The sequence below is a fragment of the Monodelphis domestica genome, chromosome 1, assembly GCF_027887165.1.
Source record: "Monodelphis domestica isolate mMonDom1 chromosome 1, mMonDom1.pri, whole genome shotgun sequence".
NCBI classification, from domain to species: Eukaryota; Metazoa; Chordata; class Mammalia; order Didelphimorphia; family Didelphidae; genus Monodelphis; species Monodelphis domestica.
The window spans coordinates 572890735-573428931 of record NC_077227.1 but is presented as its reverse complement, the minus strand read 5'-3'; the positions used below and the strand labels follow the sequence as shown (position 1 = coordinate 573428931).

At 38.7% G+C, this 538197-nt stretch overlaps 5 protein-coding genes and 4 long non-coding RNA genes across 15 annotated transcripts; 6 read left to right on the top strand and 3 right to left on the bottom strand.

The window, feature by feature from the left end:
* The first annotated feature begins 62789 nt into the window (after positions 1-62789).
* Positions 62790-84769, top strand: LOC107650863 (uncharacterized). Its single transcript, XR_008915540.1, has 3 exons — positions 62790-65214; positions 65363-82207; positions 83152-84769. It is a non-coding gene; the product is annotated as an uncharacterized LOC107650863 (long non-coding RNA).
* An 88471-nt stretch (positions 84770-173240) lies between these two features.
* FIGLA (folliculogenesis specific bHLH transcription factor) lies at positions 173241-193862 on the top strand. 2 transcript variants are annotated; one of them, XM_007476312.3, is made up of 4 exons: positions 173241-174005; positions 177447-177605; positions 190642-190706; positions 193055-193862. In XM_007476312.3, exons 1-3 carry the CDS (start codon positions 173547-173549, stop codon positions 190660-190662), a joined length of 639 nt encoding a protein of 212 aa, XP_007476374.2. In that variant the 5' UTR covers positions 173241-173546; the 3' UTR covers positions 190663-190706; positions 193055-193862. The 2 variants fall into 2 exon arrangements, with proteins under 2 accessions (XP_007476374.2, XP_007476376.2); XM_007476314.3 differs by having other exon boundaries at positions 173247-174005; positions 177447-177599.
* An 8907-nt stretch (positions 193863-202769) lies between these two features.
* Positions 202770-210453, bottom strand: LOC103094997 (uncharacterized). The gene is made up of 3 exons (XR_458892.2): positions 210364-210453; positions 205366-205413; positions 202770-203346 (listed from the first exon to the last, which is right to left on the bottom strand). It is a non-coding gene; the product is annotated as an uncharacterized LOC103094997 (long non-coding RNA).
* Positions 210454-210552: 99 nt separating this feature from the next.
* On the top strand, positions 210553-388141 carry ADD2 (adducin 2). Of its 4 annotated transcripts, none has more exons than XM_007476305.3 (16): positions 210553-210984; positions 269658-269723; positions 320834-321067; positions 322601-322739; positions 324623-324774; positions 325287-325367; positions 336316-336465; positions 338636-338779; positions 342427-342525; positions 351790-351966; positions 356433-356690; positions 358444-358563; positions 359870-359959; positions 362266-362431; positions 367135-367260; positions 379009-388141. In XM_007476305.3, exons 3-16 carry the CDS (start codon positions 320867-320869, stop codon positions 379311-379313), a joined length of 2208 nt encoding a protein of 735 aa, XP_007476367.1. In that variant the 5' UTR covers positions 210553-210984; positions 269658-269723; positions 320834-320866; the 3' UTR covers positions 379314-388141. The 4 variants fall into 4 exon arrangements, with proteins under 4 accessions (XP_007476367.1, XP_007476368.1, XP_007476369.1 ...); XM_007476306.3 differs by lacking the exons at positions 210553-210984; positions 269658-269723 and adding exons at positions 310519-310713; positions 311038-311133 and having other exon boundaries at positions 379009-380156; XM_007476307.3 differs by lacking the exons at positions 210553-210984; positions 269658-269723 and adding an exon at positions 310520-310713 and having other exon boundaries at positions 379009-380156.
* Positions 388142-391553: 3412 nt separating this feature from the next.
* On the top strand, positions 391554-413411 carry SNRNP27 (small nuclear ribonucleoprotein U4/U6.U5 subunit 27). 2 transcript variants are annotated; one of them, XM_001372563.5, is made up of 6 exons: positions 391554-391732; positions 399171-399291; positions 401737-401849; positions 402730-402809; positions 411805-411869; positions 413004-413411. In XM_001372563.5, exons 1-6 carry the CDS (start codon positions 391699-391701, stop codon positions 413056-413058), a joined length of 468 nt encoding a protein of 155 aa, XP_001372600.4. In that variant the 5' UTR covers positions 391554-391698; the 3' UTR covers positions 413059-413411. The 2 variants fall into 2 exon arrangements, with proteins under 2 accessions (XP_001372600.4, XP_056669458.1); XM_056813480.1 differs by having other exon boundaries at positions 391571-391732; positions 401737-401828.
* Positions 413412-420595: 7184 nt separating this feature from the next.
* Positions 420596-423736, bottom strand: LOC103094568 (uncharacterized). The gene is made up of 2 exons (XR_458891.3): positions 423602-423736; positions 420596-420823 (listed from the first exon to the last, which is right to left on the bottom strand). It is a non-coding gene; the product is annotated as an uncharacterized LOC103094568 (long non-coding RNA).
* A 178-nt stretch (positions 423737-423914) lies between these two features.
* MXD1 (MAX dimerization protein 1) lies at positions 423915-453939 on the top strand. 2 transcript variants are annotated; one of them, XM_001381727.4, is made up of 6 exons: positions 423915-424653; positions 425821-425920; positions 432826-432855; positions 446591-446705; positions 448032-448191; positions 448786-453939. In XM_001381727.4, the coding sequence occupies exons 1-6, from the start codon at positions 424572-424574 to the stop codon at positions 448971-448973; spliced, it is 675 nt and encodes a 224-aa protein (XP_001381764.1). In that variant the 5' UTR covers positions 423915-424571; the 3' UTR covers positions 448974-453939. The 2 variants fall into 2 exon arrangements, with proteins under 2 accessions (XP_001381764.1, XP_007476372.1); XM_007476310.3 differs by lacking the exon at positions 423915-424653 and adding an exon at positions 425369-425629.
* Positions 453940-461803: 7864 nt separating this feature from the next.
* On the top strand, positions 461804-500677 carry LOC107650862 (uncharacterized). Its single transcript, XR_001627087.2, has 4 exons — positions 461804-462273; positions 466481-467884; positions 492790-492892; positions 494021-500677. It is a non-coding gene; the product is annotated as an uncharacterized LOC107650862 (long non-coding RNA).
* Positions 486998-488699, bottom strand: ASPRV1 (aspartic peptidase retroviral like 1). Its single transcript, XM_007476304.3, has one exon. It carries the CDS (start codon positions 488388-488390, stop codon positions 487629-487631), a length of 762 nt encoding a protein of 253 aa, XP_007476366.1. The 5' UTR covers positions 488391-488699; the 3' UTR covers positions 486998-487628.
* Positions 500678-538197: the final 37520 nt, after the last annotated feature.

Here is a 538197-nt window from a genome sequence, read left to right as displayed (position 1 = left end):
TCAACTCATTTTCCAGATAAGGAAATTGAGGCAAACAGGGTTAAGTGATTTGCCAGGGTTTCGCACAGCTAGTGAGTGTCTGAGGCCAAATTTGAACTTATGAAAATGAGTCTTCCTGATTCCAAGCTCAGTGCACTATCCACTGAGCTACCTAGCATCCTTTAAGAAAGTATAGTGCTTTTGAAATGTGACTTTGTTCTGAGTTTGGCTCTAACATTTGCAAAAGATTTCCTTGTGATTTTTGTGTGTATAGGTATGTATATGCATATATGTATGCATATGAATATGTATATAAACATAAATATTTATAACTACTCTCCCCAGAAAGAAATATACAGCTTCAGACCTCAGGAAGTACTTTTTTGTAACTCCACTGTGCTTATCAGATGTACCTTATGGGTCTTTGTGTGGGATTTTATACTGCTTCCCTAGATTCTAAACTCTAAGGTAGTGTCAAGCACTGAGCTCTACAAGAAATAGGTGTTTAATAAATGTGTGCTCCACTTATACAGTATTTGTTAAAATCCCACCTGTAATGCCTTCTACCTGTGGGACTTCTGCCAAGTCGCTTATCTCTGGCTTTACTTCCCTCATCTGTAAAAAACGAGAAAGTCAGACTAGATGGCCATTGAGGTGCCTTCTACATTAATTATCCTTCCATCCTAACAAAACTCGCTGTGACTTTTGTCAAGTCCCGTGTCCCTCAGTTTCCCAAAATGTAAAATGAATGGGTTGGACTAGATAATCTCTAAGGACCCATAAAAATCCTATAATTTCAGTTTCTGGAGGTTTTCTTTTTTTCCATATCCTCCTGTCATCCCTTTGTTCTTTCCTAGCGCTCCAGATTTCTACGAGCTCTCAGGGAATAGGAACCATAACTTCCAGGGACCACAGTGTGTAGCATGCCTTTGCGATAAAGAGCCAGGGAGCCCTGCAGGAGGAGAGGCGGAGAATGCGGGCTGGGTGGTCGCCATGGCAACCCTTGTGTTTCCAGTCTCCCCGGCAGCTACGTGATCTTTAGCATGCACGCTGCTGTTTCTGGGAGGCTGGGATTTAGAGTCTGAGCTGGTGGTTTAGTCTAACGTGTAGTTAATTCTGGGTATCTGACAGCTAAGGTGGGAATCTTGCTGGAGCCAATAGTAACAGCCCTGGTGACTTACACAAATCTGATCCGGGCACTTCCTTTCTCAAAAGCCTATAATGGCTCCCAGTTGAGTGTAGGATAAATTCAATTCAATTCGTGCCTTCCCTTCCCTGGGAAGCCTTTCCTTATCCCTCTGGGGTTGGCATTCTCTTCTTTTTCAAATAATCTTGTATGTACTGGGCATCCCCCAAATCTTAAACTATTCTAAGATTTAGGGGGCATACTTGCATTCTATTTATTCCCTCTCTCCCCTTCCCACACATTGAACTTCAGAATCTTCAGTCCCAGGTTGGAGTACCAGCTCTGCAATTTAATAGTGGTGTGTCCTTGGGGGTCATTTATGCTGGTTAAACTTCAATTTCTTCTTAAAATAAAGATCCTAACACTTGCTGCCCTTCCTCATACATATTCTCTTCTCTCTTGATTTTCATGACCCTATTGTCTTCTGGTTCTTGTCCTATCTATCTGATTGCTCCTTCTGTCTCCTTTGCTGAATCATCTTCTATCTCTTGACCCCTCAGCATAGGAGTCCCTCAGGTCTATGTCCAAGGCCTTTTCTTCTCCTGAAAGTCTCTCCTTTCATGATCTCAACAGCTCCCCAGGTTCAAGCAGCATTTTCTATATAGATAACTTTCAATTCTAAATATTTATTCCATCTGCACTTATCTCTTTTCCTAATACATCAGCAGTCTGCTGGCCATCTTTTCCTGCATATTCTATAGGCATCTCAAACTCTATATCTGAACAGAATTTATCTTTTCTTCTATGCCAGTCCTTCTAAATTTCCCTTTTTCTTTCAGAGACCACCATTCTACCTGTTAGCCAGTTTTATTCTCCAAGTAATCTTTGTTTTATTTTGTCCCCATTTCTCTAGTTCCGGGCATACAATAGGTACTTAATGCTTGCTGGATTAGGTTGGATTGAAATGTAATTCAACAATAAATCAAGTCAATGAATATTTTTATTAAACCAGACAGTGTACACAGGTATTGTGCACTGGGGATACAAATGAGGGGAGGGAGGAAAGGTGAGTGTCGCTGACCACCAGGGGCTAATAATTTATTGGGAATTGATAATACACAAAAGAAAGCCAAAGGCAGGAAAGGAGAAACAAAGGAATGGTCTAGGACATGATTGAGAGGTCCAAAGGGGTACAGACAGGTGGGGAATAAAAAGGTGGCTGGACTTGACACCCTGTTTAATGAAAGTTTTGGGAAGAGCCCTTTTGTCAGTCCTCTACTCAGGAGAGTTCCATAGGTAGAAAAAAAAACCAAATATTTGCCAAATACCTGGGAGATACAGAAGTTTCTCTGAAAAAAAAAAAGAGCTGAGATAAGAACAAAACAAAAGAATCCTTGCACTCAAAACCCTTATATTCTCTTGGAGTAGAGAAAGAGATATGACCATAAATTAGTAAAGAAAAAGTAATTTGAGAAAGGAGAGTATATATTATAACTAAGAGAGGGAGGGAATGTCTCTTGGAGGAGGTGGTATCTGAGTGGAACCTTGAAGCTAGATAAATTTTCTACAGTGGGAATTCTGAAGATGGGGTATATTCTAATGTTTGATTGTACTATATCCACTACTTCATTGGAAAATGAATTTAAATCATAGCTATGGTTAATCTCATATAATTTTGCTTGCCCAAAGATCTCATCATCATCATCATCATATTCATAAGATTTTGATTGTTCTGGTTTCAGGTATTCAATTTTCTCATTTGTGTCCCACACACCCCAATCTGCGTTCACTTCCTCATAAAGCTTATAAAATTCATAGGGTTCTTGTTCTAGATTACTATTTTGGTCCATTATTATTACACCATCCAGACTCTGTTTCTGATTCTGGGTCACTGAATTCTGTAATCCTTATGTTATTTATTGGATTTTGTTCAGTGCCATGTAAAATTGTGTCAGATGTTAACTCTGACTTTCTGTGTTGATCTAACTCTATGTCACTGGCTTTTATATTTCCCAAATCTGTTTCTGGTTGTTTCTCATTAATAAGCTTTAGATTCATGGTTTGAGATGTTAAACTTGATGTTATAGGGTTAGCTGCTTCTTGCAGATATGCAATGCTATTGCTAAAATTCATAGGTTCTATCCTATCATCAGCTTATAGTTTTTGTTCATCTTCACTCTCTTTTGACTGTGTAGAGATGGAAGCCTTTTCCTCTATGATGTTATCTTCTGGGAATAAGTTTAGTATGGCTGCATTTTCCCCTGCATCACTGGAATGTGTGCCTTCATTCTTCCCTACAGTAATCTAATCCATACATATGTTTCTGGTTTATGTATAGCTAAGGTGCTTATTGTTACTGAAGCACTCTGCACTTCTTTGCTACCTTCTGCCAGTTGTATGGTTGAACTAGTTAAATCTTCTTGATTTAAATAATTTCCTATGAGATCTTCATCTAAATTTGATTGTACTATTACTTCATTGGAAAATGAATTTAAATCATTGCTATGGTTAATCTCATATAATTTTACTTGGCCAGAACCCCCTCTTCCACTTGGAATTGTTGGTTTTAAGTCTCCCATTTGAATCCTTGGTTGTTCTATCAGTTACTAAGTTTTTCATTCCATTCATCTTTTCAAATTTAACTGTTATTCCACCTCCATTACTTTGAATACGATTACTATTTTCAAATGTAATGTCAGCTTCGTTTCCATTAAATTTTGTATTGCCTAAATTAGTCATTGTAGGATGGAAACTTTCAGCTACAGGATTCAAATTAGATGTAGCATATAGTACTGTGTTAACTGTGTTTTGTGAGTTTTTGTACAAATCTGTGAATGTCTTAAAATCATCTATAGCTCCATTAATCTCTTTTGAAAAAGTAACCTCATTGGTAACAGTAAACTTGTGCTTTGATTTTCTGCTACAGTCATTTTGCTGCAGGGAATTGAAATTTTGTTTCTCTGTATCTTTCACTAACTCTTGTTTGAGTTTATGTGATTTTTTTCTGATTTTTTCTTTTACAAAATTTGACCCCTGTATCCAATCTGCACTGAAAAAAGTTTTCTAAGAATGTTTTGATTTGATTTCTACTTTTTTCATGCATAGCTACTATGCAGTTTTTCTCTAAGTCTCTTATCTCAGTTTTTTATGTGAGAAATGATGTTTTTAACTTCTTCATCAAAGTCTTTTACTTGTCTCTGCCTGTCACTTGATCTTTTACTTGGTTTGCATTTCTCAGCACTCACAGATTCAATTTCTTGCACCACCTTTTCATTGTCTCTTATCTGTTTTCCCTTAAGTTTGACAGCAACCTGTCTTTTTTGCATTTCTCTATCTCCATGCACCAAACTAAATACTCTATAGTCCTGGCTTCATAATTCTCTCCTAACCATGTCTGCATATTTGGTCTTAGTCCCTGCTTTTATAACTTCTCTCATTTCCTGAAGACTTGCTGCTTGTTGACTCTATTTCAATGAACAGTGATTACAACCCGTAGACTTTTGCTTATTATATTTTACTTGTGTGTTTTTGTCGTTATTAATTTCATACTTCTTGAGAAAACAGTCTTTGATCAGGTGTCCAGTTTTATGGCAGAAAAACATTGCCTTGTTTCTCTCTGTACTTTTCTTGGCTGATAAACAGGTTTTGGGTATGTTTTAACAGTATTCAAAATTTTAATTTCTTCAATCTCCTTGTCTCTTAAATTTTTTTGTGATTCATTCAATTTTTGCCATAAATCTGCCACCTGTCTACTTTGATCTGTGTGACTGTCATATAGGTATGATGCAACATCTCTTAATTCAGTCAAATTTACTGTATCATATTTAGGAAAATAATGTTTGAAGAAATTTCTTAGGTATGGTGTGCATCCTTTCAGAAACTGTCTCCTTACATGCGCTACAGATTACTCTGTAACCCTTTCTACGCATATTATAGCTTCAGCTGTTTCAGAAAGGCGATCAATAAATGAAGCTGGATGTTCTCCCTTGACTTGCACCAGCCTATCAAAATTTCCCCAAGCATTTGGTTTTGAGCAACACATTTTTATGGCTTAGAGCAAATCCTCCCTACATTTCCTTAGATAGGTCATGCTGATGGGATTAGAGAAATCAAAGTCCTCTCTTTGCTCCTCTGTAGGCCAACTTGTCAGGGCACTTTCTGATCTAATCCTATCAATGATGCTCATGGGGGCTAAAAAGTTCTGCCAAAAGAAATTCCACATCCTCAAAATTGGGTTAAAAAATTTGATGTGTTAGCTCCTTATGTGTTCTATGGGGCTCATTGATAAACTTTGGGAACCTCTTCTTCATGGAATTTAATTCCTGAGTAGTAAATTGCCTATGAACCTTTGAGTACAACACACCAGCTATATTAGATATCTTGGTAATGTCTTTAAGTGGAAAGATTTTCTCAGCCTTATTATTTGCTTTAGTGTCCTTGTCCTTGTCATTGCCCTGTGCACTGGACTTTGTTTTCTTGTCCTTTCTTTCTTTATCCTTAGGTGCATTGTCTGCCTGACCATTTCCCTTATCCTTTATCTGATCTAGCCCTTTTGCCCTTAAAAATTCCTCAAATGTGTTCTTAACAAGCATCTCCAAATTGGTATCCACTACCATGATCTGTACTATAGTCTTAGGAAATACACATCTATAAATGTTTTTAAGGTGGGTCACAGTTTGTATTGCAACCATGGAAATGATGTAGATCTGTGTCAGAATTTGCCAGAGAATGGTTTCTTTTTGAAATGGTATATTGAGTATAAACATTGTGGTGTTGATTATATATTACACAGAATCAACAATCATATTTGTCATTGTACTATACAGGATATTATAAATCCAATATCCTGCAGTAGCTGCCAGTACTACCACCCCACAGATCACTTGCTTAAACATCTTTGTCCTCAGGATTGTGAATTCAGTCAGTCTGGGTGCCAAATTGTAATAAGGGACTATTTGAATGGTAAATGATAACTACAGATCAGGCTGTTAATCTTCTTCCTTCCTCCCTTCCTCCCTTCTTCCCTCCCTTTACCCTCCTTCTTCTGTTGGTCTTTTAAATCAACTCAGGATGAGTTTATGATGTCTCAAATAAATACTCTTTCTCTTCTCTAAATCAAGTAAGGGGTTTATTGGGGAAGAAAGAAAAGATCAAAATATGGGATTTCCCTTAAAACTAGAATGAGTCTTAGGTTGAAGGATGGTGGAATATAGTTCAATTTGGGAAATGGGCTAACAGGTCTGAAAGTTCTGTCACTGAGTCACAACAGAGCAAATCAGAGAGAGCTAGACTTTGTCCTTCTTTCTTCTGTCTTCGGAGCCAAGAGAGAGTCCTGACTTTACTGTCTTCAAGGTTAAAGACAACAGAATTCTTTCTGTCTTCCAAGCCAAAGACATAACAGTTGGTCTCCTCCTTCCTCCCACTGGTTTTTCCCCAGTCACATTCCAAACCAGAATGCTCTCCTTTGAATGACAGGTCATAAGTCCCAGCTATTTATTCCTGCCTGGTTGCAAGCTTTTCCAATTTCTCTCTTTCACAGTATTGGAAGCTTGTAGGGGAATCCAAGTAGGGGATGGGATTCCATTTCAGGCAACAGTAGAGAAACTTGCCTATAACACAGGTCTTTAACGATGGGAATAGAAATAAGTAAGACTAGAAAGAGCCAGATTTTGAAGGACCTTAAAAGGCAGGTTGAGGAGTTGACATTGTATACTAAAGGCAATAGAGAGCCTCTGGAGGTTTTTGGCAGGGGTATGACATAGTCAGATTTGTACCTATATGATTGAAAATCTGTTACCCTAAAAAAGAACTACATATCCCAAGAGCCCACTGACTTCCTGTAATTATGTACTTCCTGTAGACAGAGGATAAAGGGTGTGGGCTTTGGCTCTCTCTAATGTAGAATTAGCATTGATAGTGGTGACTAAAAAATGGCTAACCAGCCGTGGGCACATGGTCTTTATTTTGTATCTTCTTTATTCCTTGATTTTGAATGATCATTAATAAATCTATTAAAATATAATATTATTGAGATTTAATTTTAATTTTTACATATATCAGGAAGAAGACTTTGGGTGCTGTGTAGAGTATGGATGGATTGGAAAGGGAAGAGAATGCGATGCAAGTAGCCAGTTAGTGAACTATTAGAATAGCCAAGATAAGAGGTAATACATGCTAAAAGAGTAGCCATGTGAGTAGAGAGAAGGGGATGAGTATGTGAGATGCTATGGAGAGTTGGCAAAATTTGACAATTGATTTGGATATGGGGGTTGGAAAGAAGGGGAGAGGGAAGAACAAAGATTACTCAGAGAATAAAACTGGCTAAGAGGTAGAATGGTAGTCTCTGAAAGAAAAAGGGAAATTTAGAAGAAAACTGGCATAGAAGAAAAGATTAATTCTGTTCAAATATACTAAGTCTGAGATGGCTATAGAATATGCAGGAAAAGCTGGCCTGCAGACTGTTGCTATGTTAGGAGGACAGAAGATAAGTGCAGATGGAATAAATATTTAGATTTGGAAGTTATCTGTAGAAAATGCTGCTTGAGATCACGCTAATGTAAATATTAATAATATGGAAATAGGTCTTGATCAATGACACATGTAAAACCCAGTGGAATTGCTCATTGACTATGGGGGAGGGGAGGTAGGAGGGGAGGGAAAGAACATGAATCATGGAACTATGGAAAAATATTCTAAATTAATAAGTAAATAAAATTTTTCAAATTAAAAAATAAAAATTGCTGGAACTTAGGGGAGCTGTTGAAATCATCAAGAGAAAAAATTTCAGAGAAGAAAAGGCCTTGGACAAAGTCCCAAGGGACACCTATACTGAGGGGTCAAGAGATAGAAGATGATTCAACAAAGGAGACAGAAGGAGCAATCAGGTAGGATAAGAACCAGAAGACAATAGTCATGAAAACCAAGAGAGAAGGGAATATGTATGAGGAAGGGCAGCAAGTATTAGGATCTTTATTTTAAGAAGAAATTGAAGTTTAGCCAGCATAAATGACACCCAATATTAAATTGCAGAGCTGGGACTCTGGCCTGGGACTGAAGACTCTGAAGTTCAATGCGATTTTCACTAAATTGTGCTGGCCCTTCAGTTACAGTTTCCACTTTCAAGGAATTCGTGACCTGGTCAACAATATATACGATATTCACAAATAATTATATTATAAAACAGATTGGGATATAGTCAAAAGAGAGTTCTCAGCTTTGAGAAAACTGAGGAAAGATAAAGAATTTCTAAAACGAAGAATTTCTAACCCAGCCCCAGTAAGGCCTCACGGAAGAGGTAATGTCTGAGTTGGGCTTTGAAAGAGGAAAGGCATTTTGACAGGCAGAGATGGCGTTTGGTCCATTCCAACACTGAAGATTGGGGGGGGGGGGGGTGAGGTAGAAAAGAACAGAAGATACTGAACAATCCTGACTGGCTGGAATGTAGAGAAAGTTAAATAGCAAATGATAGGGCTAGAAAAGGAAGATTCTGGTCAGATCATAGAGAACCATAAATGTCAGGATCAGGACGTGTTTCTGTAAGTGAAATGCTATGATAAGACAACCTTGACAGCTCTGTGAGAGAGGGATTATAGAGGAGGACTAGAGGCTAGAAGTCTAGTTAGGAGGATATAATTAGTTCATGTGAGGGGTAATAAGGTCCTTAACTTGGTAGTGACAATGGAAGTGGAGACTGGAGAAACATTACTGAGATAGAATTATTTGGATTTGGCACCTGATTGGATGAGAGTAGTAAAGGAGATGGTGGAGTCAAAAATGAATAGAAAAAAGGCAGTCAGCTTTCACAATATTATGTGACAGGCTACCTGCATAGGTATGATACTTTCAAAGCATCTTTCCTAAATGATGGGAGAGTTCTGTTTTGGTTTTTTGTTTAAAATTTTTTTATTTAAAATTTTTTATGTTATATTTTTTCCAGATTCCAGGTAGATAACAATTTAAATAATCATTTTCTGGCATTTCACAATCCATGCTCTTTCCCTCTGTCCCTTCCCTCTCCCTCCCTAGAAGGCAGGTAACATGATATATAGGTCATACATGTGCTATCATGCAATACATATTTCTGTGTTTGTCATGTGAAAGAAGACACGTATCACTTATACTAGAGAAAGATTTATGAAAGATCCACATTCAGACTCCATTAGTTCCTTCTTTGGTGGAAGATAATCTTTTTCATTATTAGTCCCTTAGAATTGTCCTGAATTCTTGCATTGCTGATAATTGTTAAGTCATTTATGGTTGATCATTGTGTATTACTGCTTGTAATCTTTCATTTAAATCGTTCATTTGAAAAATATAATCTATGTTTCCAGCTAAGTGTTGCAATGGATAGAGCACTGGGCCTAGAGTCAGGAAGACTAGAATTCAAATGCAGCCTCAAACTTTGTATGACTTTGTGTGAATCACTTAACTGCTATATGCCTCAGTTTTCTCAACTGTAAAATAAGGATCATAATAGAACTTTTGTCCCAGAGTTGTTATAAGGCTAAAATCAGATATTAGTAAAGTGCTTAGCCTTGGCACAACATAGGCACTTAATACATGCTTATTTTCTTGCCCCATTTTCCTATTCTCTTCCCCAGAGAACAGTTCCTTGTAACAATGAATAAGGGGGGAGAGGGGGAAGCAAATCCACCAAAACTAGCCAGCACATCCTTTGAGTGAGCAACTGACTCAGTGCTGCTATTCAGTGCTCAGTCCTCATAGTCTCCCACCTTGGAAAAAGCAGGGCAGGTGGCCGGTTTTCTCCTCTCCCCTTTGGAGCCAGCTTGATGATTACAATTGGATGGGTGCTCAGCTTCAGTTCTTGCGTTGACGATTCCCTTTTAGTTACACTTTTGAATTATGAGCAGCTCTTGGAATGCAAACAATTATCCGGGAATGTAAGGAACCCGTCCTCCTTCCTCCTACCCCCAAACACACTTTACCACACAGCCCATGGGACAGGAATCATGGCAAGGTGCATGCTCGTTTTGAGAATGACATGTAATTTTTGTATTTGTAAACTACCTTGCACAACAAAGCCTCATGTAAATATTAGGTATTATTATAATAATTATGATAACAGATTTTCCAGTGATAGCCAGAGAGCCAGGGTAAAGAGTGATAAAGAAGCTGTTTTCAAGTGGTCAGACATCAAAGGACATCCTTCCCTACTCCCAGATGAAACAAGAAGTGTCTCCCTCTTTTAGGCTGGGAGCTTCTTGAGTACAAGGATTGTGGCTTCTTATATCTCTGGAGCCTAGCTCAGGGCTGGCCCATAGTAAGCCCTTAATAAATGTTTATTGATTTGGGGGCACATAACAAACACATTGCAGCAATGGGGGGGGGACGCATTTATTGACTGAGATAAAGACCCAGCATAGTTATAATGCATTTCCTCTAGAATACACTGAGTCCAGATCATTCATGGTAGTAAAGCAGGCTGATTGATTTTGTCCCAGCTCTGCTAGAATTTATACTTTACAGACACTAAGTGTTGCAACCCCTTTTGGGAGTCTATATGTCTATTCTAGTGATGCTACATTTGGTCAAAATAATTTTGGAACCAAGCAATTTGCTAGAAAGCTAGGGGTTGAGCCAGGACTAGTACCTGAGTGTACTGACTCCCATTAAGTCACTCTTTCCAACACTCTATATGGCATCACAATAACAATTATGAAATATCATTAAGTAGGTCAGATTAACTTTATTGTAAATTTTATTGGATTATAAAGCTAAACTCTTTACACGCTCAGTTTTCATAGTGTTACTCATGAAGTGTGTTCATCTACTCCCAGCTTGAAAAATTTAGAGAACATTGGTCACAAATTACCTTTGGGGGCCCTTCAGATGGCCTGTGGCATTCAGGCTTGACCTTAGGCATCTTCTCTGGTCTCTATTTTATTTTTCCCAGTCAAAGTAGGGGTGAGAAGGGGGTGGAACTTGGTGTCAACTCTGGATCAAGTCAGCTCCCATGACATGTAAATTGTCTCTTAACAGCTCAAAGGCTTGCAGGGTTGGGAATTAGAAGGGAGAGCCTGATAAGGCTGAACTTCTGAAGAGTTCATTGAGCCCTATCTGTGGCTCTTCTATGTGCTGTTCCATTCTCTAAGTAGTCTCTGAATCCCCAATGTCAGGACTGGCTCAGAGTGGACTTACTGGTATTGATCCAACTGGATGGAAACACTCCTGCAACCCTACAACCTATTTCATTTTTGCCTAAGTTCTTACTAAGACAAAATATTCTCTATGCCTTTCCAAGGTTTGGGGAGGAGGGATGGTAGATTTCTAGTAGCTGGAACTTTGATTACCTCTAGTGCTTCTTTGTCCAGTCAACTGGCATGAGTTCAAGACTTTTGGCTTATGGAGTAGAAGTAATATTAGTGGCACACCCCTTTTTCATTTTACTCCCTTCAGAGTAGGGTACCAGCTCCAAAAGATGCAGCCCTAAAAATGTAAATTCCTTAAAGGCAAATATAATGTTTTGGGGGCAGCTGAGTAGCTTAGTGGATTAAGAGCCAGGCTTAGAGATGGGAGGTCCTAGGTTCAAATCTAGCCTCAGACACTTCCCAGCTGTGTGACCCTGGGCAAGTCACTTAACCCCCATTGCCTAGCCCTTACCACTCTTCTGCCTCGGGACCAATACACAGTATTGATGCCAAGACAGAAGGTAAGGGTTTAAAATATATCTTTTTTTTTTAAATCCTACACAATGGTTGTTTGTTTGTTGTTTTTTCATACTTGAAAAGGACCAAAAATGACATCATTGGTGATGTCTTTTGACTTGTACACAAATTGGACATAAGGGAGGTAGTTGCACAAAGTTGAAAGCCTCACTCCCTCTTCCAGAGTCATCGAAGTCCAGTGACTGCAAGACAAAAGTCAAGATGACTGGTGATGGCCCAGGATGCAATGGACGACCTTGGCCTCTTTGATGTCTGACCAAGCTCTAAGTGTTCCACAGTGCCTGCTTAAGTCATCTTCATGACCATTGGAAAAAATTGTTCTCTTCTTCCCCTTCCTCCAGGGGAAGTCTTCACATGCCATCTCATGGATGGGGTTGAGGTCTATCAATCACCCTCAACCTGGTTTATCCTGTCTTTAAAACTGTTTACAAGAGTCTGGTTGCTATTCATGCTACAGCTTCTTGGAGCCACAGGTGGGAGCTAGGTGGCAGGTGGACACCAAACTAGGAAAGCAGTCCTAAAAAGGACTTGACAAGCCCTGACAGCAAAGGTACCAGTCTTCCCTGAACACACTCCATATAGTGGGCAGCTAAGGAGCTGAGTGGACAGAGCATTGCGTCTGGAGTCAGGTAGACTTGAGTTCAAATCTGATGCCAGATATTTATTAGCTGTATGACCCAGGGCAAGTCACTTAATCTCTGTTTGTCTTTATCCACTGGAAAAAGAAGTAGCAAACTACTGCAGATCTTTGCCAAGAAAACCCCATAGACAGTATGGTGCCATGAGGCCATAAAGAGTCAGGCACAACTGAACAATACCATGGTACTTAGTACAGAACTCAATCAGCACATTTTGAAACAGTAGGATTTGAGAATGTTGGAACTAGAAGAGATCTTAGAAACAATCTAGTTCAAAATATTCCTTTTATAGAAGAACTCTGGGATATCTCACAGGAGAGTAATGTCAGAGCCAGGACTAGATTCTAAGCTTCCTAGTGCCTCACTCCTGTGTTCTTTTGAGTATATTCCAAAAAACAAGCCCTTCTTCTCTTGGCCTGAATTTTCTCATTTTTAAAAAATTAGAGGGTTAAATTAGATAATCTCTAAGGTCTTTTTAAACTCTAAATCTTATCATTAAATTTAATCCAGCAAACTTTTTTGAGTGTCCACTATGTACAAGTCATTGTGTACTATACTGGGGATTATTAAAACAAAAAAGAAATGAGTCTCCTTTGGGCACCTCATGTTCTTCATGATCCCTTTGAACTATATCCAACTTAATGCAAATGACCACAGATTGGTTAAGGTAATGGAGTGAGGGTGGACTTGGCAGAGGTTGGAGTATATTGTTGGACAGCTTCTATGGCAGGTGCAGGGAATAGAGTGCTGGACTTGGCATCAGGAAGAATAGCCCATCATTTAAGATCTAGCTCAAAGGGGCAGTTAGGGGATTCAATGGATACAGAGCCAGGCCTGGGATGACATGTCCTGAGTTCAAATCTAGCCTTAGACACTTTCTAGCTGTGTGGCTGAGCAATTTCACTTGACTCCATTTACCTAGCCCTTAGCATTCTTCTCCCTTAGTCTGAAGATAGAAGGTTAGAGTTCTGTTGTTTTTTTAAAAGATCTATCTCAAATCCCAGCTCCTCCATGAGTTTTCACCAACTATTTTGACCACCACTATTGAAGCAGGGATCTCTCTCTTTCCTGGAAATCCAGAAGGTGCACTCTGGAGCACATGGTTTAGACTTAGAAGCCACAGAGTAACTTAACTATTAGGGTCTGCCTGGAAATTTCCCCTTAGCCATCACTGATGGTTTCACTTTTGTCAGCCTTGGGTCTTCAATGAGAGCTCATTGAGAGCTTATTCTTTTCTATATGCCTTGAAAACACCAGAGGTTGTGGTGGAGAGATGGAAAGGGCTTGGAAAAGGATGTGATGTGTTCTTAGACCAAGAGGACAGATTTAGGGAGAGACAGAGTGGTGTAGTGGACTTGGTATCAGGAAAACTGGACTTCAAATTCCACTCTAGTCATGAGCTATATGAATTTAGACAGTTGGCACATAGTAAAAACTTAGTAAATTCTTATCAATTGATTGATTAAAGTTCTCTGGGCCTCATTTTTCTCATCTTTAAAATGAAGCCTTAGAACTTGACCTCCCAAGTGGGAGTATAATGGTAAATATTTAACAATCAGTTGTCTAGGGAAAAAAAAAAATATATATATATATATACAGGATATACTTTTAAATTTAATCTAGATTATTAACATTTTCTTCAACACTTTCTGAGGTCTAGGCATTCAGCAAAATAATCCATGATTTGCTGATTTCTAAGGTATAAATAATGGCCACACTGAAAATTTAATATCTGTTTTATATGAGCTAGATTCAACACACCCCTGAATATACTGATGTGGCCTTCAAGAATACAGTTACAACAACCATACTCTTTGTGGTGGCAAAAAATTGGAAAATGAGGGGATGCCCTTCAATTGGGGAATGGCTGAACAATTGTGGTATATGTTGGTGATGGAATACTATTGTGCTCAAAGGAATAATAAAGTGGAGGAATTCCACGGAGACTGGAACAACCTCCAAGAAGTGATACAGAGTGAGAGGAGCAGAACCAGGAGAACATTGTACACAGAGACTGATACACTGTGGTACAATCGAATGTAATGGACTTCTCTATGACCCAGGATAATTCTGAGGGACTTATGAGAAAGAACAGTATCCACATTCAGAGGAAAAACTGTGGGAGCAGAAACACAGAAGAAAAACATTTCCTTGGTCATGTGCTTCAAAGGGGACATTATTGAGGATTTAGACTTTAGATGATCACTCTTTTGCAAATAGTAATAATTTGGAAATAGTTCTTGACCAATAATACACATAAAACCCAGTGGAATTGCTTATTGGCTATGGGAGGGGGAGAAGGAAAAGGGGAGGAAAACAATACGAATCATGTAACCATGGAAAAATATTCTAAATTAATTAATTAATTAAAAAAGATATAGTTACATCATTAGTCCAACCATTCTAGAAGGCAATTTGGAAGTATGCCCAAAGGGCTTTAAAAGATTTAATACCACTGTTGGGTTTTGTATTAAAAAAAAATAAAAGGAGGAAGTTTTGTACCCCGAGGGAAGCTTGGACTTTAGGTATGGGGAGGGGGAAAGAGAGGAGAACCCCCTTCTCAAAGCGGGGTTCAGGGGAGACAGCAGATGTAACGGGTTGGCTCAGAGAGAGGAGAGGGGGTTTGAAGATTTTCCCCCTTCTGCCTTCCCTCCTTAGCTAAAGCTGATCTCCCCAATTTTCTCATGTCCCTCTTGTCCCCCCTCCACTACTCAAGTCCAAAAAGTCTCCCCTTGATCCGTTCACTCACACTCAGCTTGGGGAACAGATAACTTTTAATGTTAACTCAATCAGGTAATACAAAAGAAATCAATGGACAGGGAAGAATGGGAAAAGGAAAGTGGGAAAAGGGGGTCCCTGTCTCTATCTAAATCCTTTCCCCTCCCTCCTCGAGTTTGGGGGGAACTCGGGCCTTGGCAGCCTGAGCCCCCTGAGAGAAAGTCAGGTTGATTCACCCCTGGGCAACAGGAGCTGAGGTAAAGTCAGCTCAGGTTTCTCTTCAGAAGTCCCTTCAATTGGGAAGTGTTAGGGGGAAAGATTTCCAGTCACCAGCAGGAAAAGTGGGTAACCTTCAGGAGAAAGTCTTTTTCCCACCTTCTCACATTGACTTCTCAAGACTGAGAGACCTCACTGCTCTCCCAGCCAGAGTCTTCTCTCCTCTTGATTCTACTCCTGGGACTCCTCCCCCATCGAGGTGATCAATTTCACATACTCTTCAGTCTGGCACTTTTTCTCTAGTGCCAGCTTCTGTCACAAATCCTCCATTTCCTGTTGTTCTCGTGGTGCCACCCTGGCCCATACCAGTTACTTATCTTCTATTCTATTCTAATCTATCTATGCTACTTATTGTTCCCATCTAAACTCCACCCTCCCAAAATAATAAATCGTATCCTACTCTGTCTATTTGCTAATCTAAATTCCTATCTTATGCTATTATGTGCCAATAAAATTTTTACAATATAACAATTTCTTAATACAAAAGTCATTCCTATTGCAGTCAATATAAAATTTAAATTTTAAGGAAAATTGAACTATCCTATGCCTTATATATAATGCTAATTCCAATGTAACAATTCATAACATTTATATATATATATTAAGTTGTATCTAATGAAATCTGATTTATTCTGTCCCTATGTTACCTCTCTAGTTATAACATTCCTTTTTCCACCCTAAACTACTCTGTCCCTGTTAATGGTTAGTATTTTAACTCTCTCCTTTCTATCTATATTAGTGGATTAGATTGTTATTATGCGATATATGTACATGTCTGGGTTTTCTACACATTTATATATGTTACATGTTATTTATATACATACATACATATATCCTTTGATAGTAGAGATCTATTTACAGATATGCAATTTATGGACTGTCCTTATTTATGGCACAGCCCCTAAAGTCAGTGTGAAATTTGTTCATGTTCTAGATATATCATGATGGATGTATATTTATTACAATATATATGTGGATATACTTCCCTATATGTGAAGTTAATGTGATCGACAATTAATCTTACGTGACCCATTTTCCTGAAGTTCATTCCCCATAATGTCTTTGATTCAAAGTTCTTTCCAGTTGTCCGTGTATCTTCCATCCTTTGGTATTGCTTTAAGTTTGTCACAGGTCCAGGGTACCTTTTCCTTTACAGGATACATACTTGCCTGTCATCTCACCTTGAAAGACGATCTCAGGCATCCAGAACTACAGGATCATGTGTGTGTTTGTGTGTAAGATTAATGTGTATGTTAAGAGTGCATGTAAGAGTGAATGCATGTGATGCATGTGAGTGAAACTTTATACAGGATGTTTGTGCCATCCTCATGTGTGCAAGTGAGATTCTTTTTTTTATGTAATGAATGTAGGTATCTTTCTTAATGTGTGATTGTAAGGTGATTATTCTATCCCCATGTGGTTGATTGTAGAGGTTAATGATATTTTAGTCTAGGCTTGAGATTGAAATTCGTATATAGGTTTAATAATTCTAAGGGATTCTAAATCCACCCAAATAAACTCCCAGATTCCACAAGGAACCGCTTCCCCTGTGTTTCACAGGCTACACTAATACTCCCTGATATAACTAACCCAAATTTATGCTATCTGTCTTGGGCATTATTCTATTTTGGTTTCACTGTATCTGTTCAGTATCTCTATTTCTCTATTTCTTCTTGTGTGATATTGTTGAATTCATGGGCTCTATGTTTATTTATCAAGGGTTGTTCTTGGGGCATCTGTTTGAACGGATTCTTGGGCTTCCATTTAGTTGTCTTTTGGTGTGTTATCATGGGCATAGTGAGATGCGTGAAACTATTAGTTAATATCTCCATGGGATGTCCTCCCTCTCTTCCTCCCCCTTGAAAGATTTTTTTTAAGGGATATTGGTAATCTGTTTTGGTGCTTATTGTTTCAGATTCTTGGTTTCATGCAATAATTTTTGTTTGGGCAAGATAGCATCTTGGATGTTTTTCATCTACATTTACTGGGGTTCATGGACTTGTCTCAGTTTTTTTTTTCCAGCCAGGGATTGTCATTATGGGCTTTGGGGTTTTCCTGATTTGATTAAAGCCTCTTTGTGGATCATGTGTCAGATCTTATGCCTAGTACCAGAGTGGGTTCTTATAAAGTTTCACGTTGTTTGCTATCCTATAGAACTCAAACCAGTCCTGGTACCAAGTTCTCTGTCATATTACTTCCAATTCAGTGTCACTGTCCCCTAAGTTATATTTCTTACAAAATTCTTCATAACTACTGACTACTGCAATGTACAGTATATACTTTTTCTCTAGTGCCAGCCTCTGTCACAGTTTATACCCCAAAGAAATATATGAAATAATGAAATATATTTGCACAAAAAATTCATAGCCACACTCTTTTTGGTGGCAAAAAATTGGAAACTAAAGGGATGTCCCTCAATTGGGGAATGACTAAACAAATTGTGGTATATAATGGTGATGGAATACTATTGTGCCATAGGGAAAGATGATCTGGAGGATTTCTATATGAACTGGAAGAAACTCCAGGAACTGATGCAGAGTGAAATGAGCAGAACCAAGAGAATATTATACACAGAAAGTGAAACATCGTGAAACTATCAATGCAATGGGACTTTAACTACCAGTAGCAATGTAATAATCTAGGACATTCCTGAAGGACTTATGAGAAAGAATGCTATCCACATTGAGAGAAAGAACTATGGGAGTAGAAACACAAAAGAAAAACATGTGACTTGTCACTTGTATATATGGGTATATGATTTGGGGTTTTAGCTTTAAAAGATTACTCTATAGCAAAAACGAATAATATGGAAACAGGTATACATTTGTACAACCCAGTGGAATTGCTTGTTGGCTCTGGGAGAGGGAAAAGGGAAGAGAGGAGAGAAAGAAAATGAATCATGTAAACATGGGGAAATATTTAATATATAAATAAACAAAAACAAAAAACCTAAAAAAAAGAATACAGTCACAATTCAGTGATACCACTACTAAGTCAAGTAAAGTGGAAAAGACCTATATGTACACAAATATTTATATCTGCTCTTTACATGGTGACAAAGAACTAGAAACTAGAAACTCATCTTTGGAATGTAATAGAACAGTATCCTCGAAGAAATGATGAAAGGGATAGTTTCAGAGAAGTCTGGGAAGATTTGTATGGACTGATGCAGATTGAAGTGAGCAGAACCAAGAGAACCATTTGTATAGTAACAACATCATTACAAAAACAAACAACTCTGAAAGATTTAAGAACTGTGACCACTCCAATAACCAATCATAATTTTAAAGAATTGATGTTGAATCTTTCAACCTACCTTCTGACAAAGAGGTGATAAACTCTGGATGTAGAATGACCCATATTTATTGGGCATGACCAATGTAGGAATTTCTTTTTGTTTAATTATGCACATTTGTCATAAAAAAAAATCTTTTTTCCCCATTAATGGGGTAGTGGGAAGAAGAGATTATAGATTTTTATTGACTGAAAAAAAAATATATATAAATTAATACATATCACAGTGAAGCATTGGAGAAGAGCTTTAGTGGAAGTATATTACAGCATAGAACAATAATTGATATACATAATGAGGATCCTGAGTCATCAAGAAAAGATTAGATTATGCTAAATAACCTCTGTTGCAGGAGTCAGGAAAGTATGCAAAACATTTCATAATAGTAGTTCACATTTAGATAGTATTTTGTTGCTCTTCTCTATACATTGTGTCATGTTGTCCTCACAACAATCCTGTGTAATGATAAATTAACAGTTATTATCCTCATTTAATAGATGAAGAAAATGAGGACCAGAGAGGTTAAATGATTTACCCAGATTTTAAAAAGTGAATTAGGTCTCCTTGTTCCAAATCTAATGCTCTTCTTATTACGTTATGTTCTTTCTCTTAGATTATCATTCAAAATGATTGAATTTTCAAAAGTGTTGATGCTTAAAAGGATAGGGGGTAAATTAATCATCTGAAAAATTCACTGGATAAATGAAATCATCCTTTATATGAGCATGTTACATAAATTTATCTTCTCTGATCCTCATTCTATATATAATTCATAATCTATATTCAAATAATTTAAATCTATATTCAATTTTATATATATAAAGATCCTCTGTGAGGTAGGTATTATTTTTATCACCATTTTATAGAGGAAGAAACTGAGGCCTGAGAAGTTATGTGTTATGTTCAAGATAACACAGCTTGTGAGTGGCAGGACCCAGTTTTTTTTTTTTTAACTCTTATATTTTATCTTAGAATCAATACTATATGTTGGTTCTAAGGCAGAAGAATGGTAAAGGCTAGGCAATGGGGGTTAAGGGACTTACACAGGGACACCCAGGTAGGAAGTGTCTAAGGTCAGATTTGAACCCAGGATCTCCTATCTCTAGGCCTGGCATTCAATCCTCTGAGCTACCCATCTGCCTCCCAGGACTCAGATTTGAAGGCTGATCTTCTGACCCCAAATACAGAGCTCTTTTTATTGTACCACATAGGGGCATGGCATGGGAGCTACATAGCTGGGCACAAGATGGGTTGAAGGGAGGTTGTAACTGGAGGCAGGGATACCAGGTACTACATTTGCTTCTGCAATAGTCCAGACTCTTGCTAGTCACCCCAAAGGAACGTCATTGCAGTACATGAAGTAGTTCCAGGAAAGCAAATTTAGGTCCTAAAAGAAAAATGCTATTAAAATACAAGTTACACATGATTATGTCTTTTATGGTCATAGTTGTAATTCTTAGGCCAATCACTTCAGCCAGGCCAATATCCTTAATATTTAGTGTCTTTTATATGTCAGTTTTCTAAGGAAAAAAATGAGTTCTCTCTGCTTCCTCCCAATAAATTCTTCTGATGCTGAAGGGGTTGGAAGTCTGAAGGTGAGAGTCTGGGTAGAGAGTCACCAGCTCCTTCTCCCTTCTTGGCTTCAGAGCAAAAGCAAAGTCCTCATGAGTCTGTGAGCCCTGAATGGGGCTTGCATTTTGCATGTCGTTCTGGTGGTTCTTCTCCTATGACATGGGGCAGGTACTGGAGCCGGGGCCAGAGCAGGTTTGCTCTTTGATAAATCATTCAGTTACCCAATTCAAGAGTTGGGAAAGACCTCAGATTTTAGGAGAATCCACCAGATACTTCAAGCACAAATTCCAGTCCCCAAATCCCTATGTACTAGTCACATGCCTTCTGCTCGATGACTTCTAATGATATGGAACTCACTACCTACCTAATCATGTGTTGGGCAGCTAATTCTATTTTTGCACAGCTCTGATTAAGAAATTCTTCCTCATATCTATTGAAGTGTACTTTCCTTTAACTTCTACCCATTGGTCCTGGTTTTATCCTCCAGAACTTCATCTGCAAGGCTATTTATACTCAACCTCCCATGTTCAAATCTTTGAGGTAATTTTTTACTTTTTTCCCTTATCTCCCTTGGTCAAGTTGCCTTCCATTCTCGTTGACTCTCAGTATTTTTTGGTATCTGCCTCCTCTTCTCTATCCCACTGCAACCACACTAATGCCAGCCCTCATTACTGCCCAAATGAACTGCTGTTAAGTCTCCCAATGGGTCTTCCCATCTCTACCATTTCCCCGACACGCTTCAATTCTTTTTCATAATTGGCTCATCTTCTTTAGCCATACTTTTGGTCATGTCACTTCTCAGCTCAAAAATCCTCTATGACTCCCTTTAGTCCACTGAGTAAAAGTTCTGCCTTCTTTACGTAAAATTCAAGGTCATCTATGATTCAGTATCATTCAACCCTCTCTCACATTAATCTCCTCAACATGTAATATGTGTTATTCAAATGGATTATTCTCTGTTCCCTGAATATCCCTGATTCCCTGCCTTCCTGACTTTGCTCATGCTGTTTTCTACCCCTGGTGTGCTCTTCTTTGTCTTTTTCATCACTGGATTTCTACATGTTCTTTCTGGCTCAATTCAAACATTTACTATTCCACAAAGAGTTCTCATCCCTCAGTCAGTAATGGTCTTCCTTTCCTGACTTCATTTAATACTTGGGTCTTTCTGCATTTCTTATTTACTTATCTTGTAATGCTGAATGTTGTAGTTATCTGTATTTGTCTCTTATCTTCCTATTAGACTGTAAGCTTCAAAAGGAAAAGATAGTAGAAAACCTTTTTATTTCCCTCAGTGTTTATCATAATGTTATATATACACAGTAGTTGCTTAATAAATACCAGTTGAATGTTGAAAGGAAAAAAAATCTAACACCTTCACAGGACAAAACGTCAAATATTTGAAGATCGTTATCATGTTCTTGCTACCTACATCTTTTCTCCTCTACGCTGACATTGATCAACTATGAGTTCCTGCCCTCATACTAGGGAATTTCAACATATTCAACTAGGGAAATTCAACAATATTGCTATTTCTTCAAATATCTAACCTCACAGTTTTATTCCTTTCCCATTATTTATTCCTCCAGCCCACTTCAGCTACATACACAGAGATGCTCACACTCTTTGATCTTTTTTTTTTAATTTTTTTTTAAACCCTTACCTTCCATCTTGGAATCAATACTGTGTATTGGTTCCAAGGCAGAAGAGCTGTAAGGGCTAGGCAATGGGGACTAAGTGACTTGCCCAGGGTCACCCAGATAGGAAGTATCTGAGGCTAGATTTGAACCCAGGACCTCCCCTCTCTAGTCCTGGCTCCCAATCTACTGAGCTACCTAGCTGCCCTCTGATCTTTTTTTTTTTAATGTTATCTTTGCCAGACCAGATGTATTTCACCCTGCTTTTCTCTCTCTGTCTCTCTCTGTCTCTGTCTCTGTCTCTGTCTCTATCTCTCTGTCTCTGTCTCTGTCTCTGTCTCTCTCTGTCTCTGTCTCTGTCTCTCTCTGTCTCTGTCTCTGTCTCTCTCTCTCTCTCTGTCTCTCTCTTTCTCTGTCTCTTTCTCTTTTAATAAAACCCCATCTTAGAAGAAAAATTCCATCTTAGAATCAATGGTTCATTTGCACAGGCTATCTCCTTTACTTGGTACCTATCACTTCATTATTTCAGCCTATCAGAATCTTCCTCTTTTTTCTTTCGTTTTTAACCCTTACCTTCCATCTTAGAATCAATACTGTGTATTGGTTCCAAGGCAGAAGAGCTGTAAGGGCTAGGATGGGGACTAAGTGACTTGCCCAGGGTCACCCAGCTAGGAAGTGTCTGAGGCTAAATTTGAACCCAAGACTTCCCCTCTCTAGTCCTGGCTCTCAATCCACTGAACCACCTGGCTGCCCCCAGACCTTTATCATTAAAAAGCTCTCAGCTTTTTAATTTAGAGTTGGAAGGGTCCTCAGAGGTCATCTGGTCTTTCTCCCTCATTTTATAGATGAGGAAACTGAAGTCCAAGGAAAATGTTATAGTTGAGGGAGAAAATGATTCCCCACAGAAATGTTGAGGTGAAGCCTGCCTCTTGCCTTATCCATAGGTTGCTTTTGAGAGGTGCCAAGTTTTTAGTTCTGTATGAACATCATTCAGCCTAATCAAGAGTTGGGGGGCAGCTGAGTGACTCATTGGATTAAGAGAGATGGGAGGTCCTGGGTTCAAATCTAACATCAGATACTTCCTAGCTGGGTGACCCTGGGCAAGATACTTAACCCCCATTGCCTAGCGCTTATCACTCTTCTGCCTTAGAACCAATACACACTAGTGATTCTAAGTCAAAAGGTGAAGGTTTTATTAAAAAAAGGGAAAAAAAGCTGGGTGGAGTATATGTGATCTGGTACAGATGACATCTTTCCTGAGTTCACCATACTCCTGGTGATAGCAATTAAGACTCCATGGCTAGTCTCAGGGAGAGGATTTTGAGAAGCTAGCCTCTGGGTGAACCCTGGCAACCTCGGCCAAGCCCTAAACTGCTGACTGTCTGCTGCCAATTGACTCTAGGGTGCCAAGGCTTGCTTCCTCTTTGTCATTCCAGAAGATTGTCTCAATCTTGCCTCTAAGTATATAGGGTTTCTCTCACACCATATTTGTCTCTAGATCCTGTTTTCCCCCTTTTAAGATTAGGTAGTTGGATTATGTGGTCTTCAAGATCTCATTCTAGCTCTGATGACTTGAAACAGCTCAGGGAGGCAGCAAAAGTTGATAGATGGGAAACATCTTAGAAGATGGAGCTTTGGTTCCTACAGATACTGCCACTGTCCTTCGCTAAATTGTCCAGCATCTAATTATGGGGTACAGATGATCCAGGGTTCTCGAAGCTATGCCAGTGGAAAGCCAGCTCTGGCATGTCTTAGCAAACTAGAAATGGGCTGAGCCATGACATAGATTAGTCACATGAAGATGGGTCCAGCTATTTATCCTGAAGCTCACCAGAAGGCTGGCCACTGTGGAACTCTTTGTGCAGAAACTCCCTCCACAGAGGAAGACCAGCCATTCCTCTGAAAATTCGGTTAGAGAGTTTGCCTGAGGAGATTCAGAGATCTGTGTGAATTAAATATTGAGACCACCAGATCTCTGAAGTCTTAGGTAACAGGAGTTACAGAGTCATGTGTCTTAATTTGCCAGGTGGCAGGTGATATTCCTGACCTGAGGAAGTCAAAGGATGTGATGTGTAGGAATTGAAGCAAAGTCCTGGCCAATTAGAAAATCTTAGGGGAGGGTTTAGACTGGGCTTAAACAGCCAACTTCTGAAGCGGACACCGACTTTCTGCCATTTTGGAGGCTTGTGAAAGGAACTCTCTCACAGCCAGCCCAGCATATATCTAGTGGCAGCCTGTAGGGCTCTGGTCCCTTCCTGAACTCAAGCCCACTGGCCCTAATTTGGCTGGTCCAATCATGTAGTTAGCTCAGCCCATGGGGAATCTAGGACCTGATTGAATGAGATATAATCTGACTTTCTCATAAGAAGTGTTTCACCCCAAATATTTTCAAGAACCTAGATAGAAGTTAGTATTTTCCCTTCCTTTTAGAATATCCCCTGTCTAAAGACAAAACCCTTGACTTGTCAACTCCCTTATCTGGGAATCTACTCACTTATCTTTTAAAGATGTCAAAGGTGACTAGATGTCTGGTTAGAACAAAGGATGGGAGGAGGGAGGTGGGAAGCAGGGGAGTTTTTATGATTGGAAGATCAAATACATTGGGTCTTTGGACTCAATACTTGGGCATTCTTTAAGCATCCAAAGCTGGAAAATGTCCCTTTCAAGAAAGAATAAACTGCTGTCTTATACTTCTTCTGCTCCTGACTCCATTATGTATTCATTTAAGTGGAAGGGTCCATTGTTCATGAACACCTGTTCCACACATGATGAAGCAGAAGTAACTCAGCTGGGGACTTTGAGTTAGAGAGGCTGGAAACCTTATTTCTCTCTTGCTTTCTCTTTATGAATAAATATTTATAAATGTAGTCCAAAGTTTCCAAGATTAATCTTAAGTCATAACATCTTAAGTCAAAACAAATTTATTTGACTTCCTCATGGTCACACAGCTAGTCTTCATTAAATAGAGAACTTGAACCTGCCTGTCTGACACCAAAGTCAGCTCTCTATCCACTTTAGAGAAATGTTGACATCTGTCCTAAGGAACAATGGTCATTATCTGTTATCTATTATCTATCAGGCATCTGACCCAGCTCCAGTTTAATAGTGTGCCATGCCAGGTGAACAGTGAAACCACATTATAGCTTTCACTGGGCACTGTCACATCTACACTGTAAAAGTTCATAGTTGTTTGCAATTGTTTCCTTCCAATAGAATGTGAGATCTTTGAAGGCAGGATTCCAGTGTTTTGTTTTGTTTTTACCTTTTTTTGTCCCCTCAGCACTTAGGAGATTGTTGGCATCTAATAGAAAGCTTATTAAAATACTTGTTAGCTTACAGATAGATGGAATAGATTCCACCAGCTTTGTAAGAATTAGCTTTTCTTCAGATCTCTCCTCTTCTTATGGTTAAAAGAATGCTTCTGTTCCCTAACATGAATCTCATTTGGAATAACAAGAAATACTTTCTCTTCTTTGGTAATACTATTTATCCCTAGCAGAAACTCTTGCTTTGCATATGGAAAACAATTAATTGTTCTACTCATTATATACAAAACGCTATCCTAGCAACTGGGGGGTAGATTCCAGGAAACTCAATGATTCTTGCTCTCAAGGAACTCATCCCTCAGACCTCATAATGTTTTGTTCTGTAGCTCTTTGATGTACTCATCCATTGTGTGAAGGAGGTGGATCAGAAGTTTCAGATCTAATAGGGAAATTTCCCCAAACAACCTCATAATATAATAGGCCATGGGCCATTGTTAGTTGACAATCAAACTGAGGAACCTAGTGGAATTACAAAACAGCATCTTTTGGATGAGGGCAACTGATAGGACCCAGGGAATGGCTAGTGACTGGCTGACTGAGGCTCAGCTCTGTCTTGGAAGCTTTTAAAAAGCAATATAGCCATAAGGACAGACAACATCTTTAATTTAAACTATATTTCTTACAGTATGGTACTGTGAACACGTTAAATACTTAAAGAAAATTTGCTGTTGCAGATGATGAGTAAGAGCTAGACCATCACACGCAGTTTGTTGTTCCTTCAAGACTACTTGATCCAATCCAGGCTGACTTCTCCCTGGTTGTGGGCCACAGCTCCATCCTTTATTTCACAACTCCTGCCTAACCTACTCAATATTTGTTTATGCAGGTGAGCTCCCTGGCTTGACCTCAGAACTGAATTCTGGCTGCCCTTCAGATCATAGATTGGGCCATGCCCTTTTCTCGTCAGGCAGGTTCTCTCCTTCTGCCTCTATTAATTGCCCCCCAATTACCAGGATTGCACCAGAGAGTGGGCTTAGACAATGTCACAGAAGAAGTTTGGATACGCAGGGAAAAAGACAGTCAGGAGAATACATCAGAATCTGTACATATGGAGCCAGGTAGCTGTTTTTATCAAGACTAATGAGCTCTGGCAGGGGAGTAGGAGCCTGAAGTGAATGAGGTTACTTAGGGACACATGGAAGAATTTGTTTGGATGGAAGAATGACACAGAGACATGCCATCTCACTGCAACCCAAATGATGATGCATTTCCTTTTCAGATTCTACTCAACCAGCAGGTCCCCCTTGGCACCTCACCTTGGTTCAAACCACCTGCTTCTTTTTATTGTGCTCAATCACTCACTAAGGTGGCATCTGAACCAATTCTATTGTTGTCACATGCTCTTGTCCAAGAGGACACTTCCTCTCTGAAGGGCACATAGGATGAGGTGGGGACTGTTTGGGTTTCCATTCATCAAAGGTCACTAGGTCTAGTCAAGCTCCATTATCTTCATCCTTGTCCATGAACACAGCCCTTCCCTGGGATAAGGGGACTGTGGAATGACAAGGAGCCAGGAATTCTCATCCAGTTGAGTACGTGTCCACTTTTCATTCTCTTTTTAAAAAACATGTGGAGCAGCTAGGTGGCTCCATGGATTGAGAGCCAGGTCTAGAGATGGGAGGTCCTGGGTTCAAATGTGACCTCAGATCCTTCCTAGCTATGTGACCCTGGCCAAATCACTTAACACTTACTGCCTAGACCTCACTGCTCTTCTGCCTTAGAACCAATACACTGTATTGATTCTAAGATAGAAGGTAAGGGTTAAAAACAAACATGTGGAGAATATAACAACCACATATCAGGTCTCTTTAGCTCAGTCTGGGAAGGAAAAAGCTGCTGATAAAACAAAGTCATTGGCTCAGAGAGAGGGAGTTTATAATAGGATCAGGATTCTACTATCAACCCATGGCTCAAGCACCCTTGGCACCAAATTGTATCATGTAGTCCAGTAATTATAATGATGCTAAAGTCATATTTACACAGTATTTTTAAGTTTTCATAGTATTTTTCTTATAATAACCCCATCAGATAAGTAGTGTAAGAATTATAATATCCATTTTACATATGAGAGAACTAAAGCAAATGTTGGAGGGTATGTGGAAAAACAGGGACACTAATGCACTGTTGGTGGAGCTGTGAACTGACCTACCATTTTGGAGAGAAATTTGGAATTCCATTCAGAGAGTTATGAAACTATGTATAGCCTTAGACCCAATACAAAACATAGGGGAAAAGAACCTATATGTTCCAAAACATTTATGGTTCTCTTTATGTGACATTCTCTTTATGGTGACATAGAATTGGAAACTGAGGGGATGCCCATTGCTTGGGGAATAACTGAACAAATAATAGTATATGATTTTGATGGAATACTATTGTGCCATAAGAAATGATAAACATTGATTTTTAAAAGAAAACATGGAAAGAACTATATGAGATAATCAACAGTGAAATGAATAGAACCAGGAGAACATAATATACAGCCACAGAACTAATGCTGGAAGAATAAGCAGTGAATTTTGTCTCCATGAAATGAACAAAAAGGTAAAATATGAAAGTCTTCATTTATATGGACATGTTGGCCTCCCTGATGATATCCTTTGAGATGCAGGGAGGGAGGGGATAGGTTGGGACACTTGTGGACAAGGATTTATTATGTAGACATGAAAAAAAATAAGTTAAACATATAGGAGATTTGTGATTTCATTTGTGTACTATCTTCTTTTTCTTTTGTATGTGGAAATACATATTTTGTTTGGTTTTGTAAACATCTGGAATAAAAAAATTTTTGGAAAGCAAAAAGAAAATTGTGGCTTAGAAAAGCTAAATAATTTGTCCACAATAATTCTGCTGGTCATGTTTAGAGTAGGATTTGAATCCAAATATTCTCGATTCCAAGTTCAGTATTCTAGGCACTATGCAGTGGGGGAGAGAGGAGGACAATCAGCTGGTTCCTCAGAACTTATCTCAATGTTGGGCAAAAGGAGGCATGTAGTAAATCCCGGCTACCTTGACTTGTTTTGTATAGGTGATTTTGCTTCATTCACAGGAGTTGTCTTTACCAGACAAGTATCATACCTCATCCCAGTCCTTCACTGAAGGCCTCTGTCTTATCAGGTTGCTTCTTTCCCTCCTTTTTACATTTTCTTCCCCATTATTATAAAGTGCTGCTAGAGACATCACCAAAGATTACAAACTCTTAGCCCAAGGTTTAGTCTGTGCTTTTCAATATTTTCATTGGCAGTGCCTTGACTTGGTACTTTCTCTACAACAGCTCCCTAGATAGGACATTATTTCAGCCAATGGTCACCAGCCCTAACATGTCTTCAGTGATTCTCTGTCACTATTTGATGTGTCTAAGTTGATTTCTTGTTTGGATTTTGACACTTATCTCAAGTTGTATGCTAAGTGAGAATCTCCTATCTCTGAACTTATCAGCGTATCAGAGGAAGTGATGATATGAGTGAGGGAGAAGGAACTAGAAATGGCAGTTCTTCACAGAATTAGAGTGTTAGAGTTGAAAAGTATTTTAAAGTTGATCTAGTCCAACTTCCTCATTTTTCACACGAGGAAACTGAGACTCATGGAGAGGAAGTGACTTGCCCAAAGTTAATGAGCAAGTAAGTACCAGAGCCAGGAATTGAATTTGAGCTTCCTACCATTAAGTCCACTATCTTAGTTATACCACAATGTGTTTCCTTCTTCTTCCTTTGCCTTCTTTATTACTTTACTACTAGAGAGTTGGTCTTCAGATAGCAAGGATCCCAGAAGACTCCTGTCCTTCTAGCTCTCCTAATTAGTCTCCTTAACTCAAATATCTTCCCTCTCCAATTCGTCACATATGGAGCTGTCAAGTGATTTTCCTAATTCACAGATCTGACCAGCCAAGTCAGACAGTAAAAATTTCTTAAGTTCCTGTGCCAGTTAAATGCTAGGGATATAAAGAAATATTCTTATTAATTCTAGGATCAAATGCAGACTCCTCCATGTCTCATGCTTTCACAGCCTGACTCCAACCTACCATTTCAATTTTATTATATATTACTCCTCTTTATAAATTCAATAGTTCAGTCACATGGGCCTTCTTGCTGTTCCTTATACACTATCCACCATTTCTCATCTCCATGCTTCTGAACAGGCTTTCTCCAATGCTTGAAATACATTTCCTTTTCCTTTTCATTTTTTGGAATCCCTGGCTTCCTTCAAAACCTAGCTCAAATACCAGCTCTACCTGAAACCTTTCCTGATCCTCCTAACCACTAGTACCTTTCCTAAAGAACTTAATCTTCTATTTACAATGCAGGTATTAGATAGATAGATAGATAGATAGATAGATAGATAGATAGATAGATAGATAGATAGACAGAAAGAAATAGAGAGAGAGAAAGAGAGAGAGAGAGAGAGAGAGAGAGAGAGAGAGAGAGAGAGAGATTGAGAGGGAGAGAGAGAGGTTGAGAGGGAGAGAGATTGAGAGGGAGAGAATTTTTTTCAATGTAGAAAAGATGGGCTTTTATTTTTGTTTGTCTGTCTTGTCTCTTCCCACATCAGTATGTCCTACACACTGCAGCCAAAGTATTTGATTCCTCTATTCCCAGGTATTAGGTAACTGGTAGTGAAGAAAGCACTTGTTTCAGAATCAGGAAGACTAGAGTGCCAATCCAGCCTCAGACACTTACCAGTTATATGTCCCTGATCTGGGTACTTAACCTTTATTTGCCTCAGTTTCTTTAAGTATAAAATAGGGATAATAACTAGCAACTGTTTCCCACAATTGTGAGGATTAAATGAGATAATATTTGTAGCAGCTCTTCACACAGTGCCCAGGATATCATAGGCACTCTACAAAAGCTCATTCCCTTCCCTTTCCCCTACTCAATCAACTCCAATGGCTTCCTATTGCCTCTAGGATAAATCTAAACTCCTCTGGTTAGTATCTGGCACAGTGTCTGGCATATAGTTGGTGCTTATTAAATGTTTATTCAGGGACAATCATCATCATCACTATCAACAGTATTAATGTCATTACTACTATGATTTCCAATAACAAGAATATGTTATTTATCTTACCCTATATATGGTTTATAAAGTACACACACACATAATCCTCACAACCTTATGTGGTCAGGACATCAGGACTACTGATAGCCATTCTACTGAAGAGGAAATCGAGGCTCAGTGAGCCTAAGGGAATCACTGAAGATCATAAAACTAGGAAATGGCACACTGGAGACTAGAAGGCAGTTCTGATTCAGGCCTTTGTTCTTCCTTCCATTTTTTCATGAAGCCTTCTTAAGGAGGTTATACCAGAAACTTCATTGTGAAATACCTGATGATTCAAGGATTGGCTCAGGAGCTGATTACAGAATCCCAACATTTCAGCATAGATCCAGTATTATAGGATGAGACTACTTAAAAGAAGTATTATTTGAGTTGAATGGGGCTATAAAGGATAGGTTGGAGTTTGGACAAGGGGAAGGTTTAGGGAAGAACATTAGAAAAGGCACAAAAGTGGCAAAGGGCATTCAGAAAGAAACGTGAAGCCTGACTGTATGGTTTAGAATGAGTAAAGTAAACCATATGAGAAAAGGCTTGAAAGATAGTATGAAAAGCCTTGATATTAGACAAACGAATCTGGATTTTACTTAGTGGGCAATAAAAAGTCATGGAAATTTTTTGAGCAGAGGAGTTGACCACTATTTAATAATAGTTAAATTGGCCTTTTGGTTTACTCTCCCTCACAAGCAATATACCATTTGCTTTCACTCAATCAACAAATATTTCTTTTCTTTTTTTTTTCTTAAACCCTTACCTTCTGTCTTGGAGTCAATACTGTGTATTGGCTTCAAGGCAGAAGAGTGGTAAGGGCTAGGCAACGGGGGTCAAGTGACTTGCCCAGGGTCACACAGCTGGGAAGTGTCTGAGGCTAGATTTGAACCTAGGACCTCCCATCTCTAGGCCTGGCTCTCAATCCACTGAGCCACCCAGCTGCCCCCCAAATATTTCTTAATATTATGTGCCAGGCACTGTGCTAGGTATTGGAATATGTACAATTATGAAACAATCTCTACTCAAAAGGAGCTTTTTTTTTAATATGTGTGTGTTGGGAGAGATACAGTACATAAATATAAAAATATGTGGAATGAATAAATACAAATAGATACAAAATAGATAAAGATAAGGCAGGGAGGAAGGGCACTGGCAGCGGTGGGGTGAGGAATTAGAAAAGGCTTCATCCATGGTACTTGAGCTGTATCTTAAAGGAAGAGAGTCCCTGAGGTGGAGGGAAGGAGGCAGTGCATTCCAGGCATGGGCAAGAAATAGAGAAAGAGATGCACCATCACTTATGAGGAACAGAGAGAAGGCAGGTTTGGCTAGTTCACAGAGTATAGGAAAGGCATTAGTAATCTACTGAGGCTAGGAAGATGGGCTGAGACCAGGTGGTACAGGGCTTTAAAGGCTAAACAGAAGAATGTATTCTTTATCCTAGAGGCAATAGGAAGCCACTAGAATTGATTGAGATGAGGAGTCACATGGTTTGAGCAGCACTTAAGGAAAATTACTTTGACAGCAGTGGGTAGGATGGACTGGAGCAGAGAGAGATTTGAGGCAGGGTGACCAATTGGGAGACTTGAAATAATCTAGGTGAGAGGTGATGAAGGCGTGACTTATGAGCCATGTGAGTAGAAAGAAGGGGTCATATATAAGAAATGTTGTGGAGGTAGAAATGGCAGCATTTGGCAACTGGCTGGAAATGGGAGGTGCATGGGAGTGGGGACTCCAAGATAATTCTAAGGTTACAAACCTTATGCCTGGGGTGAACTCCCTTCTCCCTTCCACACTGGGTCCTTCTGGATGACTTGCCTAATTTACCACATTGCTAGTTCATCCTCCAAGATTGCCTTGTGTCTCTTCTGTATACACTGCACTGATGAAGACTTGTTGCACATATTGTCTCCCCCTGGAGAATATTTACGAGCAGAGCCTATTCTTGTTCTTGTGGTTGTATCCCCAGGACTTAAAACAGTGCCTGGCATGTAGTAGGTATTTAATAAATGCCTTTTGATTGATTGATTGATTAACCAGATCTTTGCCTTGGGAATATTACTCTGGTAGGGGATATAAAGAATGGATTAGAGAGGGGAGAGATTGCAAAGAAGACTTGTGAACACTTGACAAAATTAGGAAATTTAGCAATCTCCAAAAAGCAGGGTATTCAGAATTGTCATTGTCATCCAGTCATTTTTTCAGTCACGTCCAACTTTTTGTGACCCCATTTTTTTATGCAAAGAAACTAGAATGATTTGTCATTTCCTTCTCCAGCTTATTTGACAGATGAGGAAACTGAAGAAAACAGAGTTAAGTGATTTGTCCAGGGTCACAGCGCTAGTAAGTGCCTGAAGTCAGATTTTAATTCAGGAAGAGTCTTCTGACTCAAGGTCCAGCACCCTGAACTGCTTAGCTGCCCCTACTAGAATTAACACTCCCATTTTATAGATGAGACATGGAGGCTTTCCCAAGATCATACAGAGGGTAAATGACAAATCATCTGTCACTTGTAGTCAGGACTTCTGATTCCAAGTTCAGTTCCTGTTTCCTTTATGTAATGCTTTTCTGTCCATCAAGGAGAACATCCTTCCTTGTGCCAGTCTTTACAATAGAATTAGCTTAAGAACCAGGTCACATACTTTGTAGCATCTCCTACTGCATTTAGTTTAGTACCTTGCCCATAGCTGGGCTCCATGAATGTTGGTTGACACATCTCTTTCTTCTTTGATGCAATTTCTTCCCTTTTGCAAGGTCCAGCTAAGCCTTAAAGGCATGAAACTTTCCTTGAGTCTCCCCACTGGGAATTTACCCCTCTCTCATCTGTTTTCTCCTTTTTTAATTTTATTGACATTCTCTTTGTATGTCTCCTTTGCTTTTAGCCCCATCTGTTTGCATTATGTTTATCTGTGTACATGCATTATCTAATGAATTAGATTCTAAGGTACTTAACAGCAGTGGCCACATCTAATTTCTTTGTATCCTCGACCCTACACAATGGAATTGAACAAGTAGCAGAAAATGATGTTCTGTTCTGGGTATCACATTTTAGAAGGGACATTGATACTCTAGGGAGTGTTAAGAGGTAGGCAAGAGATCTTCAGAGATATAAACTGGTTATTTGAAATGATTCCATTGGGAGGCAAGCATCATGTTGAAATCTTCCAGATTTACCCAGTGGAATTGGGCGTGGGCTATGGGAGGGGATAAGACTTTCTCTTTTATTTAAAAGAAAAAGAGCAAAACCAATGATTGGTAGGCACATTGACAAAAAGCCAATTGGGGCAATCCCCTTTGACTTAAGAGTTTACATTTAGAGTAAATGTATTCAACCCCCCTCAGTTCAATTCACTACATCCCAAAGTTCATTCTGGATCTTTTGATGCAGTGTATGATTTCTGCAGGCTTCCCCATGGTGCCTTCTCCACAGTTCATTTTCTTGATTTGGGGAGTTAGCAAGTTTCTTTTCCTGAAATTATTTTCAAAAAAAATTTTTTAGTCTTGAATTTTATGAAAATTATACAAGATCATGCTGAATGGGAATTGGACTCAGAATTAGGGTGTCTAATCTAAAGGAGAGAAGGCTTGGTGGTGATGGTGAAAGGGGTGACATGAAAACTATCTTCAAGTAACTGAAGATCTATCAAATGGAACTGGGATTAGGTTGGCTACAGAGGGCAGAACTAGGCATAAAAATTGGGTGTAAATCAGAAAGGGGCAGATTTAAGTTATCCATAATGAAACATTTTCTAACTATCAGAGCCATCCAAAAGGGAAATGAACTTTTTCCAGAGGTAGTAGATCTGTGTGCACTGGAGGCAGTCATGAAAAGGCTGGATATCCACTGGTTGGGGTGCTGTAGGTAGTCTTCCTGTATGAGAGGAGGCTGAACTAGAGAGCCAGTGAAGTCCCTTTCAGTTGTGGAAAATTAATATTGAATTGTGATATTTTTGTGAAATAATTTTGTCTTTAGCCCCTGTCCTCCCAAGGTAAAGTCTCCAGACTTCCAGTTTCCTACGCAGGCTATGAAAATGGGTTGGGATTGTTTGCCTTTGTTGAGGATTAAGGGCAGCATTGAGCAACCATGGTGAAATCTGATTAAGAATGAGGTAGGTTGAGCAGCCATGTTAAACTCCAAGTACAGTGGTCATGCCATGTGGCAGAATGAGCTGGCATCTTCCATACTCCTGCAAGGAGACATCCCTCCTGTGATGAAGTAATAAGAGAAGAGAAAAGTCTCTACATTCACCTCCTTAGTGTCTATTTACCAATCAGAGATGTCTTGGGATGTCCAAGGAAGGGGCTGAGTGGTGAGCTCACTGAGGATATATATATATAGAGAGAGAGAGCTGTACCAGAGGAGGGTGTGGGGACCTTTGGGATTGTGTAGAGTCAACTGACCAGTTTAAGATGTCTTGACTGGTCAATTAACAAATTAATTTAAAATTAAGAGATACAACTTCTTGAGAATTTCAGTTGTTCTATTATTCTAAGATTCAGTGATTTTGTGAATTTAAAAAATTCTCCTTCATTGGTTCTGCCCATATGCTGGGCACATGTAAGGCAGTCTATTAAAAGGTGCATGCATGGAGATAGTACAATTATCTCATCCTAATATAGCAATCAATCTATCCTCTATTATATCTCAGGCATTTTACCAATCCATTGGGGCTAGATTTGATGGTGAGAATGAAAGCATGTGAAGAGGGGAGATTTGAGTAAATATCTTTCTGCTAGCTGGGAGTTTAACAGATTCAATTTGATTCAACCAATGTGGTGCCAGGCTAGTCTCTTTAGAATAACTGGACATTCAAGATCTGCAGAATAAAAAGGATGATCACCCATAGAGCCATGGAGAGGTAAAGAGTAGATATGAGCTGGCTGTAATCCATAACAAATTCAGAATTAAAGAAAAATGGGGTAAAAGACATTATCAAAGGAAAGTATGAATGAAAAAGGAGATAGAAGGGTCAGTTGGTGAGAGCAAGCAATAACCCTTTCACAGCCTTCCTTGGTATCTTCACAATGTCAAGAGTAAGTGAAGAATCAAGGCAGATCCCTTGTGATAAACACAGAGGAGAAGGTGGACCACAGTAACAGAGCAGAGGCAAACATGAGATGGGTCAGTATCTACTACACTGGAGGTAATGGCTAATGTCAACATACATAGTGCTTTAAGTTTGCAAAACTGTCAAATGTCAGCTCCTTGCTGTCAGGGTGGTGCTCTTTTCAACTCCATTTTATAGATAAGCATACATAGGCTGAGAGTGGCTAAATGAACTGCTTAGAACACTTGTTCTGGAGTCTCCAAGTTCAAATCTCAGCTTAATGCTGTCTTGTGGTCTTGTGCAAGATGTACAGACAGTGAAGCTCTCCGGGCTTCAGCTTCCTTCTCTGCCAATGAGAGATGCTATGATTAAAACAATCTCTAGAGACTGATTTTTGGGTCAGAATAGAAGCTTAGTGATTATATAGGGTTTATTTGTTATTTGTATTGTCATTCTCGGTCACCGAGAGACTACCACTATTTGTTAGGCCAGCATCAAAACTGATAAAGTGATCTAGGTGTCCATGGTTGTCTCTGAAGACCAGGGATGATCTGAGCTGGATCCTTGGGTCTAATAAATAGATTTTTAGAGGTTTACTATTCAGCCCCTCCTTTAACTACCCCAAGACATCTTTATTTAGTAATAGCTAATTACATCAACCTATCCACTCCTCTCTGTCCCCACATCATGGGAAATAGGTTCACAGGAAAAGAACCTTTATCCTGTAAAAATGGAGATTTGAACCCCAGACTTCAATCCCCAGAAGTCCTTGGTACTTCCCAGAATTCCCTATAATCTCACCTGAGTCTCCACCTGGGGGAGAACACAATTTAGTATTTAAAGGTCTCTGTGCCTCCCAAGACTCTCTTCCTTCTGTTGCAATGATGTAGTGGGTAAGCTAAGCATGGGGTTTTTTTGAATTGACTAATCAACCAAAGGCACAAACGTGGTTTATATTTTTGTATCCTTGCTTTCTAATAATCTTTAATAAACCTCATAAAATATAATACTTTTAGTAGAGAAACTAATTTAACTGTTACAGTCCCCTTCAATTTTTAAACAATTTCTATTTAAAAGGAAGATATTCTTTGGGATTCCAATCAATAAAGCCAAAAAAAGCTGCAGGCTGGATGGTATCTCTGACCCAGATCCCAGAGAGAGTCATACACAGCAATTCTCCATGATATTTAGGGATTAATACAGAATTTGAAGAATATATTCTCATGGGGGTTCTACTAGATAATCTCTGAACTCTCTTCCAGCACCTTGAACAGTCCAGAAATGATGGTTTGCAGCACCTTTCACTGATTATTTAACATTTATGTTCACTTTTGCTAAGTGAGTGTCTAAGGCAGGTTTTGAACACTGGTCTTCCTGACTCCAAGTCCAATATTGATGAGATCACAGGTTCATTTGAATATCTCAGATAATAATAATAATAATAACAGTTAGCCTCCATATAGTACCTATTATGCACCAAATGCAATTCTAAGCCCTTTAAAATTATTTCATTTTATCCTCACAACAGCCATGGGGGGTAGGTGCTATTATTATCCCCATTTTAAAGATTGGGAAACTGAGGCAAACAGAGCTTAAGCAACTTGCCCATGGTCACATAGCTAGTAAATATCTGAAGCCAGATTTGAACCCAGGTCTTCCTAGACTCCAAGCCTGGTGTTTTATCCCTTGCATCACTTGTCTGCCCCAATGCACTCTTGAAACAAGGAAAGAAAGAGAAAATAATGAGGGAAGACAAACTAACATAATGGAATTTGGATTAATGGCATGCACAGATAAATTCACTTGTAACCATGATGAGGGCAGGCTCTGGTGTGCAGTACTCCTCAGTCATACATGGGGAATACATGCCCAGGGAAATCTACCCATTGCCACTGGACACCTGGTACTACTCTCCAATGTGAAGTGGAGCAGTGGAAGGGAGCACTTGAAGTTCTTGAGGCAGATGGCCTGGGTTCAAATTCCACATGTTCCCTTGTTGCCCATGTACTCCTAGACAAGTTTCTTAATCTTTCCGTACCTCTATTTCCTTGTCTTCCAAATGAGAGGTTTGCACTAGATAATCTCTGAAGTCTCTTCCAGCTCTGCTATTCCATGAAAAACCCAGAAGCAAAAGTCCAGAAATCCCCTTGACTGATCAACTTTCCACATTTGGTGTCACTTTTGCTTATGGTCTCTCGTCTCTTTCTCTCCCACTGACTCCCTGCCCTTTTAATCAATTTCCATGTAAAGCATTGGAAATTGAAGGGATCAGTTGTGGAATGGCTGAACAAATTGTGGTATATGTTGGTGATGAAATACTATCGTGCTATAAGGAATGATGAACAGGATAATTTCAGAAAGACTTGGAAAGACCTACATGAACTGATACAGAGTGAAATAAGCAGAACCAGGAGACCATGGTACACAGTAACAGCAAGATTGTGGAATGATCAACTGGGATAGACTTAGCTACTCTCAGCAATACAGTGATCCAGGACAATTCTGAGGGACTTAGGACAAAGAATTCTCTCCACCTCCAGGGAAAGAACTATTGGAGTCAGAATGCAGATCAAAGTATATGATTTTTCAATTGTTTATTTGGGTTAATGTTTTGGGGTTTTGTTTTTATATTCACTTACAAAAAATGAACAGTATGGAAATATGTTTTACATGATAATACATGAATAACCCAGATCGAATTGCCTGTCAGCATCATGATGGGGAAAGGAAGGGAAGGAGATAAGTTCAATCATATAACTTAGGAAAATGTGTGTGGAAATTTGTTATAACATGTAATTGTTAATAAATGTAAGGGTTAAAAATGGTTTGACTAAATTTATGAGTTAAAAAGAATTATTGTGGTCGCCATTTATAAAAATTAAAAATTAAACCATGAATGTTAGTAGCTTTAGTAGCTTTATTACAACAGGGTAGAGATAGTAAACAGGGAAATGTAGGAAGGAGGTAGAAAATTGCCTAGCTAAATACCCTATAATTGCCAATCCAAAGAAATCCCATTCAACTCTGACAAAAGCTCCCTCAGGTCCTGATCTCCAACTAGGAGTCAAGGTAGTCTCTTCAGCAAGAGTCTTACCAGCACAGAATTAATCTCCAATGCAGAAGTTCAAGGCAGAAGAATCCCTCCAATGCAAAGACACCAAAAAAAAAACAAAGACACAAATGTTGTAAAGATTAAAATTTAGGGGAGACTGAGGCATCTGAGGCAGGTAGAAATTAGTTTCTCTCTACAAGGAGTATTATATTTTTTAGAGGTTTATTGAAGATTAAGGATTAAAGAAAAGACAGGATAAGAAACACATGCCTAGGCCAGAGTGGCCTAGACAAGATAATCTCACATCATGGAAGAGACACCTCTGCTCCAAAACAGAAGTCCCAAAAGAGCACAAAAGCCTTTGCAATCAGCTTAAATCCTTCCTCGATCTCGGCCCACCTCAGAATTGCGTGAGGTTACAAAGTATTTTGGGGAAGTGGAGCAAGGGCTTGTGGGGATTGAAGTCCAGAGTTCAAGTCTATTTTTTACATTTCCCCCATTTGATCGTTTGAAAAAAATTAATTTTTTCCCCAAAGGATCATGAAAACATAATAAATTTAAAGATTACAATAATTTGAGGATAAGAGAAAAAAAATGAAACCAAAAATTGCTGAACGCATTGACAAAAAGCCAGTTGGGGGCAGTCCCCTTTGGCATGAAAGTATAGATACAAATAAATGTTCAATCAACCACACCCAAAGTTCAATTTTGTGCAGCTGGCTGGTCTGGAGGCTTCTTCATGGTGGCTTCTCCAACAGTTCAGTTCTGGATTCAGAGAGGTAGCATCTTCTTTACCTAAAATTCTTCTCAAAAGGAATTTAAACTTTGCAATTTAAATAATGATATTTTTACATTTCCCCCGTTAAGAGGGTGATTAAAAAAAAGATTACTTATGGATGCATGGCTGAGGTATGAGGTATATGAATCAATTGGCAAGAGATATTAAGAGGATACCAGAAAAATCCAAAGAAAAAAAGAAAAAACTCTGGATGAAAATATAGACTATCAAAGTCTTACGTGTAAAAATTCCAAGTAAAGAAAAATAAATCTATAACAGGTCCTTCAATCAGGGCCCAATCAAAATGATCTAAGCAATGATGCATTTACCCAGTCAATAGCCAGGACTACAGAAAGTTGCCTCACTATGAAAGGCAGAAAAGAAAGGGACTAGATTATAGAAGCCAAGTAGGAGCCAAGTTTTGGGGATACTCCTCTGTGAGTATCTTCAGAGTGAGTGTGGACACAAGGAAAGCCTATGTCTAGCAATGATAAACACAGTAACCTTGAGTCTTCACACTATGGACCTTTGTATTGGCCTAGAAGTGCATCAATCCATCCTGGATTAGCTTTTCTTTGGCTCTGTGCAATGGCTCTTGTGTGTATATCTTGTCCTGGAATCAGACAGAATCATTAAGCAAAGTCCCATAATTTTTAAATAATTAGTGGCATCGTTTTTATAGTCTCTAGCTTTTTAGGGCATGCATTAGCAAATGTATTTCAAACTTATAGTACTGAAAAGTAAAAAAGTTAAAGAAAATCTTAATGCTGATGACATGTGCTTGAAATATAAAAAAGAGAAAAAAAACAAATAGTATATTGCACATGCAAGAAAAATATAATAATAAAAGCACTTTAAAATTCAAAAATATAGCTTATAATCATTGACACACTGTGTCAGCTAAGAAAATATAAAATGCAAGACTTTCTTACCAAAAATGTGATCCATATCCTCTTCATGTCTGGCCATACTCACTGAACAAGGTTAACAATTTTTTCATTTTTAAAAATACAGTAGTACAAATATGTAGTTATCAATATCCCCAAAATTCTCAATAGCCCAATTAATTACAATAGCAAACAAATACACTATCATATTTCACATAAGTTGTATGACATTGAAAAGCCTATGAATTGATGGATATTTGTCACAATTTTTACAAACGTAGCAATCTTTCAACCTTGGTATTTAAACTTATTTTCAAACAAAGTAAAACTCATCTTGGGTTAAGAACATAATCAAGAAATCTATATATCATTCTGGTGGAAGTAAAGTAGTGAGCTGAAGAGTATAAATAAAGGGGTGCTCCTTTTTTGGAGGCTTATAGGGATACAAATGCCCTGAGATTAACTGCCCCAACTTCCATTCACATATTTAGAAATGCGGGAAGGCTGGGGGTTATAAAATGTATTTCACTTCAGCTACTAGAATGGGCCTTACCTCGTGGTAGGGGCAGGCAAAAATGACCAGAGATTGTTAAAAAAAAAATTCCAAGAATCATATTTTAAAAACCCTTAAAATCATTTGAGGTATTTAGCACATTAAATTTTCTAAAGGTTTTATACAATTGTAACCAGTCCTGAAGTCCAACTATGTGATAATTTACAAAGTCAAAAAAGAAAGGCTGTTTTTTTTTCATATGGGCTTAATTATAATAATATTTGTTCAATAGTTATAGGGGAAAAACAACAGAATTTCAAAACTCAGTACATTCAAAATAAATTCAATCAACCTTCAGTGTAACAGAATAATATTCAATCCAGTAATATATGAATTTAACATCACAAAGTTAAACCTTAAACAAAAAATTCAATAGAATACAGAGATTTTTATGAACCATTGGAGTTTGAAATGCCTCAAAACTTATCCTTTAGTCTCTTTGAAGTTCCTTAGGTGTGTTTATCCATTTAAATGTCTATTGTCCGAAGGCAGAGTGGTAAGGGCTAAGCAATGGGGGTTAAGGGACCCATCCAGGGCCCCACAGCTGGGAAGTATCTGAGGCCAGATTTTAACCCAGGACCGCATGTCTTTAGGCCTGGCTATCAGTTCGCTGAGCCACCCATTTGCCTCCCCAAAGTTGAATCTTTGGGCTGAATCTTCTGGCACGCAGGTAAAAGCAATGAAATTACCAGAACAGTCAAAAGGTATCCTTTTAAACAGCCCATTGCTTTTTAAGTTTCTGTTTGAAAAGTCTGTTTCTTCTCTCTCCCTTTCTCTCTCTCCCCTGCTCTGATACCTCCTCCTGCCCCAGTCCACATGGAGCCCAGGCCCCCCACATGGAGCCAATACCATCCCCCCCCCCCCCCCCCGTTTTGTTACCAGCTGATAGAAATGAGTCCCGAGCGATCTGCTCCAAGGAACTGGGTTTGTTGGGCAGGCAGGTCACCAGGTGATTGCAATCTTGGTTGAATCAGGTGGGCCAGGTGAGCGAGAGAAAGACTGCGGGGTGGGCAGGGCCGGGGCCAGAGCCGGAGTGCAGACAAACAGGGCCAGGAGCTCGGGCACCAGGTGAGAGGCCAGGAGCAGAAGCAGGAGAAGCAGGCAGGCAGAACTTAGCAGCCAGGGGCCAGGTGGGAGACAAACGCAACAGATCTGGATCAGGGACTGCAGGTTTACGAGGGTAATTAAAGAAAAGACAGGATAAGAAACATGTGCCTAGACCAGGCCAGAGTGGCCTAGACAAGATAATCCCACATCATGGAAGAGACACCTCTGCTCCAAAACGGAAGTCCCAAAAGAGCACAAAAGCCTTTGCAATCAGCTTAAATCCTTCCTCAATCTCGGCCCACCTCAGAATTGCGTGAGATTACAAAGCATTTTGGGGAAGTGGAGCAAGGGCTTGTGGGGATTGAAGTCCAGAGTTCGAGTCTATTTTTTACAATGTAGAAGCCCTCCCTCAGCAAGAGCCACCAAGACAGCAGAAGAGAATCAGAATGTCCTCAGCTGGCTTTTATAAGCAGTTTTCTCCACCTCACTTCCTGTCTCTCTGGTTTCCTCTTCTCACTGTGGGCTGGTCTATCACATCTCAGGAACCAATCAAAGTCTCTCAATTTGCCTAGCACTGCCTACAGGGTCAGTGCTTGTGATCTTTTAGGACTAACTAAATGCTAATGACTAAGTAAGTGTGAACTCCCTTGATTAGTGACTTACTAAGTGTTAAGTACGGGTACTTCAAGTTCCTGATTAATTAACTTAAAATTGACAAAGGGAATAAAAAATTCCCTTTCACATAAGTAAATATTTTATCAATTGCCATGGACCTTGGATCATCCTTGCTCATTATAACATCATTCTAGTTTCCTATTACCTACTTGTCTACTCTGTGGATGACTCACGGCCTCCTTGGCCTATACCACTTTCCTTACTGCATGTTTGGGGTGATGTATCCCTTGACCCTTAACAGATATTAGACTCTTCCAACCCTGGCTCCTTACTGTGCATGGGCAACAAAAATCTATGGCCCAGTGCGAATAGGCCTTTGATCAATACTGTGATTTTTTTTGGTGATAAAGCATGTTCTCTACACCAGCAGAGATGGCAATCCCTCTACATCTTAGTGTTCAATCCTTGTTCCATCATTCTATGGTCAACTGGCTAAGGATCAGCTTTGCATTTAGTGTTGTTAGCCAGGATACTTTGAATGGATCCAGAGGTCTATGATACAGAGCTGGGGCAACTTGAGTCAACTCCACTTTCTCCTGCTCCCACTTGCCTTACCACAGAAGATGCTCTCTTTGATGTGTCCCAGAACAGCCTGAGTGACTGCCTATCCTACTTTCTGCTGGAGAGCAGCTGTGAGCCAGGACACTATAAAATAGACTGAGGATAATTTGAGTTAAATTCACCCTTAAGTCTATTGACCTGAAACCCATTGGTGGGCCTGTTGGGCAAAGAGTATATAAGGACTATGTTAGGTGTTAAGTGGTAGGTTTATGAGATCTCAAGGACCTCCTGGAGGAATACTGCTTCTATACCACCCTGTCATAAAGTAAGTTTAGGTTTTTTTTTTTAATTGAAAGTTTTTATTTAATTATTAAGAATATTTTTCCATGGTTACATGATTCATGCTCTTTCTCTCCCCTCCTTCCACCCCCCCCACCATAGCCAACAAGCAATTCCATTGGGTTTTACATGTGACATTGATCAAGACCTATTTCCATATTATTGATATTTGCACTAAGGTGATTGCTTAGAGTCGACATCCCCAATCATATCCCCAATGACCCATGTGATCAAGCACTTGTTTTTCTTCTGTGTTTCTACTCCCACAGTTCTTTCTCTGGATGTGGATAGCATTCTTTCTCCTAAGTCTCTCAGAATTGTCCTGGATCACTGCTAGTAGAGAAGTCCATTACATTGGATTGTACCACAGTGTATCAGTCTCTGTGTACAATGTTCTTCTGGTTCTGCTCCTCTCACTCTGCATCAATTTCTGGAGGTTGTTCCAGTCCCCATTGAATTCCTCCACTTTATTATTCCTTTTAGCACAATAGTATTTCACAATTAGTTCAGCCATTTTCCAATTGAAGGGCATCTCCTCATTTTCCAGTTTTTTGCCACCACAAAGAATGAGGCTATGGATATTCTTGTACAAGTCTTTTTCCTTATGATCTCTTTGAGGTATAAACCCAGCAGTGGTATGGCTGGATCAAAAGGCAGACAGTATAAAGTAAGTTTTTAATAAAGTAATTGTGTCTCTGAACTCTCGAGCTCCTCATGGGTCATTATACTAGGTGTGTAAGTCCTAGAATACTTACCTTGAATGAGAGAATTACAAATATTTCTGATTTCCTTTTGCCTATCCCTATTTCCTGGGTCCCTAAAATTGAAGTCTTTTCAGTTTGGCAGAACCTACTAGAGAATGTGTCCTGTTGACACAATTCATGCTACAGTAATGTATCAAAAGATTTTGGAACTAATATTAACAATCTTGAAATAATTCAAAGTGTTCTGATTGGCGCATTTGTTCAGTAATTTTTTTTTGTATCTGACTTTATAACCCCTTTGGGGGTTTTCTTGGCAAAGATACTGGAATGGTTTGCCATTTTCTCGTCCAGCCCATTTTGCAGATGAGGAAACTGAAGCCAACAGAGTTAACTGACTTGCCCAGGATCACATTAAGTCTTTAAGGCTGAATTTGAATTAATAAAAAAAGAGTCTTCCTGACTCCAGATCTGGCACCCTATCCACTGTGGCACCTACCTGCTCAACACAACAGTATCCCACATGATAGTATATCACATTCTTGAAGATATCCTTCTCAAGTCTTCTCTCCAGGTTCCTGTTCCTTCCTCTATATAAAGGGTTCAAATGATCACATCAACCCTTTCCTCTTTCTCTGGACAGTGCCTTTCATGCTTACCACTCCTCTGCTTTGGTTCTAAGATAGTTCTAAGATAGAAAATAAGGGTTAAAAAAAAAGAATAGCAGCAAGGGCTAAGTAATTGGGGTTAAGTGATTTGCCCAGGGTTACATAGCTAGGAAGTTTCTGAAGCCAAATTTGAACCCAGGTCCTTCTGGCTCCAGGCCTCCCTCTCTATCCATTGTGCTACCTATATAGTTGATTTTAAGAAAAATCTCATTTCTTACTACTAAACTTTATCTTATTAGGCTGGGTTTAGCAGTCTAGCTTATTCCTAGGAGAAGTTTTCCTGAGGATCATAGAGCAAGACATGATCAAAGGAGAGGCACTACATACATGATTTAAAAGTGACTGGATCACTTGGTTATTTGGATATATGTTTTGGGTTTGGGTTTTATAAAAATTATTCACAAAACAGATTTCCATATTATTCATTTCATTTTTCTGAGTGAATAATATGAAAATCTGTCTTGCATGATAATACATGTATAACCTGGATTGTAATACTTTCCAGTTCCAGGATGGGGTAGGGATAAAGGGAGGGAGTTAATATGGCTCATATAAATTCAGAAAACTTATGTGGAAATTTGTTATTAAAATAAAAAAAATAAAAGGAAAAGTAAATAAATAAAGTGACATGAGGTTGGTGGAAAGTGATAGTTGGAACCAAAATCCAAGTTGAGCAACCAGGGCTCTGTTTAGGTGCTGCTGAATTTTAACAGCTAGTATCAAAAGCTAATCTTTTGGGATTCATATACTACCACTGTCAACACTCACAAGCTCAACTAAGGGATCACTCCTGCCATGGATTGCTTCTGCCTATCCACCAGAATATAGGGAAGTTCAAGTCAGATCTCTCCTCTTCTTGGCAAGGCATGGACTATGAAAAGGGTGTGAGGTTGGGAATGATACAGAACTGCATTTTTAAACTTCTGCACTAGGGACTATTTCGATATGAGGGTGCAAGGAGAAATCATGGAGTTGCCCCTTCCTATCCAACCTGTCTTGTCTTGGGCCACAACAAAAGGCCAGATTGAGTGGGGTCAAAACCAGAAAAGGTTACAAGGAGCAGAAGCATCCTGACTAACTTGAAGTGGAGCAGGAGGAGGCATCTAACTGGAACTGGGTCATGTTTCCACTCCCTCCTGCTACAGAGGCAACCCTTTTTTGCCATCAGGTCTCCCAAACCATGGGAGGAAGAAATGGATACATTGGCCACATAAAGGGCAGATTCATACTTTCCCCGCCAGACTGTGATAGGCAATACTACTTTCCATTTTGCTATCTCTTTCCTGCCACTTGGTAAGTGAAGCTACTAGGACATGCATTCATTTATCTGGGTTTGGATTGATGCTATAAGGATCCATTTCCTATACCTTCATGCCTCTGAGAAGGATTCTGGCCCCTTTTCACATACCTAACCCCTAGCTGGGCTTCATTTAACCACCCACAGACTAGAGAAATATTTTCCTTGAGTCTCTACTATTTTTAAACAGGAAAGCTCCCCCAGCTACTTCCCAACTGTGTGACCCGCAGCAAAACATATCCTCAATCCTCAGATTCAGCTACATCACCTGAAAAATAAGGCCTTTGTTTGTGCTAAAGATCTCTAAGATGATTTTCCCTCCCAATTCTATATCCTAGGAGCCAACAAATTAATCTAATGGTGGGTGGGCAGAATGTGGAGCCTGCAGTAAACAGAAAAGGCAGAAAGATGACAAGAATTAACTCCTGCCTCCTTTAATCTTGCAGAAACCATCTGTGCCCAAAGATATCCAAAACAATAACTAATAGGGAAGAGCTACCCCCAAAGGACCCTTAGGGCATTTGGCTAATTCCCATCTTGAACACTTTTAATTGTCTAGGAAGTGATGAACAGAGAATTCTATGCCTAGTGGGTACTCTGGCATCATGGAAATTTTCTGAGTTCTATTTCCAACCTATTTCGCACTTCAGGAATTCTTTTCCTCTTAGGGAGTTGAATGTCAGTAAAATCTGTTTGGTCCTACTAAACTATGAGCTCCCCAAAGCAGGGACTATGTATTATCTGAATTTTGTGCCACACACAGCGTTTACCACAGTGCTATGCAAAGCACTGTGAATTAAACATTTAGTGAACAATTTTTGGATTGAATTGAAAGACTTGAAAATCAGGGTTTCCCAACACTTGTTCCAGATAGTTTTGGTCATTTACAAGGGGCTCCCAGAGAGGCTGCTGGTCATTTTCTTGTAGGATAATTCAATCCATCCATTCTTTTTATCCTTTTATCTATGTTCTCCTGTAAATCCTCTTGAGATTTTTTTGATCTCAAGATGAAACTAATGGACCACTGGACTGTCCATCAACATTCTTTAAGCTTTCAACATGAGAGGTCCTTTCACTTTTCCAATCATAGATCTCTATGTTGATACCTTCCTGACACCACTTATCCTGGGTGCTTTCTTCATGGTCGTTAGGTAAAGTGTTTACAATTATATACCAGTATGGAAAGGATTTGCAGATGTGATTGCTGGACAATTGTCAGCAATGTTTGAGGATTTATGGAGAATGTGAAGAGGTATTACAGATGTGGAGATAGGCAAATGTCCCAATTTCAAGAGCCATAGCATAGTAGATTCTGGAAACTCTAGGTCAGTGAAAGTCATTAACTATTAGAAACATATTATAAATACTAATTATAATAAAAGAATGATTTGAAGGCACTTAAAAAAGATTGTTATTAATCACTATGAGCCAATATGGGTTCGATAAAGTAACCAAAACCAGACCAATATCTTTTTTCTCTAAAGATTTCTAGATAAACAAATCAGGTAAATGGTCTAGACATAGTAGTCAGAGGTTTCAACTAGGTATTTGGTGTGAGAGGCAGCATGATCTAGTGGACAGCATATAAAATCTAAAGTCAGAAAACCTGTATTCAAATCCTTGCTATGTGATGTTGAACAAATAATTTTTCCTTTTTTAGACCTTGGATTCTTTATTTGTAAAATGAAGAGGTTGACCCAGATGGATGCTAAGGTCTCTTTCATCTTTAAATCTCATGGTCTTATAAAATATCTCTCATATCCTTGTGGCCAAAAAATAGAATGGTAGTAATGTTAGGCGATTTCAGATCCTGTTGAACCTGGGTTGAATGAACTCAAACAATGGTCATAGAGAGATATTAACCTGAAGAAAGGACTTGGCTTTTTTTGGGTCACGGATTCTCTTGGCAGTCTATGGATTCCTCAGAAGGAAAAATTTTTTTGAAATGTATAAAATATTTAGAATGATATATAAAGGAAATAAATTATTTTGAAAAATAGTTGCTACAAATTAAAACAAGTTCATTGACCCCTGGTGAATAACTCTTGATCTGGATGAAGATTTCTGGTACAGTGCCACAAAGCTTTCACCAGCTATGTTTCCAACATTTGTACCAGTGATTTAGATGAAGACACAGAGAGCCTTAAATCTGCCTAAAACACAAAGTTGTGAGGGAAAGCAAATATGTTACATGACAGAATCCAGATAAAAATAATCCTCACCTGCCTCCTAAACACTGTCCCCTAGATGTCCCTTAGGCATTTCAAACTCAACATGTCTAAAACAAAGTTCTACTATCTTTCCCTCAAGAGTTCTTGAACTTCTGTAGGTCACAGACCCCTTTAACAATTTGGTGAAGCCTATGAACGCTTTCTCAGAATGTTTTTAAATACATAAAATAAAATACAGAGAAAAAAAAGGAAATCTATTATATTGAAGTAGTTGTGTCACTGCATACATATGTATATATATGCATATATATACATACATAGTGTATATACATACACTAGGCATACATATACCTACTTACATGTCTGTATAAAAGTTCCCAGACATCAAGTTAAGAAATCTTGCTCTAAATATTCCCTCTTCCTAAATTTCCCATTCTGCTGTGGGCACCATCACACTTCTCATCACTAAGGTTGATAACCTCTGAGTCTTCCTTGACTCTTTTCTCTTCCACAGCCCAATATCTCATTAGTGGCCAAGTCTTATCAATTACACCTCTTCTTTCTTACTTCTCTTCTTTTCTCTCCACTGAAACAGCCACTACCTTAGCTCACACCTCTTTATCTTATAATAGCTTTGACTTTGTCTTCTTGAACCCAGGCCCACCTCTTCCCAATCCATCTTACACAGCTTCCAAACTGCTGATCCTTAAGCACAAATCTTACCCTATCACATGAATAGGCAATTTTCATATAAAGAAATAAAAACTATTAAAAAGCACATAAAAAGTGTTCTAAACCTCTTATAATCAGAGAGATGCAAATCAAAACAACTCTGAGGTATCACCTCACACCTAGCAGATTGGCTAACATGACAGCTATGGAAAGTAGTGAATGCTGGAGGGGATGTAGCAAAGTTGGGACATTAATTCATTGCTGGTGGAGTTGTGAATTGATCCAACCATTCTGGAGGGCAATTTGGAACTATGCCCAAAGGGCGACAAAAGACTGTCTGCCCTTTGATCCAGCCATAGCACTGCTGGGTTTGTATCCCAAAGAGATAACAAGGAAAAAGACTTGTACAAGAATATTCATAGCTGCACTCTTTGTAGTGGCAAAAAATTGGAAAATGAGGGGATGCCCTTCGACTGGCCTGAATGGCTGAACAAATTGTGGTATATGTTGGTGATGGAATACTATTTTGCTCAAAGGAATAATAAAGTGGAAGAATTCCACGGGGACTGGAACAACCTCCAGGAAGTGATGCAGAGTGAAAAGAGCAGAACCAGGACAACATTGTACATTGTGGCACGATTGAATATAATGGACTTCTCTGCTAGCAACAATGCAATGATCCAGGACAATTCTGAGAGACTTAGGAGAAAGAACACTATCCACATTCAGAGGAAGAACTGTGGGAGCAGAAACACAGAAGAAAAACAACTGCTTGATCACATAGGTTGATGGGGATATGATGGGAGATATAGACTCTAAACGATCACCTTGGTGCAATTATCAATAATATGGAAATGGGTCTTGATCCATGACACATGTAAAACCCAGTGGAACTACGCATTGGTTATGGGAGGGGGGTGAGGCGAGGGGAGAGAAAGAACATGAATCATGGAACCATGGAAAAAAATTTCTTAATTAATCAATAAAATTAAATTAAAAAACAAACAGACAAAAAAATCTGACCCTATCACCCCTCTGCTCAAAGAGCTTCGGCAGAGACACCGCAATGGCTCTCTATTTTTTAACAGGAAAAACAAGCTCCCTTCTTTGGCATTTAAAACTTCACAAACTGGCTCCAACCCATCTCTTCAAGCTGATTACCCACATCAGTTGTGCTCATCCTCTCCAGTTAGACTGGCCTTTTTGCTCTTTACCACACATAGCATTCCACCTTCTGATTCCATGCCTTTGTATAAAATATTCCCCAAGCCTGAAATATTCTACTTCTCACCTCCATTGCTTGGAACTCTTGACTTTTTTCCTTTTTTTTTAATACTCCTTACCTTCCTTCTGTAAGGGCAGGTTGCAAAAGGGGGAAAGATGGAACAATGAAAGAAGAGTTGATTGACAGCAAAGACCAGAGCAGAGGATGCTGGATGAGAAGGGACTTAGCAAAGCTCCATGAAGAACTCTGCAGGCTTTGGAGCAGAGACCTTGAACAGGGAGGAAGCATTTCCTTACTGGGGATCTTGCCCAGAGCCAAAAAAGGATTCACCTGTGTGTAGTCCTGAGATTATTCCTACCTATTTATTTCAACAAAGGAACATCTCAACAGAGTGCCAAGACTTTCCAGACCAGGGAGGGTCATGGACTCTCTGCCTGAGAGCCTGGCTCTCTTCCTTTGACCTTTGCATCTGCTCAGACTATCCCTTAGCCCAAAAGTATTATAAACAGAATTGAGAGAATTAGTGGGAAAGGGAAGGAGAAACCCTGGTGGGCTTGGCAGCTGCCAGGGTAATAGGCCTTTAGGGGAATAGATCAGCGACCCCAATTTCCTCATTCCAACTCTCCAACTTTCCTATAGACTTTGCTTATTAAACCTTTGTACACGCAGTCAGATATTTCTCGTGGCTTATTTCTTGGAGCCAAAAGGAAGGATATTTGCTGTGGCCAGATCAGCCATAACAGAGCACTAACCAAGGCCCCTCCCCTGCTGAGTCAAAGACTCAGGGAGGCTTGTGTTCCTAACATCCTCATGCCAGGAAAATCTGGGGTACCTTTCATATCACCTGATAGGGGAGACCTTTTTTCATCTTCCCATCACACTCACATAACAGGAGAGCCCCCATTTCCAGAGTAGCACCCCTTGAAAGCACTACCCAGGGTTGCCCCTCAAGACTCCTACTAAACAGTGCTTACCTCCTTCACAATAAGCTCCCTTTGACCATCTTTAACTAGCTTTAAAATAACTCCAGTGTCCAGTTCACCTATAATCATTACACTTCTTAGAAGTAATACTAAGTATTGGTTCCAAGGCAGAAGAGTGGTAAGGGGTGTAAAAATGGAGATTTGAACCCTGGACTTGTTAAGATTAAAATTGCCAAACTGTGGCAGGTAAAAAATAGTTTCTCTGCTAGAAGTATTATATTTTATGAGGTTTATTAAAGATTAAGAATTCAAGAGAATACAGAATAAGAAAGCACATGTCTAGGCCCAGAGAGCCCATTCACAATCACTCACATCTTGCCTGCTAGGTGGAGAGCCACGTGTCCTTGGAAGCAGAAGTAGGAAGAGAGATCAGTAGGCTTTTACAACCAGTTAAATAGAAATTTTGATCTCGCCCAGGTGAAAATCTCAGCGAGATTAGAGGGCATCTCGGGAACTAGAGCAAGGATTTATGGGGATTGAAGTCCAGGGTTCAAATCTCCATTTTTATAGACTTCAATCTCCAGAAGTCCTTGGTACTTCCCAGAATTCCCTATAATCTCACCTGAGTCCTCACCTGAGTGTGAGAACACAATTTAGTATTTAAAGGTCTCTCTGCCTCATAAGCGCTCTCTTCTTCCGCTTCTAAGCACATGCGTCTCTCTCTTCCTCAACTTGAAACATTGCAACATGTAGTAATTAGGCTGTGAATGGGCTAATCAGCCCTAGGCACGTGGCTTATTAATTTATATCTTTGATTTCTAATAATCTTTAATAAACCTCTAAAAATATAATAACTTTTATTACAAGAGACTAAATTTAACTTTTATAGGGGTAGTCAATGGGGTTTAAGTGACTTGCCTAGGAGCACACATCTAGGAAGTGTCTGAGGTCATATTTGAACCTGGGACCTCTGATCTCTAGTCCTGACTCTCTATCACACTGAGCCATCCAGCTGCCCCTTCCTAGCTCTTTTCAAGATTCTTCTTATGCGTCAACTTCTATAAGAGGCCTTTTAAAATTTTTATTTTTTCCAAATATGTCAATCCAATTTTTAATATTCATTTTCTGACATTTTGTAATCCATGTTCCCCATTTGCCTTCCTCCCATCATCCCTCCCCAAGAAGGCAGGTAGGAAATAAAGTAAAGAATGGTATGTTTCAATTTGCATTTGGAATCTTAGTTGATTCTTATATGTCAGTGGATAGCCTTTTTTTGTCACGAGTCCCTTGGAGTTGTCCCAGATCCTTGTCTTGTCAATAATAGTTAAGTCATTCAGAGTTGGTCATCATATGTTATTGTTGTTACTGTGTACAGCATTCTCCTGGTTCTGCCCACTTCACTTTATATCATTTCATGTAAGTCTTTCCAAATTTTATTGTGATCATACAAGAGGTCTTTTCTAATACTTCTAGTTATTAGTGTTCCATGTTCCACCTCCCAACTACTTTATATGTAGACAATAAATACATAAGGTTACAAAAGAAACAAATTATATTGAAATATAGTTATGTATATGTATATGCATATACACATATATATTTTTTAAATTTAGGGATCCTAGGTTAAGAATTCTTGATCTAGAGTGTTGTGTTCAGTTTGGCAAGTGCCTCATTTTAAAAGAACAAAGTAAAAAAGAAGTTTATCTAGTGAGGAAAGTGACCAGGATGTTGGGGTTTGCACTACCTTTGTGAGCTCTGGCAAGTTACTTAACATCTCTGTGCCTTGGTTTCCTTATCTGTAAAATAAGAGGTTAAGCTAGATGAGCTCTAAGGTCACTTCCAGCTCTAAATCTATGATCCTAAGAACAATTCTCAGGACAGAAACTCTTCTACTTTTGGTTTAGGCAATGAAAGATTAACCAGATTCTATTGCAAATTTGGGTCCCCAACTTTACCTCCATGGGCTGTCCAGCAGCTGTTTCCTAGCAAAATATTAGAATAGATTCTATGTAAAATTGATTGTTAAAAATAGTCCTTCCTGGGGGCAGCTGGGTGGCTCAGTGAATTGAGAGCCAAGCCTAGAGATGGGAGGTCCTGGGTTCAAATCTGGTCTGGGACACTTCCTAGCTCTGACCAGCCTTGAGTAAGTTGCTCACCCCTCATTGCCTAGCCTTTACAGTTCTTCTGCCTTGGAACCTATACACAGACGGTAAGCGTTTTTAAATAAATAGTTCTTCCTTCTCTTCATCCCAATTTTACAAAACTAAAAACATTTTCCTCTTCTTTAATTTTCCTAAAGTGTTATTTTTTTCTTTTTTGCCTTTATCTTATTCTACTGTACTATACCTGATACCACACTTTATATGTGTAGGTTACCTAGTATACATATAGATTGGAAATTCCCTGAAGGCAGAGACTGAAACTTAAGAATATATATATATATATTATACATATATGCATATGTGTATCTGGTCATAGCACAAGCCTTTATACACAGTGAGCAATCAGTGTTTTCTGACCACATCCCTACATGCCAAGTAGGTAAGAGCAGACCAAATGGACTATAAGCCTGGACTGGTTGGGGAAGGAGGACATGAACCAGAGATTCTAGTTGCAATGGAAAGAGCACTTGATTTGGAACCAAAGGCATTGGTTCCAGTCAGTTTACTGCTTGCTTCCTGTGTGACTTGGGGCAATTTTATAACCTTTCTGGACCTGGTGTTTTCAGTTTCATCGTCTATAAAATGAAGAGATGGACTTAGATAATTTCTAAAGTGTGTTCTAGAGTTTCATCTGTGATCCTCCTGTTAGACCAGGGCAAATTATATTGAGTATTTTGTTTGATAAGTGAGTTAACTTTTTTTATGTTATGGACCCTTATGGTAGTCTGGTAACATGTGTGTGTTTTTTTTTCTCCTGTCCTAATCAGGGGAAACTGAGACCCAGGCAGTTTTTTTTTTCTGGGTCATATATGTGTTATTATGCAAAACACACTTCCATATTGGTCATTGTTGTAAGAGTATATTCATACAAAAAATGGACTGATGTAAAAGACAGAATACTTTGATCCACATCCATCTGACTCCAACAGTTCTTTCTCTGGTGGTGGATAGTATTCTCTGCTAATGTTTTTAAATTATTGAAGGAAATGCTAAATTTCACTTAGGTGGCTCATAAAAATAAATGTAGTTTTTGTCCCTTCAGAGTTCATAAAACCCTCTGAAATCTATCTACCTCATAAGGATCCATGAACCCCAAGTAAAGAGCCCCTGATATAACCCATGGAAGACCTGCATCTGGAGTCAAAATGTGTGGATCTGAAATATGACAGTACAGCTTTTCCCCCTGTGTGATCTTGGGCAAGTCTCTTCCCCTCCCTGTCACATCAGAGGGTCGGACTAAATGAAGTCTAAGGTCCCTTCCAACTCTAAAAACTATGACCCAAAGAAGGGTGATCTAGGTAGAGTGTGGGGGAAGGGAGGGAGGGAAATAGTTCTGCCAACTAACTTTCCCTTTTCCAGTCTGGTCTTGGAAGGGCCCCCCAAGGTGGTAAGGCAGGGCAGCAGTTGTGGTTCCTAAAAGCAGCCTCTGGGTTCTTCCCAATTGTGGGGGTTCCTTTCCAGAATCAAGTCAAGCCATCCAAAAACTAATAGCCATCATGAGTCAGAGAATGTGAGAGTCTGTGTGTCCGTGTGTTTAGGGAGTGGGTGTGTGTTTAGGGCGTGGGTGTGGGTGCGGGTCTGAGGAGGAGCCAAGGGAACTGCTTGCGCAACCCTTACAGACAGCTGAGCACATAGGGCGGGAAGGGAAGCAGCATCTGCTCCAAGAATGCCCTGGAGCCTGCCCTTTGCCAATGTGCGTGTACTACGTGGCTTCTGGGAGAGGAGATGTGGCAGTGGGAGCTTAAATGCCCAGGTGCCTTTTTCAGGAGGGCAACCGACCCTTCCCTGGGAGAAAAGAGACAGTGGTCCATCCCACCCCTCTCCAATGGACAGGGAGGGAAGGGAGAGGTAGGGATCTGTCTCAAGGAAACAAGTGGAGGGGCAAGCAAAGCCCCTTTTAATCAGTGTTCAGGCTGGGCTTTCCATGGCGACTAAGTTCATGGAATCATAGCAAATCATGGTCGGAAGGAGCCTCAGAGGGCATCTAGCCTAACCTTACCTGAAAAGGAATCCCCTCCACACAGCATCCCAAGAACGCAAGAGGATGACGGAATTTGGAGGTGGTAGCAACATTAGAGATCGCTTGATCCGATCCTTTCATTTTAAAGGCAAGGAAACTGAGGCTAGGAAGCTAAAGGATTTGCCCAAAGCTGAAGGTGCCAGAACCAGGATTCAGACCCATCTTTTGACTACAAATTCACCCAGGTTCCATTTGAAGACATAGCTCCTTAACTCTGAAGACAACCTGTTGCATTTGGGGAGCGCAATCACTGATAAGAAAGTCCTTACACTGTGCAAAATCTGCCCCCCTTTAGCTTCCAGTCAGTGAAATATATAATGTGTCTTTGTGTACTCAGAGCTGTGCCAAGCACTGAGGAGACAAATTAAAAAAAGAGCTCCTACTCTCAAGGACCTCACAGTCGAATGGAGAAGACAGCGCAGGAACAAGTATATACTGAGAACATTTATGCAGGGTAAGTTGGAGATAATCAACAGAAGAAGGCCCTGGCATTCAGGGAGAGCAGTAAAGACTCCCCGTAGAAGGTAGGCTATTACATGGGAGTTGGAGAAGGCTGGATAAGTCAGGAGGGAGACATGAAGAAGGAGAGAATTCCAGGGATGGGGGACAGTCATTGAAAATTCAGAGAATCAGGAGGGGAAACGAATTGTTCAGGGAATAGCACTGAGGTCAGCATCACCAGCCAATGGTCCTAGGTCCACCCTTATATCTAAACAGTACAAATCGAATCCCTCTTGAATTCTGGAAGATAGCAATCATATCCCCTTTAAGTCTTTTCTTAGGCAGGCTAAATAGGTTTCCTTTTTTCAGCCAAACATAAGATGGCATAATGATGGACTTCCTTCCACACACCTCATCTTTATCATTGTTCTTCCTAAAGCATGTGGCACCAGGAGATAAGACTATAGCCTAAATGTAGTGTGATGGGATCAGTAGAAAGTGGTATCACCTTCTCTATAGCTATTATGCTTTAACTAAGGTATCTTCTGATCACATTATTATTTCCTGCCAAGTCTCAACCCTGGATCACTCCTACCACTCACCACCTTTGTTCCTTCACACATGCTACTGAATGAAGACAGGGAAAATCATGCAACCCTCCTGACTGGATTCACCACAGATTTATATTCCACAACCTCAACTGGGCTCTCGTTGCTGCTAGGCAATCCTGCATCTCTCTTATGGACTCACTATCCCCGTCTTCAAAACCTTTCTATCCTTCCTCAAACCTTCCATGGTTCTCCTCCCTCCCATCTTCTCAGCTAAGAACTTAGCCTTATTTTTCACTGAAAAACAAATTGAGGCTATTTATAGAGAGTTCCCTCTTTTCCCCCTCACACCATTCAGTTGTCTCCTGCCACTATTTACTCCCTCACCCTGGCTTCACATGAAGAGGTGGCCCCACTCCTTGCCAAGGCATACCCCTCTATCTTTACAAATGATACTATTCCATCCCATCTCCTCTAAAAGATTTCCCTTCTGGCATCTCCATTATCATTTATCTTCAATTTCTCCCTGTCTACTGACTTCTTTCCTACTCCTACAAACATACCCCTGTCTCTCCCACCCTATAAAAACTCCCACCTGATCTTTCTATCCCCTAGTATCATCCTATTATCTCTTCTGCTTTTTGTGATCAAACTTCTTGTGAAGGCCATTTACAATAGATAATTTAGATAATTCTACTTCCTCTCTCTCTTCTTAACCTCGTGCAATTGAGCTTCTGATTTCATTATTCCACTGAAACTAGTCTTGTGGGGAGCAGGGGATTGACCATTGTCTTTCTTCTTCCTGGTCCTAAGGTCCAGTAAAGGGCCAACTGCTTGCTTGGAAGTTATCAGTGATTTTGAAATTGCTTAACCAAATGGCCTTGTCTCAATACTCATTCTTTTTTTCTCTGTGACCTTTGACACTGTTGATTGTCTTTTTTCTTTAGGTTTTTGGTAAAGCCGCGCTCCCCTAATTCTCTTCCTATCTGTCAGACAGTTTCTTCTCAGTCTTTGATGGAACCTCATCCAGGTCATACCTAGTAATGATAGGTGTCCTCTAGGGCTCGGTTCTGGACCCTCTTAACTTCTCCTTCTTTATTACTTAACTTGTGATCTCAGCAGCTGTTTCAAGGGCTTAATTATCATCTCTATGCAGATGATTTTCAAATCTACCTACCCAACCCTAAATTCTCTAGCCTCACATCTCCAACTTCTAGTCTCACATCTCCAACTGTTTTTCAGACTTATCAAACTGAATGTCCTACTGTAGACTTCTCAAATTCAAAGTGTTTTTTATTGTTCTTCCTACAATCATTGTTGCAGTCATTGTGTATATTATTTTCCTGGTTTTGTTTACTTTACTCTATAATAGTTTTTAAAGTTTCTTTATTTTTAACATTTCATTTAAAAATTTGAGTTCCAAATTTTCTCCTCTCTTGCTGCTCCCCCACCCACTGAGAAGGCAAGTAATATGAAATTTTCAGTTATATGTGTGTGGTCATGTAAAACCTATTCCTATATTATTCTTGTTGCAAAAAAGCAAGAAAAACGTTAAAGTATGCTTCAATCTGTACTCAAAGAGTTCTCTCTTGGGAAGTCTATATAACTTTTGATCAGGGATCATAAGATCACAGATGAGGCCTTCTTAATATACTCTATAATGATAGAGTTCATATATTTCCCATTCTCTAAATCCTTTGTATTCCTCTTTTATGATGGCAAATAATATTCCATTGTATTTGTATACCATAATTTATTAGCCATTCCTTAAATCTATAGTCATTTACTCTGTTACTGGTTCCCTGCTGCCACAAAACCTGCTTCTGTGAATATTTTGGTATAGATGGAGTCTTTCTTTTTATCACTGACCACCTTGAGATATATGGGTAGTGAAGAAGCATTCTTTCTTTTAAAAAAAAATCTAGATATAATTTTTTTGGACATGGCAGGTACCTTACAACAAAAATTCAAACAAAGCTGACTAAAAAAATATACTTCCCATGGGGGGAAAAAAGGCTTGTTTATCAAACTTCTGTATGCTTTCTATAAAACACTTTCCCCCCCAAGACTTTACTACTCATTTTCTGTGTGACAAGTAAGTCTCGATTCTGTCTCTATGTCTCATTTTCCTCTGTAAAATAAGAATATTGGACTAGAAAATCTACAGTGTTTCCTCTGGACTTAAATCTTATGAATCTATGAGTCAGAAATTATTTAGATCAGCCTGGTGAGTAATGGCAGGGGGTAAGGAGAGGGATGGACAATGCAGGTTTGTGAAGAAGTTGACAGGAGTTTGAGCATTTTCAAAGCAATGGGGCAAGAACCTGCCTCATGGGAAGTCCTCGAGAGAGATGTTAGAACCAATTTGTCTGGGATTGCATTTATTTATTTTCCCCAAAATCTTCTTCCAGAGTCCCACACCTGGTCAGCCCCCTTTTTTTGAGACTAATCAATGAATAGCACAAGCCCAAGAATTTGTTTCTTCCAGAAATAATGGAGGATTGTAGATATTGAGAGAGAGCCAATCATTAAAAATAATAGAAATAAAAACATGGTGCCCTGAAAGCAGGAACACTTGGGTCCCATTCAGGGTTCTTTTGCTTACAATCTGTATAACCTTTGACAAGTCATTTGCTCTCTTCCTTAGATCTCAACTTCCTCATTAGTAAAATAAAGGGGTTGGGTCAGATGATCTCTAAGGTCCCTTCAAGATAAATATCCTATTACAATATCCCTTAGGGAGAATCTAGGCTCAGGAAATCCAACATGAATTTACAGGTTTGAGCTGAAAGCACCAAAGAAAACACTATTGTTCTCTAGGTACTGGGAAGTTTGCAATCCTAGCGTTTCCATGTCCTAGTATCTTTGAATGTCAGAGCTGGGAAGGACTTTAGAGATAATCTATACTCCCTAATTTTAAAAATAAGGAAATAGAGTCCTAGAGAGAGGGAGTGACTTACTATAGACAACAAGTGACATAGCTAGGATTTGAGCGAAAAATTTCTGGTATGAAGTTCTTTGCTTTTACCACTACAGATAACTGCTTTTCCTCTTGTGGTTTCCAGGCTAGAGAGTCATTGCTATTCTTAGAAGCTTAAAGTGTTAAAAAGTGTTCATTAGGAAAGGAACTTTGGAGGTTCTTTGGAGGAAAGGCATCATAAAAATCAAATTAATGGCTAAATGATGATGCATTTACATATAAATGTATATTGTAAAATAAAAGCTAAAATAGATCTTTGAAAGCATTTTGGAGAGCTTAAAGTATATGTATTAGAAGGAATTCTGTGCATGCACAGTGGAATTCCTTCATTACTCAGATTTCACCATCAGAGGATAGGACAGATGCATTTTAAAGGTTCAAGGCCAAATCTTTCAGAGACAGAATAGTAATAGTAAGGTTGCTGCCAGAATAACAGATTTCAAGCCCTGCCTCTGATGCTGAGTGGCTGTGTCTTAGTATTTAAAGGATATCTGGGTGACACAATGGATTGAGATCCAGGCCTAGAAAAGGGAGGTTCTAGATTCAAATGTAGCCTCAGACACTTAGCTGTGTGACCCTGGGCAAGTCACTTAACCCCCATGGCCTAGCCCTAACCACTTTTGCCTTGGAACCAATACATAGTAGTGATTCTATGACAGAAGGTAAGGATTATTTGTTTTAAAAGAAACTTAACGATCATCAGATTTTCTTAACCTAGAATCTACTAGCTAGGTTTTTTATTCTTTGATAAACATATTTAAACAATATTGGTTTCCTTTATAATTCTATGTAGTTTATTTTATGGATTTAAAAAATTATTCTGAGAAGAGGTTCATAAACTTTTACCAGACTGTCAAAGGGGTCCATGGCAGGAAGAACCCTTTGGTCTAGGGAGAATCATCGGACTCTTAGGAAGTTACATTTGGTGGGAGTATTGCAATTTAATGGAAAATATTCAGGTCATAGAGTCAGAAGACCTAAGCTGAGATCCAGCCCTGACATTTGCTACCCATGTGACTAACTCCTGTCAACATGGAAATATAGAAATCCCCAGTTTACTTAGTTTGAGGGTAGAAACCCCAGGTTTTTACCTTGTCACAGAGTTTCCCCTGAGGGAAGGTCCCACTTCACCAGACAAGGACTGATTCTCTTCTCTACCTTGGCCTTCTGGCCTAAACTCCCTCTGGCTCTGCCAGAAGGTTGAGTTAACCTTTTTCCCTTTCCTCCTCTCTCCTTCACTCCCTGTCCTTTTTTCTTACTCCCGTTGTGATTAAACCACCATAAACTCCATTCTGACTTGTTTCATTTTAGGAATTTCATAAGTAAATTCCTTGGCGACCATAAATCAATTGTATAACAATCTTTAAAGGTGATTTTCACCATAACACTAGCTAGCTGTGTGATCCTGGGTGAGTCCTATAAGCCCAATTGCCTCAATTTCCTCATCTGTCAAATAAGTCAGAGAAGGACATGCCAAACCACTCCAGGATCTTTGCCAAGACAATTCCAAAGGGGGTCCTGAAGAGTCAGAACACTACTGAAATGCCTGAACAAAAATAAATAAGAAGCAATTCAGGGATTGTGGAAAGAATATTGGAATTGGAGGCAGAAGACAGGGTCGGCGTTCTGGCTCTGCTTCTTATGAGGTCTATTTATACATCCTTTCTTTGGCCCTCAGTTTCCTCCCCTAGAAATGACAAGGTTGGGCTATATGAAGCATCCTAGTCCAGGGAACAGAATATTGGCTTTGGAGTCATAGGACCTGGATTCAAATCCCAACATTAATACTTCTTTTCCTTGCGACCAGTTTGGGTCCCAGGCTTCTTCTCCGTACAGTGATGGGGTTAGACTCTACATATGGCCTCTGAGCTCCTTTCTACCTCTCAGCCTATGATCCTATGCTTTTCAAGTTTCCTTCCAGCCACAAGTCTCATGATCCACCCTCTTCCAGTCTCCCCTTTCCCTCTGGGATGAGGCATGAGTTCTAGGTCACAGTCCTTGAGTGAAGAGGTGGTCCTTAACAGCAGGCCATGGATGGAGTCATGTGATTCTCAGTTGACCTTGCAGTCAGGTGACAACCTGAGAACCAGGGCCCATCACTGAACCCAGCCAGCAGTGATTTTAAGACGATCCCCCATGCAGACAGACAGAAAAGCCAAGGGCATGTCGGTGAGGCATTCCAAAGAGCTATTCCTGGCAGCTGGGCTCCTATGGCCCTGCCTTGTTCATGTCTTTCCAGCATGGTGCTTCAGCAGTCACCTTGGCTAATGGCTGTGGCCCATGCAACAGCTTGGCACCCGGGCCCTCTTCTCCCTGACTTTGGAATCCATTTGGCATTCAGAGTGCACTTTGGGGCCAGGCCTTTTCAGCAGGCAAATTACAGAGACAATTAGCTCAGCAAGAGTCAAGCAGCAGGATTAAATGATGAAAGGAAAGCAAAGAATAGACTCTGTCCTCACCCTGGTTGGGATAAACTTACATAAGTTGTTGAGATTTTGTTTTAAAGGATCTTCTGTTTGACAGGGAGGTCAGGAAGGATTCTTCCAAGTGAGTTCTCAGGGACTGATGAAAAAGCCTGACATCTTTGGGAATGTCCGAAGCAGAGGCCGGACAGATAGAAGAACTAAGATTTAAGTTGTATTAATCCTAAAACGCAGGGCTAGAAGGATTCTGAAGGGATCACGTTATCCAGCCCACGTTATCCATCCAACCTAAGAAATTAAGGTTAAGCGACGTCACAGCCACACAAGACAAAAACATTGATGAAGTTCTGACTCTGTACTAAGCATTGTGTGAATTCTGAGAATTCAGATGCAAGCAAGAAAAAAGGCAGCTCCTGCTCTCCATCAGCTTACATTCCAAAGGGGAAGACAATAAAAGAGTGTGAGGGATAGGCAGATGTCAGTGAGGGGAAAAGGGGGTGTGTGTAGGGGGGAGAGTGGTTAAGAAGTCTAAGAGTCAGGGGTAAGAGAAGTGACCCTGCCTATATAGGATGCTTCCACGGGTTCCAGGAGGAACTCACCAAAGGGAGGAGGAGGTGGTTGCCCAGGGATTTTCCAAGGCTAGAACTCTGAAAGGAAGAAGGCAAATTTGCATATATATATTTCACATATATTCCTGATATGTTCTATTTATAAATTCCTGTCATGTTATATTAAATTTATATAGTCCTTAGATAGATATATTATATATTCCCATTACATGTTATATTAAATTTATTTTAATAACAATTATTACATTAATATAATTATATATAACACAAAATATATTTATTATATAGTATAAATGTATACAGTTATATTATTTATATGTTTATATTTATGTAATATATTATATATTTATTATTTATGTTTCCATGTAAATAATATAAATATATAAATAAATATGTGATATAAATATAATAATAAATGATATTAAATTTATATGGTTCTATGATACATTTTATTTACATATTCCAATTATATATCATATAATATACTTGCATGTATGTATATAATAAAAATATTATATATAAATTATATGTTCCCACTATAAAATATATTGCTATATATTCCTACTATATATTATGTAAGCTATTATTTATATTTATATATTCCTATTATATATTACATAATCCATTATTCATGCTATATAATTTATTATTAAAATTTATAGATTCATATTGTATAATATTTATATGTTCCTATTATATATTATATAATATATTATTTATATATTCCAATTACACATATTATTTATATATATACAAGGACACCTACATTCTTTCATAATATATAATCCTGTTATATAATATTTTATATACATATGTAGTATTAGAACTTAAGACGCATCTTGGTGGCTCAGTGGATAGAGCACTGGGCCTGGAGTTAGGAAGACCTGAGTTCAAATTTGACCTCAGACACTTATTAGCTGTGTGACTTTGGGCAAGTCACTTAACCTCTGTTTGTCTTAATTAACTAGAGAAGGAGATGACAAACCACTCCAGTATCTTTGCCAAGAAATCCCCATGGACAGGAGATTTAAAAAATTTCCAGTAGCAAGCTAACAGTCAATTCAATTCAATTTCATTAAATTTAGGGAACTTATTAAGTATCTAGGATATGACCTAGTATCTGAGGTCACATTTGAACCCCAGGTCTCCCATTTCTAGGCCTGATTCTCTATCCACTGAGTCACCTAGCTCCCCTGTTACATAGGATTTTTAATCTTTGTTTTTTTGCACTGGCTTTCCCCAATAACTGGTTTCTTCTGCCCCATTACCTCCACCTTCTAGAATCTCTGCTTCTTTAAGACTTCATTCAAGCACCATCTTCTGCAGAAGACCTTTTCTTGGTTCTCTCAGCCACTACTGCCTTCCCCTCTAAGGTTATCTTGTGTCTACTCTATTTGTAAACACTTTTCTCTCCCCTGTAAAAATGTTAACTCCGTTTGGAATAGGGATTATTTTGCCTGTTTTTATATCTCCAACACTTGGCACAATGCTTGTTCACTCACTCTGCCTACCTGCCTTTCTCTCTCTAGGATTTGTACTCTCTATTACTACTCTACCACACAGGGCTGTTGTAAGGAGAAGTCTCAAGTGGGAGCTATTTCCTAAATATGAACTATTAGTATTACTGTTGCTCTTTTTCCTTGTCTGGAAGAAGCTCCCCAGTCATTTGAGGAGGGAATAAAGAGGGCAGCTGTAGCCTCAGAGAGGATGGACTGAACTCAAGCCCTATTTCATTCAGTCTAATTCTCCCTCATTTTATGGATAGTGATAATGATAATAGTAATCCCCCCTACAATTCTACTCTGATAATGAATGGAGATTACCCTGAGTTACTTAATAACTACCCTGAGATACTTAATAAGTTCCCTGAATTTAATGAAATTGAATTGAATTGACTGTTAGCTTGCTACTGGAAATTTTTTAAATCTCCTGTCCATGGGGATTTCTTGGCAAAGATACTGGAGTGGTCTGTCATCTCCTTCTCTAGTTAATTAAGACAAACAGAGGTTAAGTGACTTGCCCAAAGTCACACAGCTAATAAGTGTCTGAGGTCAAATTTGAACTCAGGTCTTCCTAAGGAGATGGTGCTTGTAGCCCAGACGTTTAGAAATTCCTGGGCAACTGCGAAGCTTCTGGGTATAGAAGACCAGCCTAAGTTCAGGGGCACTTGTCTAGGGCCTGCCTGTTCGGTGATGAATATTTGTGGCCACAGTCAGTCTCTAAAACCATCTCCTTAGAGTTTGGAGATGAGAGAGGGGCTCACCCATAAAACCTCAGATCCTTCAAGTAAAGAAATCATAGTCATAACAAACCACATTTAAGATCCTTTTGAGTGCTTTCCTGACAACCACCTTCGGACGTAGGGGGTGCAAGCATTGCCATGCAGGTGTATAGATGTGGGGAAAGAGGCCCAGGCAGGCTGAGTGTGGCCAGGATTTTCCCAGACGAACCTGGGAGTTCGGGGTTCTTTTAACTCTCCCATATTGTTCTTTCTCACTGAGATAGTTCAAACAATCCATCAACAAGTATTCCCGATCACTCGCCTTCAAACTGAAATTTACTGGACAGCCCTCTGAAGTTTGGAAAAAGCTTTGTACTCAGGATCTCATTTTGAGTCTCCCAACAATTCTGGAGGTTGTGGGAAGGGGTGACTTGCCCAGGGTCGCGCAGCAGGTTGGGGCATCTTGGACTCCAAGCCCCCGAACTCCATCGACTAGGCAGCGCTCTCTCTCCCTATCGGGGGCTCCTGAAACTGAGGGTCTCTGAGGGGGGCGGGCCCCTCTTTGGAAGGAGCTGAAGCGGGGTGGGGAATAGGCGGAAACCGAGTGGCGGTTTTCTCCCCAGGAATGAAATCCGAGGAGGCTCAAATCCGGCAAGCGAAGCATTATCGGCAATATGAAAAGAGAACTGGGTCCCCGACGGGCGGTCTTCTATTCTGAAATGGGGTAATCGTTCCGTGGGAGGAAGGGGGAAGGGCAGGGACGTGGAGCCGCTGCCTCCTTCCCCAGAATCTGAAGCAGGAGTCCTAAAGAGGAGGAGGGTAAGAAGGAGGGCACGGAGCTTTTTACCGCTCACCGGGACCTCTCCTGGGAGGGCAAGAGAAGCAGTCCTAATGGCCGTGGCCGCCCTCGGAGAACACTCAGCTCTCTGGCATTCCCTCCCCACAATCCGAGGACCCTTATTTCTAGCCCACTTCCAACCTTTCCTGACTGGGTGATCTCTGGCAGATCACTACCTCTCCACAGGTTAGTCTACTCGGTTTTAAAAAGCGGAAGGAGGGACCAGGCTCACAGATTTAGGGAACGAATGGATCTCCAAATTCCTTACTTCTTCGTTTATGATCCAAATCCTAGGTAACTCGGAAACCTACAAGAATCTTTTTTTTTTTTAAAGGAAGCCGAACAAAGAATCCCAAGGCAGAGTCGGTGGACTGTCAGTAATGCCGCTCTCCCTCCCTCCCAGGCAGTGACTCAAGCAGCAACCGGCCAAGGCTGGGCCAGAGTAGGGATTAAGCCCTTTGCAACCTAGCAGCCCCGGGCCCGGGTTTGGCCTTCAATTTTAACCCTTCGCCGACTGGCAGCTATTCCTTGAGAGAAGGCTGAGGAAAGAATGCTTCCACCGAGTCTACGTTGGGGGTAAATGGGAATAAACTAATGTGTAGTTTGAGGGAATGAGATGACATATGTACAATACTTTGCAAACATGAAAGTACTCTAAGAGTATAAATGTTGGCTATTGAGCTATCCGGCCTCTGATGCCTTTCCTCAGTCTCAGTCTGTACCCCGGAAAAAAAAAAAGAAGACGACTCCTAGGAAAAGGGAACATAAGAGATTTAGATTGAAGAGTTAGAGGGAAACTTTTGGGACCATTTAGCCCAGTCTCCTTCTTTTACAGACGTTAATGCTTAAGGTCATAAAGTCGTAAACCAGGATGTGAACTAAGTTTACAGATTCCAATTTCAGTTCTTTCTCTGCCCTCTGTCCCCCTTTCTCTCTCTTCTACTCCCTCTCCTTCTTTCCCCTCTCCCTTTTACTCTCCCCTTCTCTCCTCTCCTTTCTTACTCTCCTCTCCACTCCCGTCTGCTTCTCTCTCCCCCTGTCTCTCTTTTCTCTCCTCTCCTCTTTATCTCTCTCCTTCTCTCTCCCCTTCTCTCCCTTCCTCTCCTCTCCTTCCTTCTCCATCTCTCCCTTTTCCCTCTCCTATCCCTCCCCTCTCCATCTTTCCCCTCCTCTCTTCTCCTTTCCCTCCCCCCCTCTCTGTCTTTCTTTCTTCTTTCTCTCTGACTCTCTCTCCCTCTCTTTTTTCTTTTTCTCTCTCTTCTCCCTTCTCATCTCTGTCCCTTTCTTTCTCCTCCTCCCCTCTTCTCCTGTCCCTCCTTTCTGTCTCTTTCTTTCTTCTCCTCACTCTCACTCTCTCTTCCTCCCCCTTCTGTTTCTGTCTCTGTTTCTGTCTCTGTCTCTCTGTCTCTGTCCTTCCCCTCACTCCCATCTCTGTCTCTCTTCTTTATTCTTCCTCCCTCCTTTTTGCTGTGGAGAGTTCAACTTATTCAGAGTCAGGAGACCCGGGTTAAAGTCTGAGCCCCCCTTTTTGTTGCTTCAATTTTTAAACTGGTTTGCTCAAATATAAAATGGGTATGGATATAATAATACCTCCCTCACAAGGTTGTTAGTAAAGCTTAAAGCACCTTTGAAATGTGAGTTATTATAATACAGGATCATAGAAGGTCAAAGCTGGGAGGAACCATTTAATCCAAATTCTTCCTTTGACAGATGACAAAATTGAGGTCAAAGGAAGGAAAAGTGAGCAAGGTCACAAGTTAGGTATCAGAAGAGGCAGAACTAGAACCTAGGTCTCCTGATTCTTTTTTTTTTTAAATCTTTACCTTCTGTTAGTATCAATTCAAGGACAGAAGATCTGTAAGGGCTAGGCAAGTGTGGTTAAATGACTTGTCCAGAGTCACACAGCTAAATAGTGTCTGAGGTCAGAGTTGACACCAGGTCTTCCTGATTTCAAGCCTGGCTACCTAGCTGCCCTTGATTTTCTGATTCAATTCAAAACTCTTAATTATGTTGTATATATGATCCATTTAAACTCTCATAGAGTTATATGTCTTTAGTGTGCCAAGCCCCTGATCCCTCCCTTTCTCTGTTTGGACAAGTTAGAGTGGACATCAGAGAGCTCCTCTCAGATCCTCCATTTAAGGAGAATCTCAGTCCAGCCATTTCATCATTTCTCACTTGGTAGCAGCCCCCCCCCCCCAACCCCAAGCAGAGAACCTTTTCTCCTCTTCCTCCTTCTCCTCTTCCTTTTATATATTGTCTTCCCCCATTAGATTGGTCCATAAGAACCAACTCCTTGAAGGCAGGGATTCTTTGTGGCCTTTCTTAGTATTCTTAGAACTTAGCACAAAGTCTGGCACATAGTAGGTGCATAATAAATATTTACTGACTGATAGAATTTTGCTACCCTGCTCATTATTCTCTGGATTTGCTCGTTTGTCAATCTCTTTTTTAAAACCCTAGCTTTCTGTCTTCATAACAACAACTCTAAGACAGAAAAATGGTAAGGGCTTGACAATTGGGGTTAAGTGACTTGTCCAGGGTCACACAGTTAGGAAGTGTGTACGGTCAAATTTGAACCCAGGTCTTCTGTATTCCTTAGCTGCCCCCTACCCCATTTTGGGTCAGTATCTCTTTAAGTATAGACCCAAGAGCTGAACATGTAATTTGACTGAAACAGCCTATAGTTTAACTATTAGCCATAACATTTGCATTATTTGCATTTCAATTATCTTTTAGAGTTCACAAAATGATATGCAAAATGCTTTCTCATACATAGATCATCATTAGTGACATGCTGCAGCCTGCTTATACCTACCCTTTGCCTTTCCATTGTTTCTATTGCTGTTTGAGTCATCTGCCATTGTGGTTCTTCTGAAATCCTGATGTTTGTGATTAACAGCCCTATCACTTCGTTGGGAGGATATTGCTGTGGAAAAGGGCTGGATTTTGGAATGCCATGGAGCTGTAAGAAATGATGAGCAGGCTGGGTTTAGAAAAACAGAAGAAACTTGTGTGATAATTCAGAATGAAACAGAACTTGCTTCAGATAAGCAGAACTTACCAAGAGGATGTTGTAAACAGTAACAGCAATTTTGTTTGAAGAGTAACTGTGAATGACTAAGCTATTCTGAGTAATAGGATTATTCAAATCAAAGTTATGAAGGACACCTTCAGGGAAAGAACTGAAATATGGAAGTATGGATAGTATGCTTCCACATCTATCTATCTATAGCAAATGTTGGCCTTCTCTGATACAGGGCAGGGAGGAGGAGAAGCTCAAAACTCAAAATGTAACTCTTCTCCCCAAATTGAATGATTAATAAAGAAAAAAACAGGTGGCTTATTGTTACCTTTTGTTTGTTTTTTAAGTAGGGAGACTCTCCAAGCAACTGAAAATGCTACAGAATTTCCCAAATGTTATCTAGTCCAATTTTCTCTTCTTGTTCCTTTCTGGCCCTGTTGCAGTGCTTATCCAAAATATATGTACTGTTAGATTACTTACTTCAATGAGCTGCCTATCCACCTTCTTATCATAACAGAGACAACAGGCCTTTTTATTTCTTCCTTTATGATGACTAAGCCCATCTATTCTGATTGACCATAAACCTCTGTGGGGTTGAAGGATAGTTTCACCTCTCAGGCAGTTTAGAATCACTTCTATTTGGGTTTAGGACAGGACATCTTCCAATGACAATGGCGAACCCATTTGGTGAGGAAATGCTGCATGTGAGCCATTCCCTTACCCCAGATGGAAGGAAGAAAGTGGTACCTTGGGGCTGCTGGGCAGAAGGGTGGTGGATGGGAGAAATGTCCTCAGGGCCCTGTGGAGAGGGGGAGGGGAGCATCCCCTTCCAGCACATGGGGCAGAAGTTCGCCAATGCGGCTATAGACTTTCCTTTACTGAAGTCTTTCCATAAGATGAGCTGATGAATGAATGAAAGAAAAAATAGTTATTGACCCATTTCCTTTGCCAGTCATACATATTCTCAGTGATGCAACGGAAAAGTATAATCCTTCACCCATATGAAAGCCCTTCAAAAACTTGAAAAAGATACATTTCATCTATATCTATCCATCTATCTATCATCTATCCATATATTCATCTATCTATCTATCTATCTATCTATCTATCTATCTATCTATCTATCTATCTATTCATCCATCCATCTATCTATCTATCCATCTATCTACCCATTTATCTATTCATCCATCTATCCATATATTCATCTGTCTATCTATCTATCTATCTATCTATCTATCTATCTATCTATCCATCTATCCACCCATCCATCTATTTATCTATTCATCTATCTATCTACCCATTTATTTATCCATCCATCCATCCATCCACCCATCTATCTATCTATTTATCTATCTATCTATCTATCTATCTATCTATCTATCTATCCATCTATCCATATATTTATCTATTCATCTATCCACCCATCCATCTATTTATCTATTCATCTATCTATCTACCCATTTATTTATCCATCCATCCATCCACCCACCCATCTATCTATCTATCTATCTATTAGAATCAAGAAAGACATCTTGAAGTGAGTAGCATTTGAATTAAACCTTGGAAGGAGCCAAGGGTTATAAGAGGCAGAAGTGAGAACAGACAGTATCCTATGTGTGGATATCCTGTGGGAAAACAGAGAGGAGGGATATATAATATTGTATACGGGGAACAGCAAGCAGACCAGCTTGTCTGGAGCATAGACTTGCATGTGTAATCAGTCTGAAAAGATAGGCTGGATCCACATTGGGAAGGGTTTTAAATTCCAAATGGAGGGGGCAGGTAGGTGGCTTAGTGGGCTGAGAGTCATGCCTAGAGAAGGGCAGCCTCATTCCATGCAAAAGCACTTCTCTTTCTCCCATCTTGGTTCTTCTGTTCCCTTCTTCTTTCTTCCTTTCAGCACTGTCTTTCCTCTCCCAAATACTCTATTCAGTGCTTTCTGCCACATCTCTTTGTCATTGTGAGAAAAGTTTTCTATAATTGCCATGACTAATACAACACTTTCTACCTGTGCCTTCTTCCCCTTCCCAAAGTATAGACAGAAGACAAGCAAAGTCAAGATAGCTCTCATGTCTGTCTGCAACATTAAAAAAAAAACAACCAATAAACAATAGACATAGTTATGCCTTTCAATCAATTGCATAACTGTAAGAATATCTGCTCTACTTCACTGTATATCTTAGATATCAGACCTTTACCAAAGGTAATTGAGACAGATTTTTTTCCTGTATGTCAGTTTCCCTTTGTATTGTAGTTGCGTACATTTTAATTGTGTAAAAGCTATTCAATTTCCTGTAATCGAAATAATCTATTTTATCATTTGTGACTAGTTTTTCCACCTTATCTTCTAAACATAATTATAAAATATGCTTGATCTGATTCTCTTCTGATTTCTTTATGGTGTGACTTTTATTTTAGCTACTATTAATTTTTTTAAAATAACTAGATTGTTTGTTTACTTTTAACATTCATTAAAAATATTTTTGAGCTCTAAATTCTCTTCTTCTCATCAGTCCCTACCCCACCTAGTGAGAAAATAAGTATTATATAAGTAATAGAAGCAATTTGATATTATAATATTGACATGTGAAATCATGTAAAACATTTTCATGTTAGCCATGTTGTAAAAATAAAAAGCAAGAATAATCAAGAAAATGAAAAAAATTATACTTCTATTTGTACTCAGAGTACATTAGTTCTCTCTCTGGATATAAATAGCATTTTTCATCATGAGTCCTTTGGAATTGTCTTGGATCATTGTTTTAATCAAAGTAGCTAAATCTTTACAGTTGATCATTATTACAATATTGCTAATACTTGCACTTATTCTGTTCAATTGAATATGAATTATTTTATAAAAATCTTCCCAGATTTTTCTGAAACCATCTTGCTCATCATTTCTTAGAACACAATAGTTTTTCACCTGGTGTGACTTTTAATACTTTTATCATGTATCCATTCTGATCTTATTGGAGTATAAAATTTATATGGTATTAAATGTCTTAAAACCTAATTTCTGCTTATTTGCTTTCCAGTTTTCCTGTCAGTTTTCATCAAATAGGGAATTCTTCTCCAATGGCTTATGTTCTTTGGTTTAACAACCACTGGATAGATTTCAATTATTTCTGTTTCTTCTTTATCTAGTCTGTTGCACTCACCTCCTTTTCTATCTTTGAAGCCAGCACCGGATTGCTTTATCATATAATTTGAGAGCTAATAGTGCTATTTCCCTCTTATTCTTGTTTAAAGTTCTAGACCTATCATTCCTCCAAATGAATTATTTTGTCTAGCTCTGTAACAAACACATTCCCTTGATAGTATGGTGTTATGAATCTAGAAATTCATTTAAATGGTACCATTATCTGTCTGTGACTTTCTTATTTCTTCAAGGGTATCCTTGCTATATAGTTAACTATTCTTTTTAAAAATTGTTTTATTGACATCTAATTTTTTTATAACTGTCATTTCCTAATAACTACCTGATCAATGGACTCTGACTTTGTTTTTAGTTTTTTTTGCTACTGCAAAGAATGCTATTATAAATATTTTAGCATATGAAACCTTTTTGACTGTTTCCTCCTCAAGGCATTTGCCTGGTAGTGGATTCACATTTATGTGAACATATATACACTATTCTCATCTATTTTATAGACATAAGAAAGTATGTCTATGAGTTATTAGGTGATGTTTTCTTGGTTATCTTTTTAAAAGAAATAACAGCATAGTGCCTCCCCTCATCTGTAGTCTTTTGGGGTTTTTCCCACTTTGAGAATTCTTAAAAATCTATCCTTTAGGGGCAACTAAGAGGCTAGATAGAATACCAGGCTGCGAGATGAGAAGTCCTAGGTTTAAACCTGACCTCAGACTCTTTCTGACTGTGTGACCCTGGACAAGTTACTTAGCCCTAGTTGCCTAGCCCTTATCACTCTTGCCTTGGAACTGGAACTAGTACAATTTTAAGACAGAAAGTAGGGATTTTAAAAAAATCGACCACTTTGTATGTTATTGTGGCATGGATATCTTGGGGATCTCTTTGATTAGGTTCAGTATCTCTTTCCAATTTCATCTCCTTAAACTCCACTGGTTCTTTGTCTTCAACTAGATTTGATTCTAAGGTGGTGGAGTCCAGATTCAGTGGTTCTGCTGTCATTACTGAGGAGAAAAGCTCACTGGCTAATCTTTTCCATTTCATGTCTATATGTTATCTTTCTTCACAATTTCAGCTACAAATACTCTTGAGATAATCTGGTATAGTAGAGCCTCCTGTCAAGTTCTTTTGAGGCTCATTTGCACATTAACTGCTTTTCGCTGCTGAGAAGCTAAATGGATCATATATAATCTTCTAGCATTCTCCTCCTTTTCATCTAAACAAGTATTTCCCTTGGTTTCCATGCTCCTTCACTTGGCAAGGAGATCAAGGGCTTTCTGGACTCCTTTTTTTTTTCAGAGCGACAACCTTTTTTTGTGACAACCATGTTTTAAAACTCATTTAAATGTCTATAAGACATAAGGATCCACAACAATTATAACAACAACAATAATAATTGAAACTCATTTCATTTTTTTTTTAAGCCCTTACCTTCCATCATAGAATCAATACTGTGTATTGGTTCCAAGGCAGAAGGCAGCCGTAAGGGCTAGGCAATAGGGGTTAAGTGACTTGTCCAGGGTCACACAGCTGGGAAATATCTGAGGTCACATTTGAATCCAGGACCTCCCAACTCTAGGCCTGACTCTCAATCCACTGGGCCACCCATCTGCCCCCCTTTGAGGTTTCCAAAGTGTTTATGAACTTTATCTCATTTGATTCTTAAAACAACCCCGTGACGTAAGTACTACCAATACCCTAATTTATGAGGAAGTGGTGAAGGCTCAGAGATGCTAAGAGCCTTGCCTACTATGATCATACAACCAGTGGGTACCAGAGATAAGATTTGAACCCAGGTCTTTCTTTGCCTCTAACTCCAGCTTTCCTTTCATTACACCAGGCTGGTCCTTAATACCTCCCTTCAGCCCATTTCTTATTTTGTTGTTGTTGTTTGAGTTTTCAAAGCTGACAGCCTATATAGACAGACCAGGTTGGTTCAGTTCAAGCTGCTCTAATTACATGCAGCTTAGCCTTTCTTCCAATTGGGTATTGATTTTGACACGCGATCTAACCAGTCAATGACCCTGATTTTGAAATATTTTCCCCGCCCTAACCAGCTGTTTCCTGTCTATTACATCTCTTAAAGAAGGCTAAATCTCATGAGCTTCTCTAGCAGTTGTCACATTATTGACTCATATTGAGTTTGCAATCCAATAAAGCCCCTAAGTCTTATTCACCTGAATTGTTGTCTAGCTATGTCTTACCCCACAATTACATTAATGCAGTTGGGCTTTTTCCTTAAGTTAAAATAATTTATATTTATCCTTGTTAAGTTCTTAAAAAGAACATTTTGGATGACTTCATCTGAGTAACCAATAATAATTCCTAACAGACTGAAGATTTCAAGTAGGTACATCTCGGTTGCTATCAAACAATTAATCAACATTCAAGTATGGTCATTCAATTAACTATAATCCACGAAACTAGAGAATCATCAAACCCATAATTCCTCTTCTTGTTGACAGAAATATTAGGAAGACTTTGTCTAATACCTTTTAGCAATCTAGATGGTGTCTCCAGTATTTCCCAAATCTATAAGCTTAGTAACTCTTTCAAAAAAGGAAATGGAGTTCATGAGATATGATATGTTCTCAGTCAAAGTCTGGCTTCATCACTTCCCTCACTCCCAGAGTGTTCACAATCCATTTAGTTATTAATTCTAGATTTTTTTTAAATTTAAATTTAAATTAAAAAAAATTTAAACCCTTACCTTCTGTCTTAGAGTCAATACTGTGTATTGGCTCCAAGGCAAAAGAATGGTAAGGGCTAGGCAATGGGGGTCAAGTGACTTGCCCAGGGTCACACAGCTGGGAAGTGTCTGAGGCAAGATTTGAACCTAGGACCTCCCGTCTCTAAGCCTGGCTCTCAATCCACTGAACTACCCAGCTGCCCCCTTAATTCTAGATTTTTATGGAAGTTTGCATTGAATTCTATACTCTGTAATCTTCTTAGAATCAACCATTTCCCCTTTCAGGAAACTGAGATGTTCACCTGACTTCATTTTTTCAGCAACTTTCCAAAAGATTTACAGGGCTAGTTAAGTAATTATATCTGGAAGTTCTTTCAGCACCCTCAGTTTTTATACATAAGGCCAAGAGATGTTGTCACTTAAATAAAAGGCTTTATATTTATCACTATCAAGTTTCATCTTGGATTTAGTAAGTCAAGATTCTTTTATATTATGATTCTGTCATTTAATGTGTTGATTTTCCCTCCCAGCTTTTGTGTCATCTGCACATTTGATAAGTATGACATTTTTGCTTATATCTAAAATATGTTGATAAAATAAGAACATACTAAACAACAGCACAAACAAGGATATTCCACTACAGACCTCCTTCCAAGATGACATTGAACCACTAATGAGTATGTTTGAGGTCTACCACTTAACAAATTATTCCAAATATACCGATTTATGCTATTACATAGCTGACATCTCTCTTAACGTTTCCATAAGCCAAGCATAGCAAACCTTTTCAAGAAACTCTGCTAAAGAGCCTAGCTTAGAGACAGGTCCCAGGTTTGAATGTGACCTCAGGCACTTCCTAGTTGTGTGACCCTGGGCAAGTCACTTAACCCCTATTACCTATTCTTTACCACTCTTCTGCCTTAGAACCAATCATAGTATTAATTCTAAGATAAAAGGTAAGAATTTGAAAAAAAAAAGAAAGAAAAAACTGCTAAAATCTAGGAAGCTATATGTAGAGTAGAGGTGTCACACAAGCAGATTAAAATATATATGGGAAATATTTAACAAAATGAAAAATACAATGAAATGTAGATAACTATATTTTAAAACAGTTAATATGTAGCTTGTGGGGATTTTTTTCATGGCCCCATTTCTATTTGATTTGGCTGTACAACAATGTACAACACTTCAACCATTAAGTTTAACTAAGTTAATTATTTAATTCCCAAAGATGATCTCTTCTCCAGGCAGCCTCTCCCATTCCCTAATTATAAAGATCCATGCAACCTTTCATTCTTCCTCTTACCCATATCTAATTAGAGACCTCACAGATAGCATTTGTTCATATTTCTATGACTTCTCTTGCTTTATAGTTAATTTTGTGTGAATTATAACTCCAGAAACCATGTTTTATCTGAATTTTGTATCTCCCCTAATATCCAGCACAGAAATTTAACTTAGAGTAGGTACGTAATACCTTTTAGCTGAATCGCTTTTCATGTATGATAAAAGTGCATTCTGCCACCCTTCTTTCATATTGGCCTCTTTTGCCTCTTCCCAAATCTCAGCAATACCAAGAAGCCATGATGGAATGTTAAGTCTTTCATCTATTGCCTATAATCTGTATAACCTAATTTAGTGGGAGGGAACAGAAAATTTGAAGTCAGAAGCCCTGCACTGATTCAAGCCCTGGCTTGATGAGCTGACTGAGGTCAAGAAAGTCATGTATATTCTGCATTATCTACCTTATTGAGTAACTGAGAGAACAAATGAGATAATGTATGTGAACTCCTCTGTCACTGTATGTTAATGTAGCCGGTGGCTTCCTCCATCTCCCCCACACTTTCTAGAATCACTCAGCCTGAATTCAATTCTGGAAATTCTCAACTCCCACCTAGACAATTCTAGGTTGAACTCTTTTGGTTCCAAGGAAATCTACTAGTATAATAATGATATAAGAAGGTTGCCAGCTCCCTCCCATGTCTGCACTCAAATTACTAAATCCATATTGGGTATAAGAAAGCCTTTTTTTTCATCTCACAAAAAAATACGAAAGATGAAAAAGGATTCATAGGAACTGAAAACATTAAGGGGGACTTGAACTTAGTGTCACTACCAGAGCAACCCTCTAATACACTAGTGAAGCATTTCCTATGATGTAGTTCCATGCAGTGTCCACTAAAATAATGAGTACTACTCTGTGGTCATGCCAGGCATTATACAAGATACTGATAATACAAAGACAAGAATAAAATAGTATCTGACCTCAAAGGGCTTATGCTCAGTTATGGGAGACAACAGGTACACATGTTAAGTAAGTATAGAATAAATACTACATAAATACAAGGTAGTTTTAGGAAGAAGGTCATTAAAGGTCACTTAATCAATTCATTTTTGTTGTTGCAATGAGGGTCCATTTACAGTTACATAACATAAATTTGTAGTAAATTCATTGTGGTTTTGTGAGATTCTTCATTTCTTTTCATCAGTACATGAAAAGAAGTGAAGGCAGTGGATGAGGAAAAATTCAAGGTCTGGGCATGGCAAGATGCAGTTGGTGAAAGGAATAAGATAGGAAAGGACTCGTACAGAAAATAGTCTTGAGTCAATTAGTTTACAAAGAGGGTAAGATAGGGAAAGGCGGAGCATATGGCCAGTGTGGAGATGATGGTGGGTAGTCATGGTGAAGGAAAAATGAAATGATAAATGAATATCTCAAATTTATGTAATGATTTTTGTTGTATATTTCCTCACAAAAACCCATTATACAGTGTCAGTATTATCCCAGAATCAGAATTTTTTAATTAGCAGGTTCCTTAACAGTCAACTAATACAGTTCAAAAGGGAAAAAAAAATCTCCACTACAGCATTATCCATCCTCTGCTTATTCCCCTCTAGTGAAGGGAAACCCAATATTTTCTAAGGTAGTACAGTTTGGATTACAATTATCAAATTTTCCTGTTAACAGATGAGAACTGAAACTCAGAAATGTTAAGTTATTAGTCCAGGATTGTATATTTAGTAGATATCAAGATTTAAGATCAAGTCCAGTTCTTCTGACTTCATATCTAGTGCCTTTCCATTCCCACAATGGTTGTGTCTGACCTATTCGACCTCTCCATCTCCTATTGTGAAGAGATAACTATTAACATGCCAGTGGATCGGGTGGTGATTTGACACAGAATAGAAAAGGAGGGAAGTTAATACTTGACTTAGATTCACACAGTATCTAAGTATCTAAGATTTAATGTAGCTGGAAAGAGATCTTAGAAATCATCCAGTTCAACTCTTTCATTTTACAGATGAGGAAACTGACAAAGAAGTTAAATGACTTGTCTAGGGACATATAGTTAATCAAACAAGCATTTATTAAATGACCATTGTTGTTCATCCTTCATCTCAAAGGGGACCAATGGCATCACAGTGATCTATTGACTTGTAGTGAATTGGATTTAAGTGAGGCAGAGTTGCACAAAGTCATCAGTTTCACTCTATTTTCCAAAATCATCCAAGTCCAATGGCAAGACAAAAGTCAGGACAAATGGGGATGGCCTGAGAGCAATGGATGACCTTGGCATCTTTGATGTTTGACCAGGCTCTAAACACTCCATGGTGCCTGCTTCCACCATCTTCATGGCCTTTGGAAGAAATAGTTCTTATCTACCCATTACACCAGGGGAAGTCTTCACAAGCTTGGGATGAACATTCCCCTAACTCCATGTTGGTGAACCTATGGCATGCCTGCCAAAGGGGGCTGCTCCCTTCCCCCTCTCCACAAGTGCCTGAGGATATTTCTTACATCACCCACCCTAGCAGCCCAATGGGAGCATTTCCTCCCTCCCCTGCTTAGGATAAGGTGGGGGGCTCACATGTAGCAGTCTCTCTAAGGTTAGCCACCACTGCCCTAACTCAATGATGGATTTGAAGCCCATTGGTTACCCTGAACCTGGTTTAATCCACCTGCCAAGATGATTTACTGCTGTACTTGCTATAGCTTTTTCGAGGCACAGGTGAGAGTTGGGTGAAATATGGACACCAAAGGTAAATGAGCACTCCTGAAAGGTCCTTGGCAAGTTCTCACACCAGGGGTGCTAGTTCTCCCTGAACACTCTATATATCCTGTGAACTTTAGATTCCTCCACCCTACTTAGTCTACATCCATACTTAAGGATTAAGTATTTAGGAGGATGGCCTATGACAGACATATGCTAGCAAATGACAAATCAGAAACAACTGACAGACCCCTAGGCAGTCCTAAGTCAAGCTTAAGCTACCATTGGTACATGTGAGATGCAGGAAGTGATGTAAAAACCGTATGTATATTTCGCATCACTTTCTCTCTCTGGCCTCTTTAGTGGTGGAGAGGTGGCTGGCGGAGCGTGCTGAGCATTTTGGCATCTTGGGTGGTGGCTGCTATTGTCCAGGTTTAGCAATGAGTTTTCCTTGATACCATTCTGGAGGAAGCTGAGTAGCCTAGCTCAGGTGAGGCATCTTTACTGAGCCCTCTCAGAGTTTAGGCTGATTCTTTCTCCTTTACCTTCCAAACACTATCCTCTTAGAAAGCCACTAATCTTCTTCAGAGACCTCGTGGCAGAGGACTTTGAACTCCCCCTGGCACAGGCCAGGTGGGAGAAATCCTATACCTTTTCCCTCTCCCTTCTCCTTAAGTCCTTCCCTCTATATTAATTAAACCACCATAAATTTGCAAACTGACTTCGTTATTTTATTTGGGATATTCCCTGGTGACCACAACCCTAAAATTACCCTTACAATCCCATATTCATGAGTTCAAATCTGGCTTCAGAGTCTTACTAGCTGTAGAACCCTGGGTAAGATCCTTAACTTTGCTTGCCACAGTTTCCTTATCTATAAAATGAGCTGAAAAAGGTAAACAAGGCCAGTATTTCTGCCAACATAACTTTAAATGAATCCAGGAAGGGCTAGACAGGCCTGAAAAATGACTATTGTACTAAATTCTTTGTATTAAATGATTTCTGAGGATATAGAGATAAAAATGAAGTAATCTCTGTCCTCGATAAGCTTATACTTTATCAGAGAAACAACATGAACTGAGGTACCCTGAATCCAAATCCTATGTTCTTTCCACATCATGTTGATCCTTCTCAGTGCCTCAGTTTCATTACTGTATCACTTTGCACAAGTTTTCCCATAAGCCTCTCAATTTTTCATATTCTTTATTCCTTATAGCATAACAAAATTCCAAATACATTCTAGCCTGAGTTTATGTAGCCATCCCTGGAACCTAGGGTTTCCAGACCTTTTGCTCTTATGAATAGGACTGTGATGAGTATTTTTCTCCAGGTAGGAAGATCTTTTCTTTCTGTTAATAAAGTAACGAGATCAAGCACAGACTATAGGTACTATGTAAGGCCCTAGGGAAATGAAGACAAAACCAAAAATCAGACCCTAATGACACAGAGTTAATAATCACCTCAGTGGGATGGGGGATTGCAAGGATGCAATATGTATACAGACAAGTAAATACAAGATAATTCAAGGAGGGAGAGAGCCATAACAGCATAATACCTGGCACACAGTAAGAACTTAATGAAAGATTCAGCAAGCTAAGATTCATGTCTCAGGTATCATATTCTGGAAAGGCAGCATTGACACTCCAAACATTTGAGTTCAAATTCAATTGCTGACATTTATTGGCTGTGTGATTATAGACAAATTCCTTAACCTCTCTGGCCCTGCATTTCCACATTTGTAGAATACATAGTTATGCCTCCTTCTGAGGGCTATTGCCAGGCTCAAATAAAATAATTTATGCAAAATTCTTTGCTGACTCTAAAGCGGTGCATAGATATCAATTATTAAATGCTGTCTAAATCTTGTTTTCTCCAAGCTAAGCATTCCTAGTTTTTAAAATAGATCCTTCAGTGGCAGGTTCCCAATTCCCTCACCATCATATTCCCTTTCCTCTGGAGGCAGTGTAACATGTCACTGTCCTTCTATAATATGGCACACATATTTGAATGGAATACTCCAGATGTGGTCAGTCCAGGTTTTTGACCAAGAGTTCACTCTTATTTTTGTTTTTGATTTGAAAGTAACGGGCAGATTCCCTTTCAGATCTCCAACACATTTATTAGTGACAAAAATTGTAAACAAACAAATATGTGTAGACATCAACATCTACAGTTACATCTCTAGACTTGTAATAAACCACACTTTGCTCCCTTGCTGTCTGTGCCAGGCTCCCTTCATTCTGGCAAGCCAACTCCCTCCCTGGGGCCCTGGGATTCTGATTGGCAAGATTTCACCATATGGCGCCAAGATCCTGACCCAGCATTCTGCTCTCCAGCCATCTTCAAATGAAATCTACATTCCTGTTCCTGGAAACAATATCTCAAGCAGTTGTTCTATGACTCTAATGCCAATCTCTCTGACTTCCCTATTAAAAACACCCTTCCTGGTCGCTATACCCCTATGTACGTGTAGTCTTCCCTTATTGGAATAGATGCTCTGTGAAGGCAAGGGCTCTCTTACTTGTCTGTATTTGTGTCCCTAGGCCTTAGAACAATGCCTGGAACAAAGTCAATACTTAATAAACACTTTTTATTTCATTAATCTGCTCATCCATTTGGTATGGAAAAGCTTCCCTTTTTTGACTTTTTTTTTAAAGGCCATAGAAAAACAAGTATATAACATTTGTGTAACTGAGAAGTTATTGATATAGAGAAGCTACAGGAATACAAACATGATTCATGAGGAATTGAGAAGTCTTTATACAAAGAGGGACACAATAAATCAGATGTGTCTGTGTGGTATCGAAAGGATAAAGTAGCCACTGGGCTAATAGTCTTAAGAAGAATTCCTACACAGACAGCCTGGACTCGAGTTCACAAATCTCTAGGGGTGCAGTTGGCTTGGGACTGGCAGGTCTTTAAGGTTAGATATTCCAGAGGCCAGTGATAGGCTGGTGAATGGTTACCTCAGTACATTATGAACTGAGTTTTATAGTTTTCTTAGAGCCAAGGCAATAACAGATTGGTTCTTTGACTATTTGTTGGTATAGTGCAATCTTTCTTTGTCAATCAGGTGACAATTCTCACTGGAAGGTCTTGGCCAATTAATTCGGATCGAATCCCTACATGGGACTTCCCCAATAGGTCAAAATGAATATTTGAAAGTTATAAGCACTATAGCATTAAAATATATGTGCTCAGTGCTGAGAATATTGGAGTTTCTTTTTCTTTACCCATTCAGTCTACAGAATACAATGGGACAATCACTTCCTTTATCTTATATTTCTAATTTTGTAGCCCAAGATCACATTAGGTTTTTTGTTTTGGGCTGTCACATCATATTTTCATTGACTTATTGTAATTCACTATCCTCTGCCCTGGTTTATCTTTTTACATGAATATTTTCAGATACAGCCATACCTTCTATACTTGTACAGTTGATTTCTTTTGAACCCAAGTGCAAGACTTAATATTTACCACTATTAAATGTCATCTGATTTAATCCATTATTTTGGCTTTCCAAGATCATTTTTGGATCATAATTCTGTTATCAAGCATGCTTAGTTATCCTTCCCAGCTCTGTGTTTCTTACAAATTTGATAAGCACTTTTAAGCAAGTGAAATAGAATTTAAGAAACCAGAGCAAAGGATAGATTCCTGGGGTATTCTGTTACACAGATTGAAATTGATTTATTAGTCATTTGATCTTTGGTTCTAATCCTTCAGTTAGGCCTGAACCCAATTAACTGCACTAATATCTAGCCCACATTCTCCATTTGCCCACAAAGACATGCCAAGAGACATTGTCAAATGCCTGAATGAAATCCAGATGGACTGTGAGAACATATTTTCTATAACCAATATATTTAGTAACTATCAAAGGGAAGGATGAAGTTTGGTTTGACTTGTTCTTAATGAGTTCCCGTGATTATTAATTCTCTTCCCCCATATTCACAAATTATTGTATAGCTTTTTCAGGAATCACAGTGAAACTCACTAGGCTATAGACAAAAGAATCCACCCTCCTTCCCTTTCGAAAATCAGGGAATTTGCCTGTGTATATGGTACTGAGACCCTTCCCTCTCTCCTCTTCTCAGAATGACACTAAAGGAACAGGAAAATGCTCTCATTTGCATTTCCCATATTAGGTAAAGTTGAGAATGTAATAGCTGAGAATAACTCGAATAATCTCACCCCTTTGTCACAGAGGGATGATTTGGAGTTAAAGAAGAATTCAGGGAGGAATTAGGATGCTGTCTGAACTCCCAGCTGAGCAGGAAGTATTCCCTCCAGTGGGAAGCCTCCTTCACCGGTGTCAGAAGAAGGTAAGGCATTTACATTTGGAGTCACCTCATATCTCAACCTGGAGTTGCTGACTGGTACTTGTGAAGAGATGGAAAACAGCAGAGTCCTGTCCCTTCCCTAGGCAAACATTTGCAGTTCCAGGGTGTGTTCTCTAGTTTGCAACTCTATCCCTTGAGCTATAACAAAGGAGAGCTACATCTCCCAGAGGAGACTAAAGACTGGGGAAGCCTTCTCTTCTGTGTTCATGAAGACTGCACTCAATAACAAAGAAAGATTTGCTTCAGCAGAGGGTTTGTTCCCCACTCCAAAATAGTGAGGAACTAGCCATCCAACTTGAGTTACTTTTCTTTTTAATAAAGTCACAGGATCTCATTTTTTTTACCTGGATATTTTATTATTTTTTATTTGAATTTTTTATTTTAATAACAAATTTCCACATCAATTTTCTGAAGTTATGTGGTCCATATTGTGTTCCTCCCTTCTTCCCTTCCTCCTTCTGGGGCTGACGAGCAATTCATACTGGGTGATACATGTATTATCATGCAAAACATATTTCCACGTTATACCTGAATAAAGTGTTTTCCCAAAGTCAAGGGAATGTATCAGACTATACGTATTGTTGCCATGTGGGATAGTTGCTTCTAACAGTCATTCCATTTATTGCCCCTTTTGCTTTCTGAATAATGAAATTATTAGCAAGTCAAGTCAATAATCATTCCATAGCTCTGCCGTTAGCAGAGATCCCCAGCAGATATCCTACAGCACATTTGGTCTCTTATTATTGAAGTAGAGTATACATATTCTTTACAATTCTTATAAATCATTTATTCCATTTTTAATAGAAAGTCCATTTTGATGGAATAACTTTAGTCCTATCACATAAACATGGGATTTCAGGGTGGTGATTCTCTAAATCAGCAAGATGAGAGAGTGACTCTTTTTACTTTTGAAATCTTTTTTCTAGCTGGAGAAAACATGCAAATCCAATGAATCTCACCTAACTTCTTTGTTGGGTTCTGTGCCCTGCATCACTCTAACTTCATATTTGGAGCTAATGAAACTCAGTCTAAAGGTTTGACTCTGCCTTTGACTCTTACTCCAATCCTGGGAGGGGAGGAGGAGAGGATCTGAGTAGTGATCCATTACCCATTCGGCATATTAGACACAATCCTCAAGGTTCTTACTATTAGCTGAAGCAAAGCCTTTAATAAATGAGAATCATGGGGGGCATGTGGGTGACTCAGTGGATTGAAAGCCAGGGAGGTCCTGGGTTAAAATCTGGCACTAGACACTTCCTAGCTGTGTGACCCTGGGCAAGTCACTTAACCCCCATGGCCTAGCCCTTACCACTCTTCTTCCATGAAACCAATACATAGTATTGATCCTAAGGTAGAAGGTAAGAGTTTAAAAACAATGGGAATCAGACTGGGCAATACAGGTTTCAGATCTTCTCTATGCTACTCCTTTGCCATGGGTCTGTAGATCTGGGGTTCAGGTCATGACCCATCACAGAGTTCATGACTGAAGGATGCGTTCCAGGTTGGAAGCACCTTCATCAGTCCTGGCTTCCTGGGCTCAGGCCCAGGATTGATAACAATCATCACACTGCAGTGTGATGTGTTAAAAGGACACTGAATTTGGACTTACAGCACCTGGGTTTAAATCCAGGCTCTGCTACTATCTGTGTGGCTTTGGCCAAATCCCTTCACATCTCTTGGCCTTGGTTTTCTCATCTGTGAGATAAGATGACTGAACTTCAGGACTTTATTGTTTGAAATCTAAAGTCTCTCCCTTCCTGCATGCCGTCCATTCCCTCTGGCTCTGGTTGTAGCTTTCTAGACACTGACATCATGGCCAAGGCAGGTCCTCTCCTCTTTAGTGTGTTGCCTTCCCCAGTGAGAATGCCAACTCCTTGAGGGCCAGCTCTGTCTTTTTCTCTTGCTTGCATTTGTGACTCCAGCACCTAGCACAGTCCCTGGCACAAAGGAAGAGCTGAATAAATGCTTTGTTGCCTTACTTTGCCTTACCTTCCCAGGGTAAAGGCCTAGAACGCAAGACTTTGTTCTATCATTCTGTTACAAGATCCCCTTTTGCCCAGATGATGACAAACACATTCCTGGTCAAGTCACACTGAAAAGAAAAAGAGTTTTAAGGGATTTTATTTTAGAGATGCCAAAGGCTTTGTAGATAATGAAGGAAATGATTATTTCTATTTTGTTGCTCTGCCCTTGCCTAATTTATTTTACTTGCAAATTATTGACTTAAGAATTAAGAATTATACAGGATGAAGCAATGGTACATGACTAATAAGACTTACAAGCAAAGAGATAAAACAATCCCTTTTATATCAGGTATGACCAGCAGATCTACCTTTTGGATTGTTTGAATCACGTAGTCTGGAAAATATTCCTTTATAAAAGACAATCACAGTAGGTCACCATCAAGCTGTCCACTCCTGTCATGTCATATAAACACATTGACAGTTAAAAAAAGAAAGAAAAGGAAAAAAAGCATTGTAGAAATTCTCCTTTAATTTAGTAATATAAAACTTAAATAGAAACAGGAGATGACAAACACTATGCAAGGAATCATGCTAAATGCACAATAATTTAGAAAAGCACATATTAACATTATTTGTGTTTTATTGTATTTTAATTGATTTTGTTAAATATTTCCCAATTAAATATTAATCTGTCATAGCCTTTATGCATGTTTGACAGCTCTACTTCAATTCACATGGCACCTAGAGATAGATAGTGTAAACCTTAAAATTTCTTAGACTTATGAATGTTGGAAATTTCCCTATTGGGAAATTTCATACTTGAAAAAATTTCCTACTGATAGTAAGAACTCTATTGGAATATGAAACTCCTTGGCATGGGAGGATCCTTCTCCTCCCTACTTAAGACTACTTTAGGACAGAAACCTTTTGCTAAACAATGGAAAGGGCTTTGACCTATGCTTAAGCATAGAACAGGAAGTTCTTTGAGTCATGATTGATTTTAGAATTGATACAATAGAGATACTTGGAATGACAGAACCAGGTCTTGGAAACTACAATCTCCATCCTACCCAGAGTAACAGGATTTAGGAAGGGCTGCAGCAAAGATCAAGATTTAATTATTTGAGAATATGACCTACAACCTGTAAAATAACCTGTAAAATTGGGTTAATAAGAGCTTCTACCTCCCAAGATTGGTGTGAGGATCAAATGAGATAATATCCATTAGTTTTTAGTAAAGTCCCTGGCACTTGGTAGATGCTTTATGAATGTTTCCTCTCTCCCTCTGAAAAGTCAGAAAACATTTTTTAGGTCTTATTCAATTAACTTGCAAAGAAAAGAAGATGGCAGTTCAAACGACTCTCACTTTATAGATGGGGGAAATAGAGGTTCATGGATGTTAAATGGCATGCATATATGTTCAAGAGAACCATACGCTGTAGAACTAGAAGGAATCTCAAAAGATTTAACTCCTACCCACCATCCCACCCCCATTCTGATAGTAGATTATAATGCTCTGCTCTTGGGAATGCCCAGGGAATTATCAACAGGAGAGTGTTGTAGCAAACCACAGAGGCCAGAGGGTTATCAAAACCATGGAAATCTCAATTTAGAGGAATGGCCTAGAAGTAAGAGATGGTTGAAAACTAGCTATTTCAGAAGCCATGAGATCTTGTGAAGCCTAATTTGTGGTCTATTATCACTGTCCCTAAGCCATATGAATGATAAATCCCATTTTGAATATACATACAAAAACTGGTGACAATAACAAATAATAATTGACATTGATATAGTTCTTTAAGGTTTATAAAATGTTTAGTGGATATTATCTCAATAGAGGTAACCTGAGATTTAGGAGGACCTCAGTTTGGATCCTCACTGATACAGAGTGGCCTTGTGACCCTAGGCAAAGCCACTTAACTTTTCACTAGCCCCAAGCAACTCTATTTGAGTAAAAATTACCCAACTATTGCTAATCAGTCTAGAAAGAGAATGTTTTCTTATTGGGAATTCTTTGTGCCAGTGAAATCATAGATCTGAATCCCTTCAAATTTCAATTTATTCTCACAACAGCCATAAGGGGTGGCTATCATACACATTTTCTTCTCAATTTTCTAGACAATAAAACAGAGGCCAAGAGAGGTTAAATGATTTGTGCCAAGTTGCACCTCTGGGAAGTGTATCAGAGGATTTCAGACCAGGTTTGTCCTGATTCTAACTCCAGCCAATTCTTCTAAAAAGTAGGATCTCGTTTTACATGATGAACATGTTCTAAGATCCTTTGGGTAAGCTGAAAATTGTGCATAATAGTGGACTTCATTATTTAATAAGAATTTCTTATAATATAGCTAGGCACTTTATGACTTTTCTTAGGATTATCAGAGCTACCTGACTTACTACTTTTGAACTCTGAGACCATTATTAATAACTAAATAGTATTAATGAAAGAAAAAGAAGCCCTGCTCTCACACAGACATGGCTAATTACAAGTGAAAAACCCCAACAAAAACTGATGCGAAGCAAATGTTTGGTACAAAGCAATGTAATGTCTGACATTAATGCTTTTCAGAGAGAGAATGAATGTGACTGGACCAACTGCTACAAGACTTTACACCCCTTGGGGGAATGGCCCAGATTTAGCACAAAATTAACAATTTTTATTTTATACACTTTTCTGCGTTTATTTTTTTCAGTGGCCAAACATAGATACCTGAATTTAAAAGTACTGACTTCATGTAAAACAATGTCCTATTGTAATGGAAGAAGACTGAACTTGGCGGTAGAAAACATAAGTTTGTGGCAAGTCACATCACTTCTATAAATATGATAATACATGTGCTATCTAACTCCCAAGATGGTAAGGAAGGTGATTGGTAATCAGTAAAGCTCTACACATGGGAGCTCTTTATTTATAACATTGTCCTTGAGACATTGTCCTACACAACTGTGGTGGAACTGGTTTTCCTGAATATCTTTATATATGGAGAATGGTGGGAATGTTTCTTGCACCAAGACTGAAGAGATTTTGGAGATAAAGGCAATGAGAAGAGAAAACAAGACTTGGGAAGTGAATACCTGCTAAAGAAAAGGGTGTCTGAGAATTTTGTATTCTTGCACCATGATTTAAACTATATAAATGGTATGCTTCTTTATAGGGATGGAATTTATCAAACAAAGGCTGGTAAGAATATATTTGCAGGACTTCTAGGGGCTCAGTGTATAGAGAGCCAAGACTGGAGATAGTAAGTTGTGGGTTCAAATCTAACCTCAGACATTTCCTTTCTATGTGACTGAATGAGTCATTTAACTCCAGTTGCCTAGTCTTTACCATTCTTCTGCCTTGGAGCCAATATTTAGTATTAATTCCAAGAGAAAAGGTAAGGATTTTTAAAAATGTATATTTGCACCTCTAAATAAAAAGGCTAGAGGAGGGAGTAACTTATCTAATTATGCCCATCTAGTCAGATAACAATAAAGAATACCTACAACGAGGGAAGAATAGTTGCGATACTCAGAAGTTCATAGGAGACAAAGTCCAAAAAAGAGAGATAGTATTAAAACTCTTGGTCTTAATGTACCAAATGTTCAAAGTTTAAAGAATAATTAAGGTGAACTGGAGGTCCTAATTGAAGGAGACAAATTTTGCTGCATAGACATTTATAAGATTTGGAGGTCCAAAGCCTTTGATTGGAATATATTTCTGCATGAATATACCTCATTCAGAAGAAACAGGAAGTGTAAGTGGAGGAAGGGAGGAGAACATTGTATAAGAAGACAATTCACTTGTATAAGAAGAAAATTATATACTTGTAAACAAGACAACCCATTAATGAGAAGGTTTTAATGAATCAGTGTGGGAAAGGATGGTGGAAAACATTTGATTAAAAATAAATCAGGGTCAAATAGAAGTGATTTTTGTCATTGGAGTATACTACAGACTACTTGGACAGAAAGAGGAAATAAATGAAGAATTCAGGAAACATCACAAGACTAGCACAGACAGGAAAAACTATTAATGGGACTGGACTGGGGAAGAAACTTCATTTACTCAGATATTTGCAGGAACCGAATCTATCTGCTAAAAGAAAAGCAAATATGAGTTTCTTGAATTGCTTTAGTGACAATTTCTTCCTTCAAAAGGTAAAAGGACCAAAAAGGAAAAATTCTATTCTGAATCTGATTCTCACCAATAGTGCAGATCAGCTGCTGAAGTGGAAGTAGCCAAGCCTTGCTAGAGTTTTCCTCTGGGAGAAAGAAATTGGGTGAGCCCTTTCAGAAGCAGAGTGTCTGTACACTCTCTTTGGGGAGAGCCGACTTCAAGGCGCTTATTAGGAGGGTAAGAAAGCGTCATGTTCCACATGGGACTTGTCAGTTACATTTTGGTGGGAATTCCTGTCATGTAAGGGTTGGACAAGGTGACCTCTATGGTCCTTTTCCAACTCACGAAATCTTTGATTCTGTCAAAATTCTACAAGGGAAGTCTGCCTAGGAAAGGAGGGAACCCCTGAAGAATAAAATTCTGAAGACAGAGTGAAACAATTCTGATGAGGAAGAAGAATGGAAGTTGTATGAAGAGATCATCCAAACGTATAGGCAATAGACTCACCAAGCAAATGATATTTTTAGAAATCTATTCACAGAAGTTGGAAGCAAAGACAGATAACAGAGGAGGAATATAAAAGTTGGCATGGTCTTGTAAGAATAGTATTAGGTATGCTAAAGCTTAGAATGTTGATTATTTTCCATTAATCCTGTATATAGTTTGTTAATACATAGCTGTTTGTATGTGGACTCCCTCAAAAGGTTCTCGTTGAAAGAAGGGACTTTTTTCTCTTTGTAGCTCTGACACTTAGCCCTGTACCTGGCACATAGTAGGTGCTTAATAAAAGTTTGTTAACTTTCTGATTGATCTAGCCTAGCACAGCACGTGTCATATACTAGGTACTGAATAAATGCTCATTGATAATTGATGTCCTCCTGTTCACAACTTATTTCTCTTTAGAACCATCCTCCTAGGTTTTAGCTTGACTGAATGAAAGCATAACCTTCCCTCCATGGTATCTTCCTTCAGAATTAGAAGTAGCAGAAGACTTGAAGTAAGTTCTGCATGAGGACCTTAAAAATAGTGTGGGTTGTTTTTTTTTCTGATTCATTTATCAGTATTCTTTAAAGTCCTTGAAGGCAGGAACTGTATTTTGCCTCTTTTTTTTTTTTTATCCCCAGACCTTAGTATAGTGCTTGACACATAGTAGGTGCTTAATAAACACTTATTTAATTTGATATTGAATTAAGTTGATTTGAATCTGATTTAACCTAAGTCCTAAAGCCTTAGGCACCTTTTTGAGCACCTGTCTTCCCATAAAATCAGATTCATTCATTCATTTGCTCACTTAAATATATATTAAATGCCTACTATGGGGGGCAGTTGGGTAGCTCAGTGGATTGAGAACCAGGCCTAGAGATGGAAGGTCCTAGGTTCAAATCTGACCTCAGACACTTCCCAGCTATGTGACCCTGGACAAGTCATTTAACCCTCAATGTCTAGCCCTTACCACTCTCCTGCCTTGTGTCAACTAGAAAAAACACAGAACTATTAAACAGTCAAAATCACTCTTTAATCAAGGGCTAAAGGGGTTCAGCGCTTAAAGACCTCAGCGCTAATAGGCCATAACAACAGAGCTGCTCCCTGCAACTGCACAGTCCAGATTGAACTCTGGTCACTGATCCCTGGGAGTGCCAGGACTCAGGATGGACTCTGAGGAACAAAAGAACTGGGGGAACCTATATACCACTCTAGATGACTTAGGGGCTTAGGGTGAGAAGGACAGTTGATTGGCTTTACAATGGTAAGAAAGGAAAATGAGGAGTTCCAGATAGGAATGACAGTGAGGGGTTGATACCCCACAATGGACCCAAAAGGGAAAGACTCAGCCCAGAGCTGGGCTGCCTTGGTAATGGACCTTAGCCTAGGGGGAGAAACCATTGGGACAAAAGAGATACTTAATATTGGATGGGATTAGCTGCTCCCACTCAAACTACCAGGATGTCCATTGTCTGGTGAAGTGGGACCTTCCCTCAGGGGGAAACTCTGTGACAAGGTCAAAACCTGGGGTTTCCACCTCCCAACTAAATAAACTGGGGACTTCTAGATTTCCATGTTAACACTTGGAACCAATACATAGGATTGATTCTGAGACCAAGATGGAAGGTAAGGGTTTTTAATTTTAAAAATGTCTACTATGGGAAGATCCCTCTGCAAGTTGATAAGAAAGATATGGAACTCAACTAAGATTTGATCCCCATCCTTATGGAGCTTATAGTCCAGTATAGTGAGGAGATGAGATCTAAAGGCAGATGAAATTCAGCAAGCATTCATAAGTAAAATATTACATAAGAAGTATGTTATGGAGTGTTAACATGGAAATCTAGAGATTCCCAGTTTATTTAGTTGGAGTGTAGAAACCCCAGGTTTTGACCTTGTCACAGGATAGTTTTCCCCCTGAGGGAAGGTCCCACTTCACCAGACTATAGACATGCACTTCAGCTTTGGCGCAGTAGGTAGTGCAATCCTTGGTAAGGAGGGTGTGATATACTGGGAAAGGCTTCTGGAGACAAAAGAGCTACTTGACTTCAGATATGATTTACCTCCCCACCAGAAGTGAATGTCTATTATCTGGTGAAGTGGGACCTTCCCTCAGGGGGAAACACCTCTCCTGTGACAAGGTCAAAACCTGGGGTTTCTACCCTCAAACTAAATGAACTGGGGATTTCTATATTTCCATGTTGACAGGAGGTATGGAACAAAAGTATTATATAATATCTGAGGAGAGCAACCTTTATTGACAAGAAGTATTAGAAAAGGTCTCATGTGGAAAGACACAAGGAAAATGAACTACATTCCTAGTGTAAAAAATGGAGACTTGAACCCAGGACTCCAGTCCCCAGAAGTCCTTGCTCACTTCCCAGAATGCTTTGTAATCACACTGAATTCTCACCTGGGCGAGATCACAATTTATTATTTAGAGGAGTTCTCTGCCTACTGAGAGGCTTTTCCCATTTCCACCTCTAAGCAGATGGGTCTCCTCTCATGATGTAAGTGCAATTGAATGGGCCCACCTGGGCACATGCTTTCTCACTTGTATTTTCTTACATTCTTAATAAACCTCATAAAAATATAATAGCAGAGAGAAACTAATTTTTACCTGCCTCAGTTTCCCCTAAATTTTAATCACAACAGTTGAATTATAACTGTTACAGTTGGCGACCTAATGGGACACAAGACTCAATTTTTTTTTAAAAGGATAGCCTAGTTTGTTTGTTTTTTTTTAAGCCACATTTCTCCAAGATGCTTTTTTAGAAAACTCCACTTTGGACTTTCTTGAGCCCTTCCCTTCTGCCCGGCTCCACTCGACTGCTTCTCCCTGCCTGCCTGTGTGCGTTCCTGCCTGCAGCCATCCACTCCAGACCGGTTTGCTGTTTGACCCAGATTGCAGCTCACCTGCCCACCCCAGCTACCCTCTCCTGCTCTGGCTGCTGCTCCTGGTCTTTCTTTCAATCACACGTCCCTGATTAACCCAGATCTCAATCACCTGGTGACCGACCTGCCCAACAGACTCTAGCCTTGGAGTAGATCGCTCATTGCCCAGGACTCATTTCTACTGGCTGGAAAAAAACGGGTAATTTTCCCTTAGGCTAAGCCTCCACGTGAACTGGGGGTATCATAGGAGGGGAGAGAAAAAGGGAAAGAAGAAAGGTTTTTCCTATCAGGAACTTAAAAGCATGACTATATTACAAAGATATCTTTTAATTGTATTGATCCTTTTATTGACTTCACCTGCCTGTCAGGAAAAAAATTCAGCTCTGTACAACCTTTTAGCTAACTATGGGGAGGAAACTCTGAGGCTCAGTGAACTGAGAGCCAGGTCTAGAGACAGGAGGTCCTGGGTTGGAATCTGGCCTGAGACACTTCCTGGTGGTGTGGCCTTGGACAGATTGCTTAACCCCCATTGCTTAGCCCATACCAATTTCCTGCCTTCTGACAATAGGCATCTGAATGGATAAAAACCCAAGGAACTTTAAAGAGACTGGAGGTTATATTTTTGAGGCATTTCAGACTCCAATGGTTTATACAAATCTCTGTATTCTATTGCATTTTACTGTTTGCTTTGGTTTAAGATTTAACGTTGTGATTTCAAGTTCATATATTACTGCATTCAATATTATTCTGTTATACTGTTCATTTTAATGTATTTAGTTTTAACTACTGTTAAATTCTGTTGCTTTTCCCCTATAACCATACCGAACAAATATCATTGTAATTAAGCCCATATATTAAAAAAACAGCCTTTCTATTTTTGACTTTGTAAATTGTCACTTAGAGGATAGATGGACTTCATCAGAACTTATTACAATTGTATAATAACCTTTGGAAAATTTAATGTGCTAAATATCTCAATTGATTTTAAGGGTTTTCTAGACATAATTTTTAGAATTTTTTTTAACAATCTCTGGTTATTTTGCCTGCTCCTAACACGAGGTGTAAGGCCCATTCTAGTAGCTGAAGTGAAATACAATTATAACCCCAACCTGCCTGCACTTCTAAATATGTAAATGGAAGTTGGGCAGTTAATCTCAGAGTATTTGTACCCCTAAAAAGCCTCCAGAAAAGGAGCATCACACATTTATACTCTTCAACTCACTACTTTACTTTCACCAGAATGATATCTAGATTTCTTGATGATGTTCTTAACCCAAGATGAGTTTTACTTTGTTTAAATACCAAAGTTGAAAGATTTACTATGTTTGTAAAAATTTGTGACAAATATCCATCAATTCATAGGCTTTTAAAAATGCCATACAGCAACTTATGTGAAATATGATAGTGTGTTTGTTTGCTATTGTAATTAATTGGGCTATTGCGAATTTTGGGGATATTGATAACTACATATTTGTACTACTGCTCAATTCATTTGCTTTCACTCACAGTGGATCATGGCCAGATATGAAGAGGAAATGGATCTCATTTTTGGTGAAAAAGCCTTGTAATCTTTATTTTCTTAGCTGACACAGTGTGTCTATGATTATAAGCTACATTTTCGAATTTTAAAACTCTTTTATTATATTTTTCTTGTATGTGCAATATACCATTTCAGTTTTTCATTTTTTCTCTCCTTTTTTTTGTATTTGAAGCACATGTCACCAGCATTAAGATTTTCTTTAACTTTTTGATTTTGCAGTAATATAAGTTTAAAATACATTTGCTATAATACTAATGCATGCCCTAAAAGTTTGAGACTATAAAAATGATGCCACTAATTATTAAAAAAAATTTATGGGACTTTACTTAATGATTCTGTCTGATTCCAGGACAAGATATACACAAAAGAGCCATTGCACAGGGCCAAAGAAAAGCCAATCCAGGACAGTGTAAAATTGAGATTTGAATTCTGGACTTCAATCCCCACAAGCCCTTGCTCCACTTCCCCAAAATGCTTTGTAATCTCACGGAATTCTGAGGTGGGCGAGATCGAGAAGGTATTTAAGCTGATTGCAAAGGCTGTTGAGCTCTCTTTTGGACTTCCATTTTGGGGCAGACGTGGCTCTTTTCATAATGTAGGTGAGGTTGTGTCTAGGCCTCTCTGTGGCCTGGGCACGTGTTTTCTTATCCTGTATTTTCTTTAATCCTTAACTTTTAATAAACCTCTAAAAATATAATACTCCTTGCAGAGAGAAACTAATTTCTTCCTGCCTCAGTCTCCCCTAAAATTTTAATCGTTACAACGGATTGATGCATTTCCAAGCCAATGCAAAGGTCTTGAACCTAGTGTGAAGACTCAAGGTTACTGTGTTTAACATTGTTACGACATTAGGCTTTTCTTGTGTCCACACTCACTCTGAAAATACTTACAGACGAGTATCCCAAAACCTTTGCTTCCACCTGGCTCCTATAATCAAGCTGGTCCCCTTTTTCTGTCTTTCATAGTGTGGTAACTTTCTGTAGTCCTAGCTACTGACTGGGTAAATGCATCATTGCTTAGATCATTTTAATTGGGACCTAATTCAAGGACCTGTTATAGATTTATTTTTCCTTTACATGGAATTTTTACACATAAGACTTTGATAGTCTATATTTTCATCCAGAAATTTTTCTTTTTTATTTAGATTTTTCTGATGTCTTTTTAATTTCTCTTACCAATTGATTATTATATACCTCATAACTCAGCCATGCATCCCTAAGTGATCCTGTGTTTTTTAATCACCCACAACAGAGGGAAATGTAAAAAATATTATTATTTAAATTGCAAAGTTTAAATTCCTTTTAAGAAGAATTTTAGGTAAAGAAAGATGATATCTTTCTGAATCCAGAAACTGAACTGTTGGAGAAGACACCATGAAGAAGCCTCCAGACCACAAGCTGTTGGGGTGCAGGATGCTTATGCTTAGTGATCAATTGGGGAGACTACTCCCCCAATCATCATCAGGGGGGATTGTGATTTTTTAAATCTCCATCTTGCTTGGTCTAGCACCCAAAATTATGCACATCCACACTACCCAGGCATGTGCTAGTCAATGGCAAATCAGAAATAACTAACTACTCACCTGGGCTGTCCCAAGCCAAGCTTGAGCCACCATTGGTGCTTGTCAGGCACAGGAAGTGAGGTAGAGAACAGCTCTGGAGTCCGCTCATTTCCTGTGGACAGGGCTAGGCGGGAGTTGGTGCTAGGAGCTGGAGCAGGAAGGAGGCCCGCAGACAGCTTTCCTTCAGATCGGTCACGTGAGTCAAGGGACTGATTCTCTTCTCTACCTTGGCCTTCCAGGCCTAAACTCCCTCTGGCTCTGCCAGAGGTTGAGTTAACCCTTTTCCCCTTCTTTCCTTCTCTCCTTCCCCTTCTTTCTTACACCCATTATAATCAAACCACCATAAAACTCCATTCTGACTTGAGTGTTTCATTTAGGAATTTCATAAGTGAATTCCTTGGTGACCTTAAATTAATATTATATCAATCTTAAAAGTGATTTTTAATATCACACTAGGCAGAAGACTTGAGTCCTCTGCTATTTACTGTCTTGTGATCTTGGTTTAAATCTTTCTGGACCTCAATTTATTTAACTGTGTATAGTACTGACATGGGCACTGTACCCCCATAAACCCAGGGGAACTATTATCAGGGAAACTCCCTTGCTCTGCCTCCTCCTGATTCTTAACCTAGAAACACCCAGTGACCACCTAGGGTCCTGAGATGTTTATCCTCTTTTGTCCTCTAGATTTAAGATGGACAAAGAGATGAATCTTTATGCCTCCAGGAAGACCCCAGTCAGATGACCACCTCACCCCACCAAGTGCCTGAGGGACTAATACTGTAGAGGTCATGTTCACACCATGACATAGCATCTCTTGTAAAAAGTATAAAATCCCCAGAACTGATGTTGTCTGGGGAACAGCCTTTCTATCCATGCTGTCCCCATGGAGGAACAGCCTTTCCATTCATGCTGTCCTCCCAGGAACTGCTCCCCATCTTGCTGTCCCACCTTGCTATTCTCCTGGCCATTCTCAACATTACTTTCTAAATTAATAAATTTTTCTTTTTGTTTTTAAGCTAAGTTTTGGAGTCTTGCATTCTTGCAAAAGGTAGCCTTCCTGAACCCCAAAGGTATCCTTCCTGCCCATAACAGTACTTGGGGACATCCTCCAACATGGATGAGTCCTCGAGACAAAGCTATCTAGTCAGGGTTCCTCACGGGTTTGCTTCTATTTAGAACCATAGCACATGCATGAACTTCTGATGCTTTGACCTTGGGAGTAGTGAAGTAACTCTGAGCAATAGTCATGTGAACTCATCAGGAAGCAGCCTAGTCTAGCAGAAACCTCACATCCAATGGAGACTATGATCCATTTGAGACAAGTGGGAATTAGGCCTAGTGGGAGCAGTAAAATAATAGTTAGAGCATATAACGAGTTCAATGAAATCACAAGTATTTAGTGAAATAACTTAGAGAAATATAGCAATAAAACATTTTCTTCCAGAAAACTGGATTAAATACTTCCACAAATATATATACTTTCAGTGGAAAGAATGGACACATGGAGGGAACACATGCCACTAGAATGCAAGTATGGAGGGGGCAACCTAGGCTTCCTTCTTTTCAGGGTTGTTTCCTTCTGAGTCTGTCATTTTGTGGCTCCCCAATGGGGAGCGATCTCCATTGGACTTGACATGAAATCTAGAAACCTCCAAACTTGTATCCTAGTAAGATCTGATGAGCCCCAAGTTTTAGAACTAGCTTGTAAGTTGGAGACCCCAAAGCTTGTATTTGTCCCTGAGAATTCACCCTGAAGGGAATCTCAGGCTAGCAGTTTCAGACTAAATCATGGACCCTAAAGTAAATGACAATCCTAGTTAGGTGGGGCTAAGCAAATGCCAAGTACTCTTTTTGTCTTGGGTAGTCTTCCCCACCTTATCAGAGACCCTTTCCCAAGAAGACCCACCCTTGGGCAGGGACCATCCTTTTGGTATCCATAGTAAGTGGCCCCTTCCCTTTCACCCTAACCTCTAGCTATCATTGAACACTCCCATTTCCTTGTAGTTATGGTAATGTCCATCATCTTTCCCTGCCCCTGGATTCCCCAAATGGTTACCTAAATTCTTTTGTTCCTCTGAGTTGTCAATTTAGTCTGTTAGCTCTCCCAAGGGTCAGTGACCAGAGCAAGCAGGACTCTGTGTGGAGGCCTTGAGGAAAGCATTGAAACCCTTTTCTTAATTAAAAAGTGGTTTTTCTGACTATTTAATAGTTCTGTGTTTTTTCCCATTTAACAGACTTGAGGTCTCTAATGGATTGGGTTGCTTCCTGCTGCTCTGAGTTGCTTCCCTTGTCCTTTGGCCACTACTAGTCACTGACATATGTGGCCCTGAGGCTTACAGTTACAATTCTTTTAGAAACTTTACCTTTAATAACCTACCAGTGGGATGGGATGGAGAAGTGGGAATCAAACTTCCTAGCATTAGTCCCCATTAGGAATGATATTTTAGTTGTGCTTTTTTTTTCCAGAACCTTGACTAGAAGGGACTTCCCTCTCCAAAATTCTTTGATCCTGTGCCTTTAAGCTCTTTGAAACAAAGCAGAACCATAACCAGGTGTCAACTCTGTTTTTGAAATCTCCAAGTATTCACCGGTCCTTTGGGAACTTTCCTTAAGGGAAGTCCCAGACCCACCTTGCCTTTGACTGAAAAATGGACCCCTCAGCATCCATTAAGTATCCTGAATAGGAGAGATAGAAATACTCAAACCTCAATCACCCTTTTCTTCTTAGAAGTTTCTCCCTTTGTATCTTAGGCAACTCCCTGGTATCCCAGCCTCTGACTACAGTCTCTTTCCCAGACCTGCTTGTAACTAGTCAGTATGTGTTTTCTGTCTTTAATTCCCCCAAAGGTATATAAGACCCCAAGTTCTATTGCTCTTTGGAGAATCATCTTTGGCATTGCAATTCTCCCAGAGACGCTCTTCCCAGAGTCCCAGAGCTTTGGCTCTGTGTGGTATTTAGCACTTGACTCTGTGGCACCTAATATTAAGAACTCCTCTCATCCTGATGAAAGAATTGGTTTTTCTGACCATTTTAGTGGTTCTGTGTTTTTCCAAGTTGACACAGATAACAAGTATTTTCTTTAATTTTGTTTCCTGATCACTGAAGTCTATGTCTATTAGAAATTACTCTTTAGGGTTAGAGAAATGTATGTGGATCTCTGTTTATTTTCCGATTAGGAATCTTGGGCCCTCAGACTTATTTTAGGAAAACTTTTCTATTGAAATCCTTCAGAACTACATGGGCATGATTCCTAGTAGTAAGTTTGGGGGCCCAATATACTTTCTATCTGCTAGTCATATGAATGTAAGAAAGCTCAAAAGCTAATCCCAGGGGGTAGCTGAGTAGCTCAGTGAATTGAGAGCCAGGCCTAGAGACGGGAGGTCCTAGGTTCAAATCTGGCCTCAGACACTTCCCAGTTGTGTGACCCTGGGCAAGTCACTTAACCGGAATTGCCTAGCCCTTATCACTCTTCTGCCTTGGAACCAATACACAATATTGATTCCAAGATGGAAGGTAAGGGTTAAAAAAAAAAAAAAGCTAAGTCCAGAAGGCAAAATCATTATCTCTTTCCTACCAGAATTTCTGACCTTGCATTTTGTGTTGCAGAGGTACTGATTTCAGGATCCCAAAAGAGATAACAACCACCATTTCTCCCCTCAGGGTTCTAATAGACCCTGAGGGGATATGTGTAGCTTTTTAATACTATTCATTTCAAGCTTGCATATAATTAGCCAGCCAGACTTAATTAGTACTTATAAATGACTATTTAGTAAGACAGTATAAGCCCACTTGGCATAAATATCCCTACAAATCAGGGACACACTCCAAAAGTCTGAGTCAAGGGGAAAGTGGGCTCAGGCTTAGAGAGCATGTATGATTATGGGGCTCAACTCACAGCTTCTGGAAAGCTTTTTGCTAGAATTCTCAAGGGTTTCCTCTTTGGCAGGATATGACTTTCTGTTGGGCTCTGTGTAGAGCTCTGAAGTTGCCTTTGCTCAGTACATTTACTTTGTCATTGACCAGAAACAGGCAAGAAATGTTCCTGGGATGCTGCTAGGATGGTGATGAAAACCTTCTGACTCAAGGTGGGGAGAGGAAACAGATGGCCTACTCTCTATCTACCCCACTCCTTCAAATTAATTATCTTCCAGAACTTGGCAGGACTGCTATCTTCTTTAGGTTGCTAGGTACTGGGATGCTTGGGTTATGAAATGGCCTTAACAGGAAATCTATAGTGTATGGCCAGTTTAGATTGTCTTGAGTAGTCAATTAATAAATTAACTTAAAATTCAGAAATGCTACCTCTAGAGCAGTGATGGTGAACCTATGGTAAGGTGCCAAAGATAGTGCACAGAATGCTCTGTAAAAATGGAGATTTGAATCCTGAACTTCAATTCCCAGAAGTCCTTGCTCTAGTTCCCAAGATGCTTTGTAACCTCACCTGAGTTCCCACCTGGGCCGAGAACAAATTACTATTTAAAGGGTCTCTGCCTACAGCTGGTGCTCTTCCTATTTCTGCTTCCAAGCAGATGTATCTCTCATGATGTAAGTGAAACTGAATGGGCCTCTCGGCCAGCCTAGGCATGTGCTTTCTTACTTGTACTTTCTTAAATTCTTAAACTTAATAAACCTCATAAAACATAATACTTCTAGCAGAGAAACTAATTTTAACTGTTACAGCTCTCTGTGGGGACTCCATGTGGATCCCCACCCCGCACCCCACTTCATTACTAGAAAGGCAGAGGGACTCCTGTGGAGCTGTTCCCCTTCCCCTCTCCACCATCCCTGAGGACATTTTTTCATATCCCCTGCCTCTCTGCCCAGCAGCCAATGGGAGCTCACAGAAAGTAAAGTGGGCTTCTCATAGGCAGCAAAACTAGAGGGGAGCGGAGTGTTTGGACCACTCCCCTCCCCCTCTACACTCCTTGAGGACATTCCTCACTTCACCCACCCCCTCCACCCAGTAGCCCAAGGGGAGACTTCCTCCTTAACTCTGTGCAGGTAAGAGGGGAGTGGGGCATGTTGGGTACTCAGTGAGGGGGGAATGGGGCATGGTACAGAGAACAACATGATTTTTTTAAAAACCTGGAAAAGACTCATATGAAGTGATACAAAACGTTGTAAGCAGAACCAGGAGAACACAGTAACAACAACAAGGCTGTGAATGGCAACTATTTCTAGAAATCCAGGATTCAGGAAAATTCTAAGGGACTCATGACAAAAAAAAGGCTACCATTACTATAAAAGGAATAGATGGAATCTAAATGCAGATTGGAGTATACCATTTGCTTTATTTCCTCCATGAATTTTTTTCTGAAGTGATATCTTTCACAACATGATGAACATGGAAATATATATTATATGATAACATGTATACAACCACTATTTTGGGTGGGAGGGATAAAACATGGATAGCAAAATGTTGGAAAATGATTATTGAAAATTGTCTTGACATGTAATCTCACAGGGAAAAATGGGGGGGAAAAGTTACTTTTGTTTAGCAGTTGGAATAGAAGGTAACTATAGGTACTTGTGCAAATAGGCAACTATTTCATAATAAGAATATCATGAAATAATTTTTCATTAGCAAAATGATATTCTCACAAGTGTCCTTTAAGGACCATCCTCCTCAGTATCTTTCAATATGTGCTGCCTGGAACTTAGCCTCTCTAGGGCCCAGGACTTGGCCTTAAATGTCAGCTTTGGCATTGAATCTCTGGACAAATCACTTCACTTAAGCTCTTTCATCTGTAAGATGGGCAAAATAAAGAGATTTTCACTATCTCCCTCATAGATTTGTTGTGGCGAAAATACTTGGTAAACTTTAAAGTTCTATAGAAATGTGAGCTATTATTGTTGAGAAGTAGGAAGCTAAAGGGTTACAATAACCTGCCAGTTAGTTGAGGAGTATTTCTAAATGCATCTCTTAAATGATAATGAAGTCAGTGGGGAGAGAATAATGTTCATTTGTATAAAGCTTTTAACCTTTCAAAGTCATTTCACATACAGGGTCTCATTCCAGCTTTGTGGAATCCCTCTGAAGCATGTAGAAATCATATCCCTATTTAACACATGAGGAAAGTGAGGCCTTGAAAAGCAAAATGACTAGCCTGTGGTGAAAGGGAACCCAGTAGTATGTAATGAAAAGCTTTCAAGGAACCAAACTCCTGAGCTGAATTTTCTTGAGAAGTGATGGGTTAAACTTTACAGCTCACTGGATTAAAAAATCAAACCGGAGGTGAAGGGTGGCTTTGGGCATTTTTAGTGCTTTGCTTTCTTGAAAGGCTAGGGGGAATGCAAATTCATGTCTCCTCATCCTTAATGCTTCTGGCCTACATTGGTTGCTATGCTTTGCCCTCTGGATGTCTCTCAGCACAGACCCACATGTCACTTGCTAAACAGCTGCTTCGCGGACTTTTCTGCTGTTATGTCCTTCTGGCCTTTTTCCTTTTCATATCTGCAACACCCCTGAGTTTAAATTACAGCCTCCTACGTGGTACGTGACCAACTGCATGTGCCCAGTAGATGCCACCCAAAAAGAAACATGGCTTTGATGAAACCACCAGCCCAGAATCACAGAGTTTATAACCCTGAGGGGACCTCAGAGGTCCTCTTGTCCAGCCCATACCTGAGCATAGCTCCATAACATCTTGGAAGAGTGATCATTTAGCTTTCACTTGGAAATCTCCAGTAATGGAGAATTCACTACATTTCAAGGCAACCCATTCTACTCTGGAGAGTTCTAACTGTGGAAGGCTTTTCTTCATATAAAGTCTAAATCTACTTCTCTATAACTTTTATCTGTTGTTCTTTGTTCTACTCAAGAGGGTAAAAACAAATCTAATCCCTTTTCTATCTGAGTCCCATTAATCCTGGTGATAACTAGGACACTCCTTCCCATTTCCTGTCTCTCTGTTTCCCTCCCTCCAAAAAGGAAATTATCAGTGTAATGAGTGGCATATGCCCAGATCATCCGAGCTTGAGGCACCCAGATGAGATACACAAGAGATCTTCTACTGGAAGATGAGAGTTTTGGAACCAACCTGGACATTCATGGCTCTTCTGGCTCCTACCTCTTCCCCATGGTCCAGGGTTGTGAGGTCTCTCATCTCTGTCAATTACTAAAGCCTTCACTCACTCTATTCCCCTATTTGGGGGGGCTAAATATCCCAGCTGTATGAATGTATATCAGGTTAGTTTATACAAAGAATATTTGCTTCAAAGATATAACAAGAACAGACATACAAACATTTCCCCTAATACCTTGGGAGCCTAATTCCCCCTTCACTGTTGGTCTCTGGTGAGGGGATGGGAATGAGACTCACAATTTAATTCAGTCCTTACGTAGCATTAGTCCCACAAAGTTTCAAGTTTAAATCTCTGCCTTGGGTTAGCATCTCAGGGCTTCCCTGCTTGGCTGGCTATATCTGGTCTGTAATCCTAGGCTCCAAGGTCCCTATTCCTAGAACTGAAAAGGACAAACAACAAAATCCCATTTCTCAGGGTCACAATAAAAGCTTGTTCTGCAACTCTTCCTCCTTGTATGGTGTTGTCTCTGTGAGTAAACAAATCTTTCATCCCTAGGTAGGCTAGAAAAGAGAGAGCCAGAATGTCCTGTTTCTCCCCCCACCCAAACAATGGAAAGAGGCTGCTCCCAACCATATGTGAGCCAACAATTCCCATCCCTACACTAGTCCTTCTGTCTTCTAGAAGCAGATCCCTGGAATCTCCCATGGGGATGCCTCCATCTTAGGGGATCTGGGCATATGCCAAACACCCATTATGTCATGGTTATATCAATTAATCAAATCAATGAGTATTTATGGTTTGCTATGTTCTAGACCCAGTAAGATAAGTTCCTGGTATGTGGTATTTAATAAATACTTGTTCAGTGAATGAAAAATCAATGAATGAATGAATGAATGAATGAAAGGAAATTTAAAGAGTTCATCAGATTCTTTGCTTTTAGAAGAGAGATCCAATATGTCTGAATGATAGTTGTCTCCCATTATAACAATATCTTATCTCTGTGCCAGCCTTGTAATCTGTATCATGAAATCAATATTATATCTATTTCCTTTATTTAGCTAAGTAGTCTGAAGTATATATGTATAAATATATACTTTTTGCCTTCTTTGACTCTTACCCAATATTTTCTCTAGGCTTTTCCACTCAGTTTCATTATTTCCAAGGGTGCCTTATCTTCTTCTTCTTTAACTTTGCCTCCTAAAAAGAAAAACAAACAAAACCAAAAACCAAATCTTTACCTTCTGTCTTAGAATCACTACTAAGTACTGATTCCAAGGCAGAAGTGTGAAAGGCTGGGCAATTGGGGTTAAGTGACTTGCCCAAGATCACACAGCTAGGAAGTATCTGAGGCCAGATTTGAACACAATATTCTTCCATTTTCAGGCTTGACTCTCTCTCCCCTGAGCCACCTAGCTATCCCAGTTGGCTTATCTTCTTCACTAATAGTCATCTTGTCTCTGTGTAATTAGAATCTCTGTACCCTTGAGCTACGATTCCCAGCATCCCACTTTCATCCTCATGTTACATCCTTCCGTTTTGGAGATAGTGTTTCTGTAACCCTGTCCTCTCTCTCTCTCTCTCTCTCTCTCCCTCCCTCTCTCCCTCTCTCCCTCTCTCCCTCTCTCTCTCTCTCTCTCTCTCTCTCTCTCTCTCTCTCTCTCTCTCTCTCTCTCTCTCTCTCTCTCTCTGTCTCCTCCTGCTACTGTGATCAGGAAAAACTACTCTACTCAAGCTTTATTATTCTTCTACTTCAAGTGATTATTAATAAACCTTATAAAATATTATACTTGGAGTTATTGGATATTAATTTTAATCTTATACCCCTTTATAGATGTTTCTTTTGAATGAGCTATACTTTTCCAGGACTGTATTCTACTTTTCAGTCCCATCTGACAAAGACTTAGTAATACCTTTGAAGTGTTACCATCATTAAGTTAAACCCTAATTTCATTTTGTTTATTACACATCCTTTGTACCCAGTTAGAAAGCTGACTTTCATTTTAGAGCTTCTGGTTATAGTATCATAATTGTCACTTCTCCCAAATTTATCTTCAATCTTGCCCTTTCTTTGAAGTGTCATACCAGTATTTCCAACAACCAAGTAGAATGTAAGCTCCTTGAGGGCAGGAATTCAATCATTGTCATCCTATCTTTAGCCCTCAAGTACCTTGCACAAATATCACATGATCTTAGTTACAGAAGCTCTCAAGGGTCTTCCAATCCATTCTACAATGTACCTAACAAGTGGTCAGTATTTGCCTAAAGATCTCTAATAAGACTGAGCTCACCACCTCCTTGGAGTAGATCTAATTATTTGGAATTTTTCCTCTTATACAGAGAAGAAATTCTCCTGTTCCTAATCTCTACCTGTTGCTTTATTTCCCCAAGCAGATCAAGGCTCATACCTCTTCAAAATGACTTAAAGATAATGATCATGTCCACCTCTCTGCTACCCCCAATCTTCTTTTCTCCAGGCTAAACACAGCTTCTTCGGCTGATCTTCATATGCTGTGATTTCACAAGAAGAGAAATTGCCATTCCTATCATACTGTTCTAGATGCATTGAAGCTTATCAATGTCCTCCCTAAAATGAGGCAACCAGAACTAAATGTAATACCAATGTGGTCTGACCATAGCAGCTTAATGTAGTAACTTTATCTTGCCAGTCCTGGACACAATGTCTCTCATGATACAGTCTAAGGTTGCATGAATTTAAAAAATAATTTTTTTTTAACTCTTACCTATATTGTGTATTGGTTCTAAGGCAGAAGAGTGGTAAGGCCTAGGCAATAGGGGTTAAGTGACTTGCCCAGGGTCACACAGCTGGAAAGTGTCCAAGGTCAGATTTGAAACTAGGACCTTCCATCTCTAGGCCTGACTCTCAATCTACTGAGCCACCCAGCTGCTCTTAAAAATAAATCTTTATCAACGTTTTTGTTTTTTATATCATCATAGATTTCCCCAGTATCCCTCTCCTACCTCCTCCCAGAAAGCCATGTCATGTAATGAATAATTTTTAAAAAATTGTTTGTTTGTAACATTAAAATTCTCAGGTATCTCCAACCCTCTCTCATCTTCCTGCACTAGAGATAGCATCATTTAATGAAAAGATATATGTTGATATAAAACTATGTCCTTCTTGTTTCTGTTTATTAGTTCTTTTTCTGGAGATGGACATACACACAACTTTCTTCCAAAAAGAGCAAACAACATTTTTTAAGAGCAAAAAAAAAGAAGAATAAACCATTCAATCAAAATATTAAGAGAGTTCATGCCCAATGTTTAACACCTATGTGCAGAGTATCTTTTCATGACTCTTCTTTCAAATATCCTCAAGCTTTGTAATTTTGCAACATATGTAGATTTTAAAATATATTTATTAATAATATTTTCTTTCCAATTACATATAAAAATAATTTTTAACATTAAAAATTTTTGAATTTCAAATTCTTTCCTTCTTTTCCTTCCCTCTTCCTTCCTTGAGATGGTAAACAATCTGATATAGATTTTACATGTACAATGATGTAAAGCATTTTCCCACATTGGTCATTTTGGGAAAGAAAATAAAACAAAAATAAGAAAAATGAGAAAAGAAGGTGAAATCTAGAATGTTTTGTTTTGCATTCAGACTGTATTGGTTCTTTCTCTGGAAGTGAATGACATTTTTGATCATAAGTCCTTTTGGATTGTTTTGGATCAGTAAGTGATCAGCTAAGTCATTCACAATTGTTCATTATATGATATTGCTCCTACGGTGTGCAGTGTTGTCCTGGTTCTCCTTACTTTACTTGTAAATCTTGTAAATTTACATGTAAATACTTGTAAATTTACATGTAAATCTTTCTAGGTTTTTCTGAAATAACCCTGATCTTTATTTCTTATAGCATAACATTATTCCATGACAATCATATACTATAATTTGTTTCGGCATTTCTCAGCTGATGAACATCTCAATTTCCAGTTCCCTGCTACCACACAAAAAAAAGCAGCTATAAATATTTTTTTACAAATAGAGTCTTTAAAAAAAATCTCTTTGGGATACAGATTTAGTAGTGGTATTACTGGATCAATTTTAAAGCCCTTTGGGCATAGTTTCAAATTGCTTTCCAGAATGTTCTGAACAGAATGAATCTGTTCACATCTCTACCAACAGTTAACTCATTAGTGTCCTAATTTTTCCACATCCCCTCCAACATGTATCATTTTCCTTTTCTGTCACTTTAGATGTGAGGTAGTTCTTCAGAGCTGTTTTAATTTGCATCCTTTTCTGTCACTGCTAGGTATGAGGTAGTTCTTCAGAGTTGTTTTAATTTGCATTTCTCTAATCAAGAATGATTTAGAGCATTTCCATTTGACTACAGATAGCTTTGGTTTCTTCTGGAAACTGTCTATTCAAATCTTTTGACCATTTATCAATTGGTAAAATAACTTCTACTCTTACAAATTTGACTCAGCTTTTTATATATTTGAGAAATAAGCTCTTTATCAGAGATAATTGCTGAAAAAATTACCCCCAGCTTTATGCTTTCCTTCTAATCTTGGTTACATTAGTTTTTTGGGTTTTATGTGTGTGTGTGTGTGTGTGGAAAACATTTTTAATTTAACACAACCAAAATAATCCATTTTATATTCTCTTTATCAATTGTTTGATCATAGATTCTTCCCTGATTCATAAATATGAAAGGTAAATTATTCCATGCTACCTTAATTTGCTTATGGTATCATCCTTTATGTCTAAGTCATATGCCCATTTTGATCTTATCTTGGTATATGATGTGAGATGTTGGTCTACATCTAGTTTCTGCCAAACTGCTTTCCAGTTTTTCCAATGATTTTTGTCAAATGATGAGTTTTTACTTCAAAAGCATGGATTTGGGAGTTTATCTCACATTAGTTTACTATGTCCATTTGTTATAGTGTACTGTGTATCTAGTGGCATCTGGGGCATTTAGAGAGGACTAGCACCTCTGGTATGAGGGCTTGCCAAGCCCTCTACTGGGCTGTTCATACACTCTTAGTGTTCTTCTTCACCCAACTCTCAACTGTGGATCCAAGAAGCTGTAACATGCACAGTGGTCACATTCTGGTAAAACCATCTCAGCAGATGGGCTGTCAGGTTTAGGGTAACTGATAAGAATTAGTTCCAACAATGAATTAAGGGGATATCTCCATGAGCATGTGAAGACTTCTCTTAACAAAATGTGCACATGAGAACAGTTTGTTCCATGAAGGCAGCTAGCACAGGTGCAATGGAGAACTTAGACTTTGTTTGGACATCAAAGCTACCAAGTTCATTCATTGCATCCTAGGCCATCACTAGTCATTCTGACTTTTTGCTGGACTTTGATCACTGGAAGAGACAGTGAGGCTGATGACTTTGTGCAACTCTGTCTCACTTTAATTCACGTACAAGTCATGACCCTGTGATGCCATTTGTCTTCTTTGGATGAATAACAATTGTGTACTTAATCTGTTCCACCACTCTCTTTCTTAGCCAATATTATATTGTTTTGATAATTACCATTTTGTAATATGATTTGAAATCTAGTATAACTAGGCCTCCTTTCTTCATATTTTTTTCAAGCCCCTTAACATTCTTGACCTTTTGTTCCTCCAGATGAATATTTAAATTATTTTTTCTATCTTTATAAAATAATTCCTTGGTAGTTTAATTGACATGGCACTGAATATTACTTTAAGTAGAATTATCATTTTTATTATATTGGCTTGTCTTACCCATGAGCAAAAATTAGTAGTTCTTCTTTTGTTAAGATCTGTCTTTATAGAATGAAGTGTTTTTTAATTGTGTTCATCTAGTCCCTGATTTGTCTTGACAGATAGACTCCCAAGTATTTTGTCTACAATTATTTTAAAAGAATCTCTCTCTTTCTGCTGGGTTTTGCTGGTAGTATGTAGAAATGCTTATGATTTGTGTGAATTTATTTTATATCCTTCATTTCTCCTAAAGTTAATTTTTTCAATTATTTAGGTGATTCTCTAGAGTTTTCTAAGTACACCATTATGTCATTTGCAAGTGATAGTTTTATTTCCTAGTATATTTATTCCTTGGATTTCTTTTTTTGGTCTTATTTCTTTGGCTAATGTTTCTAGTACAATATTGAGTAATAGTGGTGATAAGGGTATCCTTGCTTCACCACTAATCTTAATGGGAAAGTTTCAAGTTTAAACTCATTACAGATAATACATTCTCTTGATTTTAGGCAGCTACTCCACATCATTTTAAGAAAGACTTCAGTTCTTTCTTCTTTTTTTAAACTCTTACCTTCCTCCTTAGAATCAATGCTATGTATTGGTTCTAAGGCAGAAGAACAGTAAAGACTAGGCAGTGGGGATTAAGTGACTTCACAGGGGCAGGGGTGAAAGCTAGACAATTAATGTTAGGGGACTTGCCCAGGATCACACAGCTAGGAAGTATCTGAGGTCAGATTTGAACCTAGGACCTCCAGTCTCTGGGCCTGGCTCTCAATCTACTGAGCAACCTAGCTGCCCCCAAGGCTTCATTTATTTCTATGCTTTCTTGGGTTTTTAATAGAAATGAGTATTGCTTTTTTGTAAAAAACATTTCTGTATCAACTTATATAATCATATAATTTTTTTTTGTTATTGATATAGTCAATTGTACTCATAGTTTTCCTAATAGTAAGTCAGCTCTGCACTCCTAGTGTGAATCCCATCTGGCTACACAACAATAGTCTTGATGGTGCTCCCTACCTCTTGATGTACTTTTGAATTTTCTAGCATTTCAACTTGTAAGGAGACAAGTTACTCTTTGTTGTTCCCATTCTAAAATCTGAATTTTGGGAACTTTATAAATGAATTAAAATAGTTTGGAAATTCAATAAAGGGAAAAATAAAATGGGTTTGCCAGGGCTTTGGATTAGAGTCTATGAGCCATTCATTCCCTTCTTTCCTCCTCCTCCTCCTCCTCCTCCTCCTCCTCCTCCTCCTCCTCCTCCTCCTCCTCCTCCTCCTCCTCCTCCTCCTCCTCCTCCTCCTCCTCCTCCTCCTCCTCCTCCTCCTCCTCCTCCTTCTTCTTCTTCTTCTTCTTCTTCTTCTTCTTCTTCTTCTTCCTTCTTTCTTCTTCTTCTTCTTCCATCTTAAGGGCTAGGCAACAGGGATTAAGTGACTTGCTAAGGGTCACACAGCTAGGAAGAGTCTGAGGCCAAATTTGAACCCTATTCCTATCTTCTTATTAGCATAGGGAGTTTTCAGGATGGCTGCCCTATCTATGGACACATAACTTTAAGAGACAGGAATTGCCTTAGAAAGGCAAGGTTAATGATGAATAAAAGACCAGTTGGGCATTGAAAAAAAGATGCACAGTATTTGTATACACTATTTTAATACAAATTGTTTGCTAATTAAAATCAAAGAGATAGTAAAGAACTAGGAATCTGTTTTTCTCTTTCAACAATCTCAAGGAGGACCACTGCCAATCAATAACAAGTTAGAATAATGAACCATAATTTATCTTGTTGGGAATATTTTTTTACCCAAGAAATTGTCTCAGTGAGGAAAAAGGAGAAGGCAGATGAGAGTTTAATAAACAAAGGAAAATGAGGCTGGAATGTTTCAACTGAGCACAAAGCAAGAAGGCACCTGGCATAAAATATAATTTTCAAGGCTACTCTTTGAAGGACAAATTTCTTCTTTATACACAGCTATATATGTGGCTTTTGGAATACTTATTCAGTTATAGTTTTGAAGACCCTATGTAATATTCTGTCCTTGCCCCTCCTCCCCCATTCTGTAATAGGAAAGAGGATGAGTTATTTTGAAGAAAGTGGAAGGATTCATAGCTTGTAGCTGGAAGAAAACAGAAAAGTTGGGTAATTGGAGGCTGAAATATATTACTGACCAAGAATTGATTCTTCCTATATAATAAGCCATGGACCAGAAACATGAACCCTAGCCTCCAGCAGCAACATTTTAGTAAACTGATCATTTCTTACATCATTCTTTCTCTAAAAAAGAAGTTCCTACCTTTATTCATCTCTGATATGAAAGACCATCTGTGCTCCTAAGTCCTTTAATTTCCTGTTCAGGACTTCTTGATCCCTAGAGGGTTTCTTAGGCATCTTCTGCATATCACTGTCCTTATAATCCATAATCCACTGTCCATAATCCCTGAGGAATGAGTGGTTTAGATCTCAAAAAAGGAAGATCCAGAATCTTTTTAAATTTCTAGAGGTTATTAAATTCATGAAGTGTTTGTTGTCTGTTTGGTAAATCAAACATAAATTTGGAAAGGGAAAATTGGAACCCTAACACAGTGGAGGTTTTAAGGTTATTGAAAAGGATGTAGAGGTGGGGGGGAGGGTTTGCTTACTAACAGCCATAGTGCACAGAGCCTTGGGCCTGGAATCAGGAAGACCCTGAGTTCAAATCTATCCTCAGACACTCATTATCTAGGTGACTGTGGACAAATCAGTTTAACCTCTTTTAATCTTAATTCCTTCATTTATAAAATGGGGATAATAATACCATCTACCTTGAAGCATCCCGAAGATCTCTAAACAATAGATGGTGACTTTAAGTTATTTTAAAAAAAGATCTTTTTGTCAACAGTGGTTTGGTCTAGGTGGTCACTTGAGGTCCCTTATAAATCTGGGTTTCCATGATTCTAAAGTTCCTTTCTACCTCCTTAGGAAGATAAGGCATATACAAGTGAAATGAAGTGAAAAATAGGATAAATGTTAAATTAAATATAATCAAGTATGAGAAATACTATAGTAGCAGAGAAGGGAGAAATCTGCATTGACTGGAGGAAGATGATGATAAGAACAACTACTGCTCATATTTTTATAGTGATTGGGTCAAGAATTGATAAGGAAGAGAGCAGGCTGAATTGCCTTTAGGAATCTGAAAATTAATGATTTCCAGATTTCTTAAAATGAAATTCCATCCTTTAATGATGATATTCTTCTTCCTCTGGTTTTGCTGAATAGATATAAGTGATAGAACTCTACAGTCTCTGAAGACCTGAACTGGACAATTATATAAAGGAGAATAGAAAAGTGCATGGTAGGTTTGATTAAGCAGAACTATAACAAGGAATTGCAAAGGAGAAATAAAGCATCACATCAAAGAAATGATTCAGAAAAATAAAAGATGGGATAGTTACATGGTAAGCCTTAGAAATAACTATCAGGTAGCCCTAGAGTTCTATTGTGTGGGAAGGGAATTCCCCTCCCTTTGTTTTACATCAGCAATCAGCAATCTGGAGGTTGTTTACCATTGAGATGTGCAGGCATAGAGACAGGCCCTCAGAGAATGGAAGTTGAAACCAATGAGAGGGGAAACTGATCCCACAGGCACTGCTCCCTAGTGGGTGGAGAGAACTACTTATAAGCTGAGACCCAGAGATTGCTCTGGCACTCTTGTGCTCTTCTGGCTGGAGACTGGAACCTGAGGGAACCCCTGTAGGAGGTGAGATGCATCAAAACAGCACATAGGGTGGTAGGCTAGGCAACTCTCTACCTCTTTCCTACATTTCCCTCTCTTTACTATTATCCCTACTTTGATGTAATAAAGCTACTAAAGCTACTAGCAGCCTCATAATTTAATCTGAATTATTACAATTGTTATCCTAATTATATATAATAATGATATACATCTATTCATGAATGAATATATATTACATATAATAATTATATATATATTATATAACATATATAATTAATAATTATATATATATATATAGCAAGGAAGATCTTCCCAACAGGTTGGGTTGATTACCTCTGATGAATTTATGGAAGATTATGGATAAGAATAATATAGATCAGTTGCAATCTACATTGTTGATGGGAATTGCCACATTAATAAGATAAAATATGAGAAAATTCATAAAAGTGGTTTCCCCATAATAGCCCAGTAAAGTAGGTAGTACAAGTATTATTTCCAATAATTTGGAAATTTCTAATAATTTTCCAGTTGGGGCAATAGATACAGTTCCTGGCCTGTTGTCAGGAAGACTCATCTTCTTGGGTTCAATTTTGGCCTCAGATCACACTAGCTGTGTGACCCTGGGAAAACCACTTAAGTCTATTTGCCTCAGGTTTTTATTGAATAGATATAAGTGATAGAACTTTACAGTCTCTGAAGACCTGAACTGGACAATTATGTAAAGGAGAATAGAAAAGTGCATGGTAGGTTTGATTAAGCAAAAATATAACAAGGAATTGCAAAGGAGAAATAAAGCATCACATCAAAGAAATGATTCAGAAAAATAAAAGATGGGATAGTCACATGGTAAGCCTTAGAAATAACAGATCAGGCAGCCCTGTCAAATGAGCTGGAGAAGGAAATGGCAAACCACTCCATTATCTTTGCCAAGAAGATCCCAAATAGGTTGACATAGAGTCAAACATAATTGAAATGACTGAACAGCAACCAAGGCAAATCCTAGGTTCCATCTACAGGGTAATCAGAATAGACTTGGATTGAAGCTCAAGCAAATAAGTGAGTGAGCAATCTCAAAAGTCTCTCCACTCTTTGTTTCACAGGTATTTCTGATCCTAGGAGTATCTCTAGGATTATCTAAATTAGGATTTCCTTTTCCCCTCCATATTTTGGTAGAGCTGTGATAGGTCATAACCCTTCCATGTCTTCTCAACTAGTATGATTCTTATCTATGCTTTCTCATAAATTTTGCCTAGAGAATTTCCCCACTATGCTAGAGACTTTCCTCTTGGTCTTTTACCATTTTGAGAATGCTAAACGCAATTAAACTATCTATTGATCTGTTATCACTTATTGTTAGCATATAATTAGCAATGGAATTTTTTCTGTCACCATTTATTTGTATGTGACTGATGGCAGGATGCTTTTATGTTCACCATGCATTTTTCTGTTTTATTGTTTGTTACTTTAATTTTTATGAGATTATGGCATTCCATTATTCATAAATTCATAGATGATTTATCCATTGTAATGATGATAAACTGAGTTGAATTGTTCCAATGTGAAAATTACAATAATAATAAACAGTAGAGTTTAAGCATTATTATTATTGCGAATATTTACATATCAAAAAAAGTTTGAGTAGTCAATGCCTCCAGTACTTATAATCAAATAAAAGCAACCATAAAAACTCTAGGGATTTAAACCAGCCCTGCAACTGGAATTCAAGAAAGGTAGAAGTTTTACCTTTGCCTATTTTGAGTCCACAGATTTGCATTTGGATTAACAAGATCAAGGGCAGAATGGGTTATGAGTCACTCACTCTTAAGTGGTGCAGGTTATTGCCTAGGTGGTATGATTTTAAAGTTTCCAAGAAGATACTTTAGTCCACAAGCATTCTACCATCAATGTGTTCCATGCCTGAAATATTACCATTAGAGATTTATGACTTTTGTTTAGTATTACTCTCTCTTGGCTCATTTTTAAGCTCAAGTAAGTGTTTGCTTTCTTCATAATACATAGGACAGAGAGAAAGAAGGGGTGTAAAAGACTGTCTTGTCCAAAATCCTTATTTACCAGATGAGACAAGGTCCCAAAGGGGGGATGTATCAGAGCCAGGATTTTCAGCAAGGTCCTCTGATTTAAAATTCAGTGTTCTTTTCACTACGTCACATGGTCCTTGATCTCAAGTAGTTTACAGTCTAGTTGGGCAATAAGATGAAAAGGCAGATAACTATACCATGCAATATTACATGATCAGTCTATAAGAAAATTTCAAGAAACAATTCTATGGGAAGAAAGATTACTGGGAGAGGGTGGTATTAAAATTGCTCTCTATAGGATAGAATTCAGCTAGCAAAAGAGGAAGAAAAACATTATAACCATAAGCATATATATATATATATATATACATATATATATATATATATGGAAAGTGTGAGTAAAGATGTGAACTTGCATGAAGGAACATTCCTCTTCCAAAGGGAGTAGCAATGGCAGTCATGGCTACTTCCTCTGGTTTTACATTTTTAATCTTTGTCTCTTTGATCTGGCCTTAGATACTCAATAGCTTTGTGATCCTAGACAAGTAACTTAACTTCTGCTTGCCTCAGTTTCTTCAACTATAAAATGAGGATAATAATAATACCTACCTCCCAGAGGTGTTGCGGAGATCAAATGAAAGAATGTTTGAAATAATATAATAAGTAATATAAAGGACTTAGCACTATTCCTGGCACACAGTTGATGTTTTTTAAATGCTAGTTATTATTATTATTATTTTAAAATTTATTGCTATTATCTGCTATAGCTTCCCTGATTCTGTCCAGGGAAATAAGAAAGTTGCTAATCCTGGTTTATAGGCATGTTCAGAACACCTAACTACTTTGGCCTCAATTTCCCTGGCTCCCTTAGTTCATGAAAGACAAAGTTGATTTTTTTCCCTCCTAAGAAAGTCAAGTTGAGTCAGCATACATTTGGTATGCATTTGCTATGTTCCAGGCTTTGCATTAAGCATTGGGAAAACAAATCAGGGGCCAAGAACACCATCCCTGAACTCAAGAAGCTCACATTCTAATAGGGAGACAATATCCTCATATATAGGTACGTAGAAAAAATATACAAAGCAGATAGATGGTAGCCATCATTGGGGGAAGGAATTAGCAATTAGGACCTCAAGCAAAAGATGGCACCTGAGCAGTCTTGCAGGAAATCAGGGATTCCAAGAGGTCAGGATGGAAAGCATTCTCAGCCCAGGGGAAAGCCAGATGCACCGTCATGTCATGCGTGAGCAACAACAACAACAATAAAACTAATTTGGTATTATTCTGAATGATGTAGTGGGAGACCAATGAGAAGGTTTTCAATAATCGAAGGGTAAGGTGATAAAAGAATAAAACTGAGTGGCTGTTGTGTGAGTAGACCTAAGTAGATGCATCCAGCTCCTGTTGTAGGGTAGAAAGGATAAAATTGGGCAAAACATTAGATAGGTGATGGGAATGCAAGATAGGGAATGAAGGGGACACCAAGGTTTCAAGACCGGGCAACTATAAGGATGATGATCCCCTCCACAGAGATTGGGAAGCTGAGAGGAAGAAAGGGTTTTAGGGGAAATATAAAGACTTCCATTTTTGATATGATGCATTTGAGAGGTCTATAGAACCTCCAGTTTGAGATATCCACAAGATAGTTAGTGATGTAAGACAGGAGAAGGAGAGAGAGCTCAGGACTGGATACAGGCATCTGGAAAGCATCCGGCATAGAGATGATTGAAACCAGCATGGTGGCATGGTCAGACCAGAGTTTAGGATAATCATTTAATCCCCTAAGCAGAGGATGGGTTAAATGTGCATTGGTGGAGGGAATTTTTACCCAAGAGATCCCCCAGACAAAGAAATTGTTAGTCTAGGGAAAAAAAAAGGGTTATAGTAGAAAAATAATTTATACACACAGTAATGATAGATGAAAATCTTATCCTCAAGGAATGACACATTCAATTCTGAACGCTTTAGTGTAGATGAATTTATTAGCCCTTTTCTTTCTGGTGGCCCAGGACTTGCAGGTATTACATTAGAAATAGAGGGAGATATACACAGAGGAAGAAGGGCCCAAAGGATGGGCGATGTCCGAAAGGGAGGTAAGGAGCCCAAACCCAAGCATTTTCCTACTTCTTAGTAAAAGTAAGCTCTGCACTCCGCTAGCCTAAGAGCAGGGAGGCCTGGGTCCCCTGTGCTTTGGTTAGTGAAGCTGAGCTCTAAAAGACAGCCCCCAGGAATGCAGAAACCAGAGATTCCTACCAAGTGGAGAGAGGGCAGCAGAGGGGAAATCAGCTTCGGTAAAACCAACTGTCTCAGGCACCTACTTCTGTCGCTCCCCTCTCTGGGAGCCTGGAATAGTATATTCCAGAGGACATGCACAGCCGCACGTTTCACCAGTCTAACAAATTGAGGGCATTAAGGAGACTGATCTGACCCTGTTTTGGAACTTTAATGCCAGAGGATCCAAAGCCAATTATGTGAGATATTATAAATCTTTGAAGAGGCTCCTTAAGACTAAAACAACCTATGTAGCATGACCTGGCAAAAATGCCATTCAGTGGAGTCTTTCATGGAAAGGGCTGGCTGCAATGCCAGTTTGATCAGTAAGAAATTTGTTTCAGGGAAAACATGTTGAGACACCAGCCTGCAAGAAGCTGCGCCTTTAGCCTCAGCCGGGTTAGAGGGAAATGTCAGAGGTGCGGATCCCGGGGCTTTTCCGGGAAGCTTTCCTAGGACTTGGGACCATTATTTCACAAGTAGATTTGGAACGCAGACGTTGTCCCGAAATTAGAGACTCCTCTTCCATCCCTAACCTTTAAGTTTGTCTGAAAATGGAATTTCGGACTCTAATTCCCTTGCATTCTCCAGATGACACTCTCATCTTTCCTCACTAGTAATTCATTTTTTCTCAAAGACCTTCCATAAAGCAACAGCCCGAGTGTTATCACCTAACAAACAGAAAGGGGAGATTCAGAGAACATTAGAAGCTTTGTAACTAAAAACGACATCTACTTATGGAAATAGGTATCAAGTGATGACATTTGTATAATCCAGGGGAATTGCTTGTCGGCTCTGGAAGGGAGGAGGGAAGAGGGGAGGGAAGAGAGTGAATCATGGAAACAGGGAGAAATATTTAAAAATCCAAATAAACAAAACTACATCTACTTCATTGTGTATATATATATGTGCATATACATTAAGCTTGTCACTTGATCAGTGACCCTTTGTTTTTTATTTACATAATTAGTATATATTTTGTTTATTATATATTTTTGTATATAGCATATATTTATGTATATGTTATTTTCATGTATTAGGTACACCCTAAGGGGCAGCATGATAGAGTAGCCCATGTTTACAGTTGCACCGTCCTGAGTTCTAATTCTGCCTCTGACAGTTACTAGGTGTATAATTTTGCAGAAGTCATTATTACCTTTATGTGTTTGAGATAACTCTGTAGGGCTTCTCTATTAAGTCAATGATCTGTGTTGGTGGAAGGAATTTCGATATCCAGAGTTCCCTCCTGTGACAGAACCAGAAGTGCTTAATTTTGTCCCTGTCCCTTTCTATTTCTTTCTATTTTTTACATTTTTTTATGTTTTTACATTACATTTTACCTGTTCTTTCTATTGCCAAAAAAAAAAAAGTTAGTTGCTTGAGAGGCAGCAATTTGAGGAACCAGTCCATCTATTTATCTGTCTGTCTGTATTTGTATATAATACATATGTGCAATTTGTTTTCACTGCCTCCACTGTGTCCATATTGTTGTTCAGGCTTTTTTCAGTGATGTTCCACTCTTTGTGACCCCATTTGGGGGTTTTCTTGGTAAAGATCCTGCCGTTCTGCTTCTAGCTCATTTTACAGATGAAGAAACTGAGGCAGACAGGGTTAAGAGACTTGTCCAGGATCCCAAAGCTAGTGTCTGAAGGCATATTTGAATTTAGGAAGATGAGTTTTCCTGAGTCCAGGCTTAGCACTCTCTCCTCTCTGCTTCCTGGCTACCTCTACTATTCCTCAAACTCTTTCGGTTTAACTTCTGACCCCACTACTTGATTGAAACTGCTTTTTCAAAAGTTGCCAGTGACTTCTTAATTAAGATAATCAAGACAAATCTCTATCTTCAGACTTTTCTTTAGCTTTGGAAGCTGCTTATCACCTTCTCTTTCTTTTTTAAAAAAGTCAATTGGAAGTGTATTGGAGTCAATACACTTCAAGGCAGAAGAGGGGTAAAGGCAAAGTATAGGGGTTAAGTGACGTGCTCAGGGTCACACAGCTAGGAAGTGTCTGAGGCCAGATTTGAACCCAGGACCTTCTATCTCTAGGCCTGGCTCCCAATCCACTGAGCCACCCAGCTGCCCCCTCATCTTCTTTCTTTCTCCTTTCTCTTTCCTTGGCTTTCAGTGGTGCTTTCTCCCTTTTTTACGTGTTTGACAGCTACTTCTTAGTTTCCTTTGTTGGTTCATCATTCATTTCCTGCCCCTTAAGCAAGGGTGTCACCCAAAACTCTGTCCCAAAGCCTTCTTCTTTTCTTTCTGTAGCTACATTCTTTGGTGATCTCATCTGCTTCTGCGGGTTACATTACCTCCTCAACACAGGTGACTCACAAATCTCAATCTCTGGCCCTAACCTTTTTTTTTTTCTCAATTCCTATTCAACGTATTCACTCTGTTGTTTATTATCTCATAGCTGGATATCATGCCAGCAACCTCAAACAATGTATGTCTCAAAAGGAATTAATTCACTTTCCCCCTAAACCTGCCCTTACTATTAATTTTTCTCTATTTTTATTCTATTAATATTTTTCTATTCTGTTTCAATTTTTCTATTTCTATAATATTTCTATGATGGGCACCATCATCTTCCCAGTTACACAGGTTCATAAACTTAAATTCATCCTTCACTCTCCCTTCTTCCTCCCTCCCTTCCTTTCCCATATCCTATTATTTGCTAAATCCAACAACTTCATCATCTCTCTCAATCCATCTCATTCTTTCCATTCACATGGCCACCAGATCTTCACCAGGACTCAACAAAAAAGCTCCCCACTTAACCTCCTTGCCTCTAGTTTCTCCCCCCTCCACTCCATCCTTCCCAGATATGAAAAAGAAAATCTGCTTAAGATGCAAGTCTAATTATCCTTTCCTCATCAGAAACCTCTGGTGGCTCCCTACTACCCCTGGGATAAAAATGTAAAAGCCTTAGTTTAGCATTAAACAAACACTCCACAAAGTCTGGCTCAAATCTCCCTTTATTACAACCATATTTCACATTGCTCTTCTCCTACTTTACATTCTAACCCAGATAGACTATAGGCTGTTACCCAAACTTGGGGCTCTAAATCCCACCATCCATAAATTTGTGCAGCCTATCTCTCATGCATTCCTTTGTCATTTTAAATTTCAGAATAATATCTTCCAAATCTTTCATGGGAATAATGAAAACCTGAAACTTGCCTTAATACTTATAAACTTTAGAACCTTAGGCATGTCACAAGCTCTATGAGCTTCAATTTCCCCATAAGTAAAATGGGCATAATATAAAATGGGTACCTCTCAAATGATAGTCTTTGTGGCTAGAGCATCTTGCTGCAAAGCTACTCTCCCAGCAGGAATCATCATACTCAGAGGGGAAAAGATCCAGAATAATTGAGGCAGGATACAGCTCTGAGGACAAAGACCTCTGGCAGATCATTGCAAGTTGAGCCTTTGAGAAGAACAGACTGAGAATCAGCTGAGTGACCTGACTAGGAGAGAGAAAAGGACTTTGAGACCTTGCTAAGCTGGAGCTGTGGTTTGCCTTAGCTGCCCAGTCCATGAGCGTGTCCCTCCACTAGTTTCCTCTACATGGACCATCTGAAGAAATGCTTTGATTTGAACTAATTGTGTCCTTTGGCTGACTATTCAGGGTGAACATGCCAGTGATATATAAGGGTGATAAAAAGTTATATATAAAAGATTCAAAATCAAAAAAGTTTGAAAATGCCTGTTGGGCTAAATCAAGTTGTCAAGTCACAGGATTTCCTCAAATCTTATTTCTCTATTGGGGAACCTATACCTGAGGATGAATTTTCTTAACAACATCCCTCACAATTGGCCATTCAGCCTTTATTTGAAGACCACCAGTGATGGATCATTTGCTACCACATCTATACATTCCACTTTTGTACTGCTCTAATTGTTAAGGAATTTTGCATTACATCAAATTTAAATATTCTCTGCATCTTCTACTCATTCCTACTTCTTCCTTCTGGGAAATCCTTTTATGTGCACAATGGCTGGCACAAAGTAAGTGCTTAATAAATGCTTAAAAATTAATTTCTAGGTCTTTCATTTATTCATTGACATTCTGTCAGATACTTTAAGAGAATGATAATGTCTCATTTTCTCTTCTTAAATCATTCTTAGTTCCTTCAATGCAACCTTTGTGGCATAAGCTTTTTCTACTTTATTTTTTTCTAGGGATGAAGTCTCATATAGCTCTCTCTTGTAGATTTGAGTTTAGTTATATTAGAGCCATTAACCTAGGGTCCCCTTATTGGAAAGTTTCATGCTTGCCTCCATATTGTAGAGTTCCTTGGGTTTTCAAAGTAAAAGAATGCAGGAGGAGAATGGGGAGGGTAATATGAGAGATTATCAAGTGTTTTGAGATTCTTTACAGTCTTTCTTTCATCCCCTCTTTACAATGGAGGGATGATTTAGGCCCTCAGGTGCATCTCCTTACCCTTATCTTACTGATATAGCCTCAACAGATCTAGAGGAAGAGTATAATTTATGTAATTCACCAAAGTTATGCCATACATGGTGGTGGAGCAAGGAAGAGAACCCTACTTTCTCTCTCTCTCTCTCTCTCTCTCTCTCTCTCTCTCTCTCTCTCTCTCTCTCTCTCTCTCTCTCTCTCTCTCTCTCTCTCTCTCTCTCCCCCTCCCCACTCCCTTTCTTTGTCTGTCTTTCTGTGTCTGTGTCTCTGTCTCTCCCCCTCCCTTTCTCTGTCTCTGTCTGTCTGTCTCTTCTTACCTTCTCTCTTAGAATCAATACTAAGCATCTATTCTAAAGGAGGAGAGCAGAAAGAGCTAGGCCATTGGGGTTGATGACTTGCCCAGGGTCACCCAACTAGGAAATATCTGAGGCCAGATTTGAATCAAGGACCTCCCATCTTCTGGCCTGGCTCTCTATTCACTAAGCCACCTAGCCACCCTGAATCCTGGTCTCTTACTATTTAGTCCGGGGACCTAGTTAGTTTTAGTATGAAATTTACTTTACTTTTAAGAGGACCTATTTGAAAATTGTGCCCTAATTATACTATAGAAAACAGATAACGTACCTTAGCATATGGAAGATGTACAAATAAAAAGTAGCATGACTGCAATGGGAAATAAAACGATTCAGTCTCAAACCTCATTACTACAAGGATCATAATGTGATTCTCATCGTGGTGATAGTATGGTGATGCAGAAGTAAGAAGAACATTTAGAATAAAGTAATCATTCTAATTGGAGTTTGTGATAGCCATGGTGAAGGATGCCAGGCACAATTAGGCATTAAACTTGGATTTTGGAAGATTGGAATTCAGAAAATTAGGGTTAATTCTGATAAGATGGGTTTGGTTCACATCAAATTGATTTAAGTTACTAGTTAAGCCCAACTTAATTTTTAACCATCTTCTTGCATAATATATCTTTATCTATATTAAATCATCAAACTTGTTATTTAATTGGCTGAGGAGCTTCCAGTGACAGACCTCTTTTATCAGTGAAAATTATGACCTTTTCTGTAGCTTATAGTCTTAGAGCTTAAAGCAACTTGTTGGAACCTGTCTTCCTGGTTCCAAAGTCTGCTCTGCATCTGCTGTACCATGGTATCTTTTTATATGACATAACACATATTATTTTTATCTTGGGAACAGTGATTCTGAACAAAAGTTTCCTTCAGTGACTTATTTTGGAATAAAGGGACACTAGAAACCAAGCCAGAAACCCTGACAATTTGTACCAAGCTGGTCAAACGTTGATTACAGACTGTGCCTGCTGCCAGGAACAGTCCAGCCAAGCACAAAGAGGCCCACCCCCAGGAGGCTGGCCACCAAGTGGTTAATTATTTTGACCATGGAGATCAGTGAAGCAGATAAAAGTGCAAAATGATTTGTAATCCATTACCACTCCTTCCTCTGGAAAGGGATATTGAGAATCATGGAGCTATTAAATTGTTCATATTAACTGTTGATACTCTTGAGATACAATCTTTGTCCAATGACAAGCAAATTGATAAACCACTGGAGAACATCTGCATTGATACAATCAGTACATATTAAACCAGATGACACAAAGAAGTTGCAGATAAGTTGAAAAATGGTCCATAGGTTCTGAGTAAGGCAAATAGGAGAGTTAATAGATTTGGTTTCACTATGTCCTCCCTCCAAGATAATCAGAAGCATCCTTTCAAGTGACGATTTGTTATCTCTCTTTGTAATAATAACTATGATTATGAGCAAATTTATTACCATGAAAACAATTATAGCCAATGCTCCAAAATCTGTTGCTGAGAAAAGGACAAATTCAATAATTTTTTGACAAGATCTTTCAGATGAAGTCAACAAATACTTTGATTCTAGGCAATTTCAGGGAAAAATTAATAGTATGACAAAAGAATTACTGGATTTGGCAATAAAGGATTAGTTTGAATTCTGTCTCTGTACTCGCCACCTATCAGACTTTGGTAAGTTTCTTCAATACTCTCATCCTCAGTCTTCTTGTCTATAAAGTGAGGGATTTAGATTAGATGATCTCTGAGGCCTCTTTTAGCTCTAAGTCTAAGATTCTATGAACCTATTAATGATTCTTTGGCTTGGGATGCTGCAAAGAAAGATAACTCTAAAAAGAATGGGAGGACATTCAAAGTAAAATTCTAACAAAACAATCACATAGAATCCCAATTCAATCCAACATTTATTAAGCATCTATCTATATGAAAGAATCTAATGGGAAACTAGCCAATGAGGGCCCAGTCTCAAGATCATGCTAAGATTTGCCCAAGATGTACAGATATTTACTGCTTGTTTCCCATCCAACATGTGGAACTTAAAAAAGTACCAGTTTCCAATCATGCCTGACTGAAGGGCTGTGTAAAAATGGAGATTTTAAACCCCAGACTTCAATCCCCAGAAGTCCTTGGTATTTCCCAGAATTCCCTATAATCTCACCTAAGTCTCCACGTAGGTGAGATCACAATTGGTATTTAACTGGCAGTAATGCCTACCTCTTTCTCTTCTCTTCCATTGCAATGATGTAGTAAGTAAGCTTTGAATGGGCTTCAGCCCTGGGCACATGGTTTTTATTTTATTCCTCGATTTCTAATAATCATTAATAAACCTCACAAAATATAATATTTTTATTATTAGAAATATAATTTTAAATTTAACAGTTGGCGACCACGAAGGGATGAGAAAAAACTCTCAATTTTTTTTAAAGATAGCCTAGATAATTTTTTTAAGCCACATTTCTCCTGCCAAGGCTTTTCAGCCCCCCTTGCAAGGCTCTCTTGATTCAGCTCACTCCTGCTGCCTGCTTCTGCACTCCATCCATGCTTGCCTCCAACTATCCACTCAGGATCTGATTGAACCAGATCACTCTCCCACCCTGGTCCCAACCCTGGCTGGCCCCGGCCCCAGCTGATCTCTAGCTTCCTGACACAGATTTCCCCAGGTCCAGCCCCAGCACCCAGGCTGCTGGTAGCTGCTCCTCTGTCTTTGGAGTCACAAACAAACTGGCAAAAAACTGGGGTGTTCTTTCCTTAGGCAACAATTAGCCTCCATGTGGCAGGGGACCTGGAGTGGGGGATGAGGAGAAGGAAGAGACTTTTCCAAACAGGAAGTATGGTGTATTCTATGAGAGAGCAGTACTTTGCCTATTTCAAAGGATATTTTTTGAGTGCACTGATCCTTTTACTTACCTTACCTGACATTTAGGGGAGAAATTCATCTCCCTGCAACTCTTTGCCATTTGGGCCTGCCCAATTTGAGATTCTTAAAACCCAACCTCACTATGGGAGGTCCCATGGAAGGAATCTAAATGGATTTTAAAAAATGAACTTTAAAGCGACTGGAGGTTATACTTTTAAGGCTTTTCAGACTCTAATGTTTTATAAAAATCTCTGTATTTTATTGCAGTTTTTGATTGTTTTGTTTAAGATTTAATTTTGTTGGTTTTAAGTTCATATATTAATGTATTCAATACTATTCTGTTACACTGAATCATTTTAATGTACTGGGTTTTAACTACTGTAATATTCTGTTGCTTTTTCCCTATAACTATACTGAACAAATATTATTGCATAAGCCCATAAATAGAAACAGCCTTTTTTCTATTTTGACTTTGCAAATTGTCACATAGAAGATGGATGGACTTCATCAAAATTGGTTATAATTGTATAACAACCTTTGGATAATTTAATGAGCTAAATATCTTGAATTGATTTTAAGGGGTCTTTGGGCATGAGTTTTAGATTTTTTTTCAACAACATTGATCATTTTGCTTGATTCTAACAGGAGGTAGGTCCATTTTAGTAACTGAAGTGAAATACAATTATAATCCCCATCTCCCACATTTATAAAAATGTGAATGGATGGGACATTATAGTCTCATACCAAAGGAGCTGGGAAGTTGATCCCACAGCATGGTAGCCCTGGGTGATTCCCAAAAGAGGAGCATCTGAGTATGCATCTCTCTCATTTATAACTCTTCAGCTCACTTTACTTTCACCAAAACAATCTATATTTCTTGATGATGTTCTAGACCCAAATAAGTTTTACTTTATTTAAAAATATATTTGCCAAGGTTGAAAGATTTGCTACATCTGTAAAAATTGTGACAAATATCCATCAGTTCATAGGCTTTTAAAGATGTCACACAGCAACTCATGTAAAATATGATAGTGGGTTTGTATTGTAGCATTTAAAATTTAGTTTCTGTGCTAAAAGCATTATATTTTTAGAGGTTTATTTAAGATTAAGAAATGAAGAAAATACAAAATAAGAAAACACGTGTCTAGGCCCAGAAAGCCATTCACAACCACTCACATCTTGCTTGCTAGGTAGAGAGCCGCATGTGCTCCGAAGTGGAAGTAGGAAAAAGACCTTAGGCTTTACAGCCAGTTTAAATAGAAATTTTGATCTCGCCCAGGTGAGGATCTCAGTGAGATTAGAGGGCATCCTGGGAACTAGAGCAAGGAGTTCTGGGGATTGAAGTCTGGGGTTCAAATCTCCATTTTTACAGTATGCTATTGTAATTAACTGGGCTATTGTGAATTTTGGGGATTTTGGTACTTTTTGAATGTGCATTACACGTTGTACTACTGTTCTTTATAAAAAACTGTTACTTTGTGAAATTCATTTGCCTTGTACTCACAGTGGATCATGGCCAGGTATGAAGATTAAATGGATCTCATTTTTGGTGAGTAACCTTGTATTCTATATTTTTTAGCTGACACAATGTGTCAATGATTATAAGCTATATATTTTTTATTTTCAAAACTCTTATTATTATATTTTCTTGCATGTACAATATACTATTTCAGTTTTTTTAAATTTTTTTCTCTCCTTTTTATATTTGAAGCACATGTCACCAGTAGTAAGATTTTATCTAACTCTTTTTGATTTTGACATAAGTTTAAAATACATTTGCTATAATGTCAATGCACACCCAAAAAGCTTGAGACTATAAAAATGATGCCATTGATTGTTTAAAAAAATTTATGGGACTTTGCTTAATGATTCTGTCTGATTCCAGGACAAGAGAATACAAAAAGAGCCCTTGCACAGTGTCAAAGAAGCACAAAGCTCAACTATATAGTACCAATCGAGCACAAGGTCAAAGAGACCAACCGATCCCAATGGGATTGATGAAAATTTTGAGCCATGACAAGAAGACATGAACATGTTTGGGGTTCGAAGTTGCGTCTGTTTAACATGTGTTAAAGGCAGGTCTTCCTTGTTCCACATTCTACCAAGTATCTTAAATTTGGCTCCTACCTGGCTGCTATAATCTAGCCCCTTTTTCATTTTTCATAGTGTGGCAAACTTTCTGTAGTCCTGGCTACTGACTAGGTAAATGCTTAATGCTTAAATCATTTTAATTGGACTCTGATTCAAGGACCTGTTATAGATTTATTTTTCCTTTACTTAGAATTTTTACACATAAGACTTTGATAGTCTACATTTCATCCAGGAATTATCTTTTTTTATTTAGATTTTTTTTATGTTTTTGATTTCTTTTGCCAATTGATTCATATACCTCAAAACTCAGCCATGCATCCCTAAGTGATCCCTGTGTTTTTCAATCACCCTCTTTGGGGGGGGTTATGTATAATTATTATTATTTTTTATTGCAAAGTTTAAATTTCTTTTGAGAATAATTTTAGGATGAGAAACATGCTACCTCTCCAAATCCAGAAAGTGAACTGTTTGGAGAAGACACCATGGAGATGCCACCACAGACAACACACTGCACCAGAAGATCCAGAGTGGACTTTGGGATGTGGTGATTTGAACTGTGTGGGGTTTAAATGCATTTGTTTATATGTATATCCTTATGCCAAAGGGGACTACCCCCTAACTGGCTTTTTGTCAATGCGTCTGGCAATTATTGGTTTTGTTCTTTTTTCCTCTTATCCTCAAATTATTGTAATTTCATAGCTGGTATGTTTATAAGACCCATCAGAGAGGCTAGTCTTCCTTGGGCCTCAGGGGGGAATGTAAAAAATGGAGATTTTTGAACCCCAGACTTCAATTCCCAGAAGTCCTTGGTATTTCTCAGAATTCCCTATAATCTCACCTGAGTCTCCACATATTTAACTGGCAGTAACGTCTACCTCTCTCTCTTCTCTTCCATTGAAATTATTTAGTAAGTAATCTTTGAATGGGCTAATCAGCCCTGGGCACATGGTTTTTATTTTATTCCTTGATTTCTAATAATCCTTAATAAACCTCATAAAATATAATATTTTTATTATTAGAAATATAATTTTAAATTTAACAGCTGGTACTGTTGTGATAGGACCACTTTTTGCCAGGGTTCCCCCTTTACTTCCAACATGGGTTATGCTAGTGTTTCTCTGAAAGACAATGAAATGGTCTCTTGGACTTGATTGGCCCAGGAGGCTAAGGCTCAAGTTATACCTCCTTTGACCCAGTTTCCCAGTGGTCTCTTAGGCAACTCAGAGCATGAAAAAGCTCACCCATCTGAAGTCAGTGTCTTCTACAATTGGGGTAGCTTGTCATCATAACTGGTGCTGCGAACTATACAAATTTCTCTATAGAACTGTGTGGGGTAGGTATACCATTATACCTATGTGTTATGGTATCCTTAAAAAAATTTTTTTGGGGGGTTACATTAAAGTTTTCAGGTATCTCCCTCTCTCCTTCCCCTCCCTGTATTAGGTAAGGCATAATTTTATATATATATATATTATATTTGTTATATATGTAAGTATGCATAATCCTTTTTGAAAAATCCTGCTAAGTAAACCTTTTTTTTGTTGTTTCCTATCAATACCAAACTTAAAATAACATGGCATGGCATTAATAAGCCCATTCATCATGCAAGATGACAAAAAAGCTTTCTAATTGGCTAGGGAACTGAAAAGATTTATGACTCATGAAGTGCTGAGGCAGAACTGAATTCACATACAAAAGAAATGATAGGCTGATCTCATTCTTTTTCTGCTTGGCTCTGAGTGAGGCAAGGACTAGTTTGAACTGCCAAGTGGGAGAAAGGAAGCTTGCTCTTTCTCCCACCCAACCTCCAAGTATCCTGGGGGAGATAAAAAGTTAAAAAAACACACAAGCATGGTTCCTTTCCTCATAAAATTTATAGCTGAGTAGGGAGATAAGTACGATTACATAAATAATTATAATACAAAATAGAATATAAACATAAACAAAGGGCCATGTAACAACTATGACAGGAGAGATGATTTCATTCTAGAGGTGTCACAAAGAAAATGGCATTTTGACTGGATCTTAATGAAAAGGCAGTATTTCAGCTGGTCCAGAATAAGAGGGTCTAAGCTCAAAGCTCGTCTCTGACACATTCTATCCTTGTGACAGATCTAACAAGTTAGTTTCTCTGGACCTCAGTTTTCACATCTATAAAACTGAAGGGTTAGAATAGATGACCTGTGAGTTCCCTTCCAGCAATTATAGCTAAGACATTCTGTTCTTCTAGAACTAATATTGAAAACTGGATGAGAATGCAGTCAAGACATAGGGAATTGTTTAAACAAAAGCTCAACGGTGGCAAATGAGTTTTCAAAGGATTTGAGAATGGTAAGTGGTCCAATTGTCCTGGAGCAGAAATTATCTGGAAAGGGATAGTATGAGAGAAGGCTAAAAACATAATACCAGATTGTGGAAGGCTCAGTTTTCTGTCTTCTAGCCTAGATTGTATCTCAGTAAATAAAGAAGCTGTAGGTGTGATTGCAAAACCATTGTATGCACACTTCAAGAAATCATGCACATATGACAGAAGTTCAAAGACAGGCAAATAAATTCAATTTTTTAAAAAGAGAAATGGATATATTCCAGATTGCTGACAAAATACTAAAAACAATTGATTAAATGTATGGTTTGTAAGCCCCTTAGAAAAGAAGGGAATAACCAATGGAAAACCAGATGCATTTATCACCAACAAAACCTTAGCAGTTTTCCCCAACATCCTTTTTCAACCTCTTCCACCATTGTGGACAGTGATGCATCGTCACACATGTGAAGAATAGCAGGAATCGTGAAGGGTTCTCAGTTGATTTTTCACTTCTTTACAAAGCTCTATAAAAATGAAGAGAAGGGATAACCTAGGACTGTTCTGATGCAAGTTACTACTAATAAAGGTTGGTAGGATCCTTACTAGAAGCACTAATGGGACCATTAGCTAGAATCAGGTGCTAAAAGAAGGTTCATCCTTCTTTTTGAGAGGATTAATGATATACTGGGTGTTGTCTCCATTTGAGCCTGAATTGGATTTAAGTGAGATGGAATTGCAGAAAATCATCAGTCTCACTCTCTCTTCCAGGATCATTGAAGTCCAGTGGCAAGAAAAAAATCAGGATGACTAGCAATGGCCCCAGATGAAGTTGATGTCTGACCAAGCTCTAAGTGACCCACAGTGCCTGCTTCTGCCTCCTTCACCCCCTTCCTGGCTATTGGAACAAATTGTTCTCATCCACCCTTTCCACGGAGGGAAATCTTCGTGTGTTGGGGTAGCTATCCCCCAACTCACTGACAGGTTTGAGGGCTGTTGCTTACCCTCAGTCAGGTTTAGCCTGTCTGCTCAGATGGTTTTACCAGGGTGTGGTGTTTGCATATGCTATAGCTTCTTGGAGCCATAGGTGAGAGTTGAGTGAAAGGTGGACACCCAAGGTGGATGAGCATCTCTGAAAAGGGCTTGGCAAGCCCTCGCAGCACAGGCACTGATCCTCTCTGAACAGCCCATACATGCCAGGACTGGGTACCTTTTCCCAGAAATGTTGTGAGTTCTTCCCCTGTCACCTACTTGTATAAATCAGTGTGGCTTCCTCATTTGGGTCTGAGTCTTGGGTCTCATCTTAATGTTTCCCAAGGCAGCAGGAATCCCTAATAGCCAATCTGTTTGTCTCCTTAAAGGCAGCAAGTTAGAACTATGAAGCAATTCACTGTAAGTCAGCTTGGGGAGGAAAGTTTCTGCTCCTTAGAGGAGGCTGGTTTGGTAGTTGTCTGAAAGAGAAGTTCTAAAGTACCTGGTATCTCAGACTCTCCTTTAGGTGTATTGCCCAGGGGGAAAAACAAAACTAAAAAGAAAAAGAAAAAGAAAAAGAAACCAACTAAATACTTAAAAAAACAAAACAAAACCCTTTATCTTCTGTTTTGGAATCAACACTATGTATTGGTTCCACAGCAGAAGGTGGTGAGGGCCTGGCAATGAAGGTTAAGTGGTTTGTCACACAGCTAGGAAGCCACTCAGCTCTCCCCAACACTAAGTACTCTTATAATAACTCCTCTACAAGAATTCTTTTTTTTTCCATCTCAATTGGCTCTATTCAGTTTCTTAAAATTGGTTATTCACATATTTGCTTCATGCCTTGGATCATGACACTGTTATGAGAGTCTTATGAAAAAGAACACTATCCACATTCAGAGGAAGAACTGTGGGAGTAGAGACAGACGAAAAACAGCTGCTTGATCACATGGTTCAGTGGGGATATGATCAGGGATGTAGACTCTAAGTGATCACTCTAGTGCAAACATCAATAATATGGAAGTAGGTCTTGATCAATGACCCATGTAAAACCCAGTGGAATTGCCCCTCGGCTATGGGAGGGGGTTGGGGGAGGGGAGAGAAAGAACATGAATCTTGTAACCATGGAAAAATATTCTAAATTAACTAATTAAATAAAAATTTCCAAAAATCTAAAAAAATAAAATAAAAAATAAAATTACCTGATACTTCTCACTTAAAAAAATCTATATTTCTCCTTTTCCTTCTCTGAATACCTATAAACCTATTTTTATCACTCATTTGGCACCTGTTAGAAGTACCCTTGTATTGCCATCCATTCTGTTACATGTATATCATCTTCTCTGCTAGATTACACATTCTTAGAAAGCAGATTCTGTCATATTTCTTTATTTATTTTTAAACTCTTACTTTCTGTCTTAGTAATAGCTCTAAGACAGAAGGCCAGGGCTAGGCAAAGAGGGTTAAGTGACTTGCCCAGTGTAACACAGCTCAGAAGGATCTGGGGCTAGTTTTGAACCCAGGTCCTCCAGATTGCAGACCTGGCACTCTCTCCACAGTGCCACCTAGCTGCCCCTTTCTGGTATCATCTATAACTATCCAAGGACAATGCCCAGCACATAGGAAGCACTCCATAAATGTCTGTGGATTGATTGATTGAGAAGCATTTTTATGTAGTAATATATTAGATTTGTAGTAAGAGGACTTGGATTTGAATTCTAGCTGTTATTTCATGTGGGAATTGGGAAATTCTCCCTCTTGGGCTCATTTTCCCCTTCTGTAACACAAGAGGGTTGGATTGCTAAAGTCTCTTTCAAAGTTAAATCTGTGACCCGTATAATTTTTTCTTCCCCTTGTCTCAGTTTTAGTATCTTGAAAAAAACGGAGGGAGAGTAATACTGTCTGATATTACCATTAACTTGATTTGTGACCCGGGACATTAATTTTCTACCTCTTCTTAATTTTTCATCTAGAAAAAAATGTGAAGAATGCATCTGGAAGAGGCCTTTCAAGGAGAAAGAAGATCTTTATCATTTCTTTCAAGAAGAAAGATGAAAAATATGAAATTTCTTCCTTTCTTTTAGACAAGTCTAGCAACAAGATTGGTCTCACATGTGTGGCATAATGGTTAGTGAAGGCTAAAAAAGGATAGTGGTTGGACTTGCTAACCATTAATGCAGCTGTTACCCATGACCTTGTTTTAGAAATATTTTGATAACTCTGTTGTCTTTGAATCATTTTTAGTCACGCCTGACTCTCTGTGGACCCATTTGGGGTTTTCTTAGCTAAGATACTGAAGTGGTTTCTTCTCCAGATCATTTTGCAGATGAGGAATTGAGGCAAACAAGATTAAGTGACTTGCCCAGGGTGACACATCAAGTAAGAATCTGCAGCCAGATTTGACTCATGAAGGTGAGTTTTCCTGATTCCAAACTCACTGCTTTACACACTGTATTATCTAGCTGCCATTGAAATTCCTTCAATATAATTAGTTTCCTTTATAGTCCTTCTGTATTTTATTTTATGCTTTTAAAAGCATTCTTCAGAGAAGGGGTCCAAAGGCTTCACGAGATGGCCAAAGGAGTTTAGGACACATTAAAGGTCATGCCTCAGAGCATTTCTTCTCTTTCCTCAAGTGACATTGGTGATTCAAGGCTGGCTCAAGTGAGAGATGAAACCGCTAATCTGGTAGAAGGGTAGGCAGGATAAGAAGAGAATATATGCATGTGCAAACTTAATTTTTCTCACTTGAAATAATCCTAGTCTGGAGTTTGTATAACAGCCTCTTTCTTCAGTTGTGCATGACATTAAACAGTGTCAGCTGGATGCCAGGGTACAAATCTTCATCCAAGGCTCATGACGCCAGGTGTCAGCCAGGAAAAGGTGAACCTATCTAATGTCGGAGACCAGCAAAGCCCTCCACGCGATGATGCCCTGGGCAGATGTCACTCTCCTTTCAAGGGAACTACATTCACCTCTCCTACGGGAAACTTATAAGTAGCAGCCAGCCAACTGTGGATCTGAGCTCCCTCCCTTAGCAGCCCATATATGACCAGGTCACAATGTGATCAGTCATTGCCTGCATGTTTCTTCTGAAGCCAAGGCAGTCAAATATTTGGAGACAGTTTATAGAGTGCTGAAACCATCCCAGAAGGATTACCAGATCTCCATTTGTCCTCGTCTATCAAATGCTCCACAGTCTAAGTTAGTTTTATGACTAATAGAAGAGTCAAATTGGTACAGAGATTTATTTACCAGTTCCCAGTTCCATAATAATTTCCAGGCAGTTTCCAGCCTAAAAATTCACCGTGTTCCACAAATTTGAACACAGAATAGCTTTTCCCATATATTTATTTTATATATTTAATAATATAAATAAATATTTATATTTCCCATATAAATACATCATAGATTTAGACCTGAATAACTTTAAAAGCTATCTAATCCAATTCTCTCATTTTATAAATAAGGAAACAATGTTATGGATAGTAGTTAGATTTCTAGGTCAGCCTACAAAAATCTATTTAAAATACATGATGTTGCTGATCTAAGTTCTGGTGACTGGTAACAGGGGGTCAAGTAGAACAGAGGAGAGGAAGAAAAAGTTCTTCTCCCTTTCCTGGGTAAAGGGCAGACTCTAGGCAGAAAGTCAAGATAGTTAAAGTTTTCTTCAGCCTCCAACCTTTTTTTTTTCCCCAAATTTCTATTGCCCTTCTCCACCCAGTAATGTTGCTTTAGGTTCCCCACTCAAGATTTTTTCCACACTCCTGCCATACCTAATTTTAAAGAATGCTATGCTTCAGGATGTTGCACCCCAATTAATAAAAACTCTTTATTTCCCTGATGTAGAGATCAGATAACTATAAGGAGCAAAGCAATCTTGAACTAATTCATACTAATGTCTGAATCACTTTCTAGAAGTATTTGCATTTATAAAAAATAAGCTCATTAATGAAAAATAAATCCAAAATGGGTGTGCCTTATAACTCCGTAACCCGCTGAAATGAAACAGATCCAGAATGTGGCTGGAAACAATATTTTTTGTTGGAGGGGGTCATCCCATTGGTAAGTGAGACATTGCCCTCTTCAGCTCCCCTGAGTTGTTTCCCCAGAAGCACCTAAGTGCCTTTTTTGTTTTCTGAGGGTCTGACAAACAGTGGATGCTTAATAAATGCTCATTAATTAGTCACTTGAGGAGATTCTTATTGAGGGCATTGGACTAGATGGACTCTGAAGACCCTCCAAGCTCTAAATCTCTTACCTTAGAAGTGATTGCTGCTTTCATAGCTCTTTCCTGACTCAACTCCTGAAAACCCAGACTCTCTCACAGGGCAAATTGTTTTACAATGACTCCCATGGAAGAGGCATTCAGTGTCCAGCACATGTGTGGAATAAAGAGATGCTACAACCAGCAGGCCAAAGTTGGCAGCAGTTATTTCTATACACCGCTCTTTTGTGAGGCAGGAATTATTTGTCCTCCATCATTCCTGGGCTCATGGTAAATGCATACTCTGCGCAAAAGCTCTAGGTACCTTCTGGTTGCTTTTGTATTCTTAAAACCCTTAGCAATTCTGTTTTAGTATCAGTTCTAGGCCAGAGGGGTGACAAGGACTGGGAAGCTGGAGTTAAGTGACTTGCCCAGGGTCACACAGCTTGGAAGTATCTGAGGTCACATTTAAACCCAGGACCTCTTGCATACAGGCCTGGTGCTCTATCATTGTGCTACCTAGCTACCCATATGTTTTTTAGGGGAAGGTACTATTGTATGTATTGTCTCCTGGTCAGCTTGGATTAGTGAGAAGCACAACAGTGAATGTATAAGAGTGTCTAATGAGGCAGCAAAGCTAATCAAAATGAAATTAAGAGGATTCAAGTCAATTGGCAAACATTGCAATGGAAAGCAATGAGGCAAATACTGCTGACCTAGAAAGTCAATGAGGTGCAAAGCGTTCCCTGAACTTCCAAGCTTTATGCATCCAGCGATATCTGCTCTCCAACCCTCTACAGCAAAACGGTCTTATTTCTTTCTCTTTGACTTATTTTTCTATGCTTATGTGTGACCTGGGAGAGTTCACTCAAGTTCCCTGAGTCAATTTTCTCGTCTGTAAAATGAGGAAGTTTAGATGATTTCTAAGACCTTTTCCAGATCTAGGATCTGTGAACTTATGAATTCCTGCTCAGTGAAGACCTACACTTTGAGGCTAACTCTTTTATGTCATGTCCAACTCTTTAGGACTCCATTTGCAATTTTCTTGGCCAAAGTACCGGAGTAGTTTACCATTTTCTTCTCCAGACAAGGAAACTGTGGCAAATGGGGTTAAGTGACTTGCCAAGGGCCACACAGCTAGTAAGTGTCTGAGGCAGGATTTGAACTCAGGAAAACGAGACTTTCTGACTCCAGGCTTTGTTTTCTAGCCACCATGACACCTGGCTGCCCTCTATTCCCTTGTATGAGGGAGGAAATGTAGCACAATGCAGTGATGGACCTGGAATCAAGAGATTTGAGTTTCAAACTCCCTCAAACCATGTTCCATCTATGATTATAGAGAAGTCACTTATTCTCTGTGCCTCAGTTTCCTCATCTATAAAATAAGGATAATAATCATGCTACCTATCTCACAAGGATGTTTTGAGGAAAGTTCTTGGTTAAAAAAAAAGGAAATTATCATTATTTCATATATGAGCCTTAATTTTAAAAAATATTTAATATTATATTTTATATTCCGAGGTTCCAGATCACCGTTCCCCAAAGTAGGGGCTGTGATGTGACTTCAAGGGGTCTATGATCAAGCTTTTAGACTCTAAAATTTAGAGAGTTGGAAATAAGCAACTGTATTCCTCTTCCTTTCCCCTAGTCAATAATGGGCTCATCTACAGCCCACCTTCATCTATTTTTCATCCATCAACCCAACATTCTCCCTGCTTTTGTCCTCCCCCACTGCTGGGTCGACTCCCCATCTGCTTTTTTTCCTAGGCATGGGCTCCTCAGGATGGTTATAGCCGGCCCCAAATCAGCAGCGGGGCACGTGCCCCCCCAAAGGCCAGCTAAGTGTACCAGTGCAGTGATGGATGAGTAAAAAGCCTCATCTTCTCCCCTCTCCCCCAGAACTGGCCGCTGCCCTTGTAAGGTGGCGGATGGGACAGAATGAATCATGCAGCTAAGTAGACCTGGATGGGTTTCATCTAAATCATGGATCTGCATTGCGTTATCTGTTCCTGTTTCTGTTGAGAGGATCGTCATCATTCTAGTCAGTCTGGTTTGGCCCTTTGATACCATCCTTGACGCCTGGCTTTCGCCCACCTCAAATATTCCAGCCGTTGCCCAATCTTATCGTTTCTCACTCCAGAGCATGTCCCCAATCCATTGCATTCCTTCCACTCTCCGAGCTGCCAGGCCTCATCAGAGTTTGGACCCTCATCGGCTCTCACCTGAACAATGGCAATGGCTTACTAATTGGTTTCCCAATCTTCGATCTCTTCCCACTCCACTGCCTCCTCCCCGGGCCGCCACAGTGCTTTTCCTAAAGTGCAGGACTGACCGCGTCACCTCCCTACTCAAGACACTCTAGCAGCTCCCTGTAGACTTTAGGATAAAATACAAACTCCACCACTTCGCATTTAGTCTTTCCCAATCGGGCCCAAATGAGCTGAGCCGCTGTGGCTGAGCTCCTTCTCTACCAGGCTGCGCTGGGCCAGTTGCTTTATTCTTTCCGAAAGCACAGAGACCCCTAGCCTGGGATTTACAGAAGCTTCTCCAGTTTTGCCCCCTTTGTGGGCTGCTGAGCGGTTTTTGCTTTGGGTAACAGGACAGAGAGGTAAGTCTGTGTTTCTTCACATGCAAATTATTTTTTTTTCTTTGTCTTTGTTCTTCTCACTCATTAAAATTGCCAGAGTCTGAAAAGGGCACTTCATGACATCACCATTCATTAAAAAGACAACTATGTTGGGGGTAGCTAGATGGATCAATGGATTGAGAACTAGGCCTAGAAACAAGGAGGTCTTAGGTTCAAATCCAGCCTCCGACACTTTCTAACTGTGATTCTGGGCAAGTTGCTTAACCTCCATTTCCTAACCTTGAACACATTTTCCCCTTGGAACTAATATACAGTATTGATTCTAACATGGAAGATAAGTGTTTAAAAAATTTTTAAGAGAATTATTTTAAAGAGAATTTTAAAATAATTTATATTATTTATAATTAATTATATTTGCACATATAATTAATTAATAATTAATTAAATTAATAATTTTAAAGAGAATTAAAATTTTTTAAAGAGAATTATGTTTAAAAATGAATTTAAACTGAATTTTTTTTGCCGAATTGAATTCAGAATTTTGCTATTGTTTGTCATCTTTGCATTGTGTATGGTAAATATCCATACTAAGAAATATGGTCCTTGCTGAAAAGCTCTTATGTTCACTGACCATTATGAAATTATTTGGTTATTATATTGTATATCTTACAAGTAAGAAATATCTTTAAAAAAAAGATATTCAGCTGCTTGGCTACCTACATTCAAATTAACTAAATAATTAATTACTAACAACTGTCATTTATAGGATTACCCTATCTTCCAGGTTATACTCAGAATAAAAAAAAAACAAAAAAACTCAATGACATTGCTCTTACTAAAATATGGAATTATTATGAATGATAATTTTAGTGAAGATAGGATTTTGTATGTTGATAAATAATATTCTGAAATATTACTTATTTCTTCTTTATCGCATTCTTTTATTTCAATGTGTACCTCAGAACAGTAGTACACATGTATAATTTAGAAATAAATAACACACAGAACCATATAGATTTATACATGCATATTACAAATATGTTATATGTACAAAACACACATGTATTGGAAGTATATGTTCAAATTTTTTTACTAATGAGATGTCTGATCAAAAACATTTGGAGACCACAGTTCCAGAGGGCAGGAATTGTTCCTCCTTCTTCATATTCTCCACAATGTCTAATATGGCTTTGGTGCCGTGGTGAAAACAGCCCTGGACAGAGAATAAGAAAGAGTCAGGTGGGAGTCCTGGATCTTGCTCTTGGTCCTGGGATGCATAGCTCAGGGGGATCTTAGAGATAATCTGGTCCTGTCCCTGGTTTTATAGAAAAGGAAACTGAAGACCAGAGACAAAATGAGCTGCCCAATGCCATATGAAAAGTATCTGAACCAGTCTTTGAATTCTGATCCTATGATTCTTTTATTGAGCTACTTTTTAGCTGGGTGAGCTTGAACAAGTCACTCGACCTCTCTGAACCCCCAATTCCCTTTCTGGTAATAACAGTAACTGTGCAGAAGAGCAATTAGGATTAAGCAACCTGCCCACAGCCACACGTCTAGGAAGTGTCTGAGGCAAGAGATGTCTCATCTCCAGGTATGGCTCTCTACCCACTGGACTACCTAGCTACCCCTATCCTGCAATTAAAAAAATCAAATGAAATATGTGAACGTCCCGTATAAATTATAAATAAATCTCAGTTTTAATAGTAGAGATCAGTGAAGGAATGTATATCTGCTCTCAGTTTTGGAACCATATTTACATTATGTCAGTAGAGGCTGTGTTAGTCCAGATGAAAAGCAAGATAGCAATGAAGACAAAATTATCAGAGTAGGGAAAAGTGAACCAAAAATTAGATAGGAAACGAATAGGAATAAACAGATAGTGGGAGCTTAGTGGTTAAGGAAAAAGATGTAGTGTTGGAAAAATGGTGACAAATTCTGGCACAGGCAAGAATTATGGTGTGAGGCCAAAACTCTGCTCTTTTTAGTGGTGGTAATTGCTATTTATTGATTATTTTATACGCAGGCATTTTTCTTTTGCTAACCTGTAATAAAAACGGTATTGGGGGGAAAAAGGAGGATCAGATGATTATATTTCTAGAGCTAGAAAGGTCCACAAAGGCCTATTAGACCCATCTTCTCATTTTATAAATGAGGAAACCAAGTCGTAAGAAAGTTAAATGATTTGTCAGAGATTACAAAGGTAGTGTTTGAAGTAGGTTTGAAATCTAAGTTCTCTGGCTACATTGTACCACAGTGCTTTCTAGGATAATAATAATAACTAATAAGAATAATTGCATTTATATAACTGTAAGATTTGCAAAGTAATTTAGATATATTAACATATTTGGACCCTCACAATGAGACTCCAAGTGCCGTACTCTATGTACTTTGACACCTAGCTAGCCTAGGAAGGCAGAAAGGAAACAAGCATTTTAAAAGTGCCTACGTACCAGGCATTGGGCTAAGCAATTGATAAATATTCTTATTTATATATTTATTATTTTTAGACTATGTTTTCCCCTAAATTTCATGTAAAAATAATTTTTAACCTTTGGTATTTTTTTTAAATTAAGCCAAATTCTTCCCTTCTGCCTCTCTATTCTCCCTCCTCCTTGAAATGCTAAGCAATCTACTATAGATTTTATGTGTGCAATAATGTAAAATATTTTTGTATATTGGTCATTTTGTGAAAGAGAACTCAAACAGGAAAAACAAAGAAAGTGAAATATAGTATATTTTTGTCTGCATTCAGACTCCATAAATTCTTTATCTGGAAGCAGATGTTATTTTTCATCATGAGTTCTTGGTTATTGTCTTAGATCACTATATGGCTAAGAATAACTAAGTAATTCACAATTATACATCATAGAAACTTGCTGTTACTATATGTAATGTTCTGTTGGTTCTGCTCATTTCACTTTGCATCAGTTCATATGGGCCCTTCCAGATTTTTCTGAAGCCATCCTTTTTTATCATTTCTCATAGCACAATAATATTCCATTTCAATAATGTACCACAACTTGTTTAGCCATTCCCTAATTAATGGTTATCCTCTCAATTTCCAATTCTTTGTTACTACAAAAAGAGCTGCTATAAATACTTTTGTAGAAATAAGCCTTTTAACTTTTTTTAAAATCTCTATGGCATACAGATCTAGTGGGGTATTGCTGGGTCAGAGGGTATGTACAATCCTAAAGCCCTTTGGGCAAAGTTCCAAATCACTCTCCAGAATGGTGGGATCAGTTCACAGCTCCATAACAGTCCCAATTTTCACATACTCTCTCCAACAATTATAAAGTTCCTTTTCTGTCATATTAGCCAACCTTATAGGTAAAAACTTCATAGTTGTTTTAATTTTCATTTCTCTGAGTAATTTTGAGCATTTTTTCATATGACTATAGATAAATTAAAAATTTTCACATGAATATGCCTGTTCATATCCTTTGACATTTAGCAATTAGGGAATGACTTGCATTCTTTTAAATTTGAGTCAGGTTTCCATATATTTGAAATAGAAAGCCTTTATCAGAGAAATTTGCTATAAAACTCCCTTTTCCCTCCCCCCCCAAGTGTTCTGCTTTTCTTGTAATCTTGGTCACACTGGTTTAGTTTGTGCAAAAACTTTAAAATTTAATATAACCAAAATTATACATTTTATATTCTATAATGCTCTTTTTTCTTATTTGATAATAAATTATCCATAAATTTTATAGGCAAACTATTCTATATTCCCCTAATTTGCTTATGTTAGCACCCTTCATGTCTAAATAATGTACCTGTTTTGACTTTATGTTAGTAGATGGCATGAAATATTAGTCTACACCCAGACTCTGTCATACCTTTTCCCAATTTTCCCAGCAGTTTTTGTCAAATAGTGATTTATTGTCCCAAAAGACTTATGTAAAACACAAAACCCAGAGAATTAGGTGCAATTATTATTCTCATTTCCCAAAACTGAAGCAGAAAGAGATTGAGTGACTTACCCAGGGTCACACATCTAATACATGTCTGAGGTCAGACTTAAACATAAATGTTATTGGTCCCCAACCCAGAGCCTTATCCATATAAAGGCAAAGCAGCTGAAGTTCCAGAAGAACATAGTAGAAGTAAGTGTAGTAATTACTCAGGAAAGTGAAGGGAGTTAATATCAGGTCAATTCAGGAAGTCTAGAAATCAAGAAGAAACTTTAGAGACCCTATAAGGAAGACTCGTTCTTGTCCTACCATCCTGGGGATAAAGATGGTCCTTCAAAATACTACAGAACTTTTGAAATCATCAAAGAGGTTAAAGGATGCAATTTATTTTCAGGAGAGCTTAAAGTCCATGGGAGCCATATTTGGTAAGGTTTGCCTTCTGCAAACCAGGGATTCTATACCTAGAAATAAAATAAAGAAATGGGCCTTAGAAGAACTTGTGAAGCCAAGCAGCCGCCTGGTTCTACCTCCATCTGGGAGCTCCGTAGTTAAATCAAGTACTATTGAATCTGGATGGTTCCAAGCAAGAAAAGGGGTAAGACAAGAAAAGAGGGGATGTAGAATAAGACGTCAAGAGGTATTTTTTATTTCTCTGCTACACTATTATGGGAGATATAAACCTTAAAGTGCTACTTAAATATGGAGTTTTAGTTATTAAGACTTTGTCACTTTTCCTTTTTTCCTTTCAAGTTAACCCTAGAGTGGTTAGGAATGAAAACCCTTACAAAACCTAAAGTGTGTATGTGTGTGTGTGTGTGTGTATGTTATTTCAGACATATAAGAGGAGAGGAATAAAGGAAACCTGTATCCCTTTCTGTAGGAGAGAAACCAGACAGGGGGAAAAACCTGAATAAGAAAGGATAGTGGCAAAGAATAACAAATAGAGACAGGGAGGAGGGGGACAGTCCAGTCAAACCTTGGTCTTTGCTGATCTTCTATTCATTTATTCATTAAAAATCTTTTAGCTCTATTTTATGGTAATGGATTGTACTAGGTGCTGGAAGCTCTTGTTTTATAGATGATGAAGCTAAAAACAAAGAGGCTTAATCCAGGGCAGTCTTGAAACCGCTCTGATTTCATGCAGCCAGAGCATAGGAATTATGTTTCTCATTCCAAAAATGGATGGGTATGTTTTAGGGGATGTAGAGAATAGACTTGTAAATAGAGGTCATGTTTTGTCTCTGTAATCTACAACAGGGGAAGATGGAAATAACTTTTATTCTAGGCTTCTGACCTTTTGGAGATGACAAGATCTCAGGGCTTGAAGATATTTTGAATTACTTTGAGGGCAAAATCCTGAGTGCTTAGTCTACTTTGGTTTTAAACCTATCTCTATTCAAAGCCTATCCTTGGAACTGAAACTGTTTTTTTTTCCTTTCAGGGACAGTTCATTTTGGCCTTATTGATGATCCCAGAGAAGGAACATTGGGAGGATTATAAGTTCATGTTACAGCGTCTCTTAATCACAGTCCCTTTCTTGGAGAGATTAATGTTTCATCTAGGGACTCTGTGAAATGCTTTACAATTTGTGCTGCTAGATGGTCCAAGGTAGTGGGGGAGGAGGAATGGAGGAACTGTCAACACGGGCCAGCTTCTCAGTCCCCAGTGATCTCTCCCTCCTCCAAATTCCTACAACTCAGTTCTTAATCTTTCATTTGGCACTTAGCCATAATACCATCCTGAACTGCTACTTAGCTGGTTTCACACTAATGTCCCTTGTCTTTCTAACTTTCTGAAAGACGCCCATTGTGTCCCTAACTTTCTAACTTTCTGAAAGGTACCCACTGTGTGCTCAATAAAAAAACATGGTGCAAAATAGGTGCTCAATAAGAAAAATTCTTGCAGAAATGACTTCACTCATAATATCATTACAATTAGACTTAGACTAGATGTCCTTTGAGGTAAATAATAATAATAACTTACATTTATATTTTGCTTTAAGGTTTGCAAAGTGCTTTATATGTGTTAATTTATTTTATCCTCACAACAACCCCATGGGGTAGGTTCTATTGTTATCTATGTTTAACAAATGAGGAAAATGTGGCACACAGTGATTGTGGCTTTCTTAGGGATCACACAGTTAATAAGTGTCTGAGGCAGAATTTGAACTCAGGTTTTTCTAACTCCATGTCCTATATTCTATCTACTATGGGACATTAATATTTGGGAGAAGAGGAAAAATCTAATTTCCCTTTCTATATCTTTATCCCAGATTATAGGATCATAGAATTTAGAGCAGCTGGAAGGGACCATGAAATATGTTTATCCCAACCATCCTCATAAAAGGATTACTAGGATTAAGGAAACTAGGATCTAAAAAAGTGAAGGGATTTGTCCAAAGTCTCAAAGAGTTAAGATTGCGATCCTGTTTCTCTAATTCCAGTGAGGTATTGATTGTTGTCTTCTTAAAAATTTTGTGCTTCCAGATAAAATCAACTTTTTCTTTTGTTTCCATCTAGAGATGGAAAATGAATGCCCCTGTTTTATCCTTTGGTGTTTCAAAAGAGCTATGATATCATTGTCAGAGATGCCCCTATGCCAATATCTTCCCCATTTTAGCAGACCCTTCAAAGTCTAGAAGAACACAATTGTTCCCTATCCCACCCCCTCCTCATCTTACTTCAATTTCTAAAGTGGCATCTTCACTTCAGTACAATCACTTTTGCAGCCCTGGGGTGGGAGAACTTTAGTCTTTCAGTGAGAAGAGATTTGAGACAGGGAGACCAACTGGTAGACCTGGTAGATGGTGCTCTTACCATAGTCTAGACAAGAGATGATGAAGGCCTGAACTGCTCACAGCTACTGTGTGAGTAGAGAAATGGGTAGAAATTTAGAGAAACTACGAGGGTAGAAATGGTTAAGATTTGGCAACTAACTGGCTGTGTGGGGGTGATGGGGAGAAAGGAATCTAGGATAACACCAAGGATACAAATCTTGGGGACTGGGAGAATAATCATACCTTTGAAAGAAAAAGGAAATTTGGGAAAGGGATGTTTGGGAGGGGAAGACAATGAGTTCTGTTCTGGACATGTTGAATTTGAGATGTTTCCAGGATCTCCAGGTCAAAGCACCCGGTGGATGATTGATGATTAGAGACTGCTAAGTGGCGCAGTGGATAGAATGCTGGCCCCGACATCAGGAAGACTCATCTTCCTGACTTCAAATTTGGGCTCAGACCCTTATGAGCTATGTGACCCTGGGCAAGTCACTTAACCCTGTTTGCCTCAGTTCCTCATCTGTCAAATGAGCTGGGGAAGGAAATGGCAAATCACTTCTGTATATCTTTGCCAAGAAAAACCCAAATAGGTTCACGAAGCACTGGATACAACTGAAATGTCTGAACAACAACAACAGCGCGGGGTGGAGATGTGGGAGGTTTAATAAAAGAAAATTGAGAAAGGTTTCTTGTGGGGAATGAGATAGGGAATCAAGAAAGAATAAAAGAGATAGCTTGTTGCGACGAGGGCCCAGTTGAAATCAGATTGTATGAATTTATTTTAGTTCCAAACCTTACAATTTTGGGACTTGGTCCAGCTCCCTTCATGAGGAGGAAGAGGATGGTAGAAACAACTCAAGGGCAAGGTTTGGCAAGATGTTTGGGCATGGGGCCAGGGACTTGAGAGCAGAGGATAGTGTAGAGCTGAATTTACTGACTGGAGCATCAAGAATGGAGAAGTAGAGAAGTGAGAGCAGCGATTATGGCCTGAAAGCACCGGGGAGTAGAGGGATTGGAGATCTTGTTGAGAGTGAAGAATGTGTTTGAGAGTGGCAAAGCATAGGGAGAGATGGAGTGGAGATAGAACTAGGTGGAATTCTTGGGCTGTTCTGTCCAAGGAAATTATCCACCTGATGGCCACTTTTTGATGATGAACCTCTTGAGACTTGGAATTGAACACTGGTTTGGGCACTAAGTAGCTGTGTGACTCTAGGTAGTCTCACTGTCTTCCTGAGTCTCTGTTTCTTCATCTGTAAAATGAGGGTGATAGTACTTGTGATGTACTTTCATGGAGACAACATGGCAGAATGGGATCAAAGCCAGGAAGATCCAGGTTCAGGTTCTGCTTCTCACACACACTGGCTGTGTAACCCTACACAAATCACTTAACTCTTAACGCTCTAGTGTTGTTCAATTGTTTCAGTTGTGTCCAACTCTTCCTGATCCCACTTGGGGTTTCCTTGGCAAAGATAAGGGAATGGTTCTCATTTCCTTCTCCAGCTCATTTACAGATGAGGAAACTGAGGCAAACAGGGGCTAGTCACTTTTCACAGGGTCACATAACTAGTGTCTGAGGCTGGATTTCAATGGAGATCTTCTAGATTCTAGGCGTGGCATGCTATTTTTTCGCTGTACCACCTAACCATCCTAGTGCTATGGGTATTTCCCTAAAATGGAAACTTGTCCATTTGCATGGGTAGAGAGTTTCTTCTCTCTTCTTCTTCCAGGAGTTGTATATACCAATGACATTGCGGGTCTACTATCTCTCCTTTCCCTGCCTCACAGGATTGTTAAGAGAAAATATAGAGGAAACGTGTTGTAAATCTTACAAGGGCTCTACTACATAGCTTTCAATTGTTATTTTTAGCAACTAGACTGGTTTTTGGACAACAGAAACTTGGTTTGCTGCTAGTCCTGCCCTAAATTAAATTCAGTAAATATGTATTTAGTTGCTACCACATGGTAAGGCATTGTGGGAAGTGGTGAGGATATGGAGATAGAGATGCCATAGAACCTCTTATCTCTCAGGGGTCAGAGTGGGGAAGGCAGGTACATAAATAAACATGGTGTGAGGGAACAGGATATGTGCAAAAGGAAGATCCAGGAAAACTTATGGTAAATTGAAGAAAGACTATATTACTTTCACTTTGGAGAAGGAAAAAAAGAGACCAGGTAAAACCTCTTAGAATAAACAGCATCCAATTTGGATCTCAAAGAAAGTGAGGAACTCCAACTAACCAAGTCTGGGGTAGGGAGCCCCTTCCTGGGAATGCTAGGAAGCCTAGCTTTTATTTATTTATTTATTTATTCATTCATCCATCCATTCATTCATTCATTTATTTGTTTATCTAGCTATCTATTTATCTATTCATTAATTCATTTATTTATGTGTTTATCTATCCATTGATTTATTTATTTGTTTGTTTATTTATTTTTAAACCCTTACCTTCCATCTTGGAATTGGTTCCAAGGCAGAAGAGTGGCTAGACAATGGGGGTTAAGCCCAGGGTCACACAGCTGGGAAGTATCTGAGGCCAGATTTGAACCAAATACCTCCCTCTCTGGGCCTGGCTCTCAATCCACTGAGCCACCCAGCTGTCCCTGAAACCTAGCTTTTAATCTTGACTATGACACTTATTGGCTGCATGACCTTTTGGCAAGTGTCTTAAACTTTCTGAATATCAGTTTCTTCTTCTGTGAAATGACAGACTAGATGGCTGAAATCCTGTTCCAAATTCTCTAAGAACTGGGGATGGAGAATAGTTCAATTTTTCTGTAACATAGTGTTTATGTAGAGAGTAGTGTATATAAACTATTATAAAATAAAGTATTACATAGAATAAACCTGAAAAAGTAGGATAGAGTCAAATTATAGTGGGTCTTGATTTTGCCAGTATCAAAAGTTTATATGTTTGGTTTTTTTTTTTTAAGTTTAATATTATTCAGAAGGCAATGGAAGATTACTGGGCAGCAGGGTGAAGGATAGATCAGGAGAAGGATTCAAACTCATCTCTCCTGACTCCCAAGAGCCATATTCTTTCCCCTAAACCAAATTGCCATCAAAAGGAAGGAAAGCTACCTGAAGCCTATTCTGTTCATTTAGTGTTCACATCCCTGTGACGAGCTGGGGCTAAAAAGATCTGTGAAGGACCAGGCACCGTTTGCAAAGGTGCCAGCGGCTTTCTCTCTCCGTTATTTCCATTTTATCCTGTACAAAGCCTGTTTGTACACAATTGTTTGTAGGTTGTATCCTCCCATTAGACAGTGAGCTCTTTGAGAACCGGGACTATCTTTTTACCTTTTAACCTTGATTAACACTCAGCACAGTGCCTGGCACATTGTAGGCCTTTTTAAAAAGCTTATTGACTGACTGACTCATTGTTTCTCTGCTTCATAGCCTAGACAATCCCTTGGCTCATGTTTAGCTTTTTGGTCTCTGATGAATGCCCACCTGGACTGGCCTGACTGCTGTCATGGTGTTTCCTAGTCTTCATGCTTCCTTAGAAGTAATCTTTAACTGTGTACAAGCAGCATTTCTTTTGTCAGTTCTACTTAAAGTTATCAGCTGATTCTGCCTTCAATGCCTAACCACATTGGCTCCCATCTTCTTCCAGTGGGGTGCTCTCATTCATTCCCTCTAAGATGTACATCCTTGGCTGACCATGCCTTAGTACTGGCTCTTGCTCCAGTAAAAAGCATATACTGAGCTCTAGCGGAGTATTTGCCTTGTCTTATCAAGGTCTTCTTGGTGTTGAGACTACATATTAGTTTTTCTGCCCATTTTTGTTATTATCTCTTAATTTGAACTTCAGTGGGAAAGAACTTTGGGTATGGAGTCTAAAGATCTGGGTTTGAATCCTGACACTATCACTCACAATGCTGAGTGAACTTGGGCAAAGGGAGTGGATTGGAAAGACACCAGACTAAGGAATCAGAGGACCTGAACTCAAATTTTGGTCCTGATGCTTGCTATTTGTGCCCTTGGGCAAGTCATTTCACTTCTCTAGGCTTCATCTGTAAAATGAAGGGGTTGGGGCTCCATGAACAGTAATATCCTTTCCAGAACGAAATCTGTGCTCCTATAAGTCATTTCTCTCTTCTCAGATTATTCATTTTAATGGTTCTAGAATGAAGTCAAGGTTCTAGTTCTATCTTCCTAAAGTTTCCATTATCCTTCAGGATTTATACCTGATTGGTTCGATATGATTTTGACCTGTTTTTGACCTCTTCTTTATTTTATTCATTCATTCATTCATTCATTCATTCATTCATTCATTTGTTTATTTGTTTATTTATACCCTTACCTTCTGTCTTGGAGTCAATACTGTGTATTGGCTCCAAGGCAGAAGAGTGGTAAGGGCTAGGCAATGGGGGTCAAGTGACTTGCCCAGAGTCACACAGCTGGGAAGTGTCTGAGGCCAGATTTGAACCTAGGACCTTCTAGGCCTGGCTCTCAATCCACTGAGCTACCCAGCTGCCCCCCTTTGACCTCTTATTTAATCTGACTTCTCATCCTTATGTGAGTATACACCTCAGTTCTTTACCTGGATTTAGCCTCTTGCCTTGGCCTTGACCATTGCCTTCTGAGGGCCTCCCTGGGTCCAGACCACTACCATGGCTCTCCTTTAGTCTGCACCCCAAGCTTTGCCTCAGCTCACACAGCGGAGACATCTTGTTTTCATTGACTACAGTGGATCTCCTCAATACTAGTATTTCCACTCTAATGATACAGATAATAATCCATTCCTACTGGCCCATCCTATATGATTTTCATTCTTGTCCTCCCATAAATTCACCAAATCCTGCCCACATTCTGGGTCTTCCTCAATTTCTTCTGACATTTTGGAAATTCCAGTAGTACATGTGGTCTGTCCAGTAGTTGTCTTTCACTCTCACTATAGGACCAGAAAACCTTTTTCTTTCTCCTCCCAGTTAATCTTGTTTTCATTTACTTTTGAAATACAAAGCTCATCATAGAGTGCATTTGTAGCATTGCAGTGTTATGAGACCAATACCGATAGGCTGTGCCTCAACATTTTCTTGCTGCAGATCCTTTCTTATTCTCCGAAGCATCCCCTAGAAGGTGGTCCTGATGAGACCCTTCCGTCTTGATCCATCTCTCACCTGCGACTCCAAGAAACCTTGGCACACAAGGGCCACCCTGCGATAAAAGCCGTGTTCTGAGAGTAAATGACGGCCCTCCGAGCCGGCATGAGTTAGGGGAACGTCTCCCCCCAGCATGGGAAGACCCTGCCACTCCCCAGTAGAAGGGCAGAGGAGAGCAATTCTTTCCGCTGTCCGTGAAGGCAGCTGAAGCGGCTGCTAGCTATGGAGCGCTTAGAGCTTGATCAGACATTCAGGACACCAAGGTCACACGCTGCATCCCAAACCATCATCAGTGGTCCTGACCTTTGTCTTGCTGTTGGACCTCTGGAAGAGGGAAGGAAGCTGACCACACTGTGGCTCTGCCTCACTTACATCTGATTCACACGGAAATTAACGCATCACCCTGTAATGTCATTTGATCAACAACAATTACTACAGATGCCTACCTTTATCGACAATTCTATAAGACAAGATTTGCATTTCAAATCTTATTAGTTTGTTCTGGATTGCTAAAGCTCATGTGACTTCTGCAGGTCAATTCTTCAAATTGCCTTAATTTTTAAATTAACAAGCAGCCTTTCCTCCAGATGCCCGATTTTGTTTAAAACTTGGACTATATGTCTGTAGTTACCTATTTTGGACACAAGATGGTACTCTTATAATAGTAAGGCCAAAGAGAATTTAATTTCCTGAGTTGTTTGTTTTGGGTGGCAGTGGGGAGAGGGGAGGGGAGAGCCTTAAGGATTTGGGAGGACTGGCAGGTAAATGTGGAAACTGATCAATGAACAGATTCATACAAAGAAAAATGAAAGACTTCCATCTAACACTGTTGATTCACAAAAAGAAGTTCAAATAACATAATTGGAGTGGAGATGGGGAAGCAGTTAATGCCATAGAAACATAGATTTAGAGCTGGAATACACCTTAGATGTCTTATTGTCCAGCTCTCTAATTTGAAAGATGAAGAAATGACTCCTTTTTCTTTGTTCATATAACAAAAAGCAGAAGGCTGGAATTTGAGCCTAGCTTTTTTGACTCAAAATCTAGTGCTCTTTCAGTCAGCTAAGGGGGAAAAATAATAATAGAAGAGAAATAGGCAGAATGACTTTGTAAAATGAGTTGGTTATTGTATATGAATACTATTGAGAAATAATTTAATTCAAGGTAACTTTAGGTCAGAGAGGCAATGTAGAAGAGAGGAAAGAATCTTGGATTTGGTGTAGAGGACCCGGGTTTAGATCCATTTGTCACTAAATCATCAGGTGACCAAGTCTCTTGGGCTTTAGTTTCTTCATCTACAAAATGAAGGGAGGTGGGTAGTTTGAACTAATGATCTCTAAGGTCCCTTTTCCTTCTATCTCCCAAGTGTGATAGTATCAGTCTTTAAAGGCACCATTGAATGAGTAAAATCATAATCATAGATTTATAATGGAAATGGACCTTAGAAATGTCTTATTCTACCTCCTCTTTTTACAGAAGAAACTGAATCCCACATAGGAAAAGTGATTTGTCCAAGGTAACATGAATAGTAAAAGGCAGAGGCAGAATTTGATCCCAGTCTCATGATTCCAAACGATAAGAGGTAAAAAGTGAGAACCTCCTTTAGAGTAGTCTCAGGCACTAAAGAAAGGTTTTATTTTTTATTTAAAGATAGATTTTACTCTACTAATGAAATTTAATCTCTATTGCCAAAAGGGAAATAGGTTATTGTTGCCTCAATTGTGACATACTTGGGCAATCCAATCCTAGAAATTGCAGAGTCTCTGGATCTTTAAAATCCACAGTCTTCACTCCTCAGGGAGAATTCTGGATATGAAGCAGAATTTTTTTGAATTCTTTTTTTATTTTTACCTGAGAAAAACTTGTACAGATGTCCAGGATATCTATATCATCCCTTTCCTTTCTTTAACTCTATGATTTTATGGCAGCTACGTGGTGTTGTGGATAGTGCTGGGCCCAGAGCCAGGAAAACCAATATTCCTGAGGTTCAAATATAGTCTCAGACACTTACTAGCTGTGTGACCCTGGACAAGTAACTCAACCCTGTTGGCCTCACTTTCCATATCTGTAAAATGAGCTGGAGCAGGAAATAGCAGACTGCTCCAGTATCTTTGCCAGGAAAACCCCAAAAGAGTTCATGAAGAGTTGGACATGACCAAAAAACAACAACTTAATACTTTCTGTATCATGAGTGACAGCTTGGAGCACAGCAGGGCTCGAAAGCCTGCCACTAACTTGGAACAGGATGGCCCTGTCAAATCAGTTCACCTCTCCAGGTCTCAGTTTCTTTATCTACAAAGCAGAGCTATTAATAACTGCCCTACATGCCTCACAGGTTTATTTTGATGATGAAATTTTTAGGATAAAATTTCCAGAGAGTACATGACTCCCTGGACAAGCTATAAAGCCACTATCTCGAAGCCAGATCTAATGGCAGCCCCTAACCTTGACTCCATCCATCATTCCCCAAAGCACCCCTAATGTTGTATCAATGCCTTACACCAAAGAATGCCCAGGGCTAAGTTCTGGTGCCACCAAAGAGACATTATTGATGCCAGAAACAATTTTCAAATATGCTGTCAGTGGGGATATTTGTATCTTCTGTGGGAAGATTACTTTCACTTCCAGGGGGAAAAGTCTCATCTTTTCTGCTCATTAATCTTCACCAGGCACTACCTTGGTCAGGCTCTTTTTAAAAAAAAAATTTGGGGGCAGCTGGGTAGCTCAGTGGATTGAGAGCCAGGCCTAGAGATGGGAGATCCTGGGTTCAAATCTGGCCTCTGATACGTCCCAGCTGTGTGACCCTGGGCAAGTCCTTTAACCCCCACTGCCTAGCCTTTACTGTTCTTCTGCTTTGGAATCAATACAAAGTATTGATTCCAAGACAGAAGGTAAGGGTTTTAAAAAAATGTTTTGTTTTGTTTTTTAATTAACTCTAACTTTCTGTTTTAGTATCAATTCTGTAAGGGGTAAATCTAGGGTTGAGACTGAATATATTTTTAGTTGGTCACCAGGGATTTAAATTCTAAATCCCAATGAAATACTCAAGTATGAATAGAATTTTATGGTGGTTTATTTACAAAAGAAGGAAGAAATTAATCATGAGAGAGAGAGAGGGAAAAGGGAATTGATCTGCTCTGGCCTGATCTGAGCTAGGAAGAAGTTCAGAGGCCTCAGCCAAGGGGCTTCTCCAGAAAGCCAAGGAAAAGGGAAGTCAGCCTTATCACACACCAGATAACCATCTAAAAGAAAGCAGTCTGAGGTCTCACACTGAGCTCCTCCAAGGTCGAGTTCCACAGCCAAAACCCTCTCACAGGAAGTGATGGGAAATATAAAGGCAATTCTTTATGTCACTTCCTATGTCTTACATGTGCCAATGGTGGCTTAGACTTGACTTTGGACAGCCCAGGGGTCAGTCAGTTGTTTTCTGATTTGTCACTTGCTAGCACATGTGGGTCACAGACCATCCTCCCCCACACTTAATCCTTAAGTGGGGGTATATACATTCCTGGTTGCTAGAATTCTAAAGACTAAGCAGGGTGGAGTAAAACTAAAATTCACAATTCTAAGACAGAAGAGCTGGAAGGGCTAGGCAACTGGGGCTAAGTACCTGCCCAGGTTCACACAGCTAGAAAGTATCTGAGGTCAGATTTGAACCCAAGGCCTCTCAATTCCAAGCCCAGTGCTCTCTCTGCTGGGCTACCTAGTTGCCCCTCTTGGTCATACTCTTTACACCAGAAGGTCCCTAACCTGGAATATGCATACCTTTATTTGACTATGTTCTGATAATGTTTATTAAACAGTTTTATACTAAAAAATGTTATATATCAAATAAAGTATTTTAATGAAAATGCAATCACTAGATTCATATGCATGGTAAATATTATAAATCACTTCTTTCCATATTGAATAGAGGGAATGGGGAAGCTTTGCTGAAATCTCATACAAGGTCAAAAAAGTTTGGGAATCCCTGTTCTCCACTGATAATAAAGGTGAAAGCACTTTGAGAAAACAGCAAGTGGGGTAGGGGGAGGAAAATAAAATGATCTTTGTCTCTAATGAATAATGTTTGGAAATGATCAAATAAAATATTGTTTAAAAATAAATAAATAAATACATTTTCCTTTAAAAAAAAGAAAACAGCAAGTATTACACAGGTAAGAGTTTAAGAAGAAATTACAAATCTCTTTGAAATTATAATTTCAAAGAGATTTGTAATTTCTTCGATGGGGGAACCCTTAACACTGCAATAGCACCACTAATGGTTTGTTCAATTATCCTTTTATGATAACATCTTTTCATTAGACTAATCTACTTATAGTAATAAGTAACATTTACACAGTGTTTCAAGGCTTATAAAGGGACTTCCTTAAGCAAAATTTAGTAGTTTCATAAGATTATGTAGCCAAAAAAAATTTTTTTTTTAATGGGAAAAATAAAAAGAAGTCACCTTGTGGTTAACCTTTTGCTGCTGAGGCTTTTCTTCCCTTTGCGAGGCTGGTCCTTGGACATAGGGCACTAAGTTCATCAGCAGGGTCCTACTCAAAGCCTCTGCAGTCTAGAAGAATTGGATAAAATTTGTGAGCAGCTAGAATAGCCTTTGAGATCACAGAATCATTTTCATGCCGTGTTGAGGTAAGGCATCAGAGTACAACTTTAATGAAGGATTACTAATAATAAAGCAATGAAGTAGCAATCTGTCTTTTCTTCAGATAAAAGATGATTCAGTGATTTTGAGCAGATTCCAGGATCATAATTCCAGGGAGACAATTCATATATTCAGCTTCCTAATCTCATAAATGTCCTGTGATTTGTGCTTCTATCACATCCTTACATTAGAAAGTATTGAAGTCATTACAAAAGAGAAGCATATGATTCTTTTTAATTTTTATCTACTTATTTAAAAAAAACAACAACTTATCTTCTGTCTTAGGATCAATACTAAGTATTAGTTTCAAGACAGAGGAGTGGGAAGAACTATGCAAATGGGATTAAGTGACTTGCTCAGGGTCATACAGCTGGGAAGTAACTGAGGCCATATTTAAATTTAGGAAACACACACACACCCCTCCAGCTCTCTATTCACTGAGCTACTTAGCTGCTCTGAGAAGCAAATAATTTTTTAATAATAGTTTATTTTTCCCTTCTTACATATTAAATAACAATTTTTAAAACATTCATTTTTAAAAGAATTTTGAGTTCCGAATTCTCTCCCTTCTTTTGACCTTCCTTCCTTCCCACTACCCTCTCTGAGATGGCAAGCAAATCTGATATAGATTGTACATGTGTAATCATGTAAAACATTTTTCTGTATTCGTCACTTTGTGAAAGAGTTCTCAAATGGGGAAAAAAGAAGAAGAAAGAAAAGAAAATACAGTATGTTTCAGGCTACATTCAGATTCCAGTTCTTTCTCAGATGGCATGAATCTCTGGAATTGTTTTAGATCATTGTAGGAAGCATAAAATTCTTTTTTTTTAAAACCCTTACCTTTTGTCTTGGAGTCACTACTGTGCATTGGCTCCAAGGCAGAAGAGTGGTAAGGGCTAAGCAATGAGGGTTAAGTGACTTGCCCAGGGTCACACAGCTAGGAAGTGTCTAAGGTCAGATTTGAACTTAGGACCTCCCATCTCTACGTCTGACTTTCAATCCACTGAGCCACCCAGCTGCCCCCCATAAAATTCTTTTTTTTCCCTTTTAAACATTATTTTATTTGGTCATTTTCAAACATTAGTAGTAGTAGTCTCTCGGTAACCGAGGATGACGATTGTCTTTATGCGCTTTCATCTGTGATGTAGATGAGTGTGCACAAAGACACCTGTGCGTGAAGGAGATTTAAGTGGAAAAGTCGATGCACAGAGACAGTCCCACTCTCTGGTGTTGGAAGCCTGGGTCCAGTGGCACAAAAAGTCGTTACACCTGGAGGCTTCCTCAGCTACATTGGATGGCCGTGTTGTCTTTTGTGCTCCAACACGCCCTGAGCACTCCACAGTGCTTTGCTGAGTCGCCATCTCAGCCGTTGAACCTGCTTATTGGTTTCTTCTGTCTGTTCCACCGAAGCAGTCTTCACATGCTGGGTGAGCAAAGCCCTGGTTCACCAGGGGTCGACAACCCGATGGCTACCCTCACAAGGTTTAGCCGGCCCGTCGAAGCCTTTGCCTGGGGTGTGGCCGTTGCCGCATGCTAGCAGCTACTGGGAGCCACAAGTGAGAGCTGGGTGTCAGGTGGGGGTCAGAGGCTGGAGAGCTGCCCTAGGAGGGCACGATAAGCCCTCCATACCAGAGATACTACCCCTCCCAGAGCACCCCATACACCCCTTCAAACATTATTCATTGGAAACAAAGATCATTTTCTTTTTCTCCCCCCTCCCAACACCCCTCCCATAGCTGACCTGGGATTCCACTGGGTATCACATGTGTCTTTGGTCTGAACCCATTTCCATGTTGTTGGTATTTGCATTGGGGTGTTCATTTAAAGTGTTTCCTCAGTCATATCCCCTCAGCCCTTGTAGTCAAGCAGTTGCCTTTCCTCGTTGTTTTTACTCCCACAGTTTTTCCTATGAATGTGGATAGTGTTCTTTCTCCTAGATCCCTGCAGATTGTTCAGGGACATTGCATTGACACTAATGGAGAAGTCCATTACCTTCAATTGTACCACAGTGTATTAGTCTCTGTGTACAATGTTCTCCTGGTTCTGCTCCTCTCGCTCTGCATCACTTCCTGGAGGTTGTTCCAGTCTCCATGGAATTCCTCCACTTTAGTATTCCTTTGAGCACAATAATATTCCATCACCAACATATACCACAATTTGTTCAGCCATTCCCCAATTGAAAGGCATCCCCTCATTTTCCAATTTTTGGCCACCACAAAGAGCTCAGCTATGAATATTCTCGAACAAGTCTTTTTCCTTATCTCTTTGGGGTACAAACCCAGCAGTGCTATGGCTGGACAGTCTTTTAGGGCTCTTTGGGCATAAGAACCCAATTTTTAAAAAAAAGTTTAAAATTATTTTTACATGTAACTGAGAAAACTACATTATTATTAAAAATATATGACATAGCTATAATATAAATTTTTTAAAGCCAAAGATTAAGGCAGTGTTGTGTATTGGAAAGAAGCTGGGCCTCTAGTCAGTCCCAGATCTGCTATTAACTAACTGAATTGTCTTCATCAAGTCATTTGACCTCTCTAATCCTCAATAAAATGATGGAGTTGGATGAGATGACCTCTAAGACTCCTCTTAGCATTAAAAGTCCATGAACAAGAAATGATTTTTGAATTACACTGAGCTACTGCTTCCTTCCATTTATTTGGATAATTGAAAGTTTACTATAATTGTATAATGTTAATCTCTGAGGAAATCATCATACTTGGTTAATTCATATTTTTCTAAACACCATTACCAAATACCTATTAATGTCCACAACATATAACGCTATCTAGATCCTATTCAAAGGCTATTTTTTCCAAGACTATAACTAGTAACTCTTAAAAAAGTTAAATACAACTAAATCATTTGTTTCTTATCCAGTTGCTCTTAATGTGCCAAAGCCCATTTCTGACTTCCTCATTCATTTGACCTTTGATATTCATATTCTCATCACATTGTCCTAACAAAGGACTATGTACCAGGAAGAGCAGAATGTTGATTATGTTCATTTTCCTGGAAAGGGAGAGAAGAAGAGAAGGAGGAGGGAGCAAAATGTTTTAGGCTGATAAGATGTGGATACTTATTTGCAAGGTTAACAATTTATCACCCAACTTTTTCTCTGGTGTGCCAAGCTGAGTTGCCTTTGTGTGGACAGGGAAGAAAGCTTCCAATTCCTTGTATTCCCCAATAATTGGCACAGTGACTGAGCAGGCAGGTGGTGATCAATAAATACCTTTTGATTTCAGTTGATTTTTTAGCCCACAGATTTGGGGATCATAATGACCATACATCTTTTCTTTTTCAGTGCTGTTCTTCAAGTAGGTTGATAGCCTAGGACAGAATGACACACTATGTGGAAATAAGTGGGAAGTCTTCTTACTATATTCATCCTTGATCAACTCTTTGTCATACTCTTAAGTCTTTTCTTGCCCAGGCTAAACGTTCTGTACTGTATGGTCTCTCCAGACTGGTTGACTCCCCTCTACAGGTTGTCAACATCCTTCTTAAAATATGGTACCCAGGGAGGGGATGTGGCAAAGTAGGGACATTAATTCATTGCTGGTGGAGTTGTGAACTGATCCAACCATTCTGGAGGGCAATTTGGAACTATGCCCAAAGGGCGACAAAAGAATATCTACCCTTTGACCCAGCCATAGCACTGCTGGGTCTGTACCCCAAAGAGACAATGGACACAAAGACTTGTACAAAAATATTCATAGCTGCGCTCTTTGTGGTGGCCCAAAACTGGAAAACGAGGGGATGCCCATCAATTGGGGAATGGCTGAACAAACTGTGGTATATGTTGGTGATGGAATACTATTGTGCTCAAAGGAATAATAAAGTGGAGAAGTTCCATGGAGACTGGAACAACCTCCAGGAAGTGATGCAGAGCGAGAGGAGCAGAACCAGGAGAACATTGTACACAGAGACTAATACACTGTGGTATAATCGAACGTAATGGACTTCTCCATAAGGGGCGGTGTAATGTCCCTGAACAACTTTCAGGGATCCAGGAGAAAAAAAACACCATTCATAAGCAAAGGATAAACTATGGGAGTGGAAACACCGAGGAAAAGCAACTGCCTGAATACAGAGGTTGAGGGGACATGACAGAGGATAGACTTTAAATGAACACTCTAATGCAAATACTATCAACAAAGCAATGGGTTCAAATCAAGAAAACATCTAATGCCCAGTGGACTTACGCGTCGGCTATGGGGGGTGGGGGGGAGGAAAAGAAAATGATCTATGTCTTTAACGAATAATGCTTGGAAATGATCAAATAAAATATATTTAAAAAAAAAAATATGGTACCCAGAACTAAATACAATACTCTGGATGTGGCCAGACTAAAGCAAAGGACAACAAGACAACCAGGTCCTTGTTCTCAAACCTAAGCATTTTAGCTTCTGTACCTACTGTTCTACTGAAATCCTTTCCCCCAAGGTCATTCATGACTTTCTAATTCCCAAACTCCATGGCTTTTTCTTACTCCTTGTCCTTCTTGATGTTTTTGTAGAATTTAATATTGGGAACCACCTTCTACTAATGGATCCTTTCTCTTCCTTTCACTTTAATTACCTAGGTTTTCCTTCTGCCTACTTAACTATTCCTTCTTGGTTTATCAAGATTCATCAATGTCTATCTTCTTCTCTTTAAAAGAAGAGTTACCCTGGATTCACAGAATCACAAAACGTGGGATCTGGAAGAAACTTGAGTAGTGATCTAGTCAAACCCATACACAGAAAGAATCCCTACTATAACATAGCTGACAACTGTTCAACTACTCCTCAAAGATCTAGTAGTGATATTTTCTGAGTCAAAGGATATGTACAGTTTAGTAAATTCTGGGGCACAGTTTCAGATTGCTTTCCAGAATAGCCATAGCAATTCACAGCTCCACCAACACATACCTGTTTTCCAGTATCTCCTCTAATATTGATCTTTTACTTCACCTATCAAATATGTGTGAGGTAAAACCTCAGTGCCTTAGATTTCTTGAGAACTACCTATTCATATCTTCTATTTATCAATTCTGGAATGCCTCTAATTTTAAAAAAATCTGAATCAATTCCTTACATATCTTGGAAATGAGACCTTTAGCAGAGAAACTATTTTTAGAGATTTTTTCCCCCAGTTAACTATTTCTTTTCTAATCTTATTTAGCATTTATATGATTTTTTAAAGTCTGAAGAGTGCTTTAAATATGTTGTCTCATTTGATCCTCACAATAACCTTGTGAGACATATGCTATTATTATCCCCATGTTAAAGATGGAGAAACTGAGGCTGAAAGATTAACTTGCCCCAGGTCACAGAACTTGTAACTATTAGAGTAAGATTTGAACTCAGATCTTTCTGACTCCATCAAGCATTCAATCTACTGAACAACCTAGCTGCCACTTAGCTGCATTATGCAATTTTTTTTTTAATTTGACATACTCCAATTGGCCATTATGTCTTCTGTGATCTTCTCTAGCCCCATTTTTGGACATAATTAGGAAATCCTATTTTTTTCTTACCTTGCAAGTCTATTATTTCCTGACTATTGAGTTTAAAGAGAGCCCATAGAAGCTTAGAGAATTGGGCTTAGGGCTAACTTCTTAGTTGACCCTGGCACCTAGAGATATATGACTTCCTATTTTTGAGTTTCCAAGGCCTTTGAATGATTGGCTAATTTACAGGTGGCCCTGGAGAGATTTAACAGAACTGAAGACTTGCTAGATTTTACAATTTTGTGAAGTATTTAATATTTCAACTACTTGGTTTTCTTCTAGGAAGCAATCTCATCTATCTGGAACATAAACAAGAATGAGGAAATAAACATACAAGACCAGCGTCTTGCACAATATGAATGGTTGATATGTATTTTTGGAATCGCCTGTTCAAAAATCCATACCTTAAATTCACTCTTCATATTCATGAGCCTCTTGGGTTACACTGCAGAGCCTGTTTACTCTCACTTTACAAGCCATTCTAATAAACTTGTTTATTATGTGTCCGAGGCCCAGCACAATAGATTAAAATTAAATTAACTTAAAATATTAAAATAAAATTTAAAAATTAAATTAAAATTAAAAATGGAAGAAAAGCAGGGACCATAATAGTGAAATATAGTGGCTGGTAGCAATAAGCATTTCTTAAGTATCTACTGTATGCAGGATGGATTCTTGGAGAGATACAAAGTCCAGAAAAGACACAGACCCTGTCATCAAGGGAATTTACTGTTGTTGGAACGATGGAATTTCAGCACATAGAGAGAAGCACAAATGGTGTACCATGTGAGTTCTAGTCATTTTTGTTGGGGGAGTTGGGGTTAGAGAAGGTATCACAAAGGTTGGCATTTGACTCGGTCTATAAAGACCAAATAGGTAATCGACAAGGAAGGATGGGGCAGGAAAGCGTTTTAAGCTAGAGAACAGTGAGCAAAGGTACAGTCATTGGAATTGTAGTATATTCAAGGGACAAAAGGTTGTCCAGTTGGCGAGAACTACAGAGTGCCAGAAGGTGGGACCTAAGATGAGATTCATGGAAAGTCTTGAACGCCTTGCCTTTACTTGGTGGGAAATAGAGATCTGGGTAATATTTTTGAATAGTAGAAAGACATGACCATATTTATGTATATTTATCATATTATGTATATTTACATGGAAGAAATGTTATTTGGTTGTTTTAGATCCTAAGTGAGAAAATAGAGAAACTATAAAAAGGAGACATTTAAAAAGCAAAGCAATCTGGGTCCAGTTAGTGCAGGAGTAAACACCTAACAAGTAAATACCTAACATACCTCAGTAGGCTCTGAGGGTGTCTATTTCTCTAAAAGGACTGGAAAATAACTGATGGTCATTATGATGATTCTGAGTCATCAGGAAAATATGGTCTGTTTATGAAGTCAATGAACTGTGTGATAGGTTTAAGTATTTACATTTGAAATTATTTCAATCTTTTAATATTTCTCTTTGCCTTCCATTATGTCCTTCCTGCATTTCTTTCATGTTTTGATCCAGCCATTCTTTATATTTAGAATTTCCTTGTTAGGTCTGCTAAGTGGCTCAGTGGATAGGAAGCCAAGCATGGAGATAAGAGGTCTTGGGTTCAAGTTTGATCTCAGATACCTCCCAGCTATGATACCCTAGGCAAGTTGCTTAACCCCAATTGCCTCTTACTATCTTCCACAATATTTAGTATTGATTCTAAGAAAGAAGATAAGGATTTTATTTTTTTTAAAAGATAGTTTCACTTTCCACTTTAAAAATCATTTTCCTTCCCACAAGTCAAATGCCTTCTTTGGAATTTGATGCTTTCCATAATAAACAAGATCAATTAATCAACAAACATCTGTTAGTAATCTACTTGGAAAACTCTCAGCTCTCTGGAAAACTTGGGTATCCAGAATAATTCATTCACCCAAGGCTTCACTATAATATTGGGAGCCCATTACTTAGAAATCTCAATGTTAGACTTGATTATTGTGTATAATTGCATATATGGTTCAACAATACAAAACATTTTTCACAAGCTTGTTTTGTTGACATGTAGTAGTAATACTAATAATAGCTAGCATTGATCATCTTATGCTTTGTGCATCTTTTTAGTTCTTGGGGAGCAGCTCTAGTGGAAAGATATTGTTCGTGCTCTGGACATACTGATGACCTCAGAGTTGAGAGATCTGTATTTAGAAAATCTAAGCATCATACACTTGAGCTAAAAAGAATTTTTGAGGTCATCTGGTCCAATCCTTTTATTTCATTGAAAAAGGAAAGTAAGTCCTAGAGAGGATGGTAAATCAGGATGTGATATTAATTGTATTGTTGTTCAGTCTTTCATTTGTGTCTGACTCTATGATCCCATGGATCATAGCATGCCGGGTCTTTCTATACTCCATTTTCTCCCAAAATCTGTCTGAGTTCATATTGATTACTTCTATGATGCTACCTATCCATCTCATCCTCTGCCATTCCCTTCTCCTTTTTGCCTTCAATTTTTCCCAACAGGGTCTTTTCCAGGGTCTTTTCTCATTATGTGGCCAAAGTATTTAAGTCTCAGCTTCAGCATTTGACCTTCCAATGAATAGCCTGAATTTATTTCTGAAAGTATTGACTAATTTGAACTCCTTATTGTCCAAGGACTCTCAAAAGTCTTCTCTGGCACTACTCTGTGGTCATCCAATTTTCCTGATAGTCCTCCTCTCACAGTAATACACTGCTACTGGAAAAAAACAAACAAACCATAGTTTTGACCAAATAGACTTTTTTAGGCAAGGGGATGTCCCTGTTTTTTAGTATGCTGTCTAGATTTGCCACAATTTTCCTTCCAAGGAGCAAGCAACTATTAATTTTATGACTACAATGATCTTTGAATCCAGGAATATAAAATTTGATACAGCTTCCATCTCTTCTCCCTTGATTTGCCAGGAAATGATGAGACCAGTTGCTAAGATCTTAGTTTTTTTGATATTAAGCTTCAAGCCAACTTTTACACTCACCTCTTTCACCCTCATCAAGAAGTTTATTAATTCTTCTTCACTTTCTGCCATCAAAGTGGTATCATCTGCATATCTGAGATTATTGATATTCCTCTCAGCAACCGTAATTCTGGCTTTTTATTCATCCACCCGGAAATCTCACATCAAGTACTCTTCATGTGAGTTGAATAAACAAGGTGACAGTATACAGCCTTATTTTACTCTTTTCCCAATCTTAAAGCTACCAATCAGTTGTTTCATGCTCAGTTCTAGCCATTGCTTCTAGGCCCACATAAAGGTTCCTCAGGAGACAAATAAGATGAGCTGGTGTTCCCATTTATTTGAGGACTTGCCACTTTTTTCTGTGATCCACATAGTCAAAGGCTTCAGTATAATCAATGAGGCAAATAGAGGTATTTTTCTAGAACTCACTTGCTTTCTCCATCATCCAACAAATGTTGGCAATTTAGTCTATAGTTCCTTTGCCTCTTTGAAAACCAGCTTGCTCTTCTGGTAATTCTTGGTTCACATATTGCTGAAGTCTAGCTTGCAAAATAAGTATATTTGCTGGCATGTGAAGTGAGTGTAATTGTGTGGTAATTTGAACATTTTTTGGCATAACCCTTCTTTAGGATTAAGACATAAACTGATCTTTTCCCCATTGGCCACTGTAGAGTTTGCTGGTACATTGAGTGCAATACTTTAACAGCATGACCTTTTAGGATCTTAAATATTTCAGCTGGAATTCTGTCACCCGCACCTGCTTTACTGTTAGCAATACTTCCCAAGGTCCACTTGACTTCATTCTCCAGGATATCCGGCCCTATCCTTGATGGTAGGATCTTTCTTGTTTAATACTTCTATATTTTCTTGATCTCTTTAATGTTTGCTATTTTTGTCCTTTATCATGCCCATTTTTGCACGAAATATTCCCTTGATATTGCTAATTTTCTTGAGGATATCTCATCTTTCCCATTTTGTCATTCTATTTCTTTGCATTGCTTATTTAAGAAAATCCTCTTATCCCTCTTTGTTATTCTCTAGAATTCTATATTCAGTCGACCATTAATTATGTAGCACTGAATAAATTACTTAACTATTAACTTCAGTTTTTTCTCATTTATGACAGGATGATTCTAAAGATCAAATAACAAAAAAGTCAGGTAGTATTAGAGCAAGGTAATCAGGATAGTGAGAGACCAGGCCTTATTGAGGACTGCTTGAAGACATTGGGAATATTTCAGGAAAGGAGGAGGAGGAACATGACAGTTATCTTCTAGTATCCGAAATAAAAAATAACAATTATAATGATAATAGTTTAAAAAAGAATGCTCATAATAATAACTAGCACCTACTACGTAGCAAGTGATATGCTAAGCATTTTACAAATATTATCTCATTTGATCCTTGCAATTACCCTGGGAGTTAGGTATTAGTATCCCACTTTGTAGATGAGGAAACAGAGATTAAGTGACTTGCACAGAGTCACACAGCTAGGAAGTGTCTAGAGCTAAAACTGAACTCAAGTCTTCCTGACTCTAGGCCCACTACTCCATTCATTGAATAATTAGATTTGTACTCTTTAGCCCCAGAGGGAAGAAGAAGAAATGTGCTGGAAGTTGTAGAGAGGCACTACTTAGGTTCAATATAAGGAAAAGCTTCCTAATAATTGGAGTTATCCAAAAGTGAATGGTAATGAGTCTCTCATTTACTAGAGGTCTTTAAAAAGAAGTTGGATTGTCTCTGGTAGGCTATGCTGAAGAAGGTAATTCTGGTTGAGTTACACATTGAATTAGATGATCCCCAATGTGTTTTCCAACTTGGACGTCCTAGGATCCTATAATTGGAGAAAATATGATGCCCTCTACAAAGTCATTATTTCCCAGAATCCTATGATAAATCTTTTAAACTTTGGTTTGGTGAGGTCTTTAATAAATAAAAGGGCAAAACACATTTAAATATTAATCCTGAATAGTTAGAACTTAGCTAAGTCTGGGATAGAGAATGGCTTAGAATTGGGAAGTGTGTGTGTGTTTTGGAGGAAGAGGGAAAGAAAAATGTCAAAAAAAAATCCCAACAGCAACACCACCACCACCACTAACAACACCAACCCACTTAAATAATACATTTTACTTTTTCTTAAATTTATGGCCAGAAAACTTACATCTACTAGCAACAATGCTCATTTTTAAAGGGGTATGTTGCCACCTACTGGAAATGTTGCATTCCTGCAGCTCTCAGAAACCTAAATCCTGGACTCTCAACCTTCATTTCTGGATTATAGCCCACTTTGGCCAAGCAAAAGACCCTGGGAAGCATCAGCTTTCTTTGCCACTGTGGCTTCCTTTCCCACTTCCATGTCCTTAAAAAGCCTCGGGAAAAACCAAGTTTTATTGATTTGGGTGTTTAAGATAATTGGGAAAAACTCAGCCCATGGCTACTGTTTAAAAGTTGAGTTTTAAAAGCCCCTTCAAGTTACTTAAGACAGTACTCTTAATTATTGGAGAATTTAGCAAGCCAAATGAGAGAAGGGGATTTGTGGTAGTTGAAAGAAGGTTGTGCAATAGGAGCTCTTTGTGAGTTATTTCCTAGTTAGCAACTACTTTTTTGGTTACATTATGAAATTTCTAATATAGATTTAATGCTATACTTTTTTAATAAGCAAAAAAAGCGACCGTACATAGTTACTAAGTGACCTACATTTTGGACCAGGCTGAACACTATCTGGGGAAGCCAAGAACAATGCCAGTCTCTAATGTAGTTGGAATCTAGTCAGATCAAAAATTATATATATATATATATATATATTTATTCTCTCCCTCAGTATATGTATATATATATATGTACATATATATAAACAAATTGGCCTTTAGTTATAGTCCAATTGACTACAATTTGGCTTAATGAGGCTTTTAATAATTAAAAGAGCAAAATTACATTTAAACATTAATTAATGAAAAGTATATGCAGTTATATATAATGGTTATATATTTTTATAACATTTAAAAAATAACATTTTCTAATGTTATTATTGCTGTCAAAGGTGCTATATATGTAAATAAACTGGCCTTTAGTTGTGCTGTATTTGACCTATGTCTTCATGGCCAATCTTTCTGCTATTTACAAGGCAAAAAGAGAACAAAGGAGTTTTTCCCCAGATACTTACATACTACTGGAGATATACATTAAAATATTTTATAATATTATGTCGGAGAACCACGAAAGTCTATTTCTTTCAATGCCGGGGAGAGGAAGCGATTCGCGTCTAGATTGCAGCCATGTTTACCTGGAAGTCCCAACTCACCCCATTTTCAAATATTATTATTGCTGTCAAGGGTGCAGCCACCCTTTCAATCCCTAAGGTTCATAATCTTGCTGTCATGCTCCAATCTTCATTTGACCTCAACCCACATATCCAGTCAGCTCCCAATTCTTGTCATGTCCACCTCCTCAGCATTTCTCTCAACCAACCCCTCTTGTCTCCCAGAGCCACCACACTTATTCAAGTTCATACTACTCCTTTCCTGATCTATTATATTAGCCTCTTAATTGATCTCTTCAACTGAAGCCTCTTCACATTCTCTCCATCCTCTGAATAGTTCTGTTGTTTTCCTACTCAATAAATTTTACTGACCCTATGATCAAATATTATTTTGTCTTTTTTGGTTTCTATTTTTGATTAGTTTTATAAAGTACATGATTATTGCCTTGTGTACATTTATAAACAACCATATATGGGAATAAGTAAAAATGATTTTTACTGATGGAGTGATCAAAAAAGATTGGACACCACTGATCTAGAAGATTATCAGCATCAATGAAATTTAGGATTATCTTTTAAGTATACTTTTCAATCATTTTCAAGTTCATGATTAAAATCCACTAACCCAGGAGGACTACAAGCTTATATTTCCCTCAGGTTTGCATACTCACTTTCTCTTATAATAATATGAAGGGCTGGCTATCCCTGTCTCCGGAACTGTACTTACATATGCTCCTAGTGCCAGTTTTTCTTTCTTCTAAAAAATGTATTTAATCATTTATTATATGTTATAATTTGAACTATCATATGGATTAATTAGCTGGGTCCCTTTCTTAATGCCTAGGAATGTTGTTTGTTATTGTATTTGCTCAGCTTTCTAAAATCTTCAAATAAAAATTCACTATATGAATATGATTGAAATCTCTTTTATTTTAGCTTTGGTTTTGCTCAATCATTTTGTTGTGTGGGACTATAGGTGAGCCCCTGGGGTTCAGGATGGTTACCCTTTGCAAGAATGCAAGACTCTAAAACTTAGCTTAAAAATAAAAAGAGAAATTTATTAATTTAGAAAGTAATTTTGAAAGGCCAGGAGACAGGCTCAGGTGTGTACATTGCCTCCTTGAGAGGATCTATTCTGGGTATTTTTGTACTCTATTGACCACAAGTGCCATGTGACTGGAGAAGGATATGAATTCAGGCAGAAGTAGGGGGAGTTGGTCATCTGGTTGGGGTCAGAGCAGTGTTTCATGTCCCAAAGACATGGGGTTTGGCTGGGCATAGTTTAGGGGACAAGTGGATGTCCTGGATTACAACCTGATGGTATGGGGCATAATCAGAAAATGTTTATGTGTCCATCTCAAAATCTAGGGGAACATCCAGGGGGAATATTTCTTTCAGGGGTCTTTCTTATCCTGTGTCTTTGATATCTAGGGTTATACTTTCCTCAGCATTAACAAGGAATGCAAGGAAGCAAAGGGATTTTCGTGCTTACAGTTTGACCTGAAGCACTTCTATAATTTAGGGTGTATAAAGGTAAACCCAGAATCCCATGCCAATTTCAGTTATGTCCATCTCTTTGTGACCCCACAGCAAAGATTCTGGAGTGATTTGCTATTTCCTTCTCCAACTCATTTTACAGATAGGGAAACAGAGGTAGAGTTAAATGACTTACCCAGGGTCAAACAGCTAGTAAGTGTCTGAGACTAGATTTGAATTAAGGAAGATGAGTGTTCCCAATCAGGGCTGGCACTCAATCCATTTTATCACCTAGCTGTATTTGTTAAATAAGAGAGGATTCATTTCTCTCCATAAATTCCATATTATAAAATGATAACATATTATTATAAGTATACCTTCTCTTAACATTTTTGAAAGGATCTTTAAAATATGTTTGAAAAGTTAGGTTCTAAAGAAGGCATATCATAAAAAAAGCATCCCTCTTCTCAGAATTCCTAATTGATTTTCTATAGCCTTTTTGATAGTTTGATGCAAAATTTAATGTTTGAGAAGGAGGAAAGAAGTAATCTTTCTCCAAATGGGTAACTAAAGATAGTTAATGTTTTATGCTATATGGTTTCAAGTAATAAGGTTCCTCTCAGTGACCATGTAAGTTTGTTTTGATATTCTTTAAAAAGTTGCCAATTGTCTCAATTCCATATTTCCTCTGCATTTACTAGATGTACTCTATATTTGTAAAGTCTTTGCCTTGAAGAAAGAATAATCTAATAAAATAACACAGAGAATTCATTACTTTTCAGAATCTGAGAATATGGTCTCCAGTTTTCTTTCCATGATGGTAACCCTCTTTTCCGGATCTAGCTTCTCAATGTCCCTTATAAAATTTGAAGCCTTGAATATTCTACATGCCATCTGACCCAGGTGGGATATAGCAAGTCTGTCACCTTTTCTATTCTGGACACTATGCAATATTTTAAATAAATAAATATAAATATATATATACTGGGGCAGCTAGGTGGAGCCAGGCCTGGAGATGGGAGGTCTTTGGTGCAAATCTAACCTCAGATGCTTCCTAGGTGTGTGACCCTGGGCAAGGCACTTAATTCTAATTGCCTATGCCTTCTGCCTTAGAACTGACATTAGTGTTGAATCCAAGGTAAGGGCTTAAAAAAATAAAACTATATATACTGTAGTCTAAAATCATGTTAACTTTTTTGATCGTCAAGCCACCCTATTGACTAATATGGGTTTATAATCCTCTGCTAACTCAGTTCTTTTTCATATAAATTGACCTGACTCTTTTTCCTTCTATTTGTGTCTTGGGCTTTCTCTCCTCTCCTTTCTCTTCTCTCTCTAGAAAAGTTTCCATATAACTCAGCCATCTGGCTTTTAGCTTTCCCTTTTCCTTTTCTCTTTCTACTGTCACTCTTTCAACTTAACTACCAGTACTATGAAAATGCTTATGTCACTTGGCAAGCATTTCTTAAGCATCTGTCATGTGCTTGACCCTGCCAAACAGACTTTGTCCTCAGGAGGCTTATATTCTAATGGGAAAACACAAACACGTACACATATCCATATCTTTTAATTTGAAAAGTTTTATTTATTTAATTAATTTAGAATTTTTTCCATGCTTACATTATTGATGTTCTTTCCTTCCCCTTTTCCCACCCCCCTCCTGTATCCAAAGAGCAATTCCACTGGGTCTTATATGTGTCATTGATCAAGACCTATTTCCATATTATTAATATTTAATGCACTAGGGTGATCACTTAGAGTCTACATTCCTAGTCATATGCCCATCAACCCATGTGATCAAGCAGTTGTTTTTCTTCTGTGTTTCTACTCCCACAGTTCTTCCTCTGGATGTGGATAGTGTTCTTTCTCATAAGTTCCTCAGGATAGTCCTGGGTCATTGCACTGCTGCTAATAGAGAAGTCCATTATGTTCAATTGTGCCACAGTGTATCAGTCTCTGTATACAATATTCTCCTGGTTCTGCTCCTTTCACTCTGCATCAATTCCTGGAGGTCATTCCAGTTCATATGGAATTCCTCCAGTTTATTATTCCTTTGAGCACAATAGTTTCCATCACTAACAGATACCACAATTTGCTCAGTCATTCCCCAACTGAAGAGCATCCCCTCATTTTTCCAATTTTTTGCCACCATAAAGAGCACGGCTATAAATGTTTTTGTATAAGTCTTTTTCTTTATTATCTCTTTGGGGTATAAACCCAGCATATACATATGTACATATGTATATATATCTATATTTAAATACATAAATGTAGATAAAAGATTGGGTTTTCTTTTTTTGGAGAGGAGATAATAATATTATTATTGACTAGTAATTATATAGAGCTTTAAGATTTTCAAAGTGCTTTATAAATACCTCATTTTATCCTCACAGTACCCTGGAAAGTAGATGTCACTATTATCTCCATTTTGCTGATAAGGAAATTAATGAAGATAGAAGTTAAGTTCCTTAGCATTTGGGGAGATCAGGAAAGGTTTTCATATAGAAGAATAAATGAGCTGAGGGGCAGTTAAATGGTTCAGTGGATAGAGCATTAGGTCTAGAGACAGGAAGACCTGAGTTCAAAACTAGCCTCAGAAACTTACTAGCTGTGTGATCCTGGGCAGGTCACTTAACCTCAGTTTGCCTTAATCCGCTGGAGAAGGAAACAGCAAAGTACTACAGTATCTTTGCCAAGAAAATGTCACAACTGTACTGGCATGATATGGTCCACAAAGTCATGACTGAATAAGACACTTGGGATGAGTGATGAGGGAAAGTTGGGATTCTAAGAGACTAGAATGAAGAGCTTATTTTGTTGATGTAATGATCACTTAATTTTATGCTGCTTGTTATAAACATTTTATTTTGTTTTTCTCAATTATTTGTAATCAAAATTTTGGGCATTTTTAAAAAATTTGAATGCTAAATTTTCTCTCCTTCCCTCTTTCCTCTCCACCTCCTTGAGAATGTAAACTATTTGATATAGATTATAAATGTGCAGTCATGCAAAACATATTAGCTATGTTGCAAAAGAATATTAAAATATTTTAAAGGCTCACCTGTATATTTCTATTTCTCCTACAAAAAACTCTTCACAAATCTGAAAATCAAAATTTGCTTTTTATTTTGCATTTTAAATTGTTCATCCTCTTCTTGTGGGTTCATGGTCCTTGATAGAAAAAGGGCCCCACATCCTTTTTCTTAATTTTTATTTGTTTTCATTCTGGGGAAATGAGAGAGGGAGGGAGGGAAAGGGAGAAGAGTGTGGAAAGAAACTGAGGAAAAATGGAGACAAAGGAGAAGGAAATGACAGAGAGAGGGATAAAAGGGAGACACTCACAGAATAGGAAGGAGGGAGGAGGAAAAGAGGAGGGAGAGAGGGAAAGGGAGAGAGAGAGAGAGAGAGAGAGAGAGAGAGAGAGAGAGAGAGAGAGAGAGAGAGAGAGAGAGAGAGAGAGAGAGAGAGAGACTTTTCCATGCATATGTGTGAAGTGAAAAATTAGTATGTTATTCTCAAGTTATTAATAGTTATTAATATCTACAAGTTGGTGTTCCACCCCCCACCCCCAACTCTTACAAAAGCTTTACAGCCAGTCTTGGAATTGTCCTAGGCAGGAGTCCCAGGCTGAGGGTCTTAGATCCTAAAATACCTGAGTACCCTTTTGTCTTAGAAAACTCTCCTATTTTATCTTTGTATTTGGATGATTGAAGTTTCTTCCAAGAGGTCTAGCCCAATGATTTGACTGATCTTCTCATCAGCCCCTCTCACATAATCCAGTTCTGAACTACTCCCCTCCTTGTATTTGTCTCCAACTTCCAACTTAAAATATTGATCTGCTTGGATATATCCATTGTGAAGCTATTCTCTAATGTCTTGAAGGTGTTAATTAGTTTAAATGTGTTCATTGTAAAGCTATTGTAAAAATATTCAACATTCTGTCTTCAGCCTTTGTAAAAATATTATAATCCCTTCTGGGAGACTTGATTTTATCAGGATTCTCCTGTAAGTGAGGGATTTTTTCTGTGAATTTTTGGGCATTTGTCTTGGATCAATAAATTGAGGCAGTTTCTCTGTAAACTCTTTGGGGCACCTGTCTTGCATTGTGAGATTTAAAATGGTTGAGGTCTTAAACTGTAGTGATTAAAATAGTGGAAGATATAAATTGTGATAGATATAAGAGAGGGTGAGTAAATTTGACCGCAGAAATATGTTTCACTACAGTGTCTTGGGTTTAAAATCAAATAAAAGGTGGTAGCCAGGGAAACATTCCTAATTATTCAAATACCCAAGTCAATTGGGTTTTATAGAGATTTTAATTAACAATACAATGAGTAATCAAAGAAAGAGAGAGAGAGTAAGAAAGGAATAAATATGAAGGGCCTCAAGCCAATATGGCCTAGACCTGAGTCTTAAAAGAGAAATCAGTCAGTTTTTTAACACTCACCACAAGGTCTGACTAAACAAGGATACTAGTGACACCAGGCCAGCGTCCTTCCTCAAAGAGTCTTCCAGCCAGAGATTGTTTCAAAGGGCCTCTCTCAAGAGCCTCCAGAGCTCCTACCCCAGAGGGACAGAGCCCCTCAGAGGAGCTCCTCAAGGAACTCTCCTTTAGAATGAGAGTCAGAAATCAAGATCCTCAATGAGATCCAAGCTCTTATTTTTAAGGGCAAAATTTCCTCTGTCACCTCCCCTAAGTCCTTACATCTACCAATCACTGTAGATGTTTCTAAAGGACCGCCCATTTTGAATTCACAGCTGAGTAGTTTTAATCTCTTTAGTAAGTCAGGAAAAAATGCTGCTGTGTCGACAAATTTCATTAGAAAAAACCTCTGAATAAGTTATCACCCTTTTAGGTTTAAGTAGTTTACAAGTTGCCCCACCTTTATAGGTACTTAGTATCCCATTGTATCAATTCTAAAACAGTCATGACTCAAAGAACTTCCTGCCCCTTCCATAAGCATGGATCAAAGTACTTTCATTGTTTAGCAAACAGTTTTCTGTCCTAAAGCAGTCTTAAGTAGGGTGGAGCAGGAACATTCCCAAGGCAAGGAGCCCCCACACTCAAGTAGAGTTCTCACCATCTGCTAGGGAATTTTTTAAAGTAGAAGATTCTCCAATGGGGGGAAACCCCTAACATTCATAAGTCTGAGAAATTTTGAGGTTTACAGCGTCCATGACTTGAGACAGTGCTCCTCCCCTCATCTCTCTCTCTCTCTCTCTCTCTCTCTCTCTCTCTCTCTCTCTCTCTCTCTCGATAAGGCGTTATATTTTAAATGATTGATTTCCACAGTCATATATTTTAATAAGTGGTAAAAGAGGGTGAACTTTGAAATTTCCAAGGTCCCCTCAATTTCCATTCCATCCATTCATGAAACTGTGAGTCCCCGTTTTGTGCTGAATGATTCAGTTATATATTATATATAATTCAATCTATATAATTCTTTCAAAACTGGCATGCTTGTTTGGGCTTCCTTTTGAACTTTTTTTCTCTTTTGTATTGTTTTTTTTTTTAACCTTTACCTTCTGTCTTAGAATCAATACTGTATATTGGCTCCAAGGCAGAAGAGTGGTAAGGGCTAGGCAATGGGGGTCAAGTGACTTGCTCAGGGTCACACAGCTGGGAAGTGTCTGAAGCCAGATTTGAACCTAGGACCTCCCATCTCTAGGGCTAGCTCTCAATCCTCTGAGCTATCCAGTGTAAACCTTAAAATTTCCCAGACCCAACTTTATAAGATTGGATTAAGACCATTCCCCATTTGGGCAATGAACTCTACTTAAAGCAGGAATGTGAGAATTCTGCTTCACCTATTTTAAGTCTGCCCTAGGGGAAGATAAAGTTGTAAACTCTTTTCTGAACAATGAAAAGTACTTAAACCCATACTTTTCTTAAGCTAAGTACCTATAAAGGTCAAGCAACTTGTGAATTTACCAGGAACAAAGAACTGGAAAACTTACTCAGAGCTTTCCTGGTGTGAATTACTCAAAAATCCACACCTTCTTAGGTGTGGACTAAGAATGGGCGGTCCTTTAGAAACATCTACAGTGATTGGTAGATGTAAGGACTTAGGGGAGGTGACAGAGGAGATTTTTGCCCTTAAAAATAAGAGCTCAGGGAAGAGCTGGGAGGTCATTCTGAAACATTCAGATTGGAGAGACTCATTCTGAGGAGACTGATTCTAAAACATTCAGATGGAGGAGGGAGCTGGTGAAAGCAGCTGAGATGCTGCTGGCCTGGTGTCATTAGAAATCCTTACTTAGACAGATCTTATGGTGAGTTATAAAAAACTGACTGATTTCTCTCTTAAGACTCAGGTCTAGGCCATATTGGCTTTGAGGCCCTTCATACTTATTCCTTTCTTACTCTCTCTCTCTTTCTTTGATTACTCATTGTATTGTTAATTAAAATCCCTATAAAACCCAATTGACTTGGGTATTTGAATAATTGGGAATATTTCCCTGGCGACCACCTTATATTTGATTTTAAACCCAAGTCACTGTAGAAACATATTTCTGCAGTCAAATTTACTCACCCTCTCTTATATCTATCACAATTTATATCTTCCACCATTTTAACTCACTACAGTTTAAGACCTCAACCATTTTAAATCTCACACCAGCTGCCCCCTTCTGTATGGTTTTTAAGGTTGTTGAAGAGCTTTACTGTTCTTTGGTATCTAAATGAAACATTTATGTGAATATAAATGTGAAGTAATTTTACATTTGGGAAGCATTTATAGACTCATATATAGGCCTTAGCTTGAAGTGTCTGGTTAATGGATCCCAAGGATGAAACAGTGACCAACAATGTAATACACAGGAGGGAGTTTATTAAACAAACTGCAGTTTGGGCTCAGCACTCTAAAAATGGCTGGAGCCCTGTTTCTGGGGTTTGCAGGCTTTTTATACATTGGAGTGACCAGGAACTTTTGTGGTAGGGGGAGTGCACAGGAATTCCTGGGGTGGGGGGAGTGAACAGAAACTTGACAGGCATTCCTGGGGCTGGGGTGTTATTAATTCCTGGTATATGTCAAGAGGGGGAGTGACAGGAACTTCTTGGGTTGGGGGTCGTTGTGGGCTCCTGGCATATGTCAGGATGTGATGACTTGCCTGCAGGGTTTCTATGGGTAGGGGGTCAGGGAAGGAAGAAAATAGTTTCGGGAGCTGGTTCTTCAAGTGCTAGAAGAAGTATTAAAGATCACCTATAAATCATCTGATTTTTTTTTTTATTAAAGATGAGGAAACTAAGGCCCAAAGAGAACATTTCCTAGGGATAATAGGATAGTAAGTAGCAAACCTAGATTTCAAAAGGGATCATCTTGTCTAAAATTCAGTGATCTTTCTACTTGAATAGGCTACCTAGTCTCCAAATTTCGTGATTTCTTCTAACCTCTCAAAACTTGGGACTCCTACTCTTTCCATTTTCATTCATTCATCTATTTAATAAGCATTAATTAGGGCATTACACTGTATTCTGAGGATTACAAAAATCAGATCATACAAGTAATAAGCAAAAGGATTTAAACTCTATTGACTCCAAAGACAGCATTCTTTCCAATGCACGAAACCCCTCCTTTGATGTACCAGTAAGATAATTGCAATACTTGGTATGGTAAAAAAATTCCCTGGATTTGGAGTCAAGGTGCACACATTGGGCTTCTTCTTTGAACATTTTTGGATTTGGTGCCATAGACAGGTTTAAATTCTGCTTTTCTACATTTTGTGATGTAAGAGGTGAAAATGTAAGGGGACCTTGAAAATATCAATGTTACACTATTAAAACCGCCAGGGAAAAACCATCTTTAAAATGGAATATACTTATTGAGAGAGAAACATGAGGCACTGCCTCAAGTCATGAACCTCAGACAAACGCCCCTGGAAATTTTAAGAGAGAGAGAGATGTGAAGCCATGACTTGGGTACCCAAGACAGACTTGACTGGCTGACTCTGTTAACTGACTTGAGTTACAGAAAGACTCCTGATTTATAGGAAAATACAATAGTCTTATTTTACACATCCAAACAAATTAACATTTTCAAGAAGTTGGAGAATAGCTTTACAGTGAGCACATTCAAGCAAATTAACATTTTAAAGAAATGGTCAAAAATTGGAGACAGGTTTTAATCCAGAAATAAAGGACAGGAATATTATACAAAGAGAGGGGGAGGTCAAGACTGGATTATCTGGGAGGGGCTTATGTATCATTTCAGCCATTGGGCTTGATACAATAAAGATTTGATCTTTGGAAAGAAATGGATGGGGAAGGGGGGAGGGACAGCTTTACTAACTTAGATATTAATAACGAGAATAACACACTAATTTCTCACTCCACACAGTGACATTTGAGCAAACAACTTTCCCCTGTGTATACCTCAATTTGCCCATCAGTAAAATGAGGGGTCTTGTTCTAAATTAACTCCAAGGTCCCTTCCTACTAGACTTGAAACAAATGCACTTGTTTCTGCCCTTAGCCTTAGCCCTCATTCTTTTTGGTCCTGGTCCGTGGGCTAGCTCGCCAGCTGGGATTGGCCCATATAATCTCAAAGGTCTTCTCTGCTCAGCTCCTTCCAGATACTCCAGGACGCCATGGACTCCTCCTTCTGTTCCCCAGGGAGGCTGGGGAATAAGGCGGGGAGGGGGGAGGGGCACTTTAAACACGCCCCTCCCCCATTGCATTGCGGCTTCCCGCGTGCGGCTGCCCAGGTGAGCACTCACGAGCCGGTTGGAGCCCCCTCAGGTGAGGATATTCAGCTCCCTCCCCCTCCACTGTCAAATGCTCGTGGGAGCAGATTGCGGCCAGAGCCCACCACAGCCTGGACCATGGACCGGCACCTGCAGCTCTCCCCGCCTTGCCCTTTACCATTCCAGGCTACTCCCCGGGCTGAGGTGCTGGAGGAGGTGCTGAGGGAGCAGTTTGGGACCCGGCCCCAGTTAGCAGCCATCAGCCGGATGAAGAGGCAGCCGTCGGGCTCCTACACCTCCACGGAGGACTTGAAGGAGGTGCTGGAGAGGCGGCAGGTGGCCAACGCCAAGGAGCGGGAGAGGGTGAGGGCTCTCCCGCTGGGCACTACGAGTCACCTCCTCAGCCTTTCCCCGCGTCATCTTCTTGCCCCTCGACCCCCAAGTCATCAGTTTCTCACTTCCTCTATGCGCCTTCCCTCTCCACCTAGGGATGTTGCGAGGTGATAGTGTCAATGAGGAAGGGAATAGAAAAGAGGCCCTTCCCAGCTTTCATTTTCCGTGGTTTAGAAGGGACAGATCAGACTAAAGCTACACTTCTCATTTCAAAGATCAGCCTAGGGCAGGAGCCTCCTTTAGCCCTGAAACAGTCCCGGATGCTGTCCCACCTCCTTCCGTCAGATGTTGGCTCCTGGCTGACTGTCCAGCAAATCCCTGGACAACTCTCACTTAGGGACACAGAGGGCTCAAAAGTAGCCCCCAAAGACTACTGTTTCTCATAAGTGCTGCTAAATTCTCTGGTTATCCCGCTCCCCACCACTGCTGGAGTATTTGTTAGCTAGCTTAGGAAGAGTGGGAGGGAGAAAGGGGTGGGTGTGCAAATGCTTCCCAGAATTTCCTTGGAAATAGTTTACTGTGTGGGCTTTTTTTTTTTTAAAGAGTTTCTCAGCCTACAGAAATTTTCACTTAATGCTAACTCTGATTATGGAGCTGCTAGTGTTCTGATAGCCCACTGTGCTTCTGCCTTAACACCTCTTTTCTCTCTAATTCACCCCCACACTAAACACTCAACAAGACTGAATAGTGTGGATTATTATTTCCTTTTATGGAAATAAAAAGTAATCCTGTGGTGTCAACATAGCTCCCTACCAAGTCCTGTGGAAATAAATGAGAATGGACATTTTTCTAACCAAATTATTTTTTAACTTATCTGGGGTACCTGGTCTGCAAACAAGAAGGGCCCTCTAAGAGAGGTCTGGCAATGGGATACAGCATTATCCCAAGGCTGCGACCCTTGGGGAGCTTGCATGGTCTGGTATTTATGCTCAGTCACTTAGAAATTTTATATTATGCCCCAGAGGCCACATCATTTTCCTGTATCTGTTTGGACAGCCTATCTGGAACTAGTCATATTAACTTTCAAACAGCACTTACAGATAAGTTATCTGGGTTAGACATTAAAAAGCTATGTCAGCTTGGGTGGCTTCTACTACAAATGGGTCTGACACCCAGATGCTTGCTCAATCTGCTTCCCCTACTTTTTTTGTTTAAATAATCATTTTAGCTAGCAACTCCTCAACGTATTTTTGAAAAGTGAAATGAGGGTGAGGTGAGAGGCACAACACCAAAAAAGGATATCCTCGTCTGGGGATAGGCCTACTAATTACTGCATAATTAATCATTATAATAATTACTATAATTACTGGGTATCATCCGTTAATAAACATTAAATATTAAATACTTTGTGCCAGGTATGGTGCTAAGTACTGGGGATACAAAAAGAAGCAAAAGATGGTTTCTGTCCTCAAAATACAATAATCTCTGAAGTTATTGGGGTAAAGAAAAAATCTATCATATTCAATAAACTAGGTTTTGTCATTTTAGGATTACTATGGTTCCATCAGTATAGATAAACTCCAAGTATAGAAATACCTTCTAACCAAAACAGATGAGAAACTACTCTGTAACCTACAGTTGCCATGGTGCTGAGAGGTCTAGTAACTTGTTTGTGGTGAAATAGCAGAGGGAGGACTTAAGCCTAGATTTTCTTTTCTCTAAAACTAGCCTAAGATCTGTGCTAAGTTGACATTCTAAACTAGAACTTAATAGTTATATTTTTAGAGGAAAATGTAAAAGAAAAGAAATACTTAAAAAGAAGCTGAAAAATCAGTTCAGAATATTGGAAAAGATGAATTTTAAAAAGATTGATCTCTTGGTTTTCTTTTGCTAGAATTCGAGAATTCTCTGAGTCTAAAATATGACTTCCTACTTTTGGATGGGAAGATTCTTGTGATTTGAAAGGGATGTTATACCACACTGTCATAGCTTACTTAAGAAAACCTTTAAAATATCTACTCTCTTATGCTCTGATTTCATATACACCAAGCACACCTATGTGTTAAACTTTTATTCTGATTTATTTATTATTCCAATAGGCTTTGAGGGCAAAATACTGAAAATACTCAAATTCCAAGTGGTTTCCCCTCCCTTTCCCTATCAGACCTAATATAACACTTTTTTTTGTACCTCTCTAAAATATTCTAAAAATAAAGCCAGAATCAAATCTCAAAAGATTTTGCTGTCATATATACATATTAAAGGAAGGAATGTGGTTTGGCCAGGAAGAGAGACAATGACTGTTCTTCAACTGGTATGCCCCTTCTCAAATTTAGCTTTGTCTTCATATTCACAAGCCAAATGAGTGGAAAGGATTTTGGAATTGAGAACATTTAAGGACCCTTACTTAGATGCTATGGAAATTGTTAGACAAATATCCCTTTCATGTGTTATGATTTGATGTACTCCATCATTGAGAGATTTGTCTTAAGTTAGAATGATGGTGGTGTCCGCTAGGAAGTTCAATTTAGAAAAGAAACATGAAGCCATGGGCCCTAGATATGTAGCTAGGAATGTCACTCCCATTTCTTATAAAGAGGTGAAATCCTTCTAGAAAAAGAGGCCACCTAGTTAAGACCATGAATGATCAAGATGCCTTATCCTTTCCTAAGGATGGACTCCTGCTGGATCTTGGTTGTGTGAACCATTTCTACATTTCTAAAATAAAATTTTTTTAAGCCTCAGAGCTTTAATCTAAATAAGCATAACAGACATCATTCTTCTCTTTAAGAAGAAATATTCTCTTAACCAAAGACTTCAAGCTGAAGGAAGAAGCTCAGAGAAGAGAAACTATAGACACTTACCCAGGGGAACCTGCCTCATAGTTTCTGACAGACACGAAATGGCAAATGGAGATTATATGCTGAGCCAATATGGGTGATATGAGCGGTGGGAACAGGATGATGATGTCATTAGAAAATGTCAATAGCTTTGCTTCATGGAAGGTATGCCTTGCCCTTCCACATGTGTATTTCAGACACATTCCCAGATGAATGCCTGTGAAACATACATTGCTTATGTGTGACCATTCTTCCCAGTAGTGTGTATTTGTGCAAGAATATGCCCCAGGATTATGGGAAAGATGTTTTAGTCTTACTTTAACTTCTATATTAGTTTATTAAATGACATGTCTTGGGTTACTTGTGTGCTATAACTAGTTGACTCTTAGAAGTAATGTATCAGGAATATCTTGAATCCTGAATCATCTTGTCTGAGGGACTATTCAAGCTTAGGAGGGACCCTAGGCACTACGTGCAGTATCGTGACCTATTTGTGGTTCATTTTCCACTAGCTAGAAATTTAGGCTGTAAGCTTCATGAGGTCAGGAATCCTGCCTTATCTCAATTTTGTGTTTCAGCCAGAAGACTGTATATGGTAAATACTTAATAATGTTTAAATTTTGTTTTCTAGATAAAAAATCTAAATCGTGGGTTTTCTAAATTGAAGGCCATTGTGCCACTCCTTCCCAAAGACAGGAAGCCCAACAAAGTTGACATTCTTAAAACTGCAACTGAATATATACGCCTTCTCCGTGAAATTTTAGAAGACACCAAAGACTTTGAGGTAAAGGTATGACAATCTCAAAGTAGCAAAGACTTTCTTGTCATATTTTCCCTCAATCAAATTTCATTTCCAAACTGTATTTCTTTTCTTAAAAGTATTTAATATAATCTATTTGTGGATCACCTTCTTTTATCTCCTGCTTGTCTTCCTGTTACCCTCTCCATACCCAGGAATAGATAGATAGGAACAAAGGTTCATACCAGGATAAAGATAAGCACAACCTATGACAGGTAGAATTTTAGGACAAATAGGAAACCTTTACAAAATTATTATTATTATTATTTTAAACCCTTACCTTCTGTCTTAGAATCAATACTGTGTATTGGTTATAAGGCAGAAAAGTGATAAGGGCTAGGCAATGAGGGTTAAGTGACTTGCCCAGGGTCACATAGCCAGGAAGTATTCAAGGCTAGATTTGAATCCAGGACCTCCCATCTTTGGGCCTGGTTCTCAATCCACTGAGCCACCCAGCTGCCCCCTCAAATGCCTTTTAATGTTTGTTTCTCTTTTAAGTGAGTTTCAAATTCTCTCCTTTCTTCCTACCTTCCTCCCCCTCCTTGAAAGGGTAAGCAATCTGATGTAGATCTTACATGTACAATCATTCAAGACATTTTTTCCATATTAGTAATTTCAAATGCTTAAAAAAATGATTCTTCAGTATAGCTGCACTAACATAGTAAACTAATTGTTTGGCATAAGTTGTCATGGTTGTTGGGCTAAGTGAAGTTGAGAGCGCAATTTCTCCTGTTTCCTTCCTCTTCTTTGCTCACACACCTGCACTGGTGCTAGTCAGGTTCCGTAGTCTTCCTTGTTTTCTTCTACTTGTTATCAGTGCCCAATTCCTTTCCTCTGAGAAAAGCAGACTAGTGAGGAGGCTATTGTAATAGTCCACATGTTGAATGATAAGGACCTATAGTAAGTTGGAGGCATTGAGAAAGGTGATGATAAAAGGATTTTTTAAAATGCCCCACATTTGGAGTTAAAGGATCTGGGATCAAATTCTTGCTTGAAATGACAAAATTATGTTATTTCCTTTCTTTTAGACACCTTCCACCTTAATGTCTAGAACCTAGGAAATATCTCAAAGGAGTTTGCAGCAGGATTTTACTTTCTATCCACCCACATTCTTTCCTTTCTGCTGCTATCACTAATGGCTTACTTCCACTGTCAAACAAGTCGATTCTTTTAAAGTATGTAGCAGGTACTGTGGTGTCTATTTTAGGGTAGGGAGGAGAGAGAACTTTTATTGTCCTTTAGTTCCCAAAGAGGAGAATGGATTTTAGTTTGTTGTTGTTTGGTTTTCTTTTTGCCAGTAAAGATGACCAAAAAGTATAACATGTGACCTGCAGTGCATTGTTTCCTGATTCTTTGGGCAGCCTGTTTTTATGTTTTTAAGCCTTCCTCCTTTTTTTGAACATATTTGTTTCAGTGGATATTTATTGAGAATCTATATTGTATAAAGCCTTTGGCAAGGTGGTTGGGGTTTGAAAATGAGTATATCTTTTTCCATATTCTATTACCTCCTTGCCCCATTCCAACAATAGAATATCAATTCCTTGAGAGAAGATACTGGTTTTTACTGTCTCTGCAATCCCAGTGCCTTACTCACAGTAGACATTTAATAAATTGTTGGATTGTCTTTGCCTTGGGCTTTTATAATCTACTAGAAGAGAGTGTAGAGAAGTAGTAGCAGATGAAATAGTTGGCTAAATTTAATAGAACTATGTTATAGTAGGCCTTGAATGCCAGTTGGAAGAGTCAGCACTTGGCTCTAGAAGAAATAAAGAAATACTGAAAATTCCCCAAGAAGAATAGAAGCATTTCAGTAAAGATAATTTGATTGAGAAGAGTGAGGAAGAAGAGTGGAAACTGGAGGCAGATTAACTCAACAAACACATATTGGGCTGTTTACGAGGATATCAAAGGAGACCCAAACAATTTCTGAGCTCAGTGGAGCTTATAAAACAGGTAGGTCCCAATTAGTGTGAATAATCCCCTAAAGTGGTTGCATTAGTTGAATTTAAACTATATATTTCCACAGGGTTCGGATCAATTACCCAATTGCATATAATTGTAACTTCATATAGTATAAATTAAAATAATGTGAATATTTCAGAGGATTCTTTACACTAATTGGGACTTAGCCATAGAGCAGGCAAGCTAAGATAGATATAAGGGGTTACAATAGTGAAAGTGTCACTAAAGAGGTAGCGTTTGGTCTCGAAAGCCTCTGTTACAAATAAACTGTAGCTCTGATCATACATTCTTTCCTAAAACACACACACAAAACCTCCAATGATGCCTCATTACTCACAAAATAAAGTACAAACTACTTGGTAACCAAAGCCTTCATGACCTCTGTCTTTCAACCTCACCCTCCATTACTTGCTTTTGGGGCATCCTATTTTTTTTCTTTTGGACCAGACCTATAATTTCATCAGTATAAGGAGTTTCCTCTGCCAGTACAGATCAATCAGTCAGTATATATTTATTGAGCATCTACTATGTGCTACATTGTCCTAAGTGCTGAGGATACAGATAAGGAAAAGCACAGACCTTGCCCTCAAGGAGCTTAAATTTAATGGAGAAAGGCAAAATAAATCTGAAAAATGGAGTGGGGGTTGGGGGTAGGCTTGGAAGCATGGTGGAAAAAGTCAGAAGTCCCAAAGTAGATCAACATAGTCTTTGCTCTGTTTGGGACCCTTTTCTCTTTTTATTCTGTATCATCTTACTTGGTAATATCATCAACTCCTATGGGCTCAATTATTATCTCTATAAATCTGGTTCCTCAATTTATATGTCCAGCTCTGGCCTCTCCCTGAGCTCTAGCCCCATATCACCAATTGCCTTTTGGTCATCTCAAACCAGATGTTTCAAAAGCATTTTGAACCCAACATGTCCAAAATAACTCATTATATTTGCTTCCAAATGCTCCCTCTTTTCCTCAATGTTCCTATTACTCTTTAAAAAGGGGGGGGGGCATCTGGGTAGCTCAGTGGACTGAGTGTCAGGCCTAGAGATGGGAGGTCCTAGGTTCAAATCTGGCCTCAGACACTTCCCAGCTGTGTGACCCTGGGCAAGTCACTTGACCCCCATTGCCTAGCCCTTACCACTCTTCTGCCTTGGAGCTAATACACACTATTGACTCCAAGATGGAAGGTAAGGGTTTAAAACAAACAAACAAACAAAAAAACACCTTTGCCCTTCATCTTAGGATCAATACTGTGTATTGGTTCCAAGGCAGAAGAACAGTGAGGGCTAGACAATGAGGGTTAAGTGACTTGCCCAGGGTCACACAACTAGGAAGTAACGAGATTAGATTTGAACCCAGGACCTCTTGTCTCTGGGCCTGGCTCTCCATTCACTGAGTCCCCTAGCTGCCCCTGTTCCTATTATTCTTAAGAGTAGCACCATGTCCCAACTCCTAGGCTTCTTGGATCAAAATTTTGCTGTCATTCTTGAATCCTCATAGTCATTCCACATAACCAGTCCATCACTAGATCTTTTCATTTGTACCTTCACAATGTCTCTGGTCTATGTCCCCTTTTCTCCATTCACATAGCCACTACTCTGCCCTTATCACCTCTCACTGGCCTATTTGAATAGCTTCCTGACTGGTCCTTCCTGCCTCAGGCCTCTTTTCCACTTCAATCTATTATCCACTCAACTATCAAAGTGACTCCAAGTCTGACAGCGTCACCATTTCTTCCTTTCCTCCAGTGAGTTCCAGCATCTCCCTATTACTCTAAGACTAAATATAAACTTCTCTTTGGGGAATTTATGGTGCTTCCTAATCTGACCTTTCTTACATCTTTTTCTTCATGCTTTCTAAAGCTAGTTTCACTGGTCTCTCAGTTCTTCAAACATGGCACCTAATCTTCCACCTCTGTGCCTCTGCACTGGCTGTTCTGCATTCCTGGAATGCTCTGTCTCCTTCCGTTCATTTCTGGCCTTCTGTAAGACAAGAGACCTTTCCTCCTTCACTTCCCCTCAGGGATGACCTTCTACTCAGACTATCTCTTGTGTGGAAGTTATTCATGTTATGTAGTTATTTCTGTTATGTAGTTGTTTATATTATGTAGTTGTTTATGTTATATAGTAATTTTATTTGTTATATAGTTATTTATTTTATTATATAGCTATTTATGTGTTGTCTCTCCCATTAGACTGCAAATTTGTTCAGGACAGGGACTGTTCTTGCTTTTCTTACTCTCCTTAGCACTTACTACAGTGCCCAACACATGGCAAACTGATAATAAATGCTTATGGACTAATTCTACATCTTATAGTATTAAAAAGTTGTGTGAAGATGACTGCTTCGTCTATGGTCCCCACAAGATATATCAGAAACAGGGTTTGAAAACCCAAGTCTTTTTGATTCTCTGGATAACAATGACTGCTATACCATGTTGCTGGTCCTGAAATATTCATGCTTTGGCTTGTTCCTTTTTTTTTTTTAATCCTCATTCATCTCTCTCTGTCTAGGTTCAGACATCCTTTATAGACTGCTTTAAATGTTAAGCCTTTAATGAAGCCTTCCTTTAACTAAACCCTATGAACCTTCCCAGGTAGGAATAGCTCCTAATTCCCCATGATGTTTTACATTCCATTTTACTCAATTTTTCTATCTAGACAAACATTATTAATGAAATATTATGTTCAGGTGTAGCTGTGTGGTGCAGTGGATCAAGTGCTGGGCCTGGAAGGAAGACTCATTTTTCCTAGTCCAAATCTGGCCTTAGATACTTACTAGCTGTGTAACCCAGGACAATTTACTTAACCCTGTTTGTCTCAGTTTCCTCATCTGTAAAATTATATCAATTCTAGTATCTTTGCCAAGAAATCCCTAAATTAGGTCACAAAGAAAAGGACATGATTGAAACGACTGAACAACAATGATTATGCCCAAGGCAATCGTGCTAATGATATAAACAAAAACAATCTGGGATCTCAAGGAACATACATTCTACCAAGAGTACACACTGTACATCCAGGAAAGTACACTACAGGGCCATTAGAAAAGGGGAAGAACACTAGCAACTGGTAGGGTCAGGGAAAGTTTCATGGGGGACACAGTGTTATGCAGATTTGGGGAGAGATGATGGAATGATGTATTCAAAAAATAGCTTGAGGTCTAACTGGAATGTGAAAATTATGAAAAGGAATGTGAAATAGGCAGGAAAAGCAGGTGGTATTCAGATTATGAAAAGCCTTATTCTAAGGCATTTGTAATTTATCATCCAAGTAGTGAGTTTTTGAGTCATAGGAAGGAGAAACATAACTAGGTTTTTCTCTTAAGAAAATCAACCTTTATAAAACTGCCAAAAGAAGTTAGAGAAAAAAATTAGCAGTAGGAAGACTAAATAGGATGCCATTTTGTAAGTCAGGTTGAGAACTGATCATGGTCTGAGCTAATTTTGTGGACATGTGAATTAAGAGAAAGTAGGAGGTAGAAAGGAGAGACCAGCATGATGCTTAATTATATGGGAAGATTATATTACCCTATGGCATGTGTGCTGGGTAAGTAGGCTGCTCCCTTCCCCTTCTCCATGCGCCTGAGAGCATTTCTCCCATCACCTGCCCCTCTGCCCAGTAGTCCAATGGAAGCAATTCCTCCCCACTCTCCCCCTCCAACCCCCCTCTAAGATAAGGGGATGACTTATACACAGCATGAGGGTGCAGTTTGGGCATTTGGTCTCTAAAAGGTTCACCATCACTATCCTAGGAAACCCACCCCTTCCAAATATAAAAAGGCAGCATCAACCCAGGGGTTTGATTTAGGAGTACAATGATCCCTCATCTATTGCGGGAGTTATGTTCCAGAGACCCCTCGTGCTAAGTGGAAATCCGCAAAGTAGCTACATTATATTTATTATTCATATATATTTTAAGGCTTTATAAACCCTTCTCACTCTCCTATAAACCTTTCCACACTTATTAACCTTTTCCACACTCTTATAAATGTTTCATATGCTCTTAAACACTTTCTACACTCTTAAACCTAATTAATTTGGTGCTTGGGCTCATTGCCAGAAGCCTTAGAAGGCACAGAACATTTGAGTGGCATAGGGTTTGAAATAAATTCAAATTTTTACAAAAACTTCACAAAAACACAACACCACAGAGTAACATTAGGTGCAACAATCAGATGTTGATGTGAAAGTGGACAAAGAGAGATGCTGAGCATTTGGACACAGTGCAGGAGAACAAATAGACTGACCAATGCTATAGTCACTGAGCCAATCAGCACCCAGGATACAGAATACAGTGCTGTGATTGGTCATTTTTCATTACATTAGCCAATAGTGTGCTGTGTACAATCTCACAGTAAACTTGCACAAGCGGCAGTGGCAATACTGCATTTCTATTGTGTACAGTACAGTCATCCACAAAATATAACAAAAACTCTGTGATACAGAATTAGATATATATTTTTTTAAAAACCCAGAATAGAGTGAAGCTGCTATAAGTGAACTTCAATATAGTGAGGGATGACTGAATTTCTGTATTTGAGGGTTTGGGGAGCCAACTTTCTGGGGAAAAGAAAACTTCCTAGGTTTAACACATTGTTGTGAGAAAAGGATTATGCTTTTGACTATCAGATTGAGCAATAGTAAGGAATTTAGGTTAAAATATAGAGAAGCAAATGGAACTAGACTTTTCACTGAGATATTTGAAGAACATGGATCTAATGTGAAGTGGGGCTGCTTATCTGGTAACCCCAAGTGTATGATCCTTTCAGGGGAGTTAAAGTTATCAGAGATTTTCTGGGTGAAAGCAGAACATGTTGGAATGTCATTATATTGACTACAAGTTATCCCAAGCTGGCCTTAATTCTGATGGGAGTCTAAATCAAAGTGAAATGAGTTTGGAGGATTTTACAATTGAATAGAAAGTAGAATGGCCTGAGTTAATAATTAGACCTATGATGAGGCAATTTATGTACCAGATAAAGATAAGACTTGCATCCTTGAAGTGATATGGACTTGGGAGCCATCTTTATTTAGGTAATAGTGTGAGGGATTAAAATAGATAAAACATCAAGAGGTTAGACTATAGTTAAAGATTTTAATGCAATCAAGGACTAGGCTTTGGGGAATACATATATTTAAGGAGTGAGAGGATGAAGAACAGACAAAGAAGACAGAGGGAACTGTTAGAACATGATCCAAGAGAATGTTGTATTAATAGAAGCCAAGAAGAGAAAAATATCAGAAAAGGGAGGGACGTTATCAATAGTGTCAAGTGATGCAAATATATCAAAGGAGAAAGAATTGGATTTTACAATGATAATTGGTGACCCCAGAAAGGTTTCTATAGAATTGGAACAGAAGCCAATATAGGCATTACACGTAGACTATTTATCCTACAAGTTTGGCAGTGGAAGTGTAGTTAGTATGGTTATAGGATGGAAAGGTGGGCCTTTTCTGGATGAGAAAATCAATGTAGAAGAGATGAAAAGTCTAAGAAAGAGTGAATGATTGCTGAACAAATTTCCAAAGGAAGTAAAAAAGGATGTAATCAAGGGTACAGGCACCTTGGTGGAGTTCTCTCTACTGTTTTTAGGAAAAGAAGTTGAAGGAATTCTCTTGTATTCTCTCTACTACTTTCAAGAAAACAAGTTAAAGGAATATGTTTTACATTTTACTGAGAGATAATGCAAGTCACATTAAATGGTCTTTATCATCCTAAAAAAATCAATGATATCTGACAAATGAGGGAGGAAAGAAGTAGAAATAGAATTGATTTGAATTAAGTATATATCTATATGGAGATTTGGGGGTAAGATATTGCAATTGTGATGGGAAGTTGATAAAAATAATCATTTGCCTTGCTCTTAAATAGACCCAGAATGAATATATAGCATACCTAATCAACACATTTTTAAAAGTTGTTTTTTTCCAAAAGCTAGAATTGGCAGTTTAGGAGAATGAGGGTTTCTTTGACTGAGTACAAATGTCAGAAGATCAAAGGAATAAAGTATTTTAGGATACTGTGAGTAAATAGTTGTCACTAAGGTGGTAATAAAGACAGTATTGAAATTTAGAGAGTACTAATCACACAATTTAGCACGTAGCTAACAAAAAATAATCAGCTAAAATAGGAAACTTCCAGTTACTGGAAAAGTTTCCTTTTATCACCCATCCCTGTCAGTCATCTTCCCATCGATGACTTCATAGTCTCTTGGGTTTTCCCCCTCCTCAAAGCTAAAATGCCATAGGCACCAAAATTAATAGTTTAACTTCAGGGTCTTGGGTGAGTACAAAGGCTGACCATGGTATTCAGGCTTCGTTGGAGAGTCAAGTCACACCACAGCAAAATGATAGACTGGAGAAATGAAATAGGGATAGATGAACTACTGTTTATAATAAAGATGAAAAATAGGTTGATAGCATCATGAGATTTAGAACTAGAGGGAATCTTTGATTTTTTTGATACAAGAAATCAATTTTCTTTGCTCTTTCTCTCTCAACTTTGCATCCAATTTGAGTTATTCTACCTCAATAACATCTCTTCTCTGCTTTCTACATATAACTACCACCCTAATTCATACTCTCATCATATTTTGCTCGGGCCATTGGCTCCTCCTAAGTTGTCTCCTTGCTGCTAGTCTCTTCCCTCTCTAATTCTTTCTCACAACTGCCAAAGTGGTGCTTCTAACACAGACAACTGACCATGTCATTTCCCTGCTCAGGCACTCACTCTTGCTTCTTGAATGAACTAACTCCTTAGTTTGTCACTTAAAAACTTCTATAATCTAACTCTAGTCTGCCTTGTTGTATAGTTTCATTTCACATTAATCTCTTTCAGGCCTGATAAGCTGCAACCAAATGCACCACTAGTTGTTTCCTAGATACAATAATCAATCTGTTGCCTAAATGTCCTTGTACAGGATATTTCCCCCATGCCAAGAATGTATTCCTCCCTCATCTCTATCTTAAAAACATCTCCTCTTCCTTCAAGGCCTATCAGTTCATTTGCCACCTCCTCCATAAAGCCTTCTCGTACCCTCATAGTTATTAGTTCCCTCTCTTCTCATCTCCTCCTCTACCTTTATTCTTTGATTTTTAAAAATTTGTCTGGCTACACATAGTATTCTCACAGAAGAATATAAGTTCCTTAATATCAGTGACTATTTCATCTTTGCATTCTCAATGCCTTAAATGTAGGCCCTTAATGAATGTTTGTTGAATTGAGTTGGATTATGCCAGATAATCTCTGAGATCCCTATGAGGATATGAAACTTCAAGATTAGTCTGTCTTTTTTACTTCCAGATTTCAAGAAAGAGAAAAATAAGGCGATATTATGAATGTGTAGTTTTAAATCAATTAAACTTTTTTCTTTTGAAAGTATGGCTGATTGGAGTATATTTGAAGGAAAAAAGGAAGAATCAGTAAAAGAGAAAATTTAAAGGTGTTGGAAAAGGAAAAAGTCAAGTCTCAATTGAACAGTTAGAAACTTTATGATTAAAAGTACTCAGACAATATCATATTGGAACCTTTGAATTTCTTTTCTACTCATTGATTCTACAGTGAAATCAGATGAATTATACTGGCTAAATTGAACAATTTGATTCTCCCATGGTATAACTAGCTGCATATAGGTAGGCAGTTATATTTTCATTTTCTTTGGTTCAGGCAAAATTTTAAATAGAAGTGTTCTTATAGTCTGTGACAGACCTTTAGAAATAATGTTATCTGAAAAAAATGGAAAAAAAAAGTTGTCCCACACAGTATTGAACTCAATGCAAATGAAGTTGTCTAGAAAAAAATGTTACTAGTTTGCAGAGTAGGAAGTATAAATGCCCATCTATTTTCCATTTTTTCCCCTAGCATCACCAAGCCTTCAAATATTCTCCTAAAATCTTTACTCTAAAGGCAACATAATGATATCCATCAAATAAAACTCAATCAACAAGCATTTATTAGGTGATTATTATGTTTGACACTGTACTAAGTACTAGAAAGACAAAAAAGCAAAAGAATCAGTCTTTGCCCTTGACAAGCTTATAATCTAATGGAGGAGACACCATATGTATACAAATGAGTATATGTAAGATGTTGTCAGAGAAAATAGAATATGTTTATATGCTATATATACAGATATATAAATGTGTGTGAATATATCACACATATATACACATATTGTAAAATGTTTACATATGTGTATTATATATAGATGGGCAGTTAGATGGGGCAGTGGATAGTGTCAGGCCTAGAGTCAGGGATACTCATTTTCCTGAGTTCAAATCTGACTTCAGACACCTACTAGCTGCATGACTCTGGGCAAGTCATTTAACCTTGTTGGCCTCATTTTCCTCATCTGAAAAAATGATCTGGAGAAGGAAATGGCAAACCATTCCATACCTCTGCCAAGAAAGACCCAAATGAGGTCACAAAGAATTGGGCAGGACTGAAAAGACTGAGCATCAACGATATATGCATATATGTACACATGTGTATGTATTATATTTTACATACACATATAGTGCAGCCCTTTTCAAATATAATTTGCTAAAAATGGATAATCTTCTTGTGATAATAATCTCTGAAAATGTTTAGAGAGATTACTTAGATAACTGTCCTTCAGATGAATACACTGAAAAACTATATTTGAAGGGAAAGCAACTGAGTGAGGTAATGTTGGCTTCAGGATATTGTTGTCCATTTCTTACTTCCATATGACCATTTTAGATTTTTAAAGGTTATAACTGACAAAATTATAGTTCAAATAACTGCTTGGGGACTTGGGGGACTGTTAAAGTCACACTTGACAGGTAGATTTTTTTAAATTTACCCTTTAAGATAAAGATGAATCACCATCTAAAAGAAGTAGCTAATTTCGAGGCATAGGAAGATCTAAGAAGCCATAGGAAGAGCTATCAGAAGAAACAGGAACATGAGCTGAGCACAAGAAGCCAAGGACAGAAGACAGATGGCTTTCAGCTGAGCCCACTGACTCTTCAGTTGCTTTGCTGGGAACATGCTGATTGGAAGAAAAGCATTACTTTGTTGACTAGCTAGAGAAAGGTGAAAGCAGCTGCCCAAGGCAAATGGGAATAGGATTGAATCTTGTGGCTCTATAAAGAACTTTTGGTGCCTTATTTCTCTCTAGTGTCATCTACAGCCTGGGAGAGAGAAGGGGGCTGTGTTGTCCTGTACTATGCTCTATGATTCTGAGAGGTAGAAATAATAGAGCTTTTTGCTGAGAGATCCACTTGGATATGAGAAGCAGTTTGAAGCTGACCCTCACAAATCTCAGAGAATGACCACAACACTTTTTCTCAGTGTCTTGTGAAGGGGTTCAGGGAATGAAAAGAGCATGTCACTGCTTAGTTTGTCCAAAAGCTGGAGAAGAATGGCCTTGTTCAGCAGTAGAGTGGTGAGGAACAGAAGAGTATCTGCCAACAATTAAGTAGTTTCATGCGGGTGCAGGTTGCTCCTGGAGTAACAACGGCATATGACACTCTATCCAGAGTTGTAAGTTGTCTTAGGCTAATGGGTGTTCTCATTTTTGTGCTTACTTGCTAGGTTTTATACGTATGTGCCCATTTTCTTTCATGGGTTGAGTATTCATGAAAGAACGTGATGCAGACTTATGAATGGACAGTGCTTTGATCTTCCTTTTGTCTTTTGAGGGGAGGGATGACAAATGTTATGATTATTCTTTTCTCTCATTACTTGTTTAGTAGATGTTTTCTGTTTGAGTTAAAGGTGTCATGGTGACTGATTTCATAAAAATGGAAATACACCAATTGGGGCTCAGGAACTATAATGGTAATGAATGGGAGTATATTCCTGCTCTTCTCCTTACACACACACACACACACACACACACACACACACACACAAATCAGGGTTATTCTTAGGATCTGGTGAGATAATTGTGAGTTTATCACTTCCTACTCCCTCCTCCCCCACCCCCAGAACTCCAGAGCTATCAGCTTGCGTGAAGGCTGGATGAATAAGCCAAGTTAGAGAATGATAAAGGAGTCCTCTCTCTTTCTAAATACATTCATGCATTTATTACATGTATTATACATACATACAAACATATATGAAAATGTTAGTACATCTATAGATATATCTGTGTAAGCCTTTTTAAAAGTAGGATTTATATTCCTTGGGGGCAGAGGTTGTATCTTCTATTTTTCTACTACCCAAAATGCTCAGTCTGTACAAAAGAAATGTTTAAAATACGCCTGCTTAAGGAAATGATCAAATCACTTAGACATTAGGTTTAATTTTATGGTGAGCAGAATATAAACCAAAGAATGAAGATTTTTTCTCCTAGTCATTATTTCAGCCTATAACAGTAGTCTCTTTTGTCAGAAAAAGGACATTACAATCACTGCAGGTGACAATTTTCCCATCTTTAAAAAGAGGATGTTGGCCATTCATATATCTACATGGTGATCCTTGAGGTGGTTTTTGTTTGCTTAAAACACATGCACCCTACCCTCTACCCCCATATTTTGGAATTCTTGAAATTTGGTGTTCTGTAAGTAACAATACTGGGTTTTTATTCATATTCTTGCAGAAAAGTCAGCGTAAAGTAACAAGATAGCCAGTCTTTCATTAAAAGGCAGACTTACACCCTTGCCATCTGGTATAGTTTCAGACAGACATGACATAGTCTACTCTTCCAAATCCCTTGGAACAAGGTTAGTTTTTTTATATGCTGGTAGCCAATCTGCCTTAAATCTTGTTTCAAATACAACAACAAAGAAGAGAAATGGCTCTTTTACTAATAGCCTGTATGAACTTGAACAGGTCATTGAACTGCCCTGGGTCGATTTCCCTCATCTATGAAATGATCTCTTCCTCTAAAATTCTAAGTCTCAGTTCTCAAGAAAAACTTGCACTAATTAATAATTGGAAACTAGGTCCCTCCTGACTTTAAGCTAGCATTCTCCTTTGATGCCACATGCCTCATAATGGAAAAGTAAGGGGCATCAAAGATAAACTTCCTCTCCTTTAAAATTTTGCTGTTTTTCTTCTGTTCAAATTATACATCATGCCCCAAATCTTTCTTTTCCAGGGCCTTCCGGCAGATTGCTAACTGTTGCTGTAGTCTGAAGATATCCCCAAGGATTAAAAAAGCAAGTGAGCATTTAACATCAGAATATATCTTTGGGTTTGCAGCTGATTTCTTAATAGCCATCACTATGTAGTTGCTGAATGGTAAATCTCACCTTTCTCTTTCTTAGCGTTTTCAGCATCCATGTTAACTGTGGAATATTAAAATGTGGAATCAGTAATTTGGGAGGCCATTGTTTAATGAATATAATATAATCCTTTATGAAGGGAATTTCAGTGCTTATTGATGACTTCCCTATTTCCTTGTCCTACTATAGAATTTAGAATACCTGGTCTGAGCTGAAAATACTTATAAGAAGGCATGAAAACCATGTATTAAAGGAGTTGAATTACAAGCTTTTTTATTCCTAGGAAGTTTTTTCTTCTTTGGGTTTCACCTCCTTCAGGCTTAGAAGAGGCAAAATCCAAGTTAATTCATTTCAAACCAAGACTTTCTTGGCTTGAAATGAATTAACTTGGATTATTTAAAGATAAGTATCTAGACTGTTTCAACTTTCTGTTGCTTAAATGTTTTTTTTTAAATCCTAAACTCCTTTCCCCTGGATTTTCTACCCAATTCTTCTTACTCCCTACAAATACACCAAATCGCATATGTTGACAAGGTGAAATTATTGTAAAAATAGTCTTCGTTGCCCAACACCATTAACTAATCCTGGGAAAATACTAAATTAGGTCATGTTGCATAGAAACAATGTTACAAATATTTTAAGTGAGATATTAACCAAGTGAAGCTATGTGTACAACAAGGTTTTATCACTTTTAATACAGGGCTGGGTTACACATACTTATTTTGCACATACTTCAACTATGGAGGTTTGGCAGGAGTACAGAATTTAAAAAGAAACATCTAGCAGTGCTAGAGAGTGGGCATAGTATATCTCTCATTTTCCATGGTCCATCACATTAACATCCTGGGACAATCCATGGTGATTGTCAAAATGTTCAGTTGTCCAAAGTGAATAGACTTTGACATGTTGGAGAACGATATACCCAAGGTTTGACTAACTAGATTCATAGTTTTGGGGAAAGACTTGGCTCCAAAGAATGGCTCAGTTGGTTGGGGGCATGAAGAACAATTGGAACATGACAAACATCGGAGCGCTGCTCCTGCACATCTCCATTTTCCTTCTCACACCCTTAAAGGAGATGGTGACAAATAATCATAATTTATGGGCAATAAGTAATTTGAGAGTCAAGTCAATAAGCACTTATTAAGTATATACTATGTGCCAAGCAAGGAATACAAAGAAAGGTGAAAACAGTCCTTGCCCTGTAGAAGTTCCCAATCTAAAAAGGGAGAGAAGAAAATTATTGACAATACATAATTTTTCATCTTACTGCTTAGTTTTTTTTTAATGAGACCTCTATATACTAACTATATTACCATGAATTGATACTGGTTGAAGCAATTCTATTCTGGTTATTCTTTTTCTGTTGATAAAGGTAATAATATATGAATCTATATTCTTCTAGGATATTCATATTTTGGGTAAGTGGAACGTTTTTTGAAGGAGAACCATTAATTTGATAAGATTTTGAATGTTAAATATACAAGAATTTAAAGTTCTCTATAGAAATGAGGCACAGGTTTTTGAAGATGTAAGAGAGATGGCATTGAACAGAGGATGAAGAACACTAGGACAAAGGGCAGTGGATTGAAAGCCAGGCCTAGAGATGAGAGGTCCTGGGATCAAATCCGGCCTCACACACTTCGTAGCTGTGTGATTGAGCAAGTCATTTAATCCCCACTGCCTAGCCCTTACTGCCCTTATACTTTGGAACCAATATACAATATTGATTCTAAGCCAGAAAGTAAGGACTAAAAAAAATACTAGGATTGAAAATTAAGTGAGTAGAGTTTACCACTAGCTGTGCAATGTTGGGCAAATAATTAACCCTATTGGAGCCTCAATTTCTGTGTGTATATGAGAGAGAGAGAGAGAGAGCGTATTTAAAAAGGAAGTGGGACTAAATAGACCTTTGAAGTCATTTCCAGCTTATGTAATTTATAATTCAAATTCTGGCTCTACCCTAAACTAGATATATAATGACCATGGACACCACTTAATGTCTTTGGACCTCAGTTTCCTCATTCTTAAAATGGTAGAGTTGAATTAGATGAGCTCTAAGCTTCTGCAGTTCTCTTTTTCAATAATAACTTTTGTTTCTAACACAATCATATAGAAATTAAAATGAAAGTGCTACTGGAAAACATACTAATAGAATATTTAAACTGAGATAACATACCTAAATGAAAACATTTCAGTATTTTTAGTTGGGCATGTTATATTAGAATAACATTGCTAACAAGCCTGGCGAAAACTTACCATTGATTTTCTCACTCTCTCTTTCAGACTGCTCAGAATTTAAAAGGACACAGTATTATCTTCAGTTAAGAGATCGATAAAATCATTTTGTTTATTATCATTTCAGTGTTTGGGTTGGCAAATGTAACTCTTTGTCACTATTCCAACTTTTGAGACTCTTGTCATTTATGAGTTTCCATGAGTCTTCAATAAAAGTTGTACCCAATATATGGAAGTCGTCTTATGGCTTTTTTTTTTTAACATTGTAAGGGTACTAGTAGAGTATGTAGGCTGTATTTCTGTTGTCCCTTATTCTTGTTACTCTCTGACCATCTTCCTATCATGGTCTTTCATCTCCAAATAGGCTTGCTAGCTCTCACCTCTAAGTCCCTGATGGGTGAAAATTCAATTTAATTGTTCTATGGCTGCACTCGCCATTCCTGTAACATCCTGGTCAAAAATAGCCCTTCCTAGCTAGTACTGTTTTCTTCCTCTTTTAAAGTGTAAACTGAACAAGGGCAGGGATGGTATTGGTCTCAGCATTTTTATCTCCAGTGTTCAACTTAGATTCTGGAATATAAGTGCTTAAACAATGTTTCATTCATTCATGAAGGACTCATTTCCTTTTCTAGTCATATATACTTTCACCGATGTCTTTTGTGTCACTTCTCACAGCAGAGTCATCATATCTATTATGCTGCAGCTTTTGGATAATTTGTAACTTTTCTTCTTCTGATACTGAATGACTGTGAATCATAGAAACTCAAGAATCACAGCCATATGGTATCACAATACATCATGGAAAATATAATGTTGACTTTTCTCCAGTATATCAAAGAGTAGGAGGAAGAAGGAGCAGGGGAAGGTTAGGACCACTGTTTAAGTTTGGTGGACTGATAATAGATGACAGAGAAAAGATAAGACTACTTAACTCTCCATTTTATTTCTATTTAATAAAGAGAATTATTTTGCTTTGCTTTGTTTTGAGGCTGGGAAGAGCAGAACAAAAATGTTTAGTAGGAACTTGAAACCCAAGATAAATCACAACATAAGGCTTAGATAATCTATAACAGTTCAGGTCACTAAGCACAGATGAGTTATATCCCAAGATACTGAAAAAACCAGAGCAGAGGCCCTCACAGACGGGATTTACCTTTTAAACTCATCTCTCATTCTCTTCCACCCTCCAAAATTCCACAGAGGAGATCTTTTTAGAACTTGGAACTATGGTGATTCTACATAATTGTTCCTTAAAGATTTAGGTGTTTAGTTAAATTGCCAATGTGGGTAAAAAGTGGCAAGAATAAATGAGTAAGATGTTTTCTCCTTTTTCAAAAAACTACATAGACCCTATGGTAAAACCTGAAACTTAAAAGCTAATTCAGCAGGAACTTGTTTTAAACCTTAGAATCCAAAGAGGAGAAAAATGGAAAAATCTGAATGTCTATTATAGGTCAAAGTCCCAGACGTTCTACAAAATTATAAATGAACAGCTTAAACACAAAAAGTGATATCTTATATGGGGGGTGCTATCCAACAGTTGACATTTCCCTTTTCCCCCATTCCCCAAATCAACATGTCCTCACAATGTTTTGTGGCTAAGAAAGCCTCATTTACTGAGGAAATTCTGTTTGGCTTACACCTCCCAGAAATTTGTGATTTCTTTCTTATGGAGATGTTATAGAACATAGACTTTTATTGTGTAGATGTGTTTTTTAAGTATGCACCATTTAAAAATCACTAGTAATTTTTCTTTATAAATAAGGGTCCAAAGGGGGCCCTATATTTTTATTTCATTTATTTATTTATTTATAAACCCTCACCTTCTGTCTTGGAGTCAATACTATGTATTGACTCCAAGGCAGAAGAGTAGTAAGGGCTAGGCAATGGGGGTTAAGTGACTTGCCCAGGGTCACACAGCTGAGAAGTGTCTAAGGTCAGATTTGAACCTAGGACTTCCCTTCTCTAGGCTTGGTTCTCAATCCACTGAGCTACCCAGCTGCCCCCTGGGGCCCTATATTTTTAGAAATCATTGGTGAAAAAATTAGAGGTATCAATAAAATAAAAATCTTAAAACTGGTTGTGTGATTGCTTAGCATTGAGAGAAGATGCTTTGAAAGAAAGTGTGGAAATCATGTCATGTCATGAATCTAAAAAAAAATGAACACTAGTGTCTTTTGAGCAATTTTTGTTCCTAGCAAAATTTAAAAATATATCTTTAAAAGGAAAGTTAGTGAGTAGCTAAAAAAGAAAGCAGTGATTACAAGGAGTCAATATAATCTTCAATGAAAATGGGTCCTACTACTTATACTGCATACTTTTTTGATAAGATGCCAAGATCACTGAAATGCTGTAGTTGTAGTTTAAAGCATTTACAAAGTCTTTCATGCTGAGTTGGGTTTTTTGGTTTTGTTTTGTTTTTTGTTTTGTTTTTTGGACAAAATGAAGAGATAGACTATATGAGTATTCAACCTATTTGGGTGACTTGCCCAAATGTCCATGACCTCAAAATCTTTTATGTGAACATAATCTTTTATCATTCCATCTTTCTCTATGGCCTGTGGCCTCCTGTCCTGTTCTCTGTCCTCATTGTCACCTCCATTGTATTTTTTTAAATTTCTTAATTTTTTTTATTTGAAAATTTTTTATTTAATTAATTTAGAATATTTTCCCATGGTTACATGATTCATGTTCTCTCTGCCTCCCACCCCCCTCCCATAGGCAATGAGCAGCTCCACTGGGTTTTACTTGTGTCATTGATCAAGAACTATTTACATATTATTAATATTTGTACTAGGGTGATCATTTAGAGTCTACATCCCCAATCATATCCCCATCAAACCATGTGGTCAAGCAGTTATTTTTCTTTTGTGTTTCTGCTCCCACAGTTCTTCCTCTGGATGTGGATAATGTTCTTTCTCATAAGTCCCTCAGAATTTTTCTGGATCACTGCATTGCTGCTAAAGAAGTCCATTATGTTCAATTGTACCACAGTGAATCAGTCTCTGTGTACAGTGTTCTCCTGGTTCTGCTCCTTTTGCTCTGCATCACTTCCTGGAGGTTGTTCCAGTCTCCATGGAATTCCTCCACTTTATTATTCCTTTGAGCACAATAGGATTCCATCACCAACATATACCACAATTGTTCAGCCATTCCCCAATTGAAGGGCATGCCCTCATTTTCCCATTTTTTTGCCGCCACAAAGAGAGCAGCTATGAATATTCTCGTACAGGTCTTTTTCCTTATTATCTCTTTGGGGTACAAACCCAGCAGTGCTATGGCTGGATCAAAGGGCAGACAGTATTTTATCACCCTTTGGGCATAGTTCCAAATTGCCTTCCGGAATGGTTGGATCAATTCACAACTCCACCAGCATCCATTGTGAATCTAACCCTTTAATATTGTCCCTGCCTTTCCCATACTCCTATGATGGCAACAAGTTTTTTTTTCCCCTTCAATTCTCAATCCCTTGGTGTATCCATTCAACTCTACCTTTTCCTTCTCTTGAATCTCTTTTCCCTTCTCCTCTCACTGACCAGCCACAGCCCTAGATTATGCCCTCTATTTATCCCCATCACTCCTATACCTATACTGATGAATGGAGCTAAAGAAAATCACAAAACTACTGTTTGGGTCCACCACATATTTTTTTTCTATAATTTGTCCTCTAGACCTTCACTGCAGCCAGACACTTCTACTTCTCCTTAATTGATTCTTTATCCATTTCACTTCGGTGGCTTTTTCAAACCCTCTCTACTTATCATTTACAATACTCTTCTGAAATCTTTCAGATAAGGATCTTACTTTATACTTCAACCACAAGAAAGAAAACCATTTTCTGAGAGCTCTTCTTTCTCTTCCCACATCTCTCCGACATCACCCATCATTACATTGTATTGTATTAGTTGCTGATGAAGAGGTTACCCTTCTGCTGGCCAAGGTAAAGCCCTCCCTCGAGTCTTTGGACATAGAAAATGATCACTGTCCTGGAAGCACACCTAGAATATTTTGTAAAATTTGGGTGCATTCTATTTGAGCAAGAATGTTGATAAGTTAGTGAGTGTCTAGATAAAGGTAAGCAGAACGAAGAGGGGGCTTAAGGCCATGCCATAGTAGGATCACTTGAAGGAACTGGGGATGTTTAGCTAGAAAGAAAGATTGAAGAGGGAACAACATTGCTATGATCATGTATTTGAGATGCTTTCATAGGGGAAAAAGATTATGCTTGGTACTTGAAAACAGAACAAGCAACAACCAATTGAAATTGCAGACAGACAAGTTTAGGGTCAATGGAAGAAAAATCTCCTTACAATTAGAGCTTTTGGGGGACGGCTGGGTAGTTCAGTGAATTGAGAGCCAGGCCTAGAGATGGGAGGTCCTAGGTTCAAATCTGACCTCAGACACTTCCCAGCTGTGTGACCCTGGGGAAGTCACTTAACCTGCATTGCCTAACCCATACTGCTCTTCTGCCTTGGAACCAATACACAGTACTGATTATAGAAGTAAGGGTTAAAAAAATAATTAGAGGTTTTGAAAAATAGAATAGATAATAGAGTAAGCAGAGGTTAAGTGACTTGCTCAAGGCCACACAGGATATGAGGCTGGATTTGAGCACAGGTCTCCTTGACTAAGTCCAGTGCTTTATCCACTGCACTACCTAGCTATCCACTAAGGGGAAGACATTTAACCTATGTCTCAGGAGTCTACAACTAAGATTTCCCTGCACAGTGTCGTTTCTATTAAATAATATTGATCCACTCCAAGAGGGGCATACAATTAATATACAAATAATTATAGTAGAAAAAATGAGATTAGTTGTGTTTATACTAGTACCATTGGCCTTCTTTATTGGACCACATTTCTCCCCTTATTGGAGATCTTCAAACAGAGGTAGAAGAGCACTTATCAGGGATGATGCATATCAGTGGGGTTAAAATCAGATAGAAATGGGATATTAAACTGTACATAAGGATTCTGTGGCTATGTGTTATTTTAGAAAAAAAACATTTATGTTCTATTGTATTTTTATTTATTTTGTTAAGTATTTCCCAGTTATATTTTAATTTGATCCAATTGTACTAGAGAATATTGGTCTTTGGGCTGTGTATTTGACCCCCCTGATTTAGAGAAAATTCCTATTCAGATACAGATTAGACTAGATGACTTTTGAGGTCTCAGATCTAATGTTCTATTATTCTGAAACAGTCTGCCTGTACACAAGGCTGACAACTAAATAATAAAAATAACCACTTAAGTTTTCTTAAATAGAGATGATATTGAAATGCAGTGGCAAAATGTGAAGAAATTAAAAGATTCCCAGGAAAACATTTTTCCCCATTTATCTTTAGAGGAGAAAGATTTAAATTTTTATGCATTGATTTATGCTATTTGACACTTTCCTTACATTAGACCAGATGCCTCTCAACTAGGGTCTTGGCAGAGGGTATAGAACTCCAAGATTATTGATGAAAAGAGGAGAAACCCAGGGCTGCATAATTATTATACCAAAGATCTTGAAGGGGCAAAATGTTTGACAGAGAAGATTGAGGATCATTTTTTAAAAAATTATAATTATTTGTATATCAGTCATATATCCCCCTGGGAGTGAGTCAGTGTTATGTAACAGAAATAGCAGTGTTTTTGGAGAACTTAGTTCTAGGCTACTGAGATATAGATTAAGTTCTTTACCTTTATGGGCAGTAAATATAGCGCTAGGTCCAGGAAGTGAGTTCAAACCCAGCTTCAGATATTTACTAGCTATGTGACCCTGGTAACCTCTCTTTGCCTCAGTTTCCTTGTTTGTAAAATGAGGATAATAATTCACCTACTTCTTAGGGTTGTGGTAAGGATGAAATGAGATAAATTTATAAAGTGATTGGCATATATTAGGCGCTACATAAATGTTGTTATTGTTATTATTATTAAATTTCCTCATCTGTAAAGTGAAAGTGTTAAACTGGACATTTTCTAAGTTTGCTTTCAATGCAACTTTCTGTGAGCCTATGCTTCTTTTTTTTTTAAATCCACCTTCCATCTTAGAATCAATATTATTTATTGGTTCCAAAGCAGAAAAGTGGTAAGGACTAGTCAAGTGACTTGCCCAGGGTTACATAGCTAGGAAGTATCTGAGGTTAGATTTGAACCCAGAACCTCTTGACTCTAGAACTTGCTCACAATCCATTGAGCCACCTAGCTTCCCCTGAGCTTATGATTCTAATATATAATTTTTATAAGGGTAAGGTTATTGCTGCTGTTGTTAAATTACTATCTCCTGGTGCCTAAAATAGTGTTCTATGAATAGCAAAACTTTATTGTCACCAGATTCAAATAAACTATCCAGGGAAGGAAAGAACTGATAGATGTGACCTCTTGAATTACTATTAGTGAGGAAAGTTTGCCACAGCAATAGAGAGGGCAAATGTCCTCTGTGTTTTGTTTTGTTTTAATTTTTAGGGTGATGGAGAAAAAGAAGGCTTAAATATTTAGGTTAATTAGTTTGATTTTTCTTCTTTATATTCTTATGCATCATTAATGAGATGGGTTGTGAATATTTTAGTAAAAGAATGTAGATCACAGAGTCAGCATTCAGTTTAATTTAATTTACTAAGCATTTATTAAGTACAAAAAATAAAGAACAGACTCTGCTCTCAAGGAATTTACAGGGAGGGAGACAACATGCAACTCCATACAAACTTTATTATGTTAACAAATATTTTTATTATATAAATACAAATATTTTGTAACCTACATAGAGATGATCCTAGAATAACAAGGAATTGGGGAAAGGCTTCCTATAGAAGGCAAAATTTTAGCTGGGATGGGATAGAAGTCCGAGAAACCAAGAATCAGAGATGAAAAGGGAGGGTATTTCATATGAGAGGTGTTCTGGGGTAAAATCAGCAGACCTTGGCCACAGATATGGGTTTGGGAGATGAGAGAGAGTGAGTCTAGGATGATACCCAGGTTTCAAACCTTGGAGACTACAAGGATGGCGATGCTGTTGCCCATAACAGAGAAGTTTGGAAGTGGGGAAGATAGGGGGAGGAACTATTGAGTTTAAGATATTGACTAGACATCCAGTTTAAGATGTCCAATAGGCAGCTGGAAATGTGAAACCAGAGTCCAGTAGAGAGCTTAGGACCGGATAAACAGATGGAAGGATCATCAATATCGAGATACTAAATGAATCCATGAGAGCTGAAGAAGTCATCCAATGAAATGGTAAAAAGAGAGAAGAGGGCCCAGAACAAAACCCTGTGGGACACCCGTGTGTGGGCATGACCTGGATGAAGATACATATAGCAAAGGAGACTGAGAGGAAGTGGACCGTTAGGTGTGGGGGGAACCAGGAGAGAGCAGTGTCACATAAACGTAGAGAGAAGAGAGTATCAAGGAGAAGAGGGTGATGGACGGTGTCAAAGGCTGCAGAAGTCCAGAACGATGAGGGTCAAGAAAAAAGGCATTGGATTGTCAATGAAGAGACTGTGAGCAACTTTGGAGAGGGTTTTGTTTGGGTACTAATGCCAGAAGACAGACTGTAGAGTTGGGAAGAAAGGGAAAGGTAGGAGACATCTATTATACTTAGCCTTCTCAAGGACTTTTAGCCAGAAATATAGAAAACAGAATAGTGGGGAGATGATGGATAAAGAATGGGGTCTTTTTGAGGATGGGGAAGACCTGAGCATGTTGGTAGGCAGCAGGGAATCAGATCTTAGATAGGGAGAGACTGAAGATAAGGGAGGGAAGTGGGGATGATGGAGGTACCGTTATGTTGGAGAAGGCAGGGGGGAATGAAATTACTTGTGCATGGGGTCAGCCTTACTTAGCAAGGTGAAGGATCACCTCTTCCTGTGAGAGAGGAGTTGGAAGAGGAGAGAGTGGCAGAAAACTGACCAACTGGATGATATAGTGGGAACAAGGGGAAATGAAAGGGTCAAAGATAGTTGCTAGGTTGTGAAACTGGATGACTGGAAGTATTGAAGTACATAGTTTTTTTTTTTTTGAAACATATTATGCCAAAAGGGGCAGCTAGGTGGTTCAGTGGATTCAGAATCAGGTCTAGAAATGGGAGGTCCTGAGTTCAAATCTGCCCTCAGGTACTTCCTAGCTGTGTGACTGTGGGAAGTCACTTAACCCCCATTGCCTAACCCTTACAATACACGATGTTGATTCTACAACAGAAGGTAAGGGCTTAAAAAAAACATGTTATGCCAAAATAGCTTCATTTTAGGGGAATTTCATAAAGTTCATCCAGATTTCAGCAAAGCATTTGGTAGTTCCTCACCCTATTCTTCTGAACAAGATGGAGATAAATGGGGTAGAATGACAATACAGTTAAGTAGTTTTTGAACAGGCTAAACATAATTTGTAAAAAAGGCATTCATATTCTTCCTAAAAATATAATGCCCAGTATTAAATGCATGACTTCAGAAGAGTTGGATTACCTTGGAAGGAAATCTCTAATGATGTGATTCTGGAATTTGGGCTCAGTCCTATACTCTGTAACATTTTAATCAGTGATTTTGATCAAGATCCAAATGGCATGTTTATCACATTTCCTGATGACTAAAAGCTGGATGAATGGCTAACAGATCCAAGGACAGTATATAAAATGATATTGACAGGTAGAACATTTGGTTAAAACTAGCAAGATTAAATTTAATAAACATAAATATAAATATATATATAATATATAATAATATATATTGAATATATTGAAATATAAATATAAAATCTTATACTTGAATTCACAAGGTCAATTTCATAGATGCAAGATGGGGGAGATATGACAAGACAACAGGTTGTCTGAATAAGAGCTGGAGGTTTTTTTTTTTGTTTGTTTGTTTGTTTTTTAAACCCTTACCTAATCCAAGCTCTGCTACTAGATGACTGTGTAATCTGTGAGATGGGTTAAGAAGCCAGAATCAGATTATATGGCCCTTCAAAGAGCTTGTGATTTTTTTTAACCCTTACCTTCCATCTTGGAGTCAATACTGTGTATTGGCTCCAAGGCAAAAGAGTGGGAAGGGCTAGGCAATGGGGGTCAAGTGACTTGCCCAGGGTCACACAGCTGAGAAGTGTCTGAGGCCAGATTTGAACCTAGGACCTCCCATCTCTAGGCCTGGCTCTCAATCCACTGAGCCACCCAGCTGCCCCCAGAGCTGGAGGTTTTAATGGACTACAAGCTCAATATGTATCAATGGTATGATAGTGTAGCCAAGAAATAATTGAAAAGTAGTGGTTGCCATTTTTAGAGATAAGGAAAAGGGAAGAGAATAAGCATCTATTATGTACCAGGCATTGTGCTACTAGAAAGTTTAGGTTTGATTTTTGGAAAAGCACTTGGCACATTTTTAAGTACTTACTATTGTCATGTGGGAGCCACTAGGGACCTACTTTTATCTTAGGTGAACTGGGATTGTACCAAATTCCAGTTCATTATTAAATGGCATAACTCTTAAGACTTTGGACAGAGGCTGAATGATCTTTTCAGGGATGTTTTAGAGGAAATTCATGCTGAGGTTGAAGATTGACTACTTTTCTTAAGTAGCCTCCAACTTCGAAATTCATGCCTTGGACAATGGAATCACCTCCCTGGCCATTTGTAAATGAAATGAAGTTTTGTTTTTAATCAGGGGAGGCTCTCCTTGGTCATATTCCTTAATAGATTCCATATGATCCTTGTTCATTATGATTTCTTTTATACTCTATATTTGTAGTTCAAAATGGTTGGAAGTTTTAGGGACTTCAAATGTATGCCTTTCTCATTCTTGTTGATGGCTTATTTGGCAGATACAATGAGAATAGAAACAACTTCCCCACTACTATCAAATGATCTCTGTAAGTAGGTATGTGTAATTAGGATAATAGAATCATAGATTTAGGGCTGGAAGGGATCATCAAAGACAATCGATCAAACTATATCATTTTTGGTGATCTAGAGATGTGCCAAGTAAGGTCTCTGGATCCCAGATTCCTTATATTATTGATCTAAGCTCAAAAAGTGATAGGACTTGAGTTTTAACTAGGGTCTTCTATCTCCAAAGTCTCTCTTTCTAGTAGTATAATACAACTATTATTGGGGCACTAAATAGATCAATAATCATTTATTAAGTCAGGCACTGTGCTAGGGATACAAAATTCAAAGTGAGACAGTCTCTGACTAAACAATATCTGTTTCCACCACCTGCCAAGTTCTAGTACCATTCCTACCAGAGGAGGAGATGAAAACAGAAGAATCAGGAACCCATCTTCAGTTGTTTTTCATAATTCAGTCTCCCTAGATGAGAAAATTGAGTTCCAAAGGAGGTGGAATGAGTTGTTTGTCCATGGTTGCATATCTGGTGAGGTAGAAACATAAGTTAATATTTTATGTCATGATAAGATGATTGAATTACAGATTGGACTAGATGACCTGAAACATCCTTCACTGTTGAGAATCCACAAAGAGGGGGAAGCTACTTAACCCCATTGCCTAACCTTTACCACTCTTCTGCCTTAGAACCAATACATAGTATTATTTCTAAGATGAAAGGAAAGGATTTAAAAAAAAGAAGTCATGATATCAGAGAGCTTGTTTAAACTCAATAATGGAGGAAAAGTACTAAGTTCTCTGGAACTCCCACTTAAGTGAGGTCATTGGTAGTGTGGTAGCACTAAGCTTACAAGATCTAGTCCCTACCACTAAATTAGCTGTGAGACTCTGGGAAAATTACTTCTCTCTTTGTTTCAGTTTTGTTGTCTATAAAAGGAAGGAGTTGACATAAAGCATCTTTAGGTTCCCAGCTTTGACCGTCTATAATTACAATGTAAAGCTTATCATTATATGGATACATTATAGGTCAGGTCTTTTTTCCCTGAATAAAATTCAGTTCAACAAATGGTTAGCCAGTCCCCAGTTAAGGGCTGAGGGCATGATCACAGAAATCTGGTTCTTGACTTGTACTATTCTCAACAAATTCAGCAGAAATTGCAGGTTTTGCTTCCTAAAATATTTTATAAGTGAGTCTCTACTTTATCTGGCTCCTTTTGTGATTTTCAATTTATTGTTTTTATCTTTGTTCTGCAGAGTTCTAGCACTATTCCCACCTGAGAGGGGAGATGAAAACAGAAGAATCAGGCCCCCATTTTCAGTACTTCATAGTTTAGTCTGCCTAGATGAGAAAATCAAGTCCCCAGAAAAGGGAAATAAGTTGTCTTTGGTCCCATATCTGGTGTCGTAGAAAGAGAAGTTAATATTTTTTGTCATGATAAAATGATGATTGAGTTAGTTAAAGGCTGAACTAGATGACCTGAAAGCCATCTTCCATCTTTATTACAAATATATCTGTATAGTACATTAAAGTTTATGAAATAATTCCTCCCAGCAAATTTCATTTTTATTACAGATAAATGACAGGATCCTTAAACAGTTTAATTAAAAGGAGTAGGTATAGAACTAGGGATAAGATATTTTTGTTTATAAATTATGAAACTGCATTAAATTTGGGAAAAGAAATGGAATGGTTCAATGGAAATAGTGTTGGATTTAGAGTCCAAGGACCTAGATTTGGATGAGGATCTATCATTTACACCTCTTTGGACTTGTCTCTTCATCTATAATACGAGATTGGACTAGATGACATAAGACCCATTCTCTCTATCTCTGATCCTATGAACTTTTTAGAGGACAAAGTTAATGCTTCAGGTCTAAATGTCCTCACCCCAGAAAGCATGCCCTAAATAATTTTACTAAAGGGGTGGCAGGTATGGCCCGCGATGCCTGTGTGACTCGGTCATTGTTGCCTTTGGTATTTTCTGTATCTAGAGCCTAAGTCAGCTTAAAGCCCAGTTCAATGCCCAAGCCTTCTTATGAGACCAGGAAAAACCATTCAAGAACCCCAAGATCCTTAATCCCTAACTATACGGCCCTATCACAAAGAGGTCTCTACTGCTTCTCTCATTCTTCCCTGTCAACAACTCATTGCTGGAGCCATGGTACAAGGCCAGTTTAGAAGCATCCACCTACAGATTCTGGGCCTCCTGGCTTTTATCTCCTGCCAGCAGGTATTCTTAATGTGGGAGAGATGCTGATTGGCAGCTGTTGCCTTCCTGTTCCTCCAGCTCAACCCCAACCCCCTATTATGGTAGCAATGGGAACATTCAAGTGCTGAAAACCAGGAGCAGAAAGACTTGATTTTGAATAGAGCCTCGGACATTTCCTAGCTGTTTAATTCTGGGGGAGTCATTTAACTTTTTTATTTTCAGTTTTCTCATCTTTAAATTGGTTGTAGAAATAGCACCTACCTCATAGATTTATGAAGCTCAAATTAAATTAAATATATATGTATCCATATGTATATATAGTTATATTTACTTACCTTAAAGCAGTATGTAAACGTTTGTTTGCCAGGTTCTAGCCTTGAGCACTGGAGATAAAAAGGCAAAAATTAGGTGACAGAAGAATAAAAACTTGAAAAAAGAAGAAGAGAGGCAGCTAGATGGCTCAGTGGATAGGGAGCCAGACCTGGAGATGGGAGGTGCTGGGTTCAAATGTGTCCTTAGACACTTCCTAGCTGCATGACCCTGAGCAAGTCACTTAACCCCCATTGCCTAGCCCTAATCACTCATCTGTTTTAGAACCAGTACACAGTATTGATTCTAAGAAAGAAGGTAAGGGTTTAAAGAGAAAGAAAGAAGAGGAAGATGCTGATAGGATGAAATAATGAAGTAATAGATACCAGGCAAAGGAGATAATCTGTGCAAATGAACCATTTCTGGTGTAATGTCAAGTTAGAGAAATAGCTAATGGTCTATTTGACTATAAGGTACAATCTATAAAAGAAACCAATGAAAATAAAGCCAGAAAGGTAATTAAAGGTCCATTGTTGCAGGCTTACAGTGCTAGACTGATGAATTTATATTTTGTTACAGAGGCAATTGGAGAGCAGTCAAGGTTTTTAACTTGGTTATGAAAGGGTCAACCTTGTGATTTAGGATATTATTTTTTTAAATAATTTTTTATTTGATCATTTCCAAGCATTATTCATTAGAGACAAAGATCATTTTCTTTTCTTCCCCCTCCCCCATAGCCGACACGTGATTCCACTGGGTTTCACATGTGTTCTTGATTCGAACCCATTTCCATGTTGTTGGTATTTGCACTAGAGTGTTCATTTAGAGTCTCTCCTCAGTCATTTCCCCTCAACCCCTGTAGTCAAGCAGTTGCTTTTCATCGGTGTTTTTACTCCCACAGTTTATCCTCTGCTTGTGGATAGTGTTTTTTAGATCCCTGCAAGTTGTTCTGGGACATTGCATTGACCCTAAAGGAGAAGTCCATCACCTTCGATTGTACCACAGTGTATCAGTCTCTGTGTACAATGTTTTCCTGGTTCTGCTCCTTTCGCTCTGCATCACTTCCTGGAGGTTGTTCCAGTCTCCATGGAATTCCTCCACTTTATTATTCCTTTTGGCACAATAGTATTCCATCACCAACATATACCACAATTTGTTCAGCCATTCCCCAATTGAAGGGCATCCCCTCGTTTTCCAATTTTTTGCCACTACAAAGAGTGCAGCTATGAATATTCTTGTACATGTCTTTTTCCTTATTATCTCTTTGGGGTACAAACCCAGCAGTGCTATGGCTGGATCAAAGGGCAGACAGTCTTTTATCGCCCTTTGGGCATAGTTCCAAATTGCCCTCCAGAATGGTTGGATCAATTCACAACTCCACCAGCAATGAATTAGTGTCCCTACTTTGCCACATCCCCTCCAGCATTCATTACTTTCCATAGCTGTCATGTTAGCCAATCTGCTAGGTGTGAGGTGATACCTCAGAGTTGTTTTGATTTACATCTCTCTGATTATAAGAGATTTAGAGCACTTTTTCATGTGCTTATTAATAGTTTTGATTTCTTTGGCTGAGAACTGCCTGTTCATGTCCCTTGCCCATTTATCAATTGGAGAATGGCTTGATGTTTTGTACAATTGATTTAGCTCTTTGTAAATTTGAGTAATTAAACCTTTGTCAGAGGTTTTTATGAAGATTGCTTCCCAATTTGTTGCTTTCCTTCCGATTTTAGTTATATTGGTTTTGTTTGTACAAAAGCTTTTTAATTTGATGTAGTTGAAATTATTTATTTTACATTTTGTGACTCTTTCTATGTCTTGCTTGGTTTTAAAGTCTTTTCCTTCCCAAAGGTCTGACATGTATACTATTCTGTGTTTGCCTAATTTACTTATAGTTTCCTTTATGTTCAAGTCATTCACCCATTTTGAATTTATCTTGGTGTAGGGTGTGAGGTGTTGGTCCAAACCTAATCTTTCCCACACTGTCTTCCAATTTTCCCAGCAGTTTTTATCGAATAGTGGGTTTTTGACCCAAAAGCTGGGATCTTTGGGTTTATCATATATTGTCTTGCTGAGGTCACTTGCCCCAAGTCTATTCCACTAATCCTCCTTTCTGTCTGTTAGCCAGTACCAAATTGTTTTGATGATTGCTGCTTTGTAATATAGTTTGAGATCTGGGACTGCAAGGCCCCCTTCCTTTGTATTTTTTTTTCATTATTTCCCTGGATATCCTTATTCCTTTGTTATTCCAAATGAACTTTGTTATGGTTTTTTCTAAATCAGTAAAGAAATTTTTTGGAAGTTCCATGGGTATGGCACTAAATAGATAGATAAGTTTGGGTAGGATGGTCTTTTTTACTATATTGTCTCGTCCTACCCATGAGCAGTTAATGTTTTTCCAATTGCTCAAGTCTAATTTTAGTTGTGTGGAGAGTGTTTTGTAGTTGTGTTCATATAGTTCCTGTGTTTGTCTCGGGAGATAGATTCCTAAGTATTTTATTTTGTCTAAGGTGATTTTGAATGGGATTTCTCTTTCTAGTTTTTGCTGCTGAGCTGTGTTGGAAATATATAGAAATGCTGATGACATGTGGGTTTATTTTGTATCCTGCAACTTTGCTAAAGTTGTTGATTATTTCAACTAGCTTTTTGGTTGAATCTCTAGGATTCTTTAAGTAGACCATCATGTCATCTGCAAAGAGCGATAACTTGGTCTCCTCCTTGCCTATTTTGACGCCTTCAATTTCTTTTTCTTCTCTAATTGCTACTGCTAGTGTTTCTAGTACAATGTCAAATAGTAGAGGTGATAATGGGCATCCTTGTTTCACTCCTGATCTTATTGGGAATGCATCTAGTTTATCCCCATTGCAGATGATATTAGCTGATGGTTTTAGATATATACTGTTTATTATTTTTAGGAACGGCCCTTCTATTCCTATGCTTTCTAGTGTTTTTAATAGGAATGGGTGTTGTATTTTATCAAAGGCTTTTTCTGCATCTATAGGAATATTATTTTATCAGCTGTCTGAGGAGGGATTGAAAAGAGGACAAGATGGAAATAGAGGGAAGCTCTTCTAATAGTCTTGGTGAGTGGTGATAAGAGCCTATGAAGTAGGGTAGCATTCACATGAGTGGGGAGAAGGGTAAGGATACAAGAAATGTTGTGGAAGTAGGATGGACAGAACTTGGCAATTGAATAGATGTATGTCAGAGGGCAAAAAGGAAAAAACCTAGGATAACTGAACTTTTAAATCTAGATTACTGGGAGGGTAGTGATAACCGAAACAGAAATTGGCAAGTTTGGAGGCAAATTAGATTTGGGTAGATTTAGTGGAAAGGAGGGTAAAGAGTTAGGTTCAAAACATGTTGACTTTGAAGCACTGGTAGAAACGTCTAGCAGAGAATTGGAAATCAAGAGAGAGATTGGAGTTAGAGATAAAGATTTGATCATCATTTTTTTAGAAGTGAGAATTGGACTCATGAGACCTAATGAAATAATTTATAGAGAGAGTTCAGGAAGAAAAAAAAAAGAGAAAGATTATGCTTCAGAGGTAAGGGTAAACAACGAACCAGCAAAGGAGACTGAGGAGTGGTCATGTAGGTAAGAGCAGTAGGAGAGAGGAATGGCACGAAAATCAAGGAAGAAGAAGGAATGGTCAACAGAATCAAAAGTTTCAGAAGGGTTATAGAAGAATTAAACTTGGCTTTTTTGTTTTCTTGTTTTTGTTTTTTGATGGTGCTTGCAGGGAGGTGAAGGGAAGAACAAATAGCAATCAGTGGGTGGAAACTGAAGGGATAGGTTTGTTATCAGGAAAACTCTAACCATTAGTGCTATCCAGAAGTATCCAGAGCTTCCTCAGGAAGGATAGAGGGTTTTCCCTTCAATGAAGGTCTTTAAGGAGAGTTCTGAAAACCACAAGTGCCTTGTAAGGATTCTTTTTCAGATGTAGGTTAGACTAGAGAGGTTTTAAGGTTCCTTTAAACTATAAAATTCTGTGATTCCATGAAAATAAGGACAGATAGGTGTTTATTAGATCCATCAATTAGAAGATTATTGTTAATCTTAGAGAGAATGGTTTCAGAAGGTTGTTGGTATCAAAAGTCACATTCTAAGGAAATGATAAGTCAGTTGCTAGGAAGGAGAAACCAAATAAACAACTTTCTAGTAAAAAGAGGGCAAACATAAGTTGATAGGATGGTGAGATATAACATGATAGACTAAAGGAATGCCAAAATTAAAGGATGCTCTGAAACTTTTTATTTAGGATGTAGTAAAACTGAACATACTTTCATATGTAAAATACTGAGTAGATAGGAGAGAATGAGAGAAAGGAAGAGAGAATCTGATAAAGGAAAAATGAGAATAATTAATTCTTTTTTTCTTAAACCCTTACCTTCTGTCTCAGAATCAATACTGAGTATTGGTTCCAAGGCAGAAGAGTGGTAAGAGCTAGGCAATGGGGGTTAAGTAACTTGCCCAGGGTCACACAGCTAGGAAGTGTCTGAGGCAAAATTTGAAACAAGAGCCTCCCATTTCTGGACCTGGTTCTCATTCCACTGAGCCACTTAGCTGCTCCCAGAATAATTAGTTCTTAAACAAACAAAGAAAAAAACCTTTACCTTCCATCTTAGAATCAATACTGTGTTTTTAGTTCCAAGGCAGAAGAGTTGTAAGGACTAGGCAAAGGGGGTTAAATAACTTCCCAGGGGCACACAGCCAGAATAATTAATTCCTAAAGAATATGATAGGATCAAAGGCATATGATTATGATTTTTTTTATAATACATTACAGTTTACAGAGTAACTCCTCACAGCAATCCTGGGAGGGAGATGGTATAAGTTTTCTCATCCCTATTTTATGGATGAGAAAATTGAGGCTCAGGGAGAAAAGTGATTTATTTAATATAACACATCACACTCCTTTGCTTCCATAGCTCAGATTAAGAATTCTCATCTCACCACCTCTCCCAGAACAAAACGACCATATTAGTTACTAGTTCTAATTTTTGGTCATTAAAAATATTAATACCTGAATTTGGATGAAATCCAAAAAGTTCCTAAATCTTTTGTCATTAATTTGTTACAAGACTTTAAATCACTTCCCCTGGGCCTCGGTGTCTTCTCTTATAAACTGGGGGGCCTGTATTAGAGCATCTCTCAGGCCTCTTCCAAATAGTCTATGACATCAAATCTGGTCTGTTGCATCATCTTCCAGACTGCAGCAGTAGAGAGTAGGTGGGGATTGCAGCAAGGTTTCCTTCCTTGGAAGCTGCATCGAGGCCCCTAACCCGCTAGAGGGGGCTCTGCCTGCACCCGGGGTCCTTCTCTTTGTCAGTATAGGCAACAGTGAAGCACTCTCATTCCTCTGAAGCCTCATGCGGGAGAGATGGATTTAATTTTGATCGCGGGGCTATAAGGGAGGGGACTGGCAAGAAAACCTTTGTCATCCAGCAGCAGCCTCTCTTGTCTTTAATTACCCTTAAAGTGAAGGAGCTGGTCCTGGGGAGGGCACTGCCCGCCAGGTGTGGGCAGAGAAGACATCCTCAGGGCTCTGACAAGTGTGGGGCTGAGGATGGATTAGCTGGGTGGACTTCACATCTAAAAATTGGCCACAGCGGAAGATCAGTCATGGATAAGATGCTCTAAGGAGGTAAGGCAGGCATGGGGGTGGAAATGGCTAATTTATTTATGCACGTAGAATGTTGTTTTAGAATCTGTAGTAGATTAGGTAGCTGCTAAGGATGCCTCCCTATGTGGACATCTGGCATTTTATTCTGGCAAAATATTCATCCAGGGTGTGTTTTGTGCCTGTTTATATCACAGAAATCCCAAGAGATTGAGGAGAGTCTAATTTCGTGGCCCTAAGAAATGAACATCTCTGGAGTATAATGCCCCTAGACTAGTCTGCATAAAACTGTAATCAATCATTTTTTCTATTATGGAAGGATTGATGAATGTTCTTTTTTGCTTAGGTTTATCTCAATGACAGGTGAGATTTTGTATTTTATTTTCTTATTTTTTTAAGAAAAAAAAATGTGTTTGGTTTTTTCCCTTCTGCCCTCCCCCACCTTTCAGAGGGTAAAAATTTGTGTTCAGTCTGGCTTGTGGCTTCCTGATTTCTGCATAATTTACTCTTGGGGGATCCCTCCTGTGCACTTGATAGCAACATATACCCAAACACAGTTTGCAGCTATTTCGCAGGGGCAGGGTAAAAAGGTGGGTGATCTAAAACCTAGAAACATTTGGCTTAAGACACTGGCATGTAATTGTGCTCTAAGTACATTTTCATTTTTCAGGACTCTTAATCATTCTGGGCCCCGTGCCCACGAGTCATGACATTTTTGTTTATTCTTGAGCACTAACTCCTCTGTCTCCCCTTTTTCTTCTTTTTCTCTCCTCCTCCTCCTCCCTCCCCTTTCATTTGTTCCCCTTGGTGCATCTGTGAGGCAAGGACAAGCATAGGCTTGTTTTGAAGCCAATAAGCGATGTACCTGGTGTCTGGCCTTCTTCAGAATGCTTGCCATGTAGTCTTCAGTCTATCCTATTGTCTTGTTTTCTTTCCTCCTCCCTTGTCCAAGTCTCCACCCGCCCAGTCAACACCCCACCCCTCCAAGGAGAAAGAAAAAAAAAGCACACAAAAATTAAAAAAAAGAAACTATCATTCATTTCTGACATATGATCAGTAGCCATCTGTTTCATCTCTTTTCTCTGACTCCACTTATGGTCTGTACTGTAAAGGTTTCACTGACTCAAAATTGTTCTGTAGATAATATGAATTGAATTTCAATGCATTAAATTGGCATTTTAATGTTTTCTGAGTAGCTGCCACGGAAGGATCCTGATATTCCTTGGACAAGAGTCCTTTGCAAAAAGACCACCACTTTGGAGAAGTCAAGTTTAGCTTTCTTCATGTTCTGGGTCAATACTTTAGAGTTTTCTAGAGACAAAACTGTAGTTCAAGCCAGTGTTTTTGGAGGCCTATTAGATATTTAAATTGTGCAGTTGTGGGTGTTGCTTTTGCTTAATTATTATAATTGAGAACCGATATTGTTTGGGGCATAAATTAGTTGTGTAAAAGACCTGAATGAAAGTACTTCAGATAAAAACCAAAGGTCACTGTATAATTCCAAACTTATAAGAAGGTCCCTTCTGGCATTTAAAAAATTTCTGAGAATTTCATCGTTTGTTTGTTTGTTTTTTTCTGACTGTGTTTAAATAGGTTGCTTTTCTGTAATTCCACCTATTTTCATTCTTTATCAAGGGTTAGACTTTCATAGTATGTACCACTAAATATCTCTCTTTTCTTTATATGATCTACAAATAAACTCAATTTATATTATTTATTAATCAGAGCAAAGCAAATATATATGTGTGCAAGCATATGTGCAAAACCACCAGAAAACATGCTCTTCTTTTGGTTCTAAGAGTATATAATTTTTATTTTATAGAAAAGACCCCCTACATATACTCCTCTCCCACAAAATACAATATCCTCTTCTCCTCCACCCTCAAAAAATTCCCAATTATCTTGCCTAGCTAGTTTAGAGACAACCAAAATATATGGTATTCTTTCTATGCCTTATATTAATTATATAAAATGCTTAGAGCAAGTAAAATAAAAGTTACTACATATGTGGCTTCTAATCTTATAAAGTAAGAATTTACTTTAGGTTGATTCAGTGACTATTATTAGTCTATGTGTTTAGGTCATTCCACATCAAATTCCTAGCTCAGCAGTCAATTCTTGGACAACTAGTAAGATTTTAAATACAAAAAGTGGTTTATACCCTGATAGATATGTTGAACTGTTTAGTTAGAATATCATTTCAGTGAAGAGATTATCTATTCCCTCTGAATGTCTTTTTCTTTGAAAATTAGTTACTCATCTTTTTTTCCCAAATTAATTGCTACATGGCAGAACTATCCATTTCATTGATGGTAAAATTATACATTGTTGGAACTGAAAGAGGACTTTTGGGGTCATGGGCATTTAGTCTACCTCATCCATTTTATAAAATAGTACATTGAGGCTCAGGAATATCAAATGATTCATCTAAGATTACATAGATAATTATGTCTGGTAGACCAGAAGTCAGATCTTCTGATGTCCAGTCCATTGCTCTTATAATCCCTCTATGTTGGCTCTCTAATTATTGAACCATGCCCTTCTGCAATTAGGCAGCATATAACAAGAATCTCAAAAATTTGAAGATAAAGTTAGAAAATACCTTATTTTAACTAGTTCAATTCCCACATTTTAATTGTTTAATTTTGATTTTTTTTACAAGTGTAGCACATAGAATTTAAATGATTTACCCAAGGTCATACATGATAGGGACAGATGAACCAGTATAATTAAAAGGTACCCTCAAGAAACTGAGGGTTGGTAAAGAAAACTACTTCAAAAATTGAAATAGTTCCAAAAATCAACATCTCAGATAAACACCAAGTTATTTGTGGTTTCACACATCAGATATTTAGATTAGTCACTTCCTTTCTCAAGTCTCAGTTTCACTTATCCTTAAAATGAAATGGTCGGCCTGGATGATTTTTAAGGCTCCTTGATGCCCCAAATCTTCTGCTCCTCTATAGAATTGGGCAGATTAACTTCTGACTAAGAATTCATCTGCATAATGAATCTACATAAAATAAAAAGATTGAAAGTTTCTATCTATCAGGGGTCCATCAACGTTCAACACTCGGAGAGTGATAATCTCAGAAAGATTCTCATGAATAGAACTGTCATACCCAAGGAGACCCACCAGTAAGATGGATGCAGTTATAGGGAAAAAAGGAGAAAAGCTGTTCATTTTAAAGTCCTAAAAGACTGCTTCAGGGGTGTAGCAAACTCATAGAAAAGTAAACAGAGCAGATCTAAAATTAAAGTTGTAGTAATAATGGCTTTACCAATTTCAGCTCTTAACTCAGTCACTGGCACAAAACAATCACTTAATAAATGTTTATTGGTTGATTGACTTATTAACTACCACAGTGCTTTCAAAATTAAGATATTATCATCATATGTGGAAAAGCCACCATATCACCAAAAGGTATTCTTGCTTACCTAAGTAGCAGTAATAATAATAGCCAGCATTTATAGAACACTTTAAGGTGTGTAAAGTATTTTACAAATATTAAATCATTTTATTCTCATAAGAATCTTGAGAGATAGGTGCTGTTATTATCAACATTTCACAGATAAGTTAGACAATTTAAGTGACTTGCCCAAAGTCTCAGAAATTAGTAAGTGTGTGAATCAGGATTTGAAATCAATTCTTTCTGACTCCTGGTCCAGCACTGTATTTAATGTACTGCTTGGCTTCCAGGCAGAACAGTCTTTAAAGGATCAAGTTCTAATGAAACATCTATTAGTACTAAAGATAAATAAGCCTTTCCCTCTCCACAAGGAGGAATTGATAACGGTCTCATTTTGTAATTTTTAAGGTATTTGTCATATTCTATCTTGTGATTAGATTTATGTCTTATTTCCCTTTTTAGACTATATGATCCTTGAGGGTAGGGATCGTGTTTTTCTTATTAATCTCTTGCTTCCTCTAGTATCCATCACAGCATCTTCCATATAATGGATGCATTAATAAGTATCTTAAAGAAAAACAGAATAAGTGCCCCTCAAGATGGTGAAGATTATGAATCTTATGAATGAGCCAACCTTGGAGTCAGGGTTCAGTAAGTTTCCATTTCTGCCTTTGATCATGGACAAGTTCCACTCAACTTCTAAGGGTCCCAAGCAACTCTTTAAGATTATGTTACAGATGAATAGAGAGCTGGAATTGGTGGAGTGAGTTTCCATTCCAGAAGTTCTATACAACGACAAATCCATGGGGCTGGAGCCCTTCCCACCTCCCAAACACCCAGTGTTGGATTTGACTTATGGTTCCTTTTATTTCTAGCAGCAAGGCGCTCACTACTTTTCTGAGTTTCAAGTAAAAGAGTTCCCTAAGGAGAATCATTAATGACCATATAGAAATGAAAACATGTTTTCAGTTCTACAAGAATTAGAACCCACAAATCTTTTTTGAACGTGTGTTTAGCTACCTTTCGTGGGTTAGCCCTTAAGAGGTAACAGACAGGATGTTAGAATGAGAACTGGCCTTACAGTCTTGAAAACCTAGGAATCTAATCTCATCCCACACTAGCTGGAGACACTGAGCCTTTATGAGCCTCATTATTTGATACTTTGAGCTATCTGGATGACAGGACTATTGTACATATGATCGTAAATTCCTTAAAAAGCATCTTCTTTTGTCAATGGTGCCATATTTCGAGGTATTTTTAAAATAGCATCAATGATGAGATACCTATATTCCAGGATGCATGTGTGTCTCTAAATAATAATTTAATATTTCCCACTGGGAAATTTGGGGCTTATTAATTGATTGATCCATTTGATATTTCCTTGTCATCACAAAATGCCATTAGTCTTATCCTGAATATTGTGGAAACTGCTTCACCTGAGAAAAGCCACAAAGCAGGGATGTTAAAATTTTTCTTAGCATCTTTGAGGTGCTCTGAGGGTGGGTTGGGGAATTTTTCTTTTCTTTTCATTTTTCTCTTGAGAATTACTAGAACGGCTACCCTCCTTGAGAGCAGAGGTCATATCTTGTCCATCCCTGTATCCTCAGCTTAACACAATGTCTTGCATATAGGCATGGAGAGTGGAGTGAAATCCACCATAATTGAGACCAGTAATAGTTTTACTTCCAGGGCTAGTCACTCTTTTAGTGCTTCTTGCATTGTTAATCTATTGGGGGTTCTAAGAAATGGAAGCTATCTATCTATATTCTCAATGTACTTCCCTTCCTTTAACAAATCACTGTAGGATTTAGAAACTTAATACCTTTTTTAAATACAATTACTTCCCAGTAACTCACATTCCTCTTTCACATTTTTCTTTTCTTTATAACAACAGTTCAACAAAATTATTCCACATACCCGTCTCTCCTGACAGAGTATGTAACATCTGATACTTGTGGTTCTTCTTTACAAAGAAGAAGGAACTTCATTAGTCATCTGGAACCAGTAAAGTTCATTGCATTTGGTTTGTTATGTTGTCTTTTAGGGTACCTTCTGGTTCTATTTTTTTCATGGCATCAATTCACACAATTCTTATCATGTTTTTCTGAATTCCTCACATAAACTGTTCCTTAAAATGAAATAATCTACAATGTGCTCAATCATTCCTAAATTGATAGACACCTTTTTATTTTGCATATTGCTACTAAAAAGAGTGCTACCATGAATATTTCAATCAACCAATGATAAAAAAGGATTCATCTCAGTTTTTGATTCAGTTTGGGAAGAGTAGAATAATTGCCTTTACTGCAGTGAGAAGGGTTCTGTTTAAAATTAGATAATGTAAGGATGGGGTTGACATTTTAATTAGATGAGAATGTCTCAATCAATAAGGAATTATAGGCCTTGAACAATACACATGTTCAACAATATTCAAAATTTAGACCTTATAGACCTTGAACAAAATATAAAAAGCATTTGAAAGCCATTTGATGAAGTGAAATGAAACTCTGAAAAGGAACTGTCTGGAGAGGGAGGAGGGCCTGGTAATCAAAGGAAAACTTTCCAGCTTTGAAGGTTCTGGACAATGTTGGGCTTCCCATCTTCATTGTACCACTAGGGACTTCAATTGTTTACATCAATGTCTTATATAGCATCCCCAGATTTTCTGGTGCATCATTATGAGAATAAGGATGAACTGGACTCATAATTTTACGGCGATCCCAGAAAAGAAGCAATACCATGCCTAAGGGAAATTTCTTCAGCACCCCTAAGAATTAGAGAAAAGGACTCTTGTCCATCAGGAGCTTATCCCTTTGCTTCATTGATATTCTCTAATCTTGATTTTACTTTCCCCCAAACTCTGTAAGTACTTTTGGGAGAGTGTGTCGCAGAGGAGAGGGGAAGAATAGTCTCATCTCTAAGGGAGAGTTGTAGCTAACTAAGCTCTAGGGACCCAACCCATCTAGTGGAAGTAAGAGTTGGGACAAGGACATCCCAGAATTTATGTCGGCTACAATAGAAATCTTATTTTTTTTACAGGTTCCCATTGAGATAGTTTTGTTGTTTCCCCAAGCTCCTTTTGGCAACAGGTGAATGAGAAGTAAGGAGATGATTGGTAGGAGTAATTCAAAGTTGGGGTTTGGTGAAATGTGATCAATGAGAGGACATAGAGGCAAGGAATTTTAGAGAGGAGAATAGCATAGGGGTTTGGCTCACTAAGGGATCAAGATAGTGAGGGAGAGTGCAGCCAGTCCAGAAGTGATGTCCTATAAAAGAGCTGAAGGTTAGAGACCATGGAAGTCATGGTGAGGACAAAAAAATAGAGATAGAAGCCACACAGGGAAAGAGGGATCATTCTTTTCCTTATAATGTCCTTCTTTAAGATATGTATTAAGTAATGAGAATCATTCAATCAAAAGTATGAACTATTTAACAATTTGGGAAAATATAATTCCAAATTGATTTCCAGAACATCTAGATATAGACACAATTCTATGACTTGAATACCACTAGAAATTGAACACTAGAATACCAATAGACATTGTTTTCATACGTTTGACCTCAGATTTTCCAACACTCACTAGTTTCATCCTTTGTCTTTGCCAGCTTGGCTGGTATGGTGTGATATCTGAGTTTGCTTTAATTGGTGGTTCATTTATTGTTAGTATTTTGAGTATTTTTCATATAATTGTTACTATATTTCTTTTTAAAACTATCTCTTACCATCTATCTACTGGAGAATGAATTTTAGTTTTGTAAATTTATGTCAGTTCCCTATATATCTTGGACATCACACTTTTATAAGATACTTGGCATGATTTGTTTTGTCAATTACTAGTGTTCTTATTAGACTAGCTGTATTGATTTTATGCATGAAAAAGGAAATCGTTCTCATTTTACCCCCACAGTTTATTGGGGAAATGTCCCATGCTTCTCCAAAGCAAATACTACTAGTTTTTTGTTTTATAGATACTTTTGAGAATATAAAAAATACCCCTCTTGTGTATTTTAGGAATTTTTTAAAAACAGCATATGTAATTGCTATGTTTTATCAAAGTTTTTTCTGTATTTGTTCAATAAACCATCATTTTTAAGCTCCTGCTATGTGTTTAGCATTAGATATTTACTTAAGTATTTTCTGAAAATCAAAATAGTTTTTTTCTTCAAAGATCCTACATTCCACTGGGGAAAGAGGGAGGGAGAGACAGAGACAACATTTTTCTTGGTATAATCATATGAGTTTGTTGTTTATAGGATTAACTCTGCTATTTTCTTAATGTGAGCCATCTCTGCATATCTGGCATAAATCCAACATGAATATTAGTGAATACTTTTTGAATATATTATTTTAATCTCTTTGATATAAATGTATTAAAACATTTTCTGTCAATATCTCTTAGTGATGAAAGACAGCATAGCATAATACATAGGAAGTCTGCCACAAAATTCTAAAAATCTAAGTTCATGTTCCATTTCTGACACATATTGACTGTGGCACATTGAAAAAGTTATTGAATCTTTTAATCCCTCTTAGGTACTTCTCTAAAATGTTAAGTTTCAGAAAAATTGATAACTTAGATTGATAAAGAGAGTTTCTCTGCTGGGAGTTTCTGTCACAAAAGAAATCTCAGTTCAAGAAAAAATTATTAGCACCATTGTACAATTTTTTTCCTCTGCTTTATTGCTCCCTGATTTGAGAATCAATACCATATTTTTCTTCTAAAGCACTTTCTTTTTATTCTTGAGGATAATTTTTGTAATATGGTTGCTATAATGATATATCATTATATTTTATGTTAGTCTGATAAAATTAATTTATAAATTCTTCTGGATGAGGGAAGTCCTCTTTCTTTAAAGCAATGAAGAACTTAATTAAAAGATGTTCTCTCACAATGTTGTTTACTTTAACAAAATTTTCACTTGTGAGAAATTTAAGTAAAAAAAGAAAAGATTATCTTGCTCTAAGAACACAGATGTTTCCTAAGAACTGCTTATGGTTTTTTTTTGTTTCTATTGAATGAATAAAAAGAACTTTGAAAGAATAAAGAGAAGAGTATGGAAATCTGTTTTAAAATACAATAATTTATTCTTCAACAACTATTTGTTAAACTGCCACTATTTGCCATATGATCAGTTAAAGGATCCTGGATATGTTTTCATCTTCAGAAGAGAAGACTTGGGGAGGAACCTGATAGTTGCCTTCAAGTGTTTAAAGAGATATCATATGGAGGTGGGATCAGATTTCTCATCTTGCTTGAATCCAGAAAATTCAGAGCTGTCAGTGAAAGTGGCAGAGAAGTAGATTTAGCTTCCTTTTAAGGAAAAACCTCCTAATAGAGTTGTTTAAAAGTAATATTAGATTCTTTGGAAGGTTTCTACTCATGGTAGCTTTTTAAACAAAAGATGAATGAACAGTTATTGGGAACATAGTAGAGTGTATTGTTATTCAGGCACAGGTTGGATGAGTTACTGTCTGACAGTCTGTGATTATACAAAAGCTTTGTGCTAAGGGCTGAGATATATATATATATATATATATATATATATATATATATATATATATATATAAATGGTGTTGTTATCACAGGGGCAGAGATTTATACTTGTGAGTGTTACTTATATACAGAACTCCCAGATAAGAAAACTCCCTCCTCTGGAACCAATCAGCACCTTCTCTGCTACTGTCTGAGTGATCTAGAATGCTAGGAGGCCAAGTGTCTTGCCCAGAATCCCACAGAATGTGTGTCAGAGGCAGGACTTGAACAGAAATCTTCCTGGTTTGAGGCAAGGGCTCTATTCATTAGAACGTGATCCCTGAGTTACTCTAATGTGGATGGCGGAGGACAGACCTCAGGGGGTCTATAGAGCACCCCTGATAGCCGGGGCCATGGGATCCCAGGGTCTAGAACTGAGATGTACCTCAGAGATTTCATTTTTTTATAGCCACCAGGGTCCCAGGAAAAATGATAAAGTTTCTTTTTTTGTGCCCATCAAATATCTCTTTCTAGTCCTTCCTTTACTTCAGTTCCTCCCAGAGTTCAATGCCATTTTATTGTTCTCTGCCTGCTCAAAGTCTCCTATTTAAACACTTATCCTCCCTTGAAGTTTCTGGTCTTCTCATTTATCTCCTTTTAACTACTCCACTCTAAAAAATGTCTTATTTAAAGTGTTTTAAGGTTTGCAAAGCATTGCTCTCACAACAGCCCTATGAGGCAAATGGTGTCTGTATTGCCATTTTACAGATGAAGGCAGTGAGTCTAGGAAAGGCTAAATGACACCCCTGCAGTCACATAGCTAGTAACTGTTATAAGCATTGACCATATGCACCAAATACTTCTAAGTCCAGTATTTTTTCCATGCTACAGCCCCTAGTTAAAAAAAAGGAACTAACCAAATAAAAACAAACGTCTTCTTTAATGCCAAATTTTCAGTTGGGTGGTAGGAAGGAAACAGTTTTATTAAACCAGCCACACTGTGCCAAGGTAATAGAGTCATGCTGGAAGGCAGAGGCATGAAGGAATAGCATGGCCTGGTTCTAGAAAGAGTTCTGGATCTGGAATTAGATTGCCTGAGTTGCAGCCCTCATTCTATTCTTTGCTCTGTGATTGAATAAGGCATTTCTGCTCTCTAAGGCTTTGGGTTACTACTCTCTGAATGCTGGAGGTACCATGGGAGAAAAAGAGAGATGGGTGGAACTAGAAAATTTCCAAGGTTCCTTACAGATTTAAATATATCTGCAAGGCTCATACAAATCAAGCTTTAACTCGCTGAACACTTGAACACACACACAAATAGCTTTTTTTATTTTAAATTTAAAATTTTAATTTCCAACATTGTTATGAATAGCTTTTTATTAAGGCAAAACATCTGGGACTGAGCTTCTTTGCTTCCACACCCCCTTAGGGTTATCCTTTTGTAACTTTTTTTTGCCCCTTTCAAGGCTGTCTTTGCTTTCTCTGTGTTGCACAAATGGGGACTCCATGTGGATATTGGCTAAAAAGTAGGATTTGTTGCCAAAAGGAAATAAGGGAGAGATTAGTTTTAATAGTTTCTGTTCCTTTGTACTGGGCCATATCCCCACATACTTCAGTCTATCAGTGGGAACTGAAGGAAGGGCTCTTGCCCCAGATTCTGAAAAAGAGGTGACCTTGGTGATTGTGATAGGAACAGTAGATTTGGAGACTAAAAACTTGGATTCCAGCCCCAGATTTGCTGCTTATTATTTTTGTACCACTGATCAAGTCTCTTCCCCTCCCTTCTGGACCTTTGTTTTAGAATAAATGATCTCTAACATTGCTTTAAGCTCTAAAATTTAAGAACAGAGCACTGATGATTCAGTAAGATGCTTTGCCAAATAAATAGCAAATTCCCCCTCATATCTAAAACCATTGTTGTTTTCCAGTATCCAAAATCAGCAGCCTATAAATGGTGCACTGTGTGATTTGACCATGGGGCTAGCAAAGGAACACATTTCAACAAGCTTAGATTTCATTCATTTTCCCTTAACCTTGTGGGAAAAAAGTCTCTTACACAGCTTTTATCCTTCTCTCAACAATTCTTTTGAGTAGACACCAATCATATTAGTCAGTTTAATTCATATGATTGGAATCAGAAGACCTAGGCTCAAATCATGCAGAGACACTTAACTGTGTGACCCTGGACAATTCACTTAAGGAGGAGTTGCTGTTACAGTAGAAAGAGTGCTAGATTTAAAGTTATAAAAATAGACTTCAAAATCCAGATCTGCTGCTTATCAACTGTGTGACTTTGGATAAGTCATTTCCTTTTTTAGGGCCTCAGTTTCCTCACTTGTCAAAGGAAGGTGTAGAAATTGACCTCTCAGGTCTTTTCCAACTAAATTCCAGGGTTCTACAACACCTCCAGAGCCTTTGTCTTTCACCTGGAAATTGCTCTGACACCCTTAGAGTTCAACTTCGTTACATTTCACAAATTGGTAATTAATGTGGAGACTTTAATAAGCCTATCTTATTTGAAGTTTAGCTCAATTATTTTGAGGTTTTACTCATTGTTGTCTAATGAACCATTATGAGTCATAAATTAACACAATTTCCCCATCTCCCTAGACTCTTAAATTTATTTACATTTTTCAGAACTGGCTGCTAGTATTTCTATTTCTTTTTTTTTAATGAGATACTGCCAAACATGTTTTTTTTTTACATAAGAACCCAAAAAAGGGTGATGGTTATATTCCCCTTTTTGATGATATCATGCTCCTTAGCAACTTTCTGGAAATATTTTCTCATTTATCTTAGTTCAAAAGTTTCTCAGTCACACATTCTCATCTTTATACTTATCAGAGGTTTCGGTTCCACTTCTGTAGCTACATCCACCTTTGGGGGAACTTTTTGGCTTCTCTTGGGATGCTGATCCATATGTGAGTCAGAGCTCTGTTTCTTAAAACTCGCGTCTCAATGTACGTCTGTTCTTTGGCCTTCATGTTTTCACACAATTGTCTTTAGTCCCTTTATGTCATACCCACCAATTTATACAGACAGACCAATCTAATCCAACAAGTATTCATTAAGGGTGTCCTTCTGCTGTCAAGGAGTTACTTTCTGTCAGAAGAATAAGCATATTAAAAAGATAATTATATTTATGACTATTGGAGGAAAAAGAGAAAAGTAACAACTAGGCATATCAGGAAAGACTTCTTATAGAAGGCAGAACATGAACTGAGCCTTAAAGGAAACCAGTGGTTGTAGGCTACAGGAGAGAGGAGAATGGAGAGCATTCTAGACACAGGAGGCCACTTCCATTAACATAAGAAAGTAAGAAATGGAATACGGTTTGAGGAATAGCAAGTAGGTCTATTTGACTGAAGTGTAGAATGAATAATGTGAAATAAACCAGGAAAGATAGGTTGGATCCAGACCCAAAGGACTTTAAATGTCCATCTGAGGAGTGAGATGCCATAATGGGTCTGGAGCCAGGGAGACCAGAATTCAAATCCAGATTCAGACACTTAATAGTTTTGTCACTCTGAACAAGTCATTTAAACCTCTCAGGGTTGTTGTGAGGATAAAATGAAGATAATATTTGACTTTATAAACCTTAAGTATTATGTGAATGCTAACTATTATTATTATTATTGCTTATTGTCCTAGAGTCAGTTGGGGGCCACTGAATATTCTCAATCAGGGGAATGATATTGTCAGAATTGGGCTTTAGGAAGGTTCTTTAGGGCAGCTTTGTGGAGGGGTTGGAGGGGGTCAGGCTGGAAGCCAGATGCCCAATTAGGACACTATTATAAATAATCTAAGCAAAAGGTGATGGGGTCTTGAACTGGACTTTTAGCCATTAGAATGGAATGAAAGGCAAAGATATCATGCCTCCTAAAATATGACATATGTTTCTTAATTTTTCATTAATTCAGTACATGTATGATTCCATCTGTTTGGCTGCTGTGCCTACCAGTAAGAGGTCACAACTCTTCTCTGCCTTAGTAGTTTGTTCATGAGAAGCTAGGGTCAAGAATAATAATTGCCTGGTTGCCAATCTTCTTCAAGTTGAAATCATTTCCATACTTACTGTGGATGTTTCTTGGACAATAGATAGACAATCCATTACTGAGCCCTTTGTAGGAAATTTGAGAGCTCAGATTTCACTGGCCCGGTCTTTGAGAATCCAGTATCACTTCCACATTTCCCAATGAATATAGTCGTTAGATCCAGAAATCAGGATTTTAAAAACTCAAATAAAAGACATAATTTAAGTTAGTCTTCTTAGATTTGGTCCAATATTATAGCTTGTTGCAATATTTTTGGATCCTAACTCATCCAAAGTATTAGTTCTCTGTCCCATTTTTGTATCATTTGCAAATTTCATGAATATGCCATCTATAACTTTTACAAAGATGCTGGTAAAATGTGGGCTGAATGCTGTGATGGAGAGGTTAGTGATTTGGAGATAGAGAATGTAGGTTCAAATTTGAGCTCTGCAGTTTACTACCTGTATGACCTGGGGCAAATCACTTAACTTCACCGAGTGTCAACAAAATGAAGTGAATTGCACTATATAGTTTCAAAGTTTTTATATTTATCAATCTGTCATCCTATTGATTTGCTTCAGTTTTCTGTGGCTAAATTATAATTTTGTTCCATTTTAGATTGTTGAAACTCAATTTTTTGTATCCCTATGGGGAATATGGATTTTCTAGTTTATTTTCTTTTGTATTCAATAACAAATGAGTAAAAGAAGTCCCCTCCCCACCCTGTTGAAGATTATCTGGAAAGTTTTTAAACTGACATAATTTAAAAGTTCAATTTTAGGTGGCAATACTATCTTTAAAAATCATACCCACACATGTGATTGACATTCCCAGGAATCTAGCTGCAGTAACTGACCCTTTGATTTGAATATGAAATTGCTTGCCTTCCCCCTCCAAAAGCAGACATTTGAAACCTTCTCCATATCATTTAATATTATTGTGAAATTTATCATAATTCTCTGTCCTAAAAATGTCAATCAGACATTCCTTAGGGATCCCAGTTTGTATCTTTTTTTTGAGTGAATACAATGCCAAAGCTTTCAAGAACAGATATAAAAATCATCTTAAGGATATTTTCTTAGTCACAACAATAATAGCCCCAAAGGAACATGTAATCTAGGACAAAATATATGCATACAAACACAAATGGGGCATAAATAAATGAGAAGTACCAAGTATAATGTGAAGTCTGTGAGGGAAAGAAGATTATCCCTGGTTAGAAGAGACCATCCAGGAAGGCTTCTTAGATGAGAACACACTTGAACTACGATTTAAAGGAAGAACAGGTGAGATAAGGGGGAAGGGTGTTGACAGTATTTTAGGCATAAAGAATAATGGGTTCAAAGACATGATTATGGGAAAACATAGGGAAATGGAAATCAGTAGAGTTTGGTGGAATGAAGGGAATTGTATGAATGAAATCAAGTATGAAAAATAGAGTCACCATATTTATAGGACCTTGCATACTACTAAGAAAATGAGATTATTTTTAGTAGGCAATGAAAAGCCATTAGAGGGTTTGAGCAGAGGAACTCTGTGACCAGATCTGTTTATAAGAAAGATTATCTTGGTGGAGGTGTGAAGAAGGATGAACTGGAGATGGGAGAGGAAAGAAGATGTTAGGAAATTATTGCAATAGTCCAGGCAGTCATGAGGACCTAAATGATGTTGGTAATGGGGACAGAGATAAGCTGATTTGAGGTTTAAAAGGAAAGTAGAAAATAAATGAAATCACTTTTGTGAATTATTTCAATCACTGTCACTTAACAGTCATATCATTTTGGAATTGGAATGGACTTCAGAGGCCATATAATTCAATTAATATCTGAATGAAAATCCTGGCTACAATATCCCTCAAAAGTCTTCCAAAAATAAGATTTTTTTTGGTATGAATTACTACAGTGGGAAAGGAAGGGAATATAACTGCCATGTTCAAGTCATTATGTCAAACATTTTTTACAAATATTATCTCATTTGACTTTTATGACATCCCTGAAAGGTAGGTGCTATTATTATCCCTATTTCACAATGGAGGAAACTGAGGCAAACAGAGGTTATTATGATTTGCTCAGGGACAAATGGCTTGTCAGTGTCTGAGGCCAGATTTGAACTCAGCTTTTCCTGACTCCAGATCCAGCGCTTTAGCCATTTCACCACCAGCTGAAAGATATGGTCTGAGAGATTACAATGGGATCATCACTTTGCTGGTCCTAGACACTCTGCTTTTCAATTCAGTTTAAGAATGCAGTAGCTTGCTTGGATGCTATAATCACACTGCTATTCATATTGAGTTTATAGTGCACCAAAAATCCTCAAATCTTTTTTATATAAACTGGTCTAGCTATACTCCCACCCCCAGCTTTGGATATGTTAACTTTTGGACCAAGTATAAGGTTTTTTATTTATATTTTCATTTAGGGCTAAAGTCATTCAGGGAGCAAGCAGCTGCCTCTCCCTCCTTCATTTTAGTTATCTTTTTCAAAGCAGTCCCTTTTATAGATGCCATTATACTCATGATTTACTGTTACTCCACAGTTGGTTGAAAGTCGATATTGAATACATTTTTTTATTTTAAAACAAATGCAGAATCAAATGTTTTTAACCATTCCTTGGATGCTCCATCTTTTGCTGTTTGTAGTTCTTTTAAAAATAGCTTAAATGTATTCACACTTGCCAGTAGAGCACTCCCAGGGAAGTGTGAGGGCTTGAATATTCAATTCAGCAACTGACTATACGAATGTGCATTCCTATTTGATTTTTATATCTTCCTTCATCTATTCTTGAAACACTTGTTCTAGAAGTATTATAAGTGAAAGGGCACAGAATCCTCATTAAGATCCTTTTGGAATAAAAAAAATTAACTTTTAATAATAAGACTATATAACAGAAACAAAACTGAATCCTTTCTCCACAGATAATATACACTGTAATTCCCTCCATCCTCCCCATGCCACAAAGAATCTTCTAACACTTTTTTTGTTCAATTGTTTTCAGTTGTGTTCGATTCTCTGTGACCCTGTTTGGAGTTTTTTTGGCAAAGATACTGGAGAGTTTTGCCATTTCCTTCTCCAACTCATTTTACAAATGAGGAAACACAGACAACCAGGATTAAGTGATTTGCCCAGGGTCACATAGTAAGTGTCTGAGGCTGGATTTGAACTCATGAAGATGAGTCTTCCTGACTTCAGACCCAGCACTCTATACGTTATCACCTACCTGCCCCTCTTCTCATGTACAGACACCATTTTTGATTGGCAATGAAATGAGAGTACCACTGAAATAAGTATGACTTGATCTACTATGTGTACAGGTCACTTTCCATTCTCTGGGGCTTGGTTTCCATAAATAAAAAAATGAAGAATTTGACTACATGATCTCAGGGTATGCTTCAGCTAGATCTCTGACTTTATCAAGACCCTTTATAAAGTATTGTAAAGATCATTCTTTTTAGCTCATGATATTTCAGCTTAAGCTGCGCAGCGATAAAATTTCTCTGTCAGTTTTCTATTTTGGGCATGGGAATTATGTGATATTTTCTTGATTTTTGCTGTTTCTTATCTTCAGGAAGAACACCATGGTGAGTTGACCACATGGCAGCTCAGAAAGATAATAGGGCCTTAGTCTGGATTTTGATCAAAGCATAATGCTCAGAATGAAGGACACGTATACTCTGTCTTGATCAGTAAAGAATTACCTTCAGTTTTGGGTGCCACTTTTTAGCAGGGACATTAACAAGCTGGAAATTATCCAGTGTAGAGGAGGAGAACCCAATCCATGTAATATGAGAACCAGTTGAAAGAACTGGTTTAGTTTAGAGTGGAAAAATAGAGCCTTGGGTGGAAGCTGGAAAGAGGGAGATTTCTATCTTCAAATATTTGAATGGTTATCATGTGGAAAAAGGTTTAGAAGTAAGTTTCTTAGCTTTTTCTGCATGTCATAAATTGACCCACTTCTTTGAATGTTTTAAATACATAAAATATAATGCCTGAATTCCAAATAAAACCAATTATATGGAGATACAGTTTTTAGAATGTTTTTTTAAAAAGTTAATGGACGAGGTTATGAATCTCTTGCTTTTAGGGTTATTTTGTTTGGCCTCAGAAGGCAAAATGAGAGTTGAGACATAGAAGCTATGGGAAGGCAGATTTTGGTTCAAACTAAGGATAAACTTTCTAAGAATTATATCTTTCCAAGAGTGAAATGGGCTTCTCTTTGATAAAGACTGGGAATGAGTTTACCATCAGTGGAGATGTTCAAGCAGAGACAATGATTCTTTGGGGGATTCTTACTCAAGTACATTTTGCCTGTACCTATGCTAAAATTCTTTTAGCTTTGTGAGTGTATTCTATGATTTCTCTGATCTGCTATTTCTCTCTCTCTCTCTCTCTCTCTCTCTCTCTCTCTCTCTCTCTCTCTCTCTCTCTCTCTCTCTCTCTCTCACTGGGTGAGTCCTTTTTCTCTCTAGGACTTAACCTCCTCATCTTGAAAATGAGAGTATTGAACTGAGCTTTTTTCCCCTCCAATTCTAAGTCCTCTGAGCCTTCAGTGCTATGATTATGTGAACCAAGAATGGTAAGGGTGGGAGAAGTTACTCATCCTTTTTTGGTATCAGATGGTTGAGTATTCATACTAATTATCTCAGCATCCCTTTATTTAGAATTTATCCTCCTTCACTCTTAACACCACACTTCTGATATTTTCAACATGCTCATTTGCCTCCTAAATTAGCTACATCTGTTACCATAGTTATGTAGCACCCAGTTTAACTCCTTCTGTGCTTGTTCTGAATGTGCTCAAATTCATTTTTTATTTGTCTTAATCTTCAAAGGTAGCCAAGACTTCTGAACTACCATAATTATAGAAAAAATTTTCTCTATATTAAGCCAAAGTAGTATACCTCTAAGTAATTTCTGCCCATTGGCCCTAGTTCCATCCTCCAGGATCAAATCGAACAAGTCTATTTCCCCTTCTGTACTTCAGTATCTCTCATATCCAGCCTCAACCCCCAGAACTCCCTATCTAGACCTCAATTTCTTTATACAATCATATTTACAGCTTTGGGTTGGCACCCTATCCTGCTTGCCCTTTCTGTGGGTGAAATAAAAGGACTCAGCCTGGGTCCATGAATTAAATATATTTATATAGCATATGGCCGTGTTGTCCTTTGTGCTCCAACACGCCCTAAGCACTCCACAGTGCTTTGCTGCGTCGCCCTCTCAGCCGTTGAACCTTCTTATTGGTTTCTTCTATCTGTTCAGCCGAAGCAGTCTTCACATGCTGGGTGAGCAAAGCCCTGGTTCACCATGGGTTGACGACCTGATGGCTACCCTCACAAGGTTTGGCCAGCCTGTCGAAGCCTTTGCCCTGGGTGTGGCCGCTGCCACATGCTAGCAGCTACTGGGAGCCACAAGTGAGAGCTGGGTGTCAGGTGGGGGTCAGAGGCTGGAGAGCTGCCCTAGGAGGGCACAACAAGCCCTCCATACCAGAGATACAACCCCTCCCTGAACACCCCATACACCCCTGTTGTGTCGTCACTCCCTCATCGCCGCAGGTCTTGAAGAGGGTGGACGGGGTTAGGATAGATGAGTGTGCACAAAAATACTCATCTATCCTAAAGGACAACATGGCCATCCAATGCAGCTGAGGAAGCCTCCAGGTATAAAACTTTTTGTACTACTGGACCCAGGCTTCCAATGCCGAGAGAGTGGGACTGTATCTGTGCATCGGCTTTTCCACTTAAATCTCTTTCACGCACAAGTATCTTTGTGCACACTCATCTATCCTAACCCCATCCACCCTCTTCAAGACCTGCGGTGATGGAGGAGTGACGACGCAACAGGTGGAGGTGACCACTGGCAGTTGTAGTCACGATCCTGCACATAGGCGGCCCACGGACCAGTGGTTGCTCGGCCCTGTGGGCAGCAGGGACGTTCAGCAGCATCCTGGGCGACTGAGCAGCCCTCTCTAGGACAGCACTGCTCACCCTAATCAAGGGAGGGGACTAGAAAAGGTGTCCCAAACATTGCCTGCCCTACAAACACCCGGTCAGCACACCGCGGCTGGCGGGTCATCCCTTTAAGCGGTCAAAACCAAAGAAAAAATACAAAGAAACTCCTACTAGGAGCATGGAACATCAGGACATTACTTGATAGAGAGAATACCCCAAGACCTGAGAGAAGAACAGCTCTAATCAGTAAAGAACTGGCACGATATAACATCGACACCGCAGCCTTAAGCGAAACTTACCAGAAGAGGGATCACTCAGCAAACCCACCACTGGATACACCTTCTTCTGGAAAGGTAGAGCCTCAAATGAAGACAGAATCCACGATGTTGGCCTGGCTATCAAGACCAGTTTGCTCAAACAGCTGCCAGACTTGCCTGTGGGCATCAGCGAGAGGCTCATGAAGATCCGTTTGCCTCTCAGCAAAGACCGGTATGCCACAATCATCAGCGCATATGCCCCAAAACTGACCAGCACAGAAGAGACCATCGAGCAGTTCTACTCTGACATGAGTGCCATCCTGCACTCAGTGCCCACAAATGACAAGCTGATACTACTGGGAGACTTCAACGCCCGCTTTGGCCAGGACCATGAAAGATGGAAAGGAATGCTCGGCAAACACAGTATGGGCAAAATGAACAACAACGGCCTACTGCTACTCAGCAAATGCTCAGAGTTCGAACTCACCATCACAAACACTGTGTTCAGAATGGCGAACAAATATAAAACAACGTGGATGCACCCAAGATCAAAACAGTGGCATCTCATTGACTACATCATTGTAAGCCAGCAAGACATCCAGGATGTAAAGATCACCAGAACCATGAGAGGAGCTGAATGCTGGACAGACCACCAATTGGTTAGAGAGACTCTTCAAATGCGCATTGCGCCTCGCCATCCAAAACGCGCCCAGACAGTTCTCGCATTTTACAACGTGAGTCGTCTTAGAGATCCATCCTATTTGCAAACATTCCAGTCCTGCCTGGACAACAAGCTGTCTGCCAAGGGACCACTCACTGGAAGCTCAACCGAGAAATGGAACCAGTTCAGAGACCCAGTGAAGGAAACATCAAAGGCAGTCCTAGGCCCAAAACAACGCAACCACCAGGACTGGTTCAACTAGAACAACACTGCTATTGAAGACCTATTGAGCAAGAAGAACAAAGCCTTTATGGAGTGGCAAAATAACCCAAACTCTGCTCTTAAAAAGGACAGATTCAAGTCTCTCCAAGCCACGGCGCAGCGTGAGATCAGGAAGATGCAAGACCGATGATGGGAAAAAAAGGCAGAAGAAATCCGGCGGTTTGCTGATATGAAAAACTACAAACAATTTTTCGGTGCCCTCAAGACTGTCTATGGGCCATTAAAACCCACCACCACTCCCTTGCTATCCTCTGACGATGACACTCTCATAAAAGATAAAAAAGGCATCAGCAACAGGTGGAAAGAACACTTCAGTCAGCTTCTCAACCAACCCTCTTCAGTCGACTAAAGCGCCCTTGACCAGATCCCCCAAAACCACTCCATTGAACAACTTGACGTCCCTCCTTCAATAGAGGAAGTCCAAAAAGCCATTAAACAAATGAGTGCAGGCAAGGCACCCGGTAAAGACGGGATCCCAACCGAGGTGGACAAGGCATTAAATGGAAAGGCATTCCAGGCATTCCACATAGTGCTGACCAGCATATGGGAAGAGGAAGACATGCCCCCAGAACTCAGAGATGCCTCCATCATAGCCCTATACAAGAACAAAGGCTCACGAGCAGCCTGTGACAACTACAGAGGCATCTCACTACTCTCCACTGCTGGAAAGATCCTCGCCTGTGTTATACTCAACAGACTCCTGTCATCTGTTTCAGAGCAGAACCTGCCTGAATCACAATGTGGCTTCCAACCAGATCGCAGCACCATCGACATGGTCTTCACAGTGAGGCAAATGCAGAAAAAATGCCTTGAGCAGAACCTGAGTCTCTACATTGTCTTCATAGACCTGACAAAGGCGTTCAACACAGTGAACAGGGACACATTGTGGGTGATCCTCAGCAAGCTCGGTTGCCCAGCAAAATTCGTCAAACTGATCCAGCTCTTTCATGTCGACATGACAGGGGAAGTCCTATCTGGTGGAGAGACTTCTGATCACTTCAACATCTCCAATGGCATGAAACAAGGCTGTGTCCTCACTCCAGTACTATTCAACCTATTTTTCACCCAAGTATTACGACATGCTGTGATGGATCTAGACCTGGGCATCTACATCAAATACCGACTAGATGGCTCACTATTCGACCTTTGCCGCCTGACTGCAAAAACAAAGACAACAGAGAGACTCATCCTGGAAGCTCTCTTTGCAGATGACTGTGCTCTCATGGCCCACCAAGAAAATCATCTCCAAACCATTGTGGACAGGTTCTCCACCGCAACAAAACTGTTTGGCCTGACTATCAGCCTCAGCAAAGCAGAGGTGCTGTTCCAACCTGCACCAGGGAGGCCAACGAACCAGCCGTGCATTACAATCAACGGCATGCAGCTTTCTAATGTCAACACTTTCAAGTACCTGGGCAGCACCATCGCCAATGACGGGTCCCTAGACCACGAGATTAATGCCAGGATCCAAAAGGCCAGCCAGGCACTCGGGCGGCTGTGCTGCAAAGTCATCCAACACAGCAGTGTATGAGACGAAGCTCAAAGTGTACAACGCAGTGGTCCTCAGCTCGCTCCTGTATGGTTGCGAGACATGGACACTGTACCGGAAGCACATGAAGCAGTTGGAGCAATTCCACCAACGCTCCCTCCGGTCAATCATGAGGATCCGATGGCAGGACCGAACCACCAACCAGGAAGTCCTCGACAGAGCCAACTCCACCAGCATCAAAGTCCTGGTCCTCCAAACCCAGCTATGATGGCCTGGACACGTCATCCGCATGGACCCACAGCGAATACCAAGACAGGTATTCTATGGTGAACTGTCAGCTGGACTCAGGAAACAAGGCCGACCAAAGGAAAGATTCAAGGATCAGTTAAAGTCCAACTTGAAGTGGGCTGGCATTACACCAAAGCAACTAGAACTCGCTGCCTCTGACAGAAGCAGCTGCCGAACCCACATTAACCATGCCGCCACCACCTTTGAAGATGAGTGACGTCGACGTCTTGCCGCTGCGCGTGAACGCCGACACCAGGCCACAGCCGCACCTCCCGTAACAACTGGCGTCCCAGGCCCCATGTGCCACAAACTGTGCGCCTCAGTCTTTGGACTGCAAAGCCACATGAGGGTACACCGTAGATAAAACTGCACAAAGACAATAGTCATTCTCGGTCACCGAGAGACTGCCACTACTATATAGCATATATATGTATACAATATATACTTTGATAACTATTTTAATATAGTTGATTTCCTTTATTTTTTATTTTATATGTTTAAAAACAGGCTTCATTAGACTACCAATAGGGTCTCTAGAAAAAAAGTTAAGAACAACTGCTCAAGATGTATTCTGGAAGGAGGTGGGGCTATCAGCTCCCTAGTTTGAGATATTAGGCTTTAATCAATACTATCAAAGATTACATTATATTATTTGGTTATGACATTATTTAGCCAAATCATTTTGTATTTGAAGTCTGCTAGAACAATTTGTCTTTTAGTATGAATGGCTTTGTGCAGTTAATTTTTGAACCAAGTACATTATTTCATGAACTCCATTCTACTCTTCCAACCTGTCATTTTAAAAATGCTAACTCTACCATCTGACACTTTAGTTATCCCACCTAGCTCTATATCACTTGCAAATATTATAAGCCTGCCATCTTTACTTTCCCCAAGTCATAATTACAATTCTAAACAAAAAAAAATCTCCAAGAACAAAAACAATGAGATTTCTTCAGGTTGATAATAAACCTTTAATCACCACTCTTTGTTGCTGTTCAGTTGTTTTAATCATGTCTGACCTTTAATAACCCCATTTGGGGTTTTCTTGGCAAAGATACTGGAGTGGGTTGCCATTTCCTTCTCCAGCTTATTTTATAGCTGAGAAACTGAGGCAAACGGTGACTTGCTCAGGGTCACATAGCTAGTAAATGTCCAAAGTCAGATTTAATTTCATATCTTCCTGACTCCAGGACAGATACTTTATTCATTGTGCTACCTAGTTTGCCTCTTTTAGGACAACCAACCATCCCTCAATTATTTTAACTGTACTATCATCAAGGCCATATCTCTTCATCTTGTCCAAAAGGATATAATGAAGGACTTAGTTTATCTGATCTTCATTAAGATATTTGACACTGATCACAGCATTTTTAAGTCAGCTCTAACAAGGGGAAAAAAGAAAGTAAATCTGGTATTATTTATACTTAATGAACTTATGTTGTTTCTTATTAATTACATCCCTTTCTTAGAACGCCAATTTTTTTCATTTACTGCTAATGAGTCAGATAACTTTGTGAGTAATCAAAGTCAAATTGACTGGCCTATTAGTTCAAATAACATACTTATTCTCCATTTTGAAAATAGGGATAGCATTTGCCTGTCTCTAGGCCTCTGATACTGCTCTCATCTACCATTGTTTTTTGAAAATAACAGATAATCATTCATTAGTCATAATTGAAAGTTTTTTCAGCTGGCTGGGGTAGAATAAGTTTATAATCCCAGCTGCTGGGAATACTGAAGTTGGTGGATCTCTTGAGCTTCAGCATTCTGAATTATACAAACTGGGTGTCCACTTTAAGTTTAGGATCAATATAATGAGCTCCTGGGATCAGGGGGTCCATCACTAGATTGCCTTAAGGAAGGGCGAACCAGTCCAGGTCAGAATCAAAGCAGGTCAAGCTTCCATGACAATCAGTAATATGATTGGGTCCATTCCTAGCTACTGCATTTCCATATTGGGCAAGATGGGAAGATCCAATATTTTCATCTTTTTAAAGTTCTTTCAGTACCATAATATGTAATTCGTTTGACCTTTTCAAGTGAATGCATCAAGGGCCTCTAGACACTTCCTTACTATCACTATACTTATCTTAATTTTCAATTTCTTGTTAACCATTTTTGTTTTATGCCTCCAATTCTGAAGATTATTCTCCTTGGTAGAGAAAATATAAGCCAACTAAACATTGAGTAAATCCTCTTTCTTTTTATCATTTGTTATTAGTCCATTGATCCCAAGCCTTTCCCTTCCTTGAGTTTTGCTTTCAACTTCTGTACTGATTTTTAAAAATCTAAGCTAATCACGAGTTCACTCTGTGGTCCCTGATCTTTTTGCATAGCTCCCTCTTTTGTTTTTCAATGGAATAATTTATATTTAAGTATACAATAGTGTTCTTAAGATCCTTTTATTCCTCTTGATTGAACTTCTTTCAGAATTTTACATCATGAGATCTATCTATTGTTTCTATGAACTCTAAAATCAGCTCCCCCAAATTCTTGGTTCTAGGTCAAACTTTGACTCTATCTATCTTGAACTTTTAAGATAATGTGACCACTTCCTTTCAAGATTCCTGAAATTCTTTATTAGCTGGAGGGATGAAATGATGAATAAGACAAGAATTTTTCAGCTGTTCATATGAAAGACATAATTGTTATTGGAATACATGATAATTGGTCATAAATGTTAAAGATTTTATACAAATAACTATAATTAGTAATACTTTTATACAGCCAACTCAAATTTTGAGGTTTGTTTCCTTATTTTTAGTTCTCTACTCTTTGAAATCAGCCTCAGACTCAACACTTTCCTCTTATACCATTTATTATTTAATCACCACTGTCATCATCATGCTGAGTAAAAAACAAAGGTCCTGGATCTTATCCACCAATAGACCTTCCCCAACTATTCTATGAATTGGAGATGATGTTCTCTGTTTTTTAATAAGGAAACTGAGCCCCGGAGAGATCAAATGACTCCCCCAAAGTCACCTACGTAATAAGTACCTGAGTTGAGATTTTTACCAAGTAATTCTGACTGCAAATCCACCTGGTGACTGGCCACCAGATGGTTGTTGTTGGCTCCTGCAATTCAAAAAGAGTAGTAGGGCTTGGAAGAGTTCCTACTGATATATGCCAGAGTATTCATACCAGTGGAATTTAAAATCTTTTGAAAGATGAGTTAACATGCCTGAATAAGTTGAGTCAAATTTATAAAAGGATATAAATTTATTTCTATTTTAATAGAGAAAGAAGGTTGAAACTAAAACTATAGAACTTTTGAAGTTTTGCTGGGGTCCTCCTCTGTTTATCTCTGTTTATCTCCATCTGACCTGGAGATAAATAGAAACTGAACACAAGGGTACTCCATGTACTGTGTGACCATGCAAAGCTAGCTAAATATCTGAGTATTTTGATCTGGATTTCCTAGAGGAAAAAGCAGTCTCACAAAGAACATAAAAACACGAATATAATACTAAAGGATACATATTGTTTTCTGGAACACTAAATTTCCAACTATAGTTTAGAATTTGCTCTCCAGGATTTTTCACAAAATATTTTACTTTCCTAGTGCCTGAATTTCCATGTAGGATTGTGAGAATTAATACAGTGAACCCAAGTCAAACTTGGATTGTTCTTTTTCATCCACCAGTCATCATTTAGAGCAATCAATCACAGTAGAAAGAGTACTGGACTGAAACTGATAAGGCTTAGGTTCCAATCCTGTTTCTGCCACTAGTTTACTCTGTGACCATGGAAAGTCATTTCCTTCTTTGGATCTGTCCTTATTGCTGATTGCCATCGACATTAGATTTGGGAATACTGTGCTTACACAAAGCTAACTTTGCCAGTTCCTCTTGCTGTCAAATGAGGATGTTAAACTAGATTGATGATCTCTAGAGTTCCTCCCAACTCTTAAGTTCTTAATGTCAAAGCAACTAGGCACAAACACGTTCTCTGTTCGTTTTGTATATGATCACTTTTTCCATTAGATGGTAGTATAAAGAGCACATGGCTAGCCATGGGCAACCATGGCCCTAGGGAAGCTCTATATATCCTAAAAGACCATATATGAATTTTGCTAGATATTTTGGAAAGACTGTAGGATTAAAGAGGAGTGGACTTGAAACCTTCAGTTCCTGGAGGTGCAGGAGATGGCAGGTGGCATGAGTTATATCATTTGGTCCTTTCAGCAATTCTGTGAAGTAGTTTCTATCCATCCCCATTTTGGAGTTGAGGATATTGAAAATAAGAGGCTAAGTGACTTTGCAAGGGTCCAGCTTTCCATAGAATGGAAAGCCATGGGTGGTTAAATGTTTGCTACTTGACTTAATTGCTTGTTCTGTAAAGTAAATCACCTTTGCTTTACTATGCTGTTTCATGAATTCATTCTGGCTAGGTTGGGAAAATTCAAAGGAAGTGGAAATTTATTGACTGCAGTCCTGGGAGTGACCCAAAGTTGGTGACATTATGGTTTCCTCACACGTTACAAGAAATTCAACAGGTTCAGCTTTTGTAACCCAAGGCCAGTTTACCCCTTTCTTTCTTCATATAAGGATTACCACAACACCTGACTTTTCACAGAGACTTTGCCTTAGCCACCCTTCCAGGTGCCTGCTAATTATAGAGATTATTTTAAAAGAGAGAGTCCATTAACAAGCATTATTAAGTACTTACTACTTATTAAGAAGTGTGGAATATGTGGTTTATGCTTTCAAAAAACACATTATAATGTAGGTACCACATGTAAATAACCATACATATAAGATATATGTAAATGGAAGGGTCAGAGGGAAGGTACTAGTAGCTAGAGGGACAAGGAGAAGCCCCCTAAAAACAGTGGGATTTGGTCGGAGTCTTAAAGAGAACCAGGAAGCCGAAAGGTAGAAGGGTGAGATGGAGCTTTTCAGGCATGAGAGACAACTAGCAAAAAGGCATAGAGTTAAGAAATAGTGTCTCGTGCAAGCAATAGAACAAAAGCCGCCATCCCAGAGCCATAGAATACACAGAAGGGAGGAAAATGGAAGAAGATTGGAAAGGTAAAAGGGCCTAGTTAATGAAGGGTTTAAATCCAAAGACACAATTTTTAATTTGATCTTTGTTAAAATTAAATTGTGGTTGGACTCTGAATATATATATTAGGTGGTTGCCAGGGATTTAATTTCTAAATCCCAAAATGAATTACTAAAGTAAATGTAATTTTTTGTGTTTATTTACAATATTTATAATAGAAGGAAGATATTAAGGAATGAGAGAGAGAGAGAGAGAGAGAGAGAGAGAGAGAGAGAGAGAGAGAGAGAGAGAGAGAGAGAGAGAGAGAGACAACTCTGGCTTCCTCTTATATCTGTTAGAATTTCTGAGTCCCAGCCAGGGGAAGAGAGTCTCAAGAAGTTGGGCCTTTCCTGGAGGCTTCACACTTCCAGAAAGGCAGGGTCACTAAATCAGCTTTTCACTCACCAATGGTAACAGTCTAAAAGAAGTTTGGGTGGTGGTCTTCCAGTCGCTCCTCCAAGTCAGTGCCGGAATCTCTGCATGCCCGAATGTCTGAATGTCTGTCTTCCCTTCAGCTCTGAATGACTGATCCTTTACTCCAAGCCTGGGTGATTCTTTTTTCAATCTTTTTTCCCCTCTATTTAAAGACCTTTTTTCTCTTGTGTTATCTCCTCTAAATTTTCATGTCTACCAATCACAGCAGATGCTTTTCTCCAGAACTGTACATTCTTTAGTTCTCATCTTCTTTGGTTATATTATATCTTTTTGGGTTACTTAACACCTCTTTTGTTAAGTTCATCTTTTGTAGTTACTTAACACATTTTTGTGAATAATTCACCTTTTGTAGTTACTTAACACCTTTTTTTGTTAAAATCTAGAAATAGATTGTAGTTTACAATTCTAGCTTCACTATAAAGGAAGAGCTAAGTATCTTCATTGTTACAATCAGAAGATTACAATTTTATCTTCACAATAAAGAAAGAGCTAAGTATCTTCATTGTTACAATCAGGAGATAGCTAAATCCAATCTTCCCATCTTTGAGGCAATAGGAAGTGACTAGAGTTTGTTAAGTAAGAGTATTACATAGTGAGAATTGTGCTTTAGGAAAACCATTTTGACAACTGAGGAAAGGAGCTATTGAATTGAAGAATGACTTGAAGCAGGGGGAACAAACAGAAGGTTGTTGCTTTAGTACAGACATGAAGTGACAAGGGCCTGCACCAAGTTGGTGGCTCTATGAGTGGAGATAATCTATAGCGTGTGACAACAGATTTGGTATAGGGGGTGGGTTTAAGGCAAGGAGGGGTTGCAGATGACACCATGGTTTTGAGCCTGAGTGACTGGGAGAAAAGCAGTGCTCTCTCTCAACAGGAAGAGGGAAGGTGGGAAGAAGGAGGGTTTGGGGAAAAATGAGTTTCAGAGTGGGGCATATAACATTTGAATTGTCCATGGGGACATCCAGTTTAAGATGACCAAGAGTTGGTTATTTGGAACTGGAGCTCAGGAGAGGTGATACTTGATATACAGACCTAGGAACCATCTACATAGAGATGATCATTGGATCCATGTGAGTCAAAGACAACAGCTATTATTTATATTCATATGTTATATCATTTGATTCTCACGGCAGCTTTTGGAAGCAGGTTCTACTCATCCCCATTTTGTAGATAAAGATACTGAAGAAGAGGGGTTAAGTGATTTGCCAAAGAGCCAGATGACTAACATCTGAAGAGATAATTGAACTCAGTTCTTCTTGATACCAAGTTCAGAATTCTCTTCACTCTATTGCATCTAGTCACCTAGTTCATCAGATCAATAAGCAGGATAGTCTAAAAAGAGGGACCAGGACAGGCTCTTGGGAGACATCCACAGTCAGTGGGTATGGCCTGGATAAAGATCCAGCAAAAAAAAAAAAGAAAAAATGAGTAATCATACAGAAGAACCAGGAGGGAGAGAGGAGTGTCATGAAAAACTAGAGTGAAAATTGGCAAACAGTATATATCAAGACTTGATATATTATTTTCTTGATTTTCTAAATTTAACAAATTGATGGAGAAATATTAATAATGGAGATTAAACTTAAAAGTGTGCTCTACATTTTTGAAGAGTAGGTTATTAAATATTTACATTCCCAAATAGAAGTGAAGGAAGAGGGTGTGAGGGAATACATCTAAATGATATGAAATGGAAAGGGGAAAAGGTCAAGTTCTCAGGGATTATCCTCAAATTTTCAGTGCCTTAATATTTTGAAAGTATGAGTCAGGGTCCTCAACTGAGAGAGTGAAAGTATAAGAAGGAAAAGGTTTGTAAAAGTTACTTGTGAAAAAGATAGGGAATCTTCTAGGCTTGCCTTGCTTCAATGTGGACCAATTGAGATTTTATGTAACAAATTTGTAGTGAACCCAGTTAGCATGTCTATAATTTGTTCTGGCTTCATTCAACACCAGGTGAGAATCCCTGGGAATAATCCAACTTTGGCAAGTTATGATTGGCAATTGGACAATAGAGCAATGGATTCTAGCATGGAAGATAAGCAAGTTAAATTGATTCATTATGGGGTAGAGATGGAGAAAATGAAGAGAGTACAGCCAGTCTAGTGAAAGAACTGAAAAAAGAAACTGTGAAAGAACCAGAAAGTAGAAGGATTTGGAGGACATAATAAAGAGGAAAAAGAAGATTAGGGGTCATGAGGCAGAAAGAAATATGGAATGATAAAATTAAAGGCATTTTTTGGCACTCCTGTAAAGGAAGATGGAAGAAGAGAAAAGAAACAAGAATAAAAGGAAGGAGGAAACAAGGATAGACATTTCAAATGTAGTGATTAAAGAACAGAGTAGGAAAGTGACATACCTAGCTGTGGTCATTGTCAAAATGAAGACAGCTTTCTCAACTCCAGGGACTCCCAATCAAATGTGCTCTTTCTCGGTGATCATAATGCTTTTTCTTATAGATTTATATAATTTCTCTGGAAGTCATTTTTTTTTTTGCTGATTAGCTGTTCTTTGCACTTAATTATATTCTTCCTTCTATTGTTGTGTTGGTCATTGTGTGTCAGTTTCATTTCCTCAAAGAAAGTACTAGTTCACTGAAGGCAGACTGAAGGCATAGGATATAAGAAAAGGAACCTTCTGTTGAGAGAAGAGAGGCTGGACTTTTAAAAATCCTGGCTCTGATACTTATTTACATTAACCTTTACCTTTCTAGTCCCTGGTATCTTTATCTGGGAGGTGGATATAATAATGATAATTACAATCACACTTCATAGTGTTGGGAGGAAGATACTTTATAAGACTTAATAGCTGTAGAAAAAGGAGTTATTAGTAGCTTACACAAATACTACTTTTTAAATCTATGGCACTTGAAAATTATTCATAGATTTGAGGTCCAAATAAGCAAACTGATTTATCTTTTTATCTTGCTTCTTCCTTGTAATGCCTATTTAGAATTAATTAGAGCTGGAAAGGATCTTATAGATCAGTGAGAAATGAGTAAACTGAGGTTTAAGAGATTATGATCCCAAAGCCACAGAGCTAATAACAGTGGCAGGAATAGAATTAGAACCCAGTTCTAGTTTAGTGCCATTTGGAACAACAGATGTTTTCTGCAAAATCAGAGGAATGAAGAAAAAAGTGGCTAGATTAGTTTGGATTAAGTTCCCTTCCAACTCTGAAAATTCTATAAGGGTTTTTATTTATTGTAGATTTTCCTGAGCTCAATCCAGCTCCAAAAACATTTAATGGGTCATTTCAAAGGATTGGAAGGAATAGAGACAATCTGCTCATCTAACTTTCTCATTTTAGAGGTGAAGGAACAGAATCAGACCCAGGAAGTAACTTGTATAAGGTCATACAGTACCAAGAAGAAGAGGTGGAATTTGAACACAGATCTAGTATTTTTTCCATCATACTGTGTGTTTCTCTGATTACTCTGAAGAATTAGGATTATTATTTATTTATGGATCATTGAAGGTTATTGAAAGAATCTAGATTTATTGATCCTTGAAGGAAATACACCAATTATCTGGTTACCGGTGTCATATTCCAGGTGAAGAAATCCCAGGTGTACACTTTTCTTCTGTGACTTCTTTGAGAGTGTAAGATGATTCTTCACTTTTCACTTAGAATGCAAATGAACTTTCAATGATATTTCTTTTCCCCTCTATTTTGTAAGGATACCAAAGGAAGCCAAGAGCTTGCCAAATGTCAAAATATTTTAAAATACAAAAAATTATAAAGATATGTTCCACAATGATATAGCCAGACATGTGGCCATTTCATTATAAGATCATTAGGACCTTTTAACCAACCTATTTATAAAATTGCTATGTTGTTCTAGAGGGTGATGATCTTAGTTGATTGTATTCTAGAGCCCCTCCACCCCCTGACCAGTAGCGCTTTGCAAGGCTGGCTAATTGGAAAAAAATTGCTGGAGTTGGGACGCCTGAGGGAGGGCCCTGTTCCTTTCCCCTGCTCTTCATGCCCCATTCCTGAAGTACCTGCCCCATTTGCCCCTATATGTAAACCCACAGGAGGTTTACAGGTACGTCAAATAATTAAAACTAGTTTCTTAAAGACACACACACACACACACACACACACACACACACACACACACCCATTGTGCTTTTGTTCTTATTTCTTCTAAACACTTGGTTTGGGCGCTTGGTCTTCTCCATATTTGTGAGCTCCCCTTGGGAAGGCTCTGATGGGTTCCATTTTGAGTGGTGATAGCATGTGCCCTAATGACACCAAAATAAATCTTCAGGTGAAAAGGGAAATGATCAAAAAGATGGGAGTATTCAAAAAGAACTAACTTATTAGTAATAGGACCAGAGACCCAATTCCACAATACATTTCCTCAGAAAATAAAACTTAATTACAGTTACCATGATGAAGCAATGCAACAAAAACTGCTAGTTCTAGTGCCTTGAAAAGGCACCTTCCCTTCATTGTTCCTGAGTTTGGTGCTTAGTAATTTAACACATGGGTGAATGCAGCCACAGAGAGAACAGCTCAAAGTCAGCAAGCAAACTGAAGAATAAGGCCAGGATCTGCACCAGGTTTGTTTTCCCAAACAAACATTCTAAGAACTGGTCTGTGGCTCTGGGCATTTTATTTCTCTCTGGGCAAACTCTCCTTTACTTGCTGAAACACTCTTTCTGAAGCTGATTAGACTTCTGAATATTTATAAAAGGGAAAAAAAAAACATGATTATCTTTTCCTGGTGCCTTTTAATTCCTTTCCAGGTCATTTATATTATATTTCAGCACTGCTGTTAATGGGCTTTTATGCAACTAAAATCAATGTTCATAGAAGCTCATGTCTGAATTAGGTTGACATCTAGTGTAGTTTGGTGAATGATTTTGTCATAAGTGGGTCCAGTTATTGAATGTTTCAACTAAATATACCCAGTTTTTCAAGGTGTGCATCTTGATTTTTATAGTTTAATACTTTGAGGATTTATGATTTCTTATAGATCATATATAAGTATATATAAAATTTATATATTTGAATGTGTGTGTCTGCGTGTGTGTGTGTGTGTGTGTGTGTGTGTGTGTGTGTGTGTGTGTGTGTGTGTCTTTCCTCCTAAGAGTGATCACAAGGCCTCCAAACCTTAGTTGACAGGCTCATCGTTGCTGTGTCCAGGACGGTTTGTGATGAGCCTCTCCAAATTTAGTTAAGTTGGTCCTTGGGCAACAGGCCCAGGGTTCATCTCTGAGCCCATATTCAGGGGCGCCCCATCTTAGCAAGGCCTGGCAGGGCTTGGGCTCCACTGGTCCAGGGCTCACTCTCCATGCTACAAAGAGGTACCAAAGAAGGGCTTTATTGGAGAATGCTTGGCTTCCGTGGCAGACTTGTGCTTTACAAGGTACATCCATCTGTGTCACAGGCTAGCGTTCTAATGAACTATTTGGTGACTGGTAGTTGTGATTCATTTGCTATCAGATAAGGGAAGTATCTTTTGAGGCACAAGCATTCATCAGAATGTTCTCTTCAGAACCCCTTTAATTATACTTGACCATCTCCCATGTTGTTTGCCAACCAATGATTTCCTGACCTCTCTCTTAAGGATTTTAATGGAAATGTGGGAAGCAGAAAAGGTTGGGTTTGGTTTTTTTTTTTAATCTTGATACACTTTATGCTTTTTTGCCCTAAATATCTACTATCTCCCTGGCCAGAGGCAGTAGTAGCAAGGTGGTACAGTGGAGAGAGCAGTCAGGAGGTCTTAGATTCCAATCCTGCTTCAGATGCTTAGCAGCCTGCATTCTGGACAAGTCACATACCCTCTGCCTACCTCAGCTTCCTCAACTGTAAGGGGAGGGTCATAGGAGCACCCACCTCCCAGAGTTGTTGTGAGGACAAATGGAGCCATGTTTGTGAAGCAGAAAACACAGTTCCTGGCACATGGTAGGCCCTTAATAATTGCTTTCTCCCTCCCTCTCTCATCACAAAATCCCAGAGAGGGATATGGCAGTACAACTGTAGTTACAGTTACTAATATGAGTGAGTTGTATATGAAATAGTTTCAGTTTCCTGCTTCCATATCCTGGCACCCCAACAGTTTTTACTGTTTATTCTAATAAAGATCCCTTGTCCTTTTCCTATGGCGATGAGGACCTGGACTAGGCTGGAATGGCCTGGATGGTGCTTCTGAGGTCATCATTAATTTACAGGCTCTCAAAACTAAAATGCACCTCAGAAGCTTTCTGCTCTAACCCATACCTGAGCAGCATTTCCCTCTATGACAATTAGGCTTTAGGTAAAGGATAAAGGGCTGTATTTGAAGTTGGGAAGACCTGAGTTCAAATGCTCCCTAAGAAATTTATTAGCTCTATGTATTGGGACAAGTCATTTAGCCTCTCTTTGGCCTCATTTTCTTCATCTGTAAAATGGGATCATAAAAGCAGCAATATAGTCATTAGGATCAAATGAGATAATATAAGTAAATTGCTTTATAAGCTTTAAAGTACCTTAAAACTGCTAGTTAACTCTGATGACAGATGACAAAGCCTAAATTTGAATGTCTTCACTGATAGGGAAATCACTACCCCTAGAGGTAATCCATCCCATTTCTGGAAAGCTACAATTTTGGGGATTTTTTTTCTATTAACCTTAAATCTTGTCTCTGTAATTTCTGCAATTGCTCCTGTTTTTCCTCCCAGGACCATATAAAATAAGTCAAATTCTTCTGCAGCGTAGCCCTTCCTGTCTCATATTTTACTGGTAGGGCAGAAATAAGTGATGGGATCTTGATCAGTTGAATTCCTTAGTATAAAGAACTCTTGGTTGAAGAAACTTTCTTGACCAATTCAAGTTAATATCATCTCTAAATTTTATAGTCTTAGCACAGATGCTTAGAGGCACTGAGAAGTTAAATGATTCACCATAGTCATACAGTCAGTTTGTGTTAAAGCAGAGTTCTCAAATGACCCTACTTTTAAACATTATTGAGGAGCCCAAAGAGCTTTTGTTTATATGGATTATATATATTGATCTTTACCAGATTAGGAACTAAAATAGATGAATTATAGTTATTAATTTATTATTCATTTAAAATATTTTATTTAATAATAACATTCATTTAAAATAAATCTTAATGTAAATGTATAGTTCTGTAAAAAACAACATTTCTAAAATTAAAAAATTAGTGAGAAGTGTTTTATATTTTTTTCAAATTTCTTTTTCTACTTTAATATACCTGCATCTACATTCAGATTGTTGTGATATCTTTTCATATACATGAAAAAAATCCATCTTCATACAGATATGTAGTTGAAAAAGGAAGTATTTTAATATCTTTTCCAGAAAATTGTGAATGTTCTTCTTTGATATTATATTCACATTTGACAAATGATAATTTCTAAAAGGTTAGTTGCAATGTAGAATCTGTAGCTATATCAATGAACTTTTTGTATTCTGTTGTATTAAAATCCATTGTTCTGTTTTGCCCTTTGAGTAACCTTTTGCCTATGCATGATTTTATAACATCATGTATTGATCATTTGGAAAATGTCGAGTTAAGCAGATCCTTCAGAAGTTGACACCTTTCAATATACAATATCAAAAAGATCACTTTCACTAATGTCATTACCAACCTCCCCAGAAAAGTCTAAGTATTGTGAAGCTGTCAACATGGTAGATACAAGTTTTCCAGAATCCTAATTTTTGCTTTAAAGTTTGGCAGCCAACATTGTCAAATGTTTTACTTGAAGGAACTGGCTCACTTAGTACATTTTTTGAGAAAATATCTACAAAATATCCAAGTTTGAACAACCATAATTTGTTTATCAGTTGTTCTTTCAAGTAGACATCATGATCCCTGAAAAAAGCATCTAGTTCAGTTTGCCTCTCAAACAATTGCATAGATATATACAGAAGTATTCACAGTGGAAATCTAATCTTCTCACATAGAATAATAAAAGTCTTTAAAAAAATGTCAAGAGCCTGTCCTGGAGATGGGAGTCCCTGGGTCCAAATCTAGCTTCAGACACTCCCTAGCTGTATGACCTAAGTAAGTCACTTAATTCCTATTGCCTCATCCTTATCACTCTTCTGCCTTGGAATTGATACTTGATATTGATTCCAAGACAGAATTAAGGTTTAAAAACAAACCAAAATAGAATGAATACTAATTTAATAAAATTTAATAATAATATAAGACTTCATATAGGACGTTCTTAAATGAAGATGGAATTTTCATGAGTATCTAATGGGGAAAAAGCCAGTGATGACTGGTACAGTTCAATACCATTGCTCTGAGGCATGCTATGGCACCAGCAGTTTGACCTGTTATTGCTTTTGAACCCTTCAGTGCAAACATCAGCACAGTTATTTGAGGATAAGCCATGAGACTGATAAAAAGTTATTCACTACTTTGAATATTTCAGGATCCCTTGGGTTTGCTGCCAAACATTCCCATAAAGGAAGATTTTCCTTAGTGATTAGTTGGTATTGATTCTGCACAAATACAAGCAAAGCAGCAGGTCCAGCCACATCTATAGATTTATCCATTTGCAAGGCAAACATACAATTCTGCAAATGAAATCATAACTTAGTCTTCATGTTTCCAACTAAATCATTAATTCACATTTCATGTAGCCTTTGAAAACCCCCACTCTAAGCAAACGAGGGTGGAAAAAGCTCATAACATCTTAGTATTATTATGAAAATAGTATTGACTTTAAAGACCCTCTTGAGACCCTCCAAGAATTGGTGGACCCCACTTGGAGAACAGTTGTGTTAGAGGTAGGATGTAAACTCGGGATTTTCTGGCTCCCAAAATGACTTTCTATCTATTCTCCCAGATTGCCTCTGCTTTATAGGTGGTGACCTTTGATATACATAACCAACTTCTATTAATTACACATCAGAATTTATGAAGAAATGCTGTGCCTGGTTACTGATCTTGATGAACTCCATTACAATGAAGAAAATGTGCTTTGAAGCCCTGCTTCTTCTGCCCCATTAAATGTGAAATCTGAGCAGCCTGAAGTTCAGTGTTCTGCAACTGCCTAGTCTCTTCCTCTGTGCCCATAACTCACTCCCACTATTCAGAACTTATTTACAGATGCTTATTTGCATTTTCATTACCAGACCCCTATCTACAGATGTTTAAGTCCAAGGAAGCTTTGCAATGCTTTATTCACAAAGGAAAAGGAAATCCACAAGTAATATATTGCCCAAAAGCAATATTAGGGTGCTGAAAGTCAATTATGCCCAATGCATACCTGTTTACTTTACAGTTTGAAAGGTGTTCTCTATAAGAACATGCCTAGAGCTAGACTAGCAAGGCCTTTAGACACAAATCTGATCCCTTGGCATCTGTAATTTTCCCTGATCCTGGCCTAGACCTCCTAGAAGTTGTTGATTTATTTTCCCCCAAAGTGTTCAAGACCTAGGAATTCAATTATGAGTCTACTATGTGCTAAGCACTGCTCCAGGGGGATAATAAAAGAGGTGAAAGACAGTCCTTGCCCTCAAGGAGCTTACAGTCTAATGAGGGAGACAACATGTCAACAAGTCTATACAAAGCAAGTTATCTCCAAGAGAAATAGGAAATCGTTAACAGAGGGAAGGCACTGGAATTAAGGAGGATTGGGGACAGGCATGGCATTTGTTCCTAACATTTTCCAAATGGGCCAGCTCCAACAAGTTATGGTTTTATTAAAAAACTATGCTATGGCCTCTGGCCAATTAGTGGCTACCATCACCTAGTTTGTCCTTTCCAGGGCTGTGAAATTGATTTTAAAAAATGACTACCGAGAGTGCTTTTTAATTTTGTCTTTCACTTGTTTTGTGCAAATCATATTTTAATTGCCTAAAAAGATAATTGAATCTCACTAGCATCTCTATTCTTTATGACCTTCCTTGGACCTTCATAATGAAGGTTTGAATTTAAAATCTCTTTTCCCAAATTGCCATGTTTGGTCAGTCCAATGCTGCAGTCATTCCTTTCAAATCAATGCGACATACATGCCTGAAAAAGGCCAAGCTTCCACTAATCAATAAAGTAATTGCATTTTGACTAACACATGGAACTCTGGAAGCCTGATAAATTGTAGCTCAGAAGATACCTTAGAGAACATCTATTTCAAACCCTATTTTTGTGTCTTTCTCACAGGGCTGCCTTGAATGTTCTTCCTTCTTACCCCTGCCTCAGATTCTCTGGCTTCCTTCAAGGCTCAGCCTTAACATTCCTTTTTACCATTTTCCTGATCTCCCCACTGCAGCCACCTTCTCTCTAAGAGTAGACCATTTATACTTAGGTTTTATATATATATAGTTTGCATAATTCTCATAAGACTATGAGCTCCTAAATAGTAGAGACAGTATATTTGCCTTTCTTTGTATGTTCAATGTCTAGCACAGTGACTGACATATAGCAAACTCCTAATCAATGCTTGTTGACTGAAGAGTAGACTATCCAAGGGCCAGAATTCAATTCTGTAAGCCTTTATTATGTGCCAGATGTTGAGGGTATTAGGACAGAAACAGAATAAAGTCTGCTTTCAAGGACCTACCATTCTACTGGGGACAAGAGATGCTTTATACTCAATAATTAGTAAATACAAAAATATATGCTGGACAAATTGGCATAGAAGGGAGGGCCCAGGAAAAGGAGGGGCATTTGAACCAAATCCCAAAAGGATTCCAAGAAGTCAAGGTAAGGAGCAAGAGTTTTCCCAGGCCAGGGGATAACCTGTACGGATTGCAGATTCAGGGGATGCAGTGTATAAGGGGAACAGCAAATAGGTTAGTTTGGCTGGTACATGGAATATGTTTAAGGAGGTAAAATGAAATCAGTCTAGAAAGGAAGACTGTAAACAGATTGGAGAGGGTTTTAAATTGCAGGCTAAGTAATAGTACAGTTTATCTTAGCAATAGGGAGCCACTGAAACTACTTGAGCAGGGCCAGACCAATGCTTTCAAAATATTTTAGTTTCATGAAGGATGAATTTGAAAAAGGAAGAGATTCTAAGCAAGAATTCTAATCAGAAGGTATTGAAATAGTCCAGGCAAGAGATGATGATGTCTGAGATTGGGGCCCTTTGAGTGGACAGAAGGAGAAAATGCTGGACTTGTCATAGAAAGGCAATGAACAAATGTGTTATATCATGGCTGCCCAAATGGAAAAAATACCAGATTTTAAGTCAGAATGCCTGACTCTGGAAGTGACTAAGCTGTCTAATCATGGACTTATCCTTTCTGGGCTTCAATTTCATCTTTATGAAGCATTTCATAAAAGGGAGATGGACTCATGAATTGTTGTTCATAAAATGCTGTCTTGTTTTTGAAATTATTGTACAGGTGGAATAACATTTGAAAATCCTCCAGAAATCACTTTGCTATCTATTTTCTTTTTTCTTTTTTTTAACTCTTACTTTCTGTCCCTGTAATACCTCTAAAACAGAAGGGCAAGGGCTAGGCAAACAGTTAAATGACTTGTCCAGGGTCACACAGGTAGGACATGTCTGAGGTCAGATTTGAATCTCATACTTCTCATCTCTTGGCCTGGCTCTCTGTTGGCTAAGCCACCTAGCTGTCCCCATTGGCATCTATTTTCAGAAAGGGTATCATAGTGGATGGAGATGTGGCTTAAAATCTACTTCTGATACCTATTGGCTATGTGACTCTTGTCTCTGACCCTTCAATGCTCCCAGGAAACTCTATGACTATATAAATTTTGGATGGATGCTGCTGATCTCTATCAGTAAAGGGAGTTTCTTAGGCTGCTGAAAGCACATGTACAAATCAAACAAAACAAAGCAGAAATGTTGTTCTCTTATAAGTAGTTTAAGGATGACATCTGCTAAAGCCTCATTTCCCAGAAATATCTAAGCACAGCTTTGTTTCCCAGCATCATACCTATTTGTGGGTCAATTATGAGAAAACCAAGAGACAGTCATTAGAAGTTCATTTCCTGTTCCTTGTGGAAAGTGTTCAATGCCTCCACTCTATACAAATTGCTCTTGAGTGCTTAGTGGTACAGCAATATGAAATCCAAATTTGTGCATTTTGCTAATTGATCAAAGGGGCAGCTAGATGGCTCAGGGGATAGAGCACACAGTCAAGAGCTGTGTTGGCAAACCTATGGCACACATGCCGGAGGGGGCTGCTTCCCTCCCCCTCTCCATGCCTCCTGAGGACATTTCTCACATGCCTTGCCTCTCTGCCCAGCAGCCCAATAGAAGCTTACCCTGTCTGGGATAAGGGGGGAGGGGAATGCAGCTCACATGGAGTTAGAGTAGCTGTTTAGGCACTCCATCTCTAAAAGGTTCTCCATCACTGGTCTAGAGTCATCAAGACATGAGGTCAAATCTGGTTTCAGACACTAGCTGTGTGACCCTGGTCAAGTCACTCAACCCTATTTGCCCCAGTTTCCTTATCTGTAAGTTGATCCAGAGAAGGAAATGGCAGACCCTTGCAGTATTTTTGCCAAGAAAAAGGGTCATGGATAGTCAAACACACTGAAATAACTGAACACCATCACCTGTGAAAAGGGACCTAATGTCAGGCAGTTGAGCTCAGTTAAGTTTGTATACAGTGTTTATGTGACTACCTCTGCCAGGTAGTTTTGTGATGGTGTAGAACATTTCTGTTTCTTCATGTTTTCCCACTTTCATTTTTTAATTTATTTTATCTTATTTTTTAAACCCTTACCTTCCATCTTGGAATTAATGCTGTGTAAGAGCTAGGCAATGGGCGTTAAGTGACTTGTCCAGGGTCACAAAGCTGGAAAGTGTCTGAGTCCAGATTTGAACCCTGGACCTCCCATCTCTGGGCCTGGCTCTCTATCCACTGGGCTACCCAGCTGCCCCCATGTTTTCCCACTTTTAAAGGTAACATTGGGACATCCTAGGGGACTTTACTCTTCACTTAGTGTTTAGGAAAGAGGAAATGATTTTGGCAGTGGATGGGAGCATCCAATAGTCTGAAATGTGTTTTCTGGACTTCTATGTCCCATCTACTTCCTACTGAGGAAAAAATAAATTTACTTCTATGCTGGGTGCTGTTGAAATGACTGTCCCTAGAGGCAGACAAGCACAGAGAAGGCATGTCCCTAGGCATGAATAAATAGGGAATGTCTTCTCTGCTCTACTCCTGGCTAAGTGCCTCTGTTTCTCCATCTATCTTTCTGAGCCTATTGTGAATTTGAAAGATATCAGGGGTATAAAATTCTTTTTTTTCAACCCTTCCATCTTAGAATAAATGCTGCATATTGGTTTCAAGACAGAAGAGCAGTAAAGGCTAGGCAATGAGGGTTAAGTGACTTGCCCAGGGTCACACAGCTAGGAATTGTTGGCCATATTGGAACTGAGGATCTCCCATCACTAGGCCTAGCTCTCAGTCCTCTGAGTCACCCATCTGCCCCTGGTTTAGAATTCTTTAAATTGCTCAGAGCAAACTATTCATTTTCATTCTCCTTGTGGTGAGGAAAGGGCTGAATGCTGGAGATTAGTGGGTGATTACCGAGTGCAAGAAATATCAAGGTCTGTGGAAATGGAGAGAGAGTCAAACAGTGTTAGAGCTGCAAGGGAAATTAGAAATCATCTCCTCTGGCTTCTCATTTAAAAGATGAGGTTAAAGGACTTAAATCAAGGTCTTACCGATATGATGCCAGAGCTGGGACTGGATCCTGACTCCTGATTCAATTAAAAGAAGAAAAAAAAAGTCTTACCTGACCATCAATTGGAAGGCAGCTAACTGTATCAGCAGTCAGACCACTGGACCTGGAATCCTACACACACGTGTGCATATACACAAACACAGACACACGTGTATACACGTATGCACCAAGAAATCCTAACCACCAATATTTTAAAACAAACTAAAGCCCAAATAGCCTTTGCTGTCTGTGCTGTCACCTCTACAGATAAGAATGCATCCTCTAACTGCTTTCAGTTCCTTCTTTAAGTAACAACCACCAACATTAATATTTCACATTATCTACGTGTGCATTTACATGCATATGTCTGTGTACATGTGATACAGTCTCGTGTGGTCCTCAGGACAAGCCCTATGAAGTAGGAACTATAAGTGTCATTATCTCAGCTAAACAGAGGAGGAAGCAGAATCAAAGATGGGGCCGGAGAAAGGATTCGAACCCAAACTCCAAGCACAGAGTCTTCACCACCAACCCATGCTGCCTCCATCGCATCACCATCGGCATCCTTCGATAATGCCTCCAGTACCCAGAGCGGTGCCTGACTCATAGCAGGCACTTCACCAACGCTCATTTCAATGCATTTCATTCAGTGGTCCCTGCTGTTTGCAGAGCCCAGAAAGCTTGCTATCATTGACTTGAAGGGACAAAATTGGCTTGCTGGGCGCAGATTCAGAGCCCGCCGTGCACTCGGTCAGAGGCGTGGAGTGTGGAGCTCCCCACCCGCCTTTGGACCTTACCACAACCGCATCCTTTTCCCTCTGAGACCGTTCATTTTTCATCCTCAGAATGGAGTAGGAATAAGGATTTGCCAGAAGGAAATGGAACTGATCTCTGCATGCTTTCTTGCTGCATTATTTAAGTCGTGGCTCCTATAGCCTAAGTGAAGGGGTTTGGTTTGTACCAAGTGAAACTACAAATTCCATTAGAGTACATTATTCAAATGAGGTCGGCTTGGGCGTACAAGCACAGGGGAAACTGTCGGTAACTGAAAGAAGCAAGAACTGTAACCCGCAGCCGCACGAAGATGGGCACTCAGTCAGACGCGGTGGGTGGAGCAGAAGCGTGGGCCGTCTAAGATCAGAAGCCCGAGACGAAACCCTGGAATTCCACAAGGAGCCATTGCCACCTTAGGAGGGCAGAACAGCACGGCCCTGACCCACACTGGAAGAACTGTTCGTGTCCATGGGAAGAAATAGAATGTGCACTGGCTTTAACAAAGTCCCTGCTCCATTACTTACTGCTTGTGTGACCGTAGGCTAGTTTTTTTTTCACCCCTCTTCACCTCAGTTTACCCATCTGCAAAATGGAGTTACTACTTGTGTGTGTGTGTGTGTGTGTGTGTGTGTGTGTGTGTGTGTGTGTGTGCGCGCGCGCGCGTGCGGTGATTAAGTGCTTAACTTGGAGTCAGGAAGATCCGCATTCAAATTTTCCTTCCGATACTAGTTGTGAAACCTTGGGTAAGTCATTTCACCTCTTTCAGCCTCAGTTTTCTCATCGATAAAATGAGGATAGTAATAACACCAACCTCCCAGGGCTGTTGTAAGGATCAACTGAGATAATATTTGTAGAGTGCTTTGTAATACTTCAAATGTATACACATACGTGTCTATATATTTAAAAAAATAAAGATAGATTTGCAGGACATGTGTAGATATATAAAATAAATAAGTAAAAGGTATTACTGTTTCCCAAGATCATTGTGAAAATCAAACCATTCAATGAGGTGGATGAAGTGTATTGTAATTTTTGAAAGGGTTGAATAAACGTCATTTCTTATTGTTAATCTTTTGTTAAGAACTTATGTTTTTAGCATCTGGAAAAATATTTTGACATAGCTTAGATTTATTACTTAGATTTAAGAATGACTACTTAAAGGTTTGCAGTCTTTCTCCTTTGCTCTTATTATTATCCTCCCTGTTTTTATAGATGAGAAAAATGAGGATCAGAGAGGCTAAAATTATGTGGCTAATGTTAATGGCTGATGTTTCTATGACCTTTTATGTTTTACAAAATGCCTCCCTCACAACATCCCTTTGAATAGTGCAAATAATTTGAAAAAAAAATCATATTGATCAATGACCTTTCTCCTGCCTCATTGGTCTAGAGCTAAGTAAGACCAGCTCCCTCATGTTTCAGATGAGGAAACTTGGACCCAGGAAAGCTAGGTGATTTGTTTAAAGTCACAAAGTAGTAAACTTTAAAGGCAGAATTTGAACTCAGTTCTCTGACCTTAGAACAAATGCTCTTCAAATAAAAACTAGGGGCAGGAGTGAAGTGTGGTAGGAAGGGGAAGGATTGAGACATTGCTTAAAGGATTTGAGTAACTTTGATAACCGAGGGAAGTTTTCTACTTCAGGGCTTGGCAGCTTAGGTTCAATGAGCTGTCAAAGGTACAAACTTTCAAGGAATAGAGGTAGAGGCACTTAACTGGATGCTTAAGTTCTGGTATTTCATATGTTTATTTTATTATAGAATATATAAACATATATTATATGTATTTATATAGCATATAAACATATTATATGTAGTTATATATAATATAAACATTAAAATTTAAAATAATGTTTCATTACTTTATAGTAGATACTCAAGTAGATTGAGAAAATTTGATCTTTTTAGAAAGTCAAGACTCATGTAGAAGTATGAGTAGACATACTTTCCAAAGGAAGTGCTTTTGATGGAAGGAGTCAAGTGGACCCAAAGTCTAAAGACAATCTCAGTTTCAGGTCATTCATGTCTTCTGTGATTTTGATCAAGTCACCTAACATCTATGGATCTCAGTTTCCTCATATGTAAAACAATCATATCTGATTGATAAGACTATGATCTCCACATCCCTTCAGCTCTAATTCTGCTAGAATTTACCAACAAAAGAGTTTGGGACTTGAACTCCACAAAAAAAAAATATACATTTGGATACAAGTTATTCTACTTTACATATCAACCAAAGGAATCACAGATCATAATTAAGTCTGATTTCCCTCTTTGGTACCCATTAGAAAGAGCTTCTCCTGGCAATTTGGAACTATGCCCAAAGAAATTTAAAACCATGTATATACCCTTTGATCCAGCAATACCACTCCTAGGTCTGTTTCCCAAAGAGATTTTTTTTTTAATGGAGAAAGGACCTGTTTGTGCAAAATAGCTTTTTTGTGGTGGCAAAGAACTGGAAACTGAGGGGATGTCCATCAATTGGGGAATGACTGAACAAGTTGTGGTATATGATTATAATGGAATACTACTGTGCTACAAGAAATGATGTGAAGGGTGATTTAAGAAAAAGGCATGGAAAGACCTACATAAACTGAAGCAAAGTGAAGTGAGCAGAACCAGGAGAACATTGTATACAATAACAGCAATTATTATATGGTGAACATTTATGTACAACTTAGCTCTTCCTAGCAATATAGTGATTCAAGAAAATCCTCAAGGATTCATGAGAAAATTATTGCTATGGTAAATGGTTTTAAAAATAGTTGTGGTTTTAAAAAATCATGGTAAAAATCATCAAAATCACCTAGTGCTGAACTTTTCCACTTATATTTGGTTTGGTCTTCAAATAACAGACCCATCATCACAGCTGGACTTGAAGCTTTTTCCTTTTAGTAAGAGCACAGGAGCTTCCACTTCTGCTGCCCTTCATTGAGAAACTATTATCATTTCTCTGACTTAATGAGGCATTAGAAGAGGGTCAGTTATCAGTTAGCATTCTAGGTTAAGAATAAAGAACTCTCCAAACTAAGTTGGCCACAAAACATTTACTGAATGAATGAAAACTCATCACGGGGTATGGACACTCTCAGGAATAAATAGGGTCAGGGAAATTGTGGTACAAAATAAAGGAAGTTAAGCTTTGGTTCTCTGTTGGAGATGGTACAACTTTAAAAACAGTGAGAGATAATTTTACAAAAAAAAAATCACAGGGAAAAAACCAAAAACATGTAAGAAAAAACTTGGATTGGTACTGCTTCCAAAAAAGAAAAGGCAATCCAGAGGTCATTAATAATTCCTGACCTATGTGACTTCCTTGCTTTTTAGAGCAAAAACCTGCCTTAATGTTCTCCTCTAGCAAGATAGATATCTCACATACATGTATTATTTTCACATAATATGCTTTGAGAGATATAACAGCAGAGTTATTTACTAAATGATCTTGTCAAATGTGAAAGATCTCTAGATCATTTCTCTCACACAAATAAACACAAAATAACAACTAACTTCTTGTAGTTCTTAGAGTAACAAAATGTTTTATATACATTATCTCATTTGAGCCTCACAACAATCCTGGGAAGTTGTTCTATTATGGCCATTTTACAGATGAGGAAATTGAGACTCAGAGAGGTAAATTGACTTGCCTATGGTCATATGGCTAGTCATATCAGAGGCAACATTTAAACCTAGCTTTTCCTGACTATAAGCTAAGTAGTCTTTTCAGTATTCTGTGCTGTATTCCAGAGAGACATTCTTGCCAAAGATGTTTGCAAGTATTAAGGAGAATGTCTTGGACAAAGTCCAAATGGAAGATGGAAGCCCTATGGATTGTGAGCTCTTGTGTTGCTCCTCCTTTCATACAACATTGTGCTCATGACATTAAAGCCCTGGGGCATTATATAGTGCCTCCTCAATGAGATCCATAATTATTCAAAAGAGATCAATATAACTATACATGGAAGAAGTCCAAATGTATGAAAAATACATGAAGTCTAGATTATAACACGCCATTGGAGATGGTCAGCCCATTGAGTTAATTGGTCAGTACATATATGTGGAATAGATATCATAGATGAACAAGGAGTTAGTCTCAGAATTGAAAAGGAGAAACAGGGGAAACAATCATCTTCAGAGAAAACTTTTCAGTTTTTTTTAACAACTCCACAAAATTTCAGCCTTAAAAAATGTTCTGATGATGCTATATGGTTTTGTGAATCTTAGAACACCACCATCTCTAAAGAATGAAAGAGATGAGTAATTCAAAGGGCTGTGAAGAAAAACAGAGCTGCCAAATGAAAAAAGAAATTGGTATTGGTGAGCCTTCTTAAAGCAGATAATAAGCCACTTGTCGGTGAGAAGTTTATATTTATTTTTACTTTAAATCTATATTTTATCTTAAACTTAAACATATTCAAATTACAGAAAAGACTATATATGAAACTGTGAACCTCTATTACCTCTCTCTTTTAATTTTGTTTTAATTTTTTGTGAATTTAACAAACTGAAAAAAAGAACATTTTTTTCATAAAGTAGAACTGAAAAGAGGATTATATGTGAAATTAAATATTAAATACAACTTGCTTTTTAAAAAAATATGTACCATTCAACACATTACTTTTTGAGTTCTGCTTGTCTATTTCTTTTTGAATTTCCTTCTGTTCTCTTTTGTTCATATATTCACGTTTTTTAAAAAGCATATATCATATTTAAAATGATAGAAAAAATTCTGCTTGTCTGATTTCCCCTTTCAGCTCCTTTAGTTCTTTTAGCTCTCTTTGATTTATTTTTTTCATACCCTATTAACACTCTTTTCTTTTTCTTCTTTTTTTTAACTCATCAGTTACTAGTTTCTTCTCTAAGCTTATGTTACAGTGATTATTCTGTCCTCTGTTAACCTAAAGGCCAGACGTGTCATGTTTCACCCCTTCCTCAGGGTTATCCCATAGACTTAAGGGGTTGTTGGAGCACATATGTCCATCACTGACTACAGTTTCCAATTTTTGTTCCCCTAATTCCAGGAGTTCCACTTAATTACTTAATAGTATTAGTACTTAATAGTACTTAATATTAACTTCAAAGATAAAGCAAGAACAAACATATGTTTTCCCTAACACATAGAGTGTATAATTTTCCCTATGTTACCATGGTCTCTAGGGAAGAAAGGGGAATAAGGGTCATAGCTTAGCCAGAACTGGTCCCATCAAGTTCCAATTCCAAATTCTCCCCTGGGTATGAATCCTAGGATGCTGCCTTCTCAAGATTTTCTTTCTGGACTGACTGCAACATCTAGCCTAGAGTTCTGGGCTTGAAAATCCCTAAGGTGCAAGATCTTAGGTTAAGGACTATACTCCTTGTACCCAGAACTGAAAAGAACAAGAGAAACAAGACCAGAACTCTAAGCTTACTTCTTGGAATTACGGGATTCTAAGGGAAAGGTGGATCCTTGGAGACTTTCTCCCAGTTTGCTACATGATGTCCTTGCTGTGAGTGAATGAATCCTTTGTCCCTGGATGCTGTTGGAAAGAAAGCATCATGAAGATTGAAAGATAACATGGCGGCAGTGGCTATGTAGCCAATGGAAAAAGACTGCTCCCAACCATATAGTTGGTAGGTCAGCATAGAATGTTTTCTCCCTCAAGTAAATCCCTGGCATAGCCCACAGGTACATCTCCATTAGAGGTGGTCTGGACAAGTGCCAGACACCTCTTAATAAATCTCTATTATATACAGGTAGCTTACTTTTGGGGGGTAACTGAACATACCTTTAATTGATGAGTTCTATCCATACTTGTTACAGACATGGCTCATTTTTGAGCTTGGCAGTGTAATAAATTATTTCTGTGTTAGTCTTTGGTTCCTAAGACTAATTGTGCCGATTTTGAACATCACATAGGAAATAAATATGGTAAACTCCAGAAGGTTGAGAACAAATTGTCTTGCTCTTAGTCCATGGCAGGCATCCTATTATGGAAAGAGCAGTCACAGATCAAACTAACATGGTATACAGCTCCTGTTGAACCTGAAAGCAGACTCATCACAAATTATATGTGAATGGTATTAACTTTAATCTAAAGTATCTGTACCCCATAGTCACTTCAGAGGATCACTCCCTCCTGATTTCTTTTCCACAAAGGTCATTGTAAAAGAGCACACAAAATGCATGTAACCAGATGAAAACAGAATTCCCACTTTCTCTTCTTATATTACATTGAAGTGCTCTGTGTCCTTAGAAGGCTGGCAGTGGGTCTCATATCCTGCAAAGTCACATTGCTTTTTCTGTTTAAATATTATAGTTGAAGGCATGCTTTATTCCCACAAAAATATATTTTGACCTTGCCTGGCAAAATGTTCCTACTTCCTCCCTTTTTCATTCCATGGCCTAATGCACACAGAAGGCAAACATAACCTATTATTGTATTGATTGCTAGATGGACTTCAGCCCTGACATTTTTATAATAGCAATTATTTAGCATCTTGCACACTCTATCTGTAACCCAGGAGGCTGTTCTCACTGTCTGGAATTGTAGCTTCTCTTCTCTTTAGAGAAGACGGTAGAGATTTAATTTGAGTGCTAATTTTAAAGCAAAAATAGATTCCAGAAATGACAAGTGCTACATGATGTTTGACAAGATCCCATCTGTTGTCATTATGGACACCAAAACAAGATCAGTAAGTAAGGCTTTTATAATCCCAGGAGGGCCTTCTGTTAGTGCAGTGCAGTGAAAAGAGCTTTAGATTTGAAGCCTAAAAATCCATGTAATAGGGGATGTGGTAGCAATGTGCCTTGGTGCCATTTTATCTTCTGCTAGGACCATGGACAGGAGCAGATGTCAATCAGTCTAATGCCTTGTCCTGCAGTGTTAAGTCACCCTTTGTTACTTGTTGTCTAAGAGTATGATTCAGGAGTATGATTTGTTAACATTTTATGGCCCCACCATTCAGTTAGTGACTCATAACTAGACCCTCCCCTTATGTTTCTCCCCAGGGCTCTATGTCAATCAAAACCTCTACTAAAGGGTCATAACCTTAGCAAGTAGTTTAATTGAATTTGATAAAAAGGTAATAAAATACACACATATATCACCTAAACTACAAAAACCTCAACTCCACCATTCCCAGTATGCAACATTACTCTCACTGGATCCTACTGTTGGAGGAAAAAAGACAAAATAATGTTTATACACTTAATGCAGACCTCCCAATTCACAGTCAGACCCTCATGAGAGTCAGCTGGGAGATAGATGTCCCTCTCTGGTCCTAATAACTGTAGAAATCATCATCAAAGTTCCTCCTTGGCCTTCCATCTTTGCTCTTCACTCATGGACTGACCTGAGGAGATCAGGAAAGGCTTCAGATAAGAAGTAATGAATGAGCTTCGAATGAAACTAGAGATTTTTTAAAGGTTCAGATTAGGAGATAGTGTTCAAAGTTTCAGTGGTGGGAATGGAGTGTCTCATGTGGGGAAGAATAAGAATTCCAGTTTATTGGCACTAAAGAATGTCTGAAGGGTAGCAAAATTGGAAAGGTAGGTGGAAGTCAGATTTTAAAGAGCTTTAAACGATAAACATAGTATTTGTTCCTAAGGGTGATAAAGAGTCACTTATTTTTTTGAACAAGGAAACAAGGTGGGTAAGAATATCACTATGGTTTTAGGAATATCACTTTGGCACCTGCATGGAAGATGGATTGGAGAAGGGAGAATCTGAGGGCAGAGAAGCTCACTAGAAATCTATGGTAGTAAGGTTGTTATGTTTGCAATCCTTAATATACTTAGAGAAATGTGAATTGTTGTTATCAACATCATCATCATCAATTGTCTTAAAGCATCATTTCCATATTGTGGAGAGGCTGAGATGCATGAAGCAATGGTTACAATTACTGAACTTTTTAAAGTAAAACTCCCAAATAAGTATAGTTTTTTCAATGAAAACAATAAATATCAAAATTGGTATTGGTTTAGTTCAGCAAACTCCAACTGACAGCAAATGCACCATCATGATTATTTAATTTAGTACGTGTAAATGAGGTCATAGTTGAGTCAGAGCACTCTGTTTCAAAGCAAGATCTGCAATCACCACTGTCAGTTGGCATAGGCTTATGACACAGATGAGTTGTAATAAATTCTGAATTCTATTTGAATAAATCATGAGTTAAGAAAATTATTTATAGAGATTGTTTTATGAAAGGTAGATGTGACAATTTTTTATGTAAAAAAATATGGGGATGTGAGAGAATGTTATTGCCTAAAGTTTGGTAGCCTTAAGGATCATCAGGTCTTTTCCTCAGCTTTTTAGCCCAACTTACCTCTGTATATTGTCTCTTCCTGTTAGAATGTGAGCTCTCTAAGAGCAGTGACCATTTATTTGTATTTTTAGTCTTTAGCACAGTACTTGGCGCTTAATAAATGTGTTTTTTTTTTTCATTTCTTTCCTCTCCCCTAAGCTGTGTACCAAAGAGTGAGGAATATGAAACAGGTGATATATTTACCTTTGGTGCCCAAGAACTTCAAGGATGGGGGGTATAAATTACTGATAACAACTTAAAGAACGACCTCTTTCTCCTCTTACCTTTTTCAAGGGATTTGCATTTTAACATGAATAAAAGCTTTAAGTTAAGATGATGAAGTTCTTGAGAAAAAGGGGACTTCATCAGTAATAGGGTAAAATTTAAAGTGAGGAAATCTCATCTTCCCTGTGCCTCTGAATCTTGTTGAGCAGGTGGATCTGCTCAAGACCCTCCTTACTGAGGCCCTAGTGTGGCAGAAAATGTGATGAATTTTGAATTATGCTACTTACTTTGGACAAATCATTAATTTCTCTGGGCCTCAATTTCCTTGTCTATAAAAATGAGAGAACTAGATATGACAGCTTCCTGGATCCTTTAATGATCTAAATCTATGATTGAACTAATAATTCTGGGTCTCCTTTGCACCACTCTCTGCCTTCTACTGGGGGTCTCAAACTTAATATTAAACTAGGGTGAAGCAAGTGACTAGATCATATCACCAGCATCAGTGGTGCTCTACTCTTATTAGTAAAGCCTAACTACCTATCTCCAACCACAGAGAAGAGCTGAGAAGAACGTCTCAGCTGCACAGCTCAAATAGTTCTCCTTCTGTGGCATACCTTTGTCCTTTCCTCTCTTAACCTCTCTATGGGTTTGACAGCTCTCTCTGTTAACTGCAATTTCACAGTGAGAATGGGTAGTGCTAAAGTGTGCAAATTTTGTGTTCTTTCTGTCAAGCATGTGTATTTTCCTATTATGCACTGTCTTGAAATGTACAATTTTATTGGATTAAAAATAATAAGGAGCTTTCTTGAGTTATGCTTGGTTGATAGAAAAAATAAGGCAAATCAAAACAAGCATCCATAACTACTTCCTCTGTCTTTCTCAGAAAAATATTATGAAGACCAATGGAAAGAGCACTATCCCTAGAGTTCGTGACTGGCATTAAATCAATGTGTGAACTTGGTCAAGTCATTTTTAGGACTGAGAACAATAAAGGATCTTAAAACAGGACTTTAGCCTATGTTCTGAAAAAGGGTCCATAAGTTTTGCCAGATTTGCAAAGGGGCCCATAACAAAAAAAGAAAAAAAAGGTAACCCCTATTAATAGATTCAGATTCAAATTCTGAAAGTCATTTAATCTCCATGGGCCTCAGTTTCTTCACTTATAAAATAAGACAGTTAATCTAAATGGTCCCCAAAGTCCCTTCTAACTCCAAATCTCTGACCCTATGTGTAGATTTAGTCCAACTCTTTCATTTAACAGCTGAAAAATTGTGACTGAACACAGTTCTAGGGATTCTAAATCAGGTGCTTTCTCTATTATGTCTTATTGATTCTATCCTTTATCCAGCCCTTGGATTTCTTACCTATACAATCAGAAGGTTGCACTAGATCATTCTCAAAGCCCTTTCAAACCCAAGTTCTATAATACTGTGATTCTCTCTATAGATTTATCCACTTTGCATTCAGTGAAAATGATTTGCTCACCACTTGGCTTTGTAGAGATGCTGTGGGGCTTGACCATCCAAGTTCCTTGTCCTTGGTGCAAGCAGGCAAGCTCATTCTAATTCGTGTTCCATCTGGTTTGTTCCCCTGGCCCTGATTTTTCAGGCCTCGTGTCTCAGAGATGAGAGCAGTTGCTGTTTTATTCATGTGTGACCCTCCCCTGCCCAACATGTATGCATTATTAAAGGCTCTTTGCCAGACAGCTGGCACAGACCTTGGGGGAAAGAGGCTGCAGAAACGATTTTCCTTCCTCCTAAGAAGAATTGCCTGGCCCTGGAAAAATTCATCAGAGAAAGATGCTGTAGAAAAGGCCCATATGGAGGAACCTTCAGGGATCTAAAACCCTGGGTCCATAGCTTTGGGCTTCTTGCTTTGTCTCCTTTCAGAGACTTACTAATGTGATTGCATTGGCCTCTGAACAAAGGAACAGAGATTTAGATAGTGGTAGTATATGTGAATAAATGCTAGAAACTTAAATGTTGCTTACATTTTCTACTAGGATCTATAAACCGGATTTGTTATAAACTGCCAGAGAATTTTTCAGTGAGATGATTCAAATGAAATTGTTGCTTCTAAACCTAACTGACCTAAATCCAAAGATTCTGAACATTAAACCTAACAGGTTATTGTAAGGAGGATCCTTTATAAACCTTATAGCCTAGAGAAAAAGAAGCTTTATATCCAGGAAAGTGTTTCTTTCAATACTATAGGAAGCAAGATTGTCCAATAGAAGGATATCTGGTTCTGGAGTTAGAGGACCTGGGTCTAAATCCTTCCTATTTACAGGACTTTAGGTAAACACAACTTCCTTGGGCCTCACTTATTTGTAAGATGAAGTAAGAAGTGGAGTGGAGAGCAGGATGGACTAAAGTCCTTTCCATCTTGATTCTAATGGACAGAGTACTGGTTCTAAAGTCAGGAAGACCTGAATTCAAATCCAGCCTCAGATAGGAACTAGCTGTGTGACCCTGATCAAGTTGCTTAATCTCTGTCTCAGTCTCCTCATCTGTAAAATAGGAATATGGAGAAGGAAGTGGCAAACCACTCTAGAATCTTTGACAAGAAAAGTCCATATGAGGTCACAAAGAACCAGACATGACTGAAAGACTAAACAGCAACAAAATGGGGATAATGATAATATCTACCTCCCAGGATTGTGTGAGGATCAAATGAGATAATATTTATAAAGCACTTACTTAACACAGTGTTGGGCTCATAGTAAGGGCCATACAAATGTTATCTATTGCTAGCATTATTGCTATCTAAGCAAAGCTAACATATGGAATACAAGAAGGGAATGTTAAGTCATGTAATCTGAATTCTATTCCTCGACTTCCCCTTCTACCCCCCAGCTATCAGCTCCTCCGTCTTCATTTCAGTAAGTAAGGGAAATCCCTTTAGGTCAGAGTCAGTAACAACAATGGGTAAAAACAAGAGTCCAACAGATAATTCCAGCCACTTTTGAGAGGGAAGTAAGTATGGCAGTGAATGAGGAATTATAGGACAAAAAGGCCAAGAAAGATCGCGATGGAGAGGGAATAAAGGGAATTGCAGACTCAATCATTTTTCTGGTTCTTCCTCCAGCTGTGAGGCACAGATGTGTGTGTATGAACAGATGGGACAGTGCAACGCTCTGCCCTTCTCTGCTCCTCGTTCAGCTGGTTCAGTGACCTTATCTCCTCTTGCTGTAAGATTCCGAGGGTTTTACGGGAAGTACATCCCCTGTAATTCCCTCCTTCCCCTCCGTAATTAAATAGGAGAGCAGTGGGGAAGAGAGAACCTAAGGCTCATGCCCCATTGTTTCCTGCCTCCTGAAACCTGAAAGAAGGCAGTTCCAGTCAATCCAGGAAACAGTTATTAAGTATACTAATACAAGGCACTGTGGATGCAAAGATGGAAACACAAATTCTATTCTTAAGGAGTTTATAACTTAATGGAAGTGGGGGGAGGCATGGCTGTTTTTTGTGATACAAGAGAGAAATAAGTGCCCAGGAATGGCTTCCAGTAAAGTGTTCTGAGAAATGCGAGGAGAGAGAGATCATTTTCACCTGGGGAGTTGGAGGATCATAAAAGGGATTTAGTAGAGGAGACTGAACCCAAAATGAACCGAGACGGAAGGAAGAACTTGATCAGAAAAGAGAGGCATGGGAAGAACTCTGTTCTAGGCAGAAGTATGGCATGAACAAAGGCTTGGGGAAAGGAGAAGAGGCAGCACCAGAACAGGAACTGAGAGCAATCTGGCTAGAATGTGAAGGGAAGTAATACAAGACCAGGAGGCTGGGCTCCAGACAGATTGTAGCAGTCCTTGAATGGCGGTATCAGAGATTCACACATTTGATAGGCAATAAGCAGGCATTAAATGGTAAGTAGAGAATGATCTGACTAGTGCATCAGGAAGCTTGCTTGGACAGTGATGTGAAGGATATGTTGAAATGGGGATAAACCCAAAACAGGAAAACCAACTAGGAGATATTTCCAAGCAATAAGAGAGGGATCAAACGAGACGAATGTTTCAATTGCTCCTTTCAAAGTACATTTTTCTGCACGTGGAGACATGTTGGCTGTGAATGCTTATAGCAGTCAGCGGGCACAACTTCTCTGCCTCCCACCTGAGGCCACCTTGTCTTCAGGGCAATGAGGAGAGGGTGAGTCGAGCTTTTCTGCACAGGAACAGGTTTCTTTATATCCACTTCATTTCTGCCTGCATTACCTTAGGAAAGTCACTCATCTTCTTATGCCTCCGTTTTCTAATTTTTAAAATGAGAGGGTGGAACCAAGTGATCTCTGAGCTCAATTTCCAGGTCTCCCATGCTATGTTCTAAGATCACAGGAGATAATAGTTGTAAAGAGTTAGCGTAGTGCCTGGCACATAGTAGGTGCTTAATAAATGCTTGTTCCTTTCCCTTCCCCCCCTTTTCTAAGATGCTATTTAGCTCTAACATAGGAACCTAAACCTGAAAATGAAAGGGACCTCAGAGCTCATTTTATCCAACTACCTCCTTTTACAGAATCAGAAACCAAGGCGCAAAGAAGGGGAATAGCCAAGGCCACTCAGGACTGTAATCTAAGTCTTGTTGTTCAGTTGTGACCCCATTTGGGGTTTTCTTGGCAAAGATACTGGAGTGATTTGCCATTTCCTCCAGGGCTAAGTGGTCAGATGGCTAGTGAGTTTCCAAGACTGGATTTATACTCAGGTCTTCCTGACTCTTTGTAGGCAGAGATTAAGTGATTCGCCCAGGGTCATGCAGCTAGTAAATGTTCTGGTTCCAGACCCAATCAATGCTTTTATCCACTGTGTCACCTAGCTGCCAATCCTAATTCATTACATTTTTCAGATAGCACCAAAGCATTCTGATATCTCAATTTCATTGTCAGTTATCCACATCTCTCATTTGAACTGGACCCCTTAGAGTCTAAAGAAATGTCTGAATTCACCACATTTACCCTTGATTGATACAATTTAACAAACTATTGTGATCAGATGCACTTTGACTAAGTTTATTGACCATCCCCTATGTGATTTAGCGCTAGACAGCGTACTGAGAAAGAGGTGATAATAGTACTAATCTCTAAACTTTATGTCATTTGATATTGAAAGTGTGGTCATGGCAGGATGGAAAAAGCCCTAAACACAAGGTTTCAATCTTGGCTTTGCTTCTCACCTGCTATATAGTTTTGCCTCTTGTGAGTGAGGAAATAGATAAGCCAGTTTGTTCCTCTGAGCTTCAGCTTCCTTGTCTGTAAAAAGTGGGGTAGCAAGATTTGCAAATTGTTGTGTTTTTTTTCTCAAGAGTATCAATTGGGATGGTCTATACATGGTGTTTTGTATCTATAAAGGCTATATAAATGTGGTTCATTATTAAATAACCAACTGCTCAATGAAATATAATGAGCAATATGACATCAATGAGTGAAATAACTTTGCAAAGTAACTAAGATGGCAAAATGTTCAATTTCTTTGGCTGAAATCTAGATTTTCATGTATCAAATTCCCTTAATATAAAGAATATCCATATTATGTCATAATATTTGTAGTCACTGTACCCAGAGCTCTAAGTTTCTTTAATAACCAAGAGAAGTAAAGAGGCTGATGTAGAAAAATAACATTAGATGAATCTAACAGTATCTTAGGGATGGTTTAACAACCAGGTCTCTTTAAAAATTGCACACATGACACACTTTTACATTTAATTTGCATTGTTAACATTTTCTCCCGAATTCTCTCAAGTCTACACAGTCATCAAAGCAATAAACCAAGACCTGATTTGTAGCCTTTATCAATATCTGAGGCATAAATGCTCACCCTGAACATTTTAGCAACGGCCTTATAGGAACCATTTTGACCTCACTTCAGCAAATTCCTAGATGGAACTACTTGGCTAGTTCCTTGCCAATACCTGCTTGTTTGGTAGTCTCCATTGGCACAACAGCTCTTTCTGGTATTTTTTAACGTTTACCTTTTATATTTTTTTAACCCTTACCTTTTGTCTCAGAATCAATACTGTGTATTGGTTCCTAGGCAGAATATATATATATATATATATGGGATGATCTCTGTCCTCATAGAATTTATAATCTAGTAGGGAGATATGAAAATACATAAATAATGTTAATACAAGATATTTCATGAGTACCTAAAAGAACTGGAAAACAAAATGTTATAAGAAGTCAGAGGGCAGGAAAGTTTTTGCCAACTTCAGGATGGGAACCCAGGGAAGTCATCCTGGAGGAGGCAGAATTTGAATTTCAGACACTTGTTTATAATGAAATTTTATTTTTATTATCATGCAAAACATACTTCCATGTTAGTCACTGTTGTAAGTGCACACTCATACAAAACCAAAAAGCCAAAATAAAGCCATAAAAACACTGATGCGAAAGATGGTATGCTTTGATCTGTATCCATCTCACTCCAACACTTCTTTCTCTGGAGGTGGATCACATTCCCTGTCATAAGTCTTTCAAGATAAACCCAGATCTTTGCACTGCTGAGAATAGCCAAATTTCCACAGTTGATCATCGTCCAATATTGCTGTTACTATGTCCAATGTTCTCCTGGTTCTGCTTATTTTGCTCTGCATCAGTTCCTGCAGATCTTTCCAGCTTTTTCTGAGCTCATCTTGCTCATCATTTCTTACAGCACAATAATATTCCATCACCAACAAGTACCACAATTTGTTCAGCCATTCCCCAACTGATGGACATTCCCTCAATTTCTAATTCTTTGCCACTACAAAAAGAGCTGCTCTAAATATTTTTGTACAAGTAGGATGCACATTTTCCATTGGCTGTCTGTCAGGCTCTCCCTCCTTATCTCCATGTCCTGGCTTCCCTGGCTTCTTTCAAGTCTCAGGTAAAATCTCACCTTATACAGGTGAGATTTTCTTAACCCCCATTAATTCCAGTGTCTTCCCTCTGTTAATCCTGTATCTACAGCTTGTTTATATGTGCATAATTGTCTGTATATTGTCACTCCCCATTAGACGGTGAGCTCCCTGAGAGCAAAGACCGTCTTTTGTATCTCCAGTGATTAACCCAATACTTGGCACGTTGCAAATGCTTATTAACTGAGTTTTCAAAGCTGGGTAGGGATTCAAAAAGCAACAAATCAGAGCTGGAAGTTCACTGGGTATGAATGGGGTCCATCAAGCCCTGGCGTCTGACTGGGGCCTGGAGCATTTGGAGAGGAGGGCCCTGCGTATTTCCCGTGGGTCTCAGCCTTGTTAAGCCTATTTTTCAATCGTCGGTGTCAGTGTTACCAGCCCAAACTGCAATGTGTCTATTAATTCATCGCCGCATCTGAATGCCTGATGGAATGCAGAGCACATAGAAAAGCAGAATTGCTATTATCCTTTTCTCCTAACACTGGAGGAATTAGACTAATCTTTTTCCACTCCGTTCACAATAGGGTGAAATAGATGAGAGATTTCACATACACAGTCAGAGGGCTGCAATTTGGGAATGAAGCAGGATTCATTTTCTTCACATTCTCTTGTGTCAGAGGCAAAGTGGAAACAACTGCTGGCGAGGCTCTTGAGAAATCGTACAGCGTTAATTAGCAGACGTACCGTGTGTTTAAAATACATGGCATATTTAAACAGCTATTAAATTAAACCTACTTTGCAGATTGGACAGACCATCTGGCTTTAAAAAAATCTAGTAAAAAGGGTTTTTTGTTGCATATGATCTTTCAAAAATGTTAATTTTATATCATTTTTATCTGTATATGTCTCATGTTCTACCACTAAAGACCTCCTCTTAGGCCTCATCCTGGAGGTAACCCCAGGTTTTCAAAGGTTTTTTTTTTTTCCCTACAGACTATAAGTTTTGGCAGGTCTAAACAAAAATTGGAAAGATTTCAAGTCCAGGCCTGCCAACAGCCTATACAGGTCTTCTGTTGGAATAATGACCAACCTGGCAAAGTGGGCAGAAGCCCCTCACTAGACTCTTGGTAATGGATTTTTTTTAAGCAACAGCAACTCAGGAAGACCTTTAGGAAAGGCCCAGGAAGCTACAGTCTGTCGATGGAGAGGGTTTAGCCCTGACATGGAAATCATGACTTTTGAAAGCCTCATATTATCCAGGAAGCATTTTTTGGTTTACAATATATTGTCATAGGATCATAGGCTCACTCGTTTAGAACTTGAAAAGGCATCAGAGGCCAATCTGGCCCAGATGCCCACCACCACTCCCTTGCCCATTTTACAGATTAAGAAACTGAGGCCAGGAGAGTTTGGGCAACTTGTTCAAGGTTTTATAAGTTATATAGGCACTAAGAGTACAGGTAGAATTTGAACTTAATTCCTCTGATTTCAATCCATTGTTCTTTCCCCGGTATCACTCTCATCTTCAACCCTGTGACATAAATAAGGGACACAAAAACCCCATTTTACAGATATGGAAACAAAGGCTCATAAAAGTGAAGTAACTTAAGGTCACACAGCTAGTAAATCATTGTCTTTTCTATTTAATAGGTGACTAAACTGAAGAAAAGAGACAAGGAAGTGACTTGACCAACACCAGCTGACAAGTCTGGCAGGGTGAGTGTATTTAATTCGTGATCCTCTGGCTCTCAGATTTATGCTTTTGTTCCTCATGACCTTATGTACCTTCTAATACCAAGAAATCAGTTATAATAAAAGTCATAATAACTTCCTTACCTTCCACCTTGGAATCAATATTCTGTATTGGTTCCAAGGCAGAAGAGTGGTAAGGGCTAGGCAATGGGGGTCAAGTGACTTGCCCAGTGTCACAGAGCTGGGAAGTGTCTGAGGTCAGATTTGAATTTAGGACCTCCTGTCTCTTGGCCTGACTCTCAATCCACTGAGCTACCCAGCTGCCCCCAATAGCTTCCATTCTTATGGTGACTTAAGCTTAGCAAAGCATTTCCCCCACCCCACTGTTGTGAAGTATTGGCTTTTCTTGTACAATTATCTACATTTTACAGATGAGAAAACTGAAGATCAGAGATGTAAACTGACTTTGCTAGGATGACAGAGATAGTAAGAGCCTGAGCTGGGATTCAAACCCATGTCTCTTGCTTCAGAGTCAAAGGCTTTAACCTCCCATAGCACACAGCTTTGGTTTTTGACCTAGTTCGTTGCAGACCCACAGCCTAAAATGATTTGCTATCCCTCCCTTAATTATGATGGATCATGGTATTATTTGTCTGGCTGGTAAGGAATAATATTTCATGTTTTTCAGTTTTGAAGTGACTGTAGAAAAGAATCTCAAGATAGCTTTTTAGGTGATATCATTGAATATCCTGGATTTGGTTTTATGAGCCCAGTGAAGCAAAACAAGGGATCAGTCAATTAGGGAGTCAACATGCATTAATTGTGTCCACTCTGTGCCAAGGCACCGTGAAGTTCTGGGAATATAAATGTGAAAGACAGCTTCTGTTCTTGACAAGATTACACTCCAATGAAAGATGAGAGCAGATGAAAGGAGACTGAAGAGTAGGGAGGGTGGAGGTAGGGGTAGAGACAGAAGAGATCCAAAGTGGAAAAGGCCAGAGAGTCAGGAGTAGAGAAGAAGAGAAGTGATCTGTGGCTGGTCTGGGCATTTTCTCAAAAGGAGGTTCCAGGCAAGAGCTCACCCATGGGAGGAGGTGCCCCAGGAAGGAGTAGAAGCATCTCCAGGGTAGGAGGTTAAAAAGGTTGGACAGTGGGCAGCTAGATGGCTCAGTGGATTGAAGGGCAGAGAAGGGAGTCCTGGATTCAAATCTGGTCTCAAATACTTCTGAGCTGTGTCACATTGGACAAGTCTTTTAATCCCCCTTGCCTAACCCTTAGCCCTCTTCTGCCTTGGAACCAACACTTAGTATCAATTCTAAGACAAAAGGTAACAGTTAAAAAAAAAAGGCTGGACAGTTAGGAATGGAACTATTGGAACTAGGAACCAGGAGGCTGGACCAGGGTTCAAGTCCTAGCACCACCTCTTAGTAGCTGTGTGACCTAGACAAATTATTAAATCTCTGTGATCCTCAGTTTACCTATCTGTAAATTGGAATTATTTAATTTACACATAGGCTAGCTCGTTTTGTGTGATGATTGAGAGGATAAACTAATGGATTAAAAAAACCTCTTTGTAAATTGAAAACTGCCATACTTATGTTGATAAGTAGCATTATCAGTGGATTAAGAACTCAGAAGTCAGGAACCTCCCTCTGCCACACAACTGGCCTTAGGACCGTGGGCCAGTCATTTAAGCTCTCTGTGCTGCAGGTGACTCTGTGCTTTGAAAGATGATGAGCAGCTTGACTTAGCACGTAGATGCCCCTCACCAGAGGACAAGTTGGACAGAAATTGCTCTTCCCTGGGAGCCCCTAAAGTCATGGGTCCATCCCCATCCCCCAAGACATATAAGGGATTGTTATCAGTCCCTCCCTTTCTATAGTGCTCTAGCCCCCCGCTCTTTCTGCTGCCCATTTTGCTTCTCTCTGCTTCTGACACGGGAAAGAGGATGTCTTGGAAAAGGATGACCACTGGATTGGAACATTAGAATACCCAGAGTAGTTTTTCCCACTTTCCACATGTTCTTTCTTTTCTCTACACATCACTTTCCTCACTTGTAAAAGGAAGGGCTTAGACTATATTGTCTCTCAGATTCCTTTCAGCTCTGAGTCACAGAATGAGGATTCTTCCTGTTGGTGCACATCCAGGGTCATTGTCAAACCCAAGAGAAGGAAGGTCTCTCTGGAGACCTTTTTATTCTAACATCAGAAAAAAATCTTCCTAATGAGGTCTTATCTTTTCTGAACTCAGCTGGGCAGGCTAGATGGAGGGAAGCCAAGGCAGGAGAGGAACCATCCTTGGGGAGGGGGGGTTGAGGGGAGCGATTCTCTCTGTTATGCTTAAAAAAGGGAAATTGACTGTAAGTGCAGCCGTGGATTTCTCTATGTCTAAGCTAGACAAATGTGCACTACCCCGAGACATTAGCCTGGGCAGACAGGAAGCCAATTTGAGAGGCAGGATCAAGGATTCCCGGCAAAAGGAATTCTCATCTTCTGCCTTTCATTGATTATCTCCTGAGGGAATGAGGTGGCTTCCTCATCCTCCACGTCCTGTAGCAAATGATGGACTGACCACTCAGGGACCTGAGCCGCCGCACAGACTTTTTATCATGCCATCTTGCTCCTGAAACATCCCAGCCTGGCCTCCCTGCTTCTTGTTGCTCAGGGGAAGTGTACCGTGCAGGAGAGAATAGGAACACGAACTTAAAAGATTTGGCTTTAAGTCCTGGTTCTAACATTCTATGACTAAGGTAGGAGTAAAAATGAATAAATATTCCTAGTATTTAAAAATATATAGGATTTTTAATACTAAATCAAAAGAGAGGGAAAAGAAAAAATATTCTTTCAGCCAAGTGAGCAGAGCAAAGAGAGACAGAGACGCACACCTGCAGCACTTTACCAAAAGCACAAGCTCCGAAAAAAGAGCCCCGTAGTGTGGGTCTCAGCCAAATTTATCTCCTAAGCATCCTTACATAAAATGAGGATGTAACTTAAAAGGATCCTGGGAATGTAGCTCAGGTGTTGCAAATTTTCCATCTGCACACTGAACAGGTCCCCTGAGCACACTTAGCCTCAGTTTCCACATCTATAAAATGGGAACCAACTTTACAGGGGTTTTGTGAGTAAAGAACTTTGTAGAGAAAGTACTATAGAAGCATGAGTTATAAATTTGTCAGACAACAAACATTATGAGGAGGTTAGCCAGGTGTCTCAGTAGATTGAGAGCCAGGCCTAGAAATGGGAGGTCCTGGGTTTAAATCTGGCCTCAGATACTTCCTAGCTATGTGACCCTAGGTAAGTCACTTAACCGCCTTCGCCTAACCTTTACCACTCTTTTGCCTATATGTAGTATTGATTCTAAGACATAAGGTATAAGTTTTAAAAAAACCCAAGCATTTACTGAGTGCCTACCTTGTGTCAGGAATTGTACTAAGACCTGGGAAGATACAGAGAAGTAAGGATGGGCCATGCTCTCAATCAAAGAGTATTATTAATATGTTTGTGGGTGCCCACATCAGAGGTTTCACAGCACCAGCCATCTTCTCATTTTCCATTGTAGTATGGAGGTGAGTAAAAAGTTTAGCAGGTCCTACTTAGCTCTAGGGCAGCTGGGCAGCACAGTGGATAAAGTGCCAGGCCTGGAGTCAGGAAAACGCATCTTCCTGAGTTCAAATCTGACCTCAGACACTTACTTGCTGCGTGACCCTGATCCAGTCACAACCCTGTTTGCCTCAGTTTCCTCGTCTGTAAAAATGAACTGGAGAAGGAAATGGCAAACCACTCTGGGATCTTTGCCACGAAAACCAAGTGGGGTCATGAAGGTTGGACACAAGTGAAAGGACTAAACAACAATAAAACTTAGCCATGAAGGTTTCCAGGAAAGGAGAGCCTCTAAGTCTAGTGTCTTAGGATCGGCCTATTTATATAAGCCCTGTGGAAGTGTAAAGGCTTCTCTTCCAAAAGGCTCCGGGGAGGAGAATTCTTCTCCCACTGTTGAACATCTTCTCCTGGGCCGTAAGTCAGAAGTCATAGAAAGGTTGCATTTGGCATCCGTGGAGAGAGTAGTTGTGTCTCCCCCACCTCTGCCTTCCTTGCTGCGACCGCAAGATCCTAGAAGTACTGAAAAGGGGATTAGAAGCTCTGGGCTGTGCTGATGAGCTCCCTGGAGAAGGATTAAAACCCAGCAGACTGAAGATGGTTTTTAAATTTGGGAAGTTTCATATTCCCTTTTCAAACATTTGAAATATTTCCGCTGGGCCAAGTCAGAGAAAGAGTCCTTTGTCTAGCCAGAATGAATAAGTGCACAGATGTCACTTACTTGAAGCAATCTTAACACGAAAATCTAGAGCCATAGGATCATAGAAGAGGATTTATGGCTGGACGAGACTTTAGACACCCCTCATTTATAGATGAGGTCACCGAGGCCCACCGAAAGGAAGTGACTGGCCCACGGTCACATGTGCTATAAATGTCCCAGCTGAGATTTGAATCCTGGACTTGGAACTTTGAATCTCGTGCTTTTTCTGCCGAATGATGCTACCTCAAACATATGAGCATTCTCTGTACACAATGATTCTTCACTATAATGAAGATTCATTGTTTGGAAAATTTTTAATGATTTAATTTGAGCACAAGTTTTCTGGGGCTTATCTTGTGAGAGGCGCTAGGGTCCAGTACCAGAAATTATGGATCTGGAGTGAGAGGGCCTTCGTTTGAATCTTAGCTCTACTTTTTACTTGTTGTTTCATCTTGGGCGAGTCATTTCACTTTTTGGGACTCTGTTTCCCCATTTGTAAAATGAGTCAGTCAATTAGTATTTATTAACCATTTACTATAAGCCAGACCCTGTGCTAAGCACTGACTCATAAATACAAACCAAAACAGAGATAGCGGAGAGGATTGGGTAAATCTAAGGTTCCATGTACCTTCCAGCTTTAAACCCTATGATGTTATTATGTAAGGCAAGGAAGGCCTGTATCCCGGTGCCATCACTTAGAATTGAGCTGGGGCTGCTTTGTAGAAAGGTACCTGACTGGGGCTGTAAAGGGGAAGTGAACCACAAGCAAGAATTTTCTGAAAAAAAGGAAAGAGGAGCCTTATTTAAAATGTAAATTGGACCTTGAGAGATGCCTAAGGCTAATCCATTTGATGCTCTCTCTTGGGATCTTGGGGTTTGGCTTTCATGAAATGTTTTGCATATGCAATTAAAAAGTACATGAACCCAGATGGGTCCCAGGTTTACATGATTTATTATAGGGTATATTTTATTATTATTTAAATAAATATTTTTAAATTAATACCCTTAACCAAAAAAAATCACATGTATGTAAAAAGTGGAATAAGAATTATAAATGAATATAGAAACTACACTCTAGAGTGTATGAATAAAGGAAAAAATATACTTACCAGACATAGGATAAGTAGCAACATAACAAAGATAATTGCAAAGACATCAAATTTGCCTTTCCCCCCTTCTAATACCTTTCCTTGTTAGCTATTCTTTTGGTTTCTGGTCTGGTTCTGATTTTACTTTCTTCATTTTGCACCCAAAAAGATCTTATAATAAAAAAATCATTATTTTTTTTATCACATTCCTTCTCTGGAATCTTTACTGGTTTTCTATTTCCTCTGGGAGAGAATACAGATTATTCTGCCATGGAAAGCCTTGTCCCTCTCTGGTTCCTATCTGTCTTCCCAAGCTTATTTCCTTTTACTTAATCTTATATACTCCAAGCTGTAGCTAAACTGGCTAATTGAGTCTTCCCATGCATGTCCTCCCTCCATACCCTTGCAGAGGCTATTCCCTAGGCCTACAATGCTCTCTTCCTTTAATTCTGTCTCTTAGAATATCTAGCTTCACTCAAGGCTCAGATCAACCACCAACTCTTAGAATAAACCTGACCCTCTCAGGTTTTAGTGCTCTCCTTCCTCATCTCCCCCTCAAATTACTTTATATGTGTTTTACATTTATTTATCTGAGTATGTTTCATTCTTTAAGACAAAGTAAGTCCCATGAGGGCTGTGCCTATTTGTTTCCTATATTTGGATCCTGAGCACTCAGCAAAGCATTTTGCGAAAAGTACATACCCAATCTATGCCTGTCGAATTGAATTTCTTAGTATTCTTCATATTCGCCATTTTTGTGATGCAGTAATAGTTCATTACATTAATATGCAATCATTTACTTGATAAATTGTTGGATATATTCAGTGGTGAGCTTTTTAAGGGCAAAAACTGTCTTTTGTTTCTTTTTTGTATCTCCAGAGCTTAGCACAGGTCCTGGCCCATAGTAGGTGCTTGTTGGATTTTCAATGACACATATGTTGTTTCTAGTTTTTTCCTATTATAAAGTCACTGCGGTTTAGTTTTAATACAGAAGGGAATCTTTTTCTTTTTGGAACTCATAAATACCTTGGAGTGTATATAAAGCATGAAACATACTCAAACAGCAAGTTGTTTTTTAGAGTTATAGGTAGTAAACGTGTCCCATCTTCTTTAAGATAGATGATCTATGTAGAGACAGTAGGCTGGTAGAAATGAAGATTTGGAGAGCAGCAGGGAAATCAGAGCAAGATATCTAGCAAAGGATTAACAACAAAATAACACACCAGTAGTAGATGAGATAAATAAAGAAGAAGAAAAAAGAGACAGAAAGTCAGAGAGAGAACCCAAATAGGTTCATGAAGAGAACCTTGGACATTACACATATTAAGCAGGTAGAATGAGGAAGAAGAGTTATTGAAAATGTTAAAGAAAGAGCAAAGAAGTAGGAAGAGATAGAAGCCAAGGAAGGAGAGGGTGTCAAGAAGGGGTAGGTGGTCACCACAATCAAATGGTGTCTCCTTTTTTCCACAATAACTTATATTATGCCATAGATATTGTCCTTCCAAGTCACAGCTTCATGTCTTGAAGGATGATTAGAATTTTAGCACAGATGAACAGGAGCCAAGATTCTAGCCAATTAAAAGAATTAGTGTGAAAAAAAAAACCATGAAAGTGACAAAAAGCAAAATGAATACAGTGAATGACAAGCAATCCAATTTGGCATTAGAGTATATAAAGAGTAGCAGTGTGAGATATGTCAAAGTGTATTATCTTGTTGGAGGACTTGAGTTCAGGTTAGGGAGTTTAGATTTTCCTTGGTAGGCAATAGGAAACTTTTTGTGTCAGTCAACTCCTTCTTTTGTTTATTTGTTTGTCTACTTGTTTTAAATCCTTAATATCTGTCTGAATCAGGACTCCAAGGCAGAAGAGTGGTAAGAGCTGGGCAATGAGGGTTTAGTGACTTGCCTAGGGTCACACAGTTAAGAAGTGTTGGAGTTCAGATTTGAACCCAGGACTCCTTTCTTCAGGCCTGGTTCTCTATCCACAGAGCCATCTTACCTGTCCCAGCTCCTTTTTTTGTTGCTCTCCCCTGGATTATTTCACTCCCTTGGATCCAGTCAGTCCCCACACCTAGACCTCCTCCATCCAGTTTTTCCAGTCTTGCTCCCAGGGTCACAGAATACTATTAGAAGAAGGTAAGAAAAACTAAATATCTCTCTGAAGCAATGTTGTACACTTGTACTTTGTTACTCCTCAGTAGCACCTTTCCCTCATCACTCATGGAATCCTGAAATCACTCCCTGGAACAGCCCAGCCTTTTTTCTTCTCTCCTTAAGTTCTAACGATACTCTTAGCCTACGATCTTGCTTCTCCTTTAACAGAGAAGATCTAGCAGAACAAATAGAGATTCCACATATCTAGTGGAACTAATACAAATCTACTTTTGTCTTGCTCTACCCTCAGCCACCTGGTAATATTCTTCTCATTCTTGCCCCTGACCTCAGAGGAAAACTAAAGAAAACCTCTCTTCTCTCTGAAACCAATCTGTCCTAGCCTCGAGATCCCATCTCCTTCCCACTCCTAACCCCTTCTGTAGATAAAAATGTAATCTCTCCCTGTCCGTTGGCTCCTTCCTCACATACAGGTCTTGCTTATCTTCAAAGCAGCAACTACCCAATAAACAAAATAACTGCTTCTTTGACCCATCGTAGTGCCCCGTGATAGGGAGAAGAGGAAATGGGAAGGATAATGGGAGCATCTCAGAATTAGAGGCATTGGCTTTCCTGTGAGAAGAAATCATTTTCATTTTACTGAAGCTGAATCTTCCGCGGCTGTAGATATGTGGAAGAGAGAAAACATAAGGCATGAAAAAACACAAGAAGCAATGGCTGGAGGTTGATCAGCTGTCAATCAAAGGAAAATTCCATTTGGAATGTTACCGGGAAATAGTTGAAGGCAAGAGCCAACTGCTGACTGATTGCTGGGTTTCTTGACTAATGGTGGTGACTTTGAAGGAAGAAACTGGGTTTATCTCTGGAACTTGGTATAATCAAGTTGGAGGTGGCCTGGCGGATTGGAAGGCAGAAGAAGAAGAACAATAGTCCATATATATCTCTCTGAGTTGCTCTGTTTCATGGTAGTGACTGAATTGCCATTTCTCTCAATATCCTCCAACCTAAGACTCATTGTAGATAATAGGGAAACCTCCAACCCTTTTACCTCCATCCTCCATCTTTTCCTGTTTTCCCCAATAAGCCTCTATTTAAGATAAAAGAAGATAGAAAGTGTTTTCATTTGAGACAGCACAAACTCACCCTGAGTAATTTAGTAAGCAGCAGAAGAAGACAAAGGGGAGGGAAGCTGAACAGACTGAAGAGGGAGGTTGGGAGAAAAGAGGGAGGAATGGGAGGAGGGTAGACAAAAGGAAGATAACACTGGTGGCAGGAGATAGAGGGCCTGGACTAGGGTGGCTTTCTCAATCCTAAGTACTTTGGGGCTCACATTTCAGAGTTGTTGGCATACACTCATAGAACCCAAAACCCAACACACAAAAATTGCCTTTGGACCAACCACCTGCATGTCCTTCCATGGCCCCAAACTCAACATGTCAACCATTTAATTCCTCTTCCTCTCTGCTTCTTACCACTCTACCAATGTCATAGGAGCCTAACTTTAGATCCAGAAGGGACCTCAAAGGTGATGAAGCCTACTCATCCCATTTTACAGAGGAATAGAAAAAAGAAGTGCCTTTCACAGGATCCCATGACTAGCAAACATCCAAGGCAGGCTTTGAACCCAGGTCTTCCTGATTCTAGACTTGGTGCTCTACCCCACTCTAGCCTGCTGTCTCTTGGATAAACTTTTATTTTGTTAAACTTTTCCCTTCCATCTTAGAATCAATACTGTGTACGGTCCCAAGGCAGAAGATTGGTAAGAGCTAGACAATGGGGGTTAAGTGACTTGTCTAGGGTCACACATCTAGGAAGCATCTGAGGCCAGATTTGAACTTAGGAACTCCCATCTCCAGGCCTGGCTTTTTTTAATCCACTGAGCCGCCTAGCTGACCCCCATCTTGGCTTTTAAATATATTATCTTTTTCACTGTGTTTCTATTTATTCTGTTCAGTATTTTTCAATTACATTTTAATCTGAGTCAGGTGGCACTAAGGAATGTTATAGGCCATAGGAATCCAGTGAATCACATTTTTGACACTTCTAGCCTATAGAATCAATTCAATTCAACATTTATTAAGCACTTACTGTGTATGTGTAAGGAACTGTGCCATAAGTACAGGGAATTTGTGGGGGTGGAGTCTTAGGTCAGAGGTTTCATTAAGAAATTCTATCATGAGGGAATTCCCACTGTCAATGCCACTCAGAAATTGTTCTGTGATTCATAATCTTTAAGGAGGGTTTCTTCGGGGCACTTAAAAATTATGTAATTATCTAAGAATCATCCAGGCAGGACATCTCACCCTTTTTTACTACATTAATGGCAGTCAGGTGCTAGATCTGGAATCAGGAAGACTTGGATTCAAATATAATCAGATATTTTAGTAGCTGTGTGACTTTTGGCAAGTCACTTAACCTCTGCCTCAGTTTTTTCATCTGTAAAATGGGAATAATAATAGCTTCTTCCTCCCCAAGTTCATTCTGAGGATAAGATGAAATAATATTTATAAAGCACTTAGAAATCTTCAAAGTACCATATAAATCTAGTTATTATTATTATTCCATGCTAGGCACCAGAGATACAGATATTCCATAATCTTTGCCTTCAGGGAGTTGACATGCTACTAGTTAGAAATTTGCTTCATATTTCTAAAATATATTTTGAATATACTTATTCTTTAAACCTTTACCTTCCATTCTTAATGTATTGGTTCCAAGGCTGAAGAGAGTGGTAAGGGCTGGGCAAAGGAGGTTAAGTGACTTGCCCAGGATCACACAGCTAGGAAGGGTCTGAAACCAAATTTGAATCCAGGATCACTTGTCTCTAGGCCTGATTCTGAATCCTAAACATACTGATTTTAATACATAGTATCTCCTCTTTTGGAATATAAGCTCCTAGAGGGCAAGTCCTTCATTTTTATCTTTGTATCTCTAGCACCTAGCACAATGCCTACAACACTGTAGATGCTTAACTCACTCATTAAGTGATAATTCACAGAAAAGAAGAAGCTCAGCCAGGAAGAGAACATTTTCCTTGATGGCCGTATTCAGATACGAGCATCAAGGAAAGCTTTGCTTACAGTGCCTGAATTTAACCTTGAAGAAAGAAAAGGATTTTAAGTGTAAAGAGGGCATGTTTTGAGCATGGGATGCCCTAAGCAAATGCACGGAGATGGGAGATAGTATGTTGAATTTGGGCACAGCTGGTAATTTAACTCAGTTGGGATGTACAGTATGTGTGGGATGTAGTTTGTGAAGTGTATGAAATAAGCCTGGAAAGGTAGCTTGAAGCCAGAGTGGGAAGGCCCTTATGTGCCTCTCTAAAGTGCTTGTAGTTTTCCTAAAGACAAAAAGATCTGAGAATTGGTCAGTCCATTGGAAGATCTAAAGAGAGCCATGTCAGCAAAGCCAAGGGAAGAGAGAGCCTCCAGGACAGGACCTTCAACAGTGCTGAACACTGAACAAAGGTCAAGGAAGATGAGAACTGGGAGAAGACAATTAAATCTAGCAATTAACAGGTCATTGGTTGCCTTTGAAAGAGCAATTTCAGTTGAGTGGTGGGGTCAGAAATTCAATTACAAGCCTGACATTTGAGACCTTCTACAATCAGGCTCCATCCTACTTTTCTAATCTTATTGTCCTCTGTCTCCTCCTTGTCATGAGCTTTATATTCCAGACTAACAGTATTTACACAAGCTATCCCCATATCTGAAATATGGTCCCTTCTCATCGCCTATGAAGGCCCAGCTTGGGCCCATATCTGCCATGAAACCTTCACCATCTCTCCAGTGAAAGAAAATGTTTTTCTTTTATCAACACATATTTTTTCCTACCATTTTCTCCAGATCTTTCATTTGCTCCTGTCGCCTTCTACCCTGTAGTATTCTTATTAATAAGAGTTGGTATCTCTAACCCATTGTTGATGGATGTATTGATATCCTCTAACCCATTCCCTTCTTAGATCATAAACTCCTAGGAGGCAACGACTTTTGGTTTGGCATCTGTAATCATAACACTATGCATTGCACACAGAACAAAGATATTTGTCGAATTTAATTCAATTTAATTGAATGCCTCTGGCTGACTTCTTCCCATACCTTCCTTTTCTCCCTCCTTCTTTCCTCCCCCAAACCTGAGTATATACTGAGAAAAAAGCTTTTCTTTCGTTTTTTGATAAATACAAGGGCTGGACTAATGTTCATAAACATCTCACTTTTCTTTTGGACAGACCCTATCATTTCAACGGTATCAGATACTTTGGGTAAGAAAATTCCAATTACCAATGAAGCTCAGTACCTAATCTACAATTTGCAGGCTCGCAGAATTGACTGGGGCACTGAGGAGTTAAGTGACTCGTCACAGAACTACTCAATGCCAGGTATTTCTCTGCCAGGATGTCTTTACAGAAATACCTCATATGGGACTTTGCGACTAGTAGCCATGTGACAAGCCAGGACACTCCTGAAGGACTTATGGGAAAGAATGCTATCCGCATTGAGAGAAAGAACCATGGGAATAGAAATGCAAAAGCAAAACATATGACATCACTTATCACATGTATATATGGGGATGGGATTTGGGTTTTAGGCCTTAAAAAAATCACTGTATGGCAAAAATGAATAATCTGGAATTTGGTATCAAGTAACAACATTTTTACAATCCAGTGGAATTGCTTGTTGGCTCTGGGAGCAGGGAGGGAAAGAAAATAAATCATGTAAACATGGAAAAAATTTTTTAATAAATTAAAAAAGAAATAAAACAAAAAAGAAATACCTCATATGCTTGACAGCCTCACTAGAAAAAACTCCTGAAAATAGGGGATAAATCAAAACAAATAAAACAACTGAGCACCGCAAGTTAGATACAAAGCATTTGTTGTAAGAAAGATCCTCATATACTTTCGCAGAGCCTCTTAACTTTTATTTTAGACATGAGTATAACAAATGTTTCTTTTAAAAAATTTATTTTAATAGTATTTCCACATAAGTTTTCCAAAGTTATATGATCCATATTGTCTCTCCCCTTTTTTTCTTCCCCCCTCCCAGAGCTGGCAAGCAATTCAATCTGGGTTATTCGTGTATTATCACTTGAGACAGATTTCCATATTATTCATTTTTGTCAGTGAATAATCTTATAAAACCAAAACCCACAAACATATGCCCATATAAACAAGTAATGAATCCTATGCTTCCATCTGCATTCTGACTCCAATAGTTCTTTCTCTGGAGATGGAGAGCATTCTTTGCCATAAGTCCCTCAGAACTGTCCTGGATCATTGCATTGCTGCTAGTAGCAAAGTCTATCACATTAACAAATGTTTCTTGGAGGAGTAAATAAAGTTAGGCTTTCTTTTATTCTAAGCTTCCACCAGATTAATAAGCAACAAAATAGGAATGGGGAGAAGAGTTACTCGGGGGAAGGCATGCTGCCTGTCGTGCGGCCTGACCATAGACACAAAGTAGTGAATGAGAAGACCAAAAAGCAGGCATAAGAAGTCCCCAAACCTAGCTGGCTGGAGCCACTGCCGTAGGGGCAGAATGGCCTAGATGTTTCCATGGCCCTTGAGGCTATCACTGCATGGCCATAAGTGTGAGAGGCTGGTGAGCTATTTTTGGTTGAGCTTCATGGGGTGAATGTTCCATTGGTAAGATCAATACTTTACTGATCCAGGAAATACTTTATTAGTTCACTCAGGAACGAACAGGAAAATCAACTTATGGTAACAAAACTTGCAGGAGACAGATGTATAAAACTAGAAGAGAAATGTTTTCATTTACAGTAGGATGTGTGTTTGGCCTGCAGTTAGGTACCCCTTTAGGAGACCGAACTAGAAATTAGAAACATGCTTAATGAATATAGATGCAGAATAAAAGGTCTCACGTATTCTTAAGCGATGTGTCTATAGTGATTAATTAAATGTCCTTTTCAGAGAGGTTTTCTGCCCCATAAAAATTAGTCTTGGGAAGCTAGGTGGCACAGTAGATAGAGCACCAGTTCTGGAGACAGGAAGACTCATTTTCCTGAGTTCAAATCTTAGATACTTACTAGTTATGATCCTGGTCAAGTCACTTAACTCTGTTGGCCTCAATTTCCTCATCCATAAAATGGGCTGGAGACAGAAATGGCAAAGGTCCAAATGAGGTCATAAAGAGTAAGACCCAACTGAAAGATGACTGAATAACAATAATAAAAATTAGTGCTCATCCTACAATAACGATATATATTTCTAGATGACTTTATAGTTTTAAAGTCTTTTTTTATCATAGCACCTCTTAAGTGCTATGATAACATATCCTCATTTATAGGTGAGAAAACTGAAGAAATAAGAAGTGGCTTGCCTAAAGTTCATAGAGTTAGATGGTATTTAATAAGGATAATGTGAAGTTTTTATCTTTATATTAGTCCTGGACAACTCACTTCATCTTATTGTTTTTAGTTTCCTCATCTGGGTAAGGAGGGAGTTGGAATTAGATGGTTTTTTGGTTTCCTTCCAACTCTGTTTATGATTCTCCGATCCTCCTCTTTCCTTTATCTCTGCTTGCAGCAGATGTTGTCTGAGTTCAGATCTGTTCTCCGGTCCTTTCCCAGGGCTTGCCCTCCCTGACGACCCCTGCAGCCACACTGATCAGCGAGGGAACCAGCCTATCCCATTGCCTCCTTCTCCAGCCTCTGTCATCCTTTAACCCCATTCCTTTGGTTTCTCCAAGGCCCCTCAGGCATGATGCATGGCACAGATTACTTCAGGACCACGATTAAGGAGGAAGATTTCCCCCCACTCCCCACCTGCCCCATCTTACTTATATATCTGGCATTAAGTGGGACAGTATCTAAGAGTAAGGAGGGGGAGAATCCCACTGAATTCTGCCCAGTCAAACCATATCTGGAATGCTGTGTTCAGTGGGGCATCCTATTTTAAGAAGGATGTTGATGAACTTGAAAGCATCCAGAAGATAGCCAGAATGACAAGTTCATTCCACATAAAGATCGTTCGAAGGAACTAGAATTCACCTGGTGATGAGGAGGCTTAATCAATAAGCAATTATCAGACACCTATTGTGTGCCAGGTACTGTGCTAAGTGCCAAGATACAAAGTCCGTATCTCCAAGGGAACTCAAATTTTATTGAAAAGGCAACAAATACATATACATAAATATATACTTAAGGCTGTGGAATGGGTTGACTTGACACATCATGGAATCTTTCTCATTGGGGGCCATCATGCCAAAGCTTGATGACTTCGTGTCCACTAGATTGTCAGGGTGATTCTGTTTCAGGTATGAGTGGCATATAGTTACATATATTTGTACATGTTACTTCTAATGTCAGAAAACAAGTTATTTGAGAACCAAGATTAGTTTTATCTTTTTATTCTTTGCATGTAACACAGTACCTGACTCAGAGGAAGCTTTATGCATGCTAATCGATCCATTGATATTAGATGATCAGAGAAGTTCTTACTAATTCTGAGATTCTTGGATTCTTGGACTCAAGTCCAGGCCTTTTCAGTCTAAATCCCATGCTCATTTTACTCTTTAGTCTAGCCTCTCTCCTGGGCATTTCTGGAGACACACAGACTGGTCTTTTATAATCTATTTCTCCTTTGTCAAAATTCCTTATCCATTACTACAAGCTTTTATTGTTATAACATTACTTCATGAGACACACACATATGTGTGCTACAATTAATTAGATTTTAGCTTATTTTGTTATTTGTAATTTAGATAGATGTCTTCCTGAAAAGGTTTTAAAGATGGACCTTTGACTCCTTGATGAAGTTTGGAACATATCATCTTTTACAAATAGGTCATTTCTTGGGAATACTTCCAAAGATAGATAACCGTATCCATTTATTTGAAATAATTGTTATCCCAATCAGAGTTGTCATTTACTATTCTTGCCTTCAAATTCCCTGAGCTTATCTAGTGTTGAAGCTTCTCACAATCATACAGTTTATATAGTATAATATTATACTTGATATTTATAGTTTTTCCTGCTTTTAAAATCTTATTTAATACTTGATATTTATAATGATGAGCTTGGATCATCAAAAAAAAGTACTCGTTCACAATGCTGGGTTAGTCAAATGTTATTTTATATCACTTAACACTATAATAATGCAGTTTTTGGTTTCTTGGTTCAGTCTTACCAGTCCAGAGTAGAATCTTCCAAATGTCTTAAACCACCCAAAGTACAATTTCTTTGCATTTTCTTTGATTGTTCATTTGGTAATATTTTCTGAAATGGTCAAAAAGTAAAAAAAAAAAAGCAAACAGACTAATAATATTTATATAAAACAATGAAATAAAATGAAACTATTATTCTTTCTGGAATCATTAAGATTAAAAAATATCATCAGATCAATTAAATGTATATTTATTCATGAACTATTTGTATCCTTTGCAAATGTCCTCATTGTAATACACGGGTGACCCTGGATTCTTGAAAGCTATGATAGTGTATGTAAACTCAGAAGGATCTTAACCAAACTGCAAAGATTTCTTTTTTTTGTATTCAATTTTATTTTATTTTTAGTTCCAAATTGTCAGCTTTCCCCCTCCTCCATCTCCCATTCATTTAGAAGTTAAGAAATATAAAACAAATTATGAAGTCATACAAAACAAATTTCTGCATTAGCCATGTTCTAGGGGAAACAAAGAAATTGAAAAGTCTGAATTCTGAAAACATCAATTCCCATCTGGAAGGGGAGAGCATTTTTATATGAATCTTTTGGTATTGTGGGGGATCATTGTATTGATCATAGGTGCCAAGTCTTTCAGAGTTTATTGATCTTACAATATTTGCTGTTTTTATCTTTATCATATTCAAATATCATATTCAAAGATTTCAAGTGGGAAGCCAATGTGTCTATAGAAGGTCCAACCTAGCTAAATATGGCAAGGCTCATTAACAGAAATTTGGCCAGTAGATGATAAAATTTTTGGCCATGAAATATATAACAAAACACAGAGTAGCCCTTAGTCCCATATAGTCTCCTTTATATATTGACAGATAAATTAAAAGAATTAAAAAAATAAAAGTTGATTTTTAGTGTGACCACAGAGGGAGTAAAAACCATAACTTCAGGAGACACTAGGTCTGTTTCACCTTGCAATGGTCAATTATGGGCATTTGCAAACAGAGAATTATGTAAATAATTGCATTTTCAGTCCCAACAACTATAGGTTTCACATTTATAGGGGTGGAGGGAGTGGTACCTCCACCATCTATAAAATCTTTCTAAAATTTTTTGTCCCTCTCTTTACACCAGAGAAGTCTGAATTTTTACTTTTTCTTTTATGGGGTGTACTTTATTTTTGAATTTTGGCTCAGTATTTGGTCATAGTATATATGTCGGTCAATGTTAAGATTTCTGCATTTCTAACCTTTATGTGTTTCATGTTCTTTTCCCAAACTTTAACTTGTTATTTATTTTAACTTTAAAAAAGAAATTGTGTACATTTATGATATCAGAAGATAAATGTGTTAATATACAATACTATACATATATTTTATGCATTTCTCAGTTTCTAAACTTTTTTCTGTGTCATCTACTGGCTGTCTGCAGATTCTGCAGCACTCCCCCAAATTCCCAATCAGTTCCTTTTGCCAACTCATGCTACATTGAAACTCTGATGGGCAAAGTCAAGATGTAGAAGGGATATCTGCACTTCAGAACATGAAAGAAATAGAGAAATTCAGTTAAGAACTTGACAAGATCATTCAAATTAAGTCAATACATACCTTGGCATATGGTGACTTCATTGTAAAAGCAGGGTAGAATGGCAAAAAGTATAGTGAAAAATGGGATTCAGAATCAAGAAGTGAAAGAAGTTAAAGGTTTGTTAGCTACTGATAAGCTTCACTTTTGTGCATCAGAATATTTCTTTCAAGAAGAGAATTATGTGGCACAGAGCATAGAGAACCCCACTTTTAGTAGTAGTAGTAGTAGTAGTAGTAGTAGTAGTAGTCTCTCGGTAACCGAGGATGACTATTGTCTTTGTGTGTGTTTGTGTACAAAGACACTTGTGCATGAAGATTTAAGTGGAAAAGTCGGTGCACAGAGACAGTCCCACTCTCTCGGCGTTGGAAGCCTGGGTCCAGTGGCACGAAAAGTCATTACACGTGGAGACGTCCTCAGCTGCATTGGATGGCTGTGTTGTCTTTTGTGCTCCAACACGCCCTAAGCACTCCACAGTGCTTTGCTGCGTCGCCCTCTCAGCCGTTGAACCTTCTTATTGGTTTTTTCTGCCTGTTCCGCCAAAGCAGTCTTCAGATGCTGGGTGAGCAAAGCCCTGGTTCACCAGGGGTCGATGACCCGATGGCTACCCTCACAAGGTTTGGCCGGCCTGTCGAAGCCGTTGCCCAGGGTGTGGCCGCTGCCTCATGCTAGCAGCTACTGGGAGCCACAAGTGAGAGCTGGGTGTCAGGTGAGGGTCAGAGGCTGGAGAGCTGCCCTAAGAGGGCACGACAAGCCCTCCATACCAAAGATATTACTCCTCCCTGAGCACCCCATACACCCCACCCTTTTTAGGGATTATAAAAAAATGAAATAAATTGTCTTCTAACAGGAAGAAAAATAGATTATTTTCTGACAGAAAGAAAAATACCAGTTAGTCATCAGAGTAATTTCAGAACCAGCTCTCCATATGCAGTCAGATCATCAGCAGAGTTCAAAGTAAGTGCCAAATTAAAAAGACAAAGATGAGAGGATGCCATGCTTAGTTAAAGGAATTCAGCTCATTCATCACACCCTGCATACAGCCTTTCTTGGTCTACTCAGTTGCTAGTGCCTCCCCTATAAAATTTTATTGTCTGTCTTTTGTACATGTTTTGCAATGCTTGTGTGTATACGTTTTCCCCCTTGATAGAATGTAAACTCCTTGAAGGCAAGGAATATTTCATTTTTGTCTTTGTATCTTCAATACTTAGCTTTTGGTAGGTGCTTAATAAATGTTTCAGTGACTGAATCCAAACTGTTTAAACAACCAGTCACGCTTGAAAAATGGTAGAGATAAAAATAAAGATGCTCACTGGAGCTACTATAATTTCTTAGAGGAGATAGTTGATTGGAGATAGCCATCACATTAAGGAAGCTGAAAGAAGCCAAAAATTTCTTTAGCCAGCAAATAAGTCATTTTCTTGCTAAATGAGGAGATGTACCCTATTTTCAATTAAACCAAGAGCAAGAAACAGACCAAAGTCAGAACATATGGAAGTATATGGAAGCAAACTATTGGTCGACAAGAAACAATCAAGGTCTCATTTATTTGAATATGTTCTGATAAACATTTAGCAATTTTATGACACTGGATGATATATTGTATAAATAACAGTAAATGTTATGTAGTGAATAAAATTAATGGAGAAATATGGCCACCTAAGGCACTCTCACTTTAGGTTATAAGTTCATTTGCAAAATATTACAGAGGAGAATGATGAGAGATGATGAACATTATGGCATCACAAAATCCTAAAGAGAAATTGAGGAGAAAACTAAAAACTGCAGAGAACTTGATTTGATAACCTATTAAGTGAAGTCATCTTCAAACCATTTGTAGATGCAACTGTGAGAAACATAGCAAATAGTGCAAAAAACAGGTCTTTTAGCTTTTTATAGGAATCTAGTTTGTTATTTTTTCAAATCCTTACCTTCTGTCTTAAAATTGATACTAAGTATTAGTCCCAAGGTAGAAAAACAGTAAAGGTTAGGTAATTAGAATTGAGTGTCTTGCTCAGAGACACACAACTAGGAAGTATCTGAGACCAGATTTGAATGTAGGATCTCCTGACTCCATGCCTAGCTCTCTATCCCTTGAGCCACCAAGTTGCCCTGTTTAATTGGTTTTAATAGTAGAATCATCATATTTTGAATCAAACAACTCAAGCAACTTGTGAAGTAGTAGTAATAGCACGTGAGATAAAATCTTTGGAAGAGTGATGACCTGACAGACAAATAAAATTAGTGCCAGAAACACTGCAATTTGTGTTGAGGGAGGGAGGATTGATTTTCATAAAACCCTTCAAAAGGAAAATTCCAGCAGAATAGAAAAGATTACAATGGTTTTGCCTACCATCCCCATTCCCAGTGATCAAAAAGATATCATAAATTTTGTCCCATAATCTTTTTCATCTCTATATGGTCCAAGAAATAGAACATATTTTTGTTATTCTTTTAGATTTACAAATCACTCCATTTATATTATTTAAATTGATATTCTTGAGAACTCTATGAAGCACATAGTGCAAGAGTTATTATTCCTATATATCCGCATTTTACAGATTAGCAAAATTAGATTCAGTATGATTGATGATATTGGCATGACACAGTAAAAAGAGCCTTGCTTCTGAATCAGGGGATTTGGATTCCAACTCTACCTCTGACATCTGTGCCTCTGTATGAGTCACTTAACTTTCATGGTCCCAGTATCCTAGTATCCTAATCTATAAAATGAGGGCATTTGGCTAGTAGGTGGCCTCTATGGTCCCTTCCAGCTCTTGACCTATTATTCGAAATCACTTGTCCATACTAGACACCATCCTTTAGAGGAGAAATGACAAGGGTGGAATGCAGAATACTACTTTTATTCCTGAAGTTATGCCTCTCAATACAGCCAAGATCAAATTGACTTTTTTTGTGGGATTGACACATTATATTGTTGATTTGTACTGCTCTTACAAGCCACTCAAAGCCCCAGAAGCTTTTTTTCTAAACAATCACTATTTATCATATCTCCCCTGTCTTATACATGTGATTTTTTATAACTAAATGTGACTGTTTATGTCTATTGTATCTTAATAGATTCAACCCATTGTTGCAGCCTGTCAAAGTCTTTATGGTTTCTGACTCTTATCCAATGTGTTAGCTATCCCTCCCAGCATTGTGTCATCTGAAAATTTGAGAGCATACCATCTTTATCATTATATATTAGTTAGTTGATCTCTCAATCTCTAAATATCTTCATTTGTAAAATAGACTAAATAATCATGAACATTCTTTGATTTATGCCTGTTTTACTTATTTCTTTAGGGTATACTCTCATACTCTTCAGCCTTCATAATATGTGATTTCTCCTGAGAATATTAATTTTTTCCATCTAATTATAATTTTAATCTAATTAATCTAATTTCTTTTGAGAATAATAATATTAATAAATATTAATATTAGCCACAGTGACACATTGTACATAGCTGTTCTAGGGCCTTCACTTTTCTTTCAGCGCATTTTTGATTCTCATCATTCTCATAGACCATAAATTCCTTGAGGTCAGAAATTATATTTATGAGTATTTCTGGCTTCTTAGTTCCTGGCACATGTAGCCACTTAATAATTGCTTATTAAGTGAATGCTCCTCAGACCATCTAAAAAAAGGCACGGAGTAGCAAAAGAAGCAAACTAAAATTCTTGGGAAAGTTTTGGTATGGAAAAACAAAGACTCAATGTTAGTTTAGGATTATCTTAATGTTTTCTTTATCCATGTAGGATCAAGATGAACAAATAGGAAATCATCTCTCCATTTTGGGTCTGCTGAGCAGTCAGCTCATCCTGGCTCAGTAGCCATTAAGATGACTGTGTCTTCTTAATAGCCAAAGTCCTTTCCCCCTGAGTCAGTCTTGGATCCTATAGAGCACACTCACTTGTTTCCCCCCATTACACATGAATAGTTGGTGACTCTTTGGGAAAAAATGCTCTTTCCTTTCCACCACCTTTCCTGGGCTGCTTCTCTTCATCTCTCCTCCCTTCAGGTTTATAACAATATGCACCTCAGCTTGTGGTAAACTGTCCATATTTTTTTTTAACAGTCACAGTCTGCTTTGGTCATTTGTACTCTTTCCATTCACTATTTGAGTTCCTAACTTCAAAGGTGTATGGTAGAAGGTTGAGAATGGACTTTTGGGTTCAATCTAGGGGGTTTGTTTTTGTTTTCAACCCTTACTTTTTGTTTTAGAATCAATACTTTGTATTGGTTCCAAGGCAGAAGAGCGGTAAGGCCTCAGCCATGGGGATTAGTTGACTTGCCCAGGGTCACACAGCTGGGAAGTGTGTTATATTTTAAGAAGTTAAAGCTCGTCCAGTGGAAGCTGACCCCTATGGGTCTATAAATAATGAGAGGACTGGAAATCATGTGACACAAAGATCAGACCAGGAGGAGGAGGAAGAGGAGAAGCATAGGACCTGGAACACCCATGCCCCTTTCAACAAGTTCTTGGGGGATGGGAGGCGATTGAGAACTGGGAAGGGTTTGCTTGAGAAGAGATAGTTTAAGGGGGAAGAGAACTATGTCCAAGTAGCTGAAGGACCGGCAGGTAAAGAATGATTGGGTCTGTTTTCATTGGCCCCCAAAAGCAGAACTATGAGCAATGGATGGGAGTTACAGGAAGAAATGTTTCATCTGAGATATAAGGAAAATGTCTTAATAATTACAGCAGTCTAAAAGGGGATTTCAGTGACTCGAGGAAATTTTCCTCTCAGAATATCTTTAAGCCAAGCCTGACTTGCCAGCTGTTGGGGTGAGGGAGAGGAGATTCCTACTCAGGTATCAGGTGGGCTAGATGACTTGAGAAACAGAAGTGTAAAGATGGCAGGATTTGGAATCAGAAAACACACATTCCAGCTCTGCTACTTACCATGGAAGGTATGCATATATGACTACTGGCAAGTCATTCTCCTCTCTGGGCCTCAGTTTTCTACTCTATCAAATGAAGATTTTGGACTTGACATGTTCTAGAGTCCCTCCCAGGCTGAAAATGCATCTCTCTACTATCCCTTTCAGCACTGATATTATGTGGTTGCTTTGATAATCTTTCATTTGAGGAAATGATTCTACACACACACACACACACACACACACACACACACACACACACACACACACACACAGCTTCACATCCATGTATTTCTGTTGGTAGAAGGAGAATGGGGAAGGGGAAAAAACTTGTTACCTCCTCCTCAGATAGATGTGTCAAGGAACAATCGCAATCGACAATCTGTCTAATCTTTTTCATGAGCTTGAAAATGCTTAGCTTTTCTCCCTTGTGTTGGGTTGATGCTCCTAAAGCTGGTTCATGGTACAATGGCCATCTGCCATTTCTGTCAGATTTCCAAAGGGCTGCACACCACTCAGAAGAAGTATCTGAGGAATCCACCGACCCAGTCTGACTATGTTGTAATGCACAGACTAACATGTCAGCCAGGGAAGACAGTTTCATTATCTTCCCCAAACTGGCTAGAGCCTTTGGATAGACCACAGGCTTTCAGCCCACACAGTAGCTCATTGACGATGGTGCTCTGTCTGAGTAGCCAAGACAATGTTTTATTGTGCTCCATATTACAGGAGAAAATGTATGTGTTCGCAGCAAAATGTGCTCCTGATGGTGCTTTTTTCCTCCCACTCTGAGGAAAAATTTGCTACTTATTCAATGCTTCAGAAGACAAGATCTGAGAAATATTTAAATTGTTCTGCCCTGGACAATCTCTGGCTGTGGAATCTTAGTCAAACCACAGAACCTTGATTTCTTTATTTGTAAAATAGGACTAAGAATACCTGTGCTAACTACCTCATGGGGTTTTATGAAGAAAGAAATGTGTTAACCTTAAAAGGTATAGAAAGATGAGTTATTATTATTATGAACACATATGACAAGTTTTTTAGTAACTTATTACTAATTTTTTTTGCTTGATATCCTTTATATTCAGGAACTCTACAATGTCTTAGCCCCCATCACAGGGGAAACTGCCTCATCTTAGGTTCAATAATTAAAAGATCATATGGAGTTCAGAGCAGAGTAAAATAAAACTTAATTATATTTTAATTTCCTAATTATCTGAATTATGAAATGTATGGTAATATCAAGGAGCAGCAGATACAGGGAGTATATAGACTGCAATGGTCACAATCTCTTCTGGGGGTCAGGGTTCTCTTCTTTTTGCCTGGACTCTGTTACTCAAATGCCCTGGGTATCATTTGTTCAGCATCCTTCAGTAGAGCTATAGTCATGATATAACTTTCAATCAAGGGAAAATGGATACGGCAAGAGTTGGACTTGCTCATCACCATAGGAGTACTGGTGCCTTCATGCTCTGTAAACCACTGATATACTGCATAGGAGCATTGCTCCCATGAGGGAGATGAGGTCTGCTCAGGGTCTGACGGGGCATATGCTGCATCAAATTCACCAGCCAAGCATCACAAGGAACAATAACACCTTCTGACAGCACAACTATATCAATATCCAGTGTCTAAACTCAACAGAGGAAAAGGAAAACTGCCTCCAAATTTTGCAGCAACATGAAGTACAAGTTGCCATTATACTTTTCTGCCCTCCATCTTCACTTAAAAACAAACAAACCCTTCTTACCTTCTGTCTTAGAGTGGCTGTTTCCTAGGCAGAAGAGTGTCATCTACAAACATTAAGTAGACAAAGTGGGAGACTTGGTGTTGTTTCAGCTCTGCCATTGACTATATGACTTGGGGCAAGTCAATTTTCCTCTAAGCTGCATTTCCTGATCTATAAAATTAGGAGGTAAGATCAAATCATCCATAAAGCGCTTTCCAGCTCCAAACCTATGATCTTTTTTGTTTTTTATAATGGATTTGTGTGGTTTGGGCATTAGAGAGAAGAACCCACACACACTCCTCAAAAGCTCAGGAAGCCTCCCTGTATTTGGCACACACGTACAATGAGCTTTTCGACTTAGTTGATGGTCACCTTGGAAAGCAGTGAGAGCCTATAAAAGGGGAGGAAGTGTGGAACAGAAAGCAATGATGGAAGGAGGAGAGAGAAAAGAAATGGGCATTTATTAAGCACCGAGCCCTGTCCCAAGCACTTTAAAAATATTATCTCATTTGATCCTCACAACAATCCTGTGAGGTAAGTACTGTTATTATCCCTATTTTACAGTGAGTTGATGAACCTGAGGCTAGAGAATAGTTAAATAACTTGTCCAGGGTCATACAGTTGAGTAAGTGTCTGAGGCTGGATTTTAACTCGGGTCTTCCTGACTCTAAGTCCAGCTTTTTTCCTACTGTTCCTTCAAGAAGAAGGAGGAAGGGGAGGGTAAAAGCAGAAACCTGGAGAATAGGGAACAGTTGCCAAATGGGACGAAGATTAAAAAGGAAAAGTTCTATGTTTTGGACCATAGACAGGAGAACTGAAGAAATCTAGGCCTGAACTCTGCCAATATTCATCCAAAGCCAGAGAATCCTTGCAGGTACATAACATTTTTGTGTGTCACTGAGGTGAATCAGTACACAAGTACAAAGTCTTTCATTTATTTTGACTAAGAAGGCCCCAGGTATGTACTTTTAAAACCGCAGGAGACTCTGAGAGCCACAGTTGCCAACTCCGGCTTTCCACTTAACTGAGTATTAATCATCAGTAGTTCAATTCAAAACCACTGATTAGGACCCAGGGAGAGCCTCTGAGTGTAAATAAAAGATTTATTTCCGTTCCTCAGCTATTAGACAGAAAGGCCAGTTTTTTCAGTGTTGGTGGCCCTAGAACAGTTTTCCACTCAGATCACAGGATTTAGACCTAGAAGTGCCCTTGGAGATGCTCTAGTCCAAATAGCTTTATTTTACAGAGGTGAAAACTGAAATGTAGTGGAGGACTGGCCCTGCACCTTCCCGATGATGTAACTTTGGGTACTGAGGATCCTATGGTGAATTACTTCTTGCTGTACAACCCTTTTCTATTGTAGTGTTCTCATGAGTCAATCTTTATGCCTATGTATCAAGTCAACAAACACACAGTAAGTGCCCATGATGCACAAGGCACCATGCTAAGCACTGGAGTTACAACAAAAGGCCTTCAAGGGGCGTATAGGCTAGCAGGGGAAGCAACATGCAAACAACTAGGTATGAAACAGATATACGTATATAGACCCACATATCCGTGTCTGTTATATAGAACGCATACTATATCTAACATATATATGATAAGTTGGTGATATTCTCAAGCAAAAGCAGTAGAATTAAAGGGATTATGGGATGTTAGTTCTACTTGAAGGAAGCCAGGAAAGTCAAGAAATAAAGAGGGGAAGAAATCCAGGGACAGGAGACAGCCAGTGAAATGCACAGAGCTGGGAGAGAAAGAATATTGTTCAGGAATAGCAGAATACTAAAAAGTTGCTAAAAACTTTAGAAAAACGTGGAAAGACCTATATGAAATTATGAAGAGTGAAATGAGCATAAACCAAGAAACCAGAAATAGTTTGAAGAATGACTTGTGTATTTCTGCCCCCAGAGGAAGAACTGATAAATGGAAATAAGTATGACATCATTTTATATATACATATATATATATATATATATATTTTTTTTTTGTTAAATGATGCCTTTTCTAATGGGAGGGAGAGGGGAAGGTAGGAGGGAGGGAATTAACTGGGTATTTCAATGTAACAACAAATAAATAAATTTTTAAAATTAAGATAATTATAAACAACAAAAAAGACTAGAAAGATAGGAAAGGGCCAGTTTGTGAAAGTTTGGTTTTTTAAAAATCCTTGCCTTCTGTCTTAGAATTAATATTGTATATTGGTTCCAAGGCAGAAGAGCAGTAAGGGTTAGGCAATGGAGGTTAAGTGACTTGCCCAGGGTCACACAGCTCGGAAGAGTCTGAGGCTAGATTTGAACCCAGGATGTCCCATCTCTAGGCGTGGTTTTTCTATCCAGTGAGCCATCGAGCTGTTCCCCAGGAAAGGTTTTAAATGCAAAAGAGAGAATCTTATATTTGATCCTGAAGGTAGTAGGGAACTTAGAATTTATTGAATTGGGGAAGGTAGTTTCACATAATCAGAGCTGAGCTTTCCACTCTCACAGCTGAATGAAGAACTAGAAGACTTGAAACAGAGATGAGTTCAGTTTTTTTGTATATACCATATCTGTGTTTAATATGGGAGAAGAAACTGTGAAATAAATCCTCAGCTATCAACAGGAAAAGAGACATCCTGAAGATGTGTTGCCCAAACCCACTGCTAGAGAGGCTCCCCTGTGGGCAGGGCCATCCACAGTTCTCCAAAGCACAACTGTGCTTTTGGCTCCCACCAAGCGCACCAATCAGCAACTGCTAATTGACCCCAGATTCTACAGTTGTGAAACAGAGGGATTAAGAGGGCAATAACCTTGCATGCTGTTGCAGCTCTAGCTATTGAGTCCCTTCGTCACCAACCCTGCTCTGAAACAGGTTAGGCTTTCTAGGCCTGGATGATGAATTGCCTTTACCACAGGGCTAGTTAGGGGTTTTTGCCATTAATGTATTTCTTTGATAGCGGTATGCTTGCTATTTTAAGTAAATCGTTCTTGGCTTGGAAAAAAGAACAAATTAAGTCTCTTTCAAACAGAGTCAGGGCAAGATCTGGCACTAGTAATCTAATTATTTTTTCTGTCTTTTCCTACCTCACACCTCTTTTTCAGCTAACTATAATAATAGATCAAAGCTAATGTGGATATAATGTTGACTATGTGCCAGCACTTTATTTCCTTTGATCCTCACAAAAATCCTGGGAGGTATGTTTCCATCATTTTATTTTACAGATGAGGAAACTGAGGCAAACAAAAGCTAAATGATGTGTCCAAGGTACATAGCTACAGAGTGTCTTCCTGAGTTCAGGCTCAGTGCTCTATCCACTATGCAACTTATAAGGGTATTTGCAGAATGGAGAAATTTATGTGATTCTATAAATCAGTTGTGTTTGTGGAACCATGGAATGCTACCACTATAGTATCTGGGATCTCTTTTTCAACAGACAATTTGTGTGAATTCTGCTGGGTCAGAGACTCTGATATTTGTAAAGGGAGCTATGTGAACTTGGATTTGTGAATTTTAGAAGGGATTTTACTGACCTTGGTAGTCTAACCCATATCTGAAATGTAAGAGAAAAAAGGGATAAGAATTTATTAATCACTTACTGGGTGCCAGGCACTGTTCTAGGTGCTTTAGAAATCTTATTTTATCCTCACAATTCTATAAGGTAGAAGCTATGATGATCCCCATTTTATAGTTGAAGATGAGGCAGAGAGCAATGAACTGACTTGCCTCTGGTCACAAAACTAATAAGTATCTGAGTCACTTTTGAATTCTGGTCTTCCTAACTCCAGGCCTGATGTTCTTTCCCTCTTATCATATAACATACCTGAGAGAGAAGTGCTTATCCAACCTCTGAAAGCCTCCAGGACCTCCTTAGGCAGCCCATCCCCTTTTAGCACAGATCTAATTATAAGGAGGATTTTCCTGGTAGTAAAGTTAAGATTGTCTCTTTTCAACTTCTACCTGCTGACCCTTCTTCTATACTTTGGGATCAAACAAAATAAGTCTAATCCTTCCACATAACAGCCCTTTAAGAACATAGGTTGTCTCCCCTGAGTCTTCTCTTTGTTCCTAATAATGAATCCTCATAGAGTAGGTGGCTAGGTGGTACCCTGTTTAGAGGGCTAGACTTGAAGTCAGGAACTTGAGTTTAAACCATTACTTGAATAATTATTAGCTTATTAGATAATTAAGTAATTAGCTTAAATTATTTTTAAATCCTGCCTTGGATAACCTTGGGTTAACCATTTAACCTCTGTCTGAGTTTCCTCATAGGGGATGGTAATAGCACTTACCTCACAGAACTGTGAAGTTCTATTGAGAAAACGTGTAAAACATTTTACAAACCTTCAAGCATCACAGAAATGCTATTATTATTTAATGTAGACTCAAGATCCCTCCCCATCAGAGTTACCCTTTTATTAGATGTTCTCTAGCACCCTTCTTAAGACCTCTGGAGAACTGAATACAGTGCTCCAGGTATTGTCTGACAAAGTAGAGAATAGAGAAACTATTATCTCTTAGTCCTGCAAGCTCTGCCTCTCTCAATAATGAAGCCCAAGATCACCCAAGTTCCTTTGGCTGACAGATCACACTGCTCACGCCTATTGGGTCTGTTCAGACCAGCTGTTTTCTAACAGTGCCTGCCCCCTCCTGTACTTATGACACTGATTTTTTTGAACCCAAGACAACAAATACAAGTTTATTACTATTCATCTTGGCTTCCTCAGAGGTATGTATGTAGGAGCCAGCTCAAAATGACTTGGAGAGCCAACTGTTAAATTTTCAGCATGAGCATTTTTACCTCAAAAAATTGGCAAACTACAAATCAGGGCTTGATTTATTGTTGTTGTTGTTGGGGGGGGGTTGTCTGTTTTTTTGTGGATTGTTCAGACTTAGGAAAGCAACAGAGAAAAATCTCAATAATGTAGATCAAATTTGTGTCAGGTATCTGGTTATTAAATGTTTACCAGTACATCCTTGGCTCTATTTGGTCAACCCAGGCCTATTGTTGCACAAGTCCCTGCATCACACCTACCTTTTAATCTTTGCAAAATCTGCCTCTTCTGACACTTTGGGGTTTAAATTTAAATTTTTGTTGCCCTTTGAAATGAAGTCTGGCTTCCTTTCTTCCAGAGATTGATAGGGCTGAACTCAGCACCCACCCTGAGGGAATGAATATACTTAGCTAACGTAAGTTGTGTCATTAGTGACAGGCTTGGTTGTTTTATTGCATTACTTCTTGGAGGATACAGTGATTCTGTCTGAAGCCCAGCGTGCTTATGTCTTAATCATTATTATGCTCATTTCATTTCACCAAACAGAGAAAAGCCCAATATCCTAACAAAGAGGTATGGAATAAACAGGTGCAAGAACATCAGTATCTGGTACCCTAAGGGAAACATGCTGATAATTAAAGGTAATAACCATAGTCCAAGAGAAGAACCCACCTGAGGACAGCTTTGGTCCAAAATGAGTTCAGAGAAAGGAAGCCAGAAGCCAAGTAGAATCAAGCCAGTTTTCATTGGGATACTAGACTCAAAAGGGACACGTGAGAGAGGATGGAATTCAGAGCAATGACCTCAGAGTGGTCAGCAGAGAGTCAGAGAAAACATTCTACTGCAGCATGATCCCCATGGTCTCCATGCCTTGCTGTATTGGCATTGGTGTTGTTCAGTCATTTTCCAGTTGTATCTGACTCTTTGTGACTCCATTTGAGAGTGCTAAACACCTCTTGGGGCAGAGATAGGGGAGAGGTTTGCCTTTGCTGTCTTCAGCTCATTTTACAGATGAGGAAACTAAGAGAAATAGAGTTCACTGACTTGCCTACGGTCACACAGGTATGGATTTGAACCCAGGAAATGGAGTCTTCCTGACTCTAGGCCCCGTGCTTTATGCCCTGTGCCACTCAGCTGCCCCTTGTATTGCTGTAACTAAAGTTCAGATAAGTAGAACTCGTTCTCATTTTGCCTGTATCCCCAGGATATGGCCTGGCCAAGTGTTCTTGTTTCTTTTCCTGGATGCTTAAGATGCAAGGATGTTAGAGTGATATCCAAATTGCTGGAAAAGAAACATGGTTGCACTTGAAGTCAGATGATTTGAGTTCAAGCCTTAACCCTACACAACTGGTTCTCTGTTTGATGTGGCATAAGGCCATTCACCTCTATGCTCCTCACTTCTCTGTAAAATGAGAAGAATAATTCTTTTGTAATCTTTATGTCATGAGAGCATTATAGGAATCACCCATCTTGTTTTCCAGTCATGCATCGCTCTCATGATTTTCTTTGTGCTGCTTGTCCTGCACAATTCCTTGTTTATGTGTTATAAGTTGTTCATTCTAGGAAAACAAAGACAAGAAGTAGTCCTAGCCCTCAGGGAGCTTAGAAGAATTCTGGGTTTTCATCTTTATAAGGAATCCCTTACTTATATGCTGTATGAAACCTAGGAAACCACTTCATTTCTAGTCCACAGGTCTTGCCCTTCTATTAAATCTCTTGCTCTGGGCATAGTTTAAAAATAAATACAAGCATTGTTTTTGGAATGGATTACCCCGTGAATCAACTCACCATACCTTTAATATTCTAGGGCAAAGGTATCTTCCCTAGCCACCACTCCCCTAAATATGTCATCTCCCTCTATTAAAATGTAACACTTCTTTAGGGAATGAATATTTATATCCCCAGCTTTTAGCACAGTGTCTGGAACATGCAAAATATTTAATGTGTTGATACTGAATCCTAAAGTTCTACAGGCCTTACCACTTGCTCTGCTTTTATAGAAGGGAAAAAGGGAAGGAAAAGGAAGGGTAATAAGCATTTATAGCGTCTCCTTCAAGCACTATGCTAAATGTGCTTTTTATAAGTTATCTCATTGGAGCCTCACAACAATTCTGTAAGGGAGCTATCATTATTTCCTCAATTTTATAGTTAAAGAAAAATTGAGTCAAATAGAGATTAAGTGACTTGCCTAAGATCATGCAGCTAAAAAGTATCTGAGGATAGAATGGAAGAAGTTACTAAAAGCTAACGTTCTGTTTAAATATGAATTGTTGTTAGTTGAGGTTAACTCATTAGTCAGCTAAAGGAAAGCAAAAAGGTATTTTATGTATTTTTATCTCATTTGATCCTCACATCAATGTTGGGAGATAGATATTACCATAATTCTCATTTTACATATGAGGAAACTGAGGTAGACAAAGTGTTTAAGGCCATATTCAAAGATTTTTCTGACTCAAAGTTCAACTTTTCATGGTGTCATGTAGATACCTCTATTGCTGGAGGCGTGAGACAGATCATTACCAAATTCTTCATATCTGTCCTTAAAATGTTATAAAAATACTACAGCTAACTTTTCCTCTTAATCTTGTTTTGATTAACCTAATGATAATTGGTAGTTCCTGGGAACATATCAGCTTACAAGAGGAAATATCTCTAAAACATAATTTTATCAAGAGAGATGGCAACTTAACTTTTTTTTTAATCCCTTACCTCCCATCATAGAATCAATACTGTGCAGTAGTTCCAAGGCCAAAGAGTGGTAAGGGCTAGGCAATGGGGGTTAAGTGACTTGCCCAGGGTCACACAGCTAGGAAGTATCTGAGGTCAAATTGGAACCCAGGACCTCCCATCTCTAGGCTTGGCTCTCCATCCACTGCCCAGCTGCCCCACCTTAACCTTTTTTAAGTTGCCACAGAGAATCCCAAAAGTTGGTGATCCACATGTGGGATAGTATTAACCAGACACTTGAAAAGGCACAGTTATCTAACTTGTAGCACCAAGGTCATACATAGGCACCATTTGTTGAGGAAGAGAAGTTTTGGGGTTTGCAGTTCTTCAAATATGTGCAGGGCCAGATAAGGGTTTATCCCAATGTCTGTACTAAGGCTCAAAGTTCTCTATCTCAGCTCCACACCCCAACAGTATAGACAAGATCTGGTGAAGGAGAATTTTGCCTCTAGGCTATGCCCTTCTAAGAAGCTGTTTTCCATACCTTTCCCCCACAATTCATTTGCTATTTGGAATGCCTTACCCCACCTTGCTCCCACGCCCCAAGGAAATGAGAAACATCTGGCAAAACATCTGTGCATAACTTATTGAGCAGTAATTATATATTCATTCAACAAATATTTATTGGGCATTACTGTGTGTAAGACACATAAATTAGGGCACATAAATTTCTAGCCAAAATTTCTATTAAAAATAAAATGGGGAGCAGCTAGGTGGCTCAGTGGAAAGAGAGTCAGGTCTGGAAACAGGATGTCCTGGGTTCCAATTTGACCTCAGATACTTCCTATCTGTGTGATCCTGGGAAAGTCACTTAACCCTGATTGCATAGCCCTTACCGCACATCAACCTTGGGATTGATATTTAGTATTGACTCCAAGATAGAAAGTAAGGATTTATTAAAAATAAATTAATAAATGAGTAAATAAATGGAGTAAAATGAACTCTGGAGGCCAGGCGCACCTTTTTGTTCAATAAAAAGAAAGGATAAAACTTCTACTAACCTATACCAAAGTCTCCCTTTCACTTCTTCCTTCACATACTATGCCAGGTGAAACTCCCTTGTCCATAAGCTGTCAGAGGATCCCAGTCTTGAAGGATATTAATGAAAGGCCCTAATCTGGTCACAGCTAATTGTGAAATAATCACTGGATAAAGAACAGCACATGTAAGTGGATTTACATAGATAGGAGTAAAATGTCCTGAAATTTCTAGAACTGAGGAATCACAGAACAGTTACTGGTTTGCCAAATATTCATTTACTACTGGGTGTGTGCAGAGCAACCGTACTAGACACTTCAGGAAGTATAAGTTTAGAGAAGGAATGGTCCCTGCCTTCATGAAGCTCATACTTCAGTAAGGGGATAAGACAAATACAGATGGCTTTAATATACAATATAGCATGATAGATTCATTAAAAAGATATAAAACATGTGGAGGGGGAAAAGTACAAGAAGACTGAAAAAATAGGAAGGAGCCAGGTGGTAAAAGGCTTTATATGGCAAAGAAAATGTTTAATATTTGTTCCAGGGGATAAGAAGGAGCCCTTAGAGTTCACTGAAAAGGGGAGGGGTGGCATGGTCAAATCTATACTTTAGGAAAATCACTTTAACTGCTGAGTGAACAATGGACTGGATTGGAAAGAGATGTGAGTCAAAGAGACTAACCAAAAGTTTATTGAAGAAGAAGTCCAGGTGGGAGGTGTTAAGGCCTCCACAAGGGTGATCCATAGAAAGGAAGGGACACATACAGTAGATATTGTGCAGTGGGGATGGCAAGAGCTGGTGAAAGATTGAATGTGTAGGATGAGAGTGAGGGTCGTTGAAGATGATACCAGTGTTTCCAGCTGACTAGAAGAATTGTGGCATCCTTGACAGTTATAGGAAAATTAGGAAGAGAGAAGGGTTCATAGGGAAAGATAATGAATTCTGGTTTTGACATGAGGCATTTGAGATGACTATGGGACATCCAGTTTGAGATTTCAAGAGGCCATAAGGTACTGGACCTCAGAATAGGAATTAAACTGAATATTTGGATCTTGGAATTATCTGTATAGGGACCATAGTTGAACCCAACCAACAAAATGATACAGAATTTAACTAATCACACAGAGTGTGCTGATAGTAAAGATGGTGAAGAAAAGCTAGACCTTTGGAGGGCAGGTAGGTTAGTAGGTACCATCCAGGTAAAAATCCAAAAAGAATTTTTATCTAGATAGGAAGAGAACTAGAAAAGTGCAATATTATGAAAAATATAGAGGAAAAACCATCTAGGTGTGAGAGGGAAGGGAAGAGAGTAAGCATTTACATTGTATCTATGTGCCAAGTATGGTGATTAGAACTTTTACAAATATTATCTCATCTGACCCTCATAACAACCCTCTGCAAAGTAGATGCGCTTATTACGTTTTACATTTGTTTTTTGTTTATTTGTTTGTTTTTACATTTTGACAAATGAGGAACCTGGGGCAAACAGTATTAAGTTACTTGCCCTAAAGGTCACATAGCTAGTAAGGTTCTGAGACCGCATTTGAACACAAGACTTCCTGATTTCAAGACTGGTGCTCTCCCCAATGTGCCTTCACCTACTAGGCAAGCAAGTGTCAAAGGCTGCAGACAGATCAAGCAGAAAAAAGATTATAAAAGGGTTATTAGATTTGGCGATCAGAAGATAGCGTAACTTTGGCAAGATCGGCTTCAATTGAATGATGATAATGGAAGCCAGACTACAGAAGGTTTAATAGCTAGTGAGAGAAGGAGAGATGCCAAATGCTTAGTTTAAATGCTTCTCCTGTATGGGGAGGCAGCTAAAAGGTAGGATAGGGAGAGATTGAAGATTGCATAGTAGCAATCATGCCTGGTACAATCTGCTATAAAGAAAGTCAAGATTGCAGGCTGAAAGGTTCACCTTGACAAGGAGAAGGGCTATCATTTCATGTGAGTAAGGTAAAGGAGGATATGGTAAGGGAAGATGTCTGAGGAAGATGAGAGGAGAAGGAGGAAGAGGAAGAAGAGAAGGAAGAGACAGAGTTTTCAATGAATGGCCTCAATTTTTTAATTTATAATTTATTTTTATTTTTAATTTTTAATAACTTTTTCATGTTTCCATGATTCACTTTCTTTCCCTCTGCTCTTCCCCCCAAACTCCCAGAGCTAACAAGCAATTCCACTGTTATACAAATGTTGTCACTTGATACCTATTTCCATAGTATTCATTCTTGCTATAGAGTGATTTTTAAAATTATAAACCCCAAATCACATACCCTATATACATGTGATAAGTGATGTCATATGTTTTGTTTTTGCATTTCTACTCCCATAGTTCTTTCTCTCATTGTGGATAATATTCTTTCACAAAAGCCCTCCAGGAGTGTCTTGGCTTGTTCCATTGTTACTAGTAGCAAAGTCCATTATATTGGATTTTTCCACAATGTTTTTACTTTCTGTGTACAGTGTTCTTTTGGTTCTGCTCATTTCACTCTGCATCAGTTTATTGAGGTTCTCCCAGTTCATGTAGAAAACCTACAGATCATCAATCCTTATAGCACAATAGTATTCCATCACCATCAGATACCACAATTTGTTCAGCCATTCCCCAATCGATGGCCACCCCCTCATTTTCCAATTTGTTGCCACCACAAAGGGCATGACCATAAATATTTTTGTATTAGTATTTTTCCTTATTATCCCTTTGGGGTACAAACCCAGCAGTGGTATGGCTGTATCAAAGGGCATGCATTCTTTTAAAACCCTTTGGGCATAATTCCAAATTGACCTCCAAAATGGCCCCAGTTTTTTGGTGAAGTAGAAGATGAGTTCCTAAGCTGAGAGGGTGGAGGTGCTGTTAGGGAAAAGGAATTTGAAGAGTGATAAGAATCTTTGGAACAACTACTTACAGTGAATGGGATTGCAAACTCTTTAGAAACATGTAAAGAGTTTGCCTTGCTACAGTGAGGGCCCAGTTGAGATGATGTAACATAAATTTGTGGTAAATCCAGTTAGCATTGTTTTGTGATTTCCTCAGTCAGGAGCATTTAATCAGTATGTGAATAGGAGGAAAGGAAGCAGAGGATAGGAATAATTCAAGGTTGAGATTTGAAAAAATATGACCTTTAATAGGATGAGAAGGCAAGAGATTTCAGTTTTGAGGATAATAGAGAGTAGAGGGTTTTGATAGTGAAGGAAAGACATTATAGCCAGTGCAAAGGTCATGATGGCCTGCAAAAGAACTGAGGAGAGGAGAAACCACAGGTCACAATGACAAAGAGCAAAGATGAGATCCTAGGGGAAGATGGAATGACAGGAGATTATTATATCTGAAATTCAAGGAACTTTAGAGTTTATGAACCATAAAAAGTAGGACATTTGTGAGTGATGGGAAGATCAAGGATGTGCCCATCTCTATGTACAACTGAGATGTGGTGGAGAAGTAGGTCAGGAGAACTGAGTAGTCTGAGGAGCTAGGAGGCTAGGGTATTTGAGAGCATCACTATGCGTGTTGAGGTCTCCTAGTATGAGGACAGCAGTTGTGGTACAAAGACTGAGAGATCCTGGTACACACTCCTTATTAAGGAAAGAAGAAGAATGCCCCGGAGATTGGTAGATAGCAACCACCAAGACCTGGATAGCATAACAAATTAGAATTGTGTGAATCTCAAAGAAGGAGAGGTAGTTGAGCAAGAGTGGTAGAGGGAAAGCCTACCAGTGGCAATGGAGAGTGAGGAATATGGATTTCCATTATGACCAGTGTGTTGGGGTATGAGTAAATGTGTAACCAAGTACTGGAATAGGTAACTGGGGATGGAGAGCCATCAGAAGGGAGCCAGTTCTCAAATGAATGTTAGAAGACAGAAAGGGTGTGAAACAAAAGGTGACATTGCACTATTGATTTAGTGTACACTCCTTCGTGACATACACACAGTACTAGTTACACTCCTAATCATCTAAGAGGTAGGCATAATATGTGTACAGTGAGGATTGAATAACATGTGATGAGCTTTGCATACCATAAAGGGTTATAGACATATTAGCAGTGACCATCCTGCTTTCCTATGTTATATTTTAGAAAGAAAAAAAATGAGCATAATTTCAATTGCTAAAATGTGTATAATTGAGAAAATCCAGTGTTTTGTTATTTTTATTAATCCTCATTGTTATTCAGTTATATTTGACTCTTTGTGACCTCATGGACCAAAGCACACCCAGGTCCTTTTTTTTGTGCCTAATCTTTATTTTTTTATTTTTATTTTATTTTTTTAATTTGGAAGTTTTTATTTAATTAATTAAGAATATTTTTCCATGGTTACAAGATTCATGTTCTTTCCTTCCCTTCTCCACACCTTCTCATAGCTGACATGCAATTCCACTGGGTTTTACATGTGTCATTGATCAAGACCTATTTCCATATTATTGATATTTGCACTAGACATCCAGGTCCTTTTATCCTCCAAATCTGTCCAGGCTTGTGTTCATTGCTTCCATGACACTATTTCTCCATCTAATCCTCTGCTGTCTGTGTTTCCATTCAATCTTTCCCAACATCAGGGTCTTTTCCAATGAGTCCTGTTTTCTCACTCTGTGGCCAGAGTATTGAGGCTTCAGCTTCAGTATTTGACCTTCCAGGAAACAGTCTGATTTGATTTCTTTAAGTATGGACTAATGTGATCTCCTTGCTTTCCAAGGGATTCTCAGAAGTGTCCTTCAGCACCACGATTCAAAAGTGTTCCTGTGGCCTTCAACTTTCCTTATAATCCCAACTCTTATAGCCTTAACGCTTTTACTGGAAAAACAAAAACTTTGACCATACAGACACAAGGTGTTAGCTCTGTTTCTTAGTATGCTGTCCAGATTTGCTATAACTTCCCTTCCAAAAAGAAAATATTTTTTCCTTTCCTGGCTACAGTTGCCATCTGCAGTGATCTTCGAGTCCAAAAACATAAAATCTGAAACTGCTTCCATTTCTTCTCCTTCTATTTGCCAGGAAGTGATAGGACCAGTTGCCAAGGATCTTAATTTTTTTTTTTGACATTAAGCTTCAAGCCATCTTTTATACTCTCCTCCTTCACTCTCATCAAGAAGGTGAAATTCATAATTCTCCACTTTCTATGTGACCCAGGGAAAGTATTTACCCTTTCAGAGTTTCAATTTCCTCATCTGTAAAATGGAAATAATAAAAATTATACTATTTCATTTTGTCAAAAAGAAAACATTTTATAAATCTCAAAATCCTATAGAAATGGGAGCTCCTCACCCTTCTATGGCTATGCCTATTGCTAATATTATTATCTCTGTTCACTGGTCCTTGTTCCTTTCATCTCCCTCACTCCACCTCCCCTTAGAATCCCTAAATTAATCAGTTAAGTAAGTATTTGGAGTAAAAATATAAGCATACCCTGAGGCCCAGTTTGTAATAAGCCAAGTTTGTCTTCCTACTGGTGGTGGACCTGACATTATATTGCTCAATCTCAATAATCCATAACATATGGATTATCTTAAGTCATGTTTTTGCAAAATTAAGACAATTGGAAATTATACTAGCTCTGAAGTCCCAGGATCTGGGTCCAAATCCTGCCTTTGACACTTATTACATGCATAATATTGTGCAAGTCACTAAACCTTCCCAAGGTCTTAGTTTTTTCATCCATAAAATAAGAAATTGAACTAAATAATTTCTAAGGTCCTTTCCATTTTAAATTTACGATATCTAGGATTTCTACTCAAATCTATGCCACATTCTCCCTGTCTGACCTTGGACAACTCACTTAAATTTTATGGACCTCAGTTGCCTTATCAAAAAAATGAGGGGACCGAATTAGATGATCTCTAAGGCCCTTGGTAGCTAGGTGGCACAGTGAAGAAAGTACCATGACCCACCTTTAATTTTACTCTTTATTAATATTTTTCCATCATTGTCTAAAATCAAGACAATAAGCACAACAATAAATTAAAACCTGGTTTTTAGCATTTGTCTATCTAACAATTGGTTCTGGTTTGAGCCAGTTCCAGTGTGCCCCCTGCAAGTTGCCAGAGCTAGGAGCAAGTTTTCTGACTCAAAACTCAGTGCTCTTTCTTCTTTCTCATATTATCTTATTGTAGAGAAATAGAAGCCTCATAGAAGTGAAATGACTCATCCAGGATCTTTTAGGCACAGGGGATAAAGTTTTGAATTAAATTCAATATAATTCTCTTCAACAATAATTTTCTTTGTATAATTTTTGGAGCAAAGAAAAGGAGATGGGAAAAGTTTTTTTTTTTTGAGCAGAGAATTCTTAAACTGGAGTACTTTAAAAAATTCTATTTTAATATAATTTATTTCCTTTGTAATCTTATACATTTTATTTTATTAACTTAAAAACTCTTTTATTCTGAGGAGTCCATAGGCATTGCCAGGCCTTGGTTTCCTTAGATGTAAAAGTAAAAAGTTGAACTAGTTGATTTCTGAGGTGCTTCAGGGCTTTAATATTATGGTTTATTTTTTTAACCCTTACCTTCTATTTTAGAATTAATGCTAAGTAGAAGAAAGGTAAAAACTGGACAATTGGGGTTAAGTGACTTGCCCATGGTCACATAGCTAAATAATGTCTGGGATCATATTTGAACCCATGTCCTTCCAATTCAATCTTGACTATCTATTCTGCTACCTAGCTGCCTCTCTAATATTATGTTTTAAGATTTCTTCTAGTTAAATAATTCAACGAATGTGACTAGCAGAGTATTGAATTATATTAAACACAGACATTCACTTCAGCAAAACATTAAGCACAAAATTTAGAGTATTCCTGAAATGTTGTGTGTTAAAAGACAAAGATACATTTTGAATTAAAGAGATCACAAGCCTGAGAGCCAGAAAAGGTCTTAGACCGTCCAGTCTACCTCTTTTTTTTTCAATAATGAGGAAATTAAAGCCCAATAAAGGGTAAAATGATTTACCCAAGAACCTGCCTTAGTATGGCTCCTTTCCCAGAGTAAGCTCTTCATGAGTCCTTGTTACCCTGTGGTCTCATAGAAGAACTCAGATTTGCTGCCCAGGCCTCCCCAACTCCAAGGCCTCTGTACTTTGTATTAAATCACCCTCCATATCTATATCTGCGTCTATATCTAGATCTGTTAGGACTGGGAAGGAAGATGTACTTAATGTTCCTGGAGCAGGCAAAGGGTTCGGTAATTTTGTCCAACCAAAGTAATAAAGTATGTGGACTCACTTATTACTCCTTGTATATACAATTTCTGGGGTGAAGAGAAGCATATATATATATATATATATATATATATATATATATATATATATATATATATATATATTTTATGTCCATATATTCTGTAAACATATATTTATGTGCATAGTCTATAAATATATTTTATGTAAATATATTCTGTAAATACATTTTGTATAAATATATTCTATAAATATATATTTTAGGAATATATTCTGTAAATGTATATTTAATAGAAATATATTCTGTAAATATATATTTTATAGAAATATATTCTGTGAGTATATATTTTATAGAAATATATTCTGTGAGTATATATTTTATAGAAATATATTCTGTAAGTATAAATTTTATAAAAATATATTTTGTACATATATTTTTATAAAATATATTCTGTAATATATTTTATAGAAATATATTATGTAAATATATATTTCATAGAAATATATTCTTCAAATATATATTTTATAGAAATATATTCTGTAAAGATATATTCATAGAAATGTATTCTGTAAGTATATATTTTATAAAAATATATTCTGTAAATATATATTTTATAGAAACATATTCTGTAAGTATATATTTTATAGAAATATATTCTATAAGTATAAATTTTATAAAAATATATTTTGTAAATATATTTTTATAAAATATATTCTGTAATATATTTTATAGAAATATATTATGTAAATATATATTTCATAGAAATATATTCTTCAAATATATATTTTGTAGAAATATATTCTGTAAAGATATATTCATAGAAATGTATTCTATAAATATATTTTTAGTACCAGAGAACTCCTAACCTGGGGTCTATGAACTTCAAAAAAACTTGCTAATTCTTTTAACATAATTGGTTTCCTTAGTAATCCTATGCATTTTATTTTATTAATTAAAAAACTTTTTTCCCCCTGAGCCATCCATAGGCATCACCAGATTGCCAAAGGGGCCTGTGTCACAAAAAAGGTTAAGCCCCTCCTGCTTTAGACCATTAAATCTGGGCCCATTTGGTGCCTGTGATGATGCTGGGCTTGAATCCTGGCTTAAGCCAGGTTCTGGAGGACAAGTCACTGCCTCACTCTGGGTCTCTGCTTCTCCCCCTCTAAGGTGGGGGTGGGGCTGGGTGAGATAAGTTCCAAGGTCCCTACAGGGCCTAACTTGGCCCTCTCTAGGCATATCTGTGTCAAGCCTGGGAGGAAGCTGTACTTCGTCCAAGGAGAGCAGGCAAAGGATTAGATAATTCTGTCTAAGCAAAAGGCCGGCCAGAAGGACGGGATGACAAGAGTCAAGTTGTCCTCCCTCCGGGTGCTCTCCAAGATGGGAGGAGGACAGTGTGTTTTCTGTTTATCTAATCGCAACAGCAGCGCGATTGGGTTGCTGGCCGACAGGCTGATTCTACAAAGGCTGGGCAGCCCCACAGCCCTGAGCTTCCCCTTCCGAAGGCTGCGGTCTGGGCAGCCCCTCTCCTGGCCCTGTGGGACCCGGAGCTCCTGAGAGGTTAGTCGGGGCTTCTCTTGAAGCAGGTGGGCTGGGATCCCCGGGCTCCGGGAGCTCACTCCCCGGCTGGCCCAGAGGAGCTTGGCAGGCGTGTGTGAGAGCCTGGGAACTGGGCTTGGGCGTCGCACGTGTGATAGTCATGCTGTGAGTCAGAGATCTTCAGACGCCAAAGTGGATGATGATGGCCTATAGCAAAGACCCGGGGGGCTCAGAGAGTAGGGAACAAGGCACGGCATGCGTACTGGATATAAAATCGGAGCATAGGGATTGATGGTCCTGAGCAAGTCACGTAACTTGGGTGGGCCTCTGTTTCTTTATCAATAGGAGGGGATTGGACTAGATGATTTCTGAATTTCCTTCCAGCAATGAAAACTAAAAACTTGTGAAGCAGCTAAGTGATGAAATGGATCAGGAAATGAGGTGAGCAGTCAGGAAGACCTGAGTTCAACTCCTGTCTCGGCTCCTTACTAGTTGTGTAACTTTGGTTAATTACTTAACGTCTCTCAGCCTCAGTTTCCTCAAGTGTAAAAATGAAAATAACAATAAAACCTACCACACAGGGTTCTGTTTGGGGATCAAATGAGATAAAATATGTAAAGTGCTTTGTAAACCTTAAAGTCCTCTATAAATATTAGCTATTATTACTATTGCTACTACTCCTTTTAAATGTTTAGATTTCACATTTGCAATTGTGTAAAGCATTGTTTCATATTAGTTATTTTATGGAATACTCAAAAACAAAACAAAAAATAATGAAGAAAGAACGTGACATATATAGTATATCTCAATCTGCTTTCAGATTCCGTCAGGTCTTTCTCTGGAGGAAGATGGCACTTTTCTATTACTATTACCCTTTTAAAATGAATGATACTTAAATCTAAATTAAGAGAAGCGGTGTTGAGGAGGAAAATAATGCTTTAGAATTTTTGCACTGGTCAGAGCACACATGAAATCTTGCATCCAGTTGTGAAAAAGCCATTTTAGGATGTTGACAAGATGGACCTTTTCTAGAAAAGAATGGCCCCACTGGTTGGGAAACTCAGACAAGCTCTGGGAATAAGACCCGGCTTAGGAGACCTCGTGCTTATCCTTGAGGGAGGGAAAATGGCTTTTAGGACATAGCTAGGTATCCCTCCACCCCATACTCCATGATTTAATGGAAAGAGGGTTGGATTGGACATGAATTTGAATCCTGACGTTGCTACCTATTATTTCATCCTAGGGTAAACGACTTAACCTTTCAGGGCTGTTTTCTTATCTGTAAATTAGTGTGTTTGAATGAATGGCCTCAAAGGTCCTTTCCAGCTCCTGGTGAAGAGACCTACCACCAAAGGTTTGCTCACCAAGTGCCTTTTTTTCAGCCACTGCAGTTCATATGGACTATCTACTAAGGTATAGAGAGGAGGGCCTCTAAGTGCCAATGAATTTACAATCTAATCTATCAATAAACATTTATTAAGCACCTACTCTGTGCCAGGTGTTATTAAACTCTGGAGGAAGTCCTGGAGAAGCCCAAACTAAGAGAGAACACAGTCACTGTCTTCAAGTATCCTCAGGGCTATGACGTGGAGGAGATTAGGTTTGTTCTCTGGTCCAAGGGAAAATATGAGAGGCAAACCCCTCTAAAGGAAGATAGACAGGCTCAACTTAAGGGTTAGGGGGATGTCCTGACATTTATGTCCTGACATATGTCCTGACAACTAAAGAGGTCCAACAAAGAAATGAGACTTAGGAGATGGAGGTTCTTCCATCACAGAAAGTATTCAAACCAAAGCTGGATGACCTCCTACCAGGTATTTTGTAGAAAAGATTCCTATGCAGGCCAAGGGGTTGCACTAATTCTGAATTTCTATGATCTTAAGTACTTGAAGCACATTCAAAAATATTAATATTTTTATTGTTTACACAAAGTTCAGAACCCACGACAATACTTGGACAATATGGGCACATTTTAAAATAGAAAATTCTGTTCCTAATTTTTTTCAGTGTGTATGTACAAGTCATTATAAACAAAATAAACATTTTGCTAATGCTTTCGTACTACCATTAGGCATTGGCTCAAAGCACAATATATACTTGGGAATGTTCGTCACTAGTGATCATGGATACAAATCCATATTCCAGATAATCTTGATAATTTGGAACTTTTGGTCTGACTTTAGATATCATTAGTTCATAATTGTTTCTTTTTTTATAATTCAAACTGTGTGTAGTTGTGCCTGATTCTTCCTGACACCGTTTGGGGTTTGTAGTTTGCCATTTCCTTCTCCAATTCATTTTATAGATGAGGAAATTGAGGCAAACAGGGTTAAGTGAGTTGCCCGGGGTCTTATAGGTAGTAAGTGTCAAAGACTGGATTTGAACTCAGCTTTACCTGATTCCAGGCCCAGTGCTCTAACCACTGAGCTACTTACCTGCTCCCAACTCAGGTTACAATGTATTAAAGGACCAATAGGGACAAAAGTTGTGCCTCCCTTTTTAGTTGGCATCATGGAGGACAACTAGTATCCACCATGAACCAAGAACTATGCCTTGAGACCCTAAAAGACATAAAAACTGTACTGGAGAGCAAGGGAGTCATTCTGATAGTCTCTTATATTCTGAGAAGTCGTAGGAAGCCCTTGGAGTTGATGGTAAAATGAGAGCAAAGAACCTAGAAGAGGCTTAGCCTTGGGCTTGCTAAAGGTTCTCCGGCTTGGCCAGCCATCTGGCTAATAAGTCGTGCCACCATTCCGAGCTACACCGAGAGGCAGCTTCATGACATCGTAGCATCTCAGCGTAAGAGAGATGGTATAAATGCACAGAACATATGGATTTCTATTTAAATATATATGATAAACCGGAGATAATCTCAGAGGAAAGAGGCTGGCATTAAAAGGAATTGGGAAAGGCTTTTTCCAGAAGATGGGGCAGCTTAGTAGGGTAGTAGTTAGAGCACTGGGCCTGGATTCAGGAAGATCTGAGTTTAAACATGGCTTCAGGCACTTACTAGCTTTGTGACCCTGGGCAAGTCATTTAACTTCTCTACCTTAGTTTCTTCAATAATAAAATGTTGATAAGAGGAGCACCTACCTTCCAGGGTAGCTGCAAGAGATATTTGGAGAATGATTAGCACAGTGTCTAGTGCATAGAAGATACCTAAATATTTCTCTCCTTGCACCTTGCTCTCCTTGCATTCTTCCTTCCACCATAGAATCATATAGATATTTAAATTATTCTAAAGATCAACTAAGCCAACTCCTTCATTATATAGATGGTAAAACTGTGGCTCAAGGAGGGAAGTGACCTGTCCACAGTCTTTCATACAGGAAGGAGCAGATCTCCCAAACTCAGCTCTTCTAACTGCAGGTCTGGCACTTTTTCCCAGTGCGATGCACTGTTCTCTACAAATACTTGAAGAGAGAGGTTAACCTCTCCTGACCTGTCTTTTCTGCTATCATTGAAGCATTCCCAGTTTCTTCAGCTGCTCTGTATGCAACATGATTTCTGATCTCCTCTCCATCCTGTTCTTGGTTCTTGGAACCCCCTCCGCTTGTCGTTGTTGTTCCCAAATTTGGGTGCCTAGAGTGGAACACATATTTCATAGGTGGCCAGACCTGGCTTGAGGACAAGTGGATTGATCACTTTCACTCTCGCTTTTGTTTCTGCCACCTTTTGGGTTGAGGGCCTGAACCAGAGGCTTCTCATCTGTATTAACATGATGATCAGATGGTATTAAGAGCACATGGGGGGGGGGGGCAGCTGGGTAGCTCAGTGGATTGAGAGTCAGACCTAGAGATGGGAAGTTTAGACTTCTAGGTTCCTAGGTTCAAATCTGGCCTCAGACATTTCCCAGCTGTGTGACCCTGGGCAAGTCACTTGACCCCCATTGCCTAGCCCTTACCACTCTTCTGACTTGGAGCCAATACACAGTATTGACTCCAAGATGGAAGGTAAGGGTTTAAAAAAAAAAAGAGCACATGGCCACCAGTCCCTGTGAGCATCAGTTTGGTTGGAGTCCACTACTTGGCAGTGATACACAAAGCTGCCCTTGAATAACAATTCTGTTTGTAGACAATGTAGTAGGACTTGCTTTTCAAAAGAGTCTGAACACGTTGTTTTCTTCAGGATAATTTAATGGGCATCAAACTTGGTTCAGCAGAAAATTCTCTAAACTGGGAGTCCAAAGACCTGTAGACAGGTTATACTGCTTATATCCGTGTGATCTTGGAGAAGTTCCTTCATTTCTCTGGACTTCTATTTTTGTCATCTAGAAAATAAAGAATCCAACAAGATCTTCCCTGTGCATCTTTCAAGCTCCAACAATTTATGTATATATAGAGAGATATATAGATATACATGCATATATAGTTTCTGTGTTTGGGTGTGGATATGGGTAGCTAGGTAGTATATTGAATAAAGGGCTGGGATCCTGAATTCAAATCAGACCTCAGACACATACTAGCTGTGAAACCCTGGGAAAATCACTTAACCTCTTTGCCTTAGTTTCTTCACCTGTAAAATGAGCTAGAGAAGAAAATGATAAACCCCTCTGGGATCCTTGCTGAGAAAACCTCAAATAGGGTCATAAAAAGTCAGACATGATTGAAAATGGCTGTAACAAAACATAAATGGGGAGAGAGAGAGAGAGAGAGAGAGAGAGAGAGAGAGAGAGAGAGAGAGAGAGAGAGAGAGAGAGAGAGAGAGAGAGAGAGAGAGAGAGAGGGAGAGGAGAGAGAAGAGAGAGAGAGAGAGAGAGGAGAGAGAGAGAGAGAGAGAGAGAGAGAGAGAGAGAGAGGGAGAGGGAGAGAGAGAGAGAGAGAGAGAGAGAGAGAGAGAGAGAGAGAGAGAGAGAGATTGAGAGATTGGCTTTTGATATACCAATCAGAACAATGATGGGTCCCTATGGCTCACATTATTCTCTTCCCTTCTCTTAGCTTTGTCTAGAGAGGTTTTTGGAAGTGGGGGCAAGCTAGCATCTCAAGACTGGGTTTCTAGGCAACAGCGAGTGGGGCTGTTGCCAGGGGAGCAGGAGGCTGAGTGGGAAATAGTGCTATGCTGGGAATGACAGTCACAGCAGAGAGGAAGCCATCCTATCAGGGTTGGCTCTGCACAAAGTTGCAAAGGAGGGAACTTGGTCTCTGGTGCCCTCCCATGGCTCCTCTCAGCAGTCTGAGCAAGCCCTTTCCTTCTGGGTCAGTTTCCCCTTTTGTAAAATAAGAGGGTTGAACTAGATGATTTTTATAGTCTCTTTTAGCTCTAAGTCCCCTTCTCCTATGAACCATCTTGTGGTCCTCTTCCCCTCCAAGTACCCACTTGACTTACGGCTCATTATTCCACCCAATCTATCTCTCCTCCCACTTGCCTTACTGCTCACTTCCTTTCTCTCTGCCTTTCTGCCTTCAAAGACTACTTTGTTCAGTTTATTACTCCTGCCAAGCTTTCAGTTATCGATTTGATCAAGAAATGCATGGTAATGTGTAAATGACTGATAATAGCATATCCTAGGCATATCTAATGAGAAGCTGAAAAGAACACCAGATTTGGAATGAGAAGACCTAGGTTTGAGCACTGTCTTTCACACTTGTAAGTCTTGTGGGGGTTGAGGAGTCGGGTCATTTTATCTTTCTTAGCCTTCATTTCCTCATCTCTAAAATGGGGCCAAAATACGTATACTATCCAGCTTAAAGGATTGTTGGAAGGAAAGTGTTTCATTCATTGTTCCATAAGTGTGAGCTGTTTTGATTATTTTTGCCAGATATATGCATTTGAACAGGGAAGTAGAATGCCTTAACTCAAGGGAATAAAAAAATTAACTTCAGGTTCTCAGATATGACAGAAAAATAGAGGTGGGGAGATCTTTTTTTTTTTGAAAAATTTATTTAATTAGCCAATTTAAAACATTTTTCCTTGGTTACAAGAATCATATTCCCTCCCTCCCCCCCACCCCTTCCCGTAGCCAACACGCAGCTCCACTGGGTATTACATGTGTCCTTGATCAGAACCTATTTCCATGTTGTTGATGTTTGCACTAGGATGATCATTTAGAGCCTACATCCCCAATCATGTGGGGAGGCCTATTTTTATAAGGAGTGCCTTTTCAAGGATCCAGAACCCTTTTCACATGGGTGGATCTATAGGTATAAAATAAATTTTCACCTCCTCTGTTATAATCTTAACACCTATGAGGCAGTAAAATGTTTTATAACTGGTTGCATTTAAAAAAAAGTCTAAAGCTCTATCAACACAATAATATCCCTACTATCACTGAGACAATGGAATGGGACGTACCCATTTCCCCCTTGTGATACATCTCAAGCTGTCTTTCTGTGATTTCATTTCATCAACTTCATTCTAGGCAAATCAACAGACTTTTTTAGTCAGCCATGTGTTGGGAACTGGGGGAGGGGCACAAAGGTATCGTGCAGAGTCTTTTCTTGAGAAATTTACAACCAAATTATTAGGACTAGAACATGTATATCAATGAACATGACCCCAAGTAGACTGGGACGAGGTCAAAGGAGGGTTCTAAGAAGACAAGGACTCTAAGAAAAAAGTTCTTACATATGAAGCCCTGCAGATCTTAGTTTCAGATTAGCTGTGCTGCCAAAGAAACACACACACAATCAAGAAGGGTAAAATGAAAAAATATGCTTCAGTCTCTTCTTAGTGTTCATCAGTTCTCTCTGTGGAGTAGGGTCACACTTTTCATCATGGGTCCTTTGATGAAGCTCCAAGAAAATCTGAGGAGTGAGAGAGATCTCCAAGCTAGGAGAGTAAGAAGAGTATGTTAGGAATAACATCTCTTTATTCCTGGGTACTATGTCTCATACAGCCAAAAATTGCATGAGTTGTCTTTTTTTGTAACTCTTACCTTCCATCTTAGAATCAATACTGTGTATTGGTTTCAAGGCAGAAGAACGGTAAGAGCTAGTCAATGGGGGTTAAGTGACTTGCCCAAGGTCACACAGCTAGGAAGCATCTGAGGCCATATCTCTAGTATAGGTTGTCTTGACTTCCATTCTACATGGGATTTACTCATATTGAGCTTGCATTCCACTAAAATCCCCTAGATTTTTTTTTTTCAGATGGACTGCTGCCTAGACCTGCCCCTCCATATTGTAATTGGGAAGATAATTTTTTGGAACTCAAGTATAAGACTTCACATTTATTCTTATTAATTTCACCTTTGATTTTATCCAATGTTCTTGCCTGTCAAAATTTTATCGAGTATTGACTATCATCCGGCATGTTAGCTAAGCCTCCCAGCTACATGTAGATAAGGTGATGCTTGCTCTGGTTTTTTTAAAACTTTCTATGGTTTTTAAGAGGTAGAGGTGAGATGGGAATGCATATTTCAGGCATATGGGGGTCAGTCCACAGAAAGGCATAGAGATGGAACTGCCATATGAGAGGAACATCAAGAAGGCCATTTAGGCTGGAATGCAGAATGTAGAAAAGGAAGGATGTCTAAGACTGGAGAGTTAGGTTGGACTCAGGTAAGGGCTTTAAGGAACAAACAGAGGAACTTATGTTTGAACCTAGAGGCATTAGGAAACCACTGGAGTTTACTGTGTCGGGGAATAACATGGTCAGACCTGGGCTTTAGGAAAATCATTTTGGCAGCTGTGTGGAAGATATTTTGGAGATGGGGAGAGAATTGAGACAAGGAGTCCATGTAGAAGGCTATTACAATAGAAGACGAGAGGTAAAAAGGGCCTGAAGTACAGAGATGTCCATGTGACTAGAGAGAAGGGGACAACTACAAGAAATGTAAGTGAGGAGAAATGCCCAAACTGGCACTTAATTGGATAAATGACTAGGGAAAAGTGAAGAGTCAAGAAAAACACCAAGGTTGCCAACCTAAATGACTGGAAATATGTAGAAGACTCATCGATAAAATGCAAACATATTACGAACTCATAAACTTACAGAATATTAGACAGTAACAGTCCACCCTCCTTATTTTATAATTAAAAACACTGAGGCTTAGATTGGGTAAGAGGCTTCAGTCCTGCGATAGAATCAATATGAAAGAATAATAGCGCTGTCAGTAGAGGTCTACCCTTCTAGAGCATCTTAGCATATTGGTCCATTTGGGGCATCTGGGTCCTCTCTGGAAGTCATTGGTCTCTTTGCCCAATCACTTAAATTTGGAACTACCCACAATCCCTACTGCCTGTGTCCTTTATACTTTTTTTTCCAAGTTAGCCTTTGATGCATTTTATGCATAAGTATATACCACTTTACAATATACAAAATGCAATATCTCTTCACATTTTACATGCCCCACAACTATTTCTGGGATTCCATTAATACAAACTGCTTATAATCAGTCTTATCAGAAGGGAACTAGAGAGGGGGCAACTGGGTAGATCCATTGATTGAAAGCCAGGCCTAGAGACGGGAGGTCCTAGGTTCAAATCTGGTTTCAGACACTTTCTAGCTATGTGACCCAGCGCAAGTCACTTAACCCCCATTGCCTAGTCTTTACCTCTCTTCTGCCTTGGAACCAATACATAGTATTGATTCTAAGGTGAAAGGTAAGGGTTTTAGAAAAAAAAAAGAAAGAAAGGGACTGGAAAGATCATCTTATCTAATTATTTCCAAAATTAATTTGTCCACAGAACACCTTAGGAGTTGAAATATATTGACAATCCATAAATATTCATCCAGGGGAGCCTGGGAGCATAAAAATGCATCCCATAAAAAAGAATTGGGGAGCAAAATAGAAACTATTTGGCTTTTTCATACTGAAATAACAGTGTATGATACGTATTGTGTTTATATATGCATATGTATATACATACATTTTCATTTTTAAATTTATTTATTTATTTTAATTTGGAAATTCATTTTCATTTTTAATATGTATACTAATCCCATACAGGCCCAAACCCCTCCCTCACACAGAGTGTACAGACAAATACTCTCTGTGCTGACTTGATTACTATATTTTCTCTCAGGCAGGCTGAGGTTCCCAGAGAAACATCACCAATGTGAGGCAATACTTAAATAATCTCAGTCATTGGGGTCACTCTGTTGTTTATAATATGAATATAGTCCCCCTATTCACCATGTTAACTCTAGATCCCCCAACAAGTTGGTTTCTGTTTAGAGAAATCACCCACAATAACAGTACTTTTAGGTCTTCAATATAATGATTTTCTTAATAATAAGGCAAAAAAGACAATATCACATTGTTTAAATAATAAAAATATTATAATCCACATCTTGGGTCCCACTTTCCCAAGATACAGTAGATATCTATGGGAAGAGAGTAGGAACATGCAAAAATCTGCCAACAAGGCAAAAGAATGAGAAAAAACATGTATTCAAGGTAAATGATAACTTTGGAACTATAAACCTCAGTGCCTTCTTTCCATCTCAGAAACTGTCCAAAAAAGGTCCTTTGAGAACATAGCTTCTGAGTTGATTGAACAGATGCTTCCACTAATACTTCTCCAGGGCCCCATAGTTAGTGGGCAGTATAGATAAATGGCGACCCAGGTGTAGTTAATAAAAGAAGAGAAGGCAACACCTAAAACAATTAGCCTCTAACTATTCCCCCTCACTGAGACGTGTAGAGGGAGTCGTCTCTTCTTCTGATTGCAAATACCCTTTTTTACTTCTTTTTCCTCTTGTAGGTCTTCCTTTGATGATATCTCATATGTAGGTTTATAGCACTTTACAATATACAAAATATAGTGTCTCTTTTAAGTCTTCTAGCAACCCTGTGAAGTGAGGGCAACAGGTATTGCTAATTCCATTTTTCAGATAAGAGATTGCCACTCAGAGAGATTGTGATGGTGCCTAGCCAAGCTCTTAAAAGAGAAAATGAGGATTTTTGAACCCAAGACCTCCATCTCTAAGTCCAATACTCTCTGCACTCTATCCCACTGCCTTTGATGTTCACTTGAATCTTATGTCGCACATTGACAAATGCTAGTGAGACAGCTAGAAGGATTTGTCCTGGGCTAGACCCTGTTTGGAAGGCCGTGGCCTTATACCTCCCCAAGAATGCCACGAGTTCAAATGAGAGGAAAGGGGTTGCTGGGTACCCGACTCCTTTGTGTTAGGGATCATTCACTAGAATACAGACTTCAGTAACTTCCATTTGTATCCCTCTCTCTGCTTTTAGGATCCTGAGAGTGAGCTGTAGACTCCCAGGACAATGAGTGAAGAAAGTGCTGCTGAGGCCACCGAGGCCACTGAGGCCACCTCCCCTCCACCTCCCCAGGGCCAGCGCTACTTTGACCGATTCTCAGAAGACGACCCTGAATATATGCGCCTTCGAAACATGGCAGCTGACCTCCGACAGGATTTCAACATGATGGAGCAGAAGAAGAGGGTCACTATGATCCTTCAGAGCCCTGTAAGTGGGATCTATTCCCGGGTCCAGTCGCAGATGGAGCAGGAGATGTGTGTAATGACTAAGGGACAGAGAAAGGACTGATTCCTGGGTTGTCTTTATTTGGAAAGTTGGGTTTTTTTCACACTCCTACCTTAAATTTATAATAGAACATTATCCCCTCGGCCAGAGAAGGTGACTATTTATGCCCAATGATCAGGAGTCTAATAAAGGATAATAAGCTTGCCATCACTGGCGATCCTTAAGGTTCTCATTCTCACAGGGCTGGACTTAGTGTCTTTCAACTCAGAGATTCTAGGAACTTGAACTTTTGTTTTTGCAGCCTTATAACTGGTGAGCTAGGTATTATGGGCCAAAATACTAGTGGAACTGGAGTAGCATGAGTTAAACCTCTACACTACCATAGTACCTGCCCAGACTGCTACAAGCCTTAACCCTGAAAAACCTCAGAGTGCAGAAATTTGGGTCAGAGAGTTAGAACAAAAATGTGATATCTTGATTATGACCTGGTAGGGTGAACAACCAGGCATAGAATCAGAGAATATTAAAGTTGTAAGGGATTTTAGAGCTCATCTAGTCCAATCCCCTAACTTTATAGTTAAGGAAACTGAGGCCCAGAAAAGTAAAGCCCTGGGTAAGGTTAATTACAAAAGTATTTTCCTTCTTTGGAAGAAAAAGAAAAGGAATTCTTTATTATAAGAGCTAATTATCTTTCACATTACCTGGGTTCTAGACCCATGTAGTGGCAAGAGTATTGGATGTGGAATTATGAGGTCTGGGTTTGAATCTTAATTTGCCACCAATAAAATATATTAGCAAAAAGGTCACCTCCTTTCAGGGGCAAGTAGGTTGCTCAGTGGATTGAGAGCTAAGCCTAGAGATGGGAGGATCTAGGTTCAAATTTGACCTCAGATACTTCTTAGTTGTGTGACCCTGGGAAAGTCACTTAACCTTCATTGCTTAGCCCTTTCAGCCCTACTGCCTTGGAACCAATATACAGTATTGGTTCTAAGACAGAAGGTAAAGGTTTTTTTTTTTTTAAACAATAAACCTCATTGACTTTCCCTGGCCTCAGTTACCATATCTATAAGACGAAAGAATTGAGCTAGAAGATATACAGAAGAATAGAAGTTCCTTTCTAACTTCTATTCTTTTACATACGTAAGACTATTTATTCACTGAATCAGTCATATAACTTCTTAGAACAGTGAATCTGAGTCACACACAGAGTCAGGGAGTAAGTGTCCTTGGAGTCTTCTCCCTGTGTCCCAACCAGAGCAATTTAGAGAAGCTCTCCTAGAGAGAAAATGGAACTATCTTTGGATCCCAGCAAGCTGGGAAGGGTCAGACAGTCTAGGATCTGACTGACTAAGGTGCTCTCTACTGTTTTGCTCGACTCCTCAAAAAAAGCAGGGTAGGGATCTTTGGCCGCCATTGCAAGGGCCCTTGGCTGAGGGGAAGAAGTGTGGAAGCCCGGGGAACTTGAATAATTTGTGAAGGAAGGGCCCCTCCAAGAGCCATGGGATCCTTGTTCAGTCTTTCAGGGAGGAGCTGGAGAGCCTCATCCAGGAGCAGATGAAGAAAGGAAACAATTCTTCGAACATCTGGGCCCTCCGGCAGATCGCGGACTTCATGGCCAGCACCTCCCATTCGGTCTTTCCAACTTCTCCTCTCAGTACGTGGGCAGAGAGAGCTGGGGGTGGGGGATGGAGGAGAGGGCACAGTCGGCAGCTGTTGCCAGGTTACCAAACTGGGTGAGGCCGGGCTAATGGGCCTGGTGGGAATTGCAACCTCAGAGCTATTATCCCTTTGCTTGGTCTCTGTGGCTGCTGTTGAAATGCCTACTGGGTAATTTTCTTCTTCAGTCTGGGGTGTGGGTGGATCCAAGGAAGGGACCCATGGGAAAAGCCTGATGCATGCCAGTTATGATGCTGATATTGGGGGAGATGAGGGGGGTGGCTTTCAGAAAGAACCTAGCTCCTAGTATAATGAATTTATACACTAATTTTACTATATCTTAAATATGGTGATACTCTCTTGACATCATCATGCTACTCTGGTATACTTGGAAATGCTAGGGTTTAGGGATCAATTTAATGCTGTATTTATTCTGGTCTTATTAGTAAGGAATAATATTTGCTATTTTTGATAAGAAAGGAGAAGCAATAGATTAGTCTTTCTGCCCAGTTTCTGAGGGTAGTCATACTGTTGTATCCTTGAACCATCAGCCTTCTTAATTCTCACAGTGAGCTAAGGAGCAATGCAACTTGATTTCTTGTCTGACCGTTAGTCAGGTATACCATAGAAGGAATTCCTGATTAGGGGTCCCTTCCCAGTTAGGTTTGGGATAGACTAGATGACCATAAGATTCCTTCCAACCCCAAGATTCTATGATCTACAAATATGCCAGTTGTAAGTTCAAAGATATTACTTATGTCACCAAACCTTCTTCCTCCACTCCCAATATTCTTTACTTTTAAAAAAATCTGTCTCCAAGAATGAAGCATTATGAATTATGAATCTTATAGCAGGCATAGGGGCTGGGCCTAAGATTTATTGGTCCAAAAATCTCTCTGGTGAGGAAATTCTCTCTATCATGGCTCATTGGTATCTTCTCTGAAACTTTTAGTCATAGGGTTTCCTAGGACACTGAAAAGTAACTGACTTGCCCAGGGTCACACAGCCTGTATGTAGAGGAAGGACTCGAGAGTCCAGGTTTTCCTGGTTCTGAGTCTGGCTTTCCATTCACTCTACCATGCTGAGTCAAATAACAATATTTATTTGTGTATATCTCAGAGGCGCTTCTTTTGTACATACTCATGGATACATGTTATCTTACCCTATAGTATGTAAGGTCCCTAAGGTCAACACCTATTTGTTTTATGTCTTTGTATCCCAGAACCTAATGCATTGCATGATACATGTTAGATGATCAACAAATGCTTGTCTTCTTATCCTCGGCAGACCAACCCCAGTGGATAGCATTCAACAGGAAGTGTAGCCCAAGAATTAGTACAATAGACTAGGAATCAACATTAGGTTATTTATGTGACTTGAGAGTAAGTTACTTAACTTCCTCTGATCCTCATTCTCCCCATTATCCTGTACAGAAAAAATAATCTTGTAGGAAGAGCTCTAAATTGACAGGATTATAAGAAACTGCCACCGTTCCCAAAGAGGGGGAGCATAGAGTAGTAGATGGAGAACTGGCCTTAAAGCCCAGAGGACCTTATTTCAAGTCCTTCCTCTGGCCCAGACTGGGTCTATGATTCTGGACAAGTTATTTAACTTCTCAGTGCTCATCTAGATAAGTAGTTGTAGAAATTGTCCCTACCTACATTGGTAAAAGAAGTTTCCTCACCAAAGGTTTCCCTGTACCATTAAAATCACAGGTCCTATCCCTGTTCCATTGCTTAACCCATGTAAAGTCTCTATTCCTGGAGTGGCAGGAAGAGTTTTGACCCTGGGAAGGGCAGGGAAGGAGTGAGGAACCCAATGGCCAGGTTGCCTGATCCTGGGGTATCAGCTCTGCTCCCCCACTCCCCTGCCCCTCCATAGATCTCTCCATGATGACCCCCATCAACGACCTCCACAGTGCTGACTTGCCGAACTTGGCCAAAGGGGAACGGCTCATGCGCTGTAAGATCGGCAGTGTCTACCGACTCTTAGACTTATACGGATGGGCCCAACTGAGCGACACCTACGTCACGGTGAGGAGAAAGGGGGAAGTGATGGGAAAGCAACTCGGGGTGGTGTGGGAGCTCAAATAATAACCCCGCAATTCCCACCCAGAGATTCTCCAACTCTTGGCAGGGTACCAACCTAAAGGTTCTTTGGCCTTCCCTGAAGTCTATCTACCATCACCATCCCATGCAGATTTAGCCAAAGGGCTCTCCTCTCTCTTAAGAGCACTTTTATTCTCAGCTCCTCCCTCCATCCACCAGTTGAGTCCTTTCCTTTCTTTGTGCTTAGATTTCCCCAGTTTCTGAGAGTGCAAATCTCCTCCACCTCTTCTTCCCTCCCAAGAGAATACAGAAGGTGAAGTTGTTTGAGATGCTAAGTGTAAAGTGGTGGGGGCAGGAGAGAAAGGTACCAGGCAAATACCCAGTTCAAAAACTGAAGACACTTTTTCAGGAGAAAGCAGAAAGTAGGGTGCTCATGGGAATATACCAGTTAGCCCTACCCCAGAGTTTTCCCTTAAACTTCTGTGTCTTTCCTTCAGCTGAGAGTTTCCAAAGAGCAGGATCACTTCCTGATCAGCCCCAAAGGCCTCTCCTGCAGCGAAGTCACAGCTTCCAGTCTGGTGAGTACTGTTCCGTCATTCCACACTCCCTCCCTTCACTGTCAGTCCTTGTTAAGAAAGAAGCATGCTCAGTGGGTTGAGAGCTAGACCTGGAAACAGGAAGTCCTGGGTTCAAATGTAGCCTCAGACACTTCCTAGCTAGCTAGGAGACTTTGGGCAAGTGTCACTTAACCCCAATTGTATGGTCCTTATCATTTCTTCTGTCTTAGAATGGGTACTTAGTATACTTTCCAAGATAGAAGGTAAAGGGTTTAAAAAAAAGAAGCAGGAACTATCCCTCCATCTTTAGAGTTCAACACCATTAAGTATTAGTAATTAGTAATTACCCTACGCCTCCAAATCGACATATAATATAGTTCTTACTCATAACATTCCTTTTAATTTAATGTCTCTAATCAGCCTAGTGATTGGTCTCCCAGACTCAAGCCTTTCCTCACTCCTGTCCATCCTCTACTTAGCAATCAATTTCATCATCACTCCCCTCTCCAGTAAACCTCAATGGCTCCCCATTGCCTCAAGGATCAGATATTCAATCCTCTGTTTGGCTTTCAAAGTCCTTCATAAGTTGGCCCTTTCCTGACTTTCCAGTCTTCTTATACCTCATTCTCCTCCACATCTTCTGGAGCCAGGGACCAAATCCTACTTTCTGTTTTTCTCCTAACATCTCCATCTGCTAAGGCTGGGGATTCTCACTGACTGCCCACCATGCCTGGGATATGCTACATCCTGACTTTTGCCTCTTGACTTTCCTGACTTCCATCAAGACTCGGCTAAATAGCCTACCTTTGCTTGGAAGATTTTCCCAGAGTTCTTTAGTGACTTCCCTGCAAAGTACCCCCAATATTTATCTCTATGATACATGTGTAAATATGTACATATAAATATATGGTTAAAGACACATATATATGACACACATGTACATATATTATCTATAAACAAACACATATATTTATGTATATAATAAAATATATGCATGTATATATGTATAAATATACAATGAAGATACATATATGTACATTTATATTTTATATAAACATGATAAAGATGCATATACATAATATATAGAGATTTTCTAAAGATATACATATGCATATATAGATACATAAATATACAAATGTGTATATCTTATATAAATATATGATGAAGAGACATATATGTGCATGTATGATCTTTACCAAATATGATAAAGATACATGCATATATACGTGTTTCTTGTTTGTACATAATTCTTTGCATGAGGTCTCCACCTTTAGACTGTGAGCTGCTCCTCCAGGGCAGGGACTGTCTTTTGCCTTTCTGTGTATCTCCAGCACTTAGCATAGTGCCTGGAGCACAGGAGGCATTTACTAGATGCCACTCCACTGACATGGGGCGCCAGAGTCAAAAACCCAAGATAAGATTCTGGGGTTCTAGATACTTCTAAGAACATAAAATCATGAAATTATTTAGATTAGGAGAGATGATGGAGGTTGTCTTTTAAAACCCTTACCTTCTGTCTTAATTCTAGGACAGAAAAGCAGCGAGGGCTAGACAATTAGAGTTAAGTGATTTGTCCTGGGTCACACAGCTAGGAAGTATTGGACTCCAGATTTGAACTTGGGTTCTCCTGACTCCTGGCCTGGCACTCTATCCACTGTGCTACCTAGTTCTCCTCAATTAATTTGTCAGATGTAGAAACTGAGGGCCAGGCGTGTGATTTACCTTGGAATCCCTAGATTTCTACCAGATTCAACTAAAGCACCATTTTCTTTCCTTATCTTCCCAAATTCTAATGTATTCTTTTCTCCCCATCACTTTGAATTATTTTTTGTATGTTTATGTGTGTATAAACGCATACACACATATATATATTCTACGTCTCTCCTGAGGAAATGCAAATTCTTTAAGCGAAGGCTGTGTTTATTTTTTTCTTTGTATCCTCAGTGCCTGGAACAGTGCTTGCACATAGTAGTAGCTTAATAAATGCTTTCACATAAAAGAATTGATTCCACTATACCACCTTACCTTTCCAATATCATTGCTCACTTTTAGGATTATAAGATCACAAAAACATAGATTCAGAGCTTCATAGAAGTCATTAGTTCAACCCCTTTACTTCACAGATGAGGAAATTGAGGAACTAAGAGGGTTATAAACATAGTAATTAGGAGAGCCAAAATGTGAACCTGACTGAGGAAGGTAGTGTGGTTCAGTGGAAAAAGCACTAGTTTTGGAGTCAGAGGATACAGGTTCATTGCCCAACTCTGATGTTTATGACCTTCTGGGGTATGTATCTTGTATCTACTTGAAATTTCTACTGTCCATACTATAACTCTAGATGCAGTAAAATTTAAGTTCATCTAACACAGGAATCATTTGTTTTAAAAAATTTGTTCCCAATGCCTGTTACGTAGTAAGTACTTAATAAATGTTGAATTGAATAAGACTTCATGGAAAAAGCCCAACTCTAGTTAGACTTTGAAAATGAGTGGAACTTAGGTATAATGAAAAGGGGAATGAATTGCAGGTGAGAGGATATTTTGGAATAATAATTAAAATTCCTTCTGCCTCTTCCCTATCTGCTGATCTTGTCTGGCATTTCAAAGGAACATATTCAGTTGATCTAGCTACTATACCGACAATATCCAAACTAGTCTATTGGGGTACCTTTACTGCTTCTCGTGGATCTCAATGTTGATTGTGATCCCCAACACATGAAACAATTCATGTGGGTGTCCCAAGCAAGCAGGCCCTATCCAGAATTTTGAAACTAGGTCTGAGTGGTAGTAGTGGAGATGGAAAGCAAGGTCTGTGGATTTTTTAAAAGTAGATTGTGTCGATTTTAAAAGTAGATTAGGGGAACTAGAACCTTTTTATTTATTTATTTATTTGTTTTTTTAAATTTTTAAACATTATTTTATTTGGTCGTTTTCATACATTATTCACTGGAAACAAAGATTATTTTCTTTTCCTCCCCTCCCCCCCTTTCCCTCTCCCATAGCCGATGCATGATTCCACTGGTTATCACATGTGTTCTTGACTCAAACCCATTTCCCTGTTGTTGGAATTTGCATTATAGTATTCATTTAGAGTCTCTCCTCAGTCTTATCTCCTCCAACCCTGTAGTCAAGCAGTTGCTTTTCATCGGTGTTTTTACTCCCACAGTTTATCCTCTGCTTGTGGGTAGTATTTTTTTAGATCCCTGCAGATTGTTCAGGGACATTGCATTGATACTAATGGAGAAGTCCATCACCTTTGATTGTACCACAATGTATCAGTCTCTGTGTACAATGTTTTCCTGGTTCTGCTCCTTTCGCTCTGCATCACTTCCTGGAGGTTGTTCCAGGAACCTTTTTATTTTTTAAACCCTTCCTTCCATCTTAGAATCAATACTGTGTATTGGTCCTAAGGTAGAAGGGTGGTAAGGGCTAGGCAATGGGGGGTTAAGTGACTTCCCCAGGATCACACAGCTGGGAAGTGTCTGAGGCCACATTTGAATATAGGACCTTCCCTGTCTAGGCCTGGCTCTCAATCCATGGAGCTGCCCAGCTGCCCCAAACTAGAACCTTTTATGTATGCTCCAATATGGTATAAACAGATCCCAGACACCTTAGAATATACCAATCATTAAATAGGTCAGATAAGATTGAAGAAACCATGGCTAGACAATATTGTTCAATGGAAAAGATCCAAAGACCTTAGTAGACTGTAAGTTCAATGTAAGCTAACATCATGAACCAATTTTTTAAAAAAGGAAAAGGAAATTAGATCTTGAGCAACAATAATAGTAATGAGAGAATTTATTAATATAGGAGTTGACAGATTTCCTTTGTTGTCAGGGGCTACATTTAATGGACTTATCTTTAACCAACTGCATCACCCAGGCTTTTTTAAGAAAAAATTTAAAAGTTGTTGACACTATAGAAAAAGTCACCATATAAAGCCTAATTTCTTATTAATTCTGACAGTGTACCTAATTCTTGTGAATGGTGATTAACTGTGATTCTTTGCATCTTTTGTCCTCTTTTTTCATACTTTACCTTTCTCTACAACTGAGGCCATTTTACATTTTTCCCATTTCATGGTTGTCATTTCCAAGGAACTTCACCCTTAGGGAGGCAAGACCTCAGACTTTAGACAAAGAGACTGATGCCAGGACTTACTTAGTCTTTCCAGCTTGGGATATGCCTCTTAAAAGCCATGAGAATCATCCTTGCAACTGAGATCTTTGGAGGAGAATAGATTCCTAGTTTGACCGTGAGATGAGGGAAGAAGGCTGAGTGAAGAGAAAACCCATTATCCCAAGAGAGAATTCTAAGAAAGTTTCTTTGACATATCAAGGGAAAAGCCTTTGAAAGTGATGAAGTAATCAAACAGAAAAATTCTCAGATTCTCTGAAAGTTATGTACTTAACGTATGGAAAGAGCATTCCTGATATTGGGGTCATTAGAGGGCTCAGAAAGGTTTAAAGCAATTGTTTACCAGTTTCTTTCGTTCTGTAAAACCAGCATTTCAACAATGTTAGCTTGGAGGAATGCCTTGAGTGAAAGCTGTAGGGCCTGTTCTGTTCTCTACTTTATGAGTAACATGGATAAAAGCAGAGATCTAATGTTTATCAGAGCTGCAAATGACAAGAAATTGGCAGGAATAGATGTTAGATGGCAGAGCTGGGATGTAGAATCTTCTCAGATGGCTAGAATGATGAGCCAAATCTAGATAGGTAAAACTTAATTAAGGGTAAATACAAAATACTTTAAAATTGAAACAGTTCATATGTACAGATTAGGCAAAGGTGTCAGTGAAAAGGGTTTTATGGTCTTAGTGGACTGTGAAATCAATATGAGCCAATGATGTGTCAGGCCCAAAAGCTAATTATATCTTAAATTTTAATAATTGAAATTAGAATGGTGATAGTCCTTGTCTTCTGACCTGATCAGACCACATTTCTAGTGTCATGTTCCAATTCTGGACAGTACAATTTAAGAAGGGACGTGAACAAGCTGGAAGATGAACCAGGATCAACGGCTAATCTTGTGGAAGAAAACCAGGATGCTGAATGGTCTGGAAATCACAAAAAAATCTTTGAAGGACTTAGTGCTCTTCAGCCCAGAAAAAGGGAGGCCTTAACGAAGTCATGCTTATTGTCCACAAAATGTTGCAGTTTGCTTTTAGGAAGAGGTATTAGGTCGATTCTGGGTAGCTCAAGAAGGCAGAACCATGGTCAGTGGGTGAGGATAAAAGAAAGGCAAATTGTGACTCAGTATAAGAAAGACCTTAACAATACATAAAACTATCCCACATTAGGATAGGCTGACTTCTGAGGTAGTGAATCCCCCATCACTGAAAGGGTCCAGGAAGAGACTAAGACTAAAGGTATAAAGGATAGTGAACCAGGTTGAGCCTATAATCATCAAATCGGACTTTTAGAATTGAAAGAACCCTTAGGCATCACCTAATCCAACCTCATTTTACTTATGAGGAAACTGAGGGCAGAGAGAGTTATTTTTGTTGTCCTGGATTTCATTCCTGAGCAGCCTAACAGGAATGTTGTCATCCAATGCAGAGTTGGAAAGCTACACTTGATTACTGAAGATAATCAAGTTAAATCAATTTACCATGGCCAATTTTGTTATGAAAGAGCTTTGTTCCTAGAGGATTAGATAATTGACTTACCATTGCATTTTTTCTAATAACTTTACCTTGACTTTTTCAGAAAGATACTGAGTATTTCGCAAATATCCTTTCATTTGACCTCCTGAATGTATTCAGTTTTTTTCATTTCCTGTAAAGTTCTAGGAAAATGGAATTTTGTAAAAATGATTATTTGCTCTAAATAGATCTGAAAGCTGAAGGGACCCTAGAGGCCATCTAGTTCATCCCCCTCACCTTGGCAATGAGGAAAATGTAATCAAGAAAGAACTCGAGATGTGACCAAGGCTACATGACCTTCATATATTAGTTATTTTAAACTCTTACTTTCTGCTTTTAAATTGATACTAAGGGCTAGGTAGTTGGGGTTAAGTGACTTGTCCAGGGTCACATAGGTAAGAAGTGTCTGAGACCAGATTTGTACTCAGGATCTCCCATCTCTAAGCCTGGTTCTTGATCCACTGCCCTGCCTATCCATCCCCCACAGAGCTTTTAAATGAAAACCCCTTTACCAGTCAATTATTGATGCTATTTTTGAATCAGAGAAACCAACCAGCAGCCTATTGTAATAGTCTAGAGGTGAGGTGACGAAGGTATCTACACAAGAGATATCACAAAGGTACAAATGACAGAACTTGACAACTGATTTGATATGGGGAGTGAGAGACAATGAGGAGCCCAGGATGACTCCTAGGCTGGGAGCCCAGGCAACAGGAGTTTGGTGGTACCCTCAACAATAATAGGAAAGTTAGTAAGGAGGGAAGGTTTGGGCATGTTGAGTTTAAAACATAAGGGGCTTCCAAGTTGTGATGTCCATTAGGTACTTACAGAGTCAAGACTGTAGGCCAGGGAAAAGTTTGGACTGGACAAATGCACCTGAGAATCATCTGTATAGATATGATAATTGAATTTATGGTTGGTCTCCGTAACTGAAGTCTTTCCCCACTCCAACCCATCCTCTGTCAAATTGATTTTTCTAAAATAGATCTTACCATGTTACTCCCCAATTTGATAAACTCCAATGGCTCTTTATTATCTCCAGGATCAAATGTAAAATCTCTATTTGGCTTTTAATGCCCTTCATACCCTGGCCCCTCCTAACTTTTCAGTCTTCTTATATATTAGTCCCCTCTACATCTATGATTCAGTGACGGAGACCTTGTTGTTCTTTTCATAACATACTCCTTTTACTGATTGTGTGCCATTCCTGGAATACTCTTCCTCCTTATCTCCACCTCTTCCCTTCTGCCCTCTATCTGTCTTCCTTCCTTCCTTCCTTCCTTCCTTCCTTCCTTCCTTCCTTCCTTCCTTCCTTCCTTCCTTCCTTCCTTCCTTCCTTCCTTTTCTCTCTTTCTCTCTCTCTGTCTTTCTTTCTCTCTTCCTTTCTTCCTCTTTCTTTTTCTCTCTTCCTTCCTTTCAGTCTCCCTTTCTCTCTTCCTTCCTTTTGGTCTCCCTTTCTCTCTTCCTTTCTCTCTTTTCCTTTCTCTCTTCCTTTCTCTCTTCCTTTCTCTCTTTTCCTTTCTTTCTCTCTCTTTCTTTCTTTCCTTCTTTCTTTCTCTCTCTCTTTCTCTCTCACTCTTCCTTCCTTTCTCTCTCCCTTCCTTTCTTTCTCTCACTCTTTCTTCCTTTTTCTCTTTCTCTCTCCCTCCCTCCCTCTCTCTCTCTCTCTCTCTCTCTCTCTCTCTCTCTCTCTCTCTCTCTCTCTCTCTCTCTCAAGGAGATACATGATGAGAGAAGAGTGGATAGAACCATCTGCTATTTATTAAGCCATGGATATCCCATATTCTATATGTTTTGTACTAAGGATGGCCAATACTAGGATTACTTGTGATTTTCCAGATGTGGAAAGGACCTTCCTTTGAAGCAAGTAGGGAAAAAAATTTACCAATTGTGCTGATCTTATCATTTCTATCACAATTAATATAATAATAATGAAAGACAATATAGTGGAAAGAGAGCTAGCCTCAAAGTCAGGAAAATCTTGGTTCATATTTCACTTCTGACAAATACTGGTTGTGTTCCTGAGCAAATCATATAAGTTTTCAGTGAACCAAGGAGTTCTCTAAGACTAGAAATTGTTGAGAAACTGCTTATCTGCACTGATAAAGATTTTCTTCACTGTTCATTCATTTACTAATGAAGTCACATGTTTAATCTTAATGGTAATTATAATCATAATAAGTAGCAGCAAAAGAAAGATTAATATTTCCATCCTAAAAATGGAGAATGTAGATTGATAGACATTCTTAGAGTACCTGGCAAATAAGTAAAAAAACTATTAAAATACTTTTGGAATAAGCAGACATCACTTTACCAAACAGTAGTAAAGACTGACCAAAAATCCATGCCACTGATCCTGTTAGATGTGCTCCAAAGTGGATTCCCTTCAAATGGAGCATCTTAACACTTGAAAGTACTTTCAGTCAGCCTACAAAATTTGAACTTATGTTCCAAAACACTTATTCAGTAACAAAAAGCTATCGTGCACAATAGTCCACAGAACATTCAGTATAATAGAATACAGCAAAATAGCAACTTGCCTCTGTTATTCAGTTATTTCCAACTGAACTCTGACAAAGATAATAATAATAATAATAGCAATGATATCTCATATCCTGCATAAACTCCTATTTGTAATACCCTCTTGCATTATTTCCATATATTTGTGCCAGAGTAGTTTATATCTACTTAGATCCTTTATGTGAGCCCCCATTTTTATTCTCTTACTTGCTCTTTCTTGGCATTGGGTGGAGAGCTGGAACTGGATTCAGAAAGATCTGAAGTAAAAATGGGCCTCAGACACTTACTAATTTTGTGAACCTGGCCAAGTCACTTAACCCCTGGTTGCCTCAGTTTCCTTCACTGGAAAAGGGGGATAATAATAGCACTGACTGGGGGGTGGGCATCTGGGTGGCTCAATGGATTGAGAGCCAGGCCCAGAAAGAGGAAGTCCTACCTAGGTTCAAACTGCCTAGCTGTGTGACCCTGGGCAAGTCATTTAACCCCCATTGCCTAGCCCCTAATGCTCTTCTATTTGGAACCAATATACCATATTTATTCTTAGATGGAAGGTAAGGGTTTATTAAAAAAATAATATCACTAACTGCAAATACAAAAATATTAGTAAAGCTCTTAGCACACAGTAAGCACTGAATAAATGTGTTTCCTTTCCTTGCTTTCAACTAGTACTGATCATGTGATGATTTATTTACAATATATATGCAGGGTAAACAGCAGGGAAATAAATTTTCAATGACTACCTTCCAACCCCTAGAGACAAAACCCTTTGAATAGAGTCCAGTCCTAATCCAATACCATGATTATCCTCCTTGTGCCCAGTTTAGGAAAGCAGAAACCATGCTTTAACAAATTTATCTATCAGGTGCACCCAAAAGATACCTTGTTTCACTGTCCTGGGTCACAGGGCACAGAACAATCAGATTAGTCAAGATTCTGGTAATCTGATCATATTGGAAAAAATCTCTTAGGGTTGCCAGAAAAATACGGGATTCTCAATGAAAATTTGGACTCTATTAAGTTCAAATTCTCTTGAGCCTTCAATTGTGCTGTGGCATCCATGCTTGAAATGTCAGTCTCAGCAGGACATAGAGGCGCAGGCATCACCTAGGGACAGCCCCTTATCTCTATGGACATTTCCTTTCATTCCTTCTTTCCTGTTCCAAAGTGTGCTTCTCACTTTTATGATTCTCCCAAAGTCACACAGGAAAGCAGTGGCAGAGGTAGAATTTTAACTCAGGTGCTCTCATTCCAAATTCATTTCTCTCTCTCTCTCTCTCTCTCTCTCTCTCTCTCTCTCTCTCTCTCTCTCTCTCTCTCTCTCTCTCTCTCTCTCTCCTCTCTCTCTTTCTCTCTCTCTGTCTGTCTCTCTCCTCTCTCTCTTTCCTCTCTCTCTCTCTCTCTCTTTCTCTCTCTCTGTCTGTCTCTCTCCTCTCCCTCTCTCTTTCTCTCTTTCTCTCTGTCTGTCTGTCTGTCTGTCTCCTCTCTCTCCTCTCTGTCTGTCTGTCTCCTCTCTCTCCTCTCTCTCTTCTCTCTCTCTCTCTCTCTCTCTGTCTCTCTCTCTCCTATCTCTCCTCTCTCTCTCTCTCTTTCTCTCTGTCTGTCTCCTCTCTCTCTCTCTCTCTCTCTCTCTCTCTCTCTCTCTCTCTCTCTCTCTCTCTCTCTCTCTCTCTCTCTCTCTCTCTCTCTCTCTCTCTCTCTCTCTCTCTCTCTCTCTCTCTCTCTCTTATTAGGCTTAGGTGACTTCTGAGGGTGCATCATCCTCTTAGGAATACTCATAGAATTCTAGGAAATATTTCCAAAAGAACGTGGCCTAATCCCAAGGAAAGGACAATATTTTAAGATTTACAAAGTGCTTTTCTCACAACTCTGCAGTCAGTAAATGAAAAAAAAAAGGAAAACTAAGGTGATATTACAACACAGCAACACAAGAGGGCACTCCAAGCAGCATGCCTTCCATTCTTGGGCTCAGCCTCCCACCAAGGTAGATTTCAGCCCCTCCAGGCTTTATTAGAGACCGGCTTCCTCTGATGCTGAGGCCAAGTTAATCAGTCACCTGACATCTGACCTTCTGATGAGGCTTTTGCTTGCTCTGAATCTTAAAGGAAATGAGAGATTCCGTAACGTGATGAGGAGGGAATATGTCATGCATGGAGGTCAGCCGATCTAAAGGCATGAAAAGGGGAGGTGGCATGTCAGCACACTCTAGTGACAGATACACGCTCTGTTACGAAGGCCCTACTAGAACCCTCTTCATTTAGTTTTTGTTGTTCAGCCATTTTCTGATTCTTTGTGATCCCTTTTGGGGTTTTCTTGGCAAAGATCCTGGAGTGACTTGCCATTCTCTCCTCCAGTTCATTTTACAGATGAGGAAACTGAGGCAAATGGGGGTAAGTGTCTTGCTATGGGTCACACAACTAGTAAGTGTCTGAGGCTAGATTTGAACTCAGGAAGATGGGTCTTCCTGAATCCAGGCCTGGTATTCTATCCATGTGCTACCTAGCTTTCCCTTCCATTTTGATAGGACCTGCCAAAGTCTCTGCCCCTCAGAAGAGTTTTTAAGAAGTCAGTGTCACCCCCACACAATAATGAGGCATTGACACAGGACAAGAAATTACCGAGTCAGCAAATCCCAAATTCAAGGTACTAATGAGGAAAGAGAAAGAATTGCCGAGAAGTACCTCATCAAGAGTAGAGATGGAATAATATGGGTGCATATGTGTGTTTGTCAATGTGTGTGTATGGTTTCAGGGGTATTTTCCTTGCTAAAAGTGTTCCTTCTTCACCTTGCCCTATTCCTTAGATCAAAGTGAATATCCTTGGTGAAGTGGTAGAGAAGGGCAGCAGCAGCTTCCCAGTGGATCCCACAGGCTTCAGTTTGCATTCAGCCATTTATGCAGCCAGACCTGATGTGCGATGCATCATCCATCTGCACACCCCAGCTACAGCGGCGGTAAGTGGGTCACCAGTTGGCCTCTAGCCCCAACATAGCCCGTTTGCCATTTACCACATCCTTGCTTCACACAGCATTCTAATGTGTACCATAAAATCACCAGTTCATCCTTTAAAACAGTACTGGCTAGTGCCATCTGGATTGGAGACCCCAGAGAGATTTCCTGACTCTTTATTTGGCTAAAAAGTCAAGCTAGCCAGATTGTAGTTCCATTCACTCAGCATGGGTTATGGTCATTGGGATCATTCATAACCCTTGGCCACTAGTCCTATTTTTGCTGTCCAAGCTAAGGCTCAATTAGTCCAGGAACAAACAAAATTCCCAAAGTGTATCAGTAAGCTAACAAACATTTATTAAGTCCTTGCTATATCCCAGGCACTTTACTAAGTGCTGTAGATATAAGGAAAGGCTAAAAAGCAAAGTTTGCTCTCAAAGAACTTACTGTCAAATATGGATTCCCGTTTTCTAAATTGATCCCCACCCAGGGCTTCAGGATCTAGAGAAAATAAGGAATTGCAATCGTTTCTTGTCCCTTCTCCAAACATGATCAAACCAATCAATGAATGAGCACTGGTAAATATCTGTTGAATGCCAACAAGTATGCTTCTTTGAAGGACCTGTCAAAATTACTGACCTCAAGGAACTTACAATCACCTCACCTATACACCAATACTCCAACTTCCATTTTGTCCCCATCATACAAACCTGACACTGGTACTATCTTGTCCATCCTTCCAGAAGAGTGTAAGCTACTTGAGGGAAGAGACTGGTTTATTCTGTTTTTCTTTGGATCCCTGGTACCTGGCAGAGTACTATTTACATGAAAAAAAGATAGCAATTGAACCTGTCATTTCACTGGTATCAGAAACTCCTAGCAAGGAATCTTCTCTCCCAGTGAAGGTCATCACCGTTTCTAGAATTTATAATCTTAGAGAGTGACCTTAAGTGAATTCCTTCAGGTTCCATAATCAGGAGACTGACCTTAAGTGAGTTCCTTCAGGTCCCAGAACAGGAAGCTTGAATCGAGGAGATGTTTACTAATTTTACAAAATTCATTGGATTATATTGGATTGAATTGAATTACTAGCTAGTAAGGGAGAAAAATCTAGTTTCTAGAAAAGATAATGGCAGTCTGACTATACCTACCTTCCCATGTACTGTTTTGGGATTGAGAGAGAGAGAGAGAGAGAGAGAGAGAGAGAGAGAGAGAGAGAGAGAGAGAGAGAGAGGTGAAGGGATGAAGGGATGTCTTGACTGCACCTTCTCTGAAGTAAAGAAGTGAAATTAAAGCTGTCAAAAGGACAGGAGTTTCCCCTCCTCAGTTTTCCCCCAATAAAGATATGCTGTCTGTGCTTATTAGAATTCAGTTTCTGAGGGGTAAGGAATGTGGAATTATCTTTTAGGAACAGAATACTTCCTAAAGCAGCCATAAGATCTCCTTTATGCTCTGAATGGAACCTAAACCCATGGCGGAGGTAATTCAGATTAATGGCAAGGGTTTATCATCCTCTCTTCATCTAACTTTACTTCAGAGTATAAGCCTTCAGGGTCCAAGTGGCTCTTTTGGGCTGATGGTCCCTCAGCAAAGCTTAAGCTAACAAAATTTAGACCTGATTTGATACTGAACACAAGTGAATACACAATTGTGTATACACAGGCACAGAACATAGGAAAATTGGAGGGATGGGAGGAAGAGAAAGAAAGAAAGGCAAAACAAGGAAAAATAAGGGCAAAAAGGAGGGATGCTGTAATGTTGCATAGCCCCTCACTATAATGGAGGAAGGTTAAAATGTTAATATTAGTCTTATGTGTGTCTTGATACAGTTTTAATAAGCATGTTATACATACATATATATTGATTTTTGTGTGTGTGTACATGCATATATGTGTGTATATGTATATAAAGGCTATACCATGAATAGTGTGGCTTCTTCTTGGACATCTTGGCTTCACCATGTTTGTCTAATAAGCCAGTTGTAACAGCATGAGTCTCAGTGACTCCATCCAAGGCATTTCTGTATCATGTTGCATATATAGCGTGAAATAACCTTGATATTCTCTACTCCCTGGTTCCTTGTATTAGTTCTAACCCTACAAATCAGAAGTGAGGGAAAATGGGAAAATGGCGGCACACCACAGATGGTGACCATTTCTTGTTGCCTCACTAAAGGTGTCAGCCATGAAGTGGGGCCTCCTACCCATCTCTCATGATGCGCTGTTGGTGGGGGACATGGTATACTATGACTTCAACGGAGAAATGGAGGAGGAAGCTGATCGGATCAATCTGCAGAAGTGCCTTGGACCCACCTGCAAGGTTTGGCTTGGGGCCGAAGGCTCTTGGGGTGGCCCTCATTACAGGGGTGGGCCTTGTGTTGTAGCTGTAACTGAATTTTAATTGTCATAGTCAGAGGGGAAATGGTGAGCTTAGAGGGGAGAGAGTCCTCCATTGGAGATCAAGATTAGAAGCTCCTAATCCCAGCTTTCCCAAGGGCCTCCCTGCATGACCTCAGACAACTCACTTCTACTATTTAGTGCCTTACTTTGCCTCTCTGTAATGGTGCTGAATATTACAAACCCAAGGGATCATGGAATCATGGAATCTCAGAGTTCTAAGGGTCAGCTTGTTCAATTCCATGCCAGTTGAGCGAATAGCCCTCTCTACAAAATCTTTGACGAAAGCCTATACTCTCTCTGACTGCATGAACATATCCAATGACAAGGAGCTCATTACCTCACCAGTGTGACTCTACTTACTATTTATGTGACTTTGATCAAGTTTCTTCTTTGGTCTAAGAACCTTTCCAACTCTATTCATATGACCCACCGCAGATAATTTTATTTCCAAACCCTAGGAAGTTAGGAAATTCTGCATATTATGGCTATAATCAATAATAATATTAGTAACTAGCATTTTATAGTGCTTTAAGGTTTCCAAAGTGTTTCACAAACTTTTATCTCATTTTATCCTCACAACGACTTTGAGAGGTATGAGTTAATATTATCCTCATTTTCATAGATGAGGAAACTGAAGCAAATAGAGATTAAGTGGCTAGTCTAAGATCACACTTGATGCCTGCAGCTAAATTTGAACTCAGATCCTCCTAAATCCAGATCTAATGCTCTATTTACTGCACTGCCTAGATGACTCAAGATATTGACTCGATATTTTCCTCTTTATGTATTTTATTTATTGTTCCTAGTTTTGTCCTCTGGGCCAATCAGGAAAAGTCTACATCTTCCAATGACAGTTCTTCAAACACTTAAAGAATATTATAGATAATGACTCTATAATAGAAGTTTGTGTGTATTTATTTATACTTAACTTGACAAAACCTATGACTCCTTATCCTAGTGTCTTTGAGTCAGAAGGCAGGTAGGAATCTAGAGAAAGTGTGTCTTTATTTTTGTGGAGGGGGGAAGATGACCCTGAAAATATTAGCAATTATCACCTACATAATTTTATTTTCACAAATCTATAAGATTTTCATGTTCTGCACAATTTATTGAGTTGAGAAGAACTAGGAGAAATGAATTAGCTTAATATAATGAAAACAACACTTCATCTGACCTGGGTTCAAATCCTGCTTCTGATCTTACTTCCTGTGTTACCTTTGAGCAAGTCACTTTAAGACCCTAGGTCTTAGTTTCCTCATCTATAAAATACAGGGATTGAATTAAATTCCTCCCAATGTCTTTTCCAGCTCAAGCCCTAGGGATATTACAACCTCATTCATTTGTTTTCTCCTTTACCTTTCTCTGATGACTATGCTTTGTTAGCAGATATGTTGGGCAGTTCTAAAGAATACAGCCACAACTGGATGGCTAGTTGAAAGACCTGAATTCAAATTCTGCCTAACTGGGTGCCCCTGGGCAAGTCTTTTCCCTTTCTCAGTCTCAATGTCCTCATCTGTAAAATGGGGTTGATAATGACACCTACTTTATAGGGTTGTTTTTGTTGTGAGGATCAAATGAAACGATGCATTATAGGAGCACTGCAAACCTTAAAGTGCTATATACATGCAAGCTAGCACTGTGACTAATGAAGCTATTCCACTTTGTAATAAAACTTGGTCAAACAAATTCAACATTGATGAACATTGTATTCACAGTTCCATGAACCCAAACGATTCCATAGGTTGCAGGAATATTTGAATTTGTTCCTCATGGTCACCAAGCTTATCTGGGCAGCAGCTTATCTGGAGAATGGACCAGGAGATGCAAAGCAATTTGACCCAATATTAGTCACCTGTCTGTGCCAGCCCCAAGATTTCTATGAACATCTGAGCAGAAATATCCAAACCCTCTGGGCTGCCCTCCGTGACCAGTGCATGGGAATATTGATGGAAGTGGAGAAAAAGGAGAGTGTGCAATGGAAAGAGTAATGCGCAGGGCTCCTTTGCCTGATCTCACGACAAAGGAAGTGCCCTGAAGAGCTCCTGGACCACGGGCAGGCGGAAGGAAGTGTGTTTTGGAAAGAGGCGGGCTATGTGGCACGGAGAACTTATTCACTAATTTCCACAAGACCACAAACTGCTAGCGAGGAAACAGAAAACTTAATGGGATGAGCCAGTGGGCTGGTTGGGCAGGTATGGAAAGAAATGAGCCTTCCAAACTTTATAAATATCAACCCTTCATAATGAATAGAAATGCAACTTATAATTAATTTTTATATCTAGTGAATCTGTCGCCATGGAGCAGCTGTATATCTGAATGTCAATGTGAATATTATTGAATGGAATGAGATTCTAAGATCAGTGAAGAAATTGAGAGAAAGGAGCCTTCCTACTAGGTAGGCAACAAAGAGCCTTTGAAGGTCAGAAGGCACCAGCGCTTTCACCTCAGAGGGGAAAAAGACAGACTCTTGCCACAAGGAGAAAATGAAGGTGTGCTTCAGCTCAGGAATAAATTCCTGCATAGCAGGCCATAAGAACTGGAAGAGGATCTAGGCTGGATGATAATACTTATATGGACTCACGAAATTAAGGTCAAGATTTAGAATTTGAAGGTCTTCTAGACATCATATGACTCAAAGCCAGAACAGACCTAAGCGATCATCTCTACCAGCCCTTCCTTTTACAGATGAAGAGACAAAGGCAGCTTTCCAAGATCATACAAGGCAGAGATCTGAGAATCAAAATCAGACCCTCAAATTCTAAATTCAGTGTTCTTTCTCTAATCATTGAGAAAGCCATACAGGAGAAGCTTGGGAGCTAGGAAGGAAAAGGAATGTTGGATCTAAAAGAGTCGTGTCCTTGAAATGGGTTCATTTCTGGCTTTTCTTTTTTACTCCTGCCTGTCCTAGACATTCTTCCTGGAACTTTGGTCCTTTGCTGCCCCAGATACACAATCCATATTAATGTAGATAATTATATTATCTATAGTAACATAGCTATTGAGCAAACAAAATTTCAGACTGCCAATATCAACAGTGACAATATGTATAATCATTCCAATCCATAGAACTTGGTGAGCATCTATCTATTCCCTCACTCTTCTCCACTCACAGATGAAAAAATTGAGGCCCAACTTAAGAGACTTGACAATGGATTTTTAGCTAGTTGATGGCAAACCAAGGGATTGGAACACTGGTCCTCTCACTTACAATTTAGGGCTTTTCCTACTTTAGAATATGCAGTCTTTCCCCACAAATTAGGTTTCAAACCCAGCAGACTCCCAAAATTCAATGCCTCCTCTACTGTCCAGAGAAACCTGAGACATGAACCCTTAGTTTACAGATACATTTTTTTTTGTCCAATTTTGGGTTTTTTTTTAAGAAAACTTAATTGTGGATAGAGTGCTGCGAGCCAAGACAGGGTGGGAGCAAATGGACAGGGTTATCTGAAGCCTTAGAGTGAGAAAGGAGGGAAGCTGATCAAAAATTTTAAAACAAGATTTTGTCTTCTGCTTCACAATGCCATTTGGAGAGTTTGATTTTTTAACTATGAATCTAATTTTCTGCAGATCCTGGTGCTAAGAAATCATGGAGTGGTTGCTCTGGGTGACACTGTTGAGGAAGCATTTTATAAGATCTTCCACCTTCAGGCAGCTTGTGAGATACAGGTAAATGATGTCCCCCTAAAAGTGGGCCCTAGCAGCAGACTCTCATGGGTTCTGGCCTGCCACGCCAGAAACTGCCAAACACAGAGGCACAGCTGTGGGGCAAACACAAATGGAGGCATTGACTCCAGGGCAATATTAAATATATGCGTTATTTGGGAGGATGTCTGGTATCTATGATAATCACTCAACAAGCATATATTAAGTACAGAGTGCCAGAGACTATGCTAGGCCCTGGGGCTACAGAGACAAAAACAGTACCATCCTGCCCCTCAAGGAGCTTACAGTCTATCAGGGGAGGCAGCATGTATGTAAATATATGTCCATGGAAATACACTTATATACAAAATAAATCAAAGATGATTTAGGGAAGGAAGGCACTAATATCTGGGGGATCCAAGGAAGAGGGGAAAGAGAATGAAGAGGACTGCTATAGCACCAATGGCAGAGCCAAGTGCTGTGCCATTGTGTTATAGATCTTATCTCATTGATCCTCACAAGAGCTTTGCAAGATAAGATGCTATTATTATCCCCATTTTACTGCTGAGTAACTGAGGCAAACAGATGTCCAATGATTTACCCAGGATCACACGGCTAGCTGGTGTCTGAGGCTGGATTTAAACTCAAGTTCTCCTGACCCCAAACCCAACACTCTCCACCGAGCTAACCAAGAAAGACTCCATGTAGAGTGTAGCACCTGAGCTGAAACAAGGGATTCTACCAAGTTGGTGAGGAGGGATTTGAAGGAGGAACAGCCAGAAGTCAGTTTGACTGAACCACAGAACACAGAGGAAAGAACACTCTAATTGGACTTGAAAAGACAAGGTTCACATCCTGTGACAATGGGCATGTCACTTTTGTCTCGCCTTCAGCATCCTCGTCTAGTAGCTAAGAGGAACCCTGAAGTTCCTTCCACTCCTAAGATTCTATGATTCAGAGGGGACAGAGGCTAGTGAGACAAAGAATTAGCCATTAGCTGACTTCTCCTATTACCACATCAATCAAGTCTTCTTTATCAAATTAGCGAGCTATCCACCTATTGAGCCTCAAAAGAATGGGATATCTAAAATAATTATGATAGCTCATATTTATAGAGCACCTTACATTTTACAAAGTATATTCTTCGCATGTTGCATTTAACGATAAGGAAACCAAGGCTCAAGATGTGCTTTTTAAACCTTAAAGTTTTTTTTAATCATTTATTTAGACTATTCTTTCATGATTACATGATTCTTTAAAGTTTTAAATACATGTAATTCTTTTTATATGGTCTGCTCAGGATCACAGTCCTCCAAAATTGTAGGTACAACTTCATGTCTATTTCTCCATTTATGACATGAGAAGGAAGACAAGAAAAAAAATCCAGAAACAGGGTAAAGGCAGCAGGGCCAGCCTGGAATATTTGTGGGATGCTGAAACGAAAAGTCCTGAGCATCTGAGGAAGGCAAAAGGGCAACAAACCCAAGACCTAGCAGAGTCCCAGTTGTCCTTAGAGTGGAGTTGGAGAAGAAGACAATGAAAAAAAAACAACAACAGCTTACACAAAAAGGAAGGAAAGGGAGAGGGGAAGGAAGGAAGGAAAGAGGGAGGGAGGGAGAGAGAAAGAGGGAGAGGAGAAGAAGAAAGAGGAGAGAAGAGAGAAAGGGGAGGAAGAGAGGAGGAAGTTGGAGTAGAGGGAGGATGAGAGAGACAGACAGAGACACAGCGAGAGAAGCCTTGTGAAGGAGTATCTGTGTATGAATGAGATGGGATTGGCACAAACCGGGTTAAGTAATGGATAACTGATTGGGGGAGGACATGGTTTGAATCTTGTCTTTGTAGATAATTTCATGAGCTCTTTGTCAGAAGCCATTCTAATGGCCTGTTGCCCCCTCCTGGTAGGTTCTGAAATAGCAGATCGAGTCAGAAACCTTCACACTTTGGCCCCTCCAAATACAGGCAATGCTCTCCCTCCTGGACAAAAATTTGCGTTGCTTCTCCATTTTCCTGTTTTGAATTCCGGCTGCCCTGATCTGAAGTAATGACTAATCTGTTAGTGAATGTGGTATATTGAAGACTTTGGCACTAAGTGCATAACAATCACGGAAAAATACCTCCATGAGTTGTTCAAATGTATCAGTGCACTTCTATCGAGTACTTACTGTGTGTTCATCAGTGAGCTGGATGCTGGAGATATGCATTTAGATAAAACACAGTCCCTGCCCTCATGGAGTTTGCTACTTAGTAGGGAGGTAAAGGACACACAGCCCTATGATAAATGCATTAGAGAGATGCTGAATGCTACACTAGGTTTAAGGGAATAAAGTTATTGGAAGAATAGCCTTTTGTAAACTCTAAAGCACTCTATAAACCAGTCATTCCACACTGGAGCATCAAACTTCCTCTATTATTAAGGAGAAAGGAACAGAGCAAAATCTAGATGAAAGAGATTACTATTCATTTTTGACATTAAAAACCTAATTATATAACACCAACAGTAATGATTTACCTTATTCAGCAATTTATAGTTTATATAAAACAATGTCCTTCCAATAATCCTTTGAGTAAGATGGATTAATTATCCTTCTCTCCATTTTACAGATGAAAGAACTGAATTTAGGGAGCTGGCAGAGCCCAGAATTCAAACTTAAGGCTTCTGACTTGCCGTCCAGTACTGTTTTTATTATATTATTCTAGTTCTAAAATGTACAGAGTAACCATGAGTTTACCATCCACTCTGGGTACCATTTGAATCCATGGTTTAGCACTATTGGCAATAGAAGTGAGGTAACCCTGGCTCCTATAGTGGTCCCAGCTCTCTGCCTCAGTGGCCATATGAAACATGCCAACCCTGTTACAATCACTTTTGGTGGCTTAAGGTTATCAAAACATCACTCGTCTTTTCTCCTGAGGGCCATGTCTTATTGCTTTAGATCAGCCCAGGGCTAAAAGAAAGTGGGTCATCACCCAACAGTGGCTGGCAGCTTCCTGAGCCATCTGCAGGAAGGCAAAGAGAAACACAGGCAATCCTTGCCGCCATCTGCCACCTAAACCCAGGAAGATAGTGTGGGCAGTTCTAATTTTCATTCATTCAAAAAATATTTTAAGTGCCTGCTCTATGCATGGAACTATGATAGTTTCCCAAGGATACAAAGAAAAACATGATAGAGGATTTGCTCTCAAGAAGTGTATAATCTAAGAATGGGGGAAAGACACGGTCATAAATAGCTCTGGGGAGAGGGGGTTAGAGAGGTAGGAGGTAGGGAAGGGAGGGAGGCAGGAAGAGAGGGAAAGAAGGAAGGTAGGGAGAGAGGAAAAGAAGGAAGGAATGAAGGCAAGGGAAAGAAAGAAAGGAGGGAGGGAGAAAAAGATCAGCAAGATAAGAGTTAGAGGAAACATGATAATTGTCTGAAGAATTAAGTCTTGCTCTGCTTGACCACAAGGGAAAAGAGAAGGAGCAATGGGTAGAAGTTTACAGAAGCAGATTTTGACTTCATATAAGGAAAATCATTCTTGGAACTAAATTAAAGCTATTCCCAAAGTGGGATGGGATGCCTCAAGAGATTGTGAGTTCTCTCTCACCAGAGACCTTCAAGTACAGTCTAGCTGATTACTTTTTAAAGCTGTAGAAGGGGATTCCTGCTCAGGTAGGAATTGAGCTAGATTATTTTTGGATTTCTTTATAACTCTGAGATTCTGTAATTTGAGAGGAGATAGCAGTCTTAGTTGGGTGGGCATTAAAGAAAGCTGTTCATAGAGAAAGTGATTAGAGATCCTTAGGACTTTTGTTCTTCTGTTTCATTCCCTATTTAATCTTTTCCTCAGGTTAGCTCTCCCCCATTCTTTTAAGTAATCCTGGCATGACTTGGTATTTGTATTTATATGCCCAGGACCTAGTACAGTGCCTGGCCCATAATTTGTGCTTAATTGATTGCTGATTAATAGGTGAGGCACTACAACTCTGCCAAGTGGCTCCTCTCTGCTCACTTGGGTATATTGATAAATGTTTAACTGGTTTCCTAGGGGAAAATGCATAAAGGATGCAATTTTATGTTTAATCTACATTATTAACATTTTCTTCATTACTTTTTAAGAGTCTTGTTTGAGATGTGTGTGTGCTTTCAGAAGAATGGTTCTTCAATCTAGTCTTTTCCCTATGGCCCAAGGGCACTTCAATCTGATATTTCAACCATCCAAAAGCAAGGGAGAAGTTGGTAAAAAAAAAATGGCCCCAAAATGGCCACTAAAATGCTGTGGTTTCTAATCAAGTAGATGATTTCAATCAACATTTTAAGGACACTAAGTGGGCAGATTCTTTTACTTAAGTCTTTGTAACCTAGTAATACTCTCTGTAAAGGATTCCTAATCATTGTTTTTAAACATTCCAAAGGTGATCAAATGGATGAAGGAGAACTAGCCATATTTTGTGCAGGTCCAATAGGTGAAACTAGAAGCAAAGGGTAAAAGTTATAAAAAGTACATTTTTGGCTCAGTTTGATCTGGCTATAAATGGAAAGAAATGAGCTGATTGGTGAGTTAGCGAGGTCTCCATCACTAGCGTGTTAAGGAGATGTGGATGACTGTTGGTCAGGAATATCATTAAGATGATTTCTGAATTTTGTTGGAGATGGAACTGAATGAAATATAAGAGTTCTTCTAATGCTAAGATTCTAGTATTCTCTGCGGGAGTCTATGAACTAGCTTCTAATTGACTCAACTAATGACTCAGCCTCTGACATTTTGTTTCAAGGCACACAGTGAAGCTAAAAACACAAGGCTAGCAATTGTAATTCAGGAAATAAAAATTCATTTGCAGTGGCTAATCTGGCAAGCAGAGTGTCTAAAACCCAGCTTCCACTGTGACTTGCTAAATAACTTGAATGCCCCCGTCCAGTTTCTATAAAATGTGTAACACTGGGAGTCAGCCTCACTAACACGCCCCCTCTGCTCCAGAAGAAGCATTCCATGGATCCACATTCAATAAGTGATATCGTAGCAAGAGTGCTGGGCTTGGAGTCAGGATGCCTGGATTCAAATGCTGGTTTTGTTCCATATATTTGTCGGTATCTATCTATCATCTGTCTATCTATCTGATTATTTGTATGTATGCATATATACATATGCATGTGTGTTTATATCTATTTGTCTTATCTTTGGACAAATTACCTCATTTCTTTGGGCACTGGTTTTCTCAGCTGTAAAATAACGAGGTTGAATTTAATGATCTCTAAAGTTCCTTCCAGTTCCAGTTTTATGATCTACTTAAAACCATTGTTCATGAGACTCTGTCAAATGTTCTTACTTTTATAAGTTTGCCAGAAGGGCACAGTTTGTAAAGCAAAGACATTTAATGAAATAGCACAGTAAGAAAAATAGAAATAGGACATTTCCCCTATAAACCTTGGGCAGGTTCTGCCACAAATATAGGCCCCATCAGGGGGAAGATGGCATTAGCCTAGGAAGATGCATGAAGGGCACACATGTGGTTGAGTCCAATGATCAGGGCACATGCATGGAAGGGAACCCATTTGGCCAAGATGCCCAGTGAGAGGGATGATTCCTGCATGAGCATAGATGTCTTCTGTTAATGTTTCATTGCTCTTGCTGCGCCTGCTCAATCCTAGTTACTGCTTTATACTCAGCCTACTCCCCACTGTGAATACACAGTACTGTTCTTTCTGTCTCTGCTTCTCCTCCCTTTCTTTCCTCATTTCTCTTCCTTTTCTTCTCTCACCTTTTTTTCCCTGGAAATTCTTCTTGCTACTCCTACCTCCAGAGCCTCCACAAACAGGGTGTGGCATGTTTAACAGCTGACTCTCACAGGCATATTTTTGTTGTTGTTCAGTCATCTCTGACTCTTCATGACCCCATTTGGGGTTTTCTTCACAAAGATCCCCAAATGGTTTGCTATTTCCTTCTCCAGCTCATTTTGGAGATGAGGGACTGAGCCAAATAGGGGTCAGTGACTTGCTTAGTGTCCCAGCTAGGAAGTGCCTGAGGCCAGATTTGAGCTCAAGAAGATGAGTCTTCCCAATTCCAGGCTGGCACTATCCACTGCACCACCCAGCTGCCCCACTTTTAAGTTTAATCTATTATTAAAATGCTCCATCACTTCCTTAAGGCTATGGAAATTAAGTGCTTACCGATTTACAGCCTTTGCGGAGATGTAAATACTCACACTGAACATTGAACAAAGCTGGCTCTAACACACCTTTGCCCCTCAACAGGAGTCAGCTCTCCTTCCTCATAAGAGGAAGAATCGTATTTACTGGATCTTTTAACTTCAATTACTGAACCTGTTTCTGCTCTTTTAGTAAGAAAAGCATCTTCTTCAGGATCTAGTCTCAGAATTAGGACTTTTCCTCCTAGAGGAAAAGGGATATGACAGTTCCTATGTAGTCTTGTCCCCAGAGACCAGAGAGCTAATTAGAGTCCTTAGGCATTTAAATTGTCTTCCAATCTGATTCCTCCAGCTAGCCTTTCCCAAAACTTCTCATTTAGAAATAGAAAGTCTTTGTAATTCATTTAATTTCTGATCTCCAACTCATGTCCCCTTTAAATTATTTCAGAAGCAACCGTCCAACAAACTTCAAAGCACTGCGTGGGTCTTCCTTTACCTCCCAATATCCATTGGTTCTCCAAGTAAATAAAGGAAGAAAGCAAGAACAAAAAAGTCAGATATAGCAGTTGTGAGGCATCATTTCCCACTATGTTATTTTTTTCTCAAATTATTGCTTTTACTATGGATATATGGCCAAAGCTGTCCAGACTTTGAGCCTCTGTGTAGTCTTGCCTCAATGGAAAATTTGCAATCCCAGCAAATTATTTTTAATATGACAAGATATTTGCTTCCATGCAAATGAAGAGGTCAAGAATTTTTTTTTAAAGGACAAAGTGGAGGCATTGACCTCCATCTTAATGCTTTGTTTCAAATTCTTGCTTTAATTATGTATAGGTAGCCAGTGACTTTGATATAGGTTTTGATCCACTCTACACATATAGCTGGGTTACCTCATAAAAAATGAAGACCTTCACACTGGAAATTCAAAGCAAAGCAGAGACAGAATGGTGACTTTGTTCAAGCAGACAGAATGACCAACTTCTAGAAACATTAAGAAGGGAAATGTCCAGTGGATGAGAGTTTAAAATAAATAAACTTCTGACTTGAGTTCTGTAATTCTGTATTGCTGATTGCATTTTATAGGTTATAGAAATAATTTGTTTAAGTGAAAATGGTGTTTCCTCTTGCAACAGCATTTCATTCAAGGCCCTAGAATTGTGAAAGAACTCTATCCTATATGCTGACTTCAGCTGGGAGGGGAAGATAGCTCTCTCTAAGTTTATAAAGTACTATCCTATAAAAGCCATTAGATTTGTTCAGTTTGGCCCCGGAGGGCACCAAAGGATAGAAATGGCAGAGAAACACTTTGAAGTCATTCGGGGGAAACTGCCAACAATTAGAGCTTCTTAAACATGGAATGGGTTGCCTTACGAGGTATAAAAGTCTTTCTTACTGGGAGTCTACAAGCAGAAGGTATTAAGGATATAGTAGAAAGGAAGCCAGGTTAGGTAGACAAGGCTAGATGACCCCTGAGAGGCAATGCAAGGCAACTTTGAGGTTCTATGATTATGTTATGCTACTCTATGTTCCATTAAATTACAAAATAACTTTTATGATCTTATACCTGGATATATGGAATAGCCACATCTACCTGGTACTCTGTACACAGAATAAGGGAAAGAAGGAAAAAAGAATGGAAACAAGCCACTTGGAAGTATTCTCTCATTTTTATCCTCACAACAAATCTGGGAGGAAGATGCTATCTCCCTATTTTACCATTGGAGAAACTGAGGCAGACAACCTAGTGTCTTGCCTTGGTCACATAGCTAGTAAGTGTCTGAAATCAAATTTGAATTCAGATCTTCTTGACCTGAGTGTCCTATCCACTGCTCCACTCAGATGCCCCTGGAATGAAGGAATTAATGAATGAGCATTTACTAAGTATTTATTATATGCAAAGCCCTATGTTAAGTGGAAAAGCTAAGTGCTAAATAGAAATTTTTATATTTAAATATAAATTCTATTTCATTTATATTTTGCTTTAAGTATAATTTATATATTTAAATATAATAAGAAAATGGACATAGATAAAATAGACAATACCTAGAAGAGGCAACAGCTGAAAATCACATGAAAAAAATCTGTATTCCTGGGGGGCAATGGCAAAGCAGATATTAATGCATCTTCCTTAATATCATTTCCATGGATAAAATCCTATTTCTGATGTTGAGCCATTTCTTTTCTGAGTCTTCAGGAGATTTGTCTGCTCAGGAGCTAGAGGCAGCTACACTTGTAGAGGCAGCCACCTCTTAGCCAGATAACACCTCCCCCTGGATGCTGGCTTTTGGAGTTGGGCCAGAAGTAGGGTCACTGGGCCAAGGAACATTGGTTGCTATTCCCAGGGCTCTTGGGTCCGGGGTTCCAAGTTGCTGCTAGGGCCCAAGAGGGACATAGTGGTAGTGTTTTGCCTGACTTGGAGCATTGACTTGCCTCCTCTTTCACCAACTGGGACAATCTCCAGCTTATCTTATAGGTATGTATGTATATATGTATGCTTTTGTGTATATGTTGTTTGTATATAGTTTTCACATCTTCCCCCCTCCTTGAGGGTAGGAACTATTTTTGCCTTTCTTTGTATCCCCAAAGACAATGGCTGCACACGTCAAGCATTTCATAAATCCTTGTTAGCTTGTTAGCTGGACTTAGGGTGCTTTGCTGCTTCAGCTAAGCTAGATTTCCTGGCCCAGACTTGTTATATGGTGGGGTTGCCTGGTCTCTTCTTCACACGCGTGATGAGAGTTGGGTCATGTTTGTGGGGGATGAGCTGGAAGCAGGCCCAGTGTTCTGGGGAATGCTACTTTTCCTTTAATAAATATTTATTGACTCATAAGTTAGCTGTGATAATATGATTATCTCACTTTAGCTCAATTATATATAGAAAAAGGGAAAAGTCAAGTAACTCGGGGAGGTCACTTGGTTCCTAGAAGCCTCTTGGAAAGAAACATTGGCCCAGGAATCAGGATGCCTGGATACCAATTCCACTTCTAAAACCTATTATCTAGATGACTATCAACAAGTTATTTAAACATTCTGAGCATTGGTTTTCTCATCTGCAAATGCACTGTTTAACCCCATGGGTTTATTGTAGGGAAAATGTAAACTTTAAAGTGCCAAGATACGTGTTATTTATCCCAATCAAGCTTATTGCTGTTACCCCTTTGTGCTAGGTGTCTGCTCTGTCCAGTGCTGGAGGATCAGAGAACCTCATCCTGCTGGAGCGAGAAAAGCATCGGCCCCATGAGGTGGGATCCGTGCGATGGGCCGGGACCACTTTTGGACCCATGCAGAAGAGTCGGCTGGGTGAGCATGAGTTTGAGGCTCTCATGAGGATGCTGGATAATCTGGTGAGTCTGTGGCCAGAGCCACTTCTTCCATAGGCCTTTGTGGCCAGGATCCCCTAATATGCTTACATAGGGATTTGTTTGAAGGACATCCTGGCATTGTTCGTAGTAGAGAACTCCACTAGTTTATGTTGCAACACTTCCACAGATCCATGCTTTTATTGATACAGATGCTCCCTCCAATAGTACAAATTGAAACCCATTCATATCTTTTCATACTGTGATTCTTGTTTTTCCATTAATCCTTCATATGAAACCCACCCATAGCATTGGAAGCCATTCTTGATGAGCAGGCTCCTTTCTAGGTACCAGCAAAGCACTAAAGCTGTACATCTTTTATCCTTTGCTCTCACCCTGTGATTGGCCCTTCTCCCTTTTTGCTCGTGTTCTTTTCATGATTATCCTCTTTGTTACAGATGGCATTAGGGTTGAAGTTTGCCTTGATCAATTGACTGAATCTTCCTGTCCAAGAACTCTTTATTCCCAGTGGGATGACTTCCCTTTATTCTAGATTTCTTCCCTTCTAGTTCCTGGTGGCCTCAATGGTTTTAACTATCATAGTCAGAACTGTAGAATTCGTGCCTGCTGACTTCCAGCCTCTTTATATCATCATGAAGGAAATGAGGGAGCTCATATGAAATGTCTTGGATTAGAAGGAAAATCATCCACTGAAAATGAAGGTGTGAATAGTGAATAGGCATTAGAAAATTAAGAATCGAGTATAACACTTTAAATAACGAGGGCAGCTGGGTGGCTCGGTGGGTTGAGAACCAAGCCTAGAGATTGGAGGTTCTAAGTTCAAATCTGGCTTCAGACACTTCCTAGCTGTGTGACCCTGGGCAAGTCACTTAACCCTCATTGCCTAGTCCTTCTGCCTTGGAACCAATACACAGTATTGATTCTAAGATGGAAGGTAAGGGTTTAAAAAACAAACAAAATTTTTAACCTCTGTGTGGAAAACAGACAAAGAAAGTCACAGAATCATATGATTTAGGTTAAGAAAGAAACATCCCTCATTTTACAGACAAGGAAACCAAAGCCAAGAACATGAGTTTCCCAGGTCACACAGGTAGTACATGTCACAGACAGTCACTCACCATCATTTATGCCCTTTTATCTCCCTATTAGTGCAGAGACTAGTGAGCTCAAAAAATGGCTTTTCAGCTATACTATACAATTCAGGATCTGACTAGGCTTTTTCTTATCATGACTCCCAATATTTGTTTTGTCATACAGTATGGGCACTGGCTCCCACACCATTCTTCAGGGCTCCCAGTTTGATATAAAGCTGGGTCTAGCCATCTCTCCTCTCTTTCTTTCCTCCCCTCCCTCTTTTCCCACTCTATTTTACATAAATTCATTCTATAAATAAATACCTCATTTTTGTATATGCCCTAATTTATTTTATGAGCAGCTAGTTGACATGGTGGATAAAGTGATGGCCTAGAGTCAGGAAGACTCATCATCATAAATTCAAATCCAGCTTCAGACACTCACCCTGTTTGCTTCAGTTTTCTCATCTGTTAAATGAGCTGGAGAAGGAAATGGCAAACCACTTCAGAATCCTGACACAACTGAACAGCAAAAGCAAAAACGTTTTTTTTTTTTGTAAAAACAAGTTATTCAAACCTCTTTTCATGCTTTCAAGGGCTAGTTTCTTCCCACCCTTCCACCCCATTTTCATACTAGCATAAACAGAACATTCCAAAGCTTTTGATGGGCCTAAAGAATAACTAGTGGCTCTGAGCAGCAACATGCCCCCTTGAACCTTGGTGACACTGCTATTCCTCTTACTGACACCCCTCTCCCAGCCTTGAATGCTAAGTAACAGATCTAAGTATTCAAACTCAAAGCCTCTGATTTCAAATCCAGCATATCCTGTGGACTCAGAAAAGCCTCACAAACCAAGGCACACACTTACAGTGGAATAATTCTGTAATATTCCATTTAATTAAACATGCATTAAACATCTTTTACATATAAGTCACAATGAGATACATAGATGAAAAATAATGTATATTAGATAATTAGATTGCATTCAAATATGACATATACACAAATAAATATGGCACCAGCTAAATGGCAGGCTGAATGCTAGAAGAAACCTGAAGGAGAGAATCCTTTCAGCTTGGGACATCAGGGAAGACTGGCTACATGTAGGCGGTGACACTTAATCTGAGCCTCGAAGGAAGACGTTTTTAGAGGTGGAAATGTGGAAGGAATATATAGAATAAATTGTGGGGATTCATATAAATGGGAAAAGGACAATGCTAGATCAAGAAACAGCTAGTCTATAATGGCTGAAAAGTGGATTATATAAAGAAAGATAAGTGTAGGAAGTGGGTTGGAGCCAGGTTTTAGAAGATCTTGAATGCCAAGATAAGGAATTTGTATTTTATCCTATAGGCCTATGTGAACAGCCTATTTCAAACAAGGTACTTGGGATACATTGGGACTGCAAGTAGATGCTGGTTTCCAAGTTCATTCTCAATCTTCAAACAACCCTTTGGGAAACTGGGATAAAAGATATATTGACTTTATTCAAGTTTATTAAAGCAATATTGAACATTGCAATAATTTTGGCTAGACAATTAGATTTCTAGAAATCTGAAACAAAAACCTATGGGATAGCTAAATTTTTTTTAATTACTATGTTTTGAAATTCACAACCATGTAGTAACAACATAAGCAACAAAATGAGCTTTTAGAATAGTGTCTAGCACATGGTATATGCTTAATTCATTAATTTATTGAATTGAATCTATAGTATCCTAAAAGAGAGGCAAATACAATCATAGCTTATTTTCTTTAAATCATGCTCTAATTTTATAAATTTTAAAATTTGCACGTATATTTAATCCTTGTATTAGTCCTCCCCCCCAATGGGCTCAATATAGCTATCACTGCCCCACCTGATAAAATCAGGCAGCATTAATTTTTGTATATGCTAACAGTTCCTCAGGCCTAGTTTTAATCTGAATTGGATAACAGCATCACTCAAGTGATAGTTCCAATGGTGGAGGACATGAGGAAGCACTATATACTCATAATTGTGCTTTGGTATGTGTTTAAAGATCCATGGAGTGAAATCTCGTCAGCCACCCCAGGCCCTCTGTGGTTTAGTAACTCTACTTATTCAGTCTTAGCTCCTATTTTTCTCCTCTACATCCTCTATTCTTTTCTAATCCATTTGTTCTTAGCTTGGGGTTCACGTACCCTGAAGATTTCTGAGGATAGATTCCTAGAGGTCCATGAACTTGGATGGGGAAAAATACATTGTTATTTCCACTAACTTTGACTTTCTTTGTAACCCTATGCATTGTATTTTATACATTTAAAAACATTGTTCTGGGAGAGGATCCATAGGCTTCACCAGACATGATAAAGGAGTCAATACAAAAAAGGATGAAAATCTGTACTGTAGGCAAACTCCTAGCATACTTTGCACTTTTCTGTGTCTTGGTTCACATGTCCTTTGTGCTTTTCTCCTGTTAAATCTTTATCTGACTTTTAAAGCTCAATGTATATGCTCTCTGAGCCTTCTCAAGGCCTTGTCTTCTTCTCAAAGCCTTCTGTGATCCCCTTTTCAGGGATGACAAGTTCCCCTTCATACAGCACTCTGCCCCTCTCTGATGCTTTTATTATGTGATAAAAATGTGTATTATTGTTGCCTGTACATGTCTTTTTTGTTTTATCTTTATTTTATTTTATTAACAAATTTCCACATAAATTTTCTAAAGTTATATGATTCGTGTTGTCTCCCTCCCTTCTTCCCTTCCCCTCCTAGAGTTGACAAGCAATTTAATCTGGATTATATATTATCATGCAAACATATTTCCATATTATTCATTTTATAAGTGAATAATCTTATAAAACCAAAACTTCAAAACATACGCCCAAATAAACAAGTAACAAATCATGTTTTCATCTGCATTTCTACTCTTAACAATTCTTTTTCTGGAGGTGGATAGTTTTCTTTTTCATAAGTCCCTCAATTGTCCTGGATCATTGTATTGCTGATAGTAGCAAAGTCTATCACATTTGATCATTCCATAGTATTTTAGTTACTATGTATTATGTACTTCTGGTTCTGCTTATTTTCCTCTGCATCAGTTCATAGTTCTTTCCAATTCTTTCTGAAATCATCCTGTTTATCATTCCTCATAGCACAATAGGATTCCATTATTATCATAGATCACAATTTGTTCAGCTTTTCCCCAACTGAGGGACATCCCTCTAGTTTCCATTTTTTCACCACCACAAAAAGCTTCCTGCATTTGTTTTAACCCTCTTCTCCATAGCTCTATGAGGACTGTTACTATGTCTTATTATAAAGTGACTCTCCAGTGACTAGCCATAGTTAAACTCAATACAGTGGGCACTCATTATATTTGCTGGGGCAGTTGCAAGGTGACATGCTCAGACCATAATTTTTCCATGCTTATTTACTCCTGCTTTTGTCTTCTTAGGGTTACCGAACAGGATACACCTATCGATATCCTTTTGTCCAAGAGAAAACGAAACACAAAAGTGAGGTTGAGATCCCAGCCACTGTGACTGCCTTCGTTTTTGAAGAGGATGGAGCCCCCATTTCCACTCTGCGGCAACATGCTCAGAAACAGCAGAAGGAGAAGACCCGCTGGCTCAATAGTCCCAACACATACCTGCGGGTCAATGTGGCAGATGAGGTCCAGAGGAACGCAAGCAGTCCTCGGACCAAAACTACAGTAAGAGTTGGAGATGGGGGATAGTTTTGACCTGCTTAACCACAAAGAAGCACTGTTGACCAGCACCTGACCCTATTCATTGCAGAGACCTAGAGGCTGGCAGTCCCATGTTCACCCTAGAAAAAACTGGAGCCAATATCAGATTGTACCAAGCTTTCCACTAATGCCCTCTAATACCAAGCTGGCTAAGATTATCCAAGAGCTGGCTCAATCTGTCCCCCAGCTCTGCCTCTTTTGTGGATAGTGGTCTCCATCTAGTTAGTCTAAGGTCAGGGCCTAAATGGATTTATCTCTTGGCCCAGAACTAATCTCTGAGGCTTTCTTTCCTTGTTTCTGAGTTTTAGTGGCCTTCGATGGATACGTGGGCATAATATAATGGAGCTGATCATAATTTACTCACACCTAGAGAAGTAAAGTGAATAAAATAAAAAATAACTTCTGTTCAGCCAACAAGCCTATGGCCTCTCTCAGATCTAGATAATCTAGCTAGCCTACAGGCTTGTTTCAAACTGAGGAGTTCCAGAGACAAAGGTCAGGCGCTTAGATCCAGACTTTCCCATCAGCTACTCCTACTAGGAACTAGCAAGTACTTCCAGTTACTTTTACACTCATGACCTTGAGTAGGATCAATGTCCAATCAGTTGAAGGAATTTGGGATCCTAAAATTTGATTCTTCCTCCATTTTCTCTTCTTTGATCACTCTTCTGTAATGATTAAGACCTCAAAATGTGCCTCCTGACAGCCTCCTTGTATGTGGGTATTTGACTCATTGGCCCTCAGCCCCAACCTACTCTACAATCCAGTGATGCTAGCCTCCTTGATATTCCTTGCACAAGACAATTCATCTCCTTACCCAGGCATTTTCACTGCCTGTACCCGATGCCTGGAATTCTCTTCCCTCCACTTCCTGACCTTCAAGTAGCAATAAAAGTAAAAATCTCATTTTCTAGAGGAACCCTTTCCTGATCTCCCTTAATTTTAATCCCTTAATTTATCCTGTAGATAGCTTGTTTGTACGTAATTGTTTTGCATCTTGTCTCCCCCATTCCACTGCAAGCTCCTCAAAGGCAGGGACAGCCTTTTGCCTGTATCCTCAGCACTTAACTCAGTACCTGGTATAGCAGGCAGTTAATGTTTGTTGGCTAACTGGACTGTATAGGACTCAATTACTCCTTTGCTATTTGTTCATCACTGATGAAATAATGGAAAGGTCTTAAGATTAATCCCAGAGATGAAGAGTTTCCTCCCCATGACTCCTATTCTTCATTCTTATCCTTGAATTTTCTCTCTTCCCTAGCTTACTTCATTTACTGTCCTGCAGCGATGACTCCCCAACTAGGTGGTTCTTTTCCAAATATAAATCTTGAAGCTCACAACAGCCCTGTGAGGAAAGGTCTACATGTGTTATGATCTCATTTTACAGATGAGAAAGATGAGATTTAATGGGGCTAAATGACTTGACCTTGGTCCCATCGCTAATATCACAGGTCAGGAGTTAAGCACAGCCTTTCCTGGCTCCGAGTCCAGCACTCCAGATAGTATCCTATACAACTTTATATATGTTCATGATACTGAAAATGGGTCTATAGGCAGTCTTCTTCATACAGGCTACAGGTTGCTAAATCCTACCTTGGGGGATAAATCTAAAAAGAAGCCCAAGGTGAGACAACAGTACTGATTATCTCTAAAGGAATGCGGGCATTTTGGAGCACCTTATTCTTTTGCTAACCTGGTGTGTATTGTATTTGGTCAGTGGATGAAGGCAGATGAAGTGGAGAAGTCTAGCAGTGGGATGCCAATCCGAATCGAAAATCCAAACCAATTTGTGCCTCTCTATACGGACCCCCAGGAAGTGCTGGAAATGAGAAACAAGGTAAAAATGATCCCTGGTTATCTCCTCTGTTCATGCCTCATTTGATACTATTTCAGGCATTACGATTGTAGTTTCTGGGATGAGTGTGGGTCCCTGATGCCACAGATTCTTCATGAAGTGGAAATGTCTGATTCTTGCCCCTAAGAAACTGTAGATTCAATTCTATAAATCAAATTTTATCACCCCATTGCATTGGTTTATATTATAATTTCATAAATGGCTTGTTTTCCTTTTTAAGTCTGTGCAATAGCTTTGGTCTCCAACAGTACAGTCATCCCTCACTATATCATGGTTCACTTATCATGGCTTCACTGTATCAGGGTTTTAAAAAAATATATAGATATCCAATTCTACACTGCAGAGTTACACTTATTGAGGCACACTATTGGCTGATGGAATGAAAGCTGACCAACCTCAGCTCTGTGTTTTGTATCCTGGGCAGTGATTGGCTCAGTGTAGGTTAAGAAGAATGTGGGAAAGATTTATAGGAGAGTGGGAAGGGTTTATAAAACCTTAAAATATGTATATATACATATATTTATATGAATAATAAAATAACTCTAATGCCTCTACTTTGGGGATTTTCACCTACCACGGGGGTCTCTGGAACATAACGCCTGGGATAGGGGAGAGATCATTATTTCTCAAACTGTTTGAGTAAATGACTACTTTGCTGGAAACGGAGGGCTTCTTCCCTCCCAATAATCTATCCTGCTGTTCCCACCTGGTATCTTGTGCCTCAAAGACCCACTTCAGGAATATTGTGAAATATACTTCTCATCATAAATGTGATGGATTTATTATGAAAACAAAAAAAGTAAATGATATTATCTGGTAAATATAACATTAATTCATTCAACAAACATTTATTAAGCATCTACTATGTGAAGAGAACTACTTTAAAATGACCTCATTAAATCTTATGGCTTAATAAGTAGATAATATGTACATATAAGCCATGGAAAAAGGAAAATAAAGGTCTTATTGAGGGTAGGAGAAGGTCAGGGCAAAGACCACATTGAGGGGACTGTAGAGCATTTAAGGATTATACTATGAGATAAGGCAAGAAAGAAAAAGTAATGTCACATTGTGGAGGGCCTAGAATTCCACACAAAGTAGTTCTAATATATTTTATTAGAAACTAGAGACAAACTCAGAGACTACCTAAAGGACCTTCATGAACCACTCAGCTCTAGACCATCCTGGAGAACCACTACTTAATACCAATTATGTATCAGGAATGGCATCTTCTAAAGGGTCTTCTATGGTGAACTAACAACTGGTTCTCTGTTCTTTTCCTTTTCAGATTCGAGAGCAAAATCGACAAGATGTGAAATCAGCAGGTCCTCAGTCACAGCTGTTGGCTAGCGTCATAGCAGAGAAGAGTAGGAGTCCGGTCAGCAACCTTCATTCTTTTCTGGAGTGGAAACATTTTTCTTTTATTCTGTTGCTTCTAGTTCTTAGTGAGAGAACAAAAAAATCGTGAGGTAGAGGGAAGGGGGGGGGGTGTCTGGTCTCTTAACTCATAAAGTTTTTTTATAACTAGAAGGAACATCCATGGCTATATACTCTGACTCATCAGCCAATCAATCAATAAAAATTTATTGAGTACCGACATACCTACCATATGACAGGCATACATTTTGAAGATGAGGAAAGAGAGGCCTAGAAAAGTTAAGAGACTTGTCCAAGGTCATACAGGTAGCAAGTAGGGGAGTTGGAAGTCAAACCCAGGTATTCTAATTCTCAATCTGGCACTCTTTGACCTCGATTACTCTACCTCTAATCATGACTACCTTTCCCAATTAGTACCTGTGTGAGTAAGGGCAAATCACCTCTATTTCTACTTGTCCCAAAATGTTATCCTCCTACTCTGTCTCAAGGCTTTTGGTTGGTTTATTTTGCTTTTTTGAAAACAAGAGAAGCAATTCTACCCTCCCCCCTTTAATTCTATAGGCTATAACAACCCATGACACAGAAAGGAGAAAATTTTTCTTCTAACCCCCTCCCTTATTCTCTTTTTGAACCACAATTCTGGACTAATTTCAGCCTGAGTCAAAGCTGAATGATGGGGAATTGTAGCTGTCAGCATAAAAACTCTAAAACCTTCTGTGCAAAAAGGCTATGCTGTGAGGACTTAGCACAGATGCTATAGGAGGAAAAAGAGACACAGAGGGATTAGAGATTTCCCACAGGTTAGGGGACCATTGATATCCCCACCTTTGCCAACTTAAACCCAAAGCTGTCTTTCTTTAGAACTTTATTGTAATGTGGTCCCTTTTAGTGCTTTGGTGAAACCTATAGACCCCTTCTCAGTTACACAATTTTTTAATGTAAAAGATATAATACAGAGAATTACAAAACAAACCAATCCTATTGAAATATAGTTATTCAAACATTTTTACAAACAAGTTCTTGGAACTTGGGTAAAGAATCCATGCCTTAAAGCTTTAAAAAGGTCCACATCAGTCTGGGTTCCAGTCTTCAAACTAGAGAATCAGGCTCATGGTGAGTAAAGGAAACTTCTCCAAATATATTGTTAGAGTGGCTCAGTATAGCCATTGGAAAGAATACTATATTTGGAGTCAGAAGGCCTACGTTTGAATCTGGGCTCTGCCACTTTCTCCCTGGGTGATACTGAGCAAATCACTTTTCCTCAAATGACTCTTGTTTTCCTCATCTGTAAACTTAGATTAGATGGTTTCCAAGGTCCCTCCTAGCTCTAAATCTAGGATCTTATGAAATAGAAAGAAGCATGTGATCATTTTAATGCTTGAACTAGGATAACATTTAGCAAAAGAGAGAAATATTTTTGATTCTTCAGGAAATCATTGCTACTGACTTCCAGACAGAAGTCAACACAAGACATTTTCCTATGGCAAAGCAGGCTCAATTAACATTTACAAAACAGCCTGAGGTGCCCCCAGTATGTTCAATTCCACGGTATAAAGAGTATGGAATTCTGTAGCTAGTGTGACATGGTGTATTTTGCTTATGAGCTTCAAATAATTTCAACATACCCTCAGGATTTGATGTGGTCAGGAAGAGTAGTCAGTTCAGGGGCTTAGTGAAGAGAACCCAGGATTTGGAGTAGGAAAAATGGATTTCAAATCTTATTTCAGACACTTTCTAGCTATGTGACCCTGGGCAAGTCTTTTATCTGCAAAATCAGAATAATATTCTACTTCCCAGGGTAGTTGTGAAGATCAAATGAGATCATCATGTTAAGCACTTTGCTTAAAAAAAAATTAGTTATTAGTATTATTTCCAAAGCTTGTATGCCCTGGCACTGAACCTTCTGAGATTTTGGCCAACCACTGAGGTCTGAGTCACTTGTAGGATGTGAACAATGTTATTGTAGCTAGAAATGCAAAAGTACAGTATTAGAGGTGGTTCTCCTGTACTCTAGGGACATACTTTGGTTTTTTTCTTTGATTAACAATCCTACTTGATCTTGGGGACCTGAGAACTTTGACATAGGAGTCAATGTCTAACCTTGGGTAGTGACTATGTGTGGATGGTATAATCAGCCCCCTCTTTGCTGTGCTTCCCCTTGCGTTTCCTGGTTCCAGGAAATTGCATATCATTGGCCCTGGCAAGATAAACAGGATTTGGGCCAAAGAAACCTTAGAGGAAATTAATTGATGGGTTTAACTCTCCGTGTTCTTTGGGTGTGACATGTATTTTATGGTTACCTTTCAGTCTACAGAAAGCCACCTGGCCTCCAAAGGTGACACAGATACCAAAGACGACTCAGAGGAGACAGTGCCTGTGGGAACAGAACCCCCAAATCCTTTTAGCCAACTCACTGACCAAGAACTGGAGGAATATAAGAAAGAGGTGGAGAGGAAGAAACTTGAACTTGATGGTAAATCGGGATCCACCAGACTATAATAGGGATGGCAAGGGTCCCTAAGAGGTATATTCTGGCACCGTAGCACAGTGAGGGGTGGGGGACAGAGAATAATGAACTCTAGTTTTGCCACAGACCAGTTGAATGCATCTGGGCCAGTCACTGAATCTCTAGCTTTAGTTTGCTTATGTATCAAATGAGGACACTGAGGACACTAAAACCTACCATCCCTCCCTTTAGCCTTTTATAGGGACAAAATGAGAGGAGAAGATTTAAAGTTTGAAGTGACCTTAGACTTTACATAGTTTAATATAGTTTTATAGGTGAAGAAACTGAGACTCATATTAAAGGAAAGACCTTCCAAATGGATGTGAAAAGTTCTGAAAATAAAGCATTATTCATAGTGTTAGGTCTGTACCCAACTACCTCCTCAGATGGAAAAACTTTCAAGTCATTCCAGGAAACAGAGATTCTGTCCTGTTATTGAAGCCTTCCAGAAAAAGGAGATACTCCAGCTTTTGTGATTCATCCATGGAACTGGCAACCCTTCATTATCAGGATATTCTTCCTTAATTGGTTAACCTGCTCCAACACATCTGCTCCCTGTTGAGACGGATGAGGGGCACTATCTTGTTTATTTCTTTGATTCCTGGCAGACACCAAGTGGATGGAGGAGGAGGACTGTGTCTAGTTTATAATCCCTGATGAATACATATAGAGTATGCCCCATAGTGTCCATCATGAATGGGATCTTGAGACAATGAGAGCTGTAAGAAACCTCATAACATAAAATATCAAAGCTATAAGATATCTTCAAATATAGAACTTAGAATGTTATAGCTGAAAGAAATATAGAACATATTCATGTCAGAGCTGGACAAGATCCTAGAACATAGAACACAAAGTATTAGGGCTGGAAGGACTTCTAGAATGAAGAACATCAGAACTGGATGAAACTGTATACTGTAGGACATAGAATGCAAAGATTAGGAGTCCTAGCATATATAACCCAGAATGCCAAAGTAAATTAGTCAATCCTCATTTATTCAGCATTTTAGCACCTAATATACACCCTGTATAAGTCCTTGCTAGGTTCTGGGGATACAATGACAAAAATGAAACAACCCCATTCACCCAGGTTCTATCCAGAAAAGAACACTAAAATTTAAAACACAGAATCTCAGATATAGGAAGGACCTTAAAGATCTTATAATGTAATGCCCTAGTGTTCACAGAGCAGGAAATGGGCACAAAGAGATTATAAAATATTTAAAGTCAAGAATCTAATAATAGCAGAGGAAGGAAGAAAACCAGGCAGGTCTCCTGCCTCTCAGTCCATTGTACTTTGTACTGTGCTCATTAAGCCATTACCTATAACATCTTACTGATCAGTACCTCAAACCCAGGATAATCCAATTGATCCCAAGAAAAACATCTTGCCTCTTTTTTTTCCAGCTGAACCTCTCAGACTGATTCTTTTCCTCTTTTTTAACCCCTTTAGTAGTCAGCAACAGGTTCCAATACCTTCCTGTTCCATTTTTTTTTTTTGCTGCCAGAAAGGTGATCCATCTCTCTCCCACTGGGGAGGCCTTTGCTACAGAACCAGATGGTGATGGAAAACTCAGTGCACCTGGTATCCAAATGCCACAAGAAAGCTAACTAATTTATCATGTCTAGGAGTTATGACTTAGAATAGTTCAGCTGATTTGCCAGAGTGTGCTCCAAGTGCTCTGGAAATTCCAATAGAATGGGGATTCCAAAAGAAAAGTCTGATATTGCCAGTATTTCCCCTTATAAATTTTTACATGAAATGTTGCTTTAAAAATACATATCACATGAAGCAACTTTTGGACTGTGATTTCAATGGCACTGGGAGCTCAAGGGTGAACACCTCTGTCAATGCAGGTGGACACTTTCTCTGAAACTTAGAGTCTCAGAGTCGCCTAGAAAGGTCACATCAGACTCTCATAGAAACAGAAGGATCCCTCTGGGCCACATATTGATTTAGAAAGCCAAACAATTATCTATTTCTTGATTCATTAATACATCAATACATTAAACTCCTAGAGGAACTACATTTCACTCCCAAGGAGTGCTGTGAACTGTATGGGGTAGTATCTGGTACTTCTAGCCCAGATTACTCTAAGAAGTTAAGTGATTAGATATGCCTAGGGTCACACAAGCAAGAGGTATCAGAGGCAAGATGACTCCAGGAGCTAAGTCTCCCTCTAAAACCAGTTATATATATATATATATAGATAGATAGATAGATATAGATATAGATATAGATAGATATAGATATACATATACATATACATATATAGATATAGATATACACACACACACACATATATATATATACATATATATATACACACACACACACACTACATCATGCTTTTCCCTTGGATGTGTAAAGAAGCTTAATTATTCAATTTTTGCTGAAAATTTTTCTGGCTACCCTCTCCTTTGTTTCCATAACATTTCATATCCCTAACCCAACTGAGCCAATATTTAGGTTTCTATCAATTTATTTCAAATACTCCTAAATGTTAGCCAAAATGGTTTGGAAAATTCTGATTTAGGGAATATTTAGAATGCCACAGCCTGAAAAAAGGTCATGAAGTGAAAAAAAAAACACTTTCTAAGTACTTATTATGTGCTATGTTAAGTGCTAAGAATACAAATTAAAAAATGAAATAGTCACTGGTCTCAATAAGCTAAAAATCTAATTAGAGGAAAGAACACATCTAGGAAGATTCAGTTGCAAGGCAAATGAAGAGGTCCAATTATCCTTAGGCATCAGAGGCAGGGCAGATGACAAGGTCCAATCATAGTACTGATATACTGAAGAGTTCTAAAAGCAAGGTCATGTCATTCAGCAGATATTTTATCAAGCATATACTATCTATGCCACCCTTCAATAAAGTCCTCCTCTAGCCAATACCTCATTGCTCAATCATAGCAAATCATAGCAATTCCAATAATAAGGGGATGTTAATAAGGAGAATCACTTAGGGGGCTTCAGTGGCTGTTTCCATCCTTCCTGGGGGCTGCTTTTGCAGTCCCCGGTTTCCACATGTGACTGTGTCAAACAGCATGGTCTTTGATTGCTCCCAGCAACCTGGCATGATGTCACTCATCTACTTCCATTTTCAGTTCATTTTCTGGCTCTTCATCTACCCTCTCATCTTTCATTCCCAGCCCAGAGAAGAGAGTTTCCTCTTCTTCATAGCTACTCCACTCAGATATCTGGCACTATTTTCAAAGTGAGATTATTCTATCAAAAGGTGGCTCTTTATTTCTGTGCTGTTCACATATCACCTTCTGCTCAGTCATACAAATGTTGCCAGGGGCTGCTGAGCTGCCAAGAAAATGCTACAGCCTCTTCTTTCTTCCTCTTTCATCACTTTATTTGGTTTTGACAGTTAGAGATGACTGAAGGAAAGCACACAAGGTCATTATATAGCATAGAAGGCCTCCTTTCCTGCAGTCCACAATTTTTTGGAAACAAGGAAAAGGCAGTATGGTATAGTAGAAAGAGAAAGGCCAGCTTCAGTGAGAGTCCAGATAAGGGGGTCCTAGTCTTCTTGGATTTACTATATATTTGCTGTGGGCATATTTCCCTTTCTGACACACTTCTCATCTATAACACGAGGTCTTTGGCTGGAAAAAAAAGAAATTGACTTGTCCAGAATCACACACATAGGAGCTTGATGGATTAGAAAGAACACCAGAGTTAATGTCAGGCTGACTGTGAAACTCATCATTGTTTAGTTGTTTCAGTCATGCCCAACTCTTCATGACCCTATTTGGGATTTTCTTGGCAAAGATACTGGGGTAGTTTCCCATTTCCTTTTCCAGCTTATTTTATAGATGAGAAAATGGAGGCAAACAGGGTTAAATGACTTGCCTATATAGACATACAGCTTGTAAGTACCTGAGGCAAGATTTGAGCTCAGCTCCTTCCTGACTCCAGGACTGGCACTCTATCCACTGTGCCACCTAGCTGATCTATGATACTCATTATCAGTGTGTTTTAGGGAAACCACTTTACCTCTCTGAGCCTCAGTTTCCTCATCTATAAGGTGTTGGAGTAGATAAAGGGGTCAGCAGACTACCTCCAAGCTAAAAATAGTTTTTTATATTTTTAAATAAAGTTCTGTTGTATTTAAAAATATAAAAAACATTCTTCACTCATGTGCTATATAAAAACAGGTGAAGGGAGGTACACAGTTTGCTGAGCCCTAGAGTAGATAATCTATAAGAGCCCTTCCCAACTCTCAACCTCTATGGTTCTAAGAAGCAGAATTCTGATTTGAACTCAGAACTTCTAGTTCCAGATCTAGTGTTTATTTCATTGCTCATTCCATGATACCATATTGTTTCCAGTCTAAACCACTATAGCAATCCTTATGTTCTTCTCTCATTCAATATTTGTGCCCTTAATACAATAGGCATTGAACAAATGTTTGCTGAATGAACAAAAGCAGCAATAGATTTTACCAATGGAACTCAATCTATGTTATATATGATTCAAGAGATAGAATCTAGCCAAAGATTTTTCTAATTGCCTCTCCAGAGCTAAAAAAAATCCTGATTGGGCCTGGAAGAACAAAGAGGTGAATGGGGAGAAAGGAGTTATTTTTTCCACCTTCTCTAGATCTTTTTTTGCCAGCTTTTGACCACTATTCACAGATGGTTTTCTCTGTACACAGGTGAGAAAGAAACAACAACAGAAGAACCTAGCTCTCCTTTGAAGACTGCCCCGGCTTCTCCAGTGAAGAGTCCTTCTAAAGCAGAAACAAAGAGTCCTGCCCTTTCTCCATCCAAGTCTTCAGAGGGTAAGTAAAGCTCAAAGGGGGTGAGCTGAAGGGGAAGTGCATTCAACTGACCAAAGAAAGTCCCTGCAGAGAAGATAATGAAGATATATGCATATATATATATGAATGGATAAAGAACACATAAAAATGACATTCTGCCCCCCCCCTTTCCCTCAGTGAGCTGAAATACAGATTGCCAAGGGTATATTTGCATCATTTTTAAGCTATCATGCTAGACAAAGAACACATTTTGTAAAAAAAAGAAAAGAAAGTCATAGCCAAAGACTGTTTCCTACTCTGAGTACTATATCACTACAGTTTAGAATGAATTCCCACAGGTAAGAATGTCTAACCTCCTGCTGTCCATACAGGACTAAAACATTTCCAATAAGCATTGCAGGGTTGTGGAAAGAGCAGGTTTTGGAGTCAGAAGACCCCAGGTCCCAATCCTATATTCACACATATTAGTTGTGTGATTATGGCAGGTCTCAGAATCTCATTTTCCATGTATGAAAATGGAGGTACTAACACTTTTCTACTACCTACCTCAAAAGGGATTTTGTAAAGTCAAAGTACAACATAAATGTGACCTTGTTGTTAACCTGATCTCCAGGAAGAATCTACACACTTATCAATGAGGAGCTTCTTCCCAAGATCTAAATTCACACCTTCTTCCATTTTAATTCCTTCTAGAATAATAAGCAAACAATAACAACTCACTTTCAAATAGTAACTGAATCAATATATGATCATTTTCATCTATGCAAGAGAATCATGGAAGCAATCATTTTTTGGAATACAAGTTAGGGCATTTGGATTCTGGCTCTAATCCTTTCAAGCATTTAATTAGCCGTATGACTTTCAGCAAGTCACTTTACCTCTCTGTGCCTCAGTTGCTTCTCTGTCAAATGGGGCCAATAATATCTGCCCTGTTTACCACAGAAGGACACTGTGAGTATTAAATGTCATAATATATAAAAGCCCCATGAAAATGTGTATATATTTTATAAAAATATATGTGCACATGTACATATACTCATGTGTGTTTTGTATGTATGCATATTGAGTATGCCAAAAGTCTTAATGCAGCTTTAAGCTTTAATAGCTTTAAAAGCTATTAATTATTAAAAATAGCTATCAAAGTAGCTAAAATTGCTAATTATTGAAATAGCTAATTATTTTAAAATACTATTAATTCAATAGCTATTAGAGCTTAAGGCTATACAGAGACTTTAGGATATGGATTTATTTTTAAAATTAGTTGTATAATAGTATTATATCATTGCTAATCACATAACAGAGTGATCCAGACATTTAGATATTACACGGGGATAGATAATCAGGAAGACTTAAATTCAAATTTGGTTGCCGATCCTTAACTAGCTATGGGATTTCCAGGCAAGTCACTTAACCTTTATCTACCTCGGTTTCCTCATTTGTAAAATGGAGATAATAAAAGTACCTCCCCCTCTCAGGCTTGTTGTGAGGATCAAATGAGATCAGCTTTGTAAAGCACTTTGTAAACCCTAAAGCTCTATATAAATGCTGACTATCATTATATAAATTATTGATAAAATCACTGATCTTATACAATGCAATGCAGCAGACAGATGCTGGCCTTGCAGTCACACTCAGGACTTATGTGACCAGGATGAACTTATACAAACTTCTTTTAGCATTCAAGTTAAGGGATGTGAGAGATGGGTTGTGATTTGCTTCTGGGGAAGGACTTTCCACAACAATAAATAATAAATAGGATCATAGATTTAGAGCAGAAAGGAACCTTAGAAGAAATCTAGTCCAACTTCCTCATTTCACAAATGAGGAAATTAATATGCCTAAGAAGGTCAAAGAGCTTCCCCCAAAATCAGAGATGTTCTAGACATCAGAGCCAGTATTCTTTTGTTGGTTTCAAAATTAATAATTAATAACTACATATTATATTTTAAAAGTTTTATTAATAATAACTAGGGCAAAAGAACTGCCTGAATTCAGCCTGGTCACAGGTCCAAGAGAGGGAGAGGGAGGAGTCGCAGCCACTTAAATACAATCTCACACACACAAAACGCAGGGATTTAGGAAAAGGAAATTTTGGGAAATACTAAGAGACTTCTGGGGGATGAAGTCCAAAGGCTCAAAATCTCCATTTATACACTTTCCATTTCACAAGTCCTTGATAGATAATATAATTATTTTTTAAACTGTATGTAATACCATACTATACTTATTATATTTATATTAAATGCACAAAAATTATTCTGGTTCCCATGCCTATGCCAAGAACTCATCACTGTGGTTTAATCATCTCGACTATGCTCCTTTCAGAATAGGAGCACTTCACATTCCCCTAGGCAGTTTCCCCAGCAATGCTAGAAGGTTCCTACCTCTTGGGAACAGGGTTCACAGAATCACAGACAATTAAAGCTACACTTAGCAAAACACATCAGAAACAACTACTTTACATATAAGGAAACTGAGGCCTAGAGTGAGAGAGTAACTTTCTAAAATGCACATAGATAGCAAATAGCAGAGCCGAACTTGGCCCCTGGTTCCTGGCTCCAATTCCAGTGCTCTTTCCACATTTTAATAATCATTTAGGTATCCCCCACAAATTGGGGGTGTTTTAATTTTTTAAAAAGGCACTTCTGCCCAGGATTCTTTCATTCTTAAATCAACAATTTGCCTAGGTATGAATGTCTAAGAATGCCAGAAGAAAGCAGTCAGAGAAAGGCTTCTTTTTGAGCCAAAGACAAGCAAACCGGTGTTCAGTGACTGTTGTTTTTCTCCTTGTCTCATTGTGGTGTTGTCCAATTTGTCTCCACCATCTCTTCCTTTCTCTTCCCATCTGTGCTTTCATCAAAGGAGTTACCTCTGATTCTGAATACTTGTCTATGTAGTAAGTATAGAGAGGCTGTTTACTAACTGTACCTACCCTTGTGCCGGGGAGGGAGGACTTCCTTTGGCGACTAACTGGAACTACAGCTACAGAACTTAGTGGAAGCAAAAGGACTTCTCTCTCCCGCTCTCTCCCCCAATCCCTCTCCATGTATGTCTGTATGAAGGGGAACACCCTGGACGGGAGAGTATCAAAGTATCCGGCCTCCTTCAGAGACACCTCCTCCAGCCTCCCCTCCACAGAGTGGGGGGCCCAGGGTCAGGGGCAACAGCTGCTCTGTCCTCCTTGCTTGGAAGCAGCCAAATCCTCCGTGTTGCCTTTTGGAGATCCTATAACCCATACCGGGAACCCCTGGGTCCATTCTAGGAAGCCACCACCTACCCTAAGATGCTGAGTGGGAGCCAAGGAATCCTTGGAGCAGTGATAGCTCCTACATCAAGGTTCAGTGCTGGCTTGGCCCGTCCTGGCTCTCTACTGAACCGAGAGTACTTGTAACCCCTCTGAGGAAGCCAAAGGGTGAGGGGAGGGTGTTCAGGAAGGAAGTGGAGATGGCTGTTTCATTTGCACCCTTTGGATACTTAGCAGGGGTGGAACAAGAAGGAACGCCATTATTTCTTTTAGATGGATACTAGTCTTCGGAGTACTAATTCCTTATAATAATTGTCCTGGAGCTGGTTTTCTGAGCCCTCCCCTTTCCAAAACTCTTTAGGAGGGAGCTTATGCAATGGGGCCTGCAGTAGATAGCAGCATTGTGCCTTCACCATCTTCATCGAAATACTGCAAAGGACCAAGACAGAGATGGGGAAAGTGCCCATCTGTGGCAAAGCTATTTCTTATCCCAGAAAAGGTGTACGTAGTGCCTGGTCAGCAGAAGGCTTGAAGTCATCAGAAATAGGACTATGCTCCGTCATCCCCCCTTATAACTTATCCAGCTCCCAAGAGTACAAGATAGATTGAAAAAAGGAAATTGATGAAGCGCTTACTACGTGCAGCAAGTAGTAAGGAGGCCTCATGGTGTCCTGGATAGAGAAGCAGCCTCCAAGGCAGGAAGGTCTGAGTTTAAGTCACACCAACTTTGTTAGATACTGGCCGTGTGACCCTGAGCAATTCACTTAACCTCTCAGCGATGCAGACACCCTCTAGGACAATAAATTGCCTACAAGGTGCCCACCTACGATGGTAGAGGGTGTTGCTTCACCTTGGAGTTCTGTCTTACCAAAGAAATCACAGGTTCAGTCCCCATCCCTTACTGTATGCCACGTATTGGGACTAGCTGGAGATACAAATAGAATAGGGAGGCCACCCTTACTCCCAAGGAACTTCCATTCCTGTAAGGGAAGACAGCATATAAAAGGTTCAGCTGCAGGACCTGCAAGTCCTGGTGGTCAGAGGGGGCAGCAGCAGGAGAGATGGCCAAGCGTCCTTGCCAGGTTAGGCTTTTGTTCCTAGCTGGACCTCCCCTTCCTGCTCCCTCCCCATCTAAATGTTCTAGGATGTGTCTTGGTGTGAGCTCTTGTTCTTTGTTCCTCTTCCTCGTGTATTATGTCTCTCCCCTTGTTTCTGTATCATGTCCTCCAGGATTCTCCCAACTTAAATTTTCTCCACATCTGTACATTCTGAGCATTTGCATTGTGCCCCTTGCCAGGGAGAACACCCAGCTGCCTTGCTGGCTGTATGTGCAAAATAAAAATGAAGGGTTGAAAACAAACAAAAATTACTTTGCATCAAGTGAATTTAAAAAAGCAAAAACAAACATTCACAATGTAAAAAGATGATAAACAAGTAAATTACATTAGGCTAAAAGGAAACAGACAATAAGTGACTATTAATATTAAACTTATATACTCCAAATAACAGCATTTAAATTCATAAAAATAAAATTAATTAACCTACAAGAGGACATAGAAAGTAGTAATACAGTAGTAACAGAAGATTTCAGTATACCTCTCTCAGTTTTAAATAAGTCTAACAGAAAGATAAATAAAAGAGAAATTAAAAAAACCCAGACCCATGATGGTTTATTGATTTGATCAAAAAAACCCAGCCATGTCACTGCATAACTGTTTAAAAAATTAATCATCTGGATACATACTTAGATGGTGTCCTTTTCAGTTCTGAATATGACAGAAGTCTAGGACTGATGACTAATTCATTAGATAACAAATCCATGTTTCAAAAATATCTTAACAGATAAGAATTATATGTCAAAACCAACAAAATAAAAATATATAAATGATAGATGTTAGTTTCTCATTTATATTAAAAATTTTAGTTCCATTAAGTACAGAATAAGAGAAATAATGCAGTAGTTTTAGGTGTCTATAAACCCAATATAAGCTAACCCCAATGACTTCACAACCAAAAAAAAAAAATCAGTGTAATCTTAGGAATCACCGGAAGAAATATGGTGTCCAGAATCTAGGAGGTAAAGGTTCCACTATATTCTCTGTCAGTCGCAGAATATCTGTGGTACTGTAATGAATTCTGGTACATAACATTTAAGGAGGAACAAAAAAATCTTTTCTAAAAGAAGATGAAGAGATCTGACTCTGTTCCAGGAGGAACTAAAAACAAACAAACAAACAAAATAAAACCAGAAGATGTTACCCTGAAAAAGAGAAGACTTAGGGGAAATATGATAGCATTCTACACATATTGTGCAGGGTCATCATTCAAAAGATTAGATAAAAATAGATTATGGTTAATCTGCATGGCTCTAGATGGCAGAAGTAGGGCTAATGGGCATAAATTAGAGATGGGTAGATTTCAGCCCAAAATAAGGAAAATTTGAGCTATTCTAGATCTGAAATAATTTTAAATCAGCAATTAAGGTAAGACTAGAATCCAAGCATCTGATTCCTAGTTCAATGGCCTTTTCATTGTGCCTCATTTGTACCTTATAGTAGCTATAAGCAATATGATGACTTGGAGTCAACTTCCATAATTCCGAGGATAGGGGGAATATTTTGAATTTTAGGGAAGAACCACAGCTTCTTCCCTAGTATGACAAATTTATGTATACATATCCATTTGTTGATGGATATCAAGTTATTCATGACAGCTACATATATATGCCTTAATCTCTTTTGCAGTAGGTCAATAGTTGTTCAACCTAGTTATTTTCTATTGGGGTCCATTGCTAAGGCTGAAACAGATTCCCCATAAGGTTCACACGGGTCAGTCAAAACTGAAAATAATAAGGCTTTTTATTTGGAATGTTTGAGAGAAGCCTACATGGCTTAACACCTAAAGCTACACAGAGGGAAAATCAGGGAGTATGAATGGACAGAAACTAGGGTAACATTTACCCCTCTTCCTGCAAAACAAGTAGAGTCATCCCTCTCCTTTGACCTGGCACCTCCAAATCAGAACAAGGAAGAATAGGGAAAAGAGACAAGCAGGAATGTCTTTGGGGAGCTTCCGGCACAATGATCTTCAAACTCTAACAGTGCTCCCATTCCTGAGCTCAGCCTATCTCAATCTGAACTATGTTTTGCCTCCAACCCTCCCCATGTCACAACTTCCCTATTACTTATTAAGGACATTTCCATCTTCCCAGTCACTGAGGCTCACAACTGAGGTGTCATCCTTGACTTCTCACTTCCACCCCCATATCTAATCTGTTTCCAATTTTACCTTTATAATATCTCCCACTTTGACTCCCACCCTCTCCTCTGACACTGCCCTTAGCACTTCACATCTGGACTACTCCAATAAGCTACAGCAGGTCCCCCTGCCTCACTCTCCAAACTAATTAATCTTCCTAAAGTACAGTTTGGTCATACCCTCCCCTACTCTATAAACTCCAGTTACTACCTCCCTATCGCCTCTAAGATCAAATGAAAAGTCCTCCATTTGGCATTCAGAGCCTCTTACAACTTGCCCCTCTCCTATCTTCCCAGGCCCCTCATGATCCAGTGGCATTGGCCTCCTTGCTTTTCCTTGAACAAAACACTCCTCTCCAGACTGGACATTTTCAATGACTCTCCCCAGGCAGGAAATGCTCTCCCCCTCATCACCACCTCTTCATCTCCCTGGCTTCCTGCAAGACCAACTTAAAAACCTACCTTCTACAAGAAAGCCTTTCCTGACCCCTCTGAAGGCTGGTGCCTTGCCTCTGTTGAAAATCTCCAATTCGTCCAATATATATCTATTATTATTCATAATTGTTTTCATGTTGGCTCCCCCTTTAGATTTTTACCTCCCTGAGACAAGGGTTTCTTTTCCCTTTCTTTGGATTCCCAGTGGTTAGCCTAGAACAGAGTAGTTGCTTAATAAATGTTTATTGACCGACTGATGATAACCTTGCAAGAGGCTGTTCTCAGTACTTGGTACATAGGACCCCACTCATTGACTGGAACTCCTAAATCCATCTTCATTTCATTCTTTTCAGGGTAGTTTGAGCATCTTGGGGGGCAGCTCTTATGCTTTATAGAGAGGGGTGGGAGTCTGATTGTTTTCTTAGCTATGAGGTCACAAGCAGGGAAACCCTAATTGGTTAGGAAACTGAATATTTCTTGCTTAGATGGTCCCAAGTATAGTTTTCAGATAGAATAAGTGCTTAATAAATGATTTTTTTGTTTGATTGCTTGATTAGATAGAGGCAATTAAGATAAAAGGGAAGATGGATGGCTTAGTTACAGAAAGTTTGTTGAATGGGGAAAGAATAAGCTAGAAGAAAAAAAGAGGGAGTTTCTAGATTACAACAAGTCCATACCTGTATTCTGTTTTCATTCCTAATACTATATTCTAAGTCATTTTCAAAGTGATAAGAAGTGGAAGAAAAAGCTAACTTGTCCCACATTGAATTTCACCAAGGAACTAAACACATGTCAACTTGCTGTCCTTGAAATCTCTGTGGGATTAAATATATTCATTCATGCTGACCAAGGCTATTAAGAATTGAGGATAACTCTTTTATTTCATGGTGGTAAAAAATGCCCAGAGGTTAGCCACAGGAGGATCAGTGGATGAAAGCAACAGGAAGGAAGGTCTTGTGCCAAGAAAAGAAAGAATGATAGATCTTTAAATATGGCATTGGGTGCTTTGAGAGGGAATGAATTTCATACCATTGAGAATGGTCAAACAGAGCCTAGATGAACAGCTTTTGGATGTTGTATTGTACTACCTTGTAGTAGCCATGGGCAATATGGTGAAGTGATATAATGAATTTTGGGGAAAAACCACAGCTCCCCAGTATGCCAGTATTTCTGTTCACCTCAAGATTGGACTAAATGTCCTTTAAAAAGGGTTCCTTCCAAATCTAATTTCTATGATTCTGTGATAGTAGACCTCATCCTTGCAAGAAGGCATTGTAATGGATTCAGAGGATCTGGGTTCAAATCCCGATTTTACTGCTTACTATTTGTGTGGCTTTCAGAAGATTGCCTCAATCAATCAACAAGAATTTATTAAGTAATGATATCTATCAAGCACTATGATAAGCCCTAGGGATGCAAAGAAAAAAGCAAAAATATTCTGCCCTCAAGGCATTTACTTTTTTCTTTTTAGTAATAGGACTTCTATTTTTACATAGTGATTTCAAAGCCCTGGAATATATAGTTTCCCAAAAGTTGTGTTGTTTTAAGTTTTGATAGTTCAGTTTAACTTAATGTTATTTAAGCTAGTAAAGCTTAAATTAAATCAAATAAGCTATTCTATTTGATAATAGCTTAATTCAATAGCTTAAAAATAGTGAGCTCACATTCTAATGGGGAGGCCACATATGTAAATCAGAATGCATAAGATAATTATAGAATAGATAAAAAGTGGCTTTCCATTCTAATGCTCATCAGGACTGGTATTAGCAGTTGAAGGAACCAAAAAAGATCTCCTGGAGGAGATAGTACTTGAACTAAGTCTTAAAAGAAATTAAGATTCCAAGACAGAGACAGGAGGTGGAGTGTCATGTGCAAGGAACAGCAAGTAATTCAATGTGGCTGGATTATAGAACATGTGAAGTAAGTAAAATATAGGAAAATTGGAAAAATATGAAGGGAGCAGCCTGTGAAGAGTTTTGACAAAGGACTATGATTTTGATCCTTAGATAACAGATAGCCAATAGAGTTGTTGAGTAAGGGGGTGACATGGTCAGAACTACACTTTCAGAAAACCTCTCTGGCAATTAAGTGAAGGAAAGAAAAGAGTAGGGAAAGACCTGAAACAAGAAGACGGATTAGAAAGCTATTGCAGTTGTCTGGACAAGAGATGATGAAGATCTGAACTGGAGTAGTGGCTATGTTCATAGAAAGAAGGGGGTATACTTTAGAGCTGTTGTGGAGAAGGAAATTATAAGATTTATCATCCAAATGGATTTATAGGGTGAGAGAGACATAATGGTTGAGGATGATGCCAAAGTTACAACTGGATGAGTGGAAAGGAAGTTCCAGAAATAAGGAAGTTCAAAAGAAGGAAGTATTTTGGGAAAAGATGATGAGTTTTTCTTTGCATACAATTTGAGATGCTGATGGGACAACTAGTTTGAAATTTTTCAATAAGCAGTTAGTGATGTGAGACTGGAGCTTAAGAGGAGAAACTAGAGATAAATAAATAGATCCGGGAATCATCTGAATAAAGATGATGGTTGCATTCATGGGAGTTAACAAGATTACCAAGTGATGAAATATATATAGAAAGAAGAGGACCCAAGATAGAGCCCTGGGAGACACTTGGAAGAAAGATCCAACAAAAGAGGCTAGGTAAGAGACCAATCGAAACTTCAATCATGAAAACCCAAACAGGAGATAAAATCCAGGAAGAGAAAGTGGTCAATGGTGGCAAATGCTGCAGAAAAATAAAAAAGGAAAATGAAAGAAAAAGAAGACATTGTATTTAGCAATGGGAACATTACTGATAACTTTAGAGAGAGTAATTTCATTTGAATGATGAGGTGGAAAACCAGAGCAAGGGTTCTTAACCTAAGGTCCATAAATTAAAAAAAATATTTTGATAATTATATTTAAATATAATTGGTTCCTTTGTAATCTTATGTATTTTATAGTATTCATTTAAAAATATTACTCCGATGATTCCATAGGCTTCCCCAGAATGCTAAAGGGGTCTATGACACAAAAAAACCTCAAGAACTCCTATTGTAGAGGGTTTACAAGAGAGTGAATGGAAAGGATGGAAATATAAACATTGATTGGAAACAGCATTCTCAAGGAGATTAACCACAAAAGGAGGAGAAATGTAAAACAATAAAGTTACTGGGCATGGTAGGATCTAGTGAGGGTTTTTTAGATAGTTGGGCATCTTTTTAGGCAATAGGGATTGAGTGGTAGAGAAGGAGAAATTGAAGATTAGAGAAAAAAGGGGAAGACAGGGAGCATCTACTGGAGAAGATGGAAGGGGAAGGGATCAAGGACATATGTAAAGGCACTCATATGACAGGAAAACAACCTCATCATGGGAGGAATGAAGGAGGAGATGGTAGGGTATGGGGGGAAACTTCATTGTGTCTTATTTCCTTCATTTGTAAATGAGGGCATTCATTGGTGATCTGTCCCTCTTGACTTATCCCTGAGCAGTTTGCCCACCTTGCCTGCCCCTAATCCTGCTGCCTTTTACTCTGCATTCTCCTTGCCTCCTGGACTCAATGCACTAGCTAATTTGGACACCTCTGCCATCCAAACATGCCATGTGTTCTCCCTACACTATGCATTTGCTCACGCAGTTTCCTGTGACTGGCACACCCTCCTTTCCTTCTCAACCTGTTGACAATCCTAGGAGGATCAACCCCATCCAGCAAAGTTCAACTCAAATGGTACATTCCCTAGAAAACTTTTCCTTAACCTTTTCAGTAAGGCACATATCCCTCTGTCTTCACCTATCTAATGTATTTATCATGGTTTACTGTTATGGTTCTCTATTTATGATCTATAATTCAACTAGAATGAGGGCAGAGGTCATGTTTTATCTAAATTTTATACCCCTCTCCAGCGCCTAGCACAGTGATCTGCACACAGCGGATGCTTCATGTTCATGCGCTGTTTTAAAGACAGCTTTAACTGTATTCAGCAATTGTACCAGAATAAGAACTGGAAAATCCATTTGAAGAAAACTAACTAATTTTTATTTTCCCCTAGAGAGTTGTTTCAGCCCCCAGAGAGGCAGAAACTTTCACACAAATGTAATTAATTTATATATTTTAAGATTCATAAAACTGAACCCTTGCCATTGAATTCTCCCTTCTGATCTTCCTGATTTTTTTCTTCTGGTCATCTCTTCCCTGGGCTGCTTTTTTCAAGCATGCATGGCGGTGCCCTCCCTTTTCCTGTAGCCTCCCTGTATGTCCATTCCCTCTCCTCTTGGTGGGAAAGGCCCTGAACTAGGCACAGAGTGGCACAGATTGGGCTGGTCCTGGTTTGGATCAAAACTATCACCTGAGCTGTCCCCCGCCACCTCCTGACAAAGATATCAGCCCTTTATTGGATACATAAAATTTATAGACAAGAATTAAAAGTAATTTCTCTCTCAGGGACTCTCTCACCTGGATAGACTACATGGCGAGGGGCCCAGGATATGGATGAGATTTGGTTCCTTTGGTCCTAAGCACCCTACAAGCCTATTTGCCCTTTCACATGCTCCAGAAGAGTAATGGCCAGGTCTATCATCACTACCACACCCCCCTTTTACCAAAATGTCAGAAATTGTGGCCTGGGAAATGGTCGTCCCCATTTCTCAGTATCCCCATCTCTGAGACAAGGCAATCACCCTGGGCTGTGAGGCTGACCGTGTGGCTGTAGGGTGCTTTGGAAGCCAGGGGTGGATGCCAAGTTGCACTTGTATCTTATCACCCAGCAGCTGTCCTGGTCACCATGGTAGAGTGAATGAACGAAATCTCACGGGTCATGTCTCTTTTTATTTTGAAGGTGTTAAGAAGACTGAGACAAATAAAGCCGCTGATGAATCTGAAAAGACCGTTCCAGAAGGGGTAGTTGTTAATGGAAAAGAGGAAGATCAGACAGTAGAAGAAGCTCTCAGCAAAGGAATGAGTCAGATGACTACCAATACTGACACAGAAGTGGATGCCTCCAAGGAAAAAACTGAGTCAGTCACCAGTGGTCCCATGTCCCCAGAAGGTTCACCCTCTAAATCCCCATCCAAGAAGAAAAAGAAATTCCGAACCCCATCGTTTCTGAAAAAAAGCAAAAAGAAGGAGAAAGTGGAATCCTGATTTTTTTCTCCTCAGGCCTCCACTTGCTTCTCCTTCTCTCCTTCCCCTTCCCTCCCCCTGTCTCTGTCTCTGAAAGTACAGAGCCACGGAAGGATAGAGTAAGATATAGACTTGTACAGCTGGAAGAGACCTTAGAACTCACCTAACACCATCCTTTCAGATGTCAGAGGAGGACATTGAGGCTCATCAGGGGAAGTGACTTGTCCAGGGTCATAAACTAGTTAGTGCAGAGCCAGGACTAGAACCTAGGTCTTTTGACTCTCAGTCCAGTGTTCTTTCCACTATGGCAAAGCTGTCTAGCTGCAAGCTGCCCTTTGTTAGAATGGTGCCCGCCAATACTGAGCCAAAGGCTGGAGACCAGGAATGATTCTCAACCTCTCACAGTCTCAAGCTAAATGTGAGAGGGTGGGGACTTTCTACTCTTTCTCTCAGGAACCTAGTTTCCTGCTGATATAACTATAGCTAACTGAAATCATTTTGTCCTTCATTTGGGGGTTCCCATCCCCTCTGCTTGAAGACCTAAACACACTTTTCTGCACCCTAAGCAAATGCTAGTTTTCACTTTTCTGTTCACAAGGGCTCATTGTTGAGTCTGTACTTCCCTGGCTTCTAGACCCCAATTCTAAGGAAAATACCCCTTTTCATAACGACTGTGTATGTGTGCATATGAGAGTACGTGGGAGAGAGTAAGAGAGTGTGCGCACGAGGGAGTGAGAGAGAGTGAGAGAGAGAGAGAGAGAGAGAAGAGAGAGAGAGAGAGAGAGAGAGAGAGAGAGAGAGAGAGAGAGAGAGAGAGAGAGGAGAGAGGAGAGAGGAGAGAGGAGAGAGAGAGAGAGAGAGAGAGAGAGAGAGAGAGAGAGAGAGAGAGAGAGAGAGAGAGAGAGAGAGAGAGAGGAGAGAGGAGAGAGGAGAGAGGAGAGAGGAGAGAGGAGAGAGGAGAGAGGAGAGAGGAGAGAGGAGAGAGGAGAGAGGAGAGAGGAGAGAGGAGAGAGGAGAGAGGAGAGAGGAGAGAGGAGAGAGGAGAGAGGAGAGAGGAGAGAGGAGAGAGAGAGAGAGAGACCGACCCCTGGCAAGAGTTGACAGAAATGAGTGGAAAAATAAAGGTTTCTGAATTCAGGGAATATAAGTGGGACTGAGAGCTAAACATGTACTTGCTCAACAACCAAAGAATATCATTTTGGTTTTATTAGTATGAAAAGGCCAAAATGTCTTGTCCCTCTAAAACTCTGACTCTTGACCTCTAAGACTGAGACCACATTTAACAGATGGGGGAAGCCAAGGACCTCTGCTTGATTTTGGATTTCACAAAATGGGGAAGGGCATACTATCCCTCCACTGTCCCACAGGTTAGACACAACTACTACCCTCTCTAATCAATGTGTGGTTGTCACCTCCCCTTGGGGATTAAGCCCTGCTGATTCAAGACCTTTTCCTTTAAGACAAAGACCCTTTGTTTTGTGAGACCAGAATTAGTGTCTTTCCATTTGGAAACTATGGATAGCTCCTTCTAGGTTATCACTAGGCCTGAGAGAAATTACTCTGGATCCATCAGAGATAGGATCATCCAAAAGCTACCTAAAGCAGACAGCATAGGCCAATATTGGGGAAATGGTTAAATCTCCCTGCCATTTCTAAAAACAGTTTATAATAGCAATCTATTTCAGGACCTGAAAAAAAGCTGCAAAGTTGTTTATTTTGAATGCTAGCACCTCCTTTTAAAAATATTTTGTCATGGGGTATTTATAATAGAAAGCTCTAGGAAACAGGTGTGATATTTTCCCAGATAAGCAATGATAATTAAGAAATCTTTTCTACTCTGTCCCAGTTAATATTAAAAACACACACACCATAGGGGGCAGCTGGGTAGCTCAGTGGATTGAGAGCCAGGCCTAGAGATGGGAGGTCCTAGGTTCAAATCTGGCCTCAGCCACTTCCTAGCTGTGTGACCCTGGGCAAGTCACTTGACCCCCATTGCCTAGCCCTTACCACTCTTCTGCCTTGGAGCCAATACACAGTATTGACTCCAAGATGGAAGGTAAGAGTTTTAAAAAAAAAAACCACACACACACCCCAAATCTATAAGAAGACTTTTTAGGACCAAGTACTATTGTTAGTTTAGAACCATTATTGGTCTTTGTGCACCCCTGATTAAGGAAATGAAGTGAGTATAAAAAAACTCCACCTGACCTCCCTGGTGAACTATTAACTCACCATGCTCTCAGAGGTGCCAGTGATGACACCAGTGTGGTACTGTGTCCAAGTGAGCAATAAGGGCTTCTTGGCTAAGTGAGCAATTCCACTGTTGGGAGTGGGGAGTCTGATGAGGAAAGGTGATCATATTTCTTTATGTGATTATATGTCACATTATATTCATGTCATTAGAAACCCAGACTCCCAGATGCTTCTCCTTTAGGCCAAGTCCTTTCAGATTCAATGAGAGGTGAAGTCCTCTATGCTGACCAAGTGAGCAGAGGGAGTCCAAAAACATCAACTAAACATGTCATACTTTTCAATACCTATTTGCTGATAATCACCTTTAAAAAGATTTGACACTAACTTTAGAGATTAATTTTTTGATCAATGAACAAGGCAAAAGAAAGTGATGTTAAGGGAATGGAGTAAAGAAATGAATTCATGCCCTTTGGTGTGTGTCTGTAGTTCAAAGATGTCCTTGGAATCATAATCTCAATCTCCAAACTAGAAGGAACTTCAGAGGTCATCTAGTCTAAACCATACCTGCCCAGAACTGCTTCCATGATATCGCCAACAAATGGTCATTAAGCTTTCTCTAGATGATCAGCATTATTGTAGCGCTTATATCCCCAGAGTACTCCATTTCTCTTTTGGACAGCTTGAATTGTTTGGAAGTTCTTTTATCAAGCTTATATGTCTTCCTTATATATAGAATATACGCCTGTAATTCCTTCCTATTGTTCTTGGGTCCAAAAACTGGGGCCAAGAAAAACAAATTTAACTCTTAACTGACAGCCTTTAAAATATTTGTAGACAGCAATCATGTATGCCCTAGGCCATCTCATCTCCAGATTAAATAAAGTCAGTTCCTTTAATTAAGGAATTTTTCTTTAAAAATAGTAGCAAGGTGCATGTAAGCAAACTTAGTGGTTTTTTATTCCATAGGTCCATGCAATGTGACTGCATTAGAGTGAAACTGTCATATAAAAAGGCCATTTTGGAACTTCAGTAATATGGTCAGTCTAGCACTTTAGTGGAGGGCGTGTTTAACTTGGAGTAAAGACAGCCCTGGGCTTAAATCCCACCTCGGAAAATTAATTGGTTGGGTGAACTCATTTAAAAAACCCTCTCATTCTACAAATGAGGAAACTAAGGCCCAGAAACATTCTGACTTACCCAAGTGCACCGAGCTATTAAATGACAGCACTGGGACTTGAACTGAGGTTTTCTACCTCATGCCCAACTATTCTTTCCACTACACAATGCTACTTACAGGAGAAATTTTTAGTGAAAAGATAGAGAAAGGTGTCAACAGAGTTGAAGGTTAGTACAGCTATTTCCTGTTCTATTTGGTCTTAAAGCAGAAATCATTGAAGTATCTTTACAAATGCCCTAATGAAAAAGGTATAGTCTAGTCCATGAAAATTAGCATGGTGACAAAATTAGGGTGACAGAGTTGTTTTTTTTCTTCTGGATGAAATAAAGATGTTAGTAGAATTAACTGAAAAGAATTCATAGCAAGAAAACCCATGACCAGTTTTAAAATGTCATCAATTCATATATGAGGTAGGAAAGAGAAATGAGAGAAAAAAATCTGACTTTAAACTGATGTCTTAGTTTTTTAGTTTCAGGAAATACCTGGCTGAGCATAGAAGCAAGTAGCAGTGTGGATCATGAGATATGGAGTGTAATGAAACTCAGGGGTCATCTTGTTCAACTGCCACTTTACAGAAGAAGAAACTGAGGCCCAGAGGAGGTCTGGAGATTGCCCAAAATTACATAGATATTAAGGAGTAGAGTCAACATTTGAATACAAGCCTACTTCCTTCAGACCTAATGTTCTTTATACTACATCTTGGGGACATCAATAGGAAAGAGAATCTCTTCTCCATGCTGCTTCCCTGGTGTTTCTGGTCTATTGTTTAGCCAATAGTATGGATCATTTTACCTTTAGAAGAGTCTGAATTTGGAGTTAGAAGCCGTAGGTTCAAATCCTTGCTCTTTTACTTCCTCCCCACAAGAATGACCTTGTATGACAAGTTACTTAATGTCCCTATGTCTTAATTTCCTCACTATAAAATGCAGGGGTTGGACAAGGAAACCTAGTCTGGGGTGGCATTTAGCGATAAGCTATGCCTAGTCAAGTTCTGGTGTGAGCTTTGGCTAGTTTCCCTGAAGCGAGTTAGATAGATACTGATTTCCCATCCCAAGTTTCATCTTTATTTCCTAGTCTGACTTTAGGGCTCTGGAAACTTTTGGTCTGTTGTAAATACAAATAAAATTGTGGCTTTCTGCCTCCTAGTCAAGTAACCTATATATACCACCCATTCCTCTCTCCCCTCAAATTTAATTGAACAAAAAGAACCACTCCTATAGAGTGCCTACATTACTATAGGGACCAGATGAATAGAATTAACTCATTTGAGAGATACTAGGAAGAATAAAAATATGATTTTAACAAACCCACCTTTATAAAACAATCTGTAATACTATAGATTCTTTTATAATTGAGGTCAAATCATGTACCCCATAAACATGAGGATCAAATAGGATCATAAACTTGGAGCTGGAAGGGACCTTCAAAGTCTTCTATCTAACTCCCTCATATTAGAGATGGGGAAATGGAGTCCTAGAGAAGCTAAGGGACTTGCCCAAGGTCACAGAGGAAGTGGCAGAGCAGGTTCACTCATATTTTCATTACACCAGCTGCTTCTTCCCTCTTTATATAACATGTGTCAGTCTTATAGAGGTTATCCTTCATACAAGCATTGGAATAGACCATCAAAATGTTTGCTCAGGGGCAGTTCGTGTGTGTGTGTGTGTGTGTGTGTGTGTGTGTGTGTGTGTGTGAGACGGGTGAAGGGTAGAAGGGTAGAAGGGGTAGAAGGGGAGGGGAGAGAGAGAGAAATTTTGTTTCTTTGAGAGAGCAATTATTTATTAACACAGGACATCTGTACAGTGCTTTATGATTTAGAAATACATTATTTAATTTACTCTCACAACAGTTTTATGAATTAAGCAGGGCAGTATTATTATTCCTGCCTTACAGATAAGGAAGTTGAGGTTCAGAGAAGTTCTATGACTTGTTCAAGCTTAAGACAGCTAAGCAAATAGCACTTGTGTTTCAGAAAGTAAAAAATTTCATATAAAGATTTTGGAATTACAAACTTGCCTTGGGACATATGCAGCATACAGTTTGCATGCTTAGTTTGCCATTTCCCAATATGTTTATTTTATGCTGTAGCTCCAAACCAAATATAACCTGTTACATTAAATCCACATGTGACTATTTAAAGCCCCTCAGCAGCACTGCAATCATATTCCTTTATATTCATATACCACAGCTTATTTAGTTGCTCCCCCAATCCTCTCATTTTACAGAGGAGTAAACTGAGTCCTAGAGAAAGGAAGTAACTCACCCTAGGTCACATAATTAATAGTAGAATGAAAAGAAGCCTCTAAATAATATATCTAAATGCTCTAGTACCACAATTTGAAAACTGATGGGGCAACTCTCTTCACTCTTTTGAGTTATTTGAAAGGAAACATTTGACTTAATAGAAAACTAATAAGCATGGGCTTGCTCTGTAATTACATGATATCTGCTCACCAGTTATTCATTTATAAGTTTACATCTGTGCGCAATAACACTTGTGCTGTACAATATGTGAAGCATAAATAATGATGTAATTATTCCAAAATCACCCAGCAATTATCTGAACAATTATATATTGGATTGCAGTTATTTGTGCCAGGATAAAGAAATGCTTACAAAAATGAAGTGGTAGCATAAATGAATTGCCTTCAGCTCTGTTGTCATCTCATGTGGAGGACTCATATCCAGCAATGAATAGGTAAATTTTTAGGCAGCCCACCCTCCTCCCATTCAATGTAGAAAGGAATTGTCAGTGATTTCTTAAAATGATCTTGGGGATTTGGGATTTTCCTTTCAGGGGAGCCCATTTGAACAGCAGTGTCCTTGGAAATGCATTTATTCTTTCCTAGAAGAGGGGGGAGGGATTGGAGAGAGATTAAAAAAAAGTTTTCATCAAAAGCCATGTGCCCTGAAAGCTTTTCTCCCCCACTCAAAAAAGGTTTCATTTCCCATTAAGAAGGTTAAAGGGTAAGGGGGAGGGAAAGCACCTCACAATTCTTGTCATTCCTAAAGAAGACTGGTGTTTATGTATTTCAGTGGAGCATCTGGCTGGCTTTTGATGAGAAGAAGCAAGAATGAATTGTATGCTTTGAAAATAATGGTTTTACAAAGATCATTTTGGAGACAGGAACAGCATTTACCTCGTACACATATTAGAACAGGGACTAGACCTGAGCTTTCATTTATAAAGGGGATTCGTGGAGGAAGAAACTCCCTTTTTCCTTGTAAGTCAGTGCCTTCTCGCCAACTTCTATTCTTACAGCACTTAAAGGCTAAGTCACTTGCCCTGATGACACAGCTAGGATGTATCAGAGAGAAGATTTTCATCATGTCTTTCTGCTTCTTAGGTTAGGCTCTCCAATCATTACATCATGCTGCTTCTCCTCAAATAGTAGTCACAATAAATACTTTTTGAATTCAATTGAATGGACCAGAAATCCTCAAGCATTGCCAGTATGGAATTGCTGTTTTCAGGCATATGATTTAAACTCTTTCAAATCTATATAGGAAGAAATGTTTGTGTATCAGATTCCATTGTTTTCATTAATTCCATTAAGAGAAAATTTTAAACACACACACAAGGCAAGTTTAAAAATGCAAAATTTGAAACTTGGAATACTGACTACTTTTATGCTTCTGTTTGAATAACTGAAATTCCCCAAGCTTGAAATGTATTTACCAAAGGGAAGGCAAAATGAAATGGCTCATATACAGATCTTGGGCAAGTCACAAAATCTCCTTGGACCTTTAATTTCTCCATCTATAAAATGAAAGAGTTGGACTAGATGGCTTCTGAGGTCCCTTCCAGCTCTAAAGCTATGACTCAGACTCAGTAATTTCTGGAAGATTTCAAAACAGAAAAAGGGGGGGGGGGAAGGAAGCTACCACAGCATAATGGAAGGAAACTAGCCAGACAAATCCCTAGGACACAAAAGCAAGCTGAGACTTCTGTTCCTGGTCTGGAGGATCCCAAAGTTGGCTAATTACCATTGGAGGGGGGGTTAGGGACTCTGAATCTTTTCTTTTCCATTTGGTGCTCAGCCTTGATAAATATTAGAAATTGTGATGATTGGCTATTAAAACTGGAAAGAACTTCAGCGACCATCTGGTTCAAATACTCTCATTTTATATATGAGAAAAATGAGTATCAGAAAAGGGAAGTGTCTTGCCTGAGTTCACATGAATAAGCAGTGGAATCAGGATTTCAACCAAGTTCCTTGAGTTCAAGAGCCAGGGATCTTTCCACTCTACTACACTGCCACTTCACTAATAATGCTGGAATTAGCCTGAGCACTGAGGTAAATGGAATTAGCATTTTAGCTAGGGAGAAGAGCACAAACATTTTCTGATTGCCCCAGTATATACCAGTTTTTCTCCTTTCCTGCCACAAATCTTGCTCTTGCTAGCAGTAGCAAAGGGTAGTTTTAGTTTGACAAAGTCTTTAAATTTCTCTCCAGATCTGGGAACAGGTGAAACTGTTAGAAAGAGATGCTATACCTATATAAAAATCCCAAACTCTCAGCCCCTTGGGGGAGAGCTACCTTACCTAGATAGTTTTTAGATGGGTTCTCTGCTAAAGTGCAGCTGATGGACTGCAGCAGCTGGACTAGAGTGCAAAAGGGCTATGAGGACAAGTGGCGACATCTTTACAACTTTGGAAGGACCCTTGGCAGACAAACTAGATTACCAGTCTTCCCAACTCCACACCTCATGTCCAGTCCAAGTCTCCAATTCCATTCAAAGAAATCTTTTGTTTTCTCCTTGTGAGTTGCTCTATCCTTGATCTCCTGTGATACAAAACTGGTAACTGCTCAGATTTGGTGTTTTGGCCTCTCACCATAAAGGAAAGGAAAAATGAAATGGATAGAAGCCAGGGAGAGCCTGTGCAGTGGTTAACTAAAGCAGAGTAAGTCTAGGGTACAATGTTCTGTATAGTTATTGGGCTGTTTCAGTGAAATGTCTGTGTCTGACAATCGTGGCTTCAAAGTGCTATTTAATGTCTCCACTTGTACATATATTCTCTAAGCTTGGCCTTTTGCTACTATTGTGAAGTTTGAAGTAGGGGTTCTATGTACATATGACTTCAGCTATCAAGATGCTTGCACCCTGTATCTTGGCATTACCGCTGGCAAACTGTCCTGCCTTTCTTTGGCATGTCAACACTTTTGGAACAACTGTGACATGCAGATTAATGGTTGGTCTCTTGGGCTTTTATTTTGCAATTTTATATATACATAATATAAATATATATTTATGGGTTGGTTTTGTACAGTTTGGGGGGTTGCATCTCCAAGCACCAATGTTGTCCTGCTTTTTCCAAGAGAATGTTCTGGAATCACTGTCTGAGCCCTCTCACTTTGCTTGTGTTTGAGTGTTTCATCCAAGGGAATGTGTCCCTGCCTATGGATTACTACTACTATGTGTGCTCTTCTCTCATGAATGGATATTAACATATTAAACATAATGTTCTCAGCCTTCAGATGTCTCTTGCTCTGTAGGCCTCTTCTTTTACTGGACATTGTGGGAAACACAGTGAGGCCAAAAAAAAAAGCATTCACCAAGTGCTACTTATACTCATGAAGCTGTTTCCCCCACTCCTACCGCAACAAAGTACAACAGAATATATCTGAATTGACAAAGACAACAGTGGATATGGAAAGAACTACAGCCAGGGATTGTCAGGAAAGCTTCCTGAAAAACAGTACTTGGGCTGGATCTTCAAGGTTAGGCAAAGAAGAGAAATAGAGGTATCCTTTCAAGGGAATAGCAATAGAAGCAGGAAGGAACTAGTAGAAGAGACATCATGAGAAAAAAAGATCAGGAAAAAGGAGAGGGAAAAAAAAAATCTTGGCTCCCCCTTGGCCCTGGATCCATACAACACCACTTGATGATTTCAACAAAGCAATTCATGTGCCCCACTTCTAGTCCTCCTGATGCTAAGAATCATGGGATTGAGAGCTAGGAGAAACCTTGGAAATTGCTTAGTCCAAACCTCTTCATTTTATATATGAGGAAACCAAAGCCTAAAGATGATAAATAACATCCAAGATCACACATATTCACAGAAATGTATCAAATTGGGGGGATCTAATCCAACCAAGACCCAAAGAGGAATCCCCACATAGTTTACCCAGAAAATGGTCATCTATCCTTTGTTTAAAGACCTCCCCCAAATCCCTACCCCAGTGAAGGCTAATCTACTATGGAATGAGGCTAATGATTCCTTTAGTTGTTAGGAATTTTTTTATTTCTTACATCAAGACTAAATCTAGATGACTCGGTGGATTGAGAGCCAGGCCCAGAGACAGGAGGTCCTGGATTCAAATGTGACCTAAGACACTTCCTACCTGTGTCATGCTGGGCAAATCACTTAACCTCCATTGCCTAGCCCTTATTACTCTTCTGCCTTGGAACCAAAACACAATATTGATTCTAAGATGGAAGGTAAGGGTTTAAGGGGAAAAAAAAGACTAAATTTACCTCTACAACTATTTCTCCTAGTTCTCCTTTTGGGGCTTAAAGAACAAGTTTCCTCCTTCCACAAGAGAACCCTACAAATACTTGAAGACGGCTCTAGGCTAAACATCCACATTACTTCATTCCTTTAGGTAATTCTTCTATAACATGAACTCAAGGCTTTTCACCTTCCTAGTTGGTCCCCTACTAAACTATGGCACTGATCAGAATACTCCAGATATGTTCTGACCAGGGCAGTTGTAGGAGTTCTAACCTGAGGTCCATGTATCCCTAGAGTTCAAGGGATCCATGATCTTGGATGGGGAGAAATTACATCTTTATTTTCACTAACTGAAATTTAGCATCCCCTTCAATTATGAATATAGGCAACATTCATTATTCCAAGAGGGGTCTGTAGTCTTCACCATATTGCCAAAGAATACATGATGCAAAAGGAGGTTCAGAACTCCTACCAGGGTGGGCCCTCTCCTTATTGCTGAAAAGTATGCCTCTCTTAATGCAGTTTAACATCACATTGATGTTCCTGGTTGCCAAAAAGAGAGTGAGTCTTAGAGAAGGGTTTCAAACACAAGTCCACCAACTCCAAATCCCTTCAACTCCAGTACTCTTTCAACTAACCAGGCAAAAATCCAGGATTAGGTTACAAATAGATCAGAATCTCTTCCTGTCCTGGAATTAGTGCCTGGTTAGGCTTATATAATCCCTTACAACCTCCTTCAGTCCACTGACTCTAGATTTTCTGACCCTATTGCCTCTATAGTTGTTCACCCCTGGCCACCTTACTGACTAAAAGGACATTTAGGACACTATACCTGAAATTCCCTGCCATTCATTATACAAATGCCAAACCATATCAGCTTAACATTCATTTATGTTTGTTGACACTAATACCATAAGCCCTTCACTAAAATCCTACTCTGATCTCTCATTTTGATATGGAGTCGAACCTGAGATCTTGAAAGATGAGCTAAAGGAGTACAAACTCTGACAGGTCCTACAGGGCTAGACAGGCGTTGAGGACAGGATTGCCTCTTATATACAATTTTTGGGGACTAGAGGACAGGAAGGTTGAATTGATAGGCTTTACAATGGACTCAAGGGAAGGAGGAGTACAACCAGGGGCTGGACTTACCTGAGAGAGGCTGATGCTTTACAATGGATATAAGGCAAGGATGGTTCCAGCCAAGGGCTGACTACCTGGGAGAGGCCTCTGATACAGTGGGAGAAATTTGGGGTATTTAAGATTTGATTATACCTACTGATTCTGTCTAAGCTGAGATCATTGGGTACTTTATAAAGTTTATTGTTCAATCTAAGACAAAGTCAATCTGGGACTTCCCTTAAGGCAAGTTCCTAAGCCACAGGAGCAAATTTAGGAGGTTCCATAAACACAGTTGACATAATCACAGCGGTTTCCATGAATTTAATTATCATCCATATGCTGATGATTCTCAATTTTGCTTATTCTGTCTCAAATTCTCTGCTGATTTTGAATCTCACACTAATCACCTTTCAGACATCTTGAACTGGATGTTCAGCAGACATCTTAACAGAACTCATAACCTAGCCCCGGCCTATCTTTCCAGTCTTTTTACATTTTACTCTCCAGATGTCTACTTTTTCATTCAATGACAACTGGCCTCTTTGATGTTTTTCAAACAAGTCACTCCATCTCTGAGATCTAAGTATAATCTTTGGCTGTCCTCAATCCCTGAAATAACTCTTCTTCCTTCTCCTCTAGGATTTAGTAACCTTTACTTAAAAGTCCAAAATAAATTCCCATCTTTTACAGAAACCTTTTACCCACCCAGCCCCCTTAATTCCAGTGCCTTTCCTTTTTAACTGTTTCCTATTCATTCTATATATTGGGGGGGTTTTGTTGTTGTTTTTTAATATCTTCTTGCAGGTTTTTTCCCATTAGGTCAGAGCTTCTTGAAGACAGGGACTGTCTTTCACTTCTTATAGCCCAGCACTTAGCACAGTGACTGCCATATAATAGAGACTTGCTATTGATTGTACAGTGCTGTTTGTGAATTGTCTCCCCATTAGATTGTGAGATCCTTGAAAGCAGGGCCTGGCTTTTGCCTTTCATTTTTAGTACAGTGCCAGGCATCTAGTAAGTGCTTAATAAATGTTTGCTCTATTGACATGACTTCCTCAGTGCCCCTGCTTCCACCCTGGAGACCAAGTAATCTCCTTTTGGACTGTTCATCGCCTTGGAGTTAGCTTTCATGTCCTCTGAATGTTCCCTCTACCAAGCTTCAAGCGAAGGTACGCCTCCCTCCTGGCGGGCTCTGAGAACCCAGGGTAGAGAATACCGCTTATTAGTTTCCTTCCGAACCCCAACTGGCCCCTAAGAGACCAGAGGCTCTCTGGAAAAAGGTGGCTGAACCGGAAGCGGAAGTTTAAATAGAAGGTTGGACCCTGGACTTCCGGGCCCAGGACACAGCCCCAGCGGAAGTGCTTGTATTCTCTGCTTCTGCTTGGAGTTTTCGCTTTTTTGCCTCGTCGTCAGCGGCGGCGGCGGCGGCCCTCCCTCCCCCCCACTAGGGGAGGATCATGGGCCGAAGCAGGAGCCGTTCCCCTCGGAGGGGTGAGTGAGTTAGAGGGAGGAACGAGCGACCGTCCCTCTGCTGTGGGTCTGTCCCCTCTTCCTTCCAGACGATGATGCCTGAGCAGTCTCTCGCGGGAAAGGCCTGGGCCTAGACCGCAGCCACGGCGGCGAAACCCCGCCTACCTCAGACCCGGGCCCCTCGGAGCTGCTGGGCCTGCGCTCCGGGGCCTGGCAACCGGGAATGATTGTTTATTTCTGTTGAGAATAGGATCGGGGTGTTGTCCGGGACCGCCGGCCTTGGAGTCTGTGGGGAAGGTTGGTTAAGTTTGAGTTCCGGTGTGCCCAGCACTGGCCTGAACGCTGGGGATTCCCAGAAGAGGCAAAAGACTCCCTTCCCTCGAGCTCACAGTTTGGCGGGGGTCACCACTGGCAAATAAATACATGCGAACAAGCTATATAAATGAAAAATAGGAAATTATTCACAGAGGGAAGGCCCTCGAATTTAGAGGAGTTAGAATAGAAGGCAGGGAAACCGAGAGGCGGAGACTAGGAGAGTGAGAGATGAAGTGGCTTGTTAGTGGAACAACTGGGAGGCTGTGCTATATTTTTATACATTAATGTTATCCAACCCAAACTCAGTCCTTTCATTATTTCCCAATCACTATTTTAGTCTCTGTGGAAGCTATTTCTTTTCCCTTCTTAGAACTCTCACACAATCCTCTCCTATCTGTCTCTCAGCTTAGGACCTCCTTACCTCTGCTGAGAAAATTGAGGCGATTAGATGGGAACTCCCTTCTTATACTTTTTAAACTGAAGTATGGCATCTGACCTCATTGTTTAACTGAAACTGCTTTCTCCAAAATTACCAATAATCTCTCAATGGCCAAATCTGATAACCTTTTCTCAGTTGTAATTTTTCTTGACGTCTGCATTTACATTTTTGACCATCTTTTTTCTCATCTCTGGGTTTCACTGACACTACTGTCCCCTGCATCTCTTCTAGGTTATCGCAACCTCCTCCTAATTGGTCTCCCTACCTCAAATGTGTCCCAGTCTAATTCATTCTCTGCTCAGCTGCCAAATGGAGTTTAAAACAAAGGCTTTTTGATTCCCAGACCAGAGTTTTTTTCTGTAATAATCAACAGCAGCCCTTTCTTTTCCAAATCAACATTTGATGATGATAATAATAGCTCAAACTTAAATAGTACTTTAACATTTACAAAGTCTGAATTAAAATTTTGGTTTCCCATTGTTCGATCTTAGTGGGCTTAGTTTTACTATCTTTACAATGATTTGAGTGTACCTTGAAGAGCTCTTCCAGATCTAAATCATGGTCCTAAAACAGATAGTGCAGGTCTTGTTTTTTTTTTTTTTAACTCTGTATGGAAAACTTGAGGGCAGAGAGAGAAAACTATTTTAGCCCCCACCCCATTTTTTTACATAACTACTAAGTGTCAGAGCAAAAACTATAACCCTGTATGGCCAGTATTCTTTCTTCACCATTAGAAAGCCCTTGCACAGTAAGAGATTCAGAGGGAGGGCCATATAATCAGTGGTTATTCCACTTCCATAACTGAATTCAGTAAGTATTAATTAAGCATCTACTTTGTCCAGTGGACTGTGCTATATTGAAGAAACAAAGGGAAAAAATAGATAAGTGTCTGCCCACAAAGAACTTCTATTCTACTAGGGGTGTCCATTCAAGAGGGAAAGTATACAATAACTGAGATTCAGGAAAGGCCTCTAGAAGGATTTGTCACCTGAGCTGTGTTTTGAAGGAATCTAGAGATGTAGAGGCAAGTATGAGGAGGTACATTCTAGATATGAAACACTATGTAAGCAAAGGCATAGAGGTGGGAAATAAAATGTTTTGTATGGAGAACAAGTATTAGATCTGTTGGTCTAGAAATTGTGGGAAGGGAAATAATTTAAAAATAAAACTGGAAGGGTGATTGGGAGCCAGATTTGGAGTCCTTTAAATGCCAAGCTAAAAGTTGGTATTTTATTATAGGGAACCACTCAAGATTTTTGAATACTTGAATGACATAGTTTCCTTCTGTGTTTTTTGAATATCCAGTAGGCAGCCATGTTATGAATGGAGGTGAGAAGGCAGTCACTAGAATCAGAGAGAATTAGACAGTTACAGCATTAGTCCAGGTGAAAAGTGATGAGGACCCAAACTATAGGATAAAATTTCTGTGAGTGGAGAAAAGATAACAGAGGAAGATCTTGTTAATGAACCAGAGTCTGGACATACCCTTTTGCTCAGAATTTTTCATTGACCCCTCAAGTAAAATTCAAATGCTTTATCCTGACATTGAAGAACATTGACAGTCTGATACTACCTTTCCTGCCAAATTTCATTCTATAAGAATTTCATTCTTATACTTAATCTGTGTTCCAGACAAACTAAGGAAATTGAGACAAAGAGAAATTTGACTTGCCTAAGACCAGACGGTGGGGAGGGGGTAGCTGGTTCAGTGGATTGAGAGCCAGGCCTAGAGATGGAGGTTCTGAGTTCAAATATGACCTCAGATACTCCCTAGCTGTGGGACCCTGGGCAAATCACTTAACTCCCATTGCCAAGCCCTTACCGTTTTGCTATGGAACTAGTACACAGTAATCATTCTAAGAAGTAAGGTTTAAAAAAAGAATAGTATTTGAAGCTGGATTCAAACTCTTTGTTTTCCTGACTCCCAAGATGAGGATTGTAACTACTATTGCACAGGTCAAACTCCTAATTTTCTTTTTAAAGCTAATTGAGATGCTTCCTCTTCCATAAATCCTTTTTTGACTTCTTTGGACCTTACATAAAGAGATATAAAGTGTTAATGCATTTATCTCAAAATATAGTGTATATTTTTTCTATCTTCTTCATACTAGACTGTGAGTTCTATAAAGGAAAGTACTATATCTAGCCTAAACCTTATTTCTCCCCTAATTCCTAGAACAGCATTCTGGACACAATAAGTTCTTAATTACTGTTTATTATTTTGAATAAGGTTTGATCTCTGTCCTTCTGATTTCTTGGAGTTTAGTTAGAGAGATTATGAGCCCCATGAATAAAAACCTAATTAATAATAAGAGACAGTCTGTGCTTAGTTCCAAATGAGTAATTTTTTAAAATGCTATAGTTGTTCAGAGGAGAACAATCATGGAAGTTTCCATGGAAGATGAACTTTAAAGGATAATGAAATTTTGAGGGAGAAGGAAAAACATTCAGTGCTAGCCCTTGATACTTTGTCATTTTTCACATTTTGAAGATTATCAAGTCCTCACTTGGGGAAGAAGTGGCCAAAGCTCCCCATCTTCTAAGCCATGATTTTGCAATTGATTGTTCCAGGAACTAAATATAAAGGGATGAATTCAATCTAATTCAACAAGCATTTACTACATGCCTATTACAAAGCTTTATACTCTAGGGACAAAAACACAAATGAAATAGTCTATCAAAGTGCTTATATTCTACTAAGGACAAATATGTTCACAAATAAACAAATGCAAAGTAAATGGGGGTGGCAGAGGGACAGGCAGAGGATGGAAACTACTAAAAACTGGGAGATTGAAAAAGGTCTTATATTAGAAGTGGTACTTGAACAAAGCCCTGATATGAGCTGGGATTCCAAGAGGTGGAAATGAGGAGAAAAGTGGGAATTACATGCTTGAGGGCAGCTGGTTCATAAGCACTGAGGACAGAAGTAGAAATTCATGTATAGACAGGAACAAATAGGTTAATTGGGCTGGAACATGGAATGTTTGAGAGGGAGTATCATGAAATCAGTCCTCAAAGTTATGTTTGAAGCAGATTGTGAAGGGATTTAAATGCTAAACATAGTTTGTAGAGACAGTAGGGAATCACTGTAAAAAAATTATAATTATTTATTAAATAGTGAAAAGAGAGTTGGAGAGAGAGAAAAGGCACATAATCACTAGGCTGATTGCTTAGCTAACCAGAGCTCTTCACTTACATGTCCCTGTTCCCTAGGAAAAGTACCTCAAACTGCCCAGCCAGGAGCAAGAGACCTCTCTGCTTCCCAGTTAAGAGGCCACAAACTTCCTTGATCTAGAAATCAGTGACATCACTTTTTCTGGGTCTTCCTGGTTGGACAGGCTTGACCTCAGTCCAGATCAGAGGCCAGTTTTTTTGGATACCAGGAGGCATGTGGGACAATAGACAAGCATTTACTGAAGTTTCTTAAGTAGGAGAAGAATATGGTTAAATCAGTGCTTTAGGGATATCAGTTTAACAACTGTGTGAATTAGAGAATAGACTGAAAATAGGGAGACCAAGTAGGAAATTATTGTAGTAATCTAGGCAAGGAAGAAGTGATGACAACTTGAACTAGGTTTGTGCCTTATAACTAGGTAGATGGGAAGAAATGCAAAAGATTTGGAGAATCAATTTATAGGATTTGACTTCTAATCAGTTATGGGTGATAAGAGAGAAGAAAGGTCATACAGCTTGAGCTGGAAGAGACCATAGAGGTCACCAAGTTCAGCTTCTTCATTTTACAGATGAAGAAACAGACTCAGAAAGGTTAAGTGACATCCAAGGTCACATAACTGGTAAGTATCTGAGGTAGGATTCAATCATAGGATTTCTTGATTTGTCCAGCACTTTATCCATTATGCTACACATTCTCAAGAATGAGTCTGAGTTGTAAACTTGAGTGATTAGAAAGGATGGTGGTACCTTGAACATGGGAAGTTAGGAGGAAGGGTGGGTTTTGAGGGGGAAGATAATGAATTCTGTGTTGGACGAGGCATCTTGGTGTAGATGGCCAGCAGTCAATAGAAGATGCAGATTTTGTCCTTAGAGAACAGTGGGGATAGGTTATGTAAACTGGAAGTCATCTGGAACTTAAGTTACCAAGAGAGAATATAGAAAAGGGGAGTGAGGGGGTCAGAACAAAGTCCTGAGCTATGCTTATGCATGGGCATGAGATGGATGATGATCTAGCAGAAGAAACTGATGATTGACTTTATGAAGGAAACCAACAGACTATATAGTAAAGAAAATATAAGCATATCCTTTGGCCCAGTCATACCACTACTAGGCTTATATTCCAGAGAGGTCAAAGAAAAAGGAAAAGTTTCTATATATCATATTATGACAATAACAAATGTCTATAATATATGTTATTGTGTATGTTATATGCCATAAGTAACATTCCATATATTCTATAAGTTCTATATATTACATATATTAAAAGTATTCTAGTTGCTCTTTTTAAGTGCAAACTATGTGCCAGAAACAAAAAATAAAACTGTGCCTATTCTCAGAACCAACAAAAAAGATTAGGATTGAAAAAGGATGTTGAATTTAGCAGTTAAGAGCATTGATAACTTTAGGGGAAAAAATTATTTCAGTTAAGAAGTATAGCGAGAACCTAGATACAGAAGAGAGGTGGCGGAATAGAAGCATAAGTTTCGGTGTCTTTTAAGTTTTGTAACTATGAAAAGGAAGAGTGATATAGGATATCAGGATATCCTGGCAGGAGTGGCAGGATAAAGCAAAAGGCCTTTTCGTTTTTCCTAAATACATTTTTTGACCTCTTATTCATAAGTCATCACATTTCTCAGTGTACCCTTCCCATTAGCTCCTCCCTCATCTTCCCAAGGAGCTATCCTTTATAACAACAACAACAAAAAAAAACAACTCCCAAACTATGGCAAAACTAACACACTGGAAAAATCTTACATTTGCTATGTTCAACACCCATAGGCCTCAACTTCTGTAAAGAAGCAGAAGAAAGTGCCTTCTTATATTCTTGATCATCATTTTGATCATTATAATTTTGCTATATTCAGTTTAGATTTTGTTTTTATTTCTATTTACAATGTTATATTTTGTATTGTTTTCTTGGTTCTGAAGAGTGTTTTGGTTTTTATTTAAGGATATAAAAGATCTGGGCATGTACAGATGGCAGGGAAAGTCCATAAATAAAGTGAAATTAGGTTAGAGAGCGAATGTGAATGAAATGGGAAATTCCTGGAGGGGAATGCTTTGAGGGGTGAGGGAAATGATATGGGATGGTGGGCACAACAGAAGGCATGGTATCTTCTTTTGGGGAAGAGAGAAAGTGGTATATGTGACAATGTGAAAGTAAAGGTTTGGAATAGATGTAAAAAAATGTCATAAAAAGACAATCCAAGATGAATTAAATATTGTGGCATGGTAGCAAAGACCAGCTGAAGTTACATAATTGTAAATGTATAATGAACCTGAATAGTAGTGGTTCTCAGCATGAGAAGCATTAGAGAAGTAGATGGTGTTTAAAAAGGAATGAGTAGTGATGAGGTCGGGGTGGGATTAGGTGGGGATTATTCCACAGAATTTAAGGAAAGACTATAAATTGAACAAGTTAATTATAAAGTAAAGTTTTTGAGGTAGGAAAGTGGTTTCAGAGGAGGAATAAGATTGTAAAAGCTAGAAGAAATGTAGCCATGTTGGTGAACCTATGGCACACATGTGGGGGGGGGGGAAGGGAGGTGCTCCCGCCCTCCTCTCCAAGTCCCCTGAGGACATTTCTCACATCACCTACCCCTCTGCCCAGCAGCCTAATGGGAGCACTTCCTCCCTTCCCTTTCTGGGATAAGGTGGAGGACTCACATGTGTCATGAGGGTTGCAATTTGGGCCTTTAGTCTCTAAAAGGTTCATCATCATTGGGATAGAGTGACTAGGGATCAGGAAGTGAATAAATATATTTAGGAGGAATAAAGAGACACAGGGAGAGATGGAAGGACAGGATGGTGTGGCCTCTGAAAATAATTTCATAATTCGGGATTAAGAAGATGAAAATGATGAGTGAAGTTATCAGTATGGCCAGTCCTTTGTGTGGCTAAGGTGGAATGAAAGTACCGATCATGGTAATTAATGGGATGACTTGGGAGGTTCAGGTAAGGCATCAGCACACACAAATACCATAAGTATGAGGGCAGTGGTTAAAGAATTATTATGTAAGCCAGATACTAAACTCTTTTAGAAAGAAAGGAAATTGGTCTAGGAATCAATAGATAACACCAATCACAATTTGGATAGAGTAACAAAGTAGTGTGAAATAAATGTCAAAGAATATTAGATTGCTGAATGATGGCAGCAAAGGGAGGGTCTTCTGTGACAATAAGAAGCAAGAAATATGCTTACTTCCTCTTGGCATAGTATGTAGGGAAGAGTGAGAGACCATGAATCCAATTTTGATAGAATGACTGGGAAGGGATAATGCCATTTTATTGGCAGCTAGTCGGGAATATGATATCCAAAAGACATAGTCTTGGTTATCATCTGAGGAAGGCAGTATAAATATAAAGAATCTGGAATTGGTGATCAGAGGACTTGGGCTGTTTTGCCATTAAGTAGCAGTATGATTTTGAAGAAATCAGTTTTAGGATTTTGTTTTCATCCTTAATAAAATGAGAGGCTTGAATTAGATGATCTCAAAAGTCTTTTTTATTTCTCATTTTCTGTTCTGTTAGAGCGTAGGCGATCCCGTTCTACATCAAGAGAGAGAGAGAGAAGGCGTCGAGAACGGTCCCGATCCAGAGAGAGAGATAGGAGGAGGAGTCGTTCTCGATCTCCACACAGGAGAAGGTCCAGGTAAGGAGCCAAAGTGGCATTAAAGCAGTAAAACTAATTTTACTAATGTCTGTGATCTTGTTTGGGAATTTCCTGAGATCTAACTATGTCAACAGCTTATTCAGGTATGCATTCCAGAATGTGAGCTCCTAAAGAAAGAGTAAGATAGTTGTGTTTTCTTTATATATCTACATATAGCTAAGTTCCAATTAGTGTGGAAAATGAATCCTGTAAAATGGTCGCATGTATCTGAATTCATATTCAATGAAATTATATATAAAATGTTCATTGGTTCCAGCCCAATGGTAATAGCAAAATAGCCAGTATGAATTTGAATAATGATATTCTTCATATGAGTCATTAATTTGCACTCATCAGGAATTGACTGTAACATTTTGTGTTCTAATCTGTGATGTTTTTTTTTATTATTATTATATTATCCTACTAGACTATGAGTTCATGAGACATTAGATCTCATTTTAATTCTTAAATGGGGACACCTTGGTGGCTCAATGAATTGAGAGCCAGGCCTAGAGACAGGAGATCGTGGATTCAAATCTGACCTCAGATACTTCCTAGCTATGTGACCCTGGGCAAATCAGTTAATCCCAGTTGTCTATAACTTAATTCCTTTCCTGCTAGCAAAGCAATATTTAATGTACATTCTAAGATGGAAGGTAAGGGTTATTTAAAAAACAAAAAAAAACTTACATGGATCTGTGATTTCATTCAGTTCAAAAGTTCCCTGTAGTGATGCATAGCAAAAACCAATCATGCCTGTGAATTTTGTGGGACTCTATCTCCCATAAAATCACCACTGGAGGTCCACTAATTTTTAAACCCATATCTTCTGTCTTAGAACCATTACTATGTAAGCAGAAAAGTGATAAGGGCTAGGCAATGGGAATTAAGTGACTTGCCCAAGGTCACACAGCTAGGAAGTGTCTTGAGGTCAAATTTGAACCTAGGACGTAGGTCCACTAATTTTTGAAGAACATATTTCAATTTTTTCATGAAGATACTCCTTTCTCTCTGATATCTCCCCATTCTAACTAAGTCTCATTGAAAATGTAAGAAAAATAAAACCCATGTTACAAAAGAGAAGAGTCAAGCAAAACAAATTCCTTCATTGACTATGTTTAAAAAAAAATTTATGTGGAACCATGTTCCATCATGAATTCTCTGTAATTGTGGTTGGTCACTGTATTGATCAGAGTTCCTGTCTTGTTCCTTTCTTCTTATAGCACAGTGCCTGTTATATAGTAGATAATAAATGTTTATTGCTTTTTTCTTTTTTTCTTTTTTTGCTCATCTTTTTTTAAGGTATTTTATTTTCCCAATTATATGTAATAGCAATTTTTAGCATATGTTTTCCGAAATTATAAGATCCTAATTGTCTTCCTTCCTTCTCTCTCCCTTCTTGGAGTCGGTAAGCAATTTGATCTGGGTTATATATATATATTATTATGCCAAACATCCTTCCAAATTGGTCACAGTTGTTAGAGAATTAGAGTTCAGGTCTTTCAAAGTTGTCTTTATAATGTTATTATATAAACTGTTCTACTCCTGCATCAGTTCAAGGTCCAGCTCTTTATAGGGCAAATAGTAGTGTAACCCCTGTTCTCTCATGTGATCAGCCCATCTCTTCCTTCATACAATTCTATGACATTTTTTGCTCTTATTCTTTTTTTTTTTAAACTCTTACCTTCTCTCTTAGAATCAATACTGTATATTGGTTCCAAGGCAGAAGAGTGGTAAGGGCTAAGCAATGGGGCTTAAGTGACTTGCCCAGGGTCACACAGCTAGGAAGGCCAGATTTGAGCCTAGGACCTCCTGTCTCTAGGCCTGGCTCTCAATCCACTGAGCTACCCAGCTGCCCCAACTCTTAATTATTTTTGGAATTTTTATTTGGTTATATATTGAAATCTGTACATATGTACTTCGTTGCCCTCTATGTGATACTGATTTTTAATTTTTTGGAAACTTGTATTCTTTATCTTACTGCTGTAAGGAAATATAAGTTATTAATATTTAACAAGATGGCCTTTCCTTTCATGTGAAACTTAGGATCTGTATAAGAACTTTACAATTTCTTGATGGCCATTTAGCTCACTCTCTTCTCATTCAACTCTGGGCCCAGTTTGTCCATCTATAACAATTTGTTCAAGGTAGAAATACTGATGGACAAGCTCTGTAGACTGTTCTCTTAACTAAACTTTTTATCACCTGAGCACTTGCCCTTTTATATACATTACCAGTGAAGTGAAACTGATAGCAGTAAGAAAAAACAGTAAACTGTTTAATTTGTGTAAAAATTCACAGCTTGATAGGTAGTGGACAGCGATTTTTGTTTTCCTACAGTCTTCTTTTTAGTCCCTTGTGGTCAACTTGTGTTGATTTGTATTACTGTATTTGTATTATTGCAACATATTTTTGTCTCTAAAGTTTATACTTATTTGATGCTAGATCTCCAAGAAGGCACCGATCTTCCTCTCCTTCCCCTTCCCGGCTGAAAGAAAGGAGGGATGATGAGAAGAAAGAAACTAAAGAAACAAAAAGTAAAGAACGGCAAATTACTGGTAATGTTACAGAAACATAACATACATTCAACCTTACTTAGTTAAAATGTTTGTTGAAACAGTCTGAAAATTTTAATCTTACTTTGTGTGCTTGTTGCTTTTTTAAAAATAGCTTTAAATACATCTTAGTTCTTGTAAAGGTGCATAACAATTTCAAATGACCCTTATTTGGAGGTAGGTCAGAGATATTTTAGAAGGATTTCTTGTATGATTTTGTAAACTTTGGCTACTATTACTTTATGACCTAAAAATATTAGAGAGAAGTAATGCAATTCCTATCAGATTGGGTTTTTTTTTTATAGACATTGCTGCATTATATTATGGGGCAAGCTCTTTTTAGCCCTCTGATCCAAGAAAAGCAACATTGTACATAGATTTTCTTGTCTCACAATTTATAGTCACAGGCTTCTAGGATCTTAGAGTTAGGACCCTAGAATTTATCTAATCCAGTTTCTCTTCCCATGCAGGACTCCCCTATATAGTATCCCCGACAACCTCTGCTTATATATTTTGGAACTGGAAAGCTCGATCTTTAACAGAGTAGTCCATACAATTGTTGGACAATTCTAATTATTAGGTATTCCTTTCTTTGTTTGGAACCAAAAATCAACCCTTGGTAACTTCCAACACTGATTGTATTTTTGCCTTCAGGCTACAAAAAAAAAAAGTTTTAATTTCTCTTTATTTGACAGCCTTTCAAATATGACAAGACTTGTATGGATATTCTTCTATCTGTATGTCTTTTGGAAATGGATAGACTTTTTTGTTGTGCTGGGCTTTGTTATAAAATGGTGGAATGAAGATCAATCTGTTGGTACCTTATATTCTATTTATCTGCTATAAAGAAAAAGGTTTAAAAATCATTTGTTTGTTTTTATAGAAGAAGACTTGGAAGGCAAAACAGAAGAAGAAATTGAAATGATGAAATTAATGGGATTTGCTTCCTTTGACACTACAAAAGTAAGAAAAACTTCTCTGAAGTCCAATTTTAATTGGGTCAGAGCAGTTTTACCATTTTTGCATGTTCTTTTAATGCCATATAGATTTTGAGAAGCTTATCTATTTTTATAACTAAAATTGGGAAAGGAGAAAGAATTTTAAAAAGCTGTTTCAGTAAATGGGTACTTTTTTCCCTCCATCCATACACACAGCACTCCCCTCCCCCCATGCTAAATATATGGATGTGTACAATAATACCAGACATTTAAACAGAAGCTGACAAAAACTTTGTGAGACAGTCACTACAAGTATTGCATTGCTACTTCTGATTTACAAATGAGAAAATAGCATAAGTTCAGTGATTTTGCTAGAATCACACAACTAGTAAGGATGAAGGGCAGGATTTGAATCCATTGAATTCAGGTCTCCTTAGTGGAATGCTTTTTATAACATGCTGTCATATTATTTATAATTTTGCACACTTGTGAAGACTTCTGCTTTATAGAAAGTTTTAAGAATATTTATGGTTCATCCCTTAATAAAACATTCTGTTTTTATTTTTTGAAAAACATCTAAAATAATGTATTTTAAGTTGTAATCTAAGAATGTGGCACAATAAGATAAATGATCACACCTTATTTTTCTTGATGACCAACAGCTGAGCTGGCTTTTTTAAAAAACAAACTTAATTTGCTAGTAATCCACTATTAGTGGAACTGGGAATTATTATGCAATTATTGAAAGTGATTTTGAATTATACTAAACAGTAATAAAATGTCCATATCCTTTGACTTGGAGATTTCACTGCTAGGCAGACATATGATACCCCAAGGACATCAAAAAACAGGAGATAATACATAAAACTGTAGATCTTATATATCATAACTTTAATACAAAAACTTTCAAAATGGTCCTGCTTGTTTTTTTTATCCCTTTTAGTTTCCTTATGTTCTCTGTTTTGTTTCTTTTCAGATATTTGGCACATTTGTTTCAGCTTGTAGTCTCACAGGAAGAGGTAGTCATTCTCTTTGCCAAAGTTAACCTCTATACTAGTATCCATGATTCTGTCAATTCCAGTTCCTTTGACTTTGCTCATCAGTCTGCATCATAGAATTTTAGAGATGGAATGGACTTGAGGGCCCATCAAGACTTAACTCATACCTGAAAAATATCCCTGTGTTATAACTGACAGCAGCTGGTCATCCAGCCTATTCTTCCTGTATACTCTTTGAGAACTGCTTTCCCAAATTCTAGTGTACATATAAAACCTCAACTTTACTTTCTTCGGTCAGTCTAAAAGGGAATGGTTGGCAGCTGAGTGGCCAAATGGATAGAAGAATAGTCCTGAACTCAGAAAAACTTTAGTTCAGATCCAGCTTCAGACACTTACTAGCTCTACAACCCTGAGTTAAGCTCTGTCTGCATCAATTTCATTAACTGTAAAGTAAGGACAATAGTAGCATCTACCCCATGTTTGTTGTGAGAATCAGATAGACACTTAACACAGTGCATGGGACATAGTAGGAATTTAATAAATTCTTACTCCCTTCTCAAAGTGTCCAACATTTCCACCTTAGCTGGCAAGTTCCTTCCTGATAGAAACATCTAGAATAGAATTTTTTCATTCTTCTTAAACCAAATTTTCTTATTAGGAACTTAATCAGCAACTGCAAACATTTTAGTATTTAAATAAGAACAAGAGGCTTCTACAAGAAACTATAATTTCTATTAATCTATAATTTATTTTTTAATAAGTATATTGATATATTTGGTAGAACATAATTTAACATCTTAAAAAAAGCACACAACACTTCTTGACTTGCTTTAATGATAATTTTCATCCTTCAAAAGATAGAGGAACCAATAAGCATGAAGAAAAAAGTTCAGAAGAGGACAAAGTTCCTAGCACTGCTATGCTTCCTTCTTTGTAGCTATAAGCATTTTTTCTCCCTCCTTTATGAGTCCCTCCTATATAAAAATGCTTTTAATTAGATTTGTACTGTACCAGATAAATACAGTTTTACCAGTGTTTGTGAGGTATGCCTCCAACATTTCTGTATTTTAAGCTGTGGTCCAAAAATCCAAATCCCATTCTCAGACACCTTTTTAGCCGGCTTACTTCCCAAATTTTTTCTCATGTCCTTTGCCTTTGGGGATACGGGATATAAAACAAAATAGTTTTTGCCATTTCTAAATGCTCAGTTTATCCTTTAATCAGCTTCCCTTTCACTGCCAACCTTCTAGGAAGAATAATTTAGACTCATTGCTCCATTGGTGGTTCCATCTCCATCAACCTACTGAAATGACTTTTTCCAAGACACATATTACCAAATTAGTTGGCTTTCTTTGTGTCTTCTTGACATGCCTCCAGTATTTGACATTGTTGATCACCTCCTTTCTTAATACCCTTTTCTTTCTTCCTGGATTTGTGACTCATGATTCACCACCTACCTTTCTAATTATTTTTTGTCTTCTTTGGCTGGTTCTTCATTCTCTTACTGCTTTTTTAGCATGCATTTCCTCCCAGAGATCTATTCTATTTTAGCCTTTCTTCATATTATATTTGTCCTCTTTCGTGATATCAATATGGTTATAAAAGAATGCTGGACTTGGAGTCAGGAAGATTTGGCTTCAAATCCCTCTTCTTTCACTGACCATGGATAAGTCATGTTATTGCTGTAAGACTCCATTTTCTTTTCTGTTAAATGTAGCTAATAATATTTCATAAGGGTGGAAGAATCAGTCAATGCATGCAAAAAATTTTGTGAAATTTAAAAACACAATGTAAAGATATATAACCATTTAAGATGTGCTCATTGTACACCTCATTAAGGGGCCAGGGGCATAAAAGTAAATAAACAAGACAGTCCCTATTCCTTCCTCAAGGAGCTTGATTTCTGATTGAGGAAGACCACACATAAAGGCAATCTGAAAGTGGACTTGAGGTGAGAAGTAGTTAGTTAAATCCAGAAGGCAAGCCAAGCAGAAATAATGAAATAGCGATCTGGGCTACGAGTTTGCCAAACAAGAGAGCAAGCAAGCCTCAGGGCAGATTTTTCCAAGGAAGGGAGACATAGGTTGCTTCCTATTATTATCATATCATACATGTTTCTGCAGTTATTTCCAAATTTACACCTCAATCCCTAACTTAAAGGTTTTATAGTCCCTGCTAAAAATCTCTCCTTCGATGTTTCTCCTCAGCCTCAATTTGAAATCCATCCTTACTCAGACGCCACCTTGTCTTTCTAGCCTTATTCATACTGTTTTGCTTCTATACTTTATTTCAACCCATTGGCCACGATTCTTCTCGTTGTTCAGCCATCCCTTATACTAGAAATACTCTTCTTTCACCTTCTTTCTTTACCTTTTGAAGTTCTTTTCTTCAGTGACTAGGTGCCATGCCCTCCATGAAGGCTGCTCTCATTTTCTTCACAACTGTTCCCTAACCCCTTTATAGTGATTTCTCCCACAGTTTTCTTGAGAACTTTGTATATAGATCTGTTTTACACTTGCTACATTTTCCTTTATATCCTCATTATTTATGTACATATCATAACCTATCATAAGGTAAAATCCTTGAGTATGGAAGGAATTTCTCTTGGATCTTTTATATTCTCAGTGCTAACATACAAGTACTTAATACATGTTTAAGAAAATCTGAATTTCTCATACTTTGAGAATTAAAAACTCTTCAAAGTGTCTAAGTTTTTTTTTTTTTGCATATACTTTTGAAAGAAAAAAGGAATTTATCATCCCTATGGTTGCCTCTTTTCCCATGACATGATTTAGAACTAAAATCTCTACCAAAAAGACTCTTTAAAATGGGTTTAGGGGGATAGATTTTAATTCTTTGGTATAGGATGAAGGTGAAGGTATCATGAAATCATTGTGGAATATTTTGTACAGTATTCAAAAATCAGACATCTCCAATGAAGAAATTATTGATCAATTCAGAGAATATACTCTGGCTTTTAAAATAACTTTCTTTTTTGCTTTATAAACTAAATCATGGCTATAATGGGTATAGAATATTTAATTCTCTGCCAAATCCCAAGATCAACTGTGAAGGGGGCCTTTTCTTCCTATGAGTTATTTAGACATGCTCATTTTAAGTGACTATAGTCCTGCATATAAGGAATCCTAGACAACTAATGTATTTATGTTACTATGAAATACTTTATTTGTCACAGTAACATTCATCCTCACCACCACCACCACTTTCTCAACATTGTAATTAATTTTCACAACATTCCTCCTTAGAAGTTAGGTTAGTTAGCTTCAACAGATTTTAAGTTCATATGATGTACAAGGCATTGTTAGAGATACATAGATGGAAAACATTACAGTTTTTACATGCTAGAAGCTTTACAGTCAATCTACTAAGGGCTACGTCATGTACTACACTTAGGTAAATTTCATTTCAACAAATCAAATGAATTTTCCTATTCCTTCAATAAGCATGGAGCTTTTTTTCTTTTGGAGTTTGATACAAACATAGGCTATAATATCTTATTATTATGCATTATAATTGTTCTTCATAACATAGTATAGGACATATTGTGTATATGTGATAAAGCATATCTACCATTTTAGCAGAGATTGCTCTATCATAGAGTTCAATTTAAATTGAAGATTAATTGGATTACCATCTGCCAGTATACTTGTAGTTAATATATATGCATACATAGTTCTGAAAATTAGTAATAGAGAAACTATATAAATGTTAGCTATTATTATGGTTTATCAACATGAACCACAGCTGGTACAGAGCATGTTTGTATATAAAGCAGGGAGCAGCTAGATAGCACAGTGTGATAGAGTGCCAAACCTGGAGTTGTGAGGACCTAAATTCAAATATGGCCTTAAGTCACTTCCAGCGATGTGACCCTGGGCAAGTCACTTAGCCCCAGTTGCCTAGCCTTTACCATTCTTCTGCCTTGTAGCCAATTTATAGTATTGATTTTAAGACAGAATGTAGGGGTTTCAAAGTGTTGGGTTTGTCCTAAATTTGGTGTCAGATATGAGGCAGTGATTTTGGTCTGTTATTCTTTTTCTCTTATAAATAGGTCTTAAAATGATTAGAACATGAATTCCATTTAATACTTTGTATAATTTCTATTACAGTACAAAGAATAATACTCTTCTTTCATGTACCATCTTCTTTAAGTATTGGGCACAGTAGATAATAGGAACCTTTATAAAATCTTTCTAGCTATATTTTACATACTAAAACTGTACTTTTAGTTCCCAGAATTGATTTGTCTTATAGTTTCTGGTCCATAATATGTTAACTGAATTGTGAGTGTTTGGGATGTCAATATGGTAGGGTTTTCCCCCTCATTTTCCTCTCCTTCTCCAGAAGAGACTAAAACGCTGTTTAGGCATATGTACTGATGGATAATTTCCTATCCATGTTTGGGGAAATATTGGTAGGTAGAACTTGAAATACTAGTTAAAGGAAGGAGATAATAATGAGCTCCATTTTGGATATAATGAGCTTGAAGTGTCTCCAGAACATCCAGTTTGAAATTTATAATTGGCATATAGTGATGTACACCCAAAGCTCAGGGGAAGAGCCTGGAAATGATTATATAGACCTGGAAGATATCTGCATGTAAATGATAATTAAGCCCACAGGATCTGATAAAATTGCCAGGGAAGAGCATAGGTAGAAAAGAGGACCCAAGCTAGAGCTTTGGGGAGTATCCACTTAGGTAGTAATATGGATATTAGGGAGTTAGAGAGTAACATGGATGATGAGATAGAAAACAATACAGAGAAGGAGAATCATATGGGTCAGAAGAGAACCAGGAAAATACAGTGTCAAGAAATCTGGACAGGGAAATGGTATCCAGGAGAGAGGATGAACCACAGTGTCAAATTCAGTAGACAAGTCAGATAGGATAAAAACAAAGTTATTTGACTTCGTAGTTAAGAGATGCTTTTTAACTTGGGATAGAGTAGCTTCAGTTGAGTAAAGAGATCAGAAGTCAGATTGCAAACATTTAGGGGGTGATTGAGAAGAGAAGAAATGAGTTTATTTTTTCAAGAACTTTTAACTTAGAAAAAGAGAAAATATCTAGGATGACAGCTTAAAGGGGGAATACAGTCTAGTTAAGGATAGGAAAAACTTGAGTTTGTTTTTAAATCAAAAGGAATAAGATAGGGAGAGGTGGAGTGATTGTTGAGGCTGCATACTTCTGGAGAAGAGCAGAAAGGATAGGATCAGGTATTCATAGAGGTATTAGTCTCAGTAGAGAGATGTGCCACCTCAGTCAGAAACTGAGTGAAGGATATTGTCAGGGTGTTTTGAGATAGATGAAGAAAATGAGAGAAGAGGGAGATTACATTAAGTGGCCTCAATTTTCTCAGTAAATGAAAGTTGAGGTTTTTGGGCAGGAGAATGTGAAGAGAAAAGGGGAGCAGTTACATTGTCATAATCCTTTCTTAAAAGGATAGATTTCTGTGGAGAATGAGAGTAGAGGGAATCAAGTAGGGAAGAATAAAAGTATTGTCATGTTGCAGTAAGGGCCCAGTTGAAGATGGATAACATGAATTTATAGTGTTCCCAGGCAGTATTCTTGTGTAACTTCCTTCAGCTCTATTCAGCATTATAAATAGTAGTAAAGGAGGCAGATGAGAATAATACATTGCTGAGGTTTGGAAAGTGTTGTTGAATTGGTTAACTATAGGATAGAAAGTGGGAAGGATGAAAAGTGAAAACAGCAGGGATTATAGCCTGAGAAAATACTGAGGAGTAGAAGAATTATAATGAGGAAGATTATAATGAGGGCAGAGAAGATGGTTTAGTAGAGTGAAGCACAAGGAAATATGCAATGATAGGAACATATGGTCAGATAGAGAATTATTGAGATATTTGTTTTTTTATTAAAGGAGCGGAACATTTTGTGTAATGCTGAAATCCAGGGTGACCTTCTTACTGTGTGACTGAGGTGGAATGAAGGATTAGATTATGAGATTTAAATAGACTGATGAATTGACAGATTAAAGAGTTTGAAGAAGCAGCAGCAGTACAAAGGGCCCCTAGTATAAAGGTAGGAGTTGGAGAGGAAAAGAATATAGTGATCATGGTGTTAAACTCTTTGAGAAAAGAGGGAGAATGCCCTGGAGGGTTGACAGACAGTCACTATCTTGATCCTTTTAGGATATATAATTTTAATATTGTGACCTTCAAAAGAAGAGGGCAAATGGAGAATTTTGGAAAGATAAAGAGAGAGCACCTTCTGGGCAGAGGGTGATAGATTGCAAAGGCACAGAGATAGGAGATGGAATATATATGAGATTGAAGAGAAGCTCCTAGAACAGTGATGGTGAACCTTTTAAAGATGGAGTGCTGCCACCCCCCACCACCCCCATCGAGTGCTGGGCATACCCCACTTCCCCCCTCTTACCCCACATAGGGGAGAGGGAAGAAGTGCTCCCATTAGGCTACTGGGCAGAGAGACCAGTGAAGTGAGGAATGTCCTCAGCAAGTATAAAGAGGGGGAGGGGAGTGATCTGAAAAAATGTCAGGCATGGTGGAGAGGGAGAGTCCCTTGGCCTTTCTAGTAATGAACTGGGAGGAAGTGGAGAGGACACAGCTGAGTGCCCACAGAAAGTGTTCTGCATGCCAACTTTGGCACCTGTGCCATAGGTTCACCATCACTGCCTTAGAAAATAGGGACTGTTTCAATTTTATAAAATATATTAAAGCCTGACAGAATACCTGGTACATAGTGAATACTTAATTAATTGATGGAAGACCTTAAAAGTGTATTTTTTTTTCCCTTTTAAGCCACTCAGAGATTAAGTGATGCTTTCAGAAAGATAATGTGATCAAGACAGTGTACTTTTTAGCATCGTTGAAGGTTTTTGTATTGAACCTTGAATAGAAAAGGGAAAGACTTTAGAGATTACACAATCTGATTTTTATCTGAATTCCTCTTAAACAATCCTGACAAGTTATCAAACAGTTTTTATTTGAAGACTTCTAATAATAGTGAACCTCATTCCACTTCCAGATAGCTCTCATAGGTAGGAAGTTTCTACTTATGTCAAGCTGAAATCTACCTCTGCAACTTCTACCCTTTGTCCTAATTCTAAAAGTTCTCTATAACTAAGCTAAACAAACCTAAAACATTATTCTTTCACAGGGCTTCAGATACTCTTGACAACTATCTTTTCCCCTATAAATTCTCTCTAATATGGTATGATTATCCTAAAAACATATATATGTTTTTTTCAAATGGTGCTTTGATGCCAGTGTACATCAGATGAGTATTATTCCTGGTATTACAGTAGATGTTATACAAAGTTCTGTTCTAAATAGACACAATCCCTGTGTTCTAGGAGTTTATAATCTAAAGCAGATATCACTGACGCAAACAGATATTTAAAGCATAAATGAACAAAAGAGTAGACAATGGAGAAGAATATTAAGTAATTGCATTTTACATATATTAAGGGTAAGTAAATTGATGTCTCAGTTCAGTGCTTTGACAGTTTGTGCTTTCTTGTACCTCATATGTAAAACTCAGTAACCTGAAAACTGTTTAATCATTAAAATAATCCAACCATAATTTGAAGATGATATATGATGCATAAGTTAGAAGAATCATGTTGCCATAATGTTTTCTAAATTAATCTGATAATTTAGGGAATGACTATATTAAACCTATGCATTGCCTTCCTACGACTTACTCTACCAATAGCATGAAAATTAACTTTTAAGTTTGGCCTACAAAGAGAATTGTTTCTCACTTATAGAAGAGTAATAGGAGTTATAAGCATATTTCTAATGAAAGCATAAAGATGTAAATAGGGGGAAATTATGTGAATAGTGATTCCTACCAAGAGTAATAAACACTGTTATTCTTTGTCCTTCAATAACCCATAGTCTCAAAGAAATCTTTCTCCAGCTAGAAGATGTCTGCAGTATCCAATATAAAGCTCATAGTTAAAAAAGAAACTTGTTAGTGAAGGAACTTAGCATTCCCTTCATATTCTGTTTTTGCAGGGGAAAAAAGTTGATGGCTCTGTAAATGCATATGCCATAAATGTGTCTCAGAAGAGGAAGTACAGGTATGTATATCTTTCCAATCTATGTTATAGGTTGCCAGTTTTGTTATGATTAAACTAACAGTATTCCAAGTTACATATTGGGAAGAAGCTATTTTTTCCAGGAAAATCAAATTTGGAATAATTTAAGGCCCAGTACACTAGTATATGCCCTAGTTGTTCCCAGTTTGGTGGGGGTAGAGGGGTGTGGGGATGGAGGTGATCTTTCTTACTTGAATTCTGACATATTAGAATTGCATCATGACTTTTTAAATTGTTTAATTAATTAAGAATATTTTTCCATGGTTACATGATTCATGTTCTTACCCTCCCTTCCTCCCACCCCCCTCCCAAAGTCAATGAGCAATTCCATTGGGTTTTACATGTGTCATTGATCAAGACCTATTTCCTTATTTGTATCATGATTTATAGTGGAACATTTGCTGACACATTGAAATATGTGTCATATTTCCCCCATTCCTCACCTATAACCCAAATGCAACTCTTTAAATTTTGTCCCATTCATTTAGTTTTATTTTTGAAAATGAAAAATCTCCTGGAAAATTATTTGTTATGAATTGGATTATATGTTGATTTCAAGAAAAACTTTCAAACAGCCAGTAGACTTACATGTTTTTTGTGACCACAATACTTTTTGGTCTTTGTGTCCTAGTACTCAGTGGAGGCACATTGTAATAATACAAATCTTGCTTTTACCTTCTTTTATTATCAAGTGTATGAAGGAGGAAGGAAACATTCAGATTGATTTAGAGTTTGTAATTCTAATTTGGCCATTAGAAGATTCTTTAATCTTCAACTCAGTCCATTGTTAAATTCTTCTATTCCTATTTAAACATTTTTTTCTTAGTTTTATTTAAAATTAACATAGTTTTTTACTTTTCTTTTGATATTCTTAAAATCTCCTTCCTTCCTCCTCTTCCTATTGTCTCCATTAGTCTTTTTTTGCTATGATTTAAATTTTGTATTTTAAATAAATCTAACAGACTGAGTCTGGGTAATTTTTTTTCTTCAGAAGAAGAATTAAACTATTTTAAGTAGTGCCTTATCACATCTTAAAGAATATAATGAACACAACCACTAATGGTAGACTTATCAGAATGTTCTTAACAACATTTGACTTTTTTCCTCCCATCACAGGCAATATATGAATAGAAAAGGTGGATTCAACAGACCTTTGGATTTTATTGCTTGATGTCTAGATTGTACTGTTGAAGAGTGATTTCTCCACCACTTGGTCACAGCAGAGGATAGTGTATTTAATTGTGTATCAAAAACAGGATGTCTCTTCTCTCTTCCTGAAGAGCAAGATAATCTTATTTATGAAGTGTCTCGGAATGCTCGCCCTGCCTCAAAGGAAGAAATATTTACTTCTTTCTTTTAGAAAAATCTCATTTTGGGAATTTTTCAAACTCATTTCAATTATTTCTATTCCTGTGGAAGTAATTTGCTTCATGGACACCTTTCCCCATCCCCTGGACCTCTTTTTAATGATCTGTTGTTGGATTCAAGTTGTCCCAAATAAAGTATTTCTTTTTATGGTTCAAATATTTTGATCACTGGAAATTTGACCAAGAAATAACTATACTTGTAGTTTGCCCAAGAAATAGGAGGAAGAATATAGTTTGGGATTTTTAAATAGAATTAAATTTTGGTATTCTGTTCTGATAATGTAGTCTCTCTGGGTTGCAGACAGGTCAGTTTAGGTTATAGGTGTGTTGAGAGTTCAAGTTTTCCTTTATGTGCTAATAATTATATAGTTGGCATTGGCACAAGCAACATGATTGAAGAGAATAGTATTGGAAAACATAAAATAGATCTTTGTTTCTGTTTTTGATGGAATGACAATAATATATGCTGTAGCAGAATTAATTAAACTTGAGAGTATGAGTTTTCACCTTTATATTTTCTACTCTAGGCCTGGATTTTTTCCTTCAGCAAAATCCTTCAAGAACATTGAGGCTTTATTGAATCAAAAAAATGAGAAAATATTTTCAGTGTCCTTTGTTTAACCACTGAGAAAGGATACCCTTCCAGAATTTGTTATTGTTACCCATTCTCTGTTGTCAGGAGACAGAATAACCTTCTTTATTGCCAAATTTGACCTTTCTGCCTAATGGCTCCAGGATTTGGTTCTACTAACCTTTTTTTTTTCTAGCCTCTATCCCTTAATCAACTCACATCTCTTAGTCTAAAAACAACCTTCCTTTGTTCCTACTACTCTCTCAATCTGTCATATCCCTTCATCTTTATTGCCAGACTGAGAGTGGTCTACATTGACTGCTTCTGGTTTCTCATCACACCCTCATACCTCAAACTTGCATCTTTTAATACTACTCCAAATGACCCACTTATTGTCAAATCCAGTGGGCTTTCTTTGATTTTCATCTTCCTTCAGCTTTTGAAAACTGACTTCTCATGACTTCCATAATGCTATAGTCCAATAGTTCTACCTCTCTGATTCTTCTGCCTGCTAATCCAGTTGCTCTACCTCTTCTGCTCCCTAAATGGACTTCCAACAAAAGTTATACATACTCTTGTCCATGTAGAATATTTAGAAGTCTGTATCTCCAGCCATTTCTTCTTTATCCTAATATCTCCTCATAGTCCCCATCCTTTAGTGCTATATTTAAGCAGTCACTTAATTGGAAAGTATCCAAGATTAATTTTTGAGGAATGATTTTCTCATTTGTATTTTCTGCATTTTGCTTATTTTTTTGACTTTGCAGTATATACATTGTTAGATCTTAAATATATTGTTAGACATCTTCCTCTAGAGGTATGAAACTGTGATTCTGTATGTTAAGTTTTGAATGCAGACAGTAATTCTTAAAGTACGTTAGCAGCAAGTGTATTCCATATAAAATGAAATAAGATGGTGGACCTATCTTCCTTTAAAGTCCTAACAATAGAGAAAATATCCCATAAATAACTTCATTATTTCACAGAATTAAGTGTATTTACCTATATAAAGCAAAAAAAAAAAAGCTTTCCCAATTAGTATTGCCAGTGAAATAAATTTGATGGCTTATAGTGAGAAATTACTTGATTTGCACCCCCACCCCACCCTCAGTGCTTTCAGGCAGGTAAAACTAGGAGCAGAAAACTAGCTTTTATCTCTTATTGTCCATTTAGAAATTGCAAGGCTTAAATTCCCTTTCCACTGAGTATTGCTTTCTGTTGCCTTTCTAATCATTAATTTGTGCATATTTTAAGAATGCAAAATGTTAGGATGATAGCTTTTCTAGAGGAAAAATCTTGATGCTATTCAAAATCAAACATTTTTGAATTCTGTATCATATCATGTCAGAGAAAATTGAGGACTGACAGTATTAGGCTAAGTTCATTGAATAAGAAAGTGTCTGAGTATACCATATAGAGTGAAAATAGAGCATTAGGTATAAAAAAACCTCAATTTATATAAATTTTAAAAAAGGAAAGTCTAGCTACCAATCCAAATGAAACTTCCTATAAAGACTAAGCTGCTCTATTTTCTCCCTTCCTATTTGTATACTAGAGCAGAGGTTAATAATCCTTTTTGTGTTTTGTTGTCATGTATAATTGAAGTAAATGTTAAATTTCAATTAGTGAAAATTAAAATGCCATTTTTTTCCCCATAAAAATTAACAAAACTCTTGAAATGCTTTCTTTGGAGGCTGATGATTCCCAGTTTAAAATCCCTGCACTGGAGGTCTAGTGCTGATATATGTCAGTAAGTTGTTAAATTGAAGCTTCTATTTTTTTTTAGATGGATTGAAGGGAGAAAATAGCATTAGACCATGCTGGATACATATACTTAAATAATCAGTGTGAATACCCTTTTCATCATCCTCCAAGTTTCCCTAATTATTGAATGAAGTCACCATTCTCCCAGTCTTTATTGTTTGAAACCTCAGAGTTATTCTAGACTCTTTCTCCCTAACCTCCACATTGAGTCAGTTCCTAAGTTGTGCTGATTTTCCTTCTCAAAGTTGTGCTGATTCTCCTCCACAATTTGTATCTGTTGCCACCTCTCCATTTATTTGTAAAGCCTAGATTACTTCTTGCTGGATTCCTATTTGCTCTTCCTTTAGTTTTTTTTTTCCCCATTCCATCTTTTTTACAATTACCAAAATCTTCCAAAGCAAGAGATCTGATCATGTTACTAAAACTCCTACTGGCCTTTTACAGATCTACTGCTGTCTTAACCATGACTCCCCATCCTATTCTTCTGTGGTTGATTTCTTAAAGGACTTTCTATTTCTTCCCATTAAATTTCCCCTCATTAAATTCAACTTACGAGTATGGCCTATTAAAATCTCCTTGGGAATTAATTCTATTGTCCAACATGTTAATTATGTATCCTAAGCATCCTGTCTATTCATCTAGATCACTGATATGAATGTTCAGTCAAACATGTTCTTTAGCATACCTCAAGGATTTCTGCCAAAATGGCATTATCCCATTAAGTCAGTTCTGAATCCACTTTTCTTCTCTTGACCTTGACTCATTTCTCTCTTCTCTCTCCCATATTTATATATATATAAAATATGTGTGTGTGTATATATATATATGTGTGTGTGTGTGTATATATATATATATATGTGTGTGTGTGTGTGTGTGTATATATTATTAGAGACTTTCTGAAATGTTTTTACTAACATCTGGGCATGCTCTGCCCATGACATTTTTATCTGCTCAGTCCAATATCCTGTCAAAAAAGGAAAAGAGATTTTTCTGATTGTGTTTTCTTCTTAATGAACCCATGTTGGCTCATAGTGGTTATTTCCCTTTCCATGTGTCCATAAATCTCTTTTTTATTAGTATATTCTAGATTTTTGCCAGGTATTAAAGTCAAACTCACAAGTTTGTTTGAAACATCTACCTACCTCTTTTGGGCAACTAGGTAGTGTAGTGGATAGAATGCTGGACCTAGAATTTGGAAGACCTGAGTTTGACACATACTAGCAGTTTGTGTGACCCTGAGCAAATGATTTAAACTCTACTTCAGTTTCCTCAACTGTAAAATGGGAATAATAACAGTACTTACCTTGAAGGATTGTTGTGAAGATCAAATGAGAAATATCTGTGTAGCACAAGGAGTGGACACTGGCAAGAAAGACCACCTTATCCCCTGAGTCTAGATCAAGGAGGTGGGAACAGAGAGAGGTTCTGAGGTAAGGTGAAGGAGCTTAGGAGGAATGGCCTTAATTTCAGTAAACAGTAGATGAAGGCATGTAGTGGGCTTGAGAGAGAAGACTAGGTTTTGAGTAGCCAGGATAGGGAGTGTCACAAGTACAGGATGACAAAAAGTTCTTTAATGTGATGGGGTGGTCCCATTTGAAATAACATTATTTTTAGTGGACCAAGACATCATGATTCTCTGATTTACTTCAGTAGTACTTAGCTGCTTGGGAGTGTTACCTGAGAAGGCAAATGGTAAGCCTGAACTAAGGATTAGAAGAACTGTTAGCAGAAAGGATGTCTAGGAATTTATAGGTGGAGGATATCTTATGGAATTCATTAAGATCAAAACTGAAGAAGAGGAAGCAAAGCCAAAGCAGGAGGACCAAACTAGAAAAATAACTTGTCCTGTCGACAAAAAAGTCCAGCAAGCTCCTCAGATCAGGAGCAGCCTATATCAGACTTATATGTCAGCCTTGTGATCTACTTAGATTTCACTATGTGGCTACTGTGAAAGATCTCTTTATCAGAGATATTGTAACTGAGATTCTTGTTCTTGGTATGGGCTGAACCAGATGACTTCTAGGTATCTTTCAAATGAGATTGTGTGAAGTCATCCATTTCCTATTAGGTAGGTGGTTTATAGACTATGAATGTAAGAATAGGAAGGAAAGAAGAAAAGAGCATTTTTTAGATGTTTACATTATTGCGTAATGGGGTATGTCTTCTTTAATGATTGCTCCCCAAATCAGCTTCAAGTGTCCACAATTATTAGGCAAGGAGACTTCCATTTATTTCTGAAAGTTCCAGTATGTCAGAATTCTGCAAGACTTGTATTGGGTAGAGGTATTGTGTCAAGTGGTCCAAATATGGGAAAAGATGAAAAGGGTTGGGAAAAGAGAGATTAGCAATAGATGGAAGTAATAGGCAGGGATTGTATCAAAAGGAAAGAAGCCCAGGATGTGCCTGAGCAACTTTAAGCAAAGAACTGAACTGAAGTAGTTAAATGGCATGGACCACTGTTTTTTAAGTAGAAAATGACAGCACTAGAGCAACATTCAAAAAACCATCAAATTGACTCCATGCAGAGTGCCAGAGCTAGTTTAGAAGTGGATCTACAAACTGGTTATTAGAGCACATTCAGAGATTTGGGGAATTCTTCGTGCTCACCTTTCTTTTCATGATTTTCCATTGAGGTTTTTATGTGATCCACCACCTTGAATGGATATTTGTGTTTGGAGGCAGAAAATTATACTACTAATTGATTCCCTCTTATTTATTTTTTTTATCTTAAATTCTTTTGCTATTAGACTTATGACTTGAATGTCTGATGTGAGAGTTTTGATTTGGATGGGATTGGGCTGTAACATGCAAAACTGACTAACCAAAATAGCCATATTAAACCTGGAAACATAGCAAAATGCTCCTGAGCCAGAGTTCTAAGAATTTTAAAGAGTATAGTGGTTATGACTATTTTTTGACTCCTGTTTTTTTCCTTTCACATTTTAATTGAATCAAATTTGTCCTCATTCAAATTTAGGCCTCCCTCTCTCATTCCTTTAGTTCATAGAACTCTTCCCAAGTATATCCATTCATTCAGCAAAGATTTATGAAGCACCTACTATATATCAAAGGATTGTGTCATAGATAGAAAAACAAAAGCAAAATCAGTTATTTTCAGAAAAACAAAAGCAAAATCAGTTATTTTCCTTAAGGAGTTTACTTTCTACTTGGAGAATACAACATTACAGAAGTAAATATAAAGTAATTTAAAATTGGGGAAGACAGATCAGGAAAGGCCTGATGAAATAGTACCTCACCGGTAATTTTATGGGAAACAGGAATTCTATGAAACAGAGCAGGAAGGGAGGAGGAATGCAAAGTCACCAGGCCAGTTTGACTGTAATCATGACTCCATAATGAAATGAGACTAGAAAGATACAAAATATTAGTTAAATTTTGGACAGACAGTTATACCAGGCTGAGGACTTTGTATTTTATTATGGAAAAAAAAGACTCATTGAAGTTTTTGATTGAGGGATTATATGAGGGTTGGATCTGTGTTTCAGGAATAACAGTTTGACAGCTTATGGAAGACAATTTGGAAAGGAGAGAGAGTAGAGGCAATAACAAATTGGGAGGTTATTGTTCACAAGAATGGTAATGAGGGCCTGGAATTGGGGATAAGTCCTTTGAGTGGAAAGAAGGGACTAAATGTGAGAGATGTTGTGGTAGAATCAATACAAGTTGGCAACTGATTTTATGTAAGGGGTGAAGGAGAAGGAAAAATCAAGGTTGACTCAATGATACATACTTTTGCTTTATTATCTTTTTTGTCTAACCTGTTCATTTTGAATCAAGAATACCCTTACCTAGTAATATTCCCTCTAAATCTTAGGTCAAATTTGCCTCTGTGTATTGAGATTTCTCATTCATACTGTATATGTGCACTTGTACTTGCTACTTTGTGCACTTATTGTAAATATCTCATTTTAGGAAGGTTTTTTGACAAACTATAGTGTCTAAAAGATGGTGACTAGAATGGTGATGCAGCTATACTACATGAAGCTCATACAATGGGAAAGGGGAAGGTGAAACAGATTTGAGAAATATTGCAGGATATTAGAATCAATAAGATTTGGTAACTGATTGAATTAGATAAGTAAAAGAGGAAAGCAAAACTTTAAACATTGTTGTGAGTAGATTAGTGGTGCTACTGCCAGAAATAATGAAGATAGAAGGAAGAGTTTAAGTGGAAGGAGGAGAGTAAGCTCAGTTTTGGACATGCATGAATATTGAATATTATGGCAGGAGATAGAGCAGAAAAGTGTAAGCCAGTTGCTTAAAGTCACTGAGTCAGTAGTTAACAGCCAGGATGAGGAAATGGTATAAATCATGCACATCACACCTATCTTTTCTCTAAACTTCTAAAAATCTTTCCTGAATCCTGTGGCACTTGCCAGACTATTTTTTTTGCAAACTGTCAGGAAGTATATGGTCATCTTCCATAAGGTTTTTGTCATTTCTGTTTTACCTACTATTCTCACTGGTCAGAATTAAGTATATGAAATTTCTCCAGTCATTTCCTTTAGTTAAAAAGAGATAAAATGATCAGCAATGCAGTTCTAGATTTTGTCAGCTGTTCTGCTTTTGACAAAAACTCCTGGAAAATACTCAGAGAGTTTGAAGACCCTTATTACAGCCAAGCATTTTGAATACCTTAAGTAACTATAGAAATATGAATTATTCTTACCACTGTGTATTAGATAATGGGTTGCCTCAACATAATTTAAGCATATGTCTATAATGATCATATTTTTTGCAACCAAAAAATCAGAATACATGGTTAGTTAAGGTTGCTTTGCTGCCGTGTATTAGTGTATGTTTTTCAACAAGAATTATCAATGATATGCTTACACACTACAGAATAACTGTACAATACAGATGTACAAAATACTACCATGAGTTTTATTTAGTAGTCAAAATGTTCAGTCTATAATTCTTTTTTTTGTAAATCTCAACCTCCTCATTCATTTGATTAATTCATTTGCTATTTGCTCCAATATGTGAGTTTGTGAGAACTTTTTTTAATTGTTAAAGGTTTAAATTTCTTTTCTTGATACCTCACATTTATCTATGATAATATTAAAAACCAAAACAAAATAATGGGGTTTGTAGTAGATGAATGACCTCTCAGGTCTGTTCCAGCTGTAATCCTAGGTTCCTATGATCATCCTGTGAATGAGCAGATACTTCAAACATAGTGCAGGTCTTGTATAAAAGATATATGGAAAAATCTGGAAAAGATAGCGTAAATGGAGAAAACATGAATGAGTGGTAACCTGCATCATTGAAAAAGGCCAAATCCATCAATATATAAGAATTAATAGGGCATAAGAATAGTATGACAATATTTTAAAATGGGATTTTCCCAGAAAAAAGGACATGTGTAAGTGGATATAAATCCCAGAGTAAGATCTTATATGCTATAAGAATCTTGAGATCCTTAGCATCGTATTACATTATGTAGCCTCTTACTCTGCAAGGTTTATGAAAGAAAACTTAAATTCAGATATTTGAAGCTTTGACATGCAAGAAAAGACATATTTCTGTTCAAAAGTACAGAATTAAGACCAATTAAAGTTAGAGAGGAAGACATATTTCAGCTTAATATAAGGAAGAACTTTCTAACAAGAACAGCTTTCTGAAAATGGAGTGGGCTACCTTGTGAAGTAGTTTCCTAACTTCAAAATTGTTCAAGCAGAAGCTAAGTGATTATTTTTCATATATGCTTATAAAATATATTCCTGCATTGAGAGTTCAGAATAGAGATAATCTCTGAGGGCTCCTTCCAACTCTTAAGATTCTGTCCTTCTTAACCTGTTTATTAGTTAAGTCTTTTTTAAAGTTAGTGGATTTCAAAATGTTTTGAAAGAATCCATTATAAAAAGTTGCTTTCCTCATCACCAGCCACTGTTGTTATATATTTTTAAATTTACCATCAAGTGTTTGAAAAATATGTCTGAGACAAGGTGTTAAGCATATAAATACAAAAATGAAACATGAAGACTTCTCTACATGTTGTTAGGTTATTTTTTGGCTTACTTTATCTCTATTAATTACAATGTTTCTCTAAAATAGTTTTTGTTTCTGAATAATAATTTCTAACAGGTGGAGAGAAATTCCATCATGTTTTACATTTTATATTGTTTCATTTCCAGTAGATGGCACCACATACCTTCCAAAGCCCTTTCTGGAACATCCTAGCTTTTGCAGGTAGAGTAACATTATTAAACAGGGAGTATAAGCACTCCCTACCTTGATTCAATCCTCTTTTTAAAAACAAATTAAACCCAGTGTACTAATTTTGCGTTTAATACAGACCTGGAATTATTTAGATTTCCCAGTTGCTGCCTTGAATTAGACGTTATGCTATTATTTTCATTCTCGATGTGTTTTGTTTTTGTTTTTTTTTAGTCAAGTTGACTACAAATTTATTAGCATGCACAAAAAAGAAGTATTTTTCCATAAACTTTTTAGCATCCTTGAGAATGTTTAAAGTGGCCCCTTTCACTGCTTGTTTTGTTGTTTTGTTTGTTTTCTCTGTGTCAGAACTGTCCAAATTTTTGAAAAGGGTTTCAATTCAATTCAAGGTTTATAAAAAGATATATTTGTTTTTCTTGGTCATCCAGTGGTTTGAGAATTAATGTCTGTTCTTGTTAAAGTTTTGCTGCTGATTCCTATAAAGCTGGGCAAATTTCCAAAGGCCCACCTTCCTTGTTATTTAAATTGGAGAAGAAATATTAAGCTTCTACCTCTTACCTTCAAATCACTTTCATCTTCTGTTTCACAGGCATTTTTATATTCTTAACCAAACTAGAAGTGAACTTTTTTTTAGCTCTTTGGGTAGAAATTATTTTCATATTATATATAATTTATATCGCTTTTATATCTTTATGCCAAAATATCTTGAGTTACAGGTATGCCCTGAGTCAAGTTATTGTGTACTGAATCAGGTTATTTTGAAGTTTTTACTTTATAAATTCAGTAAGTCCACCATTATTAGATTCAAAATATGTCTTGTGATATTTTGTAGGTTATAACTTTCCAAACTTTAAAAATATCCTCCACACCCACTATTATGGAGGAGGGGGTGTTATTTGCAGACACTACTATAACTTTTACTTCTAGTTTGCTTTGGGAGGTTTTTGGTTTTGTTTTGTAGGGGGAAGGTTGGTTGGTTGTTATATTTAAGGGAGGAGTAGATTTGAAGGAGTGGTACTGTAAAGTGGGGGTTGAAGTTTGGTTTCAATGCTGCCTAACAACACTCCCTCTTTCCCCCATTCTCCAGTTCCATTTCTGACAAAAGGCTTGGGCAGTGGGCCTACTTGCTGAGGCATTTGACAGATAAGCATTTGTTTCCCTTCCCTATTATGCACAATAATCATGTGATACACTTCAAATGATCGCTGTCACACATGGCAGCAAGAGGAGATCTGAAAGCAGTTTTGAATTGTGTGGGCATTGTGACTGACAGTACAGATTGTCTGAATTGCAGGTGCTTCAAGAATGTTCTGCCAGGGCCCTGAATACTCTGTGTTCTGCTGAAGTTTAATTTTCACGAGGTTTCAGCACCAAGGGACCATAGAGATTCTTTCCAATCCTAAATGCTATGAACCCCCCATCTCAAACCATGGAAGTCTAGCACTTTAGTTGAGGGCAGGCAGTGGAAGAAAGAGCCTGTTTTTACAGTTAAGAAAATCTCAGCAGTGCTCCCACTTTTTGTACTAGAGCTAAGTTTCTCTACTTAGCTAAATGCCAAATATTTTTTTCCTTAAGATAACAATAACCTCAGTGATAATGATGATTTAAAAGGTATATCATTTCTATGACGAAATAGTCCAAAGAAGCCTCAAGACAAGATGGTCCTTTCAGCTCTTAACATTCTATGATTCAGTGAAACTCAAAGTATTCCATGATCCTATGACCCATTTCTGAAGAAAAACATGATCGTGGCAAAGTCTGTATGTTAGGCTCGGGCAAAGGGTTATCCGAAGATTCGACCGGAGGCATACCTTGAGTCCCTTTCGGGGTGCGCGTGAATGTTCCCAATGCCCAGGCCTTAGCCCCTACCAAGGAACCGGACCCAAACCCCGTGGTATGGCATGCTGCAGGTTCTGACTGGCTTCGCCTCAGGAGTGACGTGATCCCTTACTGTCAAGGAGCCCGTGAGAGGACGGCTAGTTTTCCCGAGGGGTGGGACTTAAGTCAACAGGTCCTGCTCTGGTTTCGCTACCATAAGTGGAGGCGGAGCCTATGTAAAAAAGCTGAAACTGGCTCCCCCTGGACGTGTTGTACCTCAACCAATGAAAGGATAGAATAAAGGTGGGCGGGCATTTGCTCAACCACTCATGCTTTACCTGTATTAGAGAAAGGGATGACATCATCGTAGCGGGGATGTTTAAGAAAGATTCGCCAATGGTAGATAGAGGAAGGGGCGTGTCTTCCATAGTAATTGGCCAATGCCAATGAAGTGAAAAGGGGGCCCGGTTGCGGGTCTCTGAACCAATGAAAACTTAGGAAAGGAAGTGTGGGGCGGAGTTATGGGGACCGGTAGCCCAATAGGAACATGGGGGGTGGGGCCGGGGCCTTGTCAAGCTCATCCAACCAGAGCAAGTAGCGGAGCCCGCGGGGCGGCGCCACGGTGCCCTTCCCCAATAGGGCAAGGGAAGGGGCGGGGCGTCTAACCTCGTGTCCAATGAGGGCGGCCGCCAAGGCGGGCCTGTCAAGTGAAGGAGCTTGGGGGGGTGGCTAGGGGGTGAGTCGGAGATAAACACTCGGCAGTGTAGGTGGCAGTGCCTCCGCTCCGGGTCCTGTCACTGTGTCGGTGTCTTTGTCGCCCCTTGGCCGACCCCCAGGGATAGTGATTCCCAGCGTGGTGTGTGTGTACTGGGGTGACCATCTCACCGTCTGTCCAGCGGACGGGCAACGAGGCCGCGGGCGCTGGGGGTTGGTCCCGCGGCTCCGGCCCCCGGTGGATGCAGAATGGCGGTGGCGGCGGCGGCGGTTCGGATGAACATCCAGTTGCTGCTGGAGGCGGCCGATTACCTGGAGCGGCGAGAGCGAGGTGCACGGGGGCGGGGAGGACTCCCACGGGGGGCCTGAGGTGGGGAATCCGAGAGGGCAGCCACGGGGGACGGAAAGCAGGCGGACCGAGGGGGCAGCCAGCCACGGGGGACCGGGGACAGGCGGACCGAGGGGGTAGCTACTGGAATGAGGGGGCAGACACCGGGGCGGAGCCCTAAGGGCCCTAAGCCCTGGCCGGAGAGAGGTGCCCGGGGCCTAAGGGGGACACGCGTGTGGAAGGGAGGACTGGCTGGAGGGACCTTGATGTGCAAAGCCCTAGTGGGGGCGGGGAACCCTGACCGCTCGGAGGGTTGTTAGAGGAGGGCAACACCGCGAGCGCCCCAACCTCCCCCCCTCAACTCGGGGCCGAGGAGTGGGGGTGGGGGCTTCCCTATCCTACCGCGGCCCCCTCTCCCACCACGAGGCAATGAATGGAATGGGAGAGAGGGAGCTAATGCTGGGCAGCCTGGTGCGCGCTGCATCTCCTGCCTCCTCCTGGGGAGGCAAGCAGACCTGTAGCTCTCACTAAAATGTAGAGACACCCCTGGATTTACCTCAGCTAAGTTCCCTACCCACATGCCCTCCCCCACAGAGCTAACCACCCACTCACGAATGGGACTCGCTCCTACATCACCCTAACGTTCTCCCCACGCTTACAGCCTGAAGGTCCATTCTACCCCGCCCCCCCACCCCCATTCTCCACTCTTTTGAATCCTGTTTGTCTGAACCCTTCGTGTATATGTGTATGTGTATCTGTGTGTGTGTGTGTGTGTGTATGTGTGTGTGTGTGTGTGTGTGTGTGTGTGTGTTTGTGTTTTCCTATTTCCAACACCACCAACCTGCTGGGTATTTAGTATCAGAAACATCTGGCTTTTTAAGCATCGGTGGTGTGTTTTGTTCTTTTTCAACAATGAGGATCTGGAATCCTCCTTTCCACCTGCCTAAAACTCGGAGCATGTTTTTCAAAACGTGTTGAGGTTTGTTTGGTTTTTTTTTTTCATTGTTCTCCGAATTCCACTTTCATTTGTTTGTTTCAACATATTCATTTAAAAAAATAATAAAAAGGGGTTGTCTGCAAGTGTGGGGATGTGTCCTGAATGGGGGAAGTAGAGGAAGAGAGACTGAACGATCTAGGATCATTTACTGACTGAATCCTCTGATTTTCTAGAAGCTGAACATGGTTATGCCTCCATGTTACCATACAATAACAAGGACAGAGATGCCTTAAAACGGAGAAGCAAATCCAAGAAGAATAGCAGCAGCAGCAGGTGATTTGAAATATATATCTCTTCTTTAGTCCATTATCTCCCTTCTGTGTACACTTCCACCGCAGAATACAATTGCCTGTTGTGACTACAACCCTGTAAATATATTCTATATATATGAATAATATAGTAATGTACAGCACAACCTCAAGCCTGTGGAGAAAGCATTTCTTTTGTTGGGGAAGAGGAAAACAGAATTTAGATTTCTCCAGGTGGTTTTGGTGGAGAGGGAGATTTATTTGTTTTGTTTTGCCTCCCAGTGGGAAGGGGGTTGGGAAAGAGTGCAAAAGAAATGAAGGGGAAAGCACCAGCCGTGACAATACTATTCTTTCAAAAGCTGCAAATTCAAAGCAACTTCCCTATAATTGGAAATGCTAGACAGTGGTTTTCCTTTAGTTTGTTTTCATTGTGAAGGATTTTTTTCCTAAACAGATTAAATTATTCAATTTGGCATAGGAAGTCATAGAATTTCTCATTTGGCATTTAGATTAAATGGATTGGTTCTCTTTTGAGGATGCTGACTTATTTATTGCTTCTGCCTACTAAGAGCTATAGAAAGGAGCATTAGTGATTGAAACCTTGGTATATGTCTTGTTTTGAGGGGCAGAAGAAAATGTTAAAAGGGTGCAGTCTTTTAATGTGGGCAGGGGTTATATAAGTTGTTAATAATTTGTGTTTGGTATGAATTTCCTTAGAAGGTAAATTTATCCAAATTAGATTCAGCCTGCTATGTGAAAAGCTGGATGGTCAGTTTCTGAAATGCTATTTTTATGGAGCCTTTGAATTATGTATTCCAAGCTAGTATATTAAAAACATTAGCATCTCTGTCACTGGTTTAGCAATTCATGTGATTTTCTAGCTACTTTTATTTGGGGATTTTTGTTTGTTTGTTTGTTTTCCATGAATAACTCTTTAGAATAGCTCTATTTGGATAGTCTCTATGACATAATGCAAGCCACCAAAGGCTGGGAAGCTAACAAACACTTTGTAACATGTTGCCTTTCTATCCTTAGTTTCCCCCATTGTGTTGCAAGTGGAACTACAAGATGTGAGATTTGTATTATACTCTTGGTTCAGGGCATATTTGTATTTTTCTTTCCCTCACAACATTAACATTACATGAGCTGCTAGTATATATGTAATATGTATATAGCACCTTTGATAAAAGTGCTCATCTGAAATGAAGAGGCAGGTATGACATTGTGGTAGGATCCCAGGCCTTAGAAAGAAAGATTGAAATACCACCTCTGCCACTTATCCAGCATCTTGGAGCTTTGAATATGTCATATAACCTCCACCTTTCTCAGCCTCATTTCCTCATCAGCAAACCTGGGACCTAACCGCAGAGGTGTGAATTTTTAAATGAGATTGTGTATGGGAAAGCACTTTGTTATCTGGAAACACTGTAAGTATAAGGCAGTATTATTTTTTTTTAATAGTGTAAGAGAAATTGTCAGTAGAATGTAAACCTCTGAAAGCAGAGACTATTGTTTTTGTAAATCTTCAGTACCTACCAGAGTGCTTTTAGCATATAAAAAGTAGTAAATGCTTGTGAAACAAATTAAAGCCATGAACTGTTTCATGACAAAACAACCATTTATTTATTTGATCATTTGTCTTGGGAGTTTTTGTTTTTTGCTATAGATTCAACCTTGTGCATCATGTTTAGAAGAAATATTTGTCCAGAAAAATGCACATTCATTGCTTTTTTGTCTATCTTTGATTTTCTAAACAACCCATAAATATTATACAGATTATACTTAAAGATGGCATTTGCCCTTAGCATGATTTTTTAAGGGTCATTTATTTTTTACAGAGGGATTAGAATAGAAATAATAATCAGTTAAGGTTCAAGGCAAGTTCATTAATGGAAAAAAATTTTTTTGCAACCAGTATCATTTTTTAAAATAGCTCTTACCTTCCATATTAGAATCAGTACTGTATATTGGTTCTATGGCAGTAAGATGTTAAGGGCTAGACAGTGGGGGTTAAGTGACTTACCAGGGTACAGCTAGAAAGTGTCTGAGGTCACATTTGAACACAGGACCTCCGCATCTTTGGACCTGACTCTCAATCTCAAGTCACTCAGCTGCGCCCAACCAGTATAATTCTTAACTATTACTACTGCCAGTAGGTTTGTTCTTTTCTGAACAGGAAATACAGTATAGCTCAGTTTTGTCAGTTGGAGGCATTAGGTTTGCATGCTTCTTACTTAAATCAATGTATACTATCTGAAAACATAGACATGTTCAAGGATCTTTGAGAGAATATAATTAAATCTGAAGATAGTACCAAGCAATTGGATGAACAGGTTGTCTTACTTTAAATGTGGTCATTTTCTTTGTTATTTGTGTCTATAATTGCCCTATCTAACCAATGAGACTTTTCACTAGGGAATGTAGTTTGACCTCTTGATTTGAATAGATATTGCACACAAGCCCTTGTTAGAGTTATATTGTTTTTGTTTTGAGGTGATAGGGTAAAATTACTTCTGTATTACCCAGCCATGAAATGGCTATTTCTGATCCACATTCTTTGGTTTTTATATTCATTATTTCTGACTAAAATGCTGATTCTTTGCTTGATCTAGGTTCCTTTCTTCCCAATATATATAATGAAAAAAAGCAATTCAATTATAAAACAAAAGTTCAGAAATAATAAGTTTTAACTGCATGGCAAACCTTCTTAGAATTGAAAATGCAGGGGTTACCACCAAGCATACCCTAGAACCTTATAGATAGGAAGCATTTAATAAGAATCTGTTAAATTGAGCTTTAATTCTATTTGTTATATTTAAATAACAGGACCATAGGATTTAGAACTGGAAAGAAGCTTTAGAGATTGCTTGGAACAATCCTTTATTATATAGATGAAGAAACTGAGACTCAGGGAAGGAAGTGCCTTTCCCAAAGTCAATAAACATGATTGTAAATATTATATCCTTAAGAACCATCCATTCAAATAGAGTACTAAGATTAATGGTTGATCCTTTTTAGAAAAGGCAGTATCTACCATTACATTTTTGGAGTGAGGTTAGGTAAAGTTAGCTTGTAGTAGTTATTTTCCCCTATTATTGTTTTTTAATCAGTTCCTGAAGGCTAGAGCTTTTGGGAACATGCTTTCCTAAAATGAGGCAGCATTTAGAAAATCAGTAGTTGAAAGTAGTAGTTGAAAGAATGCTAACTAACCCTATTTCAAGATGATGGTAAAACAACTGACTTGATTTGAAAAGGGGGAATATATTTCTGTAACTAAGGAGAATTCTCAAGTGTCTGATATAAAGACTGAGAATAGGACTACAATTCTTCATTATTCTCTTCAATGTCATCTTTTTTTTAAATGGATAAACTTGACATCAAGATTTTTCAATAATCAAATAGAATATTGGAAAAGGGCATATATTCTTCTGTTCACATAATATGAAAAGAGAGAGCTCAGAAATAATTACTTTGGGTTCTGTTTTGGGAATTAGTTCTTTAAAGTGAAGACTATCTCAGTTAAGATAAATGACAAAAATTTAGCTTAAAAGTCTTTTTACACATTTATATTTAAAACTTTTTTATTTGTATACTTTTTTATTCTCTTCTAGATGGTGGCCTTGAGAGTAGGGATAATTATCTTCATATCTCCTTTTTACATAATACAAAGAAGACATTTAATAAGTATTTGTCAAATGACAAATGAAATATGCTAGAAATTAAGGATGGTGATCTTCTTGGGAATTTAAAATTTATAGTAAATTTGCATAAGCAGGCAAGACTTCTGTGATTTTTCAAAGCTGTAAAAGGGAGATAATACGTTCTAGCAAAAAAATTTAACTTTAACATCCAAACTATAATGAACATTGTTGACTCTTAAAATAAATAAGAAATTTACTTTTAGCATGCATATATTCCATATAGTTGCTTTTTAATTCACTTCTTACTGTGGCCAGAAAAGCTTGTACACACCCAGCTACTCACTACCTTTGCCTCCTCTTGATTCAATCCTTTCTTCCTTTCCTTCTATTAAGTATAGTTCTTGTGGTCAAGACAGTATCCATGGCACACTCTTATGTAGTCAAAAACATAACCTAACAAAATGTAAAGTTTTATCTCTGTTAAAATGTCATATGACTTTAAAAAGGTCTTCATGATAGGACAAATTTTTATAAACTATGCCCATCTAGCTAGCTGGTCTAGGAAATAGATTTTTTGGATAATTACTGAACAATGGGAGAAGAAGGACTAAGTATGACAAACTGAATAAATTAAAGCCGTCAGGATAATTAGTTTTGATGTCTGTAAGTCTCTTTGATGCTAAATAAATCATCCTAAAACATAAAATCCTGATTTCCTTTTTCTTTCTCATTAAAACTTCCTATCCCAGAAGATTTTAGGAGAAGAGTTTTAAAGAGTGGTTTGAAATCTCCTGTTTCATAGTTTCATAGTTGATCCTGAAAGCATACTAGAACAGAATAAGCCAATAACTGATATGAATGAACTTCTTGAGGAGTGTTCTTTAGTCCTCTATAATTAATCCCAGGGGACTTGCTTATCATGTAAGTGCTCACCTCCAAGACCTTACATCTGAAGTTCAGGGCCCCTCCCCTCACAAGGCTACTTTATTGACTATTCTGATGCTATCTTGTAATGATTGACATCAAAGTCAGATTCAGTTCCTATTTTATGATTCGTTAAAGCTCTCTGGAATTATACTGTGCAGGAAAGAGCTGGACTTGGAATCAGGATCTGGGTTCTAGCCCATCTTTCTTACACCTCTTATGACCTTGGGCAAGTCACCTTACCTCTCTGACTTCTCTTTCCTAATCTGAAAACCTTGAACCTTGGGCTAGATGTCTGATGAAATTCCTATCCTAAACCAAAGAAAAGGGTATTTAGGGGGCTATATTGGCTTAGACTTTTGTAGAAACTCGTTTCATATAATGCTTAGAATATACCTTTTTATTAAAGGTCAACTTAAGACTGCTAATAGTAAGACTATACCCACTCTAGCTTTCATCCAAAGTTCTAAAAGCCCTTTTATAACTACTACTTCGTGGGTGCACTCTTGTTTCAGTGGGTAGTGTCACATCAGTATGGTGAAGTATGCCTCCTTTCATAGGATATGGGGCATGTCAGTAACAAAGCTGTAGATACTGTTTAATACTTACTTCCATCACTGGTTGAGTAAGCTCATAATATTTCTTAAGTTGCATTTTTTTAAAATTCTTACTAAAAGGCATTGTATATATCTCTTCTACAGCAGTCACTTGGAAGAATATGGATGATATTAATGTAGTTACTAGTAGTAAGATTGATATGAAATTTGTTTTATTCATTCTACACTATATCATTTAGTCAAAGTAAAACAACGTGTTTTTGCTGTTAAGTCCAACAAGTTGAGATTGATGTGTAATCTAAACCAGAAAAGTGGCATCTGATCTTTGTTTTACACTCAATTTAAGGAAAACAGGTAGAATTATGCCATCCTAAAGTCATATATGCTATGGGACTATTTTCCTTTGTGAACATAATGCACATTTCAACAAAATTTCTGTCCAAGAGAAAATATAAAACAAGTAAAAGAATCTATTCTTATTTAACTTAGAGTCTTAGTAGTGAAATAAGATACACATACAGATAAATGTAATAAATGTAAATATTATATAAATACATTAGTGGTACAAGCAAAATAGTATTTGATTTTGAGGGGGGTAAGTCATTGGTGGGGTATCAAGAAGGGCTTCTTGGAGAAACTGGCTTTTGAATTTAAGCTTTAAAGAACAGGTAGAAATTTAGCAGGTGTAGAGACAACATTCTAGGTCTAAGAAAAATCATGAACAAAAAAAGGATGCTGGAAAATCTCAAGGTGAGTTCAGGAAAAAGAGAATAGTCTAATTTAACTATGATATAGAATTTGAAGGAGAATAATATGAAATAACTATAAAAGTGGGGTGGTTCCAAATTGTGGAGGTCCTTGAATAATAAACAAAGGAGTTTGAACTTTACTCAATGGGCAGTAAGGAATCACTGAAGATTTTTGCACATAGTAGTAACATAATTAGAGCACTTCAAGTACACTTTGCCCCCCCCCATTACCTAAGGCAAAACTGCTGTAAGGGGTAGACAATTGGAATTAAGTGACTTCCTGGGGTCACACATCTAGGAAATGTCTAAGGTCAAATTTGAACTCAGGACCTCCCATCTGTAGGACTGGCTCTCAATATACTGAACCACCTAGCTGTCCCTGTTTCTTTTTCTTTTAATTAGTTACTTTTCCAAAAAAGGAAATAGGTGCTTTATAACTTTGCTACTTTTACTTAGGATAATATTCTAATTGCATATATTTGTTAAGTTATTTTTTTCAAATTCTTCTCATCCTACCCCTCCTAGAAAAAAAGATAAAAGAAAAAAGAAAAGCAAAACTCTTGCAAAAAAATATGCATAGTCAAGGAAAACAAATTTTCAGGTTGGCCATAAATGTGTCTGTCTCCTTCTACATATTTAATACATCACCTCTCTTGTCAGGAGGTGACCTCTCTGTCAGGAGGTGGATGGCATTCTTCTTCATTGGTCTTTTGGAAAAGATTGATTATTGCATTCATCAACATTCTTAAGTCTTTCAAAATGTTCATTTTTTCAATATATCAGTTCATACAAGTCTTCCCAGGTTTTCTTTGAAACCAGCCCCTTTATTGTTTCTTATAACATAGAAATATTTATTAAATACATTTTCCTAATCCATCAGATGGTCTAATTGATCATTCCTACAGTGAAGATGAACAAGGACTAGTTATCTTTCAAATATCCCGTTTAGCTCTGGCATTGAAAAAGTTGGTAGACCGGTTGTAATGGTAAATATGGTAATATTTCTGTGGTCATTATAGGTGAGAATAACCTTACTGTCTTTTTTCCCCTTCCTTTCAGATCAACACACAATGAAATGGAAAAGAATAGGTGAGTTGTGGGGCTTTTGAGTTTGGGGACTTTTATGTGTGGCTTAAAAAAAACACATTGGGTCTTGATGAAAACTTATTGTTCGTCAATTAATTGTACTTCCTTACTTCTTCTACTTCTAACAAAGGATTTGAGAGGTATTATATCTGGGTTATATCCTCTGCCTTTAGGATGAACTGTGCTAATATCATCCTAGGTGTATGCACATTTCTCCAGTTTCAAATGACCATAAGAAAAGGAACTATTTTAGTATAAAGAGTTCTGGATTTGGAAATCTCTTTTCAGATACTGGTTCTGCTACTTACTATTTATATTATGTTAAACAAGTCAATGAACATTTTGGGGTCTCAGTTCATCTGTAAAATAAAAAAAATTTTAATTATATGGCTCTTAAGATCCCTTCAGCTCTTAATTCTGTGATTATAATCCATTCATTTTGGTTAATATTTTCTGCATGACTACTCTGCAGGCCAATAGGTTTGGGGTTTTATTATTATTTTGGTCTTTGTCTTTCCAATGCCATGTATGTAGTAAGTGATTAATAATAAATATGTGATGAATATTCTATATCGACAAACATCAGAATCCTTGTCTTGCTAGAGAGAAAAGACTGGGAATAGGAAGATTCGTCCTCACCTCTCAAGCAAGCATAGGATTTGTAGGTTTTAATGGGACATATGTCTTGAGAGAGGAAGGTTTTTTTTAAAATCCTCATTGCACATGAACTTTTCTAATATATGATCTTAATGTATAGCTTTTTACAGTTTACAATTACAGTTTCACATACATTATCTCATTTGATCCTTAATCCTATGAGTTGAGAAGAGGTCTAATTTTCCTAACTTTAAAGATGAGAAAATTTGGACTAAGTGGCATTCCCAAGGTGTGGTACATCTACTAAGCAGATATAGTAGGACTAGAACTAGTTCCTGAGACATAGGCTTTCAAAGAACTATAATTCTTTGTATTATCCTGGCTCCCTCTTTCTGTCTTCTATCACCAGTTTTACTAATATGACAGGATCATAGGACCATATCTTTCATGATGGGAAGAACCTCTGAAGATCATTTATTCAGGCATCTTCATTTTGCAGATTAGGAAACTGGGCCTCAGTGGGTTAAATGTCTCACCCAGGGCCAGACAGTAAATAGCAAAACATGAACTCTTTTAAGTCTTGTGCTCTTTCTACTATATTGTGTTACTCTGTCATTACAGTACACCAATGATCGAAGTCTCTAGCTTTAATCTTCCAAAAAAAGCCTTGGGACTTTATCATTAGATATATATAGTGAATTAGAAACTCAAAATATCCTGACTTCCAAGGCAAGAAGAGAAAATATCACCTGTGTCTTGTCATTCTCAGCATGTTCATCTTTGTATTCACCTCCCCCTGTTTTCTTAGCTTTGTTATGACCTTGAACTATTACTTCATGCTGGGAAGACCCAATTTCTTTTGAGGTTTTAGGCATTTCCACAATTTTAGATAAAATATCTCTTAACTCAGTGCAGATCTTTTAGTTCTGTAGTTTGTTGTAGAGGCCACACAACTAGTTATTGTCTAAGAAACTAGAACTGAACCATAGTTGGGCTAGCTAATTCTAATTGCTTCAAAATGGTCAAAACTCCATTGAAGATGTCTAGTGACAGGGGAATTCAATGCCTCCCATAGCAGTCTATTTATGTTTTGGACAGCTCTGTTAAACGTTTATTTTATATGATGCTAAAATCTGTCTTTTGGCAGTTTCTACCAATTTCTCCTCATTCTGCCCTCTCTGTCCTTGGCAATATAAGCCCGACAATAAGATTTAGAACTAAAAGAACTCAAGATATCATCTAGTTCAGAGTCTTCATTTTTCAAACAAGCAAACTAAAGCCTGGAGAGGCCAAATAACTTGTCTAGTGGCATACAGGTAGTAATAAATAAGCGGGTTGGAAAATCAGACCCCAAATCTTTTGACCATATACTCAGGATTCTTTATATTTCACCATAATTCTGTTTCCATTCCTCTCCTTCATGATTGCTATCTGAAGAACAATCTTGCTCTGCTCCCACCCCTAGAATGTAACAGCAAAAATGTAGAAAATCAACTTAGCTAATTTGGCGAAGCAAAATCTTGACAGCCCAGGAAGAAAGTCATTGGTTCAGATGTTTAGCTTTCATTTTTTTTTTTTGCTATTCTCTCTCTCTTCCCCATTAGTGTGGGTAATTGAGATTTGACCATCCTGAAAAATTAGATGAACACCAACCTATTAATGGGACCTCCTTGTACCTGCTAGTTGAATCTTATTAATATCATGTAGGCTTCGTAAATTTTAGGGAATTTAGCAATTTGTATTTTCAGGAGTCCCCAAAAGAATGAAGTTTTTGACTTATTAGGAAATATAGTAATTTGAGCAAATGGCTTGTAGCAGATGGCATTTATTTCTTTTTCATGATGTAGAGCACAATTGCATTTCTACAAAACTGAAATCTATATCACATCATGAAAATTCTATAATCAGTGTTTTACTTAACCAGAAAATCCACCTGTGGAGATGCTGTGCAGAACATCTCCATTTTAAATCACATTGAGGAGGCAGGGGATAGAGCATAGAGTCCAAAACTGTATTAAAGACTTGTATATACATACTACCTGCCTGAGTGAGCAAGACACTTTTCTTTTCTGAACTCATCTGTAGCATGAAAGAACTAGACTAGACAATGTATAAGATTCAAACTAAAGACCTTGATCCTTTAAATGGTGAGGAAATGCAATTTTGTTAAATGCCTTTAACGAAAATTGGCACTTCTTTTTTTCATTGAAACTTGAATCAGTAGGTGGGCATTCAGATTAGAATCCTTCATTTCAAATAGTTCTACCAATGCTAAAAGAAGGTTCTAGAACTATCTCTTAAATGTCATATATGTAATGCTAAAAGAAGGTTCTAGAACTATCTCTTAAATGTCATATATGTAAATCTCTTTGGAATTAGCCAACTAGACTAGATCATCTCTGCCAGAGCCTTCTGATCCTATTGTTTAATGATTTATTGCATGACTTGGGGAGGGAACTTGACAAGCTGTGATCCAAACAGCCATTTTAATTACCCTCAATCAACTCTGCTTTCAGTGTTGGTGAACCTTTCGTATAGAATACAAATCTTGGTCAGAACCTCTTAAGAGTCTACCCTAATTTATTACAGGTTCTGATAGTGACTTCCTTGATTTTTGGTCTAATAAATGCCTGCCTAAAGAAGCTAAAAGAATGGATGGCTTCTTCCCTCTACTTCATCCTTCCCCCACCCCGAGCCTGTTATGTGGCATTGCACCATGCTTACACTATTCCACACCTTGCTCTAAAATGTGGTAAAAGTAAATAACATGGGCCACTTGTTGCAACATTGCTTTTGGTGCTGGCTGGTGTTGTACTTGGAAGGATGTGATTATCTAGATCTGATCTGTGTTTAAAAGAGATGGGGAAAAAAATCTGTGTATTGTTCAGTACCTCAGTTCCAAGTATATATCACTGCTAGCTTATGTCTTTGATAACCTATTTTTTAGTAGGGCTTTGAGGAGAAATTGAATGAGATTGTCCTTAAGATCATTGTGCAATAGCACCTTCAGTTCTCATATACCTAGTCAAAAGTAATTTATTAGCTAAGGAATCAACAGAGCACTCTTCTGAACTAAGGTAGAATTATAGGATAAAGAGAGAAAACACAAGTATCAATTATAAAGGACATGCATTTTTTGTTGTGGTTAGTTAAGGCACATAACCCTCGTATAGGTAAATCCTGACTCAAGAAGAAATTAGTTCTAAGTTAGTAAGAATCTTTAGAAATCTTTCAGAGAAACAAGAGGATGATAGTAATCTACTTGCAGCTAATTTTGAAGATGTAAGTTGAGAGCTTCTTTCTCTTCTTCTGTCTTCCCTTTCAAATGTGTCCCTGTTTGGTGGCTTCTGCACATTTAAATATGTCTATATTTTATCAAGACCAAAACTGAATCCTTTACTTATTGATCACAATATGGACTTTTGAGATAACCAGTATCTTTTGAGAACATCAATTTTGCCGTGAAAAACTACATAACTACTAAGATGATAACTTTCTTCTTTAGTATTTGCAGCTTTTCCCTCATTTGACCTGGGGAGGGACAGAACAAGGAAAACAGTCACAAATTCACATACACTTATACCCAGTTTTTTTTTAGTTTTTAGTCCAATTTTTAGTCCAATCCCCAAATATTAAACTATACTTAAAACGTTGTATAATTAGCCACAAGAGTTAACTTTTATAATTAGCTGGAAATTTAATGTCAGGAAATTTTTGCCACCTTGAGAAACTCAGTTTGAGCGTTCCTCATATAACTTAAGGTAGCATTTTTTCCACCTCTGGCAGCAATTATTCCGATACTGATCTTAGATTTACTCTTATTGGGGTTTGAGTTCTTCATTAAAAAAAGAAAATTTTCAGGAGCACTCTAAAGGGTGAAAATCCTCAAAGGTAATAGATGATATTCCCTTGATCAACCATATTACTTTAATATCTATAATATGTAGAATATTGTTATTAGGCCATGAAGAAGTTAAAAGGAAACAAAACTTGGGCTTTTATCATTGAAGAACTTTGTCATTGGAGAAAATGGGATAAATAGGAAATATATATAAACACAGGAGAGACAAGTATGTAAAAACATATCTAATAAACCATATAGAGTAATACATTGAAATATTAAATATTTGAGGAGGTGAATAAGATTATTTTACTGTAACAAGTTTTATGGAGATGTCTGAAAGTTTTTGAAATGAAGCCATTGTTGGAAATATGTAATGACTCAGAGATGTCAAAAGGCTAACTGTATTTCAGGCCCTCAACCAACTTATTTGATTACTTAGATAGCTGTTATGTACCAATGACTATGCCTTGCTTTAATCCTATAACTACTTTCAATGCCTCACCTATAACTTCCAGACTTTAATAACAGGGGATCTTTGATTTAAATGCTACTTCAGTGGATCTGTGATCTTATCCATGCAGGGTATTGTCTCTATCAGAATATAATGTAACTTGTTGATGCTTCCTCATTGTTTCAGTTTCTTTGTCTTTGTTCTCCAATAGATCCTCCATAGGAGATCCAACCAAAAAGAAGTTTGAGCTCCTTTTTTTATCTTTTGTGGATCCATTGTAAAACTTAAATATCTATTTCCTGCTGTTACCACACTGCCAACTCACTTCCTTTTCCAATTATACATTTCTTCAAGGATGGGCTATCACTGGAATTATACTGCACCCTCTTTCTACCCACTGGGTCACTCATTCTTGATTCTTAAACCAAAGAAGGTACAAATGACTGTTTACCAAGAGTGTGTACCTCCTAATGAACCAAAAACATAATAAGGCCTGGCTTGGCAAACCAATGAGACTCCTCTCACAGTCAACACTTTGGTCAAGTCAAGAAATACTTTGGGGAACGACAGAGATGAAAAATGTAACTCCATATGTGGGCTAAATTGTTTTGCCTGGATTCGGATGACAGGATATAGTACCCTCAGTTAATGGCATTCATTGCCTAGCTGTGATCTAGTCTAGCCTCTTTGACTTACCCATTCCCAAACTTCCAAATTTGTCACCCTGAGGAGACAACATAATCATAGTGTCAGTGAAAGAGTCAGAAGACTTAAATAAGGAATGCCATATTCAGCTACCAGTTGGTAATTTTCTCTGCCCTCCTGCCTATATCTATAGTTTGAAGCCTGGTTAAAAGGAATGCCTCATATGGCAGAATTTTCCCTTGCGGCTGGCATGAAACATGGAAACATGATATGCAATGGAATTATATAGTATGTGACCTTTTCTTTTTTCTTCTCCTCTTTTAGGAAAATACCTTTTTAAACATTTCTTTAAATTCTACATCTGTTGTTCCATTTGACTTAGTGTCCCTGGGTGCACAGGAGGCATTGATATGGCAAATTTGGGCCTAATTACTGACTTTTAGGAGTAGCTAGGTTGCTCAGTAGAGACAGAGAACCAGGCCTGGAGATAGGAAGTCTTGGGTTCAAATATGGCTTCAGACACTTCCTAGACTTGCCCTGGGTAAGTCACTTAACCTCCATTGCCTAGCTCTTACTCTCCTGCTCTGGAACTGATACTTAGTATGAATTCTAAAACAAAAGATAAGAGCTTTACTAGTTATATTATAAACTAGCATTTTCACTATAATAAAATACCTTAAGACTACATTTGAGATTTGGACTTTTACCAGCCTCCCTAGACCCATCTATTCTAGTAAAATTATCCCCTGATAAAGTTAATGGATGAAAATACAGTATAAATATAGTGGAATTCCAATTGTTCATTTCAGAAAGGAAGATTTAAAGATATAAATGTTCTCATCTGTCACCCACAGCCACATCCTTTCACTCAATGAATCAATATTGCAGGGGAGAAGGGAGAGAGAACTAGCTAGGTAGTAATCCCTCTTGTCCAGTTCTCAGATTTCTATCATTTTGGTCTCTCCTAGGCCCTTTCTGCATTTTACTTTGCATTATAGTCATTTATATACATATTATATAACCTCCTAGATCTTAAACTCTTAGGACAGGAACTCTGGTGATTTTTCTTTTTTATGGGCCCCCGTAACTATTATTTATTTCAGTACTTAAAAGATCTATGATTTCCTTTATATAGATACTCCTTCCATTGATGCAGATTACTTTCTTTCACTTGGTAGATGATCTTTGGAGTTACTATGATTGAAGAAGTCTGATAAGCTGATCCTCCAATAATAAGCCATTCATTACTAAATCTATATTTGAAGATTTTCTAGCATAACAGGACCTACCAAAGCTTATATCCCTTATATAGCTTTCATGAATCCACAGTGACCTTCACTTCATAATGGGATGTTAGAGTAGGCCTTTGTAGAGACATTCTACATAATAAGCTTTTAATAATAAACAATTTGTTAAGGAGAATTGATCTTTTACACTTTCTGCATTTTCTTCCTTTGAATAACACTGCATTTCATTTCTTTAATGTTTTCCCTTGTAAATGTATCATGAATTCTTCAAGGATAAGAAGTTAAAGTTAACCTAAATTTAGTTTAGCAAACATTTTATCAAATACCTGCTATGTGCAGAGCACTGTGATAAGTTCCAGGAGAGCCACAAAGATGTAAGTCATGGTCTCTACCCTCTTGGAGATATAGTGTAATAGGGAAATAGAATACATAGGTAATAACTACAATGCACAATGTAACATGTGTATATAAGAAAGGAGCTTCAATGGAAATTCTGTTCACTGACCGTGTCAACAGGCCTATTGGGTTGAAGTTGACTGAAATCTCAACATGAACCAATAGTGTGTGCAAACAATCAAAATAAATAGGATCCATGTCTGCATTATTAGAGGTCTGGCATCCAGATCAAGAGAAGTAATAGTCCTATATACTTACTATACTATACATTTATAAATCTAATTCTAGATCCTATATCATAAAGAACACATTCTTAAATTGATCATAAATAGAATAAGGTCATCTGGATGAAGATAGTAATGATGTCATGGGGAAAACTGGATTTGGAGGTAGAGGATTCAGATTCAAATCTTAGCCTTGTGTTGTACTCATGTGATCTTGGGCAAGTCACTTCACTTCTCTGAGGCTCAATTTCCTTGTCTTTTGTGGTTAGACTAGTTGATAGTTCATAACCCTAACCCTAATGCTAAATTTATGATCCTGATTCAAAACTGAGTATTTAGAGACCATGACATATGGGGAATAATAGTTGCAGGAATTAGGGATGGTGTTCCAGGAGAAGAGATAGCTAATGTCAAATATTTGAATGACTACTGTGAAAAGGGATAATACTTGCTTTTGTGGCTCCAGGGGAAAGAAGTAGTAACAATGGGTAGAAGTTATAGGTGGCAAATTTTTGGCTTAATATTAATTGGAAATACTTGCTAACAATTTGAGTTATCCAGTAGGATGATTTCATGAGGAATGAGTACTTAATTCCTTAATTCAAGTGGAAACAAGATGACTTGTTGAGCATCTTATATGTATTTATTTATTGTTTATTGATGTATGGGATGGAAGGACAGACTAAAATAATCCCTAACTTCCCTTCTGACTCTTTAACATCCACCAGAACTGTATGTAACAGAATATTGTCATGCTTGTTTCTATACTCAAGTGGCAAATCTTGCTCCCTGGAACACAAAAGTAGAAGTTAAGAGTGTATTTGAGCCTTTACTCTGAGTAGTTTAATTTTGCTTCTAATTGTTCTTTTTTTCCTATCAGTAACCATGAAGAAATCTTTCCTCTTGCACATATTAGCCTTTATTTCAGTTTTTTATGATTAAAATGAAGTTCCTTTTGCATAAACAAGATTTGTACTTCCCTAGAAATAGGTCAGACATTCCCTTAAATCTTTTAATTCCCAAAGAATTCAATCTCCTTTTTAGAATAACAGCCTGCAATTCTCATCTGCCTAGTAAAATGCAGTTCAATTCCCAACTGACTTAAAAAGAAATATTAAATTGCTTTAATTATCTTCATTTCCCTAGCAGTAATCACCCTTCTACAAACAGAAACAAGTTTGAAAGAATTCCCTACTCAATAATCTGCCCAAACTGTAATGTTATACCTGTCACACAGATATGGAAGATATGAAAAAAGAAATCAACTCAAAATTTTGACATTCTTTTAGTGTTTGCTCCATGCTTCCTACAGAAAACACACAAATATACTCTGCCAAAACAAAAGCTTAGTTTTAGAGAAGTCACTGAATCATCATTTTCTAGTGATTGGACTGAATTGTCCCCAGTCATTATCCCTGAAGTCAGGGGAGACCTAGATTCAAATCCTGCCACTGGTCTTATTACTTTCATGACCTTGAGAAAATCATTTAATGGCTACTCTGGCCTTAGGGTCATCATTTGTAATAAGAAGAGGTTAGACTAGATAGCCTTATCTGAGGTCCCTTTTTAACTCTAGATCTAAACTAGACCTCAGTCAAGAGAGTTTCCACACTGAGTTCTCCATACTATTGAAATAGAGGGCTGGACAAAAAAAGGCCAAGATGTGGGTTATGTTTGTTTTTTCTAATTGCTAATTTATAGTTCAGTTCAAAGGCAGATTGTCCATGAAGAAGACTATTACAAGCCAAAGGTATATTTAGAATAATTAAACTTACCTTTCTAAATAGCAGGTAAAGAATCTTTGCTACAGATGTTTGTAAAATATCATGAGGCTAGAAAAATCTTATTCCCCCTAGAGAATTTTCATGAATGCAAAGTCAATTTGTGAAGGATTACCATTTGTACCCTTCCCTGGAGTTACTTTACCAGAGAGAAAGACAGACATACAGAAGAGGGAATTAATCTTGTTTTGTTCATTGATAAGTTTAATATATTTTTACTAGATCTATGTTGAATAATAATAGCTATCTTGGTTGATTTGTGATCCTTAGAGTTCTAGAAATGGTTCTCCCAACGAGTTCTGAAATTATTATCTGTATTTTATACTAACTCCTTTTTAAACCTATTTCATATTATCTTCTAAGAAAGCCTAGTGATTAGGAAATATTATAGAAGGACTGTTTTGATGATAGTGCACTCCCTTTCCCTCCATTTGAATAGGGTCTAATTTGGTTCAGCATCAAAGGAAAATATGGATGATAGTCTCTGTTCAGATACTGATATCCCTGAAAGCCTAATACAATACTTATATGATCCACAATTAAGTGAAAATCCTCGAGTCATGAAGAGGTAGAAGAACTAATCTCCTATGTAAGAGTCAAGCATACTGACCATTTGGCACTTCTCTAAAGATTCCCTCTCCTTTTTGGCAGACCTTTTATAATACCTTTTCTTCCTGCCACAAGAATGTCAAGAGGGAAAAAACCCAAAAGGGGAAACCATGCTTTAATGTATTTGACTTTGCCCATAGTTAAATTACTTATAGTTTGCTGTGAATCTGAAGTCCTGGAATTTAGACAGTTATGCTTGTACCCATAGATAGTTTAGGGTTTTAAAGTTGGAAGGAACCTAAAAGATCATTATGTTTAGCCTATCCTATATTGTAATCTCTTTATATGATTCTTATAAGGGGATGATGTAGCTTCTGCTTTGACACTTCCAGTGAAGAGACCCTTAATGTCATGTGAGGCAATCTTATTTCATTTTTGAACAAGCTCATATCCTTAATTTTACTTTATGTTGAATGAAAATGCCCTCTTGTAACTTTCTACCATAAGTCCTACTTCTGTCATCTGGAGCTGTTAAGAATCTTTATCTCTCTTCTGATTCTTTATAATGGTCTTTCATCTCATTAAATCATCAATTATTTGCAAGCAATATTAACACAAAATGATTACTAATGTTGTGACAAGAAGACATTCATGATACTATCCTTGCCTTCAAAGAGCTTATTATCTAGTTGGAGAAATAATGACTTGAAAAACTAAGGCTATATCAGATGTCACAGGTTTTCTGTCTTGCCAAATGAGTATTATCAGTAATATAGGTGTGAGTTCAGAGGAAGAAGTAATTAGGTCTTAGGAGGCCTTATTGAGGAGGTACAATTGAGCTATGTTCTAAAGAAAAGGTAAATCATGGTAGTTTTTTCCCTTATAGAGCCTTATTTTTATCCATAGAAACTATATTGGAATGATTGTTAAATTTTGGTATAATAAATCAAGGTATCAGTTATTTCAGAGAAACCTAAAGGATACTTGTGAACCACAAACTACATGTTAGTAAACTCTTCTTGCCTAATACTTTAAAAAAAATTCTGTTCCTTATTCAGTCTTCTCCACAGCTCCCCGGTTTTCTTTAGTTAAACTCAGTAGCTTGGAATGTAGTTATATTAGGCTGTCTCCTATCTATATTATGACCTTTTCCTGTCAATTGTTTTCTCTTGCCCAACCTTGGCCACCTCCCACCATCTACCTTTTCCACTCCTACTCAAGAGCTATTGAACACAGCTGAAGGAAGTCTCACAACTGTGCTGCCTGGTTATATTATAAATTCATGTTACCCAACCCCAATTGGGACCTCATTGCATCAAGGCAGTCCTTTTATTTCTCCCTAATTGATTCCCTATCTCTCTTCCCACACGAGCTTTTCCAAACCTTCCCTTCTCTCTTTAAACCCCCCTCTAAACCCTAATTTGAAGAGCTTGCTTGTTATTTTACTGAGAAAATTGAGACCATTCAAGGAGAACTTCTTCCCCATAAGCTTCCTCTTCCCACATTCTCTTCATCTCAAAACCCCTTACTATCAAGCTCCCCCTCTCTTCCTTCCCCCAGGGTCTGACAAAGAAATGGCCTTCCCCCTCCCCAATCAACCCCCATCTGTCTGTATACTTGATTCCATCCTTTTCCAGCCCAGTATATGCATAGTCATCCTCCCTCTCAAATCTTTAATCTTTTTCTGTCAACTAGTTCTGTTACTACTAATCACCTTCAAATGCATTCAAGTCTCCTCCATTCTTTAAAAAACAACCTTCACTGGACTCTACCATTTCCCTTAATCTATCAGACTATATCTCTCCTCTCCTCAACCAAACTACTTGTAAAAAACTGTTTATAGTTACTTCTCAGTTACTTCTTGATCCCCAGCCCACATCCTGGCTTCCAGTCTCTCATCTCTCAACTGAAACTACTCTTTCCAAAGCTACTAATGATCTCTTTACTGCCAAGTCTATTGGTCAATCCTTCTCCACCTGTATTCTGCATTTGACACTGTTGACTTACCTTTTCCTCCTAAATACTCTTTTTCTCTCTGGATTTTTGTTACACTACTCTTTTCCAGTTTGCCCCCTATTACCTACCCACTGTTTCTCAGTCTCTTTTGCTGGCTCATCATCCATATGATGACCCTTAACTGGGCATCCCCCAAAGTTTTGTCTTGGGTCTCTTCTATTTTCTCCCTATGTGCTCTGTATCATGAGTTTAACTTTTCTATTTATGTAGATAAATCCCAGAACTAAATGTTCATTTCCAGGCTCAATCTGGCATTAACATTTTTTTACCTGTTAGACATTTCAAGCTGGATGTCTTAGAGACATCTTAAACTCAACCCATTATATTTCACTCTTCAAGACTTTTATTATTTCTGTTGAGGGCACTACCATCTTGATTCCCCCAGGTCTGTAACCTCAGTATCTTGGTTTCTTCAGAATCTCTTACCCCATCTCTGTTCATTTGCTAAATTTTGCCTTATCTATCTCCACAACGTTCTGGTATCCAACCACTTCTTATTCTGACAACTTGGCCCCTCTCCCTATCTCAATCCACTCCCAATATCAGTCCATCCTGCAAACTGCTGCCAAAGAATTCCCCTAAAACATAGGTCTGGTCATATGACTTCTCCACTTAGCCATTTCCAGTAGTTTCCTGTTGTTTCTACAATAAAATATAAACCCCTCAGTTTAGATTTTTATTCTTTTTACAATCTAGCCTTCACCTCTCTTCCCAGGCTCATTGTTTATTACTTCCCTTCTTGCACTCTGGGAACAGCCAAACTGGCTTTCTCTTTGTTCATCTCCCTTAACACTCCATCTCCCATCTCTATGCTTTTGCACTGCATATCTCAGATTCCTGGAATGAGTCCCTTCCTTTCTTCAGCCTCATAGAGTCCATTTCTTCCTTGAAGATGCAACTCAAGTACCATCTTCTGCATGAAACCTTTCCTTCCTAATTTTTCCAATCCCTAGTGCCTCCTCAGACTAACTGATACTTAACTACTTTGTATATTTCTTTGTACTTTTGCTCTCTGTAATTGCTTATTTCCTTGTCTTCCCTGTTAGAATATTTATTGTATAAGGGATTATTTTGTGATTTGCATCTTGTGGCTGGCACAGAATGGAAATTTAATAAATACCGTTGCTTAATTGATTGATTATATAATAAAGTACTTCTTCTAATCCTAATAGGAGACTTGTCAGTGTCTGTTTAAAAGTTTATGTCGAGGCAGCTAGGTGGCTTAGGTGGATAGAGAGCCAAGCCCTAGAGATGGGAGGTCCTAAGTTCAAGTCTGGCCTCAGATACTTCCTAGCTGTGTGACTCTGGGCAAGCCACTTAACCCCAGTTACCTAGCCCATTTCCCTCTTCTGCCAGATTCTAAAATAGAAGGTAAGGATTTAAAATTAAAAAGTATTTATCAAAGACAAATTGAGTAGGATTTTGGCCACAGAACATCTTGTTATTATCCAAATTTGTGTGAACTTTTGATAAAATAGTTCCAGAAACATAACTCCTAATAACTGTGATCTATTATAGCCTATGGCAGCAATGGCAAACCTATGGCACAGATGCCAAAGCACACAGAGCACTCTCTGTGGGCACATGGCCATTCTCCCTGCCCCCTACCCCCACCCCATGCACTCGGTGTTGGAGAGAGGCACAGCATGTGGTCTCTTGATGGGTCAGGCATAGCACTCAGTCTGAGGGGGGTGGGGGTGGGGCCAGTATTCCATCTCTGAAAGGTTTGCCATCACTGGCCTATAGGAACAAATGCTAAGCACCATATTACCACCAAAAAATTACCAGTGTTATGAGTTTTCACACTATATACAAGATACCCAGTGCTCTGGTTTTTATTCAGTCATCTGATAAGAAAAGATAATTTTGTCAAAATCGCTACCAATGATGTCTTGAAAAGATATCTTGCCCTATTACTGTTTATTTTTACTGAATTGTCCTGCTTGATTTTGAATTCTGAAGTGCAAATGTGCCTTTTTGAATTGTAGGCGGGCCCACCTTCGCTTGTGCCTTGAGAAGCTGAAGGGGCTAGTACCGCTTGGACCTGAGTCGAATCGTCACACTACTTTAAGCTTATTAACAAAAGCAAAATTACATATAAAAGTGAGTGTACATATGGCTTCCTTCCTTGAATTTCTAACTGCCCAGTAAGAACTTTTCTTGAGTATAAAGAATGGGACTGCTTGTTAACAAATAGTTTGTGAGTAATATTATATTCATTTTATTCCATGTCTCAGTAGTCAAGATTCTTGTTTAAAGCACTTTTATAATGATTTACTTTCTTAGTAGGATAAATACTGTTTAGACTTCTGGTTGATATATCTAAGATGACTCTGGGAAAAGACACCATCTTTTAAAATTTTTCTGCTCTAAAACAGAGGTGTCAAACATGTGACCCACAACACTCCCAAGTGAAGCCCAATTCACATTAAAATATATTTCCTATTGGATTTTAACATTTTGACATAGTAATGAAGAAATATATATGTGGTTTTCTGAGTCAATATGCTATTCATAGAAATCTTTATTATGGTTTAATGGCCCCTGTTTCTATTTGAATTCGATTTCCTGCTCTAGAGGATATAGTTCTGGGTGGCAAAGGAACATAGTAATGGGCAGGGGGGGGGCGGGGAAGGGAGGCAGGTAGAGTGGGGTGGAGAGGGATATGCTAAAATGAATAAATAAACCCTGGACATGTAAATGTTGTTTGAGCTTTTATGCCAGGTGATTAAAATAATGGTTTAAAAAGAACTGTTATTATGTATGGACTTTAAAAGAAGTTAATTTGATACTTAAAATGACATAAATAATATCTCTGTAACCAAGGGAGAGATGGTGAGTAGAAATGACTTTAAAGTGAGGGAATATTTCTCAACACCCTTTAACATCAAGCATCTAAAAAAGCCCTTCAAATATTGTGAGGCTTAAAAATTCAATGTCTTCCTCTAGACATAGGTGCCAGGACTTGGGGCATCCCTGACAGCAAAGCTAGCATGATGAGGTACTAGATCACATTTTTTTCAGGGAGGTGGTGGCTAGGGCAGTGCAAATAGTCCCAGGCCCTTGTCTTCAAGTCTCTTACTTACCCTCATTGCCTGTGTGGGTGACTTCAGAAAAGTCACCTAACCCTTCTGGCTGGGCCTTGGCTTCTTCAATTTTAAAATGAACTATAAGGAATTTATGATTCCTTTGTGATCTAAAGCTGGGGGTCCCTATTAGAAAATGAGTATTATTGCCTTAGAAATTAAAGGATGATAACAGTGGCTGCCCAATGAACTTCCTTTCTGAGATAAGTTAAAGTTGAGGCACCAAAAAGCCTCAAAAAGGGACATGACTGTGTTTTAGGAATGAGAAACAGATTCATAGTAGTTAATTACTGGTTTATAAGCCTAAACTAAGGATCCTTCTGAAAAATTCTTTAATCTGCAGAAGCTTGAAGACTGTGACAGAAAAGCAGTACACCAAATAGACCAGTTACAGCGAGAACAGCGGCACCTGAAAAGGCAGTTGGAGAAGTTGGGCATTGAGAGAATAAGAATGGATAGCATAGGCTCTACAGTCTGCTCAGAACGCTCTGACTCAGACAGAGGTGAGAACTTCTTTTCAGTGAATGAGTTTTTATTTTGAAATATCTTTCCTTTGCTCTTCCAGATCCATATTTCCCCTTTTCAATACACTACAAAGTAGCACAAAGTAATTCATAGAAATACTAATATGAACTCCTATCTACATATTTCTTTTAATATTTACAAATCACTTCCCTTAACTGCTCTGTAAAGTAGGTAGTGCAGGTGTAAGTATTTCCCCTCATTTAAGAGATGAAAAGCCTGAGGCTCAGAAGGAAATTCAGTGACCTCTCTGGATTCACACAGCTAGGAAGTGTCAGAGCCAAAATTCAAACAAGGCTCCTTTGACTCCAAATCGAAGACTCCTTCAGTAATAACCATGTTACCTCATCTGAGTGATGCAGCCTAAATTGAAATGGAGAACTGGCATTCCTTGGAAGATTTTAAGCAGTGGCTAAAGTAGATTCAGGAAACAATCACTTTTTTCCCTTCAATTCCCCAGATACATTGAGGGAGGGAAAATCTATTTTTGCCTTCCTTGGAGTATCTGCCATTGTATTGTCTACTCTGGTGCAATTGTGAATTCCCTCAACTCTCCCTTTTGCTCTTCTTTATAGAAGAAATTGACGTTGATGTTGAAAGCACAGACTATCTCACAGGTGATCTGGACTGGAGCAGCAGCAGCGTGAGTGACTCGGATGAGAGAGGGAGCATGCAGAGCCTGTGCAGTGATGAGGGCTACTCGAGCTCAAGCATTAAGAGAATAAAGCTACAGGACAATCACAAGACTTGTCTCAGTCTATAAGAGACGGCTCTAGCAGTGGCTGCCTTCCTTATGGTTTTCCCTCTTGGATCTTATTAGGTAGTGTATTGGACCTTCCCACAATTCCCTTGCACGTAAATTTCAATGTTCCACCACCTTTACCCAAATCAGCTTTGCCTAAGTTTTCAAGAAACAGTGCATAGGGTCGTGGGTTTACAAAGCTACTCTCTGGAGCACACATCTGATTGCATCCACTAGCTTCTCTTTCTGTCCATAAAAATTCATCTCTGTGAGACTGTACATTCCAACCAAATTTTGAAACATCCAAGAATATTTAGACTTAGAGCCAACTTCCAAATCTCAGTAATTTCCCCTTTTCCTTATTGTCATCACTTAGTCTTCTCGACCTATCTTAGATTTTTGTTTGCTATGTTTATGTATCTTGTCTAGCAAAATTGTCCAATTGTGACTTCTGTTCAAAAAAACCTGAAGGAACCAAACTTTTCAAGTTGAGATCCTAATCTCAGAACTATGAAGTAAGCTTTGAAAAGAGCATTTAAGAGCGCTTAACTGTGTGCCTCACCCCAGGTTTTCCTGGGAATGCTAGGAAAAAAATCCCTAATCCTCTGAAAACTTAACCCTAATACTGCACATTAATTTCTCCAGACCCGTGTGTAGCCTTGGGCAGTATAGTATCTCTTGCTTTAAAACCAGGCACCTCGACTCGACAGCGTGTCTTCGAGGTTACACAACTCATCAAGTTTCTTGAATGTTTTTCTCACCAACTAAATGGTACAATCTATCCCCATCTCACGTTCTGGGGATTGCACCATGTTATCACTGAACAGTGCTGTCCCAAGACACACATTTATTTTTCCTCAAAGTTTAATACTACTTGTCTCTGGGATAATTTTTTTTTCTACCTCAGAGATGAACAAGATGATCTCCATTTCCCGTTAGCACAAAAATGATTATGCCTCTTTTTAAAAAAAAAAAGCAACATTTGGTCCAGTTCCAATCTATTTTCCTATTTAACCTTCAGCAATAATTGAGCTGTAGAGCTAGCTGAGCTAGCTTCTGTCATTAGTGAAAAGAAAAGTTCACATTGCTACTTTCTATGTTGCAAGTAAACACAAGGGGATAGTACAATGTTACTACAGTTCCTCACCTTGTTGAATTATTTTTAGACACTCCCAGAAACTTGTTTATGGAGGCTTTGGGGTTGTTAATTTAGAAAGCTGATTTTTTTTTCCTCTTTGGCCATGGTTTCTCCTCAGCTTTGTCCCCCACCTTGTAGCATTTTTATTTAAGCTTAACAGAGCACATGTATATGTACATAAACACATTAAATCTATAAATACTATTTATTCATTTTTATATAAACTAATGTAATGGAGAAGAAATTCTTACAACATGCTTTTATAGATGTTCTGGAAACTTTGTATGTAGATATCTGCTCACCAAAATCTGTTAATTTCCCCTTAATCTTTTTCTTTGGAACATCTTAAGGCCTTGATGTTTTGCGCCTCTTTGGCTAATCTGTTCATTGAATTTGGACCATTCATAAGATGCATAAAACTAAAATACAGCAACTGGCACAAGGTGATTAGAGCCGTCCCAAATGCCGTAGATGATTCACAATGATAAGGGCTACATAGCTTAATCAGTGATAGACAAACACCATGGGCTTTCTTGCTTGCCTGCAATCTTAACTATATGTACATGTACTCAGCCTGATTATACATCTAGCTGCCTCAAACCATTCCATTTACTCTAAAGTACAAATTCAGAGAGAGCTTATGCTCAGACTCTAAAAATGATGAGCAGCCTAAATAAAATGAGATTACTTTTAGGCTGTTTTTAAAAAGTGATTCTTTAATGAATTTTAAAAATATGGGAATTAGGGCTAGTGGATTTCTTAAACTCCAAAGTCTCTCCTTGTTTTTCCCCCTTCCTTTTCTGTGCTACTTAATTTTCTTTTTTGTGGGGAAAAAAAGGGGAAGTGGGAGGGTGGAATAAAAAAGAAGGATTTTTTTTTAAATAGCTGGAACTTTTTCTGATTACCAGCAGAAGATTTGCACTGAAATACAACTTGTAAGATGCCTTTTGCATTTATTAAGCCTGCTTCCTGAGTCCAAGCAGAAAGATAGTGTTAAGAGAGTTAGCTCAGCCTGTAATGTGTTTGGAAAAGGTACAGATATGCCTGCACTTTGAGGTACCTGCTCTGATGCCCTTTGCAAGACCTCACAAGCATTTTGTTGGTTAATGAAATGTTACATTTGAACCATCTACACAAGTCCAAACCCCAAGTTGTGGATGCTTTAAGGCATCAGGAAGTGTAGATTTAAGGGGTAGGGGAAGCTTGTGGGCCTGAATTGGGGGAGGGAACAAAATTGTGTACTTGTTTGTTTAATTTAGAAATAAGGCGTCTGAGAGCCGCCAGTATTTTCTGTGTTTTAGTTGTTGTGCCTTTGATTTAAAACTGCATTTTTGTCTCTTTGGTTAAAATAATATTAAATGTGTTGTCCCAATATAAAACAGTAATTATTTGATCTTCACACTGTTTGTCTGGTCCTTTTCAATTTGATTGCGTAGAAATGTGGACGTTAGTATATAAATATATGTGTTTATACACATACGTGTATGTATATTTATACACATATATTAATGCACTTATGTCAAACTGACACCAGGGTTAGACATGGCTTTCAAAAGTTCTAAGAAGATAAAGTTAGCTTGCCAAGCTGGGCTCCAGGGTAACCAATTCCTTACTTATTGGGACCAGCCCTGGGAGTTTCTTCTCTGTGATCCTCTTGGTTGTAAATCAACTCATGCCAAGGCAGCTAATTCTCCCCACGTTGCTGAAATGGTAGCACTGATTTGCCAGCCTTTTCTCTCCAATTCACTGATCCACCAGCATTATTGTTAAAGAGCTGCATCAGGGGTTTTGTTTGTTTGTTTTTTGTTTTTATTAAAAAAGAAAACCTTTTTAGATGGGGTTGTTAAGGTGGGGGAGGGGAGGGGCCAAACATGTAAACCCCCAGCCTTTAAGACTTTGACAGTTGTACCTACAGATAGATATGTATGTACGTCTAAGTACGTACGTGGGTTTTGTGTGAATGTTGATTGAAACTAGCACCCAATCACTGCATTCTTGGGTTTCACCATTGCAATGCAAGTGGTGAGACTGAGGCTTGTGGTCCTTATTTGGAACAAACAAACCAAACTCTTGCACTTAGATAATAAGCTTAATGAAATTCTTACAGTAATGTATGTGTATGTAGCATGTCGCTGTTCTATTTTAACATCCCAAAAAAGTATTGTCTTTATTATTTGGGGCTTTGTATTGAGTGCTGAGCACCCGTTGTGTATTTATTTCAGGCTTTCTTCTGGTAAGCAGAGCTCTTGAATTCTTCAAGGTGCTGATAGCCACGCCATGTGAATTTCTTGAGTCACAAGGTTACTGCTAATTTGATACCAATTCAAAGAGCACAGCACTTTGAGCAGACCAGGGAACTCTTCTGCCTGTCCTTAAACAGGCCAAAATGATTTCAATACTGTATATCAGTGTTGGGCATTATGTAGGGTCTTGTTCTGCAATTGGCCAACCACTTTAGCACTTTGGTTGGGGGGACTCCCTGGCACTTCCCCTCATCCTCCACCTCGAGTTTTTGTTTTTTGTTTTGAAATGAAATGAAATGAAACTTCTAACTTGCATTCCACTGCCTCTGCCCTGACCCCATGAGATGTGGCCAAGAATACGCTCTGTACTTGAGAGAAGGGTAGTGCTCACTCCACATCGACAAATGAAAGACGTAACAATCGAACAATATTTTAGGACTGGATGAAGGATTCTGTAGGGTTTCCTCTTTCTGCCCCCATTTAGGTATTAATTTCAAATTTGCCACTGTACTCTCTATTTTGAAAAGACTTCTTTTCCCCCTTTTTTCTTCTTCCCATTCAATCTTTCTTTCTTTCTTTCTCTCTTTTTCTTCTTTTTTTTTAAGCCATACTGTAGATAATCCCTAGTTGCCTTCTCCTCTTGGCTCCTTTGACATCCTATTCATCTCCCTCCCTTTGGCATTGACTATCTAGTGGGAAAAGGCAGGTATATCAACATGTGGGGCAATGCCTATCCTTTGTGTTGTTCAGCTATACACCAATAGTTGTGATAGGTAGCTGGCTACTCCTATTTAGTCTTGGGAGGAGAGAACCCAAATAGGCCCCAAATAAAAGTGATGCCTCATTTTACATAATTAGACTTCTCTGTACTATAGGATGTTTGTTTTTAGGGTTTTTTTTTTAAGCTATCTGAGTGGGATGTGATAAGTGTGATTTATCATGGTTGGTTTGGTTTTTTTTTTTTGAAGTTTTTAGGGTTTTTTTTTACTATCCGTATTTATTACATGAATGAATTTTTTTGTGCCATAGACTTAAGATAAAACAATTAATTGACTGGCACTACCAAGATCCAGACTATTATTTTCAAAACAGCTGTTGCATGATTGAAAAAATTGAGTATCTTTGTCTTTTAGCAAAATCATCAAATCAGAGCCAGTAAAGTGGCCAATCTGTAGATTCATCCAGACTTAATTTATCTTTTGTTTTTCTATTTTTTTTGGCAGTTCTTTTAAATTTTGCCTAAGAACCAAACTTGCCTTTATCCCTTATTCCTAGAATTGGTGCTCTTTGTAATATTGCTCTTTAAAATCATCAATTTGGGGGTGGGGATGTCTTCTGAAGGGTAAATACATCCTAAATAGGGGGAGCAGCAGATGGGAGAGTGTGAAATTCTGTTTCCAGATGTTCAGTTCCTAATGTAAATACCGCGCCAATGTAAATCCTGGGTCAAGACCATAGAGAATGGTGCTTTTACTACAGTGAGCACATGCATTTTTAGAAACTACATGTTTTAGAGAACCTTGCTGTGTATATGTAAACTTCTGTATTGTTCAACTGTTAAAATAATAAGAAGAAAAAGAAAATAAATTATTTCATTATTAAAGAATTTTGTCTCACCCTTAATTTCTTTCTCAGTTCATCAGCTTTTCATAATCTTTTTGTACAGATCTGATTGTTTGGATTTTGACTGTTAAACCCCCAAATTAACCAAACATTTTAAACATACGTGTATTCTCAAACACATGTATTCAATAAGTATGATAAACACAATATATATATTTAGATTACATAGAGCCATTAGTTGCACCCATCTATTGTTTAAACTTCTATTACACTATTATTGGTATTTGTAATAAATAATAAAGGTCAATATACCTTATTTATACTCTCTATCTGAAGTACCCAAATTAGACTATCACTGAATAGCCTGATGGACTATGAGAGCTTTGTGATATCATGATATTCTTTAAAAAATGCCTATTTTTTTATTTCAAAAGCTGGCAGCTATTTTATAGGACTAAGAATGGGCTGAAAAGGGCTTTAGAATACAGAATGTCAAAGCTGGAAGAGACCTTGGTGGTCATCCAATCCAGAACTTTGTAAGCTGTGGACCCCTTCTGAGAATAGTGTTTTTAAGTGCATAAAACAAAACACACAGGATTATGAAGGCAGCCAAAGAATAATGAAAATGAAGATGTAATTTTTTTATTTCCTATCCAAGTTCATGAACTTTCTGAAATCTCTCTCCAAGACTCTTTAGGGTCCAAAAGCCCCAGGTTAAAAACCCCTTATCTAATCCAGCCTCCTCATTTTACACATGGGTAAACTGAGACCTAGAGGAAATGATTTGAATAGGCTCAAATAGCTAATGTGTTTCTACACGAAACTTGTTAGTTTTTAATATTGTATTCCCTGTTAAATGTATGATCCTTGATTACAAATATTTGGTATGGAGGTTTTCTTTTGGGGGGAGGAAGGTTGTTTTTTATTGTTGTTGTTGCTTTTTGCCTGTTATAATCCTAATACCAAGACATGCAACTTGAACATAGTAACTGCTTAATAAATGTTGAATTGAGAGGCAGTGCAGCCAAGATACAAACACAGGTCTTCCAATTCCAAGTTGAGCTCTCTTTCTGTTGTGCCACACTCAACTCATGGCTGCATAGGAGTTAACAAGAAGAGACACATAACTGTGGTTGCTCTATATTTCAGGATTATTTGTTGTTGTCATTGGTCAATATAGAGGTAGCTTGGTGATCGTAAAAGGATTATAGACATGAAGTCAGATCTCAGTTCACATTCTGACTTGCCCATTTTGACTTTGAACGTTTTAAATACTGGAAGAGAAAGGATGTAAAATCCATCTTCCTCAAAGTTAATTCTTCCAAAAATATTGTAGATGTCTTCTGAGCACTTCTGTAGTAATAATAATAATAACTGGCATATCTATAGTTTTGCAACATTTGCAAAATGTTTTCTTCACACTCATCTTGTGAGATAGTGTGAGTATTTGCTCTGTTTTACAGGGGAGGAAGCAAAAACCCAAAGAGGTTAAGGGATTTGTTCTCAGTTGTACAACAAGGACTGGGACAAAGACCACAGCATCTGGATATCAAATCCCACTTTCATTTTACTGAACCACAGTGTCTTAGAGCTTTAATGTTTGTTCTAGGGTGCATTCCATGGCTATAAGTATCCTTTGGGTGTCTCCAGTAACAAAACCTTTGCTACTTAACCTTAGGCTTCTCTGGGCCTCGAATACCCCATCTAAGAACAAAAATAACAATAATAGTATTTATATAGCACTTGATATATACCTAGCACAATGCTAAGTGCTTTATAACATCATATGATTCTCACACCACTAGAAAATTGGTGCTGTTATTGTCTTCATTTTACAGTTAAGGAAATTGAGGTAAACAGAGATTACATGATTTGCCCCTGGCCACACAGTGTCCAAAATGGGATTTGAACTTGAGTCTTCCTGACTCTAGACCCAGGTCTTTATCCTCTCTGCCACCAGCTATCTCATGTAAAACTGGATTCCCTCAAGACACTGTGCTCCACCAAATATAACGAAGTCCATTCTGGTTCAGATCTGTAATTCACTGACAAGTTTCTTTAGATGGTAGATAGAAAAGAATTTGAATTCTTATTTACTAAAGATTGAGTGGTGGTTTCTTACAGAAGCAAACAAAGGGAAAATGGACAGAATTTGAAGGACTTCAAAGTACCTTGTACCCTTCTGGCTTAGTCTTAGCCAGGATCACCCCCCTACCACACTGACCCATAGCAGCAACATTTTGGATTTAGACTTTGGTTTAATTTTTTTCTCATAACCTCCCAATTCTTTTCCTTCTAGCTAGCCAGCACTTTTCTCTGTTCTCTGGAGACTTCTTGGAGATACCATTGGAAGTATTCAAAAAACAAACAAACCTGACCTGTCTTAGTATCAGTTGTAAGACAGAAGAGTGAGCAGCAAGGGCTAGGCAATCAGGGTTAAGTGACTTGCCCAGGGTCCCACAGCTAAGTGGTCTATTTTGAATACAGTTCCTCCCAACACCAGGCCTAGCACTCTATCTATTGGGCTTCCTAGCTGCCCCTAACATGAGAGTGGTTTTAGAAAACATTTCTCCATTGTTACTTCTCTAGAACATAAGAAATGCCATATTTACTGGTTACAAGGAGTCAATACTCTTTAGATATTAATACTGGTATTTCAGAATCTTAGTTCCAAACCTTCGTTTCCATGTCCATAAAATGAAATTGTTGAGCTCAATAATCTCTAGGGTTCCTTCCAACTCTAACTCCTATGAGCCCCCATGTAATTAATAGTCACTAATTAGAGAGTTATCATGAATACAATATATTTGATAGTTCATTATTACTGGATTAAAATGAGATGGAAAGGAAAAGCATTTCTTAAATACTTAGTCCATGCCAATTGGCTAATTGGAGGAGATAACATTAATAGAAGAGTTTATCTCACAAAGCAGCTAATTGAAAAGCCTGATGGTCTTTAGAGTGATGTGACAGAGCTAATAACAAGATCCAGCAGTCTTGCCTTACTGGGAAGGTAGGATGGTCCAATGGGGTCAGGAGTCTTAGGTGGTTTTAGAACCCTGGTAGTTAGTCTCTGGATAAGTGGAAGTCAGACTAGAATGGTTGAGATTCCATCAGGTTCAGTACTAAGACAATTCCTCTAATCTGTCTCTCTGACTGCTTTAGTTGAGCCCAAACAATTGTGATTTCAGCCAACTAATATGCTCATGGAATTAAGATCTAGAAGGAACCTTAAAAACCAGCTTGTGTAACCTTACCTTAAATTTTTAAAATTTATTTGTAACATTTAAAATATTAACACAGTTAACTCCCTCCTTCACCTCCTCTCATTTAGAGAAGACATCATATCTATGTATATACAAATATATAGAAACTGTGTCATTTCTATTTATCAATTTCATGTAGGTTTCTCCATGTTTTTTCCCAAATTTAGCAAGTTCAGATGATTTCAGAAAGAGCTGGAAAGCCCTACATGAACTAATGCAGTGAAATAAGCAGAACCAGGAAAACAATGTATACAGTAACAGCAATATCGTGGAATGATCAACTGTGAAAGACTTAGTTACTCTCAACAATGCAATGATCCAGGACAATTCTGAGGGACTTAGGACAAAGAATTCTCTCCACCTCCAAAGGAAAAAGCTATTGGAGTCAGAATTCAGAGCAAAGTATAACATTTTTCACTGTAGTTTGTTTGGGTTTTTATTTTGGGATTTTGGTTTTATATGATTATACTTTTACTAAAAGAAGCAATATAGAAATGTGTTGCATGGTAATACTTGCATAACCCAGATCCAATTGCTTGCCAGTGCTGGGGGGGGGGGGTGGAGGGGAGGAAAGGGAGGGAAGGAGATGATTTGTATCATTTAACTGAGGAAAACTTGTGGGGAAATTTATTACATGTAATTGATAAAATATCTTCACAAATTAGCCTGTTCATCATTTCTTACAAAGAATGTTAGTGGAGAATCACTCTTGTGGTGATATAGTGGTGAACCTAGGCAGCTGGGCAGATGGCAAAGGAAAATTGGAGACAGAGAACAATGGGTTTTAGTTCAGTAGAAGTTAGAGATCAAAAGAAAATACTTGACAGTAACCAGAAACAGGCCAAAAGTCAAAAGTGGAAATACACTATTTCATTAATTATATATTCAACTCAAGTACCTAGCAGTGCCCAGCACATAGTAGGTGCTTAATAAATGATTGTTGATGAATCACAATTCAAAACATCATGGTGCTTCCTAAACTGAGATGAAGTGGATTTGGATGGTTGAGAAAGGTGAGAGACCAAGGGAGAGAGAAAGCAGGATTGGGAAATCATCCAAGTAAGGATGATAGTTTGCAAGAGGACTCGATCTGAAGCTGGGTTTGAATTCAGAGGTGCTCTTAGACAAGTCATTTCCCTCAGTAGGCTTCAATTGTAGGGGTGGATTATCTCATAGCTACCTTCTATCCCTTCTTCTCTGATCTTAAAACTGGTTCCAATATCTCTTTCATTGATTTGTAATTACCTAATTGGTATATAATTTGTACATTAATTTATCTGCACCAACCAAAGAAAAGCAGTATTGCTAGTGTGGCAGAAAAATTGACTTGGGAGTTTCAAAGAATATAGGGCACAGGAAACTGATGGATGGGAAAATGGAAAGAAAGCAAAGAGGGTCCAGTCTCAAGGCCTTAGATAATACACTTAATCATTTAAAAGGCATTTATTGAGTGCCTACTGTCCTTGTCACACTACTAAGAACTGAGAATATAAGAAAAAATGGAAATAGCCTCTGCTGTCAAGGAGCTTCTTTTCTAAAGGGATGAAGAGAATGTCCCTAAAGACATCTTAAAGAGATTTCCATAATAGATACAATATAAACTTAGAGCAGGGGTTATTAGCCTGGCGTCCATGAACTTAATTTTTAAAGTATCTATTTTGATAACTCTTTCAAAGTAATGAGTTTCCTTTGTAATCCTATGTGCATTTAAACACTATTCAGGGAAAGGGTCCATACATTTCTCCACACTGGCGAAGGGATCTATGAGACCCCCAAAGGGCTAAGAACCCCTGCCTTCAAGAGAAAGACACCAGCAACCAGAGGGACTTGGAAACCGACGCAGAAGATGATGTTTCAACAGATTCTAAGGAACAACGAGCAAAGAGAAGCACATTCCAACAAAGTCACAGAGAAGGGAGATGGAACATCCCATGTGAAGAATATCAAGTAGACTAGTACGTGTAGCAGTCCACCCCTAGCTATGGGCAAGGGAAACAGTTGGTATGTACAGATTGCCTTAGAAGAGAGCATGCTCAGTCTTGAGCATGCTCAGTATTGCACATAGCTGGGAAAGCCTCTGACCCTTGACCCCAGCTTCCCCCAGGTTAGGCGGGAACACAGGTTTCTTTGTGCTCACCTGGTTAAGAGAAACCACACCTATATCTTGTCATTAACCAATGATGATCATCCCTGTGTACTGTGTATATTTGCATATCAAAGAGATTAAATAGGCCTCAGCCAGCTCCGCCTCTCTCTCTTCTGCTCTTCCTCCCTTCCAGCTCGCACTGATGCCTGTCCTTGCTGGAGCCTGGCCTTGGGCCAGGCTCCATCTCTAATCTTTCTCTATCATCTCTCCGACCTGTGTGGTATTGAATCTGGATCTCTGTACTGGTAAAAGCCTTCGGAAGGGTCCTTTGATCAGAGCTTGGCTGTGGCTCATTGATAATTAATAAAGACTCATTCCTGCCACCTCATATCTCTACTTCGACTCCATCATCCCCCTCGTGGTATCTAAAACTTCTGTCCTTTCTCTATCTTCCTACCTTAAAGCTTCTCTCTCCCTCTGAGGAAGCTTTAGTTCGAATGGACTGTAGAGTATACAGATGGAAGTAAGGACTAAGAAGCCTAGAAAGAGAGGAAAGGATCAGGTGGTAATGGGCATTTAAATGCCAAAGAGAAGAGTTCCTGTTTGATACTAGAGGACAACACAAAGCCGCTTAGAAAGGGCTCCTGCTCCTTGACGTTAATAGTAAAGATAGAGAGCTGAACCAGACTCCATCTATCAAGATTTTGCCTCCCTTAACGATGACTCAGGAAATCAATTGTGGAAGAGCCTTTAGGGGTTTTACATGACTTCTACTTCAGATAATCAACGATTACTTAAAATTTCCTCAACACCTCTATCAGTCTACCTCAACAGCTTCCCTTTACTTAATCCTTCTCTTGCTCTTACCTACTCCCTAACCTCTCTAAACCTGTTTCCCCATCTATAAATTGATTAGATGATCTCATATTATATTAAGTTTAAAATATACTTTGATTCTGTTATTCTATGCCCCCCCAAAATCCCAGGAACCTATTCTGTCATTTGTTTCTCTGTCCATTCCATTGAACTAGGAGACACAGCAGCTGGAGAGGAGGCACTGTAATTCCCACATCAACCCCATATCCTTAGGCTCACTGCTAGATACATCTTCATTAGCAATGAAATCCAACAATACTTTAAAACTTTTAAAACAAGGTTCCTATCCAGCCCTCCCACACTCCCAAACTAATGCAATAAAATTTATTCTTTCTTCTTCCAGTTTGGACTTGTGACACCATTTCTTTCTCTTTTTTTTCATTTTTAAAATATTTTTCCACTTTTCCATGATTCATTTTTTCCATCCCCTCTTTCCTCCCCCATGCCAGAGCCAAAAAGCAATTCCACTGGGTTGTACAAATGTTATCACTTGATACCTATTTCCATATTATTCATTTTTGCTATAGAGATTTTTTAAAGCTTAAACTCCAAATCACCTCTTCATATATACATGTCATAAGTGATGTTGTGACTCCATTTCTTGAATGTTATAAGACACTGCTCAGCTTCTACTGCTTCCATGAAGCTCCCTAAATCCCATAAAGACCCCTCCCAGATGAAAGTGATCTCTCTCCTATCAAAGTTGTCATATATAACTTGGAATCTCTGTACCTACCTCACTCTTCCTTACATCATTGGATTTTCCTGTACTTTTCCTTCTTTCCTATTCAATGATTAATTCCTTTTTAAATTTTTAAAATTTATTTTATTATTATAAATAACAATGAAGCATTCTATCCATGTCCTGACAAAGATAATGGACTAAGGCTACAGAATGAAATATATTTTTGACACACATGGTACAGGAATTTATTTTGTTTGACTATACATATTTGGAATAAGGGTTTGTTGTGATGGTGGTGTTTCGGTGGTAGAAGTTGGGGAAAGAGAGAAAAATGGATTTTTGTTCATTAAAAAAATGTAAGAAAAGAGAGAATAGGACCTATGTTTCATCTTCCTTTGTATCCCTAGCACCTAGAACAGCGTTGGCATTTGAGTACCCAGAGGGCAAATTCTCCCCTGGGGGAGGTTTCTACAACATGGAGAACAGATCAAGGAGGAGAGACCATTTGAGAATCATTGGTCTACTAGAAAACCTAGAAAAAAATAGAGGCCTTGACATCATATTACAAGAAATTATCCAAGAAAACTGCTTTTTTGAACAAGAGGGAAAAATAGACATTGACAGAGTCCATAGATCACCCTCTACATTAAATCCTCAAAAGACAACTCCCAGGAATGTGATTGCCAAATTCAAGAGCTTCCAAGCTAAGGAGAAAATATTGGAAGAAGCCAGAAAGAGACATTTCAGATATCAAGGAGCACCAATCAGAATTACACAAGATCTGGAAGCCTCTACAGGGGTCCCCAAACTTTTTACACAGGGGGCCAGTTTACTGTCCCTCAGACCGTTGGAGAGCAGGACTATAAAAAAAAACTATGAACAAATCTGTATACCATTGTCTGGGATAGCAGAGGCTGCAGTGCTGGCTGTGATGGGCCTATCACACCTTGCACAGACCCATCACTGCCACCACTATACTGGACAGCAGAATACACAGTGTGGAATCCCCTCCCCCAGATCACCGCTCACCATGCTGATGTCTTCCATTGTGAAGCCATATATTCCTTTGTGTGGCACCTCATTCTCATTCAATTACTCTCAGAACAAGGCACCACGCAAAGGATTATGTCACCAGAAGTACTACTTTACAATGAAAGAGGTGCCCCTTCTGGAAATGTTGTGGGAGCTAGATAAATGGCTTCAAGGGGCCACATATGGCCCATGGGCCATAGTTTGGGGACCCCTGCTTCTACACTAAAGGCCCATAAGACTTGGAATATGATATTTAGAAGGGCAAGAAAATTGGGTCTACAATCAAGGATCATCTACCCATCAAAACTGATTATATACTTCGAGGGGGAAGTATGGGCATTTAACAAAATAGAGGATTTCTAAGTATTCCTAAAGAAAAGACCAGAGCTAAATGGAAAATTTGATGTCCAAATTCAAGAGAAACATGAAAAGGTAAACAAGAAAGAGGTGGGGGAAAGTTCTTTTTAAAGGACTTCCGTAAGGTGAAATTTTTTCTATTCCTAGATAGAAAAATGGTATTTATAACTCTCAAAAACTATTTTCACTATCATAGTAGATAGAAGATTTATTCAATAGCAGAGGTTGGGATACTAAGTGGTTTAAGATGATATGTAAAAAAGGGAGTGAATGGGAATAGAAGATGATACCAAGAGAAACTTGAAGGAAGGAAAAAAATAGGATAATTTATACCACATAAAGAGGCACATGGAAGGGGGGGGGGGAAGAATACTATTATAAGAAAGAAAAGAAGAGAGTGGTAATAGGTAATACTAAAATCTTACTCTCAGTGGGTTCAGTTCTGAGAGGGAAGAGCAGATAGATCCATTGGGGTACAGAATTCTATCTTACCCTACAGGGAAGTTGAAAGGGGAAAATCAAGGAGGCGGGGGAAGAGAGTGACAGAGAGTATCAAAAGGGAGGGAAAGGAATGGGGAGGGAATGTAATAGACCTTAAAGAAAAATAAGAGAGGAATAAGAAGGGATGGGATGGGAAGGAAAGTAAAATTAGGGTGGGGAATAGGGGGGCTGATTAAAAGCATAACATTGGTGTAAAAGGAAATAGTAAAAGAAGAAAGGGCAGGATTAAAAGAAGAAATCAAAATGATGGGGAATACATAGGTGGAAATCATAACTCTGAATATGAATGGAATGAACTCACCCATAACACAGAAGCAGATAGCAGAATGGATTAGAAACCAAAATCCTACCATGTGTTGTCTATGAGAAACACACATGAGACAGGTAGACACTCACAGGGTAAAAGTAAGAGGCTGGAGCAAATATACATATATGTATGTATATAAAGAGGCTGAGAAAAAGAAGGCAGGAGTCACAATCATGATATCTGACAAAGTCAAAGTAAAAATAGATCTGATTAAAAGAGCTAGGAAAGGTAATTACATCCTAATAAAAGGCAGTATGGATAATGAAGAAATAGCAGTACTCAACATGTATGCACCAAATGGTATAACAGCCAGATTTTTAAAGGAGAAACTATTGGAGTTTAAGGAGGAAATAGATAGTAAAGCTATCCTAGTGGAGTACCTGAACCTTCCTCTATCAGATCTAGATAAATTAAAACAAAAAATAAATAAGAAAAAGGTAAGAGATATGAATGAAATCTTGGGAAAAATAGAGTTAATAGATATATGGAGAAAAATTAATAGGGACAAAAAGGAAAACACTTTCTTTTCAGTAGCACATGGTATATTCACAAAGATTGACCATGTACTAAGGCATAAAAACATTGCAAACAAATGCAAAAAAGGAGAAGTAATAAATGCAATCTTTTCAGATCATAATGCAATAAAAATAATTATTAGTAAGGATACATGAAGAGGCAAATAAAAAATTAATTGGAAGTTAAATAATATGATTCTCCAAAATTGGTTGGTTAAAGAACAAATTATAGAAACAATTATTAATTCCATTGAAGAGAATGACAATGAGGAGACATAAGATCAAAATCTATGGGATACAGTCAAAGCAGTACTCAGGGGAAATTTTATATTCCTGAGTGCATATGTCAACAAATCACAGAGGGAAGAGGTCAATGAATTGGGCATGCAAATTAAAAAACTAGAAAGAGAACAAATTAAAAATCCCCAGATAAAAACTAAATTGAAAATCCTAAAAATCAAAGGAGAAATTAATAAAATTGAAAGTAAAAGAAATATTGAATTAATAAATCAGAATAGGGGGCACCTGGGTGAGTCAGTGGAGTGAGAGTCAGACCCAGAGATGGGAGGTCTTGGGTTCAAATTTGACTTCAGATACTTCCTAGCTGTATGACCCTGGGCAAGTCATTTAACCCCCATGCCTAGCCCTTATCACTCTTCTGCCTTAGAACCAATATACAATATTGATTCTAAGACAGAAGGTAAGAGTTTCTTTTAAAATAAAATCAATCAATCAATCAGTATAGGAGTTGGTATTTTGAAAAAAAAGTTAAAGCTAGTCTAATAAAGAAAAAGGAAAGAAGAAAATCAAATTAACAGTATCAAAGATGAAAAGCGTGACCACCTCTAATGAAGAAGAAATTAAGGTAATTATTAAGAACTATTTTGCCCAATTACTTGACAATAAATATGGCAATCTAGGGGATATGGATGAATATTTACAAAAATATAAATTGCCTAGATTAATGGAAGAGAAAATAGAATACTTAAATAACCCCACATCAGAAAAAGAAATTGAACAAGCCATGAAAGAATTCCCTAAGAAAAAATCCCCAGGACCAGATGGATTCACAAGTGAATTCTGTCCAACATTCAAAGAACAACTAATACCAATATTATACAAACTATTTGACAAAATAAGCAAAGAAGAAGTTTTACCAAATTCCCTTTATGACATAAATATGGTACTGATTCCAAATCCAGGCAGACCAGAAATAGAGAAAGAAAACTATAGACCAAACTCCTTGATGAATATAGGTGCAAAAATATTAAATAAAATACTAGCAAAAAGACTCCAGCAAGTGATCACAAGGATTATTCATTATGATCAGGTGGGATTCATACCAGGAATGCAAGGATGGTTCAATATTAGGAAAATCATCCACATAATTGACCATATCAATAATCAAACCAACAAAAATCACATGATTACCTCAATCGATGCAGAAAAAGCCTTTGACAAAATACAGCTCTCATTCCAACTCAAAACACTATAAAGTATAGGAATAGAAAGGCCATTTCTCAAAATAATAAACAGTATATATTTAAAACCATTAGCCAAGCATCCTCTTCAATGGGGATAAACTAGATGTATTCCCAATAAGATCAGGAGTGAAACAAGGATGCCCATTATCACCTCTACCATTTGACATTATACTAGAAACACTAGCAGTAGCAGTTAGAGAAGAAAAAGAAATTGAAGGTATTAAAATGGGCAATGAGGAGATCAAGTTATCACTCTTTGCAGATGATATTATGGTCTACTTAAAGAACCCCAGAAAATCAACTAAAAGGTCAGTGGAAACAATCAACAACTTTAGTAAAGTTGCAGGATACAAAATAAACCCGCATAAATCATCAGCATTTCTATGTATTTATAACAAAACTTGGTAGAGGAGTTAGAAAGAGAAACTCCATTTAAAAATAAAAACACACAAAAAAATCCTTTGCAATCAGATATTGCATTCATGAATATCCATGAGTAACACTTTCACACTTGCTTGTGTCTCCTCTGTCCCATAGGAAAAACAGGTCTGGTCTGGTCCCACTGACCAACATCAAACATAGAAAGGAAACAGAATAATGACCAAAAACGGAAAAGAATAGTCTTCCCAGTACAATCATTTTCTCAGTCATGTCTAACTCTTGGGGTTTTCCTGGCAAAGATATTGAAATGATTTGCCATTTTCTTCTCTAGCTCATTTTTCAGATAATGAAACAGAGGCAAACAGGGTTAAATGACTTGTGCAGGGTCATATAGTTAGTAAATGTTTGAAGCTGGATTTGAACTCAAGAAGACTTTCCAACTCCAGGCCTGACATTATATCCAGTGTTCCACTTAGCCACACACCCACTCCTGGAAAAAGAGAATCCTGATCTCTAGGAAATGTTCAGGTGTCTTCATAAATCACTGACATTTCCCCACAGATAGCAAGTCTTTAAGGAGCTCTGTGCAGGTTTTAGTGCACCAGATTACAAACTGTGAATTGTCAGTACTGGCTTCTATTCCTCATGTCCTTCTCTGCACCACCCAGGTACCTATGCTTAGAAACTTAGAATTATCCTGGAATTGGGCAGCTAAGTAATACTTACAGCTAAGAGTGTTCCTGGAAGACCCAAGTTCAAATCCAGCCTCAGATACTTACTAGCTGTGTGACTCCAGGCAAGTCACTTAGACCCTCTTTGCTAAGTTTCCTTATCCCCAAAATGAGGATGATACTAATAACAGTACTCACCTCCTAGAGTTGTTGTGAGAATCAACTGAGATAATGTTTGTAAAACACTTAGCACAATGCTTGGCATAGAGTAAATGTAATATAAATGCTATTTTATTATTGTTGTTATTCATTCCTGTGTTAGGCCTTCTCTATCTACTCAATCACCAATTCAATAGCCATTAAAATAATAGATTAGCTCCTTGAGGTCAAGCCTGTTTTTCCATTTTGTCTTTGTATCCCCAGCTACCTAATTCCAAGAAGATTCTAAACTTTTGAGGAGGGGCACCTGAAGGAAACAGGGGCCAGTGCTGACCCTCCAGAGGTCAGTTAAGGAAGATACTCAAGTTGGTGAACTATGAATTACCCATCATGGGAGGAGGCAAAGATGCTTTGAGATCTATCCCCCAAGGAAACCACAGTTAGAGGGGAAGAGGTCAGAAAGTGAATGACAGGGGGAAATAAGGAGGGGGAAAGGTTTACATTACTAAAGATTTCAGGAACAAGAAAACTCAAGGACCTTGAACAAAAGTAGATAAATCAACAGGAAAAACACTAAAATAATGGGAAAAATATGGCCTCTAGATACTAAAAAATTCAGGAGTCTGAATAAATACCACAAAACAAAGGAAAATAATCAAACACTTGATGAGACAGAAGACCCTGTGGAATTGTGGAGAACATGAAACCACAACATATTATCCAAATAGTTCAAAAGAGAAATGAGAGTTATGAGAGCAAAATGTCTGATCTGCACAACAAAAATAAAAGGCAGAATAAGAAAACTAGGATCTACCATGGCAAGCTCACCAAATAAAAGAGAGGATAATATATTGAGAATGAAAATATACAGAAATGAAGTACATTGTAGAAGAAAAGAAGCAAAAAAAAAAATACAGCTCAACTTTCAAAGGAAATATGCTTAGTATGCAAGAAACCACACTAATCTTGAAGACAGGATGCAGAGAGTAAGCCCAAGGATTATAGATCTCTCAGAAGAACAATGAGATGAAAAAGTCTTACTGTCATAATGAAGGATATAATAGAACCGCCCAGAACCTCAGAACATAGAAAATGGAGAACCAACTGACAAATTCACAGATTACCTGAAGAAGGGGAAAAAAATCCAGGCTGAAAACTCTGGGTCACAGAGCAGTTAAATTTAACAATTTAATTCAGAAACAATTTCTGCAGATGATCAAGAGGAAGAACTTTAAATACAAAGTAAAAGACATTTGGAAAATATGTACTATTGTTCACCACTAGAAAATATAGCCCGGAATGTCTGTGGAGCAGTGAAGCTCTGGATGAAGCCCAGGGTGGCCTACCCTGAAAATCTGAGTTTAACCATACAGGAAAAGATATGGACATTCAATAATAAGGAGAACATTCCAGCATTTTTAGAGAGAAAGTCAGAATGTGAGATTAGTTGTTTCCCAAACAATAGAAATGGAGGCAGGCTGAATAAATGTAGCAGCTAAGAACAGCAACAGCAACAAAGTGATTGCAGGGAGACTAGGAAGGGACTGGCCTTCTTTCTAATCATAGACAAGGAGGCAGAAGGAAACTGAAGCCAGAACTCTAGTAGAGATAATGGGCGAAGAGGCAGATGGGGCACTTTGGAGAGCACCTGACAGAACCCTCCTATGAGTAAGTCAATGTATTATTTGCTCTGTGTAACTATAACACAACACAAAAGGGTACATGAAAGGGGAGTCAGGGAGCAGGAAGTTAGAGAGGAGTGTGTGGTCTTCTAGGGTAAAATGAAGGACTCGGTATCAGGAGACAGTGACTACTGGAGTCTTTGAAAGAGCCTGTGGCAGTGTAGGAGTAGAAGAAGGGGCGATTGAAATCAGAGGGAAAGGTAAGAGTCCTTACTTTGATAATGGAAGGAAGTTCCACTGATGAATGGTCCTGTGGGTAAAGAGATGGTCTGTGAAGGGTCACGGGGACCTTATATTGCGTGTGGTCTGGGAGATTGGGTGTTTGAGAATTCTACTTGTCCTACAGCAGAAGGAGGGGCGTTGTGCCCTCCACCCTGCAGGGAGACAAGAGAGTGGGAGAATATGGAACCAGGGAGGTGATATTTAGGAATATGTCAATTAAAGGTAACTAGAGATGGACTTCATACTTAGGAATGGGGTTGGGTGGGAGGACAGTCTTACCATGGGACAGTGTCTTCTCTGATACCTATAATTCATGGAATTGTTCTGGGTGTAAGGCAACATGGAAATGGGGAATCCACAGGACAAATCCTACATGCCAGTGGTTATAAACCACCTACAGGGTAGAGGACACCATGGAAGCTTTGATTACATGAGGAATACAGAGAAAAGCGAGACACTAGATAATTATAGGGTAAAGAATCAGAGAAGGAGGTACTAACAGAAATAGAGGATGGACAATGAAGAGAATGTGACAGGTTCTTTTTGGAAAGGGGTACAAAAATTAACTTTAAAGATATAATGAACAAGATTGGTTAAAGGAGATGAGAGGAAAAGGGAAAGTTACTTGCCTGAGAGGACAATGGAGGAGAGAAGAAGGATATGGGGGAGAAATTTATAGCCAGATAAAAGAAAGAGAGAAAAAGGAACCAATAATTAAAAAAAAACACCCCAGGCAAAGGATAACAAAAGAACAAAGAGGGTCAAGGAAGAGGGTAAAAGAGCCAATGGAAATAGAAAAAAAAGTTAAAGTAATGTAACCAAAGGAACATTATACTGTGTTTATATTTGAGGAGAGAAAAAAATCATAACTTGAAATAAAAACAAATACTAGAAACACATGAAGGAAAATACAAACCTAACTCTTGTAACTTTAGTGAATGGTTTAAACAATCCAATAAAATGAAAATGTGTAATAGTTCAAAAAATAAAGTAAAAACTTAGCTCTGTTATTTACAAAAACACATTAAAAAATCATACACAAAATAAGCCTGAGGGGAGGGGCAACTAGGTGGGTCAGTGGATAGAGAGCCATACTGGACATGGGAAATCCTGGGTTCAAAGCTGGTTTCACACACTTCCTGGCTGTGTGAGCCTAGGCAAGCCACTTAAACCTAATTGCCTACCCCTTATTGTTCTTCTGCCTCAGAACCAATTTTTAATATCAATTCTAAGACATGAGATAAGAGTTTAAAAAAAAAACTTAGGAGATGGAAAACATTTACTATGCATAAAGTGAATCCAAAAAAGCAAGAGTTGTAATCATTGTGAAGATTTAATTTAACTCTCCCCTGATTATAATGATGAAATTAATTAACTCTCCCCTGATTGTGAAGATTAAATTGTAACCCCTGACTATTTTTAGAACACCCTACTTAAAGTTGAGTATGGAGATCTGCCCATTTTTAGATCTAATCACCAAAAGTGTAAACATCCCACTTAATCATTGAGTGGGAGGTCTGTGACCCAAGTGTGTGATAGTGGGTGATGAATCAAAATTGACTGACTACCTTCTGGGCAGTCCTAGAGCAGAGCATCAACTGTGATTGGTAGACATAAAATTAGGGGAAGACACAGAAAGTGACGCAACCAGACAATGTCTTTAAAAGGGAGTGACGATTTCCTGAAGGAATTCAATTCTTCATGCTTTCTAGTTGAGGCTGGTGAAGAGGGGCAGAAGGCTCTGCTGACTGGACCTTAGACCCTGTTCCTTAGACTGACACATGGTGAGTGAAAAGTTGACTCTTAACTGCTGGATTTTTCTGAAGAGACTTCCCCAGGTCCTGGACTACAAGAGTCGAGGCCTATTCGATTGAGGACTAAACTCCCCTGCCTGCATTGAGCCAGGGGGCTGGAGATAAATTACTTAGTATTTAGGCTCTGATTTCTTCACTCTTTCTACAATTTCCAGTCCAACCCTCTAAAAAATAAACCCCCTTTCCCCCTCATATCATGCTCTGACAAAGCAAAAACAAGCTTTAATAAATAAAAAGGGATAAACATGGAAATCATATTATATTGAAAGGAAATACAAATAACAAACCAATATCAGTAATAAGCTTATATTCTCTACATGCTTTAGCATCCAATTCAGGAAACATTATTTGAACTACAAAAAAGACACATCATACCACAACAGTGACAGGAGACTTCAATATACCTTTCTCAGTTTTTGATAAGCTAAACAGAAAAGGAAGGGAAAGTATAGAATTGAATAAATTTCTGGATAAAATACAGTTGAAAGATTCATGGTGTCTTCTAAATGAAAGAGAAAAAGAATATGTATATTTCTCTGTACCACAGATAACGTTTAAAAACCGACCATGTACTAGGGCCCAGAGATATTGTAAACAAATATTAAAAGACAGAAATAGTCAATACATCCTTTGCAGATCAAAATGCAATATGGATCGAAATTGGTTCAGGGACCACAAGCAAAAGATACAGACCCAAATGGAGACAACAATGAAATAAAAATGAGTTAGTCAAAAAACAAATCATAGAAACAGTAACTATAAAGGGGTTAATAACAATAATATTGAAACAATGTAGAAAAATTCTGCAAAGTATCTAAAGCAGTCCTCAGGGGGGCAAATCATATCCTTACAAATATACATTAACAAAATGGAAAAAGAGATGCTTAATGAACTGATTGTGCTTTTTAAAAAAATAGAAAACCAACAAATAAAGAAACCTAAAAGAAACACATAAGAGGAGATATTGAAAATTAAAGGAGAAGTGGATAAATTGGAAACAATAAGAGACAAATAAATGGTATATAAATCTAAAAGCTAGTTCTTTGAAAAGACCAGTAAGTTAGATAGACGCTTAGCTAATCTAATTTTTTTAAAAAGAGAGCAGAAAATCAAATCAGTGAAATAGGAAATGAGCAAGGCAAAACTAGAAGAAATAAAAGAATCAGAAAACATTATGAATAGTTATAGGCTAACAAAACTGAGAACACAGAAGAAATACTTTTGAAAACATAATATATTCAAATTATTAGAAGACAAAATAGAGATCTTAAACAACCAAATCTCAGAAAAGGAAATAGATCTAGATGTAAAGGAACTATTAAAACAAACAAACAACCTCCTGGTCCTCATGGATTCACAAAAGAGGTCTATCAATTAAAAAAAAAATCAATACAGGGACAGCTAGATATCTCAGTGGTTAGAGAACCCAGCTGGGAATGGGGAGGACTTGAATTCAAATCTGGCCTCAGACATTTCCTAGCTGTAGGACCCTGGGCAAGTCATTTAACTCCAATTGCCTAGCCCTTGCCACTCTTCTGTCTTAGTACTAAGACAGAAAGTAATCAATACTCAGGCTTCATAAATCATTTTCAAAATTTGAGAAAAAAAATTCTTTTATAAGATAAATCTAGCCCTCATGTCTAAATCAAAGAAAGATAAAACAGAGAAAGAAAACTGTAGACCAATATCATTAGTGAACATTGACTCAACAATTTTAAACAAAATCCTATCAAACAGATCATAATGCTGTATGCAAGAAATGATTCATTATGGTCATGTGAGATTATACCAGGGATTCAAGGACAGTTCAACATTAGGAAAACAATTGATTTAATTAATTATATTAAAAACCCAAATGGCCAACCTGTGTGATCATCTTAATAGATGCAGAAAAAGCCATTGAAAAATATAACACTCTTTTATGCTAAAATCCCTACAAAATCTAAGCATAGAGGGATCTTTTTTTAATATTATAAAAAGTATCATATGTAATGAGGATACATAAAAATCCTTTTCAGTAAATTTGGAAGTGAAGCAAGGATACTTATTCTTCCTATGATTATTTGATATAGTTTTGAAAATGCTAGCAATAGCAATAAAACAACCCAAAAAATTTCAAGGAAAAATGATAGTTAAAGTGGAGATAAAACTATCCCTGTTTGCTGATGATATGATAACTTAATTTGGAAAATCCCAGTGAATCAACAAAAATATTAATTGAGATAAACAATATATTTGGCAAAGTTCAGGCTATCAATAGTATTTCTACATAATAATAAGAAAACATAGTAAATAATAGAAAGGGAAATCCCTTTCCAAATAACAGCATGCATAAAATATCTGAGAACTGACATCCATATATATATATATGCATCGATTCAATTACAAAGAGTTCCTTAAAGAAATAAAGAGTAATTTTAAAAGGTGTAGGAATATTCAGTGCTCATAGCTTGGCCAATATAATAAAAATGCCAATACTACCAAAATTAATTCAAACTTTTAATACTATCTAATCAAATTACCACGGGAATATTTTAAGTAATTTGATCAAATAAAAGGAGAATTCATTTGGAAAAACAAAAGATCTGACTATCAAAGAACTTGAAGAAAAGAAGTAGGGATGAAAGAGGAATAGCACTTTTAGACCTCAAATTATTTTATAAAGTAGCAATCATCAGTACTATCTGGTAATGGGAGTAGGCGGGGGAGGGGGAGGAGAGAGATGGAACAGACTAGTCAAAGGAAATTCAGAAACAATAGAACTCACTAATCCAGTGTTTAATAAAGTAAAAAAATACAAATTACTCCATCTGATAAAAACTGCTAGGAAAACTATAAAGTAGTCTGAAGGAAATTCGAATTAGATCAACACCTTACATGATATTCTACAATACATTCTAAATGCACATGCAAACCTTAGTGTTAAAAAGTACACTGTAAAAAATTAGAAGAGAAACAGATCATTTACCTTTCATAGTGTAATAGAAGGATTCGGAGGGGGGGGCAGGGGGAATGGAAGGAGAGAGAGTATCTCTCTTTTTTACATTACAATAGTTATGGGTGGGAAATGTCTTATTAGCTAAACAAAAGATAGAGGCATTTATGTGAGATAAAAATCAGTAACTTTAATTACTTGAAACTGAAAAACTTCTACAGGGATAAAATAAATGCACTTAGGAAAAGTAGTGGTCAAATGGGATAAGACTTTTCTGTCAATTTTTCTGATAGAGTTTGGTATCATGTATACATGACACACACACACACATATACACATATATATTATATACATATACATATTATTCCCCAATACCTAAATGGTCAAAGAATATAAATGGTTTTCAAAAAGAACTGCAAAGTATTTTCAACCACATAAAAATGCTCCAATTCACTAATAATAACAGAATTGCAAATTTTAAAACAACCTTGAAGTTTCACCTCACTCTGAAAATTGGTAAAAGTGACCAAAGAAAAAAATAATAACAACAGTCAATGTGGGGGGGCGGGGTGTAGAAGGATAAGCATGCTAATACATTGTTGGTGGAACTGTGAAAAGGGACACCATTTTTAGAAAGTAATTTAGAATTATGCAAATAAAGTGACTAAAATGTCCACAAGCTTTGAACCAGAGATTCCATTGTCGAGTCTGTACCCCAAAGGATACATGAATAAAACAAAAAGGATAATTTTGAACTGTTATTCATTTGGTTTTTTTTCATCCTTATGTGCTCTTGGGATGACTGTCTTAATTGAGTTTCTCTCAATTTTCTTTAAACTAGTTTTTCCTTCTACCATTTCATTCATAACAAAGGTGCTCCTCACAATCTTCTACCATCCTCCTCTACAAGATTTTATTGTTTATGAATATGGATTATCTTGATGTAGGTTTTTCAGGCATCTTTCTGCAAACAGTTCATTCTCTGGATTTTAGGAGTTAGCAAGCTTCTTTCCTTGAAGATCTTTCTCGAACAAAAAAATTTTTAAATCTTGAATTTTTATGAAAATACACCCCCCCCCCAAGAGGGTGTTTGAGAACTACCCAGTTCAGCTCAGGATGGATGCAAGGCTGAGTTGTGGGGGGTGTGTGAGAAAATTATAAAAAAAAGATTAAAAAACTCAAAAACATAAAGAAAAAAATGGAAGAAAATTAAACTTTTGGGAGAATGATTAAATACTTATTGATTAATTGTTGGTTGGTTAGTAAGTTCAGTGTTTTCTGTCTATGGTATTTTTGTACTCCTCGTAATTTCTACTGAATTATCAATTGAATTGCCATATAAAAATTTTATAGTAAATGTTAATGGCCCTTCCACCATCAATTTCCTATTTTTTGCCATCAGTAACTTATGAAAGATAGATCAGGTTGAAATTTTCATTTTATGCCATATCTTTTTCTCATTTTTTTCTGTATTAATTTTAATATTTGCTCTAAGAATTAGGGAATCTGATTATATACAGATAACCCTCTAGGAATCACAAACATGTTAGTAATGAGCTATTTTTTCTTTGTATTCCTAGTGCAAAATCTTGTGCAGAGGCACAGCTAGGTGGATCAGTGAATAGAACACCATAACACCAGTTAGGAAGGCCTGAATTCAAATCCAGCCCATTAAACACTAGTTGTGTGACTTTGGACAAGTTACTTAATCCTGTTTGCCTCCATTTCCTTATCTGTAGAGAGCTGGAGAAGGAATGGCAAACCACTTCAGTATCTTTGCCAAGATAATCCCTAATGGGGTCATATAGAGTTGGACACAATGGCGCCAAAACTTAGAGGCTGCAGCAATTTTACTAAATGTACTTCTATAGCGTGTAGATATTACTAAATAAGTAATCTGCTTTCCTGTTCAATGGAATTTGTATTTCTTCTTATATGATTTTTCACAGCAGAAGTTACAAAAGTAATTTGAGGGCACAATTAGCACTGCTTGCCCCAGGCATGACTTCTTGCCCCAGGCACCAAAATCATTAGTTATAGTTCTTCCAGGACTATACAACTGGGTTTTAGAGGCTGCATATTGGGTTCTGAAGGTTTAGAAGTAGTTACCAAAGAACAAAGAATGGAACATGTTTACATTTTATAGTTTTAACTGTTATTTTCATCACTATCACACTGGATTTAAAGATTTATCCTATGTATTCCTTGCATCTGTATAAACACTCATGAAATATAATTGTCACTTTTGCTTGGTCTGGATTAGAAGAGAATTCACCAGTGCATTCCTTGTAGAAATTTTAGAAATAGTGAGACGAGGTGGAAAAAGCACAGGATTTGTAACCACAGAACCTAGGTTCAAATCCCAGCTCTGCTACTTCTGTCACTTGGAGCCAGTCAATTAACCTTTTGGGGGGGGGTCTCAGTTTCCTCATCTGTAAAATGAGGCTATTAGGGCCAGATAACTGCCTTTACCCTCTAAATCTGTGATCATAATCCTGTCAATAAAAATAAGAAACCAGTAAAGTTTTAAATATGTATATATATGCCTATATGTATATATTTGAGACAAAGTTCTCAGAACTAGATGAATCAACTTATTTTCCACAAAATTTCTTGAAATTAAGTGCCATAGGAGTACGTTTTACTAAATGTATATTAGTTGAAAAATGATTTGCAAAGTTTTCATACATAATTGATTTTCTAATTTATTTCACAAGAAAATTTTTTGACAATAATATCAAAGCAAGGAAACTAGATCATATCTGGTCCTGTTCTCCATCTATGCATTACATTTTAACCCTAGTAATAAAATCATTTAAGGACCAAGAAAGACTAGCATCAACCAAACTGATTATTTTCCACTTCAGTAATGTTTGGTTTTGCACATACTTTTATACATATCATTTATGCCTATACATTTCTGTAATGTGCTTGAGGCCATGCCCACAAATGGCAGAGAGACTTGGAGGAGAGAACTGATGAGCATCATGGGAAATTTACTCATATTTCCAAGTTTCAGAGTCTTTCATGACTGATTTTCTTTTCCTTTTTTAAAAAACCCTTACTTTTCATCTTAGAATCAACATTGTGTACTGGTAAGAAGAGCTATAAGGGCTAGGCAATGGGGGGTTAAGTGACTTGCCCAGGGTCACCCAGCTAGGAAGTGTCTGAGGTCAGATTTGAACCCATGATCTCCCATTTCTAGGCCTGGCTCTCAATCCACTGAGCCACCCAGCTGACCCCATGACTTTGATTTTTCAAGTCTTAGAGGAAGAAGGGAGCCACAAAAAGGAGGAAGATGACAGAAAATCCATTGTATGAAGCTACTTGGAAGAACAGGAACTAGATTAGGGGTTCCATAATGATGTGACCTGCTCTGAGCACCTTATCCCTTGTACCACCCCCCTTAAATCCTGGGACTTATTTGGCCAGTTGTTATTGAGGAAAATAGGAGAGGGATCTAAGAAAGATAGCCCAGAGACTGCTGGGAGCTGCCTATTGTGTTGATGGGACCTCTCTGCAATGGGGCTATCTGGGTGCTCTGCTTCTTCTCTCTTTCCATTGAAGGATCTTAGCTCAAAGCCCCTGATTCTCAGATGACCTGTTGTAGGATCAGTGCCTGGTCCCCTTTCAGCCCAGTGAAAGGGAGAAGAGAGAAAGAAAGGGAAAGAGAAAAGTGGTCTGTCACTTCCTGGATACCAGCTAAAAGCAGTCACTTCTGTTACCTTGGCTTTTACCCTTTCATTTCCCATGCTAGTTCAACTGTTGAACACACACACACGAAAAGGTGGTGACTACCAAAATTCTGACAGGTAGTAGTAGTAGTAGTAGTAGTAGTAGTAGTAGTAGTAGTAGTAGTAGTAGTCTCTCGGTAACCAAGGATGACTATTGTCTTTGTGTGTTTTTGTGCACAAAGACACCTGTGCATGAAGATTTAAGTGGAAAAGTCAATGCACAGAGACAGTCCCACTCTCTCGGCGTTGGAAGCCTGGGTCCAGTGGCACGAAAAGTCGTTACACCTGGAGACTTCCTCAGCTGCATTGGATGGCCGTGTTATCTTTTGTGCTCCAACTCGCCCTAAGCACTCCACAGTGCTTTGCTGCGTCGCCATCTCAGCCGTTGAACCTTCTTATTGGTTTCTTCTGTCTGTTCAGCCAAAGCAGTCTTCACATGCTGGGTGAGCAAAGCCCTAGTTCACCAGGGGTCCACGACGACCCAATGGCTACCCTCACAAGGTTTAGCCGGCCTGTCGAAGCTATTGCCCGGGGTGTGGCCGCTGCTGCATGCTAGCAGCTACTGGGAGCCACAAGTGAGAGCTGGGTGTCAGGTGAGGGTCAGAGGCTGGAGAGCTGCCCTAGGAGGACACGGCAAGCGCTCCATACCAAAAATATTACTCCTCCCTGAGCACCCCATACACCCCTTGTGTATGATTTAATAACAGGGACTTAGGATTTTGGTAGAAATTTTAGCCCTAAAGAGAGGAAAGAAATTTTACTGAGTCAATTTCCTGCTCAACTTGATCAAGTAGATCACTATAGAAAAACACCTCCAAATAGACTAATATTTATATTCATTTAAACTCTAGCACTATTCCTGGCTATGAAGTCAATTAAGACTTGCATCCCCACTACATGAAATCAGTTCCTCATTTTCTCTTGGGCAGAAGCTGGCTCTCCAAAGTTCCACATGTCAGACTAAAACCAGCAGGGGACATTGAGCATGCAATCTGAGAACGAGGCTTTCATTGTCAAATCCTCCATTACCCAAGAACAAGGCAGAGATAATTCTCTAAGTATACCATCATATCATCTGCAAAGAGTAATAGTTTAGTTTCTTTCATTGCCTACTTTTTTCTTCTCTAATTGCTACCACTAGAATTTCTAGAACAATATTAACTAGTAGAGGTGATAATGTGCATCCTTGCTTCACTCCTGATCTTATTGGGAAGGCATATAATTTAGATTGCTGATAGTTTTAAATAAATGCTACTTATGGTTTTAAGGAAAGTTTTGTTTATTTCTAGTGTTTTTAATAGGAATGAGTTTTCGAGAGCTGGCCAGCAGTCTCTCCAAGCCTAAGAATTTTCCTGAGTAGGTGTGGTGACTTAGGCAAAAGATGAGGAGTGGGAGACAGCTTGGATGTTTGAGAGCTGTTGCTCAGGCATGGCAAGAAGCTGCTTCACCAGGCACAGAGTTTGTGTTTATTATATAGATCAGTGGTTACATGCTTTAACTTTTAACAAATTATTTAATTAACATTCTGTGATCATCTTGCATTCCAAGTTGCTACAATAGAGAAATACATGAGAGAGATTCCTAATATTGAACTAGCCCTGAATTCCTAGTCTAAAACCCACCTGGTCATAATGTATGATCTTTGTGATGTATTGCTGTAATCTCCTTGCTAGTATTTTATTTTAAATTTTGCATCAATATTTATTAGGGAAATTAGTCTATAGTTTTCTTTCTCTTTTTTCTCTTCCTGGTTTGGGGGTCAGCACCATATTTTTGTCATAAAAGGAATTTGGTAGGATTCCTTCTTTGACAGTTTTTCCAAATAGTTCATATAGTACTGGAATTAATTTTTCTTTAAATGTTTGATAGAATTCACTTTTGAGTCCATCTTGTCCTGGAGATTTTTTCTTAGGGAGTTCCTTGGTGGTTTGTTCAATTTCTTTTTCTTTTTGAACCTTTACCTTATGTCTTGGTATCAATTCTTTTTTCTTTTTAAAATTTTATTTTTATTGTCATGCAAAACTCACTTCCACATTGGTCATTGTTGTAAAAGTACACTCATACATAACCAAAACCCCCAAATAAAACCAGAAATACACTAATGTGAAAGACAACTCCAACAGTTATTTCTGTGGAGGTGGATAGCATTCTTGGTATCAATTCTAAGATGAGTGGCAAGGGACAGGCAATAAGTTTTAAGTGACTTGCGCAGAGTTCCATAGCTAGGAAGTATCTGAGGTCAGATTTGAACCCGAGCCCTTCCAACTCCAGGCCTGGCAATTGATCTGCTTTGCTACCTATCTGCCCTTGATTACTTTTTTCTAAGGTAGAGTTATTTAAGAGTTCTATTTCTTCTTCAGTTAATCCAGGCAATTTATATTTTTATAAATATTCATCCATTTTACTTTGATTGCTAGATTTTTTGGCAAACATTTGTGCAAAATAACACCTAATAATTGCTTTAATTTCATCTTCAGTGGTAGCGAATATGGCATCAAGATTTTAAGAGTCTTTAAATGCCAGACTGAGGAATTTGGATATTGTTTTCTAAGCAATAAATAGTCACTGATTTTTTTCTTAATTTTTGAGATGAAATAGTCAAATCTACATTTTAGGAATATCAATTTGGCAGTTATATGGAGGATAACCTGGACAAGGGAAAGACTAGAGAGAGGGAAGCCAAAGGCCATCACAATAGTCCAGACAAAATGTAAAGAGCCTGAATTAGGTTGGTTGCTATATGAGTGCAGAAAAGAGAACAAAAGAGAGGCATGTTGGGGAGGTAGGATTGAAAAAAAACTTGGCAACTGATTTAATATTGAAATAAAGACTCTAATCTAGATGATTGAAAGAATGACATCATCAACAAAAATTGGAGCATTGGAAGGACAATTGGATCTAGGGGAAAATATAATGAATTCCATTTTCAAATTCCATGTCCAAATGTTGAGCTTAAGAAGTCAGCATCAGATCCACATAGGGTCTACTACATGAGGACCTGCAATCCAAGAAAAAGATTAGGGCTTGATTTAGAGATCTGAGGGTCATCTGTATAGAAATGATAATTGAACCCATTGGATCTCAGATCACCAAAGGAAAGAGTAGACTAAGAGAAAAGGGCTTAGGGCAGAACCTGAGGACTCCTGGAGTCAGTGGAGTGTAGAGTATAGATTTGGAGGTCATCTGCACAGAAATAATAACTGACCCTTTGGGAGCTCAGATCGCCAAGGAAAAGAGTGGAAAGAGAAATAAAAGTCCAGGACAGAATCTGGCAATTCCCAGGGTTAAGAAATCAGAGAATTCAAGGATCTTAGTCTTAGAGCTTGAAGGGACCACATAGGTCATCAGAGGGGGACAAGGAAGATCTAGAATAGGAGACTGAAAAGGAACAGTAAGTTAATAAACATTTATTAAGTACCTACTATATCCCAGGCATTGTGCTAAGCATTAGGAATGCAAAAGGGGGCAAAAGACAGTCTCTGCCCTCAAGGAATTCACAAGGAATTTGTTGGGGGAGGCAATAAGCAAACAGATCTGTACAAACAAGTTATATACAAAGGAAATACCAAATAAGTAAGAGAGCAGGCACTAAAATGAAAAGGGATTAGGAGCAGCTTCCTATAGAAAGTAGTTTAGCCAGGACTCAGAGGAAGCCTGGAAAGTCAATAGGTAGAGCTGAGGAGAGAGAGCATTCCAGGCACACTGGACAGCCAGAGAAAATGCTCAGAGCTAAGAGATAGAATAGCTAGCTAGAAAAGTAGAAGAATAAGAGAGTAACACAGAAACCAAGGGATGAGAAGAGGAAAGAAGGCATGGTTAAAAGTATAAAACAACCCCAAAGAGGTTAAGGATAATGAGAATGAAGGAAAGGCCATTTGGTTTAGCAGTTGGGCCTTGTGATGACAAGCTGAAAGAAATGAAGATACAGGGGGAATCTGGGTATCTCAGTGGATTGAGATCCAGGCCTAGATTAGGAATGGTCCTAGGTTCAAATCTGGCCTCCTCAGACACTTCCTGGCTGTGAGACCTTGCACAAGTCACTTAACCCCCATTGTCTGGCCCTTACCACAATTCTGCCTTAGAACCAAGGTGGAAGGTAAGGGTTAAAAAAAAAAGAAATGAAGATATTTTCTTTAGTCTTCATCAATAACATTTCCCCATCATTTTCTTAAGTTTAGACAATCAACAAAACAATAAAGCAAGCCCAGGTTTGTAGAGATTGTTGATTTCAAAGGTATAAATGCTCCCACTGAAAATGTAACAATTCTCTTTCTTGAGTCAATTAAACCTGACTAGTGTATTCTCATAGCTTTCCCTTCTTCCTGATAATTATAGATTTGATCAACATATGATTTAATCCTTCTCTTAGCCACAGATAACAAAGTAGATCAGAATACAGTAAATGACAAAACCCTGGGGCACTCCACTGGAGACTTTTCTATGAGTTCAATCTATGAATTATTGCTAGTCACTCAAGCAGATTTTAATCTGCCCAACTACTGTAATATAGCTTATATCCTTCCTTTTTTGGTGAAAACATTTCTGAGACTTTATCTCGGCTATGATTTTATCAACCACTATAGGAAAATATGAACCTATAAAATAACTGGCCACATTTCCCTTGAATGAAGAACAAAATAGTTGAGGTCTCTGGAAATTCTGGATCTCAGGGTTCTCTTCTTTGTATGTGGCAAAAACACCTGCCCTTGATCAGCTCCCATTCTAACTGGGGAGACAACATGTAAACAACTGCATACCTAGGAGCCATACACAAATAAGCAGAGCAGAGAGAATGTAATCTCAGAAGGAGAGCACCAGACAAGGGGGAAGATGAGTTATTGGGAAAGACCAGACAATATGATTTGAGCTTAGTCTTGAAGGAATCTAAGGAAGCCAGGAAGGAAAGGTGATGGAGAAGAGCATTCCAGGAACGGAGGACGGCCAGCAAAAAGCCAGAGTAGAAAGAGAACGCTGCCTCCCAGTAGAGAGATAAAGGCAGATGCTGCTGGATCATAAAGTATGTGGACTGGGGTTCAGTGTAAGAAAATTGGAAAGATGGGCAGGGATCAGGCTGGGAAGGACTCTAAATGACAAAGAGAGCATTTTGCATTTGTTCCTGGGGGTGAGGAGCAGAGGGGAATTTATTGAATAGGGAGGTAACAAGGTCAGATCTGCCTTTTTGGAAGAGCAATTTGACAGCTGAGTAGAGAATGAACCAGAGAAAGGAGAAATTTCTGTCACTGAGACCAACCAGAAAGCTATTGTAAATAGTCTAGACAAGAGATGGTGAGAGCTTGCACCAGGATGATGGCTGTATGAGTGGTGGAGGGGCACATTTCCATCCGAGATTTAGAACTGGAAATGACCTTGGACAACATCTAGTCCAACTCTGGAATTTTTCCAATAGGGAAACTGAGTCTAGAGAGAAATTACTTTTCCAAGATCAAACTGATGTGGCCTGGTTTTTCCATGACTATCACCATACCCAAATGTAGTTTTCCTGCAGAACTTGGGAAAGTGGCTTGGAGTAAGGCAATCCATACCTCTGCCTCTGTGGTACAATTTGAAGAGCACTAAAAACATTCCCCTCCCCAGACTTCCTACCCCAACAACTTCTTTATCAATCTGTGATTATATCTGAAATTTTGCCAGTAGGGATTGATTCCTTTAGCTTAAACCATTTCTTCTATAGAATGAAGGTCATAACACATATATTTCCTCTCTGTGTTGTCATGAGGAAAGTACTTTGACAGCATTGAAGTGTTGTAGAGCCACGCGTTTCCAATGTTATTATTAACTCTGTAAAAATATAAGTACTCCCAGAAAATGAACCATTAACCCATTACTAGCCACTAGTACCTCCACATGAGTGAGACTATCAGGTCTGTTTCAGTGACTAAGAGGTAGAAAGTTTCCCTAAAAGAATGGAGTTAGGACAAGGGTGGGAGAGGGCAGGGTGTGGAGCCAAATAAAACAAAATATAGAAAATGAACTGAACCTAAGTTCTTGAAAGCAGGGACTGTTTTTCTTTTGGTTTTTGGATCTCCTTACCACAGTGCCTGGCGTATACTAGGTGCTCCATAGATTGGATTAGATAGGAAAATCCTGGGAGGATAGGCTAGGGTGGAGAACCTCAGAGAGGAGACTTGGGACAACCAGAAGGCACAATGAGGGCACTTTGGGGGCAGTTCCCTGGGGATGTTCTGGGGGAGGACAGGTGTGAAGTTTTGTCAGGGACCCACACTAGGGTTAGGTATGTGGGTGTGAGTCCGGTATGCCTCCTACCATTGATCAACATGCCTGTGATTAGTCACTGACCCACTTCTCCCAAGATCCAGGATGAATGAGGCACTCCCACTGTGGGGGCTAAAACCCTTCAGGGCTCCAAGTAACTGGATGGTGCACACTCTATTCAACAAAGTGAGAAAGCCACCTTGCACGTGCAGGAAAGTAGGCATTCCATTCCAGTGAGTGGCTGTGGAATAATGAAAGTCTTTCATTTGCAAACAGGAATGTTTGGCCCTCTCTTTTCTTCCCTTCATTTCTTCATGCATGCAGAGCCACTATTCTAACTATAGTCACAAAAATCATCTCTGGCCATCAAGAAGAAAGAAATAAGATCTTGGTTCACAGCAAAAAAAACCAGCCAGTGTGCCATACTGGGGAAAGCACTGATTCTGGCAGCAGAAGGCTTGAGTTCAAATCCAAACTTTGATTCATGATAGTCAAAGGAGCCACAAAATATTAGAATTGGAAGAAACCGGAGTTTTAGAGTCCAACCCAACGGAGACACCACAAGATGGTGACTAAAGTGACTTGTTAAGAAACCTGAGCTAGTAAGAGACAAAAGCCAGAATTCCAAGGACAGTTCTCTCTCTCCACTACATTTTGGTGTATTTCTCTGAACCCCAGGATTCTCATCTGCAAAACAGGGATAATAATACTTGTACTACCAATGTCACAACCAATGGAGAAAAGCAAACCTTAATGTAATCTAATCCTATCCAAGTGTTTGTTAAATAGATACTATGTACAAGACACTGTACCAGGGATACAAAGACAAATGGGGGGGGGGGGAGTCCCTGCCCTCGGGGAGTTTACATTCTACTGGGAAGTACAACATATAAAACTGTAGGAGATAATTTGACCAGAGGGGAGAGGAAAGAATCTGGAAAGACTTTCCAGATTTCCAAAGAAAGTTGGAAATGGGGAATAAATTGAAATTTGAATGGTGCTAGAGAATACACCACAAAAAATTAATGAGAGTTACTATTAAGTACTGGACCTCAAAGATAAACTTCCTGGGTCAGAATGCGCTCTCTCTGTCTCTGTCTCTGTCTCTGTCTCTGTCTCTGTCTCTTTCTCTCCATATCTTTCTGTCTGTCTGTCTTTCTCCCTCTTTATTTGTTAGTCATTCATGATGACAAAAGCAACAGCCTGATGCTGACCATGATTTTACCCCTTTTGTGTTTATATAGGTGTGTTCAGTTCTGCTATATGTAAGGAGAAAAATAATCAGGGAAGGCTTGAAGGTTGTCCTTCTATATTCTTCTAAGGCCCACAATAAGCCCTTCACCAAACCTAGGCTGGACTTTGGCAACACACTGCTGCCCTTTCCCTGGGGAGTCAGAAGTTGGACCCTTTGGCTCCTCTCACATGTAGTGGGAAAGAGAACTGGATTTAGAGGCACAAGTCCTAAGTTTAGGTGTGTCTCTCTCACTTACTAACTGGGTGGACTACAGGCAAATAGCCTAACTTCTCTGGGCCTCACCCTTTCTCATCTGAGGAATGGGAACATTTAAAGACCTATCAATCTTTACTCCCGAGAATCTGTGATTCCTTTCCTTCTTCATCAGGGTGGGGTGAGGAAGGAGAGAGAGAATTCCTGTTAATCACCTGGACAAGGTTCTAATAAAATCAAGCTACGAGCTTCTGCATGCTCAGAATCCTCAAACCATAGATCCATTTATTCAAATTTATTAATTTTTTCATAGTTATATAAGATTTTGAGCTAGAAGAAACCTTAAAGAATATCTAGTCCAATGCTCTCATTTTACAAATGAGATGAGTAAATCCCAGAAAGATGAAATGCCTGCCACATTTAAAAGAAAAAAAAGAGCAATAAATCGCCAAGCCAGGATTCAATCCAAGGTCTTTCAGCACCAAATCTGGTATTCAGGATTATTTCACCTTCTGCCCCTTTTAAGTGGAAGAGGAATGGCAGAGCAAGAACAAGCATCCTTGATTCAGGTTATTTCTGGTTGTCATTTCAAAGTGGATTTGGAAAGCTTGAAATCTTTTAGTTAGTAATGGGTTCTTCTGAGGGAGTTATCAAGCTTACTTCTTCCTTCAAGCCATTGCTTGTTCCTGAGATCATGTACCTGTTCCTCTCTTCCACTTTTCAGAATCTTTATCTCCTTTCAAGGTTCAGTCCAGGTGCCATCTCCTCCGTGAAGCATGCTTGACTCGCCTTTCTACCCTGCAGCCCCACTTAGTACTCTTTCCTTCATCAGATATTCCTGGATCTCTTTTTCATGAATCACTCCCATGATCCCTTCACCCTCTTATTTTGTATTTACTTCATTGAGTAAATGCTTTGCCACTGCTATCCCTATCCTCAGTGGAATGTAATCTCTTTGAGAGCAAGAACTGTTCTTCCTTTTTCACTTGGCACCTGCCATTCTAAAATGGTAATTTTATATTGATGCTGTATTATTTTTGTTCACACATACTTCGATGAACTTGCCTTCATTAGAAGATGAGCTCAGCAAGAACACATATAATTTCATTCTTTATATACAGGTACAAAGTATCTCTAATATTTAGCACAGTGACTGGCTCATGGATGCCCACAACAAATAAATAATTGTTGATTGATTGATTGCACATATTAGGCACTTAATGAATGCTTATTAAACTTAATATAATGACTTAAACACTAATGAGTGACAGGAACTGAGTTATTACTATTTTTCAGGCAGGCTTGGCTCTTGTTTGGTCTCCCCAGTGATGCCCAGTTGTGATGCTCATTCCACTCTTGGATGAGTTAAAAATGGCATTTCCCATCTTTCATCTTCATCTTCTCAAAGCACCTGGCCAAAACCCTCACCACAGATGTGTGAGCAGCTCTGTTTTTATAGGCACTCCCAAGCCTCAGATGCAGACCGCCTCTGCTTCCTCCCCCACCATTTAAGGGTATAGGCCTACCTCTGTTCTCAGGCCTTTGCCACTAACTTAAGAAGGTCAAAGTTACTTTGTCAGCCTTTTGGGGTTCCCCAGTTACCTGTGAGGGCCCACAGCCAATTAGCATGGGGTCTTCCTCAATATGCTTCCCAAAGGACTTTTGAAGGCAAGCTTAATACCTTGGATGAATACATTTTGAATACTTGAGAATTTTCTTTTACATCTCTATTGAAAATGAAGTGGAAATAACCCAGAGCCTGGAGCCTATTTGTCTGCTGGGTTTGTCTCCTGGCTTTAGCATTTAACCTAGCTGTAGGTCACCTGGGCCTCCTTTTCAGGACCTCAGGTCTCTTTTAAAAATTGGGAACCATTATACCTACAACACCTTCTTTACAGGGTTGTCATGAACAGGGTACTTTGCAAACCATGAAGCACTTATGGAAATGGAGGCTGACTCTTCCCACCCCACCACCTGTTCCCCACCCCAGTTTTGTGGTGTTTTTGAGCCTCTCGGTAGAAGGATATAAACATTCTTCCCTCCCTTGAAAAAACAGGATGTGAAAGACAAGGAAAAAGAGAATTTCTGCCATTACTCAGTCTTATACACTCTACATTCATCTTCTTTTCAATTCAACTAAGTTTGGCAAAGATTTATGAACATGTTAGTGCCTTGGGGATATAAAGTTTAGCTAAGACAAAATCCACCAAATCCTGCCCAGTTTATAACCCATTAGAATTTCTCTGGCTCCATAAGACTGCCCTCTGCTATTCAGTGCCCACTACGCTCCATTCTCTGACCCTCCCTCTCTGCCAACATATGCTTTAGTTTTTTACCTCATCCATTGATATGTGACCATGTCCTGTTTTGAATGATGCTCTCATTTCCCAATTAAACACATCTTTCCTCTTCTCCCCATCTAGCCTCTTGAGCAGAGCCATGGTGTGTTATAATGACAAGAACGCTGAATGTGGGTTCAGAACTGTGTTTAAATCTTTCCTCAGCTACTTGTTAAATGTATGCCCTCCCACCAATGGGTCTAATTTTCCTCCTCCATAAAATGAGGGGATGGAACCCTTCCAGTCAAAATTCTATATGCTTCTGTTAGAAGGCAAATTCTCAACAAAAACATTAATTGAGTAGCAAGCTTTCTCTTCCCCCTCTATCCTTCATTGCCATTCTATTCACATCATATCAACACACCACTCTGTAATTGGGTCAAATTGGTATTTATTGGTTTTTGAAATATCTTAATCATTGGTGTAATGTTCCAAAGCTTTCGTGCAGGTTATAGAAAGAAATAGGTCATGCAGAGCAGACAGGAAGAGTAAGAAAGAAGATAATCTAGAGATAGCTTTGGGGACCCCTTAGGGAATCACACCACTGGGAATTTTCTGAAATATCCACAGTCAGTTGATATTTTAGCAAGTCTCTCAGTGTGGACCCCTGAAGGCTTAGTATAACTATCTCCAGTAGATAGAATTGGGGACTACAGTTCCTTCTTCAAAGAGTGGACTTCTAGCTCCCTATTAGATCTAGCCAGTTAGATGTTTAAGTCTTTGCAACAGAGAGCAAGATGATGAGAGAAGGAAGGCATCCAAGCAGGGACCACTTCTGTGATGAATTCAGGTCTACTCTCCCTCACCAATGCATTATTTATCAGAAAACTTTCCTCCTTCTCTTCCACCCCACAACTATAGGAACGTATTTGAGCTCCCCAAGAAGGAAAGAAAAGAAGAGGATTGGTTTCAGAAGGTTGATCAATTGCAATTTCCCCACCCATCCCTCACCTCCCTTTCAGATCTCAAAGACTATATTTCCAGGCTTAAGTAAAGAGCAACTCTTTAGTGGTCAGAGGTCTCTTCTTCAATGAGTTCCAAGTCAAACTCATCTTCTATAGAACCTCCAACAGGTAGAAGACGGAACTTCTTTCCTCTCAGGGTACATGTGCGGTGCTTGAAATCCAAGATGGCGCCATGGTCTTGGAGTACATCTGTTCCAATGATGGCTTCTTCTGTGCTTGCATTGGCCACCAAGAATTCAGCCTCCATCTCAAACTTCCCCAGGGTCACTTTAGTGTCCCAGATGCCCAAGATCTTCATCTCAGCCCCATTGGCCACTTTTACCACATTTTCAAAGGGTCGAAGGGTGTCTACATCTCCATCAGTAGCCTGCTCCCACAAGTCTGGACTGACCACTGATACCTGGGCTCCAGAGTCCACTAGGAACCTCACAGGAATACCCTCAATTTTGCCTTTGAGGTAATATCCCTTGCCCATACTATTGGCAAATACAATCTCCCTGGGACCATGAGATTGCTTATGCTCAAAATCACTCTCAGAACGGAAGGCTTCAAATAGGGCATCTTTCACAGACTGGCAGTTACCTTTGGCCTCTGGGCTAAGTCCTGTGTAGACATCTAGGGCATCTCCTTTGAGGGACTGAGTCAGGAACTTCATCTGAGTAGAATCATCCCAGTTATTCAGGTCACTGATAACATTAAATTGATGCAGCCAGCGGTAGACATCTAGATTGTGTCCATCAAAATGTTCAGGGGTGAAGGCATGGGTCCTCCCACTCTGACTTCTGACTTCTCTTCCAGCCATAATACCGCTCTCCACTGGACTTACGTGCACAATCCACACAAGGCAGATAAACCCGAAGAGCAGGACAGGATCAATCACGGTGGTGTCCAAGGCAAGTCTCAGCCAGAACTAGGACAACCCTTCAGCAGCCTGAAGAGTTGGAGCTTCCGGATCTCTGGTGAGCAGAAGGAACCCTGGTGTCTTCGAGGGCTCTTAGAGCTTTAGGCAGCCAGCAGCTCCGATTCCTTCCCTCAGACTGCTCTGTGCTGGCTGAGGGTGCTGGAAAAAGGCTCTCCTCCTTCAGCAGGCTGGGCCTTTTTGATTCCTAACGTACCACCTGAGGCTACCCAGTTTTTCTTTGTTGTATTAGGCTCCACCCCCTCATTACTCCACCCCGTGTGGAGCATCCTGACAGACTAGCAGAGTAAGTGCCCCACCTTTGCTACATCTCTCCCAGAGACCCAGCATCATCTCTGCCACTGGGTTAGAAGAAAGAACAGCTAGGGTAAGGAGGGACCCTTTCCCCTCCCTCACTCAGTCACCCTCCTCACCACATACCCAAGAATAAGGATTGGGAAACGAAGAAAGTCTTGACATTCAAGTGTCTGTCAAGCTTAATTCCTTGGACATATTTTAGTGGAGATTTCTTGGAACAGATGGCCTTCAGATCCTTTCATCTCTCAGAATCTGGGATTAGTCAGAGGATGTGGAAAAGAGATGTTCTCTCTTGAGCCCAGCAGCTAGGAAAAAAAATGGAGATAGCTCTCTACCTGAAGGTGCTTTAATATGGTCCAAGACTGAAGGAAAGGTCATCAACCTAAGGAGAGAATTGCCTTTGCCCAAGGCCTCACAAATAAGGAAGTAGCAGAACTGGGATCTGAACCTTTGTCACCCAGTTGTCTTTCTACCACATCAAAATCATTCTGAGGGAGAGGGTTGAGGGCCAAGCAAACACATAAAGGGAGTTGAACTATATGCCCAGATCTTTTTCAACATGAAAATAAGAGCATTTGAGGGTATTTTTCAAAATAATGGGAATATATTCATTTGCACACACACTTGCACACACAAACACACACACACACACACACCTTGACTCATGGTCTTGTTATTGGATCAAACAATGATCATTCAAGAGGTCAAGCCAGGACAAAACCAAAACAAACCATTTCCCTCATATCCAAATGACAGCAGATGATAGACTAACATTTTTCTTACTTAGCTTTTTGCTTATCAGTGAAAGTCTGAAGAGGGGTCTGGACAGAGGAATGTAAAGATCTCCCTCTTTTCTGGGCTTAGTACCTGCTCTGGCTCTGGCCACAGTCCCTTCTAATCACTTCCTATCTACCAAGCTACACCTCTGGCCATGGAGATGACCAAAGTTGCAAGGGGCTTGGGAGCCTGAGAATTTAGGAATGAGAAAGGGCTTCTCCTAAACACCATGGTTTATATCCAAAGCCCAGAGTTCCTTCTCCAGCTCCAGGTTAACCTTGGAAGCCTTGATCTGCTCTCCTTGCCCTTCCTGTCTCTTGTAATCATCTTTCTGCATCCATCATCCACCTGTTGGAGTAGAGACACTTAGAGAGTCTCTCTCTTTTCACCCCTGATAACAATATCAAACTATGGTGAAAATTTAAGTTCTGGCTTCCAAAGCAAGCTGTCAAGAGACCATGTTTCCATGATATATCAAAGGCAGTGGATTATAATGGAAAAAAAGGCAAAATAGATCCTTAAATATGGCTCCTTAAATGCAATTCCAGGTTAAGAGGCCCCTAGATCTTTAGCTGAAAGTATCCTTAGAATCTATCTAGTCCAACCTCCTCATTTCATAGACGAAGAAACTGAGCTCCACACAGGTTAAATGATTTGCCCACTGTTAGTAAGTTAGTAAGAGTAAAAGGCAGGATTTAAACTCAGGTCCTCTACCATTTCTACTCTCTCATACTGCTTTTTGGACCTATTTCCAAGTAGGAATTAGGCCTATAAAATCTTGAGATCAGAAAAGAAACCTAGACTGGGAGCAGGTACCACAGAACTATGTAGTATTTGGGGGTGTATTGTATTTCTAAAGTTAAGACTGAATTGGTGTTTTAAGTTCCCCCAAAAGAAAAGGCTTAGAGAACCAGTGGTACAATGGAGAATATTGTTGGATTTAGAGCCAGGGAGGTCACAATCTCATTTCTTTGCTACTTCTTTGACTTTGACAAATCCCTTATGTTACATACCCCTCGTAGGATGTTTCTCAATGGCAGAACTTTATTTTATTTTATTATTGTATCTCTTGTGCCTTACACATGCAGTTGGTACCTAATAAATGCAGTTGGATTGGATTAGATTGGATTTCACTTCTCTAGGGCCTCCTATTCCTGCCCTGTAAAATGAGGAAGTTGAATTAGATGACTTCCATGTTCCCTCCCAATTTTGAATCTATTATCCCACCCTAAATCTCCCTGATAGTTCAATGATCACTGCTGGAATGTTATAGAGGGATGTTGCTTAAGATGTCCTGGATGGCCTCTGAGATGTTGTCAGTGTTTGCTCTTTTGCCAGTGACAGTAAAGAGTGAAGCCCATATCTATTGGTGTTGGTAGGAGATGGGAAACTTCTGGACTATTGAAGCCATCCATTCTTGTTTCAAGGAGGCCTTCCTAGAGACACTTCCACATTTGTTGTTGAAAAAGCCCGGAAGACCTTGAAACCTCTGACATGAGTTTGAATCCTGCTTTTGCCACTTACTCAGCATGTGATCTTGAGTAAGTCACTTCTTTTCTTAGGAACTTTGGTTTCCTCCTCTGTACAATGGTCATAAAGGATTATACTTGCACTATCCTCAAAAGTTCCTATTATGAAAGCATTCTATAAACCTTAAAGCAGTATGGCAGTGGTTATTATTAATAATATTTATATTATTATTACTCTAGCCAATTGCTTCCCAATATGCAGTTAGCTTCAGGGTCTCAGGTACCTTCTGCTATCTCTGAAGCAACATACCCCTGGAAATTAGGCGCCATTATCCCTTAGGCCCCAGTGTTCATTGATAGAAAATGCCTTCTACAAAAAGATATCCTCTTTGGCCCAATCCCTGCCCCTGAAAGTCACTCTCTACATGTGGAAGGCTAAGAGGACCCCTTTAAGACATTTCAAGTACAGATGGGTACCTCTTTCCCTAGAAATAGTTGGAAGAGAAAAGGACAAGGAATTAGTAGCACATTTATAGCCAAATGGTAGTCCTCTTGACCCATGACTTCTCAGATATAGGGTAGGTATTCCCTAATTCTGATCAAGAAGAAATCCAAAAATTATACAAATTTCCAGAGAAGTTGGCCCCCAAACAAACCAATATCTGAAAAGACCATAGGATGCAGAGCTACAATAGCTATGAAAGATGAAGCCCAACCACTTCATTTGACAAATAAGGAAACTGAGGCACAAAGATGAGCGATTATTTGTCCAGAATCACATGATAAATGTTACAACAAGAGGATTGGAAACCAAACCCTCTGTCTCCAAATCTGGTACCCTTGCCATGAGTTCAACTATTTTTTGACTCTCTGAGGATCCTTGACCACCTCCATCCCAACAGAAATCCTCAGGCTCAGCTTCATTCTTGGAGTGATCTTTGTAATCCAACCACTTCAAAGAGTGACCCTGAGAGGAAGCATGTTACATATTCACCAAACAGGCTCCCTGGTTAAGGTGGGGCTGGAGCATTCCAAAGAAACCAGAGGAAGGCAAATGGTGTAATGGGGGAGGTGCCAAGAGAAGGTGGGCCACTCCATCATTTGCACATTGGAAAAACCTTGAACTCAAAGAGTTGACCTAGCCACCACTATGGTTCAAATGACCTCCTTCAACACACAACAATCACAGGTTCCTTTCTTCCCCAGCCTTGCCCAGGCTTCCTCCATTGGGATCTGCCTGGCCCACAGAGCTGCCATTGGCATCTGGAGAGAAGTCAGTCCAGTCACCTCCTCCAGGGAATGACATCGATCACCTGGTTCACCTGAAAGACCTCATTGTTTGGCATCTGCCACTGACAGATACTTAGGATCAGCCAAGGAGTACATGTGGGTGGAGGGAGGAGATCTAGAACTGGTTTGAAGGAGAGAAGTTAGGCTTGTCTCCCTCTTATCTGATTGAGAACTCAGGCCTGAAAGCTACTGCCTGATTTCATCCCTCTGATCACTTAAGTGGGGTCAATATTAAAATAAGAACCTCTTAAAACGCCGAGTTAGTAAATAAGAATATGTCCCAAAACAGGGAGTTGACATCTTTTTCTCACTGGAGATTTCTAGATGCTTGGACCTAAATTTTCACAGCTAATTAGTCACCAGGATTAGAATCTTGGTCTTGATATTTAATTGAATGGTTTGGGGTTTTATTTTACTCTTTTCCTATTACCTCCCACTTGCTCCTATAGGCAATAGAGAGGCAAGGAAGATTTTTGAGCTAGGAAATGCAATGGAATTGGATCAGCACTGTGAAAAATGAAGATGACTCAAAGAAACATAGGATCACTAAAAGTAAGAGAGATATTTTTTTTTGTTCCAGGCACATGTTTACTCAGAAGTTTAACGAAAGATTTTTCTGCAAAATAACTTTGTATTTCTGGCACCATAGTTCACCATTTCCCATCTGTCCTTATGCTGTTTTCAGTTACAGATGAAATGGTGAGCCTTTCTCCTTAACCTTAGCCCAGATTACTCTTCTCTCTCTCTCTCTCTCTCTCTCTCTCTCTCTCTCTCTCTCTCTCTCTCTCTCTCTCTCTCTCTCTCTCTCTCTCTCTCTCTCTCTCTCTCTCTCTCTCTCTCTCCTTCCTCCCTCCCTCCCCCCTACACTCCATTGTGTAAAGTGAGGAATGTAGGGTGGTTTCCACCTTGCTCTCTGAAATCAACAACAAATGTTTTCAGTTGCTGTCAATGGATAAATAACATAGAATAACCACTCATATTCATATAGTGCTTTAAGGCTTCAAGAACAGCATGCTGGAGACAAAGAATATTATTAGATTTGAAGTCAAAGGACATAGATTTGAATACTGGCTTCATTTGCTACCTGGGACAAATTCCTTCTCTGGGTCAGTTTCCTCATCTGTAAAATGATCTATATGTAATATAGGTATCACTGAAGGAAAATCTCCCAGAATGTCTCTGACTATGGGTGATTCTGTGTTCTCAAAGTTCATGTAAATGGAGCACAAGCTTGGGGAGTCTAGAAAGCCTTTGAGGATGGGTTGGTCAAGGGACTATGTTTCTGGATTTAACCCAGCTGATCCCAAGTGGTCTCGACTGACCACTGAGTGAGAAGGAATTTGGGGAGTTCATAGAAACTCATGAAGACCATTGCTAAGGCAAGCATGCCTGGTGATCTGTAGGTTCAGAAAGGACCACCCTGATAACATCAGAAATTTTTTGGCAAGTTAGTCACTCAATTGATGAGAATTTATTAGGCACCCACAATGAGAGGACAATAAACATAGCATACTTACCTTTCTAGGACATTTAAGTTTTCTCACAGCAATCCTAAGTGGCTAAGTCACTGACCTAAATTTTCATAGATAATTAGTAACCAGGATTAGAACCCTGGTCTTCTGACAGTTAATTGAATGGTGAAGAGTTTTGTTTTTATTCTTTTCCTATTATATCCTATAGGCAACAAGAAGGTAATGAAGACTGAGCTAGGAAATGTAATAGAATTGAATCAGCACTGTGAAAAATGAAGATGACTCTAAGGAACCTAGAACCACAGAGTTAGAACTAGGAGAGAGATCAGAGGTCAGCTAGTCCAACAGTCTTATTTTGCAGATGAAGAAAGTGAGCTGAGTTTCATTTTTCTGTTTACTTCTTTTGTTCTTGACTTGTCTAAGACATTCTCTTCAGTCGACAAGACACATGCAAAAGGTATGTGAAGACACCCAGGATGAGGACAAGAAAAGTTTTGCCTTTTCAGTCCAAGACTTTCTTGAGAGTACTCTGGATTTTTGTTGCTGGTTTGAACTGGGGCCTTTTTGGCTTTTGGATCACATTCCAACTGACCTCTTCAGGGAACAAGTATTTTTCCTGGATAATAAGTCAGAGCTTAGATACCATCATCTTGTAAGTGTAATCTAGAAAGTACAATCCCAAATGTTCATACTTAGAATCATAGAATAGCAGAACTAGAAGGGATGTTACAGATCACTAGAACAAACCTTTCAAGCTCTCATTGTTCTCCTACAGCTTCACTGCATCTCCCAGCACTTAATCCTGGCCGCTTGGCCTCTCATACTGGGAAGAACTCAGTGTTAATTGTAAACTTGGGAAATTTGCTGAGAACTCCTTCTTCTAAAAAGTTTATATATTTAAACAAAAACGATTTAAGAAATAAGTGCCATCTATTGCCAAATTCTGGAAGACATCATGACTTGCTCATTTCTATATAGACAAGTTCTATGACTTCATATTTCAGTTCAGGGCTGGGCATCCATGGACATGAGTACTCCCTTCCTAGGCAGGGTTGGGCATCCATGGACATGGGTGCTCCAAAGGACACAATTGTCTCCCTTTCCAGTGCTTTAGCAGGTCATTCTTTCTCAGTGGCTGTGGTTTAAAATTTTCATTTGTTGGCAGGCAAGTCTCTGATAATGAGCCCCTTTGCACTTACTAAGGCTAATTCTAGACCAGCACTGGTGAATGTTTTTGAGTTTGCATGGCCAAACTGCAACTTCAAGCTGCCTGTGAACCCACCTCCCAACCCCCCACCCCACATTACCCCAGAAAGCAGAGGAAGGAAGTGCTTGCATTGGGCAGCTCAGCAAAAAGGTGGGGCATGCAAAAAATGTCCTCATGGGCTATTGAGAGGGAGAATGGAGCAGCCCCCTCTGTGCCACTCTGGCACCCATACCATGCCTTTGCCAACATGGTTCTAGACCATGGTTACAATGTTTATCATAGAACCATTCTTGAAAGTCCTTTCTGACTTGGTAGAAACTGCCAGAAAAAGGAAGCCAGAGAGGGTATAAGACCTTATCTAAACATTCAAAATGTAACTAAAGGAATACTAGTTCTCCATGATAAGGCATCAAAGAAGAATGTCAGTGGAATGCCTTGACATCCATAGAAAAACAATCTTCTGCTAGAAACTACTCAATCCCAGAGGCATTCATTTTATTTTTAATAGTCTTTGTTGTAGAGTCTTGTCAAAAGTGTTTTTAAGTTGGTGTTAAAAACAATTATAATCATAACCACTATTTTTCATCTTCTTAAGTCCTCTATTGGTTTATATTGATTATGATGCTAAACAACCCACAAAGCAGGACCATAGCAGAACAGTTGGAGAAACTGAGGAAAATATTGATAGGTTGATCTCTAGTTGGTCTGGACTTAGTAGTACCCTTCCCTTTGGGAGCAAAACAGGAGGCCATACCCATAATGGTTGATGAGACTTCCCATAGCCTCACCTCTATATCTCTGAGCTTGAATTCTTGTGTCACAGCTACTCACTCCATCACTAGTTTCCTGTCCAGCTTACTTGCTTCCATTTCCTAGTGCCTCAGCACTGGGTTTTGTTCTCTGAATTTTAATTCCTTAGGAAATTTTAGCACCTGAAGTACAGAGATAATTCATAGTTGTATTTTAGGTTATGTTGGGGGCTGCACTGAATGATTCACACACACTTACCTGTTCTTTCATGTAGAAGAGATATAAATTGCTTGTTGTTCAATTTTTTCTATCATGTCCTACTCTTTGTGGCCCCATTTGGGATTTTCTTGGCAAAGATATTGAGGTGATTGACCATTTCCTTTTCCAGCTCATTTTACAGAAGAAGAAAATGAGGCAAACAAGGTTAAATGACTTGCCTAGGGTCACATAGTTAGTAAGGGTTTATGGCTACATTTGAACTCAGGTCTTCCCAATTCTACTCCCAGCACTCTATCTACTTTGCCACCTAAGTCCCCCAAACTACTGGTTTTGTTACTGAAATGGTCATCTGGCATGAAGGGGAAAGTAGGGATGGGGGTTCAGGGTGTAACCAGGATATGTCAGGTGGTGACTGGAGTGAAGTATTAACCTGAGACCTAGATTTGGAGTCACTCTGTGGCTGACATGGGGTCCAGAAAAAGGGAGACAGTGTGTGGCAATGGTAGGAGGAAAAGTCTGGCTGTGATTTGGGTTCATTTGTTCAACAAACCTTAATTCAGTATCTTCCATGTGTGAAGCCCTGTGCCAGCTCTGGGAAGATAAGTAGTATATATTAAATATGGTCCTTGCGGCATAGAGCACATGGTCAAAGTGGGATAAACCATAAGAAGAGATAACTGTCATGTGCAATACATGCGAGGCAGGATGCAGGGTCTACTGGTAAGAACACTGAATTTGTAGTCAAGAGACCTGACTCCTAAGCCTACCTGCCCCTCTCCAGCTGTGTCATTTTGGACATGTCACTTAGATTCTCTGGATCTTAGTTCCCCCCTCTGTAAAGCAAGGAGACTATAATCATACAGTCTTTAAGCACCCTCATAGTTCTAAATCCTATGATAAGTAAATTAGAAAAGTGAAAACCAAGCACTAGCCTTGGGATATGGGGGTGTCATTGTTGTGGCTCAGTCAATTCAGTTGTGACTTATTCTTCATGACCCCATTTGGGATTTTCTTGGCAAAGATACCAGAGCAGTTTGCCATTTCCTTCTCCCAATTATTTCACACTGAAGAAACTGAGGCAAATAGGTAAAGTGACTTGCCCAGAGTTACACAGCTAATGAGTATAAGGAGGCCAGATTTGAACTAAGGAAGATGAGTCTTCCCAGCTCTGGGCCAGTACTCTATCCACTGCACCATCTAGATGCCCATATGGGAATACCAGATTACCAACCAGGGGAATCGGAGGTTTTATGGGCTTAGAGGTGAGTCTGTGGTTGGTTTAGGTTTATTCTATGATTAGTAGATTGGTCAAAGAAAGGGATTTGGAGGACAGGTAGAGGCAAAGCCCAAAGTTCTCCTTACCTCCAAATGCCTCAAATTCCCTAAGAGTCACTTAAGAATAGGTGGATTGCTATGCTGATGGGTGACTTGAGCTCTGGTTAGCTAAGCAGCATGACCCTGAGTGACACCTCCCTTTTTCCAGATCATAGAAAATCATAGATCATTATAAACAAGGTTAGGTATTGAAGAGGTGACACCCTCATTATTATCAATTAACATCTCCTGAATGTTCCTTGCAAGAGACAGAAGGTTCTTCTCAGGGAGCAGAGTCAAACCAAGTCAACAAGCATTTATTAAGCATTTACAGACGTCAGGAAAAACTCTGCCCTTGAGGACACAACTCAGAGCAAGGAAGGAAATTGTGGAGATAGGGTTTATCTTGATATGAAAGGAAACTTCCCAATCATGAAAGGTTTCTGAAATGCAAAGGGCTGCCTTGGGAGATAGTGAGTTTTCCATCACTGCAAATCTCTAAAGAAATAATAGATGGCACTTCTTTACGTTACTGTCAAAGATATTATTCTGGGTTGGGTTAGGATGCCTCTGTGGTTCTTTCTAGCTCTCAGATTCTATGATCCCAAGATATCTCTATGAAAGTTATGTTGTTATGAATGTGGATCTGAATTCCATGGGATATCCATGATCATTGCCTCAGTGTGTCCAGTCCTTCCACTCCAAGAGCAAAGGGGAAATTAAAATGAGAAATATGGTCATTCCTTAGGAAAACCTTTATAAGCCTCAGTTTCCTTACTTAAAACACAAATGACATATAGTTATGTGGCACAGTAGAAGGAGCACCAAACTTGAGGACAGAAAGATCTGAATCTAAACCCAGTCTCATACACTTACTAGCTGTGTGATCTTGGACAAATCACTGAACTCTGTTTGCCTCAGTTTCTTCATCTGTAAAATGAGCTTGAGAAGGAAATTACATATTAATCCTGTTTCTTTGCAAAGAAAACCCCAAATAAAGTCATGAAGAGTTGGACATGACTGAAAATTAACTGAACACAGCATTGTAGTGAGGATAAAATGGCATAGCATTTGTAAAGTGCTTTGCAAAACTTAAAGTACTATATAAATACTAGCTATTAGTATTCCAAATCTAAAATCTAACGTTTTTAATGCATTTTACATATTCTTACCCAGATAGATATTCTTTTATCTAATAATGTAAGCACCTTGAGATCATACGAACTCTTCATTTTATTTTTGTTTCCCTTAACACCTAACATAAAGCCTGGCACCTAATAAATTGATTGATTGATTCTAGATTCTGTGAAATAAAGCTCCCATAACAGCTCTGCTTTTTTACATTTTAAAGATCCTCTATATTTTAAGGCTCTTCTCTAGTCTGTGTTCTAATGTGGCCATTAGCTCTGATATTCTGTTATGTTTGTCTTGTCATAGTTGATGATCTTTTTCTTAAGGCTACATTTGCAGCATCTGAAAGTTGTCTTAACCCTAGTCTGACTTTTAGTAGCACTGGACATTTGGGCATAGACATCATGTTGAACTCTAGAAGGTACCAGTATTCTGGAGTAGTATTTATAGAGATGTAGTGTGGCTAGGGATGAAGGCCAAAGAAAGGAAATGAGGTGGACATCAGGCTTATGGAGGTAGGTACCAATAACTATGGTTAGGATTTGACCCTCTTCAGGATCAGTGGCTTGACCCAAAAGTCCAGGGCCAAATATGGCCTTCCTCCTTCTCCATAGACTTTTGGCCAAAATAGAACAGGAAAGAGAGTATAATGTGGTGCAGTGGAAAGAATACTGGTTTGGAAGTCAGAGTATCTGAGTTCAGATTCCAATTCTGCCATGTTACCTGTGTAATCTTGGGCAAGATATTTCACTTTTCTAGACCTCAGTTTCCCCATTTTAAAAGGAAAGGTTGGAATAGATGGCCCCTAGAGTCCCTTCCAGCTCTAAATCCATTATCCGATCATCTTTTACTGTAGCCTACCTGAAAAACGGTTTCATTTTTTAATTTTTGGATCCCTAGCACCAGCAGGCATTCAATGAATATCTGTTCAATTGAATTTAAATTAATTGAACTGGATCAAACAAAAACAAAAACACTGATTCATTCAAGAAAACATTAATTGGGAGTTAAGGGAATGGGAAAGACAAGTCCAGTGAGTGATGAGTAGCCCAATCCTCATATTTCCATAGTGGGAGTTAGTAAGAATGGTAAGATGAAATCAGATTGTTGAGACCTTGAATTCCTTGAACCTTACTTGGCAGAGCAAGAGGTGACCTTTGAAAGTTTTGACACAGGGAGACTCATGGTCAGACCTGTGCTTTAGGAAGATTATTTTTGACAGCAGTGTGCAGATTTGATAGAAGAGAAAGTAGAGCCTGGGAGATGAGATAGGAAGTTATTACAGTAGTTTATATGAAAGGTAATGAGGCCTTAAACCAGGGTGGTGGCTGTTGGGGAGAAGGTACATGTTGCAGAAGTAGGATACATCGGACTTAGTGACTTATTGGTTGGGGTGGAGTTGAGAGAGAGGGAGAAATCAAAGGTGACTTAGGGTTTCCAGCTTGGGACACTGGTGGCATCATAAATAGAAAGGAAGGAGCATGTCACATTTATGGAACAGTAAGGACATGAACCTAGCAAAGCAGACAATGTGTATTATGAAATGATAAGAAAAAACACTGGATGGATGAGGGGGAGTTGGATTATGGAAGTCTTTGAGATCCAAAGGAATTTAGATTTCAAGTCCTAGCAAAAAGAACCATCAAAGAGTTTTGGGCAGAGAAGAAAACAGCTCCTCCTTTCTGATCATCTCTTTCTTTTTTTTGGCTATTAATTTCAGTTTTTCAATTGCCTGTCGAAACAATTAAAAAAATGATTTTCTGGGGGCAGCTAGGTGACTCAGTGGTTAGAGAGCTAGGCCTGGAGATGAAAAGTTCTTGGTTCAAATTTTGCCTCAGATACTTCTTTGCTGTGTGATCCTCAGCAAGTCACTTAATTCCCATTGCCTAGTCCTTACTGATCTGCCTGAGAACCAATATTCTAAGATGGAAGGTAAGAGTTTCTAAAAAATTGTTTTCTGGACTTTAACAATCCATATTTTCTCCTTCCCTCTCCTACTCCCTCCACAAATGGTAAACAATTGGATAAAGTTTTTATACTGTTGTCATATGACACAAATAGCTATATTCTTCATGTTGTGAAAAAGACATTTCACATATATAAGAAAAACCTCATAGAGGAAATTAGGCGAGCAATGTATGGTTCAATCTGAATTCATACCTTGGCAGTTCCTTCTGCGGCTGTGGAGAGCATTTGTCATCATGAGACCTGTGAGATTGTCTTGGATCCTTGCATTGTTGATTAACATTTAGCCCTTCACAGTTGTTCATCATGCAATATTTCTATTACTGTATACAATGTTCTCCTGGTTCTGCTCACTTCACTTTGCATCAATTAATACAAGTCTTTCCAAGTTTTTCTGAAATCATCCCATTCCTCATTTCTTATAGAACAATAGTATTCCATTACAACCATATACCTCAACTTGTTCAGTCATTCCTCAGCTGATGGATACTCCTTCAGTTGCCCCCACAAAAAGAGCTGCTATAAATAATTTTGTACAGGTAGGTCCTTTCCCTTATCTTTGATCTTTTTTATGTACAGACTTAGTAGTGGTATTTCTGAGTCAAAGTTTTGGTCAAAACTGGGCACAGTTTTATGGCCCTTTGGACATGTTCCCAAAGTCTATTTTCTAGTGGTTGCAGTTTCAGAAAATTTGGTCAGGAAAAACCCCTCTAAATCAGAGTTGATCAGAAATTGAATGAAATCCTTATCACTGGTGGTATGTAAGCAGAAGCTAGATCACTATTTCTCAGGTAACATTTAGAGCTAGAAAGGACTGGGTCTATGAGGGCAACTTGTTTTAAAGATGAGAAAATGGAAATCTAGAGTAAGCTGACTTATCCAAGGTCATATACATTATAAATAAGCCATAGAAGTAAGATTGGAAACTGTCACTCCCAATTCTAGATTGACTAGTAATTCCACTAAGCCTTCTTCAAGTATGGGTTGGATTAGAGCCTTCTGAATTATCTTTTAATATGAGAATTTGAAACTTTTTGAGGCTGTACAGCAGCCTTGCCCAGCGACTATTTCAGAAACTTAAAGATTTATCTCCTCACCCATCTTTAGACCAGGGATACATTATATTTGAATGGCAAGAGTTCATTTACTCTTGGTAGAAGGCATCTATTCAGATTTTTATTTCTTTGCTTTACTGTTTTATATCCCTCCACTCCAGAAAAGGTGGAGGGATGTTTGTAAAGCAGGCTTAAACAGCTTCTTTAACATCAAACAGCTCTTGGTAAATAGCTCTGCAATGTGTGAAGTTTTGAGGTATCTGAAACATAGGAATTGGGTCACCCTCCCAATGCAGGTGGATTTTACTCCACCAAAACACACAGCTTACCCCACAGTGAGCGGGCTTCTGTCAAACCCAAATTACCTCAAAGGCAGCTTTGAACTGAGGCCAAAATAGCTTCAGTTGCTGCTAATAACAATTGTCACTATACATAATGCAGAGGTGTGGCTAGAAAATAACTCCTGTGAAAAAGATCTGGGGGGTTTAGTGGACTTCAAACTCAGTGGCAGCTCTAAAATCTTACCTAATTTTAGATTGAATGAAGAATGATATAATGTCTGGAATGAGGGAGGAGATGCTGTAGTGATGGAAAGAATACTACTTCTAGGATCAGAGAACCTGGATTCAGATCCTACCTCTTAATGCCTATTACCTATGTGAGCTTGGACACATCATGCAACATGGGCTTTAGTTTCCTCATCTACAAATGAAGAAAGTGGATTATAATTTGGATTATATAATGAAAACAATATGGATTATGATATGAAAATTATAAATAAATATACATATATACGGAGAGAGAGAGAGAGAGAGAGAGAGAGAGAGAGAGAGAGAGAGAGAGAGAGAGAGAGAGAGAGAGGAAGGAAGGAAGGGAGGTCATGGAATCAGGATTACCTATGTCCAAATGTGACCACAGACACTAACTGTGTAACCCTGAGCATATTCCTGAATCTCACTTGACTCAGTTTCTTCACCTATAAAATGAGATCCTTTAAGTTCTACCTGAAATCCTATCTTCTACAGAAAGACTTTCCTAGTCCCACTTAATTCTAATGCCTTCCTCATGTCATTGTTTTAAAACTACTGTTTTCAACCCTTACTTTATGTCTTAGTTACAACTCTAAGACAGAAGAGAAGGGTAAGGGTTAGGCAGTTAGAGTTATGTGACTTGTCCAAGGTTATACTAGGAAGTATCTGAGGCCAAATTTGAATCCAGGTGCTTCCGACTAGGTCTGACTCTCTAACTGCCCCACCCCCACCCCATGTCAATTTTTACAATTTATCTTGAAGATAGGGTCTATGTATAAAGAGGGCTGTTCAAGGAGTCAGTCAACCCAAGATCTAGTCTCAGCTCTGGCATTTAATAGTGGTGTGATTTTAAAGAAGTCACTTCCCTTCTCTGGGGGACCAGTTTCCTCATCTGCGAAATGAGGGAGTTTGACAAGATAACTCCTAAGGTCCTTTCTAGCTCTGACATTCTGTGATCTATTGTCTATGGCCCCTTCCAAGTATGATGTTCTATGCCCTAAGTTTCAAGGGTCCTTTTATCTCCAACTTCCTGTGGGGCCTGGCATAGCACTAGGAAGAGTAAAAGCTTAATGAATACTTTTTGAAAGTGCCCTAGCATATTTTTCTGGGGTCCTGTAGTTCAGTGAAGAGTTGGTATTATCATAATTCTAAACTCAACTTAAGTTAAGGTTCAGAAAAAAAATCTTGACCCAGCAAAGCACTGTTTCTCAACTGATACATAAATTTGTGACACTTTGGGGTTGATAATTTACTTGCAAATTCACCCATGAGGTTTCATAATATCCTGGGTTTCCTCATGCCCCGTTGCTTGTTTTTGGCCAGAGGGGAGAGGATGGAAGGTGGAGGTAGAGAAACTCTTAAGGTCAAGAAGTGTAGACAGTAGGAGCAGCAAATGATTGAGTGGAGTCCCATCAAGATCTGTTGATGTATCCAGGTCTGGCTATAGATATATCTAGAAGGTAAGCTTCTCAAGGAAAGGAGCTATTCTTTATATAGTATTGGGTCCTCAGTGTTAAGCACAGAGCCTTATACCTAATAATTCTTCAAGATGACCTCAATGTAGAATGTGAGATCTCTCTCCACCAATGCATATCACAAATCCTTAGTAGATCATCTTTGAAAGTTTCCATGATCCAAAATAGGAGAACATGAGTTTGTGATCAACCCCTTGCTGATAAACCTCTCCACAATTAGCTGCGATGGTCTTTGGATGATGAAGGACACATGGCTTGTCATTGGATTCATAGCAAAACCTTATCAGCCTACCAGGAACTCTTTTAACCTGGCATTCTTGCAAAGAATTCCAGTATAACATTCATATTTCCCAATTCCCCTCTTCCAACTGTTTTAGAAAAGAAAGACAATTTAGAAAAATCATTCAGCCCAGGATTATTTTCCTATAAGGTTATTATAAGCCCCCTGAGGGCAATGACTAGGGAAATTATCTTTGTACCTCTCCTATTGCTAAGCTCAGAGCTGTGTGGATGAAATTAATATATAGAATCATAGATGTCTTCAGGCAGAGGCTAGATGGCTACTTGTCAGGAATGGCATAGAAGGATTCATGTTTCACGTAAAGGTGGTATTAAATGATCTCTGAGGTACCTTCAAATTCTGAGGATCTCTGATGCTATTTGACCAAAGAACCTCTTCCTCTCTTCAAGATTCACTAAGATGAAGTTAGTAAGAATGGTTTGAGGGAAGAGCAGTGAAGTGGGGGACTATATTGTGACTTCCTGGGTGGTTCTTGGGATTGCATGTGAAGGCACAGGACAGATTGTGTGGCACAGAAAGAAGGGGATTTCTATGGTAGAACATGGGAGCTGTTTGAACAATGATGTCAGCACCTCCTGATCATATTCCCTAACAGAATAGGACAGGGCAGAGCAGGAAACGTGGCAATTAAATGGTTAGAAGGAATTTGAGGAGGAGGTTGTATTTTGGGACAGGGATGAGGTAATTTTACCAAGACATCTTTGGGTATACTGAATGTCTACAGCTTCCTCAGAGTTTCTCTTTTGAATATCATGACAAAGTAGCATTTGATTTTTCCAAGGTGAATTCTCTGACCAATTTGGTTTGCTGAGATATACACACCAATTTGGGAGCCATAACCTTAAATCTTATTGACTTTCTCAAATGCCCTACCCCTCACCACCTGCCAGTTTAATTTTCAAAGGATCCATAGCATTCTACCACATTGTAGAATGGAAAAAAAATCCAGTGGATTTCCACTCTAATCAGTAGAATCAAAGAATCTCAGAACTCAAAGGAACTGCAGGCAGCATCTTATCTAACCCCAAACTGAGTAGGAATCCCTTCTATGATGTCACTGACAAGTGATCCTCCAGATTCTAAGATGCCCAGTGAAGAGGGAATCTATTACCTCTCAAGGCAATCCATTCTGCTTTTAGATGGATCTTATCATTAGAAAGTTTCTTATACTAATTTCTTGTTGGGAGCAGGTCAGTGGCTCAGTGAATTGATTGTCACACCTAAAGATGGGAAGTCCTGGGTTCAAATCTTACCTTAGATACTTCCTAGCTGTGTGACCCTGAGCAAGTCACTTAACCCCCATTGCCTAGCCCTTACTGCTTTTCATGTTGGGATCAACACACAGTACTGGTTCTAAGACAGAAAGTAAGGCTTTAAGAAAACATTTAAAATAAGCTGTTTGTTGGTTTGGATTGGGTCAGAACTGAACTGAAATGTGTACCTCTATGACTTCTTTCCATTGTTTTTAATCCTTTTTTTGTCTTTTGGAATCAAATGCAAAACGAGTCTAATCATTTGTCAACATGTCTTATGAACATTTGATATCAGCTCCAGTAAGGAAGACTCATTTTCTTGAGTTCAAAACCAGCTTCAGATGCTTAACAGCTGTGTGATCCTGGGCAAGTCAGTTAACCCCCATTGCCTAGCCTTTACTGCCCTTTTGGCTTAGAACTGATATTTAATATCAATTGTAAGGCAGAAGGGAAAAGTTTAATAAAAAAAAAACCATGTAGTTTGATCAGAACAAGAACATAGCAGAACTATCATTTCCTTTGCAATGGATTCTAGGTATCTGTTAATACAACCTAGAATTGACTTTCTTATATTTATACCTTATACTCATATAGTTTATGTAACAGTATCTAAAACCAGAAACACATGTATCCCTTTTAAATGTGATCATTTTAAATTTAGTCATCTTAGATTTGATTATTGATTGGGCCTGTTGAGGTCTTTGGGAATCCAGATTCTTTCATCCAGTAGTACAGCTCCACCTCCCAACTTCATATCCTCCACACTTTTGATAAGTATTCCATAATAATTTGGTTGAAACCATTCAGGTCCTGTTCAAACACTGTACTTGAGATTTCCCTATTGCATGACACAGATTTGCTTCTGGGTTCTTATGTTTAGCCTTTTCTGAATGAACTCAACTGTGCTATCATTTGATACACATCTCTCTAACTTGCAATTTTTCCATATTGCTGGAATTTAGGTATCCTATGTCTGGAAAATTTCTCTGATCTACCAGTCAAGCAATCCTGTTTGAAAAAAAATGGGAAGATGATAAATGAAGTTACTCTAGCATGCTTTGTACTTTTTAAAAATTATTTTTTCCAATTAACAATCATTTGCTTCCTTTCCCTTTCTATCACCCCTTCCTCCACTGGAAAAAGAAAAACAAAAGCCCTGCAACAAATAAACATATTCAAGGAGGAGGCATTTTCACACCCATGCCCACATTGGTCATGCAAAAATGCATGTTTCATTCTGCATATGTAATCTGTTTCCTCTTTATCAGGAGATGGGCAGTATTCTAAATCAATCCTCTGAAATTGATGTGTTGATCAGTCTTTACCTCTGTCAAATTATTTATTTTGACAATGTTGTTGTTATAGTACTAATTATTCTCCAGGTTTCTTCTGCTCATTTCACTCACATTTAAAAGTGAGGTTCCGATGAAACTTGTTCCTTCCTCTTCCTCATCCATATAGATTTTACTATGGTCTTTTGATTAGGTGAAATAATCTGCCCCTCCCCCCAAATCTTCCTCTTTTCTTCTCTAACTTTTCCTTTTCTTTCTCCATTACCAAAACATAAAAAAGACTCTTATTTGACTTTCTCTATGACCCCTACTGACATCACAGTTCTTAGGAAATGATTGTATCATCCTCCCCTCCCCATTAGAATGAAAATGCTTCATCCATATAAAGTATTTTGCTTTCATTCACTTGTATTTATTTATCTTTTTGTGTTTCTCTTTTCCTTCCATATTTGTATCTCAAAGCTTTTACTTTAACTCCTATCTTTTCATCAGGAATTTTCTATTACATTATTATACGAAATTATGCTGGGTATGTTATTCTTGGTGATCAGTCTTCATCTTCTTTATAGTTACAGCTGCTAAATCATGTATGATCCTGACTGTGGCTCCTCAGGGTTTAAACTCTTTTTGACAACTTGCAGTATTTTTCCTTTGATTTTTGAAATCTCTGAGTTTGGGTTATAATGTTCCTGGGAGTTTGCATTTAAGGATTTACTTCAGGAGGCTACCAGGAGATTCTTTCTATTTTCTCTTTGCCTTCTGGTTCTATGAGGACTGAAAAGTCTTCTTTCATGCTTTCTTGAAATATGATACCCAGATTCTTTTCTTGCTCATGGATTTCAGTTAGTCCAATATTCTTTTAAAAATCCTACCTACTGTCTTAGAATCAATGCTATATGGTGGCACCAAGGCAAAAGAATAATAAGAGCTAGGTGATTTATAGTTAAATGACTTACCCAGGGTCACACTGCTAAGAAGTATCTGATGCCAAGTTTGAACCCATGACCTCCTATCTCTAGGCCTGGCTCTCTATCCACTAAGCCACCTCACTGTGCCTAGTCCAATGATTATTAAATTATTTCTCTTCGATAGGTTTTTAAGGTCAATTGATATTTACATGAGATAACTCATTTTATTTATTTTTTTAATCTTCTAGGTTTTGATTTTTTTATTTTCTCATGGAATCATTCACTTCTGTTTGGTTCACTTAATTTTCAGTGAGTCATTTCCTTGGAGGAGTTTTTGTACATATTGTGTCAACCTTAAAATTTTTCAAGTTTCTTCTCCACAGGTCTCATTTCTTTTCTAATTCTTTTCTCCATTGTTCTCATTTCAATTATATTACCTTTGAAAACTCATCTTTATAACACCATTTGTTCCAGGAATTCTATAGCTTTACTCACTTTAACTCTGGAAGCACAATGTTTTCTTGAGCCACCTCCTATGGGAGAGAAGCCAACAACTCAGCCAGACACCATTCACCCAGAAATAGCAAGTTTATCTTGTGAGGTCTCCAAGACAACTGTAGAACTTGATGATAGCAGGTGTACATAATCATATGAGTTTGTATGTTCAAATATGTGTATATATGTATATAAATGTGAGTTTATGAATGTGGATGCTTGTGAGGTTGTACATCAGTGTATGTGTAAATAAGAATGTACACATTTCATGGAAGCACTGGTATAACATCCTTTTTGTCAATTTTGTCAAATTTTGTTTCTACGTGTAACTGAAAAAATGAATAATTTTTTAAAAGAGTATATGTGCTTTTGACAATGAATATGTGTATATGGGTAATAGTGTTATTGAGAGTGTGTAAGTGTAAGCATTAATCTGTGATTGGGTGTGAGTGGATTTGTGTGTGTATGTGTGTATGTATCTATCTAGTGTGATTGCGCTGTTTTAGTGTATGAATGTGTTGGGGGAGCAATAGGAAGGGAGAAGCACAGAGAATCATTTTTGAATCTTTTCCTAGAGAGCAGGGATTAAAGGCTAACTAAATAGATAAATCTCAGGGCCCTGTGGGTCACAATTCTTATCATAAAGTCATAAACATCAACCCCAAGGCCAGTGCAGGAGGCCAATAGGAGCAGAGAGACCTACTTGGTACATTCTCAGAAGAGAAATCATCAGTGTGTGCTTAGAGATCCAAATTGATGGAGGTTCTTGTGGTCAAGCATATCTGCTTCCTTACAGAAACATACTAAAACCAAGTTTTCAAAGATCCCTGGGGCAGGAGATATCATAATCCCCCAGGGTAGCCTGTTGGCCCAGAAGATCTGCAAAGTAAAATTCTGAAAGAAATTAAACTGAGCCAAATAAAGCATCAAATTGCAGCTAGGGAGAATATTCAGGAAACAACAAAACTAGAATGTGGGGTCCTTCTCACATGTCAATGCAATATGCTTTTAGGGAGCACCTAATTCTGAAAAACACTAATCCTACTATTCCTCAACTATAGTTTCACTCCTTTGAGGCCACATGGTATGGTGTAAAGGATACTGGATTTGGAGTTAGGGAACCTAGCTTTCCATCCTGTCCAACTAAATTCAGTATATCTCTGCCCCACTCTGAGCCTTACATCCCCTGTATATAAGATAGTATCTGTTGGCATCAGGAGTTCTTAACTTGGGATCCATGAACTTGTTGGGTTTTTTTTAAATATATTTTGGGGGTAGTGAGGTGGCTCAGTGGATTAAGAGCCAGATCTAAAGACAGGAGGTCTGGGGTTCAAATGTGAACTCAGACATTGCCTAGCTGTGTGACCCTGGGCAAGTCACTTCACCCCTGTTGCCTAGTTCTTCTGCCTTAGAACCAATACTTAGTATTAATTCTAAGAAGGAAGGTATGGGTTGAAAAAAATGAAAATATATCTTGATAACTGCATTTCAACACTTTTTTTGCAATATATGTATTTGCAAATGTATTTTATTTAATGCATTTCAACACATTATTCTGAGAAAGGATCCATCAACTTCACCAGATGCCAAAGGAATTCATGACAAAAAAAATAGTCAACACCCCCACCTAGATGATCCATAAGCTCTTCTTACCATCCTAAGATTCTGTATTTAGCCATTTGGCCCAGATTGCACTCCACCAGGGTAGGGATTGAGTCTTTTATTTACTTTATATCCCTCCCTCTACCACAGTTGTCCAGTGTCACAGTGGTAACCCTGAGTTCTCTGTAACTATGGGAGTGGAGCTGGAGATCAAGCCCCGGCATGTCCTGTCATGCTTGGAAAAGTTGGGAGCATAATTCCAGCAACAGCTTACATGTCAGTCATCAGATGACCTGCTTAGCTTAGTGTGGAAAGGGTCCTCACTAGTGAGGTACCATGAGTTTGTTAAGTTTTTGGCCATAGTACCACAGGTTCTATCCATGAAGGCGTGGAGTGGTCCAACTATGGATCAGTACCAGAAACATGTTCTCTAATGAAATCACCATCTTCTCCACTTAGTCTTTCCTGATATCCCCAAATGCTAGTACCCTTCCTTAACTACCTTGAATTGATTTGTATTTATTCTCTTTACATTCATCACGTACATGTTTATACAGGGTGTCTGAAAAGTTTTCAGACAATTTAAGCATTAGTAGTTTGGTAAGCTTTAAATAGGTTTAATTGATTTAAGCTCTCAACTTTAACTGCTCTAAGACTTTAGGGACACACTGTATGTGTACTTGCTGTCTCGCTGGTTAGAATGCCAGCTCCTTGAGAATAAGTATTGTTTTGTTCTTTGCATTTGTATCGCCATTGCCTAGAATGGTATCTAATACATAGTATGTGTTTAAAAAATGCTTTTTGGTTAATTAATTATCTCTTCTCTTACAGTGTGTGCTCTTTGACAGTACAGACTATTTCACTTTTGTCTGTGATCCTTGTGTCTCTCACAGAGCTTGGCAAACAGTTGGAACCCAATAAATGCATATCAATGGATTAATGATTGAAGTGATAAAGCAGTGATGGTGAACCTTTTAGAGATGGAATGCTGCCCCCTCTCCCCCAGAGACTGAGTGCCAAGCCCTGGCCCACCAAGAGAATGAATGCTGCTCTCTGCCCTCCCCCACCTCACCCCTTAGCCCTTCCCCTTACCCCAGACCATGTGGGGGGCGGGGGGGGGAGGAAGCTGTTCCATTGGACTACTAGGCAGAGGGGGCAGCTAAAATGAGGGATGTCCTCAGGCACATGGAGAAGGTGAGGGGAACAGCTCTGTCCCAAGACCCTCTGGCTTTCTAGTAATGAACTGTGGAGGGGGACTGTAGGCATTCCCACAGAGATGGCTCTGTATGCCTTTTTGGCACATGTGGCATAGGTTTACCATCATAGTGATAACATATACTGCTTTCTGGGACTCTGTATATAGAAAACATTTAATAAATATCAATATAAACACCTATATAAAGCACCTCCTGAATGGTAGGACATTTTCCCAATAATTGATGGGACATCTTTACCATGTAGGTGAACAATCATTAGATCATGGGTTTAAGCTACAGGGGACCTCAGAGAATATAGTTAAACCTTTCCCCCACCATTTTGTAGATGAAAAAATAAGTCCCAAGGGGATTAAAAGATTTGCCCATCCTCATAGAAGTATCAAAAAGCATAGCTCAGACTTAGATGGATGTCCTTTGACTCCATGTTGAACACTCTTTCTATTATACTATTCTATCCTTTCCTTAATCTGTAACTAATTTGTTAGAGGCTGGTATTGATGAATAAGGACCAGTCAGATACATGTTTTATTAGTGATATAAAAATTGGCTCCCTCTCCTTCAGTTCCCCATTACCTAGACTTATAGCAATAGTCTCCTAACTGGTCTCCTAGTCTCTTCCCTTTCTTATACACCCTCTCTCCACACAACTGTCAAAGGAACCTTCCAATTTAAATACACATTCAATTCAATATAGAAATCTATCTTACCCAATAGGGAGATATGAGGTGAAAAGAAAAAGAGATATGGATGGGAAGGCATGGTAATGAAGGGAAGAATGGATTGGGGGAAGCAGTGGTCAGAATTAAGACAGACTTTTGAGGTGGGACAGGATAAAAAGAGTGAGAGAAGGATAAACAGGAAAATGGGATGGAGGGAAAGGCAAGTTAGTGATCATATATGTGTGAATGTGAATGGGATGATCTAACTCATGGAATGGAAGCAGTTAGCAGAATGGGTTGAAAACCATAATACAGCAATATGTTGTGTGCAAGAGATGAATTTGGGACAGAAAGACACAAACAGTTGAAACGAGGAGCTAGAACAGAATCTATAATACTTCAGCTGAAGTGAAGAGGGCAGGACTAACAATCATGATCTCAAACAAAACAAAAGTAAAATCAGACTTAATTGAAAGAGTTCATCAGAGAAACTGCATTTTGCTAAAAGGTACTATAGACAATGAAGTAATATTAAAATGTAAAGGTTTTCTCAAAAAAGTTTTTCTGATAAAGACCTCATTTTTCAAATATATAGAGTACTGAGTTAAATTTATAAACATAAGAGCTATTTCTCAATTGAACAATAATCAAAGGCAGTTTTCAGATGAGAAGGTCAAAACTATCTATAATCATATAAAAATGCTCTAAATCATTGTTGATTAGAGAAAAACAAGTTAAAACAACTCTAAAGTATCACCTCACGCCTATCAGAAAAGACAAATGCTGGCTGAAATGAAGGGAAATGGGTAATGAAGTGTAGAGAACAATCAGCAAAATCAAGAAAATGTGGAACTGTGTCCAAAAGTCTATAACATTGTGCATACTCAATGCCACTACTAGGTCTATAATCCAAAGAGATTAAAAAAATAAAAATGAAAAATACCCATATGTACAAAAAATTATAGAAGTTCTTTATGTGGTAGCAAAGAATTGGAAATTATGGGGATGATCATCAATTGGGAAATAACTGAATAAATTGTGGCATATGACTATAATGGAATACTATTGTGCTGTAAGAAATGATGAGGAGAGTAGTTTTAAAAGAAACATGGCAAGACCTGTATGATCTGATGCAAAGTAAAATGAGAAGAACCGGGTAATCGTGAAGAGTAATAACAATGTTGTAATGATGAATTGTGAAAGCCTTGACTATTCTGATCAATACAGTGATCTGAGACAATTCCAAAGGACTCATGATTAAAAGATGAAATCTACCCCTAGAAAGAAAAACTGATGAACTGATTGTAAATTGAAGTATAATTTCCTCACTTTATTTTTTTTACTTTACTTAAACTAATCTGTTTTATATGATTTCATATATATATAATTTCATATTTCATATATATAATTGATAACATTTGCATTCACAAAGGGGGAATGAGTAGGAGGGAAAGAGAAAGTCTAAAATTCAAACTTTAAAAGAAAAAGAATGTTTAAAATAAATAATGAATATTTTTTAAATAAAAAAGAAACTTCCCAAAGCATAGGTCTTACTACTCCTCTGCTTCAGTGGCTCCTATTACTCACAGGATAATATAGAAACATTTTATCCTGGCATATAAGGTTCTCCTCAACCCCTGTGCCTGTCATTATCTGCTGTAATTTTTGTGCTATGATTTTTTGCAAATGGTGAGGACCTTCCCCTATTCCCCAAAGTGTTTCCTCCATCATGGTCTGAAATTCTTTATTCTAGAGGTGATAGTGCCTCCTTGGACCTAATTTCTCCCCAAAATTCACATTATAAATTTGGACATTTGAACATTTGGATAAATGATTCCTAATATTCCTTCCCACATTACATTCCAGGATTCTAAGGCTTTTTCTTATCCTCTGAAATTTATACTTACCATTTATACCAGCTAAAAATCATCTTTCCCCATAAATGTACAAGTATTTTATTTGTATTTGAATTTTTCTTTTATTATATTCTAATTGGCATTACACTTATTTATATTTTATAATTATATACACACTACACTCATTAAACTGTAAGCTCTTTAAGGGCAAGGATTGTGCTATGTTTCATCTCTCTGTACCAAGCACTTATCACAGCACGTTGCACACAGTGAATACATAATAAATGTTCGTGGAATGAAATGTGGGTGAAATTAACTGAATAGTGGGAAGTGATCCCTCAAGAAAGTAAGCTATGAATACTAGGATAGTCTCATTTGTTCAAAGCTGGTGTTGATAAAGGCTTATCTGTTATATAGAAGTTTGCTGCTGGAGGATTTTTGCACATTCTTCCCCAGATTTCTTTCATCTTGGAGTAACTGTCAGATTATTTATTGGTTATCTAGCATTTTTACTGGGCCTTTTGGAAAGAGTGTGATATTTGGACACTAAGGACCTGGGTTTGAATCTCAGCCATGCAATTTACTATCTGTGTAACCTTAAACAAGTCACATACTCTCCTTGAGCCTGAGTTTCCTCATCTGGAAAGTGAAGGAGTTGGACTAGATGATCTCTAAGGACTTTTTTCAACTCCATATCTTATAAAGATGGGAACCTAGTATATTTAACATTATTTCAGTATCTGTTTTTTTCTCCTGGAAAACTTTCTTATGGTTCAGATGAGAAAAAAAGGCAAGTGAGAAAAAATGGGGCTTAATTTGCCCAGGGCCCTGAAAAGAGAGGTCATGGTATAGTTGAGACTAAATCCAAGGCAAAATTCTGAAGTAGGTGAAATTTGTTTATGATGTCTTTGAACCTTAATTTCCAAATTCATATCTCACAAGTAGTTTCCCTTCTTCCTCAAGATCCATTACCCTCTAGCTACTCAAAATTACAACCACTACCCAACTTATTACTGTAGCTGCATCCCATGCTGGCCACGCCCATTCCAAACTTCCTTTCCCTCAGAACTACAGATCTCAGCAAAAAAAACAAGAAAGCTGGCTCACCGTATAAGTCATATGAAGATATTTGCAGTATTGTATGGTGAAAAGACAATAGGATGGCAGAAGACCTGAGTTATGGTGGTTCTGCTACCACGGACCAGTCATCTAGTTCTTCATGCTCCAATTGCCCATATATAAAATGAGGAAAATAATATTTGTGCTACCTATCTCATAGGATTGTGGTTTTGTAAGCCCCAAAGTACTCTATAAATGTGAGCTATTATTATAATTATTTTTAAAAGGATGTTTGTTGGCCCAAATGCATCTCTAGCTGTGAAATTTCAGAGGATTAGAAAAAGTCTTAGTATTAGTCTTAGAATTCTAGAATGTAAAATGAGAAGATATATGAGGAATCATTTAGTCCAAATCTATAATGTTAATTATGGGGGGGGAGCAATTAGGTCTAGGGATGCACAATCACTTGCAGAATAAAGAATTTCATTCCATGATGGGGGGAACACTTTGGAGAATAGGGTAAGGTCCTCCCCATTTGCAGAAAACCATAGCACAATAATTACAATACATGATGACAGAGACACAGATGGGGCAGGTAAGGAGAGCTATTCTTGACCCTCTCTCCTATTTCAGATATTTTTCAAAGTGAGATCTAGCTCATTCAGTGATGCATGCTATTTGACTGAGAGATTACCCAGAAATAGATGTTCTAAGAGAAGAGTTTCTGGGCAAAGATAGAATGCAATAACAAGAACTTCACTAATAATAATATCCCATAATATCTGTAGTGCTTTAAGGTATTAAAAAACACTTTGTTGACAATGACCCTGTGATCCAGGTAATAGATTACAAATTCTATCACTAACTATTTGTGTGGCCTTCGGAAAATCATTATTCCTTTCTAGGACTTAGTTCCTCAACTTTAAAATGAAGGGTTTGAATTAAATGACCTCTAAGTTTCCTTTAAGCTTTGAAACTAATTATTCTATGATCCACTGGATGGATAAGGAAACAAACTAAAAGATATGGTATGACTTGTTCAGGGTCACATGGGGGTGAAACAACAAGAAACAACAACCCCCAAGGAATTGGACTAGCCTTAAGTATGAGAGATCATGTGTGTACTATAATCTAAGAGGCACTGGGAAGGTCATTTTACCAAACTTCTTCTCCTAATGAATCTCACTTCACCATACTCTCCCCTGGTAAGACTACATCTAAAGACATGTTGGCAAACCTGTGGTATACATGCTGGAGGGGGCTGCTCTCCTCCCCCTCTCCACAAGACATTTATTTCATCACCTGCCCTTGGTCCCAGCAGTCCAATGGGGATGCTCCCTCCCTCCCCTGTCTGTGGTAAGGTGGGAAGCTTACAAGCAGCTAAGGTTTCAGTTTGGGCACTTGGTCTCTAAAAGGTTCACCATCTCTGATCTAGAGTGTTTTATTCAGTTGTAGGTACCACTCTAGGAAGAATATTGACAAGTTGGAACATAACCATAGGAAGGTGACCAGGATGGTCAAGAACACTTGAAACTGAGTAAGGATAGACAGAAGAAACTAGGAACATTTAGTCTCAAAATAAAAAAAAAATTGTGAAAGGAGAGAATTATTGATTATTCAAGCATTTGTATAACTGTGGTGTGTGTAGTTTAGTGGTACAATAAATAAAACTCCATTACTCTTATTATGGTCATAAAAGTCTGAGTTCAAGTCCTTCCTCAGACATTTACTAGTGTATGACCCTGGACAAGTCACTTAGTAGGCATTAAAAAGAGTTTGTTAGCTGACTTAACCTTTCAGCCTCAGTTTCCTCATCTGTAAAATAGAAATGATAATAGCATCAACTTCAAGGGGCTGTTTTGAGGGTTAAATAAGATAGCATATGTAAAATACTAGTTGTGATCATCCTCATTATTATCTTGTGGATGAACAATTTAATTTGTTCTGTTTGGCTCTAGAGAACAGAATAGCAATGGATAGCTGTAGATGAGGCAGATGTCAGCTCAAAATAAGCTCAATCAGTTCTAACACTCAGAATTGGCTGCCTTAGAGGTTAGCAGATCACCCCTCTACACTCACTGGAGAGCCTTACGCAGAAGATATATGACCAAGTTATTGGGGAAGTTATAGAGGAGATTCTCTATACCAGGTGAGATACCAGTAAGACTAAAAAGCCTCTGAGGTCCTTTTCCCAATGCTTAAGATATTTTGATTAGAGTATTTTGGAGTTGAGAGATCATTCAGCTTCTTGGGGAAATGGGGAAAGGAGGTAAGTTAGGATGGAGAAAGACAGATCTTGTTTGCTGTTTACAATGAAAGGTAGCTGGCAAGGTAATACACACACACACACACACACACACACACACACACACACACACACACACACCCCAAGACCTGCTCAACTGGCCCAGCCAGTTAGAAGGAATTACACAGGGAGGGAGGCCATCTCCACAGGCAGCTGCAACCAGTTCCAAACCAAGAAAGGAAATGAGGCATTTGTCATGCCCTGTTAAGTAGACTGACTGCTGAGTTCAGGGGTGGGGACATGAGTTTGTGAAATGACAGGGCCCCCAAATGGTTTTGAGCCATATCATAGTCCATGTGATTGATTTCCTGGTTCAGGAGGGTCTTTCAGTGTGTTATTATGCAGATTATCCCCTGGGTATGGAAGATATTTCCTCCTTATAGAACTTCTATGTTCCTGGCTAGCTCTAGTACCATTTCCTAGAGAGCAAGGGTTCTTGGACTTTTTGTGTGCCATGGCCCCCTTTGACAATCTGGTGAAGCTTGTGAAAACCCTTTCTTAGAATAATATTTTTAAATGCATAAAATAACATAGCATTATAAAGGAAACTGATTATATTGACATAGAATATGTTGTGTTTTTTTTTTTTAATTTACAGACCCAGTTGAAAAATTCTGTTCTGAAGGAAACCTTTCCTGGTCTTCCAACTACTTGGTGCCTTTTCCCCCTCCACCCCACCCTCATCTTCTGCTACCTTATATCATTTTATATAGAATCAGTCAGTCAATAAATATTATTAAAAACCTACTATGTCAGGCACTATGCTAAGTACTAAGGATGCAAAAAAAGGTAAAAGACAACTCATGCTCTTAGAGTCTACATGATGTCTCTGTCATAGCATAAACTCCTTGCAAGCCATAACAATTTCATTGTTGTATCACCAACACCCAGGATAGAGCTTGATAGTTTGTAGGTATTGAATAAATACTTTTAGATTGATAAGTTGATTTCAAAGTTTCTTCTCTTACAATTTTTCAGCTCCGAGAGACCATACCTGAAAATGACCAGAATCACTTTCAGAAGTTTTATTAGTTGGGAGCAGCTAGATGTCTCAGTGGGTTGAGAGCCAGACCTAGAGATGGGAGATTCTGGGTTCAATGTGGCCTCTGACACTTCCTAGCTGTGTGACCCTGGGCAAGTCATTTAACCCTAATTGCTTAGCTTAGTCTTCTGCCTTGGACCCAACATACAGTTTTGATTCCAAGAAGGAAGGTAAGGGTTCATTGGTCCAATCTTGCTCTAAATAAAAGAATCCTCTTAAAAGCATCACTATTAAGTAGTTATCTAACCTCTATTTTAGTCACTTGGTTTTTTTGACCCATCAAAAACATTTTGGGGGTTTGTTAAAATGAGCTGGAGAAGGAAATGGCAAACCACTCCACTGTCTTTGCCAAGAAAATCCCAAATGGGATCACAAAGAGTTGGACATTACTGAAACAACTGAACAACTGAAACAATACATTTCTCTTCATCCCACCACTCAGTTTCTTTAAGGTGTCATGTCATGATTGATATTTGGATAGGGAGACAGTTTTTGTTTGATATTAGGCCAACAACCTTTTTAAAATGCTTGAAGTTTGGCATATTTTTTCATTATGAAAATAATAACTCATATGACTTTAGCACTTTGAATGTACTACAATATAACATCTATTCTGCACAACACTTCTGTGAAGTAAAGTAGTAGAAGGATTTGTTTTACTACTATTTTACAGTTGAGGCTTGAACCCCAAAGACTGACACCCCCAAGATCAGACAAAGAGTAGAGTCTAAATTGAACCAAGATCTGACTTTCATCCAGGGTCCTCTTCTCTCTCCATACTATTTGAACTGGCATTCTCATCACCTCCCCTGGATCCTGTGCTCATTTCTATGCTGATAATTCTCAAATCTGACAGCCCTAACCTCTCTGCTGACCCCCAGTCCCACTTCTCCAACTGCCTTTTTTGACTTCCCCAATTGGATGTCTCATGGGCATCTTAAAGTCAACATGTTCCTAACTCTACTCATTAGGTGGCCTCACTAAAAAAGTGGTCTCTCTTCTTCCTAACTCCTCCTTAACTGTTGAGATTGCCACCATTCTTCTAGTCACCCAGACTCACAACCTAGGTGCATGCTCAATGCTGATAAAATCACACATCAAGGCCAAAATAATAATGAGGATGAGTGTAGTCTGAAATAATGTTAGTGGAATTCAATTTAGTCGACTTATTGTGATATCCAGGTATATTTTTGAGTGTTCACAAACTATCTGTTTAATATCACATTTTACATTGTTGTAACTTCAAACCCACTCAACGCTGCTCTCCAGAATTTACATCCTCCCACAGGCACATTTCCAGGCTGCTGGCACTTCCATCCTCCATGAGCTGACCAATAGTGGCACTTCACAAGTTCTTTCAATCCTCTGGGATGTACTTAAATTGACCCTCTGTATTTGAACTCAGTCAGAGTGCCTTGATGCTTCAATATATTTCACAAAGTCACAGAACTTTGGAATTTAAAGAGACCTCAGAAGTCATCTAGTCCAAATAAGATAACCCTCAACAATGTGCTCGACAAGAGATTAGGAAATTTGTTGCCTCCCTCCTGATTCTACTTTTGGAACTATTTTCTTATATTTGTTCTAGTCTCTCATTTCAAAGTATGTACTTCTTAATGGAGAAGGTGAAGAACAAAAAAGCAGAGCTATTCTTCTGTCTCTTTTTCATCCATGAACACTGGTTCATCAGTGAATCTAACCCTTCCTTGTTCTTTTTGATTAGAATAGACTTTTTTCTTGTCTCTAGTAAGCTTATGGTTTGTTTACAAGGTCTAGATCCTTCCAAGTGGCAGTATTTTCTTTCTGGGTAGGTGATATAACCCTATTTTGATCTTTTGAAACTGTCCTGGGCTCATCAGAAAGCTCCTGAGAAGCTAGATTGAGTTTCTTTAGCTTTCACCATAAGTGGCATTGTAGATAGAGCACTAAGCCTGTAGTCAAGAAGTCCTGAGTTCAAATTCTGTCAGACATTTACTAGCTGCAAGATGTTGGGCTAGTCACTTAATCTTTGTTTGCTTTAGTTCCCTCAACTGTAAAACGAGGATAATGAGAACACCTACCTTCCTGTTGTGAGGATCAAATGAGATAATATTTGTAAAGCATTGAGCACAATGCCTGGCACTTAGTAGTCATTTAACAAATACTTGTTTCCTTCCTTCCTTTTCATAGAGTCTCCAAATGTCACAGAAAGCTTGGATATTTTGTGACTTAAATGAGAGTCTATGGAGCAAAGTAGCTGGCTTTGATGCAGGGGCTTTGGGACAGCAATCTGGGGTCTCAAGGGACTTTCTAAAGCATATATTCAGTGCTAAACTGTATTCTGAGTAACTAAGGCCTAGCCTAAGTGGGGGATTTCTGTCATTATTCACCATCTCTATACTGAGTTGAAGGATATTTTTATTCACTAGAACAGTAATATCCATAAGTTCCAAGGTTTTAAATAAACTCATCCCTCAATGGAGTCAGCAGTCAGAGAAATCTTTGCAGGATGTGAGAACACGAAATAGACCTTAGAAACCACATAGATGAAGGCTATGGCAGCACATACAGTCCCTGCTTCTGGGGAGCCTGAGGCTAGTGAATCTCTTGAGCTCAGAAGCTCTGAGCTGCAGCATACTAGAGCATGCTCAATATGGCATCAATATAGCAGACCCTTGAAGAATAGAGAGGGAGAGGGAAGGGGGAGAGACTAAGCTGCCTACTGAAGCCTACTAAGCTGCCACTGTACTTGCAGCATGGGCAAGATAGGAGGACAAAAGGAAGGAAGGAAGGAAGGAAGGAAGGAAGGAAGGAAGGAAGGAAGGAAGGAAGGAAGCAAGGAAGCAAGGAAGCAAGGAAGCAAGGAAGCAAGGAAGCAAGGAAAGGAAGGAAGCAAGGAAGCAAGGGAAGGAAGGAAGGAAGGAAGGAAGGAAGGAAGGACGGAAGGAAGGAAGGAAGGAAGGAAAGGAAGCAAAGAAGGAAGCAAGGAAGGAAGGAAGGGGAGGGAGGGAGTCCACCACCACCATCCCCATCATTACTTTTCAGAAGAAGAAACTAAGGTTTGTAGAAGGAAAGTCATTTGTCTAGGGCAATATACCAAGCAAATGGAAGAGTAGGGACTTGAATTTCTGCCTTTTGAAATGACTGTAGTGTCTGTCATAGAAAGTAAACTGGATCTGGAGTCAAAGATTATGGTTCAAATACTGGTTCTTCCACTTGCTATGTGTGTCTTTAGATAAGTTACCCTTACTCTAGGTTCCCATTTTCTTAAATAAAGGCATAGGAAACCAAGTTTCCTTCCAGCTCAAAATCCCCTGTTCCTATTCTAGATCCTCTTTGATTCCACTATTCTGACACCTCAGTAGAGCAGGTGAGATTTGACTGGGCCCTTGAAAGATAAATACATTTTAGAGAATTAGAGGGAGGAGGGAGAATATTCTAAGCACAGGAGCAATCTGAGCAAAAGCCTGGAGAAAGAGATGAGCAATGGCAGTTCTCATGGCACAGCAAAAATGCCAAGACCTGTGTAGGTTGTAGGTGGGGGCTCGAGGGGATCCCAATGTGGGGGCAGAGTTAGACTATTATCACCTGCAGTGTTTAGGGCTTCTCTCATAGCACCATAGGCACATACACACTCTACTAAACAATAATCTATTCCATTCAATTGAACTAACATTGAGTGGGCACCAACAATATCCCAGGCACTATGCTAGAGGCAGGTGGGCTAAACCAGGCTTAGGGTAACCAACAAACCTCAGGCAAATCAGTGAGTTGGGGGATACCCATCCCAAGCATGTGAAGACTTCTCCTGCTGAAATGGGAAAATGATAACAATTTGTTCCAATGGCCATGAAGGTGGCAGACTTGGGTGCTATGGAACACTTACATTGAAGATGCCAAGGTCATCCACTGCATCCCAAGCCATCACCAGTTATATTGACTTTTGTCTTGCCACTACCCTTGGGTGACTCTGGAAGAGGGTGAGGTTGGCCACTTTGTGCAACTCTGCCTCATTTAAATCTAACATGAGCAAGTTATTACCAATAGTGTTATTGATCCTCTTTGAAAATGAAGAACCGACGATAAGGATAACAACATGGACAGAAAATGAAATAGCTTCTGCCCTCCAGGAGCTTACATTTTATAAATAGAAATAAGAAAATACATAATAAGGACACGGTAAATAAATACAAAATACATACAAAGAAGTACAAAAAAACATTTCAAGGGAGTGAACCTGCTAATATCTAGGGAAGAATGGGTACAGTAGCAGAAGGAGGCACCTAGGCTCTGCTTTGGCTAAAGCTAGAGAAAGTACAGTCAGTTACATGCCAAGGGATAGTGCACTGGGCCTCCAGTCAGGAAAACTCATCTACCTCAGTGCAAATCTGTCCTCAAACACTTACTGGTTATGTGACCCTGGGCAAGTCATTTAACTCTGTTTGCCTGCATTTCTTCACCTATAAAATGAGCTGGAGAAGGAAATGAGAAACCACTTCAGTATCTTTGCCAAAAAAGTCTCAAATAGGATCACAAAGAGTCAGATACAACTGAAACCATTAAAGAACATCAACAAGAGGAAGGAGCAATAAATAATCAATCAACCAATAAACATTTATTAAGTACCTACTATATGCCAGGCACTGTGCCAAGCACTAGGGATCCAAAGTGTCAAGAGAAATTATATGGGAAATTCACTTTTAAATCTTCTTGCATCCATTTAACATGACTTCATAGAACTGAAATATGTTATCTCAAACCTCTCATTTTACAAAGGAAGAAAATGAATCTCTGAGAAGAGAAGTGCTTTTCCCAAAAAGATGTGGGTGAAAGGTAACAGAACTTGGTCTTCTGAGCCCAAATTATGTACTTTCCCAAGTTCGCTCTACTCTCTTGGGGAGGTGTCATAGAACTTGAAGCTGGGACTGCTCAGAGGCAATCTGGTAAAGTGGATAGAGTATTGAAATTAAAGTCATTCAATTAGCATATTTAAGAGACTACTATTTATCAGGCACCATAATAAGTATTGAAGATAAAAGAAAAGGCAAAAGACAATCTCTACTCTCCAGGAACTCACAGTGTAATTAATATAGCAGACAACATGCAAACAACAATGGATGAACAAGACATCTTCAGGATAAATAGGGAATAATCAACAGAGGGAAGGCACTAGAATTTAGAGTGATTGAGAAGGGTTTCCTGGAGAAGACTGCATTTTAGCTGTGCCTTGACAGAAGCTAGGGAATCTAGGAAGCAGAAATGAGGAAGGAGGACATTTTAGGCATGGAGGAAAGCCAGAGTCAGAATCAACCAGAGTCATGATATGGAGTATCTTCTTTGAGTAACAGCAAAGAGGTCTGTCACTGTATCACAGAGTATATAGACAAATAGTCATTTGTAAGAAGACCAGAAAGGTAGGAGAGAAACAGGTTTTGAAAGGCCTTGAATACCAAGGATTTTGTTTGATCCTTTAGGGAACCATTTGGGTTAGGAGGACAATATGGTCAGAATTGCACATTTTTATTTATTTTTCATTCAGTCCTTCCCTTTTCTCCTCATACCAGTTATGGCAACATCTGGCAATTAAATTATATTTTTCATATTTCCACTTCTCAGTTCATTCTCTGGAGGTGAACATCCACAAGTTATTCTTCAAGTATTAAATCTGTAACTACATAGAACTGTACTTTAGAAAGATCACTTTTGACAGTTGTGTTGAGGATAGAGTAGAACAATGAGAGATGATGCAAAAAGACCAATCAGCAGACAGTTGCCAGAAACCTTTGGTTTAAAGTGAGACTGTGATACCAACTGAGTGACCATGGGGAAATAATTTTATCTCTCTCTGACTCAATTTTCTTGTCTATACAATAGGAATGAAAATATCTGTTTTTATGTAGGTCTCTACCTCACTGAGTTTGCTGTGAATCTGAAAAGAGATAACATATTCAAAGTACTTTACAAAATTTAAAACCCTTTGTAAATGATACTTTTTGTGTAGAATGTTCTACAGACATTCATTATTCTATAAGCCCAGGTTGGCAAACCTCTGGCACATGTGCCAGAGGGTGCTGCTCCCCTCCCTTTCTCCACCATGCCTAAGGACATCACCCACTCCTCTGCCCAGCAACCCAATGGGAACACTTCCCCCCTCCCCTGTCTGGAGAAAGGGGGGAGGCTCACAAGAATCATGTGGGTTGTAATTTGGGCTCTTGGTCTCTAAAAGGTTTGCCATCACTGCTATAAGCTCTCTCAATTTCCTTCAAAGCTGCAGGGAGGTGAGAGGACATCCACCACTATGTTCATTCTAAAACATGAGAAAAGGAGGCAAATAAAGGAGATGGAAGGTAGGCAAGAGAACCCAGGTGACTTGTAGGGAAATTTCAAGCAGGCTCTCAGAACATAGGGCTGGCATTGCCAAATCTTATGATTATTATGGCTTATAAAAATGATGTTCTTTTCTGGCCAAAATGAATAAGTGAATAATTCATTCATTCAACCTCTCTGAGGGTGGGAGTGGTATGGGGCACAAAGTGTTTGGTTCCACAGGAGCAACTGAGATTTGATATTGTAACACTCAATAGATACCACTTTGATCTCAATTCAGGGAAGGAAGTGACTGAAAATACATCTTTCCCACTAGAGGAAGGCAAGGCCACTCATGAAGACATTGGACACCTGAGGCCAATATACACCAAGGAAGAGGGGGAAAGGGTACGGGAGGCAAACAATCATTCTATCACAATTTTGCCTTGGGCTGACCCTTTCTAGGCCACTTCAAAGAAACACTGAATAATAATAACTCCTATTTCTTTAGGTTTGCAAAGCACTTTCCTCACCCCAACCCTGCAAAGCAGGTAATACAAGTGTGCACACGTGTTATCATTTGCATCTTACATAAGATGAAACTGATTCTCAGAGAGGGGACTTCATTTGCCTGGGGTCTCACACCTAATGAGTGACTGAGAAGAATTCAAACCCAGGTCTCCTGAAGCCATGGCTCAACCAACACTATGCAAACCCACTCCCTTCCCTCAATCGTGCTGCTACTGGGGCAGGGGAGGTGTTAGGGGGGCACATGGAAGTCTAAGGGGTTGCAGAGACAGTAAAAATAAAAATCATGGAGAAGGTAAAATTGCCATAGAATAAGACCACAGAGGAAGTGTCATGGAGGCAATATCATTAAATTAATAGAGACAACTTGGCAAAGTGGATAGCGTTAGATTTGGAGAAAGGCAGAACTGAGTTAAAATCTGTGTTCCACCCCCACTCCCCATACACATACTAGCGGGGCGACCCTGAAACAAGTCATTTTACTGCTTTTAGCTTCAGTCACTGTCTGTAAAATGAGATAAAACAGCAACCTGCCTCACAGAGAAGCTATGAGAAGCAAATGACACAAGAAGTGTTTTATAAGCCTTAAGGCGCTATATAAATGTTATCTATATTATTAGCTACTAATTGATCAATAAACATTTATAAAGTACTTATTATGTGCCAGGCACTGTGCTTGGGATTCAAAGATAAAAAAATAAATAAATAAAAAGGAGACAGAGACAGAAATAGAGAAAAAGAGAGAAAAAACAATCTTGCTCTCTGGAGCTAGTCTACCCCTTGGTCAAATGACAGAGAATTGATTCCAGGTTGATCTCTAGGGATATGAAGAATATCTCACATTGATATATCATTTTCATATTTAGAAAGCACTTTATATACATTCTCTCACTTGATCCTCACATTAACCCTTTAAGATTAGTGCAATTATTATCCCCATTTCACAGACGAAGATACTACTAAAATTCAATGAGATTGAATAACCTGCCTGGGGTCACACAATAACCTGCCTGGGGTTGGTGTTTAGAACAAATTTTGAAGCCTAGTCTTTTGTTGTTTTTCAGCTCCAGTCCATGACCCTATTTGTGGTTTTCTTGGCAAAGATACTGGTGTGCTATGCTATTTCCTTTTCTAGTTCATTTGATAGATAAGGAAACTGAGGCAAATGGTTAACAGACTTGCCCAGGGTCACATAGCCAGTATCTGAAGCCAGATTTGAACTCATAAATATAGGTCTTCCTGACCCCAGGCCAGCCCCCTGTCCACTGTATCATGTAGCTGAGACTCATTGCCTCAAGATATTTTCTTTATCTCCAGGACGTGCAAAATAAGAATAATTGGTAAGGTGAAATGATCCAGATTTAGCCTTAGACTATTACCCACACCTCTGGGATAGACATTGAATCATCCAGATTTCCAATGAACAAAGACTTCATGTTGCCTTCATAACATCCTTCTTATTGGTTTTGTTTAATCTTCCCTTTTCAAATGGAAGAATGAGTAGTCACTCCATTTTTAAAAAACCCTTTGGCCAATATGACAATAAAGGAAAATAATAAATGCTGGAGGGGATGTGGCAAAATTGAGACATTAATGCATTGCTGGTGGAATTGTGAATTGATCCAACCATTCTGGAAGGCAATTTGGAACTGTACCCAAAAGGCTTTAAAAGAATGAATACCCTTTGATCCCAGAGGTATGTACCCCAAAGAGATAAAAAAAATTAGGATGGACCTATTTGTATAAAAATATTTATAGCTGTGCTTTTTGTGGTAGCAAAAATGAGGGGATGTCCCTCAATTGGGGATTGGCTGAACAAATTTTGGTTTATGATGGTGATGGAATATTATTGTGATATAAATAATGATGAACCAGATGATTAAAAAAAAACTGGAAAGATCTGCATGAACTGATGCAGAGTAAAATAAACAGAACCAGGAGAACATTATACATAGTAACTGAAACATCATGAAACAATCAAATGTAATAGACTTTGCTACTATAGCAATGCAATGATCCAGGACAATTCTGAGGGACTTATGGGAAAAAAATACTATTCTCATTTAGAGAAAGAACTGTTGGAGTAGAAATGCAGAAGAAAAGCATATGATTTATCACTTGTTTATATGAGTATTTGGTTTTAAAAGGTTACTCTATTACAAAAATGAATAATATGGAAATAGGTTTTCAGTGATAATACATGTATAACCCAATGGAATTGTTTGTCAACTCTGGGAGTGGGGAGAGAAGAAGGGAGGGAGACAACATGAGAGCCCTGTAACCATGGGGAAAAAATAAAATAAAATAAAATAATCAAAACAAAACAAAACATTACCTTTCATCTTAGAATCATACTAAGTATTGATTCCAAGGCAGAAGAGTTGTAAGGAAGGGTTAGGCATTTGGGATTAAGTGACTTCCCCAGGAAAATGTCTGAGGCAAAATTTGAACCCAGGACTTCGCATCTCCAGACCTGACTATCCATTGAACCACCTAGCTACCTCTCATGCCATTGTTTTTAAAGTATTTTTATTTCAAGTTATTAGAGAGTACAATGGATAGAATGTTGAGTGGAGTGGGGAAGACTTGAGTTCAAATCTGCATTTACAAATTCTCATATTTACTACCTGTGTGACCTGAAAAATTTCTTCATATGTAAGTGGGGATCATAATAGCACCTATCTCACAGGGTTTTTGAGTGAGCATTTCCTTCTTCTATCTGCCCCTGTCTTAAAACTGCTAGCAGCAGAAGCCAATATTCTCCCAACCCTGCTAATGGAACATTATCATGTAAGAAGAAGTTGAATTGCATGTGACCCAAAAGGCAAAAAAGTAAAAAAATGAATGAGTGCCCTTATTTTCCTCCCTAGGGAAGATTGCACTAGGTGTAAGTAGACTGAAATCTTTTACCAACAATAATCTGTTTTTAAGAAATGATTAAAAGGTATCCTTGAGAACATAGATGCCCAGAAAATATGGGCCAGTCATATATCAAGAGGTGTGACCCTGGACAAGTCACTTAACCCTGATTGCCTAGCCCTCACTACTCTTTTGTTTTAGGATCTAAACTAAGAGGGTGAGGGTTGGTTGGGATTTTTAAAAAGAGAGTCAGGGAGGACAGAAGGATCATCTGAATGCTATAGTGTTATCCACAAGAAATCTTAAAAGAAGCAGAAGACCTCTGGTAAACTGGGTAGATCCAATCTGCAAGCACTGACAAGGTAAGAATATACAGACGATGCACCACCAATAAAAGACTGATCCTGGTTGGTCCAGTTCAGAGCAACACTAAATAAAAACAAGTCCCATTTCTTTAGACTTGAGAACCATGAGGGGATCAAAAATAAATCATTGTATTCAAGTATAATACTATCTTGTTGCTTTTTTTCTCTTAACTAATACACATAGACTATTTTTGTTTTTTAAATCTGTTAACATGGAATCTAAAAACCCCAAGCTTGTAGCCTAATGAGATCTGATGAACCCCAAGTTTTAGGACTAGCTTGTAAATTGGAGACCCCAAAGTTTTTGTACTTGTTCACCATTCCTGTGAGAACCCACCCTGATGGGAATCTCTGGCTAGCAGTTTCAGACTGACTCATGGACCCAGAGGTAAATAACAATTCTAGTTAGGTGGGACTAAGCATAAGCTAAGTGACTAGAAGCTTCCCCATTGTACCACATCCCCCTTTCAGGGATTGAACTCAGGACCTTCAGTTTAGGAGACTGACACACTGCCCACTGCGCTAAAGAGTCACTTAGTCCCAAAACTTGGGGTTCATCAGATCTTATTAGGCTACAAGCTTGGGGTTTCTAGATTCCATGTTGACAAACCTTAACTTCCATCTTATAATCAATACCGCGAATTGTTTCCAAGGCAGAAGAGAGGTAAGAGGAAGGCAAATGAAGGAAAATGGCTTACCCAGGGTCACATAGCTAGGAAGTATCTGAGGCCATATTTGAACCCACAACCTCCCATCTCCAGGCCTGGCTCACTATCCACTGAGCTATGTAGCTGCCCTTCACACAGAGAATATGGACTTCAATCCTAGTTAACTGAAACATAGGAACCAGAAATGGGCCATCAACAATGCATATGAATAAATATTAAGCACCTACTATATGCCTCTTCTATGTTAAGCCCTGGGGAGTTGAAGACAAAAATCTGACAGTTCCTGCCTACATTTATTGAGCTTAAATTCCATGGCCAATGGCCTAATGGAAGGAATCAAGGTCAACTGGCAGCATGGAAACAGAAAGAGAAAGAGAAACAAGGAGATAGTAAAGGCATCCTGACTAAGGTCATTCTCACCCAATGCTTTTTTCATATGCAATACAATAGAAATATTTTAAGATCTGCAGGCAAGTGACCTTAATTCAAATCCCAACTCTGACCCCCTACTCTGGTTTCGCTAGACTTCAGTTTCTGTTTCTATTAAAAGAGGAAGCTGGATTTTAAAATAATCCCAAAAATTCTTCCAAGGTTCTTGCAGCCAGCCCAAGTATCCATGCCCTGAAGAGCAAGGAGCAATGTTTGGGAATGACTTCCAGTTCCCAGACAGACCAGGATAGCTGAGAGAAAGCCCCATCCCATAGTCATGCTGCACTGGGCATGAACTTGGTGGGACCATTGTTATGGAAGAACTGTAGTACATTCTCCCCAGACACCAAGGTAGGAAAAGGGAGAGTATATCCCCAGGTGCTTGGAGGGAAAGAAGAAGAATATTCTCAAAATTAATGTCTCTGTCAAATCTGGCTAATTGTTTTATTTTAACCCTTACCTTCCATCTTAGAATCAATACTGTGTGTCAGTTCCAAGGCAGAAGAGGGGTAAGGGCTAGGCCATGGGAATTAAGTGATTTTCCCAGGGTCACACAGCTAGAAAGTGTCTGAGGTCAAATTTGAACCCAGGATCTCCTGTCTCTGAGCCCAGCTTTCAATCCACTGAGCCACCTAGTTGCCTGCCTCCCACATCATTAGCTGATTGTTAAGTGGTTCAATGAAACTGGGGTACTTGTCACTAGCATCTGAAAATGGGGCTTCAAGCCAATAGCATTAGAGAAGAGTAACCTACCTCCCCTCCCATTCCTCCGGAGCCCTGAAAAAATCCTTTTATAGAAGGTGGGACTTGAGTTGAGTCTAAAAGAGTTTCCAAAACTTCCTTCAGATCAAGTGAAAATACCTCAAGTTCAATATGGAAGGATAAAACATTGGATTGGAAGTTAAGAAGTCCTGGGTTCAAGTCTCCCTTCAGATACCAACCACATGTGTGATCCAGGACAAGTTAGTTAACTTCATCTGAAAAATGAGAAGGTTGGACTTGATAAACTCTGAGGTTCCTTCCAGCTCTCAATCTATGATCCTTTGTGTCTCTCCTACCTCCAAGCCTTCTCTTCTCTTCTCTTCCCTTTGATGCTCAGCTCCGATACCACCTCCTACATAAATAAGGTCTTTCCTGGTCCTCCAGTTGCTAGTGCCTCCAGAAATTATCTTGTCTTCTACTTTATGAATATTTATTTTGTATATGCTTGTATGCATGCATGTTGATAATGTTGTGTCCTGAAGCTGTATTGGTGAGGACATGATACACATACCTCAATGGGCTGGATGGGGTCTGCTATGTTTCCACTCTCTATGGCCCCCGAAGACATTTTCCCCATGCACCACCCCTCCAACCAGCAGCCCAATGCAAGTATTTCCTCCCTCCACTCTCTGGGGTAGTGGTGGGGGAGGGGCCTCACAGGTGGCTCAAGTATGCTGTTTGGGCATGCAATCTCTAAAAGGTTCACCAATGATGCCCTACAAAATGTGAGCTACTTGAGAGCAGGGGCCATTTCATTTTTATCTTTGTAGCCTCATTGCCTAACTCAACACCCGCCATATAGTAGGTGCTTAAAAAATGCTTGTTGTTCTTTATAGCTCTAATATCCTATGATTTAGGATCTACTTTGGGAGTCAGGGAATTGGCCTGCAAAGACAGGGTGACCTGTTGTTGGGTATGTTTTAGAAAGGACTCTTATTAAGGTCCTGGTACACCTGGGTGGCCTCTATGACCCTTTCCAGCTCTAAAGGGCTATGATTTTGAATCCCCTCAAATATAATTAAATACTGCAAAAAGGCCAACAGCAGAGGCAACTCTTATGCTGGTGATCTGAGCAGCTTATTTTGGTGTATTATTTGGGGGAGGGGGATCCCAGGCTGGAGGTCTGGTCAAGACTTCAAAACTCAGCGACCTCCTTCATTCACAATAGCCTTGTGAGTCAGTTCTTCCTGGCCCAGTAGTGTTGATATTCATGAGGCTGTGGCTCATTGATACATGTGTTCCTATGATGATGTTGCTTGTTGGGTTTAATTATTTAATAGGGTCTGTTTATTTAAATGGCTATTTCCTACTCCCACACCCAGAGACAAAATCAATGGGGCATCCTATAATTAATAAGCCAATAAGTATCTCCTATTACCATTTGTGCAATGCCTCATACACCTGCTCTACCAGAATCCTTCCTGGTCTCTCCCTATTTGTGTATCTCTTCATCTAGATCCTCCCACCTCAAACATTTTAATTCCGTGGAGCTTAAGAGGCATTTGTTAAGCCTGTACAAGGTACAGTACAATGCGCTAGACACTGGAAACAAAGCACCAAGATAAGATATGGTGATTTTCCTGCCCTCTGGGGGTACGCAGTCTCAGAAAGGGATCATATATAGAGGAGAGGACCCTGGGACATGGGATCCGCAAGATGGGACTTTCAACCAGTGTGACAGAGCAAGTCCCTTAACCTTTGTGTATCTCAGCTTCCTCAGCAGGAAAAATCAGAGTGCTGGGCTTCCAGCTCTAAATTTATGATTCTGTGATAGATATTACAAACATGCTACAATTCATGGGCAAGTCAAGACATCACCCCATGATGTCACAAAGGCACAAAGGTAGAATGACAACAAGAAGTTTGAATTGAGTTGTTTTGTGATGTTAAGGAGAGAAAAAATGTTGCTAATTGGGAGGGATCAGGGAAAATTTCCTGAGGATGACATATGATTTAAAATTTAAAGGACAGGAGCAGATAGGTAGTTTGGTGGATTGAGTTGGACTCAGAGATGGGAGGTCCTGGGTTCAAATGTAACTTTACATACTTCCTAGCTGTGTGACCCTGGGCAAGTCACTTAACTTCAATTGCCTGGACCTTATTGCTCCTTCTAACCTATACTTCAGTATTGATTCTAAGAAGGGAAGATAAGAGTTTTTTTAAATGTAAGGGACAGATTAGAGTTCTACAAGAAAAAAGGGGGAGTGAAAATCCTCTAACCCTAGGGAATAGTCTACACCAAGGCAAGAGTGTTCAGACAAAGGGCTAGTTCATGTCCAGAGCATAGGTAGTATATAGAGGGAGTAATAAGAGATAAGGCTGAAAAGTTGGGGCAGAGTTGTTGGATAGTGAAGAGCTTTGAATGGCAAACAAAAAATGTTCAACTTGTTCTTTGAAGTGAAAAGGCTGGCATCATGCCCAGTTTGATACAGTGATGGTGGGAGACTTCTGGGCTACCATCTTTTCCACCCTTGGTCTAACTCACCTATTCCTTTTTATTAAGGTCTCAGTTCTCCAGAACTGAAGAACAAAACAAAAATGGATTTCAGTTGAATTGTCCCAGCAGCCTCTGCAAAAGTTAGAAGCTAAAGTGCCCCTTCAAGCACGAACTGGAAGTCACAATAGCTGTTTGTGCTCATTCAGATTCAGCAAAATATGTTTACAGTTCTTTTCAACCACAAAGTTTCCACAAAACATTGCATTTACACACAATACCCAGATGATCTAAACCCTCTAACAGACCGGATGTAACCTACTTACTGAAGATCAGTGACTCAGCTTCTTTGAAGGGTAATTCCTCCTGGGGTTCTGGTCTACATGGAGCAAGAGCAAAAGACAATGGCGGGCAAGCCAGAGGACATGCTCATGCCAACGTTTCCTTTTCTTTCCCAAAGTGGAAAGGCTAGCTAGCCATGAAGTCCCTGTATTGGTGTGGGAAAATAGGCTGCTTATATTGCAATTAACAGAGAGCAAAGGGAGCCTCTGGAGCTTTTTTTTTTTTCTCTTACAGGCATTCTGTTTTAAGTTCTGCCTTTCCTTGGACTTTTCAGTCAAGCTCTTCTCCTCACCAGAACTAGAGCAGAGCAATATTCTCACCTGAATAACAGTGACAGAGTGTTTACCCAAGGACTGGGGGTTAGCCAACTTTCTGGTCTCTGTTATGCCCAGGTTTGGAAACTCTTTCCTGTTATGTGAAATTGCAGAGGTGGGAGAAAAGCTTTTGATTTCTGACATTTTGGGGAAGTTGGGGGTGCTGTGGGGTATTGGCCATTCATTTGCACCACAGGTGCCTGGTGGAAGCTCTGACCAGTAGTGCCAAAGTAGGGGAGACAGAATCACTGAAAGTGGCTACTGGGTCACTAACCAGTGAAAACCAATGTGTGCCCCATCTTTGCTTTTTTTTTTGTTTTTTTTTTTTTGTTCCTGAGAATTATCTCTATTGTGGTGTAGAGTTGGAGGCTAGAGTCATGGATTCAGTTTCTGACAACACATTTTTGTTATTCTCATTCATTCAGTCATGCTCAACTCTTTGTGATCCCATACACCATATTGTCCATGGGATTTTTTTCTTGGCAAAGATACTGGAGTGACTTGCTATTTCCTGCTCCAGTAGACTAAGGCAAACAAAGGTTAAGTGACTTATCCAAAGTCACACAGCTAATAAGTGTCTGAGGCCAGGAAGGTCCAGAGCTCTATTCACTGAGCCACTGAGCTGCCTCCTCTCTAACACTATTGAAAATGATCATGTGTGTGTGTGTGTGGGAGGGGGGGGGCAGCTAGGTAACTCAGTGGATTGAGAGCCAGGCCTAGAGATGGGAGGTCCTAGGTTCAAATCAGGACTCAGACACTTCCTAGCTTTGTGACCCTGGGCAAGTCACTTAGCCCCTATTGCCTAGCCCTCACCACTCTTCTGCCTTAGAACCAATACACAGTATTTTGATTCTAAGATGGAAGGTAAGGGTTTAAAAAAAAATGATCATGGGACTTCATCTTCTGAGCCCCAGTTACTTTACCTATAAAATGGGATTATAGGACCAAAGATATAGAGCTGGAAGGGACTTTAGAAGTTTTATAATCCAATCTCTTCATTTTTCAGATAGATTTGAGGAACTTGCCCATGGTAACATCCCCAATAAGTAACTGAGCTTGGATTCTAACTCATTCTTTCTACTACCTAATTGAACAACTTGCCTCATAGAATAGTTGTGAGCAAAGTGATTTGTAAACTTTAAAACAATATAGAAATTTGGATTGTTATTGTGGCTATTTTGTCCCCAAGCAGTGCCTGGCATATTCAATCAAAAAGTAGCATATGAATGAATAAATGAATCCATTTCCATGAATTGTTGTGTCCACTCTTTGAGACCCCATTTAGGATTTTCTTGGCTGAGATAATGGTCATTGCTTTCTCCAGCTCATTTTACAGATGAGAAAAGTAAAGCAAACAGAGATAAGTGACTTGCCTAGGGTCACATAGCCAGGAAGTGTCTGAAGTTGTATTTGAACTCAGGAAGCTCAGTCTTCCTGACTTCAAGCCCTATGCTCTCTCCACTGTGCTATTGCAGTGAAAAAAAAAAGTTATGGTGGCAAGTAAGGTACTCTAATGGCCCTTCAGGGAGCCATATACTACCCTCTGGATTTGTCAGTGGACCACCAGTTTCAGGGGCAAATGTAGGTTTTAGATCAGGCTTTTAGAATTGGAATGCTTTTTTCCAGCCCTCTAGACAAAGTCTTGAGTTTTCATCATGATTCTGCCCCTAGGTAGCTGTACTTTGCCTTTGTATATATCTCACTTTCCTCAACTATCAAATGAGATGGAGATTAGTGAATCCTTCCAATTCTCAAATTCTAACTTAGGTCCTTGACTAGTGAAAACCCTTCATTTTACACAAAAGTTCTCAATCTTTCAATGTCACGGACCCTTTTGACGTTCTAGTGAAACCTATGTAACCCATCCTGGAATAATGTTTTTAAATAAAACACATAGCAACACAAAAGAAACCAATTCTATTGGTATATAGTTATCAAAATATTTTTTTAAACAAGTGCATGGACTCCAAGTTAAGAGGTCTTGATTTTACAAATGAAGAAATTGAAGTCCACAGGTAGTAAATCCCCAAACTAGAACTAGAATCGAGGATTCTGTCTCCAAATCTATTTCTTCCCACTCTAGCATACTTCCTTTACTTTGGTACATGAAATATTCTTGACTCAATAAATAATATCGAGTAATAAAATAAATAAAAAAATAATATCACCTTGGAGGCCCCTTAAATGCCCCTAAATGTAACTTTTGCTTCACCAAAAGTCACCTGATCCCTAGTTTGGTCCTTGGGCTTGGTCTAGTCTAACTGTTGCCTTCTTTCAACTCAGAGGAAATCCAGCATTCCTGTTGAGTGAATTGCTATGAGGGCCTTGCCCATTGGTACTTAAAGAAAGAAATTCCAATTTGCCCAATTTATAAGCTTAGCTGATGATCTCTGGCCCTGGTTCTGGTGAGGGTGAGGGCTATGGGAAGGCAAGGATGGCTAGGTAGCACAGTGGATAGAATGCTAGACCTGGAGTCTGGAAAACTCACCTTCCTGAGTTCAAATCTGACCTCAGACACTTACTCTGTGACCCTGGGTAAATAATTTTTTTTAAAAAAATAAACCCTTACCTTCCATCTTGGAGTCAATACTGTGTATTGGCTCCAAGGCAGAAGAATGATAAGGGCTAGGCAATGGGGGTCAAGTGACTTGCCCAGGGTCACACAGCTGGGAAATATCTGAGGCCAGATTTGAACCTAGGACCTCCTGTCTCTAGGCCTGGCTCTCAATCCACTGAGCTACCCAGCTACCCAGCTACCCCCCTGGGTAAATCATTTAACCCTGCTTACTTCAGTTTTCTCATCAGTCAAGCAAGCTAGAGAAGGAAATAGCAAACCACTCCAGTGGGGTAATGTTGAGTAGGACTGAAAAACAACAAAACAACAATTGGGAGGAACACAGGCTGACTCAATTTTCTCTCCCTTCCATGTGACTAAGATTCTACAGTGGCCTTGGTGGGTGATCTGGGGAAACCCTCCTATATATAAAAGGGGGGATGCTGTTTTATTCACTTCCAGTGTAAAATATAATTTTTATTGTAATTATAATGAAAGTCAGTCTCAGCCTTAAGCATAGAATACTTCTGAATACGTTATAGAATCATAGGATCATAGATTTAGAGGAGGACTTAACGGTTGTCTCACTACATTTAAGTACATGAGCTTGGCATTGTTAAGTGCTTAATAAATGCTTTATCTACACACACACAAAAAAAAACTTGAACAAGACTCAAAATTATACTTACAGAAATCCTTAGGGGATCTAGCTAATGAATAGGAAAGATATTTTTCAATCAATATGACAATTATATAGAATTGAAAAACTTTTAAGGGTTTAAAAGTTTATCCTCTAATCTAATCAGGAAGTCTCAATGCCCACAAGCTTGCTTAGCTCATTGTCTAATAGTAGGAACTAAGTAAAATGACAAAGAAACAGATTTTCACTTAATCTTAGGAATGTCTCTTAACAGAGAGAGCCCCTGGGGAGGCTGAAGTGAGGGGATTTCATGAGCTCTGGAGTTCTGGGCTACAATCACTACCAAGTCCAATTTTCTAATATGGTAAACCCTGAGGAGTGAGCATGGCCACCAGCCTGCCTTTAGTTGTAAACCTTGGGGAGTGGGCAAGCCAACCATGTAGGAAATAGAGCAGGTCAAAGCTCCCATGCTCATCAGTGGTCAGTGGGATCAGATCTAGTAAGTGACTACCACACTCCTGGGTTAGGTGAGTTAAGGATACTCATCTCAAACAAACAAACAAACAAAAATGAAATGTGGTGGGATGCTTCAGGAGGTGGCCCTGATGATTTCAGTCAAGATCTTTAAGTTTAAGTAGAATGCCCACTGGCCAGGGGCTATAAATGCCATTCTTGTTTAGAGAGAGGCTGAGTTAGTTTAACTTCTAAGATCTCTTCTAACTCAGAGAGTCTCTTTGTTAAGAAATAATGATAATAACAGTAACTCATTTATATATTCTAGGACAAAGTGGTTCAAGGGAAATAATGCATTTGGAATCAGAGGTCTTGAGTTTAAATTCTGACTGTTACCTTTGTGATCTTGAGAAAAATATTGAACCTTTTAGGGATTTAATTTCTATCTATAAAACAAGGGCATTGAACTAAATTATTTCCAAGGTCCTTCCTACCTTTAAACCAAAGATCTTGAGATTAACATAACATGTTTCCCATAATGACACATGCTCTCCTATTCCCTCTACCTCTGCCCCTCCACTAGAATGCTCTTCTCTCCCCCACCTGTCTCAAATTTATCCATTCTTTAAAACCCAACTCATTCTCTCTTTTATATGAAACTTCCTGACTTCTGCTCTCATGGATATACCTCTCATCTTCAATAGCACTTGCACTCAAAACCACACATTTAGCACTTCATTATATCCTACCATGTATCATTGGCTGTTTTCATATGTGTTTAGCCCATTTCCCAACTGAGCTCACCAAAAGCTTTTTAAAAAATATATATTTTAGTTAAATTTATAGGTAAAAGGATACATTATAGTCATATGGCAGAATTAGCTTATGGTATTCTATAGTCAACTCAGTTTTTCATCCTTTACTAACAGTCATCTTTGGCTCTATTTCTTCCCTAATTGGGACATCACCTAGTCTTATCACTTGAACTATTCAACAGAGTGATTCTCAGCTACATCAGCATCCCCATTCTACCTAGTATGTGAGGCACTGGTACATAAAACCACTCAGTAAACATTTGTTTAATGGATAGCTGCTCTGCACCAGCCTCCTCTTAGTCCAGGACCTCTGGCTTTCTGGATATTTCAAGATTAACTGGATTTCAAGTTGGAAAAAATAGGATGCATGAAAATTAAAGAACAAGATTTAGTTTTGTTTTCTAACTGTTTTTTCTATGATAAACCTAAGAGAACCTTCAAACTTCTGTGGTTTGTTTGGTACCTTTGGAAGGAACATAATCTACAAGGAAACAAATGAGTGGGAGAGATAGAGTTTGGAAAGAAGGAAACTATCTTTCAGATCTTTTCATTTTGAGACAAACTGATCACCAGTCATTCTGTGCTCTAAACCTCTGGTTCTTTGCTTTGAAATTTTCATATCATTTTAGGGATGATGTGATCCATCTGTTTCTAATTTTTTTGTACTTAAATCATCAAGCTGCTATTTGACAAGTTGTTTTGATCCCCAAAGAGGCTTTTTGGTCTCTGAATCTTCTTCATTCCTCCCTTCTCTCCTTCTTTTCCCCTTCCTTCCCCTCTTTTCTTTCCTTTCCCTCCTCTCTCCTTTCCCTTCTCCCTTCCTCCTTTTCTTTATTCCCTTCTTTCCTCCTTCCTTTCTTCCCTCAAAGGTAATTAAAGAGACATTGATCTCTGAAATATCTGAACTTAATTTCAAATGCAACAAGTTTTTCTTTCTTTCTTTTTTTCTTTCTCTCTCTCTTTCTTTCTTTCCTTCCTTCTCCCATACTTCCTTCTTTCCTTCCTCCCTATATTTATTGAGCCTCTGATGACCTCAAATCTCCTTGATCCCCAAATATTTCACAGGATGGAGAGGAAAACAGACAAGGCCATTGGGTCCCTGATAAGAACCGAAACTGGTCGGAGAGCTCCTAGCAACAAGGCCAGCCAATATGAAAACAGTTACACTAAATCACCTCCCCCAAAAACCAGAACATCAAGAAGTGACAGAGTGGCTCATGGAAGATTCTTTACTCTGAGAACTATTGTAAAAGATGCCTATACTTAAAAATTGCCTTGCAAGGGATTGCATTGGAGGTCTGG

Bases quoted from the DNA above. Each gene is read 5' to 3' on its own strand.
- ASPRV1 (XM_007476304.3), bottom strand. From the start codon at position 488,390: ATGGCTGGAAGAGAAGTCAGAAGTCAGAGTGGGAGGACCCATGCCTTC.
- ADD2 (XM_007476305.3), top strand. From the start codon at position 320,867: ATGAGTGAAGAAAGTGCTGCTGAGGCCACCGAGGCCACTGAGGCCACC. The intron at 342,526-351,789 runs GTAAATGATGTC...CCTTTGTGCTAG, and splicing joins AGGCAGCTTGTGAGATACAG to GTGTCTGCTCTGTCCAGTGC. The intron at 367,261-379,008 runs GTAAGTAAAGCT...TTTATTTTGAAG, and splicing joins TCCATCCAAGTCTTCAGAGG to GTGTTAAGAAGACTGAGACA.
- SNRNP27 (XM_001372563.5), top strand. From the start codon at position 391,699: ATGGGCCGAAGCAGGAGCCGTTCCCCTCGGAGGG. The intron at 402,810-411,804 runs GTAAGAAAAACT...CTGTTTTTGCAG, and splicing joins CTTCCTTTGACACTACAAAA to GGGAAAAAAGTTGATGGCTC. The intron at 411,870-413,003 runs GTATGTATATCT...CTCCCATCACAG, and splicing joins TCTCAGAAGAGGAAGTACAG to GCAATATATGAATAGAAAAG.
- MXD1 (XM_001381727.4), top strand. From the start codon at position 424,572: ATGGCGGTGGCGGCGGCGGCGGTTCGGATGAACATCCAGTTGCTGCTG. The intron at 432,856-446,590 runs GTGAGTTGTGGG...TTTGAATTGTAG, and splicing joins AATGAAATGGAAAAGAATAG to GCGGGCCCACCTTCGCTTGT. The intron at 446,706-448,031 runs GTGAGTGTACAT...TTTAATCTGCAG, and splicing joins AAGCAAAATTACATATAAAA to AAGCTTGAAGACTGTGACAG.
- FIGLA (XM_007476312.3), top strand. From the start codon at position 173,547: ATGGACTCCTCCTTCTGTTCCCCAGGGAGGCTGGGGAATAAGGCGGGG. The intron at 174,006-177,446 runs GTGAGGGCTCTC...TTTGTTTTCTAG, and splicing joins ACGCCAAGGAGCGGGAGAGG to ATAAAAAATCTAAATCGTGG. The intron at 177,606-190,641 runs GTATGACAATCT...TTTCTTTTCCAG, and splicing joins CCAAAGACTTTGAGGTAAAG to GGCCTTCCGGCAGATTGCTA.